The following is a 487,793-nucleotide window of genomic DNA, read 5'->3' as shown; positions in this document are numbered from 1 at the left end:
TCTCTTCGTGTGTTTCCGAGCCCCTCTCGGGGTCTATTCCCCCCAAGACCCTGTCTGTCTCATTTGCCCTTTCCCCCTCCTCTCCTTTGGGGATCGGCACACAGTGGATTCCAGGTAAGAAGTCAAAAACAATTTGACAACTTAAAATGGGGGAGGGCAGAGCACTCCATAACTTCTACAGTTATATATAGTGGTTATGGTGCTTAGAGTGTTCCTGTAACACTAAAGCAGTTGAAGTTGGCATAGTACATTTCCATAACGTAAAACATAAGTGTAACACACTGGCTAAAGAAAAAGAAAACATGACTTAAATAAGTACAACTCATGTATTTAGTGGATACAAAACAATAATTTATTTGTCTCTGATTGCCACGGTTGTAACCATTTGTGATTTTTTTGATATAGCATTTATTATTATTATTTCCGTACAAACCTAGAAAGCAAACCGGAACAAGAAAAAAACTTGGAAAATGGCACAAAATGTTTCAAATTTGTTTTGTTTTTTTGTGGTGGTGTTTTTTTTTTTTTTTAACTTCTTTCTTTCATAATGAAATTCCTTGTCTGTATCAAAAGCCTGGGAGTGTGGCACAAGGATGCCACAAAAGCATGCTTTCCAAACCTTATAAAGCTACACATTGAGTAATCATTTCTTTGATATAAAATCTGATTCTTAGGAACTCTTAAAGAAATTATGAATTGCCCATAAGTGTAAAAGCTGCGCTCTTAAACAATATGACAAATCTTGTTATTGTAGATATTGATAAATAGAAGGCAGATAATATAAAATAAAACAAATGCAAAGTAATATCACAAAATACAATTTTATAAAATATAAATCTATATTGAAAATTGCGTCTGTGTTTTCAGGCAAGAAACGAAAGCTTGTGTTTAATTAATGAATACTGATTAAAGATATTAAACGTGTAACTAAAAGGTTATTTGGCATTCGCATGATTAATAACAGTATGAAAATTTTAAAAAATGTTTTAAAAATTACAGTCATGTTTTAAAAACAATTTAAATTACAGAGGTACTTGAGTAATGTGGCGGCTGAACTCCTCTTTGCCAGAGGAACTGTAAAAGTGTTGCGCAGCAAACCGTTACATGTCCTTTTGGCAAACAATTCGGGTAACTAACACCCAGTACTGTGATAGGATGGGTTTATGTTTTGTTTAAGACAAGGTATTAACAGTAACATTAATTATCTTATATTTACACAGAAAAAAAAGTTGTTGTTTTTCTTAATAAACTTGCCACATTTAACGAGGCGGAAATTCTACCGCAACGGTAGTTTATTTACAGATTTTTAGATTATGAAATTATACAGTTGTAACTGAAAGCAAGGAGTTGTACACCCGAGTACCATCAGGAGATTTAGTTCCGTGTGTTAAGAGTTCTTGAATGGTCATCCAGTTGTCAAATATTTTTTTGTTCCTTTTTTTCATCATCTTTTTGTGACTGAGGTCAATGATGCTGACCTCTTTGGTATCTTCCGTGGTTTGCTTCTCCTTCAAACAATCCAACCTGCTTTGCATCATAAATTCCCTTCTCTTTCTTTGCTCAGAAGCTTTTCGAACATGCTGCTTACGTTCTTCCTTACTCCAGTAACGTCCCATTTTCATCTCGCTCATGGCATCATCATCGGTTGTCATTCCACTTCGCTCCTCCTTAATCTTTATGGCTCTCTCTCTCAACAGTTTGTCTCTTATTGGCCGCTTTGTAATATAGCGTGTGCCGTCACTTCTTACCTTCACCTTCCATTCCATCCTAGGTTCTGTAGTACTGGACAAGTCTTTACACATACTGACCAAACTCATTTGACTCTGAGCATATTCCACAGCCGATTTCTGCTGGATTAGTTGCATGTAGCTTTGATAGTGTTGGGCATGTGCAGGGATGTGTGCATGCTTATACGGAGAGTGGCGATACGGTGGCTGCACGGAACTGGATACTTTTTCTGGATTGGTTTGATTTTTGCTCGCATCTCCACCTTTTCTTTCTCGGACATCTGTTTGTTTGTTGATGTCAAACTCCTTGGCTGGGAGATGGTATCTGGCAGGACTGACTTCACGACTTCCGCCACTTGGCAGCAAACTCTTTTGGGAAGCATTGCAAGGTAAGCTGCCAACGGCTCCTTCCGCATTTGGGCAGTTGAGGGCGTCTGCACTCCTTCGCAGTGAGTTTTCAGGTGAGATCTCCAAAGTCAGTGGGGTGCTGCGACAACTTTCCCCAGTATTATAGGCACTTGAACTATCCTTGTCAGACTTCTCTGGCAATTCTGTAATATCTGAAAGTTCATGTCGACGCAAGTCAATGCTTGTATTGTAGTTACGGAAGCCACTATTGTGAAGCATCCATGAATCTCTGTACTGTTCTTTTAGTTGTTGCATTTTATGAGCACGGACGATATTCAAACACTCAAGCTCAATGCTGTGCAACTCTTCATTCAGCATCTCTAACTCCCTGTCTACACTTTCCTGGTCACTTCTATTGGTTTCCAAAGTACTATTTTGGTAATATCGGCGCTGGTTAGAACTTTGCACTTGGCATTTTAATTCCAGAAGCTCCCTAAATCTCTCACATTCATCCATGGGGATACCCAGAAAATCTGCATCGGTACAATCTGCTGAAATGAATGACTCATTGCTGAACTGCATGTCTCCACTCCCCAAAGTGTCCTGACTGTACATTAGTTTTTTCTGACTTCCCAGTGTATTTGAGGAAGTGGTGTGATCGTCTGTAATATTTTCGTGCTCTGAGCTCTCATCATTCCGAGTGCTTCCATCAGTGCGGCCAACTCCACTATCTTTCTCCAACTGGTTGGACAACAGGGTTGCGGTATCTGTAGTTCCTCCATCTTCCTCCAGTTTTTTCTAAAAGGAAAGAAATATTGTGAGCAAGTTAAGTTAAATGCTAGCGGTTATGCAAACATAACATGTTGCAACATTGGATTTCTGTATTTTACTAGCTATCTGATTACATATTAAAGGACCACTCTAGTGCCAGGAAAACACTTGGGGAAAAAGGGTAAAACTTACCTTTTTCCAGCGCTGGGCGGGGAGATCTCTGCCTCCGATCCTCCTCCGTTCCGCCTCGTCGGCTGAATGCGCATGCGCGGCAAGAGCTGCGCACGCATTCAGCCGGTCGCATAGGAAAGCATTGTAAATGCTTTCCTATGGACGCTTGTGTGCTCTCACTGTGATTTTCACAGTGAGAATCACGCAAGCGCCTCTAGCGGCTGTCAATGAGACAGCCACTAGAGGATTTGGGGGAAGGCTTAACCCATTAATAAACATAGCAGTTTCTCTGAAACTGCTATGTTTATAAAAAAAATGGGTTAACCCTAGCTGGACCTGGCACCCAGACCACTTCATTAAGCTGAAGTGGTCTGGGTGCCTAGAGTGGTCCTTTAATGCAGCTTTTACGCATGATGTTAAATGCTCCATATCTTTCTTGTTGAGAAGGACAGTAGTGCATTTAACATGGTATTTGATAGTTGAACCACTGTCTGTCGCTGGTCAGATTCCATTCCAACTGAATATAACAGCTTGATAGAACCTTTTAATATATAATAACTATGAAAATATAATTAACATTTCTGTACATTTTTTTTTAAAGTCTGCAAAACAGTTTTCGATATTACGCCAATTATAACATACTGCTGTGGTTGGAGTGAAGCCAAAGGTAGAAGAAGATATCTGAAACTCTTACTCGCAATCTCAACCATCTTTCCTCTGCTTCTAGTGCTCATTTGCCAGGAGCCCGTATAACTGATGTACTCTTGTACATGTTCAAGAGTACAGCACAGAGATCTACAGACCTAATGTTGGGGCAGGCACTGGCTAGTTTATCGCCTCATAGAGAGATGAAGGGCCATCAGGCCACAGACCTGCTCATTTATTAAAATGGGTATATGTGTCAAAAATTGAAATACTAAATCTTTGTGTGGTCATTTTCAAGTTTACAGCACACAGCTTTGTGTTATAAAGTGCACTTTGTCTATTATACTTTTTCTATAAGAGTTTGTTTCTGCTTTATTGGGGGGGGGGGGGGGGGGGGGGGAGCACTGATTAGTCGAGAGACTGATCTCCGGTCTACCAGGCAGGCTGTATGTGTACAAATACGAAATGTGTGTTCTATCATATATGACATTGTCATTGTGGGAAAGCTTTGGTAGGTCCAGCGACCAATACTTTATTTTTCATTTGGATACCCAAAACTGAGAAGAAACAGGCTGTGTCTATGCAGAAGAATATATCCAAAAGAATATATCCAAAAGAAGAAACAGGCTGTGTCTATGCAGAAGAATATATCCAAAAGAATATATCCAAAAGAAGAAACAGGCTGTGTCTATGCAGAAGAATATATCCAAAAGAATATATCCAAAAGAAGAAACAGGCTGTGTCTATGCAGAAGAATATATCCAAATTCCTCAAATGACTGATAAACTACAACCAAATTTTCACTATTTTAGCCTGTGAAAATTTTGCAAAGCATTGCTGGAGTGGAGTTCAACAGTCCTTAAATATTCTTCAAAAATATCAGTTATTTTCTCGCTTTAGTAAGTTAAACTGTGGTGAAGATCCACATGTATCCTATCACACAAACATTTAAAGGTCAGACACTTTCCTTTCAAACTGGCACATCAAAACATTTCCCAAAAATAATTTTACCCGACGTGACTTTCTACTGAGGGCTCTACAAGAGTAAACTAGAATATTCTTGGGGATATGGGAATTGTGTAAGGAAAAGGAAGGGAATTGAATATTTTAGGCCAAACATATTGGGGGAGAAAAGCTGTCATTTTAGTTATATTTTATGGTTTGTTTGTTTTTTATATCAATGAGTGATTTAACTTAAATAATGGGATGTTTTGATTACAACATTTTTTTCCCCCTGAAGTCTTTAATGACAAACTTTGACAAATACCTCCTGCTATCCATAACCTTAGATATTCATTAAGCTGGCTGGTAAGTTTAATCCTTGTAATGGAAACTGGGGAAACGGAATATCAGATCTGACAAGCTACGTTGACAGAGTAGTAGGGGAGAATCACATTACCTGCTGAAGCATGCTGGCAGTAAATTGCATTGCTTGGTGATGCTGTTCTTCTAGCATATCTATGTGTAAATCATCCAGAAAATCATTTCTGTCATCATCCATCCATCCTTCATCCAGCTGTGTTTAAGAGAACAAAACAAAGATGACATAAATGTGTTGTCATGGTAACACAAATTCTGACAGCAAGATGTAATTCAGAGCATCCGATTACAAATGTAAATCCAAATTAGAATATTAAAACAGAACAAATTTTGTTTATTAAAATGTACATAAAAAAAAAAAAGTCAAATGGTAACCTGACAAGTTTACTATTTTCCCAAACTGAGCTTTTATATTATCTGCAAATTAGGAGAATATCAAAATACAGTTTGTTTTTGTAAATACAGGGAGTATGGTGCATAAAAGAGCCTGACTTAAAGGAACATTATAGTCACCAGAACAACTACAGATTAATGTATTTGTTCTGGTGAGTATAATCATTGCCTTCAGGCATTTTCGTGCAAACACTGCCTTTTCATAGAAAAGGCAGTGTTTATATTGCCTCCTAGGGACACCTCCAGAGGCCACTCCTCAGATGGCCAATGGAAGTGCTTCCTGGGGCAGTGCTCTACATGGAGGCGTTGAACTTTCCTCATAGAGATGCATTAATTCAATGCATCTTTATGAGGAGGTGCTGATTGGCCAAAACAGAGTTTGTCCCTGCCCCATTCAATCTCCTTGCCGATTTCAGTCAATTCAATGCTTTCCCATACGGATTGGCTAAAAATCATAAATTCTGATATCACAAAGGAGACGGGGCAGGGACAGCACCGGCGGACACATGCTGCACTGGAAAAAGTGAGTTTTAACCCCTTCTACAAGGCTAAAGGGGGGAGGAACGGCAAGCCACCTAAATGGTGGTGTTAACACTATAGGGTCAGGAACACAAACATGTGTAGTGTTACTTTAATTTCAAGAAGTGTGCAGTCAAACTTTAGGCTGCTAAAGCTGATACAGTGTGGCTTCATGAAATAAAACATTGCTATTAAATCATTTATTTCAGCAGCGGTAGCTAAAAGTGACACAAAATGTTGTACCTATATGCACTTACACAAACATCACCTTCAGTATTACTGTATTCTATTTGAGATAAATGAACAACTCATGAAGGAAAAATATGCAACTCGAGCAATCCCAATAGTTTTCTAGCTATATTTCATCAGTAATACCTTACATTTGTCCCATGGGCCTGAGTTATTCCGACATCCTTCCATGACTTTGGTTTTAAAATGTGCCATATTGTGTCAAAATTAGCACAACTGCTGTACACTAATGCGTGTTCAAGAGTACAGCACTGAGATCTATGGAGGCTCCCGAGTGTGGATACCTCAGTGATTTCTGTGGGAATTAATGATGGTGGCAGCACCATCTTTTGTAAATCAGGACTTAAGGACAAAGTAGTATTTTAATTTTTTTTAAATTTAGTTGTGGAATCTAATGAATTTCCAAGTTTTTTTGTGGTTTTTTTGTGGTATAATTTATAATACAGTGGTAACGTGTTAATATATTGATCTTGATTGAGTAATTTATTAGTTGTCCACTTTTTCTCTGATAAAACATCATATCTTTTTCGCGATGAGACACGAATTCCACATTAGGGGAAGAAATATAGGATTGTATTAGAAAGTCTATGTCAGGCAGTTAGGTACAATACCTGCATCTCTGGCCTCGCTACCAACAAGAAAACATCTTTTGTATCCTCACTTGTCAGGAGGGCTACTGCCTCTTCGTGGTTGTGAACATCAATGCCATTAATCTGTAAGACAAAACCAAAATTCAGATGGTCAGGAAGTACATTATCTTGTTCACCATCTTGGGCTAATAAGGTTTTCGCTTGCCAACTCCTTTTTTAAATCAATGAAAATAGAATTTTCTTTAGAAAATAAAGTATTTCATTTGATCAATGAGGACTTAGCCCAAACAAAGATTTGCATTAATTAAAATAGAAAAACAAAACAAAAAAACCATTAGAGATTATCGAAGTCTTGTGCTCTGAAAAGTGGGTATGCAATGATGTAAAATTATGTATTTGCTGGTTTCCATGGGGATTGTCCCACTTTTAGAACTTTACACAATGTTTCAGAATACAGCACTTTGCATATCTCCCGCTTATATGTTACGTCAATGTATTCTTTAAGGTGATCTTGGAAGAGCTATACAACATGCTACATGGATAGAAACAGCCAACCAGCAATGTGCAGGGCCGGATTAACATAGGGGCTGATGGAGCTGCAGCTCCAGGCCCATGAAATAGGCCCATTGATTTAAAAAAAAAAAAAAAAAAGAGGAAAATTATTATTATTATTTTTTTTTTTTACACACACACACACACACACACACACACACTACTTTTAGGGTTCCCAGGTATTTCTCAGAAGTATTTCTTATGGTTGCCAGGTATTTCTCAGGTATTTGAGGCTGCCTAGCCGGTGCCGGTATTGCAGTAATACCGGCAATACAAATGTCTGTCTCAGCATAAACAGAGATTATTCTGCAATACCAGTGCCGGCCAGTAGGGGTCGCTGTTTGTGTGGAGAGAGACAGGGATAAGAAGTTACAGCATCAACCTCCCTGCCTCTCTCTACTCACTGATCCGCGGGGGAGCAGCACAGAGAGTCCAGACAGCAGTTTCAAGCCTGCGAGACATGGGGACGGTGAGAGACTTGGGGACGCTGAGACATTGGGACACTGGGAGACATAGGGACCATGAGACACTAGAGACACAGTGGTCCCATGTCTCCCAGTGGCCCCTAGTCTCTCAGTGGTCCCCATGTCACAGTGGTCCCCATGTCTCCCAGCCAGTATCTCTAGTGTCTCAGTGTCTCCGTGTCTCCCAGTGTTCCTGGTGTCTCTCAGTGTCCCCATGTCTCCCAGTGTGCCTGGTGTCTCTCAGTGTCCCTAGTGTCTGTGTCCCTGGTCTCCCAGGGTGCCCTAGTCTCTCAGTGTCCCCATGTATCTCAGTGTCCCCATGTATGACCCAGTGTCTCAGTGTCCCCAAGACTCACAGTGTCCAAATGTCTCTCAATGTCCCCTAGTGTTCTAGTGACATTGGGACACATGGAGACACAGACTCTAAGGGACACTGAGAGACATGGGGATAAAAACACTATGGGACACTGAGAGATATGGGGACAATGAGACACTAGGGGACACTGAGAGACATGGAGAAAGGGAGATATGGGGCACTCCCAGTGTCCCCATGTCTCCCAGCCAGTGTCCCTAGTATCTCAGTATCCCCATGTCTCTTAGTGTCTCAGTGTCCTTAATGTATGTGTCCTCAGTGTCCCCTAGTCTCTCAGAATCCCCTAGTCTCCCAGTGTCCCCATGTCTCACAGTGCCCTCATGTGTCTGTGTCCCCTAGTATAAAATACAAAATCTCAGGCACACACTGATAGATTTAAGCAGGTTTATTGGACACCACAATGTTTTGACTTGTACCCAGGTCTTTATCAAGTCTCCAGTGTCCCCTATGTATCAGTGTCTCAGGTCTCCCAGTGTACCCTCATGTCTCAAAGTCACCCAGTGTCCCCATGTCTCCCAATGTCCCCAAGAGTCTCACTGTCTCTAGGTCTCCCAGAGTTCTGTAGTATCTCAGTGTCCCCATGTCTCCCAGTGTCCCAATGTCTCTCAATGTCCCCTAGTGTCCTAGTGACATGGGGACACTGGGAGACATGGGGACACAGACACTAAGAGACTGGGAGACACAGACATGCCCCCTTTTTGTGTATGTTTGCCCCTTTCGGCAGTTCTTGTTATGTGATTTATGTCAGTGACCCACCCTTTTACCCAATCCATAGACTTCCTACTTTACTGGACACTGCTGTTAGGGGGTATGGGTTTACTTGAAAGATGAAAGCGTGAGATTAGCATAGGGTATGTGTTTTCTAATAGCTGTATCTTATGAGTTTCACTCCAGCACCATCTCAATCAGATACATGACGTTTAGGAGGTAGGACAGTTTAAGTGTTTATGGTCAATAAGATTTTGTAATTAGGCCCATCATAATTGTCAGCACCAGGCCCACTTGGCTCTTAATCTGGCCCTGGCAATGTGGGCAGGGGGACGAGGCAGGTCAAGTGCATGCTGGGAATATGGATTTCCCAACAAAAATAATCACAAAATTGTGTAATCATAAAACATGCTAAACATATTTATACTCTAGAATTCCACCACTAAAGAATTACATGATTCATTAGTGACAGGAAAGTGTGTGCATGTTTAGTAATTGAATCATAATTTTCTGTATTATTTGACTTAACGCACAGGCAACTGACTTTGTCTTCTGCTATTTATTGAAGATCGAAAGTGCCCACTAAAAGTGAGCTACACAATATTATATCTTACTTGTATAATCCGATCACCTTCCCTGATTCGGCCATCTTTGGCTGCAATACTATTTGGATCAATCTGAAAAACAATGAGATACATTTAATAACCAGCTTCCTTCATAAAAACGTGTCACTTCTAGAAAGGATTAAAATGAATACCGTGTAACGTTTATTTAATCTCATCACTCTAAACTACAGGCACTTTGAATGTCTACAGTCAACCAAAATTTGCAGCATGATAGCATGTAAACTACAAATGTTTTATTGCAACATTCATAAGAACAAGCTGATTTAGGAATAGTATATTTGGGACCCATTAGCCAAGGCTCTCTTTGACGTGGCTTAATTGTGGTTTCCTGTTTAGAACTTTACTGGCAGAGGATATTCACTCAATTAGCAATCAAGATAATCGTTAAGTAGACACCTAAATATGTTGAGTACTCAGCAGAAGCACCCATTCTACACATATGTGTTTGGTATTCTCCTAGTGGGCATCAAACTTCGTCTGACTGGGTGGGCCTAGGATACGAAGTAAAAATGTGACATCAGTAGTGATGTCGCGAACATAAAATTATCCGTTCGCAACGGCGAACACGAACTTCCACAAATGTTCACGAACGGGCGAAACGCCATAGACTTCAACGGGCAGGCGAATTTTAAAACCCACAGGGACTCTTTCTGACCACAATAGTGATGGAAAAGTTGTTTCAAGGGGACTAACACCTGGACTGTGGCATGCCGGAGGGGGATCCATGGCAAAACTCCCATGGAAAATTACATAGTTGATGCAGAGTCTGGTTTTAATCCATAAAGGGCATAAATTAACTAACATTCCTAAATTGTTTGGAATAACGTGCTTTAAAACACCAGGTATGATGTTGTATCGATCAGGTAGTGTAAGGGTTACGCCCGCTTCACAGTGACAGACCAAACTCCCCGTTTAACGCACCGCAAACAACCGCAAACAGTCCATTTGCACAACCGCAAACTCCCTATTTGCAAGGTTGGATACCAAGCTAGCCATGTCTCGTTCCTTGTCCTCACTGATGTCATTGAAGGTCTCTTCCTCCACCCAGCCACGTACAACACCAAGGGTCCCCGAAAGGTGACAACAAGCCCCCTGGGACGCCGGCTGTGTTTGGTCTTCCACCTCCTCAAAGCCACCTTCCTCCTCTGACTCCTCTTCTTCAGACTCCTCTCTCTGCGTTGCCTCTCTCTGCGTTATAAGGTGTGTTAAGTAGTACTATTCTTATCAGTTTAATCCCGGTTACGTCCCCTATCAGGGGACGTGTATATGGCATCGATTTTAGGAACCGGGAGATGGAAAAAGATGCTTGGTTGGTCCTCCTACTTCAAATTTGGGGCACTGCGCATGTAATCTAATGTGCCACCAGATAGGAGTGGTGTGTTAAGTAGTCCCCCTCATCAGGCATTTTTTAGTCGAATGTATTGCCCACTGTCAGTCCCTTCAGGATCCATCCCTCATTCATCTTAAAGGTGAGGTAATCTAGACTTTTTTGACCTAGGCGACTTCTCTTCTCAGTGACAATACCTCCTGCTGCACTGAAGGTCCTTTCTGACAGGACACTTGAAGCGGGGCAGGCCAGAAGTTCTATCGCAAATTGGGATAGCTCAGGGCACAGGTCAAGCCTGCACACCCAGTAGTCAAGGGGTTCATCGCTCCTCAGAGTGTCGATTTCTGCAGTTAAGGCGAGGTAGTCTGCTACCTGTCGGTCGAGTCGTTCTCTGAGGGTGGACCCCGAAGGGCTGTAGCAATGCGTAGGACTTAAAAAGCTCCGCATGTCCTCCATCAAAACACGTCTGTAAAGCGTCCTGTCCTTGCCGGCGTGGTCGTGGGAGGATTACTTTCACCTCTTCCCCTGTTAGATTCCCGTTGTGCTGTGACATCACCCTTATACGCTGTGAAAAGCATACTTTTTAATTGATTTTGGAACTGCTGCATCCTTTCCGACTTGCCGTAATTCGGTAACATTTCAGGCACTTTCTGCTTATACCGGGGGTCTAGTAGCGTGCACACCCAGTACAGGTCATTCTCCTTCAGCCTTTTTATACGAGGGTCCCTCAACAGGCACGACAGCATGAAAGACCCCATTTGCACAAGGTTGGATACCGAGCTACTCATGTCCCTCGTCCTCCGTGATCTCACTGAAGGTATGTTCTTCCCCCCCAGCCATGTACAACACCACGGGTACCAGATAGGTGACAACGAGCACCCTGGGATGCCTGTTGTGGTTGGTCTTCCTCCTCCTCCTCAAAGCCACATTCCTCCTCTGACTCCTCTTCCTCACAATCCTCTTCCAGCGTTGCCGCAGGTCCAGCAAGCGATGCTGATAAGGCTGTTTCTGGTGGTGATGGTGACCAGAACTCTTCCTCTTTACACTCATCTACGGCCTGATCCAGCACTCTTTGCAGGGCACGCTCCAGGAAGAAAACAAATGGTATGATGTCGCTGATGGTGCCTTCGGTGTGACTGACTGGGTTTGTCACCTCCTCAAAAGGATGCATGAGCCTATAGGCATTGCGCATGAGCGTCCAGTAACGTGGTAAAAAAAATTCCCAGCTCCGCAGAGGCTGTCCTAGCACCCAGGTCATACAAATAGTCGTTAACGGCTTTTTCTTCTTGGAGCAGGTGGTCGAACATTAGGAGTGTTGAATTCCAACATGTCGGGCTGTCGCAAATCAAGCGCCTCAATGGCATGTTTTTTCGCCGCTGGATATCTGAAAAGTGCGCCATGCCCGTGTAGGAACGCCTGAAATGGTCACACACCTTCCTGGCCTGCTTCAGGACGTCATGTAAGCCTGGGTACTTATGCACAAAGCGTTGTACGATCAGATTACACACATGTGCCATGCATGGCACATGTGTCAACTTGCCCAAATTCAATGCCGCCAACAAATTTCTGTTGCTGGTCCGGTGTGACTCTCTGCATTCAGGCAAGTCAACACCGAGACGGCATGACACTGCCGTATCCGGGATGTGGAATAGTACCTGGGGTGCTGGGGGGTGCCGTTGATGTGGAGCAGAGAGTAGGAGGAGTAGAGGAGGTGGCAGCAGGCCTGCCTGCAAGTCGTGGCGGTGTCACCAACTCCTCTGCAGAGCCACGCATTCCATGCTTGGCAGCCGTCAGCAGGTTTACCCAATGCACAGTGTAGGTGATATACCTGCCCTGACCATGCTTTGCAGACCAGGTATCAGTGGTCAGATGGACCCTTGCCCCAACACTGTGTGCCAGACATGCCATTACTTCCTTTTGCACAATCGAGTACAGGTTGGGGATTGCCTTTTGTGCAAAGAAATTTCGTCCGGGTACCTTCCACTGCGGTGTCCCAATAGCCAAAATTTTTTGAAACGCCTCAGACTCCACCAGCTTGTATGGTAAAAGCTGGTGGGCTAAGAGTTCAGACAAGCCAGCTGTCAGACGCTGGGCAAGGGGGTGACTTTCTGACATTGGCTTCTTACGCTCAAACATGTCCTTGACAGACACCTGACTGTGGGCAGATGAGCAGGAACTGCTCAAGGCGAGAGACGGAGTGGCGGATGGTTGAGAGGGGGCAAGGAGGACAGCAGTGGTTGACGTGGCTGAAGATGCTGGACCAGGATGAGGATGGCGGCTTTGAGTTTGTGTGCTGCTTGTACTCATGTGTTGATCCCATAGGCGTTTGTGATGTGCGATCATGTGCCTTCGCAAAGCAGTTGTACCTAGGTGGGTGTTGGACTTCCCACGACTCAGTTTCTTTTGGCACAGGTTGCAAATGGCATCGCTGTTGTCAGAGGCAGACACACAAAAAAAAAAATGCCACACTGCTGAGCTCTGCAATGACGGCATTCTGGTGGTGGCAACAGCATGCGTTGATTGGCGTGCTGTCTGGCTGACCCCGGGTGCCAATGCATGCTGTCTGACTGTGCCACTAGCTCGTCTCCTCCTCCTCTCTGTCTCCCCATCTGAACTTTCCTCCTGTTGTTCTTCTCTTCTAGCGGACACCCACGTGACATCCACGGACGCATCGTCATCATCAACCGCTTCACTTGTATCTGACAACTCAGCAAAGGAAGCAGCAGCGGGTACAACATCATCATCATCACACCGTACGTCCATGTGTGTAATGCTGCCTGACTGAGACATATCCCTGTTATCTACATCCTCTGGCAATAATGCTTGCGCATCACTCATTTCTACCAACTGATGTGTAAATAACTCCTCTGACAGATCAAGTGAAGCGGCTGTGGTGCTAGTGTTGGTGGCGGCGGCAGGCGGGCGAGTGGTAACTTGAGAGGTGCCCGAAGCTAAGCTGGAGGAGAATGGTGCGTCAAGGTTCCGAGCGGAAGCTGTAGAAGATTGGGTGTCCTGTGTTAGCCAGTCAACTATGTCCTCAGAACTTTTCGAGTTCAGGGTACGTGGCCTCTGAACACTGGGCATTATTCTAGGGCCAAAGGGAATCACAGCACCACGACCATGACGGCCCCTGCGGGGTGGCCTGCCTCTGCCTGTCATTTTTTTTTTCGATTAGTGGTACTATGCGTGCAAGCTACTGTGACAACAGATATGAGTGGCACTGTGCATTGGCAGAAGTTGGCAGAGTAGACGCTGTAGGCCTGACACACGCTTGCAGACAACTGCTATTCAATCTATTACAGTCAAATTTTTTTTTTTTTAAATGTACACTACTGTTACACCAGATATGAGTTGCACTGGTGTGACACTGTGCCCTGGCAGGCCCTGAAACACACACGCGTGAAGGAAACTGACTGCTATTATTTCACAGTCAAAAAAGTTTTTTTTTTTTTTTTAAATGCAAGCTATTGTTACACCAGATATGAGTTGTGGCACTGGGCAAGTGGGCACAGTATACGCTGTGAGCCTGACACACACGCTGGCAGGCAGGCAACTGCAATTAGATTACACAAAAAAAGAAAAAAGCAGACTGGTGTTCTAGCCCTAAAAAGGGCTTTTTGGGGTGTTGTCCTTACAGCAGAGATCAGATGAGTCCTTCAGGACTGTAGTGGACACTGAATACACTAGCCTAGCTATCAATTTCCCTATTAAATCAGCAGCAGCACACTGTCCCTCCTCTCACTAAGAATGCAGCTTCAGAATGAATCTTAAATGGATGCTGTCCAGGAGGTGGGAGGGTCTGCTGCTGATTGGCTGGAATGTGTCTGCTGACTGTGAGATACAGGGGCAAAGTTTACTCAATGAGGACGAATAGGGGGCGGACCGAACATCGCATATGTTCGCCGTCCGTGGCGAACGCGAACAAGCTATGTTCGCCAGGAACTATTCGCCAGCGAACCGTTCGGGACATCACTAGACATCAGTACTGACTTTGGATTTTATCCAGTGTGGCTAAGAAGCCTAACCTTATGTTTGAAAGCATTCTGAGCATCTAGAAAAGACAGCAACTAATGTTGAAACTGGGAAAGATGCATCTTGACTCTAGAGATCTGTCTGTTCAACTAAGCAGGTATCCTTGGCGCATTTCTCTTAAATTATCATTTGAGTATCACTGTGAAACATGTCACCACAAGTCACAATGAATAGGACTAAACTATGTTTTTCATTTTACTAAAAACATACAGCTCAGGAAAAAAAAATAAGAGATACATATCTCATTATAAGGACACTGTAGGCACCCAGACCATTTCAGCCCATTGAAGTGGTCTGGGTGCCAATTCCCATCACCCTTAACCCTGAGCATGTAATTATTGCAGTTTTTATAAATTGCAATAATTACCTTGCAGGGTTAGGTCCTCCTCTAGTGGCTGTCTCCAAGACAGCCACTAGAGGAACTTCCGGGTTCTTAGACTACTTTTGGTCGTCTAAACGCCGCTGGAAGTTCTCACGCTATGCATTAGGACTTCCAGCATTGCCTCTAGAAATATGCTTTCCTATAGGGAGATCCTAATGCGAGCGCGGCCATTGCCAAGGGCGAGAAGCATGGGCAGAGCTGAGCCAGCGCCGAGGGACATCGGCGCTGGAACCAAGTAATTGACAGAAGGTGTTATTAACCCCTTCAGCACCGCGGGGGTGGGCCTTGACAGAAGGGGACACTACAGTGCCTTTACTTAGAATGAAGGGTGCTTGTGTTTGAATTCTACAGACAGTGGAATTGAATGACCGCCATATATCATGGAGATGTTGATCTAAAGAAACACTATAGAGTTAGGAATACAAATCTGTATTCCTGACACTATTGTGTTCCTGTCCCTAGCTTTATTCACCTTTTTACAGTACCGAGGCTCTCTCTACACTGTTCACCTCTCCTCTCCTGCCTCCTCTGAGACAGTCCAATCCAATGCTCCTCATAGAGGAGCCTTGGGGACCTAATGTGCATGTGCGGCTAGTACTGCCCACACATTCAAACTTTCCAACAGGAAAGCACTGAATCAGTTTTACTCAGTATGACAGCCACTAGAGGCACTTCTGCTGCACTGACCAAAAGCCACTAGAGGTGGACTTAACCCAGTAAGGTTTTACATACCTCTGCAGTGTCGTTTTCAATAAGAAAAGTGTTTAATTTAGATGTTTTTGACTAACAATGCTGAGGATCATACATTTATGATTTAGCATGGTTTTTATGATAATATGAAGATAGTTTAAAAATTAGATCTACCGTTACAGGAAGTGTGTAGGGGAGCTGTTACTATGGCTACATAAATAAAGTGAGTTAACTCCTAAACAGCAGATAACTGAAACTCTGCTATTCTGTAGCCGTTAGACCTGTTTGAAAGCAGAGCATTTGTAAAAGTCCTTTCTCTTCATTCTTTTTACTTGGACAATATTTGCATGTGACTTCAACAAACGGGAACATAATTTTACACTCTGCTAGGATTTTGTAACTCTACATTCCCAAGAATACCAGAAGAGTCTTTGCACTACCCATGTGTAGTGTGCCTGATCACACTTGAAGAAATTAAGGCAACACTATAAACCTATTTAATTTGGTATTTCCTTTCCTTGGCAGCAAAAATAATAATTTAAACTGTAAATTAACATAAAACCTATACAAAAATGTTTTTAAATTAATTTTTTTTTATCACCTCTTACCTCACTGACATAAATTCCGGTATCATCTTCATCATCTGTTCTGTAGCACACGGTCAATCCCAGCTTATCCTGGCTGTTTAGTCTGTACAGATCTATTTCCTGAATAAGGATATATAAAGAGCACTCTGTTGTCATTCTTTGAGATTACACAGGATACTATATTTTATTATGGAACTCTGTACATCATATTGCTTACTTCCCCGTAAGGGGCAGGTTAACATATTCATCTCAGAGTGATTTAACACCATAGGATCAATAAAGTATGTCAAAAGCCTCTTTGTCAGCAACAAGCCATTTGAAAAAAAGGCATTTTATTGATTCAAAAGAAAACAAATTGGCTATGTCTCTTACAATGCCATGGGTGTAAAAATAAACACACCATAAAAACATGGTTTGTTTGTATTCCTGACAGAGATCAAGACTTTCTCTCTAATTAAAGCAATCAAACAATTCATATTTTATCCGCTGTACAATAGTTTTTCACTCGATCAGGAGTTGTCTGCAATTGACTTAGGGCCAGCACACTTTAGGTCAAAATAGTGAAATATCGCTAACCTGGAGATTTTTTCAGGTTTGGCTTATTTTGGTCTAAAATTTGCTGACAATTCCCAGTTGCCAATTTTGAGGACTAGTGGATAACATAAAAGCTTTAACGTGTTTTCAGATATTCTGCAGCTAAAAATACTATACACGGGAGTGACAAGGGGACGGGTTGACTGTGACAATCGGTTCAGATGGAAATGTAGGAGCTAAATAGATCCTCCTTCAAGAGCGTTGACCTTACTCAGCAGGTTAGGTCCATGGTCCCAAAGGGACAAAACATAATGCATTTCGGATTTCCTGTCAGCCAATTAAACTAGTGCCATTGACACAAACCTTTTGGTGGACTGCATGTCCGTTCTTCCTCCATTGTCCGACATAAGGCACTATGATCTTGTCCCATCTTAATGGGAGAAAGATTTAAATGTGACAGCCTGTATGTAATGTAGACAACCTTTTACGCTGTCATTTTGGAGAGCTACCAGGAGCCTGTGCTATTATACTTGGCTTTCTGTGAATGAGGGCAGTCCTTTGTTGCTTGTTAGGCTTTTGGCTTTGGCTGACTGAGGATGAAGAGAACTGAATAATGACAGGGGATTTTTCCAAAATGCAATAGATATTGTAACTGAAGTCTAACACCAGTTGGAGGGCTTTAACTGTACAGTTCTGTAAAAAGGCAATCTCCCTTATGACATCTCTTTAGAACATCTACTGAACTAGAAAATAAAGTGAACGAATTAGATGTTTGTCTCTTCATTAAAGGTCTGTAAACGTGATTTTATTAGACTTCATTTAAAAAACCTGTACAGTCCTTAATTCTAGAACAACATTTCCCTACTGAAAGTATAGTCCATAGTCTGCACCACTATAATGTAAGCCAGGAGTATGGTGATGGGGTGTGGTAGTGGGGGAAGTGTTAGAGAATCAATGACTGTCACTTCATGACTCAGTCATATACCCCCACCCCAAGATGTTGGACACTGGTAGGAAGGGGGTAAATAGGACAGGCCAGTGCCACAATTGTGTCACTAGCTCCTCCAAAGAGGCAGTCTGGGCAAGAAAGGCAGGGAGAGTCCACCAAAATTACTGGCCTGGCAATCAAGCAAGACAGCCCACGGAGGACAGACTATACAGAGAGCAATCTTCAGTAATGTTTGCAGAGTCCTAGTACCCTGAGTGTAGCTTGATCACTACACCTATTTTGGGGACAGTTGCAAAAGTTCCAAAGTCGGGACAGGATCCGAAAATCATTACAGGTTGGGAGGCCTGCACAGTGGGGATCAAGGTGTACGAGTAATAAGCTGACTGGCAGCCATGCTGGCCAACACCTTTCATGATATCCCATGAAAAGAGTGTTGAGGTTCTGAAGCTCTTTTGTATTGCCAAAACATTTTTAAGGACTTGCTTATTGGGGAGTTTTTTTTCCATTTCCCCAGAAGTGAGCTAAAAATGCAGACCATTATGTTAATATTGGACAATTTAGGGGTAAGATATTGGGATACGTGTTTTTAAAAAGGCATGTCAACACATGGGCAGATATTGTGTGGACTTGACTAAAAGTAAAAAAAAAAATGAACATTTAACTGTATTTTGACGAAAAGCAGGATACCAAGGAACTAAAAAAACTACTGTTTTTTGGATCAGTATTCCCTAAACATTTTGCAGGGTTTGCTTTGTTTTTGACTTAAGCCAGGTGTAAATGCAACATAGACAGGATTATTCGCTAAAATGAGAATTGATGGGAATTTAAAGTGAATTTCAAATTTAAGGCCAAAATAGTGGAATTGGAAATAAAAATCTCAAAGTAAGTTAAATTTTGAAATTCACTTTGAATCCCTAACAATTCTTACTTTAGTAAACACCCCTCACAATTTAGATCCCCCAAATGAAAAATTATTTGAAACAATACTAGATATAACGCATATTTAAGGCTCAGGCATAGCTGGTCAATAATCTGTTACTACTTTATTTGAATTTTCTCGCTTATCAGCCTATTCCCTACAATTTCTTATGACTGAAATGTGTATGATTTTAATTTATTGCTTATTTTACAAAAATATTTTTTTTTCTTAAATCAAGGCCTTGTGCATTTCAAAAAGCAAACAATGAAATAGTTGGAAATCCCCTTGCAGAAATTGCATCACGCAACTCTCAAATCCCAGTACAGCAATAGATAAAGTGATGCGAATAATTTATTCAAGCGTCAATCAGTCAGCTGCCAAAATCAGCAATCTCGTTTTACTGACTTGTCAACCGGTATAATTTGTGAAATAACTGGTTAGTAAATGCCAGTGACTTGATTTCAACTTGATATTTAAACAACTTCAGGCAGAATTTTTTTTAAATAAATAAATACATACATACACAGAGATAGATATACCGTATATCTATCTATCTCACACATAAAAATCCATCACATCTTTAGCTTTAACAGGAACCTACAGAAAAGTAACTTTGGTTTTGATGGGAAAAATAAATCTGGCATATGTAAAAACCCTATATTAAAACAGAATCAGCAGATCACTACATAATACGCTGTAAACTCTGTAGATTACTTTGGAAACAAATACCTATTGCAGATTACACTGGATGCCCTGCACTAAAAATTGCATAATAAAGAGACCCTATTGGCACCCAGACCACTTCATCGCATTGTAGTGGTGTGGGTGCAGTGTCTTTATACCCTTAAAGGGATTCTCTAGTGCCAGGAAAACAAATCTGTTTTCCTGGCACTGTAGAATCTTGAAGTGCCACCCCCCCCATCCGGTTAAAACCCCTTCAGACACTTACCTGAATCCAGACCCGATGTCCCTCGCCGTTGGGCTAGGCTTCGCCAACGCTCCTCCCCCTGCTGTGCTTGCATTAGGATTTCCCCATAGGAAAGCATTATTCAATACTTTCCTAAGGTGATTCCGGTGACGCTGGAGGTACACATGCATAGGGACACTGTGCCTACAGTGTCCCTTTAACCCTGCAGCTGCAAACATTGCCGATACAGCCTATAGTGGCTTTATCCCTGACAGCTGTCCAGTGTTTTCAAAATCCCCATAGGAAAACATTAATTCTGTGCATTCCTATGGAAAAGGCCAAATTTGCGTGTGGTGTTTACCGTTTGATTAAGTTCCTACTCTGACCTTAAGGGGGCGGAGACAGAGTCTGGACCTTGGCGCTGGAATTATTTGGCAGGTACCGGTGCAGCACTTCCTCCCCTGCTGTCATATCGGTAACACATGGAGCACTGTAGTCATTTTTACTGTGCTCCTCTTTTTTTTCTAAACAGCACATTACATTAGGAGCAATGAGTCCAGTACATATGGATACTGGATATTAAGTGATATTACAATGCTAACACTCCCCATTTGCTTTGTCAGTTGTTCCAATTACTTGTTTAGTGTGAATATCTGACTGATGCCAACATATTTACACCATATGTTGTGCCCTGCATTTCACATGATTCTCAACTAGTGTTTAGTAGGCCCAGCTATCACGATTTTCAGCAATAGTCACGATTTTCGGATCCTGTCTCACTGCCTCAACTTAGTTCCCTGGTCTCCCACTTTAAGGGACACCAGGGAACTGTTCCCAACAAGCATAGGAAGGATGCATCAATATACTGAAACAGTACTCTCTGTGGGGTCTGGCCTCAGTGTGTCAGCCAGGATGATTGGCAGACAGTCTCGAAGACATTCATGCCAAGATGACCAGCTAATACGCCCCATTACCACCCCCTCATACCGGCGTCCCAGTTGAGAGGTATGCTATAGGGTGGCCTGGTCAATAAATTCCTTTCCTTGATTGTAGAGTAGTTAGTTGCCCTTTTAGACACTACTCTCCACAAAAGCCAACGCTATTAAAGTATAAAATTCAGTCAAATCAAACATTTAAAACAAACCTACCTCTAACTCAAGCTCGTCTCTATCCATTTCGGGATGCAAACCTCCCATAAAGTCATTGGGGTCAAAATACTCATGCGGTGATGAATGTCTGAAACGAAATAATGAGAATATTTTAAAACACACCCATTCCTACTAACGACCAATTATAGTGTCACTTTGATTTTTGTAAAATGTTATTGTCAGAGAGCACAAACCTCTACCCTACATTATTCATAATTAAAACATACAAAACTGCTAGATGAAAAGGTAGATGGGGGAAAAAAAAATGAGACATTACTGGATTTCCATTAAGATAGAACAGGGGTCTCCAGCTTTTGAAATGCAAATATTTAATGAAGACGACAGAAAGGTGTGTAACAATTAGGTTTTATCACTGAGCCTGCTATTATTCTGTCTGCCATGATCACGAAGGAATACGAGACACGTCAGAGATCACTGTAACCGTATCAAGAATAGTATATTTCTCTAGCAAATGCAATGCAATTCAATTAATTTATTCCATTAGCAGTACAGAAACCAATGTTCAAAAAAAAGAAAAGTTTTAACCTCTCACAGAAAACCAGATTATTTATTTTTAACTGGAATCAGATGTGCGAAATGTAAATTTAATTTCCACACTTCAAATCAAATATTTTCAGTCTTTGCTGCAGGCTTGCTAAAAGCGCCCTAGTAGAATTTTATCCATTATAAAGCCGAATTAACATTTTGGATTCTTAGGAAACTATAACTGGAACTTTTAGCAAACTAAATACACTTACCTTGCTCCATTTTGGAAAAAAAAAAACATAAAAAAATATATATATATTTTTTTCCCTCTGGTAGTCTACATCGGAGGACACCAAAGAAGAGTTCTTGATAATAGCTAGATGACAAGTATGCAAGTTTGCTTTGCGTGAGTTAAACTCCATGCAAGAGCTAGGAAGTGCATCTAGTGGTGGTCTGGCAGACTGCTAGTAGAGGCTGCAGGGCTAAGGGAAGGGGACAGTGCACCCAGACAACTTCAATGAGATGTGGTATGGATGCCTTTAGTGTTTTTTAAAAATTGGGCTTATCTTTAGTCATCATAACCATCATTCTTAATCATGCAAACTCAGGATCAATACTGCAGAATGTCTAGATCAACGACAACTAAAATTTTGTTCCTCTGCGTTGCCCCCTCCACCCGGGGTCCTTCCCCTCCCCATGATCATGGCACTAGCCACAGATGCACCATATTTCTGCATTGCTGAAGCATTTGACTGGGCAAAAGTAATTAAACGCAATGACGGCACATCGAAAGGATTGGGCTTCAGTTCTTACAGGTTATAATTATAATTCCGGATTTTTTTTTTTTTATGGAGCCTATAAATCAACTCGACAGGCAAATTCTGTATGGATCAAATAGTTTGGGTGTGAATTAAAATGAATTTGATTCGGACTAATCATCCAAATAGGTCTAATATGACAAAACTAGCATTGAGGAGCTACCAGTTGTGCTCTTCCCCCAAAATAACAACAAATTGCAATTAAAAATTTAAAGTCACAATTGTAAAGTAAAAAATTATTTCTACGGTTTGTGACTTATTTGTATTTGCTTGGATACCACTAATACTGCAACTACAATATATATATATATTTATTGTAGTTGCAGTATAAGTTTTCTCACAGACAAATGGCCCTCCCAATTTCTTCACAACACAGACAACAGCGTGCAGAGTATGAAAAGTTGCAGGAATTATCAAAAAATGTCAACAAACAGAGTGACATACTATAAGAAAGAAGCATCTCAATGTATTATTTCTAGTAAAACACTTTCTATACAAGATAAACAAAATTGCAATACTTACTCTTCATTTAGGAGATAAGGGTCTAAAACAGAAACGGTGGGTGAAGGAGAGCTCATTTTAGTCAAAGCCATAATGTGTTCAAAAGTTATTTCCGTTTGTGTTGATGTGTCAACAACTTGTGCGTCGGATGTCGGGCTGTATATCTTGGTACGGGGAGTGCGTCTCAAGACCTGTACAACAATTGGTTCTTTGGCAGTCTTGAATGCTTCTACTGCCTGGTCATGGGTGGCTCTGGATAAGTCTTTACCATTCACCTGTGGAATAAACAAAAATTACATTAAACATTGCTGTGTTCCAGCCACAAATATTAGAACATTTAGCTGATGTGCCTACAGACAATACGGACTACCCATACCCAAACTTCACTTGAACCAAGTGTTTGAGTAATTTTTATAATGCGAGCGATTTTTTAACACATGCCCTATGATCTTCAGTTGGTAAGTGACACAATAAAATAGTTGTGGGCATCACGAGAGTCACAGTATAGAAACAAATGGAAATAAACCTGTCGGTGATACTTCTTTTACCGCCAGCACCCTAAAAGGCCACTCTAAAGTACTCAAATGTTTTGTTTTTTTGGCTTGAGAAGTGTTGCCGTTAAGTTTGGCAAAGTATACATGGGAATTGAAGTTCTACAGCTGAAGATTTATTTTATGTCCAACCTTGTTCCAAATGCAATCAAACAATGCAAATTTGAATGCATCTTTAGAAGAAAAAATGTAAAAGTATCAACTGAATGCAACTACTAAACCATCATCTTTTCTGTTTGTCCAAATTCTGCAGCGGAAAAGAATAATGGCAAATTCTTAAATCAATCATCCCTCATATCGCCTCCAGCCATCAGTATAAAGAACCTCCTGAAACTTCACCATGAAATGTGTCAAATAAATACATAAATATTTAATGTAATAAATGTATACTTAGAATGACGGTGGAAAGTTTATTGTTAAACAAGAAATTACTTATTTAGAGATTATACAGGCACACTACTACAGCTTATTGCATGGTATTATTGAAAACTGTTCTTTCTTTTCTTCAAACTTTTAAGAATTTTGGGGGCGGAGCCTGAATGGCGAGCTAGCTAGACGTGTCTCACATGAGCTCCTGCTGCACAGCGGAAAACTTTGATTTCTAGGGCCGAGGTACCAGAAAACAAGACAAACAGAGCCCTGCAAGCAGAGGTACCTCACCCAAAACTTTTGCCACCGGAGCCAACGTTCTGAATGCCCGGGAACCGTGATAGCAAGGTGCGGCCTACCAGTGATAGTGTGGGAGAAAGATGGCAGCTTATCTCCTCCGATCTTGAAACAGAGCTGAGTGAGACTCTCCTAACCCCCCACGTTCGTGGCCCAAGGGTACAACCCCAGGGCTGCAGGAATACCCCTTCACTGCAGCGCCGCATCACTCCCCAAAATAGACTGAGTCCAAAATCGAGAAGTGACCACCTTAGTGGCATCGGATGACTGACCGGAGCGGAGGCCAGAGGGGCTAGCAAGCAATGTTGAAGAGTACACATTTCAGCTACATATATTTTATTTCTTGAATTGTCTCTCAAAGACCTCACAGTAAAGGCTTTGTTCCTAGAGTATACTGTCTGTAGGCTTTTGAAGATGTGCCCCAAGATGTAGGATTAGTGGCGAAGGATGCTGGGAGTCAAAGCAGAGCAGGGCAGTGTCCGCTATCCATGCACAAAAAATGGTTTTCCAGCCTCTTCCTATTTGAAATTTCCCAAACTTACAGTTGTACAAGAGTTCCAGTTTAGGACTGTTTGAAGGTAGTTCAGGACACTTGGTAGGTACGCCTTACTTTTAGTGACTTTCCTCATTGTAAAACAAAGCGAAATATGTTGAAGATTACAAATATATACTGACAGGTTGAGCATACTGGGAGTTGGAATAAACTGCTGATGTAGGGCTAGACACATCTATCTATACAATAAAGGCGATAAGCGCTTCTAAATCCTGCTATTTAATCACTTATGTCAATCATTCTTCCTCAGATCGAACCTTAGATTGACAAAGAACAGTTGCAGCTCTCAGAGTTGATCTCCCCCTGATGTTGAGCGGTGAGCCTAGCGTCGCTGACTCCAGGGGTTTGTCTAATAGACTAATTACATTCCGCATCCAATTCTTCTATCTGATCCGTGTTCCGCCGTTATCTGTGCTATACCAGACTACAAAGCAATGAACTGATTGCCTCCGGCGGGAGGTAATAAACAACTCTTATCGAAGTGGAGTTACCTGTAAGGCACAATCAATATATCTAGGCTAGTAAAAGGCTCGTCATGTGAAATTACTTTGTTGCAGCTGTTGTTTAAAGGACTGTTTTCCTGCACGCCACACTTTCAATGCTCAATCAATGCAGGATAACATTAAGTGTGCTAATACGCACCTTACGGGGTCTGAGAGACCGGCTTTGTTTTAATTAAAATTCCCTAATTATCTACAGCAAATGTGATCTCCTTCTCCGTATACCCCCTTAATTATAGATGTGAAGAATCATCTTACAATCTTACCCATTACACTAGGAATTGTGTAGTATCTAAATATAAACTGATCATAAACTAATATTACAAGCCTCTCTATATCTCACCACACATCATAATTATGTCATTATATATCCTCCTCTATACAATACTGCCAGTGCAATATCTATGGGTTACAGAGTTAGGAGGGGACTTTTCCAAACGTGCAATGCTGTAAAGCCTGTGCAGACGGCCATCGGTGTTTGTAACACAAGCAGAAAGCTATTAGCCGTCTACAGTACATCATGAAAAAATGTAAATGGCAAAGAAGTAAAAACACACAAAATTCAACTATATGTAGAAATGTAGTGTGATGTAATTCCAGTAAAATACAAGTTTAGCAGGCTAAGATTGCCACAAGGCATATGTATGTATATGTGTTTGTAGTATCTAGTTAATTACACGTAGCTAAGATACTGTCATCACTGTACTGACCAGGTGCAGGAATGTAAGAACTGGAATTACGCGTCCCTCTCCTTTGTATCAGATGAGCCACGTGGTTAGACCGGATGGATGAGTTTAGACTCTATTCATTAAATAGGTTAAGGGTATGTGTGGGTGTAGTTAATTGTGGGAGGAGCTACAGTGCTATATAAGGAATGTACTCTATGTATTCAGTACTCAGACTTTGCTGTATTTTGGTGACGCTAGTCCCTCTGAGTCCCGATCGGTGATCCAATAAAGAATCTCTTCCTTCCTGAAGAAACCTGTGTCCATCTCTCTGTGCTTGGCTTCCGTCAGTTTCTCCGGTATCATTTGGTGCATTGGCCGGGAAGCTCATCGTTCAACGGTAGCTGAGAGGCAGAGGCGTGAGACGGTCTATCTTTGCCCACGTTCTCTACGGCTGCACCCCTGAACTTCTGCGTGGACCTCCCTTCGTCTCGGCGCCACTGGTCTGTTGTCCAGGAGATCATCGGCCTCTACGTGAGAAGTGCTGGGGTGTCCCCGTCGATGAGTGTGAACTCAGGTTCAGGAACGAGGAGGTAAGATAACTGCTGTTTTAGACGGCAGGACCCGCTAGGGGTATACCGATTGTGCGGTAGGCCCAAAGGGGTTTTTGAATCTGTATCTGCCCCCTCTGTCGGAGGGAAGGAGCGAAGGCGCACCGCTCGATCGAACGCTCTTTAGTCAGACCGTTTGATTTGGTTAGTCAGGCGGGGTCCTGGTGTAAGATAGCCCTAGCCGGACACCGGTGTCTTGTCTAGACTAGCGTTCTAGGGTGTATATTACGTTCGCTAGGTCGGAGGGACCGGGAGACTAAGCGGCGCCTGTGTAAATTCGGTTCGCTAGTTCTCATCCTATCTGGGCTAAGTGGGAAGGCGTGTAAATTTGGAACCCACTAGACTTTTGATAGTACGACTAAGAGGCGCCTGTGTAAATTCGGATCTCTAGCTCGTTGTATAGTGCGACTAAGAGGCGCCTGTGTAAATTCGGATCTCTAGCTCGCTATGTATATGTGGTGATTGGGCAGTGTGGCTAACCAAAACGGGTGTATATAGTTTTAGGTAGTCCATTCAAGGTACTGGCCAATAGTTTAGTTGGGAATTGTAAATGTGTTAACGATTGTTTTAGTAAAGTGTATATCTTGTTAGATAGCGCGAGCTCAGCCGTCTAGCGAGAGTGTTAATAGTGTGTTGCTGTATTATAGTGCACGGTACCATAACCCTGTATATTTACTGACATTATATAATAAGTACTAATCATTGTCGTCCATTGCATGTTTAACACCATAACCACTAATAATTGTATTGTGACCTTAACTTGTGCTTTGACCTATGCTAACCGTACTGTAACCGCTATTTGTAAAAGACGATGTTACTGGGGTGTGTTATAGACGGGTAATTCGTATATAGAGAATTATAGCGTGGGTGACTGTGTAGTTACGCCAAAGGGCATAATATTGATTATATAGTGACTGGTGTAGCAGCTGTGTGTGTACGGGAATTCCCTGAGTGTTTATTGTTATTGTGTACGTTTCACTTGGTAACCGTACCACGTGGTGCTGTTGCCAGAGGAAACGGGTGTGACTGTTGAATAGTACGCGTGTATAGTAATCGTTGTCGACGACGTTCCACTGTTAAATATGGGTGCGTCGCAGTCAACGATTCCGGATCCCTTAGGATGTATGGTTAAGAATTTTAAAAAGGGATTCAAAGTTTGTGATTTTGGGGTTAAGATGTCCCCTGTACGTTTGGTCACTTTGTGCACTAGGGAGTGGCCTACTTTGGTTGCGGCATGGCCGCCACGTGGCAGTTTGGATCCAACTCTGGTACAGCGCTTACACGTGGCTGTATCAGGTAGGCCTGAACTTTACGGCCAGTTTCCTTATATTGATTGTTGGAGACAGGCCGTAAATGACTCGCCAAAATGGCTCCGGACATGCCACGAGGAACAGTGTCGCCTCATGGTAGCTAGGACTTGTTCGTCCACTAGGGCTGGTGTTAGGCCCATTTTGGACACGCCCCCTGAGTCCGAGATCCCTTTGCCGCCCCCTTACTTTCCGGTAAGAGGAAGTGACGCAAATACAGGAAGTCCTGTAACCCTTCCCTCATTACCCTCATCCACTTCCGCTTCCTCCTCCAGTACAGGATCCACCCCCCCTCGTACTAAATCTCCCCTTCCGGAACCAGAACCCACCCCCATTAGAAACGAATATCCTGATTTGGCGCCACTTCAGACTTCCGGTCAAGCTTCATCTAGCTCGGCCCGAAGTGTTCTATTCACTACCTTTTCCCAAAACCAACCTCCCACATCCCCATACCCTATATCTCCCCGACCGGAACCCATGAGTGACGCTTCCCTACGTAGCCCCATCCAAACCCGACAGTTGACTGGTGCCCAACAATTAAAGCACTATCAGATGCCTCTTCGCTTAAATCCCGGGTCAGCTTATATCGATGCCGCAGGTCAAATGGCACACGCTGACCCTGTCTTCGTATATGTCCCTTTCACCACTACCGACCTTTTAAACTGGAAGACCCATAATTCCTCGTATACTGAGAAACCACAAGCCATGACTGATCTGTTCACCTCAATAGTACAGACACATAATCCGACATGGGCTGATTGCCAGCAGTTACTAATGACTTTATTTAACAATGAGGAAAGGACAAGAATAAATCAAGCAGCCATTAAAGCATTAGAAGATAGAGCCCGTGCTTTGAACCAAGCTAATCCAGCAGCATGGGCCGCAACACATTATCCCAACACCGATCCCGATTGGAACGTAAATGGTGCTGATATGGTTCAACTCAGAGCCTATAGAGACGCTATAATTGCTGGCATGAAAGCCGGAGGAAAGAAAGCCATTAACATGTCGAAGACAGTTGAGGTGATCCAGAAAAGCGATGAAGCGCCCAGTGTCTTTTATGACCGATTATTGGAGGCGTACCGCTTGTACACCCCCTTTAATCCGGAAGACGCAGACAATTCCCGAATGGTTAACTCCGCCTTTGTCAGCCAAGCTTACGGAGATATTAAGCGCAAGCTACAAAAGTTAGAAGGGTTTGCAGGTATGTCAATCTCCCAACTAATGGAGGTAGCTAATAAGGTCTATATGAATAGGGAAACAGAAAGCAAGAAAGAGGAGGAGCGCAAGATGCGTAAAAAGGCTGATATGCTAGCGGTAGCGATCGCAGGCGTAGATAAACGGGGCCCAGATAGAGGCAATAATAGATGGAGTAGGGAGCCTTTGAGTAGGGATCAGTGTGCGTATTGCAAGGAAGAAGGGCATTGGAGGAACGAATGTCCGCAAAGAGAGCAGTACGAGAGGGTCCTACCCAGGGCAGGCTACGGAAACTTTAGAGGCAGAGCGAGAGGTAGAGGAGGCCCCGGAGGGAGTAATGGTTATAGAGGGAGTAATGGGAACAGAGGAAGTGTTAGGGAAGACAGGTATATTCCAGCAGCGCAAAGGTCCCGCGATAGAGAAGGTAGGGACTTCGTAGGATTGGCTGACACGGTCATGGAGGACTATTGATACCGACCGGGCTCCATCCCCCTTGGTCGAGCGGAGCCTATGGTCGATGTATCAATAGGGGGGAAAAGGAGTGCGTTCATGATCGACACTGGTGCTGAACATTCAGTGGTGACTAATCTAGTTGCTCCTCCATCTGGAAGGACTATTACTGTGATAGGAGCAACTGGAAGAAGTGCTGAAAGACCGGTTCTTAAAAGTCGACTCTGTACATTGGGAGGCCACGTAGTAAAACACCAATTCCTTTATATGCCTGAATGTCCAGTCCAATTGCTGGGACGTGATATGCTATCCAAATTACAAGCGCAGATTACGTTCCTACCAGATGGAACAACATCTTTAAAGTTTAATGGACCTTCAGGTATTATGACTTTATCCGTACCAAAGGAAGAAGAGTGGCGACTTTATACAGTGTTGACTAGCCAAAACCCTAGGAGTGATGAGACATTATTTAACATACCAGGAGTTTGGGCAGAGAACAACCCACCAGGACTGGCCCGCAATATTCCACCAATAAAAATTGAACTGAAACATGGGGTTTATCCAGTGAGCCTAAGACAATATCACATTCCGCAGAAGGCTAAGAAGAACATCCAATCCTATCTGGATAAGTTCATACGGTATGGTATCCTAAAATTCTGTACTTCCCCCTGGAACACCCCATTGCTGCCTGTTCAAAAGCCCGGCACAGATGAGTATCGACCTGTGCAGGACTTAAGAGCAGTCAATGATGCGGTTGTTAGTATACATCCAGTTGTACCCAATCCATATAACCTGCTTGCTTTAATTCCGGGCGGGGCTACTTACTTCACAGTCTTAGATCTCAAAGATGCCTTCTTTTGCCTCCGAATTGCCGCAGAAAGTCAATGTATTTTCGCTTTCCAATGGGAGAACGCTGTAACGGGCTCAAAACGCCAAATGACTTGGACAAGACTGCCCCAAGGGTTTAAAAATTCACCTACCCTATTTGGTTCAGCCCTAAGTCAAGATCTATTGGATTTCGAGTCCATCCCAGGAGAGTGTGTATTGTTACAATATGTAGATGACTTGTTGATAGCAGCAGTTACAAAAGAAATCTGTCAGCAAGCAACGCACGATCTACTACACATTCTCTGGAAGGCAGGATACAAGGTGTCTAGAAAGAAGGCTCAGTTGTGTTTGCCAACTGTCAAGTATCTAGGATTCCATATCTCTGAAGGTCAAAGAATTATGGGGCCAGAGAGAAAAGAAGCTGTCTGCCAAATACCAATACCCAAGAATAGAAGACAAGTGCGAGAATTCTTGGGGGCAGCAGGCTTCTGTAGGATATGGATTCCCAGCTATGCGATACTAGCAAAACCTCTGTACGCAGCTATCAAAGGTACAGAGCACGACCCCTTCTTATGGACCCAAGAACAGCAAACGGCATTTGAAGATGTGAAGAAGGCTTTGATGAGTGCCCCAGCATTAGGTCTACCTGATCACACACGACCATTCTACCTGTATGTACACGAGCAAAGAAGAATGGCTGTGGGAGTATTGACACAGTACTTGGGATCATGGCAAAGACCTGTTGCCTACATGTCTAAACAATTGGATGCAGTGGCCAGCGGACTTCCACCTTGTCTAAGAGCCGTAGCTGCAGCCGCCCTGCTAGTAGCTGAAGCCGATAAACTCACTCTGGGTCAAGAACTTTATGTACGAGTCCCACATGCAGTACAGACGTTGTTGGATTACAAAGGAAATCATTGGTTTAGTAACAGCCGTATGACCAAGTATCAAGCAATGTTGTGTGAAAACCCAAGAGTGCATTTAGAGACTGTAAACACCTTAAATCCAGCTACCCTTTTGCCACAACCTACTGAAAGTCAACATGATTGTTTGGAAGTAATGGATGAAGTATTCTCAAGTAGACCAGATCTTCGTGATTTTCCCATCCAGAACCCCGATGTTCAATATTACACCGACGGCAGTAGTTATGTGAAAGAAGGGATCCGCTATGCAGGATATGCAGTGACAACAATAGACAAGGTGATAGAAGCTCGGCCACTGGCGAAAGGAACATCAGCACAAAAGGCAGAATTGATAGCACTGACACGAGCGTTACAATTGGCTGAAGGTTTAAGAGTGAATATCTATACGGACTCTAAGTATGCGTTTTTAACCACTCATGCCCACGGAGCTTTGTATAAAGAAAGAGGACTACTGAATTCAGAAGGCAAAGAAATCAAGTACGCAGCTGAAATCCTACAACTATTGGAAGCAGTGTGGGAGCCGAAAGAAGTCGGTATCATACATTGTCGAGCGCATCTGAGAGGAGATGGTGATGTAACCAAGGGAAATCGGATGGCAGATAGTGCAGCTAAGCGTGCTGCTGAATCAGGAAGACAGGAGTATGTGGGGCATATAGCTGCTCTTATACCAACTCCACTGTCCCAATGGACTCCAGTTTATACAGCTCAAGAAGAGGAGTGGTTAAAGACTGAACCGGGAAAGTATCTGGAGAACAAGTGGTATCAGCTAGAAGATGGAAGAATAGTTATACCAGCATCGCTAGCGGTAGAAATTGTCCAAAATTATCACAACGGGACACATTCTGGGAGAGACAGTACTGAAGAATCTCTTAGAAAACATTTCTACATACCAAGATTGTCCAACTTGACTCAGGCCATTGTACGCAGATGTGTAACGTGTGCTAAGAATAATGCAAGACAAGGACCAGTAAAGCCACCAGGAGTTCAGTTTATGGGGGGACTCCCCATGTCCGATCTACAAATAGACTTTACAGTGATGCCTAAATCGGGTGGACATCGTTACCTGCTGGTAATTGTGTGCACCTATTCAGGCTGGGTAGAAGCATGTCCTACTCGTACAGAGAAAGCAGGAGAAGTTGTGAGATTCCTGCTACGAGAAATAATACCCCGATATGGACTACCCTGTTCTATAGGATCGGACAATGGTCCAGCTTTTGTTCACCAGTGCCTACAACAACTGACTCATATGCTTGGTATAAAGTGGAGGCTTCATACTGCATATAGACCCCAGAGTTCTGGTAAGGTAGAGAGAATGAATAGAACTATAAAGAACCAGTTGGCTAAAATGTGTCAGGAAACCCAACTTAAGTGGAACGTTCTCTTACCCATAGCTTTATTGCGAATCCGCAGTACCCCTACCAGAAGGATGGGCCTCTCTCCTTTTGAAATCATGTATGGGCGACCACCTCCCGTACTTGGTAACTTAAGGGGGGACTTGAGTCAGTTGGGAGAAGGAATTACTCGGCAGCAGGTTGTAGAGTTGGGTAAAACTATGGAGGAGGTACAGAAATGGGTACAAGATAGATTACCGGTGAATATTTATCCCCCTGTTCATAGTTACCATCCAGGAGACCAAGTGTGGATTAAAGAGTGGAATACTGTACCGTTAGGGCCCAAGTGGAGAGGTCCTTATGTTGTTCTTTTGTCTACCCCTACAGCAATAAAAGTAGCAGAAGTGACTCCGTGGATACATCACTCCAGGGTTAAACCAGCAGCAGTCGATTCTTGGCAAGTTACAGCAGATCCAGAGAATCCCTGCAAGATCCGGTTAAAACGCACTACTCAGTCGGAGTAACGAGGAATTATTGTGGATTACAAATTTTATTGTTACAGGTGTGAGTGAGAAGGCCATAATAAAGCCTGTCCGCTTACCATCACATAGTGTATAAGCCAGGAAAGTCTCGAAGGGACACCTGTGAAGATGAGCAGAACTCCATTCCCTGCAGCCCCTCACATCCTGGAAGCTGAGGCGCCATCGCACGGACGAAGACTGAGGATGACGGCGAAAGATGTGCTTTTGATAGTGTTTATTTATATGTGTTTTTATATTCAGGAAGGTAGAGGTACCGACACTCCTAGCTGTGAGGTATGCATTAAGACTACGAGAACAGGTAATCATATTTCCCAAACCCTAATTTGGCATTCACAATACGAGTGTAAAGGAGATGTATCGAGATGTAGATACTTAAATATAGAATATAGTGTGTGCCATTTAGGAGTAGGAGAACCTAAGTGCTTCAGTCCGGAGTATCAACCTCGTACAATCTGGTTGACTCTCAGGAATGGAGATCCTCAGGGGACCCTAATTAATAAAACGGTGTTAGAATCCGTACATTCTTCGGGTGTTCTGCTATTTGATGCGTGTAAAGCGATATCGAGTGGTAGAAAGCCGTGGAATGTATGTGGGGATCTTAGATGGGAGAGGACGTATGGGTCTAACGATAAATATATTTGTCCCAGTAGCAAAAATAAATATGTGAGTCCTAGATGCCCAAATAAAGACTATAACTTTTGTCCATATTGGTCTTGTGTGGGGTGGGCAACTTGGGGACAGACAGTAGACAAAGACATGATTGTTACTAAGTTGCCTACCAATCCATACTGTAAGTCTATGGAATGCAACCCAGTCCATATACTCATTAATAACCCCGACAAGTTCTTAGATAAGTATGGAAATTTATTTGGGTTTCAAATATACGGGACGGGTTTAGATCCTGGGACATTATTGTTTATAGGAATAGAGACTGATACGGTATCCTCCCAGACTCATCAAGTATACCATTCCTTTTACGCAGAGATGAGTATAGATAATAAGATCCCCCATAATGCTAAAAACCTGTTCATCGATTTAGCTGAAAGTATTGCCGGTAGTCTTAATGTTACCAACTGCTATGTGTGTGGAGGTACTAACATGGGAGACCAATGGCCTTGGGAAGCAAAGGAGGTAATGTCCGGTTCTGAGGCAGTTGACCAATTAATATCTACACAAGCCGATTATCATATGAGTGTTAGAGGTAAATCTGAGTGGAGATTAAAGACCTCCATCATAGGTTATGTTTGCATAGCAAGGAAAGGAATAATGTATAATACTTCTGTAGGAGAATTAACTTGTCTAGGGCAAAAAGCTTATGATGATGATACAAAGAATACAACTTGGTGGTCGGCTTCAAATGTCTCAGAACCATCTAACCCGTTTGCTAGATATGCCAATTTAAAGGATGTGTGGTTTGATCTATCCATCACATCTACCTGGAGAGCCCCAGCAAATTTGTACTGGATCTGTGGTAAGAAAGCCTACTCGGAGCTGCCACAGGACTGGGAAGGGGCATGTGTGTTAGGTATGCTCAAACCATCCTTCTTCTTGTTACCGATTGAAACAGGTGAGACTTTAGGTGTTAAAGTGTATGATGTGAATCATAGGAAGAAAAGGGGACCCATAGAGATAGGCACCTGGGAAGATAATGAATGGCCTCCCCAGCGTATCATAGATTATTATGGGCCAGCCACGTGGGCTGAGGATGGTACCTTTGGTTATAGAACCCCTATTTATATGCTCAACCGTATTATAAGGTTACAGGCGGTGGTTGAGATTATCACTAATGAAACATCACAAGCGCTCAATCTTCTAGCGAAGCATAACACCAGGATGAGGACAGCAGTATACCAAAATAGATTAGCCTTGGATTACCTTTTGGCAGTAGAGGGAGGTGTATGTGGGAAGTTTAACCTAAGCAATTGCTGTCTTCAAATAGATGACGAAGGGCAAGCAATAGCTGAGCTTACTAGCCATATGGTTAAACTAGCGCATGTGCCTACTCAGGTATGGAAAGGGTATAATCCAAGTAGTTGGTTTGGTAGCTGGTATGAGTGGTTTGGAGGGCTTAAGGCAGTGGTAGGTGGAGTCCTACTAATTTTAATGTTGTGTCTACTCCTACCGTGTCTTATACCCTTAGTAGTTAGGTCTGTGCAAAGCCTGATAGGAAGTATAGCAGAGAGGAAGGCTGCTGCACAGATAATGGCCATATATAAGTATAAGGCTTTAGATCAGGGAGAAACTATGCAGGAAGATGAGTGTTGAAAAGATTCACATCATAAGATAAGTCTGGTCTGGTTCATGGTAACCTGAGGTATATGCAAACCAAGGTTAAGTGATGCCTCAAGTAATTGTGAAATATCAGAGGCATCAAAGGGGGGAATGTGATGTAATTCCAGTAAAATACAAGTTTAGCAGGCTAAGATTGCCACAAGGCATATGTATGTATATGTGTTTGTAGTATCTAGTTAATTACACGTAGCTAAGATACTGTCATCACTGTACTGACCAGGTGCAGGAATGTAAGAACTGGAATTACGCGTCCCTCTCCTTTGTATCAGATGAGCCACGTGGTTAGACCGGATGGATGAGTTTAGACTCTATTCATTAAATAGGTTAAGGGTATGTGTGGGTGTAGTTAATTGTGGGAGGAGCTACAGTGCTATATAAGGAATGTACTCTATGTATTCAGTACTCAGACTTTGCTGTATTTTGGTGACGCTAGTCCCTCTGAGTCCCGATCGGTGATCCAATAAAGAATCTCTTCCTTCCTGAAGAAACCTGTGTCCATCTCTCTGTGCTTGGCTTCCGTCAGTTTCTCCGGTATCAGTAGAAGTGATACAGACCCGAGAACGGTACATTTTAACTCTACAATGTAAAACATTGCATTATTATTTTTCAAACTGCAATCTTTCCATTGCAGGGCTGCTACGTCCAGTGACAGTCACTAGAGAACAGAGAAAAAAAAAAACTCTGTCACGTAACAGGGAAGGCCGTAGGAAAACATTGAATACAATGCTGTCCTATGGGGAACCTTGAATGCGCACGTGTAATGGCAAAAAAATGGAGTTAAAGAGTTAGAAAACCGTTACAGAAGGAGACAAAACCATTATTTTAACACAACATTTTGAGAATTTAAGTTAGCCAAATTGATTGACAGATTAGAGATCACTTATTTTATCCCATATTTGGTCAATTCTGATTATATAAACCCCCCCTACCACCCTGCCTGTCCCCCATTTTTTTTTCCTGTACGCAACAGACATGTCATACATAGTTTTTCTAGAAACTGTCTGGAAGACAGTAGTGTGATGTGGAAGCGCATATGAGAGCATTGAATTAAAACCATTATCTGTAAGCTCAGCATGAGCACATCATGTCCCCAATTCTTCCCTATGAGAAGCTTGAATTGGATCAGCAATGAGGAAGCCATGCCTCCTCCATGACGTCGCTGGAAGCAGAAAGGAAAAAAGTAAAAGGAAGGAGTAAAAAGCTTTAAAAACCAAAAAACACTTAGGAAACGAAGGGTCCCTAAATCTAACTAGGGACAGGGGCACTATAGTGTGTTATTCCTCACTCTACAGTGTTCCTTTAATTGAACTCAAACTACAGCTAGTATTAGATAAATATAATTTTGAATGTTTGAAAACACAAAGAACATAGATATTAGGAACAGAAGATTTCAAATCAATGAAGCTTCTTATTTTTCTCTGTTTCCCACATTGATTTCAGTTTGTAACACACATTGACTCTTAGAACCGCAAAAGGCTGAATAAATAAACGCATAACCTTTACTTATAAATATGAACATAAGCTTTTCCATAGAATTGCAATTTGCATTAAGGTGTTGCCGTTCTTTGCTCCCACATCTGACACCCCATCATGAGGGCTTCCATCTTCCTGCCGGGAGCAGATGCTGCTATTTAATTTTTAAGATTCATTGCAAAGCTAATGACAACTGAACATAAGCAATTTTGAAGATGTATTTGAACCAATATCCCTTGGCTGTTTACCGATATCCTAGATTGATGCATAGCTCCTCCAGCCTGGGTCTGTGTACAGCTGCAAATAAAGACTCACATTCTGGGTATTGCAAGAAATATCACAGGTGGGCAATGAATTTAATGAGTTGACAAAAATGAAACCCTTAAGTGGGCACTATAGTCACCAAAACAACTACAGCTTATTGTATTTGTTCTGGTGAATAGAATCATTACCTTTTTGCAGTAAACACTGACATTTCAGAGAAATTGCAGTGTTTACATTACAGCCTAGGGATAACTCCACTGGTCACTCCCCAGATCGCTACTAGAGGAGCTTTCTGGGGCAGTGCTGCACAGTGTGCAGTACGGCCATTCAGTGTTTCCATCCTCAACATGCAGACACTGAACTTTCCTCATAGAGATTCATTGATTTAACCCCTTAAGACCGCAGCCAAATGTACAAGTTGTGATCCAAAAAAACGTAAACAAAACCTGGCATTTGCGCTATATGTCTGTCCAACCATAATTCACCTCTTTCATATTAAATGCACCCCCCATTATTATATATCATTTTATTCAGGGGAAACGGGGCTTTCGTTTAACATCAAATATTTAGGTATGGAACATAATTTAATATGAAAAAAATATTTAAAAAAATGGGAGAAAATAAGAATTTTTAAAAAATTTTTAGTTCTACGTGACATTCTAACTGTGAATGTCATAATACTGTTTGCTTTTACTGCAATACAATACACATATTTGTATTCAGCGATGTCTCGCGTGTAAAACAGTACCCCCTATGTACAGGTTTTATGGTGTTTTGGGAAGTTACAGGGTCAAATATAGCGTGTTACATATTTCAGTTTTTTTACATTGAAATTCGCCAGATTGGTTACGTTGCCTTTGAGACCATATGGTAGCCCAGAAATAAGAATTACCCCCATGATGGCATACCATTTGCAAAAGTAGACAACCTAAGGTATTGCAAATTGAGTATGTCCAGTCTTTTTTAGTAGCCGCTTGGTCACAAACACTGGCCAAAGTTAGTGTTAATATTTGAAAATGCAAAAAACTAATTTGAACGCAAATTTTGGCCAGTGTTTGTGACTAAGTGGCTACTAAAAAAACTGAACATACCCTATTTGCAATACCCTGGGTTGTCTACTATTGCAAATGGTATGCCATCATGGGGATAATTTTCATTCCTGGGCTACCATACGGTCTCAAAGGCAACCTGGCGAATTTTAATGTGAAAAAACTGAAACGCAAACCTTATATTTGACTCTGTAACTTTTGAAAACACCATAAAACCTGTACATGAGGGGTACTGTTATACTCAGGAGACTTCGCTGAACACAAATATTAGTGTTTCAAAACAGTAAAACGTATCACAACAATTATATCGTCAGTGTAAGTGCCATTTGTGTGTGAAAAATGCAAAAAATGTCACTGTCACTGACGATATCGTCGTTGTAATATATTTTACTGTTTTGAAACACTAATATTTGTGTTCAGCGAAGTCTTCCGAGTAAAACAGTACCCCCCATGTACAGGTTTCATGGTGTCTTGGAAAGTTACAGAGTTAAATATAGTGCTAGACAATGTAATTCCCTGAACTTTTGGCCTGGGTTGGCAGGCAGGTCCTGCAAATTGTAATTAATAAAATGACCTAATTATGTAAAATTATTACATAAATATATGCGTAGAATTATTATATATATATGTGTGTATATATATATATATGTGTGTATATATATGTATATAATTTTTTTTAATTATTTTTATTTATATATAGGTATATACATAGTGATATATACGTATATACTTATGTATATAGATATATATATTATTTCGTTCTACATGTATTTTGATATCAATATATATATATTCATTTTAAAATACAGTTAGAACGAAATTACGCATGTTTATATATTTTTTATCTATTTTTTTTTCATAATTTTTTTATTATTTTTTTATTTATTTTTTAACGTATTTATATATTCATTTATTTTTTATTATATATAAATATATATAATGAAAATGATATATATATTTAATCAATATCATTGTACGTGTATTTTGATATTAATATATATATATAATTATGTATATATTAATATTAAAATACACGTAGACAGTGTATGCATATTTATGTGTATGTGTGTATATGTGTGTATATATATACTTAGATCATATATATAATAAATATATATATGATCTAAGTATATATAATTTATTTTTACACTGTTTTAACATTTTTTTTTTTTTCAGACAGCAGGGGGAGTACCTGTCATTACAGGCACTCCCCCTGCTGGCAATGCCTTGGACGGCTATGCCGTCCATGTGATCGCGGGGTCCTCGCAAGGACCTCGCGATCACATGGCCCTGGGCGGCTGAAGAGGACGCAGGGGGACTCCCTGGGCTCCCAGGTAAGTCCCCCATACCGCGATCGCCGGCGTGGGATCGCCGGCGACCGGGTAAGTACATAAGATCGCAGGACGTACTATGCCATCCTGCGGCTTTTAGAGCCACCAAAATAAGGACGGCATAGTACGTCCTGCGGTCTTAAGGGGTTAATACATCTCTATAAGGAGATGCTGATTGGCCAGGACTGTGTTTGGCTTGTGCTGGCTCTGACCCTGATCGGTCTCCTTGACAGTCTCAGCCAATCCTATGGGAAAGCATTGTGATTGGCTCAGAGAATCACTTCTGTTTATTTTAGTTAAGCAGGCACATTCGGAGCAGAGACGGCAGCTGCAGACTTGGATACAAGTAAGATTTTACTATAGTTATGGGGGCAAAGGGGGCTATTGGTGGTTTTAACACTATAAGGTCAGGAATACATGTTTGTGTTCCTTACCCTATAGTGTTCCTTTAATAATTATAGATCTATAACTGCCATAATGCTTTTCTAGACCTATGCCCTAATAGAATCCTTTGCTTATGCCATAAACCGATACATTCTCAGATGTCCCTTTGATCAACACTCGCTAGTGATTGATTTTAAATACCACTGAAATGTTTCTCTTTTAGAAGTAAACATTCACAATTTGCTCCTCCTGCCGATTTTTTTTAGCAGGTATCAAGAAGCGAGTGAGATCACTCTGATGATCATGGTCCTCACTTGTTCAATGCATACCACCCAAGTGTCCCGATCTAGAAGAGACCGTCCATTTTGGGGGCACAAATCCATTTGTTCCTCTATTCTTTGAGCTCCATATTGTTGGTGTGAATGAGTGTGAAACATAAAAATACTGTAATATGTGTTTAGAACTACAATAAATGTGTCTAGAAATGAATGTGTAAATATGATATATTGTTCTTGCTATAAATTACATTTTAGTTGCATAAAATGTTACAAGTAAGTCCCCTAAAGCTTCTTAAAACAGCTCCACCCCTGGCCCGACCCCTAAAATTAAAGGGACACTGTAGGCACCGAGACCACTTCAGCTTATTGAAGTAGTCTGGGTGCTGTGTCCCTTTTGCACTTAGTGCTGCAATGCTGCAGAGAAACTAGTCTAATGTTTACATTGCAGCTCAGGGGGGGTCTGCCTTGACGTTGGCAGGCGGGCATCCCTCCAATGGCCATTGGAGCAACTAAATGACCTCCATTTGTCTAAATATACATAGGGATTAAGGAAAAAGCGCAAGTAACATTTTCTTTTCTTTGGTTTTTACATTGCAGCTCAGTCTGCCCTCTGTGACTGTCTAAGATTTTTCCCATAGGAAAGCATTGAATAACTCTGCATGGACCGGCAGGGGAGATTAAAGGATCTCCCCTGCTGGCCTTGGTCCACGGCCACCGAGGCCCACTGGGCGTTTTCTGCAGAACCCACCACCGCAACCTAAAATTCCAAAACTGCCCACTAGTGGGCGGTAGGGACCAGGTTGACTACCCATGTTTTGAGTTTTAAAATAATGTTTTTTTTTCCGCCCAGCAGCCTGTGCCTTTATCTATACCTTCCACAATCCTATTGTTTGTCATGTTGCCATTGTACTCTACTCTACACTGTATTAAAGAAAGTGTCAGCAAAAATGTTATGTAATAATATACAATCACATTTATTTTAATTAATTTATATCGAAGATTTTGAAAAAAATATTTGTCTACCTTTCCCACTCTCATTTCTGACAGCTAGCTCTACTCATCTTTGGTCTGATTGTCACGTATCTTACTAAATGCTTGTCACCCCCTTCTGTAAAATGAGTATTTCACTGAAATTCCAACCCAGTCAAGAGACTTCTTTTCTTCAGTATTTTTTCCTATGTCTGACACTTCTAGACACTGGGCTGAACTACCACTGTCCAGAAGTGTCAATCTCCCAGTCATCACCAGTGATGGCTGCAGGGAATTGGATCTATTTATGAAGGGTCTTGCGGAACCCTCCATAAACCTCAATGCTGTACTCTCACACATGTGTCAGAGTACAGTAATGATGTTGGGTCCTGGCGAGCAGAAGAAGATGCCGATGCCCACGAGGGACAGGTTCAGGTAAGTTAAACCCAAATTTTTTCCACCCCCTGGTCATCGGACCCCCAGCTGCATATTATGCAAAGTCCCAGCACAGTAACCGTGCTGCTTTAACAATTGTATGTTGCTTTTCAAAATCTCCTTGCAGATACAAATATAATTTGATTTTGAAAGCCACTTTTAAAGGAACACTCCACTGCTCAAATACAAAATAAAAATCACCGTATGCAATTAATGATGCATTTTTTTTCGTTGGCGTTTTATCTAAATACTGCTTGCAAAAGCTGCAGATCTCTTGTCTGCTGCATTTGCAAGCCCTCCTCTTCTAACTCGGCTCAGACTTTCTGTAGCTGTCTAATCACAGACATGCCAATGCAGCTCAATGAGAAGTCTTTGCAAGAGAGATGCTCTGGGCAATTGCTGCCTCTTGAGTTTAGCTCCACTGAGCTAACCAAACCAGGAAGCAACAGAACTTTACAACCAGGGGGTGTAACCAGGTTAGTTTATAAAAGCGTAATTTTAATTGAAATATGCACTTTTTTTTTTTTTTAAATAAATAACATGGGGACACACTCATCACACAAAGCTGGTCAGCAAGTGCTTCAGGGGTCTAGAATATCCCTTTAATTTTTTTTTCCTGACTACAAATCTCTTCTTCACATTGGCAACTAAATCAAACTTTTGTGGGTTTTTTGCAGCTGTCCCATTTTTTTTTTTATTCTCCATTTACAGCATGAACAGCAAACATTTGCATGCATTTGACAGTTTGAAGGCTGTCTTATTTCTATATGTCGGCCGAGGAAACGTTTTTATTTTACGTAATGAGTAAACATTCTCTAAAATTGGGTAAATCCTTGGGAAATGGTGTACTCTAAAGCAAGGTTCACAGTCCAGTGTAGACACTTGTTTTCTGTCCAAACCCCCTTTTCTGCTCTAATAAACATCTTTAGTTAGTTTGTAAGAAGCTGAATTCTAAGAAGAAGAAAAAGAAAACAAAATCTCTATTTTCGCCTACGTCCTTTCACTCATGAATTTCAGAAAAGTAGATTCGAGGCACTGGTTAACTCTGCTTGCGTATCTGCTTAATCCGTCTTTTCTTTTAGTTAGACAGACAGTCATTCTGTTTAGCAAACTGAATCGTGTTGTGTAATAATAGACTGTTAGCTCTGAGGTGGTAAATGGCTCACGATCAACCTTTGTGTCCAAGATAAATTGCATGGATTCTTTCCTTTTCCACAGATTGAAAAAGATCCAATCCAAAGCTTCTGGCAGAGTGTAGCATTAGGTATATTTTAAGTTGGCCTAAGAGTTTTACAAACTCGATTTTATTTTTGTTTTTCCTTTATTTTTATTACTCTCCACCCACCCTCCCCTCCCCAAAACACACACAATCTTGTGCTTTTGTGTATATAATATTTATTGATCTATTTATTTTTTAAATCAGAATTTTCTCAAAGTGTATTGTATGCTTGCATTTGTATTGATACATTTTCTTATAAGAAAGTCTATTTGACTCCAGGGTTTTCCCCCAAATGATACAACGCTGATTCAGTGAAAGGGGAGAGAGATTCTAACTAGCACAGGGTGAATAGACAAACTGACAATACATAAGGGGAATAAGGAGATGTTGTGGTTGTTAGGGTAAATATGAAGTGTGTCAGAATCAATAGCAGATTCTAAGGGTAATCAACAGATTTTCTGATTGACTGGTCATATTCTCAAGGGCATGGAAGTTGTGGTGTCTGAATGAGTGGACATATTCCCATGGTTTAGTTACAGACTCTGCATGAATTGACAGATTCCCATGGAAATAGGGCAGATTCTCAAAATGAACCGAAAGACTCGAGGAAGGACAGATTGTCAGAAATAGGTCTATTCTCGGGTGAATTTGTGGTGGAATCTCGGTAAAAATAAATTTAGTAGGCCGAGATTACCACGTGGCATGTGTACGTGCATATGCTGACGTATCGATCAGTTGGTTGCACGAGGCAAGATACGATCAGTAGTGTACGGAGCATGTGCAAGAATACAGGATATAGTATTCCCCTCCCCCATTGTGCTGGACAAGCCATGCGGTCAAACAGGAAGTTAATTCTTATTTGTGTTGATTGGTTAAGAGAATGTGCGGGTGGAGCTTAATATGGGAGGAGTTATATGCCTATATAAGGAGCCTGCACTATTGTCCGGGGCTCAGAACTTGTGGTATTTTGGTGACGCTAGTCCCTCTGAGTCCCGATCGGTGATCCAATAAAGAATCTCTTCCTTCCTGAAGAAACCTGTGTCCATCTCTCTGTGCTTGGCTTCCGTCAGTTTCTCCGGTATCATTTGGTGCATTGGCCGGGAAGCTCATCGTTCAACGGTAGCTGAGAGGCAGAGGCGTGAGACGGTCTATCTTTGCCCACGTTCTCTACGGCTGCACCCCTGAACTTCTGCGTGGACCTCCCTTCGTCTCGGCGCCACTGGGCCGTTGTCCAGGAGATCATCGGCCTCTACGTGAGAAGTGCTGGGGTGTCCCCGTCGATGAGTGTGAACTCAGGTTCAGGAACGAGGAGGTAAGACAACTGCTGTTTTAGACGGCAGGACCCACTAGGGGTATACCGATTGTGCGGTAGGCCCAAAGGGGTTTTGAATCTGTGTATCTGCCCCCTCTGTCGGAGGGAAGGAGCGAAGGCGCACCGCTCGATTGAACGCTCTTTAGTCAGACCGTTTGATTCTGTTAGTCAGGCGGGGCTCTGGTGTAAATAGCCCTAGCCGGACACCGGTGTCTTGTCTAGACTAGCGTTCTAGGGTGTACATTTTGTTCGCTAGGTCGGAGAGACCGGGAGACTAAGCGGCGTCTGTGTAAATTCGGTTCGCTAGTTCTCATCCTATCTGGGCTAAGTGGGAAGGCGTGTAAATTTGGAACCCACTAGACTTTTGATAGTGCGACTAAGAGGCGTCTGTGTAAATTCGGTCCTCTAGCTCGCTATATATGTGGTGATTGGGCAGTGTGGCTAACCAAAACGTATGTAGATTGTTTTTAGGTAGTCCATTCAAGGTACTGGCCAATAGTTTAGTTGGGAATTGTAAATGTGTTAACGATTGTTTAGTAAAGTGTATATCTTGTTAGATAGCGCGAGCTCAGCCGTCTAGCGAGAGTGTTAATAGTGTGTTGCTGTATCATAGTGCACGGTACCATAACCCTGTATATTTACTGACACTGTATATAAGTACTAATCATTGTCGTCAATTGCATGTTTTAACACCATAACCACTAATAATTGTATTGTGACCTTAACTTGTGCTTTGACCTATGCTAACCGTACTGTAACCGCTATTTGTAAAAGACGATGTTACTGGGGTGTGTTATAGACGGGTAATTCGTATATAGAGAATTATAGCGTGGGTGATTGTATAGTTACGCCAAAGGGCATAATATTGATTATATAGTGACTGGTGTAACAGCTGTGTGTGTACGGGAATTCCCTGAGTGTTTATTGTTATTGTGTACGTTTCACTTGGTAACTGTACCACGTGGTGCTGTTGCCAGAGGAAACGGGTGTGACTGTTGAATAGTACGCGTGTATAGTATTCGTTGTCGACGACGTTCCATTGTTAAGTATGGGTGCGTCGCAGTCAACGATTCCGGATCCCTTAGGTTGTATGGTGAAGAATTTTAAAAAGGGATTCAAAACTTGTGATTTTGGGGTTAAGATGTCTCCTGTACGTTTGGTTACTTTGTGCACTAGGGAGTGGCCTACTTTGGTTGCGGCATGGCCGCCACGTGGCAGTTTGGATCCAATTCTGGTACAGCGCTTACACGTGGCTGTATCAGGTAGGCCTGAACTTTACGGCCAGTTTCCTTATATTGATTGTTGGAGACAGGCCGTAAATGACTCGCCAAAATGGCTCCAGACATGCCACGAGGAGCAGTGTCGCCTCATGGTAGCTAGGACTTGTTCGTCCACTAGGACTGGTGTTAGGCCCATTTTGGACACGCCCCCTGAGTCCGAGATCCCTTTGCCGCCCCCTTACTTTCCGTTAAGAGGAAGTGACGCAAACGCAGGAAGTCCTGCACCCCTCCCCTCATTACCCTCATCCACTTCCGCTTCCTCCTCCAGTACAGGATCCACCCCCCCTCGTACTAAATCTCCCCTTCCGGAACCAGAACCCACCCCCATTAGAAACGAATATCCTGATTTGGCGCCACTTCAGACTTCCGGTCAAGCTTCATCTAGCTCGACTCGAAGTGTTTTATTTACAACCTTCTCCCAAAACCAACCTTCCACATCCCCATACCCTATCTCTCCCCGACCGGAACCCATGACTGACGCCCCTCTACGTAGCCCCATCCAAACCCGACAGTTGACTGGTGCCCAACAATTGAAGCACTATCAGATGCCTCTTCGCCTAAATCCCGGGTCAGCTTATATCGATGCCGCAGGTCAAATGGCACATGCTGACCCAGTCTTCGTATATGTCCCATTTACCACAACCGATCTTTTAAACTGGAAGACCCATAATTCCTCGTATACTGAGAAACCACAAGCCATGACTGATCTGTTCACCTCAATAATACAGACGCATAATCCGACATGGGCTGATTGCCAGCAGTTATTAATGACTTTATTTAACAATGAGGAAAGGACAAGAATAAATCAAGCAGCCATTAAAGCATTAGAAGATAGAGCCCGTGCTTTGAACCAAGCAAATCCAGCAGCATGGGCCGCAACACATTATCCCAACACTGATCCCGATTGGAACGTAAATGGTGCTGACATGGTTCAACTTAGAGCCTATAGAGACGCTATAATTGCTGGCATGAAAGCAGGAGGAAAGAAAGCCATTAACATGTCGAAGACAGTTGAGGTGATTCAGAAAAGCGATGAAGCGCCCAGTGTCTTTTATGACCGATTATTGGAGGCATACCGCTTGTATACCCCCTTTAATCCGGAAGACGCAGATAATTCCCGAATGGTTAACTCCGCCTTTGTCAGCCAAGCTTATGGAGATATTAAGCGCAAGCTACAAAAGTTAGAAGGGTTTGCAGGTATGTCCATCACCCAACTAATGGAGGTAGCAAATAAGGTTTATATGAACAGGGATACAGAAAGTAAGAAAGAGGAAGAGCGCAAGATGCGTAAAAAGGCTGATATGCTAGCGGTAGCGATCGCAGGCGTAGATAGACGGGGCCCGGATAGAGGCGATAGTAGATGGAATGAGGAACCTCTAAGTAGAAATCAGTGCGCTTACTGTAGGGAAGAAGGGCATTGGAGAAATGAGTGTCCGCGAAGAGAACAGTCTGAGAGAGACAGACCTAGGTCAGGTTACGGAAACGTTAGAGGCAGAGCGAGAGGTAGAGGAGGCCCCGGAGGGAGTAATGGTTATAGAGGGAGTAATGGGAACAGAGGAAGTGTTAGGGAAGACAGGTATATTCCAGCAGCGCAAAGGTCCCGCGATAGAGAAGGTAGGGACTTTGTAGGATTGGCTGACACGGTCATGGAGGACTATTGATACCGACCGGGCTCCATCCCCCTTGGTCGAGCGGAGCCTATGGTCGATGTATCAATAGGGGGAAAAAGGAGTGCGTTCATGATCGACACTGGTGCTGAACATTCAGTGGTGACTAATCTAGTTGCTCCTCCATCTGGAAGGACTATTACTGTGATAGGAGCGACTGGAAGAAGTGCTGAAAAACCGGTTCTTAAAAGTCGACTCTGTACATTGGGAGGCCACGTAGTAAAACACCAATTCCTTTATATGCCTGAATGTCCAGTCCAATTGCTGGGACGTGATATGCTATCAAAATTACAAGCGCAGATTACGTTCCTACCAAATGGAACAACATCCTTAAAGTTTAATGGACCTTCAGGTATTATGACTTTATCCGTACCAAAGGAAGAAGAGTGGCGACTTTATACAGTGTTGACTAGCCAAAACCCTAGGAGTGATGAGACATTATTCAACATACCAGGAGTTTGGGCAGAGAACAACCCACCAGGACTGGCCCGCAATATTCCACCTATAAAAATTGAACTAAAACTTGGGGTTTATCCAGTAAGCCTACGACAATACCACATCCCGCAGAAGGCTAAGAAGAACATTCAATCTTATCTGGATAAGTTCATACGGTATGGTATCCTAAAATTCTGTACTTCCCCCTGGAACACCCCATTGCTGCCTGTTCAAAAGCCCGGTACAGATGAGTATCGACCTGTGCAGGACTTAAGAGCAGTCAATGATGCGGTTGTTAGTATACATCCAGTCGTACCCAATCCATATAACCTGCTTGCTTTAATTCCGGGCGGGGCTACTTACTTCACAGTCTTAGATCTCAAAGATGCCTTCTTTTGCCTCCGAATTGCCGCAGAAAGTCAATGTATTTTCGCTTTCCAATGGGAGAACGCTGTAACGGGCTCAAAACGCCAGATGACTTGGACAAGACTGCCCCAAGGGTTTAAAAATTCACCTACCCTATTTGGTTCAGCTCTAAGTCAAGATCTACTGGATTTCGAGTCCATCCCAGGAGAGTGTGTATTGTTACAATATGTAGATGACTTGTTGATAGCAGCAGTTACAAAAGAAAAATGTCAGCAAGCAACGCACGATCTACTACACATTCTCTGGAAGGCAGGATACAAGGTGTCTAGAAAGAAGGCTCAGTTGTGTTTGCCAACCGTCAAGTATCTGGGATTCCATATCTCTGAAGGTCAAAGAATTATGGGGCCAGAGAGAAAAGAAGCTGTCTGCCAAATACCAATACCCAAGAATAGAAGACAAGTGCGAGAATTCTTGGGGGCAGCAGGCTTCTGTAGGATATGGATTCCCAGCTATGCGATACTGGCAAAACCTCTGTATGCAGCCATCAAAGGTACAGAGCACGACCCCTTCTTATGGACTCAAGAACAGCAAACGGCTTTTGAAGATGTGAAGAAGGCTTTGATGAGTGCCCCAGCATTAGGTCTACCTGATCACACACGACCATTCTACCTGTATGTACATGAGCAAAGAAGAATGGCTGTGGGAGTACTGACACAGTACTTGGGATCATGGCAAAGACCTGTTGCCTACATGTCTAAGCAACTGGATGCAGTGGCCAGCGGACTTCCACCTTGTCTAAGAGCCGTAGCTGCAGCCGCCCTGCTAGTAGCTGAAGCCGATAAACTCACTCTGGGCCAAGAACTTTATGTACGAGTCCCACATGCAGTACAGACGTTGTTGGATTACAAAGGAAATCATTGGTTTAGTAACAGCCGTATGACCAAGTATCAAGCAATGTTGTGTGAAAACCCAAGAGTGCATTTAGAGACTGTAAACACCTTAAATCCAGCTACCCTTTTGCCACAACCTACTGAAAGTCAACATGATTGTTTGGAAGTAATGGATGAAGTATTCTCAAGTAGACCAGATCTTTGTGATTTTCCCATCCAGAACCCCGATGTTCAATATTACACCGACGGCAGTAGTTATGTGAAAGAAGGGATCCGCTATGCAGGATATGCAGTAACAACAATAGACAAGGTGATAGAAGCTCGGCCACTGGCGAAAGGAACATCAGCACAAAAGGCAGAATTGATAGCACTGACACGAGCGTTACAATTGGCTGAAGGTTTAAGAGTAAATATCTATACGGACTCTAAGTATGCGTTTTTAACCACTCATGCCCACGGAGCTTTGTATAAAGAAAGAGGACTACTGAATTCAGAAGGCAAAGAAATCAAGTACGCAGCTGAAATCCTACAACTATTGGAAGCAGTGTGGGAGCCGAAAGAAGTCGGTATTATACATTGTCGAGCGCATCTGAGAGGAGATGGTGATGTAACCAAAGGAAATCGGATGGCAGATAGTGCAGCTAAGCGTGCTGCTGAATCAGGAAGACAGGAGTATGTGGGGCATATAGCTGCTCTAATACCAACCCCACTGTCTCAATGGACTCCAGTTTATACAGCTCAAGAAGAGGAGTGGTTAAAGACTGAACCGGGAAAGTATTTGGAGAACAAGTGGTATCAGCTAGAAGATGGAAGAATAGTCATACCAGCATCACTAGCGGTAGAAATTGTCCAAAATTATCACAACGGGACACATTCTGGGAGAGACAGTACTGAAGAATCTCTCAGGAAACATTTCTACATACCAAGATTGTCCAACTTGACTCAGGCCATTGTACGTAGATGTGTAACGTGTGCTAAAAATAATGCAAGACAAGGACCAGTAAAGCCACCAGGAGTCCAGTTTATGGGGGGACTCCCCATGTCCGATCTACAAATAGACTTTACAGTGATGCCTAAATCGGGTGGACATCGTTACCTGCTGGTAATTGTGTGCACCTATTCAGGCTGGATAGAAGCATGTCCTACTCGTACAGAGAAAGCAGGAGAAGTTGTGAGATTCCTGCTACGAGAAATAATACCCCGATATGGACTACCCTGTTCTATAGGATCGGACAATGGTCCAGCTTTTGTTCACCAGTGCCTACAACAACTGACTCATATGCTTGGTATAAAGTGGAGGCTTCATACCGCATATAGACCCCAGAGTTCTGGTAAGGTAGAGAGAATGAATAGAACTATTAAGAACCAGTTGGCTAAAATGTGTCAGGAAACCCAACTTAAGTGGAACGTTCTCTTACCCATAGCTCTATTGCGAATCCGCAGTACCCCTACCAGAAGGATGGGCCTCTCTCCTTTTGAAATTATGTATGGGCGACCACCTCCCGTACTTGGTAACTTAAGGGGGGATTTGAGTCAGTTGGGAGAAGGAATTACCCGGCAGCAGGTTGTAGAGTTGGGTAAGACTATGGAGGAGGTACAGAAATGGGTACAAGATAGATTACCTGTGAATATTTATCCCCCTGTTCATAGTTATCATCCAGGAGACCAAGTGTGGATTAAAGAGTGGAATAATGTACCGTTAGGGCCCAAGTGGAGAGGTCCTTATGTTGTTCTTTTGTCTACCCCTACAGCGATTAAAGTGGCCGAAGTGACTCCGTGGATACATCACTCCAGGGTTAAACCAGCAGCAGTTGATTCTTGGCAAGTTACAGCAGACCCAGAGAATCCCTGCAAGATCCGGTTGAAACGCACTACTCAGTCGGAGTAACGAGGAATTATTGTGGATTATAAATTTTATTGTTACAGGTGTGAGTGAGAAGGCCATAATAAAGCCTGTCCGCTTACCAACACATAGTGTATAAGCCAGGAAAGTCTCGAAGGGACACCTGTGAAGACGAGCAGAACTCCATTCCCTGCAGCCCTCACATCCTGGAAGCTGAGGCGCCTTCGCACGGACGAAGACTGAGGATGACGGCGAAAGATGTGCTTTTGATTGTGTTTATTTGTGTGTGTTTTTATATTCAGGAAGGTAGAGGTACCGACACTCCTAGCTGTGAGGTATGCATTAAGACTACGAGAACAGGTAACCATATTTCCCAAACCCTAATTTGGCATTCACAATACGAATGTAAAGGAGAGGTATCGAGATGTAGATACCTAAATATAGAATATAGTGTGTGCCATTTAGGAGTAGGAGAACCTAAGTGCTTTAGTCCAGAGTATCAACCTCGTACAATTTGGTTGACTCTCAGGAATGGAGATCCTCAGGGGACCCTAATTAATAAGACGGTGTTAGAATCCGTATATTCTTCGGGTGTTCTGCTATTTGATGCATGTAAGGCGATATCAAGTGGTAGAAAGCCGTGGAATGTATGTGGGGATCTTAGATGGGAGAGGACGTATGGATCTAACGATAAATATATTTGTCCCAGTAGTAAAAATAAATATGTGAGTCCTAGATGCCCAAATAAAGACTATAACTTTTGCCCATATTGGTCTTGTGTGGGGTGGGCGACTTGGGGACAGACAGTAGATAAAGACATGATAGTGACTAAGTTACCGACTAGCCCATATTGTAAGTCTATGGAATGCAACCCAGTCCATATACTTATTAATAACCCCGACAAGTTCCTAGATAAGTATGGAAATTTATTTGGGTTTCAGATATACGGGACGGGTTTAGATCCTGGGACATTATTGTTTATAGGGATAGAGACTGATACGGTATCCTCCCAGACTCATCAAGTATACCATTCCTTTTATGAAGAGATGAGTATAGATAATAAGATCCCCCATAACGCTAAAAACCTGTTCATAGATTTAGCCGAAAGTATTGCCGGTAGTCTTAATGTTACCAACTGCTATGTGTGTGGAGGTACTAACATGGGAGACCAATGGCCTTGGGAAGCAAAGGAGGTAATGTCCGGTTCTGAGGCAGTTGACCAACTAATATCTGCACAAGCCGATTATCATTTGAGTGTTAGAGGTAAATCTGAGTGGAGATTAAAGACCTCCATCATAGGTTATGTTTGCATAGCAAGGAAAGGAATAATGTATAATACTTCTGTAGGAGAATTAACTTGTCTAGGGCAAAAAGCTTATGATGATGATACTAAAAATACAACTTGGTGGTCGGCTTCAAATGTCTCAGAACCATCTAACCCGTTTGCTAGATATGCCAGTTTAAAGGATGTGTGGTTTGATCTATCTATCACATCTACCTGGAGAGCCCCAGCAAATTTGTACTGGATCTGTGGTAAGAAAGCCTATTCGGAGCTGCCACAGGACTGGGAAGGGGCATGTGTGTTGGGTATGCTCAAACCATCCTTCTTCTTGTTACCTATTGAAACAGGTGAGACTTTAGGTGTTAAAGTGTATGATGTGAATCATAGGAAGAAAAGGGGACCCCTAGAGATAGGCACCTGGGAAGATAATGAATGGCCTCCCCAGCGTATCATAGATTATTATGGGCCAGCCACGTGGGCAGAAGATGGTACCTTTGGTTATAGAACCCCTATTTATATGCTCAACCGCATTATAAGATTACAGGCGGTGGTTGAGATTATCACTAACGAAACATCACAAGCGCTCAATCTCCTAGTGAAACATAATACCAGGATGAGGATAGCAGTATACCAGAATAGATTAGCCTTGGATTACCTTTTGGCAGTAGAGGGAGGTGTATGTGGGAAGTTTAACCTAAGCAATTGCTGTCTTCAAATAGATGACGAAGGGCAAGCAATAGCTGAGCTTACTAGCCATATGGTTAAACTAGCGCATGTGCCTACTCAGGTATGGAAAGGGTACAATCCAAGTAGTTGGTTTGGTAGCTGGTATGAGTGGTTTGGAGGGCTTAAGGCAGTGGTAGGTGGAGTCCTACTGATTTTACTGTTGTGTCTACTCCTACCGTGTCTTATACCCTTAGTAGTTAGGTCTGTGCAAAGCCTGATAGCAAATATAGCAGAGAGGAAGGCTGCTGCACAGATAATGGCGATATATAAGTATAGGGCTCTAGATCAAGGAGAACCAATGCAGGAAGATGAATGTTGAAGATTCACATCATAAGATAAGTCTGATCTGGTTCAAGGTAACTTGCGGTGTAAGCAAAACTAAGGTTATGTGATGCCTCAAGTAATTGTAAAATATCAAGAGGCATCAAAGGGGGGAATGTGGTGGAATCTCGGTAAAAATAAATTTAGTAGGCCGAGATTACCACGTGGCATGTGTACGTGCATATGCTGACGTATCGATCAGTTGGTTGCATGAGGCAAGATACGATCAGTAGTGTACGGAGCATGTGCAAGAATACAGGATATAGTATTCCCCTCCCCCATTGTGCTGGACAAGCCATGCGGTCAAACAGGAAGTTAATTCTTATTTGTGTTGATTGGTTAAGAGAATGTGCGGGTGGAGCTTAATATGGGAGGAGTTATATGCCTATATAAGGAGCCTGCACTATTGTCCGGGGCTCAGAACTTGTGGTATTTTGGTGACGCTAGTCCCTCTGAGTCCCGATCGGTGATCCAATAAAGAATCTCTTCCTTCCTGAAGAAACCTGTGTCCATCTCTCTGTGCTTGGCTTCCGTCAGTTTCTCCGGTATCAAATTAGCATGTGTTCATGGGTACACGGTCTATAGCAAACCCTTTATTATCAAAATACTTAGACCAAATAAAATGCCTCTTTTCTTATAACGTACATGATAGGTCTTGGACCATGTTATATGTTTTATATTTTAAATTGCAACAAATTGGGGTGGGAAAATATTTGTTTGTATAATAAAATCCAAATTATAAGCATTGCAGAAGTGCCTGTTGTAAAGATGTATAGAAATGTATTTCTATACTTCAATAGACAAAAACCACTTCCGCCTAGAATATATTCGACATATCATTAATCTGATCTCTAGAAAAGTATAAACAGATTCTGCTGTGACACAGAATAACCTCACATACAGTTCTTGATATGATTAAAGTACCCTGACGGATACATTATGAATGTTCCTTTTTCTGTATGCATTATGCACACTACCTTACCGGCAACAAGAATAAAATGTGAACTTCTCCGTAATAATTAATTAATATGGGCAAGTCGTTTATGTGTTTTGCACAATTTTACTGTTCCATATGTTTCATTTTGCCGTCCTATGTGACAATGAATGAGACGTGCCCCTCCCTGCCACCTGCTAAACAGAAGTAAGCAGATGTATAAGCGGGTGGGGGATGAGAAGGCTGAAGTTGAGCAATGGGCTTATAAGAGAGATGTGACATTACATCAGCATAGTACTTGGCAGGCCTCTCCTGAGTACTTGTCAAGAATGATACAGAGCAGAGAAAAGGGAGACCCAGTTATGCAGACTGGACATGGAGGCTCTGTTCAGTAAATGGTCTCTCTTGGCCACATGAGAATAATTTGGAAAAATAAAATTTTTAAACTTGGCTATGCAGGCCTACATTTTGCGAAGCAATTCTCAACTCACCACAACTGACTGTTTACTGAATAAGCCACATGTGGTTTTGTGATCGCTACACCTACTTATTTAACAGGGAACAGAAGATGGTTGCACTGCAAATACTGACAGTGCTCACACTCCTTACTAGTTTAAAGCAGTGTTTTGTTTGTTCAGGCCTTGTCACGCTATGCAGTTTTATTAAAGGGACACTATAGTCACCAGAACAACTACAGCTTATTGTATCTGTTCTGGTGAGTAGAATCATTCCCTTTTTGCAGTAAACACTGACTTTTCAGAGAAATTGCAGTGTTTACATTACAGCCTAGGGATACCTCCACTGGCCGCCACTCAGATGTTTGCTAGAGATGTTTCTTGGGCTAGTGCTGCACACTGTGCAGTACTGACATTCAGTGTCTCCACACTCTGCACACAGACACTGAACATTCCTCATAGAGATGTATTGATTCAATACATCTCTATAAGGAGATGCTGATTGGCCAGGGCTGTGTTTGGCTTGTGCTGGCTCTGCATCCTTGACAGTCTCAGGTAATCCAATGCTTTCCTATGTGGAAGCATTGTAATTGGCTCGCAACACCACTTCTGATGAGGTCAGCCAAGCAGGCAGATTAGAGGCAGAGCCAGCAGCAGCAGACTGGAGTAAATGTAAGCTTATGATCTATTTAGGGGGAAAAGGGGGGGCTAGATGGTGGAGTTAACACTATAGGGTCAGGAATACATGTTTGTAACAACATTAAAGGACTACTACAGGGTCAGGAATACAATCTGCCTGTGGCAGTTATTAGCAGCAATGTGAGCAGATTATACATTTTCTACACAATTTTTGAATACATCATATTATTTTTTTATTTATTTATAAAATATTTTACCAGGAAAGATACATTGAGATTTCTCTCGTTTTCAAGTATGTCCTGGGTCCACAAATCATTGCATTGTTACAGTTAGTGTACAATAAAATACAAAAACAATATCAAAACACACTATATACAAAATTTAACATAGAACAGGTAGGAAATATATAAGATATTTTTTTGACACAAAGAATGCTTTATGACAGAGGAAAGCATGCACTATACCTTAATAATGCAGAACTGGAGAGAAACTGGATTGTTTATACCCATGAATGCAGAAGTGTGGCATGCCCCTAAATGCCACATGTGACTCAAGCCATTTGGGGTTTCTACTGAAAGGTTTTGAAAGGAAAACGAAGAAGAGAAAAAAAAAATGAGTTTGGGCAGGAAGATTGAGCATTAGGGGGACCCTGCAAGATACAAATCCCAGTGGGTGGGTCATCTTACTGGGTCGCCAGAACCTACCCCACTAATGTCCCCTTCCCATGATGGACCATAGCTCCTGGGGTTCGGTCTGTATTAGATTTAACTTCCAAAAATGTATGTCCCACGTAACATACTGCTCAAGGAATTTTCCAACGTTGCTACCTGTAATTTGCCTTATACCCCCACCAAAATTTTAGATACATTACTTAAATTTGCCAGCTTAACCCATGATTGCAGCTTGGAAAAGGTACAATATCTTGGCCAGTACGCCTATCAGTATCTTCTACTTGTCCGTGTTGTGGTTGGGAGTGTAAGTATGTTGCACATTGAAAAATAGCTTTTTGTTCAAAAACTAATTAAAAATGCATCTAGAACAAGTAATTGAATGTTGCTCCCATATGGGTTATGCCGTCTACGCACAACTGCAAAAATGATTCCTACTTGCATCGTGGTATGGTCCACGGAAGCTGGTAGACCAAGGATAAGCCAATTCCATCAAATCCACAATGGAAACATTAAAAAATGAATCCAACATGGTTCAAATACAATAACTCTCTGCACTTATTAATAAAGAAAGGTTAATCCAATTAACATACTCCAATTCTACCTCAACCAAGCAACTTTCTTCTTCTTTGCTATCTGCTTCATTCTAAAAATGCACAAAACCTTAAAACATAACAATAAAAAAAAATAATTAACAGCTCTCATATTCTCTGAAATCAAACAAGAACAAGTGATATTCTAAGTAGCTTAAAATATGTTGAGTATGTTTTCTATAAGAATGGATTTGTCTCAGGAGCCCTCAACACTTTGTTTCAAGCTGACTGTTTAATTGTTCGCAGGCTCGTAACTGTGTATTCCTTTATTCACACGGATTTATGTGTAATAAAATACTTTTCCAAGAGGGGATTCATACAGAGCCGCTGCATTATTCATACGCAAGTCAAGAGGAAAATTTCAATTGCTAACTTCTGATGAATATCTAATTAGTGATATGGAGGTACTGCGCAACAGAGACACAGTGCAATCATTAGAGATCCACATTTTTTTTGTATGTTTTTAAAGATTATGTATCTTCTTGTTTGTGAAGCCGGGGATTTTGCTAGCTTCCCCCCCCCCCCCCCCCCCCTCACTGAAACACTGTGATGGAAATACCTGAAGTTAAAAAGTTTTGTTTAAGCAAACATACACTGTCTTTCGTTATAGTGAGATAAGATCACATCATTGTTTAAGTACAAGTTGATATTTTGTAAGCAATGCTCCTTCTCTAAGAATTACAGGTCTTTAACGGCCGTACTTAAATTAAAGGGCTTGGACTGGATTAGAAGGATAAAAAAAAAAAAAAGGTTTATCTATTTAATATATATTATGCCACAGCCTTATCTAGAGCACTTAACGTTTAGCAATTATTTTATAGGTAATGGTTTTCTGAGTGTATGGTGTGTAATTGGACATATTGATACACATTGACTGTGTATAAGCCTATAATATATCTCGGGGATCTCTAACTATATCCCCCCCCCCTGAACTACAACTCCCATGGTTAGATGCCCATCTATTCCATTCAAAGAATTCTGGGAATTGTAGAACATTAACATCTGTGGCGCCAGAATCTGAGACCATATTTGTGCTATGCAAGATGAAAGAAATCAAGGGGGATGGGTGTTAGAAAAAAAGGGCAAGGGAGAAAGTTAGATTGAGGCTAGAGCATTTGGGGGTAACACAGAAAAGGCAGTTATGTTTAATAGCAAATGAGGAGTGAGTCATATTTTAAGAGATTAACTGAAGAACTCAAGCAGAAGGGGAGTCATGCTCTACAAATAAAGTAATGTGGTTACAGTCAGGGATCCATGATGAATATTAGAAAATATTGAACAGTGCTTTGCACAACTCAATTGTAGGACATCCAGCAGGAGACCTGGATCCCTGATGGCATAGTTCCTACTCTTGGAGATGCTGGGATCCAAAAACTATTCATGAATAAGCCTCCAACCCCTCTACATCTTTGTAAAGTTGACCGTTACTAAATTTGTTCGACTACTGTATGGATTCTACAGGGAATAAGCAGGCTGTTCTTTTGGCAACCTGTTTCAGGAATCTATTAGGTGAGCATCCTTGAAAATGGGAAGATTATTTTATACCTATGGATGCTCCTGTGATTTTCAGTATACAATTCTAACATTAAAGCTCATAGAAATGAATATTGGTTTGCATAGGGTTCCACTGTATTTCTACATGTTTCTCAGTTTTTTGTGCAGTGGTTATAAAGAAATAACTACAACCAAAATTATTATTCTTCACTTATAGTAATTCAGTGATCTAAAATCAGTCTTAAAGGAAGTCTGAACACCATAACAATTTAATCCCAACTAGGTCATGGTTCCTGGAGGTCCTGGGTACCATTTTACCTTAAGGGGATAAACAGCTTATGAATGGTTTAACCCCAGAGTTATAGAGACAGTGCCCATGAATTCGACCCCCTGATTTTATGGGTTGTCTGAGGCAGATGCTTCTAGTCTATCATTAGCTCTCTATTCACAAAACTGGGCAAAGAAGGTACATATGATCTCAGTCTATCAGTGGCGCCCAATAAGCGGATTTCTCATTGAAACCTCAAATTTACCTCAATAATCAAGTGCCATTATGCTTGTTTGCTAAATATGCTGGCACTTCAAATATAAATGTAACTATGTTATTAATACTCAAATTTTAATACAAAAGAACATGTTCATCTATGTTTGCCAAATGTGCTTCATGTTATATTTATATATTATAACCGGATGGAAAGGAATCTGTCATCCATTTTACATACTATGCATCTCTAAGCCAATGATGACTAACATTGGCAATACCGATATTTGTTAATTAAATTCCCATGGTGCTCTGCGCCACTCTAAAAGTCAGCTCGGCATCATGGAAAGTGACATTCATCTCTAGAACATCTGCAGTGTGAACGTTGGCCATCTCTGCTCCTCGGAGCTATAAATCAAATTATTATGTAATATTTCCAAAGTCTATAACAAAAATCTTTCCTAACACTGTTAAGATGGTTTGACTTTTACAAAAACAAAAAGATAAGACCCTGGATATGAAATGCCTTACAGACTTTCTGCAACAACTTTAAATGAAAATACCCCCTGGCTACAGTTAGATTTAGTTGATTTTCTTAATGCCTAATGACCGAGAACATGCATTAAACACTCCCACCCCCATAACAACTTACGCTTAGGAGGCAGGAGTGTCCAAACACAGTCGGGATAGGCAGTCTTCAGCACTCCAAATGTTTTGGACTACATCCTCCATAATGCTTTGCCAGTCTTATGGCTGTAAGAGCATTAAGGGAGAAGTAGTCCACAACATCTGGAGTACCGAAGGTTGCCCATCATCTGCTTTAAGGTAAGAATTGGCAATGGTTGATCTCCAAAGTTGTGGCTCCAGTGCATGGCACTCCTGTCTCTTTTCTGCTGTGCAGTCGGGAGAGTCCGGTTGCCACTGAAACTGAGAGGGTCAGCTGGCGCTTTAAGCCTATCAACAGGCTGTCACGGGTGGTGGTACGGAGACCAGGACCCCTGAGTGCCTGATGATGATGTCTCAGCGTGAAAGGACGATCAGGGCCTGGTGCAGGGTAACCACACGCCCCCTGGGTGTTGAGCACCAGCATTTCTGCAGCCACATACCAGATGCAGATTCTGCGGATCTCAAGAGCTAGGAGCTTGATGATATGCAGACCTCCCAGGAACAGTGTAGAAACAAGGCAAGACTAGAACCCAGAACCAGAGCAGGACATAAAGCAGAACATGTACACAAGACATGAGGGAAACATGAACAGGGCAGGACAGGACTGTACATGAACTGGGAAGACAAAATAAAACAAGAGATGCAAGGCAAAACAAGAGGAGACATAACTAAGTACTATATATGTAAAACATTGGAGATTAAGACATACATAAATGGGCAAGATGTATGCAGCCAACCACTGCGCCAAAGTACTCCAATTGCGGTGGGTCCTAACTGCCTAGATATGCACGACTAAATAAATAAAACACAGAGCACTTACCTGCAAAGAAAGGAGCAGAGGTGACCACTGCTTGCAGGACCAGACAAACAAAAAAGGATTAAACGGCAAAGGAAGGAATAGTGTTTGGCAACAAAAAACAAACATTTAAAGGAATCCAAGAGACTGGGAATTCCAGGAACGGATTAAATTAATGAACCCAGAAAACCCAGCATAAGGAAAAGCAGACATAGAATAGAAAACCAGAAAAAACAAGAAAAACTAAACAAGAATTGTAAAAAGAGTACTGGATCCCAGAAGCCAAGGCCAGACATCTCCACAGAACAGAACAGGATGTGACACGGGCGCCCACTGAAAGAGACTGAACATTACATTTTTTCCCAGTGGGCGCCCACTTATAGTCTGAGAGCATCAGCTCTATCAGAATTTGTCGGTGCCATTTAAATACTAACTATAATAATCTGAGAATGCAAGAAAAAATTGTGGTGCAAGGTTTTACAGTATAGGCTTATAGTTCAAAAGACACAGAATATATTAGACTTCAGCAATCAGGACTCTTCTACATATACATTATTTAAAAAGGGAACTGTAATTTCTGTGGAAATTAAATCATTTAACAAAACACTGAATATCACCTATAATTTGTGCTAGCCTTTTTTCCTCGTGACGCTTCATCTTATTTTAAAATTATATTAGACTTTGTTTTCAGTCATTTTGAACCAGTGACACGTGCAGTAGGGAAGCAGCAAAGGACATGTTTAAAGGGCTAGCATGGTTGTTTGCTAAACTATATCATGTCAAGAGAATTCTTATTTTTCAAATCAAAGGGCTGTACTGCTTGATATCGATGAGTAATTTAATCTCTCTGTGTTCCGCAACAGAAAACTCAAGACAGCCGTTTACACAGTAGCACCAGTGAAGCTTTGTATATAGAATACACAAAGAGATCCCCTTAATCAGACCTACAGTAACGCAGAAAAACACTACCCTGTGTAACCGCATCAATACATTGTGAATAAAAACAAAACATTAAATACAGATAAAAAGAAAAACAACATGCCTCAGCAATTTGGGGTTCATATATGTTGCCTGAAATAGAATAAGAGACTGCAAAATTGTCAGGTGTCTCTACTGCTCTGGCTTTACACAATATTCACAATACAGATGATCAACGCAGTCTAAAAACTTCTAATTCTCATTAGTACTTGCTATTCGTAATTTTATTTTTTTTAAAGTTCATAACCAAGAGGTCACAATAGCTGTTATTTTTTTCCAACTTTGTTGTTTTTGCTGACAATTTGTCTTTTGCTAACCCACCACTCAAATGTAAGTGGTCAAACACCACTGTGCCCTTGGACTCCATATACCCTCCAAGGACCTGAGCCTATTGTTAATTGTCCTCAGGAGATGAGCTGGATCTGAAGAAAGGTCAACTTGGGACACTGAATAACTTCTTCACAAAGAGACTGATACATTTTTTTCCAAGGACAGTGGCTCTTAACATGTGACTGAAGGAGAGTATATACCATTCAGCTATGTTATATCTACAGAGTTATACACTAAAGTATGGATCGCCAGGGATTTAAAGTGAATTTCAAAGTTTTTTTGTGGCCAAGAATTTGAAATTCACCCTGCTATTCAAGGGACACTATAGTCACCCTGACCACTTCATGGACACTTCTGGGTGCAGTGTCCAAGTCCTTTTAACACTGCAATGATGTAAAACATTGTATTTAAAAAACAAAAACAAAAAAAAACTGCAATACTTAACTGCAGTTTTAAATTCACCTCTGGTGGCTATCTTAATGACAGCCACTAAAGGCGCTTCAGTCACGTGATGCAGATGGCCAATAGGAAAACAGAGTATAATGCTTTCCTAAAGGAAAGCTCGGATGCTTATTCAGTGCTCGCTGTACATTAGGTCCACAATGCTTTTTATGAGGAGCATTGGACTCCATGGACCATTGCAGTGGTGGCCATACCTTGTCAATGCCGTTGTGGGAGGCAGAGAAGTGAACAGCGCTGTGCAACCCTCTGCAGTGAAAAAAAGTTAAATAAAACTTTGATTGAATTAATTTTTGATGGCACACGGGGAGGAGGGTGGCATACATCTTTTGAACCAGGGCAGGGGTATTCGGTTTGTATTCCGAAAACTAAAGTGTTCCTTCCACATGTTGGCGATAACCCTGCAATACAAAAACCTTTCCAAAATAGTGGACACTCATAACACACAGTGCCAACTCCACAATCCTTATACGTGTGGCTACATATTGTTGCAAATATGAACAAAATCTTCATTTCATCTTCATTTCACTTTATTTTTATTATTATTATTAAATAAACTAGCCCATGCACCTACTCTGGCCCTGAACGGTTTGATTACTTAGTACCCAGGCATTTTATACTGGGGGTGCCTACAGGTAATGTGCAACATCCATCAAATAAGGCACCACTTGGCTCTACATGAAAATGCACCCGCAATCTATAATGACTAGGTGCCTTAATATGCCCTTTATTGTGTGATTAAAGGTACAATGAGGTATTTGCACGACAAAAGACGGGAATATTGTTTTGCATCATTAAGCAGCCAGCGGCTAAAGATGAAATTGCCGGCAGAGAGCCAAATCCCTTAATGAAGAGAGGCTCTTTGAGTTATTAGAGGATGAAGGAGGGAATTCAAGCTAAGCACTGGTATATTTGATCCTCTTTGGCTGCCTGTAGACTACTAGGCTTGAGCACAGATTAACTTGTGCTTGGAAATTGCAATATACCGAAACCTCAGTACCCCAGAATGCAATATAGTCTCCTGTATTTGGGGCACAGACATAAATACATACACATATCTCCTCCATACTGCACACATGGTGACATCATCCATGTAATTATTCCCCATTATGGATTAACAAAAGGGCACAGACAATCTCCATACATTTCATGGCCCATAATATTGGGCAGATTTGGATGTACACCAACTGGTCTGCCTGAGATTAGTAGGAGTTACACTCCCAAGAAACATCACCACAAGTTAATAATTCTCTGGCACTCAGTCATGGAATAGTCTCCCTGTAGATGTCGCACAGCAAGTTTGACAAAGGAGCCAGGACTTTTAGTCACCAAAATGTCTGTCTTTGATTTATTTATTAAGTAATATTTATAAACGTCTAAATTACACAGACTCCTTTTTAAATTCTATACCTATGTTAAACCATATCTAAGGAGTGACAATTAAGTAGGTAGTAGGTTGTTCTTGTAAGACACTTTGCCAAGCTGGCAATCAATTGGCCACCCCGCTTTGTATATAAGTGTACGATATTATAACATTATTTAGGTTATACATCAGGATACATGCAGTACAGGCAGAGGTCAAGGAGTGAGTAGGATAGAAGGATTTGGAAGTCAAACAATCCTTATCTGCTGTCAGCATCTGGATTTCATGGTGACAACTGGGCGAGTCTCTACTTCGAGTAACATAAAGGGAAAAAAACAGCTGGCAGATAATAGAAAATCAGATAATATATCATGGTTTATGCATGTGGGGATAATGTGTAGACACACAGAGTTTACTGGCACCAGCAGGATATACAACGTTCCAGCTGCTCTGAATCTTGCATCTCTTTACCTGTACACCCAAGACAAACTTCTCAAAATTCACATGGGCTAAAAGCAGGGGTCCTCAAACTCCGGCCCACCAGATGTTGCTGAACTACAACTCCCATGATTCTTTGAATTACATAGATAGCCGGAGAATCATGAGAGTTGTAGTTCAGCAACATCTGGGGGGCCGGAGTTTGAGGACCCCTTGGCTAAAGAGAGACTTAGTAGGACACACATTAACATGGCTTAAGGTGAGGAGAAGGTTGGAACCAAAACTAGAAAAAAAAGTGTGTAAGATAAAGAGACATGCTTGTAATAAGACATCATCATCATCCGTGTTAGTGAATGTGTATGCTGTGCCACAGAATTCACATCATGCGCAGCCAGCCAATATACATAATTAACATAGAGTCTGAAATTTATATTCACTAAGTTACACCTTTACAGGGGCAAAGAAGGAAGTTATCCAATATTATATATTAAACATATTATTAGTATATTCTATTGATCTATCAAGATCACTGGTTCTACATTTATTTTTAATTTTTATGTATGACTTGCTCCAGTACAGAGTATTAGCAATATAAACAAAATTACATGGCAGAAAATCAGACCAGCATTATACAGTATAAAAAGTAGTATGGTGAGAGCAGGTATTAATACACCAAATAAAAGATAAATAGAATATATAAAACAGGCAATATTACCATCAATCTTGAATGTCCTAAAAATATAAAATAAAGGACATAGTATAGCCTGTATAAAATAGTAACAATTAAAATAACTTTGAAATTGTCCACTCACGTGGTGCTGAGCCTTAAGCAGCGGCTCAGACTTCAAGCGCCTTTATAATGATATCGTGGAGACCGCAATGCTGGTTAAAATGATCTCTGTCAAAATCCCCTTGTACAAATTTGGTAAGAGCCAAGTCGGGAAATGCAGGAACAAATTTTATTTAACAAAGCATATAATGGGATCTCCCAAGTGTTTGCACTGAGTGCAAATATATTCTATTTATCTTTTATATTTATTTATCTTTTATTTGGTGTATTAATACCTGCTCTCACCATACTACTTTTTATATTGTTTTATACACTTTTAGTGTGATTGGAGTGATTCACATTTTGGTGATTTGAGCACTGTGTATCAATTTTTCCCTTTTTACTGTGTTTTACTAGTACAGCATTATACAGTGCATTGCAGTGGTATATAAAAAAAAAAAAAAAAAAAAGACATCCAGAACAAGTGTTTTTATGTTTAAAGGGACCCACTACAGCTTAATGTGGATATTCTGGTGTATGTAACCTGTCCCTGTAGCCTTAGCACTTCTGGCAAATTATACCTATAGTGGCAGTCACTCAAACAGCCATTGGAGGTGCTTCCTGGGTCAGTGCCGCACAGTGTACAGAACGGTCGTTCACCGTCTCGACGCACTGCATGGAGGCACTAACCTGTCCCCATAGAGATTCACTGATACAATGCATCTCTATGAGGAGCTGCTGATTGGCAGATCACAGCATGTTGCCGCATAGGTGTCAGGATCGGGACAGGGATCCAACACGCAAAGTACAAACAGGTACAGGGTACGTATACCGGACCTTAGAATGGCCGGACTAACGTACGGAGAGTATAGAGAATGGTCAGAGACAAGCCGAGGTCGAGGGAACGAGAGGACAGGTAAGCGAGGAACAAGCCGGGTCAAGGATAACAGAGGTAAACAGAGTAAGACAAACGAGCCGGGTCGGAACCAAAAGGATAACTGAAAAACACCAGAGCACTGTGTGACTAGACAGGCTAGAACCACGACAGGGCAATGAGCAACAGGGCGAAGTATGTTTAAATACCCTGGCTAGAGGGGATAGACACGCCTCCGACGAGTCCTGATTAGTCTCCAATGGATTGAGTGACAGGTCGTTCCGGATTGGCGTCATGACGTCGGTCTCCGGGCGCCATGCTACATAAGGAAGTGACTCCCTCGCGGCCGGCGTTTATGTGACCGGGTCGACCGCGAGGAACAGGAGAAACCTGGCGTCCGGACGGATAAACGTTTAAGTCTCTACCTCTCTCGGAGGCAGAGACTTCAGGTACCCTGACAATAGGTGCAATAGTCTCCCAATGCTTTTTTTTTTTTATGGGAAAACATTGGATTGGATGAGATCATAAATTGAGTAGATTGATGACCTCAGCCCCAGAGGTGAGACCAATCAGAGTTAGACGCTGTCTGGTTTAGTAAATAACCTCCGTTGGTTACCTTTCACATTGGTGAATTCTGAGCTTATTTAAAAGAAATATAAATAAATATGGGTCCAGCAAGCATTCAGTAGATCTGTCAATATTTTTCTCTCCTTGACAGAAGTTTAAAACTTGCATCTTTTTTTCACCCACGAAAAAGTTAAAGGGTAATTTCAAGCACCATGACTACTTCATTGATTTAAAGTGATCATAGTGTCTGAAGTCTGCATGTGTAGTGTTTCGCACCTTGGCTGCCAGAGGTGTAACTGCACTTCTAGTAGCGTCATTACCCAACCTGTCAATTCTGTGCAAACTTTGTGTCTGACGCCAGCACCCACAGCATGTGTGCCCCCTCTACTCTTCCCTCAGTCTGTCCTCCCTGCCCTCCCTCCCCTTCTGGCAAGGGAGAGGGACGTCAAGCAAGGAAGGTCGGGCTACATTGAGAATTTGGACTCAACAATGTTTTAGCACTTTTTTTTTTTTTTAAGTTTATATTGAGGAGGAGGACTCTCTCAGATAGGATTTTATGAAAACTGTTTTTTTGGCTGGAGTATCCATTTGCCAGCATGAAAACGGAAAGTCTTATAGGAGTCTAGTGAGAGTGTTAGGGGCAGAGGGGTTAATTCCACACACTGAAATATATTAAAGTGAACTTTCATGTGAAAATAAACTCACCTCTCGAACAAAATTACACCGTGCTACACAGATTATCAATCACCAAATTAGCTATACATATATCACTGTGGGTAATAAAAAAAAAAAAAAAGCATCCAGTGATTCCTAAATAAATAATGCGGAATAGTACGATTACCATGCTACTGTTTGGGATCCATACCAGACACCATAGATTTGGCATACTGTGAGATATCTCACTAGCGCCAGTGTAGGGGTGCATTGCTTATGAGTACCCCACCTTTCAGGGTGGTTGGTTTTTATACCAGTCTTAATGCTCAATACAATAAATACTACATATAAAGGGTTATTCTGGCTATGCTTTATTCTAGATGAATAGTATTTTTTTTTGCTTGATACATATTGCAGTGTGAAGGAACTTGTATGAGTCTAAACAGTTGAGATGCTCACTGTTTTCAATGTTGCATAAACTGTTAAATTGTATTCAGGCACTGACGCCTGTTAAGTTTGTTCTGCCTGATGCACTTCTGAGTCTGTGACCGTCTTCAGAGCCAGGCTGCATGAAAAGTTGGCAATGCTAAGGGCTCACCATTACGACAGACATGGTTTGATCTTAACACTAGGATTCACAGGGACAATGAGGACACCAAGCCTAATGCAGAAGGCACTACTGTGAGCTGGTCTCTCAGGTGGGAAATAGGCCAAAATGCCTCACTACCCTCCTCTAAGCAAAATCCTGGCACGAACACTCCACTGTCATACACAGAATGGAGTATTCAGCAGGATCTCAATAAAGCAAAGCTTTCGTAGACCGTAGATTCGCTGAATTACCTCTCAGGAGCCAGCAAAAAAAAAATGGAGATGCACATGTATGTCAAATCTACTTAAATGAGGAATGACCATAAATAAAAATTACTTTTCAGAAGTTGCAATGAATGTGAACATTTGTTTAAAGGGACAGGCTAGTAGATTGCAGTGGTTATGATGCCTGCAGGTTTGCGAGTGCTGGGTCCATACTGTTCTAACGATTTGACCATAATGCGTGGTCGCAAAAGCACCTGCCACTTACATGTTGGCAATATCAGTATCAGCAATATTTGGATGGCAGTGAGGCTGAGCACATCAGTCCTGTTAATAACATCTACAATACATTTTCACAATTTGTTATGGAAACTGAGTTTTAATGCCAGTTTGGGGTTTATTAAAGGGACACTCCAGGCACCCAGACAAAAATAAACTCCAAGGGACACTCCAGGCACCCAGACCACTTCTGTCCATTGGAGTGGTCTGGGTGCCAACTCCCACCACCCTTAACCCTGCAAGTGTAATTATTATTAAGTGTTTATAAACTGCAATAATTACCTTGCAGGATTAAGTCCTCCTCTAGTGGCTGTCTATCAGACAGCCACTAGAGGGACTTTCGTGTTCTTAGAAAACGAAAAGTGTTTTAAACGACACTGGACTTCCTCAAGCTATGCATGAGGACTTCCAGCGTCGCCGGAATCCCTATAGGAAAGCATTGAATAATGCTTTCCTGTGGGGAGGTTTAATGCGCATGTGCATTAGGTCTCCCCCGCCGACGTCAGCAGGAGCGTGGGCGGAGCCTGAACCAGCGCCGAGGGACATAGACGCTGGATTACGGTAAGTCACTAGAGGGGTTTTAACCCCTTCAGCAACATGGGATGGGGGGTGGGAGGGTGAGGGGCACTGCAGGGTCCTCCGGTGCCAGGAAAACGGATATGTTTTACTGGCGCTGGAGAGTCCCTTTAAAGAACACTATAATGTTGGGAATACAAATCTGTATACCAAATATTTTAGTGTCCTTTGCCTGCTCACTCCTTCCCCCGGCAAATAAAGGGTCAACAACCCCATTTTCACTTACCAAATTCCAACACTAATATCCCTCGGCATTGTGTCGATCTCCTTCTCAATCGACATCACGGCGATTTGGGAACCTAATGTGCATGTGCAGCAATAGCTCCATGCGCCCTTCCCCTTAGGAAAGCATTGACTCAATGAGGTTCTTCAAGACGCTAAACATCCTCATGCAAAGTGTGAGACTAAGTGTGAGTGATTAAGTTACACTCCATGAAACTGCAGGATACAACTGTAGTGGCTGGTATACAGCAACTAAAGGCAGACTAATCATGCAATGTAAAACAGTGCAGTTTTAGAGAAACTGCAATGTTTGTAGCAATAAGGGGGACAGGGTCACTGCACCCAGACTTCAACGAGTTGAAGTGGTCTGAGTGTCTTTAGTGCAGCTTTTAACACTGCAATGCAATGTAAAACATTACATTGCAACACTAAGACTGTCTCTAGAGGCACTTCCTGGAGTTTTATGTAGTTTGACCCTTTACGCTGGTGGGGCTTAGGAACAAGTTAGTGTAAGGAATACATCTTTGTATTCCCAACACTAAAATGTTCCTTTAAGGTACATGGAGACGGCCTATTGTATCCATTTAACTAAGCAGTAAATAGTGACTAAACTTAACTTTGGGCATTTTTCTCAAATCATGGCTCAAATTTTGCAATTCTGTTTTCAGTTACCTTCATAAGTGAATAAACCCCTTAGATATGTCTGGAATCAGGAAGTCAACATTGTTTCTCTTTCAGCCACTGCCCTCTAATGGCAAGATTAAAAATTACACTCATGAGCAACACTGGTAGGAAGAATTCTCATTCTGAAATAAGAACCTTCCTGGTCATTTAAATGGGTTTTAAACTGGTGCAATTTTCAATTCTGCTAATAGTGAATGTTCAGAAAATCTTACAGCTAGGATATTTATATAAAGGGAGTGTGTGTCTTAGCATTAAGAATTTCCAGCATTGTTCAATCCAATATTATATTAACACAAATATTTAAAGAGAAATGCACTCTGTTTGCGCCATTTGACAGTGAAAGTGTTAAATACTAAAAATGGCAGCCTAGTGGCAATCTGTCATGCTAAAAAATATAAGCAAACATCTGTGGGGCTTTGACTTGATTTTGCTTTCTAAGCATTGATTACCCGTATGCAGCCTTATAGTTGTTGCCGTTGTACCAGTGTTGAACACGTGCACAATTCTACCTTAAACCTAATGTTGAACACATATGCAGAATTCTACCTTAAACGTGTGCACAGGTTTTAGGATGCCTACGAGGTCACTCACATCTGTTAGTTACATTTCAAAGACAAATACATCTGTCTGATAGAACAGGATTGTCAAAGATCAGTAGTCCAAGAAATTTGCAATAACCTATTAGAATGCATGTGTAGCATCTACTGTGCCTTTAAAGCATCCCGCATTGGAGAGATAGAGGTTGCTGTTGGTTAATCACACAATACTTTGTTTGCCAAGGGCAAAAAGTAGTAGGGATCTTTATCTGAAATTAGATTTATTAAGAAACCATTTACTTTTTCTTTGAGGGTAGAGATTCTCTGCAATAACGGGACCATTTACAATAGACTGAATTGTGGGACAGGAAGACTTAATGTGGAAAAATTAAGATCAGAACAGCTGGATACATTCTCTAATTAAGATAGGTTTTCCAATGTAGCTACCATGGCCCAACTTTTACAATGAGGTTATCAATTCACTTTTTAGTAAATTAATAACTTGGGGGGAGGGGGGGGGGAGGGAAAACCACAAAAAAAAAAACATAATAAATAATGAACTGGCACCCTCCATTGGTTTTATGCCCGTTAGCTAATGGGAGTTGTAGTCTATTAGTCTGTATCATCAGGTAAGACCAAGGCGGATTTACCAAGATAGCAATCCAAAGAATGACAGCCAAGTCAAAACATAACCATGATATAACATACACATAAGTTGTGAATAATTTGACAATCCTGAACATGTCAGTTTTGTCCTGCAAGTCTTTATCTAACAGAAACTGCCAACGAATTCTTTGAACATTCAACAACCCTTAAAAAAAAGTGATCGTCCTACATTATAATGGATGTATAACACCAAAATTACGCTTTCTTTTTAAAATGGTCAATGCCTGCACCCTCCTTGGGGGCTTATTCACTAAACTGTGTTCATGGTGAGTTGACTACCAAGTTACAAAATAAAAACCAACATGGCCAAAAGTTGGAGGAAAAAAAATCTCCATATTGCTTGAATTAAAAAATATGTTGACCAACATCTTTGAAAATAAAGAACTGACACCCTGCAATTCACCATTTAGTGAATAAACACGTTTTAGTGCTTTACCCAGCGCATCAATAAACACAGCCATCTAACCAATCAATGCTAGCTTTCCAAATACAAAACCTAACCACAAGTAATTTCTGCCAAAACAACAGTTACCCTATTAGAAAGAAGATAAAAAATACTGTAATAACCAGGTGTTTCAATAATGCATTGTAAGATGCTTGGGTCCTTAAACCATCTTGAGGTTTGAGATGCATAGAATAGCCTTCTGGCAGATAAGGTTGCAACTCCAACAATAAAAAAAGTTCAAGAACGTTTGGGACAGACGATGCTATCTTACGCAGCAAAGCAACTAATATATATTGCCTGTGGGTTTTTTTTAAATTTTATTTTAAGACAGCTAATGATCAAACGAAACGTGCCAAATGGCTTCCTTCTAATGTCAAAATCTATATTTTAGAATACTTATTGCTTGAATTTTTAAGCACAGTTGGACATGAATCCCATCTGAAATTGTTAATGTAATGATGTTACCTGGCAAACTTCATACAATAATCTGTATTCCTCATCTGGTCTCCGCAGGCTGCATAAACTGCATCCCATTTTTAACAAATCTCTTCCTGGTGAAGCAGAGGCACCGCTTTGACATAAAGGTTCAGTTATCCTGTACAGCAGCAGAGTCCGGGGACCAGTCACATTGGCCTTGCTCAGTTGGCTGACAGAATGCAACTGTGCCTCCTCTGTGTGTCTGCTTCTTCCCTCTGTACACAGCCCTCCCTCTGCTGCAAGACTCCGGCTGCTGTGCGATGGTCCAGTGTACACACTAACTACAGACTCTCATGCATATTAATAAGATCTCATGGACCATTCAGATTAGACAGTGATATAGAGGATATAATTGCTGACTATGACAGAAAACATCCCTCTTATTAACAAGTCAGTTGTTCTCAAACAAAAAACGTAATAAAACAAAAAACCGAAGTCAGTATCCCAATTGTTTTTATTTTTTGTTTTTAAAGGATTTTCCTGAGACTGCATGTAATCTCAGCTAGAAGAGATTATACAGTATGTAACTCAATGAGGATCAGACGAGGTTTAATTTATAAAAGAATCCAGTTGCTCAGAGACATGGACAGTGCCAGGCATAATCAACCACAGGCAGCACAGACTAACTCCCATTACGCTCAGCCAGTTTGAATTAATTCAGTGCGGGAGTCTATTTGACCTCTACACTAAAGTAATTCAAAAGTGCTTGGTGTTAGCGGTAAGCAATCTATGGCACACACCAGGCCAACATTGAAGTGGATAAACTCTGGGTTTAAAACAATTCACGTTAATCATATTTATTTAAGAGAACACGGCAGATCACTTATCTGAATAGGAGTGCACCCAAGATGGATGGATGGTGTCACTAAACCGTGGATTGCAGAGAAATTAAAACTGAATTGCAAAATGTACGCCCAAATAATTTACTTTAGTTCTTTCTCCACCCCCCCCCCCCCACCCCCCAAAGTATTACATCAAGATATTTAAGCCTAGTTTTTGCAACTAGATTTTCATTTTAACACAATTCCCTATTTAGCAAATTAACCCTAAAGAAATAGACAAGAGAAAACACAAACAAATAAATGGACGATACCAATGTTGTATGTTTGATACATTGTCAATTTGCTTTTTTAGATTTGCATCTATATTCTTTTTATTTTTATTCATGTGGATGACATTGCTGTCCTAATGTGTTTTACACCCCACCACCTATTGTTCCCGTAAGTTTATTTGTAATTGTCCTATTTATAGTTAAATCCCCTCTCATAATATTGTAAAGCGCTACGGAATCTGTTGGCGCTATATAAATGGCAATAATAATAATAATAATAATAATAATAATTTGACAAATTCGATCTTTTTAGAGAGACAGATTAAAACCAAAATAGATTGATGGATCTATGACGGATAGACAGACCCAAAGGCAGGAACCATAGAGAAAAAATGATGGTACAGGAAAATATAGACAGGCAGGTTGGATACAGAGTGATAAATAGAACAATAAATGGCGCAATAAACGGACAGATAGGGCACAGCGTAACGATACAAATATATCTGGTTGTACATTTTCACTGTAGGACAATTTACTTGTTCTTGCATATGACACATAGAACCAAATGCTTAGAATACAGTATTCTTAGTCTTGATTGTTACGAACCACTAAAGCAAGCAAGAAAATAAGAAGTAGATGGAGTAATAGCCAGAAAGACAGGACACAAAGATAAGATCAGATAAAGAGAGCCATATAGACAGACAGACAAATGTAGACAAGGCCATAAATAGATGGATTTGTGGAGCTAAAGACAGACAGGACTCAGAGACAAATATAGAATACAGACAGACATAAAGACAAATAGGACACAGAGGGATAGACAGACATATGGATGACAGATGTATTAATAAACAAATAAATGGAACACAGAGCAATAAACAGCTACACATGTAAATAAAATGATACATAGAGTGATAAATAGGAAGGATAGATATGCCATAGACAAAATATGAAGCAACAATGCAACTCTGGAGTCGAGTAAAACAAAAGAAAGCTTCTACAGAGTTGGACTTCGTTAATTATATAAGACCCCCATACACATGCCATTGCTATTTCTAGGAGAAAACCAGATTAATCTATGAAATTGGTAATTCCCCGGCTGTCTAGATTTACTCAATTCGATTCCCTTTTCCTTTACAACAAGACAATGCTGGGTCATACACATGGCCAGTTGGTTAGGTGTGATCATACATACAAGTTGACAAATACACAATTATGGTAATTCCAAATGTTTGGCCACAAGCAATATGGGACTCATTTTAGATTTTCATAGTAAGATGTTTTGCCTGTCCTACGTACAAGATAAAGACCCAAAGGGGTACTTCAAATTATAGATTGTGTTCTTCTTAAGAATATCAAAGGAAAGCATTGGAAAGTAAGGTATTATAACATTTGGATTTTGGAGGACAATGGAATACAATTTGTTATAGCCATCAAAACTTTCAGAAGGGTGGAATGCCTGAAGCAAAAGATAAAAATGAATAAAAACTCAATTAGTTCAAGTAGCCTGTTTTTCTTTCACGCAGAGGAATTAAAGGACGATGGGTATGTGCAACACTGACTGAGAAGGGAGAGATGAACAGGTTTCACTGAACATATTTTTGAGAACATAAAAATGGGGTAAGACCGTAACAGAGCCTCGGGACACAGGAGTATCTACGGATACAATAATGTTTCTCTAAAAATACTGCCAGGTTCAAAGGCATATTTGTTTTGGAGACAAACACGGAAAGTCATTCTCCCTCGGAATCCCTTAATTAAACCCACTTTTCCCCGAGTATATCTCTGTGGTGTGCTTGCTTGTCCTCTACAGATTTTGGCAGGTACAGTCATCTTCACATGTAGCTAATGAGATCACAGTAGATGGTTAATTAGGAGTTGCAGAGTACTAGGATCGGATCAGTGCGAGCGATAGAAGATACAGTAGGTTTATGTGCACTGACTCCTTGTGTACGATAATGATCTGAAACTCTCATCACAAACCAAGCAACTTTTCTTCCTAAATGGCTCCAATAAATATTAGAGGAGCAGATGGAGGTGCCAAACAGCTTCCACACACTTCGTGGCTTTCGACTCATCATGGCAGAGGTTTTTCTTACTAATTGGCTGTTTCTTGAAATGCTGTACAACAGGGCATGACAAAAACACCACAGGAATGTAAAATGGTAGCCATAAAATTGTCGTTTGTCACCCGTAGTGTGCACGGAGACACAGATTGTCTACTCATTTTGTTATAAGTGTTTATAAGTGATTTTATTCTGAAATACTGGTTTGCACTGCTTTAGGCCAAGACTCCTTTCATTCTCAGCTGCGGTAGCGGTACTCTTAATGGGTTAAGATGTAAATGATCTTTAATTGCTCAGAAGTAAATGTTTTCAACTGTACAGAGAACAGATCATAAGAGGGGAAATAGGAGGTATTATGGAAGCACCACAGGGGGAAAAATAGCAATGAACATTCTAATCGTTGGTGACCGATTATATTAAATATGTTTTGCAGTAATCTTAAAGGGACACTATAGTCACCAGAAAAACTACAGCTTATTGAATTTGTTCTGGTGAGTAGAATCATTACCTTCAGGCTTTGTGCTGTAAACACTGTCTTTTCAGAGAAAATGCAGGTTTTACATTACAGCCTAGTGATAACTTCACTGGCCACTCATCAGATGGCTGTTAGAGATCCTTCCTGGGTCATGGCTGCCTAAAATGCATCCAAACATTCAGTGTCTCCTCCCTCTGCATGCAGACACTGAACTTTCCTCATAGAGATTCATTGATTCAATTCATCTCTATGAGGAGATGCTGATTGGCCAGGGCTGTGTTTGAATCATGCTGGCTCTGCCCCTGATCTGCCTCTTTGTCAGCCTCAGCCAATCCTATGGGGAAGCACTGTGATTGGATAGAGCCACCACGTCTAATGATGTCAGCAGACTGCTTGTTTTTTTTTTAGGCAAACAGCATGCAGATCTACAGCTTCAGGCTTGAATACAGTAGATTTTGCTATATTTATGGAGGCATGAGGGGCCCAGGGGGGCTAGCTGGTGGTGTTAACACTATAGGGTCAGATATACATGTTTGTGTTCCTGACCCTATAGTGATCCTTTAAACTATTATTTAGCACAATCTAAAAACTACCAGATGAATTGACCAATTCATCAGCGCTTTCAAATCATAGTAAGTGTTCTTAAGGCTTTAAAGGTGGATAGATTATGAGGGATCAAACATCAATATTTAAATTACTCTAATCCTGCAACATTTTATACATGAGCATATATACACAGTTTTCTGGATTATTTTTATAAATTTGCCTTAATTTGAAATTCTTCTCTGAAACCCTGTAGAAAATCCTGTAAATTCATCTAGACTAGGTTATGCCAATAGGTGACTTTCCCGTTAATGTTGAACCACAAATACAAGGAAGCCCAGCAAGGCTACAGATGGCCAAAGGTTGTTGGGTGAATCATGGGAGCTGTAGTCTAGATATTTCCCTCTGGTTTTTCTTTCCACAAACTCTTGCGCAATAGTCCAATCCACCCAGCATCCTAATTATCTTGTTTTAATTACCTTTCCAATTCTGTCCCCTGCCACTTCAATCTACTGATCCTGCTCATTACTATTAATTTGTTTATAATGAGCCAACTTATTCTGTAGGGCTGTACAATCAGTGAACAGAACATACGACTATATGTTCACGATACAAGTTTAGACCTATTAGAATGTACTGAGGTGCACTATTACAATTGCACTCCAGGTTAGTAGCCACAATCCATTCTATTAGCCATATGGATCCGCCTGATACATGGATTTATCCTAAAAGAAAGAAAGCACAGAACAGACTGGGGGCAAAATTTTACCCCCACCTCCTATACTGGAATGGTCATACGAATGGTCATGGGTGGAAGGTACAACTGCCCGGACACAGCTTTTAAGCAACAAGTAACTTACGTCACAATTAAATCAGCAGGTTGGGAATGTCCAAAGGCTGCTAGAGAATGTTTGGAAATTAAGTCCTAGTACAGCTGTGTGCCAAAGTTGGTCAATCCTACTACACACCAAAAAAAATATCCACAGAACATTAGCACAGAGCAACTCCTAAAAACAGCACTGTGCTATTTTATGACCTGTAAGTACACAAATGACTAATAGACTCACAGAAGAAGATCTTGTAATTTAATAGCTGGAAATATTATTGGTTAAGATCCTTCTAATTCCACCTGCAATTATAGGGGGGACTGTCGCACATCATACATGGACTGAAATGCAAGGGTAGGCAAACTTCAGCACTCCAGATGTTGCAGACTACAATATGGAATTAGTCCAAAACCTCTGTAGTGCCAAAGGTTGCCAATCCCTGGACTAGAGGTATGCACAAAAAGGGACATGTCATACCAGTCAACTTGGCATAAATATACCAAATGAGCTGTAGCGATGGCTGCAAATAGCTTCTCAGGCATAAGGTGGCTGTAGCATCGGATTAATCTGCCTGCCGGCTTTCCAAAATATTTCAGAATGCAAGGCTCAAGCAGCATAGGGCAAGGATACCGCTGATTGCGTAAGAGCAGTCAGCTGATGCTTAAGCGAATGGGTAGCTACTGATTCATAAAAAAAAAAAAAAAGCCTGAAATATTGCCACCATAACAACTTTATTTTTATGAAGTTGTTATGGTGCCCGGAGTATTCCTTTAAAAGCTCTACATTCATTTTATTTGCACAATTACCACATTACCAACATGTTCAACCAACATGTTGAGTACATAATTAATTTATTTCTCAAGAAAGAACAAATATAAAAGCATATCTTTTGCTCAATCGAGACATGGAAGTGTATAATTATCAAGGCATAAATCAAAGGAGCCATTATACATTTCTATGGAGACTGCTGAAGTGCTTAAAAAGTATCAATAAGTGAAAAATTCATTTCTTAAAACAGAACCGCGCAAAAACCATAGCACCTAAATATAATTTACTGCTGGCTCCATATTTGTCATTTGACTTCTATTTCAGGAGACAGACTGACCTATTGTAAGACCCAATTTCGTAGCCAAGGAAAAGAATATCCATAGAGTTCTGTAATCATTTTAAACTTGCATCTTGCAAAATTTCAGGTCTTGTGGTAAATTTACATCGCCCCATTTGCAGCTTCACAACATGTAGATTTAAAACGGTGTCTATTATAGTTAAGAATTGCAAATAAAGTCAACCCAAACACAATCAGGTTCTGGGAACTGCATGGGACTCTGCACTGGTAAATGTCGAGCTGGCGCTGTACGAAGGAGGACTTGAAATCAGATTTCATTAAGAACACATTGATAATAGAGTCACTTTAAGCAAGATGTACATTCACCGCTAAGGCCTAATGAGAGAACTTGACATGGCTTCAATACACTGATGGATTTAAAGGAGCTTTCACTTGTGTTCAAGTGAACTTTTAACCCGCTTCTCCTCTTAGGGAAAAAACGCCAGCCAGGAATTTTCAGCCCAATCTAATATCATTATTTTTGCCCGTATACTTTCAATCTTTGTAAGCTTTCACTAGAAGACAGTATATAGTGTTAAATGAGTCATTTAGTGGCAAAAGAATGGATGTTTGTTGAGCGGTTAAAACCTTTCACTATTGTTCAGCTTAATGCAACACTAATGCAATTACTAACTGCATTTGGGCACATGTGAAAGCACAGCAGCTGATTCTACCCAATGAATCTTCCTTTAGTGAGTTACATGGAGAGAGCACAACGGATGAAGAGGTAAGAGTGACAGAGAGCAAGGGAAAGGATAAAAAGAGAAAGATCATTAGACAGAACAAGAATAAAGTATGCAGGAGAATGGAGGTTTGATCTAAAGATAGAGGGGAATGGAGGGATTGGGGGGGGGGGGGGGGGCGCAAGAGCCTTTGGGCTTTTATTCACTAGACTGGGAATTGTGAGGAAAAGATTTTATGCCAAAATAGGCCATATTAGAACATTTTCCCAACTCAGTGTTTTCCGTTTGGCTACTATGGCTTACAAAATTTGCTACCCTCTTCTAAATTCTCCGCCATTTCTAACCCTGAACAATATAGCACTCAGACAATGCAGTGGTCCCTGTGAGAAGCAGACGTGGGTAAATCAGTAAGAAACTGTGGTTAGGATAATGGAGATGCAGTAATGAGAAACTATTCAGGTCACAACAGGAATAAGAAGACTAGATCACTACCAATGCAAGAAGCATGCTGTGGTTATGGTGCTACCTGCAGAGTACTGTTAACTGATAAGGTCACCACACAGCTCGCTATAATGCAGTTTGTATTGGGTTAAAAAAACAACAACAAAACATGGGGGGAGGGGGAACGGGGGGGGAATATTCAGTTAAAAAGGCTTAAAACCAACTAGACAATCTTTGGCCAAATTGGACAATTTAGTAATAAATACCCTTTAAGCTGCCAGCACAACGCAAATCCCTGTTTAGCCAATATACCCCTGTATGTAAAAACCACACACAGGTGTAATACGGCTAATCCTGCGGCAGCTGACAACAAAGGACAAGGAAGATCACAGCGGGAGTAAATTTATTTACTTTGGAGAAATTAAAATCGGAGCTTAGGTCTGGTAGAAAAAAAAAGTCAGCTGTCACTCATCCCTACGGGGAGCCAATGGCATATGCTTGCCATTTCCAGGATGGATTTTATATTGAGCCGCAAAAGAAAAGGCACATATTAAATATGCTTTCAATATACTAACAGCAAATTAAACACTACTCACACTATTAAATCTAATAAAGTGGCTCTCTTTTTTTGTTTTTTTATTGTCCCCCGCAAAGCTATTTGTCTTTCTATTCCCCCTGTGTTTTTTGGCACAGGTTCCCTTTAACAAGCTCTTTGTTTTTTTGAACTGGATCTTCGTCCCATCAGCACCATGTTCAGAAGCCGGGCTGTGATGTACTGTCACTGCCTTCTTCTGCCTTTCCCTTTTTTCTGATCTTGCAAATTATTGTATGAAAACTATGCAAACACTCACGGCGCATGTCCAAGAAGCATAAAGCAAATAATTGTACGAATGAGGTTGGGGGGAGGAAAAAGGGCAGATTGCGAGATTCTAGATGAGGGACAAAATGGGCAGGTAACTTCTGGGAAAGTGAGAACTGACAAAGTGTAGTTTACCTTAAAGAAGCACTATAGAGTCAGGAACACAAACATGTTTTACTGACCCTATAGTGTTAAAACCACCATCTAGCCCCCCCAACCCCTCTTGCTTCCCTAAATATAGTGAAATCTTACTTGTATTCAAGTCTGCAGCTCCTGGCTGCAGTTTTCCTGTGAACTGCCTATGTCTGCTGACATCATCAAAAGTGGTGGTCCGAGCCAATCACAGTGCTTCCCCATAGGATTGGCTGAGACTGTCAAGGAGGCAGAGCCAGCACAAGTAGCACACAGCCCTGGCCAATCAGCATACCCTCAGAGATGAATTGAATCAATGCAACTATATGAGGAAAATTCAGTATCTGCATGCAAAGGGTGGAGACACTGAATGGCAGTGCTGCTCACTGTGCATGACTGTCTCAGGAAGCACCTCTAGCAGCCATCTAAGGAATGGCCAGTGGAGTTATCACTAGGCTGTAATGTAAACACTGCATTTTCTCTGAAAAGACAGTGTTTACAGCAAAAAGCCTGAACGGAATGATTCTACTCACCAGAACAAATGCAATAAGCTGTAGTTGTTCTGGTGACTATAGTGTCCCTTTTTAACTCCACCCTTGGTCAAGATTTGTCACGCTTAGGAAAAATAAATAAGACAAAGTCTATTCTATTTTACAAGAAAAAGATCAGACATGAAGAGAATAAGAACAGATTCAGAGCGAGGAGGAGAAGAGGTAACAATTGGAGAAAGGTAAGTTTGGAGTGACAACACTGATATAAATATAATACATAGTATACAAAAACAAGCAAACAATTATATTAACAACCAATATAAAGAAGCAAAGAATGCTTTTTTACTTCATTTTATTAGTATCTTTCTCAATGGATAAAGTTCTGAAAGAGGTCAGACAGCAGATGGGATGGAATCTCTGAAATCTAAAATTTGGTGATATTGCCCTCGATGTCCAAATACATTTGTGACCTCTGGTTTATAAGACTTTTTAATTTTGTCTATTCAGCTATTAATATAACCGTTTCCAAACATCATTGTTGCATGACTTATACAATTTTCTCTCCTTTCCATCTGTGATTTAGAATATATCTACATACACCGCTTCAGGCATTGGTGGGTCCACTGGTTATTGTTACAACAGCAATGAAGTGTACATGCTCTTTAACAACGATGCATAAATCAAAAGTATATAATATTCAATCACATACACAATTTGTGGGCGTGGCACTGAAAAGTGCTTATTAGTGTTTATTGACAAAAGGAAGTTCATTCGTTGAATTGGTGACATCAGGGGTTTCACAAACCATGCCTGGAACTCGGCTTCCCTCGCCAGTTGGTAAACTGTAATTCGTTTTAGTGATTGGTAAAATAAATAAATGAATTCATTTCTAGCCTGTAAGGCATCTTTTAACCCCTTAAGGACACAGGTCATGATTCCCTTTTATTCCAGAAGTTTGGTCCTTAAGGGGTTAAACAAGGCATGGCTTAATTTCAAGAATAAATACTTCTAGTTAAATAATTTCAGAAGCATATTATTTTTGTATAAGCAATGTTTTACTTTGCAGTGCTGGCGAAGATAGGGTCATTAACGAAGAGCTGTATTTTTGCCCAGTCCAATGTTTCTCAGAGAAGAGTACTGGAGATATGGGTTAATGAACAGCAATTTCCTCACTCAACCAATCCTATAAAGTGGCATTAGATGTGTTTGTCATTGTTATGCTGTGTGTGATGACACCAAACGTGGAGACCTTTGGCCATTGAAGGAGGAAGTGCGATCAAGTGGCTGTTTGTCTGAAAGCCACAAGAGGAGGTGGGTTTTAGTCAAAATGCAAACATTGCCATTTCTCAGAAACAGCAATGTTTTACATTGCAAGAAAAAAAAAAAAAAAGAGAACCGCATCAATGTAACAGAATTACTACAGAAATATGTATTTGTCCTCCGGGAGGCATAACCACCTAGCAAAGCTAGTGGGTATGCGGCAGCCTCCCGGAGTCAAATGCCAGAGCTGAAAAGGCTCGCGCTGTGCATCTGCACAGCAACAGCCTTTCAGCCAATCAGGTAATCAGGAGAGCCGTGCTGAGCGCGGGATTCCTGATTACCTCAGATTTTTAAAATGGCATCATTGATGGAGGACTCTATTTCTGTGTCTGCCACAGATTTAGTGGATGCCTCTCTAAAGGCAGCCCCATCAATGTTAGAAAGCTCCATAAAAGAGCTTTCCTTGCCAGGGAACTTTCCTCTTCATCATCTGAGGAGGATTTGGTCCCAGTTTTAAATAAAAAACATAAAGGAAGACAGCTGGTCTCTTCCGCCAGTTCCTCGTCTGAGGAAAACTTCTCCGCTTCTCCTTCCCCTCATACTCGTTTGAGTAAAAGAAAATTTAAGGGGACAGGACCCCAAAAAAGGAATAGTGTGTTTCCCTCGTTTGAGCACCAGAAACACCTTCCAGAGGAAAAGTGCAAATCTCGTTGGAGGTTAGATAGTCCCTCTCCTTCCTCTTCTAGAGCGTTCGCTCACTCTTCCTCCCAAAGCCGTCCCAGTTCCAGATACGGCTCTCCAGAAATAGACTGGGAATCCGAGGAAGTGGTTCGTTCAGCGGCTTCCACTGAGAGAGGGAAGCTAAGCAACGTTCAGATGGCCAGAGTAAGTCTCCTAGGAAAGACTCTCCCATCAAAATTATTTCACTCCAGATGGGCTATGGAGCACGACTCTGAGGTTAGAGATTTTGCTAAACTAGCCTTCAGATCCCCCTTGGTTAAGGAAGATGACCTTCTCCTCAGGAACCACATCGGTATCCCGGACATTCAGGCTTTAATGGCCCCAGAGGTAGACCCTGCGCTGTTATCCATCACAGGGAGCAGCGTATCCTCTGATCCCACAGACCAGACTTTTCGCAATATACAGTTTAAAATTGCTGATGCTGTGGGCCCACTATTACTGATGCTGGATAAGGCAGAAAAGGAAGGCAATGTCCAGAAACCTTCCACTTCATCTCTGTTAGCATCTAAGATGGCCCTTTTAAAAGCGTCTGGCAGGGCAGTGCTAATTATCGGCCAAGCCTTTAATTATATATCGAACATCCGCAGATCACGCTACTCCATGCAGCTGGTCTGTCCGACCTAGCCCCCAAATCGCATGAGTTCCCAAATTTGGAGGATTCTCACCTATTCGGTCCCTCGTTCATTCAGGAGGTTAAAGGCCGTTACAAGGCAAGGAGATCCTTTTCAGAGCTCAAGAAGACTGTCCCTGGCTACAAAAAGCCCTTTCGGACAGAGGGTCGCCCCTATAGGGCTGCAGGAGCGTCCCGAGAAGCCTCTCACCAGGCCCAGTACCGCCACTACAGTGGAAGACATAAGCTCCCAGGCGGTGGCAGAGGAGCGCATTCCAGAGGCGGTTCAGCTTCCAAAAGAAAACCCATGCATTCAAGTAAGTGTGCCTCCTCATATGCCACTAAATTGGAAGGATATTTCCTCAGACAAATGGGTCCTAAAGATTTTTCAAAGGGGTTAACAACTCCCCCTTTTAAGGTTCCCAGTCCAGAAGTTTGCACCCCTCAGAGAGGTGAACCCAGTGCTAGATGCCTCCCTTTCCTTAGCTTTAAGTCAAGGGAAAATAGAGTTGGCAGACACGTCTATTACAGGATGGGTCAGCCCATTGTTCCCAATACCAAAGTCAGACGGTTCCTGGAGACCGGTCCTAAACGTGAGGCCTCTGAACGCTTTCATCAAAAGGAAAAGGTTCAGGATGGAGGGTTTATCAGATCTTCCAGGCTTAGTACAGAAAGCCTTTTTCTGCATAAAGTTAGACCTAAAAGATGCCTTCCATTCAGTCCCCATAGCCAAGAAACACAGGCGTTTTCTCAGGTTTCAGTGGAAAGGGAAAGTGTGGCAGTGGACCGTTTTGGTGTTTGGCCTATCCAACGCACCATACACATTCTCCAGAATTATGAAATCAGTGATAGCTCATGTCAGACTAAAAGGTTTCATGTGTCTATACTATCTAGACGACATCCTGCTCATGCATCCAGATGGGGAAGCCCTTGCTTCTCAAAGGGATTACCTTGCTTCCCTTTTACAAGACCTAGGATTTGTAGTAAACCTACAGAAATCAGTCCTAATTCCCACTCAAAGCATCCTCTTTCTGGGTTTCATACTGAACACCAGGACTATGTCTCTTGGAATCCCTCAAGACAAATGGGACAAACTACTGGTACATCTCAACTCATCTCTCAGGCACCAGAGTTGGTCCTTGAGAGACCTAGCAAAGATTATCGGGAAATGAATAGCTTTAACACCAGCATACAACAATTCCCCCTTACTTTGCAGAAGAAGTCAGCTGTTTTTAGGGAACCGACTAAGACAGGGTGGCCATTGGGAATCAAAATTTGTTCTCCCCAAGAAGGTCAGAGAAGAACTGAAGTCCATTCTGGAGTTAGAAATTCCACTTCCTCGTCCACTGTTAGAGCAGCCTGCGACAGTCACTCTGATGTCAGATGCCTCAAGTCACGGTTGGGGTGCGTTTACATCCCAGAACGCCATAAGGGGAATCTGGTCAGACCAAGAGAGTCACCTCCATATAAACATTTTGGAGTTACGAGCTATAAAATTAGCTCTCAAGGGCCTAGTTCCTCTAAACCAGTCACCGGTTGGTAAAAGTCCATTCGGACAACAGGACAGCGGTGGCTTATATAAACCACAGAGGGGGTACAAGAGCAAGGGGTCTTTGCTTAGAGGCTCTAGATCTTTGGTCCTGGGCCTTAGCAAACAACGTTCAGGTCTTCGCAGAATATGTTCCGGGAGAGGCGAACGAGCTTGCAGACTCTCTCTCTCGCCAAAGTCTGTCCCTGGCAACGATTCAATTAAAGATTGCTCTTTTCCAACGGATAGAAAGCAATTTTGGCCAGAGACAGGTAGATCTGTTTGCATCCCAAACATCTGCTCAAACCCCCAGGTTCGTCTCCCGAACCTGGACAAAGGGAGCTTGGAAAATGGACGCAATGTCTTTCCAATGGACGGATGTTCCAGACCCTTATGCTTTCCCCCCTCCATCTTTACTGATGAAAGTGCTGGAGAAGATCTGCAGGGACAGGGTGCAGAGCTTAGTTCTCGTTTATCCAGTATGGACCTCCAGACCCTGGTATCCCTTGATCCATCAGTTAGTCAAGGGAACCAAGATCCCATTAGGCATGACAGTGGACTGCTTTCAGGGAACCAGCGATCTTCTGCTCAAGCTCCCGCAGCTAATGTGGATCGCAGCCCTGGTAGGCTGTTAACACATCCCCTTTTATCGGATCAGGTCTTGGATATTATTAACTCATCTTTAAGACGTAGAACTAGGGTAAGATATAGAAAGATGATCGAGGAATTCAAAGAATGGGAGGTTTCTTTTCTGTCTAACACACAAGGATCTGATACCATTCCTTTGGCGTTAGAATTTCTTACCCCTAAGTTCCATTCTGGTTTATCTGTCAGTTCAATCAAGACCTACGGATCTGCCTTAAACTTCCTGATCCCCAACCTTACTCAGGATGCCCTGTATTTGAGATTACTAAAAGGGTTAGCCGTCTGCCGCCCATATACCCCACGCTACACATCTACTTGGGATGTAGATGTCTTATTAAATTTCCTTAAGTCTTTGGATAATGCTAAAATTGATTTAAGATGGACTGCTATTAAGTTGGCTTCTCTGCTGTCCTTGGCCCTGGCAGCTAGAGGAGCAGAGTTAACTCAAATCCATATTTCAGAACCTTGGTTGTCCAGGACCCTGGGAGGTTTCCATATTATACTAAAAGGCAGACAAAAAACATCCCATTTTTCTCCTGGTCCGGTAGAACTGGACTTGGTCCAAGATTCTTCTGATCCAGGCTTATGTTTAGTCAGTTTGTTACAATTGTACCTTCAACTTTCTGCTGTATTTAGAAATGATATCAGTCAATTATTCATTACATCAAGAAATCCCTTTCGTCCAGCCAAGGTTAATACAATGAGAGGCTGGATACTTTCCGCCATGTCTACGGCTGGAATTGATGTTTCAGTGTTCAAAAGCCATTCAATTAGGGGAGCCTCGGCTACTAAAGCAGCAGGAAAGGGCCTTCCTCTCCCTACTATCTTAAAAGCTGCAAGATGGTTGTCCAGTAAAACCTTTGTTATATTTTACTGGAGGCCATCAGAAGTTGAACGCCTTCAGTTTCTTAGGACCACCACCAGGTGTGTGCTATTCTACCCACTAGCTTTGCTAGGTGGTTATGCCTCCCGGAGGACAAATCAGAGTTTGCAGGAATCTATGATCTGCAAACTTTCTTTGTCTTAGGGATGAGCATAACCACCTAGCAATAGCGCCCGTCCCACCCTCCTCCAAGTTAAGAGTTTTGCCTGCTGGTGGTAGTTTGCTTTCTAAAACATAAGGTTATCTGGTGCTTATTCAACATTTGATAACCGTTCTCTGTTTTGTTTTTTACAGACTATAGCCGTACTCCAAGACCGGACCAACAAACCAAAGATCCACCTAAATAGGAGAAGTGGATGCAAGTAGTCTCGTCGGTTCAATATTCGCATGGACTCCCTGCATAAAGAATATGTTTGCTGAGACTTGTTTCAACATTTCTCTTCTCTTTTATTGAACCTATTTCGTTGCAATTTGTTGAATGTTTCCACTATTCTTTTGTTACTCTCCTTTGGCATACATTGTTGCCTTGTTTTTCAGTTCAGCTGTTTTATACAAAGTTTCAAGTCTATCTTGTATGTCTTCATGATTTATTAAATATTTTCTTGTTCCCCTGTACTATTGGCATCTTGAACTGTTTTATTTGTGTTTAGACGTTTAATATATTCCCGTACACTGTCGGAAATATTTATCCTTAGTACTTCGTGGGATGTGCTAACCATCCGCAGTTTCCCAATTTTAAAAATCTGAGGTAATCAGGAATCCCGCGCTCAGCACGGCTCTCCTGATTACCTGATTGGCTGAAAGGCTGTTGCTGTGCAGATGCACAGTGCAAGCCTTTTCAGCTCTGGCATTTGACTCCGGGAGGCTGCCGCATACCCACTAGCTTTGCTAGGTGGTTATGCTCATCCCTAAGACAAAGAAAGTTTGCAGATCATAGATTCCTGCAAACTCTGATACTGCAAGCACCATAACCACTGCAGTGCATCTTCCCCAATTGCAACAGTTTGATTTCTTACTTGGGTCCACCAGACACGGCCCCTGCCTGGTCTACATCTCAGTGAGAGCCTGAATCTCCCAGATCAGCTGGTCACTCTCAGCCAATGATCTAAGCCCTGCATTGCAGGGCTTAGCTCAGAGAAGAAATTTAATGGGAGACAGATTTAACCCCTTAAGGACCGAACTTCTGGAATAAAAGGGAATCATGACATGTCACACATGTCATGTGTCCTTAAGGGGTTAAATTAAATCACCCGTGAGCTCATGAGCTATTATTACATAATCAACCTTAAATTTTGTATCCAAATCACCCCATGATTGGTGGATACAGTGATTTACTGCAGATAGGCAATCCTTTCTACTCCAAATACTATAACTCATAAGGCTCTGACGTGATGGGAGATGTAGTCTGTAATACCTGGTATGGCAGTAGTTTTGTTCCTCTGATCAATTGTAACATACACTACACGTTTTAAAATAGGGGCCCAAATCCACTATATATTTAAAATAAACTAAAAAATTTTTTTTCAAAAATAACGTTTAACAGTCAGCCGCTTTCTCATATTCTTGGATCTGTATGTTTTGTACAGTTTATTTTTACTGTGCCATTACCTTCCGCTCCGTGGCAAAAACAGCCGCAGCTAACTAGCAAATTTTAATGTTCTGCTGAAATCTTGCAAAGATATCTTTTGTTATTTTTTTTTTTATTTCTTACTCTTCCTCAAGTCAGGGCATGTCATTGATGGGATCTAATTAATGTTTAATATATGCACCTTTTTCTGTAGCACAACTAACGAGTAAAACTGAATGTAATGATGTAATCTAACTTGTCAAAAAACAAGAAGAGATTCGATGCTCGTGACAGACGGTAGGACAGTGTCATGGGACCTGGGGTGCGATGTCATCCTCTAATTAACTAAGTGTTCCTTTAAACTGTCAAAGTCAGCTAGGAGCCTCATCCCCATGTCCTATTAATATTCATTTTCTTCAGCTGGAAGGTCTGATATCAATCCCAGAGGTTCAAGACGAACAAGTGTCCCCCTACACGCCACTTCTGGCCCAGTAGCTTCATTACCCATTGATCAGGACATGGCAAATGGACAATTTGGACTCAGATAAACCACAGTTATGCTCAATACTCCCAGGGAGTGCATTGATTTTCACATTATTAAGGAAGATGTCCCGCTGAAAGGATAATTATTTACTTTCCTGTTGCAACAGATGCAGATTTTATCCATGTATAAAAATGCCTTAGTTGGAATAAAATCAGACATTTATAACAAAGCAAAACATAGCATTTGAATATTTCCAGCAAAGGAAGATTTTACAGTGAAGGGCCACTAGATTAGGAAAGCCAGCAAAGAGTTGCCAAAGTCTCAATATACAAAGAAAGAAGACACGGTCTGAACATTTAAGAGTAGTTTGACTGAACATGGAATGGAGACGATGCATGATCTAAGCATGGGGTTGTGGTATAATTATTGTTGACACATGTGGTGGTTGGACCATCTCGGAAGACCTTTTGTGGGATTTTCATGAAAGAGGAGGCGGTGAAAGAAGACTGGCAGCACCCACTAGTTTCGACCAAAAATGGGGCATTGAGTAAGAATGTCTAGCGAGTGACAGTATTTTGGGGCTATTCACATGAGGTCAGAGAATCAGGGAATCGCTAGACTATTTCTAGATGAAATACCACAAATACACAATTTACAATCTAGCAAGCAATGGTAGAAGCCTCCACCTACAGATTTCCAAAAAAAGCAATAAATCAGAATTTGTTAATTGCTACAACCACAATTTACAGCAGAGGTGTGCAGAAGACCATCTCTGAGTGCACATCATGTCAAATCATGGAGTGATCTTATTTAATTTATGTTTATTAGCCCATCCTCTCCAAGTGTGCATCATGTCACTTATTGGGGTGCACTGATCAATACTGCCTACGGTTGATTGTACAGGTTTGTTGTTTTTTTAATGGCGTTTCTATGTGTGTTGGGTGTTCATTTTTACAAATTAGATCCCTTAACAATATATAAGCAGAATTGATGCAGACTACATAAATCCCTTTATGGCCACAGTCCAAATGGCTACTTCCTGCAGGTTGAATGTATCATGTTACATAGTGTGACATAATTGACTTAAATTAACTCCAATGACCTGCACTGTGTAAATCAAACAGCACCACTGGGATGGGGTGGGATGGAAGGCATGACATTGCCCAAAATAGCTACAGGATCTGCATAACGTTATGGAGACATAAAGGACCAAAATCCTGAATCCTAAGGTTTCAGCCATGATAAGAGCTATATGTCTGTACACAGATAGCAGGTTGATATATTGAAACAGAACTGGCCAGATGTAGATGACAGGCAGAACGATACAAAAAATAAAAAAAAAGACGAACAGGTGAAAGTAGATACAAAATGGATGGCTATAGATTGAAAGACACAAACTGACAGAACGACCGAGAAACACAGACAAATTGATTGACAGACTGAGGTGGAAAGAAAGAGATTAACATGGATACAAAAATGACTGGATATAGACTGATAGACAGAGAGACACAGATATAGAAAGAAGACACATGGTTGTATAGATAAAAATCTAGATATGAATGCGTTTACTTTTTATTACCTTATTAAGCAGCTGTATGTCCTGAATCTTGAGATGGGTGAAAAGAGCACAGCATATTTTATCTGTTATGCGTACGCTGTATGATAATATCTGCTTAATAGGACAATTTCCCTCTTTGATGAAAACTGTCAAGTTTCCTGGTACAATGTGAGAGCCCCTTTAAACTGCCAGACTACAAAATGTTGAATATGTTGACTCCAAATGTCTACAGGGAACATATGTTATGGATCAAAGGACACACTGATTAATCCAACAGAGACACGCGTCTGTCACTTCGGTCATGCCACAATACACCAGCCACAATTACTGAGCAAGCGTGTGAAATGCAACTGAGAGAGCGTTCCAATGAAGCTAACATTTCTGTCTACTAAATGAAACACTTTATTGTTCTGTAATTGAATGTTGCATACATTGTTTGTATCACATAATGTTAAATGGAATAGTCAAGATAATTTAGCTCTGGTAGAACCAGTGCTGGTGTATTTGGTACCGAGTGGTTGCTATATCCAAGATACTTTATCGTTTGGCATGATGACTGCAAAATGCATAGGTATGTATAAATTGTTTTGTGTAATATAGTTTAACCTATCATTAATCAAGTATTAAAGGAAAACACCAAGTGCCTTGACACCATTTAAGAATGACTTTACAACTTGCCACGGTCCTGCCAGGTGCCCATCATCGCCTAAAGTGGTTAAAGTGATCATTCAAAGTGAAGTTGGAATTTAAGGCCAAAGTAGCCAAACTGAAAGCATAGCTGACTTGGAGACTTATTCCAGTTCAGCTGTTTTGACCTTAAAGGGATACTATAGTCACCAGATTAACTACAGCGTATTGTATTTGTTCTTGTGAGTATAAGCAGGGATTTTGCAGTAAACACAGTCTTTTCAGAGAAATTGTATTGTTGACATTACAGCCAAGGGATACTTCCACTGGCCACTACTCCGATGGCGGCTAGATTTGCTTCCTGGGGGACTGTCTTTCAAAGGACACTGACATTCAGTGTCTCCACCTTCTGCATGGAGATACTGAACTTTCCTCAAAGAGATGCATTGATTCAATTCATCTATTTGGGGTGATGCTGATTGGCCAGGGCTGTGTTAGACTTGTGCTGGCTCTGCCCCTGATCTGTCTCCTTAACAAGCTCAGCCAATGGGAAAGCATTGTGATTGGCTCAGAACACAACTTCTGATGATGTCAGCTAAGCAGGCAGGTCAGAGGCAAAGCCTGTAGCAGCAGATTGGAATTAAGGTTTTGCTATATTTAGGGGTGCAAGGGGGTGCCAGGTGGACTAGATGGTGTTTTTAAGACTATAGGGTTAGGAATACATTTGTGTTCCTGACCCTATTGTATTCCTTTAAAAGTGAAATTCACACTGAATTCTCATGTTGGTGAATAACCCTGATTATTGTATTTGACCATATGGGCCTTTTACCAGAAAAGTGCAATATCAATATATGACTAGGCCAAATCCAAGTGACTGTTAAATATATCCCACTTATTTTATTATGTTCTCGTTTATAGTATGTCTAATTTAAATGTATCTTGTCATTTTTCAAGATGTTTCACCATCATTTCCCCCTAAAACATGCATTTGTTTTTGTGTACCTTTTGTGAAAAAATCATAATGGGACAGTCTACTGCCTACAATTTTTATAATTGACTGTCACTTATTCCTGCTGTGACATTTTCCTTTGTTTTGTTTTTTCAAACCAAGAAGACACTTGCCATGTATAATTTTGCTTCCACATTTCAATCATTTTTCTCCCAGAATATTAGGAAAGATCTATATTTTTTTTTCATTGGTCAACAAAAAAGTGAAATGTAATAGTTATGGTTTTTTTTTTTGTGCTATTCTAGGAATTTTGAAGAACTGACAAATATTAGTTTGTTTCAATTTAATTTACTACTGAAAATTCCCATGTTAGTGAATAAGCTGTAGCGACAACATTGTAACCAAAGCATCTTTTTGCAAAGCAGAATATGAATAAATTGCTCTTTTTCCCCCATTTTTATTTAGAGACATGCATACAAGCTTTACCAACATGTTCATTCATAACGCGTTTAGAAAAGCCTGAACTATTTTAAATGTTTACATATTAAATCTTGTATTGAAAACACTTCAACCATCATTCATTTGTACTGCTAGCATAAAATATACATTTTATAAATTGGGAATTAACACATCTAAACAAGAATGATATAATTATAATTATATATTATAATTCCCGATAATTACGAGGATTAGTGGGTCATTTCTTCAGTTGTTCGGTCCTGTGTTGCAATGTCACATGTCATATTGTTCCCATGGGGCCCAGACTTTGTGAAATGTGGGTAAAATTTTCCTGACCTGCACTGTCAGCTTGTCCATTAAATAATCATCTTTTATGTAAGTCATAACGTGTTGTATAAACAGTGTCTCTGGTTTTAGCCAGTAAGGTGCCAGAGCCCTACGTGTCGCTACGTTTACCATATTAAGGAGATTTTGTTCCTTTGTGGTCATTCCTTCTGTAAGTCAGGAAAACAGGCATGCCCAGGGAATCAAATACATAGGTCTGTTGAAGATTTTACTCTAGATTCCTAGAGTAACAACCTTTTTTTAATACTCCGCTGCCCTGCGGGCAAGACCACCACTATGAGCTCAAGTGGTGATATAACCTAGAAATCAACTTTGTCTGGGTAGTTTCTTAAAGACAGTTTCTTATAAAAGGTTTGAAGTGTATTCTCATAAAAGGTTAGGAGTGTATCGGCAGCCTGTGCAAGTTCTTCTTGTTTGCCAAAATCTTGAATCTGGAGCTATCTGAAGTAGCCTCCACGGTTAAGTTCACTAGTCTTTATCTCCTGAAAGGTTTTGATTTCTTTCTCTATAAATAAATGTATCTAGCCCTCATACCCAGTAAAAATACTCTGTTGCTTAGTAGGGGTGTCATCGGAGATCCCATATTTCTGACCACTGCCTTGAGTGAGCCACATCCTCCTGAGTCAGTTTTCCTACTATTGGACAAGTTTTGTGTTGCTGCTCTGCCTTTCTCATGGCTTTTTTGAGGTCTGACATAAGTTTAATTTTCTTTTTTTTTTTCTGTATGTAGCCTCTTTAATGAAGTGCCCCTTAAATACAGTTTTGTGTGCAGCCCATAGAGTGGTCAACGTTCTATTTGGTGTTAGATTTTTATTAAATATTCTTGTATTATTTTTCTGGTGTTTTCTACCAGATTATTATGTTTTAGTAAAATTTCAACTCTCAGGTTTCTCAGAGGGACAGCCACGCCCATGGAGTGAGGAGTTCAATAATAGTGGGCAATGATAACAGGGCTCTGGAAGGGATGGGTATAGGGATTAGCTTTTGTTACACAGATTTTCTTAAACGCTTTAACTTCTGGAAGAGTTAAACATATATTACTTGCCTACTCTAAAGGGTTGATAGACTTTAAGACTGCTCAAGTTTTCTATCCACGGCTAGCCTTGCATAATTTATCAGACACCTGTCAGGCAGACACATCCTTCAGTCCAACTCTGACATTTGTAAGGTTGCAAATAGCAGTTAAACAGCACCTATCAACAAACTGGCATTTTGGGAGTTCGGTATAAAAATATAAGGGACGAACGGAGAAGGGAGCATTGAGATTAACTACTTCCCTTGGGTCATATGCAAGAGATGAAATTCCAGAATGGTAGGAAATATTACTGCACCTTTCCTCATCAAAGTCCCAGGTTAACATTCTCAGTTTGTACAAAATGTTCTCTGCCAGGAAAGACTAGAATTTGTCACACACAAAAAAAAGAAAATAAATGGTAATTACTGTACAAGTGTACATAGTTTCCTTCTTTTTGGCAGATATTTTCAAGGCATGCAGCCATATACCCCTAAGGGTAGATTAGATGGTATCTGTGAATGAGATCATGGGGCTATTTCATAATCACAGTGGAATTAGTCACAAATACTGAAACTCTAATTGGTGATTAATTGAGGACAGAAGTCAAGAAAAGAAAGTTATGAGCAATTTATCAACATTTGATTCAGCCACCTGTAGGGGGAGCACTTGTGGACACAAGTGGATTTGCCATATTTATAATCTTTTACCTCTGTATTGATAGGTGAAGACTATAAATCCAAAATTAAACTATTACAAAAAAAAATTAAAAAGTTAACTACGCACTTGCTAGTACTCATTAACCAGTGGCTTATGATAAATTAGCTTCATATTTTTCCATTTTAATAAAACAACTGCTCAATCGGAAAAATAAAATCACCAAATCATACGAATTGGAAAGATTATCTCCCTTTGCTAAACTGACCAATAATTTTCAAGTAATTTTTTAAATCATAATTTTTAGTTTTAAGTGAATGCTTCTTTCACAGGACAATAGGACAACAACATATCAAATGAAAATAAATGCTGTTGATACAGAATACGACTAAAGGACAAAGCTGGGAATCACTGTGTGATTATCCAGTGCACTGTGATTTGCTTTAATCTCCCCATTTTTGTTGCATGGTTTTATTGCTTGTTATATCACTATCCAACACCAACAATGAACAAGGAGACCATTCACAGCCAATACAAATAGGCACCATTTGGCCTCTTCTGCCGGGGGCTATAAAAACAGCTGACAGGCTTTTAAAGTATATACACACATGACACTAGCCTAGTCAAAACACCAATACATCTCAGTGGGCTATTAAACTTTGATTTAAAAAAAAAAAAAGACACCTTTATTTTTTTTTTTTTTTTTTTTAAACAGAAAATATCTACAGAAATTAGATTGTAAGATTACACACTATGACATGTGAATTATGCAATAAAGCTAAAGGGACAAATTATTGTAAACATTTTGGAGAATTTAGTTTGAAAACTGCTGGACGTTTAAGTATGAGAACCGGTCACGCACAGGGTTCTAAGTCAGTATATACCTATGATCGGTTTTAGTTTATATAAATGGACAGCTGAATGTCTGCATTCTTCAGTAGCTCTCATTGTTTTGTATGAGGGAAGTAAAGAACATGTTTGTTGAGTGACAAATGCACAGTACTACTCGCATGGATTTTAATGGAAATTAAGGATTGGAAGGGAGATGAAAGATTTTTCCCTCGCAATAGCAACAGTCACCTCCCACTGCAATCTAAGGTATAAGCATAATTATAGGTCATTGAGATTCAGCCTTCGCAATGAAAACAAAATTAGCGTGGTTGGAGCAGGTGAAGTAAAAGAAGCACTTAGCTGTCTCCAATAAACCATTTATTCCCTTGCTAATAAAAAAAAAACAGTTATTAACTCCTTCATTAGCAAACACATTAACCCACTCTGGGACTAACAGCCTCCTGCTTTTAGGAGACGAGCTGCCTCCAACGTGCTATAAAAAAAAAAACGTTCTAACAAACCAAAAAAAGGTTTGATGTTCCTTCTGTAAAATACCCAGTGGGGGGATTACTGTCACCTACTCTTCGATAGAGCTCGACTTAAAAGTACTGTAAAAGGACACAATGTGTACTGATGTGGTGCATTGGACTCAAGTCGTACAGTTTTAGCCATAAGAAAGGCTGTCATATTAGTAATTTAAGAACAGACACATTTGTATAACCTGCATCACGTGTGTATATATTATAGGTGCTGCTCCTCTTAAAGGGATTCTCTAGTGCAAGAATGTCAAACTCGTGGCCCACAATGAATATCTTTGCAGCCCAGCAAGCCACGAGTTTGCCATGCTTACTTGTTAATGCAGAGTAGACACCTGCTCTCCCCACATTGCAGGTGCCTACTCTGCTAAAATTTACCTGGCCAGGGGGAGAGAATGCTGGTGGCAGCGAGGGAGCTCAGTCTGTTCTTCCTGCTCCTTCGTGCGCGCCCTCTGTAGCGATGCCGGGTGCCGGAATGTGACGTCATCACCGCGTGTGTGAGGGAGGAGCAGGAAGGGAGACCCCAGGGAGAGGTCCCACACCAGCTCCCAAACGTAGGAAGAAATAAATAAAAATATTTGTGAGTGTATGCAAGAATGTGCAAATGTGTGTTACGTTAACCAATTCATTGACATGCTCTTACTTACAGCACATAGCCTATAAATAAAGGACAGCAAAGCTATGATGGACAGCCATTCTGCATGTAGGCCTGTTATAATTTGTTCATATGCAAAGCACCAAATTAGTTTTTTTTGTTTTGTTATTTGTTATTTAAATACTTACTATACAGCATGTGGAAAGGAGAAGGAAGAAAAAACACCATCGTGAGAGTTGTTTTTGATATTATTAAATATGCCATTTTAGAATCTTTGACATTTGGTGTGCTTAGTGAGCCGGGAAGATGTCACCCGGTGGGGAGATACATATCAGCTGTGTCCCGTAGTGCCAAAAGGACATAGTGATAAGGGCGGGTTAGGTTAAGCGACAGTTATTCCAACGCTGTGTTGATTTTCCCCGCTGCAGCTGCTGAGCCCTGGGAGCCGTTGACTGAATTGTGAGCATTTGAGGCTTCTCCGTCAGGACTTAAGCACCAAGAAACCTGTCAGAAAACATCTTGAACATAAGAGTATATTTCCTATACAGCGACCGACTGACAGAAGATTTAAATCTGGAAATGGCCAGCTTCATAAACCTCTTTCTAGGTCAAGGATCGGATTTGATAATCATCACAAAGTAGTAGTAGTGGTAGCAATTTTTGTCTATTCTTTTTCCTGATGTTTCTTCTTACAGTTTGACCTGGACAAGGCACTGCAACTTTCTCAATGGAGAGACACGACCGATCAGTAGCGGATCCAGAGCCTGATCTCGGGAGGGGCACTTGTAGATTATTTAAATAAATAATCCAGACACAATAACCACTACAGCTCAGTGTAGTGGTTATGGTGCCAATAGTGCCGCGACCCCCTCCCAGAGTAAGTAGTCAAACCGTTTAAGAACAGTTTGACAACTTACCTGAGGTCTGCTGGGAAATGGGGCTGTAGTAGGGCATAGGAGCAGTGGTGTGTGTGAGTGGTGCAATGTGTGAGGGGTGCAGTGTGTGAGTGAGGGCGGCAGTGTATGTCAGGTGTGCAGTGTATGTGTGGGTCAGTATGTGTGTGTGACAGTTGCAGTGTATGTGTGTATGGGGGCAGTGTAGGTGTGTCTGGGGCAGTGTGTGTTTATGGGGGGCAGTGTATGTGTGTCTGGGGCAGTGTGTGTGTATGATACACACAGAATACTGCTTGAACAAGTTTAAAGCAAAGTATATATTGATTGGTAACTAGATGTGATCAACACACCTGCTTAATAATCTGTCCAGGAAATTGTCTTTGCAATGCGGCTAAGGACACTTAATTCCTTTTCTTCTGTTCCTTGGAATGGTCCTTAAGCTCAGTAGCAAAACAGTGTGCAGATCTCCTAAATTAGAACCAAGAATGTTCCAAGATGCCTTAATTCCACGTACACGTTTTGTTATAATTGTGCATCAGTTGGATGTTGTAAACTTGATCCTCTAACTAAATCAATCTAATAGACTTCATAGACATATTTAGTCCATACTTACTATGGCAAAACATTACGTTCCTTACATGATACATCAAGTAACTTCATTAAAACTTCCGGGGAACACTGATGAACCAGAACCTTCACACATGTGTAGGCACGCACACTATAACATTGACCCCCCAAAAAAGAGGTGTTGAGTCTATTTAACCCAGTCCCAGGTCTTCGTCTCTTACATATTCCCTTCCCCCCTCTTTACTCTTCAAATTTCCATTTTGTTCTGCTATTATTGCCAGTTTATTATGCTTTTCAACTTTTTATTTTACATTCTATTTGTAACTGTGCTTAAAGGGACACTAAGCACCATCACACCATCAGTCAAGAGAGGTCAGAGAACAAAAGGCCAACAGGGAACCCAGGTAGGTCAGGCAAGTCTCATACCACACAAAAAAGCTTTGATTCTTAACAATGGAAAAGCACTAGGGGCTCATTGCACCTTCAACACTACAGTGAGAGAGCCATGGTGGTTATAGTCATTAGACTGCCCCTTTAATTGGAGAGTAGTTTTCATATGTAACAAAAATACAAATACTTATATTAACAGAGGTGCAGATCTAAGCAAGAACAGAGCAGTTAAATATCTATAACTAATCTCTATAAATATTCCATCATTACAGTCTATGAAATCGTCACATATAAAAAGTTTAGCAAAGGGGTTTTGGATGTTCCGGCAAAAAAGTTCTAATAAAGTCATAAAATCCAGAATATTTTGGTTTCACTCTGTTTGTGTAGCTGTGCCAGTCAGTTCTTGTTCGCTGCAGCAATCTATACTTCCGTGTTGATTTAGGTTAAAGATGTTGTAAGTGCTAATACAGTTTGACATGTATGAGGCATACTTTGAACACTGAACATAGGAGATAAGGAGATTAAGTGGATTAAGTGAGGTTGTCAGAGAAATAAGATCTCTTCATGTAACTTTATTGATTGGAACGAGACGGCAACTGTGTAACATAGGATCTTGTAATCTGCGCAATCGCGTTTTGCAATCATTTAATTTTTCTATCCAAGCATATGCCTGGTCTGATTTCCATTATTCAATATTCATATTATTTAGTGAATTAATCTCTCTTAAATATTATAACAAAGAGTTAACTGATTTAAGTCACTTGGAGTTAAACTAAAAAAAAAAAAAAAAAGCCAAGAAAAAAATAAAATGTAAATGATTGTGTCAGAAAGAAAAGAACAACTATCAAGTGAGATCAGAGCTAACCTTAGTCAAGATTCTGTACAATGTGCCGAGCATTAAACTATAATAAAGTCAGCTCTAGCAATGAAAACAGATCAGCCACAGACAAGTCAAGCTCAAAATACCAGAAATGAGAATTGTCAAACTAGCCGGGGATCAATAAACCCACCATCAACAAGACACAGAAACACAAAGGGCACTTAAAGGACCACTATACGCACCCAGACCACTTAAGCTCAATTAAGTGATCTGTGTGCACTGCCAGGCCCCCTAGTTTTAACCCTTCAGAGAAACTGCTATGTTTACATTGAGGGTTAATTCAGCCTCTAGGCGCTTCCGCGATTCTCACTGTGAAAATCACACTGAGATGGCGCCGACGTCCATAGGAAAGCATTGAGTAATGCTTTCCTATGGGCTGTTTAAATGCGCGCACGGCTCTTGCCGCGCATGCTCATTCGGAGCCGACGTCGGCAGGGAGAGGAGAGGTCACCAGCGCGGAGGGAGCCCGGCGCTGAATTAAGGCAAGTGGCTGAAGGGGTTTTAACCTTTTCAGCCCAGAGGGAGGGGGAGGCCTAATAACCCTATAGTTAGTGCCAGGCAAACTGGTTTGTTTTCCTGGCACTATAGTGTTCCTTTCACGTTAAGAGCAGCATTTTTTATTTAAAAATTTTTTATAGACTACCTTCATTGGTATGCGTTTCTGCACAATCACTGTTAATTAGAGGACACTGATTTCTGGATGGAATTGCACTAGTGCTAAGTGCTAAGGCAAGAAAGAAAAACAAAAGTAATTCTCTGTATGAAAAAAAACGGTGAGACTGGACAATAGTGGTCTAGGGAGTAAATGCCAAAATAATCAGTTAAAATGATATCATCAGTCTTGGCAGGAGGAATCAAGAAATAAACTCACTGTTTAGTATAAAGTATGGTGCAGGAAGGAGGGTATAAGCTTCCTGATTATGCCAAACAGTTCCCCAAACACTCCTTACTGTGGCAGGACAGTTTGATCTTGGGTTCCTGTACCACTGTCCTGATTTAGCTGGTGCCCCACATCCATCCAGGGACACCAAGGAACTGTCCTCGGGTAACACAGCATGCGTGCATCATTAGCCGTGCTTGGGCTGTTCTTGAGATTCAGAAGTACACTCTGCAAGCTCATTAATGCTGGGGACCAGCCAGAGAGGCCATTCTGTCCTTCAGTGGGCAAGCATACCCATTTTCCAATCAGTATGGGCACCACCAATGATGCAAGTCGTGTCTAGAGTGACGCTACCTTTCAGGCCCGTCCACCCATATCGATTGCATCCCTCCCCGTGATTGTGTAATCACTATTTGCAGGAAGAGGAGTCAGCTCCCCGATTCTGTATCAAGCATGGTTCTATCAGACATTGCGGGAGGTGGTGTGATCTCCCTAATTCTAGATCGAAGAATGTATCCACCATTGTGGGAGAAAGAATCATATTTATATATCCCAATAGCACTGGGATTAACAGGACAACCCTGAATTTGGCGTCCAGGATTAAAAAAAAAAAGGATTAAAAAATACATATGTATATATATGAATGATAGGGAACGTTATTTTATATGCCTACCATTTATAAATATAAAATACTTCCGATAAGAGAATCAGACCAATACTTGTGGGGTTAACTAGCAGTTCAATACTAGGGTCTTTTTAAAACCAATACCTCCTGCCGTTAGAATACCTATCATGTTAATGAGCGAGAACATAAAATAGATGGACTGAATTGTTTTAATTTCTCCACCAATTCTAAGTTTCTGTAAATAAACTCAAACCTTCGCATCAAATTCTTTTCATCTATTAACTTCTCTATTGATATTTCTTTTTCTTAACATGTCAATTCATAACAGCTTTTTAACATGTGCAGCCACATCAGTTTAAATACAGCAATAAAAGAGGCAATCAAAGAATATTGTACTACACGCAAAGCAAGGAGGGAGAACAAAAAAACTACAATTATGAAGCTGTGCTCACTTAGTATTAACGCAAAATCACATAATGGACTGATAAGTGTACAGAGGAGAAAGTGCGTGCCTTTTATTACAGGATTAAATTATCTTTAAGACACATGCATCCCAAGATTGTTAACACTTTGGCAGCCAGAAGTAGTTTGTTTTATTTGGTTGTTTTTTGTTGTTGTTGCAGAGCACAGCTGGAAAGGCTCAAATTAACGAAACAGATGAATAAAAAAAAAAAAAAGAAAAAAAAGAAAAGAGAAATGCAATTGTTTACGTTGTTAACGTAGATTTAGACCATGCCCTAAAACCAGTATTTTTTTTTATATATGGCTCTGTGTGTGCATAAACACACACACATGCACAAGTATGGATGCCATAGATACGGTCTAAAAGTTGTAATGATTTGCTAAAACTTAACAGAACAAGTTACCTTTTGATATGCTGCAAAAAAAAAAAAAAAAAAAAAGAAGGACATTCTAAGCTGCAATTCTCACATGGCTCTTGCCCATAAAAAGGGTTTAAGCCATTCTTGATGACATCAGTGCTAAACAGGCAGACTGCTGTCTGTAGGATACTCAGAGAATAGCTCACAGTAGAGGTAGAACATTTAACCTGGACCAAAAGCTCCAATATATTGCAACCTAAATACCTATGGAAGGTGAGGGGGGAGGCGGCGCCACAGGTGAAATAAAATATAAATAAATAAACCCAATTATAAACTATACAAGCACATATACAAGACACTATGTAAGAGAAAATACATACAAGATAAACAAACAAAAAGTTTGAAATATGGATAATGAATAATAATCAAGAGCCCAAAGATTAAGTGATTAAGCCCAAAAGAGTCTATGCCTGATAAATGCAGCAAAAAAAAAAAAGTCAAAATAAAACCTTGTATAAGAAGTCAATCACAACACTGAAGACACTACACTAAATACCTATGGCCATAGCAACTTTGTGAAGTTAAGTAACTATATTAATATTTCATGCAATATATTGAATACTAATTTGCCATAATAGTTTCCTCTAAGCACATCTTAGGCCTAAAAATAAATAAAAAATTTTAAAAATTGCACCTTTTTTGGTGGCGTTTTAACCATCACACTCCTTACACCACGGTGAGTTTTCCTCGTCGCCTTCCCTTTTCAACTTGTAATGCTCACTCTTGGGATGAGGGTTATAAATATTTTAGCTAGGTAAGCGGCGGGATGTACATAAGCAGCAATAAAGGCCTTCCTTATTAACATTTTACTGTAAAAGCATTGCTTACGCCAGGGGAATGCTTTAGACATGTGTATAAGTGTAATTGATGCAATGGTTTATTAAAGGCATTTTTATATCCCTAGTGAAAAGAAGGATGTAATTGCGTTGGATGTTTTCTGTGGATTATGACATTTTTTACATAAATAAGTGTTAAAGATAGCTCCTTTGAGGTTGGATGTATGTAAACATAAGTCTGTGCAAGCCACATGTAGAAAAGCTATAATTGCAGTTCCTTAAATGAAGAAGCACTCCAAACACTATACCCACTACAGTCTATAGGAGAGCCTGGAGTCATTCCAGAACTGTCTTACAACTAACGCGCTACCACATATCCTACTGCTGGGATTCTACTGCAGGAACAAGCAAAACGGTTATGGTGCTTTGAGTGTTCCTTTAATTACTAAGGGAGGGTCAAATAAATTCCCATCTTCAAAGTTGGCAGCATTTTCATGAAAACTGATCGTTCTAAATGAAAACACTTAAAAAGTACACTCCAAGCACCATAACAACATGTACAGTGCACGTTGTTATTAGCCAAATTACATAGAATGTGACGGCAGATAAGAAAAATGTAGCCCAAAAATGTAGCACAATAATTTTGCAGGTCCTAAAATTGGGAGAGCAAGTGACTAGCTAAATGGCATGTCTATGAGCATTGTGGCAATGTGCCCACCCAGAGGGGTGATGTGCCATCTAACAACAATATGAAGCTCTGTTAAACACTCACACACTAACAATATGGAGTTTATAGAAACGGGACATTAAGACAGAAAACCAGGACAGGAGGGATTTGGACCCAAAATTGGGTCTGTCCCTTCTAAATAGGGCCATTTTAGAGGTATGGCTTACAGGAACACTATAGTGATAGGAATACAAATATGTACAGTGTATTGAATCAATGCTTTAGGTATTTGCAAAACATGAGGACGTGCAGCATCGTTTCAGAGTCAAACTCTGTGCAAAGCAAGGACGTTCCTCTAGTGGTTTTCTAGTGGCTACTAGAGGCTGTCTTAACCCGGCAATGTAGACACTGCAGTTTCTCTAAAACTACAATGTTTTGATCGGATGGGTTAAGTTGACAGGGACAGTGCACCCAGACCACTTCAATGAGATGAAGTGGTCTGGGTGCCTATAAAATCCCTTTAAGTGTTAACATGTGGTTTTAAATAGCCAGTAATTCATCCTAAGTCAATTTAAACATCTTACAGCAGTTCACTCTAAATACAGTGACAGACAGCTTGTCAGATGATCAAGAGGACTGACTGCAAAGCACTTGTCACACTATATGTGGTGTCTATTGTCTATTGCCCCTGCTCAGTCATACAAGTTCTAGCTAAAAGGGCAACTATACACTGACCACACTCCGGCTTTTACAGCTTTGCAGGTGCATCCATGCATTTTTGTGAACAAATCTATAAGGTAATAACTCAATTTCTATTAGATTTGGAGCCCTTTACATTGGCATGTCTGCCCAGAAATGATTGTATAAAATAATAATCCCATTCACTTTTTTTCTGAGCCTTACCGTTGGCTCTTCGAAAAAACTGCATATATGGGTTGATATCAGTGTAATTGTGTAAGCGGTCATGAATTAAAATGTTATTGTGCCTGTTTTGGGACATTAGGGGTTAAGTTCTAATCTCTCGTAATTGGATAGTAAACGTCTGTAGGGCAGCGTATGGAAAGGAAGACAGAAAATCGAAAATAGTACAGTAATATATAATTGGAAAATAGTCTATTACAAATACAGATGGCTTCGTACTTCGGATGTCTGTGGGACACCACTGCACACTGCATCCCACAGCTATGCTGTTACACAGAGTTTGGTCCGATACAATTAACTGCAGATTAAAACAGGATTTGTCACGTTATGCATGACAGAGTCCCTTTAACACGTCGTCGTGGCGAGCGATAACAAATTGCTAAATTTATGCCAAAAGGCTAAAGTGAGGAAATAATCTCTTACAGGGATGAATTAAAGATTTTTCTCCCTACTCAACTCTCTGCAACCAACTTATCAACACCCAACTCATCGTTTAGTAAATCATGTTTATATTTAAAACTCATGAGAACTCTCAAGATAAGACAGATGGGCAAATGAAGTTAAATAATTTCTTCTTCCTGAACACACAATCTTTTCAAATTAAGTAGGAATAAGACAATAGCAATTCTGTCTGTGGCCACTGAGTATCACATATTCAAAGGATGTCACATTGTCTTATAATTACCATTTATGAGCACACAAGTTATCCTTGGGCGATGAATTTGTCAACTGAACATTGATTCAGGCCAAAGGGGATAGATAGATAGATAGATATAAAATGTCCAACCTCTGGCACTCAACCTGAAACAAATTTATATACCAGTAACTTGTACCCGGGTGCTTCCCAGCAATAGTATAGACAAAAATGAAAACAGGAGCACTCTCTTGGATTTCCAAAATATATTTTAAAAAATCACCACCTCTACATCAATTTTTCGACCCTTGAGGGTCTTTATCTCTTGATAAAGACCCTGAAGGGTCGAAACGTTGATGTAGAGGTGGTGATTTTTTTGAAATATATTTTGGAAATCCAAGAGAGTGCTCCGGTTTTCCTTTTTGTATGTATATATATATATACACACATACATATATATACACACATACATATATACATACACACACCTGGCGTCACAGATAACCTCCAGTCTCATCTCGTGGAAATAAACACACTAAATAGTTTATTCACTATACACTTTCTAAGTTAAGCATTGAGGCAAAATGTAAAATATATTCCAAAATTCGGACTAAAATAGTTGAGCTGTGTCTCTAGTTTAATTGGATAAGTTCTCCAAATCAGCTATTTTGGCTCAATTTGTTTTTACTTTTACAATTCATTGCTTAGTGAATAAATCCCTAAGTGATCGAATACACAGATTCATCCATCCATCCATCCATCCGGTATCTCTTGCCTGCATTAACATCATGTTCCGGAGTTCAAAGCTATATCAACATTTTCCAGGATGTACAGAACATGTGAAATTACAGTTGTTTGTTTTCTTTAACACCATTTTAAAAGAAAAAGTAGAAAAAACAAACAAACGTAATTTCTAACTACTAAAAGCATGAAAAGCCTGGTTTGTTTTTCGACTGGTTACTGTACGCATGTTTGTTTTATAACCCCTTGCTTATAAAAATATTGATTTAGAATGCACTTCAACTGAGCACATAAAAACAGGTAATTACTTCTTAGATACACGATGCTGTGTTAATGAACCAGACCAGTAATGATTTGTATTTATACCAAAAATATACTTACAGATAAATGCACTAGCAAGCAATAGATTGTCAAGTTAGTAGCAAGCGTAGAGGAGAAAACTGTCACATCCCAGGAGTTGTAATATTATGTTTACTCATCTCTAGATTTAAGAAACGTGTTTGCAGACGTCCCAACTGTCCTGATTTTGGAAGGGCAGTCCTGATTTTTTTAAAAACACCAGGCAACTGTCAGCAGCAAGCACAGCGCAAGTGCATCATTAGACATGCTTGAGCAATGCGCAGGGGTTTAGGACCCTGCAGGAAGAACTGAAACCGCACTCTCTGCAGGTACTGCCCTCAGTTATTATTATTAATTTTATTATTTATATAGCACCATCACATTCTGTAGCGCTGTACAATGGACTGGCCTTTTTGAATAGTAGGAAGCTGGTTGTGCATTCATGATCTGTCAATCCTTCAGGCAGACCAGCACCCTGTTCTGGGTGGGTCTGCATTTTTGGATTGCATTAGCATCACCGGCCTGCCGCCCCCCTTTAGCCTCCTACCACTGGCTTCCAGATTCTCTGGAGTTCTAGTTATGTATTTGTGAGATCTTAAAAAGAAGAGTCAAAAATTCAAATCACTATATTTACACCTCTATCCTTGAACCAAGTTCCTCCATCTTGGCACCCTTGGCACAGAGTGTAAACTGGATTTTGAAGTCACCTGCTAAATCTTCAATAAAATTGTAAAAACAAAAACAAAGGAGCACAATAAAAACTACAGAACATTATAGTGGTTATAGTTATTCATGACAATTTTCCTATAAGGTTTTGTGGAAGTGTATACTGATCAATCAGGTCAGAATATTAATTTTACTATTAAGCAAATAATTGGGGAGAAAAAACCTTAGTGTGTCTCTTATAATTTCATTTGTGTAACAGTGCGTGTAGCATATTTCAGGAGATGTTATTTAGTTAAGTTTGACAGTAAACGATACAATGAACATTCTATCAGGTAGCTCCCCAAGCTGATGTAGAACTCTATTTCCTATAATGCTTTGCCATCCAGAAAATAGTTCTACAATAGTTGGGGCTACATTTAGGTCATCTATGTTCTAATATGAATACACTGAAAACACGGTGTGACAATAGGATTGTGTGCCAGGAAGCAAAAAAAAAAACCCCCCCAAAAAACTTACATTAACCCCTTAAGGACCAAATTTAATGTCATGTGTCCTTAAGGGGTTAAAGGGACACTACAGGGGCGCAAATCACTTCAACTCAATGAAGTGGTCTGTATGCCAGGCACCTGTAATTTTAACTCTGCTACTGAAGACACGGGCATTCTGTAAGAACGGCAATTTTTTCATTGCAGGGTAAGCATGCCTTTAGTCGCCGTCATACGGACAGCCTCTAGAGGCGCTACTACAGAGAAAAATGATGTGGTTTGATTGGTGCAGACTGCCGTTTTGCAGTACATGTACACAAGCCTCCCAATGCTTTCCTGTGGGATCATCAAGATTGGAGGTCGGGCCAGCCACGGAGAGAGCACCACGGCGAGGTAGAAACAGTTAACTACCTTTTCACATCCCATAGGGATGGGGGGGTAACCTAAATAGTGAGCAGGTCAATATTGTGTTCGGAATACAGCTTTGTATTCAAAACGCTATATTGTTCCGTTAATGTTTTAAGTTTGCTTCCTACAGTCTCAAATGTTCACGGTGGTTCTATTATTATTTTGGGTCCATTACTACAGTTACTCTGATGACGATGTGTTTTAGGAAGAGGGGAGCACTGTACGCATATAAAATCAAGAGCAGAGCCAACAGCTGTTCCAAAATGACAGATTTAAAAACAAAGACTGCAACAGAATACGACAAAATCCTTTCTGTGCCAAGTGATTTCTTAATGATAACCCCTTTGCTGCCATAAGGGTATGTAGTAATGCAAAGCCGACATGTTGTTCACACACTCAGGACATAGAAGGGTTAATGATAAACTGATTGCAATGGTGGGGAATTTACCAATGCTTAGATGAAATAAATGTTGAATTTACATTGACAGATTGCACCAACAAATGAACACAGTCTACAAAGTACCGTAATATCGATTCTAATGCATCCTTGTTATATATATTTCCAGTAGGTAAGTCTGGACATTGTATGAGAATTATATTCTTATTTCAGGTTCCATTAATATATTTTTATTGTGATCTTTTTTTTCCTAGAATCCCAAAACACAGTTTGCAGCATACATGACATTGATATCATAAAGCTTTTAAGGCATATTTCCCAAGTAGATTCAGGCCTTGATTTAATATTTTTGACTAAGCTTTTCAAATGATTTAACATTTTGTGATTACACTTTTAAAATGGTTTCTTAAGACATTAAAAATATATATCATATATAACAAATATAAAAATATATATATAAAAAAATATTAAAGTAGTTCAATAATTATTTTTTGCAACTAGACCATTTTGCACAACATTATATACGGTAAGTGGTTTACAACTCTATACAACACACTGAAGCCGAACAAGTCCCAAAGGCCCAAAAAGTGCTGTGATATAGGGGGTAAAAGGGCAAAACAGTGGTGGACTAGACAGATTACTATATGCAGTAAAAGTAAAATCATTCAAAACCACAATAACCACAGCAAATAATCATCAAGAAAATACCACTATTTGATCTAAGGCCACTTCTTCTCAATGAAGTGGTCTGGTTGCTGTGGTCCTGTAGAATTAACTTTGCCATGTAAAACATTGCAGTTTGTTTTTAAGAAACTACAATGCTTACATTGCAGGGTTAAATCCAGTAGGGGTGCTCCCACTTGCAGAAATCAAGTCATGTGACTGTAGCCCCCATAGGAAAGCAAAGGAGCACCGAGGAGCATTGGATTTAATTTTTGTCTCTGTTACACAAAAATGTGGAAAACTGGAAAATAGTGTATTGCATGATTGTCTACGCATTATAGGAGGGGAGACTTGCTATCCTAAAAGGCATAATCAAAGTAGGTATCCCTAGAACAAGATCAATGGATATTGTGTGTTTGTGCACTTCCACAAACCTTGCATCTTGCTGTTTGCAAGGTTATAAAAGATTATCTTTCTAATGTATGCAATAAGCAATTCAGTTATAAGTCTATAACTATCCACAAGCAAAATCATTTTTTCTCTTTTTCTATCTAATTGGATGTTTCAGCCTGCTGTAGTCAGCAGTGGTTTCATTGCGGCAGCCATCACAGACTATAGATGGAGACTGAAGGCTATTATCATAAGCCTGAAATCAAACAGCTACTATTTGGGGATTCATGAAGTGAGATTATACCTGGTGCCATAGAGAAGTTGATTAAGACATCACAAAGATGCTGGTATCCATTAGAGTATTGTGTCTAAGTCAGGTATATACACATGGAAAGGTTCTAAACCCTAGACTTGATTTAGTCTGAGCCAGGTAGAGACACGCAGAGGGAGGACACATTAGGGGAGATTTGCAAAAGTGTCTGTTCCTAAAAGTGACAAAGATCATGCAAAAGGGACTAACCATAAAAAAGATATGGTTTATTTCATCTCAACACCCTATGCAAAGCACCATCTTTTCTGTGGGTTAAAATGCCAATTTGTCACTTTGATATAGTAGCATAGAGTGATTTTCTGTGTCGAAGGATTCTATTATTCTTCTAAAGTGTGACTTGGACAAAGTATATGCACAAGTACAGCAGACCCTTAAAGGGTATTTATTCCCATCCACACTAGGTGAGTTTTTGGCCCTTCTACCCTATTACGTTATGCTAAACCCCCTTCAAGGACCTGATGTATTTGTGCGTAGTTGATTGTAGATGACAATCGCAGGGTTTGGCAAAGATTGAATGCTCGGCTAGTGTGCAATTTTAATTCTAAATATATGTGGTGGACAGAGTTTACCAGTTTAGTCACTGGACTCTGAAGTTTACAACAGGAATGGCAAAAAATCTAAAATAGCAGATGTAGAAAACAAATCTCCAACTCAACTACAGTCACAGCATGGCTAATTACGGTAAGCTTATTTTTTTTAATTTGGGTTTATACTTCTAGACTGTCCAATAAGTAATCAGAAGTGAAATTGCACGTTCCCTACAGCACACGTTTTTTTCCAAATGGTCAGGAGTACCACCGTAAAATTATGCCCAAATATACCGCCAGCTCTGCACAAACAAACATACATGTTTTTCTAAAGAGCCTCTCTGACACTAAAAGAACCAGTAGTTGCACATTGGTAGTTGTCGGATTATTACAGGCCATCTTGCTATTGCCCATTTGACTGCTCAGCGTGCAATCTGATTTTACATGACCTGCTATCTACTCAAAGCCTTTGTTCAGAAAAGCCATTTATCACTGGTTTAAAAAGCCTCAGGCATAAGTGTTGACATTTACTCGCTGTAGACTTTAGTCTATTTTGAATAGGCCTGTGGGACCCTACAACTGACCACTGCCTAAGTATCATGCCTTTCTGAAGCATTAAACCCCGCTATCCCTTGTAATTGACAAAAAAAAGGAAAAAAACAAAAACCAAAAAAAACAATGCTGTTTTCAAAATCACTTTAACCCAATCTCTGCCTTTGGCGCTCGTCATCTAATGACCTCCTTGAGGCCCTAAACACATATGGTTGAGACAATGCAAATCTCATTTGGAAGTTGGACAAATCCAATAACCCAATTGCTACTGTACTAAACCTCCATTAATCAATCTGAGATCACAACAGTTTGATTCCTCGGATCGCCCTTTCCCCTGGATTGGGCACATGGACAAAAGAGCTAAATCAATTTAGCAATAATTAAATACAGATCTGTAACACTTGTCATTATTAAACCTTCAATCTTCATTACATAGATTTAACAGTTGCATTAAGTCAGAGGAACATAAATTATTTCTATAGCTAATTTACAGTGTAGCCAAGTACAAGGTCGAGAACAGCCTACATTGATCTATCTTGGGTTTCATCAGAGATATCAGGGTTATAAAATCAGACCCGACACCGAGGGAAACCTAAAATTAATCTTTGCAGCAAGAGTGTACAACTGTGGACCTCAGTTATTTTAGGACTACATTTCCTAAAATTCTCTGCCAAGCAGAAATCTGAATTTGAAATCAGATATGGGGACCAATGGCTGAACACCCTTCTTTTATAGACCCTGTTATTTCTCACCATGCACTTCTCACATGGGTGCTTACTATTTACACCTGTAAATATTTGACACCAACTATATACACGTTTCATCTATAAAAATGAACTTTTTGGGGCAGTGGGCAATCAAGAATTTAAAATCACTACCTTGTTTAATGTTTTAGGTTGTTTTCCTTATGATTAACACTTTTTTCTTTTAATTGGATTGTTTCTGATTTTGAATCGGTAACAGGAATTCATTAGCCATACTAAACACCCCAGGTATAGAAAAAGAACAAAATATAGACAATTTACAATAGAAATAGAGATTAAGACTATTCTAAGCTTTATCATATTCACTACGAGAATATAACACTGACTGGCTATCACATAGGCTAGTATTCACACAGGTGTAATAAAAAAAAGGAAAAAATGAAACAATAAACTTGTACAAAAGCAAAATAATAATAGAAATCAAACACATGCAAGAAACTATGGACATCCACATTACAAGGCTTTGAGAAATGAGAATATCCAGAAAAACATATTTATATGCCACAGCGTAAGAGTTGGTAAGGACCTCCAGACTTCCAGTAAATCGGCACAATGCTTCCAAGGACCTCTAGAGAGCATCAACCGGCCTCCATACAACAACTCGGCCTGTACTTCGTGCATAGATTTGGATACCTATAGGCCTGCTCTACCTGCCATTTTCTGTTAAAATGCTGAACAAATACTATCAAATAGAAACAGAAAAAAACTATTACCGAGGGAGTGTTTTATTCCAAAAAGTGCTTTAAGTGCACAATAATTTAACGTTTTAACAGCAAACCTTGAGAAAATCCATCATAGCAGGATAGCAGGAACAAGAGCAGCAGCCATCCTGGATCTATTGTGCAAGTATTGTGCACATTGAAGATAATGGGTTAAAATAAATTTTAGCTGAACCCATGAGGTGCTGTATTAAACTGTGTAGACTGGGTAACCCCATCAGAGAATATTAGAAGCACCACAAAGCAGGGTATTGGCTTGTTCCGTGCCTCGAGGTGACCTACATGTAATACCGTCCCAATAAACACCCGATCAATATAAATGGTCAGTTCAAAAAGGTTGCAAGGTGTCTTTCTGCAATTAACTAACCTATATTCGTATAAACATGTGAGGATAACTTGATAAGCAGGTTTAAATTATCCAACGTGCGACCTGCTTGACCAGCAGCCAGGTCCCACCTCTCCATGGAACATGGACTTCAAAGGAGAAACATATATATATATCTATTTTGTCACAGCATACAATCAGAAAGGAAAAAAAAAATCTTAATTATCAAATACAAAAAAAATTTCAATATGGAAATACAATTATACCCCCTGCAAGGACACATAATTATTGTGTCATTAAAATAGCACATTAAATTATATTCATCAAACATCTATATTTTTACTTCACGGCTCAGAAGACACAATAAAGCAAATTTTTCTTGCACATAATAAGAGAATCTATAGTCTCCAAATTGTTGTTTTTAATAGGAAAAAAGAGAATGAAGGCTACATTTGAACTGTATTGGTCTGTAATTTCCTTCCAATCTAAACTTCATTTATGATAAGTGCACTGAAAATGCAGTTCCTGCGGCTGTGATATACACTCCCATCATTGAGGACAGAGGCCATTAAGAAGCAGGCGAAAAGCAGGAGGTTTTAGCATCCCTCTCCTTTCAGGAAAAAAAAAAAAAACACTCCAGTTGAGTGCAGTAGAAAACAGGAGGCAGGTGAAGATGGAACAGGCTTACACAGCTTGTTAGTTGGCACAATGTAGGTTTATGTTTTGTGATACAAGTGCATTATTTGTAAGTGGATTAACCTGAGGTGGTCCCTGCTACCGCCAAACATTCAGTCATCTGATCCCTTGCAGTTACATGACTGTGCTTATCCTCCGATTAAATAAATAAATAAAATCTCTTCATGTTCAGGTCAAATCAACCATGAAAACCAGATACAGGGGAGTTTAACTCTGAAGTAACTAAATTACAATTGTGAATGCAGATGTAAAAGGTGAGTCAAAATGGAGTGACTGACAGTCAGCAGTATGTGTAGGCAATAGAAGTCTGAAAATTAGCAATATGATATGATTGTCATTGGACCGACAAAAAGCAACAGATTGTAGCTAACTCCATGAAATGAAATACTAGTGCAAACGAAAAAAAATGCAATTAGAAGCAAACAGAACTATTAGGACAAGCTACCTAAAGCATTTTAAACAACAAGATGAATATACACTGATCAGCCACAACATTGAAACCACCTGCCTAATATGTAGGTTATTATTATTATTATTGCCATTTATATAGCGCCAACAGATTCCGTAGCGCTTTACAATATTTTGAGAGGGGGGATGTAACAATAAATAGGACAATTACAAGAAAACTTACAAGAACAATAGGCTGAAGAGGACCCTGCTCAAATGAGCTTACAGTCTATAGGTTCCCCTTGTACTGCCAAAACAGCTGCGATGCATCGAGGCATGGACTCCACAAGATCTGTGAACATATCCTGTTGTATTGGATAACCAAGATATTAGCAGTAGATCCCTTAAGTCCTGCAAGTTGCAAGGTGGGGCCTTCATGGATTGCGTTTGTTTTTCTAGCACACCCTACATATGCTCAATTAGATTGAGATCTGGGGAATTTGTAGACCAAGGCAACACCTTGAACTCTTTGTAATTTTTTTTTACAAACCATTCCTGTAGCAGGGTCAATTCTAACACTGCCTCTGCCTGCCTTCTTCCAATGGTGCATCCTGCTGCCACCAATCTCTTAGGTAAATAATGCACACACTCTGGCCATCCACCTGATCTAAAGGAAAATGTGATTCATCAGACCTGGAAACCTTCTTCCATTGCTCCATGGTCCAGCAGTTCTAACGCTCATGTATGTTTTTGAGATATATATATATATATATATTCATACACACCACAGCACCACTGTATATATGATATGTTTGGAAGTATTGCAGTGTGCGTGTAAGAGGGGTGCTGTGTGTGAGTGTGTTCTTATCTGCCGTCACATTCTAGGTTTCTAATTTTGTCTGTTAACTCACTGAGGGTTATTTTACATTATATATATATATATATATATATATCTTTGATCTCCCCACGGGCCCATTAAGGTACACAGCAGGGCCAGCGCTCGGATAGCGCCGACTTTGCATGGGCCGACGGTGGAGATCCTGTGATCTCCCCTGCCGGCCTCGGCCCATGGCCATCACGGCCCACTCGGATGGTGTATGTAGGGAGAGGGTCGCTAATGTGTTGCATTACGGATACAGATTTGAGTTTCTTTAAGGTCAAAATAGTTAAACAAGAAGTAAAGTTGATTGAGTATTTTTCTGGACTATTGTGTTTAAATTTGAAATTAATTTAGAATTGTTTACTATAGTAAATAACTGATGGAAAAAAAAAGTTATCACGTGACACCTATACAATAAGGAAATAAAGGCATATACATTTTTGAACCAAACTTTTGGTTTAGCATAAAACACTCCAAAATGTTTGGCATCAAGTTTTATATAGTAACAGTTAATCTAAACGGAAATAAAAACTCATGTCTATAAGTTCAACCTTTATAAAAGTATAATTAAAGAAATTGTAGCTCAAACGTTTTGCCAATAGCTGTTTTTACAAAGCTACATAAAAGATAAATCATTTAGAGCATTTATCTTAAATTAGTGTAGTTTAATGTATGGATACTTAAGTAAGGTAACTTTACCCAATTTCAAAGGGGGAACTCTCAGTCTCCAGGCTTTTTAATATTGTTTTTACATATGTCAACATATGTCAAATATGTATTTGTGAAAACCAAAAATTTAATTTGGAAATCTGGAGCTTCTATCTTGGCTTCCTGTCAAACATTGCTACAAGCTTGGTCCTTTACATCTGGCAGTCAGCATTGAGAAAACATACAGAAGTATACAACGTTTCAGTTTCTCCTCTTACCCACCCGCTAAAGTCACCCAGATATTTTCATCTCAATGACGTGGTCTGGGTACAGTGGTCCTTTCATTTAAACCATGCAATGTAAAATATATATATATATATATATATATATATATATTTTTTTTTTTTTTTGAAATTGCATTGCAGGGCTAAAGACAGCCATCAGAGGTGCTTCAGCATTGAATTGGATCACTGCCGGAGGAAGCCATGCCTCATTGAAAGCGCTGCTCGAGATAGAGTGGTAAACTGCGGAGGGATTTTCGGAAAAAGGGGAGTAAAACATTTCTTTAATTGTTTTCATGTTGAGAATACAGGTTTGGTGCTATCCATTTGCTAAATACTTAATAGGACTTCAAAAGAAAATTAAGCATCTCATGATAATACGTGATTTTAGAGTTTTATTCAATAGTGTAAATGCCAGAGAAGTAACAGTTCCAAAGAAAGATTCCATCCAATAGATAGGAGTAACAGTTCTTAAATGGAACTGAAGTTGCTTGTTACTGCTGTAGAGTAATAAATTCAACCTCTGCTAATCCATTATTACTGGAAATGTGTAGTGCAGTATCATAAAGGGATTTTATCACCTAAAACATTGATGGAGAGATTTTGGCATTCCAACAGATGTGGATTATATTTTTCAAGATGCGCAGTCAGGTATCTGGCTCACGGAACATGTTCGTAAAATGAATTCATCAATAAATTCAGTGCCAAATGCTAGCTATCATTAAACTAATTTGTGTTTTTGTTTATTTTTAAATAGAAATATATATGAAGAATTAAAGAGATATTTATATGAGCCAAAGTGAGGGTTTAGTTTTTTTTGCAAAAAAAAGTCCAAACATACCTAAGCTTTGTAATATCTGAGAGCTGAAATGTAAATAAAAATATATATATTTTTTTTAAATCACTAAATTCCACAATCTGTGAAAGCGAACATATATTTGAGTTGAGTGGTGCTGTTTTTTTTTTTTAGTCTTCGCAGCTGGGACCTTGATAAATTGTCCACTTTGTTTTCTAATGATTTGGGAGCGAAGCGGAAAATTGCACTAAGTTTTATAAGCCCATCTGCCTCCTACTTTAAAGAAGACTCTCCCTTATTAATATTGCGCTGTGTGTGTGTTTTGGAAGCAGTTCTCGGTTGTGGTGGGTACCAGCATATTCAGCAAAAGAGGTTTCATCGCTTCCTTTAAAATGACCTGCCAAGCTTGACCCGGACTGCACTAAATCTTGTTTATGTCGTATGGTAATGGTGCTATTTAATGGGGACTTGCTTCATGCTATCTGCAGGAGACAGACAGACGTATCTGTTCTAAAACTTACTCGTAAACCGTAAACGGCTCAGATGTCCCTCCTTGAATACAAGAGAACTAATAACTGGGATGATAAAGGAGATTTACAACATAGACAGAAATATCTACAGCAAACATGGAAAGTGTATTTATTGTATCTTGTGTTACAATACATTTCCGTATTAAAAATTAATGAGAGAATAAAATAATAATTATATAAACACACACACACACACACACACACACACACACACACACACATATATATATATACACATACATACATATATATATAACCAGGATACCTAAAGCCATGATTCTCTATGCCAGCTTTGGTAAAGAAGAGGCCTGAGCACTGTAAGCAGGTTAGTCTTTGTACCAGAGTTGAGGGTATGGTGCAGAGTGTACCTTTATTGTAAACTCTTTGAAAGGAAAAAAGACAGCCTTTTTACATTAATGATTTTAACTCTGCCCATGTAGATGTAGTTTAAGGAACACTCCAAGAATATTAACCATTGCGGCCCACGATAGTTTATTCTGTTTGCCAAAAGTGCCCTCTTACCCTTCCAGAGTAATTTATCAAATCGTTTAATTATGGTTTGACAACTTACCTTGATCCTACTGGGCGCTGGCACCTGTAGTAAGCAGGGCTGCTCTCCCACTGGCTCAGAGAGTCAGTGGTGGCACACACTCCACGAGCTTGGCCCTGTATCAGGCATGCTTAGCTCAGGGGACACATTCCTACAGGAGAAGTCAGATGAGCTGGTGCCTGAGATATCCAGAAAAGTTGCAAACCATTCTTAAATATGGTATGAGAAATTACTCTAGGAGAGAGCCGATCCAATCCTGGAACCATAACCAAACACCTGACTGTAGTAGTTACGGTTGGATAATTTCTTTAAAAGACCACTTGGGTGAAAATGGGGGATGAAGAAGTGAGAATTTAATCCTTAGACCAAATTGGACTATGCAAATTGGAAATGTACATTTAGGATTTAATGTTAATTACAGAAAATGGACAGAGAAAAGTTAATATAGACAACGTCAGAGAAAATAGTAAATTAACCTGCCAGCAAATTTTCATTTACCTGAAATCATTAACATATACATTCAATATATCTTGTATCACACAGATAAATGGTGTATTCAACGTAAATTATAGAGATTTACGGACTTTTCATCCATTCAAGTGCCGCTATCTTAAAACTTTGTGGGTGTTGCTGTTCATGTAACACCCACCTCAGTGCTGTCCTCTGCTCCACCCACAGTCTTCTTTGATTTGCTCTGCTTGGGATGCACCCAAGCAGGGCAAAACTCCTCAGTGACGTTGTCACGCTGGCTGCATTGCCGGTGTCCGAACAGAGTGACATGACAAAAGGTATTTAGTCTCCCCTCCCTCACACCATCACCCATCTCCCACACATTACTCCCAACTTACTCTCACCATCACTCCGTTCCTATACTCTATAGCTGTGGTTGCTATGGGAGCAGAGCAAAAGGACTTCCTGTAGGAGGTCTTGTCTGCTCACCCTTGTCAGCCAATGCCTCAGCACACAGACACAGGTTTAAGGTTTTTATCCTAATCTATATATTTGCTAGCACAATATATAGATAGAATTGTATGCTCAATCTAACAAGAAAATGTTTTTGTGGCAGGACATGTGCCCTTTAAGTTATGCCCTAATAAGATTTCACCATGCAAACTGTTATAATATATGTAAAATGTTAAAGGGACACTGTAGGCACCATAACCTCTTCATATGGATGAAGATGTTATGGTGCCCTGAGTCCCACAAGACCGGCCTGTTGTAAATTGTTTTTGGATGTCTACATCCTAGCCTCCATGGATATGGCACAGGCAGAATTACACTCATTCTTAGACATATCAACTCATACCAGCTATGGGTGGCTTGGCACAGTCAGCTGCTGCTCTCAGCCAACCACTGGCACCCATCACTATTTGGTCTAGTGGACAAGTATTGGCCCGAGCGGTAGACAGGGCATGGAAACCTCAATCAGTGTTACATCTTCCATAAACTGTTTAACATTAATCATAGGGATACTCCGTATATCAAGTAAATTAAATAAAGTAGTTGTAGTACAAAGAGTGTGTCATGAACTGTCACTTTAAAGAAACATTGATTAACTACCAACAATAAAAATAAATTATAGCCATTGTCTGCCATATGTACCGATCTTTGTCTGTGTATTATCTGAGCTGGTTACTATACTATAACACTTCATGTAAAGAGCTAAATCAATACGACTCATTGACTCGCTTGTATAATATTGTTTTAATGACTGGGGCATGATACTATGTATCCCTCTAGCTTAGTCAAATCAAGTTGTTCTGTTGTAAATGTTAAGATGACAGGACAGCACGATAGGAATATGAGATTACTGTTCAAATGATTAGCAGCCCGATCGACCGACCTGCATTTATAAGGCAAATGCCAGCATCTGAATTTACATTGCCTATGCACAATTACATAGTTCTATAACCCATAAAAATATATCAAATGAAAATGATAACATATTTACAGGTTTAGCAGGGTGGGACAAGAATTAAACCACACCTTCTAGTCAACTATGGCACCCCAATTCCGAAGTAGTATTCTAAATCTTACTACCCGAGTGTCCCCATTTAGGAGACACATTTCCTATTTTGGACTGATCCCTCTGTCATTCTTTTCTATCCCAATATTCCTGTTTTCTAAGCGTCCCATATTATCTGTGTGTTTGAGTGTATAATTGAGTCAATGTGTTTAGAAACGAGTCTGTGTAAATAAGATGCATTTTATTTCTACATTACATTTTAGTTGCATAAATTGATATTACTAAGTCAACTGAAATGTTGCCCCTTGCACACCCCTGTCACACCTCTAAACTTATGGTGTTTCTCTTTGTCCATTGAAAATGTTGGGAGGTATGTTCTATGCTGTAGTAAAAATACTTGGGGTTTAGGTGCCTTTTAACTGTAGAAGTTAAAGAGACCATATAGTCACCAGAACAACTACAGCTTAATGTATTTATTCTGGTGAGTATAGTCAGTCCCTTAATTTTCAGAGAAAAGGCAGTGTTTACGTCCGTGCCTAGGGACACCTCCAGTGGCAGTCACTCAGATGGCTACTAAAGCACTGACTTTCAGCGTCTCCACACTCTGCATGGAGTTGCTGAACGTTCCCCCTAGAGATGCATTGATTCAATGCATCACTCTGGGGAGATTCTGATTGGCCAGCATTTGGCTCCATCCCCCCCTCCCTTGGGTGGGATCATCTCAGCCAATTTAATGCTTTCTCGTAGAAAGGTATTAAATTGGCTAAGATAATCAATTCTGATCTTAGCAAAGGAGGTGGACTTGCGTGGTGCTGGAATAGAGGTACGTTTTACCCCTATTTCAGGGGGCAAGAGATGGGCGGCTATCAAATTGTGTTTTTAACTCTAAAAGGTCTGGAATACACATTTGTATTCCTGACCCTATAGTGTTCCTTTAAGAGACACTCATCTTCTATAAAGTATTTGTTTTTATGGGGAATTGTATATTAAATTAAAAATGTTAACATGTTAAAGAAGCACAATCCCATCTTTTTGTATGAGATTTTTCCATAATGGGTAAAAATTAGCTATAGGTTGTGCTAAAACTTAACTCCTGTGGAGCAGTGAACCTGACAACACGCGCAGGTATGGTGGAATTAATGCCGGAGCAATTAAGTGCTCAGCACTTCTTGGCAGGAAGCACAGTATGAATAAGTACATCTGGAGGATCGTGGAAACTAGATGTTGCACATACACCTTAATGCTGTGGAAGGGAGTGTATGTTCTAACTTACCTATGCACTCATTGCCTCAGTAAGAGCATCTACAGTGTTTGCCTGGATGTAGGACTGAGTAAGTGTTGCATTTAGAGAAATTACAGTTACTATTTTAAACCTACCTATAGAGGCCGTGAATGGGCGTTCTGTGATTTGTGGGAAGAGATGGGGCTTTAGGGAATAAATAACTGCAAGTTACATCTTCCAGGACCAGTCGAAGATAAAACTTTACTAGTTCATGCAGAAAATTGCAAACAGTCCTGACATTTCAAGGTCCATGAAGTATATATTAAATTTAAAAAAATAGTTGTGATCTCGGCAATTTATGAAAATATCTGATTTTCTTAAAATACATATAAAAACAAAAAAATATAAGCTTTGCAGCTGCTTTACAATGATAAACTTGAAATACCTTGCTTATGGGGGGGGAATCCACCCATGTTGTCATAGGTGAGGGGGGCTAAAGAAATCTCATAGCTGAGAGGTGTGCCCATTAATGTAATCTGACACAGTTTATAGTAAGTTTATAAACATTTATTACATACTTTTTTTTAAATGTCTTCCTTTATTCTAGTTTTGCATACTGGTTTAAAATGTTTGCTTGCGGGTTTAAAAAATAATTGTCAAGTTATGCATGTCCCTTTAAGCAATACGAGGCTGAAAATAAACAGATGTAATGGTCTTCAAATAGTATAACAGGATGGTGAGGACCCCATACATAGCTCTCAGTTACCACACTTTAGATCATAACTTCAATTTATACGGACATGATGACAAAAAAATGTAATCAAGAGAAAAAATAAATAAATAAATAAATAAATCAAGCAAACTTTTGACCTTCAGTATTTTTATAACTACAGTATATGATATTTAAAAAATACATATACTTAGAGATTTTTCCATTATTGTGATACTTGTTATTTCTATAATTCTACTAACAAGCCCCTGCGGGTAATTATTGAAAGCATTGCCAAGTTAGGGAATTTGTTTATTTTTATATTAAGGTGAAAGGTTTTGGAAGTAATAAAAAGTTTTGTGTTTTGGCACAATCACAGCGTAGAATTATTATTATTATAATGCTTTGCAACTCCAACAAAAATAAATAAAAAATAAGACACATATAGAGAAGGAGAAAATACATAGGGAGTTGCAAATTTTAGGCCAGAAGGGACCATTTTAGTGAACAAAACCCAGACAATTTTGAATTCTAATGTTTCCAAAAAGAGTCAGGCAAAATTGGGGTATTTCACTCACCAGGAAAAACCAAAAACAAATTAATTATATGTTTTGACATACAAATTGAAGGGTTACTCGAACCAAACACTGTTTTATAAAAAACAAAACAAAAAAAAAACACTGCTTTTGAATGCAAAAAGCCTTATTGGTGCGGGGGCGTGGCTTGGCAGCCGAAGAACATGGCCGCTTAAACTTTCCCGCCGCCCGGGTCCCGACGCCAAAACCGCAACCTACCCGCTACACTGCCGACATGGGGAGACCAAATAGGACCCCACAGACCGGGAAGACCCCAGAGCCCAAAAAGGGACAGCTTATCTCGTCCCTGCGCCAGTTCCTGGTGACCCCTGCAGACCTCGCGACACAGCCGCATGGCGCCGACGGATCAATGGCGTCGGAGGAGTCCGCGCCGTCATCACCGGCATCAGACATGCTCACGGGCGGCACAGAACGGCCCCCGTGGTTAGACCTCCTGAGAGCACTGCCCACCAAAGAAGATCTCCGCTCGGCCACCTCAGAAATGGGAGCTACAATCCGGCAGGACATCCAGGCACTGAGAGCTGACATGCAGGGCCTGTCAGACCGCGTGAGCCACATAGAGGCAGCCTGTGACAGCCTGAGGGAAACACAGAATACACTAGCAGAGGCTGCAGACACCACCTCAGAACAGGTACGTGGCATGGCCTTACATATTGAGGATCTGGACAACAGGGGGCGACGCAATAACTTAAGACTGCGCGGCCTCCCTGAAACTGAGGACTCCCCCCAGCAGCTACAAGAAATCCTCCTGGAAATATTAAATGGGATCCTGGGCCGCGACCGCCTGACACCCATAGAATTTGTAAGAGCTCATAGAGCCCTCCGTCCTAAGGGCACGCCAGATAGCCCACCCAGGGATGTCATATGCTGCCTGGCGAATTTTGCCTTAAAGGAGACTATCCTTAAACAAGCACGAGGCCGGCAATCGCTCACCTACCGGAACCAAGACCTGCAACTCTTTCCAGATTTATCACCGGCTACCCTGACCTACCGACGCGCTCTGAAACCACTCACGAGGGTACTGGTGGCCCAACAGATCCGGTACAGATGGCAGATGCCCACGGGACTGCTCGTCCACAAGCCGAGAGGTCCGTTCCTGGTCCGCACACACAGCGACTACATAGCACTGGGCACGGAGCTCCAACTGCCTGCCATCAACATGAGATGGCCTGACCCATTGGACATCTATACCACCGCAAGAAACCCCTACCCGAGACCGGCGCTGCCGCAACGCACTAGAGGGGGACGCCAGGAGGCCACTAGGCCCACAGGTACCGCCCGTTAGAGGGCATGACTTTCCCCCCTTCCCCCCCACAATGCGCCCAACACCAGCCTGACCCCCTCCAGGGCACTAATAGCCCCGTTCCAGGACATAGACACTGTCCCCAGATACGAACTTAGCCAACCTACCACTTGGACACCCCACATTGGCACCCTGTCTCTCCGCCCCACAGAACTGATCCTTATGCCGGGCGGACAGTTGCTGAGCCACACCTCACCTACAGCCAGGCCGCACAGAAGCGCCACCATGGACACGAGGGCCCTGTCTACCCCGATGGCGTTAGGTGTGGCGGTGGATATGGCCCAGGGGACCGTGGTACCTGACAATGTCCGCCAAGGTTGACACTGGCCCGCTGGGTGCACCTACTGCCCTATGTCCCTGTGGCACACGCGCCCATGCATGCTGCAACTGCCCACCGCTTATGTGCCAGCGCATGCTATAACTATCCACGGCGCTGCATATCACCCGCACGCACAGGTCACAACTACCCCCCCCATGCTGCACACCACTGTTTCTGCGCCCGCCATCACTAAAACGGCTCACCGCAGTGCAGGCACCACGGCACAAACGCCCACACCCGCCACAATTGTCTACTGCATTACATTGACCGCTGTAAACGTGCCGGCTGGTGTATAGCCCCATATGCACGCTCGCGCATGCTCAAATTGCCCATTGCATTGTATAGCACATGAGATGTTTTTTCCTAGGAGCTGTTCGCAGGTCCCCCTACTTGTGGGGCTCCCTTTTTGACATGCCCCCCTAGTACCCTGCATTGCTTTATATCTGTACAATATGGTGTTCGCGCCTGCTACTGTTAGACTTGTCTACTGCACTACATGAACCAATGTGTATATATTGTGTATATATGTGAATGTGTATATATATGTGTAGACCTGCCAGGCAGGCTAACGGTACTCCTTGGTGCACATGCCACACTGCGTACACACCCGTACACGCTACTAGCACCATGGGACTGGGTACAACACAACATATGCCCCTGCATGTCCCACACCTGGCTACTACTTATACCTCAGGTTCTGCGCACGTGCAAGTCCCCAGGGTATAGGGGTTCGCATGCAACATTGGGATAGGTGCCAGACCTCGCTACACCAGGGTACAGCTCTATATGTAATATAGTATGAGCATCCGCGTACACAACCCAGAGACCTGCTGCAACCAGAGCGATGCAACCCACCACCACACAGAAGGGGGAACCCACAAGGGGGTCCGTTAACCGGGATACCCTCCGGGGGGACACAGGCTTCCCATACCACTTCCAGGGACGGAGGAATGGCACCACGGGACTACGCTGATGCTCATAGGGGGAATGGGTTGGGGGAGGGGGGATCCACCAATATCCTAACCACCCGCACTGTAGAAAGGAGGTTACACCCTGGGTAGGCTAGTGCATCTTCCCTTCAGATAGGACAACGTCGGGACCCGGGGGCGAGTCCCTGCAGACACACAACAGGTTACAGTTACAGCCGGAACCCGGCCATACCCTGGGAAACTCGCCCCGGGGGCGCGACAGCAGTTTTCACAGGTTTAAGTTACACCCGTTGGTGTTTGTTTTGATACACAACCGCCGCTGTTGGCGAGTTGACAAGGCGCCTTCCACTCCCCGTGCGGTCGGTGTCTACTGTATAGGGGGGCCATCCCCCACTCCGGTCTCCGGGCCGGGGGATCTCTACCCCCCCTGACACCGGTGCCTCTGCTCCACTGCACGGAGATATCCGCTCCCCGGCTCTGCCCTGCGTCCCCCGGACCGGGCTCTACCTACCTAGGCCATCACCCGCCCTCACTGACCGGGGCGACTTAGACACCCGTGGGACTTGACATTATGGCGACACCCGCACCCAAATACGCACCGGCCCCACTCACCTTCTTATCCCTAAACGCAAAGGGCTTAAACTCCCCCGAAAAGAGGTCACATGCTCTATGCCTCTGTCGGAAAACCAGAGCCCATGTGGTCTACCTCCAAGAAACCCACTTTAAAACCAACGCCGCCCCGAAACTCTGCAACCATATATACACCCAAGGCTTCTACAGCAATAACCCGGAGGGGAAATCTAGGGGGACGGCAATACTCCTACACAAATCCATACCCTTCGTAGCTGACTCGACCATGACTGATAACTGGGGCAGATACGTATTCGTTAGGGGCAAAATCCTGGACGAAACCTACACCTTTGCCAACATCTACGCCCCAAACACGCGACAGGACAGATTCCTCCGGGACGCACTCCGGGCCCTTCACGACTTCACGACGGGCTGTCTGGTCCTGGGTGGGGACTTCAACATCGCTCTACACCCGACGATGGACGCATCCAGGGGCCACTCATCGACACCCCCCCCCCACACACTGCTTAAAATACGTAAACTTCTCCACCAGTACAGGCTTACAGATTGTTGGAGGGCGACACACCCGACAGCCAGGGACTACACCTTCTATTCGACCCCGAATGACTGCTACACACGCATCGACTACTTCTTTCTGCCATACTACTATCTACCCAGACTGCGGGACGCTGCCATAGGGGGGACAATGTGGTCCGACCACGCACCACTCACGATCCAACTCACATCGCCACTACACAAACCCAAAACCACGACATGGCGACTCCACGAAAACCTCCTATCCAACCCACAGGTGGCCCAAGACGTACAACAAGCCCTGACAAACTACTTCGCCGAGAACCTACCACAGGACACATCCCCCCTCTTGACTTGGGAGGCCCACAAGTGTGTGATGAGAGGAATTCTCATCTCACACTCCTCTTCCCTGAAGAAGGCACGGGACCACACGATCCAAGAACTAACTGCCAGGATAGGGACCCTAACACAGGCCCACAAGCAAACACTAGACGACACACTTCTCGGGGAACTTACAGCAGCCCGTGAAGAACTAGCACGGACCCTGCGGCAATCGTACACTAGGGCTCTCCAGCGCACTAAATCGTTCTTCTACACAGAGGGAGATAAGTGCGGCAGGTTGTTGGCCAGAATGATTAACAAAAAACGCTCCATGACATATATTGCACGCAAGCGCGACGCCGCAGGCCAACTACACCACATGCCAGATCAAATCGCTACAGCCGTAACCCGCTTCTACACGGAACTTTACGCGATCCCCCCCCCACACCCCTCGGGCGGACCCTAACGTGGGAACGACCCGCATGAACGCATACCTCTCTAAATACACTAAATCTAAACTCTCCACAGACGCAGCGGAGGCTCTGGAAGCGCCCCTGACAGAAGGGGAACTGGCCCTAGCCATTAAATCCTCAAAGACCGGCACAAGCCCAGGCCCTGACGGCCTCCCCCTCAAATACTATAAAACCTTCCTGGCCACCAGGGCCGGACTGGGGGTACACAGCAGCCCTGGAAAAAATCTATGCCAGCCCCATGTCATTGAGCCTTGTGTGTGAGTGTATATATTTATATTCGTGTGTATACATTAGTAACTGGAGCAGGATAGTGGAGTGCAGGGTAATGTTGGTGTGTGCATGCAGATTAGAAGGAGTTGAGTTGCCAGCCCAATGTGAAACGTTATGAGCCACCTCAAATGCTTGTGCACAGTATTTTTATTTATTTATTTATTTAAATTACATTTTATTTTATTTATTCAGGTATGTACACAACTTCAATTTGTGTGTATGCAGGGGCATATTTGTATTGATAGTTTTATGTGTGTGTGTGTGTGTGTATTTGCAGTGCCATATTTGTATGTAGTTTGTGTGGATACAGGTGCATATATATGGAGCAGGTCAATGTGTTTAAATGTAGGGACGTGTGTGTGTGTGTGTGTGTGGAGAGTCTGTGTGTGTGAATGCAGGGATATGTCTGGAGGTTTGATGAGCGTAAAGGTGCAGAAGTGTGCAGTGGGTCAAAGTGTTCTTCTGTATGGTGGGCACTGACTGTCTCCGTGAATTAAGTGGTCAATTTGTATCCGTCATTGTCTGTAGTCCATTTCCATCTGCAATAGCTAGTAGCCCATTACTGCCCCATAGTTTGTAGTCTGTTTTTTCCATCCTATTTCCCATAGGTAGAAGAAGCCTAGTCTTTGCCCTCTGTAGTTAGTAGCCCATTCCCTTCCCCCCATAGTTAATAGCCTATGTCCCTCCTCTTCCCCCATAGATAGTACTCAATCCCTCCCATAGAAGTAACCTACTCACCTCTTCTCCCCGTAGATAGTACTATATTCTCCTCCTAGTACTCAATTTTCCTCCTAACCCCATAGATAGTATACATTATACCCCCCAGTCAACCTCCCCATAGATAGTACCCCAATCCCTCACCTTATAGACAGTGCCCCAATCCCCCTCCTCATAGATAGTACCTCAATCTCCCTCCTCATGAATAGTATCCCAATCCCCCTCCTCATGGATAGTATCCCAATCCCCCTCCTCATGGATAGTACCCCAATTTCCCTCCTCATATATAGAGCCCTAATCCCCCTATTCATATATAGTACCCCAAACTCACCCCTCACATATAATACCCCAAAAAACCTCCACATAGTGCCCCAATCCCACTCCTCAAAAGTATTGCCCCAATCCCTCCCCCATAGATAGTGCCCCAATCCCCCTCATCATATATAGTACCCCAATTCTCCTATTCATATATAGTACCCCAATCCCCCTCCTCATAGTGCCATAATCCCCCTATTCATATATAGGCACAATCCCTCCCCCATAGTTTCCCAAACCCGCTCCTCATATATAGTATCCCTATCCCCCTCATAGACAGTGCCCCAATCCCCTCCCCCATAGACAGTGCCCCAATCCCCTCCCCCATAGACAGTGCCCCAATTCCCTCCCCCATAGACAGTGCCCCAATTCCCTCCCCCATAGGCAGTGCCCCAATTCCCTCCCCCATAGGCAGTGCCCCAATCCCCTCCCCCATAGGCAGTGCCACAATCCCTCCCCCATAGGCAGTGCCACAATCCCTCCCCCATAGGCAGTGCCACAATCCCTCACCCATAGGCAGTGCCCCAATCCCTCCCCTATAGGCAGTGCCCCAATGCCCTCCCCTATAGGCAGTGCCCCAATCCCCTCCCCCATAGACAGTGCCCCAATCCCCTCCCCCATAGACAGTGCCCCAATCCCCTCCCCCATAGACAGTGCCCCAATCCCCTCCCCCATAGGCAGTGCCCCAATCCCTCCCCCATAGGCAGTGCCCCAATATCTCCCCCATAGGCAGTTCCCCAATTCCCCTCCTCATTTGCCTGAGGGGGGCCAGCAGTGTATTAAATAGGCTCCCCCCTAATGCACTCCCCAAATGTAATACACAATAGGTCCCCCAAGCCCCTTTACTCCTACCTGTACTTCAAGTCAGGATGCTGACAGGGCAGCTCAGTTCACTAGTGATGGATGGTCTGCACAAGCAGGGAAGGGATGCCGCCGGACGCAGGTATGCTGTGCAGTGTAGAGCCGCCGCGCAGCCGCCGGATATGACGTCATATGCCGCTCACATCCGGCGGCAGGTGAAGAAAAAAATCTTTGCGCTCGCGGCTCTAATTTCCGCGGCCCGCTATGCAGCCGCGGAAGGACAAACAGGAAAAAAATATTTTCCTGTCTTGTGGGTGCAGGCTGCAGCCACATGTCAAAGCGGCCCCAGGGTCGGCGGCCTACCGGGAAATTTCCCGGTATCCCGGTAGGCCAGTCCGGCCCTGCTGGCCACATTGTCCCCCCAATTTATCTCGGCCTTCAACTCTATAACAGAGGGAAATACTATCCCCCAGCAAACACTAGCGGCCAATATTGTCCTGCTGCCAAAGGAGGGGGGAGATACCGAACGGTGCACGGGCTACCGACCGATATCGTTACTAAACTGCGACCTACGCCTATTCGCCAAAATACTAGCTACAAGGTTGAACCCACACATACCAGACTTAATCTCACCTGACCAAGTGGGATTCGTCCCCCACAGGGAAGCCCGGGACAACACGGTCCGGGCCCTCTCCCTGATCCACCACGCACAGCGCACCTCGGAGAGCCTTCTCCTCCTCTCTACGGACGCGGAGAAGGCCTTCGACAGGGTGGCGTGGGACTACCTGTTCTCGGTACTGGAGCATGTTGGCATGGGGACCCACATGCGCCAGTGGATAGAGGCCCTCTACTCGTCCCCCACGGCCAGGGTGTGCATAAATGGGGTCTATACAGACGCATTCCCGGTCAGGAATGGCACCAGGCAGGGCTGCCCTCTGTCGCCGCTTTTGTTCATCCTGGCCTTGGAGCCCTTCCTACAAGCGGTAAGGCACAACCCAGATATCTCGGGGGTGGCGGTGGAGGCAGACCACCACAAAATCGCAGCATATGCGGACGATATGCTATTTTTTATAACAAACCCAGAAATCTCCCTCCCAAACCTCATGGCAGAGTTTAAGACATACGGCCACATCGCCAACCTCAAGATCAATTACGCTAAATCCTCTATTCTTAACATTGGCTTCCCCCAGAAGAGGGCAGACCAAATCCGACGAAATTTCCCCTTCCAATGGCAGGACACCGCTATTAAATACCTGGGGGTGAAGCTCACGGACGACCTATCCAAACTCTACCATATGAACTTCACCCCACTGATGGCAACATTACGGAAGAACCTGACAGAATGGGCCACACCTCACTTCTCCTGGCTCGGCAGGGTGGCCATTGCCAAAATGAACATCCTCCCACGGGTACTTTACCTATTCCAGACACTGCCACTCCAACTCCCTACCACCTTCTTCTCCGCACTCCGCACCCTCCTCATTAAATTTATCTGGAAGGGTACTAAACCCAGACTCAAGTATACACAACTCACACTCCCCAAAACAGCAGGAGGCCTGGCCGTTCCTGATTTTAAACTATATTACCAAGCATGCCACATGCAACGGGCCCTGGAATGGGCAAAAGAGGGGATTAGCAAACCCTGGAAGGCCATCGAAACACACCACGCAGGCAGGCCCCTTTCAGCCCTCCTGTGGCTGGACCCATCGATTGGTAGGCGGCTAGTCCGCCAACAGCCCTTCACCACCGCCACCCTAACCGTATGGCACTCACAAGCGAGGAAACTACGCCTCTCCTCCTTCCCGTCCCCGCTACTACCTCTGGCGTACAATCCGGAGTTTGAACCGGGGGTAAGACTGGGGAGCCTCCGCTGCGTCCTCCCTCAAACCATACCCAGACTCCGAGACATGACCGCCAATGGGAAAATTGTGTCCCTACAGACGCTCACGGGCACACCCACCCAGCCTTTCATGACAACATTTAGATACACCCAAATTAGGAACTACATCACCGCTATACCACAACATCCCGACATATATAGGGACCTTACGCCATTCGAACAGCTATGCCAAGACCCGGAGCCCATGCCCCATAGTATTTCATACCTCTACTCCATGCTACAACGGCAACAGGGACACCCCCCACCTCCCTTCATGTCCAAATGGGAGACTGCCGTAGGGGAAACACTTACCGAGACCCAGTGGCACAAGATCTGCGACCTAGTGCACCATTGCGCAATCGCTAGCAAAACCCAGGAAACGGCCTATAAGGTTCTCACACAATGGTACCTGACCCCAGAACGCTTACAGAGAATGCATTTGGACGCGGACGGCCTCTGCTGGAGGTGCAAGAGAGGGGCAGGATCCTTTCTTCACACATGGTGGGAATGCCCACTCATAGTACCGTTCTGGGAGAAAATAGCTGCCATGGTGGCCATGTTCACGGACAAGGTCCCACCCTTCCAGCCCGCCCCATACCTCCTACACCACACGACAACCCCCACATCACGTTACAAACGCTCCCTGACCATCCGAATTCTTAATGTCGCAAAACACCTAATACCTTTGTACTGGAAAAAAGACACAACCCCAACACTCTCCCTGTGGTTTACCAGAATGGAGGAGTTACGAGTCACAGAGGAGATCTGGTATTCAGCCCAAGACCGAACGCAGACATACTTAGACACATGGACACCCTGGTTGGCACGGGTGGGTACAGAGGCATTCCGGACTATGCACTTGACCATGGGGGGAGGAACAGACAATCCCCAGGAGAGGACGCTGGGAGACTAGCGGGACGATCCACACCTGGCCCAAAACGTGATGCCTCACTCCCGCCCCCCGTCAAAAGGGGGTGGGGCGCGGTCCGGGGGACCCGGGGGGCGGTGCCTGGGCCGACCCCGCGGGGGTGTGCGGGGAAGGCTACGGCGCCCGCTGGGGTGCGACCACATGCGGAGCCCGGGGCGGCCTGCAGCCCCGCTAGCGAGGGGGGTGGAAGTGCGCCAGTTTTGTGAGCTATAGAGCTAATGAGTTTGGAAGGAGTCGTAGGATACCCCTTAGGTTATCCCCATCAGCACAACCTACACCGCTGGGCAGAACCGAACCATACTAAGGTAGGGGGGCAACACCCCACAACACTGCCATCCAGGACCATAGACACAGGGTCACTGGAGGGTTGCACGTCCTGAAGGAACCCTATACAACAGATGGCCACATGCCTCACTACTGCCTAGAGGCTACAGGGTGGGCAGGGGGAATAGACAAACAAAACACAACAGTGGGGCATGCAAAACCACCCAACGTAGAAATGGTGCATATTGAATATAACAGAGTACGAAACACCACCGGGTAACACCGGACCTGCGAGTCCATAATACACATGCTATTTACTCAAGAAAGCGACCTGCGAGTCGCCCAGACACGTACGTCATCATATGCCCTCCGATGTATAAGCTTTTGTGAATGACCAGAGGGACCTGGGAGTCCACGTTTCTCTTGTACATGTTGCAAAACCAACAAAAACGAAAGGTTCAATAAGAAGATATTTACAAAAAAAAAAAAAAGAGTACTAAACACCATGTAACACCGGACCTGCGAGTCCACGTTTCTCTCTTACATGTTGCAAGTCCAACAAAAACGAAAGGTTTAATTAAAAGATATTTACAAAAAAAAAAAAGCCTTATTGGTATGGTTACTTTGAGCTCTGCACATAAGTCATCTGTCAGTCAGAGGCCACTAGGTGTAGCCCCAGCTAACAGAGGTGACCCTCAGGTATCTAATGATACCTGTGGCTTCTTGGTACCGGCAGGAATATAACCCTATTGTTACTTTTAATGCTTGACAGTCTATGCCATGGGTTCTCAATCTCCGCCCCCCCAGATGTTGCTGAACTACAACTCCCATGATTCTTTGAATTACGTACATAGATAGCCATAGAATCATGGGAGTTGTAGTTCAGCAACATCTGGGGGGCCGGAGTTTGAGGACCCATGGTCTACTCTATGCCATCAGCAGGTGACAACCCTTTAAGGACCATGTGATGGTGCAGTACAGGGCTTTAACTTAAAACTTGCATATCCACTTACACAATATGATGCTGAAACATCCTCAACAATGCAGTGAGATTTACCAAGAAACCTGCTAAACATGCCATTAGTAGCCTCTTACTAGTGAAAGATTTTTTTTTTTTTAAATCTATCTCCAACCATTAAGCTATATACTAAATAAGTTGGTGAGAAACCAAACTTGAAAAAAAATTCCCACTGGTTTATGCAAATTCATAGAGTCTGACACACGAAGCCTGTATGTGCTCATTTACATATGAAGCTTTGGAATTCTGGGAGAATTGAGGAAACAACTTGGAATTACTCTGCCTAAGGCTCATTTTTCCCCAGGTCCTACTTGAGATATGTAGATAATGCATAACCATAAATTTTGAATTTGAAATAGCCATTAATGCATGTGCAGAAGCCTTCTAATTAAACAAATCAAATTAGTTTGCAAAGATGTGCAACAGAGTATGAAAAATAAGATTATTCTCTCTCATCAAGTATCCATTTGATGTGTAATGGATTTGCAGAGACAGGTAAATTGGCAGCTTTGTGTTTCTGGCCTATGTTATAATGAGATTAACAGGAAACACCTGACAGGGCCTGCCTGTATTATGCAAGAGCATCTACAAGGGCCATACTTCCAAATTACTAATATACGAGAGGTGATCATGCTGCCCTTTAATTAGAGACCTTTATAAAATATATCCCACAGTGTAGCACGGATTGTAATGCAGCGATGCCGTATACATTATCCATACACATTCCTAGGGGGGATATGGTCGTACTAAAATAGGTGATGTTATCATGTAATTACATGCCTCTCCTTGAGGTCTTTCAACAATTTAACAGCAGTTCATATTTAACATTGCTCTTATTTAACCCTTATGGCACTCACTTCTAGGGATGTGCATGGGCAAAAAAAAATTGGTTTGGTTCGGAAATTTGGATAAGTAAAAACATTCGCCTGCTTCGGCAATTTGGACCAATGGCATTCGGTTGCAGTACTAAGATTGCCGCTAGTGTCTGTCTACCAGACAGCCACAAGAGGCTCCACCAGCAGTTTCACAGAGTTTGACTCTGTGAAACAACGCTAGACCTCCTCACGCTCCTCCCAGCGTCAAGAAAAAACCCCTAGGAAATCATTGAGGCAATGCTTTCCTTAGGAGAAGTCTTAAGGGGCACGTGGCGCATGAACATTTGGTCTTTGCCCATTGGCTGACTGACATCAGGTAAGTGAATCCAGAGTTATTTCACGGTTTACATTGCCGTGGGGAGGGGAACATGGTATCGTTAGGAATACCCCAAACCTCTACTTCCCAATGTTGGGAGGTATACAAAATTGATATACCTATTGCAGGAGGGAAGGTTTTGCCGTCACATAATAACAACAACAACAACGTATCAAATCAATTCCAAGTAAGAACCTGATTTCTTAAAAACAGCAATACGTTTTAATTAACATTCTAAATAATATGTAGTACCATAAATGTTTATAACTACATTTCACATAATGCTAAATTAACCGTCACTAAACCTTCCATTGCTCGTACTTAGGTGGGGATTTTATCTATTCTGCAGAGGGCTGCTACTGCCATCTACTGGTTTCCAGAAGCACAGCCTCATTTGTAAACCAGTTTTTAGTGGCAAACTCAATAGTTTGTTTCTCCATTTAACAGATGGTTAAATATAGCTCTGTGTAGATCAACAGCTGCCGAAACCATATACATCTTCACAGTTGGGCACAATAATTTTATGGAAGAAGCCAGTATGTCTTTCTTTTCAATTAATTGCATACAAAATTTTATAGTGAGCGCTCACCTTAATAAGGGTAGTGGTATGATAGAAAGAACCAGGGTGCTATATGGAAAAAATCTGTTCCACCATCAGAGTCATACATACAATATTGAAAAATCCAAAGCACACTAAGTTAATCTTGCACAAATATTTTTTTACTAAATAGATATTTGATAAAAACAGTACAAGTAACGTGCAAACAGTATAAAAGGCATGCAAATAAAGAATGACATACCTATTGTACATATCAAATCCAAAGATAAGTGCTCAATTAAATAACCCACATACCCAAAATAACAGGCATACTAACCCAGAGCAGGAGATACAGCAACCCCACAGGGGTAAAATAAATGTATCCTTCAATGATTATTTTTTTTATACTATTGTACACGTGTAATATGTTAACAGTAGCAACTGTGAATGGCGCTAAACTTTCCTAACATTGGTTTTTAAATGCCTAAACCAGTTGCAGCCAGCTCCCAAAATCCTCAGCGAGATAGTGGCAGAGAATCCTGGGAGATTTATTTCAATAACAGCTGAAGTCATCACCAACACAAACAGATCTTGTTAGCTTGTTAAATAACTAAATCTATCAAGGCTTTATCTTGCTCCAATAGTGTTATTAAAGGGATACTAAGAATCATACACACTATAGCCAGTCTCTCCGATTTTGTCAATCCATTTTCAACTGGTTTTACAAGTATCTGTGGCTCTCCTATCAGTCTCACGCCAGCCCCTGCTGCATTGTCTGTACAAATCAATTTCAAGTATGAATGGCAATGACAGGCTGTAAGCCAGGATTCATTGCATTAAAGGAACATTCCAATGAGTTATAGTGCAAATGGTGCCATGAGAACCCGGCACCCCTGCCTCCTATTAGGAGAAGTCATAACAGCTTAGAATGGTCTAACTTATTGCCTCCTCAAATCAGGAACTTCCGCTCAAGCCAATGCAGAACTAGCTCACTGGTTGAAATTATGAGCCTAGCAGTGTTAATTTTGTCAACCAATAAGTTTATATAAATTGTAGTCAAAAAGTTTTTGAGATTTAGTCAAAAAAAAAAAGAAGTCTAAAAACAAACAATTCAGATGACAAAATTACAACTAAAAATAAAACTGCATTTTAGTCAAAAGACAGACTAAAACTAAATTGAAATTTGCCGCCAAAATTAACACTTCACAGAGAGAGACACCTAGAGGGGGCAGGGAGAGAGACACCTAGAGGGGGCAGGGAGGACACAAAGAGACACAGTGGAAGGGGCAAAAGAGACAGACAGAGGCTTTAAAGAAACCCATTGAAGTCATGTCGAGTAAAATCTACTGGAGATTTAGTCAACTAAAAACTAGACTAAAACAATTCAGATGACTAAAATACGATTAAAGCTAAAATGACTTTTTATTCAAACGACCATGACTAAAACTAAACTGAAAATTGCTGCCAAAATTAACACTGAAGCCTCGCCCTGAATTGACAGGCTTAGCTCAGTATAGAGATATTCCAACCCTCACTGAGCAATGGCAGAGGCAGAAAAGAGCACCTGGCAGACCAGGCATAAGAAGTCAAACTGTTTTGCCACGACAACTCTGGCATCATAACCAACTGTAGTGGTTATGGTGATCGGAGTGTTCTTCTAAGCAGTAAAAGTCATCGTGCTTAGAGTGTCTCTTTATTGCTTCCCATTGGCCCATGGTGTGTTCAGTCTCTGAATGTAGCTCTCTACGGAGGGGTATGTCTGCGTGACATGACAGACAGTGGAAGACTATAAAGACAGAAGCACACATCTCTATTTATTTCCTGAGGCGTGACAAGTTATATTGAAGTTCCCAGTTCCCTATATTCTGCATTTAGAGTCGTCTATATATCACCAGTGAAATGACTTTCACAATTACTCCGTTCTTCATTATGAGACTCTTTTATATCAATAGAGGCATCTCTGCTGCCTGTGGTCTGTTAAGCTCTCTGCAGATCAACAATGTAGATTAGCCCCACCGCAAACTTTGCAAAATCTGCTTCATGAAAATACTTGTTGTCCCCAGTATTCTGGACTCTGTTCAGGATTCAGGATACAAAATTCCGCCTTTAGTTTTCAAAGTATTTGGATTTTGCCGATTGAGGATTTTGTCAGCTAAATCTGAATGTGGCATGATCATATGCCAAGCATTAAATGGACACACTGTATGCTTATTGAATACACACAACCAATGCACAATAGAAAAACAACGTGCTGGCAAGGGCATAGCTACAGTAGAGAATAATCGGTACATGACTGTTGGCATTCTTAAAGTAATCCATTTTGTGAATAAATCCCAGATTGGCATAATAACCCCGTTTTTGATAAGCGTAAGGCTCAAGGGTAATTTCCCAGAATTTCTTATGTTTGCCCATCTGCTATATTTACCAAATAGGTTTGTGAGCTTTTGAAACAAATCAAATCCATGCTTCTATCCTTAAACAGGGCCTCTACACCTTGGCTCCTTGTCAATCATGGTCACAACCGAGTAGTGGGAGAAGAGGAAGCTGGATGTTTTTTTTATGAATGTGTGTGATTCATACATACATTTCTTTTCAGAAATTCTACCATACAAAGCCATGGAAAGACGGCAAATGGCTTAGGTCCCTTTGATTTAAGAGGACCTAATTGGTCAGGTCCAAAAAATGAATTTCAGAGATTAATGCACTCTTTCTATAATGTACTATAAATAATTGAGCAGTATATCCACCACGGATTTCCTTTTAAACCCTGAACATTCCAGAATACAAGGGTACCAGGTGCATCTGGACATTTTTCTCAATAAGTATAGACCGCTTATCTCTTGCATATTCATTTTGTATCCAGTCTTGGGTGTATAAGGCAATATATCCCCCAGTACTTTGCTGTGCAAGTCATTCATACCCCAGTTGGCCCAATGTCTACTACAAGGGTTGCCATCCTTCAGCACCCTGGATGCTTACTACAACTGCCCTGATGTTTTTCCTACCCCTGAACTAGTACATAGGTGCACCTTTTTATACCAGGCCAGTTCTGGCACCATAATCATGGTGATGGGAGTATTCCTTTAAAAATAAGCATTTTCTGTTCAATTAATAAAAGAAGAATTGCTAATTCCAGGCTGTAACGCCTTTTAATACAACAGCCCACATCTATAAAACCTCAGACTACCTTTCTGTGTTCAATACTGCACATTGCCACCAGGTGGCAATCTGATCGGGATGCTTATTGCTCAGTCCCCTATGCTGATGTGGTATTTGTTTCAAAACTCTCAACTAAACACAGAAATGAGATTAGAATTAAAAAATAAATTAAAAATACTTCCCATATGTGAAACAAAACTTTACTCCATCTGCCAAAAATCACAAAGTATGCAAGGGATATATCAACCAGATGTTTGCAATGCCCTTTGGACTGTAGTATCCCTAAAACCCAATGCAATTAAATGAGCTGCAAAATATACCTACTGGCAAAATGCATACCCATTACTTTCATTTTGCAATATGTGGTTGTACATTCACAATCATGTTTATAAAATAAAATGTAAAAAAAATTAAAAAGTGGTCTACTCAAAGCAAAAAAGCATTCTGATTTTACGATCTTAACACTTTAAAGACTAAAGACAGTCTCTGTAACAAACTATATTCCAAAATGAAATACCCTCTCAATTACACACTGTATATCTGCATGGATCTTCCTAATCCACACCCACCGCGTTTCGCAGATCTGATCCCGGGAGAGGCATGGGACAGGAAGACCTTAATTTTGCTCAGTTAGGGGGAGCTGGAATTTACATCAAGTAATGATACATTGGAAATTAAATATAACTTGTGTTAATTTTTTTCAAAAGATGCTTTGCTTTTTTCTTTTACATTCATAAACTAATTTAGCAAATGACATCATAATCCAGTGCAGACAAGGCAAAGTCAGGGCAAACACTGCAAATTTAGAGGTGAAACATGGTTTAGTTCTCCTCTTTATCGGCTTTCTCTGTACAGACTGCCTGATGCAAAGGAAAGAACTCATAACAATGATTGACAGGGAGCTATGATGGAGTCCCTTAGTTGCTGGATCAGGAAGTACGGAGTTTTGTATTTAATTTGAATTTTTACACCTCACAAACACATTCATTTAATATAGAGATAAATACACCTTGTACTAAAATTGTTGGAAGTGAAAGTTCCCCGTTAAGTCACTCAAGTCTGTAAAGGATGTGACCACACTGGTGTTTAAATGATATATAAACAGAAGATGCAAAGTTTACACATTGGTAGATATTATGAATTCTACATTAGTTGGGCAGAACTGCAGAAATTCTAATATTAAAGTTAAAAAGTAACTCTAGACCATAACCACTTCAGTTTATCAAAGTAGACATGTAGCATACGGTCTCTTCAATCTTATAATTTAATTTTATTTGTGGAAAAAACAGAGCTTTAAAGCGGAACTTGTGGCTCCACCTACAAGCCCTGTCAGTAAGATGAGAATTACACTTCCTGGTTCTCAACATGTAAAGCTCCACGGTAGTAGAATTTGCAACCCCAAAGAGTGATGCATCTCGGTGATAATTATTGCTGCATGCAGCTACGCATGCTGAAGTACACCAACATAACTACAGTCTCTTATTGCCAGGGTTTCTCAGTGGAGCCGTGATGCCCTAATAGAGTAATGCTTTAAGTATCACTTATTTTTTTTTTTTAATTCTTTATTTATACACAAGGTAAGGTAACCACAGGCACGTGGAAGCAGTATAAAGAGATACAGAGTGCGATAATATAGTCTCACATATATGAACCCTTAGATCATGAACATACAATGGTTTTGAAAACATTACGTTAAAGAAAGCAGAAATATTAATCAGTCCACAGTTTTCATAACTCGTGAGAGTTCCGTTGTTATAAATGCATGAACATGTGTGGAGTTACACCTCGTTGTTTTTTATTTTAGTAATATAGGAAGATATCGGTCCTCCTCTGTACACCTCTCAGGTCTACATAAATCCCTAGCGTGTTAGAGCAGTGGGCCTCGGTTTTTCGTCTAAAAAGCCAATGAATCCCAGTTCTATATACAAGACTAGTTGGTTTACATGATATCTTTGACCTCGTATCATTTGTGGGCGTCGCCCTAGGCATTGGATCGGCATGTATGCGATATAGTGTCCAAAGCATTCAGTGGGCGGTGTCATCTAGATAGGGGACGTAGCGATGATATGGCCTGGTGTACATGGAGTCGGACGTAGAAAGGTTAGAGAAGATAGGGTGAAGGAACTCAGAGAGAAGAGGGGGAGGGTGCGGGAAAGGAAGAGGGGGGGGGGAGGGTGGAAGGAGTAGGTTCAATCCGTAGTAGCGTGTTATAATTATAGGTAAGCTTCATAAATTAAATTTAAACTATAAGGCGTTGGGCCCTGGTGGAAATCAAGGTGCCGCAAGCATCTTCCCCAAGCCATAACCGGCCCCGACGAAGATGAAGTCACAGGCGGGGTTCCGGGGTAAGTCCCCTTTCCTCTCCCCTAGTCTCCGATTCCGCTGTTTATCCACGGGGCCCAGACCCTATCAAACTTTTTAATAGTGCCTCTAACTAGCGCCGTCAGCTTATCCATAAGGAAAGCGTCCTTGATCTTTTGTACGACTACGTCGACTGGGGGGGTATCGGTCTGGAGCCACACTTGGGCCAGGGCTCTTCTGGCTGCTAAGTTCACTTTGTGTAATAGGTTTTGTTCCACTCTGGGCCAGTCGTCAAGAGGTCTGGCCAGGAGGAATACCCATGGGTCTAACTTAAGCTCTCTATCAAAAATATCCTTCAAAAGTCCTACCACCCGTTTCCAAAAGTTCTGTGCTGCAGGGCATTCCCACCACATATGTATGTAGGATCCCTTCCGGCCGCAGCCTCTCCAGCACAGGTCCGTGGGTGTTTTGCGCATTTTATATAACTTCACCGGGGTGGTATACCACCGAAAGATGGTTTTATATGCCTGTTCCTGCATGGAGACACATATAGACGAAGAGGCTGCTGCCTCCCAGATTTCTTGCCAGTCGACGCCTTCCAATTCCTCTCCCAGGTCAGCTTCCCACTGAGATATATATGTGAGGTCACCCCATTCCGTCGTGTGTGTACTCAGGTGTGTGTACAGGATGGAGATGAGGCTCCTGGGAAACCGTTCTTTGAGGCACATGGACTCGAAGAAGGTTGGCCGGCTCAGTGCACTAGCTTTAATCATAGGGGCCTGGGCGAAGTCTCTCACCTGGAGGTAGCGAAAGAAGTCGGCGGGGCGTAGGGTAGCCCTAGTCTTAAGTTCTTCAAATGTAATAACAGAGCCGCCTTCATAGAGGTGGCAGAGACGCTGTACCCCTGTGCCTTCGATACCCCCAAAATCCCTAGCGTTTAATCCCGGTGGAAATGCTGTGTTTCTCAAGAAGGGAGTTAGGGGGGAAAGTCGGGGTGACAAACCATATTTGGTTGATGTGGCGTCCCAAAGTCTCAGAGAGTTCGCAATAGCCGGGCATTCGATGTGTGTCGATGGTCTACGGTCCCTTGGGACCCACATCAGAAATTGAGGCAAGTCTGGTCCCGTGAGGGATGATTCGAAGTCTACCCACCGCCGCTCCCCTGGAGGGGAATGCCATAAGGCTATCTGTGTAAGTTGCGCTGCTTGGTAATAGAAGTACAAATTAGGGAGGCCCAGGCCTCCTCTCGTCTTCGCTCGATAGAGAACGTTCCGAGAGGTCCTGGGTCTCCTGTTCTGCCAGATGAATTTCCCTATTGCCTGTTGGAGTGCGCCCAGGTCTGATTTGGTTACTTTAACTGAGAGGGCCTGGAACAAGAACAAAATCCTAGGGAGAATGTTCATCTTCACCGAGTGGATTCTGCCGATCCATGAGATCGGTTTATCCAGCCATTTTTCCATATCCGTCGTTAGCGTGCGGATCAGAGGCGTATAATTTTGTGTGAATAGTCGAGCAGGGTCTGCTGTTAACCATACCCCCAAATATTTGATATGATCCCTAGCTGAGCGAATCTGGTAGGTGTCGCCTATGGAGGTTATGTCAGGTTCAGGCATGCAAATAGGTAGTGCGCAAGATTTAGGCATGTTTACTTTGTATCCTGCCAGTCTACTATAGTCAGCTAGGACACCCGTTAACGCCCTCATAGACGGAAGTGGGTCAGCCAGGGTCAGTAAGATGTCGTCGGCGAAACCCGACACAACGTACTGATGGCCCCCCACCGAAATCCCATGGATGTCCGGGTTGTCTCGTATTGTCTGCAGAAGGGGTTCTAGGGAGAGGATAAACAGCAGGGGAGACAAAGGGCATCCCTGTCTGGTGCCGTTTCCCAGGCCAAAGGGTGTCACCCTCGCCCCCGATATGCGAACCCGTGCTTTAACATTTGTATACATTGCTTGAACCACATTTATAAATGAGTCTGGCAGGCCAAAGTGTCGAAGGACTTCGAAAAGATAGGGCCATTTAACCCTATCAAAGGCCTTCTCGGCGTCAAGGGATAGAAACAATGTTGGGATCTTCCTATTCGTTTGCCTCCAAATGAGGTCAATGTTCCGCCGGGTATTTTCAAAAAGCTGCCGGCCAGGTACAAAACCAACCTGGTCAGGGTGTATCAGTTTGGTCAAGAAGGGGTTTAGTCGGTTGGCCAAGACCTTCGCCAAGATCTTGGAGTCGTGGTTGATCAGCGAGATCGGGCGGAAGTTGCCCGGGTCGAGATCATCTTTGCCCGGTTTAGGTAACAATACCACGTCCGCCAATGACATGTCCCGGTCCGGGACGCCACCCCCCATGAGGTCGTTAAACCACGACTCCAAGTAAGGTACTAGCTCCTCTCGGAAAGCTTTGTAATAACTGCCCTCGAAACCGTCTGGACCTGGAGCTTTATTACCTTTCAGCATTGAAATTGCAACGTTTATCTCATCGGTAGTTATGCGTGCTCCGAGAGTCGCCGATTCACCGGCTTGCAGTTTTGGCAAAGTGAGACGAGACAGAAAGGCATGGGCATCGTCCACTTCTCGTTGAGGGTCTGAAGCAGTCCCGTTGGAATGGTTGTATAAGTTAGAGTAATATTCCGTGAAGACCCCTGCAATCTCCGTGGGGTCTGTACAGATTTTACCCGAGGCGTCTTTGATACGCGTGATATGCGAGTGTCCCTGTCTCGGGCGTAGGGCCCTGGCCAACAGAGTATCCATTTTATTGGATTTCTCATAAAAGGTCCGTCTGGACCAAGTCACGGCCCTAGCCGTGTCATCTATGAGTGTGTCGCGGACCGAGGATCTCAATCTCTGCACGTCCGCTAGCGTGTCCGGCGACTGGAGGGCCTTATGCTTTTCTTCTGCTTTCCCTAATGCCTCCAGCTGTGCAGACAGCAGTTGCGTTTTGCGTCTTTTCTTCACTGTGGCCTCGCGAATCAATATACCCCTAATAACTTTATATAGCTTTGTGTGCGGCCCATACCGTAGCTGGTCTTACGCCAGCACACGCGTTTCTTGCGAAATATTCGAGCAGTTCTTTGCGGACAATCTCCACTATAACCGGGTCCTGTAATAAAGAGGTGTTTAACTTCCAGGACCACGGGGAGGCCGCACACAACCTATCCAAAGTCAGCGTGACCTCCGCGTGGTCTGACCAGGTGATGGAGCCGATAGCAGTGCCCGAAACCCTGGACGCGGCACAGGAATTAATCAGGAATGAGTCTATCCTAGAGTAGGTTTTGTGAGGTGCTGAGTAAAATGTATAATCTCGACCATCGGGGTGATGTGCTCTCCAGATATCGATGAGGCCTGTGCGGTGTAGGAAGGTGCGGAGCAATTTGTCCTGGCGACCACTCCCGTGAGACCTCGGGAGTCCGTCGCGCGGGCTTCTGTCCGCCGCAGGGCATGGGGTGGCGTTAAAGTCGCCCCCCACGATTACCATGCCGTGAGGCAGACCGTTTACGACCTGGGTCATGTTGTCCCAGAAGTCCACAGAGGGATCATTAGGGGCGTAAATATTTATAATATGGATGGCGTGAGAATACAGAGTTCCGGATATTAAAATAAAACGGCCACTCGGGTCCGCTGTGACAGTCCCTACCCGAAGCGGGCATCTATGGTGTAAAAGCACCGCCACCCCATTCCTTTTGTTTAATGCCCTTGCTTCGTGGGTAGTTAAGTATCACTTATATGTATGCATTAGAAGATAATACAGACAGTGACTGTAATACACTCAATTATTTGTTATTAATACTAAAGCAATGAAGGGAATTTAAAAAATAAAATAAAAATACATTTTATTAAAAGGAGTGTACAGCTCTAAATTGTACCAATCATCAACACATATTTTGGGAGGTATGAACACTTATTTCAGAAACAGAAAGATGCGGCCAAATGACACTGCGGAGCATATTAAAACTCCTTGAGAACTGTTGGGTAAAGCAACCATAAGCTCAGTCAGCCATTCCACACTGCCGACAGGAAACACCTGGAATTTTCTGATACAACATCCCTGCAAATGTTCTGTTCATTAAAAAAAAAAAAAAAAATCAAAAAAATCTGATTACTCTGGCTAGCTATTAAATATTCATCTCGACAATAAAGACACATTTTTTTTTCAAGTTGGCTTCTGTGAACACTGAATGAACCTACTTTTAAACTCATCTGCTATGTAAGGTCTTGAAATCAAAGGCTACAGATTTTTGTTTTCCCCATTAAGTCCTATAGTAATATAGCTGCATGTCATTTGTGCATTATTTGACAGTTTGTGCTATTTTTGTTAAAGCATATCCAGTTCCTTTAGCCTCTGAGCTACAATAAATTATATCAAACAGCCCTGCAGTAATTAAACAGGGCTTGATTTCCTCAAGAACAACCTGAGGACTTGTATGACATTTTCAGGTAAACCAATCCTCCCTGAGTCTATTCATATAATTTCACATGGATGTATGACTAATCCCTGAATACATGCAGACAGTCCTGGGCCAAGAGGATTGGCTGTTGGCTTTGGCTTGTTGAGCAGTAGAGAATGTTCACAAAAAGCTAATTGAGAAACCATGGTTGAGAAATTCTGACCATGTTTGTGTGCTTACGTTCAGCACGTGTGCAGGTCGGTCAATCAGTATGCATGTGCACCGGGCTTATGTCTGTAAAGAAGCAAAGAGCAGGATTAATCTTAAGGTGACCCTAGGCATCAGCCCAGGGCCCAAGTGTTAGACAGGGGCCCAGAACCATGTATTTGCTTGCTACTCATTCACATCCCTATGTGAAGAAGGAAGCAAATTGTAACCTGTATAAAATCCTGTGGGATCTTGAGCTTTCTCTGTTCAGGCATACTGCATTCCTGATGCACCCCTTTTGTAACACCCACCCTTCCTCATCTCATTTACTTAAAGGGACACTATAGGCACTCAGACCACTTCAACTCATTGTAGTGGTCCGGGTGCAGGGTTCCTGCCCCCCTTGGTCCTGCAATGTAAAACATTTCAGTTTTTGAGAAAATGCATGATTAGACAGCCACTAGAGGCGTTCCTGGATTCTAACAGAGTTTAACTCTGTAAAACAACACTGGACGTCCTCACACTCTGCACCAATGTGATCCATACATAAGCATTAGGTTCCCACGTCGGAGGAGACAGAGTACAGGCCCAGTGCTAAGGGATATTGGTGATGGAATCTGATAAGTGACTAAAGGGTTTTTTAACCGTTTATGTGCTATGTGGCAGAGGTGGAGAGGGAGACCAAAGGGCTCTAGAATGTAAGGAATAAAGATTTGTGTTTTCAACAGTATAGAATGCCTTTAATGTGGTAGGTATGTAAATAGGGGAAAATGTGAGCAAAGGGGTGGTGATTTTGGTAGTATCCCTATCTTCGGCTAGATATACTTTGAAAAAAATTGCATTCACAATATTGCTCAATCACAATTTAAATGCAACCATGTTTTGCTCATTTTTGTCACAGAAGTGAAATTAAAATTAAACAAGGAAATGTGCATCAATGTATGTTGCCAAGAAAAGAGACAGATTTAAATTCAAAGAACAGTTCCACACATCAGAGGTGCTTTGTGCTGGACATAATATATTCTCCAATGTTAACAGTGTTAAATTCAAATCTTGTGTCCCCCTTCCAAGGTGAAGTCTAGTCACATTACACTAATCATGGCATATTGAGTCCCCCCTCCAGGGTATGTTCGTCTTCTACTGGCACAAAAAGAGTTAACACCATGAGCAGGTCACATCGCTGGCAATTACAAGTTCCACTAATGGAAGAACAGGATTGAAGCAGCTATGTTAACATTTTAGCATTCAAGAGGCTCTCACTTCCCTTGCACACAGTTTACTTTGATTATTATCTTAATTAGTCTAGTCTGCAGACTCTACCACCTTGGGTTTATCAATGGCCTCACCCAGCTTCTCCAATCCCAGCTGGTTTGAAGTAATGCATGATGTGGTTGACCAGGTCAAACTGACTTTTGAGAGAATATTTTGCGAGAGTCATAAAAGTGGCTGTTAAAGCTAATGATAAACTAGATAAACAGAAGCAGTAGTAGTACATTTATGATTACAGTTAATTTTTAACAAGAAATGTAGTCTCTCTTACAAAGGGGCAGGTGGTGGGGTCATTGTCAGACAGGATTTCCATGCAATACGCATCTTGTATTATTTGTTATATTCCTTTCTGTTTTAGGCTGTAAACTTATTATCACTATGCTGCTGCCTATTCTACAACATTCCGATACAGTTTTATCATACATTACCTATAGTGAATCTATTCACATCTGGTTCTACCTACTGTACATGGGTGGTGTGTAGGAAACCATCAACTTCCCGTCAGTCTCCCAGAGCTAGAGCAAAACCTGAAGAAGGGAGTTAGCTGGTAAAGAGAAGACTTCATTGGCACAGGCGACCTTGCTTCTGCAAGAATCCAGCAACAAACCATATCAGCATTGAGAGGTTTGCATGCGGGACGAGACGGTATAACCGAGAGCATGGCGGTGACGATCCGTGTCACTGGAAATGCAATGGAGGAGTACCTTCTCGATAGCGGTCTCATATCACATAAAGGAACACACCATATGTGTTCAAACACATAAAACAAATAAATACATTTGCTTTTGGTTAATCCTCAATGATAGACTGGGCCCGGGGGCTCTTCAAAACAGTCCTATGCTAGAGGTGTGTGCGAACGCATATACCCATTCATAGACTTTTCACAGATCATTGATTAGTGGTGAAAACAGGCACACTGTAACCTTGCACGCAAGACTATTCCTTTAGCGGTGTGGATCTAACAGAATGGAAGAAAGCCTCCCCAGCTTTATAATAATGCAGATTTTTATTAAACACTGAAGTGCTTTGTTTGTTTGGAGTGTTGCGTTACAGCACCAAACCCAGGATGGCGGAATAAGATCTGAAATTGGGACTGTCTTGCAGATTCACAGACAGGTCAAGGATATGGAATCATGGAACAAATAGAGGAATTTTTGGCCCTCAAAGTTTTTGTTTAGCTCCAACTTACTTAAAAACATTTCTGTAAAATATATATAAACACGCAAATGGACATCTGTTCACTGTACAAAACCACAAATAATGAGCAAACTTTTTTTCTTGCCTGGTCCACACATGCGCATCTAACAAACAGATACCTACGATACTTGTCTGTCTATTCCCATGTGTTTTTCCGAGAAAATGCAAGCATGCACCAATTAGAATTTCTGGGGGAAATCATACCAAAATAGAAATGTATGCTCAGATTTAATCCTGATTGCCTGGGCATGTTCAATGAGGTTCAAAACCATAATCAGTACACTAGGAAATCAAAACATTACCTTCGAGGGCCAGTGCATGAAACGCCCCTCTTGTACAAAAATAAAAACAGTATAGAGAGGGTTAATGCAGAAGCACAAAAGTGGTACTTCATTTCCTTAAGACTCCAGTCCGACCCGTAATTTCCATTGTTTGCCTGGAGCAGTACGGCTTAGAAGGTGATTTGTTCTAAATATTTTGGAAATGTCATATTATGCAACCTCTTGGCGTAATGTTTATTAAACACATCTGTGGCTTCATGTTTCAACAGGATATTGTACACGTCATCTTAGGAAAACCAGTAAGAAAATATGGGCAGCCACACTGAAATATTGATAAGAAAATCCAGGTGATCTCTTTCCAAAAATGTAATTCTTGTTTTACATGAATTATATTTCAAGACAATTGACATTGGATCGAATTGTTTAGCATCAATTAAAATGTTTTTATTAGGTTTGGTATTTGTTGCAAGCATGAATTTGGTGCTGCTAGAGCTGTAGGTTTCAAGGACAGAAAAAAAATAAATGTTTTGTTACAAATGTTTGTTACTTTTGTATTTATCCCACTATTGCAAATTACCTTTATTCCAGACTGCTGATGCTAGCTCTGCCCTGATCTGCCTGCTTAGCTGACATCTTTAGAATTGGTGTTCTAAAGCCAATCACAATGCTTTCAAATAGGAAAGCATTGGATTGGCGGAGCTTTGGCCAATCAGCATCTTTTAATAGAAAAAGTAGTGGCCACTAGGCTGTAATGCATTTTCTCAGAAAAGACCGTGTTTACTGCAAAAAACCTGAAGGTAATGATTCTACTCACCAGAACAAATACAATAAGCTGTAGTTGTTCTGGTGACTATAGTGTCCCTTTAAGAATATTTTTTTAAATCTACATTATTCTGCCCATTTAACTGGGTTATGAATGGCACAACTTTTATAATTACGGTTAACATTTTCCTGCTCTACGTGCAAATCTACATATGTTTTCTAAAGATTCCTCCTATTTCTGGAAGTGAACTAAGGAATGAGACCACATGGATGTCAATAAAGACTGACTCATCTCAGTTGGTAGGGGGATATGCTCAGTTAGTCTTACCAAGATAAACTCACATTAATTTCAATAGAAGACTGATTTGAGGATTTTTCTGGGAAAAGAAAAAAATCACGGTTAAGTAAAAATGAGTCATATTGAAGATGTTAAATAAAGGAAATAGCTTCTTTATATTGTGTTATCATAAGTGGGGGGCATTGAAAGAAATACATCAATCACCATAACTACTACAACAATCTGTAATGGTTACGGTGACTAAAGTCTTAAAAGCAGAAACATTGCACATACTGAAGTGGTCATTGTGATTGGAGTAACCCTTTAACTTCAGCAGAGATTGTGAGTCAATGAGACCACGCCTGCATTGGAACTACTTGGCTCAAAAAAAAAAAAATCTGTCCGGATGCTGTGTGGGGACATGGGGCAAGTTTTCAAACTATATTACTCTGACACTCCTGGCACCATAACAACTTTAGCAAGTGTTGGTGATTATTGTGCTTGGGTGGAGTGTTCCTTTGCCCTAAAAAGAATAAGCTCAATAAATGTTATTTTCTATCAAAGCTACGTTTCACAAGCAGCTACAGAAAAGGCGTTGTCCACATATAAAAACTCAAAAACAATCCAAAAACTGTATTTAATCATGACTATTACATACACTTTTCCTATCCCCATAAGGAAGTTCAATTATAAGGTCGGATATGAAAATAGTTCTAAATGGCAAAAATAATTCATGATCTGATTATTAAATTGGTTGAGTCTAAACAGATCAAGTAACTGTCAAGAGAATCAATGACCCTTTAACGAAGGATTAAACCAACACTTTTTAGAACGCTTTCACAGATCAGTCATTTCTAATGCCAAACAGAGTCAGGTGTGCTTGTGCATAGCGGAAAATAGATCTTTATTAAAGATATCTAAAAGCACTAAAAGTCTTTATATTTCCAAGGATAAGGTATTTCAAGGACACTATGCGGAAAACTCGTACATCGAGCTAGGTTAAATGGGTGAATCTTGAGAGACAAGATGAGATCATTTAAGAATTTCGTATAATTCAAGTTATGGTAGACTGGCAATTTTCCAAAATGTTTGACATCCGTAAACTATTCATTTCACATACTTAAATATTTGAGATATGTAAAAACTAACAGAAAACAACATAGCGGGCTTACTCTGTAAATCAGGAATTGTGGGGGGGAAAAAACAAAAATAAATAAAATCGACAAGGAAACCTGCCATAGCAACCAAACTTAAAAAGTACTGCTACGTAACTATTTCTCCGAATTACCTGTGTGAAACAAGCAAATTATTTGCATTATTAGACGGTATATGGAGGTGAACTTTGCATTTTTTTCTTCAACGCAGTACCAACTATATTGTCAACCTTAAATATATGATGGAATAAAGGAGTCAAATGTTCAACAGAAATATGTAAGGATTTCATTTTAGATTAAGTTGTTGTGGTGGCTAAACTATTCCTTTAAGTTTAATTCTTTATAGGGTTTTAAGAATTTAAAAAAAAAAATAATTCCATCCCTGGTTTAGAATTTTTTTTTTTTTATTTAGCAGTACCATGACCATTTCATTTGCATATTATATTTGTCACTCCTCCCCTTTTAAATATTTACACTACCTTTTAGCTCAGAACACTTTGACAAATCTCCCCCAGTAACTTATGTGTAACTCATATTTCCTTCAATGCCAAAAAAGATAGGTAATTACTTGGTCAACAAGAAGGGTGCTGTCAGGATTCAGTACTCCAACACCCAAAACGATGTAGCTCGGGAATTAAAGAAGTAAAAAACCTTATTACCGGTCCTTCGGAAGGCTGGGCTGAACACTGGATTGAGAGAATAATCCTAAAAAATAACAAGCCAAGGTTGAAATACGAATAAACTAGCTAAGGTCATGAATATAGAATAATAAAGAATCAAGAACAAGCCAAGGTCCATGCCAGGAAATCTGTAAAACTACGGGGAAGGAGAAGACATCTCTTCTACTACATATGCAGGAGTCACGGCCTCCTGATAGGAGGTGCTGTTGGGTTGGTACCGTGACAAGTGCGAACAATGAACATGTATGAGAATTGAGAGCTCATCAAGCTTAACAAATGTCTATGACCTGCATTTCCCTGCGCTACCTGAGCATCTTGGGAAACGTATTCTGCAACCATCATGCCAGGTTTTACATTCATTACACCGAAGCAACCAAGTACTTCACTGAACCAGTGAGTCAGAGGTCAGTGAACCATGTATGTATGTATATACAGCCAAAAGTGACTGAGATAGAAACAAACAAACAAAAAAAAAAAAGATTTAAGTCAACCAAAATTAAAAATATTAAACACTGAAAATTTGGATTTGGATCTACATTTCCGCCTCTTATTTTGGCATTAGTGGGTTTGTTAGTTTGAGAGGTTGAGGGTATATTTATGAGAGTAATAACTTTTGTAGTACATGCAGTTACAGTCATTTATAAAAATGTTTCTTAAAACAAAAACACACAGACACACAACCAACTTCAGGCGGCAATGTATAATGGGACGTTATGCACCATAACCACTATAGCTCATTGTAGCAATTATGGTGATACAAGTCTATGTTGTATAGAACCTGCAGGCCCACCGACATGCTGCAATGAGTAGCACTGCCCAGGCAGGTTAGACCTCAGATATGTAAATATTACTGATTACAGCCCTATAGTGTGCACTGATTAATTTGGCAAAATAGAAGTAAAATCCCCGGAAGGCTATAGAGAGTCTTATAATAAAATGGTAGGATTTTTGTTTTTGATCCACTACACCGTTGCAGGTGTTACTAGTCCTGTCATATGAAACCCTCTGTCGGAAATGTGGTGAGTTGAGAAATCATAAATTATGGATTTAATCAAAGTCACCAGGTGTACAATTCTCATCAAATCACAAAGTTAATCGTGGCAGTGAAATCCACCAACTATGCGTAGCCTGGAGGAGTTGGTAGTATTGCTGCAGACCTGATTCAGCATATTTGTAATTAGATCTGTATTCTGAAGAAACCAAATGAAAAAAGATTTTTAAAAAACCATAGTAATTCAAATAAAAATAGACAGGAAGAAAGACCGTCAAACAGGCAGAACAAAAAGGGCAAGTGGCAACCAACAGTCTGTGTGCATTTAAGGTTAACTTGGGCAATAAAAAAAAGGAAATTTGTGTTTAAAGGGGAACAAACTTTTTTTTTATTAAATCATATTAAATATTTAGAAAATTACAATTAATGTAATGACCATGCAGTCCAGTCCAGGTACAGCAAGGGCATACACTGCAGATGAGGAGAAGAAATTAAAACCTTGTTTAAAAAGACACTCCACTGCCAAAATATAAATACAAAATGAAAAATGTTAAAAATCACCATTTAGCAGATATGTCTAATAAAAACATGCATGCATTTAATTATTCATTTTATCATTTGGGGTATATCTAAAAACAGCTTGCAACAGCTGCAGATCTCTGCTTCATTTGCAAGCCCTCCCCTTCTAATCCCACCCACACTTTCTGTGGCTGTCCAATCACAGACTTCCCAGTGCAGCTCAATGAGAAGTCTTTGCGAGGCATGTGTAGCCTCTTGAGTTTAGATACACTGAGCTAAACAACCAGGACGTAACAGGACTGATTGAAAGCCAGGTGCAAAAGCAAGACCTTATAACAGCGATTGACAGAGAGCTTTGAAGGAGGCAAAATGTGTGCACATGTTTCCCTATATTTATCTAGTACAATATAAAAAATTCTGGGAAATGATCATTCCTCTTTAAACTAAAACTAGCAAGAATGTGTACACAGAGATGGAAGACTAAAAACTTGTAATTAGGTAATGTAGAACTGCACAGAAACCTAATTAACATTAAAGAGACACTATAGGCACCCAAACCATTTCATCTAATTGAAGTGTTCTGGGCGCCATGTCCCTGTCATTTTAGCCCTGCTGAAACAGAAATGTTTTCATTGCAGCGTTAAACCTACCACGCAGACACTAGAGGAGCTAACTGGACTTTCACTGAGTTTGACTCCATGAAACGATGCTCACGCTTTGCATGAGTTAGTCCAGCGTCATCAAATCCCCCATAGAAAAGCATGGATTCCATGCTTTCCTACGAGGAAGGACTAATGCGCACACCACGCTTGGTGCGCAATAGGTTCTACCATCAGCTGACGTCAAAGGAGAAGGAGCACGACCCAGTGCAGATGTCCCCGAGCTACTGTAAAAAAAGTTTTCTAACCCTTTATTATTTGCTGGGGGGGTGGGGAGACACTATAGTGTTAGGAATACAGTTTTGCATATATATATATTTCTTATAATTCTTTCTTTTTGTAGTGCATAGGTTAGTTACAAGTTCACAATGACATTTTTAAGTGAAAAAATACAGCGAGGTTGAGATTAAGATTGTCGTAAAAATAACATGGAAAAACAGTGATGAAAACTATACAGTGCGTTGGAGTGATAATGAAACAAGTTTTTTTAAAGCGATTGCATTTCGTAGGCACTGATATTGATTACCACCAATCCTTTTTTTTTTCCAATCTTTTTTTTTTTTCCCAACACGTCAACACGTCAAATAAGGAGGTAATCAATAACTCGTGGGTTATAACAATTGGTCACATGAGATGCGCAGATCTCCAAGATAACAATGTAGGCTGTAGGTGAGACGCGCAGGTCTCCATATGACCTGGATAATAAACAGATCACATGGAAACATGTAAACTTTGTGTATAGGTCTAAAAGTCGCGTGGGTCTCTCTTTTGACCCGGCCTATCCAGTTGTATTCTGTGCGGCGTCAGTCTGATGCAGCGGTCCGAATTTGTTGTTCGAATAGTGAGGGCATGCACTTGTGAGCCTAGCGCTCTGCCAAGCATTGATGTACTTGTCTGTGTTGTGAGGTCGATATGATGTCAGCTACACCTTCGTCTGTATGTTTTGTGTGGTTGTACTTTATAGTTTGTTGTTGGCATGATTTGTCGGTCGATTAGCGTCAGTGTTGGTCGCAGTTTAGGCGGTAGTTGCCCATTAGTCCTGCATCCATATCTATGTTTTTGGGGTCTAGCCGTCAGGTCGCCCGGAAGGGCGGGGAGGGAGCGAGCTTTCTCTGGTGATCGCTTATCTGAGGAATACAGTTTTGTGTTCCTAACACTACAGTGTTCCTTTAATTACATCATTTAAAAGGCAGCCATCTTTGTTTACTATTAGTAGCTTATCTGGATATGCTGACTGTGCCCCCAAACAAATTAACACCTAAACAAAAAGAAGAGTAGGATGATGGTCTAGGGTTCCACAGGTTTAAGGTGAAAGGTCACTGCCTAGCTGGGACGCTTCTAAGACGCAAAGACACATGCAGTGTGGACGGTTCTCTGTGCCAGCTGCCAATTTAGCTAATTCCCTTCAAGCTTGGATAGAGCAAGTCAAAAAGTCTTGACTCATGTGAGCTGCCAGTTTAATAGTTTGTGATTTAATCCTACCAGAAAGGTAGCCACTGTTTTTTTATTTTGGTCTAAGACTGGGAAGATTATAATTACCCATAAATCCTTTTGAAGTTCAGTAGAACATGGCTGAACAGATTAACTCTTACCAGCTACGTCAAAAACTTGTAATATCAAAACAAAGAATTACTGTACGCGTCTGCTTGACCTAAATATCCAAGACAACATATCCCAAGAGATTTAACTGCTGGTGCCCAATAGTTTTTGATCTACGTAGAAGTGTCGGACTCATAACTCAAATAACAAATTAAAATGTAACTTTTGAAAGTGAGGTTCCATGTTCCTATTGAATATACAATTTTTGCAGTCTTTTCAATCTACATATCTGTATTCCTAACGCTACAGTATTCATGTCCCTACTTGGGTTTACTCATCTTCTTTTCACAGCAGTGCTGCCGCAGCCTCCTCTTATTGTGAGGTTATCCCATCCTGGATGAGGTCATCGTAGAGGAGCATTGGGGACCAAAGGCACATGTGTCTGCAATGCACCTACGATTCTGCCACAGAGAACCATTGCGTGTAAGAATTCTCTATGTAAGACTGACAGCACTGTGCATGCGCGCATATTTAGATTTGGTGCACTATTGAGGGCCGAACAATTATATGCACTATAACATGCTTCTTTCAATCAAAATCGTTAACTCTCCTTCTGTACATGCAAAGTTCTCCCAGAACCGTTCTTCCCTCAAAATAATAATTCTACTACACTGGCTGTATGGCTCCCATCGTGTGATTTTGACACGGTTCTGTACTGCGTTGAATAATTCATCAAAAAAACATGACTAGATTTGGATTCTTGTATTTGTAAGATCTATTATATTGCGGTGTCTGTATGGCACAATATACACACGCACACACACACACACATTTTCCTTTTTGCCTTTGTGTGTGCACGCAGGCACCCCAATTTTTCCCTTTTAGGTTTATTTATTGTCATATCACAAGAATAGTTCTGCATGGGGATCATACTGTGTGCATGGAGACTCGCAGGTCTCTATCGTGTTTTCCGCATATCATATGTATCTGTGCGAGCACGCAGGCTCCATGTTTTTTATTGCTATGATTTGGCTTGTGGGCCCCCTGTCTTGTGTGGTCTGTGTTCTCTCGTGCCCATGCTTAGCAGCCTTCTCTTTTTGCCATCTGTGACGTGCGTTTCTTCTGTTGCTATGTAGGGTCTGCGTGGCTATATGCGCATGTCCGGTGGCCTCTCTTTTATCTTTGGGGTCTGGTATTCCCCTGATTACTTGCTCTATTGCGGTCTGGTGTGTCTCTCCCCACCTCCGTCTCCCTGTGTTCTTCTTGGCAATTAGTTAGTCTGATCAGCTATTGTCTATGGGTGTCTGGCAGTTTGTTATTGTGCATGGGCGGTGTCATGACGTTAGGGTAACGTCCCTATTCTACGCATCGTCCGCCTCATAGTTTCGAGCTTTTGTTGCAGTTCCTGCGTGTGTTGTCTTGTCTGGTTTTGTCTGTTGCATTCGGTCTCTGCGTGTAGGTTTGTACGTGTTTGCAGCTATATTGTGTCTGTCATTCTCTCTGTGTGATGTCTACTCCTGTTTTATATATATATATATATATATTATATATATATATATATATATATATATATATATATATATATATATATATATATATATATATATATCCCCTTGCGTGTTTATCTGTTTTTCCCAGTATTTTAGGGGGTTGGTTTCCGCTTGCTCTTTACTCCTATTTCGCTTTCAGGTCCGTCAGGTGGACTCCCTGCGGTTCCAACCTTCAGCGCGGTTTTGTGTGATGAAGCTCTTACTTGGTGTTTGCCCTGGGGTTATATAGGGAGGTCGAGAGGGGTTGTGGTAGAGTGGGGGGGAGGAGGAGGGGTTGAGTCTGCCATCTCCCCCGGTGCGCCCGGGCCCGCCCCCCCTGACACATGCCCCACACACATTTTCCTAACAAACAGGAATTTGATTTCTGATATTTTGACGTTCACTCTGTATTCAAACATGGGCCTTGATTTTATAAGCTTTCCAAATGATTCAATACGGTTAGAAAAACTTTGGACAGTGTTTGTGACTAAATGGCTTCTAAAAAAGACTGAATATATCCCATTTGCAATACCTTGGATTGTCTTTTGCAAATGGTATGCCATCATGGGGGTAATTCTCATTCCTGGGCTACCATACGGTCTCAAAGGCAACATAACCAATCTGGCAAATTTCAATACGAAAAAAAGAAAAAAGAAAATCAAGCCTCATATTTGGCCCTGTAACTTTCAAAAACACTATAAAATCTGTACATGCGGGGGTACGGTTATACTTTGGAGACTTCACTAAACACAAATATTAGTGTTTCAAAACAATAAAACTTATCACAACAATGAGATCATCAGTGAAAGTGCCGCTTGGGTGTGAAAAATGCAAAAAACTTCACTTTCACTGACAATATCATAGCTGTGATCTGTTTTACTATTTTGAAACACTAATATTTGTGTTCAGTGAAGTCTCCCGAGCAAAACAGTACCTGCCATGTACAGGTTTTAGGGTGTCATGGAAAGTTAAATTCCCTGGACTTTCTGCCTGGGTCATCAGACAGGTCCCGCAAATTGTAATTAATAAAATTACTTAAATTATGTAAAAATATTACATAAATATGTACGTAGAATTTAAATATACATATTTTTATATTTGCAGTCTACGTGTAGATTTATGAAATTATTTATGTAATCATGTATATGGATATATATTTCGTATTATTTTTATATATATATATATATATATATATTAATCTCAAAATAAAGTTAGAATAAAATATATATATATATTATTTTAAAAAATATATTTTTTACATTTACTTATTTATATTTTATAATATATTAATATAAAAATACACTTAGTATGACATTATATACACACAAGATATATATATATATACATATTATATATAGATATAATATGTTATGTTTAAAAAATATATATATATATTTGCCAACACATTTTCTTTTCCAGAAGCCGTGAGACTGTCTGTCAGTTTAGACAGTCCCCCTGCAGACAGATGCATGGACGCCTATTGCTTACCAATCAGGTGCAACACCGATCGCTGGCAGGGAATGGCGGCGATCGGGTAAGTAATAAGGACGGCTCGTTTTACGTTATGACGGTTCAGGACCGTCATCAGTCCTCAAGGGGATGTTTCTGATGACGTCCTGAACCGTCCTGATCGGTCATCAAGGGGGTCTTCACTGAGGCACTCAGCACACAGGCAGAGCATCGGAAGCCTGCCCGATGGCTTCCGATGCTTTACTACACTGCCGGGCGCCACGTGGGGCATCCCAGAAGTGATCGCTCATGGGGAGCGATCACTCGGCGGCCAGGAGAGGTACTGTAGGATGCCCTTAGAGCAGCTGGAAGCGATCATATTTGCTTAAGGACAGTTTTTTGTCAGACGTACCTAGTACGACCGCGGTCCTTTAGGGGTTAAATTAACCTTTTTGCCAGCTCAAAATGTACCTGCAGCAAGCTAGGGTTCATGGGAGATGAAGTTTGTTAGCAAATGGTCTGTATTTAAATCAACTTCCTATAATAAGTGTACTTTTTCTTGGTATAAATGTTCCAATATTCACTTTTTGGCAGGAAAAAAGATGGAACTGTACTAGTCTAAAGCGTGTATTATCCACAGAAACAAGCCCTCTTTTATTAATTTCTCACTCAGATTGTTACAGACCTATGCCATAAAATTACTCTAATAAGCACAAGGCGAAAGAGGGTTAAAGCATTTTCCATGTGAACGGAGATTTACATTTTTAAACAAGTTAATTTTAATCCTATTAGCTGAACATCAAAGGGAGCACAATTCATTGGCTGAGTGAAATGAAGCAAAGATGTAGGATTATTCAAAATAAAACCAATGCCTATTGTACACTTTCCGTCTCATGTTTTTGCATCACTAAGTGCTACTGGTAATAATGATTAAGCCGTGATAGAAGAAAAAAATCCCTTGGTGTCTTAACTGTATTTTGGAAAAGGGTTACCAATTCATTTCTATTAATAAATAACAGCCTTACTATAGCTTTTAACGTACCGGTTAAAGTTTATGAAGTTGTCAACAGCTCCTGCAATCTGTGACATGTCTGTTGCGTACAGAAAATAAAATGTGACATTTTAAATCATCCGAATTAACCAAATATAGGACAAAATACGTGATATGAAAGATCCTTTAATGCTGTTATAGTCTCAATTTCGCTACTATAACTTCAAAACATTTTGTTTTGAAATAATGGTTTTGTCTCCTTCTGTAGCGGTTTTCCATTGGCCAAATGCATAGAGTCCCAAGAGTCGCTATTAAGAAGGGCAAGTCATTACAAGGGCAAGGCATTGATTTAATTCATCTCTATGAGGAGATGCTGGTTGGCCAGGGCTGTGTTTGGCTTGTGTTGGCTCTGCCCCTGATCTGCCTCCTTCACAGTCTCAGCCAATCCTATGGGGAAGCAAGCAATCCTATGGGGAAGCATTGTGATTGGCTCAGAACAACACTTCTGATTATGTCAGCAGACAGTTTGCAGGTCTGAGGCAGACAGGGGCAGAGCCAACAGCTTCAGGCTTGAATACAGTAAGATTTTTACTAGATTTAGGGAGGCATGAGGGGCCCCGGGGGGCTAAATGGTGGTTTTACACTATAGGGCCAGAAATATATGTTTGTGTTCCTGACCCTATAGTACTCCTTTAATGTACAATGTTGACATAAAGCTGTTCAGGCAACTTTTTTTGAACATTATGAGAACATGCAATAATAGGTGTATGATGTAAAAAGAAAGCCATTGCTGTAATATGCAGCTATACTGATGCTTAGGAATATTTTAAATGATTAGACGAGGGCATTGTTACAGATTCACTGCTTTGGATAGGCATTCAAAAGCAGAAATTGGTTTCTTTACTGCACTGCAAACCGTGTAAAAATGCCCAAACCAGTAAAATGTATGCCAAAACTGCTCAAACTGAGCTGAGCTCGTATTTGCTATTTTGACGCAAAAAAAAATATGAAAACTATTCACAATTCCCAGTTTAGGTTATAAACATGTGTATATAAATATATATATATATATATTTTTTTTTTACATATTATAAGCCGCTACATGCTGCCCTATTTATGACCTATAACCTTTTCAGAGAGAGATATGGGATACCCAGGCTCTGCTGAGAATGTGCAGTTTCACACACGCTATGCCAATCATTACAAATTGTGCGTGGCCGTTTTCAGATGTGTTTTTTTTCTCCAGCCATAAAAAAACCCCACAACTTAGAGCGTATGAGTTTGTAAAAATAACAAACACGTTTGTCTTTGTGTGATTGTCTGCAATACAATGCAGAGGTGGCAAATAAGTCCTTTTCGCTTCATTAGCAGAGTGAAAAGTCTCTGAAGCGCACAAAAAACGAAGACTAATTGGTTCCCATTTTTCTTCCTTCTTTAAAAATTAGCCATTTAGAGAGCTGGGTGTTCCAAGTAAGGCATTCAAAGGGGATCAGAAACTGTCATAAGTTTACCAACCACCTGCATGCAATGGAAATCACTTTACTCAAATAAATAAAGATACCTAAAACGAGGTTTATATCTGGGCTGAATGAGTAAACAGTTTTATGATATCCTGGTTTTAGATGGATCTCTCCGTATACATGCAGTAAGTAGTTAAATTGTTAACAATGCTAAATAAATGGAAAATTAAACATAGGTGTTACATAGAGATTGTGCAGATTGCAAATACATAGAATCATGGGAAAATACTGTTTGTTCACCTTGTGTACAATATAAATCTATAGTCGGATTAGTTAAACAGGCAGACGAACATAAAGAAGGATAGACAGAAAAATAGAAATTTCAGAGCACACGGGATGATATATAGACAAAGAAAGAAGATACAATATTGGATCCAACCTTGTGGGGTTCTTGACCTTCCAACCATCCATAATCAGAATGTATTCACTATACTGTGCAAACAAATTGCTGTTAACCTGAGTCAGCATAGGGTCCCAAAGAGTTAATGTACCTTTGTAGGGCCAATTTGAATACGCATAAGATTCGACTGCGCATTATGTACAGAGCAAAATTAAAACATTTCCGTCTAATTCACACAGGCAAATTCCAGTCCTGAAAGAGAGCTTAAAGGAACACTATTGGGTCAGGAACACAAACATGTATTCCTGACCATATAGTGCTAAACGCACCATTAAGGTGGCTTGCCTCCCTCCCCTTACCACCTTCCTCCCAGCGCCGTGCGGGTCTGCCGGCAATGGTCCTGCTCCCTTGGTGATATCAGATTTGCCGATTTCTATTCCTAGCCAATCCAATGCTTTTCCATGGGGAAAGCATTGGATTGGCTAAAATCGGTACGGGGCGGGGCCAAATTGGCAAGGGGCAGGGCCAAAAGGTAGTGTTTGCATGAAAATGCCTGCATATAATGATTATACTCATCAGAACAACTACATTAAGCTGTAGTTGTTCTGGTGACTATAGTGTCCCTTTAAGAAAGATTAGACTTAACATGTAACACTACCATTGTAATATCATCAATGTGGCAATAAAACATTTTCATTGTAGCACAGTGTTGTATAGTTGTATTTTCTTGTATAAATGCGCATTACATTCGCCCACAAAAACATTTTTCAGCTTCCAGATTTCAAAAATTGAGGTGTCCATTAGATTCGAGTAAATACGGTACTTTGTACAGATGATAAAATATAGAAAAACTGGAGGGATTTCACTAATGGCATTCTAGAATCACAACCACAAAGATATGCTGTAGTAGTTATGGTATATTTGAGCTTTAGCGTTTACGATTTTCATTGCCAATTCACTGCAATTCTCTGTTATATGGAAAAAGCCGACACATCTGACATTCTAATAAACATTAAATCCAGGAAAGTTCCAAAACTCTGCAAGACACTGGCACCTACTCTGCTGTTCCTGTCTTTTTCCCCCCATCTATCAAATTCTGTGGCACAGACAATCTGGAGTCTGTACAGCTGTTTATCCGCAGCAGCAGAGACAGTTTTTAATTGGATGGGAATAAGAAACAGAAATGTTTAATTTGCTTGCACAACATAAGCATGCATGCAGAGGTCTATCCACTAAATGCCAGATTGTAGTGAACGGATCTCTGAACGACAAAATCTAGGCACGAATAATCAAGCAGCTTAATTGGAGAATTTCTACAGATCAGCTATTTTGCCTAAAGGTTAAAGAAAAAAAGAAAAATGCAATTCACTGTAAATAGGTTAACACTTGTTTGTGAACTGGACAGCACGGATTTTCTTTCTGCTTCTTTCAACGTAAAACAGTATATGTATTTTTAGTGCTACAGAAGGCAACTCCTCGGTCGTTGATTAACATACAAGACTGAGCTGTTCTCTTGAACACAATCGCTTTGGGAGTGTACGCAAAAGCATCTCTGTCTCAAGGCTTCATCTAGAAAGTTTAAAAAATAAAATAAAATAGCTTAGAGACCTTAGCCAGCCTCCAGGTCAATCTGTCACTACCACTACTACAGTCCAGGATGAAAAAAAATGGACATTGATAACGCATAAGTGTAAAGGGGATGGCACTTAAAGGCTGAGGTAGGCAACATTCGGCACTCCAGATGTTGTGAACTATATTTCCCCTGATGCTTTGCCAGCATTAGGAGGGGAAGAGCATTATGGGAGATATGCTTCACAATATCTGGAATGCCGAAGGTTGCCTACCCAAGAGTCCTAAACACTGACATGTAGCAATTATGTTGCTGTGAACGTGTCCATTCCTTACTTTACAATAATCCGAGAAGGGTTACTTCTTACCCTTAAAAATACTTTTCAAATCTACAGGTTCTATTCACACAAACATCCAATCCTTTTTTATCATACTAATAAATGATCCTATCTACTACCGAAAAATTTCAGACTCTAGCACAGTGACGGCGAACCTGTGGCACGCCGGGCCCTCTCTGTGGGCACGCGGCCATAGGTTTGCCATCAATGCAGAGTAGGCACCTGCCTGCCCGAAACGGCACCTCTCCTGTCCTCCTTCGAGCTGTGTGGAGCGTTGCCGTGCGTTACCATGGCAACGCTCCACACAGCATCGCCCGGGAGGACAGGAGAGCTGCAGGACCTGTCCTCCTGTCCTGCATACCACCACCGGACCACCAGGGATGGCTGTGTACCCCCTCCCCTTCAGGGAAGGGAAGGGAAGGCTGTGTCCCCCCTCCCTCCCCTTCACCAAAGGTGGGAAGGGAAGGGATGGCTGTGTCCCCCCCCTCCCCTTCACCAAAGGTGGGAAGGGAAGGGATGGCTGTGTCCCCCCCCCTCCCCTTCACCAAAGGTGGGAAGGGAAGGGATGGCTGTGTCCCCCCCCCCCCCCTCCCCTTCACCAAAGGTGGGAAGGGAAGGGTACTGATTTAAGAAGTATTTATTATGTAAAAAAAATAAAAGAATTTAATGCATCTTCAACTCCTCCCCCTACCCACAGCACCCCGACCCCCCCTACCCCCAGCACCCCTATCCCTTCTCACAGCACCCCTACCCCCAGCACCCCTACCCTCCAACACACAGCACCCCACACACAGCACACCTACCCCCCCACACACACAGCACCCCACCCCTCCCCCACACACACAGCACCCCCCCCACACACAGCACCCCCCCACACACACACACAGCACCCCCCCCCACACACACACAGCACCCCCCCCCACACACACACACAGCACCCCACCCCCACACACACACACACAGCACCCCACCCCCACCCCCACACACAGCACCCCACCCCCCACACACACACACACAGCACCCCACCCCCCCCACACACACACACCACCCCACCCCCCACACACACACACACAGCACCCCACCCCCCCCACACACACACACACACAGCACCCCACCCCCCCCACACACACACACACACAGCACCCCACCCCCCACACACACACACACAGCACCCCACCCCCCACACACAGCACCCCCCACACACAGCACCCCCCACACACAGCACCCCCCACACACAGCACCCCCCACACACAGCACCCCCCACACACAGCACCCCTATCCCCCCCACACACAGCACCCCTATCCCCCCCACACACAGCACCCCTCACACACATACACAGCACTACACACAAACACATACACTGTACCCCTCAATGAAGTATATGTGTGTGTGTGTTCAGCAGTCTTTATTTATTCAGCAGACTGCGTGCGTACTCAGCAGACTGCGTGCGTGTATTCAGCAGACTGTGTACTCAGCAGTGTGTGTGTACTCAGCAGACTGTGTACTCAGCAGTGTGTGTGTGTGTGTATTCAGCAGTGTGTGTATTCAGCAGTGTGCATGTATTCAGCGGACTGTGTGCGTGTTTGTGTGTGTGTATTTAGCAGTCTGTCTGTGTGTGTATGTATTAAGCAGTTGGTGTGTGAATGTGTTCAGCAGTCTGTGTGTATGTATTGCATTTGTTGGAGATACTAATAAATATAAGCTTAATTTATACCATTATTTAAAATTTGTATAATTGAACTCTCTGTTGTGAGAGAAAGTTGTTAACTGTACGAGTAGTTTTTTCTAAACGTAAACCTCAGTATTCAGGTTTAATTGCCATGTTGGCATTTTGAGGGAAAAAAAGTTGGCATGTATTGCGGTTTAGGCACTCGGGCGCAAAAAGGGTAGCCATCACTGCTCTAGCATTTCGACACACACTAAAAGTGTAGTTGTAGGTTTCCTTGTTACGTAATCTCATCTCTTATCTGTAGTGCCCAAAAATGTACTGGGTGACATTTACACATGTCACTTAAGACGCCGGATAAAAATAAATAAAAGCAAAACACTGGCTGAACCGGGAGACAAAACAGCAACACAAAGAAATTATAAAATCCAAAATGTTTCTCAAGTCTCATCATTGTTCTGGTCTGGCTATCGGTAGATCCCAGACATTTCTAAACTAAGTCTCATCACTCTCAGCCATTCTAGTGCAGCTGTATGGCTGTAGCCTATCCAGCTTTTTTTATACAGATTCCACAACAGATGACACAAAGAAAGAAAGAGTTGGAACAGTCCAGGTAATTTCTATATAGGAACATGGATTAATAATACATTGTCCAATAATTGTATTATCTAAGTATTTTACATAGACTTACTTAAGTGTTACACATTTATAAAATGGTATTAAAGGAACCCTCTAAACACCAGAAACACTGACACGTCAGTCACTTTCTCTGCTGACAGCTTCCATTAGCTCTCCTGAGAAGAGGGTCTGAGATCATTAGCTAAGCACTCTCGGCAAATGAGCCAAGCCCTGCACTGGGGGGAAAGCTCGCACAGCGAGCTTCCAGCTCCAATATCAGTTGTGACTGCATCAAGCAGACCCCATGTCTGATTCCCAGCGTTGGGAGATATAGATGTGGGACAGGAGGTGGGCATGCCTGGTCGGAAGGGGGTACTGTCAGCATGATAGAAGGACTAACTCTGGCCAGCAGGGTTGCGCCTGTGAAGAACTCTAGAGGAGCTAAGCTCTGCCTAGGGCCCTAATTCCGAAAGTCCATTCAACAGACTAGGAGTTCTTGGACAACTCAGCCTCTTCATGGACGACAACATTAACATTGGAAGAGGCAGGGACTTGCAACAAAAGACAGCCTTTTAGATGTAACATTTTGATGATGTGTACACGTACACTGTTTTAGGAGTTTTTGTTTTTTTCCCATTTAATTAAATTATTTATATTAAAATGTATGTGTTATGTTCTTAATGCATAAAAAAAGGCTGGCACTGACAAGTCGCTCACAGAGTTTTCATTTAAACATGTATAACATTGGGAAGCACCAGATTACGTTACCTCTAAATAGGTACAAAACAGAAAATATATTTTTTTTCCAGATCAATATAAACATCCCCTGCATGCTGGCAAAGTTAAACATATTTTAGGAACAAAACATACTTCAAAAATAATAATGTCAAGAGCAAAATTCATATTCCATTCCAAACTTCACCTAATAAACAAAGGAAAGGCTATCCAAATCACTGCCGTAAAACAGAAGAAAGAATGCAGCTATAAATAATAAAAATGAAAACAATTTTATAATAAAAAGCCATCCATCATCACTGAAATATTTTATTCCCTCCCCCTTACTTTATAGAGTTTGATTGATATAAGCCAGGCTTTGCTCGTTTTAGGGATAATAAAACCTAGCAGCGGTCTGAATCTGTCCTGATGTCCTTGCTAGTTGCCTGGATGTTAGAGAGGGAGCAGAATAATATGAATAACGTAGGTTTTACATTATAATTTAGTTTTGGCAATATACCAAAAAAAATAAAATAAAAAAAATAAACTTATGTAAAACAGGCCTTCCAACTATCCATGTTTCAGAGCACAATCTTAAGGACCTGTCCCGCCATTCTGACTTTGTTGCCTAGGGTCCCACATTGGAGGACCACCAGAAAAGTTGAGCAGCTTGCTCTGCTTGGGCTTCGTGTTGGGGGCTTGCCCAGATTGACAAACCCCTTCAGTGAGCTGACCCCCCTCTTTCCAAGCACTGGTGAGGTCCCCTTGTGCTAACCAACCATTACCTGCATCCCATAGCTTCCAATGATGGGAGGAGGGGGGTAGTGGTATTTGTAAAGGGACGGTTTAAACACCATAACAACCTATAGCAAAGTACCTCCTGATTGTTTCCCTTTACTCTGCTTAGTACATCTACGGTGTGATAAATTAAACTTACTTGTTCAGGCTCTTAAAATGCAGATATGCATACAAAGGACCAAAAAACATTAAATGCATGGGAAAAAAACCTTTTCAGAGAAGTCCCACATTTAGAAAAATTAAAGAGACAAGAAGATTGGCTGATAATTTCTCAGCCAATATTAGTCCTCCAAATAGCTGGAGATTTGCAGCAAAGAAGTCAACTTTAGAGGATTTGTATTACCTTTTATTAATGCATTTTCTGCATATTGCATTTAAAATAAGGTCAATTCAAATGTAAGATCATCATTTGGGCAAACGTTTTTTCTTTTTCTTATACTGTATTTATTTCTAATGTGAAACACACATTTTCTAATAAAGATTAAACATGGAATAAAAAATAAGGCCAACTCCAGCCGTAGGTTCCCTAAATCCCTAGTTGCCAGGCAACTGCACTGAGGCCATAACAACACTAATAAGACAGTTGTACAAAGTGGGACGTCTGGCTGACTTCTGGACAGTAAATGGCTAGATGTAGATACACGTTTCAAGGCAAGAATGCATCTTTAAATATTTGTCCTTCAAACAAAATACCAGTTTAGAGCATAGTTTGCACCATTTCTATATATACATTCTCATCTATTATCTGACAAAGAGAGCAATGCTAAAAGGAGGCAGTCAATGAAACAAGACACACGTGAAAGTTAAGGAATGCTTTCTCATTAATAATAACTTCTATAAGTTCTATTTATAATCACTGGAATCAAATATCCACCAAGAGAAAAAAAAAAGTTGAAGTCTGTTCTTTCATGCCTGGAATAAAAACGGATTGTGTAGGTCAAGAGATATCTTTAATCTGTTATGACCGCTCTCCTGTCCAACATTGATAGGAGATAAACCTATACAATAAATAACCGGTAACTCACTGATGTAAAAAAATGGCTTTCTACACCTTTGTTAGCAAGATATCAACACCATCCCTCTTGAAAGAGTCACTGGAAAAATATTCCTTTAATCATTTTGCTTGAAATAATTCTAAGAAGCCAAAAACCTTCTGGAAATGTTCAAACTGTCATTAAAATATGTGCTCAGAGGCTGTAGTTTTGTTGCCAAAAAGGTCTCTATTACACGACTTCTCCTACATGTCCCATAAACCTCTGCCTCTTATAATTGTGGTCTTATATGTCACAGTCGTACAGCTGAGATTCTAATTCCGAGGCCAAAGTTGGACACAGAATTTGTGAGAACAAAATAACATCCCTTTTATTTTTGGGTTGATTAAGAAAAGACAATAAAACATCCAGGAGACAAGCTTGAGAGCGATTTGCAGAAATTCTGTTAAAGATTCTTTTGGGTGAGCCGTGCCAAAGCAAATAAGGTTGAAACCAAGAAGAGGATCCTATTTCAGCAATCCGTCCGCCTGCTCGGTCAGACAAAGAAAAGACAAGGACAACAGACACAGAAGAAAAAACAGACATTTTAGGACTTCAGCTGAGTTTAGAAAATGAAAGATCTGACCACCCCATCAAGAGAGATCTTAAAGTGGCACTGTCATTCCCCCACACCTCCTGAAAAATTTGTATTTCATAAAGATGGAATCCTTATGAAATACAAATTTTGACTGTGTTGGAATTTCACAGAAATTCCAGCCCAGTCAAGAGATATACAGAGTCAAAGTAGGGACGACTTTGTCTCTGTATAGTTCCTCCACCTGGCTTTTCTAGACTCTGGGTGAAACTACAGTGTCAATCCCGACAGTTGTCACCGGTGACGGCTGTAGGGAATTGTCCGTCTATGGAGGATCCCGACCTGGCTGATGTTAATTTTGAGAATAGTGTTCCGCACAGATCTGCATTCATGGGACAAGAGTGGTCAGCTGACACAGCTAATAAATGGCTGGTGGGAACAACTTCCAGCTTCTACAGCTCTGAAGAGGAAGTATTTTGTCATGGAGTAGAGAGGAGCCCAGGGAGTACTAGGTAAGAATGTAAACCGTTTAAAATGGTTTGCCCCATTACTGGGAAATAAGGATAGGTACCGCTACCATTATAACCACTACAACGGGGTGTAGTGATTATGGTGCTTGGAGTAACTCTAATGTGGTATAATGAAAAATGTAATTATTTAAAGGTTGGGTGCTAAAGCACTTACATCACTGCAAAATTAAATTAGTATTAGGGAGGTTACATTTTGTGCAATCTTTGTTCTCATTCTTTGTAACAAACTGGTAAGTTTCTTTATATTTACCAAACAATGACTTATAAGGGCACTTATTAGCACTGGGCAGTAAATGGCACGCCAATTACAGATTATTTAAGAAAAACTGCCATTAATTGGATAAATTGTGCTGATGTGTATTTCTGGATATTAATTTTGGATTACATAAAAATGAACATTTCACTTGGGATGTTTGCCTACTACATACACCAAGATGATCTCCCAGCGATCAACCGAGAAATTATGGGAAAATTAATGTAAGACTTCAAACACCATAACCACCACAGTGGTTTCGAGACCAGGTTTTAGCACTTATGAAGCCAGGAGTGATCTGACGATGTCCCATGATAATATGTCAAACAGTTTTAGCATGCTTTTACAACTTACAGAGTTAATGCAAGGATCCACACCACATCCAGAACCACTCCAGATGATTGAGGTCATGCATTGGTCCTGCTTTACTCTAAAGTGACATCTGGCGGCGGGACCTAGCAGGACCGAGCTAAGTTTTCAAGCCTAAAACATTCTGACACCTTACCACGAGACATTGGCTGAAGTGACTACAGTGCTTTGAGTGTTTCTTTACAAATTCACAAAGATCTACAGAACAAAAGAAATACATCACTGACCTAAACGGCATCGTTTCTGGGTCCAAGAACCTTCTCCAATTTTATAGTTCTTTAATGTGATATTTTACTTAACCCTAATGTTTTTCAATATGTTTAAAAAAATATAAATGTTTTAGACACATTTTACCTTTAAAATTAAAATGTTGGGAGTTAAAGCGATTTAAAATGTATATTTTGCAATAACAAAGCATCACAGTAACATCTTTGTGTTTTCGATTTTACATTTGTAGCAATGCATCCACTGATTTTGTATACACTTTCAATAAGCCAGACGGCCGTCAGAAAGATTTCTATACAAAATAATACAATATAAAATTCTCTATTCAAACAGTGTCAACTAAAAGACATGTCATGTATTCTACAATCAAAGCAATTCCAAATCGGGTATTATTAAAAACCGTTAGAAAGAAAAGCATCTTCTAAAGAACGTTTCACAACATCTGATTCCGTGAACAAATTAGACAAAAAAAAGATTATATTTCCTTTTATTTCTTAAAAAAATACAATTACTTTCACCTCCAGGAAGCCAGGAAATACTGAGCTAGTCGGGTCCCAGGGCCCCAAGATGAAGATTTCAGTTACTGCTGTGCATGTAAGATGGATCTATTCATCTTTCTTTTGTCAACGTTCCAACACATTAAAAATAAATCCAAGTATTTAATGTTTGTAGTATTTTACAAGTGTGGGGGAGGTATGAGAGCTGCTAGCATACAAGTCAATGTTCACATAAATCAGAAACCAGCTCTATGCACTATAAGGTTGAGATCACTATTTTCATAACGTTTTCCCTCTTTACATTTCCTTTCCCTCCCGCTATCAAAAGTGTAATTTAGGGACATTGGCCTAATTATTTACACAATACTTTAAGACTATAAAAATGCTCTAGACTAAAAGGAACACTAAAATGTCAGCAATACAAACATGTATTCCGAACACTATCAGAGTTTAACTATTTAGGTTACAGCCCCCCTCTGATCACATGAAAGGTGTTATTAACTCACCTTTTTTCCCACGCCGAGCCAGTCTTGCCGAAGCTGGTCCTGCCTTCATGGCGGAGATCATCAATGCAATCCCGTAAGAAAATGCTGCGCCAATCAGGATCTCCTTGTATCAATGCATCCCCATGCAGAGCGTGGAGACACTGTGCAGCACTGGACTAGGAAGCACCTCTAGTGGCTGTCTGGTGCCTAGTAAAACTTCTAGTGGCAGTCACTCAATGTAAACACTGCTTTTTCTCTGAAAAGGCAATGTTTACATTGCTAAGCAGGAACGGGTTGACGCTACAACCACTACATTACCAGATGTAAAGGAGTAACTCTCAAAAATACATTGCAAGCATCATGTATCTTTGTGATATTTGATTTAAATGTATTTTGGGGTGATTTTGGCAAAGTTAAACATGTCCACTTTAAAGAAAAAATAAAATAAAAAAAATAAACACATAGCAAAGATGACAATCAACCTTATGCATGCCTCAATTTTCATCAAGTAAAAATAAAACACAAATTTGACAGGTAAAAGATTTCTACCGGTCTTCCCAGAACTGTATCATTTCCCCACTACCTCCACTCATTCCTTGTTTCACTACAACCTCTGAAAACATTCCATGCAAATGTATTCAAAATTTGCTTTACATTTTCCCATTATTCCTCATTTCAGAGTTCAGACCTTTTACACTTAAAGGACCTCTATAGTGCCAGGAAACCAAACTTTTTCCTGGCACTGTAGGGTTATTAGCCCCTCCCCCCCCCCCACCCCCCCCCCCCACCCCACCCTCGTGGCCCCGTCAGGTAGACAGCCACTATAGGCTGGATTAACCCTCAATGAAAACTTAGTTTCTCTGAAACTGCTAGGTTTTCAACTGCAGGGTTAAAACCTGGGGGACCTGGCACCCAAACCTCTTAACTGAGCTGAGGTGGTCTGGGTGCCTATAGTGTTCCTTTAATGACAATAATTTGTAATGACTTTGTATTGAGGAGCAGAATCTTCATAAATTCCATACTTGATAATGGAAACATATTTTGACAAGTACATCTTGGAAAACTATCAGAGACCACAGCACTCCAAGTTATAGCTGACTTTCAATGTTTTATTCTGTAGTGTAATCTCCAAAGACACAATGGCTCCCATTTATGTTTACCAGTGGACTTATTTCCTCTAACATCTAAACCATAAACGTCCTGCCTCTGGAAGATACATTCATTTAAAGGCAACAGATGGTTTTTATTTTTATTTTTTCCACATTTGCATTATCTGTTCTTGAAAGCTGATCTGGAGCTTAAAGTTCTAACACTGGAAATATCACACAGAGCCTTCTCTACTGAATGTTTCATCATTCTCAACATGCTCATAGCGTACACAATGTGCTTACAATTTACCGCAAGCCAGTCCTTGACCTTCTGAGATCATTATATAACATTTACACATAATGATAGATTGATGTACACTGTGTTCTCAAATACAATATTTCATCACACAAGGGGGTATACTTAAAAAGAGCACTCCATGTTGGAAGTGACCCTCAATTCTAATGTATTCTAAAATGCACAAAAATTAATGCAGAGTTCCTTTTTATCTATTTGAGTTGCTATTGGTGATAATCAACAGATAACTTCAGTCATATAAAGAAGATCCACCATTCAGAAGTTCCTTATAGGGACTGATTTTATTCGAAATTCTTGTCCAGCAGAGATGTATGTGTTATATAGGTCAACCTAGACTTGCATTTCCTCCATCAGGTCTAATGAGTATAACTGCTAAAAACCTCAGATAGTAGTCATATTGTGTTTCTAATTCATGAAAATTCATGGTTTATGGCCAATAAACCAACCTTCATGCCATAGCCTGGATAGGAAAGGTATCTAGAATAAAGCAATCAATGTTGGATCATTAATTTGGCAGGTGTACAATCTAGAGAGAGTTGATATCCTCCATCCTTGGGCGTTCCCAAAGTAGGAGTGTGCGGGTGAAAAATGGTTCTATGTATATTTCTCATGCATTCAGAATGGGAAGCCAATGATAGTAGGAGAGCACTGTTTAAGTAAGGGACCAATACGGTGTATTTTTAAAAATGTATAAAAAAATGTAACTACCTTATATAAAATCAGTCAAGAAACCGCTATGAGCACTGGTCATTCTGAAAATGTATATAGTTAGTTAAAGGGACAATATAGTCAGCAGAACAACTACAGCTTATTGATTGATAAGTATAATCATTCCCTTCAGGCTTTTTTTGCAGTAAACACTGTCTTTTCAGAGAAAATGCAGTGTTTACATTACAGCCTATGGATACCTCCACTGGCCACTCCTCAGGTAGTCACTGGAGGTGTTTCCTGGGCCAGTGCTGCACAGTGTGCAGCAGTACCATTCAGTGTCTCCATCCTCTGCGTGGAGACAGTGAACGTTCCTTATACAGATTCATTGTTTCAATACATCACCATGAGGAGATGCCGATAGTCCAGGGCTGTATTCGGCTTGTGCTGGCTCTGCTCCTGATTTGCCTCCTTGACAAGCTCAGCCAATCCAATGCTTTCCTATGTGAAAGCATTGTGATTGCCTGAGATCACCACGTCTGATGTGGTGAGCCAAGTAGGCAGATCAGGGGCAAAACCAGCAGCAGCAGACTGGAGTAAAAGTAAGCTTTTGCTATATTTAGAGGGGGAAAGGGGGCTAGATGGAGTTTTTTTTTTACACTATAGTGTCAGGAAAACAGGTTTGCGTTCATGACCCTGTAGTGTTCCTTTATTTATTTATTTATTTATTTATGTTTCCATTGTTTTGGCCTCTAGTCATTACCCAGCAAGTTAAGGAAAAAAGATAGATTCAATTTCATAAAAATAAACACATTTTTTAAAAACACATCACATATCACTGATTTCTGAATAACTCCATCAGTACATTTTACTGCGGGATCTGGTTTGCTTTCACAATTATCATGGTACCCATCTGCTAGGAGAAAAACAATTAAACTATTGAGAAAGAAAAAAAAAAAGAAAATACACATTTATTTTTAAAAATCTAAATGCATTTTACAAGACTTTTTCTTCATTTAACTTTATTGATTGCTAATAATTTTACTACAATAGAACATTGGGAGCACAATAGTTTAAAAAATTAGTCTTTTTTATAGAGCAAAAAATAAAAAAAATTAAAAAAAAAGCCTTGAGGCCAGAAAAGGTGATGATTGCATTTAGACACGCGTGACCATCTCCTGCCTGCGATTCATAAACATTTCTATAAAGTAAAATGAATATGCATATGTAATAAGGCAAATAATTATTACAACATGACTAATGGTGCTATAATGTGTATCCCACCGCAGTGTTTAACTGCTTTTTTAAGGTCCATTAAAAATTAAAATACAGCACTTTAAGCAGTCATGGTCATCTGTAAGATTGTGTTCTTAAGAACCTCCTGCCAAAAGACGCTAATAACACGCGAGTACGCCTCAGTTGGAGGCCATGACATTTAACAAAGAAACGAACGCACAAGGTTCTTTGTCATAGAGAGATGCTAGGGAAGGCATAAGGAAAATATTTTCTTAGCTCATTTTTACCCAGCTGTCGGAAAACAAACTGCGGTTATGTGTCACATATTGTGCTTTACACATAATACATAACTTGAAAAGTCAAAAGTGTAAAAGTGAAATAGCCTTGTTAAATGTGTTAAGCAAATGAGGCACACTAAAACACAACTAAGGCCATTTCTGCTTGATGCCGATATGGCCTGTTCTGTTAATAAGTTTGCAATGTTGGCCTTGACCATCCCAACTCAATGTATACACATACTAGATATATTATTTTGTATTACAAAGCCTGGCTTAAAACACCCCAACTCTTTTCAACACTTCACCAAGCATAAAAAAAAGTTTTGTGAAAGGGGTCAACTCAAACCCCTTCCTTAATCACATAATAAACGGGAGCTCAAGAGACTAATACAGTAAGGTGATGCATATTGGCAGACCATGAAGGTGGGAGGGCATATTTCCAGTTTCCTAGATTTACTAAGTCATTGTTTATGTGTATTATGTACATATACGAACACACCTTTTTACATTATGGTTACATTTTTGGGAAGCTGTTAACATATTAAACACATACATTTTTAAAAACATGCCTTAACAGCAAAATATCTATGAAAATCGTATTGGGTTTATGTGCTAGCTATGCAGGTCAGGTTTATGGATGCGTGCTCTGATGTCATTCTTCAGGTTCATGCCGATTAGCACTGCGAATTATGGAGCACTTGCACATATACAGATATACAGGGGTGTGTTCTGGTGTTTAGAGCTCTGTATTAATGCAGGCAGGTGCTTATTTCACCTAGAACAGTCATAACAGATTTTATAAATAAAAAATTGAATGTGCAAAAACGTCGCCCCATCCCCCCTGGCCGGATTTCAGCACCGAGGCCACTTGTTGCTTAATTTAAAGGGACACTATAGTCACCCAGACCACTTCAGCTCAATGAAGTGGTCTGGGTGCATGGTCCCTCAGGTTTTAACCCTTCAGATGCAAACATAGCAGTTTCAGAGAAACTGCTACGATTACATTTGGGGTTAAGCCAGCCTCTAGTGGCTGTCTTCCGGACAGCCACTAGAGGCGCATCTGGGATGCTGGAGGCATATTATGCCTCCATCGCGCAGAGCACTTTGAATGCGCGCGCGGCACTTGCTCCGCTGATGTCAGGCACTGGGTTAAGGTAAGCTGCTGAAGGGGTTTTAACCCCTTCAGCGCCACGGGAGGGGGGCCCTGAGGGTGGGGGCACCCTCAGGGCACTATAGTGTCAGGAAAACCGCTTTGTTTTCCTGACACTATAGTGATCCTTTAATAAATGGGTTCTTGCGTCATCCAATAATTAACATTTGGACATCCAGAATAGCTAACTAAATGTATTAACACAAATACCTGCCCAGGATTAGTGGGAATTGTTCTACATTCAGTTCAGCCATCTCCAGATAATATTACAGAAGAGGAGATGGGGAGACAAACTACACGATTCCGTCTACTCAGCTCCTCAGGAGAGGAAATATATCTATCAGTAGCTACAAATAACTGTTCCTACTCAGGGATGCAACTCCAAACAATCTTGGGCACACCAGGTTATATAATTAAGATAACAGGAACTCTACCCCAGGCCCCAACAGTGACCCTAATATAAAAGATACATAACACTAATAATAAAAGGTTGATAAAAGGTTTACATGGGGAAAATTATCTTGGAGTTCTGGAGACCTTCATAAATCACACTCTCGTAGTTTAATTATTCCCCCAAAACACCCTCTATGATATAGTTTTCATAATATGCACAGTTCATTGTTAATGTGATCCCCATTAAGCTTAAGCAGCCAGGAACATGGAGAGAGACAGATGAGAACTTGTACTAAATTGGATCAAGGAACATACGAGTGTCCGAACGTTGTTAACGGGCTTGGGTTTATCAGAGAAAGAGCCTCTAGTGCCTGTCACTAGAAGCATGTAAATACAGCAATCATAACATTGCTGTATCTACTAAACGACAATGTTTTAGATTGCAGAGTTAAAACTAAGGGGCCACTGCACCACGACCACTTCACTGAGATGAAGTGATCTAGGTGTCATTAGTGATCCTCTAAGACCTGCTAAACTGGGGAGCTTTGATACAGTCTGGATATATGCAAATCAAGGCTATAATGTGGGACTAAATCCCCATATTTATAGCTCAGTTATGTATTTTTTTATGCTGCGTCAAGAAAATATATAGCTTGTTTTGACTGAAGTGCGCTGATCCCCTCATGAGTTGTATAGCTAAATAAATATATACAGACACAGAAATACAGCACCACAAACACATGTACATGCACAGATGATCCGACGAAAGAAAGGGGGGCAGAGGGGCTTTAATGGGATGTAGGTTTGAGAAATGCAGACTTTTCCCTTGACTGGCCTTGTATACACAGCGGAGGGTTTAAATTCCAAACTTCCTCTTGGGAGGTCTGCTTCAAAAAAAATTATGTTCCATTTCAGCATGTCATGTCAAAGGCTTTAGTGAACAGTTATAAACTGGCCAGGTCTCACTAGCTCGCTTATAATCAAATACTTTAATAATGTCTATGAAATGACTAGAAACTGTAAATTCACTACCAAAAATCATATACCTTAAACATAATGGAAAAGGAAATTAACACAAGAAGAATTATAATAGTTAACATTAATTGAATAAAAAAACAAGAATCAGTGAATGCATGTTATATAAGGGTTGTTGACGTGAAGCTTTCCAATTGCTGTATAATTAAAACTACTATCAAGCTCACGCAGCCACAGACAGGCATCTTTCCTATAAGTACTACTGCTGAGAAACATGGGATTTTTAGTTCTGCCACAGTTAGAGGGTTAACTGAGGATTATCTCAAATGTCACTCCCAAGCCCTTACAATGTGAGTCAGAAACCCACGCCTACGATATTTTGGGCCCATTTTGGAGGAATCTGGTTTGACCCATACCCAGAGCGCTTTTGAGTTGATTTTGAAGAGTTATGACAGAATATGAAAAAATTCAAAAACACATAAAATAAACAAACAGAAGTCCTAACAGTAGTGTGAAATAAAAAAGTACAAGTGCCTGAATTGGATTTGTTTTCTAACTTGGGCTTTTTAGGCCTGCAAATTGGAAGTCACTTGCCAACTTATCGCAGTTCATCTGACGAAGATTGGGAATCCAAACTGAAAGTTTGCCTGTAGACTCCTGCAAAGGAGGCTCTGGAGAGTTTACAGGAACCAATGCAATCTATAATTACACTCAAAGTGACATACTGAGAATTACATCATCCATCACAAGGCTGCAAATACCTCCACCATGTTTATTCTGTGTGGAACTCTATTTCAAGGGAGCCCTCCTCCTACAAAGTCTCTTTTCATGAGTTTTGCGCAGACTTTGGGTCTCATTAGCCATTAATAAGGGCTGCACAATAGCACTCTCCCCGTAGCCTGTAAATCAAGGCAAGTGAGTACTTCTCATCACTCAAGCCAATGGAAACTTATGGGAACTTAAATTTCCTGTTTTTTTTACTGAAAATAGTAAGAAAAACACACATTTTTATATACATACACACACGTATATACAGCCTGCCATGATCAAGGATGACATAAATTGTTTTCTCTTAGCACTGTTACTTTGTGAATTATTTTGGCAGCACAAATAGTTTAAAGTATTGAATCTACTCCAGAAATACCAAATAAACAGTTCTTTATTAAAAGTACTCTGTCATCGATTTTACGGCTATTAAAGAGTTACTCAAATTCTTTCACGGTAGTGTTTTTAAGTGTAAATGTCCTAGTGGACACTTGGCACTTATTTGTCCCCCAAAAAGAAAATCTGGAGGAGAGGAATAAGTGCCAGATTACGCTATTTAATAGGCATTTAAATCCCCATTTGTTTCAATGCAGCATAGGCAGGGTAAATTCCTGCTCACACCAGCGAGACCCAGGAATTAATCAATTAGTGACCACAAAATGACCAATGAGATGCTTAAATTGACGACTGCATGAAGCCCTTTAAATTTACTGAAATCACAGCAGCTGAACAAACACACTCATCCACCTTGATTCTGGGCTTGCAGCCTCTCTGTGGGTCTGAACAGATCCCGACAAGGTCTCTCTGCATGCCCCCATTGCATTTTGATTGGTGCTGGGCAACTGTCATAGTATAATGCCAATGCATGCTTCTCAGCAGAAGAGGAAACCCCATCCTGCTGAAAACAGTAGATATTTGTTACATATCACTCTCAATTGGTTTAGCTTAGAATTCTCTTTAATAATACCAGTATTAAGACATTTCCTCCCCCACCATGCCCGGTCTGGTCGTGGCTTGCCCCACCCCGTGGCAGAGAGTAATCCTCAGCTAATCCTATGCTTTCCCATAGGCTATTGCACATGCAGGGCAGAACGCAGCGCTGTACCAATCAACATCTCCTCATTGAGATGCATTGAATCAATGCATCTCTATGGGGAAAATTCAGCGCCTCCATGCAGAGCGTGGAGACACTAAACGCCAGTGCTGCACACTGTACAGCACTGGACTAGGAAGCACATCTAGTGGCTGCCTCAGTGACTGCCATTAGAGGGATTACTAGGTAGTAATGTAAAAACTGCATTAAGCTGTAATGGTTCTGGTGACTATATAGTGTCCCTTTAAACTTAGAAGACAAACATACCATATTCTAAAATCAATCGAAATTGTATTTTACTCCTTATATCTACCAAAATAAACTTAAATCCTAGACATTATGTACTCTGTAAATCAAAACACATGGATTCATTTTCTTAATTATTTAATAGGCACAAAAAACATTTATTGCCAAAACTAAAAAAGTTTATTTATAATAAATTTGATTTTATACATTTACTTTTAAAAAAAAATATGTGTTCATGCTATAAATGAGTAAGGTGAAAACTGTGGCTGAACACACACACACACACACACACACACACACCAAAAATGGCAAAATTGCTTAAGTAAAAAACAAGCAACCTGGAGCCGTGAACTTAAGGGGTTAAACATAATACAGGTCCATCCCATCAAACACATAAAATACGCACATCCTTTCAAATGTTTAAAGTCTTCAACTCCCATCAACCAGAACCTTGTAGGTAACCCAATTGTAGATCTACTGAAAAGGGTCATGTGTGCTTACCATTCTTTGCATTCTAAACGATGCTTAGAAAGTTCGTTAGTTCGTTATGATAGAATCCCCATTGGGGAGATAAATGACCAGCAGCTAACAAAATTCAGTATTCAGTTCTGTACCCTATGAATTATGCAATTCACAAACAGTGCATTTGTTTAACATACCTTGGACTGAAAAAGAAAAACAGTCACCCTTGAAAATAAATAATGTGTACCGGGGATTGCATATAGAAATTAAACACAGGGCTGCCCTTATTCTAATGATCAGACAATAAGTCTGACTTGTTTACTTAGTGCTGGTAATTTGTGATAGAAAGACATTTTACTGCAAAGTAGAATGTTAAAATATACAGCCCTGTTTCTTGGAAAACAAAATGCCATGTTCAACATTGTCTATTTGTCCTTAAAGTGACACAATAGGCACCAAAACAACTTGAGCTTAATGAAGCAGTTTTGATGTATGCATCACACCCCTGCAGTCTTGCTGCTCAGTTCTCTCCCATTTAGGAGTTACATCACTTTCTTTATGCAGCCTTATTGATACCTCCCTGCATGTGACTTGCACAACCTTCCTAAACACTTCCTGTAAAGAGAGATCTAATGTTTAAACTTCATTTATTGCACCTTTTGCTTAATTCGGAAATCATTAGCTCCTAGGCATGGGCCTCAAGGCAGTAGAAAGCACAGTGTCCCGATCTACCTTCCGAACACTCATAGTCCCAAACAGTAGTGGACACAAGTCATGAGTGAGACTCAGATTGAACAGGGAATGGGACTCTGCCATTAAGCCATGCCAAATTGCTTTTCTCGCATGCTCTCCTAAAAAGTGAGCCTAACGGGAAGTATGATCCTAATTGCACCACCCTCTGGCATTCGGTTCCAAAATTCATTAGCTTTCAAACACAATTGTTGATAAGCATGGCAAATGGTTATGACCAACAAAGGAAGACGGTAGAAGTTAACTAGTGGCCAGTCAATAAGCTCTGCTCACTGGCCGGGCACAGGCTTTAGGGCATTAGCACAGGTCCTCAAAGTCTCAGTACATATACCCACAGGCAAAAACAGTGTACTAAGCTGCAGTTTATGATGGAGCTTTATAAATAATAAGTGGGAAACTAATTGATTGTGGCAGAGGAGGTTGCATTCAAACTCTAATGTGGAATATTTAGAGAAAATTAATTTATCTCTGGCTATCCTCTCAGCTCTCCATTCCATGATGTGTCCCTGTGTATTTATACAACTGTTCATTTAATCCGTGCTCAGAGTTCTGAGCAATATCCATGTCATGTTTATTTTTGCAAAGCACAAAGTTGGCAAGTGTTTGTCGAACCTGGCAGCAGCCATGTCTAGAGATTCTATCCAAGCAGGTTTATCTTTACATAGGATGCTGAAACGCCCACGGGGCCTTTTTTCAAGCTACGAGTGTTAATGCTTTGTGGCTGAGTCCACTAATAATGAAAGTATTATAAATGCTGGTGTTCTGAATGACTGTGTACAATTTTTGAAAAAAAAAAAAAAAAAAAAAATCGCATTTTAAAGAAGCACTTAAACCACCATAACCATTAGACTTTTAAAAAGGCAATTTTTTTTTGTAAGTTTGACACTTAACTTGGAAAAGGGACTACTACCAGTTGCACAGCTCCAGGAGATGTCTGCCACCATAACCACTACAGTGGGCTTAGAGCACCCCTTTAGTGCTATAAGAGTTATTCTATAGACCTAGATTTGCCAAACAGTAGGAAAAAGTTTGAAAGTGTCCATTCATCAACATTGCACATTAAAGGGCATGTGTAGTGCCCCCCCCAAAAAACTAGCTCTTTAAAAAGTGCATTAAAATCCATCTATACATTGTGCTAGCAAATGTATACATTGGGAGAAAAGCCGTTTAAAAATATTTTTTTTCCTCCCATCAGTTCCTTTTCTGGAAAGCAGCCATGTTTTAACATTAAGGGTTAAAATGACAGGACCACTGCACCCCAGCCACTAGTACTAGTCAGTTGAGTAATTTTATCTTTTTAAAAGATTTGTTAATTAAGCCTTGCGTTTGTTGACCAATCGGTAAGTAACTACCTGTTGCTAACTTCACAACAATAGAAAGAACCAAGAGCTGAAATGAAAAGCCCAATCATGCTCTTCCAAGAGCACTCTAGTACATTGTAGGGACACGGAGCACCATAACCACTATAGCCCATTGTAGTTGTTAAGGGTCAAAGAATTTGGTTCTATCCCCTGACATCATAACCACTAAAAGGGGCTAAGAGTGCCCCTTTAATACTATGAATTAAATTAATGATAGTTATTGTTCAATAGGCTATGATTTGCCAAACTGCGGAGCTGTTGGAAAGTGGTGGAGTGTCCATTCAATAAACATTGTCAACACTGCACAGAAACTCCTTAAAAGAACAATCTAAGCAGCAACATTACAAAAGCCTACTGTAGTGGGTATAGTGGCTGGAGCCCCTTGACGTCATCCCATTGTAAGTTATCAAACGGTTTTTGAATGGTTTGATAGAGGACTTTAGTGGTTACCGTGCTTAGACGGCTTCTCTATTGTTTTTATACGTCACCAAACAATATGTTGTATTCACAAAACAGTACTGGGGATAACTACATTTAAGGCAGACTATCTAGAATGACAATACATTTGAAATGAGGGTGATTTTATTTTCGGGCACAGCTCCTACACTGGCTACTGGCTATTATGGTCTAAATTTATCAAATTCAGTTTTCATTTCATCCGCACTAAATGTAATCTGTTAATTATTTTATAGTTCTTATATTAGCACTCTTATTAGTACAAGACAAAGGGGAGATGTATAAAGGAAAGGACTGAATTCTAGTATATTGTAGATGCAGGGCCACTGTAAACACCATAACCACTAACTCATTGGAGTTGTTAAGGGTCAAAGAATTGAGTTCTGTCCCCCTGACTTGTCCCTCTGCTAAAGCTCATCTATTGAGGCTAATGTGTGGTTAAATGCTCCTTTAAAGGAACATTCTAAACCCCATAACCACTATAGCTTATAGTCAGGATTAGAAGGCTTAGAACTCACCTTTAAAAAGGTTAATTCATCCACATATTCAGTACAAATGGAGCTTAGAAATACAGTAACATAAGGCTGCATTTTCTTAGAGTGCTGATCTATGTCATTACAAGACAGTTTTGGAAAAGCCTCATTTTAATCTTGCACCACTTGATAAAGCCTAGTGGATTTAGCCACAGAAAAAGAGCGTATTTGCCACCCAGAGGAACTTAAAACATCCAATAACAGCTGCCGGAAGGGACATAGGCCAGCAGAATTCAATCATTATTACTTCCTGTCCTAATGTGTTTTATACCCCACCTTTTATAGACTAACCTCGTTTGAGCAGGGTCCTCTTCAGCCTATCGTTCCTGTTGGTTTTCGTGTAATGGTCCGATTTATAGTTAAATTCCCCCCTCTAATAATATTGTAACGCTACAGAATCTGTTGGCGCTATATAAATGGCAATAATAAGAATAATAATAATAATAATAATAGCCAAAAACCAAGATAGATTTTTGCACATGTAAAAATACACATTACACAACTGATAGACTTTAAGAAGAAAACAAAGAAATAGCCTCAACCTTTCCAAATGGATTATTTAAATTGTTGTTGCAAAAGAATAAGGGGAGTCCCTTCTTCTACCAGGCTAAAATTGGCCAATTACTTTAATACTGGCCAAGTGCTGGGGTTAACTTTGGTTTCATTGCTTAAGGTAAGAGTGCCTGCAGGGGCTTCTGGGCACCATAATTTCATTTAGATTATTTTGTTGTGGTGTGGAGTGTCCCTTTAATTTTAGAAAAGTCCTTGCTACTATGCCGATTTAAAGCCAACAAGGGTCCAAACCTGTGCCTCTAGGCATTGTGATAAATATTCCAGGTTTTCAGTGCTTCAGTGCTACAGCAACCAGCATTGTTTCACTGGGGTGTTCATACTTGGACCTCCAGCTGTTAGTAGATTTAAAACAAAAAATTAAGCAGACGTGTCAGTTTTTGGTTTCTTGCCTGATTGTTCCCCAGCTAGTTTTAGTTTCATGACAGAAAGGGTTGGTTTTAAGTCGTTTAAAATTACTCTACTGCTATATGTTTACATTTCTATTATTCGGTCTACAAACACACACATAGTTAGTAGTTATAGTGTAAAATATGTTGTCATATAGAATTTTTAATACTACTTTTCTTTAAAACACTGTTCTATCTTTTCAAATCTTTGATAAAGTCTTTCCTTCTATCCACAAAGTAGATTTTGTTTAGCTAAAATTACAATATATCATTTTACATTAAATGAATAAATGTAGAAATATCTGAAGTTCCCCAATACTATATTACTGGAAAAATATGTTCTAATGTTTCTGCACAGGAAAAAAACAAAAAAAAAAAACAATAAAGAGTTTGATGTTCTATAGGAAATAAAATATAATTGGTTTTTATTTTTATTTGCTGTAACGTAAAGCAGGGGTCTTTGATGTATTACTGTAAGACGCAGAATATAAAAAGCTGTTCGGATTTCAAACTGTTTTGTACTTTTTCCAAAGAATTTATGATGGCGACTATTAAATTCAAAAAGACCAAACTGATCATACGCATGCTTTTCTCGGGGCTATTTAGGGCTAAAACACAATTATATCATAATCTAGTTCAAACCAGGCAAAGCAAGGATAAACATTGCTGATGAGAACATTGGCAACATTGTTTCATTTCTCTTTCTCGCCGTATGATTGGCTGCCAGGTGCAAAGGACAAAGTCTATAGCAGGGAGCCAAAATGGAGGTCCCCAGTTGCAGGATTAAGAGGTGTTTACACATTTAAAATGTCATTTTTCACACCTCACAAATACATATTTGGTAAATATAGGGTTAGGCAAATAGAATATTAAAAATCTTGGAATTGACAATTCCCTTTTCATTTTTACATTTAAAATTTATCTAGTGGAGACTTTTACAAGCACAAAGATTAACTTTCTTTATATTTACGAGACCATTTGGAAGGAAAAAAAAAATATTTGCTCCCCCCCCCCCCCCCGCCACCCCCAATATTTGTACAGATATGGAGGTTTTTAATAATAACACACCTCACCGTACCGTGATGTTATTTACTAAACCGGGTAACCCGAAACATAAAAATGGTGATATTTTCTAATTTATTTCTTAAATTTCAGTTAATGAGTCATTTCTGTATAATTGCTAGAGAATTCCAAGGGTCTAGTAATCCTATTTTCTACAGTTCTAGTGTTTGTAAACTACAGACATGCATTATGTTAAAGGGACAGTATAGTCACCCAGACCATTTCAGCTCAATTAAGTGGTCTGGATGCCAGGTCCCCCAGGTTTTAACCCTTCAGATGTGAACATAGTTTCAGAGAAACTGCTATGTTTAGATTGCAGGGTTAATCCAACCTCTAGTGGCTGTGTCCTGACAGCCATTAGCGGAGCTTCCGTGATCCTCAATGCGAAAATTGCATTCATCGTGCAGAACGTCCATAGGAAAGCATTGAGATATACTTTCCTATGGACTGTTTCAATGAGCGCGCAGCTCTTGCCGTGCATGTGCATTCCACTCCACTCGGGAGCGGACGTTGGGAGTAGGAGGAGAGGTCACCAGCGCAGAGGGAGCCCAGCGCTTGATTAAAGTAAGTAGCTGAAGGGGTTTTAACCCCTTCAGCCCAGCGGGAGGGGGACCCAGAGGGTGTGACCTAAGGGTTGTAAAGTGTAAGGAAGATGAGTTTGTTTTCCTTACAGTATAGTGATCCTTTAAGTAGGATGCTCATAGTTGGATGAGCCCAGGGGCGCCATCAGGGGGTGACAACCATGAGGCCGGGGGCCCGGCCGACCGGGCCCCACGTGTAGCGGCGGAACTGCCGCCGGTGCAGTTGCACCGGGGCCCGCACGCTGATGGGGCCTATCAGGTGGCCCATGCACTTAGGGCCACCCGATGGGCCCAAGATCTTCAGGGGCCCGGTCAACGCTGTGGCTGTTTAATAGCGCGACCGGGCCCCTTTAAAAAAAAAAAAAAAAAAAAGACCCAGCAAGTTCTGCTGGGACTTCCTCCCAGCTCACTCCGCGCGGTAGGAGAGACAGCCCTGCAGTGAAGAGGGAGAGCCGCGCCGACATCAGCTCCAGCTACCCTCCTGCAAAAAAAGGTAAGAAACAGGAGGGTGGCTGGAAAATGAGATGTCTGTATGTCTGTATAGAGGTCAGTGTCTGTATGCCAGTATGAAGGTATATGTCTGTCTGTATGTCATTATGAATGTATGTCTGTTTGTCCTTATGCATGTGTTTCTGTATGTAATTTAGTATGTGTCTGTCACTATGTATGCCTGTGTGTCTGTATATGTGTATGTCTCAGTATGTGTGAGTCAGTATGTATGCCTATATGCGTGTATGTCTGTTTCAGTATGTGTGTGTTTTGCCTGTGTTCTTTTGTATCAGTGAATGTGTTTGTGTCTGTGTGTGTATTCTTGTGGGCAGGATTTGGAGGCGGTCCCTGTGGGCAGGCTTGGAGGCGGGCCCCCAGGGGCCCAGAACCCGAGCTCAGTTAGGGGCCCCAAAATTTTGGTTGCGGCCCTGGATAAGTCACATGGGGAACATTATTGCATTCATTAATGCAGCAGTAGGATTGCTGGTTGTCACTGTGAAGCTCACTTTGGAAGCAATGTGTCAGTATGGCAACTATGACAGTTTAAACTACAAATTCACAAAGCCCTACATATAGGCCCACTGTAAGATAAACCTCAATTAAGTCAATCTGGAATTGCGTAGAATTATTTTAGCCCAAATCATCCAAATTGGTAAAGTTCTCAATTTCAGTGATTTTTCCAGTTGAACTATTTTGGCCCAAAACTGCAATTCCCAGATCGCGTCACACAAACTCCATCTAGTGAACAAGCCCCAAGGGTTTAATGCTAGATACGCAATTATTTTTTTAATGGCAAATTTAAATATAAAATCCCTGTGCTTTGTTATCAGAGTACCCTGCTATTAATAGTATAGTCAGCCAGTAATATAAACGCTTGATATTTAGCCTCAAACAGTCTGCTGTTCATTTACATTTAAATAGCAGTGTTTAGAGAAAGAACGAGGTGAACAGTGAACTCCATTTTTTCCTCCTCAAAATCCAGACTTACTTTAAACAGATTTCCTGAGCAAGGCCTGTCCACAAGACTAAATCATTGTCCGTGTGTAGGAATTCAGCTAACCACACTGCACGTCTACAGCCGTGCCTTCACTTATCACTAATTGATTATACCACTTGGCTAGGAAATCCATTTAAATAGGCGCATGGCATAATTCTGAGCGTTAATGCATCGTGAAAATATCGTGTTACTGAGCCTTTCCTTAAAGTTGTATCGACAAATTATAATATTTTTTTTTTTTACTTTCTGTAATTCAGCTTTCTACAAAAGAAGCCTAGGAACATCACACAAGACAACTGCATGAGGCACGTGCTGTCAAGCCAATAGGGACTTAGTAAATTAAAGGGATTGGATATGGACACTTGTGCTGTACATCCGATACTTACTATTACCTAGGACCTCTAGGTCTTATGGGTACAAATTACAAAAAAAAAAAATAAATAAAAAAAAAATCCCATTAGTTCTCTTGCTTCCTTACAACAACATTGTGTATGCCGCATGTCATGTGGTAAACAGAAAGAGGAATTAATACACATGTGTGTTCGTAGATCCTAGTATGGCATTGGTATGATGCCAACAGGCCACAATTTGGCAGTTTGTTACCGTCCCTGCAAAACTGGGTCCCAGAGACAAGTCAAGTCATGCATTTTGATATCTGCCGGGCAAGATGAGTGCAGGGAATGGGCAGTAGTACCATGCACAGAGTGTTTTAATAGTGTTATATGCATGGTCTGCCTTGAGGGTGCAGGTTGCCAGTGAGCCTAACCCCTTTCATGGGCAGACCAATCCTTTGCATTGTACTCTAGCCAACCGGCTTTGTTTGCTCATCTCCCATCTGGAAGGTGCGCAGGCAAGATTAGCAGGTAGGGATACAAACTATTTATGGAGGGAGACAGAACAGAATCTTCCTTTGGTTTGCGGTGAGTAAAGTCGTCATAGAAAAAAGTAGGGTAGGAGCTGAGGGGAGCTCACAAAGTCCACCCAATCTATAAGTGACACAAAGTTAAAGTGGTATAGGACAGCACAAACCCTACGTTCATCAATGGGTTTCTGGTAACCTATATTATTTACCATTCCAGCAAAGTTCCTTTATCACAATGGGTGTAAAAATTCTTAAAGGAACACTAAGCACCATAACCACTACACCGCACAGTCAGTAGAGATGTGTTCTCTGGCAAAGAAAAAAATGGCAAGGTTTTACATTGCTAGAGAAAAGGGACATCATCAATGCAACAAAATTATATTTATATGTAGTGGTTTGGGGGTTTAGTCTTTTCCTTTAAAACGAATAAAAGAAAAAAAACAATATGAATAAAATTGCCTTTTTCAAGTAGGTGTGACTAGACTTAGAAACACTGTTAAGATTTGTGTACATCTGTGACAGTCTGAAAAGAGGGCGAGTCCAGTGAGTTTAAATCAATTGCGATGGAATGCTGAATATTTCAGCAAATGTCCAACTAGTCATGTTGTTTCAATTTAAACATGACATATGCATACTGGGGGTTTTTATTCACTAAACAGTGAACACTGAAAGCCAAATGGCAAAATTTAGACCAAAGCAGCCGATTAGGAAAAGTTCTACAACTCAAGTCACAGTTTGGCTATTTTAGTCTTAACTTCGCAAATTCAGTTTTATAGTTTGCCATTTAGAGAATTAATAACACTCCAGTCTTTTAAAATGTTTATATAAAAGAGACAAGCTGTTACAATGCATTCAAATGTTTTTCACTGAAGCAAAACTAAACATTGCTTAGAAAGAAAATAAAAGGCATTGTTGCCATCGCCAAATCGCCACAGAAATATGATATTATATATACACACACACACACACACACACATTTATTTAGGTGAATGGAGAGCTTTTCTCTTGCAAGTCTGTTGTTCCGCTTTCCCATCATGCAGACCTCCCCAAACATTGGCTGCATCAGCAGGGATACAAGCCTCCTGGAATTGGAGACACTTCGAAATAGGCCAATGACTAAATCAGTGAACTAATACACAGATCGTGTAGAGGGGGGAGGAGGGAACACCACTTTTTAAAATTGAGAAATTATTTATAATAAATCCCTTGCAATTCCATGGCATTCCTTTCTCCTGGTAACTGTTGATGGACTAAATAGTCTGTTGGCAGTGCACCTGAAGAGCCCAGGTTATGGCAGCCATTTTGTGTCATGGTTACAGACCCCGTTTTAGAGCATTCTTAGAAATAAAGTCCAAGAACAACTAGAGGGTAGGAATATATTTAATGAGCATTCGCCCTAAAAACACAGAATCTAGCTAGAGATCTAGAACAGCCACAGGAATCAAGGCATGACCTGGACAAAAAAATAAGATGTTGCAATCAATTTGCCAAGTCTGTTTGCCTCCTGTTGTGTCTCTGTAAATACCTACTATGTCACTAGATTACTATAATTGCCCGTGAACAAAGCTGGGCCCTTTCACTGGCTCGTTGAGCTAAGCCAGTGCCTTGGCTCAGGCACGAAAATTTTCCAGGTTGTCAGTTTAACTGTTAGACCAACAACTAATCTTAGAATCAGGGGATGGAAATTAATTTTAAGAACAAGGGAGTCTCTGAAGCCTGGCAGCTGATATACTAAAATGAACAATCTGCATTTATCCAGTGTGATCTAGCATTGAGAACAGACCCTCTCTTGGAAGTTTTAAAAAGTAAAATAAACAGAATAAAATAGATATTGGCCCACAAAGTGATGTATTGGGTTTGGAGTATCTCCCCTCCCCTTTTAAACATATGTATAAAACTATACAGCGCGTAGGGTCTTGACTGCTCGAGAAAGTGCTGGATTCTGTGTGCTTCACTTGATATGACAGCATGTGGTATATGCTGGAATTTCCTGGCATTCTCTCAAGCTCCTTTTTCGTAGGTTTGGAATTCAAATGCAGTTGTAATTACTAACAGGTGACATTAGGCATGAAATTGCGTAAGCATGAGAGATAATCAGCTACAACCAATAATGAAACTCTGCACTCGAACCTTGATAAGATAGCTTTTCTGCATCTTCTACGAGACTGGATGGAAGCATAGGGAATTTGATATGGAAGGAACATCAATTTATTTTTTGGCTAGGTGAAAGGTCTGCTTACATTATAACTAGATGCATCGTTGTTTGGTGTAGATTGTTTGGTACTTTAGATTAAAGGTCACATAGGCAATTTGTGGAATGAGCTTATAGGAATCAGAAGATCTTATTAGTAAATTTCCAATGAACAATTGAGGATAGACGGTTACATCCTGGTGGTTGGCAAATTCTGACACGAACTTCTGGGAATTATTTAAAATACAGACCACAGCTGACAGATCTTACCAGCTCTGCCATTAACTCACCAGCTGATGAGCTTTAACTACGATGACCTCAATGGTCATAAACTGTCTAGAGTTCATGGTTGTTCTAGGTCAACAATACCCAGAGAGCAAGATGTTCTACACTTATATAAAATGTACAATTACTTTTTTTTTTTTTTAATTAAAACAGTTAAGAGATCAAAAACTATCCTGCTGACTTTGATTACATTTAAAAAAAAAAAAAAAATATTCTCTCTCTTTCTCTCTCTCTCTCTTCTCTGACCTAAGTATACACGATGTCTTGATGGAGAGCACTCAAAGGACTCAAAAATATTTCAAATTGTGCTTTTTATTTTAGCATCAAATCTTCAACACGACACTTTGGATTTGAAGATTTGATGCTAAAATAAAAAGCACTATTTGAAATACTTTTGAGTCCTGTGAGTGCTCTCCATCAAGACATCATATATATATATATATATATATATATATATATATTTTGCCAATCTGTGTGAACGGTAAATAGTGTGTAATATGTTAAGGTTTTGCATGACGCTCTGTAGACATGTATCTCAGAATCATACCACCCATGTGTCCTTATTTAGGAGGGACAGTACTAACCTTGGGCCCAAATCCCTCTGTCCTCTTTTCTAAGAGCTCCATATTGTTAATGTGTTACACTGACAGGGCAATTCAGTAAAGTGAGAATTCAGAGTGAATTTCAAATTTAAAGCCATAATCAACTATTCTTCCAGTTTGACATCTTTGGCCTTACGTTTGAAATATACTTTGAATTCCTCATAATGCTATCGTTCGGAAATAACCCTGTACATGGTTTTCTTTTTCTTCATATATTCACGTTGCTGAAGTGCTTTAAAGCTCATCAAGGAGTCCCCTATTTCACATTATGATAGAATAGTGTGACAAAAGTCGATGTACGGCACCCAAAGATAAGCGGACATAGTTCTGAAACACAACCCAACAGTTTTTCAAAAGTAGCAGAAGGACTAGATGAATAAACACAGGTGAAATAGTAACTGCCAAACCAGCCTGTTTCACTGTATGGGCAAACAGCAAATGAAGACCTTGCGGATTATATTCATAGAAACAAAGAAATCCCCCAATTTGTTGTTGGGAACAGCTGTGAGGGATGTCAGAAAAGGCACTGAGAAATGCTTCTATCAAATTCAATTCATTCTATTTATACCAATCTATCCAAGTATGCCCAGCCACTTAACAGGTGTTTATCTACAAACAGGCTGCCTGGGCTGTAATCCAGAGTCTCCATCTCCAATGATCGTGTTTGCTCATGTAACAATACACAGTAAATTAAGTCATGGGAGCACTATAGAAACACACAGACAGGCGGGAAAAAAAACAGGCAATGGTATATTACATCAGTGGTTCTCAGCAAGCTGCTAGTGCTAAAAACAGGCCTGTCACTTGGCTATTTTTAATAAAAGACAATTTATATATAAAAAAAAAAAAAAAAAAAAAAAAAAAAAACTGATTTTTTACGGCACTCACTTTTTCTTTTCAAATAATATAAATCAAGTCCTAAATTTAACAGATTAGTCCAGTGTGCAACTGATTTGCGGGTGAATTCAAAACACATTTTTTTTTTTTTTTTAATATAAATAATTGTACACTCTTTTTTGCATTTTCATTTTTCTGCTAAGTGTCAATCCCTATATTTTTACTCCAGTAAATGCTACAGGCATAATGCCATATTTCCAAAATGCTTTCACCTGGGATGGGATTTATTTTCATGGAAACCACAGATCATAGGCGGAGAACAGAGAATTACAGGACATTTCTAGTTTGCATTGTGTGCCAAGCTATGCCAGAAAACTCTGCATTTGATAAAAATAATAAAGTATTATTTTTTATTTATTTTAAGCACAACAACTTACACTTGGTTATTAGGCATGTGAATTTCCACTGTATAAATATATACACAAAAAACGTGTTATTTACTAAACTGGAAAAATATGGGAATTCAAGGGGAATTTCAAATTTAAGGTGAAAGCAGCTGAATTGGAAAATGTACCTTTCAAGTGAAATACAAATTTAAAACCAGAGTAGCTACACAGAAAGCATAGCCGACTTAAAGGGACACTATAGTCACCAGAACAACCGTAATTTAATGTAGTTGTTCTGGATCTAAAGGATCTTAAAATGTATAGCTTGGAGGAAAGACAAGACAGGGGGGATATGATAGAAACAGTAAAGGTGAAGACTATATTTAAAATAAGAATAACTACCAAAATAAGAGGACAGTCTTAAATTAGAGGGGCAAAGGTTTTAAAAAATATTAGTAAGTATTACTTTACTGAGAGGGTAGTGGAGGCATGGAATAGCCTTCCAGCTGAAGTGGTAGAAGTTAATACAGTAAAGGAGTTTAAGCATGCGTGGGATAGGCATAAGGCTATCTTAACTATAAGATAAGGCCAGGGACTAATGAAAGTATTTAGAAAATTGGGCAGACTAGATGGGCCGAATGGTTCTTATCGGTCGTCACATTCTATGTTTCTACGGTGAATACAATCAATCCCTGCAGGCATTTTCATGAAAACACTGCCTTTTCAGAGAAAAACGCAGTGTTTACATTGTCCCCTAGCGACACCTCCAGTGGCCACTCCTCAGGCGGCCTCTGGAGGTACTCCCTGGGGCACTCCTTGCCGATGTCAGCTAATCCAATGCTTTCCCTATGGAAAAGCATGGGATTGGCTGAAGTCACAAATTCTGATGTCAGCAAGGAGGCGGATTGAGGTGGGGCCAGTGCGTTGGAAATAAGTTAAGTTTTCTCACCTTTTAACAGGGTTAAGGGGAGGCAACCCACCTAAATTGTGGTTTTAACACTATAGGGTCAGGAATACAGGTTTGTGTTCCTGACCCTATAGTGTTCCTTTAAATAATAGTTTGAGATTTAAAATAAATTTTTAATTAAGTTTAAATCCTCACTTTAGTTAATAAACCTGTAAGTCAGCTATGCTTCCTGCTCAGCTATTTAAAAAAAATCCCTTTAGATTCCAAACAATTCTGATGTTGGTAAATGTTTTTTTTTATTTATTTTACTGAAATGTAGTTGTTTGGAATGTGCTGCTCCCATATAAATGATGATTATAGTGGAAAGTGTTCATGTTTCAACTGCGTCAAATGTTTCCAGATTGGTTAATATCGCCTAATCAACTGCCAAGTCATCAAAGGAGACTGTTTAGTTAATAAACCTCTTGGCATAAAAATACTAACTGTAATAATGCCAGACCCAACTGCAAGCCTCTATGGACCGATTTTGTTGGAACACCGATAGTATTTTTACTGTGGAATAAGTTACAGGATTATAAGAGTCGCAAACAATAAACCCTTTCAGATACAGCTACCCGTGATATGTATTCCACTTAAATAGAGGCCGTGAAATTAGGTATATTTTATAAATCCCAAAACCCACCGCTGACGTCAGCGAGGATTTCTGTCTAGATTCGCACCTCTACAGTATTCCTCTTAAAATGCGGTTTCAATCTCACAAAATATCTTGCAATTTCAGGAAAAATGGACACAAGGTATGCAGTTTACAGTATTCAAGGAAGTGTGATTACTACCAATTACTGTTAACACACAATGATTTGACAGTTGCCTTATTTTAAGTGAAGTACGTTTGCGAACTGTTCTAATCTGATTATTACACAATTTTTAGATCATTTTATTTCTAATCTTGTATTTTAACAACTTTGTTCCAGATGAGCAGCAAATGCTATGTACCAGATAAGCAGTGGTATTTAATATTAAATGGACACTATAGTCACCTGAACAACTTTAGCTTAATGAAGCAGAATATACCTTTTTCTTTTTACACGGTTTTTATTCACATCTTGCAAGAATTATACCCTGAGAATTACACATTTCCAAAATTTATTTTTACGCACCAAATATCGATTTTTATTTTGCAATTTACTTTGTCACTAAAGTTTTATTTGGTTGCTACACTTTTATATAAGGGTTGTTTCACAAAGATATTCATTACTAATTGTGCTTTTACCTTTATTTTTACTTTTAATTTGGCCAGAATAGTTGGACAGAACTTGGCACATAAGTTGACAGGGAGCTAAGATGGAGGCACCTAGTTGCAGGACAAAGATACCAATCTCTACACAAAGTTTTTGTTTTTTTCTTACCTCGTTTATACACATTTTTTAATTTTACAGTAAACATAATAATTAAAAGTAAACATAATACTTAATATTTTTAGTAAACATAATATAAAAAATATCCTGGGAAGTAACAGATCCCCTTTAAAGTGCATTACCATAGCAACTGACAAAAATATAAAAAAAAAAAATGAAGAGAAGAGAATAAAATAAATAAATAAATAAGTACTTTTCTCAGTACTCAAAAAGTATTACATTTATAATAAAATGTTTGGTTTAATTCAGAGGAACACAAAAAGCAATTGAACTAGACAGTAGCAGATTGAAACATTGTTAATCTCAAATGCTTTTCTTAATAAAAAAATATTAACACATTTCTTTTGGCCTGGATGGAAGTCTGTTTGCACAGATATGTCAGATACAAGAATGTCCAAATCCTTAAGCAAATAGATGTGTTGTGTGGGCGTGCTTTCATACAGTATTTGTCTCAAAGCCACTTGTTGTGAATAAAGTTGTACTGCTATATAGACATAACGTTTCTCTTAGAATAAAGAGCTGTCAGGCTGCTGAAATACTGCCCTGGGGCTGAAGAAAGCTTTCAACTGCCCCTATTCATTCTCACTTTTGCCATGGTGAAGATACTAGGACCACTTGAACTGGGATTTCAGGACTGTCCTAAGTGTTCATCATATGACAGCTAGGCATGCCTTGTGAGTAGATAAACATGTGGACAATTCTGAAAACGCTGTTCAATCTTAGAGCAGATGGCTAGCACCTTTTAAAAGATGAAAGAATACTTCTAAAAACAGAAGTGGATCTTTAAAAAAAAAATATATATATATATATATTTACTGGACAGTGAGGTTAGGGCTGCAACATCCACCTCATATGGATGGGCAGCACAGGAAAATTGCTGCCTTGTAGTATGTGGAATTTATTTGCTGCAGGTGAATCACATCATTTACTACCTGCAGCATTTGAATTCTAGGCTACCTATCAACATATGTCCAGGAAAATATGGTAGATCTTACAAGTCTATGTGAACTAGCTAATCAAATTTAAAAAGCAAAACCAACAAGTAATACAAAACATCCCTCCAGCTCTTGGGTAATCAAGGATACATATACACACACACGAATGCACGCACACACACGCACAACACATACATACACACCTATTTGACTTTCTTTTCATGAATCTGCATAATTTATGGTTTAGTCAAATTCCCCCAGTTTATAAATCTGACCCACGCCTGAAAAGGTTACTTATCAAAGGCGACATTAATAGGCAAACAGTATAATACATTGTTACTGTTATTAAACCATTCCTTTGAAATCTTGCATGTTACACCACTGCGTATAATCCTAGATTAAAGGGATTCTTATGACTTTACACTAGAAACTTTTCTATGGAAATAAAATGATTTATTTGCATGACAATCATTCTACATCATTTAATACAGATTAGTGTACAGCTTAGCACTTAAAAAAAATTGATCCTTTTAAAAACCTAAAGAATGCTCTATGCAACTTTAACCATTTCAGACTTGAAAAACTATGCTTTACTCTTATTAGGTAAATATATCACTGTATGTAACAATGTCATGTGTCAGTTAAAGATGGCTTAAGGGTCTGTTTTTGGTCAAACAACTTAGAGACAGTTTCAAAGCACATTAGAGGAATGGCACCAATAGCCCCTAGCACCATAATCACTACATTAAGCTGTAGTGGTGATGGTGCTTGGAGTGCTCCCATTAATATTTCCTGGCTAATTTGTTAATAATAATAATAATAATAATAATAAATAATAGGAGGAGGAGCCTGTTTGCATCCAAACCGTCTGCCTTTAGTACTCTCCTTACTGTGCTCAATGAAACCTCAGGTGCCTGTTGCCACAAAGTCTTGCTGCAGATCTTTTGCATTCACTTGAGGATTCTTCACAACCTTCCATTCTCAGAAATATGGTTGTAGCCATAACTTCCTGTTCCTTCAACTTTGAACTTGCAAAAATATGCTTCCAACAAGGTCTATAAGAGCATTCAGTGCCTTCGCTATCTTTTTGTATCCGGTTCCTTGTCTGTGAAGTGATGATCTCTTCTCTTAACTTTGCAGACCCTTCTTTTGACTTAGCCTTATTTCTAACATGCAATCAAACGTGATGCTCAACAAACCCCTACCCAGTTCAGGTATTTCAAGTGTTCCAGCTCAAGTACACCTGGTGCAACTAATGAATCCCTTGATTAGTTGCAGCAGGTGTGCTTGACTCAACACTTTTTTGCATATTGGTGCTGTTGTGAGGGTTTCTATTCAGGGAGTTGAATAATTATGAGACTGGAGAAGTCATAAGTTACATTTTCAGATGAATTTGGGGAAATCACTTGAAGCATTTGTTGTGTTGTGCCATTTCAATTGCTTCTGTTTGATTTGTTCATTGCAAACAACTGAAAGTCTATACATTTTTACAATAAACCTGATTTTCAAGAGGATTGAATAATCTTGATTACAGTTGTAGGTGGTAATAGAAACACTTATACACGTCAACCAGGAAATCACTCTGCCAATACCTGAGGGATCATGACTTTGTATGAATTATGTATGTTTGACAACTCAACTAATCATAATCAATTGCTCAGTTCTGGTCGGTCTTTTTAAGCACAACATGAGATCACAATGTCTTATTTTTCTCAGGATTCTTTAATAGTTAAAACACAATCTTACAGAATACAAACAAAAGGGACAATCAGAAGACATCACAAAGAGGTTTAGTCTTTTATTAAACATTAATATCAACAGATTAAAGTTAAATTAAATAAATTATGATCACTGGGTTAGTCCCCTGAGAAACAAACTATAAAAATGGCAGAAACATGAATCATGCAGAAATGACAAAATTGTTACTAGCAGAATTTTTAGGCAACTGACACTTGGCACGGATGTTAAAAATTATGTTTTGATATGGTTACCTTCAAAACGCCCCAGCTGTATAGACAATCCAAACTACCAACAGAACCCTTACTGCCAAATTCGAACGTTACCGAGATCACATTAATTCTCTCCTGTTCCCTCCTTCTGTAAACACAGATATCCGTTAACAGCCAATAATAACAGGATAGAGTGCTGAGCTATTACCTTCCTAAGAGTGTAATGTGCAAAGAGATGATCATGAGAGTGCTTGATACATTTAAAGGAACATTCCGCTCTGAAGCCCAGTCCATGTAGGTAGTCACGGTTTGACAAGTTACCTGGGTTCTGTCACATGCTGGTCACTGCCTGTAAGAGTGCCACAAGGTCTCTTCTCTAATACCCACAACCAATTAGCTGGCTCTGGAGAGCTCCATACATCACCCAACCCCACTCACTCCACTGTTCTATGCTCATTCGCACCTACTAAAGAGAAGAGGTTTCCGCTCTGCTCCGGTCCTACTGCCCCACCACCTGTCCTCTCGATCTTATTCCCTCATATCTCATCCGCATCCGTCTCCCTCTCTTGCTCTTCCTCTCACTACATTTTTCAATCTCTTCCTTTCCTTCACCCTTCAAGCATGCAATCATAACGCCAATTCTGAAAAAGCCACAACCTCGACCCCAACTCCCCATCCAACTACCGCCCTTTACAGCTACTGCAGTTTGCCGCCAAGATACTTGACAGAGTTATGTATGTGAGATTGACAGACTTCCTAGAATCCAACTCTCTGCTTGACCCGCTTCAGTCTGGATTCCACGCTCGTCACTCTGTTGAAACAGCTGTGACCAAAGTCATTACTCTATCCTAATTCTCCTTGATCTTTCTGCTGCCTTAGACACTCATCAACAGCTTTTCTCATTCTCCATAAACTCAGTCTACGAGATACTGCTCTCTCCTGGTGCTCCCCCGACCTCTCCCAGCGCTTCTTTCTCTGGCTCTGCCTCTTCTCCCCAACCCCTCTCTGTTAGTGTCCCCTAAGGTTCTGTCCTTGGTCCCCTACTGTTCTTTATCTATACTGCCTCCCTTGGTAAACTCATCAGCTCTATTGGCTTCCATTATCATTTAGATGCAGATGATATGCAAATCTACCTGTCCTCTCCTGATCTCTCTCTGCCCATCTGCCTCTCCTGTCTCTGGCTGTCTCTCCGCGATATCCATTTGGATGGCTGCTCACTTCCTTAAACTCAACCTGTCCAAAACAGAGCTTCTAGTATTTCCTCCCTCAAGTGTTGCGACTCCCGTGTCTGTCTCCCTCCAAGTCAACGAAGCCACCATCACCTCTACCTTGCAGGCGCACTGCCTAGGTGTTCTTTTTGACTCTGATCTCTCCTTCCCCCCTTATGTCCAGTCGATCGCAAGATCCTGCCGCTTCCATCGAAAAAAACATAGCTCGCATCCGCCCCTATTTAACACCAGACGCAGCTAAGGTGCTGGTCCATGCCGTTCTCTCTCGTGTTCACTACTGCAATCCCCTTCTCAGTGGTCTTATGTGTTCCCAGATTACACCACTGCAATCTATTATGAATGCAGCGTCAAGGCTTATTTTCCTGTCTGCCCGCACCTCTCACGCCTCCCCCTCTGTCAATCCCTACATTGGCTTCCAGTTAGATATAGGGCTCAATTTAAGATTCTGGTGCTTGTTTACAAGTCCCTACATAATGCTGCTCCAACCTACCTATCCTCCCTAATACACAAGTATGTCCCGTCGAGGCCCCTGTGCTTTGCCGAAGACCAACATCTATCCTCTGTCCGTACTCCCACATCTGATGCTCGCCTCCAAGACTTCTCCAGGGCTGCACCTTTTCTGTGGAACTCCCTTCCCTTCTCCATTAGACTTTCACCCAGTCTCCACTCCTTCAAAAAAATCTTTGAAAACACACTTCTTTAGGAAAGCATGTCATTTAAACTGTTAGCGGGTTTTTATCCCCCCTCCCTCCCATGAATCCTCACCTGCAAGTGTCAAAAATAACTACTAAGCCCTCAGTGAATACTTTTCTAGCAACCTATTTCATTACCCCTACTTACACCCTTTGTGTCACTATACCCTACTCCCTCTAGCATGTAAGCTCATTGAGCAGGACCCTCAACCCCTCTGTTCCTGTGCGTCCATTTGTCTGGTTACAATTACGTGTCTGTTACTCGACCCATTGTACAGCACTACGGAATTTTGCTGGTGCTATATAAATAAGACAAACATCCCAATTTTCCATTATGCTTATTAAGGTCCCATGACTTACTCATAATATACATTATTACACATTTGATTCTATGCAAGAATTCCCTTCAGTGTTAGCTTTTTATGCAACTTCGTAAGTTCCTAAGATGTCCTGAGCCAAGAGCCCTGAAGTGTAGGACTAGCTCATTGGCTGACAAAATCAGCTGATTGCCCTCAGTCAATGAGCTGAGCTCAGCACTGCAGTGCTTAACTCAGACAGACAGAGAGCTTCTGTTTTAAGACTACTCACAATGGGGGATAGGTGTGTCGCTCCTTGCACCATGACCACTGCAGCACTCTTATGGTGCAAGGATTGACCTGGCATGCCTATCCCGCTTGTAAGTAACTAAACTTTAAATTGACATATTTTAAGTGGAGTGTTTAACCCCTTAAGGACCAAACTTCTGGAATAAAAGGGAATCATGACATGTCACACATGTCATGTGTCCTTAAGGGGTTAAAAGAAATCTTTCTGGTATTCAGGATCAGAGCGAAACAGCCAAGTTGTAGTCCTAATTTAATCCAAGCTGGGCAAATCAACGTAGAACTAAAATTTTATGCAGAAGATCTAATGGCACAAAAGGTTTTGATCCTTTATTCACCCTTTTTTTCCCCAATGGGAATTTGTAAAGCAACTAAAGTAAAACAAAAATACAGCGGGATATCTCAGTGGGCAGCTTTCTCGTAGGCTAAAATAAAGGATCAGAATGCTGGCCAAGCTATAAAGTGATATAAGTACAACAAATATTTAAAATTACAGTTTTAAAAACAGTATTGTAATATTGGGCCTTCTGTAACACTCGGATCACCATGGGGCTAGGCGCTCCCTTGACTTCGACATGTGTGGTGTTTTTCAGTTTCACGGAGCAGTCAGTACGCTGCAGTGCAGACATTCTATTCATTTTATGTGTTGTGCTTAACATATCCCTTTAAAAATAACGGGAGCATGATTCGCAGAGACACTTCCTGGTCTGCACGGCGCTCACTTCAAATACTGTAAAGCGGATTTATTTGCAACATATTCAATATTTTTATTTTTATAATGCATTACCTCTGTAATACAGTCAATGTGGGACACCTTTAGTGAGGGGTGTCCCTTTTAATAGGGATCCCTTGAAAAATTAATTGGAAAGGGGGAGGTGGGGGGGGGGGGGGGGCAAAACTCACTGTAAGTTGTCTCCACATGCTATACTTCTATCTTGATTGGCTTTGAAAGACATAACAATTTTTTTTAAGGAAGTTAAAACTATTTATTTCCTCCAAATACTCATACTTTTTTATTAAACAGACCCTGCAAGCACCAGGACAACTTTAGCTTTATGAGGTTGTTCTGGTGTATCGATTGTGCTCCTGCATTTCTGTAGTTTTGCAGTGACACTGCATGTGCATGATCTATACTCCAAAAACGCTTCAATAAACTAAACATTGTTTTGGTGCTTAAAGTAAACAAAAGGAAGTACATTTAAAATTTAGTGACACTTTACATTTTATGATGTGACACCCCCTCCCACCTCAAAAAATAAAATAAATTGAAAAAAAAAAGTCAATAGCAGTTCTTTTTTGTATAACATTCATCACCAGGAGTAGCAAAGAAAAGTCATCTGGATTTAATGAAAGCAGTATCTTGCATAAGGCCGCACTCCCTCCTTATTGCCTGGTTAAACTGTCGTTTACCATTTCTCGTGAATCTCTGTGATTTCAAATGGATTATTTGATGAAACTAAACTTTTGGCAAGAACTTTTCTCATTTCCATACGGTTTAAAACTATAGCTTAAGAAAATTTCACCCGAACTGATTTATCGTTTTGCTGATAATGCGGTTTAATTAAAGCCACTATGAGAACTAGAATTATTCCCTCAAACGTTGGATCGTGGATTATATTAAGGGCTCAAGAAAGAGACCCAATTACACAAAAAATTTTTTTAAAAAAATGAAATAAATAAACCATTTACCACATGCTATTTGGAAGTTTTAGCACATTCTTATTATTACATTTGATAAAGGTATGGATTTATGGCATAAAAGGACTATTTCAGAGCTCACCACTGTGGCTAATTAGTGAGGTCACGGTCCACAATTTCCTTGTATAAAGATCTGTAAAGTACAGTATTTTTATAAAGACTTCTAATACATGACTACCAACTAATTTATAACAATTTGTAAATGTGGCAAGACATAAGGATAGCAAAGAAATACAAAATGTGACTATATAGTAGCAGGAAAGAAACAGTGTTGAACAATTCAGAAAAATACTTAATCAACATTGTTTAACCTTTGACCACTGCAGCTGCTGTGGACTACAGTTCCGAAGATTCTCAGCCAGCCAGATGGCAGACTTATAATCCTGGGAAACAAAACAATATCTGGTTTGTTAAGACAATAACAGCAACTTTATATGCTCTAGTGATTTTTGACCCTTATCTGACAAATGTTCTCAAATTGCAGATACATTATGTCAGGTCTACCCACTATTGCATTGCATAGCACTGCAGAATCTGTTGTCTCTTTAACGCAATCTGAAGCACATAAAGGACTTTTTAAAGAAGATTAAATATGCCTTAAAAAATTTAAGAATGGTGTGAGTCAGAACTAAACTGCATAAGACAGTTTTGTTCCTTAAGCCCAACAAGGAAGTGTCAAACATGGAACCTGCACATGTGAGTATGAATTACAGTTCTTGAGGAACCAGTGACTGGCTGACTTGATATTGGTGCACTGAAGAATTAAAGATGGGATGAGAATAATCTGTGTCTTATTTGATAGTGACTATATGAGAACATTGTATGACTTAAAGGATACTTGTCATGCACCAAACAACATATGCTCGATGGATTGAGAATAACATTTTATCTATACATTGTGCTAGCAATTTTGCTAAAAAAATGTATAGATTAGGAGAAAAACCTATTTAAAAATAGTATTTTCTCTCAACTTGGTCAATGCCTCGTCGTGCCAACTACAGCAACCACAGCGCAGGCACTTGTTACTATGAAAGGGTGGTGCAGTAGACATTGCTTACCTAGATTTCAGTAAGGCTTTTGACACTGTTGCACATAGAAGGCTTATCAATAAACTGCAATCTTTGAGTTTGGATTCCAATATTGTTGAATGGGTAAGGCAGTGGCTGAGTGACAGGCAACAGAGGGTTGTAGTCAATGGAGTATATTCGAAGCTTGGGCTTGTCACCAGTGGGGTACCTCAGGGATCTGAGGAGGTTGCAATACTTGGCTGGGCCTTCAGGACATTACTCCCCTTTGCAGGAAGGCAGACTGGGCTGCTCCATGCCTCCCAAGATTTCAAATGGACAAAGAGGGATCATTTTATTTAGGGGTGTAAGTGTGGCCATGGCAGGGGCTGTTCTGAGAAATTCTAGGTAACTTACTAATTAGTTATTCAACTAAAATTAATTTAGTACAAGAACAATGTATCTTATTTACACAGACTTTTTTTGTTTTGTTTTTTCCAACACATTTATTGTCGTTTAAACAAAGTGTGGATATCTTTGTTAAGGTCCTCTGGTATAAAAATTCAGACACACAAAGAATACTTCGCTCAAACAAAATAGCAACTTTTGGAAAGAAAAGAAGGACAGAGTGATTTCTCTCCCCCCCCCAAAAAAGGGATACTTAGGAGGTATGTTGTAAGGAGAACTTTGCCGCAGAGGGATAATTATTTTATTTCTGAAGGGGGGGGGGGGGAGAAGAGGAGAGGGGGCATGCCAGCACTTACTAACATTAAAGGGTTACTCTAAACCTTTCTAACATACTTATTTAATTAATACTACCCTATTAAGCATTAGTAAGAAGCCAATAAAACTGGAAAAAGTAAACAACTGAAATCCAACACCAGGCAGAGCTCCCAGCACTGCTCTTCACCTCCCTGCGGCGCGGACCGATTTTGATTGCACCGTTTCACCTACTCGAGTGCATGCGCGTGCTCTGAGCAAGCAACAACAGAGAGGCAGGGGATTAAAAAAATAATAGAATATAATAATAAATAAGGGGGTAGAGCACAGAGGGAGGGAGGAACAATGCCTCTCTTGCAGGTGCACTGCCTGCAACAACAACAACAACAACAAAAGATATCTGAAAACAAACATCATTTTTGCACAGAATTGATACCAGGCTCAATAAGTCATGTGTGCCAGGGGTGTAAAAAGCCCAGACACAAAGGTGATTATATCTCTGGCTAAGCATACATAAGACTCCTACAACCATGGCCACTTCTAATCAGTGAGTGGTCATGGTGGTTGGAGCAACCCTTTAATTTATTTAAGCAAGAAGGATACTTTTATCTTTTGCTTGTAGATCTTCTTCCAATGCTCTTATTGACCTTGAAATGTTGTTGGAGCAGTGAGTCCCCTCCCCCCACCCCCCCCCCCATAAGTTTGAATACCTGGGGAGGCAAAATAAGCCATCAATGAATCATGGGAACTTCTATACTTCTACAAGAGCTCTGGTCTACCATTTGGACATTCCTTTGCCTACAGGGTTCACTGCAGTCCTCACCAGCTGCTGAAGAGTTACAAAAGTACTGAGTCCTGCACAAAAACATACCAGAGCTATGACTTGCTTTATGGAAGTTTTTGAAATATTGTGTGTGGTTATCTGTAAGGAACGGACTGCCCTAATCTCTTCCTGACGATTTATGGGCTGATACATCTGCTTCAGCTTACAGAGTTTGGGTAGGTGCAATTCAGCTGCTTATGTGAAAAAGTATTTATTTTAAGAATGTACCTAAGCCTTCCCAGGGCCCGGGACATGAAACACAAACACAAACATTCTGTACAACAATCAAGATTTAATTGATTATTCAATTTAACCCCTTCAGGAGAGAAGAGACAAGAAAAGTGCTAGAACACTTGTCTATATATGAAAATACTGGGATATTTTAGCAAAAAAATAAATATTTACTCTACTGCATCATGATACACAACACATCACCCCCAGCTGTCACAAGCTCCCATGTAACTGCACAAATCCATTCAGTCCAGTATTGGGTATTCCATGTAGACACATCCAGAGTGTGCATCTGTAAATGGATTCATCATCATCATCATCATCATCTCGACATTCTTAAACAATAAAGAGTAAAGCAAAATATGGGTTTTGCATTTTAATAACAAAAACTAAATATTGTGGAGTATATGTTTAATCATCTTATTGAGGAAGGTTAAAGAAACATTACAGTGTCAGGAATACAAACATTTATTTCTTGCACTATAATGCAGGAATTAATGTTTAGGTGCCCGGATCCAACTCTATAGAGGTGAAAACTTACCTTTAATCCCACGCTGGGCCGCATCCGGCCCTGCCTCCATGGGGAAGATCAATAACCTTGATGATCTCAGCCAAATGCTTTCCAATAGAAAAGCATTGGGAGGCTATTAAAACAATGCATCTCTATGGGGAACGATTCTCCCTTCCATGCAGAGAGTGCAGCACTGGCACAGGAAGCACCTCTAGTGGCCGTCTGAGTGATTGCCACTAGAGGTGTTACAAGGCAGCAATGTAAACACTACTTTTTATCTGAAGACTGCAGGGACAGGCTATGAAGGCCAGAACCAGTACCTCCCTATAAGACAAACTTGAGGGAGGGATGGATACAATATTGCTACATGTGGAGCCAAGGTTAACAAAAAGGTACAAGCCAGGAAACACTGAGCCAAGCAAGTCTGTGCAGGGCCACGCGCATTGGCCGAGCAGGTCAGCTTAGCTCAGAGGACATCGGACTTCTCCTGCAGGTAAACTATCTGAAATAAACCTGTATTATACACATTCTGTCAGAGTTTTATATACATAGATTTTCTGTTTTCAGAAATTTGTATTAATATTGTTCATTTAACAGTCTATTTTTTGTTCATGCAAGATAAATTGTGCAGTTTGTTTTTGTATTTTTATTTACAAGCACCCAGTTTCCCTCATTTTTCACAAGCATTTTTTGGTGCATATTACCGAAAACATCAGAGGAACGATACTTAATAATGAGACAGATCTGTTCAACGTGATTAATTACATGTGTGTAATGAAACGAAATGTGATCTGAAAACTCTCTAAGGCATGACGAGAAATTTTACCTCTTCCTTATTTAATGGGGCAGAAAGTAGCCTTAAAAAGTCCACTTTTTAAAGGGCCAGTGCCTCCCAAAGCACAAGCAGGCTATGAAGAGAACCTTACATTTTAATATTTAGTTGCAACTGCAGGGAAAATTTATGTGGGTTTCTAAGTTAATCTTATGCTTTTGACTCAGTCTAAACATAAATAGTGATAATTTGTCACTGTGCCATCAAGTAGTGTATAGTTTTTTTGTAGCCAATTGAAATCGAAGTTGTGAAATGTAGAAAAAAAATAGCCGATCCAGAAAAAAAAAAAAAACTTTGTTGCCTTTAGGATTTCAGTTTGCTACAAATCATATTTTAGTGAATACACCCCACCAAGTTCATGCAATTCTGCAAAAAATGGAAATATGTTTGCAATATTACTGGAAGCCTTGATACATCAAGGGATTTACTCACGTAATGATTTACTGTTTATCGCAGTTGGTCCAAATTATAATTTGGACCAACATTTCAGAGTAAAAATACCATATTGCAAAATATGTGAAATCATCAGTGTGACTATACCCAGAAATGTCTAAGGTACTTGAAATTAAAGCGGCACTGTCAAGATCTGGGGACTTTGCAAACGATCCGCGACGGTGACATTGTCGATGGTAAAGGTGAAATTCCAGATCTCCGCAAATAGTAGTGAAGGAGTGAGATCTCATACAATAAGTGAGACTATTCAAAACTCACTGACTTGTTAAATAAGCGGGTAGGGGCACCAGGACATTTCTAGCACCATAACCACTACAACAAGGTGTAGTGGTTGTGGCCTTCATAGTGTTCCTTTAAAGACAGCCTGTCCAACAACAAATCATATGGATGACAAGCTTACATTCAGATAGGTATATATTAAATATCTACACTGCCCTGGTGATATTGTCAGAAAGTGTATATATTAACAGACTAACCCGAGGTTGGTTTCTCCCCATACCGTACAGAGTCCTTACTTTTAGAAAATGGCTGCGTGAGCACCCATAAAAGAGCAAGCCACAATTCCATAAATAACCTACATCTATATAGCTTTTTAGTTTAGGTTTTTTTTTTCCCCTCTTTTATCAAAAACAAGAGGTATTTACCTAGAATACTGCATATAAAGTAACACACGTGAACAAATACGTTAGTCCCTTTAAGCACCATGACATAGATCACGGTAATATAAAATGTGAACAAGGGTTAACTTTCTCAAAGAAAAAGTCCCCCAGGTATAAAACATCTGTAAATATTAACATGGAACCGGAGTTTATTTTGTTCCAGTGAAGCCATATAGGCTTTAGGGGACGTGAGGAATCTGCCTGCTGTGGTTTCAATAGTCATCTACGGGCAGGATGATCACGTAACATTTATCTGCCATTAGTTTGTGCAGCCACAGGGAAGACTGATTACACAGAACTTGTTTGGTAATTGTCCAGAATAAATGCCATATGTTTTAAAAGTGTATTATTTGTTCTGGGCAAGCTGGAGATACAGCTACAGATTAAATCATGTGTAGGATGCATTGTTTAGGTTCTATCTTGACAAAGTACTTTGTTTTCCAAGCTGGTAATACACAGAAACTAATCAGTCTCTATATACCACAGAACGCTAACGAGTGGATCCTTTTATGGGCTACTGAAGAAAGGCCACAAGTTTTCATGAATTATCCAACAGGGTTATTTCTTGAAGAGACAATTCAGAGTGAATTTCAAATATAAGGCCAGACTAACCAAATTGAAAAGTATAGCTGACTTAGAGAGGAGTTTTTCAGTTTTGTCTACTTTGACATTAAACAGAAAATAAATTGTACGCTGGCATAATATCTACATTCTGAAGGTCATGTCCTTGGGAGATCTTTTAGACTCTGAAATTTCTTATACTAGGATTAACTAGTTTTGGAACTCATATGGGGGAGGGGGGGGAACAGAAAGTTTTTGCATTTCTCCTATAGGAGATGGAACTGGTCATTGTCCTATACGAGAGATCTGTTCGTTACGTTTGGACCGATCTCACAATTCTCCTGTCTAAGTGTGAATTTGTCCTGGAATTTTTATTTTATAAAAGATTGACGTGCTTTTAGAATCTCATACATGTGAAAAAAAATATGAAAGTGAATTGATCTTGAAATTCTCCAATATGGAGGATGGAATGGCCGTTGAACCGGCCTTTTTTGAAGAGTGACAGGTCTTTGAATTCTTGGATACATTGATCTTTGATTTCAATTCTAATTTAGAATTTTAGAAAAGTAAAAAGATGACCTTCGAAATCCACATCCTTTAACAAGAGGTCGTCTAATAATTTCTAGAAATTTGTCAAACCCTGCACTAAACCACAAAAACACACAATTGTAGAGAAATATGTCAAAATTCAGTCCTCAGTAAAATTACTCTTCTTACAATACCAGATACTTACAGCCAGAGGGAAAAAAATAATACATATAGTCTGCCTTCAATACATATTTTTTTTTCACAGAATTACCATGTAACCACATCTAGTTAGAAATTACTACATAAATGAACTTAAATGCCCTCTGTATTGTAATCACAATCAGTAGTTTTCACAGCTGATTAAACACCCTTTTCTCATACTAGCACCAACAAAAGTTACTTATGCTTTTTCTAGACTTTGCATTGTGCCAAGATTTCACGTTTTCTTTCGCAAAACATCATCAATGAATTGGTCATCCCCCTACCCAAGGCAAAAAAAAAATGCCTACAATGATACAGCTCAAAAATGTATCTATTCATTAATTGGCTCCTTTACACATAAATCAAAGTTTGGAGGAATAGCAAGACTCCCATCAAATCAGCACTGTCAACATGCTGAGAGGTTTTATTAAAAATACAAAGAGAGAGAGAGGTTCAGTTGGCTTTGAAAACGAAAGTGATCAGTTCCCAAGTTGTTCAAGATGTTACAGCATGAAATATGATTATAATTTAAGAATTGAATTTCAACAGCTTCAAGCCAAAGAGTTGGCTCCTGCAAGCTAGGATTCAGCACAGGGCAGGAATTTTATTGAAAAGAAGTAAAAAGAAAAAGAAAAAAGAAAAAAGAAAACAAACGCAACACCTTCTCTTTCCATTAAAAGCATTTACATGACTATTGACCAAACCAAAAAATATAAGACGACATGAAATCATTTCCCAACAAGGATTAGAAAACTAGGAAATTGAAGCGAAATCATTTGGAAAAATAAAGTAAAAACTACATCTACACACACACACACATATATACATACGTGGTTTTTACTTTGCTATTTTTCAAAAGTGATAGATTGAGATATACACACACACGAACCCAGGTGGCTGCACTCACCTGAACATGCATAAATCGGATGCTGCCGATTCAACAGTCAGTCAGTGTAAGGATTTAATAAAAAAAGGTTCTATCTTTATGAAATACTAATTTTTAAGGGTGAGAACAAAGCTTCTTTACAACTTTATTGTAAAGTCCACTGACTAACTTTAGTGATTTGCAAAAAAAAATATTTAAAAAAAATAAATAAATGGAGACCCATCCCCTCACTCTAAATGGTCATTGGTTAAGCGAAGCTGCTCTCTGCTCATGCCAATTACCTGCAATCTACTAAGAGGTTGCACCACTGTGATTTCAAGTTCTGGGAGATGTAGTTAAAATCGTGGCTTTCTGCAGTAGAAACCTGACAGATAAACAACAACTTTTAGAAACTCCAGGTGCTCAAAGACGTAACGTTCATGGAATTATGGGAAACGCTTTGTGCTGGCATATCCAGTTATAGAAGCATCACAACTAACAATCACTTCCTCCTGGTGTGAACACAGCTCACTGCACGAGCTGCAAAGCCTAGGGATTTACAGCAAATGCAGGAACATTAGATGTGTGTATTTCGTTGTTTCCTCCTCCCCCCCCCATCCATAAATATTTCCATGCGGTATTCTCATTACATATCACAATGCATTAACAAAAATGAGGTCAACGCCAGTGTGGAGTTGTCAGGATCGGGACAGGGATCCAACACGCAGGGTACAAAGAGTGGAAAGGTACGTATACCGGGCCTTAGAATGGCCGGACTAACGTACCGAGAGTAATAGAGAATAGTCAGAGACAAGCCGAGGTCGAGGGAACGAGAAGACAGATAAGCGAGAGACAAGCCGGGTCAAGGGATAACAGAGAAGCAGGGTAGTACAACAAGCCGAGTCAAAACCAAATAGAGCAAACTAGAATACCAGAGCACTGAGTGACTAGACAAGCTAGAACCACGACAGGGCAATGAGCTGAAGAGAGAAGCAAGCTTAAATACCCTGGCTCCGGATGGTAAGCACGCCTCTGACAAGTGCCGATTGGATATCGGACACTTGAGTGACAGGTCGCTCGTGATAGCGTCATGACGTCACGTATTGAGCGTCCTGCTAGAAAAGGATGTGGATTCCTCGCGGCCGGTGTTTAAGTGGGTGGATGAACCGCGAGGAACGGAGGAAACAGCTCGCCTGGATGGATAAACCACCAAGTCTCTACCTCCCTTAGAGGTAGAGGCCTCAGGTACCCTGACAGTACCCCCCCTCTCAGATACGCCCACCGGGCGGAAGGAACCGGGGCGAGATGGGAAGCGGAGGTGAAATGCTCTGCGAAGGCGAGAAGCATGAACGTCCTCCTGAGGTACCCAACTCCTCTCCTCAGGACCATATCCCCTCCAGTTGACCAGATATTGCAATTTTCCCCTTGAAATTCTGGAATCAACGATGGAGCTTACCTCGTACTCCTCCCGACCCTCCACCTGAACAGGACGAGGCGAGGAGACCTTAGAGGAGAATTTGTTGCAAATAAGGGGTTTCAACAAGGAGACATGAAAAGAGTTAGGAATGCGTAAGGCAGGTGGCAGAGCAAGGCGATACGCAACCGGATTGATACGAGTGAGAACCCTGTAAGGGCCTATGTAGCGAGGAGCAAATTTCATAGATGGAACTTTTAGTCGAATATTCTTAGTACTTAACCATACCCTATCCCCAGGAACAAAAACAGGAGCCGCTCTTCTATGCTTGTCAGCGTGTTTCTTGAACAACGAGGAACTATGTAACAGAATTTGCCGAGTCTGATCCCATAATTTCTTCAGGTTGGCGACATGATCATCAACCGACGGTATCCCCTGAGAAGAGGAAACCGAAGGAAAAATCGAAGGATGAAAGCCATAGTTCATGAAGAAAGGGCTAGAGCGAGTTGAATCGCAAACAAGGTTATTGTGTGCGAACTCCGCCCAAGGAATCAGGCCGACCCAATCGTCCTGGTGTTCGGAAACAAAGCAACGCAGATACTGTTCGATCTTCTGATTGGTACGTTCAGCAGCTCCGTTAGACTGAGGGTGATAGGCCGAGGAGAAGTTCAATTTGATGCCCATTTGAGAACAAAAGGATCTCCAGAAACGTGAGACAAATTGAGAGCCTCTATCAGAAACAATCTCCGAAGGAATCCCATGTAGGCGAAAAACCTCTCTTGCAAAAATCTCCGCCAATTCAGGAGAAGTCGGAAGTTTAGGTAATGGCACGAAATGGGCCATCTTAGTAAATCTATCCACTACCGTGAGAATAACAGTCTGTCTCTTGGAAGCAGGCAAATCAACGATAAAGTCTATGGACAAACAGGACCAAGGTTTCTCAGGAATGTCCAAGGGGTGTAACAGGCCACATGGGGATGTATGAGGTAGTTTAGTCTTGGCACACGTTTCACAAGCTGCGACGAACTCCTCAATATCTTTTCGAAGTGAAGGCCACCAGAAATCCTTGGATATCAAAGAGTATGTCTTGCGAATACCAGGATGGCCAGCTATTTTACTTTCGTGAAAACACTGTAAGAGCTCCAGTTGAAGTTCAGGAGGAACAAAGTTTCTTCCCTCAGGAGTGTTTCCGGGAGCTAGATGTTGTGACTTCAAGATCTGGTCAAGTAGCGGAGAATGAATTTTGAGACTGGTATTAGCAATAATATTGCATTTGGGTACAATGGAGGACATAAGTGGTTCAACTGAAGCAGAGGGCTCATATTGGCGAGATAGCGCATCGGCTTTAGAATTCTTTGACCCAGGTCTGTAAGTCAGAACGTAATTGAAATGGGTAAGAAACAACGACCAACGAGCCTGCCTGGAGGACAACCGCTTAGCCTCTCCGATATAAGACAAATTTTTGTGGTCAGTTAGAATGGTAACAGGATGTAATGTACCTTCCAATAAATGTCTCCACTCTTTCAAAGCCTTGATAACCGCTAGTAATTCTCTGTCACCAATGTCATATCTGCTTTCAGTACCGGTCAATTTTTTAGAGAAAAATCCACATGGATGTAATGGTTTATCAACCCCCAACCTTTGAGATAGGACAGCACCTAAACCAGTCTCTGATGCGTCTACCTCAAGTAGAAAAGGCAGAGAAGTGTCGGGGTGAACTAAAATTGGAGCGGAAGCGAAAAGCTCCTTGAGAGTTTTGAACGCAAGGAGAGCTTCAGTAGTCCAATTCTTAGTATCAGCCCCCTGTTTGGTCATATTAGTGATAGGTGCGATAATGGAAGAATAGCCCTTAATAAAGCGCCTGTAATAATTAGAAAAACCAATAAATCTCTGTATGGCTTTAAGACCTTTGGGTAAAGGCCACTCTAGAATGGATTGGAGCTTATCCGGATCCATCTTAAATCCCTCCCCAGAGATCACATAGCCGAGAAAGGTTACCTGGGTTTGATCAAAGCTACATTTCTCCAACTTGCAGTACAAGCCATGCTGGAGAAGCTTGTGCAAAACCCTCCTGACTTGCTTGTGATGAGTCTCAATCTCACTAGAATGAATGAGTATATCATCTAGGTATACAATGACGCAATCTTGCTGAAATTCCCTAAGAACCTCATTTATCAGATCCTGGAAAACAGCTGGCGCATTGCATAACCCAAAAGGCATAACAGTATATTCATAGTGACCATATCGAGTATTGAATGCCGTCATCCACTCATGTCCCTGCTGGATTCTCACCAAGTTATATGCCCCTCTGAGGTCTAACTTGGTGAAAATTGTAGAGCCCTTCAAACGATCGAAGAGTTCGGTGATCAAGGGAATCGGGTAGGCATTTTTAATGGTTATCTTATTCAAGCCTCGATAATCAATACAAGGTCTCAAAGAACCATCTTTCTTTTTAACAAAAAAAAATCCAGCCCCGGCAGGGGAGGAGGACCTCCTGATGAATCCCTTGTCTAAATTCTCGTGAATATACTCCTCTAGAACTGAGTTCTCTTTTGTAGATAATGGGTATACATGACCTCTGGGAGGCATGGTACCAGGGAGTAGGTTAATTTTGCAATCAAAGGACCTGTGTGGGGGTAAGGTATCGGCTTTCTTTTTGTCAAATACTGCCTTTAAATCTAGATACTGAGGCGGAATTTGTGTCTCTGTAGGATTGTCAGAGGTATTCGATGTATTAGTTAATCCGAGAGGTAAGACCTTCCGCAAGCATTTCTCTTGACAATTCTCTCCCCACGAAACTATCTCCCCTGACTCCCAATTAATAATAGGGTTGTGTCTCCTCAACCAGGAGTACCCCAGGACTATGGGAATAGACGGAGAAGAAATGAGCATTAAGGATATATCCTCTTTATGTAGGATGCCAACAGTTAAGTTAATCGGTATGGTCTCATGGAAAATAACAGGCTCAAGTAACGGTCTACCATCGATGGCCTCAACAGCCAGTGGTGTCTCTTTTAACTGGGATGGGATAGCATGCTTGGCAACAAAACCCTGATCTATAAAGCTCTCAGCAGCTCCAGAATCGATTAGTGCCATAGTCTTTACTACTCCCTTCTCCCACCTCAAAGAAACGGGTAACAGAAGCCTGAACTCTTTGTAATTGTGAATAGAGGACAAAGTAGAAACACCCAAGGCCTGTCCTCTAGAGAAACTTAGGTGCGAGCGTTTCCCGAACGATTAGGACAATTTAGGCGTAAATGTCCTCTGACTCCACAATACATACATAAACCCTCCCTTCTTCTGTACTGTCTCTCTCTCTCTGTGAGATGAGTACTGCCTATCTGCATAGGTTCAGAAATACGTAAGTCCTCGAACTCAGAATTTTGAAAGGTAGGCGCTAGTTTAAAGGAGGGTCTACGGGTCCTATCTCGAGTGTTCTGCCTCTCTCTTATGCGTTCATCAATACGAGATATAAAAGAAATTAAATCCTCCAAATTCTCAGGGAGTTCTCTAGTAGCGACTTCGTCAAGAATTACATCTGATAACCCATTCAGAAACACATCTATATAAGCCTGTTCGTTCCACTTAACTTCTGCCGCCAAGGACCTGAACTCTAGTGCATAGTCCACAAGTGTTCGATTGTCCTGTCTAAGGCGCAACAGTAATCTAGCTGCATTGACCCTTCTACCAGGAGGGTCAAAAGTTCTTCTAAACGCAGCTACAAAGGCATTATAATTATAGACTAGTGGATTATCATTCTCCCATAAAGGATTGGCCCATCTCAGAGCTTTCTCAATGAGTAAAGTAATAACAAATCCAACCTTCGCTCTATCTGTAGGATAAGAGCGGGGTTGTAATTCGAAATGGATGCTAATCTGGTTCAGAAAACCACGGCACTTCTCCGGTGACCCGCCATAACGTACTGGTGGGGTAATACGGGAAGAAGCACCTACAGTGGCTACCTCTAGACCTGAGACTGCAGGAGAAATAGAAGGAGTACGTGTCTCCTCAGGTGGGTTACTAGCACGAGACAAAAGTGCCTGTAGTGCTAGGGCCATCTGATCCATCCTATGCTCCATGGCGTCAAACCTGGGATCAGAAGAACCAAGCTGACTGTTTGTACCTGCAGGATCCATTGGCCCTGTCGTAATGTCAGGATCGGGACAGGGATCCAACACGCAGGGTACAAAGAGTGGAAAGGTACGTATACCGGGCCTTAGAATGGCCGGACTAACGTACCGAGAGTAATAGAGAATAGTCAGAGACAAGCCGAGGTCGAGGGAACGAGAAGACAGATAAGCGAGAGACAAGCCGGGTCAAGGGATAACAGAGAAGCAGGGTAGTACAACAAGCCGAGTCAAAACCAAATAGAGCAAACTAGAATACCAGAGCACTGAGTGACTAGACAAGCTAGAACCACGACAGGGCAATGAGCTGAAGAGAGAAGCAAGCTTAAATACCCTGGCTCCGGATGGTAAGCACGCCTCTGACAAGTGCCGATTGGATATCGGACACTTGAGTGACAGGTCGCTCGTGATAGCGTCATGACGTCACGTATTGAGCGTCCTGCTAGAAAAGGATGTGGATTCCTCGCGGCCGGTGTTTAAGTGGGTGGATGAACCGCGAGGAACGGAGGAAACAGCTCGCCTGGATGGATAAACCACCAAGTCTCTACCTCCCTTAGAGGTAGAGGCCTCAGGTACCCTGACAGGAGTGTCCCTTTAAAACAAAGATTGCCAGTAGTGTGAGAATATATAATCACTAGAAGCTGGTAATGATTGTAGAAAATGTCTGCTTTAACGCCATCAGTAGGCCTGTTGAATTGCTGATAGGTATTTCTAACTTGACAAGTACAAGGATTGCCATGCTCCGCTAAACATTCTCTCCTAGGAATGAGCCATCTGTGGATTCCACATGTGTTCTCAAGTGGGCTAATTTGGCATTGTATCTCTTTCTGAGGCCTCAGACCCATACAACAGCTGCCTGATGCTTATACATAGTTTACACTCAGATATGCCTTGTCTGAAATGAGAAATGATACTGTTACCTGATTCTACAGAGATCTTAAAGTTTAAGAAAAGCAAGGACAGTCTTAAGAAGTAGCAAAGAAGAAAAACAATGCAACAGTGATAGACTTAATTAACCCATACCTTCCAAATGTCATAGTATCTGAGACATGTCTTAATAAGGTGGGCCTGAGGGGGTTCCTAAATCAGGACTCTTTCCACCAGATCTGGAACACTTGGGAGGTATGCTGATCCCTATGTTGCCAAATTGTTTCACCCACCTAATTTTTCTGTTTTGCTCGAATGAAACAAAAGTTGGGGATAATAATGGGGGTCAAGTTACAGCACAAGACTACATACTGCAGAAGCCCACCACAATGCCAATATACCCCATTTTTTTGGCATGTTCTTTCCTAGCAACCTAATGCCTGCTCTTAGGAGATGAATCCACTTACTTTGGAAATCCCACCACGTGGGACTCTTCAGTGTAAGATTAAATAGGGCCCTGGAATGAGGCATCTGTGATAGTGAGGGGTGCAAAATCGGGGAGTTGGCCTGGACTTCCAATTAAACAATGATTTATTGGTGTAATTAATATATACACCCCCACGCACATACATATATATACACACACACACACATATATATACACCCCCACACCAATAGGGTTGCACTCTCCTGTACATACATACATACACACACACACATGGTGCTGCTGGGGCCAATTCATACGACATACAAGATCCGGTGCATTCACTCATTCATTAAACAGCAAAGCTCACAGAAAGCAATATTTTTTTAATTTCTTTTAAAAGCATCTCGGAGAGTGATGAGAGTTTTGATCCACAGCTGTGGGATTGCTTGGGGTAGTTATCCCTTCCCTTGAACTGAAGGGGTGGGAAATAAATAAAAAAAAAAAGTGAAAATCTTGCATAGCTGTGAAAACAAGAAGGCTTTGAAAAAGCGGCTGTCTGCTAGAATGAAGCTTTTATAGCAAGAACATCTGCAAGTAAACATCAGCATAATTCATTTACTGTGAAACTGTGAACATATAAATACCACAAGTTTGTCTTGAGATTCAGAAAGTTAAATCATCCAAACACAGATTTGACCATTTGCAGAACTCAGTGGATAAGGAGGCACATAAAAATGTCAAATAAATAAATATATACACACACATGTGTGCATGTTAAGACTACTATATAGACTATATCATATGTAGGGGAATATGGAGTCATGTGGTATACGAAGTGCATTTGTGTAATACATGTATGTGTGATAGGGATATACAGACATATTACACATACATGCATTACACACAAAATATTTAATATATTCACATGACTCAGTATTTCCCCCCTGCTGAACTACACTTCTTAAAGATCTCTGGTCTTCTATCATTTGCTTTTGTCAGACTTGTTATTACCATAATCTGACCATTGTCTTCTCCTGGTTCAGAAGTATCCTCACTACCTTTAACCCCTTAAGGACCAAACTTCTGGAATAAAAGGGAATCATGACATGTCACACGTCATGTGTCCTTAAGGAGTTAAAGAACTCTAAACTGCCCACATCCTTCAATGGTCTCTTATCCCTTCCACCCGGGGTGTTCAAATCTGGCCAGTCACATCTTTCCAGTTCTAAAGATGTATTTTCCTAGCAATCTTTAATCTTTGATCTAACTCAAAGCCTTCTAGCATCATAAACACTACAATAAACCATGGTGGTTATGGTGCTACGGGTGTCAAATTCAGTCTTCTTTTCCTTGCTTGCACATTAACTGCCAATAAATAGCCGATATAAATTATATACAATGAATATGTTACTCCATAGAGCAAATAAAAAAATAAATAGCAAGTTTTGTAGCTTGGGAAGTGGTCTTATACAAATGCAAGCATAGTGATTCGTATTATTTCGTTTAAGAAAGGTATTTCTAGCAATATCAGATAACAAAACAAAAAAAAGAAGAAAAAAAAAAGAAAAATTTAAATAATGATAATTGACAGTCTGATATCCGAAAAGTCATAGTAATATTCACTTTTTGTTCATCCTTGGCATTGACCATCACCATAATTAAAAATGATTTCTGAAATTTAACTGGTCATTACTTGGAGGAAACAAAAAAATAAAATAAAAATAGCACTTCTAACACTTAAAAATCATACCAGCAAATTGAGTTTTAATAATGGAGGCATTTTGTCATGATCTGTTCAGTAGCCTATCTAAAATTGGGAACAGAAGTTTTAAAATGTAAACCATTGGCCCACAAATCAGTCACAAATTACAAAAACGTGGGCTTTGCCACTTCAAAGCCAATTAGTATTGTAACCATTTCTGTTAGACTTGAAACCCTAAGGATGTTTCAATTTCTAAGTCCTCAAAACAAACATAATTAGTCATCAAAAAACACTTTACCTTAAACGTACAATGATTTATTAAAGATATAATTGTGTTGGATTACAGTGCTCTTCCTCAAGTAAATAACAAAAGCAATTATTTAAGAACATAGGCGATGGTTTGTTCCCAACTCCAATTTTGCAAACCAATGCAGTGTGAACTTCATCCATTCCAAATTGCTGAACGGTTTATTATTATAAGACATTTAGGTCCCATTTTTTAACAGGACTGATTTAATATACATTTTAAACTTCTTTTCAGGCAAGTAAAATCCAATTGGCTCTTCAAACCATATTCAAATTATATGCATAATGTAACGTGTTTTTTTTTTGCCACCTTTTAACATCAGCATGATCTGATGGTCTGCCTACAGTCACTTGCATGTTGAGTGTTCACCCCAAATATAAACTTTAGACACACATTTGGGATGCTGCGGTCTGTTAAAACAATACATTAATATCATTAGCCTTATACTGGGGCTGTATTTTAATTGCCTGGGTAATAAAGAGTTAAATGCATCCCTATTTCCATATGCAAAACTATTAAACCTGATCTCCCTGTTTACATTTGCTGCTGCTAAGTAGCTATCTGCATAGAGTTTTCATTGTCTGTGGGAGACTCTCTTGCATACCTGGAGTCACTTGTAAAAGCATTCCTCCTAAATGTTCTTTTTTTGGGGATGGAGGAAGATTGCTTCAAACCTTATGAATACGTGTCTAGAAAAATAAATATAAAAACCCACAAACATTTCCTCTAATTCACCAGTTTATAGTGTATTTGGTGCAACAGAGTATTTATTAGCGACTGCCTCATTAGAACAGTCAATGTCTACAGGTTTTGGTATGCTTAAAAGCACTTTTTTTAAGTCGCTTAAAAAACAAAAACACATAATTTTCATTGCAGTTCTAATGTGGAAGAAGATGTCATTTTTTTGAATACTTATTTTAGAATAAGAAAGTTAAATTTTTTTATTTTGTATTTTTGCTGTGAATGAGAGTAGTACAGACAGGCTGGAGGTACAATTGGAGTAGTAGATTAGATAAGCACAATTTTATAATATATCAACAAGAGATAACAGTTAGGAAGGTTTCTTGTCTGGTCTAACTAGCTAATATACAGGCTAGGCGACTGGTGTGGTATATGGCTAGGTGAGGTATTGTAAAATAAACATGCTGTGCTACAATCAGACTATTCTGAAGATTGAATTTTCACTGTGGTCTGGAACCCTCTTCAAAGGCATGCTGCTCTTTAAACTCTACAGTCTTGGTTGTGTGACATGGCAGGTCTACCATAACTGCACCATCATGGTATAGAGCGTTCAGAAGGCTTTAGATTGTATTCCATTCATCCGATGCCCTCTGTTGGGAAACGTCAGGAGCCCGCCAGTGGGCCGTTGCTGCACGGATGCTAATGAGGGTGTCACTCCAGCCCCGGCTGGTGTGTTGGCCTGCATCTCTTGGCCAGAAACTCTGTGACTTCTGGAGCCAGAGTTTTCTTCACGTGTGGGAGTGACGCTTGTGCCTCCGTAAATGTGAGCGATGCTTCCGGGTTCTCACCCCTGAGGCCTGCAGCCCAGGTAGAGTATGAGTGGATGGGTGTAGCCTATGGGTTCTTCCCTCACCCCCAGCTGCCTACGGCTTCGCTCACCCGTCTGAGTCTTGCAGGTCGGTCTGGGCTACTCGCTGCCGCTCCCAGAGTCTGTCCCAGAAGCGGCTGAAAAACGCCTCCAGACGCTGAGAAGTGTCATTGTGATGCCTTTGATTCGGTAGCATGCTCTGCCCGCGTGCTGTGCTATCAGTCGCCATCGGAGGTGCGCCTTGTGAGGGGCAACTCCACTGTGTCATAACATCAAGCTTAGGGTGCGATCTGGGCTGACTGATCCAGACACCCAGTGAGGACCGGGATGACCCCCACTGGTCCACAGGGGGGTGGGTGGTGGGAGTAGGAGGTAAGTGCGCTGAGGAGCCTTTGCGCGGATGTGCCATCGAGGAGAGCGGCCGCAGTTAAGCCTCGGTCGTATAATATGGGTTCCCGGGCAGTGTTAGTCTTGAGCTAGGTGTCATTCGATGCACCCGGGTCTCCCAGACACGTCTATTGCCCTCCAGACGGTGAATGCACCAGTTTTTTTTTTTTTCCCCTTCCCCCCTGTATATGCAGTGTTTGTCAGAAGCTGATTCTCAGCACGTCCATGAGACCCAGAAGCTAGGCTCTGCCCCCCTGAAATATTTTTTTGAATGTCCATTTATGGGAGACACAAATATAAATGACACACACACACGTATTTTTCATTGTAAAGCTCCAGGATGCTATATAAAATGAAATCAGAAATTAAAGCCCTCCCCACCCCAAAAAAAAAAAAATATATATATAAAAAAAATATTATAAAAAAAAAATAAGAATAAAACATTCCCACGAAACAGGGCACATGTACATAAAAGTCAGTGTGTCACTTTAGTTCTGTGCTATTCAAAGTTCCCAAAATCATCTGCAGCTGACAGCATTACCAGCTGGAATAGACAGGCTATCTTATATGGCGGAACAAATTAGGAAAAGTCAACCAAACTAATATTGGTGAAGAAGGTAGATAAAAGAAGAATCAACATTTAAGTCACCCTAGACATCACAGCTGAAGAAAATCTATACTGACTACTGAGAAACAGTGGTAGTTAATATAAAGCAACCGCAGCAAATGCCAAAACAAATCCAACATAAGCTTACAGAATAGATCTTTACAGGCTCCATATAGTCTCCTAAGCTACGCAGCCTTCTACAACTTTGCCTAAGTAAAGCCTCTGTTAAAGGAACACTATAGTCACCTAAATTACTTTAGCTAAATAACGCAGTTTTAGTGTATAGATCATTACCCTGCAATTTCACTGCTCAATTCACTGTCATTTAGGAGTTAAATCAATTTGTTTCTGTTTATGCAGCCCTAGCCACACCTCCCCTGGCTATGATTGACAGAGCCTGCATGAAAAAAAAATGGTTTCACTTTCAAACAGATGTAATTTACCTTAAATAATTGTATCTCAATCTCTAAATTGAACTGTAATCACATACAGGAGGCTCTTGCAGGGTCTAGCAAGCTATTAACATAGCAGGGGATAAAAAAAATCTTAAACAGAACTTGCAATAAGAAAGTCTAAATAGGGCTCTTTACAGGAAGTGTTTATGGAAGGCTGTGCAAGTCACATGCAGGGAGGTGTGACTAGGGTTCATAAACAAAGGGATTTAACTCCTAAATGGCAGAGGATTGAGCAGTGAGGCTGCAGGGGCATGTTCTATACACCAAAACTGCTTCATTAAGCTAAAGTTGCTCAGGTGACTATAGTGTCCCTTTAATTTGGAGACCCCAAGTTTTAGGGGAGTAAATGGCAAGTCCCCTTCATCCTATTGTCATTAATAACCTCAACCAAAGCCCATAGATTTGAGTGTGGGCATAGCAGGTCCACCATACTGCTTAATTTTTTACATAGCCCCCCCACCCGCCTCCTATGGTTGAGGCTGGGGCACAGTTTAGTGTCCCACCAGATGGATTTTAGAGAAGTTCCCCACTGCTCACGGATGAGGAATGGGGAGAACTTTAGAATTCAGAAAAATTACCCGAAATTCACACAATTCACTATTTGACATAAACCAAATACACTAGTCTAAAAAGCACTTATATTTTGGTTACACCTCGAATATACAGTAAGTAGAAAGAATCATATCCACATTCTTCTGTATTTGGCTAGCTACTTGTGTGCATTTTAATAAATCTACAATGAAAAACACAATAAACAAAAGCAACGCAAAAAACAAAATTAAAATGTAAACAGGATGAATTCAGACTGTGAACCGAGTTGATTTATTCACCCCTCCCAAAATCCCAATACAATTTACTCAGCACATTATAAGCAGATAAATATATTTCTGCTGCCAAAACACAAATCTTCAACAGCTGTATTGCTGACGCCGTTATCATTTTTTAATCACATTGTAAGCAAAATTCCCTCATCCAAAATCTCACCAAAAAAAGCTTGCGCAAAACTTTTTTTTTGTTCTTTTAAACAATACTTCTGAATAAATGTTTTTAAAGTACAAAATTAAACTTTCTTGTAAACAAAAGAGGAAATATATTTTTTTTTCCAAAAAATAAATGCCTTCCACTAAGCACAATATTTTTTTTATCCTTGCTTCACCCTACTCCTCCCATATGCACCTGAAATAAATAAATCACCCCAGGCCTTAGCTGTGCAATGTTTCTTCAAATCTCTGTCTATTGAGGAAAGTCTGTGGAATATTGGCCCATCAAGCTTAAAAACTGTCACACATCAAGCCTCGAGCAAGGCTATGAGCCAAATGCAGATTAAGAACGTACATTAAAACAAATTGATAAAATTAAAGCAGTTTGAAGATCAGAGGGAATTCTTTGGCATTCAATATGGTTGAACAACATATCACTTCTAAATTTCATCTCACATTTCATTCATTATGTTGAGATGCACAGAGAAAGACCTTCTTATGTGTGGATTCCAGGGAAAATCATCAGGGATATTTTGGATCCATCACCAGGTCTTAAAAGTCCTAATTGGTATACACTATTACACTAGAGGTCTTAAAATGATGAGGATTACTCATTGCGTATCTGAACAAATGACCACATTACTAAACGTAAATGGTTTCAATCTATCTGATAATCGTATTTACGTTTTTAGACGTTGACTGCAGTAGTTTCAAGTTGCTCATCCATGAAAAAGATTAAATCTCCTTTTCTTGAACCCAATTCACAGTACACCTTCAGAGTAGCTCAAGTAATTTTTTTAAAATAAAGGCACAATTGAAGAATTTTTAAACACACCTTACTGATCACATTTTCTAAAAAAATAATTTTCAATTAACATTTAAGAAAAAGCCAGCACTTACAGGACCTATTTGTTTTTAATATACAATTTATATACTTTTAACGAGGGTCAAATATGTGGTTCCACAAAAGTGTATCATGTGCCACCACATTGAGGATAACATTTGCATACTTCCTCATACACACACAACTCACAAGTCCGACAAACACAGTAAATCAATGTGCAAGCTGCAAAATCACAAGTGCAAATTAGGCAATCGGCTGATATGCAGAAACGTCCATAAACACCTCCTGCTATCAAAGATTCTCATGTGAATATATTTAATGAAATAGGACGACAGACAACAAAATACATTTTGAGACACAGGTTGCATGTAAAAGAAAACAAAACAAACATTCTCAGACCTTTACAGATACACCTATATTGTTTGGGAAAATTATGCAACTATGCAAATCTTTATGAATGGAGCGGTACTGATTGAATTAGAGTGTCAGCTGACCACTCCATGCAAATTAGCAGTGCCCCTGCCCAGTGGCACTCCACTGGAGAGCAACCTTTGGACTTATACCCTTTGAGAATGGTCTTACACACACCCCCTCCCCCAATTATTTTTTCTTATGTATTTTAAATGAAACAATGTAGATTTATTTTATCTAGACACCCTTTAACAATATCACAAAATAATTTCATCACATTTTAATAGATCTTCATTCAATATCATTTTCAGATACAATGTCCCAGAATGTAGGTGCAGTATAAATTAAATTTGCATTAGAAAACAATACCATAAAATTAAGTAAATATAACAACAAGATTACAAGATTGCAGTGGTCACTCTAGACTAGTGTCAAATATAAGTGATAACAATTAAACTACAAATGATGATTGTATAATATTGCTTCATTTACAACACTAATAATCTTAAGTAACATTCCCATCACTGTACATTACATTACTATATAACCCATAGCAGTATACAAACCATATTTTATTTAATATAATATATTTAATCACAATACAATTCACAAAAACATAAGTGGAAAAACTGGAGGCTAGCAAACAATGAATTATGGCACTGTATAAAAAGAATGCAAATTCCAAAGATGTAACTTGACACATGCCAATACTAAATGTCTAGTCGGGTGTCTTTTTTTACTCCCCTAAAACAAGTAAACAAAATATTTTAAGGCAAAAAATGCATTACATTAGACAGTGCATTGACACACAAAATGAAGAAACTTTCATACCTAGTCTCAGTCTTTGAATACATAACAAAGACAGTTTAATGTAAACCTCATTTAATTTAACTAAAAAGGTTATCATGATCTCAGAAACCAAAGGCTATATTTGCTATACCTGGTCTTTCCCATATTAAAAACATTCTGACATTGATGTCACCCACAGCCAGGACATCATGTCCAAGACTAACCGGGTTTATCTAAAAGACAGTGAATATTCATCTTAGAAAATGAGCACCCCTCAATGTCCTTCACTTACATTTAGACACTTGTTTAAGAATCTGGTAAATGTGCATACACTGAAATTTTAACACAGAGTCTTCAACGATCTTATTACAGCAAGACACAGGATCCCAAGACATAATGTTAAATGATCTTTACTTCCCAGTTAGTCAAGACATGTATCCAGCATCCAAGCCAGTTTCCTAAATTTAGAAAAGGTATTCTTCAAGACCTGAAGGTCAACAGTTATCCTGTCGGAGCAGAATTTAACACATTCGTTCCAAATGATAGTTAAGATGTTATGTGACTTCCTTTTAACAAAGAGGTCATGGACTTCTAATCAGCTTTAACAGGGAACTAAGCCCTTGGTGTTTACATACCTCAATAATCCTGTCATGAATTTGAAGTCCTCCTTCTTTGGCTGCAGGTCCACTGTCAACTATTTTAGACACATAAATTCCTTCACCTGACTGTCCATCCGGATTGTCCTAATAAGAGAATACAGTACACAAATATTTATAAGAACTAAAACCACTTATTTTGGATTATTTTCATTTATTAAAAAAATAAATAAAAAAAATTCTGCATTATTATTCTATATGAGAAGATGAACACCCCCTCTCTCCTCCCCCCCCCCCTCTAAAAAAAACCCCACAAACATTCTCTTCGAGTTACAGCCAGTTGTATTATTTATACAGGGCCAACACACTCATCAATGCTTCAAGGGACACTATAGTTTTAGGATACAAACTGTTCACTTTAAGCACCATAATTAGTAAATTTTATTGTGTGTATGGTCCAAGTTGGCTTAGGATGCAGGTTTTTCGGTTATGGGGAGCCAGTTTCAATTCTCCATTAAAAGGGTGAGACTCACTTTTTTTGTCATACATTGCCACCTCAAAACAGACTGAAGAAAAAAAAAAAATATATAAAATAAAAAAATCTATCTTGATTAAAATGAAACCTGTGTGTACTAAAATGTGAACGTTTTATTATTATTTTGCAATCTGGATTGAACTGGATTTTTAATATTACATTGAAGAAGAAAAACAAAAGTTAATTGCATGGAAAAAAAAAGTTAAGTTTAAATGCTAGAATTTATAGAGAAGAGACAGTTTGTCTTTAAATCTATCATTAAAGTTATCAAATAGAAATTAAACCAATACATAACCAATGTTTTCACACTGATGAACCACTTATTTTGGGTCACTGATTATTAGATATGTATCTACCTTACTTCAATGTCAAAGACAAGTTGGCAGTCAGACTATCTTCCTGTAGTTCATCCAACCTGTTCATCCTTACATACCAAAGAACAAGCTATGACAATTATGTCTTGAGGAATCTAAACTGTGCAGTAATTCCTAACATGATTATTTGGTGTTTTTACATATTTCGCAAAGAATGCCTGAAGCAATGTAGGGTGCTTCCTTCCCAACAGAAAAGGGCAACATCAGTCACTTACTAAAAACAATTCCGTGCATGCTGATTTGTTTTTACTTAGTTGGTCAAATATGCAATGAAATTATGCATCTGCAATAACTACAGTTTTAAAGAGCCAACATAGTTAACAGTGCAGAACAGTGGGAAACTGTACTAAAATAGCAACGCATGCAAAATACACATGCAATGGCGTTTAACCTAGTCATTTGTAATAAGCTGCCAATTTATTTCATTACACATCCAAACCTCTCAACCCTACCGCATTTATAGTTCAAAATGTGGGGTCCTGTTCTGCTGTTCCACCTTAAGACTATGGTGTTCCATTTATGGAGAAATCAAAATCCATAAAACAAACACATGGTCACTCTGTGTTGGTTATAACTCAGGGCATTTTCCCATGTGCAGGGCGCAGCTTATAAGGCGAAGAGTGTGACTGGCTAATAGGCAAACAGGCAGCTAGAGGGAGTGTTAATTACTTGCCTTATTCCTACTCCCCCTGCCTACATACCTGAAAATAATATTTGGATATATTCACATGCATGCGCTATACATCACCTACAATGGATTTTAGTCACTAAACAGTGACTGGACAACCAATTTGAATTTGGCTTAAAATGTATGAGCAAGGGTCATGGCCACAAGCCTCTTTATAAGAGGACAGCATTATCTTTTCATGAGCTTTAGATTTCAGATACCCTTTGCTGTATGTCAGCTATTATAGGTTTTTAAATAAAAGTTATTAAGTTGACAATTTGACCTTATAAATAAATACACATATATACAATATAATGCTCAGTACCTGAAGTACTCTGGACACACAAAGGGTTACACACTAAATTGAGATCAGTTAGGAATACAAGGCAAAATTCTAATTTAAAGAGGATACTATATTCCCCAAAACAACTTTAGCTTGATAAAGCAGTTTTGATCTATAGATCGTGCCTCTGCAGTCTCACTGTTCAATTATCTGTCATTTAGGAGTTAAAATCACTTCTATCTCTGTTTATGCAATCCTAGACACACCTCCCATGGCTGTGACTCACACAGCCTGTATGAAAAATAATGGTTTCATTTTCAATCAAATGTTTGCTTACTTTAGAAGTTTTTATCTCCTGCTCTGTAAATTGAACTTGAATTACATACATTACATGAGGCTCCTGTAAGGTATAGCAAGCTATTAACAGAGCAGGAGATAATACATTCTAAATTAAACATACTGCAATAAAGGAAGTGTAAACATTAGATGACTTGTTACAGGAAGTGTTTAGAAAGGCTATGTAGGGAACATACAGGGAGATGTGACTAGGGCTGCATAACAAAGTGATTTAACTTATAAATAGCAGAGAATTGAGCAGTGAGTTGTTCTTAACTAGACTGGAAGCATAGCGGACTATGATATTATAACGTAAGGCGATAACTAAAAATAAATGTCATACCTTTGGTATCATCTATAAAAAGTGTTGTGCCCTAAAATGTGGTCTATAGAAGTAAGAGGAGCAGTTACCATGGTAACCAGTAGAACCTACAGGGTTCTGAAAAGTAGTGCAAACATGGAAAAGGGGTGGCATCACAGAAATGCAAGTTATTTCTTAAAAATAATGTGTGATCCTGGCAGTTGATGGATTTGTTGCACGTCTTGAACTTTGCATTTTATGTACAGATCCTTATGTTTGTGTTGATTCTCTCACAGACAGAAGATAAACAAGGAGGAGACAGACACAAATACCTGGCAGAAGGTATTTATTGACTAGCAGGGCCTTTATCAAGATTTCATTAATGACCACAGAGAGGATTTTAAATGATTAATTCCTTGTAGGCTGATCTTATCTACACATGGTGTATTTCAAGCTTTCTGTGTTAGTAATTCAAAATGTTAGATCTATCTAATGTGTGGTGCTTGAGCTGATCCAATGTACAGCGCTCTGGAATGTGATGGTGCTATATAAATAATAATGCTTAATTTGTGACCCCCAATATTATTTAAAAAAAATAATAAAAAAAAATATATATATATATATATATATATATATATATATATATATATATATATATAAAAAAATTTTTTTTAAAGTCAGCAGATGCAGGGTTCCTTTTAGCCTCATTCTTGCAGACAGCGAGCACAGGTTTACGATGTAATGGCCTGCTGCTCTCTGTATTACCAAGATATTAGAGAGAGTGTGTAAAAACCACCAAGGACAATGTACCTCTCATTTCTACCAGTTATCCCAATATCACGAATGAAGAGAATGAGGACGAGATAGAGCCTGAAGCAGTAGGAGCCCCATGCACATATGTGCACATGTAAAAATATCACAGCACCTTTACAGTTAAGTCACTAATGGTTACCATGTAATGTATCTGATTTCATGCTGTCAATTCCATCCAGGCTAGAAAATGCAGTCAGGACAGCAAGTTACTCATTGGGGGATGGGAACAGAAGGGAAGAATTACTTTGCGACCCAAGGTTGCTTAGAGTTAAGGTAAGGCTTTTTTTTCCCTATACATCCAGATATGTTAATGGAAAATATTGATGGTTTTCGGTTTTATTGTGCTTCCACTAGTCACAGCAAATCCAAGAAACTGTTGGGGGTTTAAACTCCTGTTATCCTTCTCCAGATTTAAATGGATGGTAATGAGGCCTGAAGTCCAAAAGGAACACTCAAAGCCAGAGGTCCCCAAAAGATAGATCCCCAGATGTTGTAGAACTACAACTCACATAATGCTTTGCATACCTTTAGAATGACTAAAGCATCATGGAAGTAATAGTTTTAAAACATCCAGGGATCTACCTTTTGGGCATAGCTGCGAGTCTAGACACGTCATGTACAACTAATGTAGTGGTTTTGGTGCACACTTTTTTCCAGCAATGTAAAATATTTGCCATAAAACATGCCTTTAATGTCGGTCAGACTGACATTGACTAATATGCTTTGTCATAAAACAACTTTGTCATCATCATATGGTAGAATGAGGATTCAAAATTCTGTTCATGCTTCTCATATGGAAGCACTGAATTCAATTGCCGCGCATGTGCTGTTGGTACCGAATATTTAAGAGAGAAGTAATGGACAGAGCAAAAACGATCATAACTGATGATGCCAAAAAGGCAGCACAATGAAAGCTAAGTTTTTTTTTGTTTTTTTGTTTGTTTGTTTAACCTTACAACAGGGGAAGGGAGGGGGGTAGTTTAAAGCAAAGAGGGACGCTCTAATGTTAAAAATAAATATTTATTTTGTAACTTTAGAGTGTTCCTTAAACAGAAATTCACACAGTCGTATCCTGCTTACATATACATGAAATGTCAGCACTTTTACATTGAAGGCTGGAGAATCCTCCAGATTGTGTCAAACTGCACGTGTGAAGTTTTACTAAAACCACAACTGCGGAAATTCAAGGTGAATTTAAATTTTACGATCAAAATTACTGAACTGGGTAAACATTTCTCCAAGTCAGCTATGCTTCTAGTTCAGCTACTTTGACCTTAGAGTTCAAATTCACTTTGGACTCCTGACAAATCTCATTTTAGTGAATAACCCTGATAGTGTACTTGCACCATAACCACTCCAATAATCCATAGTGGTTAGGGTGATTAACTAGTACCTATAAATAAGACATAAATATATTTCTTTGTCAAAAAATTAGTTAATTTAAAACAACTTTTTAGAGCAATTTGATCAAAGACAAATCGACTGGCTGCCAAATATTTACAATGGCCATTATGCTTTGTCAAATCATGGCTGGAAAGTAATCATGGGAGCTGTAGTTAAGCAACTGCTAGGAATATAACAATTTTCGTGGTTTATGTGAAAGCTACCAGCTGTGTGATGCAGTGTTTCAGTTTACTTGAATTGTCAATATAAAAAATAAAATAAAATAAAAAAGTATATATCTCCCCAAATGTAACAGGGCAGAACAAAGCGACTATGTCTTTCTGGGCATCATGATTCCCAGTACATCAGAGTGTTTCTACCAGATAAACAGACAGTTTGAATGAGTTTATTGGCTTGAAAATCATTAACACATTATGGGTTACTTAATAACAAGCATGGCAGGTGAACATTAAAAGTGTTTGGTATTACACCCATCAATAATCACACCCTCACACACCCTCTGCAGAACACATCCTGCATCAGAAGATCTCAGGAAATTAAAAACTGCACCTGAATCTTACAGACCACGTTTTCCACTTGCTAAAGGCAAGAATGAAAGGGTTATTCACAGAAAGGTGAACTGTCAAGAATCTTATGATCAAAATAGCAAAAAAATGCTAAATTTGAAATGCCTTGAGAGCACTCCGTACAGTGCAAGTGTTCCTAAAGATGTGCGTGCTTGGGACATTTCCCTAGTGTTCCCAAAGTATACCAGAGCATGTTTTCCAACATTTTAATAATTTATCTTCTAGCTTCAATTTTTTATTTAGGATTTTGGAGGTGTTGATCATATCTATCAATATACGATTCGAAAGATACTTTGTATCCAGATCACCCAAATTCAATATACCCATCCAAAAGAGAACGAACAGTTTATATCTAGGGCTATCCTCCTGTTCTAAAGCAAGCCATGATTTATATCCCTGTTCCGTGTCTAGCCACTGTAAAAGATGAGTCGCCATACATGCTTCATGGATTTTATCTACACCTGGAAATGCTATTCCTCCCTTCTGATAGCTCCTTTGAAGAGTGTCAAAAGCTATCCTAGGTGGTTTATATGCCCAAATACATTTGGAAATCATGATTTGAAAACGGTTAAGGATACCTTTCCCCAGTCTATAAGGAATTGCCCTAAAATAATAAACGAGTTTAGGTATCAGGAATGCCTTAATCATATTTAATCTTCCTATCCATGAGGACTCAATCTTCCTCCATTTGTCTACCAATTGTTGCAAATCTCTTAGTAATTTATCGTAATTTGTTTGTATCGTCCTCTCTAAATCAAAAGATATTTTAATCCCCAAATAACCAATAGTGTCTTTTGCCCATAAAATTTGGAAATGTGCAGTCAGAAGATCTTTCTGAGCCTCAGATAAAAAAGAGGCTAAAATTAGAGTTTTTTTCATATTGACCTTATAGTTTGAGAAACTACTATAGATGGATATAACATCCAATACCGATGGAATTGAGACCATCGGATCCGTCAAGGTAAGGAGGACATCATCTGCAAAAAGGGAAACCATGGTTTCCCCATTAAGAGACTTAACCCCCCTTACATTATTATCCTGTCTGATCAAGGTGGCCAAGGGTTCAAGAATGGGTTGTAAGAATATATAACAGGGGAGCCAAAGGGCAGCCCTGTCTAGTACCATTTTTGACCTCAAAATGGTCAGACTCAACAAAAGAATTAATTATTTTAGCTGTAGAGCTCCTATATAACAACATAGTTTTTTGTCTAAACTGACCCTCTAAGCCAAATTGGCCCATGACAGAGTCCAGGAATCTCCAATTGACTCTGTCAAAGGCCTTCTCAGCATCGAGGGCCATAATGACAGATCCCCATTTATGCTCATTTATTCTATGTATTAAATTAAATATCCTACGTGTATTATCTGTAGTACCTCTCCCTCGCACAAATCCAGACTGATCAACATCAATCAGTTCTCCAATTACCTCTTTAAATCGATTGGACAAAATTTGAGAGAATAACTTTATATCCAAATTAATAAGAGATATAGGTCTATAGTTAGTAATACGTGTTGGGTCTTTCCCTACTTTGGGTATGGGAATAATTGAAGCCAATAACATCTCATTAGGGAAGGGGGTATCCGCGGACACCTTCGTAAACATCTCTAAAAGGATAGGGGAAATGAGTCTAGAAAAGGTTTTATAAAACATTGTTGAAAAGCCGTCTGGGCCTGGGGCCTTGTTCAATTTTAACTTATCTATTGCTTCGGTTATTTCTGATAGTGAAAATGGGGCATTCAGCATTTCCAACTTCCTATAGTTAATTTTTGGTAATCTAAGGTTACTCAGAAATATATCCATTTCCGCTCTACTCTTCCCTACCTCCTCCAGGTTATATAGGGATTTGTAAAATTCCGCAAATGCAAGCTGCAGATCTTGTTTGGTTGTTTAGTTCCACCGAACTGAACAACCTCAAAGTAACAGGACTGGTTATCTGATTGACAGCCAAGGTTAATTTATAACTGCGCTAATTCCTATTAAAGTCTTCATGATAATAATAATAATAATAATAAAATTAAGATAGACACTTCACACAAAGCACTTCAGCAAGCTAAAGTGGTTTAGACATCTGGAGTCTCCCTTTAAAGGAACACTCCAAGTTCCATAACCACTATAGCATGCTTTAGTGGTTACGATGCTTGAAGCATTCCTTTTAAGTTGACAGTCTGCACTTAACCCTCTAGTATGTCTAAGCATGCACACATACCCTGCCTACCAGGCTAATCAGGTCTGACACCACACTGGCAACAGCCTTAAAGAAACACGCCATCCTCCTAAAGCACGTTTTAATAAAAAGTGCATATATCACGAGAAATATCCACTTTTATAAATTACCTTAGTAACACCTCCTACCTGTCAAGCAGCCAGTGTTTCCTACTTCACTAGTTTTGAGATATAATTTAAAAAGGAAGTGCTCCTCCATGAGAAGCACTGCACTGGTTTCAAATGGCAATTGCTGCACCATGTATGTCAATCAGATTGAATAAAAGTTATCAGCATCGATAACGTCATGGGAGGAGGATTGGAGCTGCAGCAAAGATGCACTCCTGGCTTTTTTTTTTTTTGTCGTCCATGCGACAATTTATTTCCTAAATTCAGGACAGTGAGACGGTATCAACTGCATCAGGGCAGCTAGCAAGTATGCATTTAGTGTCAGTAGAGGTCTCTTTCTTTTAAAGAAGGCAAGAACCATGTTCTTGCAAGATATCTGTACTTGGCAGCGGTGCATACAAGGTCGTAAGAACAGCAAATTCATACAGAACTTTTTGGCATGCAAAGAACTCAAAAAAAATGCTTGTGGACAGAAAAACCTCTTTTAACCTCCACACAGGAACAGTGGACACAGTGGAAAAATGACCAGAATTGCTGCTAAGCATCATAGTAAAAGTTAAATCTGCTTAACTGGCATAGTGCCTTCTGAATTAAAAAAAAATAAATAAATAAAATTAAAATATGTCAGAGGTGGCCAAAAGTAGAACTCCCAAGATGCTTTGCCAGCCTCAGCTACAGAATGATCCTATAAACCTGGTGAATGACAAAGTAGACATCGCAACGTTGTTTTAGTTACTTAACTTGTAACAAAGTTCCTAATTTCATATTATAGGATACAAAATGTATGTTTTCAGAGTTTCCTTTCTCTAGAATCATATTATAATAAAAAAAAAAAAAAAAAAAAAAAATTACCCACACTATCTTACTGTATCATACACTTTTGGGCTTAGCTGTTCTATGGCAGAGGCATCTCAATTTCTACCCCCCCCCAAGATGTCACTGAACGACAACTCCCAAGATTCTCTTGCTATTTTTCAAAGCCTTTTCAAAAAGGGCACATGTCAGCCTAGTGTGCGTGTCATGCTGGCTCCTCTAAGTTGCTACAGAGACAAGTTAAGTTTCATAAGCATACGCACATTAAATGACACACTCGTGTTGCACATATTAGTGTGACAGGGAATTAAAATCAGGACTGTTCTATTAAATCTGTGATGTAGAGGGATATATCTGGCTACTGAAACTACACTAGATCTACATTACTTTCAGGCAGCAGGGGTCATAAAAATAAACTTATTTAGAAGAGCAGAAAAATGCATTTAAATGGGATTCATTTCTCGCTTTCCAAGTGGAATTTGTTGGCAAGAATACCAGCAAATCTATCCCTTATTTTAGGCTTGTCTTGTTTCCTTTTTGTTGTCACAGCTGCAGAATGTATGTCTACGCTAGTCTACATGGGAAGAAAAAAAAAAATATAGAAAAAAATAAATAAAAATTAGTCTGCTTTAGTCTTAGCGACTAGGCAAGACCCTGGAAGAAGTTCTTCTCTACACATCCAAACCATTGGGCTCTATTTATCTTACATTTTAATGAGGAGTTCAAACGGTCACCCACCGTGAAAAAAATAGTATTTCATAAAGAAAATCTTTATGAAATACTCAAATTGACTGTGCTGGAATTATACTGAAATTCCAACCCAGTCAAGAGATATACATCGACAAAGTAGGGACTACTTTGTCTGAGAGACACTATACTTACCACAACAACTTTAACTTAATGAAACAGATGTGGTGTATAGACCATGTTTCTGATGTTTCAATGCTCAATTTACTGCCATTTAGGATTTAAATCAATGTTGTTTCTGTTTATGTAGCCCTAGCCACACCTCCCCTGGCTTTGACTGACACAGCCTGCATGAAAACAAAATGGTTTCACTTTCAATCAGATGTAACCTACCTGCTCTGTATCTCCTGCTCTGTAAATGGAACTTTAATTAGATACAGAAGGCTCCGGTAAGGTCTAGCAAGCTATTAACAAAGCAGAAGATAAGAAAATCTAAATTAAACAGAACTTACAGCATTAAAGGAAGGATAAACATTAGATGACACTTTACAGGGTGTTCAGGAAGGCTGTGTAAGTCACATGCAGGGAGGTGTGACTAGGTTGCATAAGCAAAGGGATTTAACTCCGAAATTGCAAAGAATTAAGCAGTGAGACTGTAGGGCAAGCATGTCAAACATGCGGCCCACAAATAATATCTTCCCAGCCCGGTGAGCCGCGAGTTTGACATGTTAAGGCAGAGTAGGCACCTGCTCTCCCCACATTGCAGGTGCCTTCTCTGCTAAAATTGACCAGGCCGGGAGGAGAGGATGCCTGCTCCTCACTGCTCCCGCGCACCCTCTGTAGTGATGCTGGAATAGAACGTCATTCCAGCATGGCATCACTAAACTGCACACGTTAGGGAGCAGTGAAGAGCAGGAAGGGAGACAACACATCCACTTTGGCACAGGGTGTGGACTAGAGGCTGGACTTCGGAGAAATATTGTGGTAGACTAAGAAATTATATGCAATATAATAATCTTGCAATATGTCTGTTAGACTTGTTCCTAGCCTGAGCTATACAGGACATTACAGGTTGAAAATATGTCTTCAGGTATACCCAAATCCCTTTTGTTCCACTGCATTCTTGGCTAGAATGCAGCCCTGTACTTTTGAGACATACAGGCTCCAGTATGTTAAGGAAGGAGATGGTATTTATAGTTTATTGCTTAACACTCCAGTGCCTATGAAGAAAAACAATGTGTGGAGTGAAGTTAGTTGACTTTCAAATTGGTTTTAAAGGCATGTATTTTTGGAGCTTATCTAGCCTACAAAATGTGTTTTGTTCTTAACCAAATTATACTCTGCACCCTCTGTGTTCTCATTAGTCCATCCCCAATGGTTGAAACAGTCACAGCATATTCTTCCGGCAGTAAGCAACTGCTCACAAAAAATGGTTTACTAAGGTGACCAGAAGACCACTTTGAAGCTTAAAAAGTGCCACAGAGCAGTCACAACTGTGAGCTCCTGTCTGTCAAGCTCATTTGTTTACCTGTGATATTCTGCTTCTGGTGTTAATAGAGTAGCGAACAGCTTGGGTGAAAGTTTCAAAATCACATACTAGGTGAACCCAGTGCATTACATATGAGCAGCACTGCTAGGCCTCCCTGCTGGGCAGAATGCCATGAGCCGCGCATGATTTGTAGGATTACAAACCCTTTTTACAGCCAGGTACATAATCACAGATTCAAATTGTGCGATTGGATGCCCCTTCATTATCCTAATTCCCACCTGCCCACTCCATTCATGAAAATTATGTCAAATAAAATAAAAACAGTATAGCATGATTTGAGAACCACGGTGACAACCAAATATCACATCATATTAATGTTTACTAAAGAAAGTATAATAAAACGAAATCTAATTAAACACTAAATTCACTAACTATAGAAGCTAAATGCCAAATGTTGGACAACAATTCCAATAATCCTCCGTCAGTGTCAAAGGCTAACAAAAGTAGGTGGGCCAAAACTGGACACTCCAATTCTATATTAAATGATTACATATAAATATTGTGGTTATGGTATACATATATATATAAAAAAAAAAAAAAGAGTTTATATATTGCATTCTAACAGATAACTCACCAAAACACACTACTTTGTGAATGACTACCTATGTTCTCGATGCGTAAACATACACAAACGTATTTGTCCCTTTGCTCCTTACACCCCTTCCTCAGACATTAGGAATACAGCCTCCCGTTGAGACGAACATGTCCCCACTAACAAAATTTCAGACATTCATTCTCATACGGAAAAGGAAAAACACATTTTAACAATTAACATACCACACACGACCGGCCACCAATAATATTAAATCCCAAGGATCCAGCTTCCCGGTGGAGAACAAGAGTCATTGCTTTCGTTTCTTCTCCCTATAATGGACAGGTAAAAGAATTCAACATGACTGCATATCACATAGTAGGCCGGTGTACCTTTATATGGATTATGCTAACCAAAAAAAAAAAAAAAAAACTTGATAATATATATTTTATATAAAACTGAATATTGACACTGGAACACCATTTGTATTACTCTTCCACACAAACTCTGCATAGATTTAACCTATGCTCAATTCAAGTCAAATATTTGCTCATATTTTTGTTGGGGCAGATTCATTCCAGCCTATAGTCATGTGATGGAGAAGAATGTGATTCATCACAGCAAGGGACAAACATGATCCCCTCAGTTAGGTACAAAGATTTAATACACTACGCTGGTGAAATTACAGGTACATTTATAAATAGAGAAACATACTTACCTCAAATGTGCTCCATCTTCCTCCAAGATGGCTGCTGCAAATAGGAGGTTTGCAAATAAGTTTGCATTAGCCCACCAACATCTGAGTTAGCTCCACACTAACCATTGCTGCCTGCAACCGTCATTTTTTTTTTACATGCAGCATCCAACAGAGGACTAGGAGTGCAGAGAACAGACAGGTTCCATAAATTTCAACTTTGAGCCAAAATGAAAGAGAGAACTTGGAGAATTCTATCAAGTTGGTATTGTGGTTTAAAATTCACTCTGAATTACCTGTGAAATCCAGAGGTTTCATACTTTGGTGAACAAAGCTATGTACTTGTTTTCTGTATACAGCCTACACTATAATTAAACTCTGCCATAATTATTTAACACAGACTCAGTTTTGTTAAACACTGCAAACACCATAATCACTGTAGTACTCTGTAGTGGTTATGATGCCAGGAGTACACTGACTGCATGCGGTCAGAACGTTTTAGAGTAGTTTGACTTCTTGACCTGGGATCCGCTTCACACCTGAACAGCCTTCAGAGCCAAATGTTCCTACCAAGGAGCTTGTGTTGGCTCTCCTGAGCTAGGCCCTGCAGCAGTCCCGGACTGGCCATCGGGCACACCGGGCAAATGCACGGTGGGCCGCGATGGTCGTGGGGCCGAGGCCGGCAGGGGAAGGTCCCAGGACTTCCCCTGCCGGTTTATGCAGGGCCGGCACTATCCGAGCGCCGGCCCCGCTGTATTCCATGACGGGCCAGTGGGGAGCCATCTCACACTCAGCACTCACACACCCATCTCACACTCAGCACTCACACACCCATCTCACACTCAGCACTCACACACCCATCTCACACAGCGCACTCACACACCCATCTCACACAGCGCACTCACACACCCATCTCACACAGCGCACTCACACACCCATCTCACACAGCGCACTCACACACCCATCTCACACAGCGCACTCACACCCATCACACACCGCGCACTCACACCCATCACACACAGCGCACTCACACCCATCACACACAGCGCACACACACCCATCACACACAGCGCTCACACACCCATCACACTCAGCGCTCACACACCCATCACACTCAGCGCTCACACACCCATCACACTCAGCGCTCACACACCCATCACACTCAGCGCTCACACACCCATCACACTCAGCGCTCACACACCCATCACACTCAGCGCTCACACACCCATCACACTCAGCGCTCACACACCCATCACACTCAGCGCTCACACACCCATCACACTCAGCGCTCACACACCCATCACACTCAGCGCTCACACACCCATCACACTCAGCGCTCACACACCCATCACACTCAGCGCTCACACACCCATCACACTCAGCGCTCACACACCCATCACACTCAGCGCTCACACACCCATCACACTCAGCGCTCACACACCCATCACACTCAGCGCTCACACACCCATCACACTCAGCGCTCACACACCCATCACACTCAGCGCTCACACACCCATCACACTCAGCGCTCACACACCCATCACACTCAGCGCTCACACACCCATCACACTCAGCGCTCACACACCCATCACACTCAGCGCTCACACACCCATCACACTCAGCGCTCACACACCCATCACACTCAGCGCTCACACACCCATCACACTCAGCGCTCACACACCCATCACACTCAGCGCTCACACACCCATCACACTCAGCGCTCACACACCCATCACACTCAGCGCTCACACACCCATCACACTCAGCGCTCACACACCCATCACACTCAGCGCTCACACACCCATCACACTCAGCGCTCACACACCCATCACACTCAGCGCTCACACACCCATCACACTCAGCGCTCACACACCCATCACACTCAGCGCTCACACACCCATCACACTCAGCGCTCACACACCCATCACACTCAGCAGTCTCACCCACCCATCACACTCAGCAGTCTCACCCACATCACACTCAGCAGTCTCACCCACATCACACTCAGCAGTCTTACACACATCACACTCAGCAGTCTTACACACATCACACTCAGCAGTCTTACACACATCACACTCAGCAGTCTTACACACATCACACTCAGCAGTCTTACACACATCACACTCAGCAGTCTTACACACATCACACTCAGCAGTCTTACACACATCACACTCAGCAGTCTTACACACATCACACTCAGCACTCGCACATTCAGCACTCTCACACCCATCACACACAGCACTCACACCCATCACACACAGCACTCTCACATCACACACAGCACTCTCACAACTATCACACACACAGCACTCTCACACACAGCACTCTCTAACCCATCACACACAGCACTCACACCCATCACTCTCACACACATCATACACAGCACTCTCTAACCCATCACACACAGCACTTTCTAACCCATCACACACAGCACTTTCTAACCCATCACACACAGCACTATCACACTCAGCACTCTCACACTCATCATACACAGCACTATCATACACAGCACTCTCACACACATTACAAACAGCACTGTCACACACAGCATTCTCACACACACCACTTACCGCACCCTTACATACCACTTACCGCACCCTCACATACCGCACCCTCACACACAGCACCCCTCACACATACTGCACCCCTCACATACACACAGAACCCCCCAACACACGGCACCACACACATACACAATAGTTCCAAACACACACACACATATATATATATATACATACACACACACACACACACACACACACACACACAGCACCCCTCACACATACTGCACCCCTAAACACATTACATTCCAGACACACACTAGATCCCTTACCCAACTCTGGATCATCTACACACATATAAACACTAGATCCCTATTTACACTCTGAATCCGTTATAAACACACACTCACTAGATCTCCTACACATTCTGGGTCCTTCAAACACACACTAGACTCCTATACACATACACACACACACACTACACTCTTAACATATACACTCTGAATCCCCTATACACACACACACACACACACACACACACACTAGATTCCTTGTAAGCAAACACATACTACACCCCTAAACACACACTTTCTACAAACACTACATCACCTATACACACACTCTATAGCCTGTTTGCACACATGCTACATCCCCTTTACATACATTCTCTACAGCCCCTAGCCACATATGCATCACTTTACACCACAGGCACAACATGTCTAAAACTAACCTTATTACACAATACCACACCACAATCAGCTCACTCTACACACACGCAATACCACAAGCAGACTCCAAACACATGCACACTCTTTCCTGGCATTTTTGTCTCCTGGTATCCAGTTATAGAGACACCAGAGACAAGTTGCAAGGAAACACAGTGCAAGCATGTTATTAACTTTGCTTGCACTGTGCAGAACAAATACAGGTTTTTTTTTCTCATGCTAGAGCTCTTCAGCAGAGCTCTGCGCATGGTCTGCCCTGGAAGAGCATTGAACCAACATGCTCACTTTGAGAGGGGGCGTGCTTGTCATAGTGGCCGCTGGGATAAAAAAATGCCCGGGCCGAATTTTTCTCCCAGTCCGGCCCTGCCCTGCAGTGTCAGCTGATCACGCTCAACCAATGAACTATTCCCTACATTCCTGTGCGTTGGTCAGGCAGATAGCTTCTGACTCTAACAGCTGTAGTTGAGGCGGGAAGCGGTGCCTGGTGAACCCCATATAAGACGTCAAACCGTTCTATATAAAAACAGTTTGACTACTCATAATTGGGGAGCACCAGGGCACTCCTGGCACCAGGGCCGGCGCGTCCATAAGGCGGCACAGGCGGCCGCCTTAGGGCGCACGGGCTCTGGGGGCGCAAAATTTCAGTGACCGGCAGGAGGGAAGCTCTCCCTCCTGCCATCCACCATCTCGGCCCCCGGCGCGGCTGTGCTGTGCGGAGATCAGACGCGGCGAGGGAGCTCTAATCTCACCGCTCTGCTCCCTCGCGCGCTGTCTGCTGATACCGCGGGAGCCGGAATATGACGTCATATTCCGGCTCCCGCGGTATCAGCAGACAGCGTGCAAGGGAGCAGAGCGGTGAGATTAGAGCTCCCTCGCCGCGTCTGATCTCCGCACAGCACAGCCGCACGCCGCTCAGCAGGACCCCAGGGAAGGATGCATCATCCACACCAGCTCTCCAGGTAAGGAGGCTGGGTGGGAAATGTATATTTATTAAAATAATTAGTGAATGTATGTGATGTGTGTCTGTGAGTGTCTGTGTGTGTGTCTGTGATTGACAGTGTGTGTGTCTGTGAGTGTCTGTGTGTGTGTCTGTGAGTGACAGTGTGTGTGTCTGTGAGTGACAGTGTGTGTGTCTGTGAGTGACAGTGTGTGTGTCTGTGAGTGACAGTGTGTGTGTCTGTGAGTGTCTGTGTGTGTGTGTGTCTGTGAGTGACAGTGTGTGTGTCTGTGAGTGTCTGTGTGTGTGTCTGTGAGTGACAGTGTGTGTGTCTGTGAGTGTGTCTGTGAGTGACAGTGTGTGTGTCTGTGAGTGTGTCTGTGAGTGACAGTGTGTGTGTCTGTGAGTGTGTGTATGTGAGTGACAGCGTGTGCGTCTGTGAGTGACAGCGTGTGCGTCTGTGAGTGACAGCGTGTGCGTCTGTGAGTGACAGCGTGTGCGTCTGTGAGTGACAGCGTGTGCGTCTGTGAGTGACAGCGTGTGCGTCTGTGAGTGACAGCGTGTGCGTCTGTGAGTGACAGCGTGTGCGTCTGTGAGTGACAGCGTGTGCGTCTGTGAGTGACAGCGTGTGCGTCTGTGAGTGACAGAGTGTGCGTCTGTGAGTGACAGCGTGCGTCTATGAGTGACAGCGTGTGTGAGTGAGTGCGTCTGTGTGTGTGCATGTGAGTTTAGGAGTGTGTCTGTCAGTGTATGATGAGTGTGTTTGTCAGTGTATGAGTGTGTGTCTGTCAAGTCAGTGAGAGTATGTTTGTCATTGAGTATGTGTGTGACTATCCGTGTGTCTGTCAATGAGTGTCAATGAGTCTGTGTCTGTCAGTGACGTCTGTGTGTTTGTCATTGAGTGTGTGACTGTCAGTGTGTACAGAGTGTAGCGGAGCAGAGCGCAGTACAGGAGCTTCTGTTTCCTGTACCTGGCCAGACTGACAGGAGGTGCTCACAGAGAGAGCACTCCCTGTCAGTTCGGCCGGGTACAGAAAACTGAAGCTCCTTTAGGGGATCTGCTCCGCTAGGCAATGCAACAATAGAGGTAGAAGGCACACCAGGAAGGGGAGTGTAACCACTAATGGTTAAGAGGCACATAGGTGAAGATGTTTTTTTTGGGGGGGCGGAAAAATGCATCTTCGCCTATGTACCTAAAAATCCAAGCACCGGCCCTGCCTGGCACCATAACCAGTATTGTGTGCCGTAGTGGTTATGGTGCTTTGAGTGTTCCTTTGAACAGTGAATTCAACTATGAACAAAGCAATTTCTGGTAATTTCTATTGCCTTCAGCATTCCATTTACTGTGAAGTGGAAGCTAAACATGCTGCTAAATTCTGCAAGTTATGCCAGCCGATTGCAGCCCCCCATCCCCTCTTACTGCAAAAAAAACAAAAAAAAAAAAACATACACCTTTATTTATAACTGCCCATATTTTTGCAGCTACAAGACTGGCTCCTTACTTTCAAAAAGCAGGAGGAGGAAATACTCTGTTCAAAACAGGTACAGGTTGTGCGTGCTTCATTCATGCATGGCGAGTACCTTGGGAAATACCGGTGTATACAGTTTCATTCATTTCCAATAAGGCTGTGAAAAATCACTGTACAAAATAAATAAACCACACACTTAATTCACAGGCAACAACACCTTGACATTTTCAGAGTTCCACACAGGGCTGGAGCTAAAGTCAGCCACCCCTGGCATTATGTATGTGACAGATTTGTCAGTGTTATGGCTGGCCAAACACTGAAAGAAGGAGGAGTGGTGGGTTGCAGTGTGGGTGTAAAATTGGGAAAATTCGGTAGAAATAGGAAATGGTAAATTCCCAAGTTTAAAAAATAAATGTAAAAAATTGCAAAGCCTTTAGCACATTGGACATCACCCTGAAATTGTTGGTCACAACAAATGATTAGATAAACATTAGACTAAGCCACAACAAGAGCAAGGTTATTGCAAAACATAGATGTCAAAAACATTGAGAATTACGAAAACCAAGCATGGCCAAAAGATTAGTCAGCTCAGCTGAAGAACTGCATCCCACACAGCGCTTAACCAGTTTTGAGAATGCTGGGACTTAAGTTTTAGATCAGCTCGGGGGGGGTGGGGATATACCTTCCGCTTCTACCTTTGATGCGGTGACATGACATTACCGTAGGCAATGTTCAAACAAAAATATGATAATGTAAATTACTGGCGAGACTACCTTTAAGGAATATCTACTAAAATAGCCTTTACCAAGAAGTGAAAAAACAGGCAAAAGGTTTATATGCAGTACATAACAGCTGTCAGAGTTATGTACTATCAGAATACTACTTTTATACAAACAACCCTGCTGAATTAACTTTACCTGCACACTTTCCTCTACAAAAACAAATTGCTTGTTTAACTTGTGTTTATCATCTACAAAACTGCAATGGTTTTATTGCAGGGTGAAAACTAAAGGACTACTGCATCCAGGCCACTTTGTTGCGATAAAAAGGTCTGGGTACTGTTAGTGGTCCTTTAAAATCAAGATATAGATCTATAACAAAGGGATTTAGTCACACTAGATGATCATATTAATATTATAAAAATTAAAGACTTAAGCGAAAATAGCCATTTTGGAAACATTCTCCAACTTGGCTATTGTCACAGCTTGACTATTTCAGCCTGAATTTTTAGAATTCGATTAGGGCACTCCAGGCACCATAACTACTACCCTCTAGTGGTTATAATGTTTGGAGTGTTCATTTAAAAGCCACACAGTGTTTTTACAGCGCTACTCCCAAGAACATCTTAGTGGTGCTATTCAGGTAAGTGTATATATAGGGTTAGGGATATATTATTAACACTTCTTGAAGATGGTAGGTCTGCCCAGTGCAAGAAAAATACTAAGACAAAGTAGTCCTTACTTTGTCTCAGTAGATATTTTGACTATGTTGGAATTTCAGTGAAAATCCAACAAAGTCTGTGGGGGTGATAGTGCCGCTTTAACTTATTTTAGCTCACTGGTTTAGTAAAACTGCCCTTAAGAGAAATCCTAGGATCTTTAAAGAGGTAACACTTTAAAGCTGTGTGTTTTTACCTAGTTTCCCTTGTTTCTTCCATTTTATTGTTATTTAAATAAAGAATGTCAGAAGACTAGCCTTGTTAAAAGGCCTCAGACCTTTGGAACCCACCGCAAATTACTAATGCTAGTTTGCATTCCATTACCCAGAATACACCGTGGCCTCATGGCATTTGATAGTGAAGTGAGGCTTTGGCAAGTTTTTTTTTTTCCTTCTTCTTTCAGCAAACTGTTTATTGTAAGGAAACAAACACAGTTCTACTGCTATTCACACAGACGAAGCAATGTTCTGAGTCGTTTTACACTTTACTGGAATCGCCATCTGACCAGGACCTTTCAAAGCCGTATCTGAATGAGATTTATATGTTAGTTCAACCTGAAATATCACAGCTTGAAAAGAAACCATGCTTTTTTAGGAATGTGTGCAGTCCCTGGAGTTTCATTCTGCAGAAACAATCAGAGTGACAAATGAGGTATTTACTGACAGCTGGGGGATTGGCTAGAACAAGAGATCTGAAAAAGGCAGAACTTCAAGAAATATATAGGCTGTATTACCTGGAAAAATTATTCATCTAAGAATCAATTTTCAAGTGGAACCACGGTTTCAACACAATAACAAATTTTGCATAAGTGCAATTCAAATAAAATAATTTAAAAAAAAAGTTATGTTCCAATATGACTTCTTGTTGGTAATAATTGTGGGGGTCACTATGCATGCCCTGATTGCAAAGCAGGGATTATATTTTCAAAATCTTCCACTTTCTGCTGACAAAAAAAAAACAAAAAAACACACACACACACACACACACACACACTTTAACCTAAGGGTATAGACATGTTCAAGTTTCCTTTCAGAAGACAAGGGAAGAAAAACCACACACACACATTATCTCTCTCTCTCTCAAAAATAAAAAATATCTAAAAATAGATGTAAAATAATACACACCTATGACTTTGTAAAGAAGGAATTTTTTTATTTACAAAAATAAAGCACTTCAGCATTTTTTGATGGGGACTGCATTTATCGCATTGTAAAATGCAGGATAAGCCCTTAGAAATCACAGCTTTAAGTAAATCTAAGTTCCATGGCATATGTGGAATGCTACTGACCATTCTAGAGTTATAAACAACAACTACAATTTAACTTGACCTACAACTTTCATTTCCCCCCCCCATTACTTCCCCCCCCCCCCCCCCCGCACCCCCATCAGTGACAGCTGTAGGGTATTGGCTGGGTGTAAAGAGGATCCTGCGGTCTCCACTACAGGCCTCAATGCTGTATTCTCCCGCAGGCATGAGAATAGAGCAGAGACGTCGGCTTCTGGCGCAGAAGAAGAGCAGCTTAACCAAGATGCCCGCGAGGGACAGCTTCAGGTAAGTAAGCACTGGTGTGCAGTGTACAGAGCAGGTGAGATACTTACCTGATGCTGTCCCCAGTGAAAACCTCCATCTTCTTTCTTAAGTTCCTGGTGCTTCATCTGCCAAGAACCCACAAGAGTAGTGCAGGAGCCTCCATAGATATTGTCTCGTGATTAGGAAGACAATGCATTTCTCCCACAGCACTCACTACAGATAGCTGTAGCTCCGCCCTTTGTAAAATAGAATTATAATACACAAGACAAAGTAGTGCCTTTTTTCAGTGAAATTCCAACAGTCAATGTGAGTATTCAATAAAGATTCTCTCTATATGACCTACTCAATTTTTTGTTTGGGTGGGGAGGGGGTGTTGACAAAGACTCTTTAAGACTTCTAGGTTGAGACCCCCACAGAGCCAAACTCTTGTGCGATATTATTTGGCTATATAAACAATTTTTCAGCCCCTAGAGTGGACTACTTGGCAAGCTCCTTTCTCAATAATGAATAGAGGAATAGCAGCATAGTTTGAATTGCATAGGTCTAGTCCCAGCTGGACAGAGAGGCAGATGGAAAAGGCCCTGCCCACCTTCCAATAAGGGCTAAAAATAAGTAGTGTTGGATTTGGCACACAAGCGTCACACAGAGCAGGATAAAGATGAATTTCATGACTTGGGGAAATGTAGATTTTCCTCTCTTTAAAATGAACAATGCAGCAGTGTATTATAAGGCAAAAAATGTTTATACTAGGTAAGGATACCGCATACAGATACTGAAAGCCTTGTAGTTCCTCGAGAATGATTAAGACAGGGTAAAATGTAGCTAGGGGCTAAAACGAGTCTAAGATTAGCAAGGACTGGCTTTTGTGTCTGTAGATCTTCTGCAGAGCTGCTCAATATCTTGGAAGAATGTTGAGAAGAACAGACTAGATCAAGGTTTCAAAAAACCTTGGAATCAGGACTCCTAAAAAGGTTATTGCTGATATTAGACAAGATTAGTCACTAAAGTGAGAATTCCAATTGGATTTCAAATTCAAAAGGTCAAAAGCCAAAGTGGGAAGAAAAAATAAAAATAAAATTGAATTCAGCTATTGCTCCAGTTCTGCTACTTTGGCCTAAATTTTGAATTCACTGTAAATTTAGTGAATAGCCCTGTATGTTTCATGAAGTAGGTTTTGCCTTATGTGCGAGACATTTTTTGACAAACAGTGGAGCTTTAAATAGCCTCTACTTGCAACATCTTACTATTTCCGTTCAGCCAACACCAGAGGCATCTTCTTGCCTACAACATCTCTTTGCACATTGGAGGATCCTGAGCTCTAACAATATCTTAAACGGACTCTAGTTTAGTATACCAGTAATTCTGAAGGCAACATCTGCAGGATGGAGAGGAAAGGTAGTTCCTGTTTTTTACATCATCCTTCCAATGCTGGGTGCTGTCATGCAATCAGACGTGTCCCCTTCGGAGTTCCTTGCAAAACAAAATCTTGCAAAAGTAACAATGCCACTTTAAGGTGCACCCACCAAACCAGAACTTTTTACTCAACTGCACCACTTGCTGGTTTCTCCTTCCTCTGTCTAAAAACAGATATGAAAAAAATTTAAATAAAACTCATCAATGTGTGCACACATATGATGCCTTTGTTTGGCTGTGTTTAAGTAAGCCAGATTATTTGCCAAGAGCACGGTCATCAATTAAATGAATTCATGTACTGGAGGTTTGATGGCTTTGCACCCAGGGGCAAATTAACCAGTTTGACTGAAACTCTGCACAAGCACATGATGTAATTTTTAAGCATGGGCTATTTGTAAGCATGGCCTCCTATAGGGGCCCAGTCCATAGGGAGGATTTGGTCGGGTCCTAAAATCAGAGTGAATAACAAACAGCACATGGCACAGAATGCAGAGACCAGGGGCTTGGAGAGTCCTGTCTGCATCATGATAGACCCCTTGGTGGCCCAGCCATGCATGAACGGTGGCGGTATAGCTGTGCTACAGTCATCACAGGACTCATCACTGCTGCCCTGAGATAGCGGGGTAGGGATATGGTATACAACCCCTCCAACAATGCTGTTATTAGTGGCAAAAAGGAACACGGCTAGGTGTCCACTGTATTCATCCAGTATGGCAGTTTAATAAAATCACTGAATACCACCACTTGGACCAGGCTGACCATTCAGTGATGGTATATTCAAATTTCTGCCTGCATACAGAGACTAAAAATATATGTGAGGGGAGTGATGATGTACTGCTTGTTTTAGAATTAATTAGTTTTGCAGTTTTAATGCAGCGGAAGCTGCAATGGTATCTTTACCTAGAACACTATGTACTTACAATCAACGTGTACCCTGTCTCCCAAGGAGGTTCTCCTTAACCCCTTAAGGACACATAACGGAAATATTCCATCATGATTCCCTTTTATTCCAGAAGTTGTGTCCTTAAGGAGTTAAAGGACCACTATAGTGCCAGGAAAACACACTTGTTTTCCCACTCCCGTGGCGCTGAAGAGGGAAGAAGGGGTTAATCCATTACCTTTTTTCCAGCGCCGGGCTCCCTCGGCGCTGGGACTCTCCTCCCTCTTCTGATGTCCATGGCTGAATGCGAATGCGCGGCAAGAGTCGTGCGCGCATTCAGCCAGTCCATAGGAAAGCATTCTTAATGCTTTCCTATGGATGCTGGCGTCTTCTCACTGTGAAAAATCACAGTGAGAAGCGCCTGTAGCTGCTGTCAATGAGACAGCCACACTAGAGGCTGGATTAACCCATAGGTAAACATAGTTTCTCTGAAACTGCTATGTTTACAGCAGAAAGAGTTAATCCTAGATGGACCTGGCACCCAGACCACTTCATTAAGCTGAAGTGGTCTGGGTGCCTATAGTGGTCCTTTAAGGACTCGAATAACCTTTAACAAGAGTGCTAAGCCTGTGACTGACAGCAATGGGGTAGGACAAGCAAACTGTAATTCGATGCGGTCCTCAATGCAGGTTCCAAGGTAATGCACATGAATATACAGCATTCATCATCTACAGTGTTTCAAATAGTTTCTCTTGGACTCATTTTTAATTCATGGAAATATCACGAGCGTGAAAAAAACAATAGGTATGTCTGTATATGGGTATGATGCTTGTACAGGAAAGGTACAAGGACAACAAGCATCTGTACAATACATGGTGTGGAGGATGCTATACTTCGAATGCTCAGGATTTTTGCTTTCTCCTTTTCTCTCTCTGGCTGTTAGAATGCAGCCATGAAGTTTGACATAATGAAGTTGCTATAGTGTCTAGGATAACAGAGCTCTGGAAGACTGACCAGTACTGATGCAAACTTGTAGTGGGGTTTTTGTGGGTTAAAATTCACTTAGCATTGTTGTTCAGCAGAAGGGAGTTCATTAGTACAGTGATTATATAGGACTATTTGGTCAAAGTCACTTGTCAACCCAAGCATTCACATTGTTCAGTGATTAATCTGCATTACATATATTGGAAAGAAGAAAAAAAAAAATCTCCCTCTCAGTCCAGGCACAAATAATGACCCCCTGGCAGGCAATAAAACCACATGAGTCTATTTTCTTCTTCTCTTAAAATTCCAGCTCAAATCACAGTATTTCAGAGTGTTCCAAGGGAATGTATTGTTTCTCTTGGAGTAGGAGTGCTATAACCAAGCAGAAAATTACAAAAAGGTGTAAAAATGATCACCTATTAAACAACTAAATTACTACAGGGCTTCATACACCTCAAGAGTCAGAGAGTCATGCCTGCTAAAACCGGTGTCACTTTTGTCAACTAACGTTTTTTGATTGTTTTATTTAGACCCACAACCAGATGGGTCTCCTCCCTAGTTATTAAATACTCTAGGGTGTATTCATTAACCAGTGATTTGTGTATTGACAAAATTCAAATTGTGTACAGCTGAGTGGGAAGAAGAAAAAAACAAAACAAAAAAACTGTATATGTTATAAACATACTAGAAGCCCCTCAAAGTCCTATATAGGAGAGACTGAACCTCTAATCCAATAGATAAGCTAATTAAGAAGGGCCCTCAACCTCTGTTCCTGTACGTCCAGTTGTCTGATTACAATTACATTTATGTTAGTCCACCCATTGTACAGCGCTACGGAATCTGATGGTGCTATATAAATAATAATATAATAAACAGATACTTGGCATTTTTTGACTCACTAAGCTGTTACATGATGAAAAAAAAAATGGGAATCAAAATAAATGCAATATGCCCATTAGGATACAAAAGAGCAAATATTCATTTAAACTCTAGTGATATTCCTTGATGGTTTTCATTAAAAGGGTTAACCCGATCAGGGTTATCTACTAAAGTGTGTTCAAAGTGACTTTCGAATTTAAGGTCAGAGTAGCCAAATTGGAAGCATAGCTGACTTAAAAAGATTTTTCCCAGTTTGGCTATTTTGACCTTAAATTTGAAATTCACTTGGAATTCTCATTTTATTGAATAACCATTTAACAGTTTTCAAGGTTAGCAAAAATTGGAGTGCCAGAGCAGAGCATAACAAATTTGTGCCACTTTTAACTACTTAAGGTACATAAGGTTTCTGCAAGACAACTTCCTTTTCAAACACAGAAGCTTGGTATATTGCTCTGTATCACACTTTCCACTGCACGCAGGCATTCAAGGTGTTAATATTCCTTGTATTTGAGGCTGTTATTAGAAGCATGCCCTCTTGACATTACTTTATAAAGCATACCCTGTCTTTTCACAGCAGCTAAGGAAACTTGCTGTAAATATTTGTCCCTTACCCAGAACCCTCTGGCTGGCTCAGCCTTAAAGCTGACAGACATGTCTAAAGGCAAGAAAGGAAGGGGAAAAAAAAAGTTTTAAATGAATCCTTTAAGTTCCAGTGGTGTATCATGTCTCTTGTACTCTTAAGGGTTAATAGAACAACAACAACAACAAAAAAGATAAAAATGAAGAGAAAAGAAAAATATATATATATAAAATTGATAAACCTGCATGAATACAAATAACTACAATTTAAAAAATAAACACTTTTTACATAGTTTGAGGATAATTAATAGTTACAGATTAGCAAAGTGAAAAGAATGCTACGATATATATATATATATATATATATATATATATAAATAAAAAATTATAAAAAAAAAAAAAGACAAAACATCTAATTAAAAATATATCTAATAGATGCAATGTTAAAGTCATTGAAATTTTTGCTGCTTAGAATGCTATTTTGGGCAAGGGTATATAATACTTAGAAGATTGTGGTTTAAATATAATACACTTGGATACCTCAATATATCTGTTTGGCATTTTAGAAGCCTCATATTTATAAAGAATTTTGCATGAGTAACCCATAATTTCGGTTTAGGAGAGAAGACTGCATTTGACCCAAAGGCTGTGTTCCTTTGGGTTAACTCTTTCCACACTTCAATACATTGGTCCACAAATAAGCCCCCATGGCTGTTTTGGATTCTGACAGTGACAAAAACTGGTCTCTTTCAAGAAACTAAGACAGGATTTTTGTCTGATACCAAACTTGCTTTTTTTTTTTTTTTTAAGAATCTCTGTTAAGGGGGTACGGTATTGCTTATTGACCATTTGAGTGGCAGAGCAATGTGAAGCACAAAAAGCTATGTCAGCTTTTAATAAACACAGCTGGTGTCAGAATTTAAAATTGGCTTCAATTCTGCAGTAAAAAAGGAATCAGCTACAGACACAGGAAAAAGTAACCACAAGTTTTAAATTGTTAATGTTTTGAGCAAATATGCCCGTTTTTCTAAAAAAAACATTGTTTAAAAGGACTCGAAAAAAATGGAATGTTTAAATTGATTTGCTAGGATTTTAGCAGTTTAGATTTCATGACACTTTTTCTGAACACTTACATCAGTCACCATACTTTAGCCTTCTTAAGCAAAACAAAAAGAAATGGACACAGATGGTATTTTAAACTGTCATGTGAAAAGCAAGTTTAAAAAATGACTTAACAGATCTAACGTAGTAATGCGTGTGTTTTTATAAGATTAGGCTGTGTGTCTTTACACCGAATGATTCCATTAATGAAGCATGGATAATTAACATCAGAAATCTGTGGCTACACTGCACTCATAACAGATTTAAAAACAGAAAGTGGAATTATTTTTATTAAAAGGTATTTTGAGTATGGTATTGGAAATTTGAGTTTTGGGGGGTTAACATTTGAGCACACACATTGCTAATATCTGCCCACTTGAAGAACAGGAATCCCAAAAGATTCTATTAAATGTTCCAGTATCTCCAACAATGAAGTTAAATAGCTTCTCTTCAACACAGCACTTGTGAGCAGACAGATCATAATGGACCTTACTAATAACTGTTTAAGTCTGGATGACTCAGCGGCCAGGGAGTTACAGATTTTGAAAAATGTATGGAACTATGGAAAATGAAAAAAATGTATATATATATATTTTTTGTAAATGCAATAAAACCACCATTACAAAAGCCAGAAAAAGAGTTACTAAACTTCTATACAAGTGCCTGGGATCTGTCAAAGTTCTCAGACTTCCAAGATCTAACAGAAAAACAGTCAAGCACCCAAAGATGAGATAATCAAACTTAAAGAAGTTTCTTCTTCAAGCTGTCCTGGTCAAGTCAGACTGTTCTAGGAGGTGGTGGACAAACCAAGGCTTCTAAGGGCCTGGGATTTTGGTTAAGCAGTCATCCAGCTCCCCCTCATTAAGAACCTCTCAGTAGCAAGCAGCCCTTGGAAAGGTGGTCTGAAGATTATTAGGCAAGTTCATGCAGGATTCCACTCCAGAGTTTCAAGCAAACAGAGGGACTTGTTTTGGGTGGGATATGAAAGAGAGAGTTCTACTTACCTTGCATGGAGAAGCTACAACCTTTGAGAGAGAGTCCAGCCTTGCACTATATTCCGTGAATTTCTTCTGGTATCTTAGTGCCGTTATTTGCAACTCATTCTGAACAGCAGAAAGCTGGGACACTAGGGACTTCTCTCTCTTGGAGGACCTTAGTGCCCTCTTCTTGAGCTCAGTCTCCATCCATGAAATCTTGGTCTGCAAAACACCATTCTGCCCCTTGACTGCCTTCAAACAGCAGTGGTCCCCCAAATTCTGCTCCCTGAAAGTCAACATGAGCCCACAGCCCTTCTGGCAGATTCCCACAGCCCGGTGCTCGCAATGTTCCCTCATGTGGACATCCATGTCCTTGAGGTTGAGCACCTCATTGCAGCCCTTGTTCCTACACTTGGCTGGCGAGTAGTCGCACATTTCTGCGTGTTCTCCCAAGTTTTGGAGCTTCACCACCTTGTCGCAGCCCCTGGAGTAGTTGTCACATTTGATGTCCAACTTGAGGATCAAACTCTTCAGGGGCAACACGTGATTGAGCTCCTTGGCAGAGATCCTTTGGCATTTAACTGGGCAGCTGCCCTGTTGCACCACCCAGGGCAGAACGCAGCCAGCGCAGAAGACATGTCCACAAGGGGTGGTCAGGGGGTCCTCCAGGACCCTGTTGCACAAGTTGCATTTAAAGTCGGGGTCCACCTGGCCGCTGAAGCGTTCTAGTTCAAAACCCATAGTGCTGCCCCTTGGAAAGGATTCTTGCTGGGCATTGGGAGATCCCAGACTGGCTGACTGCACTGCTGGCTGTCTACTGCCTAAACTCGCTGCAGAGACATGTGGGGGCGGGGAGCTTCCAACATATGTACAAGAGGCAGGGACTGTCTTCTAAGGAAAGGAGGGGCTTTAAATCCAGAACAGGAGACACATATGTCAAGGAAAAATAGCTGTACTTTTTGTCAGAACAACAAGACAGTCAGATTCAGGGAAATAGGGACATTTCTTAGAAGGGAAATAATGGCTGGGAGAAGGGCACGGGAGAAAGATGTCTAATAAGAGTTGCAAAGTTCTAAAAGTGGAGCAATCAGCTGGGACATCCCATTGATATCTTGTGCCAAAGACAGTATGTATGCATGAAGATATAGACCAGGTCCGGGTTGATGTGTTTGATAGGAGTTGTAGTACAGCAGAAGCTTGCCCATTTGTGACATAAACACACGATAAGCAATGTACTCACATTACAGCAGCATGTAGCAACTCTTGTAAAAGCATGCTAACAGTCAGGTTATAATTTAAAAGTGTATGAGTCTATGTATTAGAAGGCAAGATCATTTAACGTCATGTTGCCCACTCCACTGTCTCCAGCATGGGCAGAATGTATGGACAATAGCCCCAAAATAAGGGCAGCTGACTTTAGAAACTGATCAGTAATGATGCAACATTCTAAACTGCTGAGTCTCTGAATCTTGTGCACTGCAATGTGGGTATTCATGTTATGGGCTGGCTAGGACTCATAGGAGTCACACTACCATGCTGAGCTGAAGCCATGACTTTCAGCAGGCTGTATTTCTGAACTCCTACCTATTTGTGGCAGTGCCATTAACTCTTTCCCTTTCAGATATTCTGGGCAAAATGCTAGGGAAAGACACCGCTACACCTCAGTAATGTTAAAGTGGCAGTCTGGGATGGAGCCCCAGCAACTATTTGTTTATGTGTGTGTGACATTGTGTATATTTATTGGACTTGGATATTTATTGGAAATATTTTTCGGCCAATCACTTCTGCTGAATATGAAACATTTTTTGGGAAGGCCAAATAGGCCATATGGTTGTTCCACTCGTCACAATTTTGTTAACAAATAGTAGTGTACTGCAAAATATAAATATTATGTATATATTTTGCAAAACACTGATAGGCGTATTTCCCTGCCATTTGGATCACAGATCAAGGGAGAAAACGTAACCAATAGAGAAACAAAAAGGTGCAATCAAAAAATAAATAACTCTATAATTTATGTGTGTATATGTATGTGTGTGTATGTATATATATATATATATACACACACACACACAAACTCTGTATGTTCAAAACGATTGGGACACACCTCTAAAAGAGATTCTATAGTGTTTGGAATACAAAGCTATATTTACATCCCCTCTGTTCCCCCCCTCCCTCGCAGCCTCCTCACCGTTGGCATGTGGGTGGGTAAGGTGGCTAAAAAAAAAAAACCAGGGGCGGGGCCGGGCCGCCGAGCTGGTCGGTCGCAGGCCAGCAGAGCTCCTGCTACACTACTCAAATAATCGATTAAAAATAAGCCTATACACCGAAAAGCTGACCGACGGCTACGAAGCCTGAAGCAGAGGGACCGCTGGATCCAGGGAGAGGCTGGCTCCCCGAGCTACAGTCCCCTGGAGGAGAAATCCTCATGGACTCTCCTGAGGCCTACTCCGGTGGTGAGTGGGGCGGACGGCCGCTGCCCCACTGGCCTGCCACACAGCACCCAACCTGAAACACAACGCTGGGCGGACTCGGCCCCGTTCCCCCCCCCTACGGACCGGGGGGGTGATCCCGGTCCTCACCCCAAGGCCTTGATCGAGAAGCCACGGCCGAAGCTGGGAGGTCTAACCGCCAGGCCCAAGATGGCGGGCGCCATGTGCGCAAGCAACGAAGCACGGCCTAACACCGAACACTGGCGCCCAAGACTGACAAGGTGGCCCCAGCTCTCAGATAGGGCTGAGCCGAGGAGCGAGTTCACTTACCGGCAATGGCGGCACAGGGGAGTAGGAGGTACCCGCACACAGACTACCGCCGCCTGAACAGACGGAAAGTGCCACCGACACGGAGACAAGCCGACCTCGCGCCCCACTCCAAGCCTGTAACAGACTCACCCAGGAACCGAAAACCAGGCTCCCCTCCACGGCAGACGCCGACAATCTGATTATCGGGAGAGACGAGCACACTCCCGCACAGCTGCAGCCCTATGGGAACCAGCGAACACTCCACTATGCAGCATGGGGGGACTGTGTCCTGATACCTGCCATGATAGACACTCACTTCTCGGCATGATCGTAAGGCAGAGCGGATTCCTACAGTTCATGGGACTCTCGCTGAGTGTGGGGTCTCCGGACCGCCAGGAAAACGGCCACCCGCAGAGGCAGCAATGGTGGTCCCGGTCGGCTGGGGTGATACAAGCATTGAAGCGACTCACTTACTCATGCTTATAATTTACTTACAAAGCTTTGATTATTCAGCACGATGTATATTCTGTACCAGCATGTCTTAGTGCATTTAAAGCTAAGTCACTGTTCCTATAGTACAGTTACGCTAATATAATTAACTTGTCAGGCACCTATCATTAACTGAAGTCTTTTGTTTAAAACTGTGGCTTTTGCCTTGGTATACTCTCATCAGAGTCAGCTTGACATTGTAGCACTGTATGTTTCGAGTTTAAGCCTGACGACCATAACGTGAACCATTATATTAGAAATAATTAAGCAGCTTGTATTTTGCTTGTCACACAAACTTAAAAATTGTGCGTTTTTCTGAATGCCATGCAACTGATAACTAATATCTGTTTCCTAACTGCCTGTGAATGCTGTTGTGGCATTGCACGCATATGTATGTTATTTCACGCACAGAAAAAATAAAGAATTAAAAAAAAAAAAAAAAAAAAACCAAAGTCAATTACCAGATCTTAGCACTGAGATCCCTTGGAACTCTGCCTCCTTCAACATCATGCGATGGGGGGGCTAACGCGCATTCGCAGCGAGCGTCACAAGCGCAATAGGCTCACCCCATCGGAAAGCATTGCCTCAATGCTTTCCTATGGGGATTTATCTGACGCAAAATGTCCTCATGCAGAGTGATTGACAGTCACTAGAGGCAATCTTAGTTCTGCAAGGTAATCATTGCAGTTTCTCTAAAACTGCAATGATTTATATTAAATGACTAAGTGGGGCAGTGACACTGCACACAGATCAAATTAATGAGCTGAAGTGGTCTGAGTAACTATGGTGTCCCTTTAATTGTTGGATTCAGGTGTTTCAATCAGACCCATTGCCACAGGTGTATAAGCTCAAGCACCCAGCCGTACAATCTGCATTTACAAGCATTTGTGAAAAAAAGGGGTCATTTTGAAGAGCTCAGTGAATTCAAGTATGATACAGAACAGCAAATTATCACCTGTAAAAGAAAAGTACCGCCACTCCAAAACATCAAGGCGGTAGACACAGCAGAAAATGCTTACTTGATATAATGTCGTTGCTTCAGCTAAAAATCCTGGTGCTTTTATCCCAGTGCTGGACTGATTCTAAACAAAACATATGTAGTACACCAATATCTCCATTAAAGTCTGCACATGGTAGAAGCTTCAAAATAATGCCACATGTAGGTAATGAAAAAGTGCACAATTTATTTAAAAATGGATAGAGGAAAAAATATAACAAAAATGTCAGCAACTAGAAACTGGAGATAGCAAAATCCACTAGGAGGGGGGAAAACAGAGACCCTGCATAAGGTCCCAGCAAACCTTCAAAGAGGTCCTGGACGCATTTCGTGCCTGTTTTGGCACTTTCCAACACTTACTTTCTGAGAAAGTGACAAGACATGCATAAAGCATGTCCAGGACCTCTTTGAAGGTTTGCTGGGACCCTCTCCAGTGTCTCTTTTCCCTCTCTCCTAGTTGATTGTGGTGGGCCGCCTCGTCACCTGACTGGGTACCTCCGCCAAGTATGCTTCCTAGCTAGAATCAGGAAACCCATAGCGCTTTAGCCCTCAGTCGACCCAGCTTAACTGGAGTCTATCCAGAGTCTCACACCCTGGAACAGGGTCCTGTGTTACAGCTCCAAATGATTAAGCTCTCCTGCAGAAAACATAGCTATAGAACTGTCTCACCCAAACACTAGCCAAGACATAGTGAATGGTGAAGTAGAACTGTTTTATTAAGTCAAGGCACCCTGAATTTGTACACAAACCCCCAGCATGGTGTCTCCTTTGAATAGAACATAAAACCACCCAGACGCTTCTGTGTCTGGGAGATAATGGAGTTATCTCTCTGGTAAACTAATTATCTTCCGGACACAGAAAACCAACATATAAAAAAACCCGAAACCACATACAAAATAGTGAAGCACCCTCACATGCCATACATTCCTTGAAAGGTCTCCTTGGAGTGACCATCCTTTCCAAAAAGAACCCTGATCGGATATGGCCAGCCCGAAGACTGGCTGCTCTATGATCCGTGGCGCTCGGGTGAAAGTCCCGGTCACTCAAAACAGCAGCCCTTTCCTTGAATTAGGCCAGCTCCCCCAAGACCATTAGATGCCTCATCAGCTCCTCTATCTCCCCTCCAAAAAGCGTCCTGCTAGGTGGTAGTGGGGTTGAGAGCGCTCTGGTTAAAGTACGGTGGAGCTACGATCCACTCCAAAGTCCCAGAAGGGTGCTGAAGAGGAGGCACGGCTGGGAAGGGTGCTGAAGAGGAGGCACGGCTGGGAGGAAGTAGTGTAGTGATTATAGCTCCTTCCAGAGGAGGTGGAGGGTTGGAGAGCTAGGCATAGTCAGGTAAGGTGACTGGGCGGGGGGAATAGTCTTTTCAGATGGCAGAAGGTCTCTGTGGCAAGGTCCATAGTCCTTGGGCAGGAGGCTAGCTATCACACTCTTCCAAGAGCTTGTGGCATAGGTAAGTTTGCCACATATATTTTGCTATCTCCAATTGCCTTTTGCCTCTCCCTGCTTCCCCCCCCTTTTTTTTTTGAATGCAGGATGTTTCATTTCTACCTATTTGCACACTGGCTTTTGGTGCACATATTGGTGATAACATGTTATTAGATGGGCTACTAGTCGCTGCCATTTTTATTATTTTACCAGAGTCCTCCAGTGACTGCAATCTAGCTGTTATGGCCCCCAGGTCCTCCTGGACTAATGTGATGTCTGCTGCAAATAGATTTTGAATATCAGCCTTGCTTGCAGGCTTTTACTCCAGGCTGAGACTGGTTCTAGCCCGATGACCAACAGGTAAGTACTCCGGCTGAGGATCAGGGTTTGCCCCTGTTACACTTTGTGTCTTCCACTTCGGTCTCCTCTGATGCAATGTCGGGGTCCTCCCTACTGGGCTCTGAGGCTCTTCTTGTGCTGGGTGACGCACATCTGGCTTTTGCAGAGCTGCAGTAGCTGGAAACCGGTCCAATTGCCATTCCCTGGATGAAAGTATCAGCTGACCACTATCAGCCAATGACTTGTACACTGTGCATTAACATTTTCAAGGAATTGATATTAGCCAGCCCAGAACTCTTGTTCCGGGCTGGCTAAGGAGGCCTCAATTTTGGTATCCAAGTGGCCTCGTACACAGATTGGATGGATTTGCTTCATTTGGTACAGAGCCATTTGAACTTTTGAAGATAGACTTACAGTTTCTATAGGATTTGGATGTGAAAGCAGTGATTTTAGAGTTGACACTGAAAGCAATCGGCCAAATGGTGCAGGTCCGATCAAGTTGACCAAAATCTGCTTGGAATTGGCTGTAGTAAATATAGGAATTGCCAATCCAATCTGAATTCAGTTTTACAGAAATTTGTTGATCTGGCCAAAATGTGATGCTTAATAAATAGTATGTCCTATTTCGTATATGAGAATGTAATTTTGCCTAGAATAGGAGACTGAGACTCACAGAACCTTTTTCATAGTACAATAGTGTTTCAAAGTTTTATTGCCGTAGAACAATGCTAGAATCTTATTTTGCAGTTGTATAGTTCCAGTGTATTTCTGTTCATTACAGTAGAAGAGTTCCAGAACCCTGAGAAGAATCTCAGGATGTTTTCCTCAAGCATATGACATTCCTTTTCCCTATTATTAAGACATTATTATTAGGACCCCAACATATATTCCCACAGCTTGGGTGAGTACAGTAATCTAGAAGTTAAGGGAAAATTCAGCATGATTATTATTATTATTATTCTTTAAATCATCCTTTTATTCATTTTTAAAGTCTGCCGACCTGAATAGTGGTACATCTGAAATGGAATGTCTTTTCTGTATGTCTAAATTACACTATTACCAAATGATGACAGTTAATAATCTGGAGAACATTTAAAACAGAAGAATCTATTTACATTTGAGAACATTCATAACATTCAATAACCACACCATATTGTCTTCTTACATTTTAATGATTAACTTTTTTTTATGGGCAAAAGAAAGAAAGAATTTATTATAATAATGCTTCTTTCATTATTGGGTATTTCCTAATCTGGTAAAGAAAGAAAAGCTCAGTTTGTTTCCATTGCATCCTTTGTCTACAGAACTCTTATTTTCTAAATGTGTGTTGCATGGTTTGAGATGGTTGACATTTTTTATGCAAAAAAAATTGAATTGAGTAGGATAACATGGGGTCAACAATGTTCCCTGCAGCATCAACATTGAATAAAATTTGCCATTTTATTCTGTCAATGGCTTATAGAACTTGATATGTATTCCATATTGCCAGACGCTGGGAATGTCAGAGGTTCCGTTGACTGGACCATGAGAATCGCTAATAGGGTCAAAGTGCAGCAGTAAAATGAGGTGGGAAGGGGCTTTGTGTTCATTTTTTTTCCTAAAATATGCATGCCCCATAAAATAAATATATTCCCTTTTTATGCCCTCATGGGTTTCTTTAATGTATTTATTTTTGGGGAGGTGTGTGTTGGGTGAGGGGAGGGGGGAGTAGTGCAATATAACAGGTATCCTCTTAATCAGTGGTTACAGGTCTTTGTTAGAATTCTGGGGAAAATTATTTGGGAAAAATATTCTTCTATTGGTCTACAGACGTATTTGGTCAATAACTTTGCTGTAGAGGATGATCAGAACTGCTGCCCAAGTTCCAATTTCGAGGTTTCTATTTTTGTTATTTTATTTTTATAGAATAATAGCTTACACAGATAGTGTAAGCCTGATTCTATCTATAGTGGGGCATTGGCATTACTGTGCCTGTAACCGTTGAGGGAGGGAAAATAATAAGTGGGCTATGGCAGAGTCCTTCAACATCTTGTTATACTTTGTACAAAATATACAATATGACTAAAAATATTCATAAAAAGTCATACAACAATGGTGAAAACATAACAAATTACAAAGCACACACTTTAAAAAATTGCACAGAATCACAGGAACTGATCCGAATAAGAAGAAAAAAAAGAGGGCTCAATTCTCACGTGTTTATTTCATCTTGTGCCCACTGCTCTTTCTGGCAAGAATGGAGTGATTGTAAGAGATGGTTTCAACCAGTGGTAGCTGGTGAAGTTTAAATACAGTGCTGCAGAATCTGATAGCGCTATATAAATAATAATAATGTACTCATGTACTCACCCCTGACCCCAGAAAAACATCACGCCCTGTTCATTAACACCATAAACTTACAGTTACAAGTATTTGGGAAACAGCAATCACCCCGTTAAAGCCCTACAAGATATGACAATGCAGGTTTGTCTTTTAGAATATACAGGGTGTGATGGCCCCATACAAAACCTGTGTGAGGGGTCTATACCTAGGAAATGCAAGTATTTCAAAAGTGTCCAATATAACATGACTAATTGCTCATCTTCTCCTTAGGATTTCCAGCTGTCAACAAGTATTTTTTTTTCTACCACAACTCCTCACTTGTCCTTAGCAATCAAAGAGATTAGTTTTTTTTCTATTTTGAAACAAATGGAGGGGGGAACTCTGCCCCTCCTGCCCCTATGGACCATCCTTCACAGGTCTTAATACTGTCTGCATCGTTGCAGAGAGAGCCAATGTGTGGAGGAAAAGAAAGTATGGCGCAAGTATTTAAAGAGAACCTGAAAGTAGCCATTATTTGTGACTATCTACTTTATTACCAGCAATGAACAAGGAGCACCCCACCAACAGGGAATGTTTGAATCAATTATCAACAAAGAGAGTGACAATGTCCATTTTAGTATGGAGCAACACAGGTCTTTGTAGAATATTATGTTTAGGTTTCAAACTGTAGGAGAGTATTATTAACAGTTGCTTTGTCATTGTTGTATTAGAATTGCATTAAGACAGATGCTCTGAGAGATGCCATCAAGTGCTAGAGTTGTGATGTAAAGAGATTCAAAAGAGTTGAAGACGTTTCCTTAAGCATATATTTAAAGGTGCATTGTTTCAAATAGAATACTGTAGTAAAATATCAGAGCAAATAGCCAGGAAATGTTGCCATATAGCAGTTAATTGATTTCACAGAAGGAACATTTGAATGTGACCCACATGTCAGAAGCCTCGATGCGCCGCAATAGATGCTACAATGAAGCGCCTGGATGCAGGTCCGGATCAAGGATTTTTGCCGCCCTAGGCAACAAAAATTTTGCCGCCCCATTCACTTCACAGTGATCATGTAGGTTTAATCCCACAAGATAAAACATTACCTTACCTTGAAGGGTTAAACAAGACTCTAGTGGCTTTCATACTGACACCTCCGCTATAATGCCATTGTAACTATGAGAAGCATTGGAAATGCATAGCGCTTCAGGTCACCAATGCTCCTGTATGAGGAACATTGGATTGGTCAGCGCTGCCCCATTAGTGACATTGAGTGAGGTAAGTAGGCAAGCAGTGCAGAGGGAGTCTTGGTAAAAGATAAATGTAATCAATCCCCCACTTTTTTCTTTTTTAACTAATTTTTATGGTGGGAGGAAACTAAAATCTATGTAGGGACAGAGACACACACACACAGACCCAAGCAGACACATACACTTTGCCCAAGCAGACACACACACTGATCCAGACACACACACACAGACGCAAGCAGACACACACTGACTCAAGCAGTCACACATACACTGACCCAAACACATACACAGACACACACACACACACTGATCCAAGCAGACACACACACTGATTCAAGCAGACACACACACCGACCTAAGCACACAGACACACACACACACACACACACAAACATTGATGCAAGCACACACACTGATCCAAGCAGACACACACACATACGCACTGATCCAAACAGACACACACACTGACCTAAGCACACACACACACACACACACATACACTGACTGAAACAGGCTGACACTGACACACAAACAGGCTGAAACAGGCTGACACTGACACACACACTGATCCAAGCATACACACACACTGACTGAAAAAGACTCACTCACACGCACAAGTCCCCCACTTGCCTTTATGGTCTTTCCGTGGGTCCCAGTCCAGGCCTGGCTTCCCTTATTCTCTTTAAGCTCCGCCCCAATGTACTCCCGCCCACTTAACCCTGAGTGCAGGGGAAGGGGCGGAGCGATTGTATGATGCACCAGTACTCTGCGGCATTGGAGGTGTGTAGGAGAGGGTGTAGGGGGGGGACGACAGCTCTGTGATCCTGGCTGGCTGAGGATGATGGCACCAGGCGCTAGTCTGGGCCACGTAAGTGCTCCCTAGTACCTGCCATCACCTGCGGGACGCCAAACACAATTTGACCCGTATAGAGGGGCAGTCAAAACCAGCAGTTAAGCTGCTGCCGGCGCTTCCTCTTAAGTAGCGCCCTAGGCAGCCGCCTAATCGGCCTATAGGACGCGCCGGCCCTGCCTGGATGATATCTTCGATAGCTTCTGGATGAAAATACAGGAGCGTGCACAAGCAGCCATACCTAAACACCATGAGAAAATGGGGGAAATGCATCCTGCAGGAACGGAGCGGACCTCCTCCGGGTGATATCCACACGCACGCAAGCCAGTGGTGTATCCTGGTTTTGTGCTGCCCTAGGCAGGACAAAACTCAGGCGCCCCCCACCCGCCCGCGCCACCGCCACCCAACCCTTCCCCCCGCCCGCGCCACCCCCACCCAACCCTTCCCCCGCCTTCTAAATACACACACACACACATTCACTGACAGATACACATACACTAGCTAACAGAAACACACACACTAACAGACACACACACACACACTAACAGACACACACACACACTAACAGACACACACACACACTAACAGACACACACACACTAAGAGACACACACACACTAACAGACACACACACACACTAACAGACATACACACACACACACACACTAACAGACATACACACACACGCACTCACTCACTCACATATTTAACACATTTTTTTATTTAACCCCGCCAGCCACCTTACCTTTGGAAATACTGGGGAGGGGGGGGTTCTCTTTCTCCCTGGTGGCCCAGTGGCTGCTGGGCGGGCGGCTGGCGAGGGAGCACTTCCCCTGAGCTGTCTGCTCAGCTCCCTCGCGCGTCGCAGAGTGAGGCTGGGAGCGGCTCCCAGCCTCACTCTGCGGCACGCGAGGGAGCTGAGCAGACAGCTCAGAGGAAGAGCTCCCTCACCAGCCGCCTGCCCAGCAGCCGCAAGGCTAACAAGGCATTTGCCCTGGGCATTTGGGGGCGGCTTTTTTTGCCGCCCCCTGGAAAATGCCACCCAAGGCAAATGCCTTGTTTGCCTCGCGGCTAAAATGTCCATAACGCAAGCACCTACCATACTAGATGCCTGCCTGGTCCCCTCAAGACATAGCTTCTATGCATCACCCACAGAAACAGAGGATCGCCTGAAGGAAACGGCGTGCATCACCCAGACCCTCTGCTTACCCCGGACAGGGGAAGGACTTGGCCTACAAGGTTCCTGAGCCGGTGGAATAAGGATGCAGGCTCCCACACAAGCCTGGGGTTGGAGGAGCATGTGGCTGTGCGGCACAGCTGATACTGCACACAGAGCGACCCTCCCCTGCAACCGCCTAGCCACACTTCTTGCTGACCTCTATGCTCTCCCACACCTGGGCATTGGCTGATTCTGGACTACCCACATAGGGCACTTGGCCTAAATTGCTGAGATGTCCGTCTCACCCTAGACACCACAAATTCACACTTTGGTGCCCTCCGATGCATGTAACCATCGACACCCATCCTGTATTATATATCTTATTCCATTTTTCTTGATGCCCATCTTATTTAGCGTTTCTTACTAAACAGTGATATTAGTGCGCAGTGTCCACTGGTTTATATAAGCATGTAAGACTAACATGCTATGGTAGTTTCTGGCATTCTCTCAACATATCTAACTTATGTTTTAAGCTTGATAACCTAGTAGTAAGCTGAAACAGGTGCCTAGCATGATTTATTAATCTTTTATAACTCTACCTTAAGGTAGCTACACTATATAGTCAAGCATGTCCTCATATATTATTTTATACGCCAGCAATGTTTATGTCTAGTAAATCTTACCAATAACCTCACCAAGCTGAACCACCCTTTGACATATATGCCTAGCCTGAATAGACCAACGTAAAATTAGTGCTGTATTATTATTATTATTATTATTATTATTACTGGCATTTATAAAGCGCCAACAAATTCCGCAGCGCTGTACAATTGGGAAAATGACAAACACAATAATAACAGACCGATACAACAGGTAGAGGACCCTGCCTGTGAGCTTACAATCTAAAGGTTAAACTGGGGAGATGAGACAAGAGGTAGCAGAGGGATTTGTATGTGATAGCAAAGAGAGTTAATAGTATAAATGCAGCAGCTGATAGCATGTGAAGGGAATGAGGAGGTGATTGGCTATGGTTCCAAACAGCTGTAAGAGCATTTTCATTTTATCACAATGCCACGTGTCTATACTAATGTTATTATTGTTGTGCCTGCATTGACTGTTGGGGCATTGCAGGATTCTTCGTATTTCTCTATGAGCACTGCAAAAAAATTAACTAAATAATGATAATAATATTTTATATACATTTTCTATATGTGATCCAGTTTGGTACCACGTAAGTGACAAAATAAATAACTTTGTCTGTGTAATCTGGATTATTCTCTGTTTTAGCCACTCTATATTTTGAGGCTGCATTCATGTCTCTTGACTATCTTCTGCATGGTTTGAGTGTAACAAAGCTCCTGCAGGTAATAAAGGCTTCATTCTATTGACGCCTGCAGCAAGCTGCCTTATCTGCATTTTCAATCAACGAGACCCTTCTTTCAAACTCCTGACCACATCAAGGGGGCAACCCAAGAAAGAAAAAAAAAAAAAAAAGGTGTTGTCATGCTATTTGTGTTTCAAATGAATAAAAGGTGAAGTTAGGGTCTGTCTCTGATGCTGTACAAAATCAATAACAACAAAACAAAGTTTGAATTTACTTTATGTATTTTTTCCAAAACATCCGCAATCATCAGTGAAATCTGCCAATCAGCTGTCCGATGCAGTCCCTGCTTCAGCAAGCCGCATACCATTTTTTCTTATAATAAGTAATCTACACAGAAAGATTTAAATAAAAAAAAAAAAACCAAACAAACAAACAAAAAAACCTAACAAAGGGCAGATAAAGACAATATTGAATCTGGGAAAATAGTGTTGGAATGTTATGACGTTTTAAATCCAGCTTTCAAGATGCTGTGAATTGTAACTCCAATCACTTTCAGCCAGACTTTGAGAGCAATGGTAGGTCATAGTCTAATCCCTACATCCCCATTAACCCTACACATACCCTAACCAGCCCTAATACCTAGACCACCTCAGCGGTAATGTCAAATTATGCAAAGTCCCCAGACGGTGACAGTTCCACTTTAATAAACCTCAGGCCCAAATACCTGAGGTGAGTTGGATATTTTCCTCCAACTTACAGGGTTATTGACGAATGAGAGAGTCTGAATCAAAAGGCTAGCGTCTAGGTGTCCAAAGGTAGATCCTCAGATGTTGTAAAATTACAACTCCCATGATGCTTTGCAAGTTGTAATGTTCTAAAACCTAGAGTTCTACATTTTAGTCTTGGTATTTGGGAGAGAGTAGAGTCAAATCCATTTTACATGTATACTATTTTTACAGAAGGATGGCTGAATGCATGCGCGTATTTTGGATTGTAGAATTAAGATGCCCTAACCCACATTGAGAAGAGAAGAAGATGGCAGTATTTAAAATGATATTAGAGATACATTTTGTTGTGTTCTTCCAGAATTGTATTGCTTTATCTACTAAATACTAAGAAAGTTTACAAAAAAAACTGATAGGTAATTGAACTGTTGTCAACATGTTTTCATGTTTTTCATGTTTTCTCCATTGAAACATGAAAGGCTTTTCTTACTCAATCGACAATTCTGGATAATTGAGAAGGAAATCTAAAAGCATGCTATTTTTGTCACTTCATGGTCAATTCCCACTTTAGTTAATAAACTATTATATTTTTACCCTGCGGCTTAGGAAAGTGTTAGCTAATTATCTTTTATGGAAGGGCTTTTCCCAGAGATACCTATGCTTCCTGTACAATATGTAAATTCAAAATGTAAACATTAAACAATCTATTCATTGTTTTGGCAATAAAGTTTTTTTTATTGAAAAGGGTATTTTTGTGTTTGATCACATGAATCTACAATGGAACCAGTAGAATTTGCCCAAGGCCAGAGCTGTACAATAAGAAAGAAAATTTCAAAGGAGATAAGTAATAGCATCCAAAATTGACTCAACGGTAGAGGCTCTCAAGGTAACGTTCTTTTGAAAAAAATAAAATTAAAATAAAGTATCGCATCTTTAACCCCTTAACGACGAGTGACGGACGAGGTCCGTCACTCAGGGGAATGCGTTAATGATGAGTTAAAATTAACCCCAGATCGCTGCAATCGCGGCGATCGTGGGGTTAATGGTGCTCCGGTCTGCCTCTGCATTAGAGGCAGACCGGGAGCACCGGATCCGGCTGCCCCAGTACATGTGCCCGCTCTGACAGCATGTCAGAGCGGGCACATGTGCTGGGTATACTCACCTCCGCCTCCCTGCACTTCCGGGTTCAGTGTGAAGTGCAGGGAGACGGATCAGTGTTGATCCTGCCCCCTGGTGACAAAAAAGTCCCACCCCCCTTCACCCCCCCTTTACCCATTTTAATAAAAAATTAACCCCTTCCCTGCCAATTGATCACTGACTACAGTGATAAATTGGCAGGGATTACATTTTACTATGATCTGATTTTTTTTTAACCCCTGAGGGTTAATTATTATTTTTTTTAACCCTCAGGGGTTAAATTTATTTTATTAATTAATTTAAATATTTTAAAATGATAAATTTAGCTAGCTGGGGAGGGTGGAAGTTAGTGGGGAATTGGGGGATTTAGTATTAGGCTAACTAGGGGTTACCGTTAAAAGTTTAAAAATAAGCTTTAAAAAGTTAAAAAATGAAGTTAAAAAAAAGTTTTAATAACGTTTAAGTAAAAAATGAAAAAAATAAACCCTTTAACCAGTCCAAATAAAATTAACCCCTTCCCTGCCAGTCGATCACAGCCTACAGTGATCAAAATACAGATCACAGTATTATACTGTGATCTAATTTTTTTTTAACCCCTGACGATGAACTTTTATTTATTTTTTAACCCTCAGGGGTTAAATTTATTTACTTAACGGGGGGCGGAGCCTAGCCATCAAGCAGAGCAGACGTGTATGTCCTGAGCTCCTGCAAATTGGGCTGAATTTAAGTCTTTAACCCCGGTAAACAAGTGACTTTAACACAATAACGAGAACCACAATACTGAGGGGGATCCAGCAAAGCGACCTAAAGCCTAAGCAAAGCCTAATACCCACCGGGAACCGGCGATCCACTACTGCAACCTGCTATAACGGAGCAGAGGAGAGGCGGATCTCCCTGCTCACAAGCAACACAAACGTTTGGAACTGCTCCTACCCCCCCCCCCCCCTTGGACCGGCGGGGGTTATCCCGGTCCCCACTGGACTTTTACAAGGGGCCACCACTGCACTTACCTTATAATCCACACTGAGGCCCAGAAACGATCTACAGGCCTCACCGCTAAAACACTCGGAGCAAAGCAACCTGAATTAAGATGGCGGTGGCGACTTACCCTCAAAACGATACCAGCGTGCAATCAGAACTGTTCCCTTGTTGCCCCATAGAGCGACTCCTACAATGAATTGATGAGCTCTTTAGGCACTTCTGGAGAGCTCTGGGGCACCGGGTAGAACAGCTGCAGCCCCAACCACGTGTGAAGGCGCGGAGGGGTGCAAACCAGGGAGCGCAGGAGACCCCCTTGGGCCTAGTTGCTCCGGCCACTGGCCTACCTGGGCTGAGGGCCACCAAGGGCTCGACCCTAAGACATCGCCCACATAGATGGAGGGTTCACCGCCATTGGCGTCGACGCACCATCGGAACCCACCGCTGCTCCCCACCCGGGAGGGACCCGGCCCATCCGGACTTCCGGGTCCGTGGCAAGAAGATGTCGGCCTCATCACCGGCCCGGGGCTGGAGGGCATGGTTGCCTCGCTCCCAACGGGCCGCTACCTCTGCGCACTACCTCACTGCAGCTATCACCGACTCGGAAAGGGGCTGGAGGTGGAGATATGCAGCACACTCGAATTGCAGCAGAGCTTCCCAAGTTAGATCCCGCAACCAGTCCCGAGCAGAACCCAGACAGGGTATTGGGTGAAGAGCCGCTACACAATAGACCGCTAACTACTTCAGCCGATGACCAGTACCCGCACGTGAGCCCAAATCTGCAAAATAATGACATAGGACCTCCTGGGCACGCACACTGGACTTCCACAATAGTGAGAGCCTCGTATGAACTAACTAATTACCTGCAGCCTCATGCCTAAATGCTAGAATGTACAAGGGCCTTGATAACTGGATCCCAGTGGTTACAGCGCCCGCTGGCTTTAATCTGCGCAATATCTACACGTAAACAGTTCCAGCCTTAAGATTACATGCATGTTTATTGTATTCCATTGCAGTACCGCATCCCTTAAACACTTGTTTTTGACCCATTCATATTGCGGGTATGATATTTTGCCTAATACATAATCCCAGTGGAAATGCACGGTATATAAGATTTCGTGTTTAACATATATGTTTATATCCAGCATGTTGACCTAGCCTATTATTTAGCACCTACTATATTCGATCAGCATGTCTAGATTTATATGTTGCATGTTAACCTGGCAAGAATAGGAACAATTCTAATTGACTGCACTGCTTTGGTTCAACTAACATCACTCAATCCTGAACCTCTTTCCTGATATGCATCTAACTTATTGTACCTACCAGCTATACATGCCTGCATAGCCTGTTGTCATTTATTTATTTTTTGTTATTATTATCATTATCTACATGAAAACTGTGCAGACTCACTAAATGCCATGCTAGTGTAAAAAAGGGGAAAAAGAAAAAAAAAAGGAAAAGAAAATGCAAAACGATTGGTAGGTTGTGGCTATAAAAAATTGTGACTAGTAAATCTCAACACTCTATATCACGGTTCTTCTGATTTAGCAAAGCTGCTGATTTAGCGCAGATTAAGATAGTCACTTTAACTGTAAAAGGCAACCGATGTTAACTCCTGTTATGTTTCTACATTTATATACAAAAAATGTGCATTGCTCAAACGCCATTATTGTAAGATCAATGTGCTATGTTGATGCTTGCGAATGCTATTGTGGCAGAGTGAGCTGTTTTGTCTACTTATGCACTCAAAAATAAAGAATTCAAAAAAAATAAAAAAATAATTTATTTACTTAACTAATTTAAATATTGTATAATTAAATATTTTGCTAGCTGGGGTGGGTGGGAGTTATGGGAAAATTGGGAATTTACTGTTAGTGCTGCTTACTGCTAGTTAGGGGTTAACGTTAAAAAAAAAGCTTAGTAAAATTTGAAATCTTTAAAAAAAAGTTTTACGAAAGTTTAGGAAACTTTAAAAAAATTAATAAGCAAAACAAAAGTTTAATAAATAGTTTTAAAAAGTAAAAAATGTTTTAAAAAGTAAAAAAATACATTTAATAACGCTCATTACCACTACACCTGGTACAAGCTAGCGGAAAAATGTTCAAAGGTTCAAAATATGCCTTTTGAAATACCCTGGGATGTCTTCTTTAAGAAATGGTATGGCTTTATGGGGTATTTGGATTATATAGCCTGGTAAAATACTCTAAAATGGGACATGGGCACAGCGTAAAAATTTAAAGTTGGGAAAAAAAATGGAATGGCTGTGTCCCAAATGTGCCCCTCCGATGTCCAGATATACCTGGCAAAGGTACATACGGGGGTATTTTTTGTACTCAGCAGACATAGCTGAGCAACATATGAAGTATTATACAGTGGTAGTACACATATGGTTTGCAAAATATACTGTGCAAACTCACTTGTGTGTCAAAAAGGCAGAAAAAAACGCTTATTACCACTACACCTGGTACACGCTAGCGGAAAAATGATCCCACGCTAAGGTTCAAAATATGCCTTTTGAAATACCCTGGGGTGTCTACTTTAAGAAATGGTAGGCCTTTGTGGGGTAGTTTGAATTTAAAACCTGCGAAGATTCTTGGAAATTGCACTTAGGCCCGGCGTCAAAATTCAAAGTTCGGTAAAAACTGATATGGCTTGGTCTCCTATATGGCACTGTAGCTTCACAAAATAGTGCCATAGACATACAATGGGGGTGTCCTTTTACTCAGAAGACTTAGCTGAGCATAATTTGGGGGGTTTGAACTTAGTGGCACACATGAAATATACAAAATGCCCAGCAAAAATGCAATCCGTATGTAAAAAATGCACAAATTTTTTTTTTACCACATACTTTGGCATGTAATGGTAAAAAAATGGGGGCATGTTAAGGCACAATATGCACCTTATGAGATACCCTGGAGTGTCTACTTTTACAAATGGTAGGCCTTTGTGGGGTATTTTGGAACAGTCAAACTGTTATAATACCCCAAATGGAAGCATAGGCTCATTAAATCCGTCTCTCAAAATTCTACTGTGAATACTGAAAAGGACAGGTCTCCTGTATGGCACTGTAGCTTCACGAAATAGTGCCATAGACATACAATGGGGGTGTCCTTTTACTCAGAAGACTTAGCTGAGCATAATTTGGGGGGTTTGAACTTAGTGGCACATATGAAATATACAAAATGCCCAGCAAAAATGCAATCCGTATGTAAAAAATGCACAAAATTATTTTTTACCACATACTTTGGCATGTAATGGTAAAAAAATGGGGGCATGTTAAGGCACAATATGCACCTTATGAGATACCCTGGAGTGTCTACTTTTACAAATGGTAGGCCTTTGTGGGGTTTTTTTGAACAGTCAAACTGTTATAATACCCCAAATGGAAGCATAGGCTCATTAAATCCGTCTCTCAAAATTCTACTGTGAATACTGAAAAGGACAGGTCTCCCTTATGGCACTGTAGCTTCACGAAATAGTGCCAAAGACATACAATGGGGGTACCGTTGTACTCAGCAGAAGTAACTGAACACATAATAAAACTTTGTACAGGAATAGCACACACCAACTTTACAAAATACACATGAGAAGTTCTTTGTTATAAGTTTGTGTGTGAAAACCCCCAAAAAACACAATTTTACTCCAATATTTAGCAGAGGTTGGCGGTAAAATGGCTACGTAGAAAGTGTCAAAACAACCTTAGGTAAATAGCCTGTGATGTCTACTTTATATAAATATATACTTTTGTGTGGCAATTTTGTTTTCTTTTATGGCTATAAAGCTTACAAGACAAACATACCAAATTCTAAAATCGCTCCATATTAAAAGTTTATTTTACTCCTTGTGCTTTGTGACCTGTAACTACAAAAAAAACTGAAAATCCCAGACACATTATATATTCTGTAAATCAGAACAACTAAATTAATTTATTTTTAATTACTTTCCTTAACCTGCACTAATTAGGCACACATTATTATTGCAAAAACTGTAAAAAAAATCTAAATTTTTCATTTTTTTGCATATTTCTGTATTTTTTTTATAATAAATAAGCATGTATATATATATATATATATATATATGTTACATCAAATGAAAGCCCTTTCTGTCCTTTAAAAAACGGTATATAATATGCGTCGGTGCAATAAATTAGTCAAATGCAAATTGCAGTTGAACGCAAACAGCAAAAAATGCAAAAAATGCCGTTGTCATAAAGTGAAAGACAAGCTTCCGAAGCTCTGTCCTTAAGGGGTTAACTCTGAAATGCACTTAAAGAAATGGCATGTTCTACAGCAGAAAATTGAAAAATCCCCCCCCCCCCCCCCCCCCCAAAAAAAAAGAAAATAACTTCTGGGGGTGAGGGGGTGAGTTTAATGTATAGGGAAGGAAACAGTCAGGCCAGTAATTTTGCTAAAGGATATAGTAATAAACAAATATAGAGAGCGTTCTACCACATGGCTAGAGAAGGTGTGACCACGGTATAACCCCAAGAGAAAAAAAAAATTATTGGCTCACATTTTGGTGCCATTTCATTACCCGTCCTGAATCCTTATAAAAGAAATAAAGCATAAGATATGTGGGTGGAGACATGAAAGTTACGTGTCTTTTGGCACCCAGCAACACCCCTGTGTTAGGGAATCAATGCAGTCTGAAATTTAGGGTATGGTCCTGAATCATAGCTGGTAAATACCATTCTTTAACCTAATGTGGTGAAAGGTTAGCAAATCATGTGCTCCAATATGTTGAGCAAAGTCAGTTTATTCTCAGGTTTCATAAGCTTCTGTCATTGGTACTCCATGTTCAAAAGAACGAGGTGTGAATCGTCATCTTGCCATCTAGGCGGCCATTCATCAGAGCTGTGGCTTGAGGGAATGACAAAGTATGGAGCCCCAAGTGGGGTCCTGAAAAGCCCTCATTTTGGCACTATTTCATTGTTACCCATTGTATTCCTGAGAGTGAAATAACAACTCCAATTACATAATGTGTAACTGCACCACATTTGGAGTAATAATAATAAAAAAAAGTAATAATTAATTCAGCACAACGAATGGTATGGTCATGGCTACACTACAAGTATAGGTCAGAAGTAGTAAGACAAGAAGGACATATTACCAGACCTTAGAATGGTTAGGTTTAATGTACAAAAATAATATTTGAAATGATGTAAAGGGGTTTAGGTCAGTTTCAGAAATCGTCTGACGACAATTCATCAATGTCCCCAAATCCTTGTATCTGTCATAAAATTAGGGTACAGGTTAATACCCTTCGCCTTTAGAAATCGTGAGGAGGGAACCATTGCTATAGCAGGCTACATGCCACTTTATGCTCCCTCTTTTTTTTTTAAAAGGGTTGTTCTAGTCCCCTAACTACTACAGAGTGTTGTAGCAGTTATGGTGCCAGGAGACCCCTGGTTCTTTCTCCTGGGAAACAAACTATTTTTGAAATTCTTTATTTTTGTGTGCATGTAGAATAGCATTACACAACGGGTCACCTGCCACAACAGCTGGTGTCCGTTCAGACTGAGTCAGAAAACAACATTTTGTCATGAGTCAACATTTTGTCATGGGTCAATTGTGAGGGTGTCGCGTCAGCTATAGGATGAGGGTCCTTCACTTCAATTACCTAGGCTGGGTCATGTTTGTACCTCTGTTTGTCTGTTGATCTGTATGCCTGTCTGTCTGTGTCCGTGTAGGTCTGTCTTCCCTCCTTCCTGCCATCTGTTTGTCTTTGTACTAGTTTAAAAGTTTGCATAAAAAAGCATGCTCTGCTCATGGGCGTAGGAACCCAAAGAAATCTGGGGGGGATAGCATTTTTACTCGCCGGGTATATTCTTATTCCGTAAACTAGGAGTTGTTTATCCCATTGTACAGCGCTACGGAATTTGCAGTCGCTATATAAATGATTAAATAATAACATTAAAGGGTCACTACAAGGAAGGGGTTCTACTTACCCGTATACAGCGCCGGGATCCTCCTGATTAGAACCACCCCTACCCTTCCCATGAATATTAGAACCACCCATACCCCTTCCATGCACAAAAGAACCCCACCTACCCCTTCCACGCATATTAACCCCCTACCCCTTCCATGCATATTAGTACCCCCCTAACCACTTCCATGCATATTAGTACCCCCTAACCCCTTCCATGCATATTATAACCCACCCTACCTCTTCCATTCATATTAGTACTCCCCTAACCCCTTCCAATAATTTTTCTACCTCCCCCCTCCTCCCATCCATATTAGTAGCCCCCCCTAAACCCTTCCAATTATTTTTCTACCTACCCCTCTCCCCCTATCCTTATTAGTAGCCCCCCTAACCATTTCCAATTATTTTTCTGCCATGTTAACTAACGCCAGTGCTGGAGTGCCGCCGTGTTTACATTAAAAGGTCTGCAGGGACAGGCTATAGACACCAGAACCACTACATTAAGCTGCAGTGCTTCTGGGGACTATAGTGTTTCTTTAATGTGAGGTAAATTAGAGATTAGAGCCACGAATAATATGCTAGATTGCCTACTTACAACCAGATGAGGATGATGATGGGCTCTAGCTGCAGTCTGGCTCCACTGGTCTGGTGTAGAACAGGCTCTCTGGAGGCTGTTTGTAACTGTGGTCCCAAAAATCAATGTTCTGTGAGAACGGGAATCAGCTCCATTTTTTGGGGGCCCTTTACACAGCTCAAGGTCTGGGTCCCAGGGTCCACCTTCACGTTCCACCAATGAGTTTGTTCACAAGGGGTGGAGTGTGTAGGGGATGTCCTGATATGTGTGTAAGGAATGCATTGTGTGAATCTGTGTTTGTATGTGTAAGGGCTGCAAGGTGTGATTCTGTGTATGTACGGGATGCAGTGTGTGCGTCTGTAAGGGGTGCATTGAGTGTGTGTACGGGGTGCATTGAGTGTGTGTAAGGAATGCATTGTGTGTTTCTGTGTGTGTAAGGATTGCATGATTGTGTGATTGTGTGTGTGTGTGATGGATGTCACTCTCTCCCTCGTCACTCTCTTTCTCCCCCTCCCTTGTCACTCTCTTTCTCCCCCTCCCTTGTCACTCTCTCTCCCCCTCCCTTGTCACTCTCTCTCCCCCTCCCTTGTCACTCTCTCTCCCCCTCTCTACCTCCGTCCCCCCCTTGTCACTCACTTTCTCCCCCTTCCCTGTTTCCCCCCCTCCCTCCCTGTTTCCCCCCTCCCTGTTTCTCCCCCCTCCCTCCCTGTTTTTTTCTCCCCCCCTCCCTCCCTGTTTCTTTCTCCCCCCTCCCTCCCTGTTTCTTTCTCCCACCCCTCCCTCCCTGTTTCTTTCCCCCCCCTCCCTGTTTCTTCCCCCCCCTCCCTCCCTGTTTCTTTCTCCCCCCTCCCTCCCTGTTTCTTTCTCCCCCCTCCCTCCCTGTTTCTTTCTCCCCCCTCCCTCCCTGTTTCTTTCTCCCCCCTCCCTCCCTGTTTCTTTCTCCCCCTCCCTGTTTCTTTCTCCCCCTCCCTGTTTCTTTCTCCCCATCCCTGTTTCTTTCTCCCCATCCCTGTTTCTTTCTCCCCCTCCCTGTTTCTTTCCCCCCCTCCCTCCGTTTCTTTCTCCCCCCTACTCCCTCCCTGTTTCTTTCTCCCCCCTCCCTCCCTGTTTCTTTTCCCCCCCTCTCCCTCCCTGTTTCTTTTTCCCCCCTCTCCCTCCCTGTTTCTTTCTCCCCCCTCCCTGTTTCTTCCCCCCCTCCCTCCCTCCCTCCCTGTTTCTTTATCCCCCCTCCCTCCCTGTTTCTTTATCCCCCCTCCCTCTTTCTTTATCCCCCCTCCCTCCCTGTTTCTTTCTTCCCCCCCTCCCTCCCTGTTTCTTTCTCCCTCCCTCCCTGTTTCTTTATCCCCCCCTCCCTCCCTGTTTCTTTATCCCCCCTCCCTCTTTCTTTATCCCCCCTCCCTCCCTGTTTCTTTCTCCCCCCCTCCCTCCCTGTTTCTTTACCCCCCCCTCCCTGTTTCTTTATCCCCCCCCTCCCTGTTTCTTTATCTCCCCCTCCCTGTTTCTCCCCCTCCCTCCCTGTTTCTCTATTTCCCCCCCTCCCTCCCTGTTTCTTTATCCCCCCCCTCCTTGTTTCTTTCTTCCCCCCTCCCCTACCTGTGTTGTAGCGTGGCCGAGCTGTGTACTGTCCGCGGGTACAGGGAGCTTTTGTTTCCTGTATCCGGCGGACTAACAGGAAGTGCACACTCAGTGTTCACTTCCTGTTAGTCCGGCCGGGTACAGGAGACAGATTCTCCCTGTACCGGCGGACTATACAGGGCTCGGCCACGCTACATTGAGGGAGTGACAGGAGGGAGGCTGAGCGCTTCCCTCCTGTCAGCCCCTCTCCTCTGGCTGCGCCCGGGCGGTGCGCCCTCATGGACGCACCAGCCCGGGCAGAGCTGCAGCCGCCTGAGGCTCTCTGCAGAGCGCTCGGGCGGCTGCAGCAAAAGGGGGGCCGGCGGAGCTGGGGGGGATTTCCCCATTACCTGTCCCCCCCGCATGATTTGCTGGGGGGGATGCGTCCCCCCCATCCCCCCCGGTTCCTACTCCCATGGCTCTGCTTTTAATACACTGTATGCACTTTCCTCTTATGCACTTGCAGGGAGTGAAGAAGGGGAGAGCAAGGCTTCCCCTTGCAGAAGAAAGTGAGTGCTAATGACAGATGTCATTTTTGTGCAGGTGTAACTGTACTTACCTACCAGGCCTGCTCTCCCTGTAATTTAGAGTCGACTGGTGAGAGAAAGACTTTGTATTAAAGGGACACTATAGTCACCAGAACTTCTACAGTTAATGTAGTGGTTCTGGTGTCTATAGCCTATCCCTGTATGCTGAGCACTGTAAATGCTACCTTTTCAGAGAAAATGCAGTGTTTACATTGCTGCCTAGGAACATCTAGGAACATCTCTAGTTACAGTCACTCAGACGGCCACTAGAGCTGCTTCCTAGTCCAGTGCTGCACAGTGTGCAGCACCTATGTTGAGCATCTCCATGCTCTGCATGGAGGCACTGAACGCTTCCCATAAAGATGCATTGATGCAGTGCATCTCTATGAGGAGATGCTGATTGGTGCGGTGAAGCACAGCGTTTTGCCACACATGTGCAATAGCCTCTCAATGCTTTTCTATGGGAATTAAATTGGCGTTGACTGAAATCATCCAGTTGTAAATCAAACTGAAGAGCACACTCTTGCTACTTCAAAATAAGCAAGATAACATTTTATTAATCTTTATTAATCTTTTTGTTACCGCTGTGCAATAACAAACATTCACAATTTCAGTAGAATTACGAAACTTTCCTTAAAGGACCCCTATAGTGACAGGAAAACATACTCGTTTTCCTGGCACTTTAGTGCCCTGAGGGCCGCCCCCCACCCTCAAGGACCCCCTCCTGCCGGGCTCTGGGGGGAGGAAGGGGTTAAACTTACCTCTTTCTCCAGCGCCGGGCGGGGAACTCTCCTCCCTCTTCTTCAGTCACAGGCTGAATGCGCATGCGCGGCAAGAGCCGCGCGCGCATTCAGCCAGTCCATAGGAAAGCATTCACAATGCTTTCCTATGGACACTGGCGTCTTCTCACTGTGAAAATCACAGTGAGAAGCGTGGAAGCGCCTCTAGCACCTGTCAATGAGACAGCCACTAGAGGCTGTATTAACCCTATTATAAACATAGCAGTTTCTCTGAAACTGCTATGTTTATAAAAAAAAAGGGTTAAACCTAGCTGGACCTGGCACCCAGACCACTTCATTAAGCTGAATTCCCGTTAGTGGTCCTTTAATAAATGTCATGGTAGTTGGACTGAAACATTGATTATATGCAAATGCACGTCTGCTTACAACAAATACGCTCTTTTGTTTATTTTGAAGCCCTATGAGTGCTTTCTTTCCCGTTTGAGTGATAGTTTTCAGGGTTTTTTTTCCTGCTTTCATATCTGCACACTATGCTGGCATGATGCATTATGGGGCTGGTATAGAATTTTTTTCCTGGGCTACTTTTCATTCCCAGTCCGGCCCTGACTTCAAATCATTGTAGTGGTCAAGGTGGTTGGAGTAAACCTAACATTTTTTATTTTCCTCGCAAAATTTTCTTTATGCATGTTATCCCTCTAGACTGTAAGCTTATGGGCCTTCTTGCATAGTACTTTGCTTTTCTCCCTTTGTATCTGTGTGTCTAATCATGTATCCCTCTGTTTGTTCAACCGCCCATGTTCTTTTTACATAAATTGCAAAGCACTCTGGATAAAAGTGCTAATTAGGAACTGTTGAATCAATAAATACATTTGGAGTATTCAGTATTCAGATCGATTTAGTTTCTTATCCTTCAGATAGACCATTCATGTGATAGTAGTAGGTTTTGTGAACCATAAGCTACAACTGAAGTTTGGCGGAAATTTGCTAGGGGACATTAAAAACAAATTTAAAACACTTTGGTAAAAATAATGGAAACATTTCCAGGGCAGAAATATTCCCAGTTTTACAATTTGAAATACATAGAAATTCAGAGAGATGTATTATCCCTTATCCCATTGTACAGCGCTACGGAATGTGTTGGTGCTATATAAATAATAAAATATTAATAATAATAATAATAATACAAAAAACATTCAACATTCCATTCTGAAAACACTTTCTAAATGAATAAATGCAAATATAACTATGAAAGCAATAGGTAGTTCTGCGGTTGTATATTTATGCAGTTTCTGTGGTTGAATATTTGCGCAGTTAAGATTGACATATTACTCAAGATGTAATGTATACATTACGCAAGCTAAAGTAAAGCATTCATAGTAGACCTGATAAGATAAGATAGTGTTATTTAGGTACATTTGTAGAAAAGTACCTTTCAGACAGTTACATCTGTCTGTGTTGTTTCTTTGTCACCAGTGCTGATATCACGGACCCCTTGTGTCTCCACCCAAATACCTCTGCAGTGTGAAAGAGTGATATCACCCAAAAAATAGGAAGAAAGAGATATCGGACTCTTCATCGCCTTTAACACAAATTATTAAACACGAGTTAAAGAATCAGTTCAAACTTACAATGACTTTATATTTAAATCGTAATTTTTTTTTTATTATGTGTTCTTGATAGTAAAATATATATATCATTGGATCACAAAGCCAATTTGTTTTATTTTTGTGGTTTTTATTTTTGTAGTTCAATGTTTTCTTGATGTTTTTTTCACAAAAGAATACAATAAACGGGATGAGAAACCATTCAAAATTGCAATAAAGAAGAAAAGTGTAGAGGGTCAATCCTCAGAATGGGAAAAGCAATTTACAAAAATCACCAACAAGTAAATAAAGAAGGCTAAGGTGTGATAATCACTGGACTCCTGATCCATTTCAATGAATAACTTTTGTGTTTCTTTTTTAGGGTGGGTAAGTGGGGGAGATTTATATAATATATGAAGCTGTTAGGCTGTAAAAGCACCCAAGGTCCATCCTAGTATACAATGAAAATCTTTTTTTTTTCCATGATGCTGTGTATGAGGGGTCATATAAAACATCTATGTAAAATTGATTTTACATAGGATGATGTAAATTAAACTGCTAAAAAAATAAATAAATAAAAAAAATAAAAAAAATAATGAGAGTTAAAGAGCATGACAAGTTTAATGCTGTTGGCATCTAAGGGACACTCTAAGCACCAATACAACTTTAGCATGGTGAAGAAATTGTGATGTTTAGATCATGCCCCTGCAGCCCCACTGATCAATTATCTGTCATTTATGGGTTAAATCACTTTTGTTTCTATGTACTGTATGTAGCCCGAACCACATCTCCCCTGGCTGTGACTCACAAAGCATGAAAAAAAATAAATGTTTATTTTACAATCAGATTTTACAGCATAGTGTATATACTTAAAAAAAAATTTATTCTTGAAACGGGCCCTGAGCGATGCTTTAGATACCTTGAGAAGTTTTGCCTGTCAAATAACAGCTGATTTGCCCATCTATTACTTCATTGTTGTGAGTCCTGCGCGACTCTAACTTGTCTTATGCTTACTCCCGAGGTGACATCTCTCTATGTGTTTACCACAAATAAAGATATATATATATATATATATATATATATATATATATATATTTATATATATATATAAATATTTATCCTTTGCTCTGTTAATTGAACCTTAAACAACTTTAAACATGAGGATCCTGCAGGCAATAAACAGAGCAGGAGATAAGGCATTCTAATTGAAATACAATGTGCAACAAGGTAAGTGAAAAGAATTAGACTCTTATTCAGGAAATGTAAATGGAGGATGTGTAAGGCACAGTCTGAGAGGTGTGACTAGGGTTGCATTAACAGTTATTTAACTCTTAAATTACATAAAAATGAGTAGTGAGATTGCAGGGGCACAAATTATATAACACAATTCCAATTTATTAACTTATTTTGATGCTTATAGCTAGGGATGTGCATGGGGAAAAAATGGTTCGGCACTTCCGAAATTCGTGACTTGGGCAATTCCCTAAGCCTAACCCCAACCCTACCCCTAACTCTAACACTACCCATAACCAAACCCCTACCCCCAATCCTACCCCTACCCTAACCGTACCCCTGACCCCAACCCTAACACAACCCCTAACCTAACCCCTACCCCTGCCCCTACACCCCTACCCCTAACTACCCCTAACCCCTAAGCCTAACCCGAACCCTACCCCTAACTCTAACACTACCCATAACCAAACCCCTACCCCCAATCCTACCCTAACCCTACCCCTGACCCCAACACTAACACTATCCCTAACCCCTAACCTAACCCCTACCCCTACCCCTACACCTACTAGGGTTAGGGGTAGGGTTAAAGGTTAGGGGTAGGGTTAGAGGTAGGGGTAGGGTTAGGGGTAGGGTTAGATCCCTGTCATCATTCCCTTAATTTTCCCTCCCACTCCTGTTTTACCACTTTTCAGAAATCAGAATCACTTCGGCACTTCCGAAATTCGGCACTTCGGCAATTTGGTTCGGTACTTCTGAAATTCGGAAACCTGCCTATGCCACTTTTGAGTATTTCATGAAAGTTTTGGGATTTCATTGAAATTCAGATCCACACAAATGACAAGATAAGAAAAAATAGAGACTAGGTTGTTTTCACGGTTCTCACCATGACATCCAGACGGCCAGACGTGGTTGCCCTAGAAGTGCCCAACAGGGGATTTGAACTGTTGTCCTCGTGTGTCCTGTTCCTGCTGTCTTGCCACTTCATAACTTGTTTATTCTAGCATTGTCTGCAGCACTAGGGAGCTGGACTTCACCAGTGACTCCTACCTGCCTATCAAAGTTCACCTGAGGCAGATTAATCATTACTCCACGTATAAAACACTGCCTCTCCCTGAGGGCAGTGTCAGTTCTTGTATCTGGTTTTCTGTTTCCTAAGACTGACTTGGCTTGTGACCCCTTCTTCTTGGATTATCCATTATCCATTATTGTCTGTTCGCTGTCTACCCTTACTTTTGGAACCATGTCTGACTACTCTTCTGGATTTGGCCTTGTCTGTACCGTGTATTGTAAATACCTTTCACGCAGAGCCCCCGTGCACAGATTCACAGTCCTGGTGGTTTCTAACCTTATCACCTTGGGCTGTGTATATCTGCAAGGGTGAGCACAAATCTCTGCCTACTGGACTCCCAACTAAGGTAAACCGTGACAGTTGTACCATGGGCAAAAGTATGGACAATAGTGCTAGGGCACTACGAGTATTGTCACTCATGTTTTTGTCAAACTGTTTTCAAGTGGTTTGATTAAAATCAGATCCCAGGACACCCTAAGCCCCACACAGCTCTGCCTCAAGCTTTATAAGGAAGAATGTAACTTTCTTATGGTCCTCCAAAATATGGCATGATCAAGCATTCTGGGCTCAAGTCTTATAATGAGAGCTACTGAGTGATGGGTTATAGCAGATTCCAGACACTCTACAACCCTTTTAGTCCTTATAAACAAATATTTGTAAGGATAAAGAGGAAATAAAAAGAACACAGAGAAGCAAAGGGGATCATTTCTCAATGCCAGTTGATAGTCTAGTTTTAAAAACTCTTTGGAAAAAAAACAAAGAGGTACAGCACCCTTTGTAACACATTGTAGTAGTTATGGTGCTCAGTGTCTCTTGAACATTAAAAAAAAAAAAAAAAAAACCTCACTCTATTATGAGGTTAGGCAAATATTGGATTCTGAGACATGTTGTAAAGTTATCATGTTAGATATTTACACATCAGCTGCACCAATACATCATTATAGTTTCTCATGCATTATAAACAAAATTATTATACTTTCTAGAGCCACCTCGCTGCTAGATTAAAACTCACCATGCTCATAGTCACTGCCATTTCATCGAAACACTGGGTACTCATGTACTAAATAATTGTGGAACATCTACAAGGAAGTTGCATATATATGCCAAAATATCTAGAATAGAAAAATTTAACTTGCATTATTTCCCCAGCATTTAACAGTTTAAGAGATAAATTATGTTGGTATCAGAGATGAAAACATTGTCTGCTTTGGGTCATTGTTAATAGCCAACTCTCTTTGGGAAGACACTGCATATGAATGGATACAATAGAAATTACACCTAAAGCAGGTTTAGGTAACCTTCGGCACTACAGATGTTGTGGACCACGTCATCTCCCCTGGTGCTTCGCCAGCATTAAGGCTGTAAGAGCATTATGGGACATGTAGTGCATAACATCTGGAGTGCCGAAGGCTTACCTTCCCATGACAGAGTATCTTATCCTTCAAAGGGAAACAAACCTACTTTACTGCATACCTTTCTAGAGCCGCAAGTACTTAAGCAAACTACTAAACTTAGAGAATATATAAATAATAGGATTGCACTCAAAATACAAAAAGAATGAGTTTTCACTTTTTAACTTCCGATTTCATTAAATATCTTCTGCAAAAACTCACTACCGCAAACATCTGCATCCATCCCATTTCTCCAAAGGGTCCTCTCAGCTTTGACTAAGTGAATTACCAGATGTCTCTCAGTGACGTGTGTGTGTGTGTGTGTATAGTTCTTAGAAATGAGGAAGGGGGGGAGGGATTGGCCAAAAAAACGTGCTCCTCCGGCACCCATCAATTTCTTCTTACTAGGCCGACAACAAGGTTATTAGTGGGAGACGTTGTGGTTTTCATGACGGATAAATGTAAGTGCCAAAACAAAACCTACTTTGCTTTTAGGAAGACATAAATAGGAACTTGTTCTAAGTCAACACAGTGAATGTTGTCTATTTGTTTTCAGGGAAAGCTTTTGATATGCTGCCAAACGGAAGGTTAGTTTATAAAATAAGAGAAATGGGAGAACATTTGGACTTGAATAGGAGAATGGTTTTAAATCAGGGAGCAACAAAAGGGAAATGTAACGCTACAGTACTTCAGAATATGTTGGTACTTTTAAAACAATATGACAATACCAAAAAAATGCAAACATTTTGGTTTTCAAGATTGAGAAAATTAAACATCGACAATTTGTATCCTTTTTTATGTTACTGTTTAAGTAATAAACTTGCAACTTTTCTTTGAAAATTAGTACAAGCCCTGTGAGTGCTGTTTTGCAGCTGTATATCAGGAGACATACATACAAGTTATAAAAATAGCATACACACACACACACTTATGGAAATGAACAAAGCTTTCTGGATACATGTGCAAGAGCCCAATATATATGATATATTAGTTATTTTACATGGTCTGCCTGTTATTTCAGCAACTGCAACCCTGTCGAACAGAGTTATAACTCCTACTAATAACAGGCACGTAGTCCGGAATTAAAAGGAACCCTAACACTAACCAAAATCGTAGTCCTAACACCCCCCCTAAAATATAGCCCTAATATTTAACGATAACATTAACCTAACAGTAACACTAACCCTAACACGTATTATACCATTAACCTTAACACTAACCTAACGCTCACACCAACACTATCAAGGTGAATTTGAAATTCTGTGTTGTGGTTTATCATATTGATTCCAGAAAATCTAACTGGCATCATTTCCCCATGATACACTGCACATCATTATGTACACATATTCTCTCTCGATCCCTCTCTCATTATACAACCAAAGATATAATAATAATAGAATACAACAATAACGGCACAGAGTGAAAAAAAACTATGCAAAAATGGTACCATAAGACATACTTCTATTTTCAGCAAACTAAAATACTTTATTGATTGGGGAAAACACACTAAAAAGACGATACAGCTTCCATCTTTGTCATTAAAGAGCTAACGGATGATCCTATTATTTTTTTGGCTTAAGATGAAAGTGTGACAGCACAGTTAAAGAGCAGAACTTGCAAAGGAAATCAGAATAATTCATGGAGAAAGTTTTCTATTGGGATGCAGCCAGGAGAATGTTAAACTCATCATCGAAACAGACACAAATGAGAAGTTCTAAACTAACGAGTGAAAAGGAAATGTCTCAACTGTTTAATATCTTCAATGGGGAATGAAGTATGCAACGCGTAATACTCTTGATCATTTTGAATGTAATACATTTCCTTTAAGAGTAAGTTGCCTAAATTACCATTCAGACTAAATATTTCAATTTCGAGACTTATTTACTAATCTGGGAATTGTGGGGAGTTTTAAATTTAAGTTAAAATAACTAGAACTGGAAAAGTTAACCAGTTTTACCATTTTTCCAGCAAAGGCATTTTGGTAAGAAATATCATGATAAAATTTTGTTTAGTAAATTACCATATCATTACTATTTTTTTTTTTTTATTCTTTATTTATGTTTTTTGTTTGCAAGCTCAGCTGTTTTAGCTTAAATACTACAATTCCCTTTTCCAGTGAGCAAAATTGACTTCTCACTTAGGGAAAGGGAGGCAATCACCATTGGGCCTATTACCCTTTTTGCCCACTAAATGGATCACCAAGAATAAGAAGGCAGGTCCTTACTGAACTTTCACCCCTTTTGCCCTGTAAGTGACGCTGTTTTTTTATAAAATAGAAATAATATTCTCTTCGTCCACTCAGTCAAGGCAGAAATAAAAATCTGAAGTTGGCAATCTTTAAAAGATCTAAAAAATCTCCTCTAAAAGATCTTACGGTCTATTATATGCCATCGGCATATCCCTTATGTGATGGGTCTGAACTAGAATATTGTACACATACAAAGTCGGGTTGGTTTCTTATAAGTCAGCTCTACTGTAACTGCAGGAGGACAGTGGTCTGCCGTTTCTTTAAGGTTTAAGCAGCTAATATACAAAAGCAATAGAGGCCAGCAATGCTCACCTTATATGGCAGTTTAAATCACAGCGCAATATGCTCTGGGTGCCAACTGCCTGTGTTATGTTTCTGTTATTCGATCAGCATCAGCAGAGAGTTTTGGAGTATAAGGATTGTACCACGGCTGTTATGTCGCAATCATTATACTTTAACATTCGTAGAACACATTTGATTTTTGGTTTTAATTTCAAAAAATGTCAGCAGCGGAAATATTAAACACAAAGCAAAACAAAACAAAAAAAAACAATTAAGATTTATGGACTAGGCTCCCTGCAGCGTTGGTAGATATGTAAATGGTTTTATTCACAAAAGACTTATTATTTTCTTTTGCTTTTCTACTAACACTAGCAGTTTCTGTTTCTACAAATAGCTGTGCTCCCTCCTGATCATCATGGGACCTGCAAAAATATGCTGGGTGAATAATATCCAAAGTTGCGGGAACTGCAGGTTGGACTGCAAATATAAATTCTAGAATTTCTAGAATGTTAGAAAGTTCTCAAATGTAAAGTGCAGGAACTGTAAGTTCAAAAGGTAAAGCTCCAGGAGCTGCGGGTAGTGCTTTGAGCCAGCCAATTAAGTAACAGAAGATAGCGCGGTGCTTTGAATCAAGCTGGTTATAGTGTAGGAGCTATAGCCAGTGCTTTGAGCGTGAACGGTAAAGAGACAGAAGCTGCAGAACACCTTCTAACAGCTGCCTAATAGGTTTATTCATGTTTTTTTTATGAATAAACCTCAACAGATTTGTGCAGCACAGGCTTTTTGTACAATATTGTGAGAGATTCTGGGAACATGCGATACAAGTACTTGTACGAGCAAGGGAAAGCATAGCTTTCTCCTATGAAATAATTGGGAGGGGTTAATATAGCTGCCAAAGTTATTGCACATAGCTGCAGCAGTCAGCATTTAGAGAGAAAGGGACATGGGGATCTTTTTTTTTTTACCATAACCTATACAAGGACAATAAGTAGTTATGATGCTTCAATCATTTCTTTAACTCTTGGATGTCAAAGGGATTTATTCACTAAAATGCATTGTAATGAAGTGACAAAGCAATTGTAAAGTTTAGGCAAAATGGCTGTAGTGATTATGGTGCCTTGGCTCCCTCCCAAGGTAAATAGTCAAAGTTTTTTTTAAGAATGATTTGACTTTTTACCTGGCGTCAGCCTGGGTGCCTTCCTTACAGCTCATTGAGAACCCGGAGCTCCTGTAAGTTCTCCTGAGCTATGACCTGCACTGTTGGTTAAAGGGACACTGTAGTCACCTGAACAACTTTATCTTAATGAAGCAGTTTTGGTGTATAGAACATGCCCCTGCAGCCTCAGTGCTCAATCCTCTGCCATTTAGGAGTTAAATCCCTTTGTTTATGATCAAAGAGAGCCCTATTTAGGCTTTCTTTATTGCAAGTTCTGTTTAATTAAGATTTTCTTATCCCCTGCTATATTGATAGCTTGCTAGACCCTGCAAGAGCCTCCTGTATGTGATTAAAGTTCAATTTAGAGATTGAGATACAATTATTTAAGGTAAATTACATCTGTTTGAAAGTGAAACCAGTTTTTTTTTTCATGCAGGCTCTGTCAATCATAGCCAGGGGAGGTGTGGCTAGGGCTGCATAAACAGAAACAAAGTGATTTAACTCCTAAATGACAGTGAATTGAGCAGTGAAATTGCTGGGGAATGATCTATACACTAAAACTGCTTTATTTAGCTAAAGTTATTTAGGTGACTATAGTGTTCATTTTATCTCAGTGAATAGGGCTTCCAGCTCTCACTAAACTGTAGTTGAAGTGGGGAGCGTTACCCGTCAGACCCCATTTAAGAAGTCAAAGTGTTTTAAAATGGTTTGACTCTTTACAAAGGGGTGGTGCTAGGACACATTATTAAACGTGGGATATTTAAATATCTGGACATTTAGCTTCAAATATTTTTTTTGTGCAAGCCTTCTGAGATCTAGATTCTTGCTTTTTATTGTTAATAAAATATCCTGCTTTTCCCCTTCTTTCCTCTGCATTTGATTACATGAAATCAAAAGAGGTGAGGGTCATGAATACAGCTCTACAGAAGATATGATGATTAATCTAATGATAATCTTTCAATCATTACGGAAATCAATGAGAAGGATTGTCCTCATATGTCAAAGGTTTATGTTTCTAAACCACAAGCTGAAAGACATCATACAATACAGAGACATGCCGCTATTAATCAGTGTGCGGAAAGAAAACAAATATTGGAAGATAGAAGGGAAAAGATTATGAAGAACCCCAAAATATAGGGTTTGTCAAGTGAACGAGCATTAATGCAGAATTGACAAGGAAATTGCACATTATAATCGATTGGAACTGAATTATTAAAAAAAAGTTCATTCTATTTTTTTATTTTATTCTATTTTTTTGATTTTTTTATTATTTGGGCCTAAATTTTGCAACTAACTTGTCAATTCTGTACACTTCCAGTTAAAGGGTTAGGCAAACCACCATAACCACTTTTGCTTTTTGAAGTGATCATGGTGCTAGGAGTCTGTATGTGCATCATTTCAGCGGAAGTGACTGATGTCAGACGGGGGCATGGAAGATCCTGCCTGGCACTTCAAGGTAAGTTTTATATTTAATAATGTGCAATTTAACAGATATAAGGGGGGGACCTAGTAACCCGACAGTGCCCATATGGCATAACCACTCTAACAAACAAACATGTCAAAAAGGGTTATATAACATTTGCAAACATTATGTACTAACTAGTGATTTTTAAGGAAATGATAACCTAGAAGCAGTATTTTGCCATTGTAAACATCACAACTCAATATTTAGCGAATAAACCCGCCAGAGCTGTAGAGAGGTAAGTTGTGCTTTATGATGCAATACATTACTCAACCCTATGGCATTCAAAAGGTTAACGTTCAGCTGGTTGCTAAAATGAAACCCGTTCCATTAAGCCCTAGTTAAATTACTATTTGAAACATTTAATGTAAAATGCTTCCATATGTTCCTTTCATGTTGGGAACTAGTGCTCTGGTCTATTAACAGAGAGGCTACTATAAATCAGAATGGCCAATTACGGAAGGAGGTCCTCTCCGCAAACTATTTTTGAATTCTATGCAGCTAAGATTCCTCATTGGGGGGGATAATTTAGGGGACATTCCAGGATCGCTTTTGTCCAGCATGCAAAATGCAACCTATGTTGGAATAAGTATTCCCATTTGGTTTGGTTTTTAATACATGTGTAAAATTAGGATAATTTGTAGGATAATTATCAGTTATTTATTTTTTTACATTTACAGTTGCCTCTCACAACACACATGTTTCTTCCAGAAAGGTTATAGGGATTTGCTACAGAAATTAATGAGAACCACTTGAGAATTACAGTGCTCATTGACTTTAATAGACAGTTGTACGGGCATAATTTACAGGTGGTCCCATTCATTTCTGGGGAAAGGCAGTACACCACTACATACAGGAGGGTGAGGTCAGTACTGACAAGTGCATAGCTTCATCTCCTGGTTTGAATTTGTAACCAGGGTTTAGTGGAGATATCTCTGCCACTTCTTGATGTGAAAGGATGTCACTGCAATGGCCTATAATGTAAGTAGTCAAACCATATTAGAATGGTTTGACTTTTTACATGGGGTCTGCTGGGCCTTGCCTCTTCTCAGTAGCCAGAGAAGCTTTCATTAGCTCTCCTGAACTAAGCCCTGTAGTGCAGGGATTGCGCTCAGCTAATGAGCTAAACCATGCACTGCAGGACTTACTCACTAAGAAAGATTCCTTCTAAGGGTAGACTGCAATGGGGCCAATGAGTGATGCCCAGCGGTAAGTAATCAAATTGTTCTAAAAAAAACAAAACAGTTTGACAACTTATATGGGCAGGGGGTGGTGCCAGGAAATTCCTGGCACCATTACTGCATTTGTTATGGTGATTTGAGTTTTCCTTTAGATGACACCCCTTACCTCATCAAGAAGCGTTGGTTCGCTCATCTGGAATAAATAAAGGCTGAGTGAAAGGCCATGCATTGCTTTACCTCTCCTTACTTTGTCACTCCTTCCTAAACTTTCTTTTTCCTTTTCCTTTTATCATATCTCTATATATCTTCATTATATAGTTTTTCATATCTTTTTCCCTTTCGCTTTTAATTGTTGTTATTTAAAACCTCTCTGTTTGTCCACATTAATCAAAGTACCTATGTCTTTTATTATCTGCCTATGTTTCTAAAACAACATAAATGACATATACAGTATAAAGTATAAAAAATACCTAGGTCTATTGTCAACGTCCTCTGAAAAATTTGGTGTGCAATTTATCACATTTTACTAATCAATGAATAAACAAACTCAACAATCTCTCTTCTGTATTACCAGACAAGGGCAGATGAATGAGTTAAATAATTAGCAAATCTAACCTTGTTTAAGTTGCAGAATCGGCACTATGTTTCAGATGTATGATAAGCCATCTTTAATCCATCAGGAAACATTTTGCCAAGGGGCAAGACTGGTCAATGACCCATTAGCGTAGAAAACATAAAAAGGCCAATTTGCCACACAGATTATTCTCAGGAAGTTCTATACACACTACTTAGTACTGACCAAAATATGTAACATTTTTAGTAAAGAGAACTGCAATAAATAGTTTGGAAGCTGATAGATGGAGCATGCACAGGAGTGATCTAGTAAAGCTAGTCATTTTTTTAAACACCTCCTCATAACCTCTCTACCGTCTGTCATGATGACAAAATATAAAAATGCACATTAAAAAAAAATGCAGTGGAACAGATTTTGCATATAGCAGAGCAGGGGCTTGCTTCACTGCCTACGTGGTCAGTTTATGTCATATTCTGTTAACAGAAATTGCTGGTGGTATTGAGCAGTAGTACATGTCTAGATAGCTCAAACAGTCTCCATGGGGAATTACTGAGTCGTTGGTCTTGAAGCCCAAGATGCCACCGACCCCCCACAGGAATAGTAACCCTGCAAGGTGCATTTACCTTTCAGATTTGGGAACCCAGATATAGAGAATTACACATTGCTACCTGAAGTATCAATGGACATGTCAAAGCACATTTCCTCCTTTTTCCTCTGGTCCTGAGCTTTTAGGTTGGCACGGAGGAACACGTTTAACACTTCCAATTGCGTGTTGATGCTGGCAGTGATATAATTTGATAGATTGAATTGATCATTTGTTTGTGTCATCTTTTACATACAGCTTTTGTTACATGCCTTGGACTTAAAGGGGCACTGTCACCATTTTGGGGCATTGAAGAATTAGCTAAGACCCCCGATGGTGACATCGCCGCTGAGGTTCTGATGGCTGGGGGGCAGGTAAAGATGATATTTACTTATCTTAATCTGTCCCTCATGGGAGCTACCATCTTCCTCCAGTGGGTCCTCTTCAGCTAAGTGGCAGGAATCGACATCACTACTGTACTCTTGGGCGAAAGTACAGCCAATTACCTGAAGTAGTCACTAATGAGGGGGTATTTCTAGATGGCGTTAGCTCCACCCAGTGTCTAGAAATGTCAGGCATAGGAAATATACAAAGACAAAGTAGTCCTTAATTTGTCTCAGATTGTCTCTTGAACTAGGCCATTTTTTTCCTTCCTCATTGAATATTCTTAAAATAATGGCAATAACTGTGATGTCAAATGCTTGCAATGTCCTGTGAGTGTTTAAGACATTACTCATGCTTGTATTAAGACATGTAATTGCTAGTAATTTGTCACTGTTAAGCTATTTAGGGCTGTGACATGTCAGCTGGCAGGAGATAAGATAAGCCCTGTTGGAAAAGACAAGCAAATGGTACTTGGAGTAGTAGTTACATTGTGATATAATCTAGAAACCAGAGACAAGCAACAATCTCTGGTGGGGCAGCAGACCTTTATATAGTTTTACTCTACCAGGTAGTATTACCCTGTCCGGAGATAAAAAAAATGGCTTAAAAATACAAATATAATTGTTCTTTTAAAATGTAGTTTCTTGCTAATTATATGTTTCAGACTTTTTTTTCTTTCCTGTTTATTATAATAGCACTGTACTATAGACTGTAAGCTCGTTTGAGCAGGGTCCTCTTCATCTATCGTTCCTGAAAGTTTTCTTTGTAGTTGTCCTATTTATAGTTATATCCCCCCCTCTCATAATATTGTAAAGCGCTACAGAATCTGTTTGGTAATAATAATAATAATAATAATAATAATAATAATAACAATAATATATTGGTTTTAGGCAGTTTAAAATAATAAAAAAAGTAATAAATAAAAAATGTGTGTTATTGTTACCCGTGTATACTGTTTTGTTTTCTGTTGCAGCTGCTTATAACAGGCCTCCCGAATTTATTTGTTTATTTAATCATTGTTTGTTTACTTTGCAAACGTAAAATATAAGTCTGTCTGAGGTTAGTGGGAGTCACAGCCCACAACTTTTATATTGCTTAAGTTCAGTGGCGTAGCGCGGGTTGCCAGCACTCTGGGCAAGGCAAGTATTGCACCCCCTAACTCATGAATCGTAGGCGCTCCCCGAGTCCCCTATCGGGCACCTATATAGTGTCGCTCCTACTTCCCTACCCGCCTCGTCTCCGTGATGTGTGTGACACTGAGAGTTGCAAGATGTCAAATCCACATCACGCCTAAAGTAATGTGCATAGTCTATACATATTACTTTAGGTGTGAGATGGATTTGAAAAACAACTATTAGTTTCACACACATTATGGAGAAGAGGCGTGCAGCGCAGTAGGAGCGACGCTATCTAGGTGCCTGTTACAGGCGTACCGGTATGATATTACAGCTGTAGCGGTATGATCCCATTTAAAAGGTAATTACATAATGCCGACTAATAGCATTATTTCCCGCTTGAGACCAGCAGAATCTTCAAACAGGAAATCGCACTATTAACAGGCAATATGTAATTCACCAATCAGGATTATATGACAGCAGTATAGCTGTAATTAACACGAAAAACACTGTAAAATGTTACATATACATGTTTATTTGCCACCTCATGTTGTGTGGTGGAATCTCGGTAAAAAAATAAATTTAGTAGGCCGAGATTACCACGTGGCATGTGTACGTGCATATGCTGACGTATCGATCAGTTGGTTGCACGAGGCAAGATACGATCAGTAGTGTACGGAGCATGTGCAAGAATACAGGATATAGTATTCCCCCTCCTCCATTGTGCTGGACAAGCCATGCGGTCAAACAGGAAGTTAATTCTTATTGTGTTGATTGGTTAAGAGAATGTGCGGGTGGAGCTTAATATGGGAGGAGTTATATGCCTATATAAGGAGCCTGCACTATTGTCCGGGGCTCAGAACTTGTGGTATTTTGGTGACGCTAGTCCCTCTGAGTCCCGATCGGTGATCCAATAAAGAATCTCTTCCTTCCTGAAGAAACCTGTGTCCATCTCTCTGTACTTGGCTTCCGTCAGTTTCTCCGGTATCATTTGGTGCATTGGCCGGGAAGCTCATCGTTCAACGGTAGCTGAGAGGCAGAGGCGTGAGACGGTCTATCTTTGCCCACGTTCTCTACGGCTGCACCCCTGAACTTCTGCGTGGACCTCCCTTCGTCTCGGCGCCACTGGGCCGTTGTCCAGGAGATCATCGGCCTCTACGTGAGAAGTGCTGGGGTGTCCCCGTCGATGAGTGTGAACTCAGGTTCAGGAACGAGGAGGTAAGACAACTGCTGTTTTAGACGGCAGGACCCACTAGGGGTATACCGATTGTGCGGTAGGCCCAAAGGGGTTTTGAATCTGTGTATCTGCCCCCTCTGTCGGAGGGAAGGAGCGAAGGCGCACCGCTCGATCGAACGCTCTTTAGTCAGACCGTTTGATTTGGTTAGTCAGGCGGGGCGCTCTGGTGTAAAATAGCCCTAGCCGGACACCGGTGTCTTGTCTAGACTAGCGTTCTAGGGTGTATATTTTGTTCGCTAGGTCGGAGGGACCGGGAGACTAAGCGGCGTCTGTGTAAATCCGGTTCGCTAGTTCTCATCCTATCTGGGCTAAGTGGGAAGGCGTGTAAATTTGGAACCCACTAGACTTTTGATAGTACGACTAAGAGGCGTCTGTGTAAATTCGGTCCTCTAGTTCGTTGTATAGTGCGACTAAGAGGCGTCTGTGTAAATTCGGTTCTCTAGCTCGCTATATATGTGGTGATTGGGCAGTGTGGCTAACCAAAACGTATGTAGATTGTTTTTAGGTAGTCCATTCAAGGTACTGGCCAATAGTTTAGTTGGGAATTGTAAATGTGTTAGCGATTGTTTAGTAAAGTGTATATCTTGTTAGATAGCGCGAGCTCAGCCGTCTAGCGAGAGTGTTAATAGTGTGTTGCTGTATTATAATGCACGGTACCATAACCCTGTATATTTACTGACATTGTATAATAAGTACTAATCATTGTCGTCCATTGCATGTTTAACACCATAACCACTAATAATTGTATTGTGACCTTAACTTGTACTTTGACCTATGCTAACCGTACTGTAACCGCTATTTGTAAAAGACGATGTTACTGGGGTGTGTTATAGACGGGTAATTCGTATATAGAGAATTATAGCGTGGGTGACTGTATAGTTACGCCAAAGGGCATAATATTGATTATCTAGTGACTGGTGTAACAGCTGTGTGTGTACGGGAATTCCCTGAGTGTTTATTGTTATTGTGTACGTTTCACTTGGTAACCGTACCACGTGGTGCTGTTGCCAGAGGAAACGGGTGTGACTGTTGAATAGTACGCGTGTATAGTATTTGTTGTCGACGACGTTCCATTGTTAAGTATGGGTGCGTCGCAGTCAACGATTCCGGATCCCTTAGGTTGCATGGTAAAGAATTTTAAAAAGGGATTTAAAACTTGTGATTTTGGGGTTAAGATGTCTCCTGTACGTTTGGTTACTTTGTGCACTAGGGAGTGGCCTACTTTGGTTGCGGCATGGCCGCCACGTGGCAGTTTGGATCTAACTCTGGTACAGCGCTTACACGTGGCTGTATCAGGTAGGCCTGAACTTTACGGCCAGTTTCCTTATATTGACTGTTGGAGACAGGCCGTAAATGACTCGCCAAAATGGCTCCAGACATGCCACGAGGAGCAGTGTCGCCTCATGGTAGCTAGGACTTGTTCGTCCACTAGGACTGGTGTTAGGCCCATTTTGGACACGCCCCCTGAGTCCGAGATCCCTTTGCCGCCCCCTTATTTTCCGTTAAGAAGAAGTGACGCAAACGCAGGAAGCCCTGCACCCCTCCCCTCATTACCCCCATCCACTTCCGCTTCCTCCTCCAGTACAGGATCCACCCCCCCTCGTACTAAATCTCCCCTTCCGGAACCAGAACCCACCCCCATTAGAAACGAATATCCTGATTTGGCGCCACTTCAGACTTCCGGTCAAGCTTCATCTAGCTCGGCTCGAAGTGTTTTATTTACGACCTTTTCCCAAAACCAACCTCCCACATCCCCATACCCTACCTCTCCCCGACCGGAACCCATGACTGACGCCTCTCTACGTCGCCCCATCCAAACCCGACAGTTAACTGGTGCCCAACAATTAAAGCACTATCAGATGCCTCTTCGCCTAAATCCCGGGTCAGCTTATATCGATGCCGCAGGTCAAATGGCACACGCTGACCCAGTCTTCGTATATGTCCCATTTACCACAACCGACCTTTTAAACTGGAAGACCCATAATTCCTCGTATACTGAGAAACCACAAGCCATGACTGATCTGTTCACCTCAATAGTACAGACGCATAATCCGACATGGGCTGATTGCCAGCAGTTATTAATGACTTTATTTAATAATGAGGAAAGAACGAGAATAAATCAAGCAGCCATTAAAGCATTAGAGGATAGAGCCCGTGCTTTGAACCAAGCTAATCCAGCAGCATGGGCCGCAACACACTATCCCAATACCGATCCCGATTGGAACGTAAATGGTGCTGACATGGTTCAACTCAGAGCCTATAGAGACGCTATAATTGCTGGCATGAAAGCAGGAGGAAAGAAAGCCATTAACATGTCGAAGACAGTTGAGGTGATCCAGAAAAGCGATGAAGCGCCCAGTGTCTTTTATGACCGATTATTGGAGGCATACCGCTTGTATACCCCCTTTAATCCGGAAGACGCAGACAATTCCCGAATGGTTAACTCCGCCTTTGTCAGCCAAGCATACGGAGATATTAAGCGCAAGCTACAAAAGTTAGAAGGGTTTGCAGGTATGTCAATCACCCAACTAATGGAGGTAGCAAATAAGGTCTATATGAACAGGGATACAGAAAATAAGAAAGAGGAAGAGCGCAAGATGCGTAAAAAGGCTGATATGCTAGCGGTAGCGATCGCAGGCGTAGATAGACGGGGCCCAGATAGAGGCGATAGTAAGTGGAATGAGGAACCTCTAAGTAGGAATCAGTGCGCTTACTGTAGGGAAGAAGGGCATTGGAGAAATGAGTGTCCGCGAAGAGAACAGTCTGAGAGAGACAGACCTAGGTCAGGTTACGGAAACTTTAGAGGCAGAGCGAGAGGTAGAGGAGGCCCCGGAGGGAGTAATGGTTATAGAGGGAGTAATGGGAACAGAGGAAGTGTTAGGGAAGATAGATATATTCCAGCAGCGCAGAGGTCCCGCGATAGAGAAGGTAGGGACTTTGTAGGATTGGCTGACACGGTCATGGAGGACTATTGATACCGACCGGGCTCCATCCCCCTTGGTCGAGCGGAGCCTATGGTCGATGTATCAATAGGGGGGAAAAGGAGTGCGTTCATGATCGACACTGGTGCTGAACATTCAGTGGTGACTAATCTAGTTGCTCCTCCATCTGGAAGGACTATTACTGTGATAGGAGCAACTGGAAGAAGTGCTGAAAAACCGGTTCTTAAAAGTCGACTCTGTACATTGGGAGGCCACGTAGTGAAACACCAATTCCTTTATATGCCTGAATGTCCAGTCCAATTGCTGGGACGTGATATGCTATCAAAATTACAAGCGCAGATTACGTTCCTACCAAATGGAACAACATCCTTAAAGTTTAATGGACCTTCAGGTATTATGACTTTATCCGTACCAAAGGAAGAAGAGTGGCGACTTTATACAGTGTTGACTAGCCAAAACCCTAGGAGTGATGAGACATTATTCAACATACCAGGAGTTTGGGCAGAGAACAACCCACCAGGACTGGCCCGCAATATTCCACCCATAAAAATTGAACTAAAACTTGGGGTTTATCCAGTAAGCCTACGACAATACCACATCCCACAGAAGGCTAAGAAGAACATTCAATCCTATCTGGATAAATTCATACGGTATGGTATCCTAAAATTCTGTACTTCCCCCTGGAACACCCCATTGCTGCCTGTTCAGAAGCCCGGTACAGATGAGTATCGACCTGTGCAGGACTTAAGAGCAGTCAATGATGCGGTTGTTAGCATACATCCAGTTGTACCCAATCCATATAACCTGCTTGCTTTAATTCCGGGCGGGGCTACTTACTTCACAGTCTTAGATCTCAAAGATGCCTTCTTTTGCCTCCGAATTGCCGCAGAAAGTCAATGTATTTTCGCTTTCCAATGGGAGAATGCTGTAACGGGCTCAAAACGCCAAATGACTTGGACAAGACTGCCTCAAGGGTTTAAAAATTCACCTACCCTATTTGGTTCAGCCCTAAGTCAAGATCTATTGGATTTCGAGTCCATCCCAGGAGAGTGTGTATTGTTACAGTATGTAGATGACTTGTTGATAGCAGCAGTTACCAAAGAAAAATGTCAGCAAGCAACGCACGATCTACTACACATTCTCTGGAAGGCAGGATACAAGGTGTCTAGAAAGAAGGCTCAGTTGTGTTTGCCAACTGTCAAGTATCTGGGATTCCATATCTCTGAAGGTCAAAGGATTATGGGGCCAGAGAGAAAAGAAGCTGTCTGCCAAATACCAATACCCAAGAATAGAAGACAAGTGCGAGAATTCTTGGGGGCAGCAGGCTTCTGTAGGATATGGATTCCCAGCTATGCGATACTAGCAAAACCTCTGTACGCAGCCATCAAAGGTACAGAGCACGACCCCTTCTTATGGACCCAAGAACAGCAAACGGCATTTGAAGATGTGAAGAAGGCTTTGATGAGTGCCCCAGCATTAGGTCTACCTGATCACACACGACCATTCTACTTATACGTACATGAGCAAAGAAGAATGGCTGTGGGAGTATTGACACAGTACTTGGGATCATGGCAAAGACCTGTTGCCTACATGTCTAAGCAATTGGATGCAGTGGCCAGCGGACTTCCACCTTGTCTAAGAGCCGTAGCTGCAGCCGCCCTGCTAGTAGCTGAAGCCGATAAACTCACTCTGGGTCAAGAACTTTATGTACGAGTTCCACATGCAGTACAGACGTTGTTGGATTACAAAGGAAATCATTGGTTTAGTAATAGCCGTATGACCAAGTATCAAGCAATGTTGTGCGAAAACCCAAGAGTGCATTTAGAGACTGTAAACACTTTAAATCCGGCTACCCTTTTGCCACAACCTACTGAAAGTCAACATGATTGTTTGGAAGTAATGGATGAAGTATTCTCAAGTAGACCAGATCTTCGTGATTTTCCCATCCAGAACCCCGATGTTCAATATTACACCGACGGCAGTAGTTATGTGAAAGAAGGGATCCGCTATGCAGGATATGCAGTAACAACAATAGACAAGGTGATAGAAGCTCGGCCACTGGCAAAAGGAACATCAGCACAAAAGGCAGAATTAATAGCACTAACACGAGCGTTACAATTGGCTGAAGGTTTAAGAGTAAATATCTATACGGACTCTAAGTATGCGTTTTTAACCACTCATGCCCACGGAGCTTTGTATAAAGAAAGAGGACTACTGAATTCAGAAGGCAAAGAAATCAAGTACGCAGCTGAAATCCTACAACTATTGGAAGCAGTGTGGGAGCCGAAAGAAGTCGGTATTATTCACTGTCGAGCGCATCTGAGAGGAGATGGTGATGTAACCAAGGGAAATCGGATGGCAGATAGTGCAGCTAAGCGTGCTGCCGAATCAGGAAGACAGGAGTATGTGGGGCATATAGCTGCTCTAATACCAACCCCACTGTCTCAATGGACTCCAGTTTATACAGCTCAAGAAGAGGAGTGGTTAAAGACTGAACCGGGAAAGTATTTGGAGAACAAGTGGTATCAGCTAGAAGATGGAAGAATAGTTATACCAGCATCACTAGCAGTAGAAATTGTCCAGAACTATCATAACGGGACACATTCTGGGAGAGACAGTACAGAAGAATCTCTCAGGAAACATTTCTACATACCAAGACTGTCCAACTTGACTCAGGCCATTGTACGTAGATGTGTAACGTGTGCTAAAAATAATGCAAGACAAGGACCAGTAAAGCCACCAGGAGTCCAGTTTATGGGGGGACTCCCCATGTCCGATCTACAAATAGACTTTACAGTGATGCCTAAATCGGGTGGACATCGTTACCTGCTGGTAATTGTGTGCACCTATTCAGGCTGGGTAGAAGCATGTCCTACTCGTACAGAGAAAGCAGGAGAAGTTGTGAGATTCCTGCTACGAGAAATAATACCCCGATATGGACTACCCTGTTCTATAGGATCGGACAATGGTCCAGCTTTTGTTCACCAGTGCCTACAACAACTGACTCATATGCTTGGTATAAAGTGGAGGCTTCATACTGCATATCGACCCCAGAGTTCTGGTAAGGTAGAGAGAATGAATAGAACTATTAAGAACCAGTTGGCTAAAATGTGTCAGGAAACCCAACTTAAGTGGAACGTTCTCTTACCCATAGCTCTATTGCGAATCCGCAGTACCCCTACCAGAAGGATGGGCCTCTCTCCTTTTGAAATTATGTATGGGCGACCACCTCCCGTACTTGGTAACTTAAGGGGGGATTTGAGTCAGTTGGGAGAAGGAATTACCCGGCAGCAGGTTGTAGAGTTGGGTAAGACTATGGAGGAGGTACAGAAATGGGTACAAGATAGATTACCTGTGAATATTTATCCCCCTGTTCATAGTTATCATCCAGGAGACCAAGTGTGGATTAAAGAGTGGAATAATGTACCGTTAGGGCCCAAGTGGAGAGGTCCTTATGTTGTTCTTTTGTCTACCCCTACAGCGATAAAAGTAGCAGAAGTGACTCCGTGGATACATCACTCCAGGGTTAAACCAGCAGCAGTCGATTCTTGGCAAGTTACAGCAGATCCAGAGAATCCCTGCAAGATCCGGTTGAAACGCACTACTCAGTCGGAGTAACGAGGAATTATTGTGGATTACAAATTTTATTGTTACAGGTGTGAGTGAGAAGGCCATAATAAAGCCTGTCCGCTTACCATCACATAGTGTATAAGCCAGGAAAGTCTCGAAGAGACACCTGTGAAGACGAGCAGAACTCCATTCCCTGCAGCCCTCACATCCTGGAAGCTGAGGTTCCATCGCACGGACGAAGACTGAGGATGACGGCGAAAGATGTGCTTTTGATTGTGTTTATTTACATGTGTTTTTATATTCAGGAAGGTAGAGGTACCGACACTCCTAGCTGTGAGGTATGCATTAAGACTACGAGAACAGGTAACCATATTTCCCAAACCCTAATTTGGCATTCACAATACGAGTGTAAAGGAGAGGTATCAAGATGTAGATACCTAAATATAGACTATAGTGTGTGCCATTTAGGAGTAGGAGAACCTAAGTGCTTCAGTCCGGAGTATCAACCTCGTACAATTTGGTTGACTCTCAGGAATGGAGATCCTCAGGGGACCCTAATTAATAAGACGGTGTTAGAATCCGTATATTCTTCGGGTGTTCTGCTATTTGATGCATGTAAGGCGATATCAAGTGGTAGAAAGCCGTGGAATGTATGTGGGGATCTTAGATGGGAGAGGACGTATGGATCTAACGATAAATATATTTGTCCCAGTAGTAAAAATAAATATGTGAGTCCTAGATGCCCAAATAAAGACTATAACTTTTGCCCATATTGGTCTTGTGTGGGGTGGGCGACTTGGGGACAGACAGTAGATAAAGACATGATAGTGACTAAGTTGCCGACTAGCCCATATTGTAAGTCTATGGAATGCAACCCAGTCCATATACTTATAAATAACCCCGACAAGTTCCTAGATAAGTATGGAAATTTATTTGGGTTTCAGATATACGGGACGGGTTTAGATCCTGGGACATTATTGTTTATAGGAATAGAGACTGATACGGTATCCTCCCAGACTCATCAAGTATACCATTCCTTTTATGAAGAGATGAGTATAGATAATAAGATCCCCCATAGCGCTAAGAACCTGTTCATAGATTTAGCCGAAAGTATTGCCGGTAGTCTTAATGTTACCAACTGCTATGTGTGTGGAGGTACTAACATGGGAGACCAATGGCCTTGGGAAGCAAAGGAGGTAATGTCCGGTTCTGAGGCAGTTGACCAACTAATATCTGCACAAGCCGATTATCATTTGAGTGTTAGAGGTAAATCTGAGTGGAGATTAAAGACCTCCATCATAGGTTATGTTTGCATAGCAAGGAAAGGAATAATGTATAATACTTCTGTAGGAGAATTAACTTGTCTAGGGCAAAAAGCTTATGATGATGATACTAAAAATACAACTTGGTGGTCGGCTTCAAATGTCTCAGAACCATCTAACCCGTTTGCTAGATATGCCAATTTAAAGGATGTGTGGTTTGATTTATCCATCACATCTACTTGGAGAGCCCCAGCAAATTTGTACTGGATCTGTGGTAAGAAAGCCTATTCGGAGTTGCCACAGGACTGGGAAGGGGCATGTGTGTTGGGTATGCTCAAACCATCCTTCTTCTTGTTACCGATTGAAACAGGTGAGACTTTAGGTGTTAAAGTGTATGATGTGAATCATAGGAAGAAAAGGGGACCCCTAGAGATAGGTACCTGGGAAGATAATGAATGGCCTCCCCAGCGTATCATAGATTATTATGGGCCAGCCACGTGGGCAGAAGATGGTACCTTTGGTTATAGAACCCCTATTTATATGCTCAACCGCATTATAAGGTTACAGGCGGTGGTTGAGATTATCACCAATGAAACATCACAAGCACTCAATCTCCTAGTGAAACATAATACCAGGATGAGGACAGCAGTATACCAGAATAGATTAGCCTTGGATTACCTTTTGGCAGTAGAGGGAGGTGTATGTGGGAAGTTTAACCTAAGCAATTGCTGTCTTCAAATAGACGACGAAGGGCAAGCAATAGCTGAGCTTACTAGCCATATGGTTAAACTAGCGCATGTGCCTACTCAGGTATGGAAAGGGTATAATCCAAGTAGTTGGTTTGGTAGCTGGTATGAGTGGTTTGGAGGGCTTAAGGCAGTGGTAGGTGGAGTCCTATTGATCTTATTGTTGTGTCTACTCCTACCGTGTCTTATCCCCTTAGTAGTTAGGTCTGTGCAAAGCCTGATAGGAAGTATAGCAGAGAGGAAGGCTGCTGCACAGATAATGGCGATATATAAATATAGGGCTCTAGATCAGGGAGAACCAATGCAGGAAGATGAATGTTGAAGATTCACATCATAAGATAAGTCTGGTCTGGTTCAAGGTAACTTGCGGTGTAAGCAAAACTAAGGTTATGTGATGCCTCAAGTAATTGTAAAATATCAAGAGGCATCAAAGGGGGGAATGTGGTGGAATCTCGGTAAAAAAATAAATTTAGTAGGCCGAGATTACCACGTGGCATGTGTACGTGCATATGCTGACGTATCGATCAGTTGGTTGCACGAGGCAAGATACGATCAGTAGTGTACGGAGCATGTGCAAGAATACAGGATATAGTATTCCCCCTCCTCCATTGTGCTGGACAAGCCATGCGGTCAAACAGGAAGTTAATTCTTATTGTGTTGATTGGTTAAGAGAATGTGCGGGTGGAGCTTAATATGGGAGGAGTTATATGCCTATATAAGGAGCCTGCACTATTGTCCGGGGCTCAGAACTTGTGGTATTTTGGTGACGCTAGTCCCTCTGAGTCCCGATCGGTGATCCAATAAAGAATCTCTTCCTTCCTGAAGAAACCTGTGTCCATCTCTCTGTACTTGGCTTCCGTCAGTTTCTCCGGTATCAGTTGGAATAAAACTGTGTAGAATATTTGAACATTTGGAGTTTTTATTTGTGTGATGGGGAGGGCACACTATTTTTTTTATTTATTATTACTTTCTTTTTTGTGCCCCTAAGAACTTAGCATGTTTTCGGCCCAAAAAATTTAAAATTGGAAAAATTCTTCAAACTGGATTTTTGCCAGCTATTTTAGACTATAAATTTATCATGCTTCTGTCATTTGTAATCTATTGCATGTCTAGTGAATGAACTGGAAAATGTTTTGTAGTAAAGTTTTAAAGGGGGACTATCACTGTCTGGATTTTACACTATTCAATAGAATATTGAAAATCACAAATAACATAATATATAAATAATAAATAGACATATAATAACATATAAAATATGTCTGTTTTCTTTTAAATATATATACTTTGAAGCAGAGGCGGCTCTAGACTTTATGAGGCCTTAGGCGAAACGCAAACATGAGGCCCCACTAACAAAAAAGTGTCACATATACACATTGACGCACTGTCTACCTGTGTATGTGCCTGAGAGTGTGTCTGACAGAGAGTATCCTTGTGTGTGCAAATGTATGTCTCTGTGAGCATGTTTGTGTTTTTGTCTGAGACCCTATGTGTATGGGGTAGCTGATGGTGAGAGGGAGCGGGGGGTGTGATGGTGAGAGGGAGTGGACGGTGATGGTGAAAGGGAGCGGGGGGTTGATGGTAATGTGAGAGGGAGCAGGGGGTGATAGTAATGTGAGAGTGAGAGGGGGTAATGTGAGAGTGAGGGGGTTAATGTGAGAGTGAGGGGGTTAATGTGAGAGTGAGGGGGTTAATGTGAGAGTGAGAGGGGGGTAATGTGAGAGTGAGAGGGGGGTAATGTGAGAGTGAGAGAGGGGTAATGTGAGAGTGAGAGGGGGGTAATGTGAGAGTGAGAGGGGGGTAATGTGAGAGTGAGAGGGGGGTAATGTGAGAGTGAGAGGGGGGTGATGTGAGAAGGAGGGGGTGATGGTGAGTGGGGGGAAGCTGAGGGTGGTGACGGAGGGTTATGCTGAGGGTGGTGATGCTGAGGGTGGTGGGGGGTAATGCTGAGGGTGGTGAGGGGTGATGCTGAGGGTGGTGATGCTGAGGGTGGTGGGGGGTGATGCTGAGGGGGGTGATGCTGAAGGTGGTGGGGGGAGTGATGCTGAGGGGTGGTGAAGCTGAGGGTGGGGTGAGGCTGAGGGTGGTGGGGGGGTGAGGCTGAGGGTGAAGGGGTAATGGTGAGGGTGGGCAGGGGTGAAGCTGAGGGTGGGCAGGGGTGAAGCTGAGGGTGGGCAGGGGTGAAGCTGAGGGTGGTGGGGGTGATGGTGGGGAGGGGTGATGGTGAGGGTGGTGAGGGGTGATGGTGGTGGGGGTTAAGCTGAGGGTGGTGGGGGGTGAGGCTGAGGGTGGTGATGGTGGATGATGGTGGTGGGGAATGAGGCTGAGGTTGGTGGGGGGTGATGGTGACGGTGGTGGGGGGGTGAAGCTGATGGTGGTGGTGGGTGTAGCTGAGGGTGGTGGGGGTGAGGCTGAGGGTGGTGGGGGTGATGGTAGGGAGGGGTGATGGTGAGGGTGGTGGGGGTGATGGTGGTGGGTGGTGAGGCTGAGGGTGGTGGGGGGTGAGGCTGAGGGTGGGGAGATGGTGGTGGGGGTGAGGCTGAGGGTGGGGTGATGGTGGTGGGGGTGAGGCTGAGGGTGGGGTGATGGTGGTGGGGTGAGGCTGAGGGTGGTGATGGTGGGTGATGGTGGTGGGGAATGAGGCTGAGGTTGGTGGGGGTGATGGTGGTGGGGGGGGGGGGGTGAAGCTGATGGTGGTGGTGGGTGTACCTGAGGGTGGTGGGGGTGATGGTGGTGGGGGTGAGGCTGAGGGTGGTGGGGTTGATGGTGGTGGGGGGTGAAGCTGAGGGTGGTGGGGGGTGATGGTGGTGGGGGGTGAGGCTGAGGGTGGTGGGGGGTGATGGTGACAGTGGGGGTGAGGCTGATGGTGGTGGGGGGTGAAGCTGAGGGTGGTGGGGGTGATGGTGGTGGGGGGTGAGGCTGAGGGTGGTGGGGGGTGATGGTGAGGGTGGGGGTGAGGCTGATGGTGGTGGGGGGTGAAGCTGAGGGTGGTGGGGGTGAGGCTGAGGGTGGTGAGGGTGATGGTGGTGGTGAGGCTGAGGGTGGTGGGGGTGATGGTGGTGGGGGGTGAGGCTGAGGGTGGTGGGGGGTGATGGTGAGGGTGGGGGTGAGGCTGATGGTGGTGGGGGGTGAAGCTGAGGGTGGTGGGGGTGATGGTGGTGGGGGTGAGGCTGAGGGTGGTGAGGGTGATGGTGGTGGTGAGGCTGAGGGTGGGGTGGTGGGGGTGAGGCTGAGGGTGGTGGGGGTGATGGTGGTGGGGGTTGAAGCTGAGGTTGGTGGGGGGTGAAGCTGAGGGTGGTGGGGGTGATGGTGGTGGTGGGGGGGTGAAGCTGAGGGTGGTGGGGGTGATGGTGGGGGTGAGGCTGAGGGTGGTGGGGGTGATGGTGGTGGTGGGGGGTGAAGCTGAGGGTGGTGGGGGGTGATGGTGGTGGGGGTGAGGCTGAGGGTGTTGGGGGTGATGGTGGTGGGGGGTGAAGCTAAGGGTGGTGGGGGTGATGGTGGTGGGTGAGCCTACCTTTCCCTGGTGGTCCAGTGGGCTCCCTGGTGGTCCGGTGGCCCCTGCTCCCGGTCTGCAGCTCCACAGAGCTGCAGACCGTGTAATCTCGCGAGATTCAGAGCGTTGCCGTGGTAACCCGCGGCAACGCTCTGATTGGCCAATTCTCGCGAGTCACATGGTCTGCAGCTCTGCACACTGCGGAGCTGCAGACCAGTGTCTGCGGTGGCCGGCCTGGCAGCAAGGAGGGGCCTCGCACCCGGCGGCATACTGGGCAAGCCGCCGGGCCCCCTCCTGGTGTCAGGTCTTCGGTCACTGACCGAGGACCTGACACACTCTGCTAACAGGCGGTTTAGGCGGCCGCGAGGCCCCCGCCAGCGCGAGGCCTTAGGCGGCCGCCTAAACCGCCTAATTAGAGAGCCGCCTCTGCTTTGAAGATTTAGCAAATTACATCATACTCAAGTTCAGACAATGCAAATATTGCAAATAAAGAGGAGAAATAGACACATTGTCCCATGTCACCCCTTCCTTGTACGATTTCTTTAAGCTCACTTCTAGGTGTAAATAACAGTTTGTAACAGTAATTGACACGGAGCCAAGATGGAGGCACGCAGTTGCAGGATAAAGAGGTGGGAATTGCTAATTTTCTACATTTAATTTTATTTTTCACACTTCACAAATACATATTTGTTGAATTAGGCACAAGTAAACATAAAATATTTTAAAAATCCTGGGATGTGACAGTTTTCCTTTAAGACCATGCTAGTGAATCATTGGTTTAAGCAGTGTTTGGAGGAATAGAAGTGTTTGTGTGTTTACATGGATGTCCTGCTGTGGTTTGTGCAATTAACTAAATGACTGGACAACATTTTAAACACAGCAACCTGGAAGTGCTTAAACAAGCTCCAACTAGGCTTGGAAACACATACCATAAATCACATCCTGCAAAATCTCCCCACTCTATTAGCACCTAATCTGGCAGTTTAATATTATGCACTTATGTTCAAAATATTAAAAGAAGGCTGGAATGTCTCAAATTAAGCATGTAACAGGGAAATATATTAAATAAATGCTGGGATTTATTCTCTAAACATTGCTACGGTCATTGAATGTATTGGGAATTGTGAAGAATTAAAAAAGGAATGTATTTGCAATGTATTTGTTTTACTGACGAGAAAGAGAATAATTACAGTGTTATGCAAATAGCATTGTAATATGGTGTCATTGAATCATTTCATTTATTTGATTAAAAACGAAAAAAATCCCTTGAAAAATACGAATATTCAAAAAAACAGGATATCAACCAGTCCTACATGTTGCATAACTAAAAATAGGAGGATTTCACAGATTTAAAAGATGAATAAACATTTGGCCAACATTTAGCATTTTAAAAAAAAGATAAGCCGTATCTTTATCAGTGTTTAAAATTGAGTTAAAGCAATAAGCCACATAAAAAAAAAAATAATAAAAATACAAACACAGACGCAAGCATTGTAGGCATAATAGAAAAAAAAAAGTTAATATGTTCTCGGATGGGCACATGCTGCTTGCTCTGTGTATGTACATAATAAAGTTATGTGAGTTTGTATTGTGACACCTGAGCAAAGATCTTTAAATTAATCATGCTTATATTCATAAAATACAACAGATTTCTCATTCCACATTTAGATTGTTCTGTTAGGACCAGAAGTGTTGCACTATGTTTGATAATTCTCTTTATGGTCAAAACATGGCTAAACCATGAATTATCAGGAATTGACATATCCCCGCCTCTCTGTTGGTATAGCGGTCATATTTTCCACTAGTTCTTGGCCAGTTTAAACTGGATACACTCTGTTATAGTAGACAGAGAGGTGTTTTTCCACTTACAGGTTATTGGCGATTTATTTGCTGTAATTAAGTGGAGTGTCTATATTTAGAGTGAAACATCTCAGTAAGGTGGAAAAATAACACGTCAGGTGTAGTGTGAAGAGTGACGCCTGGCAATTTGTGAACAGGATCCAGTCATAAATTCTTTGTAGGATCACTGTCCAATAACAAATTAAAATATTGCTTATGCTAGGTCTTTTTATAATTTTGAGTCAAGTTAGTATACCCATTGGAATGCTCACCAGTGGCTTGTCCATTTTGGGTTACCGATAGTGGTGCACAGAACACTCCCTTCTTGCAAGAGAAGGTATGATCATTTACAACATGACAACCTATATGCACAGAAATTTCAAGCGCCCCCAACAACACTCCATCCAAACTTGACTGTTTATATACGTGTGCGTGCATATAAATTTTATCATTGTGTGTATGTATGTCTGTGTTAGTGTAGAGCGTGGGTAACAGCATGTGTAGTAGTGTGGCAGACAATGTAATAGAGCAGCAGGAAATGCCAGCAGAATGCTTGGTTGTATAGGGAGAGGTATTAGCAGTAGAAAGAGGGAGGTGCTCATGCCATTGTACAGAACACTGGTGAGACCTCACTTGGAGTATTGTACGCAGGGACGTTTTAGCCGCGAGGCAAACAAGGCATTTGCCTTGGGCGGCATTTTCCAGGGGGCGGCAAAAACCGCCCCCAAATGCCCAGGGCAAATGCCTTGTTAGCCTTGCGGCTAACCGACATGCTGGGCTGGCGGGCGGCACTGGCGGGCGGCTGGCGAGGGAGCACTTCCTCAGAGCTGTCTGCTCAGCTCCCTCGCGCACCGCAGAGTGAGGCTGGGAGCCGGAATATGATGTCATATTCCGGCTCCCAGCCTCACTCTGCTGTGCGCAAGGGAGCTGAGCAGACAGCTCAGGGGGAGCTCTCCCTCGTCAGCCGCCTGCCCGCCAGCGCCGCCCGCCCAGCAGCCACTGGACCACCAGGGAGAAAGAGACCCCCCCAAAGCATTCCCAAAGGTAAGGAGGCTGGGGGGGAGGTTAAAGTAAAAAAAAAAAAAATGTGTTAGTGTGTGTGTGTGTGTCTGACTGTGTGTGTCTCTGACTGTGTGTGTGTTTGCCTGTTAGTGTGAGTGTGTGTGTCTGTTAGGGAGTGTGTGTCTGCTAGTGAGTGAGTGTGTCTGTTAGTGTGTGTGTGTCTGTTAGTGAGTGTGTGTCTGTTAGTGTGTGTCTGTTAATGACATCATCAGGAGAGGCCCGCCTACACTGACTTCTGCACCCTGCCTCTTGCCTCCTGCTCCTGTCCCCCTTCCCTGTCCCCTTCCTCAGCCCCTGCACACCATCTCAGTCCCTGCCCCCCTCAGGTTCTGTCCCCCCCTCTCAGCTCCTGTGCCCCCCTCAGCTCCTGTCCCACCCCTCTCAGCTCATGCCCCCACCTATCAGCTCCTGCCCCCCCCTCTTAGCTCCAGCCCCCCTTTCTCAGCCCCATACACCCCCACCACAGCCCCCATAACAATCCCCCAATTGCAACCCATATCACCCACACTCCAGCCCCTTTCCCAAATTGTAGCCATCAACCTACGTTAGCCCCTATCCCTCGACTACATTTCCTAATGCCCCAATAACAGCTCATACCCCCACTACAGCCCCTAGCCCCCTACTACAGCCACGTCACCTTACTCAGCCCCTGTCTACTGGCTTTAAAAGTGTAACATTTTTGTGTGTGTGTGTATGAGTATGTCTTTCTGTGTGTCACTATGTCGCTCTGTGTGTGTCAGTATGTCTCTCTGTGTGTGTCACTATGTCGCTCTGTGTGTGTGTGTGTGCCAGTATGTCTCTGTATGTGCCAGTATGTCTGTGTGTGTGCAAGTATGTCTGTGTGTCAGTATGCCTGTATGTGTGTCAGTATGTCTGTCTATGTATGTGCCCGTATGTCTGTGTGTGTGCCAGTTTGTCTGTGTGTGTTTGTGTGTTTCAGCCAGTATGCCTGTTTGTGTGTCAGTATGTCTGTTTTTGTGAGTCAGTATGCCTGTAACAGTGTGTCTGTCTGTATGTGTGAGTGTGCCTGTCAGTGTGTGTGTTTTTAGTGCGTGTCAAATCAGCAGGTGTGTTTGTGTCTGTGCCTGTCAATGAGTGTGTCTGTTTAGGTAACTGACCCCCCTGTCAATCACATGGGAAAGGTGTTTTTACTCTCCTCTTGACTGGATTTGCTCCCTAGGCCTAAGGCTGCCAGCCCTCCCCTGCTGCAGACCATGTACACCCATTTATTGCAACAGTGTTCTCTGATGACAGTGGACTCTCAGCAGGATAATGCACCCTGCCACACTGCAAAAAATGTTCAGGAATGGTTTGAGGAAAATGGGAAGGAGTTAAAAGTGTTGCCTTGGCCTCCACATTCTCCAGATATCAATCCAATTGAGCATCTGTGGGGTGCACTGGAACAGAAAATCTGATCCATGGGGGATCCACATCGCAACTTGCGAATTTAAAGGGTTTGCTGCTAATGTTTTGGTGCCAGATACCACAGGACTTGTTCAGAGTTCTTGTGGAGTCCATGATTCGACGCATCAGAGCTCTTTTGGCAGCATGAGGGAGACCAACAAAATATTAGGCAGGTGTTTTAATGTTGACTAATCAGTGTATATACAGACAGTCACACACAAATACTATATAACATACAGTCACACATGCACACAAACACACATACATTGTCACATACACACAGTCAAGTGAAGTCAAACAGACACAGTCACAAGTAAACAGTACCACACAGGCAGGCTTTACAGGAACACAGACACACACAGTTATATATACAGTCACACAGTAGCACACTGAAACAGACACACAGTCACCAAATATCCATTACATTTATGGGCACTGGTGTCTAGTGTTTGGGGGAGCAGGGACTCCAACCTACTTTATTCACTACAGGCAGCGGGTGCCAGAGTCATATAACTCCACCCCACAGCCACAGCCTGTATCAGTGAGGCTGCATCCTCCCTGCTAAACTTGGGTAGAGGATGCAACAAAGAGTGACAGCCGGGAAGGGGGCGCTAGACTGCCTCCCTGCAGGACGCAACTGTGCGTAAATTAAAGTGAACATGTATGGTAAAAAGGGGTCAGGGTCAGGGTCAGTGCAGATTGATACACAAAAGTATTTTTATTTTTTACACTTCAGCACCCTTGGTACCAAGTAACCTAGATGCACCTCTAAATATAATGACAGGGAGTATTCTTTTTTTTTTTTATCAGCCCAGACAAAGCGTATATGACAATAGGGGGTGTCAATTAAAAATAGCACATTTTAAGTCAAAATAGCAATTTCAAAATATCTAGAAGTCTGATAATTTTTTACTTCAACTATTTTGACCCAAACGTGGCACTTTATTGGTAAATCCCAAATAGTTTATGGATTAATTAATACATATGGAACCCAAAGTTGTTGAATTGGACAACGTCTCCAGCTTAGATGTTTGTAGCTCAGATCTTCCAGCTTTTATTTTCAAGTGCCCTAGTGAATTTATAATAATTTCTACATTGATGAAATATCCTGAATATTGTACACTAGGCTGATCAGGATTTTCTTTTAAACAAGGATGGAAAAATACAGCTTGGATTTTTCCCAAAACCAGAAATTCAGGAATTGACCAGGAACTGTAAAATTTAAATGAAAACAACCACACTGAAAAAAATAAAAGGATGATCTCCAACTCAGCTTTGTCTGCAGCTTGGATACTTTGCCTACATTTTGCAATTCTCTTGTCAATACTGAACAATTCTCTGTTTAGTGCATAACCTTGATTGACACTTTAGCAGCTGCATATTAACCTGTGCATTCTTTGTGCCTATCCAGACCTTCTGTGTTTACACATGCATGCGGGGCCTACCCTACCCTCCCTAGATATGTTTCAAAACAGGTGCTACCACCCCCCTTTTACTCCCATCCTCCCTCAAATAAAATACATTTCTCCTTCCTTCAACCCACAATGATCACTCCTTCAATTCTCTCATTTAGCAAGAGACAGGCAGATCCTTGGTGGTATTGTAATGACATCATACCTGCACTGAATACGTCCAACATATTTTGCAGTACTTACTTCAGGGGCATGCAAATGTATGCCTTTATATGTGACTGTGCATTTATATTTGTGTATATAGGTTCATGTGCATGTATGCATATATATTTATGTATATGTATGTTTATGTTCATGTGTGTATGTGTATGCGTATAAATATATATATACACATTTGTCTGTATATGTATAAAGTGTGTGTATACATATGCATATATGTGTGTATATGTGAATAGGTGTATGTGTATATATTATATATAGGGGTCTATGTACATGTATTGGTGCTTGTGTGTGGATGTATGTATAGGTGTGCATGTATATATATTTGTGCATTTGGTTGTATTTATATGCATATTGTTGTATGTACTTGTGTGTAATGTGTATGTACTTGTATATACTTGGACATATACACTAGTTGTGTATATGGACACGTGTGTGAGTGTGTGTCTGTCTGTGTATGCTGGATATAGGCCTTCATGCATATCCTGTAACTCTTGGATGGGAATTCACGCACTCTTAATATAAGAAATTATTTTAATTTTTTTAATCTCCCCTTTTTGCACCATCTTATGCACGGTTTGCTTGTTTTTTTTTTCTCTCTCTCTCCCTGCTCACTCTGTGATCTTCACACAAGATATTTACCCTCTGTAAGAATGGTGTCTATTTTCTAACAGACCTGTGTCTTATCTGCACTCATGTCGCTTTAACCCCTGTATCACAACTCAACTATGAATTCTTTGTGTCGTCTTCGTTCAGAAATGCTTTAGACTTGAGAAAGGGAGGTTCTCCCGAAAGCTTGTAATTACAAAATTCTGTTAGTCCAATAAAAAAGGTATAACAAGATACAAATTGTATCTATTTTTTACATCTGCATCACTGGACTAATATGGCTCCTTGTCCAAACTCTTTAATCACTCGGTCTCTGTGACACTGTCCTCTCTTGGTTTTCCATCCATCTCTCCCAACGCTCATTTAGGGTCTCCTTTCTAATGATGCCTCCTCCCTTCGTCCTGTCTATATTGGAGTCCCCCAAGGCTCTGTACTTGGTCCCCTTCTATTTTCTCTTTATACTGCCTCTCTTGGCAAACTTATTACCTCATTGGGATTCCAATACCACCTGTACACTGATGATACTCAGATATACCTCTCCTCCCAGGACCTCTCCCCTGCCGCCCTGCAACTGCTTGCCTTTCCTCAATCTCTGACTAGATGTCCTCCCGCTTTTTGATACTCAATCCCTCTAAAACCTTGTATTTCCTCCTCCTAATACTGATCCTCCTCCTTTGCTCTCCCTTCAAGTTAGTGGTATCCACATCAGTCCATCCTTGCAAGCGAGCTGTCTTGGCGTTATACTTTATTCTGGCCTCACATTTGAGCTTCACATCCAGTCTGTTACCAAATCCTGTAGATTCCACCTTAAAAACATAGCCCGCATCCGCCCCTTTCTTCCGCAAGATGCTACTAAGGATCTTGTCCATGCTCTAGTAATCTCTTGCATGGATTATTGTAACTCTCTCCTAATAGGTCCAACTTGTCTCGTTACAACTACATGTCAGTTCGTCCACCCACTGTAAAGTGCTACGGAATTTTTTGGCCCTATATAAATAATAACATAATGATAATTATAGGTCTTCCCACAAGTCGTATTGCCCAGCTACAGTCTGTAATGAATGCTGGAGCTAGACTGATTTTCCTCTCCTGTCGCTCCTCTCACACCTCTCCCCTCTGTTAGTTCTTGCATTGGCTTCCTGTATCCTATAGGAGTCAATTCAAGGTACTAATCCACACCTATAAAGCACTGACCAATTCTAGCCCCTGCTATATCTCTTTACTGATCCGCAGGATTGCCCCTTCTCGGTCTCTCGGCTCTGCCCATGACCTTCTCCTGTCTGCTGCTCGCACCTGTACGGCCAACTCGCGCTTGCAGGACTTCTCGCGGGTGTCTCCTTTCCTTTGGAATAGCCTGCCTACAACCATCAGGCTCTCTAGTCTTCAATCATTTAAAAAGTGCCTCAAAAACCATCTCTTTAGGAAAGCTTATGGCCTCCCAGAGTAACCTCTACCTCACATATCTGTCCCTTGCTCTCTCCTAAAGGGCAGTACTCTATTCTCTCCTCCAGCTCTGCTTCACTCCCACCTTGTTTGATTGCTAACTCCTGTCCTGCTGTGTTTTACGCCCCACCTCCTTTAGACTATAAGCTCGTTTGAGCAGGGTCCTCTTCAACCTATTGTTCCTGTCTCCCCTATTGTTAAATCTCCCCCTATCGCTACGGAATATGCTGGCGCTATATAAATATCAGTAATAATAATATAATCTCTATTGAACACGAGAAAATTACATGAAGAAGAAATATAGTACATAAATAATTGCACACACTCTGTGATAATTTATGTGCTGTTTTTTTCTTCTTAATTTTTTTTGCTATATTCTGTATTTTATTTTACCAATGTAAACATTTGACATTTTAATTTTTGATATGTATAAAGGGGAACCCATATGGTTTTTGTAATTGTTATAATTTTGTTTTCAAATTGTATTATGTTTTTAAAAAAACTTTTTCAATAAAAGAATTTGAAAATAATTTCTGTTAAAGGGGTCTATAACAAAAGAACGTATTTGTTTGTTTTCTTTTTTAAATGCCCCCCAGTCTTGACATGATTCATTGGTCAGCAGATTCTACAGCCATCAATGTTTGGAGAGGAAACTGCTGAACTAATTACGATGACACAAACTTGATTTTTCTAAACATACATCATTAGCTCTTACCATGCCAAGAAAGCAGAGTTTTTATTGCAAGAAAAACTGTTGCACCTGTCCCCATGGACCAACTTCCATTCATAAAACTTGCTGTATAATAATTTTTTTTTAAACTGCTAAATGCGAACCGGGGCCAGAAATCTAAAAATGGCACTTGCTTTCGAACATGTAGATCATTCACAGCTTTAAATTTTAGCATTTTTTTAAATCAGCGGGAAGATTTTTGTCACTTTTTGATCTCGCCACAACTTTAATGAAGTTATCAGACACACTTCACAACTGCTTTTGTACTGAATAAATCAAATTGAGTAAAGCTGTACTCTAACATGATACACATCTATGTTATAAAACATCATGTCATTGAGGAGAGAACATCTACATATGTGAGATCAGTGGTGTACACATGACCCATGGGGCCCCGGTGCGAAAATTGATCCGTGGGCCCCCCCCCCTTCGCGCTTACTCTGCGCGGGCCAGGGCAGCAACAGATGGCGGCGGGCACCTGGTCGCAGGGGTTGCAGGGCTGCGACCGCGGTATTTACGCCAGTGCATGCAGATGCACACACACTTAAAGGACCACTACAGACACCCAGATCACATCAGCTCAATGAAGTGGTCTGGGTGTCAGGTCCCTCTAGTTTTAACCCTGCAGCTGAAAGCATAGCATTTTCAGAGAAACTGTTATGTTTCACTGAGGGTTAATCCAGCCTCTAGTGGCTGTCTCACTGACAGCCGCTAGAGGCGCTTCCGCCATTTTAAGACACTGAACGTCCATTGGTAAGCATTGAGTAATGCTTTCCTATGGGCGGTTTGAATGCGTGCGCGGCTCTTGACGTGCATGCGCATTCGGAGCTGAAAGGCGGAGAGATCCCCAGCGCCATGGGAGTCCGGCGCTGGAGAAAGGTAAGTGCTGAAGACACACACTCTCACGAACAAATGCATACACACATTTACTGACAGAGACACACTCAGCGGCAGACATACATACACACTCACAAAACATACACTCTCACTGACAAACACACACTCACTAACAGACATCAAACAGACTCACTAACACACACACACAAACACACTCAGTAACAGACACACAGTAACACACTCACTGACACTCACTAGCAGACACACACACTCTAACACAAACACCAACACTCACACTAACACACTCACACTAACACACACACACACTAACACTCACACACACACTAACACTCACACACACACTAACACACACACTAACCTCACACACACACTAACCCTCACACACACACTAACACTCACACACACACTAACACTCACACACACACTAACACTCACACACACACTAACACTCACACTCACACACACACTAACACTCACACACACACTAACACTCACACACACTTACACATGTTTTTTTTTTAATTTAATCCCCCCAGCCTCCTTACCTTTTGGAGTGCTGAGGGGATTCCCTGGGGTCCAGTGGTGCTGCTGGGCTCCTGGGGGGGCAGTCACCCGGCGGGCAGTCAGGCTGGCCGGTGCGCGAGGGAGCACTCTCCCCTGAGTGCTTCCTCTTCAGCTCCCTCGCGCGCCGCGTAATGATACCGGCGCCGGATGCGGGGCTAGAGTTCACTCTCGCGAGATTTGAGCGTTGCTGCGGCAACGCTCAAATCTCGCGAGAGGAACCCGGCGGAGCTGCTGGCAAGAGCTCCGCCGGTCCTCTCCTGCCTCCCTCCCTGCCTGTGGGTCGGTGGGGAGGGAGGCTGAGAGCAGAGCCGGCGCTCGGACAGCGCCGGCTCTGCATGAGCCGACAGCGGAGATCCTGAGATCTCCCCTGCCGGTCTCAATACATAGGCGTGCTGCGGGGATTAGGGTGTGCCCAGGCACACCCGGCACACCCCGTGCGCACGCCTATGCAGGCAGACAGTCATACACACAGACACACAGAGGCAGACAGTCATACACACACACACAGACAGTAATACACACACAGAGGCAGACAGTCATACACACAGACACACACAGGCAGACAGTCATACACACAGACACACACAGGCAGACAGTCATACACAGACACACAGAGGCAGACAGTCATACACACACACACAGACACACACAGGCAGACAGTCATACACACACACACAGAGGCAGACAGTCATACACACACACACAGACAGTAATACACACACAGAGGCAGACAGTCATACACACACACACACACACACACACACACAGACAGTAATACACACAGGCAGAGAGTCACACTCACCTGACAATCACAGTTACCTGTGGAGGCAGTGCAGCTCCTGGTGACTGTTTGGTGGGGAAGCAGGGACTCCTTCCTGCTTCCCCTGCATCAGTTTTCCGGCGCTTTTAGCTCCGCCCCCGCCGCACGTTAAGCTCCGCCCCCGCTGCAAATTAAAAAAAAAAAAAAAAAAAATTTTTTTTTTTTTAAATCCCGGCCGGCTGTGCGGCCGCACGGCGCCCCCTGCTCCATGGCGCCCTGTGCGGCCGCACAGCTCGCACACCCCTAAGGCCGGCCCTGGTCAAAACCTTACCTTTCTTTTGGGATAGGTGACTAAAAAACACATTGCACCTTGTACTTGTACCAAGTGCTGGAGCTTTATTTCTTTAAACTACTTTTGGATCATAAACTACTTTACTCATGGCACAGGTACCAAACATATTGGTGCTTGAATAGTGCCCCTCCTATATGTACTTAGTTTTTATTAAAACAAAAGAAAAAAAATCAATTCATCCTCATGCCTTCTCATTATGCGCGTAGCATTAGGGATGAAAAAAAAAAAAACCCTACTGGATGGGTACAATTTTGTTGGGCAACCATAATCACTATGGCACCATAACCAGTACAGTGTTCATTTAATGTCCTTGAGAATTTAACTCATGTGAAACTAATAGCTGCTCTGTTAAATGTGAGTTTATAAAGATATTATAGCATTAAACCAACGCACTCAAATTTGAATGAAGTTGCATCTGACTCACCCTATGCTTAGGATCTAAGCCTTGTTCCATAAATGTGTGGTTTACTGGGAAAATCCTAAATGCATGAGAGATTTCACAGAATAGAAGGAAAGAATAGTGTAATGTTCATATTTAATTTCTGAGTGAGGTGATTAACTACATAAGACTCAGTGGGGGGAACTAACATAGAGCCCGGGGGAAGGATTTTTTGTGCCTCCCCTATTGCTAGGGTGGCCAAAAGGTAGATCCCCATTTGTCAAGTAAGTTATTAGTGCTTTGCCAGCTGGGAATATGCCATTTGCCCATCCTTGCAGGGTTGTATTTAGCACTGAACAGTGTTTGTGTGTTTGAATATAAGCATGTTTTTGTATGCATTAGGTATGACGTGTGTGTGTGAATGTAGGGGTGTATTTGTGTGTAGTGTTGGCGTTTGAATGCAGTTGTATTTTTGTTGTACTGGTGCCATTTTAAAAGAATTGGTGTACTTATGTGTTGTGATTGTTTTTGAATGTAGGTGTATGATTGTATGTAGTGTTGGCATTTGAATGCAAATGTGCAGTACTGTTTTTTGAATGCAGAGGTGTATATATATATTGGTGTTATAATGTGTTTGTGATTTAATACAGAGGTGTGTTTGCATGTAGTGTTGGAATTTAATGCAGAGATGTATGCATTATATATATATATATATATATATATACTCTGCCACACACACGTAGATACACAGACACACATAAATACATACATTGAAACACATACAGATGCACAAATAGATACAAATACTGGCGCGTATACAGGTACTCAGACACAGAGATACAAACACTGACACGCATACCGATACAGACACACACACACGCACAATGACATATATTCAGATACACCGACACACAGCACCACACAATGGCACACAGACACACTCAATGACACTCATGCAGATACATGGATATACAGGTACACACATTGACATACATACAGACAGACATGCTGGTCATTTTTCAGCCACCCTCCTGCTTCCTACCTTTGGGGTGCAGGAAGGTGGCTTCTTCTGGCTGAGACTGTTGGGAGATGGAGTCTGGTTCTTGATGTTCGTACACCCTCCTCTCTGCCTTCTCCTCCTCTCCCTCCCGTGTGGCTCGGTTATCTGGGAGGAAAGAACAGGTTCACATTTATTCCTAGGCTGCAGACATGAAAGGATACCGTCCTGCTTTTAATGTGCCACAACATCTGACCTGGTCCCTGATTACAAATACCCATAGGGTGACCCTAACTGGGCAACCCGATGGGCCCCCTCAGTGTATGGGCCGCTGTGCAGGTGCAGTAGTTCTGCTGCCATACAAGTGTTAAATATAAATACATATATAGTACATAAGCCATTTTTCTGTCTACCATGAACCAATACATAAACACATTGGTTATGTCCTTATGTATGTACTCGTTACAGAACAGCCACGCTGTCAGCTATTTTGTGGAAGAAAGGGAGGAATGAATATAAAAAAAAATATATCCATTTCTTTCCATCCTTCTGGGAGTCTCCAACAAGCATCTTGTCTTCATTAATTTCTTGGCAAGAAAGCAAAGTTCTAAAACCAGACATTGTTTTCCAACTTTTTGCTTGACAAACCGATCTCCTCATCTTGAATTCTTGGGATCATTTGCAACTCTCCTTTCCTCAAAGCAATAAACAGTTTACCAATTTCTTAAAAAAAAAATAAACAAAACCCCAAGTCAACAAACAAGAACAACCACCACTAAAATCTCTAATTTTCTTTTCTCTTATACATTGACCAATAGCTCATACGGTTAAAATTGTATAATTCTATTTTCTCTCAGTAAAACAGCTGCCAAGGAATGCAGACTAACAGATCTGTAGAGGGAGTATAGCTTCTCAAATCCATTGAAAACCCATTTAATATTTGTGGATGTTTTCCATTTCTTTAAGGCTGTACAAGTTTAGAAGTTTGCCTCCGGGTCTTTAGTGATAAACGGATACCTCAATATTGTATTATATTTTACCATACTAAATGGTAGAGTTCACTAAGTGGTCATTGTACATACAGTTTACCAGTGCAGTGATCACATTATCTGACTCCACTTTGTGTATAGATCAGATGATGTGTTTTAGCATTCTGTAATTGGTTAAAAAAAAACACCCTCGGGGGCATGGCCTACAGAGCAAGCAAGCAGACGTGTCTCCTCTGAGCTCCGTAAGGGCCTGGGAGAATAATCGACAAAATAGCCGCGAAAATAGCAAACCCGAAGCTAAAAACGATACCCCCCCACACACAGTGACAATGGGGCGCAAACATAAGAGAACTCACCAACAAGAAGCTCCCCGGCAGCAAGATATTCGGCTTTCCTTTGAGAGGCCGCCGGCACAGCGCCAGACCAAAATGGCGCCGGAGGAGCAGGGGACGCCGGAGCCTTCAGAGGCCTCCCAGGAGGAGGAAGACCCGACGAGCTCGCCGTGCTCCAGAGCGGAGTCTAGCCTATCTGAGGCCGAGGAAGATGAGACACCCTCCACAAAAGGAGACATCAGGAGGCTACTGACCGACCTCAGGAAGGTCTGGAAAGAAGACCTACAGGCAGCCCAGGCTGAAATAGGGATGATCCGTAACAGGGTGCAGGAATTGGAGGACAGAGAGGCATCCAGAGCTCAACACATACAATCCACAGACAGCAGACTGGAAAGCCTCTCCTCCCAGGTACAACAACTGACCCAAGCAGTGACCACACTAGAATCACGCCACAGACGAAAAAATCTGCGTCTCAGAGGCGTCTCAGAGCAGATACCTGATGGGATGATACTTACATTTGTAAGAGACCTAACAAACACTATGGGCATCACAGACACCCCTGCACAACATACCATAAGCTCAGCATTTAGAGTGAGAAAGTCTGCGGCGGCTCCAAGCAACGCGCCTAGAGATATCATAGCCGTAACCAGAGATATCTCAGTCAAAGCAGAGATTATGAAGCGTTCCAGGGAAAGGGGACCGGTACAACACGAGGGCCAAGTGGTCTCAATATATGCGGACATACCGTTCTCTGCTCTAGCGGAAAGGAGGAAGCTGGCCTCAACCGCCAGGCAACTAAGAGAACACTCCATAAGGTATCGCTGGGGGCAGGGGGGATCACTGGTGGTGACCAGTGGAGACGTAACTACAACACTGACGTCGGCAGACGATCCTGAGCCCCTGCTGCAGAAACTTGGGCTCCCACTTCGTATACGAAAACCCGCTGAAGAGACACAAGCAGAGTCACCCAAAAAATACAGAGAGGCTACAACCAGCGGCACCCCTGAGTCCCGGCAAAGTTTGCTCACACCGGCCAAACAGACACAACCCGCAATACAGGGCAAGGACACCAGCTCAAGCAAACCGCGACATATAGACGGACAACTCAAAGTTCAGAGACTCACATACCAGAAACCCTGCGGGCTCAACACAAAAAGCTACTGAAGCCTGCTGAACCTTCCCAGGCACCGGGGCTCATCTCACTCCGACTCAGCACGCTCAGAAATATAGACAGACGTGTGCTCAGACACAGAACTATTCCCACCACGTTTTCCTGTATTTAGGATATTTCCAGACTCCCATGACCCATTCATATTGTTTTTTTTTATTGTGCATGCCTATGCCTCACGTAATTTCACATTGTCTTGTAATTGCTCTTTATGATGTATACAGTCAAATGTGCCACTTCATCAGTGTTCAATTACCTTACCCACAATATGGTAAAGATGTTTAATGCAAAATATTTCAATAAAATTCAAATTGGAAAAAAAAAACACCCTCGGATATATATATAAAAAGATCATTAACAGAAAAACGGAGGCCACGTTCCTGGTAATTCAGTGGGAGCCTCCCAGGGCAGTGGGACAGAGAGAGGGCATGGTGTTTATATTATATGAAGGAACATGAAAATTAGTGGGAACCAAGTGTCCTTGTTCTCCCCATCACATCTCTGTCTGTGACGGAGTTCCAGTAATGGCTGAGTACACCCATTAAAAGTTCCCTCTCGCTGGAGAACAACGCTAAACTTCTAAAGTGAAATAACTCTTTCCCTAAACACCAGACAGCACTTGGTTAAGAGGACAATCACCACAGGGAATCATCAACTGGGACAATATGTTTCCTCCCTGGCATCGCTGTGTCAGGAGGATGACTCAATTAATTAGGACTGATTGTACTAACTTCCAGACCCCAGAGCACCTTACATTAATAACTTTAAATTTCATAAATTTCCCCAATAATATCTTAGCAAATAGTATATCCCTGGATAGTGCTAGAAACAGGCTCCTTCTGGCCCTAAGTGCACATTAATGGTTCTTCCTCTTCCCCATCTCCCATACAAATAGTACTCTCCTGGACAAGTAGGTAAAGGAGCAAGAGAGATAGTAAGTTACAATGGGCAGCCGCATCGCACTTGGCCAGTTTAGAGTTCCAGGTGGTCAGTGGCCAGTTTATCTCTGTTAATGTTAGGCTGTTCAGGAGCCCATTAGGTGCAATCACTATCCAATCCACTTGAAGATCTATATCTTACCTCACTGTACCTTATACACTATGTTAAAGGTACATTAAAGGCAACCACACAACGTATCTATGAAATGGTCTGGATGCAGTGGCCCTGCTGTTTTAACTCTGCAAAGTAACACATTACAGTTTTTTAGGAACAGCAATGTTTATATTGCAGGGGTTAAATACACCCCTAGTGGCTGTCTTCCTGACAGCCACTTAGAGGCGCTTCTCCTATGAGAACAGAGTTAAACTCTGTTATCAATCAAATGCTGCTCATTGAGCATTTGATTGGCTCAGTATGGCAATTTGCAGAGCATGCGAACTAGCCTGTCAATGCTTCAAGGGCCGAAAGGCTAGAAAAGTGCTTTTAATTTTTTGTTTATTACAAATAGGGAGCGTCAACTAAATAGTTAGTAGCATACATACATAAAAAGGTGGAGCTCAATGCAGCAAATATTCTGAAAAACAAGATAATGCAGCAAAATAGTGTAACACAGTATATGTAAAATTTGGTTTAAAAATATATAATGGTGTCACTCACAAGCCTGGAGTCATACCGTCATATGACTCCGGTAGTATATGCCTCTGGACCATTCAAGGTTGTCCAAACCCCTTCTGTATGAGGTGTTTTCCTTTAAAGTGCTGTAGTTCTTCTTTCCAGTGCTTTGGAATAATAGATACACCAGGTCCAGGATAGTGAATCCAATAAAATGCTTTATTTCTTTAAAATCAAAGAATAAAAATAAATAAACGAATCTGTGCCAGGTAAATACCTGGATAGACTAAGTAGTCCAATATCAAATGTCCAAAACGCGTTTCGCCTTGTTAAAAGGCTTCCTCAGTTGGTTGTTCTGTCTCTTCCTCCCTTCTCCTGTTTTTAAATCGCCCGCTTCAGGTTGTTAATTGTTTGTATTTCCGGTCTCTCATTTCCGGTTTTTCGTTTCGTGGAACGCACGTGCGTTCCACTGTGCGTCCTTGCTTCCTGAATCATCATTCTAGTGAAACGCACCTTGTGTTCGGTTTCCGCTTCCGGTTCCGCGGTCAGTGGAACGCACTTGCGTTCCAACGAGTGTTATCACGGACACCTTTGTTTTACCTTCTAGACATTAATGCATGAGGTTTAATCTATATACAGATAACACCATCTTTAGTGGTAGACCTTATTACTATTATCCCTAATTTTGTGTATCCTTCAAGGGTGACTTCATTCCTGTTCATATATATTCCCAATATTGCATATACATCCACTTTCAAATATATTTTAAAGAAGAAAACATTAAAAAGACCTTGTCAATAAAAGCAATGTTAATATATATCCTAAAAATATATATGAATAAAATCAAATGATAATTTAAAACCCATTTCTTTAAAAAAATCATTGATAAAAATGCACCATGTTAATTCATAAAATGGCATAATTCAAAATCATTATTTAACCCATATGGTATCATCGTGTTAAAATTGTAAATGAATTTCATCTCCTCCCTTCCAATCTTTTTAATAAAATCGCCACCTCTCCAATCTTTCTTCACTGTTTTGATTGCCATAAAAGTTAGCCCTTCAGGGTTAAGGTTGTGAACTTTTTTAAAATGATTCGAGACACTGTGTGTCTCTATCCCATTTCTTATGTTCCTTATATGTTCTGCCACTCTTGTGTTTAAGTTGCGGATTGTTCGGCCTACGTATAAAAGGTTACACGGGCATTTTAAAACATATATTACCCCCTTTGAGTGGCAGGTTAAATGGTCTTTTATTTGAAACTTTCGGTTTATGATGGGCTCCACATCTATTATGTGACGTTTTTTGCTTTTAGTATTTCTGCATGCCAGGCACTGCCCACACCCATAGAAACCATTGCTCATATTAAAAAAGGTTTTATTGGTTTGTGTTGTGTCCTTGTTGCAACTTTTTACCAGCGTGTTTCTTAAATTCTTTGCTCCTCTATATATTATTTTAGGTTTGTCTGGTAGAATGTTTTTAAGGACAGGGTCGTCTTTCAAGATGTGCCAGTATCTATTTACAATTTTGTTTATCTTCCTATTATTTCCATTAAAACTACATATAAATGGGGTGTTGTGCCCGCCCCATTTTGGGTTCTTCTTTTTGTCTTTATAAATTAAAGTGCTCTCTCGTGGGATCTTGAGGACGTCTTCTAAGGCTGCTTGGAGTTTTGTTTCCTCGTACCCCTTTTGCAAAAATTGTTTTTTAATCTTATTTGCTTGTATTATGTAATCGCGATCCTCTGTACAGTTGCGTCTAATACGCAAAAATTGGCCTTTTGGGGCATTCATTAGCCAGGGTGCGTGATGGCAGCTTTCCTTACCGATGTATCCATTGGCATCTACCTCTTTGAAGTGGTTTTTTGTTACGATCCGTGAGTCCATTATGTTAATTTCTAAATCTAAAAAATTAATTTGTTTAGTGCTAATCTCTGCGGTTAAAACAATGTTCCATTTATTGGTGTTCAAGTGTGTGATAAATTGGTTTAAATCTATGTTAGTGCCTGTCCAAATAAAGAATATATCATCTATAAAACGGCGATAGCACACCAAGTTCGCCCCCCATGGGTGTCCTTGGTATACAAACTGTTCCTCCCAATAAGCCATAAACAAGTTGGCATAGCTTGGGGCGAACTTGGTGCCCATCGCCGTTCCCCTAATCTGTAGATAGAAGGTCTCATTAAACCAGAAAAAATTGTTGGTTAAAATTAAATGGATGCCTTCTAAAATGAATAAAATTTGTTCTTCTTTAAAATTATTCTTCTTTAAGAAATATTGCACTGCTTCCAAACCTTTTTCGTGTGGTATAATGCTGTAAAGAGAGGTCACATCACACGTCACTAAAAAATTACCTTCTTGCCACGTTATTGCCTCAATTAGTTGTAGGATGTGTATGGTGTCTTTCAAATATGCTGCATTTCGGACCACTAGGGGTTGTAGTAAGTGATCGAGATACTCAGATACTTTTGCTGAGATAGAATCTATCCCAGATATAATGGGTCTCCCTGGTGGATTATCCTTATTTTTATGTACCTTTGGGAGGTGATAGTACACTGGAGTTTTGGGGTGTGGAGTAGATAAATACTTAGCCTCCTTAGTGGTTAATATTCCCTTCTCTAACCCTTTTTCAATATAATCGTCAAATTTCTTTTTGATATTTTCGATTGGGTTCTTCTCTAATTTCTGGTATGTCTGTGAGTCTGAGAGGATCCGTTCTGCTTCCTGTAAATATTTGCTATTTTGCATAACCACTACACCGCCCCCTTTGTCCGCCTGTTTAATCACTATCTCCTTATTTTGTTTTAATTCCTTCACTATTCTTTTTTCTTTACTAGACAAGTTTTGATGGTATTTGTTCAAAGGTTTAATTTTCTTTATTTCTTTCATTACCATTATTTCAAAAGTTTTAATCTCATCTGAGATAAGATGTTTGGGGAAGAAGTCCGATTTTGATTTAAGATCAGTATGTATGTACTCGGATATCTCTTCTTCCTTTTGTGGTTCTTCCTTGTTGTAAAAAAATTTTTTTTAAACAGAGGTTTCTAATGAACTTGTTAATGTCTATGAAAAAATCGAACTTATTAAGATCAGAAGTTGGGGCAAATTTTAAGCCTTTCTGTAAAATTTCCACCTCCCCCATGGGTAGTTCCTTCCCAGTTAAGTTGAAGATTCCATCTGTATTTACCTCTTTCCTCTCTTCTCTTTGTGTGCTCCTTCTTCTGTTTCTATTTCTCTTTCCTCTGTTAGTGATCTCTGTCTTTTTCCCGGTGACTCCCATATTTTGATTGGGCGTATCTGTTTCAGCCTCTCTATTGCTGGGTCCTTCCGAAAAGGGATTGAGTGAGGTTCTTCCTCTGTCCTTTCTATTCTATTATTCCACTTCTCGGGAGATCGTCTATAATTTCTTTTTCTTCTCTCCTCTTCATTCCATCTCATGCCTTCCCTTTCTGATAGGTTTGATCGGACTACCTGGCTGTAGGTTCTATAGTTAGTCTGTCTTGGTGGGGGAGAATGGTTTCTCCTATAGTTTCCCCGTTGAGGGTAGTTTTGTCTCAATGGGTTTAGATCTTCCTGATCTCTTCTAACTTTTGGGTTAGTTTCTCTTGTTAATTTTTGTCTAGGTGTTACGGTTATTGTTTGCCCTTTATGCCTATTAGATTGTCTAGTTACAGAAGGTGATCTAGTCCTTCTTGCTAGTTTATTTCTGGGGGGTGATTTACTTCTTCTTCTTTCTATAGACCTCCTCCTTTTCGGGAAATCGTATTGCTTTTTGTATGGTACCTTTTTATAGTTCTGGTTTTTTAAAGTGTTTATATTGCCCGTTTTATAATCGTTCATATCTCTCAAATATTTACTCCTTTTTATTTCGATTACTTCTTTTTCAATTTTTTCTACTTTAGTTTTTATATCTCTCATTATTTGGCTGTATATTTCGGGGTTAGTGGTTTCACTTATTTTTTCTTTCCAGGTTATTATTTCTTTGTCTATTTGTGACAGGGTCTCCTCTCGTCTGGAGACGATGTACCCCATAGTGCTGAAGGAAAAACCCTCCAGCATTTTGTTCCATCCTGTCATGAAACCCTCATCTTCTCTATCAAAAGAGGGGCTTTTTTGGAATCTCAACCCTCTTGGTGTGATCCTTTCTCTCACGTATTTTTTCAAGGTGGCTATTTCCCATTTGATTTTCATTTCTCGTATAAGGGTTTTTTCTAGATTATATTTACATTTTTCTGAATCTACATATGGAATTTCATTAGGTAAATTCTCTGTTGAAGCAAACATTTGATCTATATCATTGGTTGAATATTCCCTATTTTCGTTTGAAGCCATATTATGGTGTTTCTTAATACCACCACTTTGTGCTAGGGGTTAAGTAATACAAATAATACAATAAAATGGGTGCACAATGTGGGGGTGATTAGGGACTGATGCTCAAACACCTAAAAAGTGGTATCCCCTACACCACTTAAAAATACATAGTATACATACATAAAAAGGTGGAGCTCAATGCAGCAAATATTCTGAAAAACAAGATAATGCAGCAAAATAGTGTAACACAGTATATGTAAAATTTGGTTTAAAAATATATAATGGTGTCACTCACAAGCCTGGAGTCATACCGTCATATGACTCCGGTAGTATATGCCTCTGGACCATTCAAGGTTGTCCAAACCCCTTCTGTATGAGGTGTTTTCCTTTAAAGTGCTGTAGTTCTTCTTTCCAGTGCTTTGGAATAATAGATACACCAGGTCCAGGATAGTGAATCCAATAAAATGCTTTATTTCTTTAAAATCAAAGAATAAAAATAAATAAACGAATCTGTGCCAGGTAAATACCTGGATAGACTAAGTAGTCCAATATCAAATGTCCAAAACGCGTTTCGCCTTGTTAAAAGGCTTCCTCAGTTGGTTGTTCTGTCTCTTCCTCCCTTCTCCTGTTTTTAAATCGCCCGCTTCAGGTTGTTAATTGTTTGTATTTCCGGTCTCTCATTTCCGGTTTTTCGTTTCGTGGAACGCACGTGCGTTCCACTGTGCGTCCTTGCTTCCTGAATCATCATTCTAGTGAAACGCACCTTGTGTTCGGTTTCCGCTTCCGGTTCCGCGGTCAGTGGAACGCACTTGCGTTCCAACGAGTGTTATCACGGACACCTTTGTTTTACCTTCTAGACATTAATGCATGAGGTTTAATCTATATACAGATAACACCATCTTTAGTGGTAGACCTTATTACTATTATCCCTAATTTTGTGTATCCTTCAAGGGTGACTTCATTCCTGTTCATATATATTCCCAATATTGCATATACATCCACTTTCAAATATATTTTAAAGAAGAAAACATTAAAAAGACCTTGTCAATAAAAGCAATGAATGTTTGCTTCAACAGAGAATTTACCTAATGAAATTCCATATGTAGATTCAGAAAAATGTAAATATAATCTAGAAAAAACCCTTATACGAGAAATGAAAATCAAATGGGAAATAGCCACCTTGAAAAAATACGTGAGAGAAAGGATCACACCAAGAGGGTTGAGATTCCAAAAAAGCCCCTCTTTTGATAGAGAAGATGAGGGTTTCATGACAGGATGGAACAAAATGCTGGAGGGTTTTTCCTTCAGCACTATGGGGTACATCGTCTCCAGACGAGAGGAGACCCTGTCACAAATAGACAAAGAAATAATAACCTGGAAAGAAAAAATAAGTGAAACCACTAACCCCGAAATATACAGCCAAATAATGAGAGATATAAAAACTAAAGTAGAAAAAATTGAAAAAGAAGTAATCGAAATAAAAAGGAGTAAATATTTGAGAGATATGAACGATTATAAAACGGGCAATATAAACACTTTAAAAAACCAGAACTATAAAAAGGTACCATACAAAAAGCAATACGATTTCCCGAAAAGGAGGAGGTCTATAGAAAGAAGAAGAAGTAAATCACCCCCCAGAAATAAACTAGCAAGAAGGACTAGATCACCTTCTGTAACTAGACAATCTAATAGGCATAAAGGGCAAACAATAACCGTAACACCTAGACAAAAATTAACAAGAGAAACTAACCCAAAAGTTAGAAGAGATCAGGAAGATCTAAACCCATTGAGACAAAACTACCCTCAACGGGGAAACTATAGGAGAAACCATTCTCCCCCACCAAGACAGACTAACTATAGAACCTACAGCCAGGTAGTCCGATCAAACCTATCAGAAAGGGAAGGCATGAGATGGAATGAAGAGGAGAGAAGAAAAAGAAATTATAGACGATCTCCCGAGAAGTGGAATAATAGAATAGAAAGGACAGAGGAAGAACCTCACTCAATCCCTTTTCGGAAGGACCCAGCAATAGAGAGGCTGAAACAGATACGCCCAATCAAAATATGGGAGTCACCGGGAAAAAGACAGAGATCACTAACAGAGGAAAGAGAAATAGAAACAGAAGAAGGAGCACACAAAGAGAAGAGAGGAAAGAGGTAAATACAGATGGAATCTTCAACTTAACTGGGAAGGAACTACCCATGGGGGAGGTGGAAATTTTACAGAAAGGCTTAAAATTTGCCCCAACTTCTGATCTTAATAAGTTCGATTTTTTCATAGACATTAACAAGTTCATTAGAAACCTCTGTTTAAAAAAATTTTTTTACAACAAGGAAGAACCACAAAAGGAAGAAGAGATATCCGAGTACATACATACTGATCTTAAATCAAAATCGGACTTCTTCCCCAAACATCTTATCTCAGATGAGATTAAAACTTTTGAAATAATGGTAATGAAAGAAATAAAGAAAATTAAACCTTTGAACAAATACCATCAAAACTTGTCTAGTAAAGAAAAAAGAATAGTGAAGGAATTAAAACAAAATAAGGAGATAGTGATTAAACAGGCGGACAAAGGGGGCGGTGTAGTGGTTATGCAAAATAGCAAATATTTACAGGAAGCAGAACGGATCCTCTCAGACTCACAGACATACCAGAAATTAGAGAAGAACCCAATCGAAAATATCAAAAAGAAATTTGACGATTATATTGAAAAAGGGTTAGAGAAGGGAATATTAACCACTAAGGAGGCTAAGTATTTATCTACTCCACACCCCAAAACTCCAGTGTACTATCACCTCCCAAAGGTACATAAAAATAAGGATAATCCACCAGGGAGACCCATTATATCTGGGATAGATTCTATCTCAGCAAAAGTATCTGAGTATCTCGATCACTTACTACAACCCCTAGTGGTCCGAAATGCAGCATATTTGAAAGACACCATACACATCCTACAACTAATTGAGGCAATAACGTGGCAAGAAGGTAATTTTTTAGTGACGTGTGATGTGACCTCTCTTTACAGCATTATACCACACGAAAAAGGTTTGGAAGCAGTGCAATATTTCTTAAAGAAGAATAATTTTAAAGAAGAACAAATTTTATTCATTTTAGAAGGCATCCATTTAATTTTAACCAACAATTTTTTCTGGTTTAATGAGACCTTCTATCTACAGATTAGGGGAACGGCGATGGGCACCAAGTTCGCCCCAAGCTATGCCAACTTGTTTATGGCTTATTGGGAGGAACAGTTTGTATACCAAGGACACCCATGGGGGGCGAACTTGGTGTGCTATCGCCGTTTTATAGATGATATATTCTTTATTTGGACAGGCACTAACATAGATTTAAACCAATTTATCACACACTTGAACACCAATAAATGGAACATTGTTTTAACCGCAGAGATTAGCACTAAACAAATTAATTTTTTAGATTTAGAAATTAACATAATGGACTCACGGATCGTAACAAAAAACCACTTCAAAGAGGTAGATGCCAATGGATACATCGGTAAGGAAAGCTGCCATCACGCACCCTGGCTAATGAATGCCCCAAAAGGCCAATTTTTGCGTATTAGACGCAACTGTACAGAGGATCGCGATTACATAATACAAGCAAATAAGATTAAAAAACAATTTTTGCAAAAGGGGTACGAGGAAACAAAACTCCAAGCAGCCTTAGAAGACGTCCTCAAGATCCCACGAGAGAGCACTTTAATTTATAAAGACAAAAAGAAGAACCCAAAATGGGGCGGGCACAACACCCCATTTATATGTAGTTTTAATGGAAATAATAGGAAGATAAACAAAATTGTAAATAGATACTGGCACATCTTGAAAGACGACCCTGTCCTTAAAAACATTCTACCAGACAAACCTAAAATAATATATAGAGGAGCAAAGAATTTAAGAAACACGCTGGTAAAAAGTTGCAACAAGGACACAACACAAACCAATAAAACCTTTTTTAATATGAGCAATGGTTTCTATGGGTGTGGGCAGTGCCTGGCATGCAGAAATACTAAAAGCAAAAAACGTCACATAATAGATGTGGAGCCCATCATAAACCGAAAGTTTCAAATAAAAGACCATTTAACCTGCCACTCAAAGGGGGTAATATATGTTTTAAAATGCCCGTGTAACCTTTTATACGTAGGCCGAACAATCCGCAACTTAAACACAAGAGTGGCAGAACATATAAGGAACATAAGAAATGGGATAGAGACACACAGTGTCTCGAATCATTTTAAAAAAGTTCACAACCTTAACCCTGAAGGGCTAACTTTTATGGCAATCAAAACAGTGAAGAAAGATTGGAGAGGTGGCGATTTTATTAAAAAGATTGGAAGGGAGGAGATGAAATTCATTTACAATTTTAACACGATGATACCATATGGGTTAAATAATGATTTTGAATTATGCCATTTTATGAATTAACATGGTGCATTTTTATCAATGATTTTTTTAAAGAAATGGGTTTTAAATTATCATTTGATTTTATTCATATATATTTTTAGGATATATATTAACATTGCTTTTATTGACAAGGTCTTTTTAATGTTTTCTTCTTTAAAATATATTTGAAAGTGGATGTATATGCAATATTGGGAATATATATGAACAGGAATGAAGTCACCCTTGAAGGATACACAAAATTAGGGATAATAGTAATAAGGTCTACCACTAAAGATGGTGTTATCTGTATATAGATTAAACCTCATGCATTAATGTCTAGAAGGTAAAACAAAGGTGTCCGTGATAACACTCGTTGGAACGCAAGTGCGTTCCACTGACCGCGGAACCGGAAGCGGAAACCGAACACAAGGTGCGTTTCACTAGAATGATGATTCAGGAAGCAAGGACGCACAGTGGAACGCACGTGCGTTCCACGAAACGAAAAACCGGAAATGAGAGACCGGAAATACAAACAATTAACAACCTGAAGCGGGCGATTTAAAAACAGGAGAAGGGAGGAAGAGACAGAACAACCAACTGAGGAAGCCTTTTAACAAGGCGAAACGCGTTTTGGACATTTGATATTGGACTACTTAGTCTATCCAGGTATTTACCTGGCACAGATTCGTTTATTTATTTTTATTCTTTGATTTTAAAGAAATAAAGCATTTTATTGGATTCACTATCCTGGACCTGGTGTATCTATTATTCCAAAGCACTGGAAAGAAGAACTACAGCACTTTAAAGGAAAACACCTCATACAGAAGGGGTTTGGACAACCTTGAATGGTCCAGAGGCATATACTACCGGAGTCATATGACGGTATGACTCCAGGCTTGTGAGTGACACCATTATATATTTTTAAACCAAATTTTACATATACTGTGTTACACTATTTTGCTGCATTATCTTGTTTTTCAGAATATTTGCTGCATTGAGCTCCACCTTTTTATGTATGTATACTATGTATTTTTAAGTGGTGTAGGGGATACCACTTTTTAGGTGTTTGAGCATCAGTCCCTAATCACCCCCACATTGTGCACCCATTTTATTGTATTATTTGTATTACTTAACCCCTAGCACAAAGTGGTGGTATTAAGAAACACCATAATATGGCTTCAAACGAAAATAGGGAATATTCAACCAATGATATAGATCAAATGTTTGCTTCAACAGAGAATTTACCTAATGAAATTCCATATGTAGATTCAGAAAAATGTAAATATAATCTAGAAAAAACCCTTATACGAGAAATGAAAATCAAATGGGAAATAGCCACCTTGAAAAAATACGTGAGAGAAAGGATCACACCAAGAGGGTTGAGATTCCAAAAAAGCCCCTCTTTTGATAGAGAAGATGAGGGTTTCATGACAGGATGGAACAAAATGCTGGAGGGTTTTTCCTTCAGCACTATGGGGTACATCGTCTCCAGACGAGAGGAGACCCTGTCACAAATAGACAAAGAAATAATAACCTGGAAAGAAAAAATAAGTGAAACCACTAACCCCGAAATATACAGCCAAATAATGAGAGATATAAAAACTAAAGTAGAAAAAATTGAAAAAGAAGTAATCGAAATAAAAAGGAGTAAATATTTGAGAGATATGAACGATTATAAAACGGGCAATATAAACACTTTAAAAAACCAGAACTATAAAAAGGTACCATACAAAAAGCAATACGATTTCCCGAAAAGGAGGAGGTCTATAGAAAGAAGAAGAAGTAAATCACCCCCCAGAAATAAACTAGCAAGAAGGACTAGATCACCTTCTGTAACTAGACAATCTAATAGGCATAAAGGGCAAACAATAACCGTAACACCTAGACAAAAATTAACAAGAGAAACTAACCCAAAAGTTAGAAGAGATCAGGAAGATCTAAACCCATTGAGACAAAACTACCCTCAACGGGGAAACTATAGGAGAAACCATTCTCCCCCACCAAGACAGACTAACTATAGAACCTACAGCCAGGTAGTCCGATCAAACCTATCAGAAAGGGAAGGCATGAGATGGAATGAAGAGGAGAGAAGAAAAAGAAATTATAGACGATCTCCCGAGAAGTGGAATAATAGAATAGAAAGGACAGAGGAAGAACCTCACTCAATCCCTTTTCGGAAGGACCCAGCAATAGAGAGGCTGAAACAGATACGCCCAATCAAAATATGGGAGTCACCGGGAAAAAGACAGAGATCACTAACAGAGGAAAGAGAAATAGAAACAGAAGAAGGAGCACACAAAGAGAAGAGAGGAAAGAGGTAAATACAGATGGAATCTTCAACTTAACTGGGAAGGAACTACCCATGGGGGAGGTGGAAATTTTACAGAAAGGCTTAAAATTTGCCCCAACTTCTGATCTTAATAAGTTCGATTTTTTCATAGACATTAACAAGTTCATTAGAAACCTCTGTTTAAAAAAATTTTTTTACAACAAGGAAGAACCACAAAAGGAAGAAGAGATATCCGAGTACATACATACTGATCTTAAATCAAAATCGGACTTCTTCCCCAAACATCTTATCTCAGATGAGATTAAAACTTTTGAAATAATGGTAATGAAAGAAATAAAGAAAATTAAACCTTTGAACAAATACCATCAAAACTTGTCTAGTAAAGAAAAAAGAATAGTGAAGGAATTAAAACAAAATAAGGAGATAGTGATTAAACAGGCGGACAAAGGGGGCGGTGTACTGGTTATGCAAAATAGCAAATATTTACAGGAAGCAGAACGGATCCTCTCAGACTCACAGACATACCAGAAATTAGAGAAGAACCCAATCGAAAATATCAAAAAGAAATTTGACGATTATATTGAAAAAGGGTTAGAGAAGGGAATATTAACCACTAAGGAGGCTAAGTATTTATCTACTCCACACCCCAAAACTCCAGTGTACTATCACCTCCCAAAGGTACATAAAAATAAGGATAATCCACCAGGGAGACCCATTATATCTGGGATAGATTCTATCTCAGCAAAAGTATCTGAGTATCTCGATCACTTACTACAACCCCTAGTGGTCCGAAATGCAGCATATTTGAAAGACACCATACACATCCTACAACTAATTGAGGCAATAACGTGGCAAGAAGGTAATTTTTTAGTGACGTGTGATGTGACCTCTCTTTACAGCATTATACCACACGAAAAAGGTTTGGAAGCAGTGCAATATTTCTTAAAGAAGAATAATTTTAAAGAAGAACAAATTTTATTCATTTTAGAAGGCATCCATTTAATTTTAACCAACAATTTTTTCTGGTTTAATGAGACCTTCTATCTACAGATTAGGGGAACGGCGATGGGCACCAAGTTCGCCCCAAGCTATGCCAACTTGTTTATGGCTTATTGGGAGGAACAGTTTGTATACCAAGGACACCCATGGGGGGCGAACTTGGTGTGCTATCGCCGTTTTATAGATGATATATTCTTTATTTGGACAGGCACTAACATAGATTTAAACCAATTTATCACACACTTGAACACCAATAAATGGAACATTGTTTTAACCGCAGAGATTAGCACTAAACAAATTAATTTTTTAGATTTAGAAATTAACATAATGGACTCACGGATCGTAACAAAAAACCACTTCAAAGAGGTAGATGCCAATGGATACATCGGTAAGGAAAGCTGCCATCACGCACCCTGGCTAATGAATGCCCCAAAAGGCCAATTTTTGCGTATTAGACGCAACTGTACAGAGGATCGCGATTACATAATACAAGCAAATAAGATTAAAAAACAATTTTTGCAAAAGGGGTACGAGGAAACAAAACTCCAAGCAGCCTTAGAAGACGTCCTCAAGATCCCACGAGAGAGCACTTTAATTTATAAAGACAAAAAGAAGAACCCAAAATGGGGCGGGCACAACACCCCATTTATATGTAGTTTTAATGGAAATAATAGGAAGATAAACAAAATTGTAAATAGATACTGGCACATCTTGAAAGACGACCCTGTCCTTAAAAACATTCTACCAGACAAACCTAAAATAATATATAGAGGAGCAAAGAATTTAAGAAACACGCTGGTAAAAAGTTGCAACAAGGACACAACACAAACCAATAAAACCTTTTTTAATATGAGCAATGGTTTCTATGGGTGTGGGCAGTGCCTGGCATGCAGAAATACTAAAAGCAAAAAACGTCACATAATAGATGTGGAGCCCATCATAAACCGAAAGTTTCAAATAAAAGACCATTTAACCTGCCACTCAAAGGGGGTAATATATGTTTTAAAATGCCCGTGTAACCTTTTATACGTAGGCCGAACAATCCGCAACTTAAACACAAGAGTGGCAGAACATATAAGGAACATAAGAAATGGGATAGAGACACACAGTGTCTCGAATCATTTTAAAAAAGTTCACAACCTTAACCCTGAAGGGCTAACTTTTATGGCAATCAAAACAGTGAAGAAAGATTGGAGAGGTGGCGATTTTATTAAAAAGATTGGAAGGGAGGAGATGAAATTCATTTACAATTTTAACACGATGATACCATATGGGTTAAATAATGATTTTGAATTATGCCATTTTATGAATTAACATGGTGCATTTTTATCAATGATTTTTTTAAAGAAATGGGTTTTAAATTATCATTTGATTTTATTCATATATATTTTTAGGATATATATTAACATTGCTTTTATTGACAAGGTCTTTTTAATGTTTTCTTCTTTAAAATATATTTGAAAGTGGATGTATATGCAATATTGGGAATATATATGAACAGGAATGAAGTCACCCTTGAAGGATACACAAAATTAGGGATAATAGTAATAAGGTCTACCACTAAAGATGGTGTTATCTGTATATAGATTAAACCTCATGCATTAATGTCTAGAAGGTAAAACAAAGGTGTCCGTGATAACACTCGTTGGAACGCAAGTGCGTTCCACTGACCGCGGAACCGGAAGCGGAAACCGAACACAAGGTGCGTTTCACTAGAATGATGATTCAGGAAGCAAGGACGCACAGTGGAACGCACGTGCGTTCCACGAAACGAAAAACCGGAAATGAGAGACCGGAAATACAAACAATTAACAACCTGAAGCGGGCGATTTAAAAACAGGAGAAGGGAGGAAGAGACAGAACAACCAACTGAGGAAGCCTTTTAACAAGGCGAAACGCGTTTTGGACATTTGATATTGGACTACTTAGTCTATCCAGGTATTTACCTGGCACAGATTCGTTTATTTATTTTTATTCTTTGATTTTAAAGAAATAAAGCATTTTATTGGATTCACTATCCTGGACCTGGTGTATCTATTATTCCAAAGCACTGGAAAGAAGAACTACAGCACTTTAAAGGAAAACACCTCATACAGAAGGGGTTTGGACAACCTTGAATGGTCCAGAGGCATATACTACCGGAGTCATATGACGGTATGACTCCAGGCTTGTGAGTGACACCATTATATATTTTTAAACCAAATTTTACATATACTGTGTTACACTATTTTGCTGCATTATCTTGTTTTTCAGAATATTTGCTGCATTGAGCTCCACCTTTTTATGTATGTATACTATGTATTTTTAAGTGGTGTAGGGGATACCACTTTTTAGGTGTTTGAGCATCAGTCCCTAATCACCCCCACATTGTGCACCCATTTTATTGTATTATAAATAGTTAGTAGCATTTGTGATTTTTTTTTTTTATATATGCCATAGTGTTCCATTAATAGATCATTAACCATGAAATTCCAAATTTCAAAATAGTTGAGCTGGGAAAACAGCTCTACTGGAGAATTCTTCCCAGTACTGCTAGGATTGGTCTGCAATTTTAAGTTTTTTGGTTAAATCTTGACAGTGAAACATAGCTAATATGACAAATGTTTTCAAAGATAATCACAGACAATCATTTTAACATCAACCACAAATGCTGGGTAGGTTTATTGCTTGTCAAATGTGTGTGTGTGTGTTTTTTGTAAAACTGATATTGCACAGTCCTTCTGAATATGTTGGTGCTTGATAAATGATCTGTTTATACAAAATCAATAAAAACACACTTATAACTGGCAATGTAATAGGTATTTTGCATTTAAATGGGAACTCTAAGCAACATATCCACGGCAGCCTAATGTAGTGGATTTGGTACCAGGTGTTGTCTCTCTGTTAAAAGTCAAACACTTTCTGAATGGTTTGACAATTATCTATCTAATACCTGCGGTCCAAACCCTCTTCCCACATATTAATGCGGATGTTCCATTTTTGCACTAGCAAATTAACGTGCTCCATCAATGGACACTTTCACCCAATACTTATGTCCTGATATGGACAAAACTGATATACACTATCTATATGGACAAAAGGTATTGGGACACCTGACCATTACACCAACAGGGACCTCTATGACATTGCATTCTAAATACACACACATTACTACTGCATGCAGTTGGTCCTACCTTTGCTCCTATAATAACTTCCACTCTTCTGGGAAGGCTTTCCACAAGAATGTGGAGTGTTTTGGGGTAAATTTGTGTCCAATCATCCAGTAGAGCATTTGTGAGGTCAGGCATGGAGGTCTGGCTCACAATCTCCGTTCCAGTTCATCCCAAAGGTGTTCAATGGGATTGAGGTCAGGGCTCTGTGCGTGTCAGTCAAGTTCTTCCACACCAAACTCATCCAACCATGTCTTTATGGACCTTGCTTTTTGCAATGGGGCACAGTCATGCTGGAATAGAAAAGAGCCTTCTCAAAACTGTTCCCACAAAGTTGGAAGCATAGCATTGTTCAAAATGTCTTGGATTGCTGAAGCCTTAAGATATCCCTTCACTTAAAGCTGTATTCCTGGCACTACCGATTCCTCTTAAAAACCCTTTATTTACTTACCTTATCCCAGCATCAATGTCCTTCAGCACCGGATCGAAGCTCTGCTCCCTCATCCTTCCCGCAATGAGCAGGATCTAATGCGCATGCGCGGCAACTGCCGTGCCTGCGCATTAGACCTCCCCATAGGAAAGCATTGAATCGATGCTTTCCTATTGGGAAAATCTGACGCTAGATGTCCTCATGCAGAGTGTGAGGACGCCCAGCGTCACTTAATAATCTGTTAACATCCAGGAAATGCCTCCAGTGACTGTCTGATTGACAGCCACTGAGAGCAGACTTAGAGCTGCAATGTAAACATTGCAGTTTCTCTGGAACTGCAATGTTTCACATTGCAGCACTAGGTGCAAAAGGGATACAGCACCAAGACCACTTCAATGAGCTAAAGTGGTCTGGGTGCCTACAGTGTCCCTTTAAAGTAAGAAGACCTGCCCAACCTCTGAAAAACTGGCCCATACTATTATTCCACAAAATTCAGTCAGGCAGGTAACATTCTCCTGGCAACCCAGACCTGCCCATCAGAACGCCACTCCACAGAACACATTTGTACTGCTCCAGAGTCTGTAAACCACTCTGATGCTTGGAATTGTACCTTGTGATGTGAGGCTTGTATGCAGATAATCGCCAATGGAACCCATTCCACGAAGCTCAGTTTTTGTGCTGATATTAATGCTAGTGGAAGTTTGGAACTCTTCAGCTGTGGAATCAGCAGAGCATTGTGACTTTTACACATTATGTACCTCAGCACTCGGTGACCCTGCTCTGTGACTTTACATGGTCATCCGCTTCGTGGCTGAGTTGCTGCTGTTCTTAAACGCTTCCACTTTCCAATAATATCATTTACAGTTGACTGTGGAATATCTAGCAAAAATGACATTTCACAAACTGACATATTGCAGAGCTGGTATGCTATCACAGTACCACGTTTGAATTCACTGAGCTCTTTAGAACGACCCATTTTTTTCATAAATGTTTGTAAATTCAGTCTGCATGGCTGTGTGCTTGATTGTATACACCTTTGGCAATACGTCTGACTGAAACACCTGCATACCTTTGTCCATATAGTGTATGTAATAGGGAAGTGGCACTTCACCTTTATCTATATCAGTGAAGAGGGTCTGGACCACAGGCATTCAGAGGATCCAGGTAAGTTTCAAACTGTTTAAAATTAGACTTAACTTAACTGTGGGATGGCACCAGGGACTTACTGGCACCATAACAACTACAGCAGGATCTAACATGGTAAAGTGATTACAGTGTCCCTTTAATTCAGCAAAGCAGGCCTGCACATTAAGCAGCCCCTCAGATGTTTTGAATTACAATGCCCATGATTCTTTGAATGAAACAGAATCATGGCACATAGCCAGGGAATCTTGGGAGTTGTAGTTCAAAACATCTGGGGGCCTCAGGTTGTGCGGGCCTGGTTTAAAGGGACATTCTAAGCACCAATATCACCTCATCTAATGAAGGGATTTTGGAGCACAGATGCTGCCTCTGCAGCCTTGCGTTGGAAAACCATTTAAAAAACACAGACTAAAATAGATTCAGTAAAGAGTTAATATTCTGCTGATGCGGGATGCTGGATGTATGTCTATTGATTCGTTCTCAGAGGCATTGAACTCAATGCTTCTCATGGAGCAGCACTGGTTTGACAGATCGTAACTGAACCACATGCCTATATTGATCCTGTGTGAAAAGCATTTAATTGGATAAAAGTTATCAAACTCAATGACAGAGTCTGGAATAAAGCAGGTTAAAACGCAGATGTAAAGCTTTTTTCCCTTTAAATAATTAAATTTAAAATAATTAAATTAATTAAAAATCATTTAGAATAATGCGCTGACCGAGGAGAAAAATATCTATTTTTTGGGATAGAGCGATACTAAATATACACACAAAATTAAAATGTAGTGCTTGAAATTTTATGTCTCAGCATACTGCGGATATCCTTGAGTGTGAAGAAAAAAATACAGGAACTTCCATCCATAAAGTGTAATAGGACCTGAATGATTAACTTGGGCAGTGCTGGTTCTGACCGTATTAAAGGTGAGGGCGCTAAAATAATTCAATGCAGCGGTAGAATTGTTAATCTGTTTGCTATATTGAGCGTTTTCTGTTGTTCTAAGCACAATAACCTTCTCTTTTGGGAAAGAAAACCATTACACTAATCTTGCTTAATCCAGGGGTTTTTAGCGCTTGTACATAATTGGGGACCAGGTGTAGGAAATTTTAAATGTAGGAAATTGGCATTCCGTGAAATCTTTGTTTGTCACATATCAGTTTTCATAACAATCGAATCAAATATCTTGCAGTTAACTTATGTTTATTCAAACATAACAATCCATCTGGTAATAACAAATGTCTTTAACATTCTTTGTCCAATACAGAGAGCAATTTTCTAGATGTTATCCATTTTTGATGTTAAAGGTATTGGCCACGAATTCTAAACTACAATCAGTTTTATGGGTTTAAAATTCAGTTACAGAGGGGAGTATACATAAGATTGCCTTACTTTAAAATAAGTGGCTATCTTAGAAAAAGGGGAGTTACTTAGCATCATTTGAAATCTATGATTAAAGTCATACGTTATATTTGGCGGCAAGCTATGTAAGACAAAGAACTTCTATATACATGATGTAATGAATAATTGCCTGTAGAAATGTGAGTCTTCAAAGGAATTCAGGCTTTCAAGGCTAGGTCAAAGGTTACTATAAACAAGCCCTTCAACATCACTCTTAAAGTGAACCAGATGTGGTCTCCATTCCTATACAATGAAAGTCTGTAATACTCTATAGGCCAAGGTATGGCTTCTCAATTTCAGTGTTCTTGAAGCAATAAAACTTATAATATTTATATCAACACATTAAATACATTTAAAGTACATAATAATATTTTTCAAGCCCCTCTTTGATGCTTTATTTGAATATAATGCATCATAATTTACTTATACCAATTACTTATGGGATTTTAATGTTGTTCTCTGATATTGGTCTCTAAGTATCAGTTTACAAGGAAAGGCCTTTTAACACAGCCATTTCCAGTTGTCTGTATTGCTTTTTACACTCCAAGAGGGAGAAGCAAGTCATTTTAACCCTTTCATTTCTGAACTCCTAAGAACAACCTTCTTGTTACAATTACTTTTACATTTTTCACTAATTCATTAATTTACCTTGGGCATTGATTTTACCGAACATTAATAATAACGGTATCATAGTTATTATGCTGTGTAATTGTATACAGTTTACATTAACCAGAAAACACAATCGGTTTGATTTAGTCCATGAAATATTGTCCTCTCCAATCGAATCCACAAGCACAGTCTCTTTGAAAGTCCATAATGTCCTTTGAAAGTCCAAACAATTTGTCCTTTTATTTAAAATCATACAGGTTTTTGTCCATGTAAAACAGTATTGGTTCTGTAATGAAAAACAGATGGCAGTTTACTATTCTTATACATTAGTAAATTTCTTATACATTAGTAAATTTCTTATACCTTAGTACATTTCTTTTACATTGATCACTAGACACAAGAATTGATTTATTACACTTTGTACCAATGTTTGCTTTTTAAACCTGTAACACAGTTTGTTCTAATTTTTATTCTTAGACTAACATAAGGACCATAAGGACCTTCCCAACTTGTTTTTCATAGACCTGGTGTTTTAAATGATTTACCATTGCCTTATAACCTGGCTTAAACATATCTGCATAATTTCCCTGTGTTACTTCTTTATATGTATTTAATTTATTTATATAGCGCCATCAGATTCCGTAACGCTGTACAACTTTAACACATAGTTTACCATAAGGGACGACATTTGAAGTAGCAAACTTCAATTCTAACAATAGATGTTCCTGTAATACTTTCAACTATTCAGCATGTTCTGCTGTAACTTTGAATGTACTTGGAACAAAAGGTTTATTAGGGAAAGTGATTACATAGTTCTACATGTCACTAACTCATGAGGTGACACTTGAGTTTGGATTTGCAGGATAGACATTAATACTCCTGGTAAATATGTTAACCAATTACTCTTATCTTAAAGCATTTTTATTTCTATTTTATTTTATTCATTTTAATTTAGAAATTAATTTATATAGAGTACCATGGTATTTTTGCCAAAGGAACTCTCTGCAATTTTGGTTTCTAGTATTTAGGTCTTGGATTAATTGAACACATATGAGACACTTCTGCAATATATTTATATACTTTTTGTTTTAAATTAGGATGATACAATTTATTTTGCAGGACCTTAAACAGTTGTCCTGTTCCCAAATGCCCTGTGTACGATGATTGAATACAATCAGCCCTTGTAATAAGCCACTAGGTACAAATGTTTGTGTTTCATTGTGTTTAACCCTGTACATGCCAGTTTCAGTATCTAGATCCATTGTTTCTATACTGAAAGCTACTTTCATTCTCTATCTGATCTTATAGGGTATTTGTTATTTGTCTTTTACTAACAGTTGCACTCATTACATTTTCAAGTATTACAACTCCTCAGACAAAGTTTCCTTTGATTCCTGATCTACAAGTCTATTTCACAACAACAAGTTAAACCTTTATTTTCTGCTTAATTAAACAGTTCTGCCAGAATACCTGCATGTTTTAAAGCTTTATCCTGAGAATCTACCATTCCTCTTTTCTCCATATTGGGAGGTGAAGTGTTAAAGCTTTAACTACATAACTGCTGTCACTGATTACATTCACTGGGTCATATATTGTTATTTCTAGAACTTTCTTTACAGACTCTAACTCCGCTTTCTGAGCAGACATATGGCCTGGCAGTCTAGCTTTGCAATTTTTTGTTTAATCGTCATATATGGCATAACCTGTGTGATGTGATCCATCAACATAAAATCTCGTCACTCCACATACAAACTAGAAATCCCTTGTATTATTTGCTTCTCAAAAGGAGATCTGGATTATATTTCCATTTCCTTCTGACATCAAATCAGGAATAACATAGCTTTTACTGGTTTCTACCCTGGGTGGTTTATTTTGTAACTGGCTATATACTCCTAACTCAGAACAATTTTGTAACAGTTTTAGATATTTGGGGGGTTTGTAAATTTATCTGTCCAAATCCTGCCATGGGTTGTGTTGCTTCTGAAGCCCATCATACAGCCATGAGCTGTTTTACATAGGAAAACATTCCTCTTTCCACTGGATACATAATTTTAGAAAAATATCCCAGCATTCGTAAAGATTCATGCTACCTTTGCATTAAACTGCTATTAATGAAGAGACACCTGCATAACATTGAACAATATATGGTACTGTTTCAATGGGAGCAGCTAGCACAGGCGCTTGTGTGAGAGCATCTTTTAACAGATTTAACTCTTTTCAAATTCCCCTGTCCAGATGATCTTATCTTTTATATTTTAGCATATTGCATAAGGGTTTTGCTATCCCTGCCATATCATATATAAATTCTCTGCTAACATTTATCAAGCTTAAACATTTCTGTAGATGATACACTGTCATTGGCCTTGGCAATTGCTGCAATGCTTTAACCCTTGCTGTACATGGCGTTTTACATTCTGGATCTATATTAACTCCTAGGAAAGTAAATCTTTCCTTCAAGATCTGCACTTTGAATGTGTTCAGTTTTAACCCATTATCTGCCAGTGTTTGACAATTATCACACAGTATCTGCTCATGCTCTTCCCTTGTTACTGTTTGAACTTAACAGATCATCAATATATTGCAAAATCTTGTTCCCGTACCCCAGGGGTTCCAATACTTGAGCCATTGCTTTATGAAAGTAAGCTGGCGAGGATTGGAAGCCCTGTAGCAACACCTGGAACAGATATTGATGATTTTTAAAGGTAAAAGCATAGCAATACTAGCTATCTGGATTGAATGGTATAGAAAAGAACACATTGACTATATCCTATACAGAAAGTACTTAACATTAGCATCTATTTGCGCCATGATATCTGATGAGATTTACTTATTCACCACATACGTGTCTACAATTAAACCATAAGTGCCATTGGCTTGATTATTAGCCAAATGGTGACTTACATTTGGAATTACCCACTCTCAACACTCCTTGAGATACCAATGCTTTTATCACCTGATTCACACCTTCTTCTTATTCTTTGGGATCTTATATTGTTTAACTGCAGGGGGTCTAGAACTACAATTACAACTTGCAAATTCACTATCCCACACTCTTGTTTAGACTTAGAGCACACTGTGGGGTATTTAGTTTTAAGATATGGTACAACCTCATCATCTTGTTGTATAGAAGGTGACACTTCACTCTGTTTTACAGTTATATCATGACTAAACTATCTTAAATTATTAGGTTTAACCACTCAACCTGTTTTGCTCTCACCTAAAGCTTGCCATAAAACCAAATTTAATAACTTAACTTTTTTTAAAGGCAAGCGTGTTTTATTAGAGTCATTCCTGCTCCTGTTTCTAATAAAACTCTGTTATTTTTCCCTCTAGTCTTCCATAAATATATGGTCGCCCATCTTCACTTCGTTATCAGCATGATAGATCTGATAATAGCTAGGGGTTTCACATCCCTATTTATTGGTGAGTTTAGGCAGATTTTACTTGTCGATTTGTGACACCTTTCTTTCAATGGCACTTAACATCAGTATACACTCTTCACATGAATTTGATATGTGAGGGGGGGTTGGTTGAAGATGTATGCTCTGTTTTTACAGCTGCCACTCTCTGTAGATTCTTATGGTCTGGGAAATTCAATTTTCTTTCCCTTTCACTGGGTAAGTTTTTTTCTTCATATTTAGGACAATATCTCCTAACATGACCTTATTGGTTGCAATTATAGCATACCATAGAATTACTCTAATAAAACCCTATAATATCTATCTTGGGGTGTGGCCGAATAGTTTTTAGTACCCTGGTAATTTTGTTAATTTTGTGGTCTTTCCTTAAACCTCACTCTAAAATTACCATATTCAATTAATAACCTCATTTCTCCTTCTACCTTCTTCACTAGACACATTTTTAATAGGGGCCAGTCCTGCTGAAGTATCCCTAGACAAAAGTGTGTCTGTGCAACATTTTAGTTATTCCTGTGTTTTTCCTTTTTAACAATTGCAAGGATTTCATAATTTTCATAGCAGCAAAATCTCTTAATCTAGCTCATTTGGTTACCCTGATATTATAGAGACATATTCACTAACACTCTGCCTATGTTACTCTTTAGACATAGTAGACTGTTTTGTATCATTAATCAAATTCCATGCCTTATTCCTTAAATTAGCACAAACATGTATATCATAATTTTCTCCATTTAAATTAATCAAAAATAGAAAATTCTAAACTATTCAAACCAGTTGCACACTGTACAACCATTAGCAATATATTTGGAAACAATTCCTGCAACTAAACTCTGGGCTTTTCACATTCCTTATCCTCCAACACATCAATGAGTTAATTTTAACCCATTCACTTAATGAGACTGGCAGCCAGATCAAACGACATCTGGTGGCTACCACATCACTAAATTTTTGTTTATTCGTTTCACCTTCAAAAACCCTCATATTGTAAAAAGGTCCTCTCTGCTCATCATATTTAGACACATTTTTAATCAATCTGGCTAATCTGAGAGTGTCCATCTGACCCTTTTCCTTGCACAATTTCCCCATTTTCCTATATCTTTTCTTCTCTTCTGCCCTTTTCACACAACTTCTACTTTAATCCAAATCTTTCAGATTTTTCCACAAAATATCTGTAACATTCCCCAGACTAGCAATTTTTGCAAATTGTCAAAATTAGTAACAAAGTCTAATCTTGGACATGTAAGAAATTGTTTAAGGGTTCTGTCTAACAGATCAGTCTGATTCTTAAGCATTTCTTTCATTATATTAAAATCTTAATTTCCTTGACATTACTTAAACCTTTCAACAACTGCCGAGAGTCTGAGTTTTTTTTTCAACTAATGTTGCATCCAATGCACTCTCAAAAGAGAGCCATGGGGGGCGATTTCCTTCTTTTAACACTTTTAAGGAGATTTACAGTTTAGCTAGAGGCTAGGTAAATTACTAGACCTTGCAACAACACATATATTTTTCAATTGTTTTTAACAACACATTTCTTTTTTGTTTCGATGTATTACAAACATAACAATTACTGGTCTTTTTAAGTTGACACCATTCCTTTATAGAATCTTTAGTTTCCAGAAAGCCTTTTGCCAGTAATGCAACTTTTTCTTTCCCTTTTAACCACATTGCTTTGCTCATTACCAGTTAATCTGTCTAACCATTTCAATACACAATAGCGTTTTCAGGATTAACTCTTTTACAGACAGATCCTGTTACATTTGACAGCAGTCTTTTGCTGCCAATCCATAATTAACTAAACAGTTAATACAATTTGTTTCAATATACATATGAGCAACTTCTACAGACATGTTAAAGACACATACCCTTGAAGTATTTGATTTCCACAGGTGTGCGCATCATCTGATGGAAGAATACTTTTTGGAATATGTAGTTATTTCTTGAGAATCCTCCGAAATGCCATCTTCGATCTGCAATTCGTCATAACATTTATTTCTTCATAAATAAAGTATGGATAAAAGGATCCAGATTGTCATCTCAATTATTATCGTCAAAATTATAATATATTATCAATATATTATCGTCATATTCTTCCGTCAGTACTGAGCATTTCCACGTTCGAACGATTTCCCCTGCGCAACTCTATTTTCGCATAGTAAAACTGAATGTTTAAATAAAGGATTTTTGGGATGCCATCCTGCTGTATCAGTCAATTGTGTTTCTCCTGTTGCAAGCCGGGTACTAAAGCTTTTTTCTTCAGGGAACAATTTCAACTTTTCTTCAGTGAGTTTCTTGACTTCTTCTTGTAATCTTCTTGTAGCTTGTAGCAGTCATAATTCAGGCTTAAATCAAAAGTTTGCTGTTGTTGGTGCCCGCATTCTCCACCATTAAATGTAGGAAATTGGCATTCCGTGAAATCTTTGTTTGTCACATATCAGTTTTCATAACAATCGAATCAAATATCTTGCAGTTAACTTATGTTTATTCAAACATAACAATCCATCTGGTAATAACAAATGTCTTTAACATTCTTTGTCCAATACAGAGAGCAATTTTCTAGATGTTATCCATTTTTGATGTTAAAGGTATTGGCCACGAATTCTAAACTACAATCAGTTTTATGGGTTTAAAATTCAGTTACAGAGGGGAGTATACATAAGATTGCCTTACTTTAAAATAAGTGGCTATCTTAGAAAAAGGGGAGTTACTTAGCATCATTTGAAATCTATGATTAAAGTCATACGTTATATTTGGCGGCAAGCTATGTAAGACAAAGAACTTCTATATACATGATGTAATGAATAATTGCCTGTAGAAATGTGAGTCTTCAAAGGAATTCAGGCTTTCAAGGCTAGGTCAAAGGTTACTATAAACAAGCCCTTCAACATCACTCTTAAAGTGAACCAGATGTGGTCTCCATTCCTATACAATGAAAGTCTGTAATACTCTATAGGCCAAGGTATGGCTTCTCAATTTCAGTGTTCTTGAAGCAATAAAACTTATAATATTTATATCAACACATTAAATACATTTAAAGTACATAATAATATTTTTCACCAGGCAGGAAATTTTGGCTCCATGCTGACTGACAGCTGTATGTGGGGATTCTTGTTCTGCAACACAAGGAAAAAGTCTCATGGAAATATATTTAACCCATAGGGTGCCTGAGAGCCAGCAAATTCCCTTATATTTCACTATTCCTCACAAAGCCCCCACAGATTATTAGCCCAGGGGGATGGACCCACAAACCTAACACAGTAATGAGGCCCTCTTCCATTCATAAACAATGATGGCAGATAGGAAAAATTTGACTAGTTATTGGCTTTCATGGCTTGCCTGGCACCACACTCTGTATGGGTGAACAAGACATTAATCTGTCTCATTCACTTGTTGCCTAAAATACCTGATTTCTGACTTGCAACATATGCTGGCCCTGTGGGATATTTAAATGTTCTTTAACCCCTTAAGGACACATGACATGTGTGACATGTCATGATTCCCTTTTATTTCAGAAGTTTGGTCCTTAAGGGGTTAACAAAATACTTTGCATTTGAAACACCCAAAGTATACACAGATATCTCCCTGCATAGTTGGTTAATATAGGCAGCTGGCTAATTCATCCAAACAAACTAAAAGGTGGCAGCTCAAATGCAGAAATCAACAGCCGCTTAATTCTGGTCTTGGTTTAAGTGGTCTTGATTAGTTGTATGGGAACACCTTAAAGCAGCACATATGTTTTTTTTTTGTGTTTGTTTTTTTTAAACCCCTCTCCTAACTTATTTTATTGTCTCCTTAGTTACCTCCAAATGCCTCTAGGTCCTCCATTTCACTTTTTTTTTTTTTTTTTTTTTTTAAACCGCTTTATTTCTTCTCTGGATTTATGTCCTAGTGTTCCCGGATGATGTCTACAACAGTCTACCACTTGTAGACTTGGGCATTCGCTTTTGTCCAGATTTCGGACCGAATTTTGTCTATTCGTCCATTCGTCAGAAAGCCAGAAAAACAAATAGAAATTACAACAAAACGAACGAAAACCAAATTGCAATTTGCTCTTTGTTTGTTTTCGTTTATTACAAAGAGGGAGTCACCGGCTCGTGGCTCCCTCTTCGTAATATTTAAAAATAGAAGCAGCTCCCCACCACTTCCTAAATGCTTGCATCCCCCCCTCACTCTATAGGGGTCAATATGACCCACATATTAGCATTAAGGGAAGTAAAATTCTCCCTGTGCTGCGCGCAAGGTCATGTCTACTAAACAGTGAACAACCAGGGGCTTTTAACTGTTGCAAGAAAATACTAGCAACTGGGCAGCTAAAGGGGGACTTGGCACAAGTCCCCCCCCCCCCCCAATATGGTGGGGAACCAATTGAAATAAACAACAAAGGGGGCATAGTGATAATAGTTATAATAGGACCCCTAAGAGATAATGGGCGAGGGAGGGGGGGAGAGTTAGGGATAAAAAAAAACCAACTAATTTGAGTGCTCTGAATCAAACTGCACAGCTTGGAATGGCTTTATAAGCATTTACTCGCCCAGCAAACTCAGTCTGCGCAGAGAGTCCACGCCGGGTGAAGAGTAATCTTTTTTTTTTTCTGCGTTTGTGATCGCCCTTTTTTTATTTCAATAGTTTAACACAATTTAATGGATTTTTAATTGGCCTTTTTGGGGATGGGGAGAGGGGAGAGAAGATGGCATAAAAAAAGAAGACATCTAATGGTAAGTATTTTTTATTTTTCAGGTATTTAGTTTTTTGCCTCCTCCACACTATTCTAAGGGTGAGGGGGGTAGGTAGGGTATTTGTTTATTGAAATGGTGACTTGGGGCTAGTGGACGATACTAGGCTGTTAGGGGAGATATAATTACTGCTACGGACCCTCAGTCTCCACAGAGCAGTTAGACTTCCCCTTCACTGCACCCCCAACTGCTACTTTCCTACTTCATAATTTTCACAAAATATTATTAGTCAATTTTTGTCCCGCAATTATCCCTACAGTACATGCTATGGACCAGCATTCTAAAGGGGCAGCTAACTGGGCTTTGTGAAGGCCCCATTCACTGTCCCTCAGTGTGCTGGCGCAGGCAGAGCAGGGGGATCTACTTTCTCCCTGCTTGCTCAGAGTGGTTCCCCTCACATACAGAGGCAAAGCTCCAGGCCCAAACAGGCGCCCATGAGGCCCATTTCCAAGCCTGGGCCATAGGTAGGCACCTAATAGGTAATCTGACTTTGAAGTCAGTGTGCATCAGTGTGTGTGTCTTTTTGAGTGTCTTTGTATGTACTGCCAGAAAGAGTCCCTGGACATTTTATACATATGTATATAATGGAAATATATAAATACACTCACAAAATAAGAACAGATTCAGTTAGGTATGGAAACATAACCTATAAATCACAAAGGGAAATAAACAGCCAAAACTGAAAAAATATGCATTATTGAACATTCCTTATTTCTTGCACTTTGACCATCCGTATAGCAAAATATAATAGTGCTAACATGATGAATAGTGAGTAAAATGAGCACTGTACATATCACAGGCACAAAATACCATAATAAAAAATGGGGGTCTGTTTTTAATGTTAAAGGAGCACTATAGGGTCAGGAACACAAACATGTATTCCTGATCCTATAGGGTTAAAACCACCATCTAGCCCCTCTTGCCTCCTTAAATCTAGTAAAATCTTACTTGTATTCAAGTCTGGAGCTGCATGCTTTGTCCGTTTCCTTTAGACCTGCCAACTGCCTGCTGATATCAGCAGAAGTGGTGGCCTGACCCAACCACAATGCTTCCCCATAGTATTGGCTGAGACTGTGAAGGAGGCAGATCAGGGGCAGAGCCAGCACAATTCAAACACAGCCCTGGCCAATCAGCATCTCCTCATGAATTGCTGATGAATTGAATCAATGAATCTCTGAGGAAAGTTCAGTGTCTGCAAGCAGAGGGAGGAGACACTGAATGTTTGGATGCATTTTAGGCAGCCATGACCCAGGAAGGATCTCTAACAGCCATCTGAGGAGTGGCCAGTGAAGTTATCACTAGGCTGTAATGTAAACACTGCATTTTCTCTGAAAAGACAGTGTTTACAGCAAAAAGTCTGAAGATAATGATTCTACTCACCAGAATACAATAACCTGTAGTTGTTCTGGTGACTATAGTGTCCCTTTAAGTTAATCAAGATGCTAAAATAGTTCTAATTTATTAATATGTGTAGTGACTCACAAATTAACGAACAAATTCTACTAGTAGTAGTAATAAATAGTTAGTGTATGCCTCCATTTGTCGACTAAATCTCCAGCAAATGCACTTATAAAAAGATACTTAAATACAATAACTTCAACCTTCTCTAGGCATAAGGTTTTTTTTTTTGTATCATGCATGGAACTGATAATGAAAAAGAGACAAGTACCAGAAGTGAATGAGTCAGTATACAAACAGTTCATATTGGCTGTTTATTTATTTAGTCTTCGATCTAGAACAATGTATTTTTTAAATGAGCACAGAATTTAGAAATAGGTCAAATGTTTAATGTCAAGGCCTCTTTAAGTACAATGCAATTAAAGAAAGTAAACATTTTAATACTACAATACTTTACCTAATGCGCAAAGATATCCCCCTTCCCATAAGAATATCCCAAGTAGGACACTCAAAATCCTTTTCTCCCCATTAATGTTCCAATGAATAAACGGGGACTGTGTAAATAGGTCAATGACCACTTGAAAGAAACTAAATCCAACACTGTTTGAGACATTACAATACAAATGTCCTTTTAATCGCTCAAGAGGGCATTACACTTACTGAAAAGAGATCAAGAGAGATGCTAAACAGCTACAAAGTAAGATTTAATCCCTTAAGGACCAAACTTCTGGAATAAAAGGGAATCATGGCATGTCACACATGCCATGTGTCCTTAAGGGGTTAAAGCAGTTCTGTCACTTATTTTATGTTTAAACAGGGATAGACACTAAAGTCCAAATGGGCCCGTACCGATCAGGGCAAAACCATCTGGCTGCATATGGGGTCATTAAGACTGCAAAATATAGACATTGTTGACACTATTTATCAATGTTCATATTTTGCAAATCAGGCTCAGAATTTGGTATGAATTTTAGCCAGAACAAACACCGCTGGGTGTCTGAAATTCGGACCCAAATGCTTCAAATCTGGGCAGAGACCCTTCAAAGTCGGCAAACAGTTCAAGAGACATTGTCACCCACCCCGGAAAAATTGTATTTTATAAAGATAAAATCTTTCAAATCTGGAGTTCCAGGAGCAGCGCCTGCGAGGGATACGTTAAGTAAGTTAAACTCACCTTTGCCTGCCACCCTCAGCCTATGGAATCCCAGTGGCGATGTCACCATGAGGAGTTGTTGCAATTTCTGCAAAGTCCCCAGACAGTGACAGTGTCAGTTTAAAATCTTTTGGTGCTCTGATGGTTAAAGGAACTATATGGGCCACTTCAAAATTGAGTTGTTATGCTGCTTTCTTACCTGGAGGGGTTTTATGCGTTTAACCCCCAATATTGCTCTCCAGTAGCAGATCTCCCTTTCCACAGCGCCATTTGGCTTTATTAATTGACTTTCAGGAAGCATGGAATGCCAACAGGCAGAGGAAACACTGACTGACTAGAGCGTTCAGCTGACTCTCTAAGCAAATTAATAGGTCTTCATTCATAAGAAAGGTACATACATACCCCCAAATGTATTGATCACCATAGCCCTTTAAAAAAAAAACAAAAAAAAACAACTTTTTTAATGTGGCAGCTGGTTATCAGGCACATCATTCAGTCCGCTGACTGCTAACGCTGCCCATGGGTAAATAGAACTTCAAATGATCAATTCACTAGAAAAAAAGCAATGGAACGATAATTTGCAAATGTGCAGTATGCCAGCTGCATTTAGTTCAGAATTTTTTTTAATATCGGTGCTGTGTAAATCTTTCCAATCTTACACACTGTATAGCATTCAGTTGTGAAAGCACTAATTTTAATTCATAACCTGAATTCATCCAGGCGATTGCTGCAGATTTGCTTGGTTCGACCAAATTCCAACCGTATTTGGCTTTAGTAGATTTGAGAATTGCTATTAAGGTCGCAATTCATTCAATTTCACTGGATTTTGTCCATACAGATAAAATCTAGTATTTAGTGTATAACCCTGATAATGTACTACCATTCGCCTGGGCAATCCTGTTTTGTTAGATTTTTGTGTTGTTTTTTTTTTAAATGATGGTTTAAATAAATAAAAATGTTACAGATAAGGAAAAGTAGGGACAAAAATATGAGAAAGCTATTGTGACAAACTCCCCTCTCTAAGTGATTGTATGCTTGTATATGGGAGTGTCATGTATTTAAACACCTTTTGTCATTCGTCTGTGACTTTGTGCTGCAGTCCCCCACAATGTCCAGGGGGGGAGTGCCCCTTGCATGGGGACATGCCTATAAGGCCAGTTGTGGCTGCCATTAAAGAATTCCAGCTTACACTCCAAAACTGTGTGTTGTCCTGTTATTGGAGGGAAAGAAGATTTACTCCTGTGTCTGCTGTTCCAGCTTGCAGGGAATTCAACGGGCAAAGTCATTATAAGGACTGGAGCTCCCAGGACTGAGTGTTGTCCAGTGCCTGGGGGTATCTAGAGCGAATTCCCCATTCGGCTCCAGGAAGGAGCGGTTCCAGGGCCCCAGCCAAGCCACGGTGACTGTGGGCAGAAGTGCTGCGGTTTGTCCCCTATTTCAGCAAGGAAGAGGCCCTTGGCGGAGGTACCCAGCCAGGGGTACAGGGAGTTCTGCTACAGCTATACCTAAGGAAAAGTAACTAAGATATGAGAACAGATGTAAGCTCAGAGTGTCCTTAATAGAGCCCTCTTTGGTTAGTCTCTATTCAGGTTTCAAAAAAAGGTTTTGCTCACTTGCCACTACAGAGAGAACTTACACTATCTGCATACCAAACTAATTCTGCCCATTAGGGGCAGTCCAAATCCGACATGCTGTCAGGTTGACAAAGGGTGGAGATTGAGTCAAACGTCACATCCTTCGTCAACATTGTCATTGGTTGTCAATCTGTATTCAACACCTTCCAGCATCTTGTCACTTCACTGTGTTGACTCTTGCCGGATCCTGAGAGTCACAGTTCCACAGCAGCCGGAGGCCCTCACCAGGCACGTCCTAGAAAGGGCAGAGGGAGAGATTTCTACTTGATGCCATCTTGGAACTGCTAACAGGCACAACTTGAAATAAAGGAAGTATCTCCTGTCCTGGGGCCACTAAATGTTGAGAAGGTAAGGCGTAGACACAATTTTAGTGACAGAGCCGCTTTCAATATGTCAGATGGAAAGGAATTCAAACACTAAATGACTAAAAAAAAAACACTGGTCTCCAGCTGTTATTGGGAGACAACTGCCACTACTCTCAGCCTGCCACACCTGATAGGAGTTTCATTGCATTACCAGCTGGAAACAGTGGCAGGTACCTGCAATATGATATAGAAGGCCTGGTATGGAAAGGCAGACTGCATAAATGATGGATAACATACACGAGCCCTGCAGCCATATTAATAATTAGTCTCATTGAACAGGCTACGTGCTAGAAGTATTAAATGTGACCTTTACTCTCAATTCTCATTTATATATTCTGCCAATTCTGATCCAATCAGAGAACGCCACACACTCATTCTCCAGTCTACTCTCTTTCTCCCCCACCACTTAATTTTACTACGACCACAAGCAAAAACATTTTATAAGGGGGTGAACCCAGGGATTACCTTTTTTTAAATACAGGTGAACATTTACTGATTAGTCATATAGAAAATGTATTTTTATTCTTCAAACTAAATGTTAAATGGAAAAAAAAAAGTAATTCAGCAGCTATTATTAACTAATAAGCAGAAACTTTGAGGCACAGAATACCTAGATTTATTCTAGTGACAAATAGTAAATATTAACAATCTTTATCCTCGGATACCAAACAAGAAACTTAGCTCAATTGTGCTGTTAGGGGAAAAGGTGAAGAAAAATAATACAAATAGGGACTGATAAAAACGATATAGGACAGGGAAAAAGTATTAGAATGGGGGGGGGATGAGGTTATTTAGAGGCAAATTAACCCTAAATAACCTCATCCCCCCCCCCCATTCTAGTACTTTTTCCCTGTCCTATATAGTTTTTATCAGTCCCTCTTTGTATTATTTTTCTTCACCTTTCCTTCCGTCTGTCACTAGGTAATGTCTTGCATTTGTTACTTATTTATCCTGTATCTTTGCTCCGCCGTGTTATGAAAAACTAATATTAGTCTTACCCAGTTTTATTGCCATTCTCTCTTTTTCTCTCTCTCTCTCTTTGGTCTGCTCAATGGCAAAAAAGATGCTGTCTCCATATATTTATTACCACATGACATTAATTATGTCTACAGAAATCATTCTGAGTCACTGTCTGCAAATCTTTTATACTGCAATACCGTTGTAAAGTATTGTGCTTTGGAACTTCTAAATAACGTTTGATTATTTCAGTAGTTTAGTATCTCTAAACAAACCAACATTTTGACAGTAGATAAGCCACGGATTTCAAACTGGCCTCGGGGTGTTGATGGACTACAAGTCCCATGATTGTTTAAATGCAATAGATGGCTAGAAAGTCATAAAATCGTAGTTCAGCAATCTTTGAGGGGGCAAGCATTTGAGATGCCTGGACTGACAAATGTAAGACCACAAGAAGCTGGCTCATGCAGATGACATTTGCTTAGAATTCCTCTATAAGTATGCAGAGGTTTTCTTGCATAGATACAAAATGAGAGATTTGAAAGTTCTGTACTATTTTTCAGAAAACTGGGGTAGCACTTTCAGTTTCTAGGAGAAAGAGCACATCCCGCACAGGAAGTAAAAAGTGCAAACAGACATTGGTTCCCCCACCCAGGAAAACAAATAGCACATGGAATTCCAAAGATCTTAAAATGCAATCAAAGCATTATGACAAGTTTACCCTTTACTAAATGACAAAGAGGACCAAGACGACACATATTTGCAGGCTACCTTAGAGGTCTAAATGTCAGATTTCTTTAAAGAGGTCTAGGCAATATACTAGTAGAGCTCATTGCTGGAAAAAGTCTATGGTTTCTGGTAGGCTATGGTAGCCTACTTACCGTATATATGTCAATTGAAAAAAAAATGTTTTTGTTGAATCACTCCCAAATGGTATGACAGAAATAAACAAATAAATAATACATTTTTTTAAAATGGAGATGTTTCCCATAATCTTGTGGCAGCATAACCATTACACTAAATATTAGCACTTTGTAGGAAAATCTAACATGAATATCAAATATAAAAACCACGTTTCAAAATGTTATAAGCATTAATATAGCGTCAACATATTCCACAGCACTATAAACCTAGAAAAAGGGGAAACTTATAGCTGAGCAAGGCCCTGCTCAAACAAGCTTACAGTCTATGAGGATTTGAGTTGGGTAGATATATATATATATATATATATATATATATATATCTTGCCCAAGGACAATTACTGGTGATGTGTTCTAACTGGAATTCAAAACTGGGTCTCCATTAACATTGACCAATGAATTTATTATCACGCAAATCATTTGCCCACTTTTTGGGTATTTTACATTTTGGAATGACCTATCCGCTTCCTAGGGTTCTATTTCTGGAAGCGAATTAAATCATGTTCTGATAATCATACTTTAATTAAAGCAGCCTCATTGTAAAACTATATAAATAGATCTGATTGATACCATTCCAACTCCTCACATTGTAATCTAGCCAAAATTGTAAAGAGGAGCTAAGTTTAGTTATCTAAAGAAACATTTGATGTGTAATGATGCAAAAAACATATCTCTCTAGGGTTCCGTTTGTGATCTGACAATGAATAAAGCACTTTCCCATGCATTCATTGTTCCAAAATGTTGTAAATTCCACCTCAATCATAGCCCTAACTCTTCCTGCCAGAGGGTCCAGTAACGCATTGCTTTGCCATCAGGATTAAATGTTCCTACCCTCCAGCATCCTGCAGGTTAATCAGCCCTATTCATTAAAACACTTTTATCTCTGCGGAGATCCATAGAAGCCTATCAAACTCACAAATTACTTACTCTGCTACTGAAAGTTGTTAATCATATGACCAATTATTAACAGATCAGAGGTAATGTGACTCTAATCCTTTCTCCTCTTTTTGATGTGACAGATTACGTTTACTCTGAATGTCCTCAATTAGCAGCGAGTTTCCAAAAGATGCCTCTCCGATGAGACAAGCCAATAATGGTATATTTTGAAATAAACAGAGAAAGAAGAAATGTTTCACAGATCGCTTTAGGCCTTTTTGCTCTTAATGTACATGTGAATGGAATGGTGCTAAAACACTATGACGTAAAATAGTCAACAGCTTGTTAAGGAGGTTTTGGTAAACAACAGCCTGTTAGATTGCAATGGCAATTTGTCAGGTTGAGTAGTTATGTACGTTTGTTTTTATTATTTGCATTTTCTAACTGAATTAGTTTACTCATTAAACTGGGAGTCATGCTGAATGCAAAACCAACAGAGACTTTCACTAAAATGAGTATTGTTGGGCATTTAAAGTGAATTTCAAATTGAAGGTCAAAATAACAGAAAGAAATCTCCAAATTATCTTTGCTTCCAACTCAGCTATTGTGGCTTTAAATTTGGATTCCCAAAAATGTCAGTAAATAACTCTGAAATATAGATCCAACTTGCCATATGAGGAAAACACCTGGGGTTATTCACCAAACACCATTTTTGTTTTAGCATCGGATTTGCAAATTTCACTAGGATAATTTTTCCCAATGTGAAATTGCTGCTTAGGTCAAAACAATTCAGTTTTAGCTAAAAATGTTTACTATCTGTATTGTATCTCTATACTTTCACCATGGGGCACAATGGGGGAAAATATGTCTATTTTGGAATACAAAACCTCTTTGGGGGAATATATAACCATTTTTCTATTATTTTTTTTCAGTATGTAAAAAAAGTGTAGTATTTGCACACTTTCAAACTCAAACTTAAATCTTACCTCTTACACATGCATTGTCTTTGATCCTCAAGCATATCCCACTTAAGTGTCAGTCTGGCTGGAACTAATGTCTTTAGCTCTGACCTCTTCACAACTGTAATCCATCAACTATTTGAGCGGTAATTTGGGAGTTTTTCACTAAAGAGTGAATTTGTTGTGTTGATAACTTTGTTAAAATGTGTTTAAAAGACGGTTAGAAAAGTAGAGTTAGTGTAGTTAGATAAGTAACCGATTTCTTTCCTAGGCCATTTTGACTGAAATTTTGCAACTGTTTTGTCAGCCCCTAACCATTCACTGTTTAGTGAAAAGACACATTTAACGAACGTGTCCTTCTTGTCTTTTGAAGCACATTGGTTTAACTAGCAGTGTTTATAGAGATTGCAGAGTTTATGCTGCATGTCATGGTGCTAGAAGCTATGGACTTTGCATCCTTTAGTGGGTTATGCCATAATGAAAACACAAAAGTGCTGTCAGGGGGGAAAAAGAGCCCTAAGACATAAAAAAAGCTAAAGTAAAAAATCAGCCATGCAACTCCTAGCCGGTTCAGTGAGGTTCCTCAGTATTTATTCTAATTATTTATTCCCATTTGTTTTGTTAACATTTTTAACTTTTTCAGTGTACAGCTCTTCAAGTATTAGAGGTAGACAACCTTTGGCAATCCAGCTGTTGTGGAGTGCCATCAGGATGCCTGAAAAAGCATTATGGGAGATGTAGTCCACAACATATGGAGTACATAAGGTTGCTTCTCCTGGTTTAGAGTAATGGTATAATGGCAACTAATATGGGAGTTTTAAAATTAGGGTTCTAACTTTAGGGCAACCTTGTATGTTCTCTACAGAGCAACACAAGAGCAGAAGGTGTGATATGCCCTGCTAAATACAGTATATGTTTCCTATTCACTGCCATGTCATCAGTCCTTCTCTCTCCCTCACATGACTTTTCAACTTGACGTGACTTGAGCTAGCTAGCTACTGAATCACTCATTCACCATTCCTTGTTCTCAAGAGAAGGTCACACATTAAACTAATTTGTCTCAAACTTGGAATTTGGATGATCGAAGTCCCGCATCATGGCCTGATTAAATCCCCAAACCGTTAAATCCTAAATCGATCCTTCTGTCAGCAAAACACATGGATACCGAGCTGGTTGACATATTCCTGCATCACTATAATAAAAGCCAGCAGGAGACATTTATCAAAGTACATTACCAGACAACCAGCTGACTCATATGGATCTGGCTAGCTCCATTGTAACATTTACACTAGCAAGGTCTTCTTGTGCATATCTTAGCAGGTTTAGATCTATTTAAAAATAGTGAAAATATGTTTTGTCTACTGAACAGTGAGGTATGGTTAGGAAACAATTCAAAAAAGGGAATAGAGAGAAAATGTAAAAAAAGAGGAGGTGTTTTTGAGGAAAGACACTCGAACATGGGGTCTTCATGGGGACCTTATTTTGCCGGAAGGCCTGCTTGGTTTTACATGTATGTTTATTTTTTGTAGCAGCTGCCGCAATTGCATTTAACAGAAATCACAGCAAAAGTGCTGAGGACTGTGTCTAGGCTATACCAAAATGGCGGTGAAAATGACCGTTTGGGAAGGGGGAACATGTCGGTCACCTTAGCATACCGGCTACAGGAGAAAGTGAGGAACAGGAGGAGTGGGTGAAAATGGCAGCAATGTGGGTGAAAAGTGGGAGGTCAACACAGCTGCAAAGAAAAAAAAATCACCAGGGTGACAGCGGGGCTGAACAGGACACACAAGAGCCCATAACTGCAGGGGAAAGATAGAAACCTTTCATTGCCTGACACAGAACAAACTGGTACCTGCAGTCTGTAGAGCAGCAAAGAAAGAGGAAGCTTGTGGGTGGTGCTAGGGGTTCATACGTGGCCCAATCTTATTTCCATTAAATACGGTTTTCTTTGCTGTTGTTTAGAGAAGTAAAAAAAGGGTTGAAGAAACACTTTGTGGTCAGGAACACAAACATGTATTCCTGAACCTACAGTGTTAAAACCACCATCTAGCCCCCTGCCCACCTTAATTTCATAAATCTTATTTGTATTCAAGTCTGCAGCTGCTGCCTCTGCCCCTGATCTGCCTGCTTGGCTGACATAATCAGAAGTGATTCTCTGAGCCAATCACAATGCTTTCCCATAGGATTGGCTGAGACTGTCAAGGAGGCAGATCAGGGGCAGAGCTAGCACAACACAGCCCTGACCAATCAGCATCTCCTCATAGAGATTAATTGAATCAATGCATCTCTCAGGAAAGTTCAGTATCCCCATGCAGAGGGTAGAGACACTGAATGGCAGTGCTGCACCTCAGGAAGCACCTATAGTAGCCAGGGCCGTCTTTCCGCATGGGCACGCTGGGCAGTTGCCCCGGGGCCCCACAAACATGGGGGCCCTACCGTGATGCCCATGTGCCCGGCCAACAGGGGAGATCCTTTGATCTTTCCGGCCAGGCCCACATGGACAACCGTCCCTATTTTCTTCCCGTGGGCCCTCTTGCGCCGGTGGGGAGATCGAAGATCTCCCTCGTCGGCCCAAAGGCCCTTTGTTAGAGGAGTGAGATGGCCAGAGGACCTGGGAGGCAGGGAGGAGAGACCTGGGAAGAAGATCGCTCCTCGCGCGAGCAGGCTGTGTGGCGCGTTGACGCACGCTTCACACAGCATTCTGCGCGCAGGAGGACGAGCTGCAGGCTATAGAGAACTCACCACAGGACTATCAGGGTTGACTGTGTCCCCCTCCCCCCTCCTTCACCAAAGGTAAGAAGAAGGGGTCAGGGACATAAATGTAATTTATGAATCATTATTTATTTTTTATATATTAAAAAAAATTGATTTAAAAAAACAAAAAACATTTGCTCCCTGCAACACTCATACACTGCAACCCCCCCACACACCACCCCTTATACACAGCACCCTCACACACACACACACCAACCCTTATACACAGCACCCTCACACACACACACACACACACACAGCACCCCGCACACACAGCACCCCGGACACACATAGCATCCTCTCACACACAGCATCCCTCACACACACACACTGCACCCCTCAAAAACAAACCGGACACCCCTCACACACTAACACATACACTGCACCCCTCACTGCAATCTGGGTGTATTCAGCAGTTTCTGTGTGTGTATTCAGCAGTCGCTATGTGTGTATTCAGTGGATTGTGTGTATGCAGCAGGCTGTCTGTGTGAATTCGGCAGTCAGTCCGTGTGTGTATCCAGTAGTTTGTGTATGTGTACTCCACAGTCAGTGCGTGTATTTGGCAGTCGGGGTGTGTGCTCGGCAGTTGGTGTGTGCGTGTATTCGGCAGTCAGTGTGTGCGTGTATTCAGCAGTCTGTGTATATGTATTGCATTTGTTGAAGGTACCAATAAATATAAGCTTAATTTTATTGATAATTTACATTTTTGTTCCTGTGAGTTTTTGTGTAGGCAGGGCCCCAGTGCACTGCTTTGACCGGGGGCCAATAATGCTGTTAAGATGGCACTGCTAGTGGTAATCTGAGAAATTGCCAGTGCAGGTGTCCTTAGGCTGTAATGTAAACACTGCATTGTCTCTGAAAAGACAGTGTTTACTGCAAAAAGCCTAAAGGGGATGATTCTACTCACCAGGAAAAATACAAGAAGCTGTAGTTGGCTGGTGACTATAGTGTCCCTTTAAGCACAATAGGAGCCTCCGTGTCTTGACATAAAATCTTTTTGCATTTTAATATAATACAACTTTGGAACAATACACCTCTATCATAATATCCAGTGATAGGTTTCCTTTAAATCTATTTGTAATTGATTCTTTCAAAAAGTAAAAAAAAAAAGTAAAAGACAAGTAGAAACTAAAATTAAGCTGCTGTAGGCATTTCTTCTTGACCTCTGCAAGCTAAACAGAATGAGATTTTTTTTTTAAAAAAAAACGTTTAGTTAAATAAATATAAATGTTCCCACTCCATGAATATCCGCTGCCTTTGGAAATATTCAGTTTAAAAAAAATATACCGATTCAATAGAAAACATATTTATATGGTAAGCAATCTTACAAGACTTATGTAAAAGACAAATAGTGATTTAATGCTGATATTTGAATCTAATGGTTCATTTTTTTGGAAGGATTTCTCGAAAAGCAGAAATTAATCATTCTACTGAAAGGGTTTAAAATAGCATATAGGACAAAGCAGTGAACCACCTTTTGTCCAACAACATGCAGAAGACTACAAGGTCCAGGAAAGTCAAATTTTAATTTTTATATAATAAAATATATTATTTTGGTCTAAATATCGCACTTTGCGTGTGTGTGTATGTGTGTATATATATATATATATATATATATATGCACTATATGCACTCACCCTTTTAAATGGTATATAAGCCAGCTATATGCCCTTGTGCAATTCCACGCTGAGTATATATATGATAAGTAGAGAAAGGAGATGCACTCTTCGGTCTTTGTGAAAAAAACAATAGTATTTAATGCATCAAAAAGTTTACATATATCCGATCGACGTTTCGACCCGTTCGGGTCTTTCTCAAGATCTTGAGGAAGACCCGAACGGGTCGAAACGTCGATCGGATATATGTAAACTTTTTGATACATTAAATACTATTGATTTTTTCACAAAGACCGAAGAGTGCATCTCCTTTCTCTACTTACTATATATATATATGTACAAATCAGTGTAGAGGTTATTGCTGTGTAGAGTCTGTGGGTAAGTACCATACCCAGTTTTGATTCATACTGTAGCGGAATAGACACTTACCAGCTACGTTTATTCCCTTATTTGGCTGTCAGTTTACTCAGGCAATTATCTCTCAGGCATAGAGGATCTTGGAATTGAATCCCCTGCATTTTGTGTTTGTGAAACCCCTTGCATGGAACTGGGTATAAAAACCGTGTATGTGTCAATAAAATTCAGTTACACCCCCAGAACGGTGTGTCGTCCTCTTGCTGGGGAGGAGGTGGGAGATTATTGGATTATTTTACGGTGCCTGACTGCTCCATTGGATTGTTTTACTTGTTCCTGACTGTACTTTGGTGTAGCCAGCGAAGGAGAGTCCATGCTAGGACTAGGGCTCTGCTACACACACCAAAGCACTCAACTTTTACTCTTAGCCTGGGTGATCATTTACGAAGGTTTCACTTCCCTCAATTTACATCCACAATATTTGCATGGGTAAATGTGATTTAGCCATGCTGTTAACCCTTTTTGTGAAATTGTGTGAAAGCTTTGGCACTCCAGATGTCGTGGACTATATCTGATGCTTTGCCAGCGTTATGGTCATAAGAACTTTATGGGGGATGCAGTCCACAACATCTGGAGAGCCAAAGATTGCCTACTTCTGCTCTAGGCTGAAATAAATGGACGAACTGCGCCCATAGTCCTTCCACAATAACCTGTTCATAAAACGGTAGTGCTTTTTAGTGAATACCTCTGCTGTATTACTTTTTTTTTTTAATCTATGACTGAAAACTAATGGACATTCTTATATTGTTTTTGCTTATGCAGATTGTTTTGTTTGCTTGTGCAATTTTATCCATGAAAATCCTTCCTAAACTGTGAAAACCACACAAGTGCATAATGACAATATATAGGAAAATAGCTAAAGAACAACTAAATATGGTAAATATAGCAAAAGAAGAATAATAACAGTTTTAAACAATTGTGTAGTATACATGTATGGTTTACAAGCAATGTATAAGAGTGTTTTAGTAGGAACGGTAATTTTTATCTTTTAGAGTATAACCCTCAATGTATATAACCCTCACTACGAACAAATGCAGTGGTGTTTTATTGTCTAGTGTGACACAGTAAGCCTATATTGAGCATTCTAATAAGGAGGTCACTAGGGGGCAGTGGCCCACTAACACAAGTTGCCAAGGTGCCTTTAAAGGTGGTCTACTTTTTACATCTCTAAAAGGATTATCCACTCACCCAGAACTGTCAGGAATTGACCAGAGAATTACATTTTGGGTCAAAATAAACAACTTACAAAAATTCACTAGTTCAGCTATTTTCCAGCGTGATCTTGCTTACAACTTGCATTTCAATTGTCAGTTTCTTTAAAATGTCTTGTTTAGAAAATGACTCTTAAGAGACTCTTAAGAGTTAATAGTGTTCAGGGGGCATGTCCTGACACCCATGGAGACCGGTCGCATGTAGCCCCAGGTCCGCCGACGAAAGGCCCACATAACTACAATTGTGACCCATATTAGCCGACACCACCACCATGTCCCAGGCAAAAGGCAAGAGAGCCACCGAGAGGCAGGAGAAAGCGAAATTCTTCACCTCCAAGGCGCACCAGTGAAAAAATATCCAGGCCCTGGAACATGGCCAAGATGTCTTAGAGGAGGAAGATGAGCAGGCCCGCGGGTCGCCACACCCTGAGCCCCAGCTCACCAAAGACCTGCTTCAGGGCATGTTGGACACCATGTCCCACAAAATTCTTACCACCCTACAAACATCCATCGGAGACCTCAGAAAAGACCTCCATGAATTGGGCGCGCGAACCTCCGCAATGGAGGAAAAAATGGCGGACCTTGCCGAAGCCCACAACACCCTGACCCACGCGGTGGATGATCTCGCTGCATGCATGGACACCTACAAAAACAAACTTGCTGACATGGAGGACAGAGCCAGGCGTAACAACCTGAGGCTCCGGGGTGTGACAGATACAGTTGGTGTAGCTGACCGCCCAACCTATATCGCAGAACTGCTCAGAAATCTAGCCCCTGACTTACCATCAGATGTCCTGCTGCTGGATCGAGCTCACAGAACAGCAAGACCGCGGTTCCTACCACCGGACAGCAGTGGCGTACACATGACCTATGGGGCCCCGGTGCGAAAATTGATCCGTGGGCCCCCCCGCACGCTTACTCTGCGCGGGCCGGGGCCGCAACACATGGCGGCGGGCACCTGGTCGCAGGGGTTGCAGGGCTGCGACCCCTGCGACCGCAGTATGTACACCAGTGCATGCAGATGCACACACACTTAAAGGACCACTACAGACACCCAGATCACATCAGCTCAATGACGTGGTCTGGGTGTCAGGTCCCTCTAGTTTTAACCCTGCAGCTGAAAGCATACTTTTTTACTGAGGGTTAATCCAGCCTCTAGTGGCTGTCTCACTGACAGCTGCTAGAGGAGCTTCCGCGATTCTCAGACACTGAACGTCCATAGAAAAGCATTGAGTAATGCTTTCCTATGTGCGGTTTGAATGCGCGCATGGCTCTTGCTGTGCATGCGCATTCGGAGCTGAGAGGCGGAGGGATCCCCAGCGCCAAGGGAGTCCGGCGCTGGAGAAAGGAAAGTGCTGAAGACACACACATACACACTCTCACGAACAGACGCATACACACTAGCTAACACACGCATACACACTAGCTAACAGACACACACATTTACTGACAGAGACACACTCAGCGACAGACATACATACACACTCACAAAACACACACTCACTAACAGACATCAAACAGACTCACTAATACAAACACACTCAGTAACAGACACACACAGTAACACACTCACTGACACTCACTAGCAGACACACTCAACAGACACACTAACTGACACTCACACTAACACACACACTAACACTCACAGTAACACTAACACACATGCTAACACTCACAGTAACACACACACTAACACTAACACACACACTAACACACACAGTAACACTAACACACACACTAACACTCACACGAACACTCACAGTAAAACACACACTAACACTCACAGTAAAACACACACTAACACACACAGTAACACTAACACACACACTAACACTCACTGTAACACTAACACTCACACTAACACTCACACTAACACTCACAGTAAAACACACTAACACACACAGTAACACTAACACACACAGTAACACTAACACACACAGTAACACTCACACTAACACTAACACATTTTTTTTTAATTTAACCCCCCCAGCCTCCTTACCTTTTGGAGTGCTGAGGGGATTCCCTGGGGTCCAGTGGTGCTGCTGGGCTCCTGGGGGGCCGGTCACCTGGCGGGCAGCCAGGCAGGCAGTCAGTCAGGCGGGCGCGCGAGGGAGCACTCTCCCCTGAGTGTTTCCTCTTCAGCTCCCTCGCGCACCGCGTACTGATACCGGAGCCGGAAGATGACGTCATCTTCCGGCTCCGGTATCATTGCGGTGCGCGAGGGAGCTGAAGAGGAAGCACTCAGGGGAGAGTGCTCCCTCGCGCGCCCGCAGGACCGGCCAGCCGGGTGACAGCAGGGCCAGCCTCGGGGGGCCCGGAGGTGGCCGGCTCCTGGGCCCCCCAGGAGAAGAGGCTGGCCAAGTGACATACATACCGGGTCGCAGGGGCGGCCGGGCCCCCTGGTGGGCCGGGCCCGGTCGCAGCCGCGACCCCTGCGACCCTGGTATGTACGCCACTGCCGGACAGCACCAGGGACATACTAGTGCGTATGCACTACTTCCACGCGAAGGAAATTATCCTAAGGGGCAGCAGAGCAAACAGAGTCCTGCCGGAAAAATTTCAGGGCATCCAAATATTTGCGGTCATCTCCCCAGCAACCCTGAAACGCCGAAGGGACTACCAAGACATCACAGCACAACTCCGAGAGCAATACATCGCCTACCGGTGGGGATTCCCAGTAAAGCTGCTGGTACACCGTGGGGGAAAAAATGTCACCATCTCCACGCCAGAAGAGGGTATCAGCCTGCTGAGAGAGTGGGGCATAACGGTTCCCTCCCCGCGCAGAAGACCACCAGAGACACGGAGACTATCCCCGGAGTGGAGGAAAACCAAGCGGTAACCCATACACACATAAAGGGACACATGTACCGCCATTCTGGGTTTCCCCACTCAGCTGCCTTACACCCTAGAAGCTCACATGTTGTTCTCCCCTTTCCATAGTAAGGGTAACATTAGAAACAAAGAATAAAAAAAAATAAACAAATACAAAGGTAACCAACTACCCACCAACAAATGGTAACAGTCACGGAGACTGGAATACACTTTTAAGAATCCGCAATAGACTGTACTTATTAACACTATATATATTTGCCCATAGGGCACTTCACCTCCCAACCCCCCCCCCCCCCTCCCTCCTTATCTGCACCAATGGGTCACATAACTGTGTTCATTATGCTTATCAAACACGGGCCGGCGCAGCGCCTGTCTCCTGTTGAAGCCATAAGCTTCATCCCCCACGGCAAAATGTACATATGCCACAATGTCATGTTTTTTACTGTTATTTAGTTTATGTGGGCTATGTGGGTAGCCTCGTATCAACTGATGACCACACACAAGCTGACTACACATATCACAACGCTATTCATCCATCTGGGATACATGCCACAATGCGAGTACCATCTACACAACCCGAGGGGACCCCGCTGCCTGGCTGGAATAAGCTGGGATGGGCAGCGGACCCCACCAAAGATAAGCCGCACATAACATTACCATACATCCTGAAATACGACCCACCCTGAGATTTTGCTCTCTTAATGTAAAAGGACTTAATGTTCCTCACAAACGACATGCACTTACTAGGGAACTGAAGTCTCAGGGAGCGGATATAGCGTGTCTGCAGGAAACGCATTTCCGCACAGGCGACCACCCGACAATACTGAAAACCACGTATCCACATAAATTCCACGCTACTTCCCCGACAAAATCAAAAGGCACCACCGTAATGATTAGCGCAGCCGTATCCTTCTCACTGGTAACACAAGACGTTGACATCAACGGACGGTATGTTATAATTGTAGGTCACATCAATAACGTCCTGTACACAATTGTGAATCTGTATGCACCCAACACAAACCAACGGAACTTTATGCACAAGACACTGCAAAAAGTGTTAGCAATACAGCAGGGAATTACAGTCATCTGTGGGGACTTTAACCACGTATGGAACCCTCAGATGGATACCACTCTCTCACCCCATAGCGCTAGGTATCACACCATAAAACGACAGAGCAAGACGATACAAAAACTCCTCACGCTACACCACTACTATGATGCATGCAGGCTGACACACACTACAGAAAAATCCTACACATTCTTTTCATCGGTACATAACTCCTACTGTAGGATAGACGGGTTCCTCTTGCAGGGAAACTCCCTCGACCAAATTGTTAAGTGTGACATAGGAGACATCACATGGTCCGACCATGCGCCCCTCACTCTAGACCTCAAAGACCTCTATGATTTTAAACACCGTAGTCCGTGGCGCTTAAACACGTCCTTATTACACAACACACAATTCAAAACAGAATTAGACACAGCCCTTCAGCACTACTTCGATGACAACACCACCTCAGATATTTCCCACAGCACCCGATGGGTTGCGCATAAGCCGGTGATCAGGGGACTGCTCATTAGGAGGGCGTCATATTTAAAAAAACAATCACAAACCCAACTGCGACAATGGCAACAAGAGCTGTGCCACCTAAACACACAAAACCAACTCATACCCAGCACTGAGCTGAGAGACAAGATCGTGTCCCTCACCAGGAGGGTCCATCAGCACGCACTGGAATGTACAAACTTTTACCTTAAAAAATTAAAAGCCACGAATTACACGCAAGGCAACAAAGCAAGCAAGCTCTTGGCCACCAGGCTCAGGGATCAACAAGTCAAACAAAAAATAGCGTACCTCATCAAACCAAATGGGGAAAAATGCATGATGCCTCGGGAAATCAGCAATGAGTTCGCCAGGTACTATGCCGACCTATACAACCTCAACAAAGACACTACCACCCATCAACCGCTGACAGACAGCATCAACGCCTACCTAGATACAATCCACCTACCCCGACTATCGCTAGCCCAACAGACTACTCTATCCAATCCTATCACAGACGAAGAGGTGAAAGACGCTTTTAAAGCTCTACCAACGGGGAAATCACCTGGCCCGGACGGTTTCGACAATTCTTATTACAAAACATTCCAGACAACACTAACCCCACACTTAGTTCACGCTTTCACAGAAGCAGTAAACTCCGAACCACTTAGAAGATAAATATTAGCTGCCCACATTGTCACATTACCAAAACCCGGAAAGCCCCCCACACATCCCCAAAACTTTAGACCGATTTCGCTTCTAAACACGGACGCGAAGCTGTTTGCTAAAATATACGCCAGGAGGATAAGTGACATCCTTCCCCACATCATACACAATGACCAGGTGGGATTTGTCACTGGCAGACAGGGCACAGACAACACACGCAAAGTCCTGGATATAATACACAGGCGGGATGGATGGGGCGGCCTGATACTCTCCCTGGACGCAGAAAAAGCCTTTGATCGTTTACATTGGACCTTCCTGGAGAGGGTACTTTTTAAATTTGGCTTCCCGACAGAATTTACATCAGTGGTCAGGGCATTATATAGCTCACCCTCAGCACAAGTATTAAACGCGGGCTTCGTGTCCGAACCGTTTACCATCTCAAATGGGACGCGTCAGGGATGTCCACTGTCTCCCTTGCTCTATGTTGTGGCGTTGGAACCACTACTAACCAGAATTAGGAACAACTCAGATATACACGGGGTCCAAATTGGAAACAAAGAATACAAAGCTAATTTATTTGCTGATGATATCTTATTGACCTTGACTCAACCCCAGACATCACTAGCGAACCTCCTAGAAGAGGTGGCCACATACAAAAAACAGTCATACTACAAACTTAACGCGACTAAAACTCAAGCGTTAGGGGTTGGTATACCCAGGGGAGTCACGACAGCACTATAGACCGCATACGCGTTAGACTGGAGGACAGATAATGTCACCTTCCTAGGACTCACTATCACCAAAAACCCAGATGCACTGTTCCACAGCAACTACGGAAAACTAGCTGAAGTACTGTCAGCCACTCTAAAGTCATGGGAGGGAAAGCTCCTTTCCTGGCTGGGCAGACTAGCGGCTATCAAAATGACCCTACTACCTAAACTCCAATATTTACTGTGGACCTTACAAATACAGCTTCCCAAATCTTATATTGACACCCTACAGAAGATGTTTACCAATTTTATCTGGGGACACCGCAAAATTAGAGTAGCGTCGTCAACCCTACACAAACACATAGAAAAAGGAGGACTGGGCATGCCAAACATACGCCTCTATTACAAAGCAGCTCTGCTTGCTACAGTGATCACCTCACACGCGACAGAAAACCAACCACAATGGGTAGACATTGAGTCCAACTGGACCGCCAAGATCCCGCTAAAACACCTATTCTGGGTGCCGCAGCAGCAGAGACCGGAGCTGCCAGAGAAGCTGCCCCCCACAGATCTCTTACTCAAAACATGGGACGCATACGGGGGAACATTGTGCTCCCGAAAGCACTGGTCTCTGGCTGCTCCCCTGCACAGCATGCATACAGCCAACCCCTCATTCCATCATTGCCAGTGGATATCGGGGGGATGCACACACGTGAGACACCTATACGTAAGCAACCAACTAGCACAATTCCCCGACCTGCAGAGCAGATTTAAACTACCCTCCAGGCTAATATTCTCCTACCTCCAGGTGAAATCCATGCTAGCTAACACTGACAAAGACGCCCCGGCACAACAGCTGACACAATTTGAGCTAGCCTGTCTTTCTCCCCGCACCCCTCGAAAAATACTTGCAATTACCTACAACCTACTAAACGACCAGGGGGGAGGCACTGTAGACACACATGTACACACATGGCAGACGGACATAGGCCGCACCTTCGACAAGACCACCTGGAAACAGGCATTCACAGCACATAGAGGCAGATCCAGGTGTGCCTCACACCTGGAGCTAATGCGAAAATTGCAATATCGTTGGTACATGGTTCCAACCAGGCTAGCGCGGATATACCCGGGAACCACTGATCAATGCTGGAGGTGCCAAAAAGACAGGGGCAATATGTACCACATATGGTGGTCGTGCACTAAAATCAAAACATACTGGAAGATGGTGGGTGAGGTACTCTCAGAAGTACTGCACCAACACATATCGCTCACACATGAACTGTGCCTACCTTTTATGACATTAAACACATATAACAAACTAGACTCTATACTGCTCTTCCACACACTGATCACAGCCAACACGCTTATTGCTAGAGCATGGAAATCAACAGAGACGCCTCTGCAGCATCTCTTGATCAAACAGGTTTCAACAAACCTAGATTACGAAACAATGACCATACTCCAACCCCGGGCACGGCTAGTCCACACTGAAGCTAGAGCACAATGGGATACCTATGTTTCGCCACACACGGGTGACAAAGAAGCTACCTCACCTACATAATCGCCAGACATAGGGAAGAGAGGTGGGAACATGGAGGGAGGCGAAAGCACACAATAGTGACTCACGCTCATACCTGCAACGCCACACCAACACACGAGTCTTCAGGCTCACAAAATCAGGTGCTCGCACGTATAAGGAGATCCCATAAAGTAACCCACAATGTATATAGTTAATATAGTTAATATGTTGATTTGTTTGTTCACATAGACAACGCCAATCAGTTCGGATTATTAATGCATACATAAGCTAGAGTATAGGTATATGCACATTGCAATGCGCACACATCAAACAGGAACACAGAGAAACAAGCTCCCCAGAGGCGTGGGACAAAATAAACTAGCGAACCAAAACTAAACACCTCATGAATGACTGTAAGATAGCACCCAGGCCTGGTATAGCAGATTTTGGCCAACTCGAACGGAATCCTCCTCAACCGCGACCATATACCTGGACACCAACACACCAAAGACCATAGACCATCAGCCAAGGGTACAAGGGGGCCGAAGTGGCCTCTGCTAAAACGCTCACATATACTAGAGATAACCATGCAATCCCTGCCAGATACTGCCCAATGTGCAAATGACACCAAATGCTCCATAAGTCGCACAGATATTGCAGGACTTGTACAAAATGGCTTTGTGCCGCTTATTGTAAAGGTGCGAAATACCATAAACCTACTGTACAATTAAATGCATAAAACCAAATGTATAAAATAATGTACAAACAAATGCATAAAATAATGTACAAACAAATGTATGATTGTGTGATCCGACGGAAGTACGACCAATGTGAACTAGTTCTTGAAAACCAATAAAAATTGTCAAATTGGAAAAAAAAAGAGTTAATAGTGTTCAAACGCACCCTAAAAAATCATGGGTTAAGCCCCTAGTAGCCTGTTTATCTTCTTTTCAGAGTAAGATGGATTTTGGAAGCTGTCGAATCTCTGGAAATGATTACAATACTTCATATCTCTTAAAGTGAGGAGTAGTTTGAGCTGTGATTTTAATCCAATGAGGCACTAAGGAGCTGGGTCAGTGACAGGTTATTCTACCCTGAGGGGACCACGTGGATTTCAGGATAAAATTACCAACTCCTAAATATGCATTGCTTTCCAAGTTCCATGCTGGAAATGTCAAGACCCCTTCTGAAATGATTATTTAATCCCCAGCAGAGTTTCTAAAAAAAAAATGCTGAATTTAGTTTAGAATTGTGTATACTGTATAATGCCTGATACACCTACATTGTATTTATTTGACAAATAACATGTAACTGCTATTTGCATGAATTCCATTCCTCCATTACAACTTACTATTATTCTTCTAACCATTTATGGTCTTCTGGTGGTTTTCATTATAGACTTTTTATAGCACTATAGAGCAAAAAAAAAGAGAATTTCAGTTATTTTTGTATGTCTATTGTTGTTCTAGCTCACTCATATAGCTCCCATTGACTAAAGTATGTCTTATATGTGGTACCACCATGATGGGCCATGTGGGGTAATGTACTTACTCTCTAAATGCTTGTAATTTGAACCAGAATGCTGAGTGTTCTGGCCTTTTAAAGAATTCTGCAGTAGTTAAGATTGGTGGTAAGCAGGCAGAAATCTCACATCTCAAATACAACTCAGTCATTACTGTGAACTGTAAAATAATTGGAAACATATGTGATAAAAAAAAAAGCCATATATCACAAGAATGGGCCATCTATAACTAAGGAGATTAAGTTCTTGTTTTACCATTTTCAGAGAGAATATTCTGAAAAATAACAAAAACAAAAACAAAAGAACAACACAGATTTATTCTGTTTTGTTGCCCTAGAATAGTACGGGTAGGGGGCAAACAACTAATTAGCATGGTAGGAGGGACCAACAACCAGTTGAGAATGGAAGGGGCAGGTTCATTACCCAGTCCACTTCACAAAATTGTTCTGGAAAAGTATTATCCATTATAGTAGAAAATCTGCTGGGGGTCTGTGGCTATGGCTATGGGCGGTGGATGAGAGCCTATTGCGCGGGGAACACACGTCAAAGTAGGCAGAGTCGAGGGACATTGGCGTTGGGATCAGGTATGGAAATTATTTATAAAGTCTCTCTCTCTCTGTCTATCCATATCTAGGGAGGTTGATTAACAGGGGTTAGAGGGGGAAGGGCTTAACAGTGGGTAGTGAGGTTGACTGACCGGGATAGGGTTAACAGTGGGTAGGGAGGTTGGCTGACAGGGATGGGGTTAACAGTGGGTAGGGAGGTTGGCTGACAGGGGCTGGAGGAGAATGTATTACTTGCATTACAGGGAGCGAGGGAGGGAGAGGAGCACATATGGGCACTAGCCTTGTCTCTGCAGTACAGTCTGTGCTGTGAGCATTCCTTACACTAGAGAAGACATACCTCTGTTTTCATTGGATGCAAAAAAAGGCAAGTTTCTTTCAGAGACTGGGATCAGGAACATGCAGAAATTTGAGATGGGTGTAGCTAAGGAGGCTGAGTTACACTGTTGAAAACAGCTAAACATTTTACAGCACTGCAGGAAAACTATACAGATAGGTATTTTAGCTAATTAGCTTTAATTTAAGCTTAACTTGTTTGGCTGCCTGGAGTGTCCCTTTAAGCTCTTAACGAAAATTATTGCTCAGAGATTATCCACTGATGAAACATCAGGGCACCCCTGTGACAACAGAGTACAGGGATCAGGGATTTATCTGTATTGAGAAAATGTATAGTGAGGGACTTTTGTATCAGGATATAGGCATCGAGGTGTGATGAAATAGCATCTCATCTGGCTGCATCGGTACTACTTCCCCCACTATTTGCTTCATAGTTGAATATATTGGTTCCCACTAGGTGACTATAGCAGGACACTGCCACAAAATGTATAACAGCGAGCCAGCACCCTCCCACATTGCCAACACAAGTCCAAAATCTCATTATTAAATCTGTGTAGGAGATGAGGTATGAGGTACCAATGGGTCAGCAGCTTATGAGTGACCTGATTTGTTTGGCGCAGGCCAAAAGCTTGCGGTGTCATTTTTTGGACTGTTTTACATGTGCCTGGATACGCAGCTGGAGGTCAACAAAGGGGGGGCAGCTCTGTAAAGTATAGTCAAGTGAAATGTATTGCTTGTCTGTGCCTCTTCCCCCCCCCCCCCCCCTTCCTTTTACTGTCACAGCATGGCTTTGCCACAGGGACACTTCCAGCCCAGTTTGAACTCGCTGTTTTGTCCCTCTTCCATCCGCCGTCAGCTTCTTGGGAGTGAAAACCCTGTTGTTTTGTGTTGGAGACCCCATGTAGAGATCTGTGCATGTAAAACCATGTGTGACAAAATAAGCAGAGCTGAGTTTGTGTTGTACTCCCAGAGCTGTGTCTTACAGTTACTGAGGGTAAATGGATGCCTGCATGTTGTAAGGGTTCCTAAACGGCTGAAGGAGGGTATTAGCGGAGGTAACCGGTCAGGTTACCTTGGGTCCGCTACAATTGTCGTATATGGCTGTTGATTTTATATTGCTGCAGATGGAGCAAGCGTTCCAGAGTGCACACTGAATATTGGTAGATGGGAATAGACAGCATTGTATTGGGATGAGGTTTGTGTGGTTTCTGGTTGACTTAGTGTAAGTAGAGCAGATGATGGGCCCTGAGTTGGGAGAGACATCACCAGCTGCTAAAAGCAGGAGGAGAGATAGAGACAAAAGGTGTGAGCTGGTTTTATATGGATGGAGTCTGGGATGATATCTAGTGGTTGAAGGATGGAGAGAATAGAGAAAAGAGTGCAGGGCATGAGATGAAAGAAGGGGGGAGTGCAGCATAGATGGGTTAATGTGGAGGTTGTTGGGAGGTTGAGGAAAGTAGGTGTAAGGAGAGATTTTGATACTTAGGGAGAAAAGGGAAATTAAGAGGAGGACAAGATGGAGCATGCACTTCCAGAAAAACTTGGAAGTTGGGAGTAGGCCAGGGGAGGCACAGAGAGATGTGGTGATGTAGAAAGCTGGGCTAGAGTGTAACAGGCAGAGGTGAGGAAGATAAAGAGTGAGAGTTAGAGTTTAATAGAGTATAGGAGTGTGCTGATTATTTGCTTTGCAGCTGTTATATTGGATTATTGAGATTTGTGGGTGAGAGTATATCTATAAATTAAATTAGAGCATGGGGTGGGGTGGTGAGGAGAGTAGTGGGTGGGCAAATGTGCAGCATTAAATGTTGTCCAGAGGGCTACCTTGCTTATTGCAACTGGATCAGCTGAAGGTGGACTGAGTGCTGTTCTGATGTGAGGCAGGGAAGTTTTACATTCACATTGTAGGAGAGATAGGCAAGGGGGTCAAATTGTACATTGAAGCATGAAGTTTAGTAGGCTTCATATCTCTAAAGTGGGCAACGTGTGGACAAGACTTTTTGAGCTAAAAAAACAGCTGTAGGGAAGAAAGTTCTATAGCCTTAAACAGTGAAATCCTCAGGAGACATTCCTTTGATTTGATTTTCAGTGCTGGAGAAATACATTGTCACATTTGTAGTAGACCTATTATGCCTGCTTAGCAACACTAGTTATGCAATGTTACAAGGTCATTAACACATTGTACCGAGACTATGAACATTATATTTCAATGCCACAGAATTTATTGAAAACCATAAAAAAGTCAATGAAGTAGACTTATTACATGGCTGTATTTCTAAAGTCTTAATTCACCTCTTCTTATTAAAAACAATATCTATAGTATTTTTCTAAAATAGTAATTTATTGTTTCAAAAGGTGCATTTTATTATTTACAAATATTTATTAAAATCGGCAGCTTTTTTTCTCAGCCAGACCGGGAACTTAAAAATTGCGACTTGGTGACTCTACGGTCTAATTTCTACTCGTTTGACATCAGATTCCGGACCAGTTTTTTGCTGCTAAAACTGGCAACATAGTTTTACGGAGTGGGGAGAACGCATACAAATCCTGTGCCTAAAGGATTTGGGTTAACTACTTCACTGCTTTAGAAACAACTGCCATATCCTTCTTGTGAGTTTTACAGAGCCTTTATAATGATCACCTGTAAATTATACTCTTTATAAGCTGGAAATAAACGGAAATATACAGTTGTTTATTGGCTAGCTAACATTTTGTTAATTTCTGAATTTTCGGACTTGTTTCCTATTGGGCCAAGTGTGCATAACTTGAATATGCTTTATTTTATAGAACAATTCTTCACTCCAAGCCATTAAATACTTCGGAGGAGATTTTTCAAAGTGTCACCGACACTTTTATGGCATATTTTTGGTGATAATTAGGGCAGTGGTTTAAGCCTATTGACTTTTTCATTATAATTACAATTAAAAAAGTGCCGAATATAAACCATCATTTTTCATAACAATGTGATAACGATTTTCCTCTTTGACTAATTAGCTGATACTGTATTGGTCGGATGCTGCCTCAGAATATTTATCATCAGTCTTTATTTTAGATGAGTAGCTTGACCACTGCCAGTGGAGCATCTGAGTATGTTGCAATAATTAATAATAACTAGTTTGAATTAATAATCATTGATAACATTTTACAATAACTGGAATGAGCAGAAGAGGGGAGAAGAAAATAGACTTTAGGGGGGATATAAGTCTAAACATGCATATTTTATCTTGCCCTAATCAAGGCTAAACATTTGGGACCTCTGAGAAGGCATGACTACCCTTTCAAGTCAAGCTGGGAACTCTGGCATAGTTGTGAAAACATGAGTTCTTACGTTTCTGTGCCCAAGGTGTTCTTTTTGAAGTCCTCCTTGGAATATTCAGGTGATACATAACAGTAATTCTTCTAGTTGCATTGTGGGGAGTTGTATCATGATTTGTTACCTGTGTATGCACTCAGAGAGACTTCAACATCTAGCCTAGAACCAGTGCCATGCTGATGAGACTCATATGGTCGAAACTGCAATCCATGGCTGGTTTCTGGTGACTGATCTTTTTGAATCATAGCCCATGCTTTGGTTTTAAAAAAGTGGTGTTTAAGACAGTGCAATGCTAAGGGTATCTACAAAAAATGTAGTATGAACACGATGCCTGTCCGTGCTCATTTGCAGGCCCAGCTAGGAACTCTAGAATAATTGTGAAAAAATGATTTCTCAGGTTTCTGTGCCCAAGAGGGACTTTTTAAAGTCCAACATATGATTTGCAGTTGATGCATAACAGTATTTTTCTAAAGACTCTAGGAATTAAATGTTCTAGATTGGGCTTTATTTGAATACAAATTTGTTCACAGGGACATGTGCTATTTTTGGGCTTGATCGGCTTTAAACCTGAAAGCTATCATGTTTAAGATGTAAAAGGTCTCAGATGGTAGACCTTTGATGTATACATAGTTATTTGTGAAGGCTTTAGAAGCAACATATAGTTTGCATGTATAATTTGAGAACAAAAAACAGGTAGCATTAACAGAAAAGCATGAAAATATTCCATCATTCAACATAACAGTAGACTATCACATACTATATTAGCACAATTATATTATTACATTAACACATTTGACAGTATAGTTTGTGGAACGTTAATGTTAGTCTTTCAGTTGAGAATTATTATACTTATTTACCAGGAGATCTATTCCAGAGATGGGGAGTCCTTGGCATTCCATCTGTCATGGCCTATAACATGATGCTTAACAAGCAAAGATGAAAGATACTCATCTGCTTGAGTGCAAAAGGTTATCCCCTTTTGGTCTACTGAATAAGTCTCTGTGATAAAAAACAGACAATTTTTGGGATGGACTGACGATCTGAGCTGAGCAAGATCTCTTACCATGCTCTTGGTCAAAAATTGCAACACTCAAGTTCAATGTTTGTGTCCTCCCTAGGGCTTGATATTATTAGGTTGAATAAAAAGAGTGGTATTCAACAACCTGCTCTTCTTGTGCAAGCTTCACATGTCACTGATAAGCAGGAACATAGCATTAATAATTAAAATGAGCTGTAAAACTTAAATGATGTTAAATTATCTGGAAATAATCAAAAGTTTCTATTAGATCCAAGTGAATGAGACTAACAAAGCACAGTTCTTTGGAAGAACAGAATCCACCCTGCCAAACATTTGTAGAGAGCTGGGGATCACATAAACTAAAAGTGGAGGTAATGGATTCACCCCTTCTTCCATCACTGGCCTTCCACCCATCACTTACTCCATTTTAATGGAGGCTGGGGTGCGTAATAAACCTAGCAGGCATCTAGCTATAGACCCTTCACTTCATTCCATAAAATGTGGGGGTGGGGATGGGGGGGGGGATGGAGGGGGGGGGAAGAAAATAAAAATATAACAGGCATTGGGGATTTTGAAAGGTAATAAAGCTGCACAGATTTTTAGTTGAATTCTTTCCCTTTAAGGTTAAAATAAACTTGCGGTTTGCAGCGCCAGCCCAGGCAATCTTTATTCCAAGTTATTGTCATATAACAAGTTCTATCATCCTGCAGACATTTCTCCAGAACTCAAATAGTGTGCCACAATGTGTTTCTTACATTGTTCTATGAATATTTAATGCTGTTGGAAGCAAAAACTCCAGAGACATCTGGCGGAGTGTAAACTTTTCTAGTCTCAGCGTTCACTTCCAAAAACAGAAAGCTGATAGGGATGTATTTGTTTTGCTATTAAATAGTATTGCTCAGCTCACGTTATTCTATATTTTCCAGGGAATACATGAACACATTTTCCCCCCACAAGCAAATCTTGGAGTCTCGGTTAGGTTTGGCCAACCAGTGACTTTAGTTGGAGTCTATTTCTCATCACCTGGAGCCTTTGTGATTGAGACAAATGGAAATTGCCAACAAATAAAAGTTGAAGGGATGCATATCCCTTACTTTAGAACATTTAATGTAATCATTGAGCATATGAATTAAATTAACACTCTCTGAACAAACATTCAATACTATTTGTTTCTGGATAGGTACTGAAAGGACAGATTAGTCAAACCAACCATAATCTGCTTCATTACGGATGTATTTTATGGTGTGCTTCTCATACAAGCCAGTTTCCTCTTGACATCAAACATTCAATAGACTGGTCTGGTCAAGGAGGAAAGATGGTTCACAGACCAAAGTGTTCTCAACAGAACTCAGGAGACTCCATATACATATCTAAAAATAAAGCTTCTACTACGGGGTAAACATCAGAGAATGGGTCAACTATATGACCTACCCAACAATTGATGTGAATCAAAATTTTATTTATATTACAAAAAAAATAAAAAATCAAGAAAAAAAACCCACTATGTTTCATTAAACAAATAAGCATTGATATTGAATGCTGTAGGTTTGGATTGTGTAAATCCATATAAATGCTAACATTACACTGGGGAGTAAATATGAATAATAATTAAGGTGTCTAAATGAGGAGCGATCACAAGAGAAATACAGAAACCGGACTGGATTTTTTACTAAAATTTAAATTGTTGAATTGTAAATTTCAAACTTAAAGGACCACTATAGGCACCCAGACCACTTCAGCTTAATGAAGTGGTCTGGGTGCCAGGTCCAGCTAGGGTTAACCCATTTTTTTATAAACATAGCAGTTTCAGAGAAACTGCTATGGTTACCTATGGGTTAATCAAGCCCTCAAATCCTCTAGTGGCTGTCTCACTGACAGCCGCTAGAGGCGCTTGCGTGATTCTCACTGTGAAAATCACAGTGAGAGCACGCAAGCGTCCATAGGAAAGCATTGATAAAACATGATTTCTCAGGTTTCAGCTCTTGCCGCGCGTGCGCATTCAGCCGAATGGGAGGAGAGGAGGAGGAGGATCGGAGGAGGAAAGCTCCCCGCCCGGCGCTGGAGAAAGGTACGTTTTAACCCCTTTCCTCTCCCCAGAGCCCGGCGGGAGGGGGCCCCTGAAGGTGGGGGCACCCTCAGGGCACTATACTGCCAGGAAAACGAATATGTTTTCCTGGCACTATAGTGGTCCTTTAAAGGGCAACTTCAAGCACCACAATCATTTCAGTGATTTAAAGTGGTCATGGTGCCTGGAGTTTGTATGTGCAGCGTTTAACGGTGAAACACTGCACATACCGAGTTTAACTCCTTGCTATCAGAGGTTTAACTCCACCTTCAGCATATTCTAGAGGTGTCTGCGGCCAGTCCACAACAAGAGTTCTTGTCAGTTCTGTGCATATTTTGATACAGACACCCATTCATTGGCTGAGAGCAGTTAGCCGACACTCTCAGTCAATAAATGGTTGGCAGGATTGACACCCGGCTTCTTCAACTCTTCAACAGAAACTGGATGTTGTAACTTGCTTACAGAGGAGACTAGGTGCCCAGCAGGACCAGGTAAGAGAGCAAACTGTTCTAAAACAGTTTGCCCCATTGCCGGCACTACAGTGGTTAAAACCAAAATACCAGAGTTGCCAACTAAAATTATTGCTGGTTTCTAGAGCAGCTTTTTTGACCCTTAGATTTCAAATCGACTTAAATATTTCTCTGAATTCTAACGTTAGTGAATAAAGCTATTTCAGCTATCAGGCCTAAAATTTTAATTTCCATGAATTTCTGTTCATTCACAAAATAATTTAAGCTCCAGCCTAAAATAATTAATAATATGAACTCCAAAATACACAACAGAATGTAGCAGGAATGTGTGTTAAAAAACGTAGCCAGAGGATTCTTGTTAAGAGTTAAAAGCAGTCTTAAAATAGAGATGTAAGTAGGCAAATGGCATTTAGTCAAATGATTACATTTTCAATGCTGCTGAAGCAGGGGGTGTGCTCCCTTTGAGGGTCAGGAGAGACATATTGTAAATATGATTTAAAGCTGTCTCTGCTACTGTCTGATCTTATCATTAGGCTGGGGCTGGAATTTGTCCATGAATACGTTGTATAAGGAAAACAGATTGAGAGAAGGGAGTCATGTACTTTGCAAACATCCATGGAAACATGAAGCAAGTTAACCATTTCTGTACCTGAAAGCGACCGACTCATTGCAAGATACAAACCTTTTTTTGTAATCCAATTGTCTTTTACATAGAACTTTGGGAAGTAAAGAATAAAAGTACTGTGATTCATTTAACACAAATACTGAACTGAGGGCCAGTGGTGTATAGACAAAGCTTTTTCAATGTGATTACTTGAAGTGGTCATGGTGTTTCTTCTTGAAACACTGCACATATAGAGATATTAATTGTGTGCTAAGGGCTAGTTGCACCCTGAGTACATGTGAATTAGACAGCCCAGAACTCTATTCTGTCAATCAGAGTTTGCAGGAACCTATGATCTTCATCTTAGGGCTGAGCATAACTACGTAGAAAAACTAGTGGGTATGCAGCAGCCTCCCGGAGTCAAATGCCAGAGCTGAAAAACGCTTACGCTGTGCACAGCAACAGCGTTTCAGCAAAACAGGTAATCATTAGAGCCGTGCTGAGCGCGGGAATTCTGATTACCTCAGATTTTTAAAATTGTGATACTATGGATGGTTAGCTCATCCCACGAAGCACTGAGAATATATATTACTCAAAACATGGGGAAATATCCCAAAAAAAAAACCCCAAAAATCTGTCAACCATTAACAGCGTACAAAAGGTAGAGAAATTTACTTAAACATCTAAACAAAAAATAATTCATTAAAGGGAAACAAGAAAATATTTAAGTCGTAAAAACATATAAGATGGACTTGAAAACGTTAGCACACAGCTAAACAGATAAGAAGGCAACAATGTATAAGCTTAAGAAAGTATCAAACAGACACTGAAACTGGGACATGGTAAATTGCAACAAAATAAGTTCTGTAAAGATAAATGAAATGTTGTAACAAGTCTCTGAAAGCAGATTCTTTATGCAGAGAACCCATGGGATTTCCATATTGCCGATACTACTAGCATCCAATCTTCCTACTTAGGTGGATCCTTGGTTTGTTGGTCTTGTCTTGGAGATATGGTTATAGTCTGTAAATAACAGAAAGCAGTAAGACATAGGCTGAATTAACACAAGATAACCTTATGTAAAGAAAAACTACCACCAGCAGACAAAACCCTTACACTAGGGGAGGGTGGGACGGGCGCTATTGCTAGGTGGTTATGCTCATCCCTAAGACAAAGAAAGTTTGCATATCATAGATTCCTGCAAACTCTGATTTGTCCTCCGGGAGGCATAACCACTTAGCAAAGCTAGTGGGTAGAATAGCAAACACCTGGTGGTGGTCCTAAGAAACTGAAGGCATTCGGGGGGCGGGGCCTGGTCGCCGAACAGACTGGTCGCACCAAGCTCCGTACGAGAACCGGCAAATAAACGACGGGTACCTGAAAATATCCCACCGAACCTACCAATCTGACACAGCAGAGTAGCGGTGAGACCCCCGAGGCTCAGTTAGCCGGATCGCCGGACTCGGAGAGGCGACCTGCTGCGGAGATAGGGTTGCGGCCTACCAACGGGTGCAGGCGCGGGAGAGGCGGCCGACCTCCCCGCCAGCGGCTCGGCGGAAAGCGCTGTAATCCCCAAGACCCCGTTCACCCCCCCTGGCCGGTGAGGGATATCCCGGCACAATCAATCAAGCGACTGTACCAAGCACCCTAAAACTGTGAGCGAGCTGTACCGACCACACAACTCGCAATCCCACAAAGCACTTGAGGCCCAGCCAAAATGGCCGTCCAGCGGGGAGCATGGAAAAAGAAAGAGGTCAGCCATACTACACCCCATCCTCTGGAAGCCCTAGACCAGCTGTGTCTGACTTTCTGCACAACACTGTTGGACAGAGGGGTGACCTACCAGCGAGCAGCACAACTTGTGGCCTCGTGGATTAGGCCAACCACCCGCCGACGCCACTACGAGCGCCCATCTCTGGCCTTTCAGGCGGCCGCGCAGCCACCGATAGCCGGTATGGCAGGCCGCAAGGCCACACGTACTGGGTGCACACACCCACCTTCGCCCACACTGGAGCGAGACAACCAAGCAGGCCGCCCTAAGACCCAGCGCAAATCCCCACACCAGCAAGACCCCCCTCCTCTTCAGGGCACTACTAAGCTCCACGCTACTGAATCCCACACTACACGCCTTCCCGGGCCGAGAGTAACTGGGCACAATACCCAAAAGTGCCGGCCACACAGGCGGAGAGCAGTGAAACGACGACCTAGCTGGGCGACCAAAACTCACCGCACTATCCCGAAAGGGACGACCCTGGACCAATACGGATCCCAGGCTCGTGGCAGGAGGGCACCAGCTCTCACAAGGCTCCGGGGCAGGAGAGGAGACCCGACAACTGGACGCCACGCTCCCCCACAGCTGGGTTGGAATTCCGGCATACGACCCAAGCTTGGCGACCACCATGTCCACGGCAGGGTAGCGGCAACTCCAGTACACACTAAGAACTGCTACTATCCCCGGCCCACCTGTCAAGCTTCCAGAGCCGGCATCGGCTGAGAGGGGTGGACTGGACTGAACCAGTAATGCTTGATACCTCACATTTTTCTGTTCTTTTCTCTCTTCTTGCTTTATCTACTTTTTCTTAATATTTGTACACCAATATGCATAGCTGGATGTCTTGAACACTGTAATTGTTTTCCCTGTTTCATAACACGTTCCTAATTTTAAGCAGTCTTTCACATACTACCACTCAACCAGAGCCTGTTACTCTGCTAACCACAAATCACAATAAGATATTCTTCATGTTTAGTATACGACCAGACCTAGTAGCATAAGCTTAACCTATTCACACTATCTCTATACATGGATCAGCAATCTCTGTGTCATAACTTGCCGTCATTGTACCATAACTACAACCCGATGGGTGACTGGTTGAGTTACACGCAATCTTAAACGCAAACTTAACCTAGCATGATAAACAATAATGCGATACTTATCAGCTTGTTATCTATGTACTACCAAAAAAAAAAAGGTGCATTGTCTATCTACTACCCACTGTAACTGATGCTTTGAATTCAACGTATGGAATGCCGTTGGGGTACCATATGTATGCCTGTAACCATTATAAGCACTGCAAAAATAAAGAATTAAAAAAAAAAAAAAAAAAGAAACTGAAGGCGTTCAACTTCTCATTGTCTCCAGTAAAATCTAACAAAGGTTTTACTGGACAACCACCTTGCAGCTTTCAAGATAATAGGGAGGGGAAGGCACTTTGCTGCTGCTTTAGTAGCTGAGGCGCCCCTAACTGAGTGGCCTTTGAACACAGAAACATCAATACCAGCCGAAGACATGGGGGAAAGTATCCAACCTCTAATTGTATTAACATTGGCTGGACCAAAGGGATTCCTTGATGTAATAAATAATTAAATTATATAATTTCTAACCGCAGCAGAAAGGCCAAGGTACGATGATAACAGACTGACTAAACATAAGCCTGGTTCAGAAGGATCTTGAACAAAATCCAATTCCACCGGACCTGGGGAAATATGGGATGTTTTTTGTCTCCCTTTTGGTATAATATGGAACCCTCCCGGGGGGGGGGGGGGGGGAGGGGGGAGGTGGTATAATGGCCTTTAACCTCCTGAATGAACGAGGGACCATAAAGGTAAGAATCCTCCAAATTTGTGAACTCATGTGATTTAGGGGCTAAGTCACACATTCCTGCTGCGTGGAGTCAGCGGGTTCTGCAAATGTTTGAGATGTAATTAAAGGATTGGCCAACAATTAGCACTGCCTGACGGAGGCTTTTAATAAAGCCATCTTAGATGCCAGCAGAGATGAAGCAGATGGTTTCTGAGCATTGCCTTCTTTTTCTGCTTAATCCAGCACCAGTAATAGTAGGCCCACAGCATCAGCAATTTTAAATTGTATAATACGAAAAGTCTGGTCAGTGGGATCTGTAGATATACTTCTCCCTGTGATAGATAACAGAGCAGGATCTACCTCAGGAGCCATTAAAGCCTGGGTGTCCAGGATACCAATGTGGTTGCCAAACCAATAAAGGCTAGTTTGGCAAAATCTCTAACCTTAGAATTGTGCTCCATAGCCCATCTGGAGTGAAATAATTTTGATGGGAGAGTATTTCCTAGGAGACTCGCTCTAGCCATCTGAACGTTGCTAAGTTTCTTTCGCTCAGTGGCAGCTGCTGAACGTACCACTTCCTCAGATTCCCAGTCTATTTCTGGAGAGCCGTGTCTAGAACTGGAACGGCTTTAAGAGGAAGAATGAACAAATGTTCTAGAAGAGGAAGGAGAAGGACTATCTAACCTCCAACAAGATTTGTCCTTTTTCTCTGGAAGTTGTTTCTGGTGCTCAAACGAGGGTAACACATTATTCCTCTTTTGGGATCCTGTTCCTTTAATTTTGTACTTGCTCAAACAAGTATAAGGGGAAGGAGGAGCACAAAAAATTTCCTCAGACGAAGAACTGGCAAAAGAGATCAGCCTCCTTTCTATTCTTTTTACGTAGAACTGGGACCAAATCCTCCTCAGAAGATGAAGAGGATAGACCCCTGGCAAGGAAAGCTCTCTTATGGAGCTTTCTAACATTGATGGGGCTGTCTAAGAGAGACACCCACTGAATCTGTGGCAGACACAAATATGGAGCCCTCCATCAATGATGCCATTTAACAAATCTGAGGTAATCAGGATTCCCATGCTCAGCACGGCTCTCCTGATGACCTGATTGGCTGAAGCGATGTTGCTGTGCAGGAGCACAGCGCAAGCGTTTTTCACCTCTGGCATTTGAATACTGAGCATAAACTAGCTCTCCCCTCCCTCCATTACTCCCACATTGCGCTCCCTCCCGTCTACCTCCTTATGTATTGGTGGCAAAAGAAAAACAAACAAAAAAAAAATCTTCCTCGCCAGAGCACATGTCAACTCTTTGAGAAAATTGTGATTAGCTCTCGGCACAAGCCGCAGGGGGAGTGGGTGTGGAAGAGCGACCCCGGGAGCTTCGTCTGGCGCTGGATTCCAGAGTGGCAAAACCTTTTATCTGTAGGTTTTACAGCAAATTGAATGGGAAAATATAAGGTCAAAGTAGTGGAACTGAAAGCATAGTTAATTTTTCAGTTCAGCTATTTTGATCTTTTTAGATCACATTACTGAATAACCCTGTTACTGTTGATACCAATGGATAGTGCAGGATATATGATGGCACACCCTTCAACTCCAGCAGCCTTCGTGCATCAAATGTTTATAAATTGCATGCTCCATGAGAGTAGGACCATCCACACTGGGATCTGTGAACTCCGTGCACAAAAGAAGCCTATTCCTTTTCCCCTCAGGCCAAAAGTAGCCAGCCCTCCCCTGGTAAGGTATGTTTTTTTTTTTTTAAAGGAACACTATAATGTTAGGAATACAAAGCTGTATTAGTTTTTAATTGGTAGGTTTGCCAGGTAAATATAGATAATTACACCAAGAATAGGCAGATTCTTTTATCAAAGATAGTTATAGAAATTGGCCAACAAGCCGATCCCGAGTTTTCTTTTCTAGGAAGTGTCCACATCAAAGTAGTGAACAAAGTGAACATGATTCAATTCCTCTCCAATGCATTTAACATTGAACAAAAACCAGACACAACTAGACATTTCTTGTTGCCTCCTGTTGCACGTGTTAAGCAGATATTTGCATTGCTCGTGATTTGTCAACCTTTACATAATATAAAAAAAAACTTTCTATACATACAAAACTTGTATGTAAATAATAAAATAAAAACCATAAAACATGCAAATTAGGTAGTATGAGTCATTGATAGTACACATTTACAAAGTTCTGTTTAAAACCTAAATGTGGGGTTGTCCCCTGGCCCCCCATTTTATATATTCTTACAATTGAACCTTTAGCTATTTTGATTAGACAGAATACTAATAGGGGGGTGGAGTCAAAGGAAGGAGATATTAAGATATCCCTCTTTGCAGACGATGTACTTATTACTTTAGTTGACCCACTGGTTTTAATTCCATCTCTATTGGATGATATATCTACATACAGTAGTTTTTCTAATTATAAGGTTAATATGGAAAAGTCTCAAACTCTACCGTTTTTTTTTTAACTAAGTCTCAGATAGACCTTCTGTCTTTATGTTTTCATTTAGCCTGGGCAAGGGAAAAAATTGAGTATTTGGGGATTAAGATATCCTTTGTTATTGCTAGTATGATCCAAAAGGAACTATGATAATATATTTAAGGAACTGCAATGTCAGGTTACAAAATGTCATCTTGGATAGGCAGACTACATATGACCAAAGCATACTTGATGCCGAAACTCCTATACCTATTTAGTGCGATTCCATATAGAATTGAGAGGGGGATTCTTATCCGCTTCCAAAGTTTGTTCTCTAGTAGAGATGTCGCGAACATAAAATTTTCCATTCGCGAACGTCGAACACGAATTTCCGCAAATGTTTGCAAACGGGCGAACTGCCATAGACTTCAATAGGCAGGCGAATTTTAAAACCCACAGGGACTCTTTCTGGCCACAATAGTGATGGAAAAGTTGTTTAAAGGGGACTAACACCTGGACTGTGGCATGCCGGAGGGGGATCCATGGCAAAACTCCCATGGAAAATTACATAGTTGATGCAGAGTCTGGTTTTAATCCATAAAGGGCATAAATCACCTAACATTCCTAAATTGTTTGGAATAACATGCTTTAAAACATCAGGTATGATGTTGTATCGATCAGGTAGTGTAAGGGTTACGCCCGCTTCACAGTGACAGACCAAACTCCCCGTTTAACGCACCGCAAACAACCGCAAACAGTCCATTTGCACAACCGCAAACTCCCCATTTGCACAAGGTTGGATACCAAGCTAGCCATGTCCCTTTCCTTGTCCTCACTGATGTCATTGAAGGTCTCTTCCTCCACCCAGCCAAGTACAACACCAAGGGTGCCCGAAAGGTGACCACAAGCCCCCTGGGACGCCTGCTGTGTTTGGTCTTCCACCTCCTCAAAGCCACCTTCGTCTTCTGACTCCTCTTCTTCAGACTCCTCTCTCTGCGTTGCCTCTCTCTGCGTTATTATAAGGTGTGTTAAGTAGTACTATTCCTATCAGTTTGATCCCCGTTACGTCCCCTATCAGGGGACGTGTATATGGCATCGATTTTAGGAACCGGGAGATGTAAAAAGATGCTTGGTCGGTCCTCCTACTTCAAATTTGGGGCACTGTGCGTGCAATCTAATGTGCCACCAGATAGGAGTGGTGTGTTAAGTAGTACTATTCTTATCAGTTTAATCCCTGTTACGTCCCCCTCATCAGGCCTTTTTTAGTCGAATGTATCACCCACTGTCAGTCCCTTTGGGATCCATCCCTCATTCATCTTAATAAAGGTGAGGTAATCTAGACTTTTTTGACCTAGGCGACTTCTCTTCTCAGTGACAATACCTCCTGCTGCACTGAAGGTCCTTTCTGACAGGACACTTGAAGCGGGGCAGGCCAGAAGTTCTATCGCAAATTGGGAAAGCTCAGGCCACAGGTCAAGCCTGCACACCCAGTAGTCAAGGGGTTCATCGCTCCTCAGAGTGTCGATATCTGCAGTTAAGGCGAGGTAGTCTGCTACCTGTCGATCGAGTCGTTCTCTGAGAGTAGACCCCGAAGGGCTGCGGCGATGCGTAGTACCTAAAAAGCTCTGCATGTCCTCCATCAACAACACGTCTGTACAGCGTCCTGTCCTTGCCGGCGTGGTCGTGGGAGGAGGAGGATTACTTTCACCTCTTCCCCTGTTAGATTCCCGTTGTGCTGTGACATCACCCTTATACGCTGTGTAAAGCATACTTTTTAATTTATTTTGGAACTGCTGCATCCTTTCCGACTTGCGGTAATTCGGTAAAATTTCAGGCACTTTCTGCTTATACCGGGGGTCTAGTAGCGTGGACACCCAGTACAGGTCGTTCTCCTTCAGCCTTTTTATACAAGGGTCCCTCAACAGGCACAACAGCATGAAAGACCCCATTTGCACAAGGTTGGATGCCTAGGTACTCATGTCCTGTTCCTCGTCCTCAGTGATCTCACGGAAGGTATGTTCTTCCCACCAGCCACGTACAACACCACGGGTACCAGATAGGTGACAATGAGCACCCTGGGATGCCTGTTGTGGTTGGTCTTCCTCCTCCTCCTCAAAGCCACATTCCTCCTCTGACTCATCTTCCTCACAATCCTCTTCCAGCGTTGCCGGAGGTCCAGCAAGCGATGCTGATAAGGCTGTTTCTGGTGGTGATGGTGACCACAACTCTTCCTCTTCACGCTCATCTATTGTCAGGGTACCTGAAGTCTCTACCTCCGAGAGAGGTAGAGACTTAGACGTCCATCCGTCCGGACGGGCTGTTTCCTCTGTTCCTCGCAGGCCATCCGGTCACGTAAACGCCGGCCGCGAGGGACTCACTTCCTTTTCTAGCATGACGTCCGGAAACCGACGTCATGACGCCAACCCGGAACGACCTGTCACTCAATCCTTCAGAGACTAATCAGGACTCGTCGGAGGCGTGTCTACCCTTCCGAGCCAGGGTATTTAAACTTGCTTCTCCCATTTGCTCATTGCCCTGTCGTGGTTCTAGTCTGCCTAGTCACACAGTGCTTTTGTATTTCTGTTATCCCTTTGGTTCTGACCCGGCTTGTTTGACTTACTCTGTTTATCTCTGTTACCCTTGACCCGGCTTGTTCCTCGCTTACCTGTCTTCTCGTTCCCTCGACCTCGGCTTGTCTTTGACTATTCTCTATATTCTCCGTACGTTAGTCCGGCCATTCTAAGGTCCGGTATACGTATCCTGTACCTGTTTGTACTCTGCGTGTTGGATCCCTGTCCCAATCCTGACATTACGACAGGGCCAATGGATCCTGCAAGTACAAACAGTCAGCTTGGTCCTTCTGATCCTAGGTTCGAAGCCATGGAGCACAGAATGGATCAGATGGCGCTAGCACTACAGGCGTTATTGTCTCGTGCTAATAACCCGCCAGAGGAGACGCGTACTACTTCTATTTCTCCTGTGTGCTCAGGCCTAGAGGTAGCCACTGTAGGTGCCTCTTCCCGTATTACACCACCAGTGCGTTATGGTGGCTCACCTGAGAAGTGTCGTGGTTTCCTTAACCAGATCAGTATCCACTTTGAATTACAACCTCGCTCCTATCCTACAGATAGGGCGAAGGTTGGATTTATTATCACCTTACTCATTGAGAAAGCTCTGAGATGGGCCAACCCATTATGGGAGAATGATAACCCTTTGGTATATAATTATAATGCCTTTGTAGCTGCCTTTAGAAGAACTTTTGACCCTCCTGGTAGAAAGGTCAATGCAGCTAGATTACTGTTGCGCCTGAGACAAGAGAACCGAACTCTTGTGGATTATGCACTAGAGTTCAGGTCTTTGGCGGCAGAAGTTAAGTGGAACGAGCAGGCATATATAGATGTATTTTTGAATGGGCTATCAGATGTAATCCTCGACGAGGTTGCTACTAGAGAGCTTCCTGAAAATTTGGAGGATTTAATTTCATTCATTTCTCGTATTGATGAGCGTTTAAGAGAGAGACAGAACACTCGAGAGAGGAACCTTAGACCTTCATTTAAATTAGCTCCCGCATTTCAAAGTCCTGATTCCACTACCTCACTATGTCCTGAACCTATGCAGATAGGCAATACTCGCCTCTCAGAGGAGGAGAGGCAGTACAGGAGAAGGGAGGGATTATGCATGTATTGTGGAGTCAGAGGTCACCTACGCCTGAACTGTCCTAATCGTTCGGGAAACGCTCGCACCTAAGTTTCTCTAGAGGACAGGCCTTGGGTGTTTCTATTTTGTCCTCTACGCATAATTATAAAGATCACAGGCTTCTGCTACCAGTTTCTTTAACTTGGGAAAGGGGAGTACTAAGGACCATGGCTTTGATAGATTCCGGTGCTGCTGAGAATTTTATCGATCAAGCCTTTGCTACTAAACACACTATCCCATCCCAGTTAAGGGATACACCCTTGGCCGTTGAGGCCATAGATGGTAGACCTTTACTTGAGCCGAACCGAACTCTTGTGGATTATGCACTAGAGTTCAGGTCTTTGGCGGCAGAAGTTAAGTGGAACGAGCAGGCATATATAGATGTATTTTTGAATGGGCTATCAGATGTAATCCTCGACGAGGTTGCTACTAGAGAGCTTCCTGAAAATTTGGAGGATTTAATTTCATTCATTTCTCGTATTGATGAGCGTTTAAGAGAGAGACAGAACACTCGAGAGAGGAACCTTAGACCTTCATTTAAATTAGCTCCCGCATTTCAAAGTCCTGATTCCACTACCTCACTATGTCCTGAACCTATGCAGATAGGCAATACTCGCCTCTCAGAGGAGGAGAGGCAGTACAGGAGAAGGGAGGGATTATGCATGTATTGTGGAGTCAGAGGTCACCTACGCCTGAACTGTCCTAATCGTTCGGGAAACGCTCGCACCTAAGTTTCTCTAGAGGACAGGCCTTGGGTGTTTCTATTTTGTCCTCTACGCATGATTATAAAGATCACAGGCTTCTGCTACCAGTTTCTTTAACTTGGGAAAGGGGAGTACTAAGGACCATGGCTTTGATAGATTCCGGTGCTGCTGAGAATTTTATCGATCAAGCCTTTGCTACTAAACACACTATCCCATCCCAGTTAAGGGATACACCCTTGGCCGTTGAGGCCATAGATGGTAGACCTTTACTTGAGCCTGTTATCTCTCGTGAGACCATCCAAGTTAGCTTAACTGTTGGTATCTTACACGAGGAAAACTTATCACTTATGCTTATTTCATCCCCTTCTGTTCCCATAGTCCTGGGTTACCCATGGTTAAAAAGACATAACCCTGTTATTGATTGGGAGTTAGGGGAGATACTCTCATGGGGCCAGGGTTGCCAGGAGAATTGTTTACGGAGGGTTTCCCCATTGGGTGTAATTAACACACCAGGTAGTTCTACCCAGTCTACAGAGATACAGATACCGCCCCTGTACCTAGACTTAAAAGCAGTATTCGACAAAAAGAATGCTGATACTCTACCTCCACACAGGACCTTTGATTGTAAAATTAACTTACTACCTGGTACCATGCCTCCGAGGGGCAATGTATACCCCCTATCCACTAAGGAGAATTCAGTTCTAGAGGAGTATATTCGGGAGAATCTAGACAAGGGATTCATTAGGAGATCTTCTTCTCCTGCCGGGGCTGTTTTTTTTTTTGTTAAAAAGAAGGATGGTTCACTAAGACCTTGCATTGATTACCGAGGTTTGAATAAGATAACCATCAGAAATGCCTATCCGATTCCCTTGATTACCGAGCTGTTTGATCGTCTGAAAGGCTCTAAAATTTTCACCAAGTTGGACCTCAGAGGGGCATATAACTTGGTGAGAATCCAGCAAGGACACGAGTGGATGACAGCGTTCAATACCCGTTATGGGCATTATGAATACACGGTCATGCCTTTTGGTCTTTGTAACGCACCTGCAGTATTTCAGGATTTGATTAATGAGGTTCTTAGGGAATTTCAACATGATTGTGTTATTGTATACCTGGATGACATACTGATACACTCTAGAGAGGTTGAGACCCACCACAGACAGGTCAGAAAGGTATTACACAAACTCCTGCAACATGGCTTATACTGTAAATTGGAGAAATGTAGCTTTGACCAGTCTCAGATAGACTTTCTTGGATACGTGATTTCTGGGGAAGGCTTTAAGATGGACCCTGACAAACTCCAGTCCATTTTAGAGTGGCCTTTGCCTAAGGGACTCTAGGCTATTCAGAGGTTTATTGGTTTCTCCAATTATTATAGGCGCTTCATTAAGGGATACTCTTCTATTATTGCACCTATTACCAATATGACCAGACAGGGGGCTGACACTAAGACTTGGTCTAATGAAGCTCTCGCTGCTTTCAAGACTCTCAAGGATCTTTTTGCTTCTGCTCCAATTCTAGTCCATCCTGATACGACTCTGCCGTTCCTACTCGAGGTCGATGCCTCTGAGACAGGCATAGGGGCTGTTCTGTCGCAAAGGTTAGGGGTGGATAAACCACTACACCCATGTGGTTTTTTTTCTAAGAAACTGTCTGGCCCTGAAAGTAGATATGACATTGGCGACAGGGAACTCTTAGCGGTCATTATGGCCTTAAAGGAGTGGAGACATTTATTGGAGGGGACCTTACATCCTGTTACTATTTTAACGGATCACAAGAACTTGTCTTATATTGGGGAAGCTAAGCGACTGTCCGCCAGACAAGCTCGTTGGTCCTTATTCCTGACCCACTTCAATTATGTGCTTACTTATAGACCTGGTTCTAAGAACTCCAAAGCCGATGCTTTGTCTCGCCAATATGAACCTTCTACTATATCTGAACCGGTTCTTTCCTCTATAGTTCCGAAATGCAATATTATCGCCAACACGAATCTCAGGATTCACTCTCCGTTACTTGCCGAGATCATTAAACTGCAACATCTAGCTCCTAAACAGACTCCTGAAGGTCGACGTTTCGTTCCTCCTGTTCTACAACTGGAACTGTTGCAATGTTTCCACAACAGCAAGGTAGCTGGACATCCTGGTATTCGCAAGACATGTGCTTTGATCTTTAAGGACTTCTGGTGACCTGATTTACGGAAGGATATTAAAGATTTCATCGGTGCATGTGAGGTTTGTACTAAGACCAAGCAACCTCATACCCTTCCCTGTGGATTTCTGCACCCCTTAGAGGTTCCAGAGAAGCCATGGTCCTGTTTGGCTATGGACTTTATTGTCGATTTACCTATCTCTAAAAAACAGACTGTTATCCTCACCGTGGTTGACAGATTCACCAAGATGGCTCACTTCGTTCCTCTGCCTAAACTCCCGTCTTCTCCCGAATTGGCGGAGATATTCGCAAGGGAGATTTTTCGATTACATGGGATACCCTCCCAAATTGTATCTGACAGAGGTTCCCAATTTGTTTCCCGTTTTTGGAGGTCCTTCTGCTCTCAATTGGGTATCAAATTGAATTTCTCTTCTGCCTATCATCCTCAGTCTAACGGAGCTGCTGAACGCACCAACCAAAAGATTGAACAATATTTACGTTGTTTTGTTTCCGAACACCAGGACGATTGGGTTGGTTTGATTCCTTGGGCGGAGTTTGCACACAACAATCTCGTTTGTGATTCTACTCGTTCAAGCCCCTTCTTCATGAATTATGGCTTTCATCCATCTATTCTCCCTTCGGCTTCTTCTTCCCAGGGGGTGCCGTCGGTTGATGTTCATGTTGCCAATTTGAGGAAGTTGTGGGATCAGACTCGACAGATTCTTCTGCACAATTCTATGCTGGTTAAGAAACACGCTGATAAACGTAGAAGGGCGGCTCCGGTGTTTGTTCCAGGTGATAGAGTATGGTTGAGTACAAGAAACATCCGTTTAAAAGTGCCTTCCATGAAGTTCGCTCCTCGTTATATTGGACCTTACAGGGTGCTAACTCGCATTAACCCAGTTGCGTATCGTCTAGCTCTTCCAACTGCCTTACGCATCCCTAACTCATTTCATGTTTCATTGTTGAAACCACTAGTCTGTAACAGATTTTCCTCCACATCATCCTCTCCTCGCTCTGTTCAGGTGGAGGGTTAGGAGGAGTATGAGGTTAACTCTATTATCGATTCTCGAATCTCCCGGGGGAGAGTACAATATCTGGTCGATTGGAAGGGATATGGTCCTGAGGAGAGGAGTTGGGTACCTCAGGAGGATGTTCATGCTCCTCGTCTCCGCAGGGCGTTTCACTCCCGCTTCCCATCTCGTCCCGGTTCCTTCCGCCCGGTGGGCGTATCTGAGAGGGGGGGTACTGTCAGGGTACCTGAAGTCTCTACCTCCGAGAGAGGTAGAGACTTAGACGTCCATCCGTCCGGACGGGCTGTTTCCTCTGTTCCTCGCGGTCCATCCGGTCACGTAAACGCCGGCCGCGAGGGACTCACTTCCTTTTCTAGCATGACGTCCGGAAACCGACGTCATGACGCCAACCCGGAACGACCTGTCACTCAATCCTTCAGAGACTAATCAGGACTCGTCGGAGGCGTGTCTACCCTTCCGAGCCAGGGTATTTAAACTTGCTTCTCCCATTTGCTCATTGCCCTGTCGTGGTTCTAGTCTGCCTAGTCACACAGTGCTCTTGTATTTCTGTTATCCCTTTGGTTCTGACCCGGCTTGTTTGACTTACTCTGTTTATCTCTGTTACCCTTGACCCGGCTTGTTCCTCGCTTACCTGTCTTCTCGTTCCCTCGACCTCGGCTTGTCTTTGACTATTCTCTATATTCTCCGTACGTTAGTCCGGCCATTCTAAGGTCCGGTATACGTATCCTGTACCTGTTTGTACTCTGCGTGTTGGATCCCTGTCCCGATCCTGACATCTATGGCCTGATCCAGCACTCTTCCCTGGGCACGCTCCAGGAAGAAAATAAATGGTATGATGTCGCTGATGGTGCCTTCGGTGCGACTGACTAGGTTTGTCACTTCGTCAAAAGGACGCATGAGCCTATAGGCATTGCGCATGAGCGTCCAGTAACGTGGCAAAAAAATTCCCAGCTCCACAGAGGCTGTCCTAGAACCCCGGTCATACAAATAGTCGTTAACGGCTTTTTCTTGTTGGAGCAGGCGGTCGAACATTAGGAGTGTTGAATTCCAACGTGTCAGGCTGTCGCAAATCAAGCGCCTCACTGGCATGTTGTTTCGCCGCTGGATATCTGAAAAGTGCGCCATGGCTGTGTAGGAACGCCTGAAATGGCCACACACCTTCCTGGCCTGTGTCACGTCTAAACATTTGTTATGAAGGAACACAACTGCAGATTTCGTATAGTTTGAATATTTATTATAAAAAGTAAAAGGTAATGACTTTAATTCCAATTTACAGGTACTGTTGTTTTAAGTAATAAACGATAACTGAAGTCCACAATTATAAGCACTGTAGCTTTAAGTAGTAAATGATAACTGAAGTCCACAATTACAGGCACTGTAGCTTTAAGTAGTAAATGATAACTGAAGTCCACAATTATAAGCACTGTAGCTTTAAGTAGTAAATGATAACTGAAGTCCACAATTATAAGCACTGTAGCTTTAAGTAGTAAATGATAACTGAAGTCCACAGTTACAGGCACTGTAGCTTTAAGTAGTAAATGATAACTGAAGTCCACAGTTACAGGCACTGTAGCTTTAAGGAGTAAACGGTAGTAAATTGCAGACACTGAATCAATAAAGAGTCTCTTAGTAGAATCAACGGTTTAGGTGATAAGTAATTACAATAGCTGTTCCATACTTTAACTGAAGCAAGACAGATGCAGATAACTGATATGAAGTATGAGTTGAAGTTAGCTGTAACGGGATTGTTTTTACCGTAGGACTTTTGGAGACAGGTAATAACAGCTTTTAGATGCAACTCTTATCACATTGGTTTTACTTAGCTTCCGGCACATAGAACACTGGTTCCCGAGATCTCCTCAGAGGCGTATGAAGAGTGTTTAATCTTTAGTCGTGGATGAGGAGAGGTGAAGGGAACTTTGCAGAGTCTTTCAGTCCGGTCTGGTAGCAGAGGCTTTCACCATGAAGTTGTAGCTGGGTTGTGAGTAAGGAACGTAGTTCAATAATCCAGCCTTGATCAGCTGGTGCAGTCAGATTAAATAGGCAGACCGTGTCATACAGGGGTGTGGCTAGGCTCCGTGGAACCAGGAAGTAAGAGGATACCATAGTTAAGGCATTACAGTACCCCCTCTCTAATGAGCAACCTCTGGGTGCTATTGAGTTGGCTTAGAAGGGTTATGCTTGTGAAATTTGGAAATCAATTTATTAGCATGAACAACAGAGGAGTTTTCCCATGTATCTTCATCAACACCATATCCTTTCCATCTGATGAGGTATTGTAAGGAGCCACGATGGATCCTTGAATCCAGTATACTTTGAATTTCGTATTCTTCTTCACCCTGGACCAATATGGGATCAGTAGAAGTAGTGACATTTCTTTGGAAAGGGTCAGGATGATAAGGCTTTAGCAATGACACATGTTTGGATCTTTGGCATACAGAACAGGAATTGACATAAGATTCAATAGTTTGGTCTTGACGAGGCCACCAATAGTATCTTTTAGACAATTCAAGGGTCTTTTTCATACCTGGATGACCTGCCAGAGGAGAATCATGAATAATTTCAAGTACTTTAATTCTGAAAGAGGGAGGTACATAAATCCGGTCTTTAAAATAGTAGAGACCGTTTTTCTTGGATAATTTACTTGATTTAGGAAGTTCAAGAGCGTCTTCACTGAGACCTTTAACATCGTCGATAAGAGAAGATAGGATTCCAATGACTGTAGGAGGAGGAGACTCCAGTTCGGTGTCAGAACAACATGAGGTTTTAGCTGGTTCTTTCGTAGACTGGAGAATTGGAATACGTTGCAAGCATGTTTTCTTGCAATAATCAGAATCAAATGCAAGAGAGAAGGGAAACCATGAGATTTGAGGGTTGTGGTTCCTTAACCAGTTGATCCCTAATATAATAGGAAATAATGGTGATGAGATGACATCAAATATAAGACTTTCCGTATGAGTATGATTGATGGTTACTTTTAGAGGGATGGATTCATGAAGTATTGGTCCCGATGAGATGAGGGACCCGTCAATCACTTTAACAGGTACAGAAGTTCTTTTACGAACACAAGGAATTTTATTCTTTGTTACAAAGGCTGAGTCGATGAATACTCCATTTGCACCGGAATCGATAACAGCCTTGGTTATAATTCTTTTATTGTCCCACTGTAATACAAGAACGATAGGGGACATTTGAGTATTTGCTGTAGAGGGAAGTACACTTAGGATGGAAGAGGCATGAGACTGCCTTCTGCCTTTTATCCGTTTCAATGAAGGACAATCAGAGACTAAATGAACTTGAGAGGCACAATACATGCATAGGTTTAATTGACGTCTTCGATTTTTCTCTTCAGGAGTGAGGGGACTTCTTATTATCCCTATTTCCATAGGTTCACTTGGTATGGAAGTCTTATCTGGAGCTTTTGAGGGAGTGAAAGGTTTGCGGTCTTTTGAATGTGAAAGGGCTTTTTCGGCATTTCTTTCTCTTAATCTTCTGTCAATGCTGATTGATAGGCGAATTAGAGCGTTCAAATTAGTAGGGAGTTCTGTTCTAGATAATTCATCTTTTACAGCTTCCGATAAACCACTTCGAAATTGGTTGCGCAATGTGATGTCATTCCATTGCGTTTCTATAGCCCATCTTTTGAATTCAGCAATGTAATCTTCAACGGGTCTATTTCTTTGCTGTAGTGTTCTGATTGTTAAATCAGCTGTAGCTTGTTTGTTAGGATCTTCATAGAGAAGAGACATGGCTTCAAAAAATTCATCCAGTGAATCTAAAATGGGGTCATCGTTTTCCAGAAAGGAATGAGCCCATGACATAGGTTCACCTCTTAGAAAGGAAATAACCAAACAAACTTTAGTTCTTTCTGTAGGATAGGATCTAGGTTTCAAAGCAATTAAAAGTTTGCAAGAGTTGAGGAACTCCCTGTATCTGGAACGATCTCCATAGAACTTTTCAGGGTTACACACAGCAGGATCACTAGCCGAGTGCAGAGTAGTATGAGGAGTATGAGTTTGTAAATCTCTGATATAAGTGAGAAGTCTTTCATTAGTAACTTGCAGGTCTTGCACACTTTGGGCTAGTGCATTAACTCTTTGATTCAGCGTAGCTATAGTAGAATCGAAATCTGCTGGATCCATTACAACGGCTGGATTATTCTGTCACGTTTAAACATTTGTTATGAAGGAACACAACTGCAGATTTCGTATAGTTTGAATATTTATTATAAAAAGTAAAAGGTAATGACTTTAATTCCAATTTACAGGTACTGTAGCTTTAAGTAGTAAATGATAACTGAAGTCCACAATTACAGGCACTGTAGCTTTAAGTAGTAAATGATAACTGAAGTCCACAGTTACAGGCACTGTAGCTTTAAGGAGTAAACGGTAGTAAATTGCAGACACTGAATCAATAAAGAGTCTCTTAGTAGAGTAAACGGTTTAGGTGATAAGTAATTACAATAGCTGTTCCATACTTTAACTGAAGCAAGACAGATGCAGATAACTGATATGAAGTATGAGTTGAAGTTAGCTGTAACGGGATTGTTTTTACCGTAGGACTTTTGGAGACAGGTAATAACAGCTTTTAGATGAAACTCTTATCACATTGGTTTTACTTAGCTTCCGGCATATAGAACACTGGTTTCCCGAGATCTCCTCAGAGGCGTATGAAGAGTGTTTAATCCTTAGTCGTGGATGAGGAGAGGTGAAGGGAACTTTGCAGAGTCTTTCAGTCCGGTCTGGTAGCAGAGGCTTTCACCATGAAGTTGTAGCCGGGTTGTGAGTAAGGAACGTAGTTCAATAATCCAGCCTTGATCAGCTGGTGCAGTCAGATTAAATAGGCAGACCGTGTCATACAGGGGTGTGGCTAGGCTCCGTGGAACCAGGAAGTAAGAGGATACCATAGTTAAGGCATTACAGCCTGCTTCAGGACGTCCTGTAACCCTGGGTACTTATGCACAAAGCGTTGTACGATCAGATTACACACATGTGCCATGCACGGCACATGTGTCAACTTGCCCAAATTCAATGCCGCCAACAAATTTCTTCCGTTCTCACAAACCTCTTTGCCGATCTCCAGTTGGTGTGGAGTCAGCCACTGATTCACCTGTGCGTTCAGGTCGGACAGGAGTGCTGGTCCGGTGTGACTCTCTGCTTTCAGGCAAGTCAAACCCAAGACGGCGTGACACTGCCGTATCCGGGATGAGGAATTGTACCTGGGGAGCTGAGGGGGTGCCGTTGATGTGGAGCAAGACGCAGCAGCAGAAGAGGACTCAGCCGAGGAGGTTATGGAAGAGGATGGAGTAGGAGGAGTAGAGGAGGTGGCAGCAGGCCTGCCTGCAAGTCGTGGCGGTGTCACCAACTCCTCTGCAGAGCCACGCATTCCATGCTTGGCACCCGTCAGCAGGTTTACCCACCAATTGGTGTTCCACCAATGAGTTTGTTCACAGGGGGTGGAGTGTGTAGGGGATGTCCTGATATGTGTGTAAGGAATGCATTGTGTGAATCTTTGTTTGTATGTGTAAGGGCTGCAAGGTATGTTTCTTTGTATGCACGGGATGCAGTGTGTGCGTCTGTAAGGGGTACATTGAGTGTGTGTAAGGAATGCATTGTGTGTTTCTGTGTGTATAAGGGATGGATTGTGTGTAAGGGTTGCATTGCTTGTGTGTGTGTGTGTCTGTGTGTGTAATGCATTGTGTGTTTTTCTGTATGTAAGGGGTGCATTGTGTGTGTGTGTGATGGGTGTCAATCTCTCCCCCTCCCTTGTCACGTTCTTCTCCCCCCTCTCCCTCCCTTGTCCCTCTCTTCTCCCCCCTCCTTTGTCCCTCTCTTCTCCCCCCTTGTCCCTCTCTTCTCCCCCCTCCCTTGTCACTCTCTTCTCCCCTGCTTGTCCCTCTCTTCTCCCCCCTCCTTTGTCACTCTCTTCTGCCCTCCCCACTCTCATTCCCCCTCCCTCCCCCATCAATTCCCCTCCCTGTCAATTTCTTCCCCCCTCCCTTTCATTTTATTCCCCCACCTTTCATTTTATCCCCCCCTTTCAATTTATCCCCCCTCCCTTTCAATTTATCCCCCCACCCTCCCTGTCAATTTATTCCCCCCCTTTCAATCTCCACTCCCTTTCAATTCCCCCCTCCCCTTTCAATTCCCCACCCTCCCTGTCAATTTATCCCCCCCTTTCAATACCCCCCTCTCAATTTATCCCTCCCCTTTCAATTTATCCCCCCCTTTCAATTCATCCCCCTCCCCTTTCAACTCCCCACCCTCACTGTCAATTTATCCCCCCCCTTTCAATAACCCCCTCCCCTTTCAATTCCCCCTCCCTCCCTGTTTCTTTCTTCCCCCCCCTACCTCTATTGTAGCGTGGCCGAGCTCTGTATGGTCCGCGGGTACAGGGAGCTTTTGTTTCCTGTACCCGGCAGGACTAAAAGGAAGTGAACACTCAATGTCACTCAGTGTTCACTTCCTGTTAGTCCGGCCGGGTACAGGAGACAGATGCTCCCTGTACCCGCGGACCATACAGGGCTCGGCCACGCTACAGTGAGGGAGTGACAGGAGGGAGCGCTGAGCGCTCCCTCCTGTCAGCCCCTCTCCTCTGGCTGTGCCCGGGCGGTGTGCCCTCATGGACGCACCAGCCCGAGCAAAGCTGCAGCCGCCTGAGGCTCTCTGCAGAGCGCCCGGGCGGCTGCAGCATGAAAGGGGGGCCGGCGCTCCTGGCAGAGCCCCTTCCCAAGGGGCGGCCTAGGCGGCTGCCTAGTCCGCCTTACAGGTAGCGCCGGCCCTGCGTCAAGGTTCTGAGCGGAAGCTGTAGAAGATTGGGTGTCCTGTGTTAGCCAGTCAACTATGTCCTCAGAACTTTTCGAGTTCAGAGTACATGGCCTCTGAACACTGGGCATTATTCTAGGGCCAAAGGGAATCACAGCACCATGACCACTACGGCCCCTGCGGGGTGGCCTGCCTCTGCCTGTCATTTTTTTTTCGATTAGTGGTACTATGCGTGCAAGCTACTGTGACAACAGATATGAGTGGCACTGTGCACTGGCAGAAGTTGGCAGAGTAGACGCTGTAGGCCTGACACACACGCTTGCAGACAACTAACTGCTATTCAATCTGTTACAGTCAAAATTGTATTTTATTTTTTAAATGTTCACTACTGTTACACCAGATATGAGTTGCACTGGTGTGACACTGTGCCCTGGCAGGCCCTGAAACGCACACGTGTGAAGGAAACTGACTGCTATTGTTTCACAGTCAAATTTCAAGGTTTTTTTTTTAATGTACACTACTGTTACACCAGATATGAGTTGCACTGGTGTGACACTGTGCCCTGGCAGGCCCTGAAACGCACACGTGTGAAGGAAACTGACTGCTATTATTTCACAGTCAAATTTCTATTTTTTTTTTATGTACACTACTGTTACACCAGATATGAGTTGCACTGGTGTGACACTGTGCCCTGGCAGGTCCTGAAACGCACACGTGTGAAGGAAACTGACTCCTATTATATTACAGTCAAAAAAGTTTTTTTTTTTTAAATGCAAGCTATTGTGACACCAGATATGAGTGGTGGCACTGGGCAAGTGGGCACAGTATACACTGTGAGCCTGACACACACGCTGGCAGGCAGGCAACTGCAATTAGATTACACAGAAAAAATAAATTAAAAAAAGCAGACTGATGTTCTAGCCCTAAAAAGGGCTTTTTGGGGTGCTGTCCTTACAGCAGAGATCAGATGAGTCCTTCAGGACTGTAGTGGACACTGAATACACTAGCCTAGCTATCGAATTCCCTATTAAATGAGCAGCAGCTACACTGTCCCTCCTCTCACTAAGAATGCAGCTTCCGGGGGGCAGAGCTAGCGCTCAACAGCAACGGTCGCAATCTCCCGGAGCTCCGACTAAAAGGAATAAAAAGCGCCTAAAACTTGCTGAAATACGGGGTGTATACCCCCCAACAAGCACCAGACGGTACCACATACGATGGGGAGGAAGACCAAAAAAATCCGACCGGAGAGACCCAGATTCTGTGCCGATATCGGCGATCTCCTGAGAGGGCCACATGGAGCAGGACGAACGGACATGGCGGCGGACCTAGAGGATTTCTCCGATGAATCGGAAGACTACTCCCTTCACAATCTGGGGGAGCAGGAAACACAGCCTCCAAAACCTGCCCAGTCAGCAGTCAAAGGGTCAGCACCGCTCACCACAGAAATACTTACCGGCCTCCTGGCGGACCTCCGTCAAAGCCTGTCGTCTGAAATCTCACAGGTTAGAGAGGACCTTAAGGGATTCAATGGGCGCCTAAATGCAGTTGAACAGACCACTACAACACATACAGCCCACATCCTGGAGCTACAGACCCAGATTGGCACCCTCACCACAGCTCACAACACTCTAAGCCACCAGCTTGCAGCTATCGAGGATAGAAGAAGGTGGAAACACCTAAAAAATCAGGGGTCTTACGGACACTATCACCCAGGCAGAATTACCACACTGCCTGCGCAGGCTCTTCACAGCCCTTCTCTCTCCTAAACAAGCCAGGGGCATTACACTGGATGGGATGTTTCGGCTCCCCAGGCCTCCCTCAGCCACAGCCAACACCAGCGACGTACTGGTCAAATTTAAAAATGGCCAGGACAAGGCAGCCGTTATGGGCACAGTACGAGGCAAACCCCCGTTCCGGTTCGAGGAGATGGACATCACCTTCTACTCTGACCTCTCCCGCCAGACCCTACAGTGGTGAAAAACACTACGTCCCCTCACATCCATATTATCGTCAAAGGGACTCAAATACCGCTGGGGCCCAACACGAGCGCTACTCATCCAGCATCAGAACACAGAGATCAGGGTGACTGAGGCAATGGAGATCGAGGTAACTCTGGCCACACGGGGTATGAACCACACCGCAACGTCTGCCCTGACAACCTGGGACCCGGCAAATGTTGTCTCGTTCTTCCCGGCGAATAGGAGTTTACCCGGCCGGGCAAATACTTGACTCTGGAGACTATTTTCTCTGTTTATTTTCGTTTAAACCTTGCTTTCTCACCTATTACGACATAAGTGCCTCACAGGGCCAGCATCTTACAGATGCACAGTTAGCACAGCATACGTTATCAGTTATTATTGTATTTCCCTTTACTCAGACAACACTTAAATGCCACACATTATATACAACGCAAGCAGGGAAGGACCGTAACCATCTTCCCCACCTGACAACCCTAAATGAGCCGCGACCGGGATTAACCCGGGAACACAGGCTCCCTAAAGATCACCTACCCCCCAGCTCCATGCTAGTATCCACTAACACCCACTCATCCATGTGGAGCTGCACTCCTATAGCGTCCAGTCCGCTCTAGAGACACACTACTTCTCTCTCATTTTTGCTAACGTACAGCCATACATGCCTTAGACAACTACCCCCACTACCACGACCACTGGAGGCAGGTATATGGCAGTAACACGCTACATTACTATAAATAATAAAAACCGCAGGATACATTGATATTCTACCAACTGCATGTAAATGGTTAACCGCAATGTTATGCTTTATTGAATATGTCATACACAATGTCTATCACAAGTAGACTGCGAAAAAAAAAAGAATAAAAAAAAAAAAGAATGCAGCTTCAGGGGGGCGGGGCCTAGCTGTCATGGAGGAAAGATGCACTTCGTGTGAGCTCCCTCAATATCTCACTTTAAGCAGCTATCAACAAGCAAATTTCACCCCAGAAGGGGATGACCCAGCAATGTTGCTCCTACATGACCGACCCGACATGCTTAATAGCGGTCAGCAACTCGACAGAGTTTTACTTACCTCTGCATGGCAAGTGTGGCCTGGTGCTCACCGGGCGGGAGAGGCGGCCGATCTCCCGATCCTGAGATGCCCAGGAGCAGCTACTTCCCGGCAGGAGCTCCATTTCCACCCCCCCCTCAGACCGGTGAGGGTTATCCCGGTCCACCCCTGAGAGGCTATCTGGAGCTAATGGCCGTCCAGGCTGACATACTCATCTGCGACTCTCCCAATATGGCGGCAACCGCGTGTCCTTTAATCAATTTTGGAAGCAAACAACAAGCAGGAAGCCCCAACAAGCTCCACCACAGCCCCAACAAGCTCCACCACAGCTAAGAGAAGCAGTCCCCATTAAAATCCACCAACGCAAAAGGCGTCGAAGACGGGACCGGAGGCACAAACAGAAATGCAGAGCCTGCCCCACGTCAAGCACTCGCCTCCACCTTAAGCCACCACAATCCCGCACCGGACGTGAAGCACCATCGGGACAGATCCGACCACCCGACAAAACAAGCTTCCACCACCTCAAGCCGCGAACCCGGCACTCAGCCAGAGACTTGCCTTTGTTGTTCCAGGTATCAGGGACTCCCAGGGTCTGCACCTGGCGCCCAGAAGGGATCGGATGAGCACAAGCAGTAAACAGCAGCCTGCCAAGCATGTCCCACTATAGCCGATCCTCCACACCATGCCTTTGATCACATGAACTGCTCTCTGCACATTAACTAATCGTAAAGTAGCAAGCGTTTAAACATGTCATTATTTCACCTCCTAAAGAGTTTATTGTCGTAGTTCCTTACATGCCTTTACCTTAACCGTTCATGTATTATGTTATTCACTAGTCTCATCTCATGGAGCGACTCACACTTGATTTATAACTAGTGGTGGAGCTGCTGATATAAATACACAGTTGATAATGTGCAAGCTCCACCCTAAACATGACAGCCATCTTTCACAACAATGTACTGCTAAATACTCATACCCTCAGTGCAACTAGCCATGATATACGCACGTTCAGCCTAGCATGCTCAAATATTACACACTTCTGTCTAAAAAAAGAATGCAGCTTCCGAATGAATCTAAAATGGATGCTGTCCAGGAGGTGGGAGGGTCTGGGAGGGAGGGTCTGCTGCTGATTGGCTGGAATGTGTCTGCTGACTGTGAGGTACAGGGTCAAAGTTTCCTCAATGATGACGAATAGGGGGCGGACCGAACATCGCATATGTTCGCCATCCGTGGCGAACGCGAACAAGCTATGTTCGCAGGGAACTATTCGCCAGCGCTTCACTTCACATCTCACTGTTTCACTATTGTATAAAGATTTTGAAGTTGAAGCAGCTTGTTCACCTTTTGTCACATTCACCAAATTAGCGCTAGTACACCCCCCCTGTTTTTATATTCGGGACATCTCTATTCTCTAATTATATATGATTAGATAAACCACCTAGCATAGCGTTTGAAACCTGGCGAAGGAGTTATCCGAAGGGAGGTATAGCATTTCCGGATGTGGTTAAGGTACATGAAGCTTGTAAGGCAACCCAACTGTTGTTATGGTCAAATTCGGACCAAAACACTTATTCATGGACCAATTTAGAACAGGAATATAGTCCCAGATATACATTGTCTACTCTAGTCTGGCTAGGTATTTTTGAATTTGTGTGTACTGGAAAATGACCACTTCTCTAATAAAACATTAAGTGATATGGCTGCTACTTCGAAAATTTTGAATAAAAATCTAAATCTGGAAGGCAAATTACTTTATGATGCCCCCGTTGAGGTGCTACAACACGCAATGATAGATCTAAATATTAATTCTTGGTTACATCTAGGTATACGGAAGATTGCCGATTTATGTGAGGGGACCAAACCGGCTCCATTTGCTCAATTACAATTAAAATATAATCTTCCCTCTAGAGATTTGTTTCAATATTTAAGGATATAGAATTTCCTATCATCTAAATTGATACTTAAAGATCATTACATAGTTTCCCAAATAGCGGTTAGTCATAAGAAGGGTGGAATTTCTAGATTTAGTAAACTGATTTACTAGAACAAGATCCCCATGTTCTCTCGTTCATTAAATGGGAATCTGATATTGGGAAATCCTTTTCTTTTATAGATTGGACCAAAGCCACCCGATTAATTAAGCAGTGTACTCATAATGTTTCCTTAATTGAAATTCATCTTAAATTAATATATAGGTGGTATTTGGTGCCGGTTAGACTCCACAAAGTATCATCTGCCCACTCGAAGGACTATTGGAGATGTAGGTATGAGGAGGGTACTATCTATCATATTTGGTGGGAATGCCCTGTGCTTAATAACATCAAAACACAAATGCTAGACTTAGTAAAATGTATCTATAAGGATATTAGAGAAATTAGTCCTTAACTATTTTTATTTAATATGGGATTCCCCACACAGGACAAGAACCAAATATATCTCCTGACCCACATTTCTTTTGCAGTAAAAATTCATATTGCTAGGGCATGGAAATCTCCTTCCCTTCTGGCTTGGCATGATGTATTGAAACAAATAGAGTTTCAACATAAGATGGAATTGAGCCCTATTTTTAATCCTCATTATAGGAATTTGACTAAAACATGGTTATCCTGGACTTCCAAATTTTCTACACTTTGAAAAGGGGTTAGTCCCTGGTTGTTCCTGTCGAGTCTCAAATTTTTTTTAAAAAGATTTTTTTGGGGGGGTGTGGGAATTTGCTCAAGTGTGTAACATGTCTGTATATACGCTGTTTTATGATGTTGCGCTCCATCTTTAAACTTGACATGCATATATCCTTTTGTAAAAACACTTCTACATGGAAAATAAGGGGGAAAAAATTGAATAAATCAAATAAATATATATAAAAAAACAAACATAAATGTGGACCTGCCTATACATGTGTAAATAACAGGTTCTCCTTCGTGTAAATGTTAACGTGCATGCAACATATAATGTTAGCAAACCGTAAAAAATGGATATCAATTAATGGCTTATTAACCTTAACAGTTCAATCACTAATATTACCCTACTCGCTTCCTGCTCTGTGCAATGCTACCAAATAATTTGCCATTGCAGCAGTATAGATGTGCCTTCTACCTCAATGGCAATGTGGATAGAAACACTTACATTTGAAGCATCAAATCCCCGGAGTGATTTGTAAAATACAATATTTTCACTTGCTTATTATTACTCTTTGTGTTGTTTTTATTTAGTTTTTGGTTTTCTAAGATTTAATGCTGGTTGGGATGATTGGTATTGCAACCACAACACCCATTGCATATATGTACTTTGTACAAAACAATAAAAAAAAAACAATAAGCATCAAGACAAATGTTATTTGTAGACTTGCTAGCATTTTGGCCAACATCAAGCATAGAACAAACTGCATTCCTTATAAACTGCTGCTTAAAATTGCCTATTTAAATCTTGGCAAATGGAGAAATTAGTCTAATACTAGTTCAATAGAGTTGTATCTAAATTTGATAGTCTAACTCTAAGCGATTTAATCAGCTGTTATGAACTTAAAATAATGTCCAATAAATTCTTGCCAAAATAGCTGGTCAATGTTGCCAACTCAATTGTATTTAACCGAAATCTTGCAAATATGGCTTGTCTAGTTTAAATATTTATGATGTTAGCCGCCATTATGATTAAGTTTAAAAAATGATCCTAGATGCTTCTGAAAGATAGTGACAAAAAACATTGTGACAGTTTAAAAAACTAAAAATGAAAATTGTGCTGCTATTTTCCAAATCAAGGCCGAAGGATTACGACGCAGTTTGTATGGAGCTTAAATGGCATCATCACATGACAAAAAATGAAATAATGGACTGGTGGGGCCATTCCCTTGTGAATGCATTCAGTCGCTTTTTGGAACTCAGTGTGAATCCTGCTAAGTCTACCCTGAAATAAGACCTTTGCATGCATTCTGCTCGATTAAACTCCCCTGCACATGGGAAGCTAGTAAGGCATTGAACAAGAGGGGTTTTCATTTTTTAAAGTAAAGGACAAGTTACAGACTCTGATTTTAATCTTCGCATTTGTTCTGTTTGGCTTGCGGACATATTAAAAAAAACACACAATCCCAAAAAAAGAAAACAACTGGGCCCTGTGCCATTTATATGGGAGCTTTATAATGTGGTCCCAGTCTCTGGCCTCTTTAACTCCTACATGTATCTCATATTTATATCAGATGAATGAATTCTTGGAGCTGCGCTATTATGGTTCAATATTCTTATTCTATGTATCTCGTTCAATTTGTTGACGTTATGATTTTGTTTCTAGTTATGATTACTTTTGTCGGATGAGAAATATTAAACCGTTTTGATTGTCATTTCTTTACCATTGTAAGATGTAATACAAATTATTACACACTTTATAGCAAAATAACCGCACACACACATCAGTACAATCCTATTATAACTTTTATGAATTAATTAATTACAAGATAGTTGAAGTTTATTTATTTTATCTTCTTTGTTTTACCTGAAAGCCAGTTGATCTGTTTTGATAAAATTCTAATTAAACATGTTTTATTAACCCCTTCAGGACGGAGTCAATAGTGCACGTTCTGATCAAAACAAAACGTAAACAAAAACTGGAATTTGCGCTATATGTCTGTTCACCCGTAGTTCCCCTGTTTCATGTTATATGCACCCACACTTATTATATATCATTTTGTTCAGGAGAAACAGGGCTTTAATTTACCATTAACTATTCATATATGGAACTTAATTCATTATGAATAAAATAAAAAAAAAAAATTTGAGAAAATAAGAATTTTTTTTAAATTTATATTTCCGTCTGACATTTTAGCTGTGAATGTCCCCTAATGAATATATATATATTTTTAAATGTTGTTTCAATATTGTATTTATTTATTTAATTATTGTATTTATTTATTATTGTAATTATACATATATATATATATATATATAATATATATATGTAGATCTATTATATATATAATATATACATATTATATATATGTAACGTCATTCTAAGTGTATTGAAATACTAATATATGTACTTTAATTAGTATTAAAATACACGATGTATGACGTTAAATATATATAATATGTATATATATTATATATATATATATAATATATATACATATATTATATATATATATATATATATATATATATATATATATATATAAATATATTTATTTTAATTTTACACATGTCTAATATTTTTTTTTTTTTTTTTTTACAGATCCCACCAGCAGGGGGACTGTCTGATATTTCAGAAAGCCCCCCTGCTGGCAGACCCACAGCCAGCTATAGGGGGCCATGTGATCGCTCTTTGAGAGCGATCACATGGCCCCCGGGGGCTTCTTTCGCCGTGGGGGAGCTGCCTGGGCTGTGAGGCAGTCCTCCCGAAGCGGAGCGCCGGTAAGGTAAGTATACCGGGCGCTCCAGGGCTCAAAGCCGTTACGGCGTTCTATGCCGCCGCAACGGCTTTAAAGCCCACTTAAAGCGGGACGGCATAGAACGCCGTAACGGCAGGAAGGGGTTAACACTGATATTTTTTTTTACCTGGGGAGATGAGAAGGTCCAGAGTTTCCCTGCCAGCCCCAGGTACCAAAGCCTTATGATGTGGTGTCCAGAATAAAGTGGAGGGTTCACTTCATTTGTCCTTCCTGCTCCAATCTCCTTTTCTTCTCCTTCATTTGACAGTCTTCTTTTTCTTCTGACACTATCTTCTATATATGGCTCCTTCTGCTCCTTTTTGCTTATTTTGCACCCTTCTGCTCCTTTCTCATTCTGATTCCTTTCTGCTTCTTGCAGACCCTGTCTGCTCCTTCTCCTACTTTAGCTTTGTGCTCCTTCTGATTCTTTCTGCTCCTTTACCTGTGTGCTCCTCCTGTCCCTTCCTGCTCCTTGCAGACCCTTCCTGCCCCTTGCTGCCCCTGCTCCTTGCATACCCTTCATGCTCCTTGCTGCTCCTGCTCTTTGCAGACCCTTCCTGCTCCTTGCTGCCTCTGCTCCTTGCAGACCCTTTATGCTCCATGCTGCCCCTGCTCCTTGCAGACCCTTCCTGCTCCTTGCTGACTCTTCATTTAGGCCCACCCCACCCCCCATGCCTCACTTGCCTAATCTATAGGCTGCCCCGCCAATGCCTCACTTGCCTAATCTATAGGCTGCCCCCCATGCCTCACTTGCCTAATCTATAGGCTGCCCCCTCATGCCTCACTTGCCTAATCTACAGGCTGCCCCCCCCATGCCTCACTTGCCTAATCTATAGGCTGCCCCCCCCATGCCTCACTGCCCCCCATGCCTCACTCCCCTATTATATAGGCTGCCCCCCATGCCTCACTCCCCTAATATATAGGCTGACCCCCATGCCTTACTCCCCTAATATATAGGCTGCCCCCCCATGCCTCACTCCCCTAATATATAGGCTGCCGCCCATGCCTTACTCCCCTAATATATAGGCTGCCCCCCATGCCTTACTCCTCTAATATATAGGCTGCCCCCCCATGCCTTACTCCCCTAATATATAGGCTGCCCCCCATGCCTTACTCCCCTAATATATAGGCTGCCCCCATGCTTTACTCCCCTAATATATAGGCTGCCCCCCATGCCTTACTCCCCTAATAAATAGGCTGCCCCCCCATGCCTTACTCCCCTAATATATAGGCTGCCCCCCATACCTTACTCCTCTAATATATAGGCTGCCCCCCCCCCATGCCTCACTCCCTTAATATATAGGCTGCCCCCCCATGCCTCACTCCCCTAATATATAAGCTGGCCAACCATGCCTTACTCCCCTAATATATAGGCTGCCCCCCCCCATGCCTTACTCCCCTAATATATAGGCTGCCCCATGCCTTACTCCCCTAATATATAGGCTGCCCCCCCATGCATTACTCCCCTAATATATAGGCTGCCCCCCATGCCTACTCCCCTAATATATAGGCTGCCCCCCATGCTTTACTCCCCTAATATATAGGCTGCCCCCCCATGCCTTACTCCCCTAATAAATAGGCTGCCCCCATGCCTTACTCCCCTAATATATAGGCTGCCCCCCATGCCTTACTCCTCTAATATATAGGCTGCCCCCCCCATGCCTCACTCCCTTAATATATAGGCTGCCCCCCCATGCCTCACTCCCCTAATATATAAGCTGGCCACCCATGCCTTACTCCCCTAATATATAGGCTGCCCCCCCCCATGCCTTACTCCCCTAATATATAGGCTGCCCCATGCCTTACTCCCCTAATATATAGGCTGCCCCCCCATGCATTACTCCCCTAATATATAGGCTGCCCCTCATGCCTTACTCCCCTAATATATAGGCTGCCCCCCCATGCCTTACTCCCCTAATATATAGGCTGCCCCCCATGCCTTACTCCCCTAATATATAGGCTGCCCCCCATGCTTTACTCCCCTAATATATAGGCTGCCCCCCCATGCCTTACTCCCCTCACTTACCTGATCTGTAGGCTGTGTCTGGCTGCATGTGTTGCTCCCCTGAGGTTTCAATCAGCAGAGAGAAGCAGGGATAGATGCAGCGTCCTATTCCTGTCTCTCTCCATACACAGTGCCGGTATTGCAGTAATTTTAAATCTCACACGAAAATTAGCAGAACAAGCTAAAAAATCCAGGGGGGGGGGGAGGGGGGAACAAGTGTCCCCCCCCCTTGCCCCCCCCCCCCCTGTGGACGCCCATGGCACCCACACTTATTATATATCATTTTATTCAGGGGAAACAGGGCTTTCATTTCACATCAAATATTTAGCTATGAAACATAATTTTATATGAGTAAAATATAAAAAAAATGGGAGAAAATAAAATGTTTATTTTTTTAGTTCTACATGACGTTTTAACTGTGAATGTCATAATACTGTTTGCTTTTACTGCAATAAAATACACATATTTGTATTCAGCGATGTCTCACGTGTAAAACAGTACCCCCTATGTACAGGTTTTATGGTGTTTTGGGTAGTTACAAGGTCAAATCTAGCACGTTACATTTGAAATTGAAATTCACCAGATTGGTTACGTTGCCTTTGAGACCGTATGGTAACCCAAGAATGAGAATTACCCCCATGATGGCATGCCATTTGCAATAGTAGACAACCCAAGATATTGCAAATGGGGTATGTCCAGTCTTTTTTTAGTAGCCACTTGGTCACAAAAAAAGATTGTGTTAATATTTGTTTGTGTGTGAAAAAAATAATCTGAACGCCAATTTTGGCCAGTGTTTGTGACTAAGTGGCTTCAAAAACACGGGGGGACCTGTGCAGGGGAACCTGTGCCAGGTCACCCCTTATTGCACTAGCGACTGGGCAGCAAAAGCTGCCCAGTCACTAGTAGTTTTAAATGACAGCAAGTTTTAAATTACAACCACTGGCTGTTCACTTTTTAGACACATGCGAGTAGGGGCATGCGGGAGGATGTAACCTTATTATCATTAATATGGGGTCATACTAACCCTCATAGTTTTTAATGGGGGTGGGGGGTAGGAATTGTTAATATTTATTACGAGGAAGGAGCTAGTAGCGCTGCTGGCTCCCTCCTTACTTTTTTTTGCGCATGCGCAGTGTAATTTTCGACTTAATGGGCAAAAAATAATTTTTCACCAAATTTCGTCTGCAAAACAAATGTTTTATGGACGAAATTCGTAATGGACAAATTAAATTTTTATTCAGTACGAAACAAAAATTTCCCTGGTGCACATGTCTAGCTGAGAGTATCTATAATGCAATTATTAGAAGCTTTTTGACAGTGTTTGCTGGAGGAATACCGCCCGCCTGCTGGGTTCTGTTACAGAGTTTGAAAGGGGAAGTGAGGACTTGTACAGATATTTGCAAGGTCGAAAGAGGAAGTACAGATTCTACTCTGACATCAGATAAACAAGGGATGGACCACAGGTTATGCACTTGCCCATGGAATTTGAAGTTATTCACATCAAATTCCATGGCCAATCTCATTTACATTAACTCATTTCTAAACAAGAAACAATTTGAAAGTGAATTTCACATTTTAGACAAAAATAACTGAATTGGAAAAATGGTGAAAGTCATCCATGTTTTCAGTTTAGCTATTTTAAATTCACTTTAAATTCCTGACAATTCACACTTTTTTGAAAAAAAAAAAGCCCAAAAAACAAACTCAAATTATGTTTTTACTTTGATTGCCGTGACCTGTAAGTGAAGATACGAGCCCTACTTTTTAAAGGAAAAAGTTCATTTTATTTTTGTTCACAATAAAAAAGTTATATGCAATTAACCCTTTCTTCTAACAGGTGTGCAAAGGGTGCAAACAAAAGATCTGCAGCTTTTGAAAGCTGTTTTTAGATCCATTTGTATGCATTGAATTGAATTGGAGGTATATCTACTAAATTGTAAAAAAAAAAAAAAAAAAAAGCAAATGGTTTGTTCCTTTAAACCATACCAGAATGCATTTTTCAGAGACTTGGTACTTGCACATCCCAAGAATGTCACATTGGACATATCCACTGTGACGAACTGAACCTAGTCACAGGTTCTTGGAGGGGCCTGCTGGACAGCCTCTTGCCTCAGGACTATGGGCCCTGCAATATACCTTGCCCAATGCACTTGAAAAGGCTCTGTTCATGTGAGTTATGTACTTTTGTACTCCAGACAGAGAGACCAACCGTTAGCCCCGATTCCCTTGCACTGTTTTAGGCACTGGACTATGTGCACGGTCGGTCAAAAATAAGACTTCCAGGAAATTCCTGAACCCATGAGCTGATCTGGGTGATTTTTGGATATGTTGGTCACCCAGACCAGGGCTATCAGGGGTTGTAACTTTTGTGGGGGGGAGGTTGTGTGTTTTAAGGTATTTTGGGGGGTAGGTTGTGTGTTTTAAGGTATTTTGGGGGGTTTGTAAAAATGTATATGGAGTGGATGCATGGAATAGCCTAACAGCTGAAGTGGTAGAGGTTAACACAGTAAAGGAGTTTAAGCATGTGTGGGATAGGTATAAGGCTATCCTAGTTATAAGATAAGGCCAGGGACTAATGAAACTATTTTTAAAAATTGGACAGACTAGATGGGCCGAATGGTTCTCATCTGCCGTCACATTCTATGTTTCTATGCATGTTTCTTCTGTGCTTTGAGATAATTGGATTAGATTAGTACAGTTCCTGATCCAATTATCTCCCATGCACAGAATAGGGATTATCTGATTTTGCATGGGAGTGTCCTGGAGCTGAGAGCCAATGCGATTGTGTATTCATTTCTACTGTGGTTTACTCTCAGAGCCAGGGGGGAGTGCCCCTTTCATGGGGACTGTCATAAAAGGGCAGTTGTGGCTACCATTAAACTGAGATTAATTTTACCCTTCATGAAGTCTAGGCTCATGTTTGGGGAATTGGAGAGCTATATTCACACTAAGGGGGTTTCTATAATCACTACACTCCCTTGGATTACAACACTTGCTCTTGTAAGAGTATCCTGCTTTACTCTCTAGACTAGGAGAGACCCCCCACTGGAAGCTGGATCCTGGTCTTGGGTCCAGGGAGGGTGGAAGACAGCGAGACCCCAACCAAGCTGCGGCAGTTTGTGTGGTTTACGGTGGTTATGGTGTTCCAGTGCAGTGCTTATGGTGCTTGCAAGTACTAGGAAGCAGCGATTGAAAGAGGTACCCAGTCGGGGTGCCAGACGGTCCGTCACATCCACCACTTTAGTTTTATTCAGCTTAATTTCCAACAGCTATTTGGCTTTGGACAGGATTATTTACTAAAGTGAGAATTCAACGTTTATTTAAATTGAATTCCACAATAAATGTGAAAATAACAGAACTTTCTCTAAGTCAGCTATGCTTTCAGTTTGGCTACGCTGAATTTGAAATTCACATTAAACTTACTTTAAATTCTCACTTTAGTAAATAACTCTGTGGATCTTCAATGTGAGAAGCAAACAGAGAATCAAGTAAGAATTAGGAATATAGAGAAGCTTTCTGGCAGATGTACTATAAGTTTTTATGTTATGTATTGCAATCACCACCATAACTGATGAGCTCATTTAATTGGTGTGATAGATCATAAATAGACTGCGCAGAGAAAAGAAAAAAAGGGGAATGAATCACTGACATTATTTGTCATTTTTTTTTTTTTGTATTATATCCAACTTGAAACACACGGAAAAAAACCCTCACTGTAATTGCAGGTTTATGCAGAATTTTGTAGAATTAGCAAAAAAATGTTGGACTGAACTGGAGCTTCCAAAATAATTCCGTCAACGTTTGCAGATCCTGGATATTTATGGACTTAAGAAGTCAGAATCATTAGTGGAGGAAGTTTACTTAAGTCTGAACTTAAGGCTAATTTGGATATTATCCCTAGATTGTCATGTTGCATTTGTTTATGTGCAGGTTTGTTTGCAAGACAAGCACTATGAGAATTGTGGCAATCTGGCTATCTATCAATAACAAAATTGTAAACAAATTTTACAATTTGAGGAATCAATCTAAAATCCTGACTATATCCAACTGCAATGTGACAATATACAGTACAGACATCCCAAGTCTAGCAGTAGGTCCGGGAGACTCCCGCATTTGGAGTGAGGCTCCCTGACACCCTCAAGTCTCAAACAGTATTCCAGAAATCACACACACAATCTGACATACAATATATATCAGATTGTGTGCGTGTGATTTCCAGGCTTGTATATATGCTAAATGCCCTCAATAAATGAAGATTATCTACCCGATGAGTATTGTTTCTGAACAGCATTCCTTGCAGTATCTGCCAGCTGGGAGGAAGTGATAGACAGCCTGTCACTTCCTCCCAGCTAAAAAGACAGCTGCATGGGAGGGAGGAGGCGGAGAGGCTGGAGTGAGCAGCACACAAGGTAAGTTAAGGATGGTTGCAGATCAAATTATTATATCATGTGTCTATGTATGTAGGATTGTGTGTATCTGTGTGTATCTTAGACAGGGCAGTCTTTCCGCATAGTCACACTGGGCAGTTGCTCGGGGGCCCCACAAGCATGGGGGCCCCACCGCGATGCCCCTGTGCCCGGCCGACAGGAAAGATCCTTTGATCTTTCCTGCTGGCCCATTTGGAGTGCCCATCCGATACACATATGCCCTCAGGGGCACTTTAACAGCACGACCGAGCCTTTTCTTCTTTGCAGGGAGTGCTGCAAAGAATATTTACCCAAATGTGTGCCTGTTTGTATGTACTGTTTGTACCTGTATGTGGATCAGTTTATCTGTATGTCTGTGCATCTATGTGTGTGTCATTGTTTGTATCTGTATGTGTGTATATGTATGTCTGTGTATCTGTGTGTATGTGTCATTTTTTGTATCTGTATGTGTGGATTATTTTTGATAACATCTTAAAGGAGCACTATAGGGTCAGGAACACAAACATGTATTTCTGACCCTATAGGGTTAAAACCACCATCTAGCCCCCCCTCCCTCTCCCCCCTCCCGGCCACTCATGGCTCCCTAAAATAGTAAAAAACTTACTTGTATTCAAGTCTGCAGCTGCATATTTTGTCCCTGTTTCCTTAAGACCTGTCCACTGCCTGCTGACATTTGCAGAAGTAGTAGCCTGATCCAATCACAATGCTTCCTCATAGGATTGGCTGAGACTGACAAAGAGGCAGATCAGGGGCAGAGCCAGCATGATTCAAACACAGCCCTGGCCAATCAGCATCTCCTCATAGAGATTAATTGAATCAATGAATCTCTATGAGGAAAGTTCAGTGTCTGCATGCAGAGGGAGGAGACACTGAATGTTTGGATGCATTTTAGGCAGCCATGACCCAGGAAGGATCTCTAACAGCCATCTGAGGAGTGGCCAGTGAAGTTATCACTAGGCTGTAATGTAAACACTGCATTTTCTCTGAAAAGACAGTGTTTACAGCAAAAAGTCTGAAGATAATGATTCTACTCACCAGAATACAATAACCTGTAGTTGTTCTGGTGACTATAGTATCCCTTTAAGTCTTAATTGTATAGATATAAATGCAGGTTGTAATAAATGGAAGAGCGCTTAAAAGGACACTCTAAGGACCAAAATAACATTAGACTGATTAATTTAGTTTATAGATCATACCGATGTGGAGCCTCCCTGCTCAATTCTCTGCTATTTATGAGTTTAATCACTTATATACAGCTATAACCTCCCCTGGCTGTAACACACCCCACCTCCTTCTTAACTTTCTGGACATAAGGTCTAATTATGTAGCCCTTTATTGAACAGTATGTTTAATTTTGAATATTGTATCTTCTGCTCTGTTAATAGTCTGCTAAAGCCTTTAGGAGCCTCCTATGTGTGATTGAAGATGGTCTAACAGAGCAGGAGATAAGAACTTCTAAAGTAAACATATTGTGCTGTAGAATTTAAGCCTTTTTCTCATGGAGGTTCAGTATCTGAAAACAAAGGGAGGTGTGACTCGGGCTGTATAATCAAACTTATTTGACTCCAAAACAGCAAGAACTGAGCAGCAGGACCATCAGGGACAGGATATATACACCAAAACTGCTTCATTAAGTCTATCCATAGATGAAATACATTGTGCACAACATCCACATGTCAGTAACGACATCCAACAAGCAATAAGAGCACAAAGACACTGATCAGTATAGCTGGAATTTTCAAGCAGAGAAGAGTCTCTAAAGGAAAACTCCAGTGCCAGGAAAACAATCCGTTTTCCTGGCACTGGAGGAACCCTCTCCCTCCCACCCCCCAATCCCTGGTTACTGAAGGGGTGAAAACCCCTTTAGTCACTTACCTGAGGCAGCGACGATGTCCCTCGTCGCTGTCTCCTCCTCCGCGCCGCTCCTCCTACTGTCTCCGTCGGCCGGTGGGCGAGACTGATCCCGCCCACCCGCCGAGGAGACCTAATGCACATTAGCACTCCCCATAGGAAAGCATTGAAAAAGATTTTCAATGCTTTCCTATGAAGAAATGAGTGACGCTGGAGGTCCTCACACAGCGTGAAGACGTCCAGCGACGCTCTAGCATAGATAATCTGTGCTATGAAGGAGGAAGTGACCTCTAGTAGACAGCCACTAGAGGTGGAGTTAACCCTGCAAGGTAATTATTGCAGTTTATAAAAAACTGCAATAATTACAGTTGCAGGGTTAAGAGTAGTGGGAGTTGGCACCCAGACCACTCCAATGAGCAGAAGTGGTCTGGGTGCCTGGAGTGTCCCTTTAATGATCTTCAAACAACCAGTGTTTATCTCCTTACAAAACAGTATTTTCTTCTAATACATTACCTTTTTATTTACTCTTTTCTTATGGTTGAAATGTAAAAACATTCACTATTGCTGAAATATCAAGCCATTCATTACATCTATTGATTTGGTACAATATCTGTTATTACTGTGTAAGTGGCTATTTATTTGTTTCTGGGAGGTAGAACATTTAGAATTCTGCACTACGGTGTCTTCCATCTTTATGATACATATACCAAATGGTAAGTCTATCATCTATCTACACTCCAAGCCGAATAGAAATGTTACTTTTAATTTGATGTCAATCGTTATTAATGAATGCATTTATCCAAAGTCATTTTTATTTTTAAATATCGAGTGTTAACAGTGGATACAGAACACATTGTGTTATGTACAAAGATTGCAATAAATAAAAAAAAAAAGATGTTTGCACCAGTTTTGTGTGTATAGCGGTGACGCAATCCTTTATACATTGGTGGGGTTTTTTTTGCTTCACTTTTCTGTAATGAGCTAAAATAATCCTTATTTCCACCACTTTTTTTAATCGTCTATGGGGTTATTTGCTCTTTTTTTGATGATTTCAACATTGATTACATTCACAAAAGAAAACAAATGCATAATATTGTTGGGGGGAAAAAAAAGACTCATGTACTGTTTGAAGGAATGTGTATTCCCATCACAGAATATCTGATAATCTGACAGTGGCAGATGAAATGGCACACTCTTGCACCTGTTTGTTTTCCATTGGAAGCGACACCTTTGTGTGTGTTGGTGAGGACCCCAACATGCAAACCTAAACCCATATAGGAAAGGAAGGACAACATGAATTATCCTTATTACCAGCTCATAGAGTGGCAAAGATTAGAAGCCAAGGTCAAGAACAGGAGAAAATAGGACAAAACAGAAAACACAAGCCAGAGCAGAGATCAGGAGAACTGATAAAAAAGACAAACTAAAGCCACAAAATAGGAAGACTATAGCAAAGAGCAAATGGGTTAACAACCACAACAAGAGACCTAGCAAGACACAGCTATGGGTTATGGGTAAATATTAAATCAGAATAAGGTTTTTTTTCTTGTCACAGCATAGCCTATTCTAAACTAGTTAAAAAAAAAAAAAAAGCTCATATTCCGTTAAATAGCCACTAACGTGATAAAAGAAAGGCTCATTGTTTTGGCAGACAAAAGCAGGCTATCAGATTTCATAAATCTTCATTCCCAAGACTCAAGTCCCAGTCTGACTCAGGCCATTTCTTTGAACTTACATACCATATTTTTTTGTGAAAAGAGAGAAATATAGTCTATGTTGATCTGATAAATAAAGGGCTGGAATATAATTATTCAGAGAAATGTCTGCTATTTAACTGTTGTATTTGGGGGAGGGGAGACTTGCATGCGATTTTCTTAGCATGTAAAGTTAGAGCGGGAAACCCTAAAGTGTAGGGACACACTACTTTACCTTAAAGGGCCTAGTAATGGAAGATGTATGGTTCTGAATTTCATTTACGTCAAGGCTACCTCACAGAATGATTTACAGTTTAAGGGAAACTCTAAGCGCCAAAGCAAATTTAGCTTAACAAAGTGGTTCTGGTCAATCATTTTGGCCTTTTAGGAGTTAAATCACTTTGTTTATTCAGCCCCAGACATCCCTCCTCTGGTTGTGACACACACTGCCTCCCTTCACTCTTCCCGAAAAAAAGCTTACATTTTGACTTCTTTTATTGCACACTGTGTTTATTTTGGAATGTATCTCCTGCTCTGTTATTTGTCTGCTAGAGCCTGCAGGAATCTCCTGTGCATGATTAACATTCAATTAACAGAGCAGGAATAAAAACTTCTAAAGTAAACCTGCTGTGCTGTAAGATCTGACTGAATATGAAACTTTTTCAAAGCTGGTTGTGTGAGTAAAGGCAGGAATTACGTGGCTAAAGCGGTGCAAGCAGAAACAAAGGTAGTGGATAGTTTTGACTTAACTGAACCTTCTACCGCCATGCTCTTACTGACGGTCCTCTGCCTAGAGCCAGCATCAGTGCTGTACTCTCAAGCATGCAAGACCACAAGATCCTCCATAGAAAAAAAAAGGGTTGTATTAGATGTCAATAGTGACAAAAACGGAAAGTGGAAGTTCCAACTTTGTGTAGGAAGAATACATAAGGCAAAGTAGTCCCTACTTTGTCTCTGTATATCGTTTAACTGGGTTGGAGTTTTAGGGAAATTCCAACACACTCTCTATGAGTTTTTCCAAACAAATTTGATCTTTAATGCTCATTTGTTGGAGGGTGAGCGGGTGACAGAGCTGCTTTAGAGAATAAATTGAGACACCCTTTTGTTGACAAATGAACAGAGATGGCAAAGTAAGTTTCCATATGTTATGGATTACATTTCCCGTAATGGTTGCTTGAAGGGAAACTGTAGTGCCAGTAAAACAAACTTGTTTTCCTGGCACTATAGCTTCCCCCTCTGGTGCAGAAGGGGTTAATATCCCCTTCTGTCACTTACCTGGGTCCAGCGCAGATGTCCATCTGAGCTGGCACAGCTCCGTCCACACTCCTAATGCGCGTGGGCGGTAATGGCTGCGCTCGCTTTGGGATTTCCCCATAGGAAAGCGTTATTCAATGCTTTCCTGTGGGGATTCCAGTAACGCTGGAAGTCCTCATGCATTGTGTGAGGACGTCCAGCATCGTTTAGGTGGTGACCAAAAGTCGCCTATTCATCCGTAAGTCCGTCTAGCGGGTGTCTGGTAGACAGACACTAGAGGAGGAGTTAACCCTCAGTTTATAAAAATTGCAATAATTGCATGCTTAGGGTTAAGGGTGATGGGAGTTTGCACCCAGACCACTTCAATGAGCTGAAGTGGTCTGGGTGCCTACAGTGTCCCTTTAAGGATGATGCATTAATATGTGCATCTGGAGTAGTATGATCTCCCTGCTCAGCTCACTCGCGCGCACAGCAGTGATGCTGGAGCCGGAATATGATGTCACTCCGGCACCGGCATCATTAAGAGGTGTGTGAGGGATCTGAACAGGAAGATCATGCTCCATCGCCGCATGCCAGCCTCTCAGCAGCCCCACTGGACCCCAGGGACTGCATGCTCAGCAGCCCCACTGAACCCCAGGGACTCCATGCCAGCACTCCTAAAGGTAGGGGGGCTGGTTGGAGTAAAATGTAAAAAAATAAAATATTGTAAGTGTTTGTGTGTCTGTCAAAGAGTATATGTGTGTTTGTCAGTGAGAGTGAATGTGTGCTTGTCAGTGAGTGTGTGAGAGTGTATGTGTTTGTCAGTGAGAATGTATCTGTTCTTGTCAGTGAGAGTGTATGTGTCTGTACAAGAGTAAGTGTGTGTATCTGTGTGTCAAGGTTTGTGTATGTGTCACTGTGTGTATCTAAGTGTGTGTATGTGCCTGTGTGTATGTCAGTGTGTATCTGTCTCAAGATGTGTGTGTTAGTGTGTGTATCTGTGTGTCAAGGTGTATGTCTGTGTGTTTCCCTGTGCCACTATGTATGTGTATCTGTGTGTCAGATACATACACACACACACACACATATACACACAGATGCATACAAACACAGATATACACACCTTGACACACACTGGCTTATACAAACACATATACACACACTTTGAAACATAGATACACACCTTGACACACAGATACATACACACTGTCAAGGTGTATCTGCGTCAGTGTGTGTATCTGTGTGTTAGATTCATACACACTGGCACATACAAACACAGATACACACCTTGATACACAGACACATACAAACACAGATTCATACATACATACATACATACATACATACACACACACACAGATACACACTGTGTGTCAAGGTGTGTGCATCTGTGTGTTAGATACACACTGGCACATACAAGCACAGATATATACACCTTGACACACACCGGCACATATAAAAAACGGTGCAATTTAAAAAAAAAATTCTGGGAGATGGAGGGGGGTGGGGGGGGGGTGAGTCCACGATGTTGATACACTATGTCAAAGGGACATAGTGTATCATTGGAAACCCCTGATCTAGGGATACAGAAAGAAACAAGCAATGACACTTGTGACAAACTCCCCTTTTCAAATGAGTTTGCCAGCTGCTTGCCATCCTCCTGCACACAGACTATGGACCTTGTATAATGTGATATAAAAGTCTCCGTTCGTGTATTTGGACTATGTCGTTTGGGAACCGAACAGCCGCATGAACCGGAGACCACCCTGGAGCTTGTTAAGCCTAATTGCTACTTAGTAAAAAATTCCACCTCAGTATTCTAGGTGTTCGTCTGGGTGGCCTTAATCCTATGAACAACCACGTGGTGGCGGCCATCTTGTTCGCATGAATGCAGGCAGCGGTGTTTGGGCATGAATCTCATGGAACTAAAATCGGACACAAACTCCTGAACACCGCTTGACTTCCATCATCGCCTGCGTTCAGTTCTACACAAGTTAGAAGGGCACTGTTCGGGGGAATCGTTCGTCTGAACAAGGGGAACAAGCTCCAGGGTAAGACCATTTACTAAGTTCAGTAGTTTTTTCGTTTTTAAACTACCAAACTAGACCGACCGCTAGCACTGATTCTATGGAACGGTTTTGGGCATGGGACCATGCCTGTGGTCGGTCGAAAAAATGACTTCCAGGAAATTCCTGAACCCCTGAACTGATCTGGGTGATTTTTGGATATGTTGGTCACCCAGATCAGGGCTATCAGGGGATGCAACTTTATGGGGGGGTTGTGTGCTTTAAGGTATTTTGGGGGTTTTGTAAATATTTATGTTTTTTCTGTGCTTGGAGATAATTGGATTAGATGAGTACAGTTCCTGATCCAATTAACTCCCAGGCACAGAGGAGGGATTATCTGATTTTGTATGGGAGTGTCCTGGACCTGAGAGCCAATGTAATTGTGTATTCGTTTCCACTGTGGTTTACTCTCAGGTCTAGGGGGGAGTGCCCCTTGCATGGATCTAATTAGATGGAGTTAATATATACAAGTGCACACTCACTTTTATTGGAGCCTACTGTTGGTTCCTAGTGAATAGCCTTTACTCTACTTAATGATAAATCCAGACCTGTGTAAATGGATTTAAGATGAGCTGATGTTTCTTTTAGCAAAACCACCCCATCTAGCTATTCTTTAAGATTCTTTAGTAAAAATCATTTAATTTAGAATCACAAATGCTGTATAGAACTGCTGGTTATATATATATGTTGTGGGAGCAGGAGCCAGAACCAGCACCTTGGGTCATCGGAGATGGAATGAGGTAAGTGAACAAAAAGGGGAAAGGGGATGTACGGGAGGGCCACGGAAGGTTTAACGAATATAGTTTTATATTGCCAACACTCTAGTGTTCCTTTAACAAACTTTACAATTCAGCTTTCTAATGCATACTTTAGTTTAATAAACATCACAATTCAGCTTATTAATGCATAGTTTTAGATCTTTATCGCATGTTACAAACAGTTAATTACGCAGGCTACGCTAGAGCAGATGACTTCTGGCAAACAAAACTAAAACAATAAATACATATTATATATTATAAATCTCAAACCTATTTGTCCATTCAGCTATTTCAGCTAAAAAAAAAGAAAGGATAAGAAAAGGAAAAAAAATAAATATTGTGGTATTTTTAAAAAACCACAAGGGTGAAAAACGACAGAATAGTTACGGCATTGTGTTAAACTAGACTTGAAATTGCATTTTGTTAACTACATGCTTTGTGGCCTTAAATTATAGTGTAATTATACAGTGGTGGCCAAGTGAACAATGATCGGTGACATTAAATTATAGGGAAGTTAACGGCCCTTTTCTCATAATCAGCCAAACCGGCGCGTGCCATAAGTAGGTCAATGTGTTTAGCTACTAGAAAATTTGTCGAGGTAGAAATAGCTTGTTACTGTGGAAATAATGATAGGAAAATAAATAGCTGCTGCGGTGGAAGGGGCAGAAGCTTTCAAGTCATATTTACGCACTATGCCAGTGGCTCATCTTTCTACTGACAACACTTTTGTGGCATTGGGTGGTTCTAAGGCTTATTCCCCACTGGATACCAATTACCAGATTTTCATGATAAGCTCAGTGATGTATGCCTGTACATGGCAATTTCCAATTCATAAAACCTCAAGGGGCCATTTTTTAAAGAGTCTCAGTGTATGGAGATTGGAAACCTTTCCATTCCATGATGGAGTTCTGTGTCTCATTTGAGACATTGTGCATCAATTGATATCCACAAAGCGGGACCAAAACATGGAAAGTATATCATGCACAATACACAATATAAAAGTTTGGTTTAGAGGGGTTTAAATGTATGCACCTTCCTAAAGACTCACCTTAGGGGCACCTGCCAAAGTTATGAACGAGTTTTGTCTCTCTCTCTAGAATTGGAGTTCTGCAAAAGAAAAGCGTCTAACTCGGTCACAAGACCAGTGACAGAGTTAGATCAACAGCTGCAGCCTATTGTTTTTTTTTTTTTTATAGGGGAACAGGAGTTATTGCAACACCCATCCAGTAAAGTAGCACTCTAATTTAGCAAAGGTGGTGAGCTGGGCATACACCCCATTCTCCTGGAGGCCCTGACACAAAGTTGTATGAATAGCACTACTCTATTTTCTATTTATCTAGAAAAGAAAATGTATTGGGGGCACAACCGAAACATGCATTTCTAACTAGTGATTCTACTGTAAAGAGCAGAATTTATACAAAATACAGATTAAGGAACAGCACACACACAAAAATTTAGTTTTTTTTTTTTTTTTAAAAGCATCTCTCTCAAGCAACACATATGGGGATTCAGTTACACAATGTGGCCATATTGTGTTAAGCCCACCACTACATCACAGTACACTAATATCGATGGGTCCTACACTGATTTTGACATGGGAGAGAAGCATGCTGTGGAGGACCACCTGGTACCTGACTGGGTACCTCCCCTCAGCACACTCCCTAGCTATCGCCGGGACACCATCAGTGCTCCAGCCCCTAGTCGCCGCTGCTTGGCTGGGGTCTCGCCATCGCTTCCCACCCTGGAACAGGGTCCTGGATCCAGCTTCTAGTGATTAAAGCTCTCCTGCAGAGAGTACAGCGGTATAGCTGGTATCCCCAAACACTAGTAGAGACTGAGTAAGGAGTGAAAAGGAACTGGTTTATTATGGCCAAGTTGCCTGCTTTTATACACAGCACCCAGCATGGGGTCTCCATTCAATGCAAGCCAAGACCCTCCCATAAACCTCTGTGCCTGGGAGATAATTGCTTAAAGGCCTGTAAGCTAATTATCCAGGAACAGAGAGGCAAACACAACATATAAAAACCTGAAAGTAAACCAAAAACCCTAATAAAAACATATATCCCCACAAATAATACACCCCCCAAAAGCCCTGATCTGAGCACCAAATTTCTCCAAATTGCGCTCAGAGAAATGCAGTGTAGGGGAAACGCCACCGTGTTAAAGTTCTGACCAGCCGCACACGTGGTCCTATGCCCAAAATAGTTCCAGGGCGTTTGGTGCTGGCTGGTCAACTTTCGGGAGCTCCTGCGTCCGAAATATGGGGTGCTCCACCTGGTTTTTAGGTAGTGTTTGTGCCCCTAAGTCTCAGGCACCTTCCCTCCAAAAAGCGCTCTCCTGGTGGGTTGCAGTTGTTCACAACCCCGGATCAAGTTGTCCGGGAACCGCACGGTAACCTCATGTCGAAAACAGTTCCATAACATTCGCAGCAAACTACTGCTGAGGTGCTCGGGTACCCACAAAGTCCTCATGCTGAATTTAGTTCCATAACAATAGCGGCTAAATACCACGGAGGACAATTCATGGGTTTCTTCATGCGAACGGCCGCTAGGGAGCTAGTGTTTGGTTCAGTTCCATAGGAGGGAAAGTGCCAAACCAGGCACCCAGGGAAAGCTGCTGGGGGAGGCCGGGCAGGTTAACTTCAGAACAGAGTCTTTGGATACAGCCTATAGTCCTTGAGCAGGAGGCTAGCAAGCAGGCTCCTCCAGGAGATCGTGGCATAGGCATATTTGCAACACATGCTAACTAAAATATGTAGTGCTTAAATTGCTTCCAGAGACAATTCTCACATTTATGCTTTCCTGTGGTCACCTCTATATCCATCCTTGGATGAAAAAGTCAGATAGCAAGAAATTGCATTTTTTGGGTAAAAACTGCATATTATACTGAATGTGGCAATTTGAGTGAATATAGTACAGAGGATAAAATATGGAAAATAAAGTCAAATGTATCAGAAATTTGGGATAAAAGATAGTGTGCAAGTGTGTGGGTCTATCTGTCTCAGAAAAATACTCATTCAGTCTTTGACAGTATGAGTTCACTTGTATTTTTCCTGGTAAGTATGTTTACATGTGTGAAATTATGGACGTCTGGCAATCCTGTGCCTACAGTGCCTGGGCAATAAATATAGGCCTTTGGAGTAATAAGTTTACTCCCAGACAATAGGAGTAACATTAGTACATAGGAGCATATTGTAAATCATTGAGTTTGTTTTCACCATCTGTATAAAGCCATTTTCACTAGAATCAGGATCACATAGTTCTCCATTAGAACTTTACTTTTTAAACAATTGTTAAGCTGACATTAGTAGCCTAGTTTATGTCAGTATGTACATGTAGTTACATGGGGCGGACAAGAAGATTGAAAGTAAAATGTTTTTATTTGTAAAAATGTTTTCCATATATAGCTACTGGAAAACTAAATCGTCCTCTTGGTTTGTTTTGGGAACATATTACCTCATATTAAAACCTGCACACATGTACACATACTTAGAATGCACTACTCTTGCTTTTTTGTAATAATAGCAATGGGACTGTATTATGAAAATACATATTAGTTGTCTGAGTGTATTAAACTGGAAATACTACAGTTGCAATTTCTACCAATAAAGAACCAGCCGAGGGTAGACACACATCTGCCATGTTCTACTGACATAAAGGACCACTCCATCAGCCAGGCCCGGACTGGCCATCGGGCATACCGGGCAAATGCCCGGTGGGCCGCGAGGCCGAGGCCGGCAGGGGAGATCACAGAATCTCCCCTGCCAGCCCCTGCAGGGCCAGCGCTATCAGTGTGCCGGCCCTGCATAGTGCCTCCATGGGGGGCCGGTGGGGAGATCAAAGATCTCCCTCACCGGCCCACAGGCACTGTGACATAGCTATGCCGGCCTGGGGAGGGAGGGAGGAGAGGACCGGCGGAGCCCTAGCCAGCAGCTCCGCCGGGTCCTCTCGCGAGGTCTGAACGTTGCCGCGGTTACCGCGGCAACGCTGAGATCTCGCGAGAGTGAACTCTACCCCAGGAACTGCAGGGTAGAGTTCACTCACCACTAGGACCACCAGGGACTGCAGCATGGGAACGCACCACCAGGGACTCCTCCATGGACGCACGGATCCCCCTCCCAGGCTAAAAGTAAAAAGGGAGGGGGGGATATGAAGTTTATTATTTTTTATATTTTTTTATGTATCCCCTATTTTTAAAAATCTGATTTTATCCCACATTTTTTTTTAATTATAATAATAATAATAAAAAAAATAATCATACTTTTACACCTTGCCCCCCCCCCCACACACACACAATCCCTCCAGACATATTCACACACACACAGCACCCTCAGACACACACACACAGCACACTCACCCACACAGCAACCCTCAGACACACACAGCACCATTAGACACACAGCACTGTTAGACACATACACAGCACACTAACAGCACCCTCAGACACACACTGCACCCTCACACACAGCACCCTCAGACACACACATCACCCTCATAAAAACACAGCACACTCACACTAACAGCACACTCACACTAACAGCACACTTACCCACATAGCACACTTACCCACACAGCGCCCTCACGCACACACAGCACGCTCAAACACACAGCACCCTCAGACACACACACACATATATATATATATATCATATAAAATAAACCTCAGTGAATTAACAAAGACAATTAGACACATAGAATGTGATGGTAAGAACACCCTCACACACATGCTGCACTACTCACACACATCACACTGCACCCCTCAAACACACATGCTGTACCCTTCACACACAACACACTGCACTCCTCACACAACACACTGCACACAGCATACCCAACACAATGCACCCCTTACACACACATGCTGCACACAACACACCCAACACACTGGACCCCTCACACACACATGCTGCACACAGCACACCCAACACACTGCACCCTTCACACTCACATGCTGCACACAGCACACCCAATACGATGCACCCCTCACACACACACGCTGCACACAGCACACCCAACACACTGCACCCTTCACACACACATGCTGCACACAGCACACACAACACACTGCACCCTTCACACACACATGCTGCACACAACACACCCAACACACTGTGACCCTTACACACACATGCTGCACACAGCACACCTAACACACAGTGACCCTCACATATACATATACATATATATTTGGATGTATATAGTGTGTGTGTATATATATATATATATATATACACACACACACACTATAGCACCCCTCACACTGCACCACTACACACATTACGCTCCACGCTAGATCCCTTACCCAACTCTGGATCATCTAATCTACACACACATACACACATCCCTATATACACTCTAAATCCTCTACACACACACACAATCTCCTATACACACTCTGGGTCCTTTACACACTAGATCTCCTACACACACACACACACACACACTGCACCACCTACACACACTACATTCCTGACATACAAGCTCTGGATCCCCTATGCACACACTACATTCCTTGTTAACAAATACATGCTACATTCTCTAAACACACACTCTCTACAACCCTTACACACACTACAGCCGGCATGCACACACTTGCTACATCCCCAGTACACACTATGCCCCCTATACACACACTCTCTACAGCCCCTAGCATGATACGCTTTCCTGGCCCTTTTGTCCTCTGGTATCCCACTTATGGAGACACCAGAGACAAGTGAAAAGCAAACACAGCGCAAGCATGTTATTAAATTTGCTTGCGCTGTGCAGACCAAATACAGGGCCTTTTTCTCATGCTAGAGCTCTTCAGCAGGGCTCTGCGCATTGAACTAACATGCTCACTTTGAAAGGGGGTGTGCTTGTCCTTAGTGATGACAAAACACACCCTCTCTGGCCCCGCCCCCTTCTCAGGGGGCCGCTGTGATTGAAAAATGCCCGGGCCGAATTTTTTTCCCAGTCCGGCCCTGCCATCAGCTATATTGACAGGTTCCTCCAAGGCACATTAACTTATAAGACATGTTGCCAAACAAGCTTACTGAAGTGCAACATAAAAACAAAAACCCAATGATGTAAAAGCGAACTCACTGTTACCACCTCTGAGGCTTCTTTCTTAATGTTCTTTATTTTGAACCATTTAGTTTAGAGAGTAGCATGCTTGTGTCGGTACACCTTTGAGTCATGGGAACTTGACTCAGTTAGGTATTAGTACATGATAGACTTACTGGTTGATAATTGTATGGCTTACTTTTGTTACATATTGCTTTTCTTGTTAGCCCTTAATGCTACCATGCTGGGCGACCAATCAAGCGCTCATCAACGGCTATTGTCTTGATGTAATGCAACGACATGTGTTGTGTATTAAGTTATATTAATTTGTGAATCTTGTACATTCATAGCATTGATTACTGAACACTGAAAACTGAATTAAATGTTATTAACAATATGCATTCACATGCTTTTGGTCTTTATAGATGAGCAATTTAAAGCAATTAGATTGTAGTCATATAATAGATGGGGATCATAGGTTTCAGAACCCTGTTCTAGATCATCCTGCTAAGCAAATGCATCATCTGATGGTCTTAATATCACCACATGACCTCCATTACTACTACAACTTTTGTAGTGTCCACGGTCCACGTGTCTAAATTTAGATGCTGTAGACCAGTATTCTGTGCTGTAACAAATGAGTTAAAAGGTATCAGGTTGTCTCTTTGATGAAGTATCAGAATTCTAGGTATATCCCATGGAGCATTTTACCTGCACAGAAGTCACAGACAGAAGTCCCATTGTTTGCATTATGAAAGATAAGATGCCAGTTTAATAAATGCTTAATTAAACCCCAAAACATTATATTCCAGGAATTTCCCAGTATACATAGACATATACTGGTTTACCCTGAAGGCAAAGTCCCCTCAAAGGCAATGGCACAACGTTCCTGGCTAGAAAACGTAATTATTAATGAAGTTGGCGAGTACAGGTGCAACAACCGTCAACAGAAACCTGAAATTAACATCAATTACTAATTGGAATTAAGTACAGAGGGCTCATTCTGAATATACTTATTAATACAATTATTTAGTTGTTTTATATGTTTCCTGCTATGATGTTTTATTATGTTTGTGGCTGAGTGAGTTTTTCCAGAATAGTTTTTGTTTAATACCAAATGAATCAACATATCTTAACAAATTTAAACTTGAGAAACTACTATGTTTATTGCATCCCACCAGGCTGCCAAAGAAACAAAGTGGAACAAGCAAGAATGCAAGCAAATCAGCAGGAGCGACAGAGGGTCCCACTATAGAGTAAAACAACAACAACAACAACAAAAGAAATCACCAACAACGTAGATACAAAAGAAATATTTCAAAACTCATCAACAATTATATAAAATACATTTAAACTAAAAGTAAATGAAACATTGTTTAAAAAAAGTTAAAATACAACATTGTGAAGATAATTAGCTGATGAAATAGCCAGAGAAAGAGGGCATTGGTTGAGGATACCTCTACTTATATCCAATGCCATATTCTGCTTGTAGCGGGGTAGTCATGTCTACTGCTTTGTATAGTGGCTGTTAAACCTTTTTGTTCTTTATTTCCTGATGTGTGAAAGTAAAGCAAGAAGATAAAATATGAACCTTTGTGTCTTGCGTCTAAAATCATGCTCGGGTAGAGTAGTAAATAAATCCCAAAACTACTCTCAAAGCAGATATAATAATTCATTCTTCTCCATATTACAGAGGAACACAACAGTCAAATATATAAAATGTATTATCATCATTATATACTGTATTTTTGGCAACAAAGAAGCAGGGAACAGCACAGTGTAATGAATGTAGCGCACCACTTTCCAATTCCAACAGTAAATGCTTAGATACGTTCTCAAAATATAATTTTACACAGTAATGCATGCGGAGGTCCCATCATAAAAACATTGTGTGCTTGCTCTCATTACAGAAGCCACCCACTAGAAATCAATTTGGCAAAAAACAGAGGGACTGTGCCCAGATATTTGTGGCGCATAACGATTACGACTAGCTATGGGTGTTATAGTGCATAGTTTGTCTCTTTAATTAAATAAATATATAAAATGTTTTATGAGATTAACGTAAAAGCATTACATTAAAAATTGCTACCTTCATTTTTCTCAGCATGCTAATTATGTCTAGGTATCACAAGCTGATAAACATTCCTCTGATTGTGGGCTGCAATTATCTGTAACATTTCAGATGCCAAAGATGTGATTAGCACTGTGTTGGAGATCTCTATGTCACTCAACAAGTTAAAATATAGCAAGCTCTACTCTAGTGGTACCCTTTGTTGTTGCTCCTTTGGTTTAGTTAATAGACTGCTGACAAGAATGTTTATCTTATTTTTTAAAGGAGAACTTTCACTTTTTTAGAATTTACACCAATATATAAAATGAAAATCACCTATAACTTGTTGTAACGGATCTACCCCCCACCACATCTGGTATCAAGGGAGCCCCGAGACCACTTCTAACGGAGCTCTGGAGGTGTCACTCAGTACAGGCTACAACCTGTTGCCTTGCCTTTTACCTGGACAATGGGCCCAAATGTTGTGTTGTGTGGACGGCCACTAGATGGACACCAGCGGTAGAGTTTAACACTACATAACCCATAAAACACTTGGCCCACAGATTATGTTTTTCAGGACGTTTTACCATATTGACTGTCTTAACCAAATTTTGCCTTCTTATTCATGTCCCTTTTATGCAATGTATGAGAATGCCCTTTCACTCTTGTAAACCGGGCAAATATAAAATAATTATAAAAAAATAAAATCCTAAAAGGAAAAATAGTTTGTTTTTAGATGTACATGGATAAACTATTGTAGAAGGTTTCACTAAGTAAGATATCCAAAGTTCATATACAGGGCCTTGCAACAGAATTTGGCAGTGCTCAAAGTATGGCAGGCCAATTAAATGATAAGAAAAATGCAAGAACCCATGTAATGCTAACAATATATTATAAAAAAATACAATAGATTAAATTAATCATTTTTACGCTGATTAACACATTGTAAGGCATTAAAAAAAATCCTTAATCTTTTCTATCAGAAAAGCCTGTGGGTTCTGATGCATAATGAATGGCAAGTCTTGATTACGGCAAAAGGTTTAAATTCCACTTTATACATGGATTCCTTGGGAGTGTCTGCTGTATACACGGAACGCCAAGCCTCCATAGCAAGCCAGTAACCAACCTCATGCTGATGAGTTGCATTAACAATGAAACAGCTGTCCATGAGTGGTTCACTGGCTTTGCTCCTCTTCCGAAGTTATTTCAAAGCTGTTTTATACAGCAGACACATACTCGAAGGAATCCATGTATAAAGTGGAACAAAAATGTGGTTCCTTGTTGAGCTCCTTTCCATACGCCTATCCAGAATCCATTGCAGTAGTGGGAAAAGCAAGCCTTATGGCTTGACTGGGGTTTGTATTTGTGTTTAGCAATGTACATACATACACACACACACACACGATCCAGCACACTCACCTATCTTCCCCCCCTGCCAACGCCCATGTGTACTTATGTTATAATGGTTCTGCAATGTTCTGTGTATGAGCTGCCATGGTCTGTGAGCAAACAAACCATGTATATGCCACATGGTTCCTTTACAGGTACTGTCACGTTTTGGGGTTATGGAACCTAAAATGCAGTACTTAAAAAAAAAAAAAATTAATTAAACAGAGTCCAATAAGGGACAAGGCAAAAGCAAGGTCAGGAAATCCAGGCAGCGAGGTTCACAAACGGTCGTCAAGCTAAAGATTGGGTAATTTCAGGAGAGCAGGTAGAATACAAACAGCGCATCTAACACAGAACAACTGAGCAATGAAGGCTCAGCCATTCTGTGTTTAAATAGGGTGATAATAGTAAAATACACCTGTAGTGATTTGGCTCCATAACTCCCTATTGGTGTATGGATGTCGTCATGTTCTTGATCAGGTCATGTGGAGACGATTGCCAGAGTTAACTAAAGAGGTTTTATTGGCAACAGGTTTTGTCATATCAGCGGTATAACTTATAGAATGAAATAATAAGGAGAAGGAAAGGGAGAAATAAACGTTAAGGCAAAATACCCTATATAGATAATAAACAGGGTTGCAAATAATAAGAGCAAGAGATAAAAGTATAGATAGAATAGGGAGACATGGATAAGGAACAATACGGTTTCAGGGTAAGATAATAACACCTTGTAAATAAGAGTGAGCAGTAATGTCCAGATAGGGGTTATGCAGGTTTGTATAATTCAGGTAGGCAGGATAATGCAGAGTTGTAGGAAACCCAAGTTGGTATGGAGCAGGGTTGGAAGTAAACCAGGTTGGCAGAATAATGAAGGGTTGTAAGCAATCCAAGTTGGTAAGGAGCAGGGTTGTCAGTAAACCAGGTTGGCAGGATAAATAAGGGTTGTAAGCAATCCGAGTTGGTATGGAGCAGGGTTGGTAGCAAATCAGGTTGGAAGCAATGAAGGTAAGTCACAGGTTGTTTCACAGAAGCCAGGATCTGAAGTCTTTTCAATATGAACATCAACTTACAAAGGCCACTTGGTTTGTCGGGTGTGGCCTTTTATAGCAGAACTTGAATCATGCTATACAGGTGAGAGTCTGAGGTGACTAGTGGCTAGGGAGGCCACTCTAGAGGCGAGAAACAGGTACTGGATTTAAAGGAACAGTATCAAACGGAAAAAAGTCTTGCTAGTCAGGATAGGAACCTGACAATGGAGCCGTCTGTTACAGGGGTTTCCATGGAGTGCATTAATTGCACTAATAAGTCTCCAGCCGCGTCTGCAAGTGAGTCCTACGACATGGGATGATCGCGCACCTCTCCTAAGCATCTACTGTTGCCTAGGGAACGTTACGTGATCTAAGTTCGGAGGTCGCGGCCCGCTCTGAGTATTCGCGCATGCGCGCGCTTGGGCAGCCAAGGCTCGAGCTCGCCGCTGGAGCAGTGACGCGATACAGGTAAGTCGTGACAGGTACAACACTGGTACAGAACCACAAGCAGAAATAGGATACGGCTGTACAGTCTATGGAGGGAACATATAAAGAAAAAAACAATAGTGTAATACAGTATATACAGTGAATAGTGCGCTGTAAATGGATGCACTCACGAGATGGTGGAGATAAAAGAGCATTCAAAGGTGCCTCCCCAGGATATATGGGGGGATACTGGTTATTTTGCAAATGTCGAGCAGCCAATGGGACACAGGACTCCAGGTGAGTAATAGTAGAAAAATTAGTAATTTTATTTTCTTTAAAAAGGTGAAATAACACCATAAAAATAAAATTTAAAAGTGCAGCAATAGGTCCAACGCGTTTCGTTCAACACAAGAACTTCATCAGGGACCGCACAATAAAAGAAATCACCAGCAGTATTACAGATTGTAAAAAAATACATCCTACTCACCCTAACAATAATCACTATAAATGGGGCTAATCCCAATGTCCCATTGGTCCATAATGTGGGAGTATCCTATGGCCAGCTCTTCATTGGTCCAAGGATGGTGTCCTCCAGCTGATTATATTTTCGGCATTTCGGTGCATCAAAAACGAGCGCGTTTTTCAAATGCCGGAAACCGTAAGTGGACGTCCTCCTTCACTTCCGCGTTCCATTTGCGTTCCACGTGCGTTCCACATGCGTTCCAAAAGCAGTCCGCACATGCTCAGTAGTAATATCAAAACTACCTCGATCAAAAACCATCACCATAAGTTAGAAACAATTACTAAAGAATCAGAACATAATTAAAACTAAAATGCAGTAAATCTCTAGATGAAAAGAGAAAGATGAATTAGTATATATAGTATATAGGCACCATTTCATATTAATTTTTGTGAAAGATTGAAATTATGATGTAACAAAATTTTGTGATCAAATTTCATTATATGGTATCTGCAAATCTGTTAAAATGACAGACACCTCTGCAAATCTGTTAAAGTGACAGACACCTTTTTTATTGAAAAAATAAAATAAAAAGACATGACCAGTTTTCCTAAACATGTTCCCTCAATACCAGTAATTATAAATTGTGATACATAACCTAATTAGTACACATAGCTGTATAGTGTAAAACACACTAATTTAATTTTATTTTTGTTTTTAGTTTTTGTTCTTATTATTTTATATTTTTTATCATTTTTTATAATTTTTTATATATACATAGATTGAATTTTTGTACTGGTACACTGGTACATGCATTTCCGGTCTTACCACCTTATCTTGCTTTCCTTTTATTGTTTTAAGGTATACATAGGACGCTTCTAATGAGTAGAAAAAAGCCCATGTAAGTGCAAAATAGACTTATTTATCATAAACCACGATCAAGTCCTTCGTCCTGGAGCTTGGAGTTTGACATTGAATTGTGTGATTACATTTATGATTTGTTTTTTATATTTTTTTCTCTCAATACACACGCATATGCTATACATACAGTGACATGATTCTCAAAGGAATACACAAAATAATGTAGAAGTACATTGCACCCAATAGCAAGTGGACTGGGGCTTTTATTTTGTATGAAGAAAACAATGCAGTAGGCAAGACTATGCGCAAGCAGTATACCACACGAGCAGGCAACGATAAAAAGTATAGAGACATGCTATTGTATTATAATCTAGTGACATTTAGCTTGAGGTCACAGGACCTTTATGAAATCCTGAAGGGAGTTCCTTTAGACATGATAAGTCACCAAGTCAATTCCTTACCGAGAGATCTTAACTGGGAATGTGCTTAGAAAAGAAAAATGGGAACAACTTCCGAAAGCCCATGTGGCATGGGTGACCAGTTCCACTCTCTAGCCCCAGACATAAAAACAGACTTGCACCTTGTGTTGTTCTGTCCAAACGATCCGATAGCCTGGGTCAGTCCCAATAAAAGCAGGAGTGCTGGACTGAGGATCGATACCAAAGCACCACATATTGCAGATGCCCCCTTTGATTTCCACTTTCAACGAATGTGCGTGGGTGGAATGTGCTGGAATTCTCTTCCCATGTTAACCCACTACCAAAGGAGAAAAAAAAAGAATGTAACCACAACCTGGGGTTGCCTTCCAAAGGCAGAGGGCGAGTATGAAAGGTCCTCCTCTCTGTTGCTCTTTCAGTGCTCTGTGTTTGCCTTAATCCTGGGCTCTCAAGGACATGGAACCTCACCGCAGTTGCAACCAGAAAGCAGCAGACAGTCCATCAGATGCGGCCAGGAAATCTTGCTGAAGCTGCGCAGGCCTTTCAGGAGTCATGGCAGTTAAAGGGATACTGCAGGCACCCAGACCACTTCTGCCCATTGGAGTGGTCTGGGTGCCAACTCCCACTACCCTTAACCCTGCAAGTGTAATTATTGCAGTTTTCACAAACTGCAATATTTACATTGCAGGGTTAAGTCCTCCTCTAGTGGCTGTCTAGAGGGACTTCCGTGTTTATAGAACACGAAAAGTGTTTTCAGCAACGCTGGACGTCCTCCCACTGTGTGACCCCGGCGGGAGAGGATGGTAGGTGGAGCCTGACCTAGCGCCGAGGGACATCGGCGCTGGACTCCGGTAAGTCACTGAAGGGGTTTTAACCCCTTCAGCAACTTGGGATGGGGGTGGGAGGGAGAGGGGCACTGCGGGGACCTGCAGTGCCAGGAAAACGAATATGTTCTCCTGGCACTGGAGAATCCCTTTAAGGACTCATTCCCTGCTGCCACCCAGGGTGCATATAATGAGCTCTGTCGAATTTACTCAGGTGTGATCAGGAAAGTCCTAGTTTATGACTTCTAGCTGGAAATACCGGGATATCCCTCACCGGTAAGATGGGAAACAGGGTATTCCACCAAAACTTCCTCTGGCATATTAAGGGCAGAGGGATCTCCTTTCTCACTCTCATTCTGCCCAGCAGAATGTTGACAAACAGAAGCAGTGCCATCACCCACAAGAGCCCCTACGGTTGCAGTGTGACAGCAGGGTCGTCATGATAAAGGTAAGCGATCCTAAAGTCATCAAAGAAGACTAGAATGCACTAACATTTCCAGGAGCTTTAGCAATGTGCGGCTGCTCACCATGCCAGTCAAGCTCCAACCCCCATGTTTAAGGAAAAAGTTATTTTTTATTATTTTTTTGAATAAATACACAAACTACCGTATCTTACTTTTGTACAATGCTTCATTTTTTCTTTACAGTTTCAGTTTAACTTGCTTGTTCAATATATAGAGTATTTGATCTTAAATGAAAACACATATATATCTATACATACAGCAAACTAAATAAATTACACAGTAAGTATTACAGGGAGGCTAGTGTAAACATTAAGAAAACCAATAGAACCAATGGGATGTTATACCGACATCTTCTGGCAAAATATTCTAACTGCAACTTCGCCCTAAAAAAACAAGTTTATCTTTAAGATGGTCCCACAAATGGGGTATTCCCGGTATTGCTTCAGTACCCATATGTAGAGAAATGGGCTGTCATTACTAATGATTAAGTGTTCTAAATCAACTCATCTCTTCTGTTGTGGGGGAGCATGCAATGTTTTATTTGGGCAAGTTGAAATTAACAAAAGAAGTTAGACAATCCCAACCGTCCATCTTTCAAGGGTACATATAGCGAGGATCTACGATTGTATGGTCTCCTACCCTTCTAGATAAATCCATTCAGTGATAGATTGTAAGGCTAAAAAAAATTAGGTTTCCTGAGTTGGATAAGTAAAGGTTGGGAAAGATAGATACATTTTTCCATTGCTGTAAGTCATTATAGGCTAGTTTAAGTTGACGGGTATAATTAATATGGTAAAGAGAAGAAAGGTCAGAAGATATTCCATCATGGACATATATGGAAAGGGATATTATCATTCAATGTGTAAGTAATATTAGCATTATATATATATTTTTTCTCATTTAGCTTTTTATTGGTGCAAAAAAGGTTTCAAACAATGTGCATCACAGTGCAATATTTTCATGCAATACCCAACCACATATTAGCATTATATTAAGCATTATGGGAAGTAGTTTAAATGTCCCTCATTGAGCCACAGCGTTAGAAGAATACTGCAAGCCACATAGCCACTACAATGCACTGCATGGCACCCTCTAATGTAAGCAATCAAACTGTTTTAGAACAGATTAAATTCTTAGCTGGGCTCCACTGGGCTCCACTCCCTGCCTAAGTGAGAGCCAAAAGCTCTGTGCCTGAGCTAAGCCCAAGGCGTAGTTAATTGTCTGAGAGCGAGTAGCTCTAGCTCTTAGTCATGAGCTTTCCCTGCACTGCCAGGCTTTGCTTAGAAGAGCTAAGGGAAGACAGATGCCTGATGGAATAGCAGGAGATTTTGGCTCTCGGAGTTGAAGAAACAAGGCATGGAGCAGCCCCCAGACAAGAAGTCATTCCGTTCTAACATTGGAGAGGACAGCAGGGTATTCCTGACAAAACTACTGTGTGTTGCTTAGAGTGTTTCTTTAAATTCAGTACCCCTTGTCCTGGGACGTGTCAATTCTGGTAGAATGATATGGCTGGACCAAAGATTCCAAATAGTGGACTAAGAAAAGATGGGGAAGGAGGAGGCCTATGATTGAAAACTATAAATATCTACATGAAAAGTTATAAAAGTAGTAGGTAAATGAAGAAAATTAGATGGGGTGCCAAGTGTTTTTAGGATACAGATTAGGGAAGTTCACAGGGGTCAAGCAAATGCTTTTCCTGTGTCTAAACAATTAACAGCAGTAGGAGTATGTTGCAGTGGGCATGGAAAACCAAATGAATGCAATATCAGGTTTGTCAACTTGGTTTGTTTGGATTGAATCCCTACTTGATCTGGATGAATTCAACCTTCTAAGAAGGGATTCAGTTGGGTAGCCACAACTTGGCTGAGAAATGTTATGTCAATATTTAACCAAAATGGGGAAAGGAGGCAGTGGTGTATTTTCTGCCCTAGGCATGACTAAACCTGGGCACCCCTAATCTAAATTTGCCCCACCCATTCCTGTCCATGCCACACCTCTTCCTCTTTAAACTACATCTTTTCCTACTACTTTAAAATGAAAACTATAGTGCCAGGGAAGCAAAGCTGTTTTCCCGGCACTATAGTTCCCTATAGTGCCCCCCTCGGCAATGAAAGGGTTAAAACCCCTTCGGTCACTTACCTGAATCCAGCACCGATGTCCCTCTGTGCTGGGTTAAGCTCCTCCTCTGTGCTTGCATTAGACTTCCCCATAGGAAAGCATTGTATCAATACTTTCCTATGGAAATTTAGCAGACGCTTGATGTCCTCATGCACAGCATGAGGACGTCCAACATCAGAGAAGCGACTTTTGGTCGCCTAACCACCCTGAAGTCCCTCTGGTGGCTGTCTGGTAGACAGTCACTAGAGGTGGAGTTAACCCCTCAAGGTAATTATTGCAGTTTCTGAGAAACTGCAATAACTACACTTGCAGGGTTAAAGAGGTTGGGACACTGCACCCAAACCACTTCACTGAGCTGAAGTGGTATGGGCTCTTATAGTGTCCCTTTAAGCACAATCTGACACACATATTCACTGACAGACACACACTGGTAGATACACACTGACAGTCACACACACAATGACAGACACACAGACGTCACTGACAGTCAGACACACTGATTTGACACTTATTTTTTGACAGACACACATTGGCAGATACACACTTACAGTCACACACATACACTCAATGACAAACACAGACTCACTGATTTGACACACTCATTCACTGACAGACACACACTGACACTCATTGTCAGACACACTGAGTCACACAGAGACTCACTGATTTTACACACACACACACATGCACTAACAGACACTCAGACACTCACACACATATACACTCAAAGACATACACGCAGACACACACACACACACACACACACAGACACTCACACACACTCAATTTAATAATGTAATTACGAATTTTCCACCCAGAATCCCTACCTGGAGAGCTGTTGTGGATTCGTCCCTGGGGTCCAGTGGGGCTGCTGTGAGGCGGGCGGCTTCCCATCTGAGGTGGCAAGGAAGCTGTGATCTCTCTGCTCTGATCCCTCGCAGAGCAGAGACGTCATATTCCGGATCCAGGCATCAGTAAACAGCGCGAGGAAGCAGAGCAGAGAGATCACAGCTCCCTCGCCACCTCGGATGATAAGCCGCCCTCTGGAAGGTCAGCTCTTGTCCCCCCTTCCCCATGACAGGGAATCACACGGGACGCCTCAGTGGGCATTTGGGGAGTAATTTTTTGCTGCCCCCTAAATAGTGCCACGAAAGGCAAATGCCTAGTTTGCCTTGGGCTAAATACACCCCTGGAAGGAGGTAATGTCCAGTGCTTTAACGATCCTTGCCCAGTTTTACAAAAAATGAAAAATTTGAATATATCCGGCAAAGACGTCCATCCCAGAGGTCATCAAAGGAAAACTCCAAAAGTACTTTAGTTTGTGGAAGTGTAAAGAGTTTGTCTTTTCTGTTCACTTTCCAAAATGGTAGATTTAAATAGAATTTGGAACTTTGATAAATAAACCTTTTTTTACACCCATCTCTGTCATTCAGACAACAGAGCCGGTTACTTCCTGGTTTGGTTAGCTCAGTAAAACTAAACTAAAGAGACAGCTGACTTGCAAAGACTTCTCATTGAGCTGCATTAGGAAGTCTGTGATTGGACAGCCACAGGAAGTATGGGCTGGCTTACAAGGGTGAGGGGGGACTTGCAAAGACTTTAGTCAAGAGATGTGCAGCTTTTGCAAGCAATGTTTAGATGGCCCCAATGAAAAAATACACAATTAACTGAAATACAGCAGCTGTGGGCTGCAGCCTCCCACTCTTCTTCAGCTGATTAGAAGTAGCTTGAGTTGTATTGGGACGTGTATTGCCAGAGTGTTAGTATTTGTGCAGGGTCTTAGCTAGGTCAGCACAATATGGGGGGTGCGCTTGGGCTGGTGCTCTGTAATATCAATGTTCTCCAGGCCTGGACTGACCCACTGGTACGCTTCCAGACGGACTACAATATCTTGGGCTGTCAGACTATGATAGGTAGGTATGATTATACGCTATATTTTACAGATTTTTAGCTTATTGTGAGTCACAATAAAGTTGTTTTTTTATTTATTTAAGACACTCTGGACCTTCCAGCTTTTAATTTATAACCTGTTGGATGTCACTTTCCTTGGTGAGGAATATACCACCTAAACTATTTGGATTAAGCAAAACCCATTTTTGCTCCATCTTTTGTAAGCCATTTTCCTTTCCTTTGCATTAAATAATATCACAATGTGCACTATATTTTGTTATATTTGTTTTGTTACATACTAAACATACTGAGAGGATTTACACTCACCAGTATCCCAGAGGGGGGAATCTAATCACTCCATGCTATCTTTTAGAAGCCATAACACGTGAGTGCATTGCCATTTTATCTATGTAAAACCGAATTTCATGTCTCCCTCCAAAACTATGCTATGGCTGCATTCCAAAGAGAGGAAAAGAAGGCATGGAGGAGTTTAATGGGTATTGTTTGGAAAATCTAAAGTAGTATTAGAAGAAATTTTATTTCAATCCAAAACATGTACTGCTAGTTGAAGCTCCAAATGTTATATTTACATGGGTGTATAACATAGCTTCACAGCAATAACACTCACACAATGTTATTTACTAAAGTGTAAATTGTAGGATTCAAGGTGAATTCAAATAGAATTTTACCACATGACAGGAGGCTTCATATTTGCATATCTTTCTTTACGGAAAACTAAAGCAGCATAGAAACATAACAACCAATCAGAAAAAAGTTATGATGCCCATAAAAGGCCCTGTCTATGACATCACTTCCTCTTTCTTTGCTGCTCCAGCCTACACAGGTCAGAGTATTTTACCTCTCTGGGTATAACCTAGAATTTGGACTGTTTATTTGATTATTTGTCTTTACCTTTATCTATATTTTTTTTCCCCTGTACCTCCTATGCCTGTCCTCTTCCCTCCTTACTTGATTTTCATACTTTATTCAAGGTCTACTTTATTATCCTGTTTGCTGTTGCGGTCCGCGGGCGTCACGGCTGCCCGTGCCGTGTTCGCTCCACGGACCCGCCTAATAGACTCACAGGGATGGTGTGGGGACAGGTGGAGGGAGGCCGGGTCGGTTCTTTGTTTTTTTCCCGCGCTACGGACCCGCAACTTCGACCGCGAGCGGCGGCCATCTTGGATCTCGCAGCTCGCGAGACCCACGACGGCCGCCTTCCCTGCTCGCACGGCGGATCGGGAATCACCCGATCACCGCGCCCTGAATCTGGATTAACCCCTTCAGGAATCCCCCTCTCTGGGCACATTCATTTATTTATACAATTATTATTTTTTATTGAGCATGCACACAATCTATGTATTATTGTGAAGCCATACAATATCACAGTTGTTATACAACACATATACTGTACCTATAACAAGATCAACTATATCACTGTACCCTACAAAGGGCATATTGCGTTACTGTACCCTACAAAGGGCATATTATATTATATTATTGTACCCTACAGAGGGTCATATTATATTACTGTACTTGACGGTGCAAATTTATGTGGGTGTCCTCTGGGTATTTTTTTCATGGCACACAACCTGGGGTGACCCCCCCAGATATGCATGCAAGGTCACTGACAGACCATTACCTTTGAAGTGGGCGTCCTCTGGGTTACCACGGCACGGCACCCGGGGTGAACCCCGATCATATGCACGGAGGCCTACGCCTCAACTTTACCACTGATTACTACAGACATATATGGATGTTTAAACACTGCCTGTCAGTTTTACATTAAAGCAACAGTACCATGCCGGATATGATTTGACGGCAGGATCACTAAGGAAACTGAGTGTATTGCGGTGTACCCTTCACAGGGATACATATATGTATATTTACTGTGCCTAGTGTACATATTGAACGTGGGTGTCCTCTGGGTAATTTTTCATGGCACACGACCTGGGGTGACCCCCAGATATGCATGCAATGCTTGTAAGGTGCCAATAATTATATTATGGGTGTCCTCTGGGTTACCATGGCACACCACCTAGGATGAACTCAGCCGAATAGACATGGGTCCTGCGGCTGCAGACCTTATGGAGACAGGCCCCACGCGCCTATACAATAAGCCTGTATAGTTAAAAACCGTGCATACAGCTCTGGCGTACATTTGTGGTGAACCCGGCTAGCCAGACAACACCACTACCAGTCAGTCGCGCCTGCATCGTGGCTCTCAGTAGCCAGATTAAACTAATAGAGTTGACCCCTCTACGCTTGGCACGAGTATTCATACTCTCAGACAAACTAAAGCAGGCAATTCAAACCATTTACCTGGGTGATCCCCAGTTCTACCAGGAGTCTAGCACCCCTACGTGCTGACCCTCACACACTACTCCCACTGACTACCACTATCTCCCAACAGGACGGGAACGAGTCATGGTGGACACTCTCAACCTTTCCAAGATTTCTAGGCAATGATAAATGCCGCAGTAGCGGCCTCAGTGGTGAAGGTTCTGTTATGAACTCTGCCCCACACCACTTGATGGAGACCTCAGGCCCGCAAGCCTTCAAGTCAAAACGGCAAGGGAAGGGCTCCAGCCCCCCTGCCACTAAGGTCAAGGGCAAGATGCCCATCGAACAGACCAAATAGGCGGAGCACCGGGAATCCAAACCCCGTCCGCCACAATCTTCCAACAGAGAAGACTATTACCCACCACGTACTTTGGACATGGTAGATGAGCGACACAAAGACAGTTCACCGTCTGAGGAAGTGGAACGGCAAGACCTACCCCACACTTCCTCGAAGTACGTTAGGGAAACCTTACTCTGTGACGGCGGCAGAGGCAGAGATAGCAGTAGCGGCACTAAACCAGAATAGCCGAAGACGTAACGTTCCTGGATGAACACTACTGGCTGCGCAACCCTCTGGGGATGGAAGTATGCGCACGCCTTAGGACCGAATACCCCAGACCACTGCTACCAGACAAAGTGGCAGTTGCGCCCAAACTCAACAACGCTGTGGTAGTCTTCATTGCACGCTCGGGACGAAACCCCGCAATGGTGGGGAGTAAGGCCTGAGGTCGACACGCGATAAAGTACTTGATTTACCAGGCCTGATTGCAAGATGCTCTATTTCGCAGATCTGGCACTCAACCAGGGTACACAACTCAACCCTAGCACCTCCAGAGAATGGGCTCAATGCTCGATATGCCTCCTGGGCAACGCAAATGACGCACTATGCGCCGACAGACGCAAATCTGTACTGGTCCGCATCGACAACACACTATTGGACTTAGGAACGACAAGAATTCGACCCAAAAGCACAAGGCCTACTATTCGACGTAGTGTTCATTGCAGTACTCAAGAAACACGTGAATTTATTCACCACACTAAATTAAACCCAGACCTCTCTAAAACAAGTCTTCCACACCCCTACGGGGAAAGGTGTTTTTGGGAGGACTGGTCGGTAGCGGAACCGAGCCACCAACCGCTTCTGGGCGACAGGTTCCAGATCGTATACACCTTCCTCATATTTCTCCCATCTACTACACAAAGGACCCCATCCGCTTCATCTACTAGTGAGTCAACCTACATAACTAACTGTTTCCAATTTTATGACGGCAACCTGTCTCTGTTTTACAGAATTGGGAGACGACTACCAAAGTCACCTGGGTTTTCCAGACAGTACAAGGCTATGTCATAGAGTTTTTATCACAGCCGTTCAGGTCGCCCCTTCACCTCCATTACGCACGCTGGCGGAACAGGAACACCTCGTGGACAAGGAAATCCGCACCCTCTTCAAGAAGGGCGCAATTCAACATGCACCAGAGGGGAAGGCTTCCTCAGCAAATGTTTCCTGGTCAAGAAGAAGCCAGGAGACTACATCAATGGAACTCCTACGTGGTATACAAATGCTTCAAGATGGAGAAAATTCGTCTTCTACAAGACCTCCTAAGCGATAACGACTGGTTTACACATCTGGACCTCAAGGACGCACGCTTGTCTGTACCCGTTGCCCTGGACTGACGAAGTTTCCTCCGATTCCAATAGTGAGGACAAACATGGCAGTTTACGACTCCGCGGTGCTCGCAAAGCTACTGAAACCAGTGAGGGCACATATCCGTAAATTTGGGCGTGCGATGCCTCGTATACCTGGAAGAATTGCTGATTCTTTACTAATCCAGGCTACGTTTGCAGACAAATCTGTTGTTCACTTTCGGGACTCCATGGGTTTTTTGTAGTACACAGACAAAGATCGCTTCTCCAACTGATTCGGGCCAGCTCCTCAGTTTCGACATCAGCTTGGAGAACTACGTTCCGCGTCGGTCTACGGCAAAGAGCGCCTCTATAAGGATAGCTGTCGGACACGCTCTAAGGTTGGATGCGATTCCTCTCAGGATACTCACCGGATTGTGGGATTCCTCTCCTCCTCTCCTCCTCCATACAAGCGATATTCCCTGGCCCACTACACTACAGGGCCATGCAACGACTGATGGCGAGATACGTACGCACCGGTCACTCATACGAACACTGGATCCCACTGTCAGCAGAAGTGAGGACGGAATTTCGATGGTGATTACTTCACATACAAACTTGGATTGGCAAAACGATCTTTGACTCTTCCTTCGGATACGAAGCGATGGATGAACCCCTACAAACGTGACCCAGCCATTCTCCACAATAGCAAGGGTGCTTCAATACACACGCACCCACAAGATATCACTCCTGCTCATGACACCCCTCGGGTAGGGCCAACCGTGGTTCTCCCGGATCGCCTGGAGATGTCTCACGAAGACCCTCTACTACTCCCTACCTTCCCTCTACTTCCGACGGGACCTCGAGGGGAAGCCTACTCCCTTGTCATGGAAGGACAACTGGCACTAGTTGCCTGGACGATTCCAGGGGCTCCTGGTCAGTTCACGACCTATTGCATCAACTAAGACCTCCTATGGGACTCATAGGCTCCCGGCACCAGGAAAGGCTATATTTCGGCCTGGTCGGCCTGGAGTGATTGGTGTGTGGAAAGGGATTCCGATCCCTTTACCGCACCTGTCCCACTGATCCTCAACTATCTGTCACACCTGGTCTCGTTGGGTCGGTCATATTGATACCTCAACGTGATCAGGTCCGCCATATCGGCGGCGCACGTTCCGGTACAGGGCAGACCAGTAGGTCAAGATACACTGGTTTGTCGACTACTACGGGGTGCCGAATTGTCGAGACCCCGGCACCCAAGTATTCACGCCTCTGGCAGGTGGATGTGGTACTGAGATTCCTTAGAGAATGGCCGGACAATCCTTGTTTGTCCCTAAACAACTTTCAGCCAAACTAGCCCTCTTATTATGCCTCGCCTCATTTAGACGGGTGGCGGACGTTAGGGCTTGCGATATGAATGGTTTCTCTCTCACACCAGATGGGGTTACCTTTACCATGTCGAGACGAACTAAGTCTGATTCGTCTTCAGTGTCATACCCATGCTTTGTGTCAGAAGCCACACTATGCGTGGTCAGAACGCTAATGGGGTACACCGATATCTCTACCCCCTTCGAACTCATTCGACTGGTCACCTTCTGACTTCTTACGCGAACCCTCATGGACCGATGTCTACCACAACACTGGCCAGATGGGTCCGCTGGCTATTGTCTTTAGCGGGCGTCGAACCTTGTTTCGGAGCCCACTCGGTCAGGGCAGCGGCGGCCTCACAAACCTTTTTCGCCCGACGCTTCCCTAGCCGACATTATACACTGCGTGGACTGAGCGCGAGAGAGTACGTTTAGAACGTTCTATTTTCGGCAAACATCTCATGCTTCCTTCACATTGGTCAATTCAAAGCTTTAAAAATGCAAATATGAAGCCTCCTGTCATGTGGTAAAATTGAAGATTATATCAGCTTTAGTGTACTAATAATCTTAATTTTAGTAATGACAGGAGGCGAATATTTCCCACCCATGTTTCTCGTGTGGAACAGAATATGTCCTTTATGTTCAGGAAGGTAAGTACGTATGGTTTGTATGTTTGCTACTTAGACCTGTATCTTGTGGGTCTTGTATAGGTTGAATATTAGACATGAACCTTGCATTATGTTGTGTTTATAGATTCTTAAATATCATTGCTTTAGAATAAATATATATTGATATGTTTCACATTCTAATGTTCGTTGGTATATCAGATGCTTAATGCTTATTGTATGCGGACAAGTTATCACGCCAGAAACCTTTCACCTTTTTTTTCTTTTTCTTGCCTCTACATCATGGAACTACTGGAGTTGGATATTCTAATATGTTGTTGAACTGTTGACGTATTATGATTATGTCTCTTGTTGTTATTTATTGTTTCGCTTCAAAGAAAGAGGAAGTGATGTCACAGACAGGGCCTTTTATGGGCATCATAACTTTTTTCTGATTGGTTGTTATGTTTCTATGCTGCTGGAGTTTTCAGTAAAGAAAGATATGCAAATATTCGCCTCCTGTCATTACTAAAATTAAGATTATTAGTACACTAAAGCTAATATAATCTTCAATTTAAAATTATGGACCAAAATAATAAATAAGGGGGGCGGGGCCTGACCGCCGACGGGATCAGACATGCCGTGTCTGAGCTCCTGCTTCAGGGCTGAAAAATCAGTGCTAACTGGGAGCCAAACCTAAACAGCAACCCATATCGGCGATTAACTTGTTCCCCAGCTGTTGGGGTATGCGGGGATACCTCTCAAGACCCTGCCTGGCATCAACAGTAACCTGACAGGGGCCCGGAGCGTGTTGGGTGCTTGAGCTGGGACGAGACGGCCGCTCTCCTGGGTCTCCTGTCGGCGTCTGGCTCCCCCCCCTCTGGACCGGGGGGGGTTATCCCAGTCTGCACGGGGAGCCACCAATGTGCCAACCTGGGCCTAAAGAATCCACTCCACAGTGGATTAACCCCCAAGATGGCCACTGCGCGCAAACCATGTGCGCAACCCGACAACCTGACCGTGGATGGGACGACCAGCTAGTTCAGGGCAAGTACAGGGATGAAGGCACCTCTTACCACAGCCGGGGAGAGAGTGGAGCTGAAAGAGCTCCTGAACCCTCTGCCCAAAAGCACCATCACGGATGTTGCCCGGAGGAAACCGCACAAGGCCGCAACCTGAACCACAGACCGGAACCCTGAAAGCTACTAAAGAGCCGACCTGCCTGCCTGCGCTCAAGAGCATTACCACGCAGCCATCACAAACCCGGAGGAAAAAGCAACACACCTGCATGCTGAGGCGACTACCACTAAGACCTGGCATTAAGTCTTCCATATGACCCACAACACTGAAGCCCCCAGGACTCTGGTGGAGAGACCAGGCACATACCGAACATGGGAATCGGCTGATCGTCGCTACCTCACCGAAGTGGACTTTCCGGACAACACCTTGCTAATCCCAATTAGAAAAATTGGTTGACCCGGGCTTCAGGACTTCACCTGCAATCTGTGGCCACCCACATAGGCAGACTTCACCTTGGTTTCCACAGTATGTCGTGCACAAAGCTATCGTTATTATTGCTATTATTTTGTTAGTCATAGCTGATATTCTATCTCACTCTATACCTTAAAACAGTCTTAAGCTCCTACACAAGTTTGGATTGATAATATGCTAGATTGACTGATATGATCTGCTTTATATGTTTAAGCTACTCATACTTTCTAGATAACATGACATGCAATTAACTAATCACCGCTTGGGCAGACAAGTGAGACATATCACCGTTTAGCCAATCAGCCTAGCAGGAGCTTACTGGCGTAATCTTGTTCATATAATCTTGGTGTATAGACCCTGAATAACGCTAACTACAAGACACACTATGATGTTTCATATGTTTTAGTATAACTTGGATTACTTTTTCATTTTGTTGAAGCATGTTATTGCAATTTATGTTTGATCACCAGACTAATACTTCCGTGTTTCTAAGCAATACTTTAACCTGAAACTGAGTAGCTTTAACCTCACGCTGTAATGGTCAAACACATTCTTCACATAGTCCTGCATGCAAGTCATGCCGCAATATACTACTAGACCAGCCGAGATAAACTTAACGTGCGAGCACATAGCAACTACATAAGCGACTACAGAACTGACTTAGCTAGCATATAATTTAACATATGGTTCTAACTGCACTAACACAGCTAATCTAGCATTGTTAAGCATTAATAGTTTTTATTTGTCACATTTACTTCTACTCTAGAAAATATAACCGTTTAGTTAAGCTGGATAAATATATAAAAAATGTGCAAATTGTTATGCCACTGCCTCACATGTACTAATCTTGCAATAAGCTGTTGTGGCGTCTGTCGATACCATGTAATCATCTGCACAATAAAAATAAAGAATTAAAAAAATAAATAAATAAATAAATAATTCTCCATGTCGTTTTTTGTTTTTCTTAAATTTTGGCTTAAAATTTTAAATTTCCTTAATTTGTTACTATATTTTGCCGGACAGCGCGCACCCCAAGTGACAGGTGCCTAACTTACACTAGTGCGGGAAGTGCGGCTTGCCCTTGTAGTGCACTTGCAACGTGCAACGTGCACTACACGGCCACAGACGCCAAGTCACAGAAAGTCCCACCTCTGGAGGGGGGGCGCCAACTGTCGACCACCCCCCCCCACACGAGAGGGTCCCCACATAGGGGAAGCTTTACGAGCCTGACCGACCAAAACTGCTGAGTCTGATGTGGACGCCTACCGACGCACTATCCGCTACGGGCCGCTCTTCCTCTGGCCTGCCCTCCTCCCCTCCTCTTTCCTTCCCGCTCCCCCAGCACCCCTCTCCCCCTCCGCTTCCCCCCAGCGTGACGGCGGGGCGGGTGGGCTCCCCTCCCCCTCGGGGGCGGCCCTGTGGCTCTGCAGCGGCTGGGTTTGCGCCGGCACCGCTGCACATTTGGTCACACATGTACTAGGCCATATGCCCCTGAACGGAGGTCACACCTGCTGCGCTCGCTGTGGGCATTCCGGGTCTCCGTTGCGATGCTACAGGAGACACATTTCAAAGAAGGCGCGGAACCGACCCTCAGAGACTCAAGATACCCGATCGGATACTTCGCAAAACACAACTTGGTCAAAAAAGCGCGAGTCGCCATTTTGTTCGCGAAAACAATCCCGTTTAAGTGCATGGAGACGTGCAGAGACCCAGGAGGGCGCTATCTATTCCTAAAAGGCACGATCGCAGACACTAAATATACCTTCGCAAACATCTACGCCCCCAACACTAGACAACATCGCTTCTTGAGGAGTACCCTACAGAGATTGGAGAGGTTCCGAGAGGGGCTGCTCCTTGTAGACGGGGACCTAAATGTGGCCCTGGAACCCCGATTAGACACGTCTAGGGGTACCAGCTCGATGTCACACCAGAGCCTACGGGACACCAAGGAGGCGCTGCAAAGCACGGGACTTATGGACAGCTGGAGGGTGCTCCACCCGACGGATCGTGACTATTCCTACTTCTCCACGGTCCACCAACGCTATAGTAGATTAGATTATGTCCTAATCACTCAGAAGTACCTGCCTCTACTCATTTCAGCGGACATCAAGACGGCGTGCTGGTCAGATCATGCGCCCATCTCGATCCATATTAAATCCCCCCTGTACAGGCCCAGAGAACTTCAATGGCGAATGAATGAATCCTTACTCGCGGATGTGCCCGTGGTGGCGGACCTCCGCGCCGCAATCACCACATACTTCAACGAGAATGCCACGCCGGACACTCCGTCGATGACGATCTGGGAAGCGCACAAATGTGTAGTGTGGGGACACCTCATCCGGATCGGCACACAGCAGAAACGAGAGCAGAGGGCACGTGTGGCTGACCTGATCCGCACAGTTGAAGAGCTGGAAGAAGCACACAAAACCAACCAAACGGATGACACCTATAGGCCGCTCTTGACGCACAACGGTCCCTAAAGGAACTCCTAACTTAAAAACTTCAGTTTTTTCTACGAGTATTCAAACAAATGCGGACGGCTCCTAGCCAAAATGCTTCAGAAACAAAGACGCATGAGCCACATTACTAAAATCAAAACAAAAGAGGGTCCGGAGACGCAACTGCCGGACAAAATCACGGCGGAATTCCATGCTTACTACTCTGACCTGTACAACATACAGTGCGGAGAATCCCCAGGGGAGGAAAGGACGAGGATCGCGCGGATGAAGGCATACCTGCAACAACATGTGACGAGAACCCTGGACGACGCAGACGTGGAGGGGCTGGAGGCACCCATCACGCTCCTAGAGCTCCAAGCAGCCCTAAAGTCCACCAAGCTGAACAAAGCACCAGGCCCTGACGAACTCCCAGCTAGATATCTCAAGGAATTTGGCGACAAGCTCCTGCCACAACTTCTAAAAGGCATCAACTCCCTGCGAGACGGGGACACGCTCCCTAGAGACACCCTGGCAGCAACGGTGGCGGTCATACCAAAAGAGGGAAAAGACCCATCTAACTGCGCGAGCTACAGGCCGATATCCCTCCTGAACGCAGACCTGAAGCTCTTCACTAAAGTCCTGGCCACACGCCTGCGGGGGAGGCGCGGGACAACACCAGCAAGGCATTGAACATCATCCATGTGGCGGACCACCTGAAACAACGGACCCTTCTCCTGTCCACGGATACAGAGAAGGCTTTTGACCGCGTAGACTGGCAATATATGACCGCCACCCTTGAGGCGATGGGGTTCGGCCCTTACCTGCTGAAGTGGATAAAGGCGCTGTATACGACTCCGAGCGCCAGGATCAGGATAAACCGGTCCTTGTCACCACCGTTCTAAATCCGCAATGGGACGAGACAGGGATGCCCGCTCTCCCCCCTTCTGTTTGCCCTCTCCCTGGAACCATTCCTGGGGGCGGTCAGACGTGATGGGGGAATCTCTGGGTTTACAATAAAAGGCACATCCCACAAGACAGAGGCATATGCGGACAATATGCTGTTTTTCATTAACAATCCCCTGGTCTCACTCCCAAACCTGTTGAAAGCGTTTCGGGTCTACGGGCAGATATCGAATCTGAAGCTCAACACCGACAAATCGGAAGCTATGCTCATAGCCGCCGAGCCCGGAGAAGCCGCCCATTTGCGCTCGCAATTCAAATTCACCTGGTGCACCACCAAACTGAAATACCTCAGAATATGGCTCCCGAAGAAACTGTCCGAACTATATGCCCACAACTTCGCCCCGCTCTTGCGGAACCTTAGGACGGACATGGAGCGCTGGTCCAAGCTGTGTGTTTCCTGGTTTGGCAGGATAAATGCTATTAAAATTAATCTCCTCCCCAGGCTATTGTACTTATTTCAAACGATCCCGATCAGCTTGCCTGCAACTTTTTTCCAACAACTAGACTCCGATATTTCTTTTTTTTCCAATGTATTTTATTTTTGGTCACACGAAAGTGTGTATAAAGGGATGGGGTACAGAAAAGAAAAGGGAAAACATGGGGGGGGGACAATGGTACATAATACACCATACATCACATATCACATAGGTCACATAGGTCCCAACAGCCAGATGTACATAACCAAACAATTGTACATAAATCAATTAATAACAGGCATTTGTGGTCTCTTGTCTGGGCTCGAAACGGGGACCACCTAAGTTGTGTACCTTGTTACTATTTAGTGACGCCATCCCTGTGGCATTGAAACAAAGCTAAGTTTTGGGGTAATGGAGAGTGTAGGGGAGGGGGGCAGCAGTTGGTATATCCTGGGCAAGGTAGCTGTAGGCCACCTATATTAATTTAGAAGAGTCGAGGTTCCCTTTTTTTTTTTTTTTTTTATTATGCTATTATTCCCCCTTTTTATATTCCACCCATCTGTGTCATCTTATCTCATGTTTGTGTTGGTTGCCGTTTAGTCGGCTTGCCATAGTTTCGTAAGTGTGCGCCGACTCTATTCTATCAAGGATTTCATTCATTGTGGGCGCTGGCTCGGCCTTCCATCTATGGGCTATAGCGGTTTTGGTCGCCATAAGGCAATGGATCAATAGGTAGATCTCGTCTACAGGAAGGGGGCACGGGAAAATATGTAGTAAAAAACATTCTGGTCTCATTGGGACCGTGATCCCCATCTTGTTATTCAGGAACTGCGCTAAGGTCTGCCACACTACAACGACCTTGGGGCACGTCCAAAAGATATGGTAAAGGGTCCCTATTTGCCTGAGACATCTCCAGCATAAGTTGTTCGACCCTGGATAGATGTGGGCTAGCTTGGATGGGACCAGATACCAACGCATAGTTAGTTTACAGAATGCTTCCCAGTGGGAAAGACTGTGGGATGCCTGTTTTGTTTTCTTTTGAGCCTGATACCAAGAGGTAACTGGGAACTGCATCGCCATGTCCATTTCCCATTTCAGCATATATGAGAGTTTGGACGCTATATCTTGGAGTGAGAGTGTGGTATAGCATAGAGACAGTGCTTTTACTTTTGGTAGTTTCCCCATACACTTGTGAAGAAATGGAGGTAAGAGGTTAATATCTTGGAAACTGAGCTTGCGTTCCTGTACAATGTTCCTAATTCTCAAGTAGGGGAAAAACTCCCTCGTCGGTAGCTGGTACTCCTTAGCTATATCCGGGAACGGTTTAATACCCGTAGTAGTCAGTAATGATCGTACATGGTGAATTCCCTGACGTAGCCAGGGTTCAATCTGCAGGTTGGTCGTTCGGGCAGTTAATGCCTGAAGTGGTGCTGCAAGGAGCATATCATTACCTTGTAAAAATAGCGGGGTAGTCTGCTTCCATACCTGGAGCAGTGTTTCAGTGGTTGGTAGCACTGAGCTATGTGAGGGGGGGTCGCCCCCGTTCATAGAGCCAGTGGGAGGGAGCCGGAGGTCATGCACGCATTTTCCAGTGCGAGCCATACCGGAGGAGATGGTCGTTCAAGAACCGTGAGTCCTTGAGCCATTAATGAGGCTTTGTAGTATAATTTAATATTTGGTACTCCCAACCCGCCTTTTGTAAAGGGACGCCATAGTGATCTCTGTTCTATCCTTGGGGTTTTACGTTTCCAAATATGTGCATTAATTATGGCCTGAAATTTCTTTAAAATAGGGTTCGGGATGGAGATTGGCAGGGTGCGAAAAAGATATAGTATGTGTGGCAGCGTCATCATTTTGACGGTGTGGATCCGTCCCAGCCAGGATATTTCTTTTCCTTCCCACTCCTTAGTTTGTTTTTCTAGTTTGGGCATAAGCGGGATGTGATTTTCTCTTATTATCGCCGAGTGTGATACTGGCAGCTTAATGCCCAGATATGAGAGGGAGGTTTTTCTCCAGTCGAAGGGGTATTGCATTTTTTTTTTTTTTGTGTCAATCAGTTTTTATTACGTTTTCAAAAGTAACAATCAAAGGTACAGTAGGTACAATGCTTATTCTGTACAGTGTTGACAATGGTAGACAGTTAAACTGAGGGCTGGCAACTTGTACACAGTAATGGGGTAGGTTCGATGACATGCAAGTTCACTTAGTAATTCATTACGGAAGGTAGGTCGAGCTCTGACAAGCAAGTGCACGGTACAATGAAGAGTAACCCTCCAGACCTAGTTTCAACCCATCTCCCTATGCGTCAGGTTTTGTGTGTGGGCACAAAGATTAGAAATTGTGAAGGTATAGGTGGTCCTATGCTGATGTTCTAGTGAGTGTGTGTGGTAGGATTCACCTAAGGGCGCATTCTGTTTAGCTCTGGCTATGGTTTGTTCTTACGTATGGACAAACGCCTGGGGTGGTTATCCCGTTTTCTGCCCAGTCTCCGTCCTTATAGTAGTTAGCTTAGGTCCCACATCGGTCTGGGTATTTTGTCTCTTGGTTTATCTGCGTCCGATGTCTATGAGGGTTAGCCTGGTATCTATCAGGACCGTATCTCGACCTTCTTCCCCCATGGGATCTATCGAACTTAACGGTACAGTAAGTGTCAGGGTCAGTCCTGTCGGTGGTAGTTAGTAGCCTGAGCGTTCCTTGCTGCGGTCGCGTCCATCTCCCTGGTCGGATTCCAACCTGTCGGGTTGTTCCGTCTCTCGTCCGGTCTGTCAGGGGGGGGGGGGGGGTGTCCGGTAGGAGCTGGTTGTAGAGGGGCAGGGGGTTGGGGGGGACGGGCAGGGGTCAATGTAGCCTTAGGCCAACAGCCCGGGTGAGGTCCCATTGGCTTGCACTAGTCTCATGTTCGGGCAGCGCACAGTCGCGACCACACGTCTATTCGTACTGGGTCCAGTCCCCAGAGCCCGGCATGCCCCTGTGCCCTTATGCTCTTCCCGTAGAAATGTAATGCCTCCACGGGTACCATTGTAGGGCGCACTTGTCCGAGCGTCCCTGCAGGGAAGCGGTCAGCGATTCCATCTCATAAATTGATTCTACTTTGTCAACCCATTGGCTGAAGGTGGGTACCGAAGCCCTATTCCAATGTAAGGGGATCAGTGCTTTCGCGGCATTCAGCATGTGGATGGTCAGTGAGTGTTTATATTGCCTGGTGGGGACTGAAGTGTGGTGTAGGAGCATCGTCATGGGTAGTAGGGGAAGATCGCTCCCAGTGATTTCCTTAATTTTCGAGTTAATCTGCCGCCAGTATGGCGCTAGTCGGGAGCATGACCACCATATGTGCAAGGTCGTTCCTATGGCCGAGTTGCATCTCCAGCACGAGCCCGTGTTGTTGTCGGTGAAGTGTCTCAGGATCTAGTCTCTAATCTTCTCCTGTCCACGGATACAGAGAAGGCTTTTGACCGCGTAGACTGGCAATATATGACCGCCACCCTTGAGGCGATGGGGTTCGGCCCTTACCTGCTGAAGTGGATAAAGGCGCTGTATACGACTCCGAGCGCCAGGATCAGGATAAACCGGTCCTTGTCACCACCGTTCTAAATCCGCAATGGGACGAGACAGGGATGCCCGCTCTCCCCCCTTCTGTTTGCCCTCTCCCTGGAACCATTCCTGGGGGCGGTCAGACGTGATGGGGGAATCTCTGGGTTTACAATAAAAGGCACATCCCACAAGACAGAGGCATATGCGGACAATATGCTGTTTTTCATTAACAATCCCCTGGTCTCACTCCCAAACCTGTTGAAAGCGTTTCGGGTCTACGGGCAGATATCGAATCTGAAGCTCAACACCGACAAATCGGAAGCTATGCTCATAGCCGCCGAGCCCGGAGAAGCCGCCCATTTGCGCTCGCAATTCAAATTCACCTGGTGCACCACCAAACTGAAATACCTCAGAATATGGCTCCCGAAGAAACTGTCCGAACTATATGCCCACAACTTCGCCCCGCTCTTGCGGAACCTTAGGACGGACATGGAGCGCTGGTCCAAGCTGTGTGTTTCCTGGTTTGGCAGGATAAATGCTATTAAAATTAATCTCCTCCCCAGGCTATTGTACTTATTTCAAACGATCCCGATCAGCTTGCCTGCAACTTTTTTCCAACAACTAGACTCCGATATTTCTTTTTTTTCCAATGTATTTTATTTTTGGTCACACGAAAGTGTGTATAAAGGGATGGGGTACAGAAAAGAAAAGGGAAAACATGGGGGGGGGACAATGGTACATAATACACCATACATCACATATCACATAGGTCACATAGGTCCCAACAGCCAGATGTACATAACCAAACAATTGTACATAAATCAATTAATAACAGGCATTTGTGGTCTCTTGTCTGGGCTCGAAACGGGGACCACCTAAGTTGTGTACCTTGTTACTATTTAGTGACGCCATCCCTGTGGCATTGAAACAAAGCTAAGTTTTGGGGTAATGGAGAGTGTAGGGGAGGGGGGCAGCAGTTGGTATATCCTGGGCAAGGTAGCTGTAGGCCACCTATATTAATTTAGAAGAGTCGAGGTTCCCTTTTTTTTTTTTTTTTTTATTATGCTATTATTCCCCCTTTTTATATTCCACCCATCTGTGTCATCTTATCTCATGTTTGTGTTGGTTGCCGTTTAGTCGGCTTGCCATAGTTTCGTAAGTGTGCGCCGACTCTATTCTATCAAGGATTTCATTCATTGTGGGCGCTGGCTCGGCCTTCCATCTATGGGCTATAGCGGTTTTGGTCGCCATAAGGCAATGGATCAATAGGTAGATCTCGTCTACAGGAAGGGGGCACGGGAAAATATGTAGTAAAAAACATTCTGGTCTCATTGGGACCGTGATCCCCATCTTGTTATTCAGGAACTGCGCTAAGGTCTGCCACACTACAACGACCTTGGGGCACGTCCAAAAGATATGGTAAAGGGTCCCTATTTGCCTGAGACATCTCCAGCATAAGTTGTTCGACCCTGGATAGATGTGGGCTAGCTTGGATGGGACCAGATACCAACGCATAGTTAGTTTACAGAATGCTTCCCAGTGGGAAAGACTGTGGGATGCCTGTTTTGTTTTCTTTTGAGCCTGATACCAAGAGGTAACTGGGAACTGCATCGCCATGTCCATTTCCCATTTCAGCATATATGAGAGTTTGGACGCTATATCTTGGAGTGAGAGTGTGGTATAGCATAGAGACAGTGCTTTTACTTTTGGTAGTTTCCCCATACACTTGTGAAGAAATGGAGGTAAGAGGTTAATATCTTGGAAACTGAGCTTGCGTTCCTGTACAATGTTCCTAATTCTCAAGTAGGGGAAAAACTCCCTCGTCGGTAGCTGGTACTCCTTAGCTATATCCGGGAACGGTTTAATACCCGTAGTAGTCAGTAATGATCGTACATGGTGAATTCCCTGACGTAGCCAGGGTTCAATCTGCAGGTTGGTCGTTCGGGCAGTTAATGCCTGAAGTGGTGCTGCAAGGAGCATATCATTACCTTGTAAAAATAGCGGGGTAGTCTGCTTCCATACCTGGAGCAGTGTTTCAGTGGTTGGTAGCACTGAGCTATGTGAGGGGGGGTCGCCCCCGTTCATAGAGCCAGTGGGAGGGAGCCGGAGGTCATGCACGCATTTTCCAGTGCGAGCCATACCGGAGGAGATGGTCGTTCAAGAACCGTGAGTCCTTGAGCCATTAATGAGGCTTTGTAGTATAATTTAATATTTGGTACTCCCAACCCGCCTTTTGTAAAGGGACGCCATAGTGATCTCTGTTCTATCCTTGGGGTTTTACGTTTCCAAATATGTGCATTAATTATGGCCTGAAATTTCTTTAAAATAGGGTTCGGGATGGAGATTGGCAGGGTGCGAAAAAGATATAGTATGTGTGGCAGCGTCATCATTTTGACGGTGTGGATCCGTCCCAGCCAGGATATTTCTTTTCCTTCCCACTCCTTAGTTTGTTTTTCTAGTTTGGGCATAAGCGGGATGTGATTTTCTCTTATTATCGCCGAGTGTGATACTGGCAGCTTAATGCCCAGATATGAGAGGGAGGTTTTTCTCCAGTCGAAGGGGTATTGCATTTTTTTTTTTTTTGTGTCAATCAGTTTTTATTACGTTTTCAAAAGTAACAATCAAAGGTACAGTAGGTACAATGCTTATTCTGTACAGTGTTGACAATGGTAGACAGTTAAACTGAGGGCTGGCAACTTGTACACAGTAATGGGGTAGGTTCGATGACATGCAAGTTCACTTAGTAATTCATTACGGAAGGTAGGTCGAGCTCTGACAAGCAAGTGCACGGTACAATGAAGAGTAACCCTCCAGACCTAGTTTCAACCCATCTCCCTATGCGTCAGGTTTTGTGTGTGGGCACAAAGATTAGAAATTGTGAAGGTATAGGTGGTCCTATGCTGATGTTCTAGTGAGTGTGTGTGGTAGGATTCACCTAAGGGCGCATTCTGTTTAGCTCTGGCTATGGTTTGTTCTTACGTATGGACAAACGCCTGGGGTGGTTATCCCGTTTTCTGCCCAGTCTCCGTCCTTATAGTAGTTAGCTTAGGTCCCACATCGGTCTGGGTATTTTGTCTCTTGGTTTATCTGCGTCCGATGTCTATGAGGGTTAGCCTGGTATCTATCAGGACCGTATCTCGACCTTCTTCCCCCATGGGATCTATCGAACTTAACGGTACAGTAAGTGTCAGGGTCAGTCCTGTCGGTGGTAGTTAGTAGCCTGAGCGTTCCTTGCTGCGGTCGCGTCCATCTCCCTGGTCGGATTCCAACCTGTCGGGTTGTTCCGTCTCTCGTCCGGTCTGTCAGGGGGGGGGGGGGGTGTCCGGTAGGAGCTGGTTGTAGAGGGGCAGGGGGTTGGGGGGGACGGGCAGGGGTCAATGTAGCCTTAGGCCAACAGCCCGGGTGAGGTCCCATTGGCTTGCACTAGTCTCATGTTCGGGCAGCGCACAGTCGCGACCACACGTCTATTCGTACTGGGTCCAGTCCCCAGAGCCCGGCATGCCCCTGTGCCCTTATGCTCTTCCCGTAGAAATGTAATGCCTCCACGGGTACCATTGTAGGGCGCACTTGTCCGAGCGTCCCTGCAGGGAAGCGGTCAGCGATTCCATCTCATAAATTGATTCTACTTTGTCAACCCATTGGCTGAAGGTGGGTACCGAAGCCCTATTCCAATGTAAGGGGATCAGTGCTTTCGCGGCATTCAGCATGTGGATGGTCAGTGAGTGTTTATATTGCCTGGTGGGGACTGAAGTGTGGTGTAGGAGCATCGTCATGGGTAGTAGGGGAAGATCGCTCCCAGTGATTTCCTTAATTTTCGAGTTAATCTGCCGCCAGTATGGCGCTAGTCGGGAGCATGACCACCATATGTGCAAGGTCGTTCCTATGGCCGAGTTGCATCTCCAGCACGAGCCCGTGTTGTTGTCGGTGAAGTGTCTCAGGATATCGGGCGTGCGGTACCAATGGGACAACAATTTATAGCCAGTCTCCTGGACCTTCGAACTAATGGAGCATTTATGGGTGAGCAGGACAATCTTGTCCCATTCTTGTTCCGTGAGTTGCGTACCGGTCTCCCGTTCCCATTTGCCTCTGTAGTCCACGGGGCTGTTGTCTATGTTCCATCGAAGGGTCTTATATAGGAGCGATACCCCGTGGTCTATGTGAGCTCGGTTTGTGCATAGCCGCTCGAAGCTAGTGAGTTGTCTGTGGAGGTGGTTCTGACCCGCAATTCTAGTAACATACGTCCGCACCTGGTGGTAGCGGAATTCGTCCAGCCGTGTGGGCTGTGTATCTCCCAGTAAGTCGGGTAGTGGTCTGAGTGTTCTCCCTGTGCACCACCGACCTACGTAAATCCAATCGGGTTGCTGGAAGCCTTGGAAAGCTCCTGGGGGTAAACCTCCCGCCAACTCCGGGTTGTGGGTGAGAGGGGTCAAGGGGTTCGGTGAGGTAGTTAGTTGCTGGGTATGGCGGGTTTTGCACCAGGTCTTAATGGTCGCGTCAATCATGGGGTTGTCCATGCGTAGCTCCGGGAAGGTGGCTCGTCCCAACCACAGTTTAGAAGGAAATTGGCCTTGTGTTTGCTGGAGTTCCATGGCCACCCATTGTTTTGGACTGTCACTAACATGCCAGTCCACTATTCTGTGCAGATGTGTGGCTTGGTAATAAGACTGAACCGACGGTAGTCCCAGCCCGCCAGCCAACTTAGGACGTTCCATGACTGTCCTACGAATGCGTGAGGCTCTGTGATTCCATACAAACCCGCGAATGGTCGAGTCCGCCTCCTTGAAGAACGAATGTGGTATAGATATCGGCAGGGTGGCGAAGAGGTATAGCAGCCGTGGCATCACATTCATTTTGACCGCGTTAATACGGCCAAACCAAGTGATGTAGCTTGTCGTCCAACGCTGAAGGTCTTGCTTTATGCACTTGAGGAGGGGAAGGAAGTTCAATTGGTAGACCTGCGATAGGTCGTTTGGTAGCCAGGTACCCAGGTAGCGCAGTTTCACCGCGCACCAGGAGAAGGAAAATTGGGCACTAAGTCTACGGACGTCTTCTTCGTTCCGCATTAGTGGCATCGCTTCCGACTTATCCAGGTTGAGTTTCAGATTGGACACCTGCCCAAACCTGCGGAATGCCTGTAGGAGGTTGGGAACGGAGATCAAGGGTTGTTCAAGGAAGAACAGCATATCGTCAGCGTATGCCGCCACTCTGTGTTCCACCTTACCTATGCGAACCCCCGTTATGCCCCCATCCCGTCTGACCGCCCCCAGGAATGGCTCCAGGGAGAGGGCAAACAGGAGGGGGGACAGGGGACATCCCTGGCGGGTCCCGTTACGTATGGGAAACGGTTGTGACAGGCCTCCATTCACACGAATCCTAGCGGTCGGCGTCGAGTACAGGGCGGAGATCCAGGTGCGCATATGTGTCCCAAAGCCGAAATGCCTTAGTGTTTCATTTAAGTATATCCAGTCTACTCGGTCGAACGCCTTTTCGGCGTCCGTCGAGAGTAATACGGTGTCCCGGTCTTTGGATCTCGCATAGTGGATAACGTTTAATGCGCGGATAGTATCATCTCTGGCTTCCCGCCCTGGAATGAAGCCGACCTGATCCGGGTGTATTAGGTCCGGTAGAATCCTGGATATTCTCAAAGAGAGAGCCTTCGTGAACAGCTTCAGGTCTGCATTAAGCAGTGAAATCGGCCTGTAGCTGGAGCAGAGTGAGGGGTCCTTCCCCTCTTTGGGGATCACTGTGATCGTTGCTGCTAGGGTGTCTGAGGGAAAGGCTCCGCCATCCCGCAAGGCATTGAGGCCCGTCAGAAGCCTGGGCATAAGAACCTCCTGGAATGTCCGCAAGTACGTCAGAGGGAGGCCATCCGGGCCCGGTGCTCGATGCGGTTTTGAGTGTTTCAGGGCTGCCGTAAGTTCTACCATGGTCAAGGGTCCATCTAACTCCTCCGCGAGGTCCGGTGTGAGTTTACGTGTGACGGTTTGCGATAGGTAGTCCGCCGCGTCTCCTGTTTGGGCCTGGGACTGGTGGTAAAGTGTCAGGGTACCTGCGGTCTCTACCTCCGAAAGAGGTAGAGACTTAGCTGTTCCTCCATCCAGACGGCCTGATGGCTCCCTTTCCCACGGTCTATCCGGTCATGCAAGGCCGGCCGCGAGGGAGTGACTGCCTTTTACAGCATCTAGGCAGGAAGTTGTCATCAGGACACTCCTCCGGAACGACCTGTCACTCAATTGCTGCAGGACCAATCAGGACGCCTCGGAGGCGTGGTTACTGCTCTGAACAGGGTATTTAACAGAGCTTCTTTCATTAGCTCATTGCCCTGTCGTGGTTCTAGCTTGTTCTAGTCACTCAGTGCTTGTGTATTCTATTATCCCTTTTGGTTTTGACCCGGCTTGTTTACCTTACTCTGCTTATCTCTGTTACCCTTGATTCGGCTTGTCTCTCGCTTACCTGTCTTCTGTTACCCTCGACCTCGGCTTGACTTTGACCATTCTATACTGTACTACTTACGTTAGTCCGGCCATTCTAAGGTCCGGTATACGTATCTGGCTACTGTTTGTACTCTGCGTGTTGGATCCCTGTCCCGATCCTGACATAAAGGTCCTTGTAATACTCCCTAAAGGCTTCCATGATACCCTCCGGCATCCTTGTGGGTCGTCCCTGTTGAGTACGGATTTTGTGTATGTGCTGGGATCTCCTCTTCTCCCGAAGCATTTTCGCTAAAAGTCTGCCGCTCTTATTGGAGTGCTCATAGAAAAATCTCGCAGATTTCCGCAGGGTGTGTAGCAGGCCCTGAGACAGGAGATCCGCCAGTGCCCTGCGGGCTTCTGTGAGTTGTAGGTATACGTTGTCATCTGCGGAATTTTTGTGAGAGTCCTCTAGGCTGGCTATCCTTTTGGTGAGATCAGAGATGTTCTTGTTTCTGCTTTTCCGGCGCTGTGAGCCAAGGGCTATGAAGTGTCCTCGGATGACGCATTTATGCGCCTCCCACAGCGTTTGAGGGGACACGTCCTCCGTTGTGTTCGTGTCGAAGTAGTCGGTGAGTGTCCGGCAGGCTGATGTCCTGGCTTACAAATCATCTAGAAGGGTCTCATTGAGTTTCCAGTGGCGCTCTGCAGGTCTAAACAGCGGGGATTTCATCCGGATCAGGATGGGCGCATGGTCGGATTGATGCATTATTCCAATCTTCGCGTCTTGGAGGTGGGTCAGTCATTCTTGGGGCAAGAATACGTAGTCGATTCTGCTATAGCGCTTGTGGACCGCGGAATAGTACGAGAAGTCCTTGTCATCTGGTATGTGCGACTCTCCAGCAATCTTGGAGCCCTGATTTGGCCAAGGAGCGTCGCATTGAGCGCAGGCAGTGCTCCGGGATCGCACTTGTGCCCGTTGAGGAGTCCACGTTCGGGTCAAGCGGGGCGTTAAGATCACCAGCCATGACCAGCAGGCCTTCTCTGAACCTCTCAAGTTTGGCCAGGGTTTTAGTTAGGAAGACATGCTGCCTACGGTTAGGGCTATACACGCATGCAAAAGTATATGGGGTGTCAGCAATGGTACCTTTAAGGAAGATATAGCGACCACCTGGGTCCTTGCATGTTTCTTTGAGATTAAACGGAATCGTGTGTGCGAATAAAATCGCCACCCCTGTTTTTCGTGCGTCTGGGTGATTTGCAAAGTAGCCCTGCGAGAAGCGTCTATTTGTCAATGTCGGCGCATCTCTCTCTCTGAAGTGCGTCTCCTGCGGGAACGCGACGGACACTCTCTCTGCCCAGAGCCTACGGAGGAGTTGCGCGCGCTTCTCGGGTATGTTGAGCCCACGAACATTGTGTGACCACAACGTAAGCTGCGCCGGTCGAAACAGTGCCATGCCCGTTTGATACAGGGCCCTCACTCAGGTGTAGCGTGGGCCGGGGGGAAAGGGGGGGGGAGAGGGGGGGGATTAGTCTGGAGAAGTGTAAACGTCCGGGATTGGGTAGTCCGTGAATATAGTCAGAGCAACGTCGAACCTCGGTCAGGTGAGGTCGTTCAGGGGCCGTCTTTGGGTCGTCCCTCTGAACTCTGGCCGGTATTTACAAAGTAGGTCAGTTGCGAGGGGTGCGTGGAAGGCTCCCTACGGGGTATGTCGTCCCTTTGTGTAGGTTGTGTAGTCAGCAGCCTCCATCGGCTCCCTCCCCGCCGGTAGTATCAGCTGTAGGGTAAAAAAATTTCTGTCATGTGGGCCTCTCCATCTCGGGTCGTATGGGGAGCAGTCGCCCAACCCAGACCCCGCTCGCGTAGTGTGCGAAAGTTGGTGGCCGTCTACTTTGTGGGGTTCTCCGACTCATCGGGCTTAGTTCTTTTATGTCGTGATACCTGTCGAAGCCTACAGTCAGCTGACAGTGTGTCGGACCTCTATCCAACTCCCTCCCTCCCGGGGCCTGTATAGAAGCACGGCTAACGAGGACCATAATTTCCTCCGCTTCCCTCCATGTGGTGTCTCGTACATAGGGCCCTCAACGTACATTGTTGGGTAAAATGATAGCTCATCAAGTAAACAGCTCCAATTCAATGCAACGGTGACAATATAGGTACAGATTGCACATATTGCTAGGTAAAATGATAGTTTGTCAAATAAACAGCTCCTATTCGGTGCAACGTAAACAAAACTGGAACATGGTGTACACAGAGCTAGGTAAAATGATAGCTCCACTAATAAACCGCTCCTTATCGGTGCAACGTTAACACTACAGGCACATATCATACAGTGTCATTCCGTGAGCCCCCCGGAGACGCCGTCACCCCGCGCCCCGTCCAGCCAGGCCGCCGTAGACTTTTGGTAGGCGGCAGAGCCTGGGTTGGGCAACCGGGGCGGGGTGGGTGCGTGTCTTACCCCCATAGACCCCCCTCCCCAACTGCAGCCCTCCCCTTCCCGGTCCCTGTGTGGTTTCCATGTTGGCCATTTCTCATCTATTGTCGGGTAGGACAATCAGGCCTCCATGCTTGCCTGGGGGACCTGCCGTCCCCTCTCCGGAGATACCCAGGGTTCTGTGATAGACAGCAGTTCGCAAACACTTAATTCTTTCAAGGGACTGTCTCATATACATCAATCCTCAGGGGTATCCCTTCCCAGCTCCCCGTCCCCCACCCAAACCTCTCCATCTTCCCGGGGGTAGAGATAAGGCCCGAGGAGCGTGATTCCCGGGTGACCCGGTTGGAGCTGCTAATTCCCCCACCGTACCCCTCCCAAACCTTCTAAAGGAACCCTCGGGGCTTCGGGGAGGTAATGGCCTGGTGAGGTGGGTGGAGTGGTACATACCCTGGCGGGATCGTCCCTGCGTCCCTCTGCCGCCATGTGTCCTGCAGGTTCACGGGGGGGGGGGGGGGATCGCCTGGGGCCTTCTCCTTGATCATCCGGGGAGGTGTCAGAGGGAAAAATAAAACAACTTGGAAGGTCAGCTCAGCGGGGGTCTTACGTCCCCGGGGGGGTCTCGCTGCATTAACTCTTCAGGTGCCACAGGGCCGCCTCTGCGTTGGATCGGCCTCGAAGTTGCCCCCTCTCGGAGGATATCTGCCGGTGTATTCGGGCCTGTGGGTCTAGCCGGTGGGTAGTCCAGTATCCAGTTTGCCACATGTATGTCAGGCAGGTCTAGGGCCCGCAGGAAGCGTGGGATCTCATTCAGCCACCTCAGGATATGCCAGTGGTTTCCTGCCCTGGCCTGAAGACTGAAGGGGAATCCCCACTTGTACGGGATCCTCTTCTCTTGCAGAATGGCGGTGATTGGCTTCAGGGCACGCCTAGCATCTAAGGTGATAGTGGAGAGGTCGTGGAAGAGCGCTATTTGTGAGTCCAGGTATCGGAGTGAGCGTTGAGTCCGAGCCACTCTCATGACAGTCTCCTTCAGTTGGAATGACCGGAGACAGCAAATCAGGTCTCTAGGATGGCCATCGGGGCGCGGAGCTCTGAGCGCCCGGTGAGCCCTCACAATGCCAAAGTCCGGCAGTGCTTCGGTACCAAGGATTTGGGCAAATAGGCCCTCCAGCAGTTCCCTGGGTGTCTCACCATCCGACTCCGGAATTCCCCTGACCCGAATATTACAGCGACGGCTCCTGTTTTCCAGGTCTTCAACCTGGCGCCTCAGGTCCAGTAATATGTTGCCCTGTCTCGTGGCTGCTAGTTCCGCTGTCCGCTGGTGTTGTGTGGCCTGTAATTGGTGCACCTCCAGAGTGTCAATTCTCTGTTCCAGCAGTGTGAGGTCTTGCCTGACCGCGGTGATCTCCTCCCGAATAGCGGTTCGGAGTTCTGCCACCATTTCCGATTTGTCCCCGCGTGTCAGCATGTTAGCTGCTATCGCGGCCAGGTCAGCGGAGAGCCTTGTCAGGGCATCCTCAGGGGGTCCACGGGTAGGGGATCCACGTGGAGAGCCCGCATAGCTACTTGAGCCCGGGGATGCGGGCGCCATCTTGCCGGGGCCGCGTGTTACAGCCCGCGGAATCGGCGAGGACAGATACTCGTCCATCGGACCCGCGGGAGGTCCCGTAGAGGGGTTAGCCGGACCTGGGGTGGCCCCACGCTTGTTTTTCCCCATCTGTGTGGGGGGAGATTAAGCTTATTTACTGTGCTTCGGCGGATCGGGGCCTAGGAGCTCACTGTGTCTGCGTCCTACTTCATGCTCAGCCGAGCCACGCCCCTCGGGTATTGCATTTTTATGTGGGCAAGTATGGGGGAAGCGAGCCCTATCGCTAGTGCTTGTGTTTTTTTGGCATTATTTTTATAGTATGACATCCTCCCGTATTTCTCTAGTAGTGCTAGTAGTTTTGGAATGGTGGTTTCTGGTTGTGTTAAAAATAAAAGAACAGGGGGCGTGGCCTGACCAGCATGGCGGCCGGTCGCAACATGCAGGAGCTCTCTCTCAAACCACTATCCCAAGCGACTTACCGAATCTCCTGCCGCTCTCAACCAGACCCAAACAGAGACCTAACTACCACAGAAGGCTGCCGGTGTGCTCCGGTACGAAAAACCGGGATGCCGACCGTCCAAATCATTGCAGAGCGGTTGCGGCAAGGTGGCGGCCTGGGGCTGGAGAAACGGCCGATCTCTCGTCCCTTGCCTCCTCCGCCAGCAGGACCACACAGAGTCCCGTTCCCCCCCCCCTGGGCCGGGGGGGATATCCCGGTCCACACTCCACAGCGAGGGGGTTACCCCGAAGTGATCTCGAGCGGCTATCCTGAACGATCAACAGAGCGGAGTAACGCAGCTACACTCAGTAATGACCTACCTAAGATGGAGAACGCCACGTGGCCCCCCGACGACTCGGAGGACAGGCCGGGAAGTACGGCTAGGCTGGAGAGAATTTTCCGAGACTTCTGGCGTAAACTTAAAGCAAAGATGCTCCACCTAACACAGACCCAACCGGTCGCCGAAACGCCACGCAAGAAACGATCCTGATCTGCAATTACACACAAGGCCTGTGTCAAACAGATTACCAACATCGCGGCTATGCAATAAGCGCCAAAACAGAGAGACGAAAATGAATGTGGTACCGGGACCCTGCACAAGAAATGTCTCACCGCCACAAGCTAACAAGATTCCAGCAAGGCTTAGAGACTCACCTCTAGGCTCCAAGCTTCACCCACAGCAGCAGAGGCGCGGAGCCCATCTGACTCGACCGACCACCCAGAGCCTCTCTTGCCCCACAGAGGCTGTTACCACAAGCCGTTCACAACGACGACCCAGGCGGAGGATCACACGGAGACAGTACCCTAAGCACCGACCACACTACCAGGGACCTGCCTGCCGCTGGCCACAGAAGATCACCCAAGCTTCCCACGACACACGACGGAGGGATAAAACCCGGCTGACAACAACTGAGAGCCAGCGCTATCACCAGGCACCTATTGGACTTGCCCTGCAGAAGCCTGCGAACAGCAACAAAACCAGGGATGCACGTACCACAGACTGCCTTGGGACTCAGGGTGGGAGGCCAGCATTCGGACTCAGGTTCCCCAGGGAAGATAATCTGCCATCACTAGGCATTGGTTAGCAGGGATAAGCCCCCTAATGCAAGCTTTGCAGTACCTCACAGTTTTTCTTTCTTCCCTTGTTTATCACCCTCCCGGTATTGCAAGGTCTCTCGATTACCCATGCTGAGACAAATCATTATATAGCATAGTCAGGAGTTCTCAGCTAAACCGGCATGTTTACTATACTTAGAAATGAGACAGATTACCAGGAATCTAGGCACCAACTGTATATTTCCAATATTATAGCAAGCATTACTTCCTTTACACACGTTGGAATGCTGTCTAACCTGGTTACTTCACCCTACCCTCTTTAATGTTTTACCTCTTAGTGCAAGTTGTCACTAAAAGTATATTTTGCCATACAAGGGAGGTCCTCGGACCAGCCTCAGTAGACACTGCTGCATATAAGCGTTACACTCAGTGACTTCTGTTATTGTATATGATTAACTTTTATTATTTTTAAGGTCTAACGTTTCGCTTATAATTTGCTCGCTAAACCTACTTGTATAACTATCTTAACTAAGCCTGTGACCCTACGACCTTACAGTCGCCAGCGATAGCTTACACTTAGCTAAATGTTTAACACCCTATGCTCAGTTTTTCTTGTGTGCTAGCGCAAGGGATCATAGTCAGCCGTAGACATGCTCAGAATGCCTATGCCCAGACCAGCTCGCATTTAAGCAAGTTAGAAACTGTGTTTATTCTGTTTAATTTAACTGTGCAGACTCCTAGAAGGGCTGGTTAGCAACTATGCTCCTTGCAATGTACTTAATCTTGTTTCCACGAATACTGCTAGAAATTTATTAGATCTGCCATGTCACACACTTACAAGAATGCTATTATTTAATGATAAGCGATCTGACACACGATTGATTTTTCTATGTTTTAAATCTACGTATAAGGAAACGCACACCACTCAGAACAAGCGTAGTTGTTCAGAGATGCATGCCTCATGACTATACACGTAGGTTATACCAAACCAACCTGTGAAAAGTCGTAAATAGCTTGTTTAATCTACTATGTATATGTGGTGTAAAAACACGGCAAGCGAATTCTATCTCACTGTTTTTTATCATACGTTAAAAACCTGTTGATTTTACATGACGCCTCAAGCTAGTTATACTTAAAAAAAATTGTGCAAAATCTTCCAAGCCACTGTTTAATCTATCTATGTTTTAATTTGTATGTACGCTGTTGTGGCGTATAATTGCGCTTTGTACTCTCCTGCACAACAAAAATAAAGAATTTAAAAAAAATAAAAAAAATAAATAAATAAATAAAAGAACATCGTCCGCAAAGAGGGCTATCTTTTGGGTCCCTATCGGGGTGTTCAGGCCAACGATCTTCTGTTCTAATTTAATGTGTCTAATCAGGGGTTCCATGCATAGGATAAATATTAAAGGAGACAGCGGGCACCCCTGCCTGGTACCATTCGTAATTTGAAAGGGTCGAGACAAAAACCCTGAGTTGAATATTTTGGCTGCAGGTTTGGAGTATAGGACCATAATGCTCTTTAAAAATGGTAGCGGGATACCCATATTTACCAACACAGCCTTCATGTATGTCCAATTTATGCAATCAAACGCTTTTTCTGCGTCTAAGGCCAGCAATATACCCCTCTGGTGAGTAGATTGGGCCCATGAGATTAGGTTTAAAAAGTGGCGGGTATTATCCCCTGGCTGCCTAGTTGGGACGAATCCTGCCTGTTCCTTTGAAACTAAATCTGACAAAACAGGTTGTAATTGCATAGCTAAGAGTTTGGCATATTGTTTTGTATCTGCATTTAACAGCGAGATGGGCCTCAGATTAGCGCATTCAGTAGGTGGCTTGCCCGGTTTGGGGAGCGTAACAATGTGGGCTAGCAACATCTCCTCCGGCATGGGCCCTGTTTCTGCAAAGAAGTTAAAGAGTTCTGTCAAGTGCGGTGTTAGTTGTGTCTCGAATGTGGTGTAAAAATAGTTGGAGAACCCATCTGGGCCCGGTGCTTTATGTTTGGGGAGTTTGCGTATTGCGTTTCGCACTTCCTCCTCTGTAAACCTAGCCGTCAACAGGGAGCATTGGTGGGCATTGAGACGTGGTAAGTCCGCTTCCTGTAGGAAGGTTTTTACATCTGACTCATTTGGGTGGTGTAAACTGGTGTCCTGTTGGAGATTGTATAGCCTATCATAAAAGGATGCCAATTCATTTACTATTTCCTGCGGGTTAAATACTTTTGTCCCTGCGGCCAATGTCATATATGGGAGTTTGGATTGTGTGTATTGGGTTTTAAGGCGTCGTGCAAGTAGTTTGCCTGCCTTGTTCCCTTGCATGTAGTAGGTGAGTTTCCGCTTACTGAGCTGCCGTTCCATAGTGAGTAACGAGACTGCATGTAGCTCTTTTCTTATGTTCGCGATTTTTTGGGATAAGATTTTGGTAGGCCTTATTTTATTGTCGCTATCTAAAGTTTTAAGTTGTGCCGCTAGGTCCTCTACTTTGTTGCGCACCTTTCGTTTGTTTATCGACCCTATCTGGATTAGGAGACCACGCAGTACGGCTTTAAGGGCCACCCATTTAGTGGCAATATGTGAGGGGTCGTGCCGATGGTCATCATAGAATGCCTCAATGGTTGCGCTCATTTTGATAGCCGTGTCTGCATTGTCTAAAAGGGATTCGTTCAGACGCCACGCACTCCGGCCTCGTGCCGGGTACATGGCCCTGAACGTGGTAATTACCGGTGCATGGTCAGACCAGGTCCTGTCTCCCATCTCCACTTCTACAACATTTACTGTGGCGAAACCAGCTTCGCCACTGTGAACTGGAGAGGCCTGGCTGCTGGCCTCCTGCCCGCTGACTATGGCCCCTGGACGTGTTGCACTTTAGAAACTATATTTGGGCATGTAATAATTTGTATTGCTGCTGCTGGCCCTTTAAAAGCAGCGATGGACATAATGGACATTTTGGGACTACTGTCCCTTTAAGACTGTGAAGCATATTCTATTGTACTGCCTGTATATTGTATATGTATTCATGTGTTAAGTTTAACCTGGGTGATATATATGCAGCATTCATCTGATTGTTCGGTAGAATCACTCCATTCATTATATTGAGTGAAACTACCGAACAACCAGACCACCCAGGAATAAGTGTGCCTCCAATTACCGTTTGCAACAATGTTGCAAACAGGTAATTGGCAATCCATGTAATGTATTCTTTGTCCTCTGGGTGGCCGCCATTCGGGAAACAAACACGTGGCGGCGGCCATCTTAAACTACCGAACAGCGGTGTTTTGCCGTCGAGTGTCTGGAACTGAAATCGGACACTTGACTAGGCAAACACCGCTGAGACCTCCATACTTCCAGAAATTCGTATGGAAACTACCGAATGACCCCCCGTTCGGTAGAAAGAACCCCACAAACAAGGGAATTCATTCAAACCCTCTCCAGGCTCTATAACACAGGCAATTAGTCTGTTTTCATTCCCTTGTTTGTGACCGACCGCAGGGCCAAAATGCATGGAACTGTTTTCGGATACTTTACCCATGCGGTCGGTCAAATCTTTGGAACTTCATATCTCCCGAACCATTCATCCGAATGACCTGATTCTTGGATATGTTGTCCCCCTGAATAAGGGCTATCAGGGGATACCTGTTTTGGAGGTGTAGCATATGTATTTGGGGTACATCCAGGAATTGGGGAAAAAGGTGTACGGTATAATTATGTTAAGTGCTAATCTAAGGGGAGGAAATGTGTGGGAGGTACATTCATGTGATTGGTTAAATTCATCCTCCCCCTGGGAGTGTCCTGTATGTACTTGGTTGTAATAAAAGCCAGACTGGGTGTCCCAGTCCAGAGTTCTTGCTTAACCCTCAAAGCGATGTGTCGTCTCGGTCTTTGGGGGAATGGGATTGTATGCTGACTGCCAAGAGTGTAAGCCGAGGTCTGCTTTTCTTGTTCAGCTGTTCCAGTGTTCGTGTGGTTCCAGTCGGGAGAATGGTGTTTGCAGTAGCTGCCTGTGCATCTGTAAAGGGGATTATCGCCTAAACTGGGTTTTATCCTCGTGTGTGTGAAACGGTCCGTTACATTTACTATGGAGCTTTTGTCCACAAGACACATGTCGATATGGAGTAGGTGTGGTGTACCTGCGAGAAATAGGTGTAGTTCCTGTCCGTTGGGTATAGGGTGCGCCACGTATCGTAAAGATCGTTCGTATGGAGAAGTGAACTAAAGGTGTGGCTCAATGTGGTAGCTTGCTGTAGTGGGAGTTTCCCTTCGGTTCGTTTTATGTCTAAGTCGGGGTTCATCGTGCAGTTAAAGTCACCACCAATGATGATATGCCCCTCACGGAGTTTGGTTATTTTAGTCAGCGCTCGCCTAATAAAAGAGGTTTGAGAGTTATTGGGCGCATATATGGATGCGATCGTAAGTTGCATACCATTCAGTGAACCAACCACAATTAGTAATCTCCCTAACTCGTCTTTATACATCTGAGTAAGTTGGAAAACCCAATCCGCATGGAACAGGATGGCTACTCCTCTAGTTTTAGTAGGTGAGAGGGCATGGAAGGCTTGGGGGTATTTTGAGGATATTAGGTTAGGGTTTTTTTTCTTGCACATATGAGTCTCCTGTAGACATACTATGGCTGCGTTGGATTTATGAATTTCTCTAATTGCAGAACTACGTTTAAAAGGGCTATTCAGGCCGTTCACATTCATAGAGAAGCATTTAAAGTGGCACGACATTGAGTAATAGAGTTATGCGTGCTATAGAGCTCGCTGGAGATGGTCTGGGAGTGTTAATGTTCAGGGCCCTTGAGAAAAATAGCGTTAATACGGGTACCATAATGTGACTTTGTATCTTGCGGTGTTTTAGATGTATATAGGGGATTGCTGCCGGCAAGGGATGGGGTAGGAAGATAACAGGGTTAAACCAAAATACAGGTAAAGTAAGTATGTACAATGTCTCTCGAACTAGAGAGTAGAACATGGGGTACAATGGGGAGCCTATACGCTCCAGGTCCATTGAAGCTCCCGTGGGGGTTCGTGCGGAGCGGGTCCGCGTCCGGGCCAAAATAATTTTTCTTTATTTTTAAAGAATCGCATCCCATTCTTAGTTCCATCTATTGGGAGGGATTTTGGGTATGGACACTAGCCTCCCAACATTTACAGGCTGCCGATATGTCATCCAAAGTTGCTCGGATTGCACCGAGCTACAGAGCCGCCGTTTAGGCGCCCCGCCGGTTTGTGGGCTCCACAGCTTCCCACCCTATCTGTATTCCCCCAAGGCGGTGGGGGGGGGGGGTGACGCTACTCCTTCCTGGTCAGCGCCAGCAACCCCTCCCAAAACCCAAGGGAGTCAGTGACGGTCACGGTCAACGTTTCACATTATTTGCCATGTTGGAAACATATACATCAGTCATCCCCCCCCCACAGCATATAACAGTATACATCAATATATTCAGGAGAGAAACTCCTATCGGAATTTATGCTAGGTGCTGGGTAAGGTCATCCCTTTACCAGGTAACGTTAACATATAATAACATAAATTGGGGTCCTCTATCAATGCTTGGAGGGTAATCTGGGGGGCGGGAAGAGACACACATATAGTAAGCGTTGGCCACCATATGAAACATTTGCCAAATCGCTAACAATCGAAGTTGGGTATAATACAATGCGTTTTTGTTTTTTTTGTTTATTTGTTTTTTTTGTTTCTTTATTGTTTTTTTTTTACTTATTTATATATATATTTTTTTTGTTCCCACATTAACGATTTACATTGGCGTATTATCATACTAATACCACTTCGTCGTCCGTCGGCATCAATCACCAGCGTTCTTGAGGAAAGCAGGGGTTCTATAGACGTCAGTCCTTGTGGAGCAGGTAATGTCCCAACTGCAGCAGAGCATTCAGTTGAAAATATATCTTGTAGCCTATTGTATTGCGTTGCTAGACAAATTCAGAAGGCCAATGTCCCTCTCTGCCTTTTAGCGAGGTGAGGGGCCTACCATCTGCCACTCCGGCCGGAGATTTCTTGTGGCGGCCGCCTTTTCTGGGGGAGTAGAGACGTCTCCCTGCGCGTTCCAAAGGCCCCAGTTCTTCAACGTTGCCAAGCCACCCGCCGGGTCTTCCATAACGTGGAGTTTGTTGTTTCGTCATATGAGGAGCTTCGTGGGGAAACCCCACCTGTATGCTTGCCCGTGGTTCCGCAGAGTCTTGGTCACCGAAGAGAACTCCTTTCTCCTGGCCATAGTTAGGGCTGATAGGTCGGCAAATATCGATGTCTTATCGTATGGTTCAGGTAGCGTCGGGGCGGACCTGGCTGCCTTTAGGAGCGCTTCTTTGGCCCTGAAATAGTGAAAGCGGACAAGAATGTCTCGCGGTACCTCTGCGGCGAATCGGGGTGGTTTGGGCGTGCGATGGGCCCTGTCCAGTTCCCAAATATCAGCGGTTAGGTCGGGCACTAGCTTAGAGCACAGGGCTGTAATATATGAGGGGATTTGGTCTGCACTCACCGACTCCGCCACTCCCCGAAACCTCACATTATTCCGGCGGGAGCGGTCCTCCATGTCCGCCATTTTGTGCCAGAGTTTAGTGTTGTCGTCCTCCAGTTTTCGTAATTTGTCCGCCATGGTGTTGTGGGCAGAGCTTAGAACATCCGTCCGGCGTTCAATCTGGTCCGTGCGGTCTCCCAATTCCGCCAATTCTTGGTGAATACCAGATATAATAGACGTGAAGTCTTCCTTTAATGTAGTTCTCAGGTCCATGAGCATTGCTTTTAGGTGCTCTTTGGTCACTTGGCCATTGTCCGATGGAAGTGGTGCGGGCGGCTCGTTGGCATCATGCACAGGGGACTGCGCCCTGCTATCGGCGCCATCTTGGGCCTGTTTCTGCCGGTCTTTTTTGTTTTGGCGGACCGTGTCCGTTAATTTCGTTTGTTTTCGACGGTGACATGGCTGTCTAGTAGTCCTTGTAGCCTCCCCCTCCGTTAGCAGGGTGTGGATTCGAGAAATTAGCGTATTAAATTGGTATTCTGGCCCGGGTGTGTGCGGAGCTCCTACTCCATGCGACCGTCCGTGCTGGAAGTTGGACACGCCCCCCTAGACTCCGATATTTCTAAGTACGTATGGCGCAACCAACAACCCAGGATCCGCAGGACGCTGCTACGCAGACCGAAGGAGCAGGGTGGGGTTGGACTCCCCTCCATGAGGGACTATCACAGAGCCACACATCTCCTACGCATTGTAGAATGGCACATAGCACACTGACCCAAACATTGGATTCATATGGAGAGGATGCTGATGGAGGGGACGATCCCGGCACAGGTATGGAAATTTGAACTATTGAAGAACTCCCCGGCTCCCACCCACCCACTCATTGGAGCCACGCTAAAGATCTGGGGTGCAGTGCGGACAAAGTTTGCACTAACCACGCTGCCGGGACCAATGACGCCGGTGACCCACAACCCGGAGATAGCCGGAGGACTCACGCCCAAAGATGTGGCCGCATTTGGAGGTATAGCAAAGACCCACATACATCAATGGTGCACCACAACATCACTTAAATCACTACCCGATCTGTTGGGAGATAAGACCCCGACGGGGCTGGAACGGTTTAGATATTTCCAGATTCAGGCATACTATAAGACTCATCAGGGGAGGCGCCTATTTCACAGGCCCCTTACGGAATTTGAGAGGCACTGTGATGCTGGGACACAGCTTTTTAGGGGGATCTTGACCATGTATACGCTGCTTCGGACAGCGGAGCCGCTGGAGCCCGCTAAACATGCAACACGATGGGAAAGAGCGACAGGCTTGGAGCTCACCACATCCCAGTGGACTAAAATATATATTTTAACGCATCAAAGCTCCATGTGCTCCAAACTACAAGAGCTAAATTACAAACTGCTTATCGGTTGGTACCGCACTTCAGAACGGCTACACCGCATGCTCGCGGATGTCCCGGACACATGTTGGAGATGCGGGGAGCGACAAGGTACAGACCTCCACATATGGTGGTCCTGCGATAAGATAGCTCCCTTCTGGCGGGAGGTCCACGGGGCGATTCGGGAGGTGCTGGACACCAACCTCCCATTCCAACCGCTCCCGATGCTACTCCACCACACCCAGCAGCCCCTGTCGCAGTACAAAAAATCTTTGACTAGACATCTCCTCAATGCGAAAAAACTACTGATACCAAGCAGATGGAAATCCACACAGACCCCCACACTTCGACAATGGATGGATAAAGTTGAAGAGCTGGACGAGATGGAGAGACTCACGGCAGCCATACGGGACGAAATGGAGAAATACCAACAATGCTGGACCCACTGGATTCTGTACTTGGCCAGGCAGTGAGCTGGCTGCTGGGGGCCCTCCCTGCCCTGCTTCTCCCCACAGATTTCCCCACCCACCTGTCCCCTCCCAGCACCCCCCCCCTCCTTTTCCCTTTTGTTTATTTTTGCCCCAACAAAGAGCGAGCCGGGTGGAGGAGACGGAGGGCGCGACAATCCAAACCAGTAAGACCCGACAGGAGCAGAGCGATTAGCTAGAGGAAAAGACTGAGGGCATTCCCTCCCGACCTGCGGTGAGCTGGACGATACTCACACTACTGCGCACAACTAAACCTACGAACCAACAGCATATACTACACTGGGACGCCGCACAAATCACTCACGGGCAGGGCTACACATGCAGCTCCTACACAGCGGCACTCCCCGACTCCCACATACAGAGGACGGCTACCCACCAAGGTAGATTGCAGCGCAGCGCCCCAACCTCGAACAGACCATATATACCCATATACGGACAAACACCCAAACGCTGAAGGCAATAGGTAGAGAGAGACGAGAGATACGTAAAATTGTCAAACAGCTCAACATAAGCAAGACGACCATAACCCAAACGACTATAGCTCGATTAGCGCTAGAGGGCAGTGTAACTACACTCTCGGCAACAGCAGCATAGGACACTGGGTGGAGAGGTCTACAGAGGGAGGGGCGACACGACAGGAGAGATGAATACGGGGACCCCACCTAACCTTAAATAACACTTTGGAGACGTCCGACTGACACACAGAGCAGACCGACAGACAACGGCAGGAGACCTACCGAAAACAGGAACCAATGACCAACCACACAAGCTCAGACTCTGTACTTGCTACTCTTGTAGAAACTAACTACACACTGCTAGGTCAAGGCTCAGATACTTGGGGGCCGGACCGCAGAGCTGAGCGGCAGCAATCCTTACCAGCTCCTGCTACCAACTTCTTTGAAAGCGACTTTAAGCTGCTGAAACGGCACCAAAACGCCAAGCTACAGCCACCAAGTGAAGGGGGAAATCGGGGCAAACAAAATGATACCCCACAAGCGACACCCGACCCGATCGAAGCCCGATGCACTGATGCGGCGTGCTGGCATGGCGGGCGCGGGAGAGGCGGCAGCTCTCCTGATGCCCAGAACAATAGAAAAGCAGACTCAGAGCCCTCGTTCCCCCCCTATGGACCGGCGGGGGATATCCCGGTCCTCCCTCACACGGTCAGCCGGACAAGCTATACTCAAGAGTCAGGACCACGGAGTCCGGAGACCACGTGCGGAGAAAACAAAATGGCGGCCGAGATCAGAAGGGACACGGAACTCAGGTACGAGCGCATGTTCAGAGCAGTCTGGGAGAGGCTGGAGGCCCTACTGCAGTCCCCACTAACAGAACCCTCAGCTGGCAAGAAGTGGCAGAACCCGGCACGTACAGGCAATAGGAGAGGTGGGACAAACCCCACTCTCGAAATGTTCACCCATCCCAAGGTGTTGCTGACACGTTCCCATTGCGGGCGCACACTCCCTCCGGCAATCAGAGCCCGAAAAAGGCGCCGAAAGAAACGAGGCCCCCTGAGGAACCGCAGCCCTACGCAATCAACCCAGACGATGGTACCAACAAGCTGCAACAACAATCCAGCCAAACCCAGCCTGCCATCAAAGCAAGCGGGGAGGACCTCACAGGAACCGCTCCCTACTACATGCTGGGACCGGGTGCGACCGCGGAGGTCGGGACAGTACCCACTGAACCTCTTCCACCCTCACCGCCCAGATGCAGACCACAGGAGAGCTCAGCTCTCACCTCTCTCACGCAAAGCTAGAAAGCAGAGGAGAGCGGTGAAGCCAAGGCCCTCTCAGGTGCCCAACACAGCGGGGATGACACCGCCCCAGGCAACTTTGCATGCAATACCCTGCCCCAGACCCGCAACCACGGCCTCCAGAACAGGCATCGGCTAAGGGTAGGGGGGCTCCCACACCTTCCGGCTCCCAGTCATAGCCTTTGCTCACACCAAGAGAACTTTGAGTTTACCCAGACGCTCAGATAACCAGTATAACACAAAGACTAACACGTTAGATTACAGGGCACAGCTAATAACTTTTCGTTTAACTTGTTTAATATGTGTGTTGTTTAGTGTGTTAAGTTTCAGTATGCTATAGTATACCATGACTGGCTAGCCGGCTCGACTAAAATGCAAAGTACTTGAATGTTGTACAGACATGTGGGTTTAGCCTGTGTTTAATGATTTGCCTCTTATGTTTACTGCTAGCTTACAATCAGTCAGACTACGAGTGTTCTAGTTTCCTTTCTAAAACGTACACGAGCTTTAGGGAAGGTATCCGTTACTCAACGAACTGTAGCCTATACATTAACGGGCTGACTCCTCCCTGCACTACACATTACCTAACTATTAATATAATGCTAGACACGATAACACGATATGACTATACCAGTGTAGTTCATCTTACACAGCGACGCATTGCTAACTCTACCTTGCTTCAGCTAACCATACTCGGACAACACAACGGGTTAAATTCTCAGTGTATAGCAGGGGTATAACGCTAATTAACACATTAACGTGGGTCTGGCATCATTGTCTACCGTACTGCATATCTTAGCCAGGTACAGACAATCAACACATATTTAGAAATCACAGCATTGTCACGTCTAAGGTACCTGTTCGACGCATATTTTACTTTTACTCATGTATTATCAGTACTTCACTTAAAATATAAAAATGTGCACATGTCTCTGTATACCCCACTGTAACAAATGTCACGGATATAAGCGAGTGGAATGCCTTTGGGGTACCACAAGAAAGTCTGTCAAGCATATATGCACACAAAAATAAAGAATTAAAAAAAAAAAAGGCTCAGATACTTTTTTCCCCTTCTTCATGCCATGTACATCCACATGCTACACTGACATGAATACTAACGTACCCAGGAGCTATAAATCCGAAAAATATTTAAGTACCTAGGCATTACCATATTACACCCGGAGGGTTACCAACCGGCCAAAAGACGAACCCCATCCAAGTAGGCACATTTTAGGAACACACTGCTTACGCACGAACGGGTTGAAAACCAAACTACCTGTGTTACTACTTATATAATGTTTACTTATACCTACGCGGTTTACAGTTATACCGAAAGTTGTACTGTTTTATTAACTGTCTGTAACATGCTTTGAGTACGATATACAATAAAAACATAATAAATGAAAGAAAAAAAAAGTGATATGTCATTTTACTAGCAGTGTTTCAATGAGCATCAAATGTTTTTAAGGCAAGCATGTCAAACTCGCGGGCCGCGTGTGGCCCACAATGGACATCTTTGCAGCCCGGCGAGCTGCGAGTACATGCTTAGTGTTAAAGCAGAGTAGGCACCTGCCCGCCCCACATTTACCCGGCCGGGACTCAGAGGTCGCTGGAGGAGCTTTGTCTTCCTGCTCCTCACTGCTCCCTTTTATTACTGTACTTTTCAAAATAAACCAACGTTTCTGTGAAAATGTACGTTTTTTTTTTTTTTTTGCAGCCCACATAAACTTAAACCTGGCTTATTTGGCCCGTGCTAGATGGGTTTGACATGCTTGTTTTAAGAACTATACCCCTTTGCCAGGACATGTTTACTGAGGAAGGCTTAATGTACCTGAAACGTTTGTTGCTCACTGAGGATCTGCAAATAAAGTTGGATATCATGTTTGAGGCAAGTATTTTGCCTTAACCATTTTTTTCAGTATTTGGAATTATTTTGAAATGTTGGTTGAACTGCCAGGCTACTTGAATTACATCTACATTTTCAATCTTATAAAAAACAATATAAAAAGTGCGTTTAATTTGTAAAAGGTGAAAAAAAAATTAATTTCCAGGGTCTTTTTTATTAGATTTTTTATCATAAGTGCAGGATTGGAATTTTAATGGTTCATGCTAATTAAGCTGTTGAAAGGCTCTTTGCCACACTAGAGGTCAGAAATGTGACAAAACAATTTACTTTACAGAGTACAGGCAAATAAAACGTTTCTTCTTTGACAGTACATGTGTCAAAAACAGAGTACTGCAGAAAATCTAAATCCTGTAATGTTTCCTGAAGAGTTCTGGAGGCAGAGATATACAAATACCAACTAGAGCATTGCAATAGAGATTGAAGAATAAAATAGAAAAACTTCTAGACCTTCGAAAAGCAGATGCAACGAACAGTCTCAATAACAGATTAATGTGCAAATTGAACATCTGGCTTCCATTAGAATACAGTTCAAACTGTCCATTGTATGTGTACAAGCGGCCAGCTCTCAAGACATAGTGCTATGTGGGGACAGAGCTGGCTATCCCCTCAATGGAAGTAGGCCTTCTGCTGAGTTGCCTGAGGAACCTACAAACATTTTGATTAAAGAGATATATTAGTTACTCCAGTATAAGTAGAGGTTGACATTTATTTTTTCTGGCAATCGTCCTATGTGCACGAGTGCAACTGAACAAAAGAATCAGAGAAAGAGGCACAGAAGGGGGGTTAGTGTTTATGTTTTACTAACGCTAATGAACAAAAAAGGGGTATTTGAAAAGCACTTCAGGGGATTGAGAGTGTTATTGGTTCTGTGAGGCTTCATTTGGAATAGAGTTTAAGTGCGTAGCACTCCAGCCGTGTGTGTACGGTCTCTGGCACAATAACAATATTATGACTTATAACTCCGAACAAGATTCATTTAATAGGGAAGTGAAATGCGCTGACTGTGACTCTGGAAATCACTAACTTGTTATACGTTGCATCAGGTTAAAAACAAATTTACAGCAAGCAAAATCATAATGGCAGAATAATCTTCCAACCTGTTCACCTAGCTCTGAGTCAATCATCGCCATTTAAGTTGAACGAAATTCATATAGATCACGTGGAAGTGTAAATTCCATTGTGGTTGAAGACGGCAGACAATGGGCACTGAAATTGGCTCCTGTGTCTGCGAAACTACCTCATGACAGTTTGAGAATAAAATTGGAGATGGCACCAGGAGACTATTAGGTACATACACACTGAGCTGCAGTGGATGTTGTGCATAGACTTCTTCTTTAACCCCTTCACGACGGGTGACGGACGAGGTCCGTCATCCAGGGGATACCCTTAACGACGGATGACGGACCTCGTCCGTCACGCGGTAAAATTACCCCAGATCGCCGCAATCGCGGCGATCGTGGGGTTAATGGTGCTCCGGTCTGCCTCTGTATTAGAGGCAGACCGGGAGCACCGGATCGGGCTGTCCCAGTACATGTGCCCGCTCTGACAGCATGTCTGAGCGGGCACATGTGCTCTGCATACTCACCTCCGCCTCCCTGCACTTCCGGGTTCAGTGTGAAGTGCAGGGAGACGGACCTTCAGTGATCCTGCCCCCTGGTGTGTAAAAAAAAAAGTTAAATTAAAATCCCACCCCCCTTTACCCATATTAATAAAAAAATTAACCCCTTCCCTGCCAATTGATCACTGACTACAGTGATCAATTGGCAGGGATTAAATTTTAATATGATTTTTTTTTTTAACCCCTGAGGGTTAATTCTTTTTTTTTTAACCCTCAGGGGTTAAATTTATTTTATTAATTAATTTAAATATTTTAAAATTATAAATTTAGCTAGCTGGGGAGGGTGGAAGTTAGTGGGGAATTGGGGGATTTAGTGTTAGGCTAACTAGGGGTTAACGTTAAAAAAAGATTTAAAATAAGCTTTAAAACGTTAAAAAATTAAGTTAAAAAAAAGTTTTAATAACGTTTAAGTAAAAAATAAAAAAATAAATAAACCCTTTACCCAGTCCAAATAAAAATTAACCCCTTCCCTGCCAGTCTATCACTGCCTACAGTGATCAAAATACAGATCACAGTATTATACTGTGATCTAATTTTTTTTTAACCCCTGACGATTAACTTTTATTTATTTTTTAACCCTCAGGGGTTAAATTAATTTAATTAACTAATTTAAATATTGTATAATTAAATATTTTGCTAGCTGGGGTGGGTGGGAGTTATGGGAAAATGGGGAATTTACTGTTAGTGCTGCTTACTGCTAGTTAGGGGTTAACGGTAAAAGAAAAAGCTTAGAAAAATGTTAAATCTGTAAAAAAAAGTTTTACGAAAGTTTAGGAAAAAAAGTTTTAAAAAGTTAAAAAATTAATTTAATAACGCTCATTAACACTACACCTGGTACAAGCTAGCGGAAAAATGATCCCACACTAAGGTTCAAAATATGCCTTTTGAAATACCCTGGGATGTCTTCTTTAAGAAATGGTATGGCTTTATGGGGTATTTGGATTATATAGCCTGGTAAAATACTCTAAAATGGGACATGGGCACAGCGTAAAAATTTAAAGTTTGAAAAAAAATGGAATGGCTGTGTCCCAAATGTGCCCCTCCGATGTCCACATATACCTGGCAAAGGTACATACGGGGGTATTTTTGTACTCAGCCGACATAGCTGAGCAACATATAAAGTATTATAGAGTGGTGGTACACATAAGGTTTGCAAAATATACTGTGCAAACTCACTTTGTGTGTCAAAAAGGCAGAAAAAACGCTTATTACCACTACACCTGGTACAAGCTAGCGGAAAAATGATCCCACACTAAGGTTCAAAATATGCCTTTTGAAATACCCTGGGATGTCTTCTTTAAGAAATGGTATGCCTTTGTGGGGTAGTTTGAATTATATAGCCTGGTAAAATACTCTAAAATGGGACATGGGCACAGCGTAAAAATTTAAAGTTTGAAAAAAACTGGAATGACTATGTCCCAAATGTGCCCCTCTGATGTCCACATATACCTGGCAAAGGTACATACTGGCGTATTTTTGTACTCAGCTGACATAGCTGAGCAACATATGAAGTATTATACAGTCGTAGCACACATAAGGTTTGCAAAATATACTGTGCAAACTCACTTTGTGTGTCAAAAAGGCAGAAAAAACGCTTATTACCACTACACCTGGTACAAGCTAGCGGAAAAATTATCCCACGCTAAGGTTCAAAATATGCCTTTTGAAATACCCTGGGGTGTCTACTTTAAGAAATGGTAGGCCTTTGTGGGGTAGTTTGAATTTAAAACTTACGAAGATGCTTGGAAATTGCACATAGGCCCAGCGTCAAAATTCAAAGTTCTGTAAAAACTGATATGGCTTGGTCTCCAATATGCCACTGTAGCTTCACAAAATAGTGCCAAAGACATTCATTGGGGATGTCTTTTTACTCAGAAGACTTAGCTGAGCATAATTTGGAGGTTTTGAACTTAGTGGCACATATGAAATATACAAAATGCCCAGCAAAAATGCAATCCGTATGTCAAAAAATGCACAAAATTATTTTTTACCACATACTTTGGCATATATTGGTGAAAAAATGGGGGCATGCTAAGGCACAATATGCACCTTATGATATACCCTGGAGTGTCTACTTTTACAAATGGTAGGCCTTTGTGGTTTTTTTTTTTTGAACAGTCAAACTGTTATAATACCCCAAATGGAAGCATAGGCTCATTAAATCCGTCTCTCAAAATTCTACTGTGAATACTGAAAAGGACAAGTCTCCTGTATGGCACTGTAGCTTCACGAAATAGTGCCATAGACATACAATGGGGGTGTCCTTTTACTCAGAAGACTTAGCTGAGCATAATTTGGGGGGTTTGAACTTAGTGGCACATATGAAATATACAAAATGCCCAGCAAAAATGCAATCCGTATGTAAAAAATGCACAAAATTATTTTTTACCACATACTTTGGCATGTAATGGTAAAAAAATGGGGGCATGTTAAGGCACAATATGCACCTTATGAGATACCCTGGAGTGTCTACTTTTACAAATGGTAGGCCTTTGTGGGGGTTTTTGAACAGTCAAACTGTTATAATACCCCAAATGGAAGCATAGGCTCATTAAATCCGTCTCTCAAAATTCTACTGTGAATACTGAAAAGGACAGGTCTCCTATATGGCACTGTAGCTTCACGAAATAGTGCCAAAGACATACAATGGGGGTACCGTTGTACTCAGCAGAAGTAACTGAACACATAAGAAAACTTTGCACAGGAATAGCACACACCAACTTTACAAAATACACATGAGAAGTTCTTTGTTATACGTTTGTGTGCGAAAACCCCCAAAAAACACAATTTTACTCCAATATTTAGCAGAGGTTGGCGGTAAAATGGCTACGTAGAAAGTGTCAAAACAACCTTAGGTAAATAGCCTGTGATGTCTACTTTATATAAATATATACTTTTGTGTGGCAATTTTGTTTTATTTTATGGCTATTAGGCTTACAAGACAAACATACCAAATTCTAAAATCGTTCCACATTAAAATTTTATTTTACTCCTTGTGCTTTGTGACCTGTAACTACCAAAAAAAAACTTAAAATCCCAGACACATTATATATTCTGTAAATCAGAACAAATAAATGAATTTATTTTTAATTACTTTCCTTAACCTGCACTAATTATGCACACATTATGATTGCAAAAACTGTAAAAAAAAAAACAATATTTTTCATTTTTTTTGCATTTTTCTGTATTTTTTTTATAATAAGTAAGCATTTATATATATATATGTTATATCAAATTAAAGCCCTTTCTGTCCTTTAAAAAACAGTATATAAATGAGAGAGATGCAAATTGCAGTTGAACGCAAACAGCAAGAAAATGCAAAAATTGCTTGTGTCATTACGCGTAAGTCAAGCTTCTGAAGCTCTGTCCTTAAGGGGTTAAAAGGGCACTCTAAGCAAGCCTAACTTGCAAATTGTAAACATTATTTAATTAAAAAGACACCATAGTCACCAAAACAACTTTAGCTTAATGAAGCACTTTTTGTGTATAGGTCATGCCCCATGCAGTCTCACTGCTCAATTCTCTGCCAATTAAGTTAAATCACTGTTTATGAACCCTTGTCACACCTCCATGCATGTGAATTAGGTTTTAGTCATATTTTAGTCACCTGAATTGTTTTAGATTTGGTCTAGTTTTAGTCGACTAAATCTCCAGTGGATTTTAGTCTACTAAATCTCCAGTGGATTTTAGTCTACTAAATCTCCAGTAGATTTTAGTTGACACGACTAAACTCTAATGGATTTAGTTAAAACCTCTATCAGCCTATTCTGCACCTTCTCCAGCCTCACTGTGTATTTTTTCCCCCCAGCCCCTCTGGGCATCTCCCTCCCAAGCCATGTCTGCCTCTTTTGCCCCTACCACAGTCCCTCTAGGTGTCTCCCTCCAAGCCCCTATCTGTCTCTTTTGACCCTTCCCCAGCCCCATTTGTGAGTCTCTCTCTCCATAGCCCCATTTGTGTGTCTTTATCTCTCCATCGCCCCATTTGTGTGTCTTTATCTCTCCATAGCCCCATTTGTGTGAATCTTCCCCCAGCACCTGGTCTATTTCTCCCTCAGCCCTTCTATGTCGCTTTGTGTCACCACGGCCCCCCATGTGTCTTATTCCCTCGACCCTCCATGTCTCATTTCCTCTCCTCTCTCCCCCATGTGTTTTACCCGCCAGTGTTAATTTTGGCTGCAAATTTCGTTTTAGTATTAGTCTTTTGACTAAAAAGCCATTATAGTTTTAGTTGTATTTTAGTCATCTGAATTTTTTTTAGTTTTAGTCGACTAAAATCGTTAACTCTAGTTTACACAATTTAAAGGGACACTATAGTCACCTGAACAACTTCAGCTTAATGAGGTTGTTTAGGTGAGTGCTACAGCTACCCGGAGCCTTTTTCTTGTAAGCACTGTATTTTCTGAGAAAATGCAGTGTTTACATTGGAAGCTTGGAACACCTCTTGTTGCAGTCAATCAGACGGCCACCAGAGGGACTTCCGAGTTCAGAGGCCCTAAAAAGGCCTCTCGTCCGATGCATTCTGGGTGAATGCATCAGACGGGCTATCAGCACACAAAGCACTGTGAACGCGCTTTGTGTGCTGACAGCCTGTCAGCACTGCTGTGGGCGTGGCTTCAGCTGACAGCTGAAGCCCGAACCCACAGGGATGCTGTCCGGCCACAATAGTGGTTGAAGAGGGGGGGGGGGGGGGGGGACGGACCTACTCTCCTCCCCCCCCCCCCGGCCCCCACCCCTGAGCGGTGAGTGGGGGCCCTAAAAATAAGGGTGGCACATACTGCCCCCCCGGCCCCCACCCCTGTGCGGCGGGTGGGGGCACTAAAATTATCAATAAGGGGGGACCTATTGTCCCCCCCGGCCCCCACCCCTGTGCGGTGGGTGGGGGCCTTAAAATAAAAAATAAGGGGGGGACATACTGCCCCCCCCCGGCCCCCACCCCTGTGCGGCGGGTGGGGGCCCTAAAATTCACAATAAGGGGGGGGGGCCTACTGCCCCCCCCCGGCCCCCACCCCTGAGCGGTGGGTGGGGGCCCTAAAATTCACAATAGGGGGGGACCTATTGTCCCCCCCCGGCCCCCACCCCTGAGCGGTGGGTGGGGGCCCTAAATACAAAGGGGGTGGGGACCCTAGTTAACCCTCTCCCCCCCCCCCCCCAAAAAAAAAAAAAACTTATCTCCCTACCTACCCCCCTCACCCTAAAAATAATGAGGGGGGACCCTTTAACTAAAAACCTGTAAAGAAAAAAAAAATAAGATAAAAACAACTTACCATTCGATGTTTTCTTTCTTCTAAAATCTTCTTTCTTCAGCCCCAAAAAAGGCCAAATAAAAATCCATAATAACCGACGCAATAAAAAAAAAAAAAAAAAAAACCCGAGCGCAAAAAAAATAATCCATCTTCACCCATGGAGGGCTCCGCGCAGACTGAGCTCCGCAGGGCGGGGGAAGGCTTATAAAGCCTTGCCCCGCCCTGCAATTAGGCTAAGAACACTCTGATTGGTGGGTTTAAGCCAATCAGAGTGCTCTTTGTCATTTTACAAGCGTGGGAAAGTTCTTTGGAATTTTCCCACGCTTGTAAAATGACACAGAGCAATGTGATTGGATGGCTTGAAATCCATCCAATCACAGTGCTCTTTGTCATTTTACAAGCGTGGGAAAGTTCTTTGGAATTTTCCCACGCTTGTAAAATGACACAGAGCACTGTGATTGGATGGATTTCAAGCCATCCAATCACATTGCTCTGTGTCATTTTACAAGCGTGGGAAAATTCCAAAGAACTTTCCCACGCTTGTAAAATGACAAAGAGCACTGTGATTGGATGGCTTGAAATCCATCCAATCACAGTGCTCTTTGTCATTTTACAAGCGTGGGAAAATTCCAAAGAACTTTCCCACGCTTGTAAAATGACACAGAGCACTGTGATTGGATGGCTTGAAATCCATCCAATCACAGTGCTCTGTGTCATTTTACAAGCGTAGGAAAATTCCAAAGAACTTTCCCACGCTTGTAAAATGACAAAGAGCACTCTGATTGGCTTAAACCCACCAATCAGAGTGTTCTTAGCCTAATTGCAGGGCGGGGCAAGGCTTTATAAGCCTTCCCCCGCCCTGCGGAGCTCAGTCTGCGCGGAGCCCTCCATGGGTGAAGATGGATTATTTTTTTTTGCGCTCGTTTTTTTTTTTTTTTTTTTTAATTGCGTCGGTTATTATGGATTTTTATTTGGCCTTTTTTGGGGCTGAAGAAAGAAGATTTTAGAAGAAAGAAAACATCGAATGGTAAGTTGATTTTATCTCATTTTTTTACAGGTTTTTAGTTAATGGTCCCCCCTCATTATTTTTAGGGTGAGGGGGGTAGGTAGGGAGATATTTTTTTTTGGGGGGGGGAGGGTTAACTAGGGTCCCCCCCCCCCTTTGTATTTAGGGCCCCCACCCACCGCTCAGGGGTGGGGGCGGGGGGGGACAATAGGTCCCCCCCCTTATTGATAATTTTAGGGCCCCCACCCGCCGCTCAGGGGTGGGGGCCGGGGGGGGGGGACAGTAGGTCCCCCCCCTTATTGATCATTTTAGGGCCCCCACCCGCCGCACAGGGGTGGGGGCCGGGGGGGGACAGTAGGTCCCCCCCCCTTACTGATCATTTTAGGGCCCCCACCCGCCGCTCAGGGGTGGGGGCCGGGGGGGGCAGTAGGTCCCCCCCCCTCATTGATAATTTTAGGGCCCCCACCCGCCGCACAGGGGTGGGGGCCGGGGGGGGACAGTAGGTCCCCCCCCTTATTGATAATTGTAGGGCCCCCACCCGCCGCTCAGGGGTGGGGGCCGGGGGGGGACAGTAGGTCCCCCCCCTCATTGATAATTTTAGGGCCCCCACCCGCCGCTCAGGGGTGGGGGCCGGGGGGGGGGGACAGTAGGTCCCCCCCCTTATTGATCATTTTAGGGCCCCCACCCGCCGCACAGGGGTGGGGGCCGGGGGGGGACAGTAGGTCCCCCCCCCTTACTGATCATTTTAGGGCCCCCACCCGCCGCTCAGGGGTGGGGGCCGGGGGGGGCAGTAGGTCCCCCCCCTTATTGATAATTGTAGGGCCCCCACCCGCCGCTCAGGGGTGGGGGCCGGGGGGGGGGACAGTAGGTCCCCCCCCTCATTGATAATTTTAGGGCCCCCACCCGCCGCACAGGGGTGGGGGCCGGGGGGGGGACAGTAGGTCCCCCCCCTCATTGATAATTTTAGGGCCCCCACCCGCCGCACAGGGGTGGGGGCCGGGGGGGGACAGTAGGTCCCCCCCTCATTGATAATTTTAGGGCCCCCACCCGCCGCACAGGGCGGGTGGGGGCCCTAAATTATTATTGATAATTTTAGAAAGCGAGCTGAGCTGTCAGTCAGACAGCTCAGCTCGCGAACGCGCATTCCGCGCACATGCGCGGTAAAGCGCTCAGGTTCTTCATAGGGCGGCATTCAATGCCGCTCTATGAAGAACGCGATTGGTCCAGCGCGAAGCCGTCCCATTGGGCCCCGCGATTTCGTCATTTTGACGAAAAAGGGGGCGCGGCCTAGCGGGGAGCTCGGCGCTGGAACGGAGGTAAGTTTTTAATATAAAACCACCGATTTTTTTTTTTTTAATGAATGAAAGTTCATATAAAAGCAAGAAGGAAGGCTGGGGGACCTGTCTTTCTTGCTTTTATATGGTGACTATAGAGTCCCTTTAAGAATTTCATGTGTAAAATATTGATAAGAACAGACAGCATCCACTTTCTCAGATTTTTTTTACATGAAGTGCAGTGGAACAATCAAAAGTCAGCAATCACATATAGTTAAAACATAACCAGTGAGGATGAGCATACAGTAGACATGTCACAACAAGAGAAGCTGCATATTTTTAAATAAAAAATAAGTAATAGAGCATAAAAAAGCTAAAAATGACAAGTCACTGTATAGTGGTCCCACCTCGAGGGACTCTGTGTCCAAAGCACTACAAGGCATGACTAGGAGGATCTCCAATCATCAGGATAATGAACCGGTTAACTGCAGCTTCCAAGTCAGGACTCCACCGTGATGTAGCCAGGCTTGTCGTGTAAGGAGAGGAGTTAAGGCCTCGAGGGTGTTCCTCAGCCAATGCCCACTAAGGGCAGTTCACAATCCCATGGGTTTGCACCGGTCAGTGATATGAGAGTAAATGTAACTGACATAATACCTTGCTGGTAAGTCAGGTTTTGTGGTGTATTCTGAGTTACATTTTGCGATTCAGCCTGTCTTGTCCTGACCTAGATGTGCTCAGCCTCAACATTTGCCTGCACGCATCTTTTCCCGGGAATTTCCACTGTGGTTTGTGGCGCTTGAGTCGGACAGGTATAGGGTCTGTGGCCACGAGTCAGCCCCAATCACGCCTGTAGGTGAATGAGGAGGTGGTAGAACTCATGCGGTAGGCAGGAAGAACCTGAGTTGCAGTGTCTCCCAGCATATTTCAAAGCAGCAATCCAGCCTAAGTAGGATTCCAGACCCCTTTTACAGGTGTGTCTCATCTTGAGTGCACTGGTCGTGGTAGCAGCTTGAGATGTGGCATTACCATTAGTTTCCCATAGAGGTAAAGAGCCCTCAGGGTAGGGACCAGGATCATCTCTGCTGGTCCAAAGGGGGGAGTAGCGGGCCACAAGACCGCCTCTCCCTTCCACAACGCCTGCAAGGCCTTGCTTGCAGTTGACAGAGAGCTCAGTCCAGGGAACTCCAGTTGATGCTGAGAGCAACCCCGAGTCGGTCAGTCAAAGCAGGGTGTCTGGATGTCTAAGTCAGCACAAGATAGAGTGCCAAATAAACTGGCAACTGGACTAAATCAATTGAGGAGCACGTCCAGTCACCATGACAGTCAGGCCCTGCCCCCGCTTTTTCAGGTGGGGGGGAGGGAGCATAATTGTAATGACATCTATGCTCTGCCCCTTTTTGACAATGTCATGAAGGGGAGGGTGATAGTCTATCATATAAAGTGTAAACACTGACACACACGAAGATACACAGATACAAACAATGCCGCAGATGCGCAGACACACAGATACAAACACTGACACACATGCAGTTACACAGACACACAGAAGCAAACGCTGACACACATCTAGGTACAGACACACAGAAGCAAGCACTGACACATACACATACACAGATACAAACACTGACACATGCAAATACACAGACAGATGGAAACACTGATGTTAAACATGCTTTCTGCATTTAAAAAAAAAATTACATTCACGACAATTGTTATTCTACAATAATTTTGACTACTTGGGTCAAGATAAAAAAAAATAATTTTTGGAGGGGGCAAAATGTATCTTCTTTTAAATTTCTTACCCCTTTTGAGTTTCTTATCTAATCTGTTGAATGTCTTACCACTTTTTGTGTATCTTACCACCCCTTTATTGTATAGTATCCACCATATTCCCCTTTGTGTCTTACACCTCCCTTGTGTGTCTCTTACTTCCCTCCTTTATGTGTCTTACTTCCCTAAGCCACTGTGTGTCACTTCTCTTCAGCTCCTTGTATGTCTCTTACTTACCCACAGCCCGTTTGTTTTATTGTCCCATTCACCAGCTCCTCTGTCTGTCATTGTCCCCAGCCCATGTGTCATATCCCCCTTCCCAGCCACAGTCTGTAACTGTCCCCTTCTCAGGCCCCAGTGTGTGTAATTATCCCCTTACTCAGCCCCTCTGTGTGTCTCTGCCCCCCCAGCCACTCTGTGTTTCTCTTTTTCCCCTTCCACCACACATCTGTATATCTCTTTCCACCTAGCCCCTCCATGTGTCTCATCCCCCCCAGATCCTCCATGTGGCTAATTTTCCCTCCAGACCCTCCATGCCTCTCATCCCCCCCGAATCCCTCAATACGTTTCATCCCCTTAGTTCCTCCATTTGTCTCTCAAGCAGGGCTCATCAGTTCCACTCTCCACTAGCTATTGGCAAATGAAAAATCAGCCCTGGTGAGTAGAAATTCACCACTGGTGAGTGCACCATGGACTTACAATGATGAGTTGGTAGGCCTGAGTTTACATTTGAGTCCTGCCCTATCATTCAATGCTAATTATCCCCTACCCTCATAAGCGCTTACCCAAACTCCAACTCCCAACTCAAAACTTTCAGTACTGTAAGCCCCAACTCGCATTACACCTATACTGTATGGCTTCTTTCAGCAGAAAACACCACTCTGAAGTCAATGCTGACATCTGAAACATGTTAATTACATGGTATGAGCAACAATGTAATAGTTCACCCTCTGTGTACCCACAAGACAGAATGCATGTACTTTCCCTACTAGACAATTTGTAAACTCAATTATTATAATATATTAAGAGCCTTCACTTTTTGTTTATACACTCAATGCCATCTTTAATAAGGATGAAAAGTACAATAATTTTTTTAGTCTAAAAATAATCTCTGGCCCGAGGCCGTTTTGTGCCTCCGAGACATTAATATACTTTCATATGAAGCAGTTTCTAGCTTTATGGAAAAAATATCTGTTCCAGTTACACTTTCTTCACTACTGCATATCCCTGCTTCCCTTTTAATTTGTGCCAAAATCGTCCCTTGCAGCTTATGTTTAAAAGGTGACTGATGAGGTTATGTGATGTGGTCCTGACATCTTTTTGATTATAAGCAGTGAAACTTTGGATCAACCGCAAAAGTCATACGAGGTCTCTACTTTACCCCTTCGGTGCCAGAGACCAATAAGTCACTTAGAACGCAATGAGTTCTGTTCTGAGACTAGATGGAGGACCACAGGAGAACAATGTTGGGTAAATGTGTGCCAGTGAAGTCTCCCCGATCTCTGCACCCTACAGTGGTATAAATCAATAGGAGGGAGGGCCCCATTATCTAAACAAGTAAGACTGGTGGTTCATAAAAATTAACCTGGTACATGGAAAGGCTGGGGAAGGGAATGGTAGCAGGAGTAAAATAAAGAGGAAATTACAACAATATGATGAGATGACTGAATTAATGCTGAATGGGAGGACAAAAGAAAAATAAATGTGGGGGTGATGACGACAACTACCTAAAAAGTAAAGAAATTAAAGGACTAATAATTGTTGCTTGCAAAAGATTTACCCCTGGATAGATTGGAAAGGGGGAGGTCATGACTGCTGCACACACCTAGGTGCTTGATCAGCTAGAATAGGTACTTTGCGGCAAAGTTTGGTGGACTAATTAAGGATTATGTGGAGGAGATCACACCAGTCGTAGCAGGGAGGTTGAGTGAGGCTGACCTTTCTCCCATTTTTTAATATTTATATGTAATGTATGGTGTGTTTTTGGTAGTTTGTTTTGGTTGTTCTTCTTAGTTCTTTGTCACAGCAGCGGTGCTTCCCGTCTTCTCAGCTGTAGGAGAAGATGATTTTACCTAATATGAGCTTCGGCAGGTTGGAAAAGGGCCAACGGTAGATTGCAGACTCCTTGGGACTCTTAGTCAACTGTTAACGGTTTGTTGGTTCTCACCAGACAGCTGACAGGTTGTATTGTTTGATATGTTTGCTGGCAAGTCATGCATGGTCAATAAACACTGTGGCTGATGCCTTACCCATCTTAAGCAGTGATTTATCTCATTATTGGCTGGGCCAGCAAGATTTTAGGGGTTGGTAATAATAGGGCTTGGGGTGTTCAAGTTTATGTGGGCCAGCAGTAAGAGACAGTGGGGTGATAAAGTCCACCTAGATTATTATTCGGTGTCCCCCAGTTAACACCCTTTGGCCTGGATTGAAATCTAACCCTGAGCAGGATGGGTATTATAAGTGATCTATATTTTTTACTGTGTTGAACTGCAGAGGTAAGAGGGTCATTTGAGCACACACATCTTATAGTATGCCAAATGGCACAGGAATACAATGTTGCACACACATCTTATAGTATGCCAAATGGCACAGGAATACAATGTTACAAATCAGCTCCTTACATTGTTCACGTGTGCATCATGCATTGATACAGTGGTAATTAGACTTCAATAGGCAGGCGAATTTTAAAACCCACAGGGACTCTTTCTGGCCACAATAGTGATGGAAAAGTTGTTTCAAGGGGATTAACACCTGGACTGT

At 42.1% G+C, this 487,793-nt stretch overlaps 1 protein-coding gene across 3 annotated transcripts; it reads right to left on the bottom strand.

Moving 5' to 3' along the window:
* Nucleotides 1-407: 407 nt before the first annotated feature.
* Nucleotides 408-247,778, bottom strand: PDZRN3 (PDZ domain containing ring finger 3). Of its 3 annotated transcripts, XM_063426757.1 has the most exons (10): nucleotides 246,981-247,778; nucleotides 231,091-231,177; nucleotides 219,693-219,800; nucleotides 22,758-23,011; nucleotides 20,932-21,019; nucleotides 16,496-16,594; nucleotides 9,445-9,507; nucleotides 6,755-6,856; nucleotides 5,062-5,178; nucleotides 408-2,873 (listed from the first exon to the last, which is right to left on the bottom strand). In XM_063426757.1, the coding sequence occupies exons 1-10, from the start codon at nucleotides 247,692-247,694 to the stop codon at nucleotides 1,320-1,322; spliced, it is 3,186 nt and encodes a 1,061-aa protein (XP_063282827.1). In that variant the 5' UTR covers nucleotides 247,695-247,778; the 3' UTR covers nucleotides 408-1,319. The 3 variants fall into 3 exon arrangements, with proteins under 3 accessions (XP_063282827.1, XP_063282829.1, XP_063282830.1); XM_063426759.1 differs by lacking the exon at nucleotides 231,091-231,177; XM_063426760.1 differs by lacking the exons at nucleotides 219,693-219,800; nucleotides 231,091-231,177; nucleotides 246,981-247,778 and adding an exon at nucleotides 70,518-70,719.
* Nucleotides 247,779-487,793: the final 240,015 nt, after the last annotated feature.

The sequence above is a fragment of the Pelobates fuscus genome, chromosome 7 (genome assembly GCF_036172605.1).
Source record: "Pelobates fuscus isolate aPelFus1 chromosome 7, aPelFus1.pri, whole genome shotgun sequence".
Classification (NCBI taxonomy): Eukaryota; Metazoa; Chordata; class Amphibia; order Anura; family Pelobatidae; genus Pelobates; species Pelobates fuscus.
The sequence above is the reverse complement of the archived record's forward strand: the minus strand, read 5'-3'. Positions and strand labels throughout refer to the sequence as shown.

Excerpts from the sequence above, each read along its gene's own strand:
- PDZRN3 (XM_063426757.1), bottom strand. The coding sequence starts at position 247,694 with ATGGGTTTTGAACTAGAACGCTTCAGCGGCCAGGTGGACCCCGACTTT. Across the intron at positions 23,012-219,692 it reads TTCATGACAGGATTATTGAG|GTGAATGGTAAAGACTTATC; the intron begins GTATGTAAACAC and ends TTTATTCCACAG. Across the intron at positions 2,874-5,061 it reads CTGCCAGCATGCTTCAGCAG|AAAAAACTGGAGGAAGATGG; the intron begins GTAATGTGATTC and ends CTTTCCTTTTAG.